Source organism: Haemaphysalis longicornis, unplaced genomic scaffold, assembly GCF_048455015.1.
Source record: "Haemaphysalis longicornis isolate Haplotype H1 unplaced genomic scaffold, Haemaphysalis longicornis Haplotype H1 scaffold_5, whole genome shotgun sequence".
Taxonomy (NCBI): Eukaryota; Metazoa; Arthropoda; class Arachnida; order Ixodida; family Ixodidae; genus Haemaphysalis; species Haemaphysalis longicornis.
The window spans coordinates 154,711,776-155,154,613 of NW_027526385.1; the positions used below are offsets into that span (position 1 = coordinate 154,711,776).

Below are 442,838 nucleotides of genomic sequence, written 5' to 3' on the forward strand. Positions count from 1 at the left end.
CAACGGAGCAACAGCTACGAGTGGACGGAAGCTCTGGACGAACGGCCGTCGCCGTTACCGGAGTCGAGCTCTCGCCGTCGGACGACGCCGGAGGGTGGACGGTCACCGGCAAGCAAGTACGACAACGGCTATCAGCCAACAACGACATCAGCGGTGAGTCGCCCCCACCATTGATTGTGAAGCCAGCGGTTCCGAATCGCGCAGCCTACGCGAAGAGGATAGCGACCCGTATCGTTAAAGTGGCACGCATGCCACGCACGTTGCCGAGGGAAGACATTAAGGTAGTGATGCGGCCACGTGGCGGCTTGAACGTCGCCCGGACTGAGGCGTCAATATTAATGTCGGCGGTTCTAGGCGCTGTGGGAATGCCCAAAACGCAAACGCAAGGCGATACGATCTGCATGAACGTGGCCCAAAATATCATAATCGTGAGTACCCCCGACGAGGAACGGGCACGGCGGTACGCCGGCGCTCGAAGCCTCCACGTACGCGGTCATAACTACGAGATCAGTGCGTATCGCTCGGCTCCGAACGGAACGGCGAAGGGCATCATACGAGGCATTGCCGTCGACGACACGGCCGAAAAAATTGTCGCAAACATTGTGAACCTGGCCAATCCACTGGCGCTAGACACACATCGCATTGGCACCTCAACCACAATCATAGTGTTGTTCGCGGGCCAGAGAGTGCCGAACTACGTCAAATACGGGTCGATAGTCGTCAAGTGCAGCCTATACAGGCAACATTACGAAGTGTGTCGGCAATGCGGTAAAGTGGGCCACCGCACCGACGTGTGCCCGTTCCCCAATAGAAAAGTATGCTTCGCCTGCGGAACACCAAACCCGGGCGTAAACCACGGCAAAGACTGTAAGCCTAAATGTAAACTGTGCGGCCGGCCGCACGCCACGGGGGCGACGGGATGCACGAACCGTTACAAGACCCCGTACGTCGTTAGACGCCGCCGATGGGAGCGCCAGAACGAAGCTCTGGAACCGCCGCCATTAGGCTTAGCGGAATACCCGCAGCTGCAACCAAAGACATCGGGCGGCAAAGGGCGCAGCCGTTCCCGCCAACGCAGCGGCAGCCGCCGACGCAGCAGCAGCCGGCGCCGGAGCGTGAGCCGAGGTCCGAGCCGTAAAGGTCACGCGTCGCGATCAAAGGAGCGCGTGGCGTGGGCAGACATTGTCAAGCCTCCTGCCGCCGCGACCGCCGTCGCCGCAGCTGACGTTGTTCCTTCCAAGCAAGCGCAAATGTCACAAGCCAAACAGTCGCCGCAAAACAGTGAAGTGCACGCGCTGCGCGTCGAGAACGAACGCCTCAAGTAGCGCATAGCCGAGCAAGATGCAACCATTGCCGAGATCAATGAGAAACTTACGCGCCCTATCGAACTGCAGCAACGGCAGTCAGTGCCGTCAAGCCGATCGTCATCCATCGAAACCGAAGAAGGCACACGCAACCAAGCATGCACGGTCCGCAAGCCCTGCACCAAGCGCCGCGCCCCCGACTCGTCGGGTGAAAGTGGAACCGACCTCGAAGAACGATTCGACCGGTTTGAAGCAGCCACAAACAGACGCCTCGCAGCACTCGAAGCGACCCAGGCCAATATCAACACGCGTCTCACGGCACTTGAGCAGACGTGCCAGACAATGCAGGCAGACATCAAGTCACTGCAGGCAGCCGTCCAGTCACTACAGACAACCGTCCAGTCAATGCACGAAACCCTACTACAGATCCAAGCCACCATCGCTACCCTCGGCGCCGGTCCCCACAATCCGTCATCTTCTGTGTAACGCCCAGTATGGCCAGACAACCACTGAATTCTCGACGCGACCTACTGATCTGGCATTGGAACTGCAACGGCTTTCACTTCAAGCGAGCAGTCTTACAACAGCACATCCAACAAACTCCACGACCACCAGATGTCATCCTTCTCCCAGAGACGCACAGCGAAGCGCCTCCCACCCTCCCTGGCTATCGATCACATGCAAGCCCGCCCAGCGCTCGCGCGGCCGGGAAAGGCACTAGCCAGGGGGTATGTACCTTCGTGCGCAAGGGAATCACCTTCGTAGAACATGCGCTCCTGAGCAAGAGTGCCATCGAACACTGCGTCGTCGAACTCGTTACCGGCAAGAAGCTCAACGAAAGCACGTGCATCGTCAACATCTACAGCAATCCCAAGCACTATCAACAATGATTTCGCACACTCATGCACAAGACCCGACAGCTGGCCACGGACAATACGATACTGTTGTGTGGTGACTTTAACGCTTCCCACCAAGACTGGGGCTACACCGCGACCAACGCCAAAGGGCGAAACCTCTCGGACGAAGCCACAGACGCCGGATTTCACATACTCAACGGCATCGCCGCATTTACCCGCATCGGCACGTCGGTCCACCGAGACACGAACCCAGATCTCACGCTCTACAGACCCGCTCGTAACGGCATGCACGCCCGGTGGCGAAACACGGGACAGAGCCTCGGCAGCGATCATTTCATCGTCGAGGTGCTCGTGCCGCTACGGTCGGCAATGCAGGCCCCAAAAACGCGCAAGCACAATATCACGGACTGGAACGCCTTCCGCACGTCCATGGAAAGCGTACCGACAAACATCGAAGACATCGAGACGGAAACGGCCACCTCAGAGATCGAGACGGACGAATCCGTTGCTAACGTCGACAGTCGCCTGGCGCACCTGATCGAGGCGAGTCAATCCTTACGACGGCGCTGGAAGGGCCAGCGCCACAACACCAAGCTACGAAAGAAAATCGCCAAGATCAACCGCGAGATCGAGAAGCACTGCGCTGTTCTGTGTCGGCAGCAGTGGCACACGGTCTGCCAGGAAGCGGACGGACATTTGCATAAGAGCCGCACCTGGAACCTCCTACGCTACCTACTTGACGAGACTAAATCCAAGGGTACGCAACGCCACAATTTGGCACGTACCCTGCACCGAGCCACGAAAGACCTCGGAGAAGCCGAAGTCCGAAAGCGGTTAGATACACGTTACCTGCCTGCCACCCCACCCCAGGCGTTACCGGGATACGCGGGGGACGTGAACGCCCTCCTCGATCGGGACATTGAGGAGTGGGAGGTACGAGCGGTGTTCCAAACTATCAACTGCAAGTCGGCGGCTGGTCCCGACAACGTCACAAACAAGATGCTGCGAAACCTGCCGGAGTCGGGCGTTACAGCGCTCACTCGTTGCTTCAATGAGTGCTGGCGTTCGGGCAGGCTGCCTAGACAATGGAAAGAAGCAAAGACGGTCCTGATCCCCAAACCGGGCAAACCCCCGCACGTCGACAATCTTCGTCCGATTTCGCTCACGTCCTGCGTGGGAAAAGTGCGCGAACCCGGGTTACTGAACAGATGGCAGCTATACCTAGAAACGGCAGAACTGTACCCCAACACCCTTGTGGGCTTCAGAGCAAAGCTAGGCACGCAAGACGCGATGCTACTGCTCAAACACGAGGTAGTCGACTAGGCACAAACGTGTGCCTAGTCCTGCACAAGTTGGCTTTGGATGGTATGTTCTATCTAAAACTCCCGCACAGGCTTGAAGACGCCTGTTTCATCAGCTCAAAAGGAAGAAAAAGACTGCCTGAATTAGTAAAAGCAGCTAAAGCTGATGACAGTGGTGAACGTATTATCTTGTCAATCTAATAATCTAGCATAACCACCACGCCTACTTTTTAGCTAGGACCCGAGAGGCTTTGAGGGATCATAAATTCTGGTGTAAAAACAGCAGGCTGTATTTCAGAGGTACATTCACAAACTAGAGGTGCTTCTGAAGGATCTGTTTTATTCCAATTCTTTCGGCATCGTGATGAGGGAAATTCCTCTTCTCCCGGATAACAACTCATGCCTATGCTGGTCACATTGCAATCGGCGGGAACAGACGACATTTATTCTGTATAATAACTTTTGCACGCCTGTTTATCCGAGTAAGAGCCATGCCTCGACAGTATTTATTCACCCTTGAGTTTGTCAAATAGTGCCCTCCTCGTCTTCCAGGTTGCCGGGCCAGAGTGAATTTCTCTCGTATATCGTAATGCAGTATTGTTCAGGCACTGTAAAAGGATCGACATTTGGGCAAGTTGGTACTGGTTAGGCATCTTGAACGGTAGCGAAAGGGTAATTAACGGTAGTGAACCAAAGACAGTGGGGAAAGAAGGGGACAGGGCGACAGTGTCGTCTTCCCGTCTTATTTTCATTCTATCTTTGTCTATTACGCTGCAGTTCAAGATTCTTCATGAAGACTTTCCTAAGTACAATGGTGTTCTACGTATTTATCTTCTCGATTGGGGCAGGGATATTAACTTTAACCAATCACTAAGTAGAAGGGCCAATTCAGTGGCATAAAGAGGCTCGGTAGGAAACGGGCACAAATCGTAAGTTATACTATTTTGATTGTAACGGGGCTTACTTCCGGCCGGTGACAGAGTTTGGTGCTCCTTTGTTCTCTAATTGCTTCATGCGTTAACTACCCGTGGGGGTTTGTCATGTATGCCACAGAATGCACCCTAGCATCGAGACTACGCTATCACCGTAAAAGAAGGAAATGACACAGTCAAAGTAGGCATACAAAAAGCGCATGTTGTATAAGGTAAGTGACGTTGGCGCGTATCCAGACATCGGCAGTGCGACAGTGGATGTGAGTCCTCGCTTAGAAAAAAAAGGATAGGACGCTTTCTCGAAAGTAGGCAATACTGTGACTACATCGCCAATGGACAGTCTTGCGATGGAGCACCCTTTTTTCAATTTGAATGGCTCCTTATCCGCTATGAGCCTCACAGTAACGCTACAATATATATTCCACATAAGTGGGTTCTTCAGAAAAGTTTGAACTCAGACCAACTAATTCGTTTAAATGCCTTGATATTTTCGCAGTCAGGTCACAAACTCCCCACGGCGTTACCTTAGTTGGAGCAGTGAAAGTGGTGTATACGGTACATTTCTGGATAGAATAATGCGTAGAGGAAGAATGTTCCATCTGTATGAGACAGCAAAATTGGTTATTGTTTGAGCCGCATAGTGGAATTCTGTGACAAATATACCTTGCATTCCGAATAGGTGTAATAGGGTAAAAAGATCCTTTTTAAAAAGTTGTTTAATACGTAGAATTAATAGATATCTGACTATGGAAAAAGTGACCAGTAAATATTCCGTCAGGTTCCTCATATTTTACCTTTCTACAGCTCCCTCTTGTTCAACAGACACCTTATAATTGCAAAAATACGACCCATAAAAGCCGGTAAAATTATTTGATCATTTTTTACACAGGGAGGTCTAATCGATAGCAACTTTTTATGTTGAACTATGATGGAAGCAACACAAGTTGAATACCTATTTCTTGGACAAACGTGACTACCATGTCTAAAAGTATTTTCAACTGCAAGGAAACTTGAAAGAAAGGATGTGCTACTTTAAACAAACAAATAATAAAGAGCTTTGTTTGACTATAAAATAAAATAAAGATACACATAGCAAGGGTTTGGTAGGTATAAATTTGCCAATAGCACTGAAACCAATCTGAAAATCGCAAACAATTGTCAGCTGAGGATTTCCCCGAACGAATGCACTTCAGGAGTATTCAACGTTGCTATCCGTTCAGCTCCGGTTGACTCCGGCATCTTTAAGTTCTGAGTTGGAATATCCCAGGAGCCGTTAGCGATATTTTCACTCGAGAAACCGTTGGTGCGCTTTCAGAAATTATTGCTGTTCCGTCACAAGCATGGATGAAAGGCCGCTCCTAAGGATGGAAAATTCCCAGTGTGCTAAGGCATCCTTTTAATGTGCGGCAATACGATTGGCAATAGGAGATGGGAATAAACATCGAATAACGATGCAGGAGAACTAGAAACAGATTTAAAACTTTCCACTTTTTATGCAGCGTTCGTAGGAATAAAGCACTTCAGAACAACTAATAAACAGTGATGCAAGAACCCAGCCCCTGAAATGGCCCGGTTACCTTATTCTCCTTGGTGATCTGCGTACAGTTCAAACAAAACAAACAATATTGTTTGCCTAGCTATACGCTTTCTTGTTCTAGCTTTGACTATTCCTGATATATTGGAAGAGTAACAGTGCACCCTCACAGAAACCTCTAAGCAAACACGAGAATCGCCGTTGCTATACAGAAATAAAAAATCACGCCATATCCACGGAATGAATGATGATAAGTGGGGCGAAGCTCGAGAGGGGGAGATCATCGGTAACCGTAACTCTCCCGTGAAAGTTCGCCCATTACATCATTAAGAAAGACGTAAGACTGTATGCGTAAATTGTACAAATCAACTTTTATTTTCGGAGTCAATGCTCCCAGGCCCAGACCTGGTGAAAGACCCCGCGCCATCGAGGACTACCCCGCACCTCACCACAATTTGTCACGTAGGGTGGGACACAACGGTAAAGAAAGAACTTTTATTTAGGGCGAACTTGTGCCCGAACAAGACGAGAGGAAACGAGCAAAGGTCCTTGCGTCTCGTTCGATCTCCGAGAACGACTGCCTGCGTTCGTGGCGTGATCTCTTGCGTGATCTCCCCCTCGCAGTGCACGTGCGCTCGCGCCTCCGTTGGCGAACACAGACAAGCTCGCGCTCCCGGTGCCGAGTTTGCGCTGCCGGTTGCAGCCGGTTCTTGCGCGTGCAACGTGGCCCACTTTGCGACATCTCCGAAAGCATGCGGCGGTCACGTACCACGAGACACAAGGGATGGACAGACCCATGGCTTTAGGAGCTTCGCCCCTAAAAAATTTCGCAAAGTTGAGGTATTTAGCATATCCACCAAGCCGATGATTATTGCTCATAGAATTAAGTTTTACCGCAGCAATCTTGCACAGAGGTTTCTGTTTCGTGGTTACAAAAAGGGAGCTTCAAACACTCTTCAAAGAAGCTGAGCATATGCCTTTGCATGGGCACAGTTCTTCCGAGATGGTGTCGTCCTCGTAGCAAAGCTCATGTGCTCGCTTGTAACGCGGACCTTTCCTTGTTCTACAGACTTCACTTGCCATGGTGGTAGTCTTTTCAAAATGGAAACGTGGCCTACAGTTTTCCCCACATTAGCCAAGACAATGAGGCTGGACGCATAATATCGAACAAATTTGCTCAATTTGTCGATGCTGATAGCAGACCGCCATTATATAAGACCGACAAGGTTATGGCTTGTCGCGTGATTATCTCGTATAGGTTAGGAGAAATGAGCGTAGCGAATTTTGATAAATAAGCGGGCTGTTTAAATTACCTCGGCAATGTGCCAACGCTTTTGAACTTAGACGGCAAGTCCACTCACTTCGCAACTAACTGGGGAGGGGTAGACTGCCGAGAAGACAGCAGCCATAAACGGTACGCTTCACCCAAGGCCTACGTTACGTTGGTGGAACGGGAGAAGACGTTGAGTAAAAGTAATTAGCAGTGTGTAAAGACGTATATAATAAGATTCGCTCACATTGCTTCAAATCCAGGCCTTGAGATATAAAGAACATGAAACATAAATCAGACCGGTAAGCAGGAGCTCTTCCCCTGAGTCACAAAAACAAAATAACGCAAAAAAGAAGCAAGCTGATAATCACCGCGCAGGAAGTAGCCCTTTTCGTGGGCGTAGGTCACTGGTGCAGGGGTGAAGCAGTTTGCGTAATCAAACTCATCTACGGAAGCCATGTCGCTTCTGATATCACCAACACCTCTCATGTGGAAGGGATTCATTGTTATCTAATTTTTCAAGGATTATTGATTATGTCGAGTTGGAAACACGAACGCCTTAGAATATTGAAGCTAGCTTCCCAGGTCCGCAAGATAACGGTTTAGTTATCAAGAGGGAGGCACCCAATGCGAACAACAGTGTTCCTGAAAGCAGTTCTGCCAGGCGGTTTCTTCGTTTACTCGGCGAAACGTTCTCATTTGTACAAATCATTGGTGGGGAACGGAAGTCTATATCAAAGAAGCTTGAGGATAAAGCTGGCGTGTATTTGCCACATGGAATATCACGGAAACATTACTTGAACCGCGGCGCCTGCACAATAGAATTGGCATTTTCTTTGCTTGCGTGTTGTTTTGTGAGGTCAAGTGGACGAAAAGACTACACTGGGAAAAAATCATTTCGAAATAAATGCGGTTTAGTATCGCCACGGTAATGTGGTGTTTCCAGAGAAACTGTGGTGACCCTGCTGAAGCTGTTCCATTCCAGCATCTTCGTGAAACGTTTTGTAAGGTTCTCCAGCCTGACGTCGGCCATGGGAGCATGTTCACCCGACCATTATGGAATATATCCTAGCAAGGACCTGCAGCTTGCGACAACTACATGATTGAATCGTCCAACTGCAACGTCACTTTGTGTCGCATAAAGCGCTAGTCACGAAGATAATAACCGTTGCATCGAGACAATTACTATAGGCACCACAAAAGTACGATATCTCCTATAATTCCTTTTGCCGCTTAGTAACTCCTCGTTCGTTTGAAACGCATAAATATCTGTGACCACCTTCACCTCCTAATGACGTCTGTGCTCTCATAAACCGTTAATTTTGGCCTCTTTGCCAATAGATATAATTATGTCAGAAGGAACAGTTGTGTTTGCAGTGTAAAATAGGTAGTACAACGTATATTTTGCGTAACGCCTACATCTAGGCTGTATTATCTTAATTTCCAAAAGAAAATTCCGTCAATTGCTGTAGATAATTTTTTGCCATTTTTGTAGCTGATCTATGAATGACACTCCCATAGTTTCTACGCGACTTTTCTAAAGGGTTTTCAAAAGACGCAAGAAACACCTTATTCGAACTCTCTGACATGTGTTACAGGGCATCCAGTACGTTCACAATATGCATTGTATTTCTGAATTTTGTGTAGTGAATAAATGCTCACCTTCCACCCAGAAGAAATACCTGTGCTTTCTTGTGACGGGTATGTCTTCTCTGTCAAGCTGCGCGGTTGTTGTGGAGGAATGTCCCTGTTTCTTGGAAATACATTGCAACTGCAGAAGTGCAGGAAGCTGGGATAGTTCTAACGTTTCATGGCGATTTACAATGCGGATACCAGACGAAAATAAACAACGGATGGACGCAGATACGCACTTGCTTTGGTACTACTTTTCGGGTTTTCGTGTGGTTTATCCGCTGCAATTGCTATGAATAAAATGCAAGTGTTCGCTGTGAATTCCCCGTAAAATGATCCTCGTCAGACCACTTGGCAAACTTTTAAGCTGGTTCGATATATTGTTAACGGATAGTAGGTTACAGGGCTTAAAGCTGATGTGATCATCATGTGAGTTAGGGGAGGCAGCGCTTTTTCTAGTGAGTTCAGCTCGGTAATAAATAGCATGCGGCTAATCATAACACCCTGAGGCGCCCGCTTTTCTTCCGTATATTAAAGCGAAAACTTTACGTGTCTCATCAAATGCGAAACGCCACCGTAGACGAAGTCCTCGGTGATAGCACGAATGGTAAAAAAATGCCGCTGTGTTATAGAAAAAAATTGGCGCAGCTTGCAGTTGTGGTGCAAGGCTGGAGAAACAGCAGAGCTGGCGGTCTCTCTTCCTGGGTCGGAAACATGGCTGTTGCAACTCACATAAATTTCCCAACCTGCCGCTTAGAGTTCTGCATGACTGGCAAGCCCGGATCGTTTTGTCCGCAGGTTTTTCAATCTCTCACAAAGTGAACCACGTTAGCACGCTCTATAAGCGGCGGCAACCGGCTTCGCGAACTCGGCGTCTCCAGCGCGAGCTGTGATGTGCTCCCCACCTCATGCGCGACCGCACGCGAACTTGTGAAGAGAAGAGCGCGCCAGAGACCACGACAGGAACAGTGGGCGTAGTGTTCTCGAAGGTGGCGCGGAGCTTGCACGCGCGATGACGTCATAGCTAGGTGAGGCTTGGCTCCGCCTTCGGGGCTGGGCGAAGGTCATGCCGGGCGGAGCGCGGAGGAGGAGTTTTGTCTTGTTTTTATTTTTGTGAACGCCAACGAACCACGCTAAAGCTTAAACAGCTCCCGAGTCACCTCCACTACCGTGAAACCTGGTGAGGGAGACACACGCAGTGTGTTCAAATGTAGTAAGTCTGTCTATTGGCACACGGTGCTCGCTGATTGGGCACCGGTGAAGGGCCGGTGGGAGGAGCAATCGCGCGCTTGCTGAGGCGGTGGCTCCCTCTCTTCCGTTGAACCGGATTTAAGCAATTAAATGAGAGACAGACCTGCCGTGAATTAACTTCGCGTCGCATGCCGCAGTATACGTTCTAGCGCGAGGCGTTGGAAAACGGGTGTCCGGGTGTGTTCCTTCAGTACGCGATTTTCCCCAAGGCTCCTGGTAGATCTCCGTCGTTTCGGATTCATCGCTACAAAGTGGATAAACGCCAGCGACTAAAAAACTGTACTCCTACAGGCTACCTAAGTAAACTTGTATCCTTACCACCTAGTGGCCAGATCTTCATCAACAACTCTGCCTTCACACCGGAAACAGTTTGTAAATGGTACACGCCTCATCTTCCTCCCAGATGCACTCACTGTCACCCAAGCCTCCCAGCCGACCTCCGCCACTTGGTCTACACATGTCCAAGCTTCAATCGTTACCGTACTTTCAACTCCCCGAACCCTCAACCAGACTTAATTCTACTAGACACATCCTTACTCGCGCAAATAGCGACGTATTCTCGAAACAGTGGCCTATCAAGACTGGTGTGAGAGCGCCATCGGTGACCCTCGTGCTGGGACTATTCAGCAATTGGCACAATTAAGATTCCAGCCTACGACTACCTCTACTAATGGATATCATCTAGCCTCGTGAAGAAGTGCTCAAGTTATTGGCTCTCATTTCCCTCCTTTCTTCCCGTACCCACGCTTGGACCTCTGGTATTCTTGTCTTAATAAATGTTTTTTAGTCAATTGTCCATGGAGGTGAGACATTCTAGCATGAGGCGTCGGAAAACGAGTGCCCCGGTGTTATAATATCATTGACTACATGAGACGACAGGAGATGCCGACAGCTCGAGCCCCTCAGGTGCTGTGCCCCTAAAAATATTTTGTGTTTCGCAAGGGACTTGCACCCAGCCTGTCAGAGCAGCAGCCGAACGCTCTAACCACAGCACGAAACCGGCACCGTAGCAGAATGGAACATGAATTTGCCTGATGCGTGTGCAGTGACAAGTACCCGTGGCGCAATATGCGTTGAATGGGTCCACTCGTAGAAGAGTTCTGACTGTGGGCAAGCTTCTGTGTGAAGTGTGGTTAAACCAGTCTAAGTAATTCGCGCCAAAAGCGTAAAAGCATCCGCCATGTTTACAAAGCCTTGTTTACAGCGCCATCAAGCGGGCTTTCTCGGTAGTTCACGACGCCGCCACTACGCTTTTTCTGGCACTACAGGCAAAGCTAGACCTTTGCTTCTCTAAAATCCTCCCTGTTCTGTGACTCGGTCTTTGCAAGAGGTAGCGTCAACATCCCCCTCGCGAGGGGCACGATCAAATGCAGAGCATTTCCGGGGGCGCACGACGTTAAGTAGTTTGCGTTACGTTAATGTTGTTGCACTTGTGGCAACTGCTGACGAGAGAGCGCTCGTCAGCAGTAATTTGAATGAGTCACGGATATAAGGCGTGTCCGTAGCCTTCCATTCTGTGTCGGCTTTGTGGCGCAGTGGGTAGAGCGTTGCGTACATTGCGTCCCGCCCGCAGGGTCGAGGGAACGAAACCTGGCGACGGATTGTAATTTTTTTGTATATATTAGGGACAACGACGGTGCGGACTACGGACGCCAACGCGGGTGACATCGTGAGTTACTGAAATGCTCTGCATTTAAAACAGAGAGACGGAATCCCCATGTAGCCGCAAAAGAGTCTGATGATCGCTAGACGTTCGCCTAGAAACAACATGAGGAGGATTAGGTGCGCGGATGTCTTCGCGGAAAACGCAAGAGGACCAGCGCTAGCCGCAGTGGCGGGGCCAATGCCGCGCGCGCATGCGCAACCCGCATGCTCGGCCCGACCCGCGACCCGCGGATGCGCGAGCCGCATCTGCTCGGCCGCACATAGGGCGCTATTCTGAAGCACCAAATTCACTGTAAACTGTGAGTTTGCCGGCGGTCTTTTTTGATTGGCTTTCAGTTTTGGTCACGTGATTCCGGTGGATAAAGGTGCTGTGTGTGCTTTCGTGATTTTGACGTTTCATGACGTTTACTCGCACAGTTCTCAAGTTTGCCTTATTTCTCTTTAGTAAAGCGCAAAATTCTTGGCTGGCATTGAAAAACTGGACTAAATGCGGCTGACATGGCAAGGTAGGCAGGTCTTTGCTATTCAACAATACGGCTTGAATATCACGCCTTCTATGTGATTGACTGAGAGGGCGTGACGTAATTTAAACAGTCGGCGGGAACATTTACGTCCCACATTGGCAACTCCAGCCTGCGGAAAACTGACGTCACTTAACGTAACAGATTCAGATAGGCGGCTGCTGTTTCGCCGTGAAATAGGGCAAAACATTTCACCGACCTTCGGCGCCGTGAAATCGCCGTGAATTGGCAGCAGCGTCAGTTTCACATAACTCGCGATTTAAAGCTGTTTTCTGCCGATAGAAGTAATAGTTTTGACTCTTTTCAAGTCAACGATCACGGAGCGTACAAAAAGTGCCGTATTTTGCTTTTATGTTTGGCAATAAAATAAAGAATATTTATATTTGTTTAACGTAACAGCAACATAAGAGGACAGTACAAGCCTCTCCATCACAAAGAAAACCCAACGCAGGGCAGTTGTCTGCACTCCTCCTAGTAAGATGGTAGGTCACATGATCGAACTCAAGGGAAAAATTTCAAGGAAAACTCAGTTTTGTTATTTTACTGCGCTGATTGAAGTAGAGCTTGGTGAATGAGTGAATCGGCGGCATCGGTACGCTCCGCCGTTATCAGGCGTAGCGTTTCACTGCCCTATTGCGTCGTACAACCGATGGGCATGGCAGTTTTTTTCTGTGGTCAAGCCATAAACTTGTAACATGCAGCAGACGCTAACGTGGCGGCGGTGGTGGCGGTTGCGGTCGGGAAGGTGATAACGCAGCAAAGCTGGCATCGAAGCAGATAGCTCAACTATGTTACTAAAAGTGATTGAAGGAAATAAATGCATACGGTAAAACAGATTGTGTGATCCCCCTTTTGCTCGCTTTTGAGTCAACGTTACTCGATTAACGCCAATTTTTACCTCCAGAAATGTGTTTCCCTAGCCAGCCTCAGCTCCCGTCCTAATTTGTATAGTACATGTGAAGTGTTTTTATATATTTTATGTACTATATTCGATATCTTGATTGTGATCTTTATGAGAGAAGCGTCAAATTACACTGCAAGTCGTCATAGCTATACGTGTTACACGTCACTGGTATCACTGGTAAAAAAAAATGGAGAATTCACCGTGAACTTGTGTAGTCGAGAATAGGGCTCATGGTCTTTTCTGTGCAGCACACGTAATTTACCGAGGCCGCAGCCCAGAAGAACAAGCGCCACTTATGCGCCGTTTCAGAAAGCGTTTCGAGGAACTCTATTAAAAAACGAGACCCTTGCCCCATCTCGTGGACCAAACTGCAGCGCTACAATGACTGCTTGGTAAAACATCGCGTAGAGGGCGCGACAATCCTTTGGAGAGGGCTTCCGGTGCCGCTACCACCGGGAGATTCGGTGGTTCCGCCAGTTCCGCTTCGTAGTGGGAGCCCGCGGGAGTGGTCGTCGAGGCTCGATCACGGAGCAAAAATATATCTTACTCATGCTCCGTGGGCTCGATGCACTTTTAGACAGTAAACGCAACAATTATGTCCTGTTTGTCTATAGAAATAGCCGAGAACGTTACAGGTACGTCTTCTCGCTGGTGACACCCTGCCTCACAGTATGGTCCCTAGAAATTGTGCTGCTAGTCTGCCGTCCGCGCGCTTTCTCTATGGGAAGGCGTGTCCGCGCCGCTGATGCACGCACAGCGCTGCGCAGAGGGCGCTGCGAGCAATCGGAGCGCCCGAGCGGCCGGAGCAAGAGCGGCCGCAGGCCGGCCTGTGCCGCGCGCTATACTGCCGCGGAACGCGAGCGCGCATCGGGGTTTGTCGACCACTTAGAGCGGTGAAATGGAATGGTACGAGGTACATCAGCTCACAATTGAAGGTACGATAGTACAATATGACCTTTTAGTTTCACGCCCCGAGTTTTTCGCGAATTGGGCTACGGAGCCTCTTTGCGGCCGTTGAATTTCGCGAGTGAGACCGAAGGATGAAACCGCAGCAACCAGCGTAGCCGTTTCACTACCACCGCTTGGACCATTATTAAGGTAAAGCTTTCTATGTCTCACTGATGGCCTATGTCGCCTCGAAAAAGCACTGCGGGAAAGCCAACTGTCTCTGACGACGGTGATGTTTGTGAGTAAAGTGAGAGGGAAAAAAAAACGCTTCCCGTGATCAGAATCGAAGCTGGCTCCATCGCGTTTTGAAGCCGACGTCTATCTCAATGCGCAATTCCAACGTGGTCAAAGCAATTTGGATTTGGAGAGGAGTGCATGGACGTGCACATGTAATTAGTCAGAAAAATTATCCACTCCTCCACTCCGCAACGATGGTTGAACACGAAGCTTTCTTCGCGTGAAATCAAACGCCAAAGGGTCGATGTCAAATCCGGCGCGATCATAAGTCCAAAATGCGTGCGAGTCAAAGTGAAAGCTCAATGAGTCAAAGTCAAAACTCAGACGACAAGGAAGCGCTCACAAGAAAGCTTCGCGTTCAACCACCAATGTTCAGACAGTGAGATCCCGTTCAAAAAGAACTCCCTGCGGCACCAGAAGCTGTGTTTGTTCCACATCGAAACTACCGGGTCATTCCCGAACGTCATTGACGGTGACAAGCACGCAGCCGGCTGGTAGGCTGACAAGAAGAAAAGCGAAAGCTTGAGCAAAATGTTGTGCCAGCAAAAACTTGTTCCTATACACTTTGCGCAGAGTGCGGGGGGAGGGGGGATAAAGCAAGGTATATATGGTCATGACAGTATAAATAAACCTCAATATTTTTACTCCTTGGTTTCAAACAGCCACGATTATATGATTGGCCATAACACAAATATTCTCCCGTTTTTCTTTCCCCGCGTGCGTCTCGCAATTCTCTCCGAGTCTGTGGGTGATCAAAAAGAACCTGTGTAATGACTTGCAAGCGAAGTTACTGATTTGCAGCCGGGTTTTATTAAAAATCAGTTTCACGTACCCAATGCTGGCGAATGTTTCAAATCGTGGTATTCACGAAAATTACAGGCACGCAGAAGAGGTTTGATAGTACCCAAATTTTTGAATATTTCGAGGTAAGCGGAGTGTTGGGTTAAGCGAAATGCGAAAAATGTATGGCCAGATCACTGGAATAAGAGCTAGTGCTGGTAACAAACGCTCCAATGCACAGGGACGCTTCCGGAATACAGGCAAAAATAATTTGCAGAAAAAACAATTTTTTTAGGTATTGCGGAAAAAGAACTGCGTGATGCTCGCCTGTTTCGCGTTCGCATCTGGTCCCAAAAAAGTGTTCTCGAGCTTCTCAATGCCGCATCAACTGTTGGTCGCCAACGCTATATTCTATCTTTGCTGTGAAGCAGGCAAAGCATATGTTTTTCTTGTTTCTGCCGTTTTTGGGACTTTTTGAGACACGTCGTCCTCCACATGATCAGAAGCGTCTTCCCCAGCTATATCAACGATGTAGGCGCCGGACAGCACTCCGCTAACGGGACATCGGCCGCGCACAGTTTGTACCCCGTGCAAATTTGCCGTTCGCGACGGTGTTCGGCGCGTAATGGGAGCTAAGCTTTAACCGAGAGCTTATCAGCTGCCTGCAGCGAATGTTGCATTGCGTCCTATTGTCAACATTTCGAGATATCCGTGATCCCCGAAAAGACGTTTCGAGACAAAGGGTGGAAAATGTCGCCTAAGGCAGGTATATGCACGGCAAAAAAAGGTTTCGACTTAACCAATATTTCGAGATATCCGAGTTTGAGTTATGGAGAAATCACTGTATCTGATGACTGAAGGTGATAAAACTTCGTATGCATGTGCACACGTCTTGTTTTTTATTCGGCATTTACATTTAACAGATTCCCAGCTGACTGGACGTAACTGAGGGGGCCGCGAAGACGTGCGCTTAAGGGCCTCCAGATCAACGATGCGAAAGGTCAGGAGGCACCGGTTCGAGCTGATTTATTTACATACACGTACAGGGGACAACATCTTGGGAAACTTGCAAAGAAAGACGGTTCCAAAGAGCCATAGAAAAAAGCGGAGCGCCGCCACACACCACACACATTTTCACGCGCTGACTAATCCATCAGTTAACAACGGCGGGGGTATTCACAAAGAACGGTTGTTTGCTAGCTGAAGTCCCGCATGATATTTCCAAGCTGGAAAACGATGCCTTGCCGGCAGTGTTCCCGAAGCCCCCGAGTATGTGTCGAAATCGGTTCGACACATACTCGGGGGCTAGCATAGCGACACGATTCCGCGGTTTTTACAAGGCTCGATCCTTCATAATACGCGAAAACGTACTCCTGTCACTTCACGCTCCGGTTAAAACACTTCGTACTCGTAAGAACCAACTTATTTGGCTAATCTGGTTTGTCGACAGAAACGGATAGGGTTCGAAAAGGGGCAGTTAAAATGGGCTGAACCCGCCCAGAAATAGGGCAGAACTACGAAGGCAGCAGCGGCACGGCAGAGCGCCGTCCGCCGCTGCCCATCGCGCCGGCCGGCCACCGCGCTCCGATTGACTGCAGCGCCGCCGCTGCATGCATCACGGAGGAGCCCCCTTCGCGGCCGGCGGACGGCAGACTAGCACATATTTCTAGGGACCCTACTCACAGGAAATCCCTTGGTCACTGGTTCAGAAAGCGTGGTTATTCTGCTTACGGGGTTTTAAAGGCGAAATCCAATCGATCGATACTTATCAGCGACTTTTTTACTGACGTTCTGTGTTTTCGTCTCCTTCTTTCTTTTCTTCGCCGCTTGATGCAAATTACTCTGAGAGGCCGTACTTCACGCTGTAGCTTGAACAGTGATGCTCCGTACTTGGGAGAAAAATTTCCATTTCTAGGTTCGGAAAATCCTTATTTCTAGCATTTTCCCCTACAGGTTTCTCTATAAGACCCTGCAAATTTCCCTGCGTTCTCTTTTTGCAGCAGATAAATCATTGCTTGTTTCCGGTTCGGTTTTGGGCGTTAACCAGCGCCACCTATGTCTACTTTGCGTAGCCTTACGGACGGAGACGCCCTTCATTGAATCAGAGTTAAAGCTTGAACTAAATTTCACGACATCTGCCGCTCAGTATCATTTGACTATGCATTTGATGTTTTGTACCACACAGCATCCTTACTTTGCATGTTAAAGCTTTAAGCTAGAACTGTATGAATAAGAACAAGACATTGTTGGGTAATTGAGGAAACTGTAGATCAGCTGCGGAACCGCTGGATCCATATCTTGTCGACAGAACGCCGACTAAGGCGTTCGCGAAATATTCTTTTGTATATTGCGCAGGAACGCATCCAATCCGGCTTCAGCCCTTGAGCCGCCGTCGCTTCACGCTTTACTAGCTCCTCCTTATGGAATGTTTTTTGTTCCTTTATGCTCCCTCCTGCGGTATGAACTAGAGTGGAAACGTTATTAGATGCTTGTGCTTGCAGGAACACCACTGCGGATATTTGAACATAAATCGGTCGGAGGGTTTAGTGAACTGTTTAAAAAGGAGTAATAAATAAGGCGACGTCCGGATTACTGACATTAACTTTAATTTTTACTCCACGATTCCTAAAATTTCTGGCATCTATTAAAATTCCCTTTTTTCTTTCGTCCAAATTTACAGCCGAAAATTCCCCCAAAAAGGAAAAATTCCCCGCACGGAACATCACTGAGCTCGAGTAATTTTCCTGCGGGTGCTATCTTGCCCCAGGCCCTAAGACTCCTCATGCAAAATCCGCGCACCATCCAAGTAAAACTGACAGGCATTCCTGCCCACACATGGATTGGAGGCAATGAGGCGGTTCATGTAACGCCGGGAAGTGAGTGCCAGAGTGCTCACCTCCCGGCCATACCCCGCCCCAATTCCCCATCACAGCCAGGTCAGCTAGCAACAGCCTCGTGTGCTACCCCGCGATCACACCGATATTTTCCAAGCTCACCTCCGGGACCTCTCTCGCACCCATTCTTCCCTCACCTACAAAGAACAACGGCTCTGGAAACTTCTAAAACACAAACCCTACCGAAAATATCTCTCCTTCACCAAACTCACCCCTACGTATTCTCCCCCTCTCGCACCTGCATATAATGCGCCACTGAGGCCACCGTACAGCACCACATGTGGGCGTGCCCCGACGACCTCCTATTCCCTATCACCACCACGTGCCTATAGGAGGCATTACTGGCCTGGCCTGACCTGCGAAGCAACAAACCGCGTCGGACAGAGCAGCTGAGGTCGCTGGGCAGCTACGGCTCCTAGCCACCCGCTCCATCTAGCAAGCGGCACGTATGAATTAATTTTTTTCTCTCTCTCTCCCCACAGTCAGACCTCTTCGCCGCATATGCATCCGTCAACGCACGGGCCGCCACATCCACCTGTTAGGTGCATGGATCAGGCCAATTCTGGTTCCATTCTGGCCTGGTGCGGGGCTAGGGCTGTGGTTGGAACTCTTGGCTGTTGCTCTCGCGGCCGGGTTCCGACCCCATGATAACCCAAATTTAATTTCTCCTTACAGCGGCGGCCATACTGGCAACATTTCTGATGGCGCCAACGACTACGATTACGGTCACTTTTCGCCTTTGATGAGACGTCAAAAACTTTCCCCTTAATAAATCGGTGAACAACACTTGCGTAGCGACTGGTTACACTACCGGTACACACTGACCGGTAGAGATGGTCACTGGTCTGTTAGTGACCTGTTATCTACAAACTGCTCGACCATTAATCATTTATCGTGGGTGACCCGCTTTTAGTTACTGAGACGTACACCACGGCTGAATCATGACACTTATTGGAGGGGGGAGGGAGCTGAAAAGGGAGATGCAGGGAAAAGATAGGAAAGAGAGGAATACTGATGACCGTTATTATGGGGAGGTAAAGACAACACGAAGAGTGTAATAGGGCTGAGAGAACGGGGTAGCGGGTTGGGGTTTCTGGAAGGGAATTTTCGGAAATGACATGGCGGCGGGGGGGGGGGGGGGGGGGAAGGAGAAGGGCTGGCAAGGGAGAGAAAGCTCTAGGGAGGGTAAGTGTTAGAGATAGGTTCAGGGGGGTGGGAGAGCCCGAGGATTGGGAGGAAAAGGAAATGGAGCGTACAAAAGAAGGACAGACCTAAAGCAGCCAGTTTTTTTTTGTTGTTGCTGTTTTCCCAGGGAGGTAATTTTTCAGCACCGGTAAGGAGGATGTTCTCCTTTCTGCCCTCTCAAAAATGTTGCGGAAGGGACGAGTCAACAAGTCATATTTCAAAGCGCGGCCCTAAACACAGGCACTAATGCATTACTGGAGTCCGCAAACAATTTCCCGGTAGGCTAGCTCGTTTGGTTAGAGCGTCGTGCTAATAACGCGACGGTCGTAGGTTCGATTCCTGCCCGGGCCAGGATTTTTTATTCGGGAGCCATGCTTTTCCCTCGTGACTTTTTGGACGCCGTGGCAGCTAGGTGGCTCCGCTTCTTCAGTGATATGCCGTCAAGATATTTTGCACTCATCCTGCTTGCTGAATTAATTTTTGCTTAACCCAGGTCCTACCGCGGGCTCTGATGCAACGCTGGAATCGAGAGCAGAGTGTCCGGCCCGGAAACTCAGTTGGTTGGGATTCTGCTTCCGTTTGCGCGAGCGTGTGGTCCCAGAATGTCGAGCTCCACCCAAGGAGCGGCTTCAGCGGGCCGCCCGCGGTAACAGGATTTTTGCCCAGGGTTCCCATGACTACCAAGTACTTTTGCCCAGTTTCCTACAGGACAGTCGGTGCTAAACACGGTGTTTCTGCATGCGGACATGCGTGCCCGCCCCTACCGTGTCGAGGATTTTCGCGACACGTTGGCTCGTCTGGCGCTGCTCCCCGATGTTTTGGCATTGGGGGCGTATCAGATGAGTCACGTCTGGGTGGTGACGTTCAAGTCAGCGGAAGGAGTGAAGAAAATTTTGGAAGCAAACGACATCAAGGTAAAAGACAGACGCTGCCTTGTTATCGAGCCGAGCAACCAGGAAGCGCGTCTGAAGCTACATTGGCTTCTGCACAACGTGCCTGACGAGGCAGTGCGCGCAGCGCTGGCGCCTTACGGGCCTGTCGGCGAGGTGCGCAGAGAGCGTTGGCGCGTTGACGAAATTCGAGGTTAGACGCTGCGGTCGGTGACTCTGAAACAGAAGGCCGGAGTGACTCTGGATGACTTGCCGCACGAGCTACGCGTGGCGGGCGACAAGGCCCTCTTCGTCGTCACCGTGAGGGCCCCGCAGTGTTTGTGCTGCAACACGAAGGGCCACGTTCGCCGAGAGTCTAAGGTGCCACGTTGTTCGGCGTGCCGTCGCTACGAGCACGCAGCGGCAGCCTGCGTGAAGACCTACGCTAGCGTCACCGGGCCTTCGAAGGACGAGGACCTCCGCGAAATCCTAATGGACGAGGCAGACGCGGAGGAGACCGCAGCAGGAGTCACAGGCGGGGCGGCAAAGTCGCCAGACAGTTTCGGGCCTTTTCCTCCTACCTCCCCCCCCCCCCTCAAAGCCTCATCGCATCGCATCGCGGGGCGGCAAAGGAGCAGACGCCGCCGCAACGGGTCGAGGACGAGGCTGGCCAGCGCGCTCCTGGAAAGGAGCCGTCCGGTCAGCCGAAGACGCCTCCCCAACTCGCCGCGCCGAAGGAGGCTGGCTGCCCCGGAGCGGCAAGCAAGGGGACGACGGCGACATCGTCTACCGTAGAAGACGTCGTACAAATGGACCTCAGTGGTGCTGCCGCAAAGGGGCAGCGCGAAGGTAACGACACAGGACAAGGCGACGGACTCCCCGGCAGTAAGGAGCCGCCTACTAAGGCGGTTATAGTAAGACGTTCGAGCTTCAAACCGAAGCCCAACGTCCCCCAAGACCGCACAAAGCCCCCGGCTACGCCCACCCAGTCAGCACGATGCTTGGAAAGGTAGTTGGCAACTTTTTGATATGTGTCTGGTGTTGCACTGCTCTACCGAAGCGCGAGCGAACTAAACTGAACTACGTAGATGGGTCCAGGTTGTAGTTTTGCCCCGCCTTCGGTGACTTTGTTGCATGTAAAGTGTATTTCGGTGTGTTTTGTAGGGTGGGGAAGGGGGGAGGGGCAAGTATAGCACCGTGTTTAGTGGTGCCCGAAAAGCGCTTAGAGTGTTTGCAGTTTAATGTATGTATGTATGAGTGTATGTATGAGCATATGTTGAGTGTTTTATTTTATTTTGTGTTGTTGTAGCGTTTTGGAATGCGTGTGAGTTTTTTAGTGCCTGCGGAGGGCTTTTTATTGGAATGCACGGACGTAAGTGTTACACGGTAATCCCCGTCTTTTTCTTGGAATGATTTATTTAAGCAAGCCTATACGCATAGCCACGCTTAATGTCAGGGGGCTTGCGGATCGGAGACGTCAAAGTCAGTTGTACCGCCTTCTTGTAGACGAGGATCTGGATATCGTCGCCTTGCATGAAACCAAGGGCGAGAGAGAGGATCAGACGGACCGTATGGTGCGGCCATTCATGTCACGCTATGACGTCGGTGTTTCTCACGCAGTCGGGTTCTCGGGGGGTTGCGCGCTCATAATACGGCGTAGTTTAGGGGCCACCCTGAGTACCGTCACTGCGTCTGATTCGGGGCGGTTTGTTGTGTGCGATTTGGCCTTGTTATCAAATGAATGGCGTGTTATTTCCGCGTACGGCCCTACCAAAGCCGCCGAAAAAAAGTTGTTTTTTGAGGAAATTAGAAAGTGGTGTGAGACAGACCGGCTGGTAATTTTACTCGGTGACTTTAACTGCGGTGGTCTGCACGCGGCAAAAGTAGCCAGTCACCTTTTAGGGATGCTAGTACGGCAGTACTAAGTGATATTGTCGCTGACATTCGCACTAGAAGACGTTGGTGATAGCGTCCGTAGTAATGTACCCGTGCGCTACACGCACTTCCAAGGCAATAGCCATGCGCGTCTGGATAGGGTGTACTCATCGCTTGATCTACTGCCGCAGTGTGAAGAATACCGTGTGATACCTGTCTCGTTCAGCGATCACTGTTTGGTATCTTTAACGCTTGGTAGGAACACGAAGCGGCGAAATGCGTTTTGTTGGGGCTTATGAAAGATGAACAATAAGTTAGTCGAAGACGAAACATTCGTGGAGGCAGTAAACACATGCGCACGAAAGATTTTCGGCAGTGATGAAGACGCGAACTTCGCTTTTAAATGGGAAATCTTCAAACAAGAAGTAAAAATGAAAGCCCTTGAAAGATCAGGGGCAATGAAAAATGAAGATAAAAGCAAAGAAGCCCTGCTACGAAGTAGCCTAGATGTCTTTGTTAAAGAAGAATGTAAGTCGCCCGGTACGTTCAAGGACGACATACGAACACTGAAGGTGCAGCTCGAAGAATTAGATAAGGAAACGCATCACGGCGCACTTGTACGCGCAAGGGCTGAACGGTTCCTAATCGGTGAAGCGCCTACCAAAAGAGCACTCAGTTCAGAGAAAAGGCACGCACGTAGAAATACGATAGCGGAAATAGAGTACGATGGCGTATAAAGTGTAATGATCAGGCAAGCATCGAGCGTAGTTTCTGTGACTACTATGAGAAGTTGTTCGCGCGTCAGACTATCGATGCTGTCCAGTTCAAAAAGGAATTTATGTGTTTGTTGCCGCGCCTCAGCGAAGAAACAACAGCAGGTCTCGAAAGTGATATAACAGTAGATGAAATAAGGAGAGCCATTGACGAGCTGAGCCCAGGGAAGACCCCTGGTCCGGATGGACTGAGCTAGCTCAGCCTTTTATAAAAAGATCAAGGAGGACCTAAGCCCTGTTTTGCGTAAAGTTTACACCGAGTCTTACCAAACAGGAGAGCTACCTCCTTCCTTTCTTGTGTCACACACAGTCTTTATACCAAAATCAGAGGACGATAATAAACTAATATAATATATTATAAGATATAAATATATTATAATATTGTAGCGTAAACGTAGCAACTGGTCAACAGTAAGGGGTATAGTTTAATAAGAAATAGACCAAAAACCCTAGAGCAGACTAATGGCGTCTCTGCTTGCTGAGGGAAGACCGCGCGAGCGAGAAAAGTCCTCTTCCTCCTTTAGCCGGGGTGTTCCCGTGCACACCCAATCTCGCGCGAACGAGGGATTGACGGCACCGCCCTGCGCTTCTTGAGTGCCTCAGAGTTGCCTTCTAATGACTTGACTGTGGCATTGCCCCCCTCTCCGGAAGAAGCATCGTCTCGATGCTCGAAGTGCGGGTCACCAAGAAGTAATAGATGACGGCCCCGGAACGAGATAATGGAGTGCTTCATTGCCGAAGGGTAACCATCACAGGGATTCGGCAGGGAAAACGTTCAGTCCATCAGCACTGTAGAAGACATGGCTAGTCTCTGTCGTAGTACGGTTTCATTCGGACCACGTGCACAACCTCTGGAGTTAGCCTGACGCGTCGGGAGCAGGGTGCCCTTCCATAAGGTGCTACTTCATAGTTGACGTCGCTAAGGCGGCGAATAACTTTATATGGCCCGAAGTACCGACGAAGCAGTTTCTCAGAACGTCCACGCTGTCGAACTGGTGTCCAAACCCAAACCGCGTCCCCTGGTTCGTAGAACACGGCCCGCCTGTGCTCGTTGTAGCGAGCAGCATCGGAACTTTGCTGACGTTGAATTCGCTCCCGTGCTAGCTGGCGTGCTTCCTCGGCTCTTTGCACGAAATAGTCGGCGTCGCCGTCTTCATCCTCATGAACCGGAAGCATGCTATCAAGTGTCGTAGTGGCAGTGCGACCATAAACCAGCTGAAATGGAGTCATGGCTGTGGTCTCCTGAACTGCGGTGTTGTACGCGAAAGTTGCGTATGGCAAGATCTCATCCCACGTTTTATGCTCGACGTCGACATACATTGAGAGCATGTCGGTGAGGGTCCTATTAAGTCGCTCAGTCAAGCCATTCGTCTGCGGATGGTAAGCAGTTGTTCGCCTGTGAGATGTGTGAGTTTGTACCATGACGGACTGCATGAGGTCAGCTGTGAAAGCAGTGCCCCTGTCCGTTATGACAATCTGGGGAGCTCCATGCCGTAAAACGATGTTGTGGACGAAGAACTGAGCTACCTCAGCCGCAGTTGCCCTTGGGACAGATGCTGTCTCCGCGTACCGCGTGAGGTAGTCGGTCGCCACCACGATCCACCTGTTCCCCTTCGTGGAGGTAGGAAATGGGCCCAGGAGATCCATGCCTACTTGCTGGAAAGGGGACATCGGTGGTTGTATTGGCTGAAGAAGCCCTGCTGGTTTCAAAGGCGGAACCTTCCTCCTCTGGCAGTCGCGGCAGCTCTTGACGTAGTGCTGAACTGTTCGCAATAGCTTCGGCCAATAGTATTTCTGGCGTATCCTCGCCAGTGTACGGCTGACACCCAGGTGCCCCGCCGACGTTTCGTCGTGGCAGGCGTATAGAATTTCCTGGCGCATCGCTGTTGGTACAACGAGTAAAAACGCGTCCGAGCTATTTCTGAAATTCTGCTCGTACAACACTCCGTGCCGGAGGCTAAAGGACGAGATGTTGCGGGCAAAGGCGTGCGGAATTTGGGCATTGAGACCTTCCAAATACTGGATGACAAGAAGCAATTCAGGGTCCTCTCGTTGTAGTTGGGCCATTTCAGCAGGAGTAACGGCTCCGAGAAAGGGGAAGTCTTCGTCGGTGTCTGGGCTTGCCGACTCGACAGGTGCCCGTGACAAGCAATCAGCATCGCTATGCTTCCGCCCGGACCTGTAAACGACCATCATGTCGTACTCTTGTAGGCGGAGACTCCATCTGGCGAGGCGTCCAGATGGGTCTTTTAGGTTTGCCAGCCAACACAAGGAATGGTGGTCACTGACAACATTAAACCGCCTGCCATAAAGGTACGGGCGGAACTTGTTGATGGCCCAGACGACGGCAAGACACTCTTTTTCAGTGGTGGAGTAATTCATCTCCGCCTTTGATAGAGTGCGGCTGGCATAGGCTAGAACTCGCTCGGCTCCGTCCTGCCACTGAACGAGGAGTGCGCCAAGACCGACGTTACTGGCATCGGTGTGGATCTCCGTATGTGCGTGTTCGTCAAAATGAGCTAGTACTGGCGCTTTTTGTAGCCGGTCCCGCAGGTGATTGAAGGCGACTTCTTGCTCTTCTTGCCATGCGAAAGGTACGTCGTCTTTTGTCAGTCGCGTCAATGGTTCCGCCAGGTCAGAAAAATTCTCTACAAAGCGTCTGTAATAGGCGCAGAGGCCTAGGAAGCGCCTAACAGCTTTTTTATCGGCTGGTCGGGGGAAGGCTGCTACGGCTGCCGTCTTCTCAGGGTCTGGTGCGACACCGTCTGAACTGATGACATGTCCTAGGAACCGCAGTTGTTTGTAGCCGAAGTTGCACTTTTCGGGTTTTATAGTCAGACCAGCCGACTTTATAGCGTCGAGAACTAGTCGAAGTCGTTGTAGGTGGTCATCAAAGGTGGCAGAAAACACGACGACATCGTCCAGGTAAACCAGACACGTCTGCCACTTTAAACCGGACAAGACAGTGTCCATCATTCGCTGGAACGTCGCGGGTGCCGAGCAGAGACCAAACGGAAGTACTTTAAACTCATAAAGCCCATCGGGTGTGACAAACGCAGTCTTCTCTCGGTCTCGCTCGTCAACCTCAATCTGCCAGTACCCACTTTTGAGATCCAGAGAGGAGAAGTACTTTGCATTACGCAGTCGGTCTAAGGCGTCGTCTATTCGTGGAAGAGGGTATACGTCTCGTTTTGTTACACGATTTAACTTCCTGTAATCGACGCAAAATCGTAAGGTTTTGTCTTTCTTTTGGACCAGCACAACAGGGGATGCCCACGGACTTGTCGACGGTTGAATCACGTCGTCTCGTAACATTTCCGTTACTTGGGTCCGGATGGCTTCTCTTTCCTTATAGGACACGCGGTAGGGATGCTGGTAGACTGGCTTGGTCGTTTCGTCGACGATGATGCGATGTTTGGCCACAGGCGTTTGTCGAACTTTCGATGAAGTAGAGAAACATTCGCGGAAATCCTCGAGGAGGGCTGTCAGCTGCCGTTGCTGCTCTGCCGACAGGTCAGGGCTGATGTGGATTAACCCGACAAAGTCTTTCGGAGCCGATGCTTCATGCCCACCTTCTCCGGATGGACTGAGCTAGCTCAGCCTTTTATAAAAAGATCAAGGAGGACCTAAGCCCTGTTTTGCGTAAAGTTTACACCGAGTCTTACCAAACAGGAGAGCTACCTCCTTCCTTTCTTGTGTCACACACAGTCTTTATACCAAAATCAGAGGACGATAATAAACTAATATAATATATTATAAGATATAAATATATTATAATATTATATTATTATTATATATTATATATTACAGTATGTATATATTATATATATATTATATAATATAATATAATATAAGATTATAAGATATAAATGAAAGTATTAGCGAGCCGCTTGCAGAGTGTAATAAGAGACATTGTTGGACCACACCAAACTTGTGGAATAAAGGGGCGGTCAATAGTCACGAACATTCACACCGCCAGAAGTGTCCTTGAATGTTGTGAGAGTATGCAAAGTGCGGTGGCCATGCTCCAGATAGACCTGGCAAAAGCATTTGACCAGGTATCCCATGAACTCCTTTTAGACATGTTACAGCACGTAAACGTAGGATCTGTTGTTCGCGAGGGAGTACGTATGGCGTACAATGGGTGTAGCACTCACCTTGTCAACAAAACGACAAGCAAGCCCATTCAGGTTCAACGAGCCGTGCGTCAGGGCTGCCCTCTGTCACCATTGCTTTTTTGTGTCTTCATTGAAGCGTTTTGTTTAAGCATCATAAGATGTGAGAGCATCAACGGGTTTCAATTAGAGTCAGCTGAGGTGCGTGTCTTGACCTACGCTGATGACATTGCCCTTTTTTGTGTTGATAGAAGCGGCATCAGCGTTGCTGTAAACGCTCTGAAACGCTTTTGTAAATACAGTGCCAGTGGAGTGAACTGGCAAAAGTGTTAAGGATTTTGGCATGGGGACTGGGACAGTGCGCCTAGTGTGTTTGAATGTATCAGCTGACAGACGACGCCAGCTAAGTACTTGGGAGTGCCCCTAGAAAACTATGAAGACAGTGACCCTTACTGGCGCAGACAGACCGCTGAACTGCGCGAAAAAGCTGAGAAATGGAAAGGCAGTGGACTTTCCATGTTTGCTAGAGCATCAGTATGCAACATATTTTTGATAAGCAAACTGTGGTACGTACTTCAGGTGCTGCACTGTTCGCGTTCTCATGTACAGGCCCTGCACAGGCTGTTTGCAGTGCTGATCTGGGAGTCGACGTGGGAAAGGACGAGCCGCACGAATCTCTTTCGGCGCATGCGTCAGGGGGGGCTTTCTTTGTCCCATTTGTTTTTGCGGCAAGTCGCCAATCGTTTTTTGTTCTTTCGTGACGTGAACGATTCTTACCTGCGCACAGTGTGTCAGCTGAAGTTATCAAGGGCATTACCTGAAGTTGTTGTTACGTCTGCACACTTTTCTATCGGTGTAATCAAGGGCTACTTCCGTGAAGTGGTTCAAGCGACCCAGTTTTTGCGTGCACTTTTCAGTACAGAGTACTTCTCTAGGGTTACGCGGAAAAAGTTGCACCGTGATTTGCTTGACACTGTATTACCTGTACCGTTGTATAGGTAAATGTACCGTGCAGGGCCGGGACAGGAGGTGCTCAAACGTGTAAAACGAATGGCGGTACGGCCATGGGTTAAGTCATTCTTTTTTAAACTGCATGCGGGTGTCCTCCCCGTAAAAATGTCGAAGAAAGAGAAGGGTTTGTACATGCCATGGGGGGTTGAATGCTACCCGTGTAAGAAACCCGAAACGTTAGAACATGTGTTCCTCGAGTGCTGGGATGGCATCTTTTTTTGGGACGTGCTTCAGCGGACCTTAAAAAAGGACTTCCCTTTGGACGCACATGGGATCAGGTTCCTGCCCATTGAGGGTGACAACGGGGTACCATACGACCTGGTCATGGTCCTGGCTTCGCACGGCATTTGAAGTCGCGTATGGCGATTGGCCATCGTGACGTTGATGCCAAACGCTCAAAACAGTATTTTGCGGATACTATGTGCTTGATGATTCCTCCAGAGCGGCTGTCCGTGATGGATTCGCTAACCGACATCAGACAATTTTAACCGCTTTCTGCTAGCAAGGTTTTTGGCTAGCAGTTTTTATTGTTATCTTGTTTTTGGTTTGTTTGATTCAAGTGCTCTGTCTAAATATGGCAATAAAGGAAAAAAACTCAGAGTTGGTTAGAGCGTCCTGCAAATAACGCGAAGGTCGTAGGTTCGATCCCTGCGCGGGCCAGATTTTTTTTCATTCGAGAACGATGGTGTTCCTTTGGGACATTTTAAATGTTCTGCTAGCTAGGTGGTGTCGCTTCTTCGGTGGTATATCGTCAAAACATTTTGCACTAGCCAGTCATGCTGGGGTTTGTTTTTGTGTAATCCGGGTTGCGAACGCGGGCTCCGGTGCAACACTGTAATGGGGGGCAGCGTTTTCGGTTGCAAATGACGGAAGTTCGACTACTAGCGTACGCAGATGACATTGCAGTATTCTGCACTACTAAAGAAAGCATTCTCGAGATAGTAAAAACCGTGAAACACTTTTGCTTAGCTAGCGGTAGTGCAGTAAACTGGTCTAAATGCTTAGGCTTTTGGCATGGTGAATGGCAGTCCACGCCAAGCGTTTTCGCCAACATCCAGTGGGTCACGAGTCCTGTTAAGCACCTGGAGGTGCCACTAGACAGTTATCAAGACAGTGACCCTTACTGGACCAAGCAACTCGAGGAACTTCTAGAAAAGACAGAGAAGTGGAAAGGGTGGGGTTTATCAATGTTTGCGAGAGCCACAGTTTGCAATTTGTTTTTTATAAGCAAGCTGTGGTATGTAATGCAAGTTTTGCATTGTTCAAGGGCTAATATTCATAAACTTCATCGTGTGTTCGCCGTGTTTATCTGGAGTTCATCATGGGAAAGAACGAACAGAACGAACCTCTTTTTGAAAGTGCGTGAAGGCGGACTTGGTTTATCGCACTTATTTTTAAGGCAAGTGGTCAATAGATTTCTGTTTCTTCGTGATGTTGAAGACGCGTTTCTTAGGACGGTTTGTCAGCTGTGGCTTGGAAGACTTTTGCCTGAATTTGTTGTGAGCTCTGAGTACATGAGGGGAACTGTACGTGGATTTTTTAAGGAGGTGGTGTGGTTATACCGTTTTCTTTCTGTGCGTTTTTCTTTAGAGTACTTAAGCGGGGTGAGTCGGAAGAAACCGTACAAAGATATCGTCGAGAGTGTATTGCCAGTGCCAATATACCGCAGCAAGTGTAATCTAAGGCCTGAGAGAGATGTACTTAAGCGAGTGAAAAGAATGGCGGTCCCAGGTGGAGTGAAATCTTTCTTTTTTACACTCCATACTAGAACACTGGAAGTTAAGACCAGGATGGAGGAAAAGGGATGGTTTGTGCCATGGGGTGTGCACTGTTTTCTGTGTCGAAAGCCAGAAACAATTGAGCATGTGTTCTTGGACTGTTGGGGGGCGGTGTTCTTTTGGGACAACCTACAGCGAACACTCAAAACAGATTTGCCTGTCGATGCTTACGGTATTAGGTTTTTGAATGTTGAGAATGAGGACGGTGTGCCGCTTGACACAATTATGCTGTATGGACTACATAACATAGCATCTGGAGAAACAGGATGGCGGTACGCTACTCCGACCCAGATGCCAGGCTCATCAGACACTACTTCAAAGAGTCAATAGGTTCTTTTGTACAGATACAAAAACTTCAGCCCTCTAAACCAGAGTGGCTACCCACCATTGAAGCATTGTTGGTAATGAAAGAGTATTGAAATCACCCCGCTTGCCCAAGAAGGGCTGCAGTTATAGTGTTTGTATTGAGTGTACAGATTATCAGTTACGTGTGTCTTTGTTTTGTCATCCTGTCAAAGAAGGCAATAAAGAAAAAGTGTCCGGCCCGCTAGCTCAGTTGGTTAGAGCGTCGTACTAATAACGCGAAGGTCGTAGGTTAAATCGCTGCGCGGGCCAGGATTTTTTTTAATTCGAGAACGATGGTGTTCCTTTGGGACATTTTAAATGTTCTGCTAGCTAGGTGGTGCCGCTTCTTCGGTGGTATATCGTCGAGACATTTTGCATTCGGCAGTTATGCTGGGGTTTGTTTTTGTGTAATCCGGGTTGCGAACGCGGGCTCCAATGCAACACTCTAATGGGGGGCAGCGTGTCCGGCCCGCTAGCTCGGTTGGTTAGAGCGTCGTGCTAATAACGCGAAGGTCGTAGGTTCGGTCCCTGCGCGGGCCAGGATTTTTTTTATTCGAGAACGATGGTGTTCCCTCGGGACATTTTAAATGTGCTGCTAGCTAGGTGGTGCCGCTTCTTCGGTGGTATATCGTCAAGGCATTTTGCACTCGACAGTCATGCTGGGGTTTGGTTTTGTGTAATCCGGGTTGCGAACGCGGGCTCCGATGCAATACTGTAATGGGGGGCAGCGTGTCCGGCCCGCTAGCTCAGTTGGTCAGAGCGTCGTGCTAATAACGCGAAGGTCGTAGGTTCGATCCCTGCGCGGACCAGGGTTTTTTTTTTATTCGAGAACGATGGTGTTCCCTCGGGACATTTTAAATGTTCTGCTAGCTAGGTGGTGCCGCTTCTTCGGTGGTATATCGTCAAGACAATTTGCACTCGACAGTCATGCTGGGGTTTGTTTTTGTGTAATCCGGGTTGCGAACGCGGTCTCCGATGCAACACTGTAATCGGGGGCAGCGTGTCCGGCCCGCTAGCTCAGTTGGTTAGAGCGCCGTGCTAATAGATTCTGCTTCCGGCCGCTGCGCAGTGCGGACGCAGGATGGCGAGCTCCGTGAAAGGAGCGGCTTTGGTGGGCCCTGCGGCCCGCGGTAACAGGTCAACGGATGTGAACATTGTTTCCCAGGATTACGAAGTTATTCTGCCCCATCTACCTTCAGGACCAACTGCCCTCAATACGATTTTTGTGCACGCTGACGTAAAAGCCAGGCCCTACAAAGTGGAAGATTTCCGCGACATGCTGGTTCGTCTGGAACTGCTCCCCGAGGTTATCGCCTAGGGGGCGTACCAGATGAACCATGTGTGGGCGGTAACTTTCAAGGACGCTGACGGAGCAAAGAAGTTCGTCGCCGTTGGTGAAGTGCAGGTCAAGGGGCGTCGGTGTGTCGTCATCGACCCGAGGAACCAGGACGTCCGTTTGAAGCTCCATTGGGTTCTCCACTTCGTCCCCGACGACGAAATACGAGCTGCCCTGGGGCCTTACGGCAAGGTCACTGAAGTGACCAGAGACCGCTGGCGTGTCCAAGGCTGCACGGCGCAGTCGTCGACTACACGCTTGGTCACACTTAAGTTAAAAGCAGGCGTCAGCGTCGAAGACCAGCCGCACCAACTACGTGTGGCAGGGGAGCAAGCCCTCGTCGTGGTTCCCGGCCGGGTTCCAGTCTGCCTGCGCTGCCACCGGAGCGGCCACATTCGGCGTGAGTGCCGAGTGCCGCGGTGCGCTAGCTGCAGGCGCTTTGGCCGCGACGAGAGTGACTGTGTGCGGACTTATGCCAATGTGACTGGACCTACGAAAAGTGACCGTGAGGCGGAATACATAATGGATGCCGCCGACGCCGAGGACGCTGCGAAAGGAGAAGACGTCGTGCCGTCACCAGAGGTTACGCCCCCTGAGCCTGCCTCCGCAGTGAAGCCCCCTGTCACGAACGCCGAGGTAACACCGCCTAACGATGCCGGCAGAGAGGATACAGCCAGCCTCCCGGTGCCCGAAGCTCATCTGACAAGCAACATGAAGGTGAGCTTACGGTGGCGGGAACTTCAGCTTCGGAGCCAATGGAGGAAGGTGCGGCGGAAAACGGGGCTGCAGCTGTGAAGCGTGCACGCGAGCTGTGTGAGGAGGGAGGAACTTTATTTGCGACGAATGAAGAACCGCCGACGAAAGCAGCAGTAGGAGGTCGGCGCTCTTCATTTAAACCAAAGCCCAACATAACGCTGGAGAGGCAACCGATGGGGCAACGGCCCCCGTAACATCACGGACTGAGCCTAAAGTGGTGTGTGAGTTAAGGTGGTTTTCCGCGTATGCTAGACGCAGAAGTAGTGGTGCATCTTATTCATCGTACCTGCCTTTCTTCGGCTACTTTGGTGTATAAAATCCGCCGCTCTGTTGTAATGACCAGTTAACCTTTTATGGCTGCGAAACTAAAAAATGCTCTAAAAATAGCGACTTTAAACGTGAGGGGCTTGGCGTCAAAAAGGCGCCAGTATCAGCTTAGCCGCATTTTGCTTGAAAATGATATCGACATAATCGCAGTGCAGGAAACGAAGGTAGAAAGTGAGCAACAAGCAGAGCGGATGATTTCGCCTTTCAGGGCGCGTTACAACGTTTGTGTGTGCCATGCCGTTGGCACGTCCGGCGGCTGCGCACTCCTCATCCGCAACGGCTTGGGCGTTTGCGAGGAGAGTGTAACAGTAAGCGAAGACGGCAGAATGATTGTGTGCGATTTTGTGTATTGCCAGTACGCGTGGCGGATAGTTTGTATTTATGCACCCAACAAAGAAAATGAGCGTAAAAGATTTTTTGAAGACATTGAAGCCTATCTCAAGTGTGATAGACAGATGATCCTTTTGGGGGATTTTAATTGTGTGTGTTTGGCCGAGGATAGAGTAAAAAAACAGCCCGTCCTTGAAGCAAGCGCGCTTCTGTTAGGTATACTTACCCAGGAACATAATTTGAGTGACGTAGGTCACGTACTATCCTGCGGAAGTTTTCCGCAATTTACGCACTTTCAAAATCAGAGCCACGCCAGATTAGATAGAGTGTACGTGTCCTGTAGTCTAATACAACTTTGCAACAATTATGAAGTTAAAAATGTGTCTTTTAGTGATCATGCTTTAGTTTCGATGGTCGTGGGTACAAAGATAACAAAACCCACCTTCAATTGGAACCTATGGAAATTGAACGCGAAGCTTCTGTCAAATGAAGATTTTTTGGCTCAAGTAAAGAAAATGCTTCAAAAAGTGCTCGACGTAGATAATGAAGATGTCATCGTTAAGTGGGAAGACTTTAAGAGCAATGTCAAGATAGCCGCAATCGAAAAAGCTTGCGTTGCACGCCGTTGTGAAAAGCAGAAAGAAAAAGAGTTACATGACCAACTAGACTTTTTCTTAAACCAGGAAAGTACCGTTCCAGGAAGATACAACAAAGAAATAAAACAAATAAAAACTGAGCTTGAGATTATCGATACAGAAAAGTACCGAGGGGCCATGATAAGGGCACGGGCCGAACGATTGTGGGGAGGGGAAACGCCAACCAGGCGGGCGTTCAGTGATGAAAAAAGTTACGCAAAACGGAAAGAAATTCAGGAGATAAGTTACAAGAACACAGTCACGGGTGATGGCCAGATCATAGAGAGGGCTTTTGTTGAATATTATACCGAACTACCCGCCGCGGTGGCTCAGTGGCTAAGGCGTTGCGCTGCTGAGCACGAGGTCGCGGGTTCGATTCCCGGCCGCGGCGGCCGCTTTTCTGATGGAGGCGAAAAGCAAAAACGCCCGTGTGTACGAGATTTCGGCGCACGTTAAAGATCCCCAGGTGGTCAAAATTAATCCGGAGCCCTCCACTACGGCGCGCCTCATCGCCTGCGTTGCGTTGGCGCGTTAAACCCTACAATCAATCAATCATTATACCGAACTGCTGGGTCTTCATAAAAACGTTACGAGCGATTACAAAAGTACCTTTCTTTCACTGTTGCCACAGTTGGATGAAGACATTAAAGTACAGTTGGAAGCTCCAATTACCAAAGCTGAAATAGAGACGGCGATTGATGAACTAAGCTCGGGAAAGTCACCGGGGCCGGATGGAATAGTCGCAGCATTCTATAAGGCGTTCAGGTCCGAAATAGCGGAGGCGCTGTACAGAGTACTTGACAGAGCGTATGAGTGTAAAGACCTGCCTTTGTCTTTTCGAAAAACACATATTGTTTTGATCCCAAAATCTGAAGACCCAATCAAGCTGCAGTCAGTGAGTGCTTATCGTCCGATAAGCCTCACCAATGTTGACTATAAAATTTTCATGAAAGTACTGGCAAGGCGGCTGCAAACAGTAATAAAAGACATAGTTGGTCCGCACCAAACATGCGGAATTAAAGGGAGGACCATTTTCACGAACACGCACACAGCGCGTAGCATATTAGAATGCATAGACGCAATAGGCGGTCGTGTCGCCATGCTGCAGCTCGATTTAGAAAAGGCCTTCGACCGTGTAGCTCATGAAGTGTTATTTTGTGTTTTAGAGCACGTGAACTCAGTGATTTTAGACGGAGTCAAGATGGCGTACAAGCAGTGCAGTGCGAGTGTCATTGTTAACAAGGAATTAAGTACCAGCTTTCCTGTCGTTTCTTCCGTAAAACAAGGCTGCCGCTTGAGTCCACTGCTTTTTGCGATGTCCTTAGAACCCTTCTGTTTAAAGATTTTGACCAACAATAGAATAAATGGCTTTAAGCTGCACTCAATTGAAGTCAAGATTCTGGCATACGCAGATGATATTGCGGTGTTTTGTACAGAGCAGGACAGCATCAACGAGGCGGTAAAGGACGTCACAGCTTTTTGTAAACTTTCTGGCAGCACCATAAATTGGAATAAGTGCTCGGGATTCTGGCACGGTCAGTGGGAAACCACACCACCTGTGTATGAAAACGTTCAGTGGACTGTGGTTCCCACGAGGTACCTGGGTGTGCCGCTTGAGTACTACAGGGACCCTTCCGAACACTGGAAAGAGCAAACAGAGCAGGCGCGCAAGAAAACGTCGAAATGGGGAGGCCGTGATATGTCTGTGTTTACGCGGGCGACTGTTTGTAATCTTTTTATTGTCGCAAAAGTGTGGTATGTGTTGCAGGTATTGTGCATGGCCAGGGGTGCGGTGAAAAGGTTGCACCGAGTATTTGCAGTTTTCCTCTGGGGTTCAACATGGGAACGCACCAGTCGAACAAATCTTTTCCGTTCTGTAAAAAACGGAGGGGTCGGCCTTGCACACTTGTTTCTGAGACAAGTAGTAGCGAGATATATTTTTTTTGCGAGACCAGAATGATTTATTTTTACGAACTGTAGTCCAAGTGTTCCTACGAGATGACTTGTCGGATTTCGTTGTGTCGTCAAGTGATGTGACACACAATCGTGTGCGAGGTTACCTCCGTGAGGTAGTCGATTCTTTCAAATTTCTTAAAGCCCGTTTTTCCGTTGAATATTTAGGTAGTGTTTCTCGTAAACATTTGTATAAGGATTTGCTTGATGTTTGCTTGCCCGAACCTCTGTACCGCTCCTTGTACAGAGGAGAGGGTGGAAGGGATGTGTTGAAGCGAGTGAAAAGAATGCCTGTGCGACCATCTGTGAAAAGTTTTTTCTTTCAATTGCATACTGGCACGCTCCCAGTGAAACCATGGCTTCAAGAAAAAGGATTATTTGTGGCTTGGTCCATTAACTGTCGCATTTGTCTGAAGCCAGAAACGATCGACCACATATTTCTTGACTGCTCAGACTCCGTTTTTCACTGGGACATTCTGAAGCGCACGCTTAAAAAAGACCTTGTAATAACGCCCCATGGCGTTCGTTTCTTGTCCATTCAAAGCAGTGGAGGCGTGCCGTATGATATGTTTGTGCTGCTGAGACTCCATAGTATTTGGAAGACACGAATGGCTGACAGACACGCTCATGTGGACGCTCAGCCTGCGAGAGTGTATTTCAAAGAGAGTATGGTGTACATGAGAGAAATTTACAGGCTTCAAAAACAGCCGCCTGAGTGGCTACCTCTGTTGGACAGCTTGGTTGCACTGAAAGAATTTTAACTCGCCGCACTGCCCAAGTAGGCCAGGGCATATGTGTGCGTAATATTTTGTGTACTGATATTACATGTCCTATGTATGTGCCAAGCAGGCAATAAAAAAAAAGCGTCGTGCTAATAACGCGAAGGTCGTTGGTTCGAACCCTGCGCGGGCCAGGATTTTTTTTTATTCGAGAACGATGGTGTTCCCTCGGGACATTGTAAACGTTCTGCTAGCTAGGTGGTGCCGCTTCTTCGGTGGTATATCGTCAAGACAATTTGCACTCGACAGTCATGCTGGGGTTTGTTTTTGTGTAATCCGGGTTGCGAACGCGGGCTCCGATGCAACACTGTAATGGGGGCAGCGTGTCCGGCCCGCTAGCTCAGTTGGTTAGAGCGTCGTGCTAATAACGCGAAGGTCGTAGGTTCGATCCCTGCGCGGGCCAGGATTTTTTTTTTATTCGAGAACGATGGTGTTCCCTCGGGACATTGTAAACGTTCTGCTAGCTAGGTGGTGCCGCTTCTTCGGTGGTATATCGTCAAGACTATTTGCACTCGACAGTCATGCTGGGGTTTGTTTTTGTGTAATCCGGGTTGCGAACGCGGGCTCCGATGCAACACTGTGATGGGGGGCAGCGTGTCCGGCCCGCTAGCTCAGTTGGTTAGAGCGTCGTGCTAATAACGCGAAGGTCGTAGCTTCGATCCCTGCGCGGGCCAGGATTTTTTTTTATTCGAGAACGATGGTGTTCCCTCGGGACAGATTAAATGTTCTGCTAGCTAGGTGGTGCCGCTTCTTCGGTGGTATATCGTCAAGGCATTTTGCACTCGACAGTCATGCTGGGGTTTGTTTTTGTGTAATCCGGGTTGCGAACGCGGGCTCCGCTGCAACACTGTAATGGGGGGCAGCGTGTCCGGCCCGCTAGCTCAGTTGGTTAGAGCGTCGTGCTAATAACGCGAAGGTCGTAGGTTCGATCCCTGCGCGGGCCAGGATTTTTTTTTATTCGAGAACGATGGTGTTCCCTCGGGACATTTTAAATGTTCTGCTAGCTAGGTGGTGCCGCTTCTTCGGTGGTATATCGTCAAGACAATTTGCACTCGACAGTCATGCTGGGGTTTGTTTTTGTGTAATCCGGGTTGCGAACGCGGGCTCCGATGCAACACTGTAATGGGGGTCAGCGTGTCCGGCCCGCTAGCTCAGTTGGTTAGAGCGTCGTGCTAATAACGCGAAGGTCGTAGGTTCGATCCCTGCGCGGGCCAGGATTTTTTTTATTCGAGAACGATGGTGTTCCCTCGGGACATTGTAAACGTTCTGCTAGCTAGGTGGTGCCGCTTCTTCGGTGGTATATCGTCAAGACAATTTGCACTCGACAGTCATGCTGGGGTTTGTTTTTGTGTAATCCGGGTTGCGAACGCGGGCTCCGATGCAACACTGTGATGGGGGGCAGCGTGTCCGGCCCGCTAGCTCAGTTGGTTAGAGCGTCGTGCTAATAACGCGAAGGTCGTAGCTTCGATCCCTGCGCGGGCCAGGATTTTTTTTTATTCGAGAACGATGGTGTTCCCTCGGGACATTTTAAATGTTCTGCTAGCTAGGTGGTGCCGCTTCTTCGGTGGTATATCGTCAAGACAATTTGCACTCGCCACTCATGCTGGCGTTTGTCTTCGCGTAATCCCGGTTGCGAACGCGGGCTCCGATGCAATACTGGATTCGGGGGCAGTGTGTCCGGCCCGCTAGCTCAGTTGGTGGTTTTTCTGCTTCCGGCCGCGCTAGTGTGCGGACGCGGGATGATTGGCTCCTCAGGAGCGGTGAATGCGGCCATGTCTGGCCGCGGAAACAGGTTTTTTGGCCAGGAATCCGGAGATTACCCCGTCAGTTTGCCGATGCTGCCAACAGGTCGGTGTGTTTTAAACACCATTTTTCTTCATGCGGACGTTCGTGCGAGGCCTTATCGCGTCGAAGATTTCAGGGACACTTTGGCTCGTTTGGAACTGCTCCCCGAGGTGCTTGCCTTGGGGGCGTATCAAATGAACCACGTATGGGCCCTGACATTCAGGGACGAAAGCGGCGTAAAGCGCATGCTCGCGGCCACTGACGTGAAAGTGAAGGAGCGCCGGTGCCTCGTCATCGATCCGGCGAACCAGGATGTGCGGATGAAACTGCACTGGATTCTGTACAACGTGCCGGACGACGAGGTGCGAGCGGCGCTGCTTCCTTACGGCCGTGTCGTCGACATCGGACGCGAGAGGTGGCGTGTCAAGGGCATGAATGAGAAAGGTTCGACGACGCGGTCGGTGACCCTCAGGCTCAACGCCGGCGTGAGGCTCGACGACCTGCCGCACGAGCTCCGGGTTGCGGGCGGCCAGGCGCTCGTGGTCGTTCCAGGCCGGGCCCCGCAGTGCCTCCGCTGCTCGGGGACGGGCCATATGAGGCGCGACTGCAAGGTGCCGCGCTGCACTGTCTGCCGCCGCTTCGGTCACGAAGCGACGCAGTGCGTGCGGACGTATGCACATGTCACCGGACCTGTCGGAGACGCGGACGCGGCTGAAAACCGTATGGACGAGGAGGAGGCGGAGGCTGCGGCAGCCGGCGGAGGTGGTGCGTCCGCACCCGGGGACCCTTTGGCGGAACCAGACGTGGAGGACGTAAATACTGCTCCCGTGGAGCAGCAGTCGACCTCCCAGAACGACCCAGCGCCGGTGACACCTGTGCTGGACGCGAAAAGTGAGGAGTGTGTTGGGGCGGGTTCGACGAACACCGCCTTAACTCGTGAAGTGCGTGACGCCGGCGACGGCCACGGAGACGACCCGGAAGCCACCGTCAAGCGGCCGCGTAAGGAGGACGATAAGCGTGAGGACTCTGGTGACTCCGGCAACGTCAAGGCAAGTGTGGGCGGGGTTATGCTGAGGCGCCCAAGCTTCAAGCCAAAGCCCAACACCACGCCTTACGACAGAGGACCAGCGGCGGGGAAGCCTCCGTAAGCGAAACGTTTGCTGTTTTTTTGCGCGGGAGGTCTTCGCATGAGCGTTACGGCACGGACAACACTTTTTCTTTTTTTGAGGGGTAGAAAAGGGGGCGGGGCTAGTGTTCCTGAAACGTGTGTGTAACAGTGTGTTACTTGCCTTCATCTTCCATTCATGCGGTGTTCATTTCATCATCTGCGTTGTGCCACCCTTAATGTACGCGGCCTTTCCGAGCGTAAACGTCAGAGTCAGCTGTACAGAATCATCAAGGAGAGGGAGTTAGATGTCGTAGCCTTTCAGGAGACGAAAGTAGAGAACGAGCAAAGCACGGAAAAGATGGTGGGTGTGTTTAGTCCTAGTTATGAAGTCTGCGTCAGCCATGCGGTGGGATTGTCGGCAGGTTGTCTGATTTTAATACGTCGGAGCAGCAGCGTAGTAGTGCAAAACGTTACGTCCAGTTTAAATGGGCGCTTTGTTATATGTGATTTTATTTTAGCGTCAAAAGAATGGCGGATTGTTTGTGTGTACGCGCCTACAAAGGTCGACGAAAGAAAAGTGTTTTTTGAAGATTTGAGGGCCTGGCTTGACACAGAACGGGCTCTTGTGTTACTGGGAGATTTTAATTGTGTGTGCTCGGCTCGCGATAAATCAAGTGGCACTCCTTATCGCGATGGAAGCACGATTGCATTGAATGGTGTCACAGCAGATTTTGGTTTGGAAGATGTGGGGGATATGTTGGAATGCAAGACGCATATCCAGTTCACCCACTTTTAAGGAACGAGCCACGCAAGATTAGACCGAGCTTATGTGTCGTTAGAACTTGCGCCGGAGTGCTCTGAGTATAGCGTTACACCTGTGTCGTTCAGCGACCATTGCCTAGTGTCGTTCTTGATTGGAAAGCGCAAAGATAAAAAGACCTTCAACTGGGATTTATGGAAAATGAACAGCTTATTATTGAAGGATGAAGAATTTGTAAAAGAAGTAACGAAAAAGATCAGGAACCTTGAACAGGATACATGTGACTGTGCCTCTAAGTGGGAGAACTTTAAAGCAGATATTAAGATGACAGCATTGGAAAGGTCAACTGCCTTACATTATGATAAACGAAAAAAGGAAGTTCTGCTTAGAGGAAACCTGGAGACTCTTTCTGCACTAGAGTGCGAGTCACCTGGACTGTTTAAGGAAGACATTAAAACTTTGAAACATCAGTTAGAAGCTATAGAACAAGAGAAATATCATGGTGCGATAGTGCGAGCCCGTGCAGAAAAGTTCATGTTTGGGGAAGCCCCTACAAAGAGAGCACTCAGCTCTGAAAAGAGATACGCGACCCGCAATTCTATTGCGGAAATAGAGTATAAAGGGCAGGTTCTTGATGAACAACAAGCAATTAGCTATGCCTTTTGTGATTTTTATGATGGTTTGTTTTCGTGCCAACCTGCAAACTTAGACGCGTTTAAGGACAATTTTTTAAGATTCTTGTCGACGATAGATGAAGAGGTGAAAGAAAATTTAGAAGTACCAATTACAGTGGAAGAGGTTAAGAAGGCTATCGATGAATTAAGTCCGGGAAAGTCTCCAGGCCCTGACGGGTTGTGCACGGCGTTCTACAAAGCTTTCCGCAATAACCTAAGTCCAGTTTTATGTGACCTCTACTCAGAAGCCTACACACTGGAAAGACTGCCCCCTTCGTTCTCACAATCGCACACTGTACTCATACCCAAAACAGATGTAAAAGAAGAGCTCAGAAAAGTAACTGCGTATAGGCCGATATCTTTGACGAATGTAGATTATAAAATATTAATGAAAGTCTTAGCAAGGAGGTTACAGAGTGTAATAATAGACATAGTAGGCGAACATCAAACATGTGGAATAAAAGGAAGGTCTATAACTAGTAATATACACGGAGCATTCTCGAGTGTTGTGACGGCATGAATGAGGCTGTAGCCATGCTGCAAATAGACCTTGAGAAGGCATTTGATAAGGTCTCTCATGAGCTACTCTATACTATTTTGGAAAAAGTAAACCTAGGGAAAGTAATAACGGAGGGCGTAAGACTGGCGTATAAGGAGTGTTCAACAAGGCTGGTAATAAATAAGTCAGTGAGCCGCCCAATATATGTCACGCGTTCAGTACGGCAAGGATGCCCGCTGTCCCCTTTACTGTTTTGCTTGTACATCGAGTCGTTTTGCGCTAGCATAATAAACAGCAATAGTATTCATGGTTTCCAGTTGCAGGCATGCGAGGTACGTGTATTGGCATACGCGGACGACATCGCTTTATTTTGTCGTGACAGAAAAAGCATTAGTACTGCAGTTGCGTTGCTTAAGACGTTTTGTGAATATACTGGGAGCTCGGTAAATTGGAGCAAGTGCTTGGGATTCTGGCATGGCAATTGGGACGTAACGGCTACTGTCTTTGAAGGTATGAACTGGCAGGTTGTGCCGGTCAAATACTTAGGCGTTCCACTTGAAAACTACAGAGATAGCGACCCGTACTGGCGAAGCCAGACGACTGCGTTGCGTGATAAAGCGGAAAAGTGGGAAGGGAAGGGGCGTGCGCTGTCGATGTTTGCGCGCGCAAAGGTGTGCAACATATTTTTGTTCGCTAAACTTTGGTACGTTTTGCAGGTGATTCACTGTTCTCGCGCCAATGTTCAGCGGCTGCATCGCGTTTGTGCTGTTTTTGTTTGGGGCTCGTCCTGGGAAAGGACAAGTAGGACGAATCTTTTTCGGAGAGTTCGCGAAGGCGGTTTATCGCTCTCGCATCTGTTTTTGAGACAAGTTGTGAATCGTTTTTATTTCTTGCGCGAGGTAAAGGACCCCTTCCTGCGCACCGTTATTCAAGTCAGGTTAGGCAGGCTATTGCCCCAATTCATTGTTACGTCTTGTCAAAGCTGCAACGGGGCAGTACACGGGTATTTAAAAGAAGTTGTTCAAGCGACACAATTTCTTTGTGTACGGTTCTCTATGGAGTACTTGAGTGCCGTGTCGAAAAAAAAGTTGTATAAAGACCTTGCTGAAATCTGTTTTCCTGTTCCTTTATACCGATCCATGTTTCCGGTGGGCCCAGGGCAGAACGTCTTGAAACGTGTAAAAGCTATGGCCATTCCCCCGGGTGTTAAAACATTTTTCTTTAAACTGCACTGTGGAGTTTTACCAGTTAGGACATGGATGTTGGAAAGGGGTCTGTTTGTGCCATGGGGTGTCGACTGTTCTTTGTGTAAAAAGCCCGAGACGGTGGAACATGTTTTTTTGGATTGTTGGGATGGGGTGTTTTTGTGGGACGTTCTTCAGCGAACATTAAAAAAGGAGTTTCCGTTGAGCCCTTATGGCATCCGGTTTCTGGCAGTGCAAAACAATAATGGAGTGCCTTACGACCTAGTGATGTTGCTGGTCCTCCAGGGAATACGGAGGTCTCGAATGGCGTTTCGGCACTGTGACGTAGACGGAAGGCCAGCAAGGCAGTATTTCTGTGAGAGTGCCAAACGTATTGTAGAAATGTGGAAGAGTCAGAAATGTACTCCTGAATGGTTGCATGAATTTGAAAAGGTATTGTCTATGCCCCGTTTTTAGTTATGTAGCGCTGGCTTGAGTGAAGTCAGCGATTTTATCATATGTACCATTGTTTCTGGATTTTGTTTGAAACCGGCAATAAAGAAAAAAAAAGTCGTGCTAATAACGCGAAGGTCGTAGGTTCGATCCCTGCGCGGGCCAGGATTTTTTTTTTATTCGAGAAAGATGGTGTTCCCTCGGGACATTTTAAATGTTCTGCTAGCTAGGTGGTGCCGCTTCTTCGGTGGTATATCGTCAAGACAATTTGCACTCGACAGTCATGCTGGGGTTTGTTTTTGTGTAATCCGGGTTGCGAACGCGGGCTCCGATGCAACACTGTAATCGGGGGCAGCGTGTCCGGCCCGCTAGCTCAGTTGGTTAGAGCGTCGTGCTAATAACGCGAAGGTCGTAGGTTCGATCCCTGCGCGGGCCAGGATTTTTTTTTATTCGAGAACGATGGTGTTCCCTCGGGACATTGTAGACGTTCTGCTAGCTAGGTGGTGCCGCTTCTTCGGTGGTATATCGTCAAGACAATTTGCACTCGACAGTCATGCTGGGGTTTGTTTTTGTGTAATCAGGGTTGCGAACGCGGGCTCCGATACAACACTGTAATGGGGGGCAGCGTGTCCGGCCCGCTAGCTCAGTTGGTTAGAGCGTCGTGCTAATAACGCGAAGGTCGTAGGTTCGATCCCTGCGCGGGCCAGGATTTTTTTTTATTCGAGAACGATGGTGTTCCCTCGGGACATTTTAAATGTTCTGCTAGCTAGGTGGTGCCGCTTCTTCGGTGGTATATCGTCAAGGCATTTTGCACTCGACAGTCATGCTGGGGTTTGTTTTTGTGTAATCCGGGTTGCGAACGCGGGCTCCGATGCAACACTGTAATGGGGGGCAGCGTGTCCGGCCCGCTAGCTCAGTTGGCTAGAGCGTCGTGCTAATAACGCGAAGGTCGTAGGTTCGATCCCTGCGCGGGCCAGGATTTTTTTTATTCGAGAACGATGGTGTTCCCTCGGGACATTGTAAACGTTCTGCTAGCTAGGTGGTGCCGCTTCTTCGGTGGTATATCGTCAAGACAATTTGCACTCGACAGTCATGCTGGGGTTTGTTTTTGTGTAATCCGGGTTGCGAACGCGGGCTCCGATGCAACACTGTGATGGGGGGCAGCGTGTCCGGCCCGCTAGCTCAGTTGGTTAGAGCGTCGTGCTAATAACGCGAAGGTCGTAGGTTCGATCCCTGCGCGGGCCAGGATTTTTTTTTATTCGAGAACGATGGTGTTCCCTCGGGACATTGTAAACGTTCTGCTAGCTAGGTGGTGCCGCTTCTTCGGTGGTATATCGTCAAGACAATTTGCACTCGACAGTCATGCTGGGGTTTGTTTTTGTGTAATCCGGGTTGCGAACGCGGGCTCCGATGCAACACTGTAATGTGGGGCAGCGTGTCCGGCCCGCTAGCTCAGTTGGTTAGAGCGTCGTGCTAATAACGCGAAGGTCGTAGGTTCGATCCCTGCGCGGGCCAGAATTTTTTTTTATTCGAGAACGATGGTGTTCCCTCGGGACATTGTAAACGTTCTGCTAGCTAGGTGGTGCCGCTTCTTCGGTGGTATATCGTCAAGACAATTTGCACTCGACAGTCATGCTGGGGTTTGTTTTTGTGTAATCCGGGTTGCGAACGCGGGCTCCGATGCAACACTGTAATGGGGGGCAGCGTGTCCGGCCCGCTAGCTCAGTTGGTTAGAGCGTCGTGCTAATAACGCGAAGGTCGTACGTTCGATCCCTGCGCGGGCCAGGATTTTTTTTTATTCGAGAACGATGGTGTTCCCTCGGGACATAGTAAACGTTCTGCTAGCTATATCTTACCGGCCTATATGCTTAACAAATGTAGACTATAAAATTTTAATGAAAGTATTAGCTAGTAGGCTCCAAACAGTAATGCAAGATATTGTAGGTTCACACCAGACTTGTGGGATCAGAGGGCGGACTATATTCACGAATGTACATAAGGCGCGTTGTATTCTGGAGTGTTGTGATGCCACACAATCTGGGGTCGCAATGCTCCAGATTGACTTGGAGAAGGCTTTCGATCGTGTGCCGCACGATATCTTATTTCAAATTTTAGAGCTAGGTGGTGCCGCTTCTTCGGTGGTATATCGTCAAGGCATTTTGCACTCGACAGTCATGCTGGGGTTTGTTTTTGTGTAATCCGGGTTGCGAACGCGGGCTCCGATGCAACACTGTAATCGGGGGCAGCGTGTCCGGCCCGCTAGCTCAGTTGGTTAGAGCGTCGTGCTAATAACGCGAAGGTCGTAGGTTCGATCCCTGCGCGGGCCAGGATTTTTTTCATTCGAGAACGATGGTGTTCCCTCGGGACATTGTAAACGTTCTGCTAGCTAGGTGGTGCCGCTTCTTCGGTGGTATATCGTCAAGACGATTTGCACTCGACAGTCATGCTGGGGTTTGTGTTTGTGTAATCCGGGTTGCGAACGCGGGCTCCGATGCAACACTGTAATGGGGGGCGGCGTGTCCGGCCCGCTAGCTCAGTTGGTTAGAGCGTCGTGCTAATAACGCGAAGGTCGTAGGTTCGATCCCTGCGCGGGCCAGGATTTTTTTTATTCGAGAACGATGGTGTTCCCTCGGGACATTTTAAATGTTCTGCTAGCTAGGTGGTGCCGCTTCTTCGGTGGTATATCGTCAAGACAATTTGCACTCGACAGTCATGCTGGGGTTTGTTTTTGTGTAATCCGGGTTGCGAACGCGGGCTCCGATGCAACACTGTAATCGGGGGCAGCGTGTCCGGCCCTCTAGCTCAGTTGGTTAGAGCGTCGTGCTAATAGATTCTGCTTCCGGCCGCTGCGCAGTGCGGACGCAGGATGGCGAGCTCCGTGAAAGGAGCGGCTTTGGCGGGCCCTGCGGCCCGCGGTAACAGGTCAACGGATGTGAACATTGTTTCCCAGGATTACGAAGTTATTCTGCCCCATCTACCTTCAGGACCAACTGCCCTCAATACGATTTTTGTGCACGCTGACGTAAAAGCCAGGCCCTACAAAGTGGAAGATTTCCGCGACATGCTGGTTCGTCTGGAACTGCTCCCCGAGGTTATCGCCTTGGGGGCGTACCAGATGAACCATGTGTGGGCGGTAACTTTCAAGGACGCTGGCGGAGCAAAGAAGTTCGTCGTCGTTGGTGAAGTGCAGGTCAAGGGGCGTCGGTGTGTCGTCATCGACCCGAGGAACCAGGACGTCCGTTTGAAGCTCCATTGGGTTCTCCACTTCGTCCCCGACGACGAAATACGAGCTGCCCTGGGGCCTTACGGCAAGGTCACTGAAGTGACCAGAGACCGCTGGCGTGTCCAAGGCTGCACGGCGCAGTCGTCGACTATACGCTTGGTCACACTTAAGTTAAAAGCAGGCGTCAGCGTCGACGACCTGCCGCACCAACTACGTGTGGCAGGGGAGCAAGCCCTCGTCGTGGTTCCCGGCCGGGTTCCAGTCTGCCTGCGCTGCCACCGGAGCGGCCACATTTGGCGTGAGTGCCGAGTGCCGCGGTGCGCTAGCTGCAGGCGCTTTGGCCACGACGAGAGTGACTGTGTGCGGACTTATGCCAATGTGACTGGACCTACGAAAAGTGACCGTGAGGCGGAATACATAATGGATGCCGCCGACGCCGAGGACGCTGCGAAAGGAGAAGACGTCGTGCCGTCACCAGAGGTTAAGCCCCCTGAGCCTGCCTCCGCAGTGAAGCCCCCTGTCACGAACGCCGAGGTAACACCGCCTAACGATGCCGGCAGAGAGGATACAGCCAGCCTCCCGGTGCCCGAAGCTCATCTGACAAGCAACATGAAGGTGAGCTTACGGTGGCGGGAACTTCAGCTTCGGAGCCAATGGAGGAAGGTGCGGCGGAAAACGGGGCTGCAGCTGTGAAGCGTGCACGCGAGCTGTGTGAGGAGGGAGGAACTTTATTTGCGACGAATGAAGCACCGCCGACGAAAGCAGCAGTAGGAGGTCGGCGCTCTTCATTTAAACCAAAGCCCAACATAACGCTGGAGAGGCAACCGATGAGGCAACGGCCCCCGTAACATCACGGACTGAGCCTAAAGTGGTGTGTGAGTTAAGGTGGTTTTCCGCGTATGCTAGACGCAGAAGTAGTGGTGCATCTTATTCATCGTACCTGCCTTTCTTCGGCTACTTTGGTGTATAAAATCCGCCGCTCTGTTGTAATGACCAGTTAACCTTTTATGGCTGCGAAACTAAAAAATATTCTAAAAATAGCGACTTTAAACGTGAGGGGCTTGGCGTCAAAAAGACGCCAGTATCAGCTTAGCCGCATTTTGCTTGAAAACGATATCGACATAATCGCAGTGCAGGAAACGAAGGTAGAAAGTGAGCAACAAGCAGAGCGGATGATTTCGCCTTTCAGGGCGCGTTACAACGTTTGTGTGTGCCATGCCGTTGGCACGTCCGGCGGCTGCGCACTCCTCATCCGCAACGGCTTGGGCGTTTGCGAGGAGAGTGTAACAGTATGCGAAGACGGCAGAATGATTGTGTGTGATTTTGTGTATTGCCAGTACGCGTGGCGGATAGTTTGTATTTATGCACCCAACAAAGAAAATGAGCGTAAAAGATTTTTTGAAGACATTGAAGCCTATCTCAAGTGTGATAGACAGATGATCCTTTTGGGGGATTTTAATTGTGTGTGTTTGGCCGAGGATAGAGTAAAAAAACAGCCCGTCCGGGAAGCAAGCGCGCTTCTGTTAGGTATACTTACCCAGGAACATAATTTGAGTGACGTAGGTCACGTACTATCCTGCGGAAGTTTTCCGCAATTTACGCACTTTCAAAATCAGAGCCACGCCAGATTAGATAGAGTGTACGTGTCCTGTAGTCTAATACAACTTTGCAACAATTATGAAGTTAAAAATGTGTCTTTTAGTGATCATGCTTTAGTTTCGATGGTCGTGGGTACAAAGATAACAAAACCCACCTTCAATTGGAACCTATGGAAATTGAACGCGAAGCTTCTGTCGGATGAAGATTTTTTGGCTCAAGTAAAGAAAATGCTTCAAAAAGTGCTCGACGTAGATAATGAAGATGTCATCGTTAAGTGGGAAGACTTTAAGAGCAATGTCAAGATAGCCGCAATCGAAAAAGCTTGCGTTGCACGCCGTTGTGAAAAGCAGAAAGAAAAAGAGTTACATGACCAACTAGACTTTTTCTTAAACCAGGAAAGTACCGTTCCAGGAAGATACAACAAAGAAATAAAACAAATAAAAACTGAGCTTGAGATTATCGATACAGAAAAGTACCGAGGGGCCATGATAAGGGCACGGGCCGAACGATTGTGGGGAGGGGAAACGCCAACCAGGCGGGCGTTCAGTGATGAAAAAAGTTACGCAAAACGGAATGAAATTCAGGAGATAAGTTACAAGAACACAGTTACGAGTGATGGCCAGATCATAGAGAGGGCTTTTGTTGAATATTATACCGAACTGCTGGGTCTTCATAAAAACGTTACGAGCGATTACAAAAGTACCCTTCTTTCACTGTTGCCACAGTTGGATGAAGACATTAAAGTACAGTTGGAAGCTCCAATTACCAAAGCTGAAATAGAGACGGCGATTGATGAACTAAGCTCGGGAAAGTCACCGGGGCCGGATGGAATAGTCGCAGCATTCTATAAGGCGTTCAGGTCCGAAATAGCGGAGGCGCTGTACAGAGTACTTGACAGAGCGTATGAGTGTAAAGACCTGCCTTTGTCTTTTCGAAAAACACATATTGTTTTGATCCCAAAATCTGAAGACCCAATCAAGCTGCAGTCAGTGAGTGCTTATCGTCCGATAAGACTCACCAATGTTGACTATAAAATTTTCATGAAAGTACTGGCAAGGCGGCTGCAAACAGTAATAAAAGACATAGTTGGTCCGCACCAAACATGCGGAATTAAAGGGAGGACCATTTTCACGAACACGCACACAGCGCGTAGCATATTAGAATGCATAGACGCAATAGGCGGTCGTGTCGCCATGCTGCAGCTCGATTTAGAAAAGGCCTTCGACCGTGTAGCTCATGAAGTGTTATTTTGTGTTTTAGAGCACGTGAATGTTGGCTCAGTTATTTTAGACGGAGTCAAGATGGCGTACAAGCAGTGCAGTGCGAGTGTCATTGTTAACAAGGAATTAAGTACCAGCTTTCCTGTCCTTTCTTCCGTAAAACAAGGCTGCCCCTTGAGTCCACTGCTTTTTGCGATGTACTTAGAACCCTTCTGTTTAAAGATTTTGACCAACAATAGAATAAATGGCTTTAAGCTGCACTCAATTGAAGTCAAGATTCTGGCATACGCAGATGATATTGCGGTGTTTTGTGCAGAGCAGGACAGCATCAACGAGGCGGTAAAGGACGTCACAGCTTTTTGTAAACTTTCTGGCAGCACCATAAATTGGAATAAGTGCTCGGGATTCTGGCACGGTCAGTGGGAAACCACACCACCTGTGTATGAAAACGTTCAGTGGACTGTGGTTCCCACGAGGTACCTGGGTGTGCCGCTTGAGTACTACAGGGACCCTTCCGAACACTGGAAAGAGCAAACAGAGCAGGCGCGCGAGAAAACGTCGAAATGGGGAGGCCGTGATATGTCTGTGTTTACGCGGGCGACTGTTTGTAATCTTTTTATTGTCGCAAAAGTGTGGTATGTGTTGCAGGTATTGTGCATGGCCAGGGGTGCGGTGAAAAGGTTGCACCGGGTATTTGCAGTTTTCCTCTGGGGTTCAACATGGGAACGCACCAGTCGAACAAATCTTTTCCGTTCTGTAAAAAACGGAGGGGTCGGCCTTGTACACTTGTTTCTGAGACAAGTAGTAGCGAGATATATTTTTTTGCGAGACCAGAATGATTTATTTTTACGAACTGTAGTCCAAGTGTTCCTACGAGATGACTTGTCGGATTTCGTTGTGTCGTCAAGTGATGTGACACACAATCGTGTGCGAGGTTACCTCCTTGAGGTAGTCGATTCTTTCAAATTTCTTAAAGCCCGTTTTTCCGTTGAATATTTAGGTAGTGTTTCTCGTAAACATTTGTATAAGGATTTGCTTGATGTTTGCTTGCCCGAACCTCTGTACCGCTCCTTGTACAGAGGAGAGGGTGGAAGGGATGTGTTGAAGCGAGTGAAAAGAATGCCTGTGCGACCATCTGTGAAAATGTTTTTCTTTCAATTGCATACTGGCACGCTCCCAGTGAAACCATGGCTTCAAGAAAAAGGCTTATTTGTGGCTTGGTCCATTAACTGTCGCATTTGTCTGAAGCCAGAAACGATCGACCACATATTTCTTGACTGCTCAGACTCCGTTTTTCACTGGGACATTCTGAAGCGCACGCTTAAAAAAGACCTTGTAATAACGCCCCATGGCATTCGTTTCTTGTCCATTCAAAGCAGTGGGGGCGTGCCGTATGATATGTTTGTGCTGCTGAGTCTCCATAGTATTTGGAAGACACGAATGGCTGACAGACACGCTCATGTGGACGCTCAGCCTGCGAGAGTGTATTTCAAAGAGAGTATGGTGTACATGAGAGAAATTTACAGGCTTCAAAAACAGCCGCCTGAGTGGCTACCTCTGTTGGACAGCTTGGTTGCACTGAAAGAATTTTAACTCGCCGCACTGCCCAAGTAGAGCCAGGGCATATGTGTGCGTAATATTTTGTGTACTGATATTACATGTCCTATGTATGTGCCAAGCAGGCAATAATAAAAAAAAAGCGTCGTGCTAATAACGCGAAGGTCGTAGGTTCGATCCCTGCGCGGGCCAGGATTTTTTTTTATTCGAGAACGATGGTGTTCCCTCGGGACATTTTAAATGTTCTGCTAGCTAGGTGGTGCCGCTTCTTCGGTGGTATATCGTCAAGACAATTTGCACTCGACAGTCATGAAGGGGTTTGTTTTTGTGTAATCCGGGTTGCGAACGCGGGCTCCGATGCAACACTGTAATGGGGGGCAGCGTGTCCGGCCCGCTAGCTCAGTTGGTTAGAGCGTCGTGCTAATAACGCGAAGGTCGTAGGTTCGATCCCTGCGCGGGCCAGGATTTTTTTTTATTCGAGAACGATGGTGTTCCCTCGGGACATTTTAAATGTTCTGCTAGCTAGGTGGTGCCGCTTCTTCGGTGGTATATCGTCAAGACAATTTGCACTCGACAGTCATGCTGGGGTTTGTTTTTGTGTAATCCGGGTTGCGAACGCGGGCTCCGATGCAACACTGTAATGGGGGGCAGCGTGTCCGGCCCGCTAGCTCAGTTGGCTTTTTTTCTGCTTCCGGTAGCGCTAGCGAGCGGTCGCAGAATGTCGAGCTCCGCCCAAGGAGCGGCTTCAGCGGGCCTTTCGGCCCGCGGTAACAGGATATATGCCCAGGATGCTGATGATTACCAAGTACTTTTGCCACAGTTTCCTTCAGGTCAGTCGGTTTTAAACACGGTTTTTCTTCATGCCGACATGCGTGCCCGGCCTTACCGCGTTGAGGACTTTCGGGACGTTTTGGCTCGTCTGGAACTGCTCCCCGACGTCGTGGCGTTGGGGGCGTACCAGATGAGTCACGTTTGGGCAGTGACGTTCAAGTCAGCGGAGGGTGTAAAGAAAATTTCTGCACTCGCTGATATCAAGGTGAAGGATCGTCGGTGCCTTGTTATCGACCCGTCTAATCAAGAAGCCCGCCTCAAGCTTCACTGGCTGCTGCACAACGTGCCGGACGACGCCGTTCGCGCTGCGCTGGCGCCCTACGGGCGTGTCGGCGAGGTGCGCAGGGAGCGGTGGCGCGTCGAAGGCATCCAAGACAAGGGCTCGACACTTCGAACGGTGACCCTCAAGTTGAAGGCGGGCGTGACCATCGACGACCTGCCGCACGAACTTCGTGTGGCGGGTGACAAGGCCCTCGTCGTCGTCGCCGGAAGGGCCCCGCAGTGCTTACGTTGCAACCTCAAGGGGCACGTCAGGCGAGAATGCAAGGTTCCGAAGTGTTCTTCGTGCCGTCGCTTCGGGCATGATGCAAGCGCCTGCGTTAAGTCCTATGCCAGCGTCACCGGTCCAGCGAGGGAGGACGACCTCCGCGAAAACCTCATGGACGAGGCAGAAGCGGAGGAGACAGCTGCAGGAGTAGCCGACAAGGCAGTGAAGGAGTCGACGTCGGCGGGGCGGGTCGAGGCCGAGGCTGGCCAGCGCGTTCCTGAAAAGGAGCAGCCGGTCGAGCCGAAGACGCCTCCCCCTCACGTCTCGTCGAACGAGGATAACGGAACCGGAGCGGCCAGTCAGGGAACGACGGAGGTGTCGGCTCTAGCAGCCGAAGCCGTGCAAATGGACCTGAGTGGGGCCGTGGCAAAGCGACAACGAGAAAGCAACGACACAGAGCAGGGTGACGGACTCACCAGCAGCGAGGAGCCCCCGGCTAAGGCGGTTTCAGTGAGACGTCCGAGCTTCAAGCCGAAGCCCAACGTCCCACCAGACCGAACGAAAACTTCGGCTCCGCCCTCCTAGCCAGCACGTCACTACGAAAGGTAGTCGCCATCCTGTTCCTCAGTGTTTGTTGTTGCGCTGCTGTCTTGAATCGCCAACGAACTAAACGCAACAGTGTAGTTGGGTCAAGGCAGCATTTTTGGAGGGGGTATTGTGTTCCTGATGCTTATGCTTTGAGCTTTAGGTTTGGCTGGGGGGAGGGTGGCAGTGTGTATTGCAGCGGCCGTGAATCCCGCAGGCCATACGAATGTTTTATAAGTGCGGGATTTTGGAGCGTGTATGGGATGTTTGCAGTTGATGAAGCGTCGTTCTTTTTTGTGCTGCATGAATGTAAGTGTTGTGCGATAAGTCTAGCTCCCTCCTAAAACATGGTTTACTTGAGCAAACCAATGCGCATCGCCACGCTTAACGTCAGGGGATTTTCGGATCGGAGACGTCAAAATCAGGTGTATCGACTCGTAACAGATGAGGATTTGGACATCGTGGCCTTGCAAGAGACCAAAGTTGGGAGGGAGGACCAGACGGATCGTATGGTGCGGCCCTTTATTGCGCGCTATGATGTGTGCGTGTCGCATGCGGTCGGGTTTTCTGCGGGTTGCGCCCTTCTAATTCGGAGAAGCTTAGGGGCCGCTCTAAAGACTGTCACCGCCTCGGAAACGGGGCGGTATGTTGTGTGCGACTTGGAGTATTGTTCCAATGAATGGCGTGTAATGTGTGTCTACGGGCCCACCAATACAGCCGAAAGGAAGGCTTTCTTTGAAGAAATGCGTCCGTGGTGTGAGACGGAACGGCTCTTAATTTTAATGGGTGATTATAATTGTGTTTGCTCAGCGCGCGACAAAAGCAGCACGACCAATTTCAGAGACGCCAGTACGGTGGTACTGAATGAGATAGTAGCCGGATGCGCCCTGGAAGATGCAGGTGATAGCATGAGCAATGCAGGCACCGTCCGCTATACACACTTTCAGGGCAATAGTCATGCGCGGCTCGACAGGGTGTATCTTTCCGTAGAACTCGTACATGAATGTGACAAATACGAAGTGACCCCTGTTTCTTTTAGCGACCATTGTCTGGTGTCGTTAACACTAGGCAGGGCCGCTAAACGTGGAAACGCGTTCTCCTGGGGTTTGTGGAAAATGAACAACAAACTTCTGCAAGATGATAAATTCGTCGAGGCCGTTGACGCATGCGCACGGACCTCGTTTAGCAGCTCAGACGTGACGAACTTCATTCGGAAGTGGGAGCTGTTCAAACAAGAAGTTAAGCTAAAAGGCCTTGAACGTTCTTCTGCAATGAAGAGCGACGAGAAAAAGAAAGAAGCCACGCTACGAAGTAATCTCGACGCTCTTATTGTAGCAGAATGTAGATCGCCGGGGACGTGCAGAGATGACATAAAGAATGTTAAAGCACAGCTCGAGGTCTTAGATCAGGGCAAATATCATGGCGCGCTTGTTCGCGCAAGAGCAGAAAAGATGCTGCTGGGAGAGGCGCCGACCAAAAGAGCCTTATGCTCCGAAAAAAAGTACGCTCGCAGAAATGCGATAGCGGAAATAGAAAGCGAAGGCGTCTTGTACAAGGATCAAGCCAGCATAGAACGCTGTTTTTGTAACTTTTACGACAAACTGTTTGCATGTCACGCTATTGATGTCGTGGCGTTTAAGGATGAATTTTTGAGATTGTTACCATGCCTAAACAAAGAGATGTCAGCACTGCTCGAAACAGACATAACGGAGAATGAAGTAAGAAAAGCTATAGAGGAGTTGAGCCCGGGAAAGACGCCTGGCCCCGATGGGCTAAGCGCTGCATTCTATAAAAAGTTTAAAGAGTGCCTAAGTCCAGTGTTGTGTACGTTATACGCTGAGGCGTATCAGAATGGTGTGCTGCCACCGTCTTTTCATGAGTCGCACACCATTTTTATTCCTAAGTCAGATGATGACGCCAAACTCCGAGCTGTATCTGGGTATCGCCCAATCAGTCTCACTAATGTAGACTATAAGATTTTAATGAAAATTCTGGCGAGTCGTTTGCAGACTGTTATTAGGGACATCGTTGGACCGCATCAAACATGCGGTATAAAGGGGCGGTCGATAGTAACGAACATTCATACTGCTCGAAGTGTTCTTGAGTGTTGCGACAGCACTCAAGGTTCTCTAGCAATGCTCCAGGTAGACCTGGAGAAGGCGTTCGACCAGGTATCACACGAGCTCCTTATAGCCATGTTAGAGCATATAAATGTAGGGGCTGTTATTCTTCAAGGAGTGCGCATGGCGTATAGTGGGTGTTCAACTAGCCTCGTTGTGAACAAGTCGCTCAGCAAAGCAGTGCAGGTTCAACGTGGCGTACGTCAGGGTTGCCCATTGTCCCCATTGCTTTTCTGTGTATATGTAGAAGCGTTTTGTTTGAGTGTTATTCGAAGCAAAACCATCAACGGCTTTAGACTACAGTCGTGTGAGGTGCGTGTGTTGGCCTATGCCGACGACATTGCACTTTTCTTTATTGATAAAAGCAGCATAAGCGAAGCTGTAACGACACTAAAGGCCTTTTGTAAATACAGTGCCAGCAGTGTGAACTGGCAAAAATGTTTAGGTTTCTGGCACGGCCAATGGGAAGAAGCCCCGGAGGTGTTTGAAAGCATAAGCTGGCAGACGACGCCAACCAAATACTTAGGTGTGCCTCTCGAAAACTACGAGGACAGTGATCCCTATTGGCGCAGACAGACAGCTGAATTGCGCGATAGAGCAGAAAAATGGCAAGGCACTGGGCTCTCCATTTTTGCAAGAGGCTCAGTCTGCAATGTGTTCTTAATAAGTAAAATATGGTACGTTCTCCAGGTGTTACACTGTTCGCGTGCGCATGTGCAGGCGTTGCACCGCGTTTTCGCCATGTTAATTTGGGAGTCCACGTGGGAAAAAACAAGTCGAACGAACTTGTTTCGGCGCGTGCGTAGCGGGGGCCTTTCCTTGTCTCATTTGTTTTTACGACAGGTTGTCAATCGTTTTCTCTTCCTTCGGGATGTACAAGACCCCTTTTTGCGTACTGTTTGCCAAATGAAGTTGTCTGTGGTGTTACCCGATTTTGTTATAGCGTCAGCACGTTTCCCTGTCTTGACAATGAAGGGATACTTCCGCGAAGTTGTTCAAGCGACCCAGTTTTTGCGTGCCCGCTTCACGATGGAATACCTATGTAGCGTAACGCGGAAAAAATTGTATAATGATCTCGTTGACTCTGTATTTCCAGTTCCACTGTACCGGTCAATGTACCGTGCAGGGCCAGGCCAGGATGTGCTTAAACGCGTGAAATCTATGGCGGTACCGCCATGGGTTAAAAAGTTCTTTTTTAAGCTCCACGCGGGTGTCCTACCAGTCAAAACGTGGCAAAAAGAGAAAGGACTGTACGTTCCGTGGGGGGTTGACTGTTATCCGTGCAAAAAGCCGGAGACAGTAGAACACGTGTTTTTAGAATGTTGGGATGGGGTCTTTTTTTGGGACGTGCTTCAGAGGACTTTGAAGAAAGATTTCCCTCTAGACGCCTACGGAATCAGGTTTATACCCATCGACAATGACGGCGGGTTGCCGTATGATGTGGTGATGGTTTTGGCTCTGCACGGCATTTGGAAATCTCGCATGGCTATACGCCACCGCGATGTTGATGCTAAGCGTTCCAAGGAATACTTTGGAGAAACTGTTCGTTTGATTGTAGAGGTTTGGAAGACTCAGCCTGACCCCCCGGAATGGCTTCCAGTAATGGAGTCGCTGACAAACCTTAAGCAGTTTTAGCCATTTCCTGCTAGCAAAAGACTGTTAGCAGTTTTATCAGTGTATGTTACAGCTTTGTGTACCTGTTTTTCTTGCTTTGTGTGCTTGTTCTCTGTCAAAGTGTGGCAATAAAGAAAAAAAAAAAAAAAAGCTAGCTCAGTTGGTTAGAGCGTCGTGCTAATAACGCGAAGGTCGTAGGTTCGATCCCTGCGCGGGCCAGGATTTTTTTTATTCGAGAACGATGGTGTTCCCTCGGGACATTTTAAATGTTCTGCTAGCTAGGTGGTGCCGCTTCTTCGGTGGTATATCGTCAAGACAATTTGCACTCGACAGTCATGCTGGGGTTTGTTTTTGTGTAATCGGGGTTGCGAACGCGGGCTCCGATGCAACACTGTGATGGGGGGCAGCGTGTCCGGCCCGCTAGCTCAGTTGGTTAGAGCGTCGTGCTAATAACGCGAAGGTCGTAGGTTCGATCCCTGCGCGGGCCAGGATTTTTTTTTATTCGAGAACGATGGTGTTCCCTCGGGACATTGTAAACGTTCTGCTAGCTAGGTGGTGCCGCTTCTTCGGTGGTATATCGTCAAGACAATTTGCACTCGACAGTCATGCTGGGGTTTGTTTTTGTGTAATCCGGGTTGCGAACGCGGGCTCCGATGCAACACTGTAATGGGTGGCAGCGTGTCCGGCCCGCTAGCTCAGTTGGTGGTTTTTCTGCTTCCGGTTGCGCTAGTGTGCGGTCGCCGAATGTCGAGCTCCGCCCAAGGAGCGGCTTCAGCGGGCCTTTCGGCCCGCGGTAAGAGGTTTTTCGCCCAGGATGCCGAGTATTATCAAGTACTTTTGCCACAGTTTCCCTAAGGTCAGTCGGTTTGAAACACGGTTTTTCTTCATGCCGACATGCGTGCCCGGCCTTACCGCGTTGAGGATTTTCGGGACGTTTTGGCTCGTCTGGAACTGCTCCCCGACGTCGTGGCATAGGGGGCGTACCAGATGAGTCACGTTTGGGCAGTGACGTTCAAGTCGCCGGAGGGTGTAAAGAAGATCTCTGCGCTCGCTGATATCAAGGTGAAGGATCGTCGGTGCCTTGTTATCGACCCGTCTAATGAAGAAGCCCGCCTCGAGCTTCACTGGCTGCTGCACAACGTGCTGGACGACGCCGTTCGCGCTGCGCTGCGCCCTACGGGCGTGTCGGCGAGGTGCGCAGGGAGGGGTGGCGTGTCGGAGGCATCCAGGACAAGAGCTGGACGGTTCGTACGGTGACCCTCAAGTTGAAGGCGGGCGTGACTGTCGATGACCTGCCGCATGATCTTCGTGTGGCGGGGGACAAGGCCCTCGTCGTCGTCGCCGGAAGGGCTCCGCAGTTCTTGCGTTGCAACCTCAAGGGGCACGTCAGGCGTGAATGCAAGGTACCGAAGTGTTCTTCGTGCCGTCTCTTAGGGCATGACGCAAGCACCTGCGTTAAGTCATACGCCAGCGTCACCGAACCTGCGAGGGACGACGACCTCCGCGAAAACCTCATGGACGAGACAGAAGCAGAGGAGACCGCAGCAGGGGCCACCGAGAAGGCGGTGAAGGATCCGACGTTGGCGGGGCGGGTCCAGGCCGAGGCTGGCCAGAGCGTTCTTTAAGAGGAGCAGCTGGTGCAGCCGAAGACGCCTCCCCCTCACGTCACGTCGAACGAGGCCAACGGCACCGGACAGACATGCCAGGAGACGAGGGAGGCAGCGGCTACCTTGCAAATGTACCTTAGTGGTGCCGCCGCAAAGCGACAGCGCGAAGGTAATAGAGAGTTTTAGCTGACCGTTTTCCACGCTCCGCTCCGGTATCGGCGGCCCGCTCAGCGCAACCGGAGCCAATGCCGTTCGCGGCCAAGCGCGCCACGCATGCGCAATGGCGCTTCCGCTTGCTATCGGAGCGGAGCGGACCGTGAAAGACGGTCAGCTAAAACTCCCTAATGACACCGGGCAAAATGACGGACTCACCAGCAGCGAGGAGCCCCCGGCTAAGGCGTTTTCAGGGAGACGACCGAGCTTCAAGCCGAAGCCCAACGTCCCCCCACACCGAGCAAAAACTCCGGCTCCGCCCACTTAGCCGGCACGTCGCTGCGAAAGGTAGTCGCCATCCTTTTGCTCAGTGTTTGTTGTTGCGCTGCTTTCTTGAACTGCCAACGGACTAAACCCAACAGCGTAGTTGGGTCTAGGTAGTATTTTTGGAGTGGGTTTTGTGTTCTTGGTGTTTATGCTTTGTTTTTTAGGTTTGGTTGGGGGGAGGGGGGCAGTGTGTATTGCAGCAGCTGTGAATCCCGCAGACCATATGAAGGTTTTATATGTGCGGGTTTTTGGAGTGTGCATGGGATGTTTGTAGTTGACGAAGCGTCGTCCTTTTTCGTGCTGCCTATGAATGTAAGTGTTGTGTGATAAGTCTAGCTCCCTCCTTAACATGGTTTACTTGAGCAAACCAATGCGAATCGCCACGCTTAATGTCAGGGGATTTTCGGATCGGAGACGACAAAATCAGGTGTACCGACTCGTAACAGATGAGGATTTGGACATCGTGGCCTTTCAAGAGACCAAGGTTGGGAGGGAGGACCAGACGGATCGTATGGTGCGGCCCTTTATTGCGCACTATGATGTGTGCATGTCGCATGCGGTCGGTTTTCTGCGTGTTGCGCACTTTTAATTCGGAGAAGCTTAGGGGCCGCTCTAAACACCGTCACCACCTCGGAAAAGGGGCGGTATGTTGTGTGCGACTTCGAGTTTTGTTCCAATGAATGGCGTGTAATCTGTGTTTTCAATATTCTTAACATTCTGAATATTTTAAATTTCACATATTTAAAATGCTTAAACGTATTAAATAATTTAAAATTTTTTTGAACGACCCGTGGTGTTTCTGCCGTGGCTGAAGCGTAGTGCGGCTATTTTTGGCACACTTCTGTCGGTGTTCGTTATTTTCAAAGGACAATTCTCGCTTTATTACGCATGTGTTCCTGAATGCAAGAGAAACGCAGAGATCCAGATGTATCTATATTGTGTAAATCATAACAGAGATGGTGGAAAGGAAGCTGGTAGAAGGTTAATTGGAGTGGCGAATATACATTCAACAATGGCTAGGAATTGAGGTGCCGTCCACCCAAGGGTTCGTGGTGGGAACTCCAAGGGAGATTGCAAGAGGCCGCGGGGGGCATTGCCTCTAGTGCCCTGACCCGACTTGGATTCACTACTTCTCAGGTTAAGTACCAAATAAAATGCAAAGAGAAAAGATACGAACAAAGCAAACTTGCGCTTGCTTCAAACGAATTCTACGGGGTTGTTATGAAGGACTCATTTTTTTTGCTCCCTCCTCGTTCTCTCTCGGCTTTTCCTACCCATTGCTTCACTATTTAAAATATTCAAACAAGGTCTTATATTTTCTCTAGCGAGTTCAACAAATGTTGCAATGTACATACCCATCGCCGTGGCGGCTCCTACTTTGTTGTTTTAGGAAGAACGTGTCAAAACTAACACGATAGGCAGCTTTATTATTTATACGATGGTGAACGTTCAAAACTTCTTACTGCTGTTTCTGTACCGTGACTTTCTTGTTAGTTACCTCGAAAAGTAAAGTAACGTAAAAAGCCGTTTTTCTACAAAAAGGATAGACACGCGTGACACGTCGTAGATGTTCTTTGAAGGATGGCCAGCGGGGTTATCCATAAATTTACGAGCAATGCTTCGAACTCCGAAGGCGCTGTAGACGTTGCTTGGCGGAACAGAGAAGAACTCGAACACGTGATGGACAGCTATCCAGTGGTTGAGCAACGCTTCGAGATGCACATCTCAAGGGGTGTTGCAAGGAGCACTGCCTTTTAGGCATGCAAAAAAATTATGGAATAGAAAAATTTCAACGTGTGGCTGCTACAAAAATGGTTAGAAAATTGATTTAGATACTTTGAGACATAACGCTGATGTGCGAAGTAAGGTTTTATGGGCTTGATTCTTTTTTTTTTAACTCGGCATATTTCAGTTTATCTGAACTTTTTATTTTTTGTTTCCAGGTGATTTTTGTGTAATCGAGCCTAACTTTCGTAGAAAAAAACGGTCTGACCATTTATTTCATTTTCTGGTTTGGAAAAGAAGTCTGTCGTGTAAATCTTGGTTGATTGTTCGACGTAATTCTGCGCTCAGTCAAGATGGGTGGTTTGGGATATCGCCTCTCCAGCGATAAAAATAGACATGCCTACTGCAAAACACAGGATACGTATTTAAGCGAAGCCTTGATTCGACCAATAACTCTCGCGTTTTCGCCTTGCGAAGCAAAAACCTTCTTCCTCATTTTGATTTTAAAAAGCGGTGTGACACAGGGAAGACAGCCTGGGCGCAAACATCATTTCAGTTTCATTTTCTCATCTAAATTTCTTATTTTGCATTCACATGTATATATAAAGATGCGGAATGTGATCAGCGTTGACCGAAATTAAAACCAGAATGCGGAGGAAACAGAGAGGAATGGGCCGCTCAGAAAATTTCGAAATATGTTACAAACTCTTAATCAGACAACAGTACTTGTACTGGTGCATTATTTTCATCACTAACTTGCCTGCGTTGAAGACATTTCGACTGTGCGGTAGCTTTTTATTAGTTAAACAAGGGGGCTCAGCTACATTTCTTGCAGCAGTAATGAAGGTAGAGCTGGTTGGTATTACAAAAATGCAAGTGTACACCGTCCTTCAGTGACACAAAGATACTGTATAAACACAGCAATCAAACAAAAAGAGAAGTGGTTGAAACTTTGCACATTGAGATATTGGGAGAGGACTGCATAAGCCACCCATCCTTATCCCTGTCAGATAAGAAGTTCATTTCTGGTGTCCAGGTTGTGGGGGGGGAGAAAAGGCGAACAAAAAATGTCGCCGCTGCTTTTATCGATGGACGCAGTGATTGCACATGACCCGATTTACGTGTATATAAATGTGGTTTTCCTTTTGATAAAGTTTAGTAGATTGTTAGGGCCGTGTTTTAGATGCGACTGCATCTCATTCACTCGCCTTGTCCATGCAGCGTCGGCCTTGTTGTCGTCCACCCCTCCCCCATTCTCCTCGCCGCGCGAGCTGCGCTCTCCGCCGCTCACCCCCTCTCCTCTCCGATGCCCCTCTCTCGTCCACACCCCTCCCTCTACACTATAAAAAGAAATAATAGTTAGCCGCACCCGGTTTCGATCCCACGACCCTGTGGGCGGAACGCGAGGTACATGGGGCTCTTCCCACTGCGCCACAAAACCGAGACAGAATCAAAAGCTACGAACGCGCCCTATATCCTTGACTCATTCAAACTACTTCAAGAAGCTACTGTACAACGCATGATGGTGCAATGATTAACACTTGCAATAAAAGAAAGAAGCTCCCACTTACAACAACAATAATGGAGTAAAGGTCGTTGCGAAAGCGAAACCCCAAGCATACCACTTAGAGAGATTGACCAAGATTGGCCAATAAAACATAATAATAATGATAAAAGATAATAATCATACGCGTTCCCGACACGTTTCACGCGATTTCAGAATCAATCCAACGGAAACACCAAGGGAACCCCACGATGCGTCGCATCTACACAGGGTTCCCCTCGCGGGGAGGTGGGCGCAATTTTTCCTTTATTTTTCTCCGTCGTCTTAGTGGTGTTAGAAGAATACATTTCTTGTACTGAAGTAATGTGTCGATGTGAGCTAGTTGGTACTTTCCTGCCCCTTTCCTGTCTGTTTCCTTCCTCCAGTTGGGACTGGCGCGTAACCTGTTCCCATGACATTTCTGGTTGTATTAGCATGACGGAGTTAGTCTTCAAGATGGGTTTGTGATACACAACCTTTTCACTTGCAGAATTCCTGAAAAACGGCAATAACCACAAGCACACATATATTCGTTGACGCCCAGGCATTGTAAGCCTACTTTTTCCCCCTCACGTCCTTGCTGGCTTAGCCGTGTGAGTAACGTACGAGACTGTTATTTTGGAGGACGATAGTTCATCCCCGCGGTAGCATCGGTTTCTGTCTTTTATGAGCATCTCATGAGTTCTTTTTTTTTGTAAACCAGAATATACGACTGTTTATGGCCTTTCTATAGCTGTGAGCCCACAAGTGGAGTTTACGTCAAGCTTTAGTAGCGAGGCAGCGCACACACTTCACACTGAATTAGTGGGGGACTTAACTTCAAGGTAGGTCTTGTTATAAACAGCCGCAAAGCTTTGCTTTAATAAGCATAGCAACACATCAACGCAGCGATGGGCAGGTAACTTCGGCGCGCGTGTCCGTCTTCTCCTACTTGCCGGCGCTGTTTCGGTGCGGTTGGCACGGTCTCGCCGAACGACGCCGTCAAGAAACGTGGAGAATAGCATCCCAGGTCGGACAACCATGGGCTTAAAACTTCCGGAACTCGACATTTCTCGTTGCCCTCAATTGGTGTAGCGACGCGACGTCACCACAAGGGAGAGTGGGAACCCGATTTTCGAGGGAAATAACAACGTTCAGTTTGATTGTATCTTATAATTTGAAAATGAAATATCTTGCGTTCAGTTTGATTGTATCTTATAATTTTAAAATGAAATATCTTTCTCGTTTCCACACCAATCCTGATAATTCTTTTTTGCATTTGTATTTGAACGACACGAGCAACAGACGTAGGGCCCGAAGATTCCCTTTAAGATAAGCGTTGCCGGGATCCTTGAACACAGAAACTAGTGAAAAAACGCTACGCGAAGAGGATAAACAAAGCCAGAAGTACAGTGACTGGACTCGCAAGAATTATTTGTGGAAGAACTCCCATCAAATAAGTTTTTGCCCGAAACGACGCAGGCGCAAATTGGACACAACTCTCTGTCTCAAAAGACCGCCAGAAGATCGCCGGGATTTGCTCCTATATAACAGGATATACGAAAACGAAATAAGCGATAACTAATTTCGCTGGCAACGTTTGTGACGTTATACTCAAGGGACACACTGACGCTAGTTATCAAATTGAACCTAGCGCTTCATATGAAAGAGTGCTATACAGGCGTCTCGTAGCCTTTCAGCCGCCTAAAAATCAGCTCGAAATAATTCATGGAGGCATGCATTCGTACCGTAGTGTCTTGAATAAGCAAACCTATTTTAATCAAGCTTGTAAGGCTAGGGTTTCGTGTATTTCTCATGTTTTTTAACAAGAATTCCCGGCTCTCTACGTATCTTTACAGCGCAAGACTTTCTATAGATCGAGACACTGAAATACGGACGTCCCAGTGCGTCTGCTATGAAGACTCGGGCACCATTAAAGTCGCACGCCGGCCGAGAGGCCATTTTGCCATCACGGGTATACATCTCATCACTTAGGTGGGCATTTTGAGTGGATTAGTCATCAAGGGGCACCATTTCAATATCAGTAGCATCCAATATTAGTGCATGCACATGTGTCTTTTTAGATATGAAGTTATCAACGCCAAAAAGAAGTAAAATTTGCCTACATCTTTCATCTAAATTTTTGGTCACCTAGAAGTCTCGTACCAACCAGCAGTGGGCTGAAATTTTTTTTCAATCAATTTATCTACTGCAGATAAAATTCGGCAGGCACATATAGTTTGCGGTACTTCCCCACAACACACCTCCACGCCGGTTTTATTGATAGTACTCGATATTGTTGGAACGTTCAAAATTGCCCATTCTCTCCATTTTTCCGCAACGTGGCAGCGGAATATACATTGCTGTACTAAGCAAAAAAAAAAAAAAAAACGCCGGAATTCAATGACGCCGATGATACATCTGGTTGCCACCTTCAAAGAATACGCTGATGGCGGTGGGAAGATGCAGCTTAACTGTTTAGTTCGAGTTCCTCAGTTAATCGAGACCCCCGCGTATTGTGTACCGTTGTTGTTTAGCTTGTTATCTTTGGTGGGTTTCTCTGCTTTCATGCAAGCTGTGCTGACGCACGTACGACGTGTGTGGAGCGGAGTCTCAAGATCGCTTTTCGCTTTTTGTTCTTTTCAAGGAGCCGGTAGATGTATTAGCAGCCTGTGAAATGTGGTTAAACGCGTAGCATTTTTGGGAACCGGAGCGGCACTTTTTTTGGCTCGCGGGAAGGTGCCGGTAGTTTTGTGAGCGTGAGGTTTGTGAATTAGAGGCCGTCGGTAAACAGACGGCAGCGGTGAGGTCAGTCGATGAGTCGCATAGTACGAATAGTACGAATAGGGCAACGCGACGCAGAGTAGGCCGTGGCTTCAGTGCCTAATATGGTCCCTAGAAATATTTTTTCTAGGGACCATAGTGCCCAAACTGACAACGTCCATGTTGATTCGTTACGCGTGCGAGTCTGCACCTCGGCAACGGGGATGCGCGAGTGAACAAAGGACGGTGTTTTGTGGCAGCTCGTAGCGGCTACCCATTATGCGTAGACAAAGGGAGGGAAAAACTAAACTTTATTGTAGCAAACCAAGACGTAGCCCTCGGCGTTATTATGTGTTTAAGAGGAAGGCCCCGATAATGAAACAGGCGAAAATGTTTGTGCGAAGTGTCATTATCGGGCTATATTACCCGGACGGCACGTAGTACGGACGCCTCTGATTGGTTTGGTGTATAATGCTGGGAGTTTGTCAGCACTCTGTTTTGTTCTTGTTTGTTTGTTAACGTGGGCATGTTGAACACGTTCGAGTTTCCGCACGATGGAGCGATTACATCACCCATGTATTTATATACACATCTGAAATCGGTTGTATTTCTGGCAAATCAGAGGCCTAATGTGGATTAATTTACGGGCAATTGTTAGTGTCTGTTTTGACGCACCCCTTGAAGCCTTTGTGTTGTAATAAAACGAGGTGTTTTGAGGGATGAAAGGGGAGGGGCGAGTCCCGCATGATGCTCTGTATATGCTACTTGTAGATTTTTCGAGTACACCGTCGTCATCCACGAGCCTTCAATAAACGAACCAGTCCTTATTAACGTATACTGGATCGATCTAATTGTCATACCATAATATCACGCTGCTTTTATTCTATAAAGGACATATAACCAGGTGGGTCAACTTTACTGCAATATTGTGTTGCAACACAAAACTTGTTCTGTTGTCTTGTCTTATTTTAGATGCGAAGCATCTTATGGTCGGGGCTATGTCCCTCCCTTGTTGTTGTTGCGCCGTCCACACCCCCACTGCGCATGCTCGACTTGCTGAACGCCCGGTGGTGCCTTACCATTTTATGGCTCCTGGAGCGACAGTGTTGCCGGTGTCTTCCTGGGCCGGCACGAGACGAGCACGCTTCACGCGCCTTCGACGTTTCATCGTCGTCGGCAGGGGCGTGCGTCGGCGAGTGTCGGCGGGCCGTGATTAAAAGTAGCCCACAACCATCCGGGGAACGTGCATCGACCTCATCTTCAGCAACGTAAGGGTTCATCTCCACTACAACAGCCCTTGACTTTACATTTCGCAGACAATAAGGCGGTCATAATCAAAGCGGAATGTCAACCACAGCTTGACGTAACTTGCGCTGAACATAATGAGGATAGCGCTTAAATAAAGACAAACTCATACCACGTACAACGTCTCTCTCTCTCTCTCTCTCTCTCTCTCTCTCTCTCTCTCTCTCTCTCTCTCTCTCTTTAGTGTCTCTCCACCCGTAGGGGAACCCTGAGCAGTATGCGAAACAGCCATGGGGTCAACGCAATTTCCCATTTCGTAGTTCCGGTAAGTGAAAAGTGTGGTAGTTACCGTGGAAACCAAACGGTAAATATAACGGTACCTACGTACCTGAACCTAACGGAAACGACGAACTGAAAACTAATGGGCACTTGAATCGACCCCATGGCTGCTTCGCATACTACTCAGGGTTCCCCTACGGGAAGATGCTGTAATTTGTTTACATAAAACACCTCTTCACAATGTCCCTGGGTTATGGTTCAGCCTGCGTGCCAAACGTTATAGAGCACTGATACGTGGCGATTATGCTTTGTTACTCCCTTCTATAGCAAAGTCAATAACTGACATTACAAGGTAAAAATGTATGGGGAGAGGTCGGTGTGCCCTGACATTTTGGCAGAGTGGCTTCTGTACGCCCTGCAAATGGAAGGATGGAATATGCAACATTGTAAACCAAATGTGTCCAACTTAACCACTTGCCTAAACAAGCAGTAAAAAATAAAATGAGCAAAAAGGTCACACGTCAAAAAAGAAGGCGTGAAGGTAACTGATTGATTGATTGTAGGGTTTAACGCGCCGACGCAACACAGGCGATGAGGCGCGCCGTAGTGGAGAGCTCCGGATTAATTTTGACCACGTGGGGATCTTTGACGTGCGTCCAAATATCGTACACACGGACTTTTCTGCTTTTCGCCTCCAGCAGAAAAGCGGCCGCCGCGGCCAGGAAGCGAACCTGCGTCGTCGTGCTCAGCAGCGCGACGCCTTAGCCACTGAGCCAGTGCGGCGGGTCGTGAAGGTAGCCTGCGAAACCATTTCGTGCAGTTTTCTTTTCTGCGTACACTACACCGGCACTCACGACCACGTATCACATAGGGAGAACCTTATGGAAGGATTCAGACCATGCACTATGCAGTTATATCACCAAATTATGTAGTTACAAGCAATCACTCCATCCTCCGCGCAAGCTGGGAACTCATATTGCCGATTGGACTGCTCTCCTGGAAATATGTGCTACCGCTAACCACAGTTACCCGACATTTACACATTTAGCGCAGTGGATACAACCCGTTCACTATATTCACACGCTTAAACCGCCCCTAGATCCGGCCATATACCACCTCCCATGGTGACGTCATACAACGCCACATACACGAATACCTTCGCGGTCTTAAAGGTCGCTGGTGCAAGCATCGTCATAACAGGCTGACTGAAAACCCGTACTTCACACCTCGTAAAGGCTATAGTAACCCTCTCTCAAACCCTCGTCCAGGCATCCGGGGACTCTGTACGCGACAGCATTCGAAATGGCATCAGCATGAAGCTCACGCGGGCTCTCCTAAGGTACCCGGTAGACCACACACACTCTGAGCGATCCAAACTAGGAGTACAACCCAACTAGCCAACCAGCTCACCGACTCCAATCCCACTTTATATCAGGCACTCGCTTAATAAATACGTCCCAAAAGTCTCATCAGGCCAATACCTCAATACACCGCCCCGCTAACCGTCTCCTCTCCCTCGCAATTTTTTAACCGGTAATGGGCGCTGTCCTACATGACCTCCGATTCCAGTAAGTTCCCGGTTGTGATCGCATTACCAATAAAATCGAGCGTAATTTTGACGATCCTTCAATACAGTGTCTGACCACTCTGTTCAATGCTTACTGGGAAGCAGGCGCCATTTCCCCAGAGTTTCCTCAGACCGACATCATATTTAATTATAAACCAGGGAACCCCTCGCTCCTAGCAACCCGTTGCATATATCGGTAACTTTCGGCTCAGGGAAACTGATGAAGCACATTGCACCTGCCGACTCAGCACCTGCACTAATGACAACCGGTTACTTTCCGTGCACATGTGCGGGTTCCGCGCGGATCTCGCCGGTAATGACGGCCAATTGCGTCTGTGCATTGATCTTCTCCAGCATCCCACTAAACGCCAATGACGGGCCATCCTGACCATAGGCTTCGAAAATGCCTTTGATCAGGTCACCAAGCCGTACTTCCAGACATCGCCCGCTTAGCGCCTGGGGAATGAGCATGACGGTGCGTAAAGGCATTACCGTCAAAGAGCACGGCACGCTAGTAATTCATCGACCTCCAGTCCCCGACCTACTCACTCGGGTCCATCGGCACTCCCCAAGGTTTTGTGTTGTCCACTGTACTTTTCAATTTCGTCGTTTCCCACCTCCCCCCATTTTTGAGAATATCCTTGGCTACGTTATAGGATGTGCACCAAGAAAATCACTGTTCTGTATCTTGTAGGAGCGACGCGGGCACAAAAGCATCAATTCGAGCCGGAGACTCAGGGGTACACAAAGCAGCCCAGAAGGCTAATTGAACATGCATCAAAATCCCAACGCCTCATACTATGACCGCACGCCTCTATTCGTAAAACAAAATCCATCATGTGGTTGCTCCTGGACAATGCTCCCATCCCTATACTGTGAATCACGTAAAAATTGCATGTCTAGTCATTCATACTATCGCCGAAATACAGTGGTCCTACACACCCTCTCCTCCCAGTGAAGCAGTGTACAGGTCTCCGGAGACGTGTAACTGCTATGGGCACAGCCCGAACGAAAAGGTCCGCTGCCGATTCATCCAAACATTTCTTTTTGAGTTGCATGACGCACTCACTCCCATATCTATCCCTCTGTACCATGGGGACACCGGAGTAGGCGGACAGATCCGCAAGCCCTACAGGCTGCCCTCGGCTTGCTTCCTCACGTCTCCACTGTTAAACTATGGGTAAGCGGCAACCACAGCCTCCGCGACGAATTAATAAAAGCACACAATACGGGTTAGATATTTCTAGATCGCAAGGTTATACGCTCACTTGGCCAACTCGCAATGAAGTAGGCACAACAACCCTCTTCTCACATCAAACCCCACGTCTCGCATTCCACCAAGGTTTAGGCATTGCACAGCAATTAGCCCGCTCCCCCGCAAGATGAACCGCAATTACCACACTGCCCCACGAACTGTCGAGCGCACGCCATTCATCTACACTTCTCCCTCACGTTAAACGCCATCTACGTAGACTGCCGTACACCGGCACGAACTGGCCGTCACTGTCACCGTCGTCTCCCCGCCGCCTTAGTAACCACTCCTCTCACGTTCCTCATTCCTTTACACCGCGCCCCGGTCAATCACGTTTGGTGTCGTGCACTTGTCTGGAAGGTACGCTGTCGATACCACGTTTGTTGCGTACATTTGGGCAATTGTTTTCCACTTAACGGGGCTTCTGCGAGCGGGAAGCATACGTGAGTAACTCGATGGGTGCTGGGCCCCCGTTTTATCGCTATTGCTTCAAGCGTGCACTATAAGTACTTCGATCGCTTCTAGAAAGGTTGAAGATTACTTCTTTGAATACTTGAGGCTCCAACTATTGCCTAAATCGCTTTTTTAAATGCAGAGCATTTCAGTAACTCACGATGTCACCCGCGTTGACGTCCGTAGTCGTAGTCCGCAACCCTCCCCCTACACTACATAAAAAAAATACTATCAGGCGCCTGGTTTCGATCCCTCGACCCTGCGGGCGGAACGGAATGTACATGGTGCTCTACCCACTGCGCCACAAAGCCGACACAGAATGGGAGGCTACGAACGCGCCTTATATCCTTGACTCATTCAAACTACGTCAAGAAGCTGCTGATACAACGCATTCACTACCTGTGGGCGGAACGCGAGGCACATGGTGCTCTTCCCACTGCGCCACAAAACCCACACAGAATGAAAGGCTACGAACCCGCCTTATATCCTTGACTCATTCAAACTACGTCAAGAAGCTGCTGATACAACGCATTCACTACCACCAACTCCCCAAACAGTAAACGTTAACGCAATACACCCACCCCCTATGCGACGCATTTACTCGAGTCCCCCGCGCGGGGAGATGGACCCAATTTTTTCGTTAGCAATAAAGCGTCAACTTGACCCCAGTACTGCGGTCGTTCGCACGTCGACAGTTCCCGGGAGGCCGACTGCGTGAACGCAAAGGCAGCAGTGCAGTTTCTTTTCCAGCGCAACGTAAGCTGCAGATCGACCAGTTGGGACAAGCGTAGACCTGTTAATTATCCCACGGCCAATCAAGGCATGGCTTCGTTTTTGTTTGGACGCTGATTGCACGCGGCGTCAGCCGTGCTTGAGCCACGGTTCATGAACCCAGCCGCTGGGGGAAAGCTGCGGCCTTTAAGTTACTACCGGTGTTTAGCGGTTCGAGGGAGAGAAAAATTTGTTTACACGAAAGACCATTCAGGATGTCGCTGCCGTCGATGAGGCAAGAGCAGCATGCGCTATCCACAAGTTTCCTTCCCGCATTACAGAAAGATTCAGTCCACACAACCCCATTTCCCTTTCGTATATTGCTTTGTCTACTCGCTTTTTCTACAGCCCTTGGCAATCGCATTGACTTTTGTGACTTCGCTGGTCGTCAGCCTGAAGAACGCCAAGGTGGTGTTGCACTGTAAACGCATCACGTCGCCCGTGCTTGCACATTGTGTTCCGTGTATACCGGGGAAGCAATATAAAGCGCCCAATTTCAGGGGGGCGTTCGTTAGAAGTTTCAGGCTTCTCTTGGAATTTAGCGCTTTGGGAAGAGTTAGCAATTAGACGATGTCACCAAATAGAGTACATTTGGGCTGCTATACCAAGCCCGTGGAATGTCTCACCGGGCATGTTAAAAAACACCAAATGCGAGAGAGAATACAAATTGCAGAGGATGCTGAGCAGGCTTTGGTTGATTGATTGATTGTAGGGTTTAACGCGCCGACGCAGCGCAGGCGATGAGGCGCGCCGTAGGGGAGGGCTCAGGATTAATTTTCACCAACTGGGGATCTTTAACGTGCGACGAAATCTCGTACAACCGCGCAATTTTGCATTTCGCCTCCATCAGAAGAGCTGCCGCCGCGGCCGGGAATCTAACCCGCGACCTAGTGCTCAGTAGCGCAACGCCTTAGCCACTGAGCCACCGCGGCGGGTGCTTTTGTGGATGATGACAGACAGACAGACAATGAACGTTATTGTTTAGACAAAATGAACTTTATTGTTTGGGTGATGAACGTGAAATATTTTAACGGCGTAGCTAATGGCTAAGAAGAAAAATTCGATTCTGAGGTCTTTGAGGCAACATGCGCTTGCTTTGCGTTATAGTGAGAGAAACAACTGCTACGCCAATACTAAACTTGGAGTGGAGGGACTGCACGGGGTTTTGTACCATTTGTGTTTTATCTTTGGGCTTCATTGAGCTCGGAGATGAAAATGACTAAAATCGTTTTCTTATCATTATTAGCCGTTCCACATAGCGCTTGCAATATCTGGTCACTGTACCGAAATAACAAAATACCAGATGCCGTTGCGGTTCGCGGGTACATGGGAAATGTCATGGCACGCAGGAGAGTTTTAATTTCTTGGTTTAATTTCCCGTTCTGGGGAAAACTTCCATTACAAGAAGTCGAAGCGCTGTACGCTTATTTTACCAACGGAGTTGATTGCTTCTCAGGACGGAGGCAAAGAAAAGAAGGAAATGAACGTTATTGTTTCTAAGCACTATTATTCCCGGCTGCTTTGCAAGAAAGTTGCAGCCAAGGCTTCATCCTTCTGGACGTCAGCTAAAGCTTAATTGCAGCGCTGGGGTACGATAGCCTCGCCTCCCAGGATGATTGAGTAGGGTAGGATATGTCATGAAAGTACAAAGTACTCAACATGGCGCATAGTTTCAATATTCAGGGATGGGGGCCCATATTATGATGAATGGACGTGGAGAGTTCAAGCCGTGTAGCTTAATTATAGTCTTCGGCCTAAATAAGTTCTTCAAGCGTTTGAAGTCATTCTTGCAGATATACAAGCTCGTCTGGTGTTCCTGAATTTCTAAGTGGGACGCTGAGTTTACATTTCGATGAAATGGCGGATATGTTGGAGGTTATGCATGTGCAAAGTGCCAATATTCTAAGGTTAAGGGTGTTTAGGTAAAAATGAAAAAAAAATGGCTGCGGCTTGGCTCAGATAACCTTGCATATGCAAAACAAAAGCTTGGCTTAGTCTGGTTGAGGCTTGGTTTCGCTTAGTTAACCTTTGATTTAGCTGTTTTGCAGACCATGTCTCAAAGCCGTTCGGGTGCGTGCAACGCTCACAGAAGGAGGCCGGACGAACGCGACGTTCGGTCATGGCGAACGTACCGTACCTTTTCGAAGGCCACGAGACGAGTCACGTTGTCCGAGACAACCAAACGCCACAAGCATGGGTGGGTGCGGGTTTGGTCGGCTGCCAATCACATGAGAGGCTGCTCCTGCCGCGGCTGCCGTCGCAGAACGACTTAAAACGCAGCCGTTGACGCAGCGCGGACGGCGGGCCTGGCGAGTCACGCGATACGTTCGAGGGGTGTTTCGCCGGGGCTGTGTCCCCGGTCAAAAGGTCACCTTGCGCTTCTTCCGCGAAATCGCTGGACGAAAGTAGTAAAGCTTAGCTTTAAAAAAGAAAAAGCTCGCCGCTTTGATCCCAATTTGAGACGTTGTACGATTTGCCTAACGGAGCCATGAAGACAAAATACAAGTTGGGTTTATTAGAAAGACTGCTTAGTCCCGATAACAATGATACCAATATCATCGCAATCTTCGAACAAATAACTGAGATATTAAAGAAAACGTGTGAAGCAGACGCGACCCCCGAGCCAATTTCCCGCAACTTTTCTATGACGTCACGGAACCTTGTTTGTGCGATTGGCGGCCGCCTAACTGACCTGTCGTGACGACACATGACTGGACGTCTGTAATGGGTCCTCTAGTTCCATTTGACCGCATCACTTGAATGCTAACGTGCAGTTAACGCACTGAAAATTCTGTTTTATTGTTGGCCCGTATGAGGTCATTCTTGCTCATAACACGTCACTGTGGCGCGAAATTGGAAAGTATATAAATACTTCTTGCTTTTTTTCTTAAAAAAAACAACTTTTGGGGCTGTAATGGAGCTGAGTGAGATACTAAATCCTAGTTCTTTTCCCTTCATGGCTCCTTTAAGGGCCAACCACATGCAACCGTAAAGTCGACGTACTCGCACAACGACGTAGCTCGGCGTAAGCGCGCGTAAAATCGCCGTACTCCGGCGTTGGCGAATACATTGCTACGCGCTTGTTACGCCCGGGTCAGAGCAAGCCAGATATCAATGCAAACATCGGGCGCACGATGTTGACGTAGACCTGTGGCGGAGATGTTATCTGGAGCTCAGGCCGCATAGCAAATAAGGCTAATTGGTAAATAAGTTAACTTAGTCATTAATTACGTGATAAAACAGTAATTTGGAAACTAAGGAGAGCAGGCAACGGGGAAAACACTCGAAGCGGCGATAAACTATGGAAACAAGGGAGTTTACGCCAAATGTAGCGGAAGGTTTTGTTCCTGTCAAGTAAGCATACTAATTCTTAGCGTTTTCCAATCTCGCAAGAACTTTTTGAGCTGTTTCCGTTATAAATATATGTAATTTTGGAAAATCGGCGTTATTTGTTTCGTTTCAGCTAAAATGTACTTGAACTGTTCGCCTCGAAGCTGACCCCGGCGTAGTCTAGTCACTCTGCGTGGCGTATTGGAGTAGCATGTGGAGTAGGCTGGGCTTACGAGCGCGTTGCGGCGCCTATGTGGTTACTCGCCGTCTCCGGCGTCCTCGGTCGGCGTAAAGCGCTAGACACATGTAAGACGGGCGCACGCGATTCGCATGCGACACATCGTTACGACTTATTGTTAGGATCCGCCAAAACCGCTCCTAACAATAAGTCGTTACGATCAGTCGCATGCGAATCGCGTGCGCCCGTCGTACATGTGTCTAGCGCTTAAAGGCAGCGGCGTATCTCGCCGCAGGCGTGCGTCGTTGCACGAGTACGTGGATTTTATGTGTGCATGTGGTTGGGCTTTACAGAGTACACCGGCCCTCTTAAAAGAACTGAACGCGGCATAGAGTTGCAATGGGCAGAAAACGCGGGGGAATATCAGCCATAATGAGTGGAAAGAGTTATAAATATTCGGAGTAATTATTGTGTTCGGCGAAAAACACTGCACCAAATCACCCAAAAAGTTTAACGCATTTTGCTGAAGGTGTATTGTCTGTTTGGGCGGTGTCATTGAAGAAGTGTATACGCGCCACCAAGTTTCTCTATTTATGGTATGGTGGTCATGCGAAATGTCGTGTGCGGGACGCTTGGGGCTGTTTAAAATAGTCAGTGCTGGGTTTTAATGATTGAAGTAGTGAAGTCGAAGTTGCAGCTTCGTGAAAAATTAAGTGGTGATTCTGCAGAAGAGCATGCATGCACGCATTTTTTTTGGCATCTTGTGCAGCATCATCCGACAGGGAGATGTTTTATTCTTATAGACTTAGAACCAGAAAGAACGGCATTGAAAGATAAGTATTTTGTGACTGGGGATAATCATTGACATTGGTTCTGTCGCTGTGGCAAGTATTTCAACGTCATTATATGCGTTCGAAAGCATTGTATGCATGTTTTTTTCGGTTTCATGGGAGGAATAAATGGTACATCAAGATTATGTTTAACGGGAAGAGAAGGGATGTGGAAGGAAAAGCGCAAAAAAAAGGTGTCAGTCTTCTACGTTAATTCCGCTCTAAGAGGAACATCAATAACGTGTGCTTTTGTTCATTTAGACGCGCTGAGAATGGTTATCCTCTAATGAATGTGGTACATGGGATTACCCTGTTGGAGGAAAATACCAATTCGCATGCCGCAAAGCTACGTACGGTAGTATTCTGCTCTACTTGGAGAACTTAGAAGGAAACAGTGGGCATGTCGATGTTTACGTGCGGTCAGTGCTGAGATGTTGTGGGCCAATAGTCGTTTCAAGCACAAGTTAGTAAATGCGCCCTTTGGACCCATGTACGTTATTCGAAGCATGAGTAGTGCTTGCCAACTGTAATGCCGCAAAAGAATGCGGCAGTCAATTCTACACAGTACATTTCAATCCCCGCCACCCCACCCCGATCGACAATACATTGATGAACAACTATTATCTTAAATTGCAATGCACTCAATTAAAAGCGGCTTAGCACGGGTAGTTTGAGTGGGTCACCGATCAAACCGGCGAACCTTTACGGACTACACAGTACGCCGCGCTATGCAAGTTTTGTCCACAGCTAGGTACCCTCCAGCATATAACTGTGGAATGCGCTCAAATTCCAGCCCTACCACCCCTCTCCACCTGTTCCTTTCCTGAGCTGTGGGAGACACTGTTGACCAGCTGTCAACCGGAGGACCAGACTCTCCTGGTGACACGGGCCAAGATGGCGAGGGCAACGCATGGATTCCCGGACTAGGGTTCTACTCTCACATTTGAGCTCATTAAAATGTTTTCTCTCTATCTCTCTATTGAGGTTACCATCAACTGGACCACTAACTGCTCATTCCAAGAACTGGCCCATCCATTCAATCAAGTGCACTCTTTATAAACTGCCAGCACTTGTTTATTTTCCCTCACCCTCCCTCTCCATTCCTGTATTCCATCGCTACCAGTGGCCGTCCTTTTCGAGAAAAGGTTCTCTGCTACTAGTACTACTCAGCTCCAATTCGCTGAAAATGTGGGGCGTGTACCATCATTGAGCCTGAAAAGTTTAAAATGTATGGTCTAAAAAGAGATTTACAAGAAATTTGTATTCGAACTATCGAATGCGCTGCGGCCGTGTTTTACAATGCTCGTGAATAGTATGATAAGCGCAGTCGGAAAACGTGATATCGGACCAAATTTTGAGGGATGATAGCTTCGATACTGGTGATGTGCGGGCAAAGTTTAAGATGCGTGGGTTAAGTAAGTAAGTAAGTAAGTGGTTAAGTAATACCGATCAACATTCGTTGATCGGTATTACTAAAGCAACTACCTGTAGGTGTTGCTGAGCTATTGCATGCACCTTTTAGCAACGCCATAGAAAAACTAAATGCATACCTGAGTTAATATTAAGCGGAAATATAGCAGATGGTGGAGAGGAGAAGGTAACTGTTTTCATTTGCGATTTCCGTGTTCTTTTTTTCTGTTTTTCCTTCACAGCCAAAGTGAAGTAATCCTGTCACTTTCAAATCCACCTTGTCGTAGTAGCCTATTTCAACGAATAGAGGGTTAGAACCTAGATGCCGAGGAAATAAAGGCGTATTCGGGTTAGGAATAGATTTATTAAATAATTAGAAATGCGCCATGTGTGGGCAACCTTTAGGTATGCCGTTATTTTCTAGGTGGCCCAAAACGTTTCCAAAACGTGGATTTATGAAATGCGTGTTTTTTTATCCTATCCGTATAGCCGAATTTCAGGCGTTTTTGCTTTCGGGCGGAAGGAGGAGGAGGAGGAGGAGGGAAAACTTTATTTGGTCCTGCAAGTAGTGTTAACGAACCACTAAGCGGGCCGCTCCCACGTCGGGACCGAAAGGCCAAGCATCACAGCCACGTCGTGAGCTTGCTGGACAGCCCAGAATTGATCGTCCAGGTTCGGACTGCGAAGTGCAGCCTCCCACCTGGACGCGTCCTTGATAGCCGGATCTTCAATTCGCTCGCAAGACCAGAGCATGTGTTCCAGTGTGGCTAAATCACCACAGTCCATGCAATAAGGCTCCGTATACGTCTCAGGATAAAACATGTGGAGCCTCCGCGGGCAAGGATAAGTGCCAGTCTGCAGTAAGCGTAATGGAAGTGCCTGAGCCCGGTTTAGTTTAGGATGCGGCAAACCGTAAATCGTGCGGTTAAGAAGATAGTACTTAGTTACCTCATTGTATGTGGAAGGGGGGTCTCTGTTCTCAGGGAGTGCTGTCACGCCGTGGCGCGGGGCAGAGCGGAGGGTAAGGTCTCGCGCTGCCGCATGAGCAGACTCGTTGAGATTCAGAGGGGCTCCTTCAATCACCCCAAGGTGAGCAGGAAACCAACATAAGTAGTACTGAGAGATCTCACAGGTCTTCATAATTCTGAAAGCAACCTTAGCCACAGAGCCCTTCTCGAAAGCCCTAACGGCTGACTTTGAGTCACTATACACAAAAGGCCTGATCCTGTCAACCAGGGCGAGCGCAATAGCCGCCTGCTCGGCGTCCTCCGGTCTATCAGTCCGAACAGAAGCAGCGTTGACGACCGCGCCCTCATTATCCACGACAACTACGGTAAACGCCTTCCTCTCTTCGTTAAAAGAAGCGTCGACGAAGCTAACCCTCTGATTCTTATTGCGAATGAGTCTCAGCAGGCAAGCCCCCCTGGCCTTTCTTCTACCGACATTTCGCTCCGGATGCATGTTCCTAGGAATAGGCATCACTTGATACCGCTGACGGGCCTTCAAGGGTATACCGACGTGAAGCAGCGAAATCCTCCCCTGAGGAACAAGCAGCACCCAAATTAACCCCAAGAGTGCGCTACAGCGGATGCGCAGGTTGCATTGAGATACAAATGGCACGCGTTTGAGGGAATACGAGAGCTCTTTCGACCAACTGCGGATTTAGCGCTCTGTGCAACCAGAGCGCATACTAAGAGTGTGGTGGCCCCGCGCTGATTCAAAACTTAGTTTCTGTTGATGGCGTACCGACCTTTGTTCCACTACTAACGCGATTTCAAAGCCCACGTGGTCCCCGTCAACTCTTTGAATTAGTTGACGGGGTGCTAACCCTACACAATGCTTTCGCATTCAGTTTAATTGCGTTTTCTTCTGGAAAAGAGGTGTGCGGCATGTCACAGTATACCATAAGTTTCAGGCAAGCCCCCCCCCAAAAAAACATTTCGGGATTAAACGTATCGCTGCAATACGTGTCTAATTTTAGTGTTTCCTGGCGCTCATGTTTTGCGGCGTTCGTTAGGAATTTTCGGGAAAGCATTCAAGGAGGCACATGCGCGCTGCTGCGGCACAAATAAAGGCCGGAAAATTCGTACTCTGGGCTCCCTAGTATCGCCGCACCGCTGCCTGTTTTGTTCTTTTCTTTCTTGTTTTTAAAACCAAAGCTTGACTACTTTCGTCAAGCGATTTAGTGCAGGATGCGTAAGGTGACCTTTTGACCGGAGACGCACACCCGGCGACACACCCCTCTCAGCGCATCGCGTGATTCGCCGGGCACGCTGTCGGCGCTGCCCACAAAGCCCCGTTTTAAGTCGTTTTCCGGCTTAGCGGCGGCGGCCGCTTCGGGAGCTGAGCTGATCGGGAGCCAACCAAAACCGCCGTCTTCCAAGCATGCGCCGCTTGTTCGTCTCGGGATATGTAACTCGTTTTGCACCGCGTTCGCCGAGAATAGAGAGTCTTAGCACTCCGTATGTTCCGTGTTGTACTTGCTTACCATGTAGACGGGGACACGTCTGGGCACTTGCGCATTCGTCGCAGTAGGGGAATTAGTTCCACGGGCCGGCCCTTGCCATGCCCGTGCATTCGCCACGGTGGGGTGCGCCTCCTCGCCCTTTTTCCTCGCCCTTCCGATCGCGCAGGCGCAGTCATGTCCCGGTCACTACGGTAACTATGTGAATGATGGAACAGACGGGCTGCTAAAACTCTCTAATGAAAGCGAGGCCGGGCCTCCTTCTGTGAGCGCTGCACGCGACCGACCGACCTTGAGCCGTAGACGTTCGGTCCAAGCGAAACCAAGACTCAACGAGACTAAGCCAAGCTTTTGCTTTGCATATCCAAGGTTAGCTGAGCTAATCCGCAGCCATTTTTTTAGTGCGCAGCACTTACACGCCCTCTACTGTGGTGTGGGGGCTTCGTCGGCCTCGTAACCGAGCGAACGAAGGGAACACCGAAGACAGAAGGAAAACGGAGGAAGAAAGTGTGGTGAAAGTGTAAGAAGGAGGGCGGTAGGCCGAGGTGGCGCCGCAGAAGCCCAGCATGCGCTGCGTGATGCACGTACTTAGGTCCTCCGGCGTCCTCCTCTTGCTCTTTTCGCTTTCAGAAAACTCTCTCTTTTTTCTTCGTTGTGAAGCTCATCCGAGTCACGTGACTTTTGTGCGGGAGGATCAAACACGTTTTACAACAAGTAGCGTGCGTCCCGCGGTGCGTTTGCTGGTCACGCAATCGCTTCCTGAGACGCAGCAGCTACAGGCCGTGATCTAAAGAGTGCCGATCGCGCTGCTCACAAATTTCGCATTTGGGAGTAGAGCAATCGTCAGCCATTTCTTTGCGCTATTTGACGCATTCTCTTTCAGCCTTTTTTTGTGGGGTTTAAGGCGCCGACGCTATAGGCGATGGGGCGCGTCGTAGTGGAGGGCTCCGGATTTATTTCGACCACCTGGAGATCTTTGACGTGCGCCGAAATATCAGCACACACGAGTTTTCGCTTTTTTCCTCAATCAGAAAAGCAGCCATCGCGGCTGGGATCGAACCCGCACCCTTGGGCTCAGCTGCACAACGCCTTAGCCACTGAGCCACAGCGACGGGTTAGTACGAAGGGGAGGAGCAACGCCTTATTTTAAAAATAAAATGACTCTGCAACACTTTTCTCAACTTTTTTTCTTAAATCTGTAATGCTTTCAGGAAGTGGTCGACCAACACATCCAGTACATAGATTACGGGGTCGCAAAGCACCTCAGCCAATAATTACTTATCTATGTCCCTCACAGAACTTAGAAACTTTCTCAAAATATTTTCTCTTTTTCCCGCTCTTGGCGTTCTTAGACCGGTGGAATTACGTCATTACAGTCGTGTAGCGGTTGTTGGCCGGTGTTCCTTAAGTTGCAGCAATGAGCGCATTCAGCGCAACAAAAGCAAAGTAGGAACGGAAAGCGTATATGCTGCGACGAGCCATTCACGTACTGCCGCTCCGTGTAGGCGATAACCGTAGCTTTCGCACTGCTTCCACACGCGAAGGAAAGAGTCAATGTGTTAATCGGAAGCGTTGCAGAGTCCCTTTAAAAGTGGAGCTAGGAAAGGGGGGTGGCTGTGGATGCGATGTTTCCGCGGCCTGGGCGGTCCTGCTGGTTAGTGCACTCGTTGTATCAACGCTGAGGATAGTGTTTCGCCATGACGCGTGTATGTGGTCATCGTGTACGTGTTTTTGGTGTTTACTGAAATCCGTAGAGGGAGCTGCCACTTTTTCCCGTTTTTTTTTTTTACGGTTGCTTAAACAGCTTTGCATTATAAAGGGTGGCCAATTGTTCGTGCATTCTGCGCAATTACGATTGATTTATTTGCGCTGACGTCGTCACAAAAGTATTTCTGAGGTTAGTCTGCTCTGAGGTTGCCAGACAATGGAGGCTGATTGTAAAATACGCAATTCGCTGGGTCAGGTAGGTTGGCAAAGTACTAAGCTGATTGGAGAGTCAAATCCCTGTACGTTTAATGTTGCTTTCTTTCCGAAGGAGCAACTTGCAGAAAACTCTCGAACCTTAAAGCGAATCATCATGTACATTTTAGTCCTTCAGAAGTCTTGTAGTTTATGTCAAAATTGGTTCACAGTGTAAGAAAGTCCTTTTGTATGTTCCTCTTTTTTTTTCAGAGGCATGGACATCGTCACCGTTGCCACAGCAGATACACAAGATGCCATGAACAGAAGGAGCAAACCCGGAACTTGCGACATAATTTACAACCATTTTACACTAGTCATTCTCGGAGCGCAGAAAAAAGTGGTTAAATGTAACGGTCAAGAGTTCGAGTGTCAAGTCTGTCACCATGAGTTCAATAAAATCATTGGAGTTTTAGGGTTCTTTATAAGGAAGGTTATGAAATTCGTGGCTGATTGCTTTACTGATTTATCACTGACTGACGTACTGACTGATTGATTGTTTGATTTTAAGATTGACTGATTGATTGGTACAGCTGAGATATTAGGCGTGAAATTTTCTAACCTACCAAGGATCGAACCCGCAACCTCTGGCTCCGCAGCACAACGCCTTAGCCGCTCAGCCACCGCGGCGAGTGAAGTTCGCGTTCGAATGCAGTGCTCTGTATTTAACACTAACTCCAGTGACGCAGTCATCCTTTTCATCGTCAACTACGTGCAGCGTGAGCAAGACGGGTAGTTGGTGGTTGTCAGTAAGGCGAGTTGAATTAGGCTTTACTTAGTGAACAAACTGGTTTTCATGGGCTCCAAACATTCAGTTTACCTCGACATTTCTCGGCCATTTAGAAGCCCCCCTTTATGCTGATTTGGTAATACGTTCGAAACTAATTCTACAGGTCTTATATAATCCCTATGCTAAACAATATTTCTCTTCATTTAACAAAACAAAATTAAGGTCGTCTAGAGAAGGCTCACCCAAATGTCGTGGCAACGGCTGGCATTTTTTTTCGAAACATTTTGTGGGCATTTCTTTCGTACGGGTGCATATATATGGTGTAAACCTTTTTGCGCTTGCTGGGGAAATTTGCACAATGAGGGGGGTGGGGTCGGACAAAACTATAGCTCTACATTAAGCTGTGATCCTGGATAGTTGGAGAATTCTGCGGTTTTTTTTTATGAAGGAGCCATGTAAACACCCACCGAAAAAACAGAATTTACGAATCGACCTTTTGTCTGATGACCACTACAAAAAATCTTTAAGTTCAATTACTAAATTAGTTGCAACTGTATTGTCATGAGGGTAACAGTTAAGATAACCTACGCGAGCGCTTTTCGGTTATGCGCAGCCAAGAAATGGCGCCAACATAGTCACGGGCAGCCGGGAATGCCGATTCGCTAATAAATCCCGCGACGTAAATGCAATTGAAAAGTGGCGTTTATTCATACATAATAACACTTAAAATTGACATATGGTCAAATCTGCTTGTATTGGCAGCAGGCGTCCGTGGACATCGAGGATTTGAATGTTTAAAAACCAGCGGCAGGTCACGTGGCAGGAGGATACAAAAAAGCCCAGCGTTGGTTTACAGGCGTCACCACAAACTTGTAAATGTCTTCTAAATGAGTCGATAGATTCAGCGATTCGGGACGGTATGTCGCAATCTGCATACTAGTGTGACGTTAACACTTTGACGTGATGTCTAAAGGGCGTCGTATGCGGAGCTATCGTATGGCCTTGCAAAACTTGCTGTAAGTACCTTTCAGATTTGCGTTTAATTAGCCGGTGACGCTGTGCCTTAATAGCCAAGCTAAGGAAGTTGCCCCAGCGAAGCCAGCTCATGTTTTGTCTTTTGCAAGCGTCCGTCGAAAATACGAAAGGGGAGCTGCGGACACCATTGGCTTTACCGACATCGCATCGCAAAGAGGAGTCCATAGAGGGAAAGTTTTATGCTTCATTGGCGTTTGATGAACTTGCCTTCAATAAAAAATGGAATATCTCAAAGGTTTTCTGTCCGGGTAACATGATGCTCGAAACCCTGGCGGGAAGCTGTATGGCGCTTTATATTAGTAACTGTCATAAGACAACAAAAAGTGCAATGCTGCCCAGCTAGGGATTTAAGTAGTGTTCACATGACTTCATCGGTAGAACAAGCAACCGTGGCATTGACATTGACTGTGCAACAACAGCTTTGCCGACCACAGTAAAGTGTACAGAGCTTGAAGCGCGACGAAGACGGACACCGTTACGACTTGAGCAAGGGCCGGGGGCTAAGAGTGTGCAGTCATTTTAAGCCGCTAAGTGCTCTGTGTGTTAATCCTTTGGGAGCCTTTAAGATCTTAAAGCCCACAGAAAGACCTTCGCGTGGAAGCAGGAAAGGAGGCCCGCAGAGGTCCACTGCACTCACGCAAGACGTGTCTAAGCGCAGATACACAAAAGCATGGGTGCACTTTGCTCCCACAATGGTCTTATTCCTATGTTAGAAGTATATGCGCCTGGCGTCCTTCAAGTCGTAATCCGCAGCTGCCCTTGGAACAAAGGAAGTACATCCATTAAGGGCAACCACTTTGCCTAAAATTAAGAATTCATTAGCCTGTACCCGGAGGACCAGCAACGCCTGTTAACCGGGCCACCCGGGCTGCGGAAGCGCGCGGCTTCCTGAACTGAGGACGCCACCCACCTTCTTCTTCTTTTTTTTTTTTTTGCTCAATAAAACGTTTTGCCTCCTGCTCCTCCTCCTTAGCCGACCGCTTTTTAGGACTCTAAAAGTTCAGACGTGGGGGATATTCCGGACTTTCCCGAGGAACCGCCAATTGTCCCACAGGAGTTTTGACTCGCGAAATTGTGGACTGCTCTTTTATTCGAACCATTTTTAGTTCCCCTCAAGGTCCGCAAAATCGGTCGGCTACTGTATATGGACCACACACAGTGTATAGAAGTTCTAGGAGGTGGCGTGCACTTATGACACGAAATGTAAAGTTCGGGGAGGTCGTGAGCGGCATATAAGGGGTAAGCAATGGAAACGCTGTTTGCGGGCGCATACCTGTGAGAGTCTGGTGAGATTTATGAATTTTATTGAAAAAAGAAGTCGAGAGTGAGATATTCAGGGCGGACAAATGCTTAAAAGAAGTAGTCAGCGAGAGCGCGAGTTAGAACACAAATCCTTGAACAGATAGTCTGGGTTCCCGCTTGTTCTTGTTAAACACGGCCATAAATAATTAAAGTGGGTGGCTTTTAAATTGTTAGTGTTCCTACGAGTAATATTTTTCTTTAACGGTTATTGAGTTATTCGTAGAACGCACCGAAGCATTTTAATTGCCTTTATAAATATTTAATTTTATTTATTCACTATAAACGCCAGAGGCTGTTGCGACTGTAATGGGTACTAGGGCTCGCACAAAAATAGAACGCATGAGTCAAGGTTGATGTGGCAGGTTCAAATGGTGCCATAGAATATAGTATACATCCATGTTGTTCATAATTGAGGGACTTTCAATGGTGAAGGTTAATTCGAAAATGTGGTTAAATTCCTGTGACGTCCTAGGTATAAATGACTGCCAACATGTCTAACTATGGCACTGTATCGTAGTGATAATTAGTATAGCGAAAATATTCTGTGAACGCCTTTCGTGATTCTTTTCCATTAGTGCAGCTTTGGACACGAACTCGCCGACGGTTTTTGGGGTACTGCGAACGAGCCCAGCATAGAGCTGCTGCCTCGGCCACGCATTAAGAAGCGCACCGTCTCATCAGTCATCTCTGAGCCAGCTCGCGTGAGGTGCGGCTTTATTTCTTCAACGAATACTACGACTCCTTCATTTCAATGGTGCGTGCGATTCCGCAACAAGAGTTCCGCACGTTCCGCAGAAAAGTGGACAACGTTTTCCAAAATTCTTGAATAATGACCAAGTCATCAGGGCGCTCTCGTAGTTCTCAAACCAAATACTAGCAGAGACTTCGAGATAAAACCACTTGCCGAAGTGTTTTCCTGTCATCCTAATGGTTAAACATCTGAACGTCCTCAAGTTGATCTTGCCATTCTTCTGGAACTTCACTAAGTGACCGTGATACGATGGTGGCTTCCGCGGCTGCTGCAGATCCATGGGGGACTAGCTTGTATGATTGTTCTTTGTCGCAGTCTCCACTTTCGTTGAATTGTTTTGAAGCAGAACCTATTCGGAGAGAAGACCTTGAAGCCGGTGGCTGGCATAGGTTGGACTTCCGTGGCGCCTTGCTGGGGGCTTATGGCCGTATTCAGGAACTGTCCTTCACTCCATGGGTTTCCTCGACTCAGCTGAGTGGAAAACACCCCAATGCCTTTGCACGCGGAAATCATTTTCAAGGATCTTTTCGACGGCACGCTTGAGTGGAGGAGGGATTCAGAATGAGGGGCTTAAGGTTCATGTACCTAGCACCTCACCAGATGTCAATTGATTGATTGATTGATTGATTGATTGATTGATTGATTGATTGATTGATTGATTGATTGATTGATTGATTGATTGATTGATTGATTGATTGATTGATTGATTGATTGATTGATTATAGGGTTTAACGCGCCGACGCAACGCAGGCGATGAGGGCGCCGTAGTGGAGGGCTCGGAATTAATTTTGACCCCCTGGGGATCTTTAACGTGCGCCGAAATCTCGAACACACGGACGTTTTTGCTTTTCGCCTCCATCAGAAAAGCGGCCGCCGCGTCCTTGTGGTCAGCAGCACAACGCCTTAACCACTGAGCCGCCGCGGCGGGTCTTCACCAGATGTCACGCACTTAAAAAGGGAGCGTGATTCGCAAAAAATAATCGTTTGTTGGAGCGGAGTTGTGCTCCGTATAAACTTAATAGAAGAGCGTCGAAGCAGACGTCAACAAAGGGACGTGCGCAGACGATCGTCGGCCATTGGGTACGGTGGAGTTTTCTCTGCGCGCATTTATCCACATTGGTCTGGTTACTACGAACACCTTTTTAGATAGGGAACATCTTAGACAAAACAAGGATAGTCTGGGAAAGCGACCGCTACGCAACAGCCTTTTCCTATCAAAACAAGATTGGTGGTTTGACGTACAAAAAGAAAAGTAAACATGGGCTTCGCTTATAACGCAAGATAAAATAGCGAGTAACGGCCACACGCTGGCAACAAAATATATAAATAACCAAGCCAAAAGCATGGTTGTCGGCAATACGCAACTGAAATGCGCCTAAATATTACCCATAATTTCTTAAATTTTTTATTGTACCCATTTGTTCGCTTAGCGGGGTGCGTTCGAATATTTAGCGGTATTAGTGCTAACTTGCCTTGTCGATTTTAAATTCGTATCGAAGCCACTTTACAAACGTAAACTGAATGCTATTACCACAAGATTTATTACAGCAGGCGCTTTCAGTGCCATTGGGCGTTTTGCTTCTGAGCCCAATGTTGAGGGTTCGATTCCCGGCTTCGGCGACCGCTTTTCTGGTGGAGGGGAAAACGCCCGTGTGTTAGAGATTTCGGCGCACGTTACACATCCTCCAGTGGCTAAAACTAATCCGTAGCCCTCCACTACGGCGCGCCTCATCGCCTGTTTAGCGTCGTAGTGGTGAACTCCATAATCAATCGATGCACTGCAATGGGACTAGAATACCTTCACTCGCACGCAGCTATTAGTAGTATTTCTTCGCTGTAGGGCATGCCAAGAAAATGGACTTTTCCAGCCCCACATAGGCCACGATCACTCAAAATCTCGAAGCATATGCGTCGATCGCGTCGCTGGAATGCAGCGAGTCGACCTCGATGATGACGATGACGACGATGACGATGACGAAGATTAGAGGCCCTCCCTTTGTATCGGGACGTCAGTTGTCACCAACCGATGTGCCTGCGTTATTTTACTTGTTTGCCCTACCCTTCACTTACCTAAAGGGTTATCCCACCCCCCTCCCCGGTTTTAAACTCCCATCGCTTTCCCCCCCCCCCCCTTCCTGCCCTTGTACCCGCGTTTACCTCCCCCCTTCTGTTTTAAATTATAATTCGGTATGTTACTCATCCTACGTCACACCTCTTGCCTACTTTTAAATGCGGAGCAATATCTTTAACTCGCACTGTCACCCGTCGTCCCTCGGCGTTGTCCGCTCTCAACAACAGGTGCGGGCGCGCATGCGCGTGCTCCGGCGCTGAAAGAGGGGTTGCAGCAGCAGGTGCTACCTCCTCTCCCTCTACTGCGCGCGCTAAGGCAGCGGCGAAGCGTCAGCGTCGAGCGGCCGATCCCGAGCGTCGAGAACGAGAGGCCGCCGCCAGTCGTCAGCATCGAGCTGCGGATCCATCGAATCGAGAGCGAGACACGGCTTCGAACCGTCAGCGGCGAGCGGCGGACCCCGCGTTACGAGAACGAGATGCCGCGGTCGGCCTTGTTGACGTAGTCCACGACGTACGCCGCGCACGCGTAGTGGTCGAGGATGATCTGCAGGTCCATGTTGCAGTCGAGGACCCTTCCGATCCACGGGTTGAACGCGTGCACGCGCTTCTCGGCGGGGGTCCTCGCGTGAAGCACGCACGGACGCGACGCGCCAGCCCGCAGAATCTCCGCGTACTCCTCTCGGACCGCACGTCGAAGGCGCGCAGGAACTCGTCCAAGCTCGCAAACTCCCCGTGCTCCAACGCCTCGTGCATTTCGTCGTACTTGGCCTTCAAGCGCCGTCGACGCACCCGTACGACAACAACAACTACAACTACCACCGCCAACTACCACAACCTACGCCACGTGACCACCCCCCAATGCTCTGCATTTACTCGTGCCCTCGCGCGGGGGCATGCGACGGGGGCACTTTTTAGGTATTCTTAAGGGCCACTTATATCAGCAAAAAGCGCTTCGATATGTGAATGGGTGACCGAGAAAACCACGAATTCGCGAAACCACAATTTCGTCCTTTTCTTCTGCCACCACTCCAGCCGCCTCTTCGTCACTTCAATGGCCCTGAAGTTGAGGCTCCCCCTCACACCAAATCACGAAGCCTCCGTCAACGTCGCTTCCCCATCATCCCGTCGCAGTCGTATCTCTGTGCAGTCTATGACAATATGCTCTACTGTTTCCCGGTCTCTGCCGCAGCATACACAAGTTTCGTCCTGTTGCCTGTAGTTAGCCGTCTATGCCCGTGTTCTTAGACACCCCAACCGTGCTTCAAAAAGAAATACACTGCCTCGCGTATTGTCATAGAAACGTTCCTTCCTGATTTCTAGTTTCTGTGTTCTATAAGCCTCCCGGTTTTTTTGCACTTCCATTCTCAGTACCCAATTCATCGTCTCTGCTGCTTTTACTGCTTTTTAACTTTTGCGTATACCCCACTTTCCCTTACCGACTTTCCGTACCGCTTGGTCAGCTGTCTGGTCCTCCGTCTCCACCGCGTGTCTGTGCTCCTCATATACAGGTACCTAAACTATTCTGGTGGCCCAATTTTCCTCCTGCATGTCACGTAGTCTGTCTTCAAATGTTATCTTGCTCTGCGCCTCTCTTGCCTCAAAGGACGACCAGCCCATATCTCCCTGTACCGCTTCATTCGTATTTTTGCGCTGGAAGACAGCGCCGTCTGGCGGCATTTCGCAGTCTCCAGCGAAGCAGCGGACTGGAAAACCGCGAGAATGCGCGCTATCTCGCCTGTCCTCGCTGGACCCCAGTCCCCACGGGCCGTGTCTACGTATATTCAGTGCTTTCCAGCAACCTCCCCGCGTCGATTCCGGTCCGCTGGGCGTTTTCCAGTATTTTCCGTTCTCTCCAGCGAATTGCATCGCTCTCCTAGCTCTGTAAATCCCGGTGTTTTCCGACAGGGAGGTTCTGACGGCCTGTAAGCAGCAAACCACATGGAATTGAAGGCATCGAAAAGGCCAGTTAGAGTGGAATGTTTTTTTAGTGCACCCCTGCCCGTCTTACCAGTGCTGATGGGGCAGTGAGACCCTTTGACGGACCTAAATAGCCCTGCTCCAGCAACCGCAACTGGTCTCCACAAAACTGCGAAACAAATGGAAATTATGATTAATAAAACAGACGCGCGTTTTTAATCTTGTCAGAAGCCAAATTATAATTCTATCCATGCTTGCAGCAACAACCAAGAATATTACAGCGGAGCTTTGCAGGATACATCCCCCGTTCTTTCTTCGCATCTGTAGGACGACAAAAGCCGCCGGTTGCCTCATCTCACGTGGCGGTGTTCTCTGCACGTCATCTGGGCTCTCAGGCGCTGCTTGAAAACTCTCCCTTCGGCCGCCTGCCCGCTGCGGGCGCTTCATATTTTTTAGGGGCGAAGCCCCCTAGGGGCTCCGGCTGTCGACATATCATGTCGTCTTCGTCTCATGTCGTCGCAGTATCACGAAGTCACGGCAGTAAAACACCGGTACACTTGTTTTCCAACGTATTGCTAGAACGTAACGCATGCTTAAAGAACCCACCGGTAGACCCGTTTTCCAACGCCTCGCGCTGGAACGCATCGCGCTTCAAAGGCACGGAACTTACGGTTAAGCTGTATACCTCTGCCCTTAACGGTTTCATCACCGAGGGCAGAAACGCCAAGGCGCCAAGAATACAATTAAATACTACCCTACCCCTACCCAGCTTTCACGCATGTGGAGATGGCCCGGGATTTTTTATATATGACGGTGCATATTTCCCCTGAGAAAGTGTCCTCCGAGGAGTGCATTTGTGTTAAAAACGAAGCCAACTTTCAGGAAATTGGTCTTTGTAAGCTGGCGTTTGAACTTTGAGTGTGTGTTGAACAGTGAAGCCTACATATGTAAACTATATAGGTGGCAGTGGGCACGACTGCGGTGGGAGGAGACCGGGGACGACGATGGAGCCTAGGACGCCAAGTAATGGTGAGACGCCCGTCTAGAACAACGCTCAACGCTGGCCCGGCGAGACGACGTGGTGTGCGCGGGAGATTGTGTGCGAAGAGGGATCGTTCGTGGTTTCCCGGGGACCCAAGTCCAGCTCCAACGGTAACGCACAAACACCTTAACTGGTTATCTAAATTCATGAGGGTAGTTTGCACAGAATTTTGTTAACAGTCAGGAATGTGCAACTTATATCTAAAAAATTATGATTCTGGAGTGAAAACAGGCTAAGAGTATTTAGAATTTCAGCAAATGAAGTCGGCTGGGGGTTGGGTAACTTCTGTCTTATGAACTCACCGCTAATAAAGACGATAGCATTTCTTAAGCTACTTAAACCCGAATACTTCGCTCTGTCTGTCTGTCTGTCTGTCTGTCTGTCCGTCTGTCCGTCTGTCTGTCTGTCTGTCTGTCTGTCTGTCTGTCTGTCTGTCTGTCTGTCTGTCTGTCTGTCTGTCTGTCTGTCTGTCTGTCTGTCTGAAACGAAAATAAGTGGGTGCCTGAGGTTTGCGATACCACATAACAATGCGCGCTGAAAACAGTATTTTCACCCAAAAATACAAAAAAACTCGTGCGAGCCTGGACCTCGCGGCAGTTTTACAAGCTTAGCGGTAACAAAAGGTTACAGTAGATGGCGCGAGCAACGAAAAAATTCCCCGCATTTTCCCGAGGGGAAGAATGTGAAAGTGCGAATGCACGAGTTGAATTTGCGCGGTTCGGTAATGTTCGCGAAAGAGAGATCACACACACACACACAACTACAAAGAAAGAAAGATGCATTTATTCACAGACACCTATTTGTGTTGTCGTTGTACTTGATTGCTAGAGCGGATCTCAGCTTTGAAATTTCGTGTCAGTACTCCTTTAAGCGGTTGCATTAGCCCTTCTCACGCCCGATTCCTGGCCAATCCCCCACGTGGGTATGTGCCATGTCAGCGGCCAGGCTGCGCGCGCCCATCTCCCCCCGTTGCCAAGGAAGACGAGGAGATTCCTGGCCAATCCCCCACGTGGGTATGTGCCATGTCAGCGGCCAGGCTGCGCGCGCCCATCTCCACGTGCGCGGACATCGCCGGTGGACGCAGGTTCAGGCTCGCTTAAGAAGTGCATTGCACTTAAAAGGTGCAAAATCGAAATTACTTTAGCAAACCTCATCCGTGCTTATCTTGGGAGGATGAAAAGGGAGGGGAACAGTGTGAGAGGTGGGCGGACGAGACAAGATAGGCATTGGAGAGTTTTAGCATAGCGGGTAGCGTCCGCTCACGCTACGGTGACGGGCACCGGGACTAGACTGGGCACCTGCGGATTCGTTCCCGTAGGGTGGATTAGTTCCGGGCCCGGCCCTCGCCATGCCTACGCATTCGTTCTGCTGAGGGGCGAGATTTTCGCCCGCTCCGCGCGCGCATGCGCACTCGAGTTCCGGTAATCAGCCGCCGTCGCGTGAGCTTCCATTAGCTGTTATGCTAAAACTCTATTATTAACGTGGCAGGGGCTGGAGAAGACTGGCCTTTCGACGACATTGGCCACCGCAGATACGTGGCAAATTTTTTACAGCTTGTGCAACTGGACAAGCTAAATCTATAATTTCCGTTAAAATGTCACCTGTGCTTTTCTGTTCTTAAACGTTGCGACTGCGTTTGATTCCATACGATCTTACTGAGAATATTCATGCTACTTGCCGCTTACAACAATGTTCTTATCTTAGTCAAGGCATTGCTGATTGTTTTTCGTAAACAAAAAGAGAATGAAATAATTTAAATTAGTACGTATGTACTTCGCCTCCAAGATCCGTTCAGAAAATCTTATAATGTGGAAAATCATTATTTCACTCTCATTAACGTTATGATAAAGAGTTTTGTTGGAAGCGCTGAACTGACCCCTCGCTTGTATTTGTAGCGGTTGAATACACTTGATACGGCGTAGTGGGAAGGGCTAGAATGTTTTTACCATCCTGAGATCTTTACCATGTACAGATCTAGAGTGAAAGACTATTCTACACATCTGGCTCGAGCGAAAAATCGACCCCTGCGGCCAAAAATCAAGTCGTCGACCCCATGTTTTGCAGAGGAATTTCTAAACAGTCAGTGACCGGGGCGGGAGCTTTGACCTGAAACTGCAGAACGTTGCACTCTCGAAGCCTTCCACACATCTATCATCCTTTTCAGCAGCTTCGAAGGGACCTCTTCGGTCAGAATCTTTATCTCAGGACGCTCCAAAACCATTTCGGCCCAGCCATTTGCCCTTCGAAGGTCCTCAAAGGAGCTTTGATCGTCACCGTGGTCCCTCAATAGGCTGTTAGGGACACGAGGACAAAAGCGAGGCTCCCCGGTCGGACCCAAGCACCACTCTGTTCACAGGTTTCGCACCGAGGTGGGCGCTGACCGGACGAAACCCGTGAAGGGTCGTCCTTTGGGTGCGTGCAATTTTGGCGACTGGAGCCCTTAGTAGTGCGGAACGTGTCGCCAACAAAAAGGGCCTCGCGAACACCTCTCGACAGCCTTCCTGGAAGCGCGAGGAATAGGATTTTGATATCGCTGCCATAGTCGTGACACGTCCGAGCCGCTTCTGGCCGTCATTATTCGGTGCAAAGGAGGAGGGGGGGGGGGTCTCTTTCCCTACGTTCCTCCCCGGTGTGTTTGCACCGCTCATTTAGTGTCGTTGCAAACACTTTACTAGGAATGGCAGGTCGGGCATATTGCTCGATAGGGGGCTGTTATAACGAATAAGTTAGGAGGTTCATAATTCCGGCTTAAGTGGACATACATTAGGGAAATACAAATAACAATTCGAAATCAAAGCACTTCGTTAATTTTAGTGTACTCGTATATGTCTGTTCTTTACGTATTTCGTCTAAATATTTTGTAGCTTGAACGTCTTATCATGGCGTACCAACTACCTCGTACCCAAACGTTGTTAAAAACGTATTTGTTACGGTAGAGGCGGGATGTACGGAATCCAGCTTGTAGTAGCCTAATGACCTTTGCGTTTCAGAAAGGCTGGGGTGGCGCCGGTGGTGATCCATGCGTTTCTGCCTTTCCATGAACCGAATACAGCCTCTTCTCGATACAATGCTTTTACACCACTTTCTTACATCCCCTGGAAAGTGTCGTGCATCCAACATTTTCTAGGTGCACCGTATTTGCGCTGTTTGCATTATAAATCAGTGCCAATTTGTCCAACTGAGTCCTCTGAACTTTATGTCACCTGTTTCCCCTCCACCTTCTACCTACACTCCAGCCACAGCTTCCCACGTTCCTCGAAGAAACATGCGTGGTGGTGGCAAAGGCGGAATGTTTGAGAACCTCCCCTCTTCTTTTAAAGGAGTACTGACACGAAATTTCAAAGCTGAGATAACTATGTAAAACGCTTCCTTTTTATCAGGAGATATCTCCCAGCAAGTTTCAACAGCAACCGTTCAGCGAAACATATTTAAAATCCATTTTAATCTTCGCCCGCACGAGAAAGGCCAGAGCGGGTCGACGTGACATCATCTGCTATGTGCCCCAAACTGTCGACGTCGGGGCTCCCGTGACGAAGCCGACGCGCCGGCTGTGGTTGGCGCGCGCTGCTCGGGCGTGTGTACACGTCATGGTTTTGGGACTGACGTCATGCTGCCCGGGCCTGTGGGGACGGCGAAGACCTCGGCCGGTCTGGGCGCGCGCGTGCGCTCGCTCGCGCGCGCTTCCAGAGAGGCAGCGATACGGCAAGGATGGTGACGCCATGTGATGCATGCTGTCATGGCGGCCGCTCGGCGTTTTTTTGTCGAAACCGAAACTGGCACGAATAAACGACGCCGTAAATTAATGTTCACGCTGCGCTCGACCGTCTAATCTCTCATTCTATGATTAGTGGGCTGGTAGGCACGCATAGCAGCGAAAAAAACGTAACATAAAAATTTCGTGTCAGTACTCCTTTAACACTCTAGTAACTTCGCACGCACACACCTAGACACACTGCGACCGCGAACCATGGCCTTAAACGGCAAGGACGACTTACTTAGGTCGTAAGTTAGGCGACTCTGTACAGCTTCATAAAGAACAAAGGATGGCAATGTTTTGAAGTGGAGGACCGATTTGCGTGAAGCTGACACCGCGGAGGGACGATAGAAGGAGGAGTGGGGGCATTGAAGGCGAAGAGAAACAAATAAGCGAATTTGCCAGTAATATTTGACAATAAAAGACAATAATCTGGCTGAGTGTGAAGATGCAGAGAATTCAGGTGGAAGAGAGAGAGAGAGAGAGAGACAACCTTTAATAGAAAAGGATGACCACTGGTCACGATGGGGGAAATGATTGGGGAAGAAGGGGAAGAGAAAATAAACAAATTAATGCTGGTCGTTCTCAGTAGACTCACTAACTAGGCCAGTTCTTGGAACCTGCAATTCATGGGCCAGTTCATGGTGATCGCAATAGGGTTTGTGCACATACACCAGTTCGTTCGGGGGAGGACCCGCTCAAACAACCCGTGTCTGTTCTTGGCTCCCGAATAGCCCCATTCGATGGTCAAAACTGGTGCCTAGGCACTCAACAGGGGCAGGGGTGGGGTCCTGGCCAACGTTACTCCTGACAACGTGCTGGGGCCACATAATACTGCCCCGCGGGTCGCATGCGGCACGCGGGGCGTAGGTTGCCGACCCCTGTTATAGAAGAACAACCAGTGAAAGTAACACAAGGACGTGAAAGGGATGAGAAAGCAGCGCTGTGTTTGTACCCTGCCTTGTCCTTGTGTTTCGTGCGCTGGTAGAGAAGTTACATGACGGCCTAGCGTAACTTTCGTGAAGAGGGTGGCTGGACAGCCCAGTGAAGGCCCTACTTCGACTTGGGTTGCTCGAATATGTTCTTCTAGCTCTCTTGTTGAATTTCGGGAGACCACTCGCTGTGCAAAACGACACGGGAAGAGAATATTGGGACGAAATCCTACATTTCAGACTATAACAAACACTGCACACCTATTTAACGTAACGTTGGGTTTTTTCAGTGTGAAGGCTAATCCGCAATGCTGAGAAAAAAAGGCTTACCCCTCATATGAATGTGAGCTCGAGAATTTCACTCATCATTGCACCACATAATTCTATCCGCTGCATGAGCGATAGCATCACTTAAAAAAAAAAGGTCTAGCCTTAAAAACCGCACCACGACAAAAGGAGAAGAGCAGGTAACCACGTGTTTCGTGCTACATCCGCTGGAGTACATACAAATTAGAATAATTGTGTTTCACCGTCAAAAAAAACGCTCCCATTAGGCTCAATCGAAATTCAGACCATTGGACTCGATAACAAAAGCAATTAGCTGAGTGTCGAACCAAAAACAGTTACACCGGGAAAGGACGTCGTCGTAGCAAGCAAGCAATCAACCGCATCGAGTGCTGGATGGCAAGCGAGTGGTACCTTCCTTTCTTCCCGCCTCCATCTTCTATGAGCTGCAGATATTCTACAGTGGATACCAGTTATTTGCACATCACATGAAAAATTGCGCCATATCGAATGGGCAAGGACGATTTAGCTGCCCACCAGCATGCCCGAGATTTGACACACCGGGCTAGTCAGGAGTTCGGCGAGCAGTGGCGTGTCTGTCCCCTTTTGTCATACACAGAAATCACGCAGCACTACCGCCTGCAGCGAACAATGTACCCACCTCCACACAAAAACCTCACAAAAGTGCAAGAACACCACCTTCGATGCATCCAAACCAACACCTTTCCCCACCCAACTAGAGCCCACATTCTGGCCCCCACCCTCTACTCCTCGGAATGCCGCTTCTGTGAGGCTCCAGGCACGCTTTACCACATTGTGTGGGGCTGCGAGAAGAACCCCAACCTACACCCCCTGCCCCTCCCCTCCCCTGAGCACTGGGAGAGAGCACTGACCAGCTCAAGGGGTCCTGGAATAAGGACTCTTCCCCAAGGTGAACTGCTTTATAGGAACGTTTATTCCTCCTCCTCCTCCTCCCCATTTTAGTCCGCCGCACTTAAGCGTCCCACACTGAGGTTTGCCGGCGTCACCGGCTTTGTGACCGAGCGATCGAAGGAAACAGCGAAGACAGAAGGAGAGCGGAGGAGGAAAGTGGGGCAAGAGTTAGGGGGTGTGGGGAGTGAGGTACGTCGAGGCGGCGCGACATGATGACCGGTGGCGAGGCGCTATAAGATAACCGTAAGAACGCAGATGTCACTCAATATGAGCCCGCAGGAAAGAGGGGGATGAAAATATGGCGAAAGTGTGAGGGGACGGCAGTATGTCGAGGCCGCGCCACAGAAGCCCTGCACGCGCTGCGTGATGCACGTACATCGGTCCTTCCGCGTCCTCCTCAATGGGTGGCTCATCTAAGCGGGGTTAAATTTGCGCGGGAGGTTCAAACACGATTTACGACAACATGCTCGACGGAGGCGACGCGCTCCAAAATAACGGCAAAGTAGCGCGCGCCGCCGTGGGTTCGCTGATCACGCGATCACTCCCTGAGACGCAGCAGTATATGCTCCGTTACCGAGATGACTGCAGTTCGCGCTACACACAAATTTCGCATTAGAGACTATAGTAATCCTCGGTCATTTTTTACCTGCACGTTGGTTTTCCATAAGTCTGGATGTAATCATAGCAGTGTTGTCTACTGTGGCCGGCAGAGACAAAAACTGAGCGCTTTGTCAGGAGATATCTTACGGCCATACAGGCTGAAAAGGCAGCTGCGACAAAGAAGTTCAGGCTATTAGCTCTCTTTCCAGCGCCTGGCCTCAGGCCCAAAAACTTGTAAGCCACAGGGCGAAGGGGTGAGCTTCAGCTTACACCGAATAAACAGAAAGCACCGGTTAGGATTTGCTTCGAAAGGCTTGATTTAGCGATTATGCGGTACACAAAGTTGTGGCGATCACAGTGAACTGCCTTTTGCGATTCCCTATGCGTTTTTAATCTATCAACACGCATTCGGAACGCTGTCGACGGGCTTTGTAGAAACTAGTGCCCGTTCAAGCCATTGATCCCTTATCCATTCCACAAGCAGGAAGCTTTATGTATTTGTCAATGTTAGAAAGTTAGGGAGCCCTCACTGTCTTATACCCTTCTGTCATGTATGTTCTGCTCACCGTCCGGTACTTCCAGTTCTTTGCGAGCTCTCTACGCCGACGCTGCATAGCAGGTACTGATGGGACAGCAACCGAACGTTTTTGAACTTGCCGCCAGAGCAGGATACGATACTTGCTCCTGTACTTTAACTTTTTTTTAGATGAGAAGCAGCTTATGGTCGAGTCTGTTCCCTCCGCCGTTGTGTGGGCGCCGTTGTGCGGCGTCCACATCCCCACTTCTCATGCCTGGCCAGGCACCGCTGATGATGATTGTGGCACGATGCCCCTAGGGATTGGACAACCAAAGAATCCGTCACGAGATAGCTTCGCGTTCAACCACCGTCGTCATCTTGCCGTAGGGGAACCCTGAGTAGTATGCGAGGCATTCCTCCTCTCCTCTCCGACGCTCCTCTCCTCTCCGAAGCTCCTCTCCTCTCCGCGATCGCGCAACGAATGGCAACACCTCCGGCTCCGCGCGCGATAATGCCAAGCAACTGAGGGTTAGAGACGCGACGCTGCATACTCCGCTGGCGGCGCCACTGTAGCTCCGCGATATAAATGACGCGAGCGCGCGCGCGCTCCGCTCTCCTCATTCTCCTCCCGCAACGCCGCGATCGAACTGAAAACTAATGGGAACTTGAGTCGACCCCATGGCTGCTTCGCATACTACTCAGGGTTCCCCTACAAGAAGATGGTGAAATTTTTTGTAGGGGGGGGGGGGGGGGAAGTGGAGGTCAGGGAATATTTGTTCCCTCATTTTGTGTGTACCGGCGCCGGCAATCGTGGCAATCGTGGCAGAGAACCTGCAGAGATTGCTTCATACTACCCTCGAATATTGTGTATCAAAGCAGGCGCCAGGATGATGTGCTGATTAAGGATGATAAGTTTGGCGAGGTGGTTATTTCCACTTCGCTGAAACAGCTGTAATTTCTTGCCGTAACTGTGCCTTATCAACAAAACCTGAAGTAATTACTCGCAACTTACAAAAGGTTTTCGCGGTGGTTATGTGGTTTTCGCGAATTTTGCGTGCCAGGCAGAGTCCCGGGCCTCATACGCTGCATCGAACTACGCGTCAAAATAAATTGTGAATACTGGCTGTGTTTTTTTACGACTTCAAGGCGTAAAACCACATCCTACTAGGCGTCATCATTCGAAAGTTATAAAACATCTCCATCACAACAAACCTTCTCCTTTTCGTGCACGTTTTTTTATGGGTCGCTCCAAGCAGGTGCGACTTAGAGATGATTTATGTCCCACAATAAGTACAGTCGGGGTTCATTTGAAGGTGATCACGGGAGCACCCTTCAGCGGTCCTTTCGACCTACACAGCGGCTGTTTTCGGAACTTTGGAGATAAAGGTAGCAGTGCCGTCTTATTCTCGTTTTCTCTTGCAGGATACAACCCGGAGACAACCCGTAACATGGCGCTGCTGGTTCTTTGTTTGCAGCCCGAGAGATCGGCTTCTAATTGATCCCGACTGCACGTCGCGAGGTGTGCCTGAGGGAATTGATTTACCTTCCAAACTTTTAATAGGGTTCAGAGGATCCCCTTCGAGCACTAATGAAGGACACATGGAAACGATATCGATTTTCCTCTAATGAACTTAAGAGGTCGGCAGGGGTAGCTCAGAGACCCGAGTAATCGCTTCGTACAAATCCATTTTTCGTGGGTGTTACTAACTGGCGATACTGAAAAATCGGTTTTATTTCGTTCCTTCACAGGCAACGGTAAGCTACGCACCTAAAGTTAGCCTTAGGGGGAATACGAATCCATCAGGCTACTCGTGTCTGGTTCCTTACCGTCCCAACCAAGAGTGGGAACTACTTCTTAAGCGCCAAAAACTACAGGGACATAGAATGAGACAGGGACACGCGCTACCATTCTATGTCCCTATGTCTATGTTTACCCTATGTCTATGTCTATGTCTACCTATGTCTATGTCTATGTCTATGTCTATGTCCCTATGTCTATGTCTACCATTCTATGTCTCATTCTATGTCCCTGTAGTTTTTGGCGCTTAAGAAGTAGTTATGGAACACCAACTAGCCCGAACGCAAGCCCTTCTTCAAGAGTGGGAAGTAAGGCGGCCGGCCATGACATCACTCATTGCGTCCTTCGGACGTCAGATAACCGTAGTTTGCAGTGGATACCTGGACACAGCAGCATCAAAGGTAACCAAAAAGCCGATGAAGCGGCCCGTAAAGGCCTTCTTTACCGAAAATATCACAAGGTGTATTTAACGAAAACAGAAGCTTGTGTCATGGCTCACCACATTGCGGTGACTGAAACAAGCTGTCTATGGAGCAACTTACAAAATACTCGCTGCTTTTAGCACAGTCTTCACCCAGAATTAAAGTCGAGACTCCCGAGACAGCTTCCTCGTAATCTGGAAACGTTGTAACATCGTCTACGGCTGAACTGTACATACACAAACCGCTACCTTTTTGGCCTTAGAGCGACGCCAAATATGTACTGTGACAATTGGGCCTGTGTCGAAACAATTGAACACATTTTATTAGAATGTGCGGCCTACATGGAACCGAGCTCGAGACCCCGCTTCCTTGAAAACATTGAACGTCTAGAACAGGGACCAAATGCTCTCAGAATTATTTTAGGACCTTGGATTCGTCCCTCGAAGCAGCGCCAAGCACTACGAAGTTTGTTATCTTATTTGGATGAAGTTGGCATATTTCAAAATTGTAAATTATGTGGCCCAACCTCAGAACAAAAATATGCATGTAAGTCCGTTACCGCGCCAAGCCCACGACAGTTTTTTTTCTTTCCTGCGCAGCTCTTTCTTGGGCCTTTTCTTCCCCCATCCCCAACCCACAGCAGAGAAGCATGTTGGGGACTGTAAATTCCGGCAAATCTTTTCCAATAAAGAGCCTTCTCGCTCTATCTAAACGTAGTTCAAACAATTGCTGGGACTCAATGGGGAGCCAGCCGTAATTTTTCTTTGTGGGCTCTCGGCGCTAATTTCGAGTCGCGGTTTTACCAGCTTGTATAAGCCTCGCCTTCGATTTTCCAGTGTGATCATACGGGCGCCTTCACCGAAAGGGGCCTAAAATATTCCTCCAAGTTCCTCAAGAGGCATCTGAAAACGAAATCCTCGACGAGTCACAGTTTCTTCCTATGCGCTTGATGGAGTCACAGAGGCTGGTTTTCCAGTTCGTTCGTTTCTGGTTGTCTGATTTCGAAAACTCACCCCTCAAATATCGACACTTAAGGATGAAATCACGCATATGCACAGTACTCCGCACTCCGAGTGCTCTTTACCCACAATGGCGGAAGAAACGGAAGGATTTGAAACCGCCTTGGTCTGTCCAGAGTTTGGAGTGAGTGGTTTTGTTATACCCGGCAATCGCTCAAAGCTATTTACCCGAGTACACTTGAGGCGAGAACGCTGGTACTTGAACCCTTTGTCTGGAGGTATGGAAACAGTGCTCACCTCTTTACGGACGACTCTGTAGACTAAAAACTAAATACCCTGGGCCCGCCGTTTTCGACCACCGTCAAGAAGTTACCTTGGTAGCTCGTTTCAACCACATGACATCCACAACGGCGGTATTTGTTGGTATTCGGGTAGCCTTAAAATTTTTAAATCCGTCTGAGTACCGCGTGCGCTTATTATAAAGTTCTCTACGTCAGCGCTACAACTGTTTCAGCATCTGGTCTCAAAGACAGAACATGCCAATGTTCCGAATGTCTTGTCTGGCAGCTCAAGGAAAGCGGCTTAACTGTTCGCTTGCAGTGGCTTTCTTGATACGTAGGAGTGCGGTAACGAAGTTGCTGACAGGTTGGTCCGAGGAGCGTCTCGTGGCACCGTAGTAACGGTGAATTTTAAGGCAGACCATTAAGGAACATTTAGGTTCTCTTGGGCACGCACATATCTACGCCTGTGTTCGCTAAAGAAATAAAAGGGCTGATACGTCATCGCTACAGCGCATTCCGACGCATTCAACAGAAACACCGGCGTAACTTTGCAGGCTCAAAATTTTGCTCTTCGCCCCCGGGTCCGAGACGCAGTGCACCACGTAAGGTAAGGCATTCTTTTATAATCGGCCCAGAACATGCAGTCAAGCGGTCGTCTTTATTTAAGAGGCTTCGAAGAAGATCCGCCCGGTTTGCTTCTTTCAAGAGAGTTCTACTCCCAAGCGCACGCGAGAATAAATCAGACGTTTTACACCTAGCCCTGCAATTTAAAAAAAAACTAAAGGGGTCCTCAAAGGCATTTTGAGCACACTAAACAAACTAGCGTGATCGTTATGTTGGGTGGCCAACATCATATGTGTCAAGCATAACATTTTTATGTGCAGTGGGAGGTTCACACTTTCGTTGCAAAGTTTGTTGCCACGTTCCCAACCTTTCCTGCGTGTTTTTGAACACCGCCATCTTCCCGCATGCATGTCATCGATTGTCATCGATCGGCATGTACGTCATTGATGGGCATGTATGTCAACGAAGCAGAAATCTTGCAATTGGACGGCCTTTTCTCGCACATCCGGCGAAGGGAAGCGTCGTCTGCTCAGCGTCGGCGGACGGCGGTGCCTTTGGTTAATTAGCCCTTTTTGTCGCACGCTTAAGGTTATTGCGTTTGTCCATATTTATCTGTTTTCCTCTATTACCACGCTTCTCGTCAAGGCGCGTTGGCTAGGCCGGCACGACGACGCCACCAAGGCGGCGCCAACTTCCGACTTCGTAGAGCGCCTTGTCACTCGACGCCGACAACGACATGGACACGCGTCGGATCAAAAGTCTGACGCGTGGATTACGTCGCTTTAGTGTTGAAGCTTCCGAGCTTAGAGTCGCTCAAAATTCGGCGCATCAAAGTGGACAGAAAGAAAATGTTAGGCCGTGAAGTTTTTGAAATACTGGCGAGGAGGAAAGGAGCCGACGAGCGAGTGTGGGCAGTGCTCGCCTCATGAATAAAAATGACACCACCTTCCCGCGAGGGAACCCTGAGTTGATGCAAAGCATCTCGGAGGTTCCGAAATGTTCACGAGATTGGGTATCCAAATAACAGAAAATGACGGAACTTCGGAAGGCGCAGCGTGACTCAACCGAAGCAGCAACTGAGGGAGCGGAGCGCGGACAGGGTTTATTATATAGAGCAGATGGCGTGGAGAGGAGGAGATGAGAGAGCAGACGCGCATGCGCGCTTATCGCGCAGCTGCGGTGATGAGCAGCGCGCGCGCTATCGCACAGCCGGCGTGGAGAGAGGGAGAAGACGAGAAGAGCGCGCGCTATCGCACAGCTGGTAGGGAGAGGGGGAGAGGTGCGGACGGACGACGGATGGACGACGGACGACAGAGCCGAGAGCAAGAGATGCTTTGCATCTAAAAAGCCTCCTTCTGGTCAGAACCGAACCTGGGTCCGTCGCGTTATGCAATGGACATCTATCCGATTGCGCTATCATGGCTTTTAGATGCGAAGCACCTCATGCTCGGGGCTGTGTCGCTCCCTCTCTCGTTGTCGTTGTCCGCCGTCCGCACTCTACTGCACATGCGCGTCGCTTCAGCCCCGTCAGCGTTTGGACTGACGTCAGAGCAGTCCACTATAAAAAGAAATAGTTAGGTGGCGCCCGGTTTCGATCCCACGACTCTCTGGCCGCAACGGGAGGTATGTGGCGCTCTTCCCACTGCGCTACAAACCGAGACGGGTGCATGTGCTACGAACGCACCTTATGTCCTTCACTCAATCAAACGACGCCAAGAAGCTGCTGATACAACGAAGGCACGCGAAGCTGAATGTCAACGGAAAAGACGAAATGAAAACTACTGGGAACTTCAGTCGACCCCATGGCTGCTTCGCATACTACTCAGGGTTCCCCTGCGGGAAGATGGTGTAATTTGTTTTTCTTCACATGGTATTTGTTGCACTACAAGACAATGTAAGAAGCGATATTTAAACCAAACGGACACGATCGTTCATTGTGTTTAGTCTTGTTTTTACCTTGTATTCAAGTCATCTGTATGTGTACCTAGTTGTAAATTTGCGCTGTCATGGCATTCAGGGCGCTCAGCATTTACTTTAGATTCGTAGCGCGGGCTTAGTCGAGAGAGACGGCGTGGTCTCGGCGCTATCAGATCTACCGATAGGATAGCCGTACCAAAGAAAAGCCAAGTCGAGGATGAAGATAACCAGCTTCGCTGTTTTCTAAGCATGCACAAACCAATTGCGAATGTGGCCGAATTTTGAAATTTGGAATGGCGTTAGGTTGTTTCTTGTATTTTCTTTAGTATCAATAGAGAGTTTTAGCTGACCGTTTCTGACGGTTCGCTCCGCTCTGATAGCAAGCGGGAACGCCATTGCGCATGCGTGGCAGGCTAGCGCGCTACCGGCGATACCGGAGCGGGGCCCCGCTCCGCTAACCGGGGCCTCTTAGCGGACCGTCGCGGCAGCTTACGCTACCGGGCGGAATTTTAACATGGCTGCCCCCGCAATGCGAGCGCGCTCCGGCTAACTTCGTTTCTTCAGTTGAAACACGACCGACGAAGCCGCGAAAGCGCTTCCGAATAGGCAGTGGTGCCACACCTCTCAAAGACCTTTAGAACGGAAGCGAAAAACGGCGACCAAAGCGCGTGGCTGCTTCTACGCAGCGCCGAGAAAGACAGCCTTGGCTTGGCTATTCCAAAGTTTACCGGCTTGTTTATTGTTATTTAGAAAACTTATACCATTTCAGCGACTACATTATACAAAAAAAGGTTAAATGAGGCCAAGAAACACGGTATTTTTCTTTGTTTGGGCGCCCAAATACAAATTCTTATGTTTCCTTTAGGTTGAAGTTTTGGTTTACAGGCGTGCGCGAAACGACCAGTCACGCGAATCATTGCCCGTCGAGGGAAATACGGTCATCGCTTAGCTAAAAGCCTTTCGGCTGCTGACGCTCCGGTTGTGCTGAGCGGGACGTCAGGAGCATAGCGGAGCGTCAAAAACGGTAAGCTAAAACTCTCTATTGCTCCAATAGAAAGATTGATATACCTGTTCCTTGGCCCTAAGTAAGTTGTAGTAGTAGCAGTAGAAAACTTTATTATAAAGACCGACTATTTAGCCCTCAGAGGGTGGTGCCCTTAGTCCAGGGCCCCATTTGCTGCTGCGATCCGTCTTGCCCGGTCGATCAGTCCGCGCTGGTCGTCCAAGGCTGAGCTATAAAGAGCGGCTTCCCATCCGGAGGGGGAGGGGCTGGGTATAGGCAATTGGGTCGGGAGTTTGGGGCATTCCCATGTGGAGTGGTACAGGTTCGGGTGTCCTCCGCAGGGTGGGCATCTGTCCGGGTACATGGTAGGATAGAATGTGTGCCGCAGCGAGAGGCTAGGAAACGTGTTAGTTTGTAGTTGGCGCCATGCAGCGGCTTCCTCACTGGTGAGTCGCGCGTGTGGCGGAGGAAGTGTCCTACGGGAGAGTTTGTAGTGTCATAGTATATGTGTGTATGTGAGTGGGATACTTTCTGTCTTGTCTGGTTTGGGTTGGTCTTCCGCTGGCGCCCGGAGGGTGAGGCCTCGGGCTACTGCATGAACGCGTTCATTGCCAGGGAAACACGCATGCCCAGGTGCCCAGATTAGACGGACTGGTGGAATTTGTCGGTTTCGCTGCAGGATGGGATAGGTCCGTAAGTAAACACAAGTAACTGGTTGCTAGGTCGGCCGTTTGGTCGCTCGTCGGTCGGTCGGTCGGTTAGGCGGTCGGTCGGTTTATCGATTGATTGTTTGGATGTTTTCTTTAGTTGCAGAGGTTGAGTAAGATATCACTTAAAAGAAGCATTATGTGGGTATTTGTTAGATTGCATCTCACCGAATAATGTGCTACCTGTGCCCCAATCTACACTCGTCATACCATCCCTACAGTTGCTTGCGTTGCTAACACCGCCCCTACAAGCGTCCTCGGGCCTGAGACCCACTCACCGTCTTGCACGCACTAACCTGTCATTCCTTCCTATTTCAAGATGTAATTTTAGAAACCTATTAACTGACAGCACAGTGCCACGTTATGGCCGGAAAAAAATTTTCTCGAAAAAGTAAGCTGTATCGATTTTCTGCCAACCACGCTCACGCAGATAGGTTACAGGCCGCTATAAACGTGAAACTGCTCCGGAGATCCTTATTATAGCCCTTCCTATTTTGTAACGCTTAAAATTTGGAGGCGTCTTTTCATCAGCTCTTGCGCTTGTATTTTTTGGTTTCGCTTTTTTCTTCCTTTTTGCCCGAATTACGCCTGGCACGTGCCCACTTCCCAGCGTTGTGCAATGCTGCCACCACTTTTGAAAGAATGAAGACATCGAGAGGTAAAAATTTTCTTGGAGGTTTTGCTAGTGCTCGAGCATGCGCCAGTGTGAAATAGTTTGCATGAAGTCCTAATGGCGCTTGATAGCAAAAGAAGCGAGAGCAGCAATACAGCACATGGCCAGAGTGAAATCGTGTACGCACAAGGGGACCAAAAGCGCCAAAAACAAGAACACAACTCACCCGCTTACTCCACTCCGTCAAACAAAGTGTGGCGAGCAGGCACACCCACATCAACGAGGTGCCAATTTGCATATAATATACGAGCAAGCACTTTACGTTCATGCCGCGCGCACTTCCGGTAATGTATTTACCCCTTCCTCATTTCCTCCCTTCGGCACTTCTGGGAATATTTCCAACCAGATCTGTCTACGGCCTCAGTACTGCTCTTCTTGAATTGCGTGTTCCGGTTACGTCACGAGTGTAAAGGTCGCAGTTTCGTGGTATCTGTATGCACTGCAGAAAGTATCAATTGTTGATTCGAGGACGCTCACAACTCGGGCCAATTTACTTCCGAAGTATACATACGTTAAATGGCTTGTCTCAACTCATACGGCCCTTAGACATGTTTCAGTAATTCTCTGCATCGTTAGTACCCCATTTGCGTGATCTTTCCATACGTACTTGATATAAATAATGTCATTAAAAGCAGTGAAGCTGTTCTTTGTCCAGGCTTTCGTGGGACGAGATGTGGTAACGCGGTCGCAGCGATGTCGGGAGGGTACAGCCTACCGAGGAGGAGAGTAAGCGCTAAGCACACATGCAGGAAGTTGGAAGAATGCTTGAACGAGACGCGTATATAGACAAAGCATTTGTAAACTACTAAATGTGGTTGAAATATTTATACTTGTCAACGTTGTTGAACAAAAAGAAAGCAATGCGAATATATGAGGCGAGACATCAATACAAAAGTGATATTTTTATTGTCCTTTTAATTAAAAATACATGGTTGCTCGATTTTCGTGATACGAAATAAAAAAATACGCCGTGAAAAATTCAAAACGCACTCGCTGCTCCCCCTCGGGGCAGTGTTACAAGTACAAAAGTAACAAGAGGTACCACTAGATGGCGCGAGCAGTGGAACGCGAGAAAATGGATTGGCGCAAACGCGAATCGATCTACTAGCTCTGAGAAGTTATGAGAAACTTAAACCTTGCGGTTAGGAAGCGTCAGGCAGCTTCGCTGTCAATATCAGCGCTCACGAAGCTAAGTCAGTGAAGCTGGGATAATTTTTTTTGCCCAACTTCAGTAAGGAATCAGACAGCTTTAGTAAGGTAGGCTGCTTAGGCTCCTCAACCAAAATACATTAAAGTGTTAGGCTGGTATTCATGGCGAAAACTGCATGAAAGGTCTTTTAAATGTAATAAACGGCGGGAAAACGGCAGCGGCAGGGGTTTAAATGCTTTGGTTGTGACAGTAAACATTATTTTTCAAGGACTGGTGTGAGCGTCGCTTGCCAGCAGCTATCAAATGTGAAGTATTGAAACTCGCGTCGCCACGTGGCTGTTCATGAGTAGAGAAATCGAGCACTTCGAGTTTTGCCGCTCCGGTTCTTCCTGTGGCATTTTCGGACGGATGTTTGATTGTTTACTGATGCAGCAGTACAAGGCCGAATGACAGATACAAGGCAAAATGTTGATTAATGCACATAAACGTTAAAAGCTGCAAATGCAGGCTGCCAGCATGGCATAAACAATTGGCTTGACTGGGGGGGTGTTTTCCCCTCAACAATGTTGTTGTCCATAGCGTCTTGGTTTTACTCCACTCTGATTGCGATGGGGAGTACGCAAAAAGGCTAATAGGTTGCGTAAAACTTCTTAAATCAAAATGACATTTAGACAAATGGCATTAGATTTTTTATGTAGATACCAATAATGGCGTTAAAATGTAAGGCCTTGGACAGTCAGTCTTTATTCTAGCGCGTATGGAACAAGTAGAGGGTAGGCTGTAAGTTCATGTGTCCCGTTTTTTATACTTTGGTTGTCGATACCGCTTGTTATATGAGTGGTGTGTCTAATAAACCCCAGCATGTTGTTCCTTCAATTTCCGGACATTGTTTTTGAAGCCGATTTCAGCTTTTAGGAACCGCATAATTGCAACAACATTCGCAGACGGTCGATTCAAAATAACGCGACTCACAGTGACAGGCACACATTTTGCCACACTACAGTAATTATTCTTCTACTCTTTCTGAGGTCGAGGGTTGGATGGGTGCTCTTCTGTTCAGAAGGATACACAGAGCAAGCTTCCAGTCCCCGACTAATAATTGCAAAAAAAAAGAAAGATGAAAATACATGACATTTTGGGTAGACTTGCAGCCTTGGTCACAGATGGGTTTATGCAAGACGAAAGCACCCATATCAACTTTTTAACGCGTGCTGATGGCAGTGCGTTCGAACAGGGTTTAGAGTTCTGATTCTGAGTGAGAGTGTGACATGTGCAGTATTATAAGGGATTCCAAGTTTATTTTTGAGACTGAAGTTTTATCCTTGCCGATGGTGCGTCATTCTGTTTTATCTCGTCGCTGTGTGTGTGTTCGACGAGGGCGTAAGCGGTCACTTTATGGTTTTCGCCTGCTGAAAGTGCTCCACCAGATGCTTTCCTAAGCGGCCGTTCCATCTGTGTATACGAAGTTTCAGCAATGAACAGGGAACATTGAAGACTACTCCGGGAAATATTTTTTCAAGAGCGCTTGTGTCCGTATTAGCTGTTGCTATTACATCCGGCAAGTACGCTGTTATAAGATTTCAAGTTTAAATATTTTACAATGAAGCAAGAGACCGTGACGTGGGCACCTTGCTGCAAGGTCGATCTCAACCGTTCTTTTTAAGCAGCGTCAAGAAAAAACGGAGTCGGAAGAATCAACGAAAATGGACGGGACTGCTAACTGTTTTCTTTTTTTTCAGAAAACAAGCGCACACACGCGCGCACCTTCTGCCGGCAATATTCTGGGGCAGTAACACCCTCCAAGCGAGGCCGGAATTCCGTGTTGTAAATTCATTTCGACAGAGAAGTGAGAGGCGACCGGAGATAAGGGGACGGCTTCGTTACCTAATACAGTTGCGCAACACGCTAGCCGCTAAGAGTATCGTAGCGGCTCTTGGCGTCCAATTACTCCTTAATTAAGCCCGACGGACACCTACACAAACAGTGCGATACGGCGCTACCCACCTTGTGCTTGCGAGGGAAAGCGTGATAGTAGGCGGCCGTGGTCGGTATTGCAAAAACGACCAAGCTACAGAACATGTTCAGTGCCTGAAATTGCCTATATATATTGTATGGGGTTTTCTATCTGCACAGCAACAAGGCGTTTTGAAGAGCAAGCAAAAACATGAAAGTAACACCGGGTTCCTGTCTAGTGGACTCCAGAGCGCGTCTCGCTGAGCATTTGCAGGGCCCTTTGAATCGGCCCTTTTGATCGATCCGTTTCATAGCACGTGGCATTACATTACAGAACACCATCCTGCCATAAATTGCTGTTTATTAGTAAGAGCTGGAAAAAAAGAAAACGCGCGCACGTTACCGGCGCGACCTGCTGCTAATGTGGAGCTACCATTCTGTGCTGATTTGCGTGCATAGAACGCATTTGGATCATTATTACAGCAAATCCGCGTGCAAGATCATTTTGGCCACAACCACTCAATGCTGCTCAGTGACCGCGCTTGGTATCCACCATCAGGTTTTTCGGGATTTCAAGGTCATCCCGTACATCGGCGTTATCTCGGCGTTGCGTGGGTTTACCAGTCCCACACGCCACGCTGGGCCACGTCGACTATCAGATGGGGCGTTGGATAATTCATGCAGAGGTGCAGCGTAACCTTGTTGGCCTCCTTCGGGACGCACATCTCGCGGACTTAAGGTGAAGGTAACATATATTTAACGCATTATGGGCCGCACGGGCGAAACGATTGTCGGCAGATCATGCAAGGCTAGCCCCGCTTGATTCAACAACACCACCAGCTCAACCAGCACATTACAGTCGTTTTTCAGTGGTTTGAGGGAGGTCAGAAATGTTTTTTTTGGAGTAACGACGTAGTATCGTGATAATAAATGTCGTATAGGGGTTGGCTGGTGCTTTCCCCCTTTCGCTGTGGGCACAAATTGGTGTTTTCTTTATCACACAATGTGTATAACGTGCGTTTCCAAGATAAAACGAATGAATCAGATCGCCAGGTTCTGACTTTTGACACACCATGACTCGTCGTGTGGGTAGAAAAAATTATGACGGCACTTATACAAGTAGCTTTGATGATGTATAAATGCTAAATTATTACTCGTCTTCGAATGTGTCGCGGAGTTGTTTGTCTGGGTTTGAATGAGAAACATGCCGCAGTACGTGAAAATCCTCCATCCGCGGATGCACTTCAGGCTTGATCCCATGAACACGCCATGCTCCAGAATCAGAAGCCTGAAACACGACGTTTCTCTGACGTCTCGCGCATACTTGTCCAGTCGTGCCCTGCAAAAAGTGAAGCCAGTCTAAAAGTGCAGGCTACCTGTCTTTTCAATTCGATGCCCCAGCTACTTGCGTTTCTCTGACGAGGAAGGTATTCTCAAAGGCAACAAGCAAGATCTGTTGGATCACAACCGCAGTACGAACAGCAAAAAAAAGGAAAAAGAAAAAAAGTGGCTGTCATTCCATACGCTTCAGGCTGTTTTATATATCATGACTGGAATAGCTGGGCCAACTGGCATTAAAGTTTTCTTTCTGCTCCAAAGAAGCTATCTCGCCCCTATAGCCTGGATCACAGGCCGGGAAAAGGAAAAAAGTGCTGCCAAAGAAACCACATACAGGCTTGCGCTGATTCTGTGGTAGGTGTTGTAGAGAAGGTGCAGAAACGGCACCTCTGTCAGACTGCAAGATACCAAATGATAGTCTTTCGGAGCTCGACAGCAACATAAAAGCAAAAGCGGATGGCCTTCTTACCAACCACTGTGCATTAATGTGCCTGCGAGGCGTAGCAAAAGTTCGAACCCATGCAAAAAATTGTGGAGGCCGTCAAGAGGGAGCACCTGGGAAGCAATGTGTCAACGGGTCGTCGATTATGCGTTCGTCGACAAAACTGTACTATCTGGCAATGGCACGTGCCGACAACTGGTGGTTGTGTGAATTCGTTTTCATGTCACAATTTCCCATTTCCCAGTTTTTTGTTCTGTCTTCTTTAGCATGTTTCTGGAGAAAAAAATTAAGTGTAAGCCTGCCCTTTGTTGATCCTTCGGCCATCTGTGTGTTGTTGCCTGCAATGTACTTCAGCATGCATCGTCACCTCTACCAAATTTTTACGTTGCTGCGCTCCCGCAGTGCGCATATTAGCCTCTCCCTTTGTAATTCCAAAACCTATCGCTCCCGAAATCAACCAAGACCCGTAATTTTCTCAAAAATGACTTTTTGCTTTAATTCATAAAACCGACTCCAGTTCTGCAAAAACAGCCGTGCATCAAACAATTCAAGTTAGGTTAAGAATCTCAGATGGTAAAAACTGACGGGTAGCCCTACATCTAGCGGAATCCAAACCCACGCACATCGTCAGCACTTTGGAACGCAAACTTCATTTTTGTTTGCTTAGCGGTATTTTGACTAGGAAATTTTAAAAGCTCACCGTGCATAGCGACGTATACATCTTGCCTCATGGTGCACGCTACTTGGATGCACCTATCTCTATTCTTCCATTCACAGTCGCTACATCGATTTACGGCACCACTGCCATCAGAGTCGCAGCCATAAGCGACTCCCACAGCCCTCCCTCAACAATTGCGACGCCGGAATATGGCGCAGACGCCACACGCAAACTATTTCAACACCCGTATCCTTCATTATATACACCCTACTACGTACCCTTACAGCTTCCCAACCAGCCATACTCCCAAATACCACTTACCATGTCGTGTGGGTATGCTCTGATCACCCAACCGCCTTCCTTCCCCCACCTTGGAGCAGTGGGAGGGCGGGCTGACCAGCTCTCAGCTCGAGACTCGAGGAACGTCTGATCTCCAAGGCTAGAGCAGCACCGGTCGCTCGCGACTCTATGAACTAATAAGAGGTCACCTACCATTATTTTGTTTATTTTTGCCGGCTCAATTAATTCTACTACTTCTCCCCCTTACTTAAAAGCTAATCCCCGCCGTGCGCTACAATCCTCGTGAAGTTCCGCACATGTACAGCAGCACTAACCATGTGAAATACTTGTGTACAGTCACCATCTTTAGGTTAACATTGCTTTTCGAACAATCACGTTCCCGTTACTAGTTGAGCTGCGAAATAAGGTCACCTTGTTGAAAATATGCAGTAAGCATAATTGAATGCGTTGATATTAGTCAACTTCAATAAATGTTCTCATGAGTGCTTAATTGTTGACAGAATTTATTGCTGGTAATATTAAAAGAACGAGAGAGATACAAAATCTCACTAGAAACTAGCCAAATACAGAAACGTCGTGCAAGTTCACAAGAGGTTAAAAATTGTAAGAAAGAAAAAAATTCGGCCAGCAGAGGAAGAAATCAGAAAAAAACATGGGGAAACAAGCGGAAGAAAGTATGAAGCTGAGAAATTAAAGCGGCTGTTTTGTCACTATGGTCAAATACACTTCCGTAGTTTCAATGCATCACCGGAGAGTACAGCCAGCAAAACGGTGCAACCTAACAGCCAAACACACACACAAAAAAAACTACGAGCGTAGGCGATGTTAATGCGGAATCTTTGAGGGGCCCCCCATTGTGTTTCATTACACTACGCGGAAATTGCGCAGCGTGTCTATTTCGGGGAGAGGCCTCACATCTCAAAGTGTTCGGTAATACCAACATTCCACTGCAGGTCATACATAACTGTCCTACCTCCGTTTCCGGAACACGCCGTTCCAACAGTTCAACTCTGACTGTGCGCTTCTAGAAGCTGCATCGGAAACGATGATGGCCTAGTTGAATGGACATCTTCGAAGCCGATGAGGAGTTATTTTGTTTACCTTGTGCACTACATTAAGCTTACACGCGAGTTGACCTCTGTAGTTCCGCTTGTGAAGATGGCCGAGATTTGGAGAGAAGTAACTTACGTGTAGCAAGATTTCTACTTTGTGAAGAAGCTCTGCCGTTACAGCAGCTAACTCAGTGGCAGTAGAAGACGTGTTGTGCCTAACTGTTTTCGTTCAATTTCCGACGGTATCCCAACGTACGTGGTGTAAAAAATATAGCGTTATTGAGAAATCGGTGTACATTTGAGTGTGGCCGCGATTCTGGGTTGTGAGTTCTTCCAGCGAAAAATATAGAGCCAGCCGGGCGTGGGCAGATATGTGTCGGTTACGGTACCTCGAACGGGGGCGGCTACATTTCACGGTTAAAACTTTTACGGTGGCAGAGAAAGCTTGTTGGGGCCTTGGAAGTTCTCGCAGGATAACGCCACGCGTGATGGCTACGGTGACCATTGAAAAATCTACACATGAGCCACATGTCTAACGCTGCTGCAGAGCAATTCGCGTGCGTATAAAAAGAATGAAATAAAAATCCCTGTCTAAAATGACCCCTATTTGTAGATGCGCAGCTTGGAAGCCCAACACGGGCGCACAGCTTGAGCCTACGGGCTGTTTAAGACCCTAAAGCTCACCCTAGATAAATTACGTAAAGCAGGGAGGCTACGCAGCCCGATATACTGAAAATGGGCAATATAGAGCGACATGGCAGCAGACGTGCAGCAATTGAGCATATTCCCGTATTTCCTGTCGGAAACCCGAAAATGTGCGGAGATGGATGGAGGCGTTCCACGTTCGATAGCGCGAAATGAGAACCCGCGGGAGCAGATGATGGAACGCAACTCTTGGAAATTTATTTGTTGTAGACTGCGGACGTGAGGCGTTTTGTGGCTGTTTATGACTAGCAGCTTGCCAAACACACCCCATCTGGTGCAACCGAAATGCATCACACTTCTGAGAAACCAGCAACCAAGATGAGCTGATATATTTTTCTGTGGCCGAATGGGCCTACTGAAAGTTTTCTACTGTGGTGCTGGAAAGGTGCAGGTGTCGTCAGAATGCACATAAATTCGCTGCTGTTGTCTTGTGTCAGGGATCTGTCGGTGAAGTGGATGTTGCCAATTCTGAACAAAACGGTTCTCAAAACAGCACCCTGAGCACACCCAGCGTAAACTCGTCCCGCTACACGCTGCAGCCATTTTCTCTCGCTATGAGAACATGCCAATTGGGCAAGTTAATACAGAGTGAGGCTTGCGTGCCTCCTTGTAACCTTACAAATGCCTACGTTCTTCGAACAATCCAATCCAATCCAATCCAATCAAATCCAATGCCCCTCGCGAGAGAGTGTTCGCTATCGGAGAGGAGAGGGGGTGAGCGGCGGAGAGCGCATCTGGCGCGGCGAGGAGAATGGGGGAGGGGTGGACGCTGACAACGCCAACAACAACGCCGGATGGATGCAGGGACAAGGCGAGTGAATGAGATGCGTCGCATCTAATAATATTGTGGGCAATGCTGTAAAAAGATAAATCATAGTAAGAAAGGGGGCTATCACGATATTTTTTTCAGTATTAATTCATTCCTATTCATCGCCATGTGACGTTGCCAATCCTTCCCCAAGTCTCGGATCCCTTCAGTGGCCGCGTGCACCAGTGTTGAAAATCCGAGACAACTCATTTAGGCACCACCTTGCCTACAAGCTGTACAATGCAGCTTACTCGAACAATTGGATAGCGATGTTTTGTACGCTGGTCGTTTTAGAGGTTTCAAGACCTGTGCCACGACGCGTTGTGTCTTTTCTGGATTGGCGCCCGTACTGACATCTGCGAGCAATACGCTTGACAACAGCGCATCAGCATCACCCTATAATACATTTTTGAAAGTTTCCGTGTTGATGAAAGCAATGCCTGAATGAAGCTGTCGCCACAAACTCCTCCAGACGAGATGCACGAGAACCCCAGGTTCTTTCCAAACATTTTGAACGCATGCAACTTGATCGGACAACATTGAAATGAAAACAGCTAAAGCAAGTTAGCACGTAAGTTCTATTGTTTAGGCCAAGCCTTTAATATTTGCAGTTATATTACTATAGCTCCAATATAACAAAGAAGGCGCCGCGGTAAATGACTACCAATTATTGACGGTCGCTTACCAGCTCCAGCCCTATTGCTTATTTCTATTAGGCGTGATTTTGCCCATTCCACAAAGCGCAAAAACTGTCCTTGCTAATAACTCTTAAATGAACTGGTCCCAATGCACTGAGCGTAATTTGTTCCCCTCGAATTTCTGCTATGAATACGCTACGAATACGGATAAACGTAGTCATCTACCTCGGAAGTGCTCGTAATGTCTAATAATTAAAATGTTAAAAATCAGACATTCGTTGTGGAAACGTTGCACGTCTAGCGCGAAATAAGGTGACTCCTCGGATGTTTTCCTTCCGTACCATACTACTCCTCGTACTTTCACTTGTTAGTTGATTCTCGGTAGATCAATATACCTCCCTCATACTGTATTGATTGTCCGAAATATACACCAGCACGGGAAACGGCTAATGAGCCATGTTTCTTTCTTTGTAGGATTTGGCTGCGTTCCAGCTGCTGTTCATCTCATCGCCTACGACGGCCACAACTAATTATGTTACACTCCTTACGCCTTTACTGTGCCCAACGCTCTGAAACCTGGATGCCAGTGTTCGCCCGCTGGTCTGTCGGCCACAGCTGCGTCATCCACGGCCGCACTTCATGACATTTACATGAACTGCTGCACCCCGTTTACCCTCATGGTGGGCACAGCAACCACCCTTGGGATCATGGTCCGAGCTTCTGCATTTTGCAATTATGTAGTGAACGCTTCTCGTTGCACGACAAATGAAGGATAAAATTTGTTTGCTTTTGCTTCTGCTGCCGTGCAATGTAGTCATGCTCGAAGTTGTTGAAAATGCCGTCGAAACAGTCATTTTCGTATTTCTGTGCACCGGTTATGAGAAAACAAACGGTGGCCTGATACTCGCTCTGTCAGACTGTTCACAGCCAAACAGCTTAAAGCGGCCATGCAGAGAAAACACAAGTTTGGTTGATTCGAAAAATTGCCTCGTTAGAATCATACTGACAGCACTTTTAAAGAACATTTCGCTCAGATAAGCCTTATAATTAGGAAAAAAAGGAATGGCCATGTGACTCACTAGCCGATTTTCCGCAACAGAACCTACGATGTCATATTCCCAGCTGTGCGATTGACTTAGGCAGGCCAAAGCAAACCCAAAGTAGGCAGGGCTTATAAGCTTGCCGATTGAGCTATTTGCGCACAAATGTAATGCATATTCATTTTACAGCAGTAACAATCGTGCGGTAAACAATGAAAGTTGCGAAAATACACGTAAGCATAGAAGTACCGATGCGTACTGCTGTTGGTACTGGGCGCACTATTCTCGTTTTAGCTGCCCAGCTGTCCGCCTCTTTGCAGTTGTCTTACAGGACACTGGCCGATTGGCGTAAGCGCCGTTGTCTTACGTGACCCTGCTTGTCGAGGATACTCCATGTTTCACGAAACGATTTCTTTCAACAGTAACAGGAACAAGCCAGGTGCAAAAACGGTCAAAAACTAAGCAACGGCGGATAATAGGTCCGTGATGACGACGATGATGATGATAATGATTAGTGGCTTTCCCTTTGAATCGGGGCGTCAGTTGTCAGCAACCGACTTGCCTGTTTTATTACGCTTACTTGCCCTACTCCCAGCTAACCTATAGATTTCCTTCCTTCCTCCCATCTCTCCCTCTTCCCTGTTTTAAACTCATCGCCCCCACCCCCCTTATTTTCTCCCCTAGCTGTTCTAAATTCTCGTCCGCATGATTACTCCGCCTGCGTACCCATCCCTTCCCTACATTTCCTCCACCACCACTCCAGTCGCCTCTTCGTCACATTCATGGCATTATAGTTGAGGTTCCCCCTCGCCCCAAATCCCAAAGCCTCCGCCAGCATCGTTTCCCCCTCACCCCGCGGTGGCCGTATCTCTGTGCAGCTCCTGAAAATATGGTCTACAGTTTCCCGATCACTGCCGCAGCATGCACACGTTTCATCCTGCTGCCTGTAGCTACCCGTGTATGCCCGAGTTCTCAGGCACCCTGCCCGCGCCTAGAAGAGCAACGCACTGCCTCTCGTATTGCCATAGAATCCCTCCTTCTTAATTTCCAGTTTCTCTGCCCTATGAGTGTCCAGGGTTTTTTTTCGCTTCCATTCTATGAGCCCACTTCGTCGCCTCTGCTGCCTTTACCTGCTTTTTAACTGTTGTGTAAACCCCACTTTCCCCTAGCGACTTTCCGTACCGCTTGGTCAGCAGTCTGGTCCTCCGTCTCAACCGCGTTTCCACACTCCTAATATACAGGTACTTAAACACCCTCTCGGTTCATTTTTCGTCCTCCATGTCACGAAGTCGCTCCTCAAACTATATCTTGCTCTGCGCCTCCCTCGCCTCGAAAGACGACCAGCCCATATCCCCTTGTAGCGCTTCATTCGTAGTTTGACTGTGGGCCCCTGGGGCCAATCTGCCTATACCGCCCTCTGATGTACCTCCAGGCCCGCTTGGGTCTCTGGCTTCATGCGCAGAACCGAATTTGTGAAAGTTAATGCTGGTACCATAGCCCCTTTCCAGACTCCGCTTACCACCTCGTATTTTTTTTGCTGTATCCCCAGAGGGATCTATGCTTCATTAGAGCCGCGTTCCGTCTTCCTTTCGTCTTAAGGTGAGCCTCATGTGCCTGCGTGTAATCTTCGCTGTCATTCAGCCATACTCCTAAATATTTATACTCATTCACCAATGGTATTTCTACTTGCTGCACTGATGCTCTTTTGTGCTCCGCGCTGTCGTTAAAGACCATGATGACCGATTTTTCTCGGCTATAGGATAGCCCCAGGTGCGTCGCTTCTTCACCGCATATATCCATCAAGCCCTGCATACTTAACCGGTTGTCCGCCATCAACCATATGTCGTCTGCATACATTACTCCCGGAACTTGTTGTTCCACCAACTGCCCGTTTTTTTATGTAGGATAAGTCGAACCCAAGCGTACTGACTTCTAGCTTCTTTTCTAATCCCGCCATGTAGATCATGAACAGCAGCGGAGAGAGAGGACATCCTTGTTTCCAACCCTTGTAGGTGTATACAGGCCTATTGTATATTACCCCCTCCCACACTATTTGCACTTGGTTCTCCCGGTATAGCACCCTGAGTAAGCTAATGAATTCCCCAACTCCCTCATCCTCCAGGATACTCCAAAGCCACTCCCTGTCTACCTTATCATACGCCGCTTTAACGTCCAGAAAGGCTAACCACAAAGGTCGGTTTTGCACCTTCGCCACCTCTTTGCATTAGCTTACCAGAAATAAGTTGTCGCCTAGTCTTCTGTCCTTTCGAAACCCATTTTGATGTTCCCTTAATATCCTATTTTCTTCCACCCACTGCTCTAGTTCGAACTTCGCTGCCTGCTTTGCTAACCTGCACAACACGGACGTGACGGTTACTGACCTATACGAGCTCGGGTTTGTCCTGACTCCTTTGCCCTTGTACACTAGGTTCATCCTGCTTATTTGCCACGCGGCCGGTATTGCCTTTTCTTCTATCCTTGTTCTGATGGCTTTTAGTAGCTTTCCCTTGCTCTTTGGTCCTAACTTGTTAATCAACTCCATCGGTATCGCATCCGTGCCTGCCGCGGTATTTTTGGGGAACTTTTCCTCTTCTCTTTTCCATTTCAGCTTGTCTCCATCTATCTCCAGCATTCCGGCCTACCTTTCGCGACGTCTCTGTGTCGCTGAGGGGCCTCTTCATCCAACTTACCGTGTCTGAGTATGGTAGCGCCAGCTGGAGGGAGTGATGGCAAGCAAGGCTGCAGAGCCGAATGACGCAGTATAATTTCGCTTGAATGCGCGCGACTTCTTGGCAGACGTCACTTATGACTTCATGGCAGACGTCCCTGAATCACACGATTTAGTGGGAGAATTAAAATTTTATCTAAACTGATGAATTTAGCAGCGAAGATGACATCATTTACCGCCGAACAAGCGCTGGGGCGACTATAAAACAAAATCTTTCGAATAAAACAAACTTGTATTTTGTCTACATGACTCCTTTAACCAACGCCTTTTCTGTTTTTCCAATTCAAATAAGAATTCGCCAATTGGTTTTAAAAGTGCCATGACAAGGCTTTTAAAACTGTTCGTAAGAACGTGGCAATCAACGTTGCCGGCACTTCCAACCAACTTCACTATTTTTACGAAAATATTGGCACAACTTCTGCCCTCGCAGGGCTAAAAAGGCGACACTGCGAAAGATAAATAAGTTCCGCCCTGTAAGGGTCAACCTTCCTGGGTGCCCTCGTGCTCCTAACGAAAACCTTACCTGAAATCCAGCACCTACAAAGACCGTAAAATTCGATTTTTCGAAACTACAAATGGACGCGCTAGCATCGGTAATGTCGTAAAACAAAGCTCTGAGCAAGGCAATTGAGCTAACTCTTCTTTTTTGTCAGCGTTCTTCTCTAAACTATTGTATGACAGCCTCTGTACACGCTCACGCACAAAGAAAGCGCTCGAACCTTCGGCGTAGAGAATAACAAAAGAAAAGCTGTTTATAAATCTGGGACCAGGCCTGCTCCCCACGCTGTTGCTAGTTGCTGAGATTCCTATAATTCAAGTTAGCAGGCTAGCGAACCGACAGTTTTATGAGTGTTACCTAACTCCTATGCCCTTTTGTCCATCCTGAACGTGAGCTCATGCTGTGTAGGATTGTGTGCTGTGCGAAAAGGCATTTTTATTTTTCTACTGCACATGGTCCTCCAGATTTATCTACTAAACACCTATTTTTCGTTTGTGAGCGTACTCTGCAAAGCAAGAGTATTTATTCCTTTGCTTTCAGAGGCTGATAAGAGCTCATAAAAATGGTTCGTGGTTCGTAAACCCTCTAGTTGTGCAAACCCATAAAAGCGAGGAGTCGGAGCAAAAGGGTAATTTATTCCGCTTCGGAAACAACAAAAACGTGGGTGTGACCTACAATGCTACAAACTGAGATTTTTGTGTTGTGGTGGGACGATCGTTCGTTATGGTCTCCGCACTCCACAAAAACTTGTAAAGCAGAATTGTGGGTCCCCTTTGTAGTAGTCGATGCAAAAACGAAGTTTAAGCACGCCATTTGCTCCGTTTAGCGGAAAGGTGAGATTTTGAAGAAAAAAAAACTTTCATGGTAGCATTAATCAAAAATATTCAATGTTTTTGTACCTTGGCAGCTGCTGTTGGCGAAGGGTATATCGAGCACGCTGCAACATAAGTGCAGAGTGTACGGGAAAAACGTACGCACGTACGGGTTAACCTTTAGCTGGAACCAGGCGTTGGCTACACTTAAAAATAAACATCAACGAAAGACAAGTGCTCTCAAATTAGGATTTCTGCCCCGGCAACAAGGTTCAGGGCCGTAAACTTCTTTCTGCCTTCAGGAGGAAGTTTACCTAACACCAGCCTTTGCAAACTGGGCCGGCAATAACTTGTGATAAACAGCAAGCAGACATTTTATTACCCAGCGGGCGGTACCGTAAAGGACGACGTACCGCAACAACCATTATGCGTCCACCAGACCTGCAACCCGGAAATTACGCAAACGTACGGAAATGCGACGCACTGTGGGAACTTTTTTCTGCTTCCTTTTTTTTTTTACTAACTGCACGAGTATTTTCGTGAAGCAACATTTTCCAACCATGACGATGGATATTTGCTGGCGCTCGTATGATAGCGAAACGCGAAACTTGCAAGAGCCGGCAAATTCACGATATTGAATTTTAACCAAATTGCCTTTACGTTTAGAGTTGAAGAGCATACCGTTCGGCACCCAACTGCGGTGCCCTCTTCTAGCCATCCATAAAACCACCATCTCATTGTGCCCCACGTCAATGCACGCTGTCAAAAATATATTATTCAAACTCTTTATTATGTCCATCGGCCTGTAAGGCTTTCGAAAATAAATAAGCAATGTCCTTCACTCCACAGTAATTTATGGCTGCAGTGTGGATATTTTTTAATAGGTTTAACATGTTGTATCAACATGAAAGGGTTGGAGATGTATTAAAAACATTTTTTCAGTGCATCCTAGGAATCCTTAAAACGTATTTTATTTTCCGGGTCAGGAAACTCCCTAAATTTATTGTGCATTCATGAAATAGGTTTCAAAAATACCTGATCTTCTATTAACACTTATGTTGAATCTATTTAACTTGCATAACGTTTCACGTGGGTTAAAATACAACTCTTTATAGCTGTTAGCAATACCGTTTCATTAAAAACGCATGTAACAAAATAAAAATATGTGTATATCTCAGATATCAAGGGGCTAATTTTCAGCCCCTTTTTAAAGCTTTTAAAATTTTCATTAAAACGCTTTTTAAATATATATATTTTTTAAATTAGGTAAACATATTGAGTGGCCGCGGCTGAGTATAATATGAAAGATTTCTAAGAGAAGAGAATTTTAAAACCCGAGCACTGTTAGTCCTTTAGTCCTATCTTGCCAGGAACAAATTTTAAGTCTACAAATATAACAATCTATACGGTGAACGCCTGAGCGAGTTAAGAGTGGAAAACACCGATAGAGGGGAAAACCGATAGAGGGGAAAACAGCGATAAATTTTAAAAGGACCTACCCTTTTCTGCCCTACTGCCCTACAAGTCTACAGTCTACAAGTCTACCCTACAAGCCCTACAGGAACTGCCCTACAAGTCTAAACAAATTTCATCTGAAACTCCTGTTATTTCAATTTTCTTTTTTAGTGCCATATTTTTTTCTTGGATTCGTTGTGTGTGTCTCGTGAAGATGTAGAATTAGAGGTGCATAATATATTGTCTTGTGCACATCTCAATTTTTCCTCAGTCCTCCAAGCCCTGAGGCTGCATCGCTTGTAATTTCTTTATAATTCTGGACCCTAGCCTTTGGAGCAATTGGTACAGACAGTATTTTGTACGCAACCCATGTTCTATGGAATGAAGTTTTTCATTAAAACCAAGGAAGTAATTAAATGGCCACTTATAATCTTGCTTCGCTGCAAATGTCGTCGAAGGCGATAGTCTTTTGCTGCCCCGAACAGATAGCTCCCTCTCCTCTGTTCGCTTTCTAACCATCACTCTCTTCCCCTCCCTTTTCTATGCACCTTTGTTCTGTTCAATTGTCTCACCAATGCGCACGCCTGACCAGGCCGCATGAGTCCCATCCTATGGTTCCACGCCTTCAACAGCACTCGACGACAAAAGCCGTTGGCGCCATCGTTTGGGGATACTGTGCTGCCCCCCTAAACTGTTGGTTTTATTAACACCCGTTCCACAGTACCAAGTATGTCTTAGAGACAACTATATCTACACTTGCAGAAGGAGGCATACACGTGCTTATATATATGACCATCATGTTGATCATGCGCTACTATCTACACTGATAGATCGTCAAAAACCAACTCATGAGCGTCAGCTTGCACAGAACCTAGCTTTAAAATTGGTCAAGGGGTCAGCCTTTCACCCACCAAAACCATCGAAGGATTTAGAGCCTTTAAGTTTACCTTTACCTTTTAGCATTTACCTTTACCTTTACCTTTTAAATTTACCTTAAAGTGGCGTTTATCCCTACCTCCACAAGTCTGGAATAACTGGTTATTGTTACAGATTCAACAGTGGCTCTTAAAGCCCTAAATTCAATTTCGGTATGCGGTCCTAAGTGCCTTCTAGTAAGGCACATCTGTGATGGAATGGCAACTGAAGTTGGAACCACTAGAAATAGGGAACGCACGGTAGTGAAGCTTCTCCAACGCACACCAGTGTCTGTGGTGGTGCACCCTTTGCAGGAGGTTGAAAAGGCTGGAAGAACACGATATATTTGGGGGTGATGAGGCGCGCCGTAGTGGAGGGCCCCAGATTAATTTTGACACCCTGGGGATCTTTAACGTGCGCCCAAATGACTAACACATGGGCGTTTTCGATTTTCGTCTCAATCAGAAAAGCGGCCGCAGGGGCCAGGAACCGAACTGGAAGAACTCCCCCAGTGATTCTCGCTAGTGGTATTTTCCCGTTTCAAGCACGAACACGGTTGTAATTTATTAAAGCATTTGATGTCTCATAAATTGGTAAAGTTACCGTCGTCGTTAATACAAATCGTGCCAAAGTGACGTAATTTCAGCGGCGGGTACTCCGCGGTGCAGGAGCCTGTCAGCCGTGTATAAATATAATTAATGTTTCATAATTTAACTGCGGGGTAACACGAGGGCACAGAAAGAAATACAAATAATACAGGAAGCGGCGCAGACTAGCAAATGATTTTTATTGAGGAAAAAAGTAATTGATTGGACCAGCCTAATCTTCGCGCGTGCGCTAACTCACCGCGCCATACACTCAAACAAAAAAGAAAGTTCAAAATTACGCCCATCTTCCCTCGAGGGAACCCTGATGTGATGCGACGCATCGGGGGGGTTCAATTGGCGTTTCCATTGGGTCGATTTTCTAAATCGCGTGAAACGTTTTGTGAACGCGTATGATGCATTTCATCACATGCGGTTGTTCTCATACGCGGGAAGATGGGCGTAATTTTACTTCTCATGCACATGCATACGCGACATGAGAGAGTTGCCATCAGCGTTTGGATTGACGCTGGTACTCAATTGTGTCGAACCACTCGCTGACGGGACTGCTGTTTCCATCGCACTACATCGGAAGAAGGAACGGAGTCGTCGTCGTGAAGCGAAGCACAAGCAAAGTCAAGCGCAGTCAAGGGAACGCACTTGACTGAACCGGCGCAGCGCGCTCACTGCTATATATTCAGCACTTGAAGGAGAGGAGACGAACGGTGGAGAGTTGCGCATGCGCAGCGAGAGAGAAGCGTCAGCGAAGCGCGCGCAGCTGTTATGATAATGAGACAGAGAGAGCGCGTTGCACACAGCTGTTGACGAGAAGAACAGAGGAGAGTTTCCGCATGTGCAGTGAGCGTGCGGACAACGGTGCGACAACGACAATGGAGGGACATACCCCCTAGCAAGAGATGCGTCGCATCTTAAACAAAATGCGCGCCAATCCACCATTTAAGGTTGTTCGAAAGCGAAGCTATAAAAGACACCACACAACAATTAAGCATGCGACATCACTTGAATTCCCACATGTGACTCTACAAAGAGGGAAACCACAGACAAGGAAAATGCACTTAACCACACCCTTTCTTACTTCAAAGAGATATTCTTTGCTAAAGGTAAATCAATGCTTGATCCGTGAATGGTGCTTGGTTGAGTTGTATTGGTGAAGCACATGAGGAGAATCTGTTATTAGAAGCTGAAACCAAGTGTTAAAAGATGTGACTTCTCCGTCTCTGCAGCCGCCGACGGAGGTGAGGAGATCGGCGGCAGAGACGGAGAAGTGAGATGCCCTTGCGTTGTTGGGAGCCTCCCTTTTTACCGACTCGTAGCGCATGCCCAAGGCGCGCACATGACCGCTACACGTGCCATGGGCGGCGCGCACAGCGGCGGGAGAGGTCGCGTGACGCTATCACGTGGCATTCAGAGAGGACGCGGGAGGTAAACCCGCAGATGTGTTCGGTGAGTGCACCGTCTGTCTCCCCTGTCTTCGTGTGGGGTAGTAGCTTAATCGGTAAGACAACGGGCTCTCCCTCTGTTTCTCTATACGTTCCAGGTTCGATTCCTGGCGGTGCCAGTAACTTGTTTTCTTTGTTCACGGGAGTTTTCTGTTGACACCAACGGTCGCGAGAGAACCCTTCAAGAGTAGAAGTTAAAAGCATCGCTTTCAAAGTTATGCTCAACACAGCTGTCTTACTTCGACACGTGAGGAACCCCTTATTTTATCTCCCCACCCCCCTGGCTTAACCAAAATCAAGAAGTGTTTTCTCGTTCTCGGGAAGGGCGATAGGCGGACGGCTTACATACTTGTCGTGGTTTTTGGGCACGCAAAAGGCCTCCATGATTTCTCTTGACAAGGAGTCTTTGTTTCTATACAGCACGGTTGTCTGGTCGAGTAGTGGGCTACATTCGCAGTCTCCACAATACTTGCGGTGCGCTGCTAAGTGCGAGTTGACGGTGACTCCTTTCAGACTTTATTAGTGTTCGCTCAGGCCCTAGCTTAAATACTTCCCGGTCTGTCCAAATACATCTGTCCATGCGAGCGGAATCTTGTATACGACCTCCCATGCGCAGTTGACGAACTTCCCCACGTGTTTCACCGTGCAGACTGACCGCAGGGGATCGTCTCCTTCTTGCAACCGCTTTTGAACGGCTGGACAGATGCCGCTGAGCTTCTTCTGTTTCTTACCGGGTTCCAAACTGAATCAATACCAGCTCGCCCAATATTAAGAATTATTACCAACTGGCCCAATTCGCTGTACTTAGTGTTTTTACCTACTTAGTGCTGTACTTAGTGTAAGGTTAGTGTTTTTTTACCAAAGTTAACTGATATTTCTCTTTAAGTGATTAATTATAAGGGTTTTTAAGGTGGTATTGAGGTCTACTGGGGCAAACAAAGAGAAGTATGGTGAATTACGACATAATAATGTGGATTTAGAAGAAGCTGGGCTAACGAGTGAATAAGGACTGATAATATATAAGCATTGATCAAGCAGAATACAGTTACTTAAGGCGAAGGGGAAATATCGCAGCTGCTGTGCCGACAGGTAGGTGTGTATAACAAGGTACCACTTAGAATTGTGTACCAGGCTTTCCCTTCCGAAGCACGTAAGAAGACTCAGGTGCGATACATATTGAATACATTTCTGTTACAAAAGTCTGCCATCTGGCGTTAATGAGAGCTGTGATCCCGAAGGTTCCGCCGTGCTAGCACTGATAGCATGCGCGTCCTAGGGAACTTCGCTACCTTATAGTGACAGAACTCTGGCGAAGCCTGAGTACTTCTTATGAGTTGTTAACGGGAAAGCAATAATGCCCAAATGTACGACGCTAAGTGTTCAACCCTTTGTGATATACATTTATTAAGCTTAGTTGAATTTGTGCCTTGAGCTTGATCATCGCTGGAGGGGGAGATTGAGGGGGGGAAGTTGGGGGTGGGGCGAAGTTAGTGTACGATTAAATGTCCAGTATGTTGGCTCCTCGAATCTACAAGACAAGAGAGTCGAGGACCATCTCCCTGTGCTCTATAAACCCTTCGAGATGTGTCGCGCTGTTTGTGGCTTCACTTGATGACGGGCTAAAGCATGGGCCTGGATTCGCTGGTCCTACAAGGCAGGGAAGTTCCATAGCAAATGGTTTGAGGTGAGTGACTTGTTGGCTGCTAGGTGCTTCACGTAGTTTGCAGGCATCACCGCCGAGGTGTAGTTGAAAGCGGGCCAGGATGGACAGCTTTACGGCTTTGTTCGTCCGAATACGTCGGAGTGTGACCGTTTCCCACCGATTATAACCGGGTGGGATAGAGTCATCCTCTTAAGGTAGACAAAATCGAAGCGCTGCGTGTCTCTCAGCGCGTGGTTTGGCAACACCTTCTTCGTAGTCATACTCAAGGTCGTGCCCTTGAGTATGAGAACGAAGCTCCAAAGTGGGAGGTGTCGACGCTTGGATTCAGGTGCAGAAAGTGCGTCTGTCGCGACGGAAACTTTTGGTGATTATACGAGTTTGAACGCACCTGACGTGCTGCCTTGTGTGCCTCCTCGTTGACCGGTATCACGATATGGCCCTGAACCCAGCGAATGGTAATTGTGCGGCCGATCTGTCGAAGATCTCTTACAACTGTACGAGTTCTTGCGACCGTCCGACTGCGAGTGTTACTTTTGCCACATTCTCTCACAGCTCCTTAGTGCCCATATAGAGCACAAAATTGGTCCGTATCTAAGTGGGGTATGTGATGGCTATCCCATCAACGCTAAGAAGGGGTCTGTTGCTGCTGATTCGTGTTTGTCTGCATTAACTGTTGACAGAAGACAAGTTACGGAACACTTTGCGCTCGTCTTGCGTATGTGTTCCATCGTTAGTATGCTGTAAACCCTTTACGCAGTCAATTATGTCACAACTTTCCAGGGTTCTCTGCTCCTCGCCTGCCCTAGAATGCAGGTGACTACTGCGCCGCTGGCAGAGATTTGGATGATGCTGAACGTCCAGTTGGACACCACAGTCAGTGCCGGATTAGGAATCTTTGGGGCCCGGGGCTACTGTGTCCTTGGGGCCCTAATTATGATGATGATGATGATGATGATGATTCCGCTTTAATATGCGAAAATTTTCGAAGCCGATGTTATGCTCTCTGATCAGTGATAAATTATACATAATTTTACGCTTTCCGGAAACTAATTTCGTGGCTTGACGTCTAGTATCATATAACAGATTTTATCAAAAGTTAGTATGGTTTGACTGCCGGTCCATCACAGATTCACAATTAATCGAAGCGCCGTGTTGGCCTGCACACGACATGGTACAGAAGAGTATTTTTTTACAAGAAGCATATTTTGTTAAGCCTATAGGGTTTTAGTTTTATTGTAAAGTTCTCCACCTGCACATATGGGAGCGCGGAAAGTCCGCGCAGGCAGCTGTCACTCACAGACATCTGCCAAACATTTAGCCGCCACAGCTTACGTGCCAAAATCCTGTAGGTTACCTGCGAAGACGAGAAAGCACGCGGCGGTTAAAACACGCGCCGCCTTTGAAGGAGGTCGGAGGGGGGGTCTCCGATATGCCGCGCAACGATTCGCAGCACGATTAGCACAAAGACGATAAGCAGAAAAATGTCGCTTTTTGTGCTGGGGAGTGGTCCGCTTTGTGCGTGGGTTTGCGCATGACCGTCGAACGTTCAGCGGCGATGAACTCCTGTTGCGCAGCTGTGATGGTCTTGCTAGTCGGCAAGCCGTTACATACGAACGGGGCCCCCTTTGGGTTTGAGAGCGACAGGTGAGCACGAGACAGGCATCAGACAACAGTTTAATAGGCATACAATGTCTTTGCTCACCCCCGCGCTGCTGCTCCCGTCGGTGCCGCGCAACAGTTCCAGCAGTCCGTAGTTCATTGCCGATCGGTCGAGGTCGTTGTTCGGTCGTAACTGGCAGTGGAAACACGCTGAATCTTCTCGTCTAGATTCGGGCTCTACGACAGAGGTGAGTACGGTGGGCCTCTCGTTTTCGAGTGCTCAACACGTCTGCCCCGTCTACTGTTTTCCCGCGCTCCTTCGGTGGTTCCTCTACTCCTGCCGCCGCGCCCAAGCGGGGCCAGATCTTCGGGTCGCCCTTTGGTCCGCGCCGTCCGCCGGCTCACTCCAAAGCGAAAAGCGCCCACGGGGACAAACAGTCCCCGAGTCGCGGCGGAGGTCCGTTTTCTAGGCGGCATCGAAGGGGCCGCACGCAGGATGCGTTGTTAAACAGCTTTCGTCATCCCGAAAGGAAACAGCCATTGTTGTTGCTTTGTTTGGCGTCAACGCCTGTGCTCTTCACACCGCCTAGGACTACTGATTCCCCAGCTCGAAGGGAGCCGCTAGGGTCGGTCTGGCCCGGCGGCCTCTGAGTCCACACGGAGTGGCGCCTAGAGAATTACGCTTCGATTGGAGTCGCGCGGACATGTAGCTTCCGCAACTCTTGTTGCTCAGACAGCCAGCAGAGGCTAGAGCACAGAGGCGCGAGCTGAAGCCGAACGACCCCGCGATATGGCCTACACAACCTTTGAACATTCAGCGAGAAATATCGAGTTGATATCAATCACGCGTATGAGATTGAACGGGTCGTCATCGCAATGAACTTCCTTGTCAATTGAGCGCTATACATTGAAATTTGTGGCAGAAACTGTGTATGAGCTCGTAGGGAAGTGCTTAAGTTGTCAATAATTACATATAATGTCCCTCGGGCTTAAACAATTTACAATGTTCTTCAGTCATTATTTCATTATTCGCATGCCTAACCTTTTTTTATAGCGAAACGTGCGCCCGCCGAAACGTCCGCGTACTTTGATGTCCGTGTACCGAAAAGACTACCGAAACGACCTGTGCCGAAAAAGACTGGAGCCGAGCTCTGGGCCTTTTTTATGTGGCTTCTTAGGCCCGGTCAAGCTGTGTACCCACGACTTTTGGTCCGAGACGTCTTCTCAAAAACCTCGGGAAAACAAGGAAGATGAGTAGGAATAACGAAATAAAATTGAAATGGACTCGAAGGTTGTCAACCATATACCGTGAGGGGCCTCCACTCTCCCCACCTGTCACGAGCTAGCTTCGGTGTGAAGGTGACGTTGAAGTTCCTACCTTCAACTTTCAATGCGGACAGCGAGCCCACTCAAGATATTTTTTTTTTCATATGGTCGAACGGGGCCCTTGACAGCTCGTGGCCCGGGGCTGCAGCCCCCGTAGCCCCCACCTTAATCCGGCCCTGACCACAGTGAGTTCTTCACCATGCAGAACTCCATAATCGAAGGAAATGTTAGACAGGGAGAAAGTGCTTCTTTAAAGCCAAGCAATAAAATACCAAAAGGGGTGATTGAATACTGATATCTCGCAAAAGTTGTCTGCGCGGAGAAAAAGCACACTAACGATATTGGACGTAAAATTACTTCGAGTTGGTGAGCATTCGCTAAACACCTGACGTAATGAAATGTTCGCTGCGTATGTCACTAAAAAAAGGCGTATTACCAATGCTTACCCCGATGACGAATGACGACTCACAAACTTGAGGACTCACTAAGCACCTATAAAGACACTGAGGGTAACCCCCCAAGCCACGGTAAAAGCAGAATTATAAAAGTAACACTTCGCGGTAGCAAGCGAATGTTTTAAATTAGGGAGAAAAATTGTGCGGGAGAGCCTAGTCACAATGAGCATGAACATTTGGAGTTTCGCTAAGGGTGCAATGCGGAGAACTTACAACTGGTGAACGGGCAGCATGTCATAATGGTTACAATTACTACAAGTGCGAGTAAGGTGACAACCCCGTGGGGAGAGAGGAAAAGAAAATTAGGTTATGAATAAATGGTCAAAAATAGCTGACCATTACGCGTAATTTGAGCGCTGCGAGAACTGCAGTCTTCTCGGTGACGGCGCATAGCTGCTGCGTCTCAGGTAGTGATGGCGGTTTCGGCGAACGCAGGACGGCGCACACTATACTCTGGAGTTATCTTGTTGCGCGTCACCGCCAGGCAGCATGTCTCATGCCGCCTCGGCATACCGCCATCCCCCTCATACCGTCGCCACACATTCCTTTCCTCCCCCGCTTTTCTGCTCGCTCTCTCTTGTCTCTCTTCGGTCTCCTCTTCGTTCGCTCGGTTCCAACGAGGCAGACGCCCAGGAATGACGTGAAACCACAGAAGCGGGCGCTTAAGTGTTACGCACTAAAATAGGTTCAGACAGCTAAGGACAGCGGGAATGAGAAGTTCACGGAAGAGGTCTTTGTTTTGTAGTGGAAATGAGCAGGCCAATGATTATTAATGCGAAAAGCATACCAATCTGGGGGGGGGGTGTAGCCGAAGTGTTGCGCACTAAAATAGGCTCAGACAGCTAGGGACAGCGGGAATGGGAAGTTCACGGAAGAGGTCTTTGTTTTGTAGTGGGAATGAGTAGGCCAACGATTATTAATGCGAAAAGCATACCAATCTGGGGGGGATGTAGCCGGTATTACTTCAAGTATAGGAAATGACGAAAACCATCTGTTTAATCGAGCGCCTATGACAGGCCAGGAGCTTTCGACTAGCTAGGCACCCTCTTATGGCACCTCTGCTATTAGGAGTGCCTGAAAGGAAGTTTTCGCTGTGCATGTAACTCATGGTAAGTGGGCATGCGAGTGGTTTTGGATGAACGTAGTTTTTACAGCAACAGAAAAAGACGAAATTGAAAGCGGAGGACAGGTCGTTTTTGTTGTTGTTTTTGTGCATGAATACTTGTGTCCTGTCACGCATAAGCTGGGCTACAACAATAGACTATGGGGACTGGAGGGAAAGGTTGAAAGGAACTACAAGACAGCACGAGACAAACGTATAAAAGATCAACCTAGCTGAATTATATCAACGCAGGAGCATAAATATGCCCCACAAGAACGCTTATAATCTCCTGGCCGACCTATTAATAAATGGTCCCCTCGATTTGGCTACACTTTCTGCACAAGTTGAGGCAGTGCAGCACTCTCGCACTCAATTTGCCAGCGCAGCTAGCGCCACGTGCACTTCTGCCCTCGATTTGACACTGTGCTGCACGAGTTCTACACTTCTGCACTAGCATCTGTGCGAATTCTCGTCTCGTGCAAGATGCGGGCTTTGGCGCGTTTTTTGGTGCGCATCGTAGCAGATGGCTCCAGCATGATATTTGTGTCAGCAAATGGAGTAGAAACGACAGCGTTTCCCATTTTAGACGAGAATGGTCGTCACGTGCAACAAAATAGTGCATTTGTGTACGAAACACAAGGTGAGTGCAGGGTGATGCCATTTCGAAAAACAAAAACAACGCGAGCGCGCAAACACGGACCGCAGCAGACGACGTTTCTGCGCTTTTGCCCTTGATTTGGTCGCTGCACGGAAAGCGCTAGTGAACGGCTCCACTGGCACTGAAAGAGCTGGCGCTGCACTTGCACGACACTTTTGTGAACCAGTGCGCAATGTGCAGCAAAATAGAGGAGACCTCTTAATGTACAGTGCTGTTGTTAACACTGTGAAAATGTGTCACTATATGCTCGTGACTATGATCTGCTTCTGCTCTTCGTGTCTCGCTGCGACGTCGCCGGACCGCCCAGACTGTCGATGGGCCACGGTCGCTGTTCGTACGGCGGGGCGCAGTCGCTGCTGCTTAAGTGTGCCCATGAGAGGTGTTGTAAAGAGCCGCTGGTGTCTTCCGGGATTGCCGAACGGTGTAGGGTTGCGGTGCGCGGCCAATGGTGCACTTCCATACCGCTTCCTTGACCCGTCTCCTCGTCGTCCTCCACCTCGTTCTGTCCTCTTCCCCTTGTCCTCGTCTTCCGGGACTACGAAATTTCTTGCTTTAAAGCGAAAGCTTTTTTAGTGGGACTGACAGCGTCCTGTCAGAAAAACTAGTGTATTTCCCCATAGACTCGTTGGTCGACCGAAAAGCTCTGATAAGATCTCTGGACGCATTGCGTGGGCGTAAAACCAAGCTTCCACTGTTTCAAAATTGTTACTTGAAAATCACAAAAGAGGCAAGGTTTTAGATAAGACAATACGCGCATCGATCATGAAAGAGGGGCACAATAGTATACCTTTATCTCATAAATTACGCCTCGGTATACATTTAGAGCTTCGCAGATGCGTTTACTTTGAGCTCGAAAAATCCTCGCATAGGTTCCTGCCTCGTTTGCGATTTCGGTCTCTGAAGGTGTCAGGATCGCGTGGACGCATTTTCAGCGAAGGTTGGGTCCACTTCTGGCTTTCGCGCTTCTCTCAATTTTCTTTAGGAAGGGATGATAAAATTTTTTTCCGTTCTGCCAATTTATCTCGTTAGGCTTTACGATTTCCATAGTAATTCCTGGGGAGTCTGTACTATTAAATAACGATAAAAGAGGAGGAAAATAATTACACCATCTTCCCGTGGACTGCGCTGACGTCAGCCCAAACGCTGATGCGGCTGAAGAGCCGCGCATGCGCAGTAGAGTGCGGACGGCGCAAAACGACAAGGACAACGAGAGAGAGAGGGACACAGCCCCTAGCATGGGATGCTTCGAATGTAAAATAACAGGCCTGGTTGTATGATCCGGAACGCCGAAATTTAAATAAACGGCACTATGCACGCATCGGGTGGGTTATGCGGAATTAACGCAATTGCAGTCCAGTTATTTCTCTAGCTGATTCAGCAATGCGTCGCGGGCGGCATAAAATTATGCAATAATGCACTCACAGATGCTACAAAATTCGGCGTGCGCGAAAGGCTTCCAGAAAAGCGGATACTGCACAATCAATTTGTGTAGAAACCGGTAAACAAAATTGCTGGTTGGCTTTTGTTGTATTTTTGCTGTAAGTTTATTTTTGCCATGCACCAACTTGTATTTACTACTTTCCCTTAAAACCTATTGTTCGTTTTCTTTGCATTTTTTTTAGCAATGTTTCTGGCCTCCTATTTAATATCCTTCCTGTGAGGGTGTTAGGGGTATTCTGAAAAACTAATTATATAAAAAAGCAGCATGGTTGTTGCTTCAAACACATAACACGCTGCGGTTGCACCCGGATTGCTACAGCGACACCGCGATTGTCTCCAACCGACAACACGCATGACCGGTCTTCAGAACGCGGACATTTTTAACAACTTGCCAGAGGCCCTTTCATAGACCTACGGGAGATTTCCGAGTGAGGCGGCTTCGGCCTTATGTTTATTTATTTATTTATTTATTTATGATACCCTCAGGGCCAAAGGCATTACAGAGGGGAGTGGTGTGAGAGCAAAGAAATAAAAAACAACAAAAAAAAAACAGCACAAAGACGTTAAGATACAACATACAATAAAATCATTAACACAATGTAATTAAAAAATTGCAACTGCGACACATCAAAAGCAAACATTAGAAGAACTGATTATACAATGGTAGCTAGAACATTTCGAAACTGGTGGACGTCATTAATAGATGCAGTGTCAAAAGGAAGGCGATTCCAGTCACGACTTGTCCGGGGCAAGAAGGAATGAAAACAATGCATTGTTTTGCATATATCAATTCCAACTTTGCACTCATGGTCAACGCGACGGGATTGATAATGTGGCCTAGATATAAGCTCGTCACGCAGAACGGGGTGGTGATACAGCTTATGAAAAATAGTTAGTCGTGAAATTTGACGCCTAGTGGAGAGAGATGGGAGGGCTAAATCAGATTTCATTCTACTAGTAATGCTCGCGGTTCGATGGTAGTTGGCTAGCATAAATCTAACAGAATTATTTTGAACAAGTTCTAGGGCAGTTATAAGTTTTCCGTGACATGGGTCCCATACTGAGCATGCATATTCCAGTTTCGAACGAACTAATGTTTTGTAAAGCAATAATTTGAGTGATGAAGGAGCTGTAAAGAAGTTGCGGCGCAAGTAACCCAACATGCGGTTAGCCTGGTTAACAATATGCTCAATATGAAGGTTCCAGGTTAAGTTCGTGGTAATGTGAATGCCAAGGTATTTGTAGGAAGCAACTGATTCTAATTGGACATTGTTAAGAGAATATTGTGATGGGTTGGTCTTAGTACGAGAAACACGCATTGTCTTGCATTTGTTAGTGTTGAGTTCCATTAGCCAAGTTTTAGACCAATTAACAACAGAGTTCAAATCAGACTGCAAAATGGTAGTGTCGTTATCAGAGGTTATTTCGCGGAAAATAACACAGTCATCAGCAAATAAAAGGACATTAGATTTTAACAAAGAAGGCAAGTCATTAATATAAATAAGAAACAAGAAGGGCCCAAGTACCGAACCCTGCGGTACACCTGAATAAACAGGGCTGAATGGAGAGCAAGATTGATTAGCGACAACAAACTGCGAACGGTCAGTCAAAAAATATTCAATCCACGTCAACAAACTTCTGTCAATGTTTAATTGATTTAGTTTATGAAGCAGTAGCCCGTGTGAAACCTTATCGAATGCCTTTGAAAAATCTAAAAATATGCAGTCAGCCTGCGAAGACCTATCTAAAATTTGATGTAATTTGTGAGTAAAATAAATTAGTTGGGTTTCACAGGAGTATGTCTTGCGAAAACCATGTTGGGCTGCTGCGAAAAATGAGTTGGATTCCAGATAATTAACCAAATTACTGTAGATGACATGCTCTAGTATTTTGCAGCAGTTACTGGTAAGAGAAATGGGGCGATAATTACATGGATTATTTTTGTTGCCGGACTTATAAACTGGAATCACCTTTCCTATTTTCCATTTCTTAGGAAGCGTACCCGTGTCCAATGATTGCTGAAATATTTTTGTTAATATGATAGAACAATAAACACCGGTGTTTTTCAAAAATTTTGTGCTAAGGCCATCAAATCCAGGAGATGAGGAATTATTTAAGGCAGTGATAAGTTTAGAGATACCGGAAACATCGATTTGTACTGGAGGCATAGCTGCGCAACTGAGTGCTTGGGTTGGAGGCTTCGCAACGGTAGACGTTGCGGAAAAGTTTTTTACGAATGTTTCGTTGAGAAGCATAGCACAAAGATTGCTGGGAACTGGTTCGTCAGATGTGTCGTTTAAGGTGATGGTGTCATCGGACGGAGGGTTTATGGTACGCCAAAATTTTTTTAAGTCTGAAGAAAGCATTGACGGAAGAACATTAGATAAAAAATTCTGTCTAGCGTTTTTTATAGCCGAAATGTAATCATTGGAAGCAATCTTGTACGCATCCCAACGCGAGTTAGAAGGTGAGCGTCTGGCGATGCGATACAAACGTTTTTTTCTTATTCGAGAGACGCTTGATATGAACGTTGTACCATGGTGCTTGAGCATGCGTGGTGATGACTCGCTTTGGTATGAATTTATCGATGAGTTCCTGAGCTTTAGCTTCAAACCTGTTCCAGTTAACTTCTACAGAGTTGTCAAATGTACTCAAGAATACATCTGTAAACTCGTGAAGTTCGTTATTGAGTGCGTCGAAGTTGGCTCTGTTATAGTCAAGGATGGTTTTACATTTTTTTGAGCGCGCTGAAGCAGTAGTTTTAATGTGAAAATTCAGCAGCAAGTGATCACTAATTCCAGGAGAGCAAGTAACAGCAGAGATGAGATCCGGTGTAGTAGTTAAAATTAGGTCAAGTGTGTTAGATGCGGTCGAGGACAGCCTAGTGGGTTTGGTAACAAGTTGAGTGAGGGAAAAGACAGAACACAAATCCAAGAATTCGTGTGCTTCAGTTGAGTATGGCGTTACAGTGGGAGGGGTGGTGCTCCATTTTATATTAGGGAAGTTAAAATCTCCCATGAGGATGACGGAGGAAGAAGGAAACTGTGTGCAGATAATATTGAGGACGTCATGTAGTTCATTTATGAAACAAGGCAACGAAGAGGGGGGTCTATAGCAAACACCTAGGATAAACTTGCGATGGTCAATGGTTACCGAGGCCCAGATGATTTCAAGATTGCTGCACACAGAAATGCTTGAAGAAAGAAATTCGTTCGAAATGGCCAGAAGTACGCCACCGCCTCGAGACTCGGTGCGGTCGCATCGGTAGATGTTAAATCTGGAGGCGTCGTGAAAAATTTCGGAGTTTTGTATATTATTAGATAGCCAAGTTTCAGTGATTGCGACAACAGCCGCAGAGCAAGAATCTAATGCAGATGACAGTAAATCTTGTTTATTAACAACGCTGCGCGCATTGGTGAATAACACAGAGAGATGTGTTAACGTCCGTCCACTACCCCTATCGCTTCCCTATGCCGCAGTATCACGGACAGGCGCAGGCGCAATGACGGGTTCTTGCAAATCAGGGTTTTCATTGCTCTGAAAATTTTCGATACTGTCAGTGTTTGCGTTGTAAGTGTAACGTTTTTTGTTTATGGTGAGCTTGTTGTGACTCAGCAAAAAGGGAGGGGAACCGGGTTGATTTTTAGCGAATTCAGTAAGCTTTTTCCGGGCAATGCGGGTGGCTGGACAAAAATCTTCGGATAGTGCAATATTTTTCTCTTTGAAAAGCTTCCGTGCCGAAAGTATTTGTTATTTCACTTTAAAGTTCGCAAACTTCGCGATAACCGGACGACATTTGTTTGGCGAAAGACTGCCTATACGATGTGCCCGTTCGATTGAACCAGCGGGAAGTGAGGGTATCACTTCATTTAGAATTGCAGTCAATTTTGTTTGAGTTTGTTGCCAGGTTTCCTTTGAGTCAGGTAACCCATAAAACAACAAGTTGTCACGGCGTGAACGGTCTTCGAGTTCATCAATGCGCGACTGCAAAAGAGTATTTTGTGTGGCTAAAGAATCAGCAGTGGACTGCAATTCCGTAATTTGCGCACCAAGACCATCCACAGCACGAGATGTTTCCTCCAGGGCGTCCAGTCTTAGTTGAATGTTCGAGACATTCGTTTCAATAGACTTTTGTCCGGTTTTAATACTTTTTATGTCTGCCACAACCTCGGCCTGAAATTTAGAACTTTGGAGTGAGCGGGCATGAACATCCTTCAGTAACCGGAAGAGAACGCCCATCTGTTCGGCAGGGTTTTCAGGCAAGCTTTCAATGTCAAGAAGGGCTTCTGAGCGAGTAGTGGGCCCGGGGTTGGATTCAATGTCTCCGCAGCACAGTAATAATAACGCCATAGAAAAACACTCCGACAAAGTTTCACGCAACACCCGTGGGCACGGGAACAGCAGGGTACAACGGTCATCGGTTTTTCTCGCGTACAGAGAAAAGTGGTTACACACCTGCATGATGAAAAGTTGTCGATTAGGAGCCGCTCCGAAGGCGCTGCTCCCATGCCCACTGAAGAGTGTGTTGGCGCGCCAGCTGCTTAAATCCTCGCGAGCTGATGATGCAGTCGTCCATTGGCCTGTCCGGAGGAAGGCGAGTTCGGTTGATGCGTGCAGTTCATGGACGATCACGCAACAGGTCAGCGCAGTTGGCGTAGCATCCAGCTTGTCAGTCGAAGGGGCCGCTATCGGCAGCGTGTAAGTGATGCCGGGAGATGCGCTGACCACAGCCGATAGCCACGAAACGAGCATAGCAGGCAGGATCTGCATGATGAAAAGTTGTCGATTAGGAGCCGCTCCGAAGGCGCTGCTCCCATGCCCACCCATGTTCCACCATAAGGTGGGATCTGCCACGCGAGTTCGATTCTGTTGCGGGTTACTACAGAGGGAACGCTGACATTTCTCTGTAAGCCTAGCAGTCTGGCCACGGTAAGACGTCAACAGCTTTGTCCTGCGCCGGTCGTTCAAAAACGTTCTGCGGCTGTTTACATGGTCGTCCCGGGTTCCTACGGTCGGGAGAGTTTGCATTCACTCGTAATGTATTTCTGCGGCACTTCCAAGCTTTCGGTGATCTTTGTAGCGGTGATCTTTGTAGCCCCAAAACGCGATTGATCTGAGGCTTTGGCTTTTATTTGCTTTGGATTTCTTTTCTTGAATATGTGCGCAGATGATGTGACAGGACGCCTATATGTGCATTCTGTTCTCAACGTATTTCCGGGTGTTTTTCTTATTCCTTGCAATTTTTTTAGAATTACACATCAAAGAGATTACCGATGTTGTGCTCAGATAATATCAAAGAGCTGAATGCTCGTTCTATATGTGCTAGCAGGTAGTTACCAGTCGCCATAACATCAACCCATGGGGTGTTTTTGTTGTTGTTTTTGTTAAACCTCAGGTTACCTGGAAAGCTTAGAACGGCAAAATAGAGGGATTTGTACCGAGAAAATGGTAACCGCGAAAGAATGGTTGCGTGGGCAACAAAGCTCCGAAGTTGTTTTAAACGGCCGAGCAGAGCTCAATTGTCATGACTGCTACGCGGGTCATCGTATTGTAGAATTGGGCAGCTTGCCCTTACACCTGTCTACAACGGGAGCGCGAAAAGACTTGTCAGTACCGTGTGGGCTGACGTATATGCTAAATTATTAGAAAATAAAGGAGAGGACAGAACAAGACGGCAAAGGCAAGTCCGCGCACACATCATGGCAAAGCATGTTCTTTTTTCTTTTGCTCTAACAGGGACGACTAAAAATATCTGCTAAATTGTACTAGAGGGAAGGCCTTGTGAAGTTGTGACGATTCTTAATAGTCTTAATTCTTAATATCACATATTTTTGTAACAGTGTTATGCAGATGAAAGATGAGCGTAGTGATAAACATAGCACGACTAACACGAACTTATCGATCACGCACAGGACCAACGCAAGGCAGTCGTCGCCGCCAACGCACATCACTTCAAGGTTTCCAGTAAGGTACCGAACAAGAGCAAGGAAGGTAACAAACCGCTGAATAGATGGGATCAAATTAATCCCTTTAGAAAGCGATGACGACATGGGAAGAAACAATAGGGGCTACGTCTTCTTTTGTCCGCAATTATGGAAAGCTTACACAAACTGGCGTGATTCTCACATGAGCTTTCGTATTTCTCGTTCTAGAAGGAAGAAGCTCAAGGGGAAGGCTTCACAAAGGTCGTAGGTAGAAAAAACGGCATAAGTTGCCACTCGTCACTGTAATCTTGCACATTGTTTTGGAAGAAAAAATTAAGGAAAACCAAACAGCACAGGTTGGTTTTTTGCGTGTTCAGCTTGTGTTTGGTTCTTTCTGCCGGAAGGAACCACCAAGACAAAACACAAGTTGTTTTATTTGAAATGGCCAGCGTTTGATACTTCACACAACTGCCTTCTAGCCTTGCAGGGCGTTTTTTACGCTAGAAAGACAAAGATTAAAACTTTCAAATTTTTCTTTACACAACTTCAGGACTGACACGCATCAAGGAATAACAAAAACAGATTTTTTTTATCGTGCTAGGCGCACTTTACCGTTGAAAGTATACGATCAAATCAAACTAAGGCAAACTTACAATTGCACAGCTGGGTGTCTTGGCAATTAATAGTGCGAACATAGGAAGACATGAGGTGAAAAGGTGAAAAACAGAAAATGGCCGGCGAGCCGCTTCTGCTTCATCGGTTTTCTGAAATTAATATCTGGGTTATTTGTATGAAGCCCATTTTTAAAATTGGTACTGTTTTCATTGGGACTTCGAAGTCTTTCCAAAGAAGCAAGTTTGGAGTTTGTCATCCGGTGCCTTTAAGTATTGTTCGTATCCGAGTTTTACCATCGTAAACTGAGAAAGGTTTTTTTGGGTAAATTTTGTGACGTGAATTTGTGCCTTCAATTTTAAATCAATTTGAACTGATGGGGCTGTATACACAGGAAAAAAGTACTTCAGCAACATCAGTAAAAACATGAAAAAAAAAAAGCAGCACTGGACAAGCTAGGTTTTTTTGTGGCTGGCACGGAGGACGACTACAAGCGATTCTTCTGGGGAATCGCAGAGCTAGTGAAAGAGCAAAAAATGTGATAGGATTACCTTGTCACCAGATAGAAAAAGACAATTTATCGGGTAGTTCTCTTACCCGTGCAAGCAGCACATTCAAGTCATAAAAAACAAGCCACTGCGTGCGCATCTCTGATCAAAAATATTCAGAATGCAGTGATAATTTTTTTAGGTTCAGTGGCATTCGCACAATTTCCCTCGTAACGTGCGGGCAAAACAATTGGCCTTGTATCTACTCCTTTTATTGCGAATTTCGACAAAAGACGATAATCTTTGCCGACATATTCCAAGTAAATGCTTCCCTTCGTTTTCCCGCTGACCTTTTATGTTGTTCCTCTTGCGTCGCGCTCGTCCCAAGGTAAACACGCTAAGGGATTAGTCAAGTGAATTTAAATTTACCGCGTTCCACTGCTTCAGACCACGTGCCTCGATGCCAGCTCTGCCATGCGGAAGAGACGCGCGTGAATAGAGGCGCCCTACTTCAACGTTTATAAAAACGCATTGTCCTAGTCCACGTGCATTCCAAGCAGAGCGTAGAACCGACATAGTAAAAACTTTCCTAATTGTTGCCGCTTGATTTCTTCAAATGCCGCCAGAAGCTTTAGTGGCGGAGGCAACCACAGGTGACAGTGTGGATTTTTTTCTGTAGTTGATGTAGTATTTCATTTCGCAAAAATCAGTGATTTATGATTTTTTAAAGGAACACTGCAAATATTCCTTGTGCATTAATTTTCTGTTTTATACTTGCGTTATGCATTGTTCTTTTCAACAAAGTTGAGAAGTATGAACGTATAAACCGTACTTGGACGCTGAGATTTGGCTGTGAGTACATAATACTATTGTGCAGACCTAGTGTCCCTTGGGCCGGGTGGTTGAATCGAGTCACAGACAGACAGACAGACAGACAGACAGACAGACAGACAAACAGACAGACAAACAGACAGACAGACAGACAGACAGACAGACAGACAGACAGACAGACATACATACATACATACATACATACATACATACATACATACATACATACATACATACATACATACATACATACATACATACATACATACATACATACATACATACATACATACATACATACATACATACATACATACATACATACATACATACATACATACATACATACATACATACATACATACATACATACATACATACATACATACATACATACATACATACATACAGACAGACAGACAGACAGACAGACAGACAGACAGACCAAAATTTCTGGGTTTAAGTAGCCCAAAAAAGACTATCTTCTTTAAAATCTTCAGCCAGGCGGCAAGCAATTTGTGCCATGCGCGAGGTAACAATGACCATTTCTATGGCCGTATCTCATTATTCTGCACTTCCTTGCACCTGTACCAGCCCCACGCAACGTCGCGGAAGGAAAGGAAAAGCTTGTCTTGTTTGGGACCGTTTGTTTCCTCGTTCTGTCTTTTTACGTTAATTTTTCTCACCTTCCCGCAACTTAATGTGAAGTCGCCCTCATCATAGTTCACATTATCAAAGCCACACCCTACATATAGTGCCTAGCAAAGGTTACCAAGGTTAATTTCTGCAGTTTAAAAACCACTTGGTGTCTGTTGCCTCCACGCGTGTCTGTTGCTGGCACATGCTGTCGGCGTTGGGAACGAATGCCTTTTGTCCCGGCTATTGTCGTGAGTGGCTATTGTCGTGAGTGGCTATTGTCCCGGCTATTGTCGTGATTCCATTTTGTTGTTGTTCCACCCTGCTGCAAAGGTCCGAACGTAAGGACTCGTGTAGTCCGCGCTTTACTATACGTCGAAGAAACAAGACAGCCAAGGGTATTTAGAAATCTAGCCTACTGATCTTCCCGCGATTCCTTTTGCCCTGGGCAGTTTACCAGAGCACTCCTGTTGATTAGTTTCCCTGCTTCGCCCGGTGAATGAGGCAGAGGCTCCTTGTAGGAGGCTGCACGCACGCGCACAATAAGTGGAATTGCAGCAGGCTGGTTCTCCGGCTTCTCTCTCTGCATCACGAATCAAGTCCCTTCTTGCCTGCCTCCTTTCATCGTCCTTTCCGACGTTCGAGCGGGGGTTATGGCATCAAAGATCTAGAAGCCTCATCTCTTTTGAGGGCATTTGCCAACGTCTTTGAAAAACCCGAATGGGCAGGTCTTTAACAAAGGCGTTGAGCTCAGCTTCGGTGTTAACGACAACCACTTAAACCAGCCTTTAGGCGTAGAAGCCCCCGGTTTTCGTAATCACGCCTGCAGTTTTTTCGTTTGCAGGATGCCATCACACCTACATTCAATTTTGGAAGTTCATTTTGGTATTGGATGCACTTGTTAAGCGAAGCTTATGTCGCATGGTTTCATGAATTTTTTTATGTCTGGGAACGAAAACGCCTGAGGTCCCGCGTGCCTTTGAAGCGCGAAGCGCTCTATAACAAACGTTCCTGGAAGACGAACGTCCTGGTTAGGACGTTCGTTATGATTATCATTAGGAGCTCGCGCTCTCACTTTTGAGCCCATTAAAATGGTTTCTCTCTCTCTCTTTCGCTCGCTTCTATTTCTTATTACTTGATTATGCATTTCGAAAAAATGATTTAATAACAGGCACTATTTTTAAAATCAAGATATGAATTAGACGTTAGCTTGTACCATCACTTTGATATGCATTTTGTGCAAATTGCTTATCAACAGGCAGCATTTTCAACATCAGGAGACTCAAAATAAGTGTGCTCGTTTGTCTTTGGCTTTGTTAGGGACGACTGAAGTCGACGCTCAAAAGTAATAAAAGTAGCTCATGCGTTTCGCCTAAATTGTGTCTCACGTCTGTGTCGTGTGCTAACAAAATGGCGCACGTTGCAGTAGCGGTGGAAGGCTGGAGAACCAGCAGAACTAGGCGTTGGAGAAGTAATGCATCTAGAAGCAATTAACCAACTAAACATTCCTTCGTACCACTTCGCTGTACTTAAAATCGACGCATTCACATGTGATTAAACTGATGTTAGATATTTAAGCCAGTAATGTGTCTCAAGCAGTTGGATAAGAAAGATTCTACAGTGATCACTGTTTCAGAAACAAAAATATAACAGTATCCGGTGCTTCTGGTAATAGAACTACAAAAATATGGCAATCACTGGCGCATATAAGGTGCTTCAAGCACAAAACAATGAGCGCATGTGTTGCAGCTGAGTGAAGTTGCGGATAGAGTTACGCGCATATTAGTGGACAGGAAGCACGTGCAAAACACGCAAATTGCAAGGATACTCGCTGTCACACCCCTTAACATCTCTATTTGTTTATTTGTTTGCTCGTTAGTTACAATGATGATAAACTTTTAACTAGAACTACATGTTGATATGTAAACCTTTATTTACACATTTTGAAGGCCAAAGGCCTTAGAGAAAAAAATGAGGGAACGTAATAAATTTCAGCAAGATGCAAAAAATTCCCCGCATTTCCCCGAGGGGAAGAATGTGAAAGTGCGAATGCAAGAGTTGAATTTGCGCGGTTCGGTAATGTTCGCGAAAGAGAGATCACACACACACCCACAACTACAAAGAAAGAAAGATGCATTTATTCACAGACACCTATTTGTGTTGTCGTTGTACTTGATTGCTAGAGCGGATCTCAGCTTTGAACTTTCGTGTCAGTACTCCTTTAAGCGGGTGCATTAGCCCTTATCACGCCCGATTCCTGGCCAATCCCCCACGTGGGTATGTGCCATGTCAGCGGCCAGGCAGCGCGCGCCCATCTCCCCCCGTTGCCAAGGAAGACGAGGAGATTCCTGGCAAATCCCCCACGTGGGTGTGTGCCATGTCAGCGGCCAGGCAGCGCGCGCCCATCTCCCCCCGTTGCCAAGGAAGACGAGGAGCGCGCGCACCCGCTGCTGTTGCTATGCGGACGGCGGCGGAATGCGGACGGCGGCGGACGCTTCAGGCTCGCTTAAGAAGTGCATTCGCACTTAAAACATCTTATACATGGAGTTTAATGAATGGTGATTGTGAAGGTTTTTGCATCCAGGATACTTGTGATGCTGGCGTAAAGATAACTCCTATGTTTGCCTGTGTTAGGGATAAATATATTGCTAAAAAAAATTCCTCGCATTTCCCCGAGGGGAAGAATGTGAAAGTGCGAATGCACGAGTTGAATTTGCGCGGTTCGGTAATGTTCGCGAAAGAGAGATCACACACACACACACACAACTACAAAGAAAGAAAGATGCATTTATTCACAGACACCTATTTGTGTTGTTGTTGTACTTGATTGCTAGAGCGGATCTCAGCTTTGAAATTTCGTGTCAGTACTCCTTTAAGCGGGTGCATAAGCCCTTCTCACGCCCGATTCCTGGCCAATCCCCCACGTGGGTATGTGCCATGTCAGCGGCCAGGCAGCGCGCGCCCATCTCCCCCCGTTGCCAAGGAAGACGAGGAGCGCGCGCACCCGCAGCTGTTGCTATGCGGACGGCGGCGGAATGCGGACGGCGGCGGACGCTTCAGGCTCGCTTAAGAAGTGCATTCGCACTTAAAAGAGTAGTCCATAAGAGAGAACACAAACGTTGGAAGTGTGGTCACAGCTTGATGATATGGAGGATGGGTGGGTGATCCCCTTGTCTTTCAACGAATGGTGTTAAACGGGACATTTATGAAAAAACGAAAGACAAGCACCCGTGGCGCAAAGAAAGTTCTGGCAAGTTAAGTGCTGTTTTCACTGGAATAATGGTACTTTATAGGAAGCAGTCAGATAAAACGTGCCTTGCGATTTCAATGGCTTTAGTGTTGTTAAGGAGTGTTTGGTGGGCTATATGTTCTGTGATAATTTCTAATAAAACGTGTATCACATGCAACCGAAGTTAACTATAAAACTCTAACACTTGGCATGGCTTTACCACGGAAGAATTAACTGGTGGGAATTTTGGCTTGCTATGCTTGCCCGTCAGTGCTTCAGACAAAAATGTGTCCAGTTAATTAATTGTTCGTGAGAAAAAACTGCCTGTACGAGTCCTACCTTTCGAGCAATCTAAGATGGGATACAGTTGAACCTCTTTTTAATGAACACTGATATAGCGAATTATCAGCTATAGCGAACTAAATACGAACTTTTGTTGGTCGTGCTTTATTTCAATGACACCTATATTTTTATAACAAAACTGAAACCGTGAGAAGCGCCCGCGGTATCGGATATAACGAAGAAATATCTGGCCAGAAGGCTGAGAAGTTTCTTTAAAAATACCCCCTAAGTCCAAAACTGCAGAAGTATACAGGCCCTTTTGTTCGTAGACACAGTGGAAAACTGCTGTGAGTAGCCACCAGATCAAGATCACATCCTACATCAAATAAAAAATGACGGTAGCCGATTTTGTCAGGTGAACTTGGTTCTGCTGGATTTCACGTACTCATGCTCCGGTTCATTGAGCTTGAAATACAAGAAGGAGAAAGGTAACGGTTACCTTGTTTCTAGTAGGTTTGAAGCCGTAAAAATGCATTTTTTATCAAGTATCAAGTGTGGTGCAAAGAGTGCACGCGCACGCAAGGGAAAGTTATTTTCGAGAAGAAGGCTGATAATAAACGGTCAGTTGTTCTTTGGGACGCGGGTTGTTCATTGTCGGAGCTCTGCCGAGCATCACGTCCCCAACACACCTTTGCCGAAGTGACCCACCGGCAGGACGTCACTCGCAAAGCACACCCACAAGGCAGCCGCTGACCCCAAATTTATGGTTATCTCGCTGCAGCTTTCGCTGCACATTTCACTTCTGCGTTATACCGATTCCTATTTCAGACAAATCAACCACATATTTTTTAGCGTTCATGGCGGACATTCCTAAGAAACAGTTTCGCGCCTCGGACGCGATCTATACACGTAACCGTATGCAAATGTGGCCGTGATTGAACGCTGTTAAGCTAAGCTTGTCTAGCGAAGGCTCGGTTTTCGGGCTATAGCGCGCAGTGATCGTGCGTGTCATTGCACGGCAAGACAAAATGACACATGCTGCTCGCGTAGGGGAGAACGCGCAGTGAAGGTTGATACTACCAGCCACTTCTTGATTATTTTGTGATGGCACAGGCTCCTACGTTTTACATCTATCCCCCTATTGACAACACGCCCGTTTGAAAGAACGAGCGATTAGACACTTTCGCTGTGGAAGCTGGCGCCGGCGCGAATTGGTTCGGTCGCTGCGGTTGCAGCGGCGCGGAAAACCCCATGGGCGCTTGCTTGACATTGAAAACACGAGGCGCATGCTTGAAGGTGAGAAAGACGTTACCAACCTTCTTCTGGTTTGGCACCTTCAGCATTACTTCTGGCTCAAAATGCGCTCTCTGAATGAAATCTGAGCCTGCAACCTTCAGGAAGGCGACCGGTGTTGCACAAATTGAGCTACAAGACTGGCGTATTTTCCATCATTTCCTGACGTATTTATATCCATTTAAGTTTATCCTGCCTTTAGTGGTGGTACGAAGAGCTGCTCCAGTGACTTTTGGGTGAATGGGGCCTTTTTTTAATGTTTGTTTGAAAACTGCGCTTGAGGTTACTAAGGACAAGGACAAACTGCGCTCGTGCTGTCCACGTCGTCCGTTTGTATTCCTTTCAAGTGTGTCTTTAGAAACCTCAAGCACAGTTTTCAAACATGCAGAACCAACTAGCCCAATTCATCACTTTACTGGCCTTTTTTTAAACTCATAGCTATATACGACATGTCTACACCTTGCCGGGCCGGAGCAGTCAACTGTCCTAAAACCCTCGCACACCTTTCTGGCCCCGAGACTGCCATAAAGGAGGTGCTCACCACGAATCAAGCGTATTGAAACTCGAAACTAATTACTCATTGAGAAAAACATCAACAGAAACCTGAATTCAAGAACCCGAAGGAAGGCACAAGAGAAAGTTTTTATCTTTTTGTGTGGGCATGGCAGATTTGAACCGCTTGAAAAAAGAAAATGGTGTAGGTAAGCAAAGTTAATGAGGCGAAATTGATTGTTTCACTTTCTTAGCATGTTCTGACGTTGGGCCGTACATTTGACAAGTTTCATAACAAAACGCGCATACAACAAATCTCCGATGCTACTGGCATAGGAATCACGGCGTCCCCTGTCAGCGCCACAGTGCTGGTGAGCATGTCACTGCTAACGCAAGCCACGTCCTGAGCTAGTCTGAACGCAACTACACGGGGAAAGAGCAGAAATAAATAACAGTTGTTTTCTCGGCACCGATTTCGCTCCTATCTTAATGGGCATCCCTTTACCATCATAACGAACCACCATTCACTAAGGCGGGTCGCCAAACTTCATGACGTTTTTCTACGGCTACTTCGCTGGGCAACTTCGACGACAGCAATACGATTTATACATTTCCGCGGCCGGCGACACGGACAATTTTGCAAGTATCTCATTTACGTTTCATCAGTGTTTTACCCTGTCGTTTCAAATGGGGGCAGAGTAGGGACAAAACTTGAAATAAATTTTTTGCGCATCTGATAAATTTAGGCCCACTATTCACTCTGCCCGCAGAACGGTTTGCTTTACAAGGAGAATTAGTCTCCGTCTGGCTGTCTTGTTTTCATTTTTGCCTCCCTGCAAAGTCTCCTCAGCGCAGTGCTCATTTGTATGCGTGACGGGATTACATCTGGCCACTCGGGGCTTCTCCTCATTCTGCACGCAACCAACGCTTTTACTGACCCAGCATATGTACGACTAATGAGCGCTATGTCGCCACATCTTCCCAAAGCCAACTGTCGCGCCCCACGTCTTCGTTCAAAAAAGTTTGAGTCTGGTTGCTAAGCCTCTTTGCACTGCCACGTGAAAATAGTGATAACTGTGCCCGCATTAAACCAGTCGCGCTACGCCGAGGCGATGACTCTAACATCTGCACTTGATGTTGAAATTGCTTCCTGTCTACTTCGGCGCATTTTAATGCGTCATGGGCCTCCTCAGAAGTATACAGGATAATCAGAGTGAGGGCAAACATCATTGGACGGCTTACAAAGCAGATTGCATAGTTGGCTTTGTATTTGCGTTTATAACAGACGATAGGTGTGTGTCGACTGCACAAAACTTAAAAGTTTGGCCGGTCTGTCTGTTTCTCTGTCTGGTTATGTCTGTATGCCTCCCTGTCGATCTCTCCTTGGATTCAGCCATCTGGCCAAAACTTGCAAAAATTTTTCGACAAGAAGTTTATACAGGCAAAATCCTTCCAAACTGGTAAGCCTGGTACTTCAAAATTGTTGAGGAAAAATAACAGATTAGGCATATTTCTGGCAATCAATAAATAAATAACTTGTACCAGCAGTGTATTTTTATTTCAAGAGACGCCGATGCGGAACTATCGCGAATAAAAAATGCGTTGAAATCAATGCCTGCCCAAAAATGCAAGAAGTGCCCGCAATTGCGGGCACTTCTTGCATTAGTGCCCTATAATTGCCCTATAATTGAATATGATACTGATACCACCGCTAAAAACCCTCCTCCAGCTCGAACTCAGTCCCCGAAGTAAGAATTAGCGTCACCATTATGCTTCTTTTTTAAGTGAAACTTCCTGTGCCTCACAGATAAAGACGTTGCCCCAAAACGCACTGCAGAAAAGCCAACTTCCTCTGACGATGATGATGGTCGTTGGTGAAGCGAAAGACGTTTGAAACGCGAGGCTTTGCCTGGTCGAAAGCCAATGTCTGCAAAGTCCAAAGTGAAAGCCCAAAATCCGAATTGGTACGACCGCACCGCACTACAAGAAAGCCGACTTACACGACGGGTTTCCACAAAGTCACACGAAGCGCCTGAAGAAGAAAATGATTCCCGTGGTGGGAATCAAAGGAGGGGCCCTCGCATTGTGAAGCCGACGTCTGTCCGACTGCGCCGTTTCGCCACGGTCGAAGCAGTTCAGATTTCTGACTTTGACTTTGACTTCGGTTGGATCGAAGACAGCTTCGTGTTTTAAGCCTCCTTCTCAAACGGTGCTTTGATTTTGATTTTCCTTCACGTCTTTTGGTTTTCAGCTTTTTCCTCAAGAGAATGTTCATCCCTCCTTTTCTTTGGACATTAGTGATGATAAATCTGGGAACAAAATGTTTGACGAATGGCAGTTTGCACGTCGGTATTTCCCATTGCAGTGCAGGACTTATCCTTAATGTCGTCCCTAAGGTAGTTCTAGCTGTAATCACAAAAAACTTGAATTTGGCGGTACATGAATTTCTTGAAGACAAACAACAAAAGAACAGCCCAAATCACGGTGTGTATTTAAAGAGACTCGCGAATCTAATCAATGAAGGATGCACATGGCAGTGCAATGCTCCAGACAGACAGACAGAGAGACAGACAGAGCGACAGACAGACAGACGGGAAAAATATGGCCGCCTAATATTTCCGCTGCAAATGTCGTCGAAACACGATAGACTTCTGCCGCCTCTGCCACGTAAATGCTTTTTTCTTCCTCGCCAACCTCTCGGACTCCCCCCGTCCCGTCTCGCTCCGGCCATAGCAAACGTATTGGGTGTTTCTTCAATTCGATTTTCCCGCTTTCGCGCTGATCGCGCGCCATCTGTAGAGACCTTCCGTTGCTATTGGAATTTAAGTGCCGCCTCGAGCCGCCAGCTCACGTGTGGGGCCATTTTGTATTGTTTTGTATTGTTTTCCTATAGCAAAAATCAAGTCATCGTCTATGTTTAATCAATCAAACAGAGCTTGTATCTGTTATGTACTTATGTTTTAATTAAAGTATGTCTAACGCTTTCTTTTTGTTGAGCAATGTTGCCAATTGTGATGTATCCTACCGGATTTAAACTTCGGAAAGGTTTTGTCTATACAAACAACTTGTTCAAGAATACTTTTGACCCTTCGCTAGGCAGCTGAATTGAGGGACCGACAGACAGACAAACAGACAGACAGACATACAGTTTTGCCTTTAGGTAGCCCAGCGAGACTCGTCTTTAATAACTTTATTTGGCTACAGCCAGAGTGATCGGGCCACCGACATCTTCGCCGTCTCTCTTACGTCAACTTGGCCTATTTCCGTCGATGCCCGCGACCATCAGCTAAGCGGGACGGGTCTTCAAGAATATAGTGTCCGAGACATGCAAGGCGGCCTCCCTCCTCGCTGGTGCTGCTCAGAATGTCGGTTGGGGTGGAAAATAAAGAAAGAAGGTTTTTCATGGCAATATTGAATACAAAGGGTTATAGCACCGAGCCCTGTGGAGTACCGGTGCTGTAAAATTGATTGGAGGCGTTTTTCTGGGATATCAGAGATAGGGGGAACATTTTATCCGAAAGAAAAGACACTTTGGTTTACCTCCTCTGCTCGAAATGTGAGTTGGCTGTACACGTGACGATTGCTGGATGGGAGATCGTATTGCAGGCTCGGGTAAAATAGAAGCTGAGGATGACCGTTTACTGTATGCGCACAGGCTGAAGATGGGTCAATAATGTTATACTGGAATTGAAGCGTACAACGACTTGCGTAGACTGGTTAGGGCCTAACCCAAACATGGAGCGTGGAAAAATATGTGTACGTTCAGCCAAACAAATTAGCCTCAGTCGTCTGTCGTTTTCGAAGTGTTTACCTACACAAGATGTGATGGAGATAGGCCGATGGTGATGTACGCGCTGAAGCTGGCCCGGCTCGACAACCAGGACCTTCTCTGCTGTACGCCACCACTCTGGAATAGCACCAGACTTCAAAAACTCGTTCACGAGTCATGGTACGTCATCCACTGATAAAAATTCTAAGTTGCGTAAAATTTGTTGGTCTTAAATTTGGTCCAGCTGCTTATCTGGCGTCTTGCCGCTGTACACCTGGCCGCCCAGAACTCGGCCTCCACTATTAGGGCATCCAATGCGTCGTTGGAGTTGCCTCCATAGTGGATATGTAGACTAAGTTGGGTGTATTTTGTAGTTGCAATGAAGTTGTAAGCAAAGAGTTATTTTCACTAAACCATTATAATAAACACGTTCCCATACTGCCTTTCCCGCCCGCGATTCCTTTCCTTGCATGGACCACTGGTTCGGTTTATATAAAACTATTTAAGAATGATAGTTTTAAAAATTATGTGACATCCGAAAGCAAATTGTTTTACTGTCTCGGTATTCTGGTTTATAGTTGCCAACTGATCTGCGACTTCCTTGTATAAACGTCAAAATCAGGTTTAAAATTAACAGTGTTAAGCTATTAATTGCTTTTCCGGGAAGGATTAAACGAATACACATTAAAATACCCGCTCTTGAAACTAATTCGAAACTGACGGATTTGTTTTTGGAATGGAATTACTGAAACAAATCTCTTGAAAACGATTGCTTTATTTTTCAGTTATCAATAACGTATCGAGTACCAAACAAGCCAATCGTTCTACTCTTGCAAAGGATTAATCTGTTTATTTTTCTTTTTTCGGGGCAGCAGCAAGTGAGCTTTAAGGTTGAAGAGCGTCGGAGGCGCTCGACGTGCCCGTAGGAAGCATTAAGTATGTACTTTTTCAGGCTTTGCTACCACAGGAAGATGCCAAAATCGCTCATATATAAACAAATACCTCCATGGCTTCAGGTCCTCACATAACGACTTACGTTGCCTCATTTTTCAGATCTTAAGTAAGTCACCATCCGAGCTCGTTAAGAGTTCAGGAACAATACCTCTGTTTTAAAATGACAAAGACAAAAAGTTAAAAGTCATAAATAATATTTTGGAGAGAAAAAATAGAACAGAGTTATTGTAATGCCATATCCAAACCACGCTTCTTGTAAGCTATTTTGAGCACGTTATCGTTGCCTGTAACCGTCTGACAAGGCGAGTAATAACTTTTTTGCTCCTCTTGAAGTAGTCTGTCAAAGCCGGAAATTGGGCGTAGAGGAATGGACACGCGTGCGACCTCAGATCTTTTTACTCTGCACTCATTGATACCTAAACTAACATTTCCACGGATGCTATTCTTAAAACCACGGGGCTTAAAACTTCTTTTTTACTTTCAAGTGTACCGCAGATCATATGGTCGCCTCAGGTGATGACTCGTGCCAGACGGGCACGTGGATTAGTGAATGAACAAGCTTCATGAGACGTGGCACAAGACAACACATCTGGTCAAAAGGGTATGCTTTTGTATGGGCACACAACGATGCCGTACGCGCGCCTCGTCATCACTTAAGTCACGCGTAACATATGGACCACGAGGGTGCTGCTTTGGACCTGTTGGTATGACATGACGGAATCTTGAAGCGCTAGGACACAGGGACAAGCGAGTGGGACAAGCGCCTTGTGTTGTCCTGTTGTCCCACTCGCTTGTCCCTGTGTCCTAGCGCTTCAAGATTCCAACATATGGACATCTTTGTTACAACCTACTAGCACCTTACTGGGCTTAGCTCGAGTTATACTACACGGGGAAGTGATGCGCTTCTGCAGAGACTACGTTCAGGCTTCGTACTAACGTCGGGGGTATTCGAACGTTGAGAAAAATTACCAACCACGACGGGGACAATCGGAAGATACGTCTTCCTCTTCCTCGTCCCAACAGCCAACTCAAGACCTACGAACCATCGGCCCGGGGCCCTTTACTGAACCACCCAAGTGTTCCAACTGCGGCGTTGCTACACGCCCCACCGCGGCACGTCTATTCTAGACAGTCGCGCATATTCTCTGATCCAGGAACGTCCCCCCCGGACTCTTCAGGTGTCCGTGTTACGAGCAACAGCTAGTAAGAATAGTTGGCTAGTTGGTAGGAATTCATCTTGGTGGAAAAAGCGCTCAAAAACGAGTACGAAGGACGTGGCAGACAACACGGCGCAAACTCGCAACTATACAAGTTTATTGAAAAAAGACACAAGTATACAATGGCGAGTACGTAATTATATGTTAACTCTTGCCGCAAAACGAAGTCATAAAACCGATTAAAATGTAAAGCAAAAACACCGCTAGAAGCACCTAGCGTTATGTGTGTGGGTGTCATTTGAGTCCAAGGCTGTCCAAGCACATTTTGTTGTGCTGTTTTGTTTTCCTGATTTTTTAAAGCGAAGCTGTTTAGCAAATCGTAATTTTTTTCTGTCCGCAGTTAAAAATAACGAGAAAATACTGAGCGCTCGTTCTGCCGTGCCTCGCGGCGACCGCCCAGCGTCGCCGGTGCACGTTTTTCCAGCCAATCAGACGCACGTAGAGAGATTGGCCAAGATTGGCGAAAAAAAAAGGCTACAGCTTTTGCCGTAATCGGAGCAACACTTGCTCGGAACAAGAAAGATGTCATAGCGCATGCCCCCCCGAGGTTATGTCCTAATATTATCACTTCCAAAAAACGAAGGAAGTTCACACTTATAGCAACAATCATGGTGTATGGGTAGTTGCGGCAGCGAAGAAGACGCAAATCGGATGCAATTGTGCACTTAAACCATCGTCATGGTCATAAAGGTTGCGTACAGCTTAGCTAGCTCTAAGTCTTACTCGTTAGTGTGAGCTTCCTACCATTTTGAAGCTGCCCCCTCTTTTGTCCATGGGCCTGTGACGTGTTTTTCACCTTTTAGTCGTTTCCATAGCTTCATTTTCGGTGAGCGTTAACATATCGTTACATTCTCAACGCTATGTATTTCTGTGTTGCCCCAATAAGCTCGTAGTGGTCAGTCAGTGCCGTGTCCCTGATGTCAGCCGCTTTTGTTCGTTTGTACTTTTGATCTCTTTTTCCACCCGGATGCTTTACGAGACCTGGATTCGGAGCAAATCAGGCTCACCGGCCTGTGACAGGGTCGTCTTGGGATCAGTCCTAGCTCTCGGCAAGGGGGCGGGCCTCCTAGAAATGTTGTAACTCTTTTTCCCCGGTCCACCGGCTCCCTCCTTTCAGCGAACGCTGCTTCCTTTTATAATACATTATTTTATATCAACAACAAGAGCTAGCTGTGAAGTGTTGCCAGACTTCTGTCGTAGAGGTCAGTGCCAGCCAGTTCGACAATGATCCATGCAAAAAAAGAAAAAACGAAAAAGGAAATCAATGAAAAAACAGTGTGTCCTTGGTAACTGCTCATTGCGTGGAATCCGCCGTACGTTAATTCTCAAGCTGTCCCTGGAGGGTTCTGTCGAAGCCTGAAATTGGGTAGAAGGGGAGAATGGAACGGAAGTGTCGGGAGGGATCACCCCGCTCTCACAAACAGTAGACACGTCCGCTCCTGGCATTGCCTCCCAAGTTTTTCTAATACTTGGTTCCACCAAGGTCAAATGCGATTTAAAGCGGCAGTCTGCAAATCTTTATTTGCTTTCTCAAAGAACAGCTGCGCCAGGCTTTCGAAAAGTAATTTATAAGGTATCGACTTGTTACCGTCCCAATTGTTTATATACATTATGAGGTATTCTCCGCCTAAAGGTATTCATTACCCTACTGATGTTAGCAATTACTAATGCTGTGACTGAAACCGCATTACAAGGCAGTCGTTTCTGCCATGTACGCGTTTAGTAGTGTTTCCTGTGAAGTCCCAAAATGATGCATTCCTAAATGGTGGTGGTTCGAGGAACCACCACCATGATTGGTTAAATTTCATGGGACACAAACATACACACAAACAGGCGCACGCATGTACGCGCTTCATCAGATTATCTCCAATGCAGCACGAAGGCCGCTCCTATAGGCTTACAATAGCTCCAATTGCGCTGTGCGAGCCCACTCCTAATTTTCTAAATCATATCGTTCTTTTTCGATTTGAAGTCCCGTTATTCGGTAGCCATTTTCTTACCCTGGTGGCTCGTCGGTTGTCCCTTGTACGCATTGTATAGGAAACACCTATGGGCTTTTAGCGTTTATCTTTAGGGGACGCGTCCTTGGCGTTGCTTTTGCAAAGCCTATTTTAACTCATGGGGAGCGAACCGCGGCAGCACAGTACATATGAACAACAGTGTGCATCAAGGCAAGGTATCTAGACGCAAAAAGTGGGAGTACGGACGCGTCGAGCAACGCCACCAGAGCTTTTAATTTACATCGTCCAAGTTCCAACCAACTGGGTCCGCCACGGTGCCACCCCAGCTACAAAGCAGATCATACCGCCACTGACTCGGCTTGTCGTCACCACTCTCCGCACGCGCTCTGTCGTTCTCTATTCTTCTCTTTCCTCGCTCTTTGCCAGGGTCAGGGGCCAATATCCGATTGGAACAGTCTTCCTGCCTCTGTGTTCACTTCGTCTAATCTGCATGCATCAATTGATCAGCTTTTTCACATGTAGAATTTTTTTTGCCTTTTGCCATTTTTATTGGTAGAGATTGTATAATTACATTTTGCCTGATATGCTATGTTTTTATGTTTCCACTCCTGCTTGGGCCTAATTCTGGCCTGCAGTAATGTCTAAATAAAAATAAAAATAAAAAAGGTAAGGGGTTGCAGACTTCTGGAGGTTGTGGTGCAATTAGCCGTTCCTCGACATCAGTGACTATCGTACACTGCCTGGAATCGGGGGTACACGCATCCATTCGCAGTGTAGAATCGAGGCACGACGCTATTACGAAGAGTCTCTACGCGGCCTCCTTATTACGATGACCGATGGAAGTGAAATTCGAAATAAATAGCGCCAACATCTGGAGTGCGGAGATAAACGAAAGCGAGGAAGCACGCAAAAGAACAAACTGACGAACACGCAAGCAAGCGAGCGAGAAAATACGCGCGAAAGCGAACGCATCGCGCTTAAAAGGCACGTAGATCATCGGGAGTTTTTGTTGACGCGAATAAAAAGGATATTTGCACGACAATTGGCCAGGAAAACGGCTCTATCGGTGCTCCGAGTTTCATTAACTTAGCAATGTGAAATCTTAGGCGAGTTGGTGATGTATGTTGAACCAGAGCGAAAGCGACAAGACGCAGGACTACAGCAAGAGGACACACCTGTTGTCCTGCTCCTCTTTCTATCCTCGCGCTATCGTCCTGTGTCGTGTCGCTGGCGCTGTGATTCAACATTCATTTACTTGTAATAACAGTGATGTTGTAAGCGTTCCAGAATTGCCGTTGCGGTCGGTACATGGGCAATCTACCGAAAAGAGTATGGTTACAGAAAACGGCTGCAACTGTTGTTTTGCCAATACTTCCCGGACAAAGAAATGTACAATTGGGTGCTAACACGACTTTATCAATACGCTGGGTTCATTTACTTGGCATATATAGTTAGTTACCAATAAATAATAGGTGGCTGTGTGTTTGCTCACTTCGCTGCAAATGTGGTTGAAAGACGATAGTCTTTGCGCTGCTGAGCACAAGGTCGCGGGTTCGATTCACGGCCGTGGCGGCCGCTTTTCTGATAGAGGCGAAAAGCAAAAACGCCCGTGTGTTTGGGATTTCGGCGCACGTTAAAGATGCCCAGGTGGTCAAAATTATTCCGGAGCCCTCCACTACGGCGCGCCTCATCGCCTGCGTTGCGTCGGCGCGTTAAACCCTGCAATCAATCAATCAATCAATCAATCAATCAATCAATCAATCAATCAATCAATCAATCAATCAATCAATCAATCAATCAATCAAAGAGGATACCCTCCTGCCGCCCCTGCTACGTAAATGCCTCTCTTCTCTTCGTCCCGCTTTGGACTCTCTTCGCCTCCCGTCTCGCTCCTCCCCCGATAAACACGGTAGAGGTTTCCTGAAGCAAATCAGTTTCCCGCGTCCACTGCTCACGCATCATCCATTCGAACCTTTACTTAATGTTGGATGTAGAATGCGCCACCACGAGATCTAGGCTCGGGCGCGAGCTCCTTCTGTATTTCGGAGTCAAAATATTGTTTACAACTGCACATTTTTTCATTCGGTATCGCAGATATCAAGAGCACAACTGTTTTCACTTAAAAGAACATGTAGTGCCAGTTGTGTATTGAGGTTGGCCCTAAAATAAGCCGAATGTTTTCTTTTTAACTCAACAACGTCTACAGGTATAAAGTATGGTACAGGATCTAGTGGTTCGGAACAGTTTTGTCTATGCAAACTTTTTGCTTCAGAATTCTTTTATCTTTCGGATGAAGGCCTGAATCGAGAGACAGACAGACAGACAGACAGACAGACAGACAGACAGACAGACAGACAGACAGACAGACAGACAAAGTTTTCGGGTTTAAGGTAGGTCGACACCTTCAAAAACGCATTTTTTGAAAAAAAAAATGGCTTTTTTTAAATTTCGCATTTTCAACATCCCTGTCCATTGAAGAATATTTAGAAAAAAAATTGTGCTGTTATCTTAATCGGTTAAAAAGTTATCATTTTTCAACACTGCCGAGACGCATCCGAAACGGAAACTGAAGGTTTCCGATTCCGCAGTATCTGCCATATCGTCCTAAATGTTTCTTCGTATATACGTTACGTAATGATAATTTATTTAGCTACATTCTAAGCTTTTGGACACATTTCGGGATATTCTACATTTGATTTATTTCAAAATTTTCACTAAGGGGCCATGGGTGGCACACTCGTGTTCACGTTGCGCGCATTTGCATTGCCTTGCGTGTTTTTTCGTATGCCGTTTTAAGCTCACGGATTTAGTTCTAGCCTCGCAAGGAGACAGTTATAGTACTTTATAGTCTGCAGTTACAGTTATAGTACGAGGACGGCATGCCTGACCACTGACTGTCACCGTATGACGAAGGCTGCATGTGAGTCAACTGTAAGACTCGAAACAGGCAAAAAAAAATATGTGCGCCTCAGCTCGGCCAAACGGAGTTTGTGCCGGTTACAAGGAGGGTGCAAGCTATAAGCCTGGCGGATTTTAAGCGCATTGACTGTTTCTTATAATACGTACAATAGGTCTAAACCTTCAAAGCCATTTTTCTCAAAACTTGATTTTTTGCAACCATTAGTTACGCGAACAGTGATAACTTTGCTTCTAAAAATTTTTTTCTTACGAAACTTTGTGTGCTGTTTATGTATACATAGAGCTATGCAATAAAGCAGAATGACTGAAAAATATTGGTAACTTTTTATATTATGGCCAGTTGTGGGAAACCCAAACGTGCCAGATAGCAAATTTTTGAGTTTTTTTATGATTACGCAACTTAGCTTCAAGATGTGATATTCATGGAGGTTAGTTGCACAGGTTATTGTCTTCATTATGTTCCTGCCAAGTCGTGTTTGAATCGCACCTACCATTTTGAACTTATGACTGTTCGCGCAACATGCCTATTTTAGCGCATTTTAGTTTATATAAATTTTTTGTTAGACATTTTTAGCAATTTTATCTATTTAAAGTTTCTAACTGTATAAGCTTTACAAGCCAAAAATATAATTGTAACGTTTGGGCTAAACCTGTAAATTTTTTTTTCGAAGAGGGTGACCTACCTTAATACGCCCAAAAAAGGTTATCGTCCTAAATAAATAAGTTTGTTTCGAGAGTTTGTTCAAAACCCTGTATCCCCGTTGTGTAATGTGCTCGCTGGTCGTACACCTCCACAGAGTGTTATGGTTCGTTATTTATTTGCGCAAGATGAACCTCGACATTTAGCTAACAGCCGTTTGTGTTCTCGTAGTTCCTCATTCATGAAGTTGAATATTGTTACGCAAAGTAGAATGACAAATTCTTCCTTAACCTCCCGCTGTTAAAAGTAGGTTTACAGCGCCTATATTTCGTAATTACACTACAAAATAACTTGCGCCTAGTTCTTAGAAAGTTGTTATAACTCCCCCTTCCAAAGGAGTAGAGTAACGGTTTGATCTTCACTACTGACAAGCTCTTTCCGATTTTCAAATATTCTCTAGAAGTTCCCACGCGTGCACCCATGTACGCACTAAAAATGTAGATGATTCGGAAAATAGACAGGTACATCACCCCGAACAAACTTTCCCCGCTCGATGGTAATTTGTTTTTACTGCACGCCCCTCAGCCCGTCTTATTTATCTTTTTCAACGTTTAAAACATGGTTTTAGGAGGAAGAAGTGTCAAACGTAAGTTTTATGAGTCCTACCGCAAATGCTGCCCCTTAGCAATTCAATCAGAAGTAAGCCTGTTATAAAGTATGAAAACCAGGCGCTTATGATATGAATGAGACGAAAAATGTATTTCTTTATTATGCATTGCAAGTCCATTGACGAGCTTTGAGTAAAAGAGGAGTTGCACTTGAAAAAAAAAAGCAATAGAAGTAAAATCACACTCCTAGATACTCAATAAGCCCAATCACAGTAGCGACGTGTCAATATAACCCCGCCGTTTGATACAATGATATTCCCGGTAAATTTTAAACACACGTAGTTTCGTTGTCTAGCTCCATTGCAAAAAAAGTACGTCTTACTATTTAAAACCGCCCACTTTCTCTATTGTCAACATAGATCCACTGAAAATTGGAAAACATTGCGAAGGCGTGCAACAAGTGAGCGGGCCACTTTCCACAGATAAACGAATTTCCGGCAGCGGCCGCACCTGCCGCGCGAAAGTTCTAAGACTCGCGCGCCCGCCAACAGATGGCGCCGGTCGGGGCGCAAGCCCAGGGCGTGGAGACCCTGGGCTGAGTACGAGGCGTGCACGGCTCAATGCTCATTCAGCGCTGCTACCTGGCGCGTGTGCGTTCGCTGACGGCGCGGCCAGCGACGGCTTCTCTTGGAGACTCTGTGGTTCACGCCACGCCGATCGTCTTTGGGACACGTCTAACTGCTTCGAAGAGTTCGGTGAGCTTTGTTCCATTGTCCTTCCATTAGTTGCTAAGAAAAACTTACTTTCCACCAGGACTGACTTCACTGACCATCCAATGACAGTGCGTCTCAGTTTTTGCAGTCAGCACAGCGCACGTGATGATTGACGTCAAGGCTTGAAACAACCATCCGAAGCACGGAGAGATTAAGAAATCGGGGGAACGTTAAGACCGTACAACTTTACGTTTTGAGGATAGAAAACCCCTTGTGGGTCTTCAACGGTGCCAAGACGTGCGAGAATTTAATACTTTAGCTGTCATCGTGGCTATGATTGGTAGTGCGACGCCCGGGGCGGCGGGGGGCGGCGGGGGGCGCGGAGGAAGACAGATTGGAGGCAAGCGCAAGGACCGGAGATTGCCTCTCGAACCGCAGGCCACGTTGAAAGGGAGCGCTGAGCTCCTGATACGCGTGCTTCAGACAAGTGTCAAGATGGAAGCGTCGGTGCCATGGCAACAGATCGAATTAACGCCTCACTCCTAAATTGCACCCAGAAGCGGCAGGAAAAACGCGTTTGCGGTGTGCTTACAAAATGAACTTGAGGTCGTAATTTACTCGCTAATGAGAGTGTTTTGTGGTGTCGTGCAAACTTAATTGTCGGTCATTGTAAAGACTCTGTGTGTACCTCTTGAGGAGACGTGCCGAACTGGCGTTTTGTCACCCATTCATTTTGTCGTTCTTTCAATTTACTCACGGTTTTTGCGCAACGCTTGTCGCAGATTTTGTACTTTCATGTGAAAAACATAGGCACGTTCCAGGCTTTTTAAACTTTCTTCTACTGGAATCAGATCTATGCACAAACCTTCCGCGCTTCCTCAGAAACGAAGGAATGATGACTTCCAAGAAAAATCGCTTTCCCAGCAGTGACCGGTAGAACCAAAGTGTTACCACGTATACCAGTGCATCCGCAGCGTCGTGACACACTATTTCAGATATCTTTAAAAAAACGCTAGAGATTGACTGAATATTTCCTTCCTAATTATCAACAATTTTATTAGGCTGTGAATATGTAACGGCTCGGACATTTTACTTTATCGCGTTACATCACTTTTGTTCGGAAACATTTTTTTTCCAGGACGATTGTGTCTGAGGCCCTATAATAGGGAAAATAACTGTTCCCTTTGGAAAAAAATTTCCTAAAAATTAATGCACATAAAAAGGACGCTTCCAATTAAAAAATGTTTTATTAAATACGGTTTTTTAATTTTTAAGGTTTATAAGTATAGTTGTAAACTTTTGTTTGTGTTCTGATATGGTCGTTCATTAATGCCTGCAAACGACATGCATTAAACAAGATGTCTTAAATATTTATCAAATGAGAAATATTGTATACCGTATCGCACTCTCGTTCCTTATATTTAAATTATATACCTCACCGCAATAAGTAAGTAATCAGCGGTAGACGTGTAATCCGATTTATCAACTACTCCTATTTTACGAACTTCCCATATTGAAGGATAAGTTTATATTTTTAAAATATTTTGGCGGGAAGTACAAATGCGAATGAAGGAAACAGGTGCAGCGGAGTTTTGATGCATCAAGAAATAAACCTCGGAAGATAAAGGCCGGTGGTCTAACAAAATAGACAGTTGAGCTAGCTGGTCCTTATACATCGTTAAACAACGCTTGAAGGCGGGGACGATAGAAGAACAGACACACGAAGGAGCTAAGCGCGCCTCCTCTTCTATTATCTCGTCTTCAAACACTGCATGCTCAGCGACGCCGATAGTTAACCGTCAGAAAATATGTGGACGTTATTTGCGCTTAAGTCTCATGGAATATGAAGGTGCACAAAGTGTGGAAAGTGGGTGCTATTGCCGTCTGCTGCTGCGGGAAGCGAGGAATCTATTTGTTTACAAACTGTAGCAAAAAATAACAGACTGATTAACTTTTCCGCTTGCGATAATCATTGTTCTTTACCCGAAATTGCGTCTCGTTTCTCAAGTTTGCGGTGAGACAGAAAGAGAAAAAGAGATGGAACCTAAGGATGCAGAGAATTCAGCCAAGCTACGAGTTCAGCAGTCTGTTCCACATAAAAATGAGGAGAGCACAAACAGGTGAAACAAGCGAGGGTGTACACAAACACACGCAAAGTGCACAACTCTTAATCGTACGCAATTTTCGCGACCTCCACCCACTTCGGAAACCGGGAAGTCAGCTACTAAAAAAGTGCACCAATTTCGGAACAATGAAAACCTGCAATCAGTGTCATCGCCCGCCAGAAAATAATAGTTGCAAACGTGACCCGATGGAGTACGGATACTGACAACATTTCTCGCAGCTGTATGTAGGCATTAGGGGATTTGTAGTTGTGAGATTGCAACATTATACATTGATAGTGATTGTTTACGGGCGAATTATGTCTATTTTCGTTGACCTTCTGCTGATCTTGCTGATCTTCCATTACTTATTTGGAGCTGAATAGATGAGGTAAAATTCCGCATAATTTTTAAGTTATGTATACTTATAGGCGCTCAAACCACGGCATGGCGAATGTAATGCCGGTGATGTCTGCTCTTCGGTCTATCTTGCAGCAGCACGTTAGCACCCTAGCCGCCCCAAATAAAAGAAAATTAAGGAATATATCATGACTAACAAGAGATCTGTAGCCGTTCCTCGCCGATAGCGAATTTACACGATCTGAAGAACGTAACCGGCGGGTACGGCGTGCACGTCGTACTGACGACCGTTTGCTAGCCAAAAGTCGATGTTTAGTGCTGCAAAAAAACGTTCGGCCATGTTCAGGCTTCGCACTGGCGTTCGGAATGACATACAGTATAACCTGGGCAGCGTAAGGTTTTCGGGACACAAAACTGGTTTCGTTTTAAGCAGTGATTCGTTTAAACCGGATTCTATTTGCGTGAATGCGCTTCAGTGGAGAAAATGAAACACCTCGAATACAGCGAGGTTTTGAATGAGACGACTTCGCCATAACGAGGGTATACTGCATGCTGTTAATTATGTCACATGGCGCACAGTCACTGTGCACTGTGTGACCTTAACGTTCGGTGCCCCGTACATCGACCGCTGAAGTTGCAGTGGGATTACCCGCCTTGGTGAGCACCAGGGCGATTTCAGAACTGTACCCTCGCATTTGTTTAAGCATTGTCTAGATTGTACCTGTGAGGCATGCTTATATGCGGTGGCAATCCGTTTCGTGCACCCAAATAAAGCGACGCGTAAGGTGACAGAAGTGCTGTATAGATTTGTAGGTTTTTGGCTTGTTGAAAAAAAAAATTGGTTTCACTTGAAGCAACAGGTTTTTGTTCGGTTGCTATCTTTGCTTTTTTATGGTTCATAGTACGCTGCATCTATTTTATTGACTCAGTTTATGTAAACCCAGGTACCCTGACATTTATATCTTGCGCAATTTCTGCAAAAAATTCTCCTCTTAGTTCAAGACATGCCCCGTGCATATTACAGTTCTATTCTTGGTTGCTTAAGCGCTGTATCCGCAAAATGCTCCGGTGGAGAAAACAAAGCCTTGAGCCATCCAACCCCTATTGCCACTACCCCATAACTAATATCTAAATAAAGTTTATTCCTCCTCTCTCCACCTCCTCTTCGAACCCATATGTTACAAAGCCATATGGTTGCATTCCAACCAATGACCTTGGCGTATAATGTATTGCTCATATTTGCTGCGGGGAAAGCCTAAAAAGGCAAAATCAAAAAATTAAGAAGCTTGAACAAGTTCTCGCGCAACAGTAACGCGCAACTAAATTACCTAACAGTTCAGACTATGCATACAGCTCATGCGAACATGTCCAACATTCCGACTTCTAAGGTGGAACCTGCTTGTGGGGATGTTTCGTTTTTACTGGGAGGAGGAGGAGGAGAGGGGGGGGGGAGAATACACACAAGTTTGTGACGTTTGAGTGACCCACATACAACACCCAGAGATTAAAAATAAACAAAAAAAATGTGTTAACATAAGATTAATTGTTTGAAGCCCTGTAACGGGTCGGTTCAGCCGAGCCCTCTAGCGGCTGGAAGGCACTGGAGCCACCGGCACAACTTTTTTCCAGTCACAATGCTGCAGCCTTCACCGTCATGGCAGGCTGCTTAGTTTTGTGTTCATCATTGTTCTTGCCTTATTTTACAATCCAATCCATAATTGAGGCCCTAGCCTAAAGCTAACGTTGCCCTAATTCAGCGAGGTACTTGCCTTGTGTACAGCGAGATGCCGTCCCGCTCAGCTCACTCCTTCGCAGCTTTGGTACGGGTAAATGCAGAATGTTCGAGATGCGGCCGAACAAACAACACCCAATGCAATGAAAGTGCACCAGAAGCAGATGTCGAAAGCGTATTGGCTTACAGCCACCTTAACAAGAGTAGCGCAGTTACCATTCAGCGCACGTTTTTCAGCTACACCTGGGCACCCATGGTCATCATACCTCCCGTGGAAAAATACGGATAAGTTCACAAAGCTCCTAAAGATGCACCCACATATGTTAGTAGATACACTCTCACTTCGTTCACAACGAATTTAAGGCGTTTGATAATATTCAGAAAGGCTGAGGCCTACACAAAGCCTAACAAGCTGGACACAAATGCTTTGGTAGCAACTTCTGTAGATAACCTGAAAACGGGCCCAATGTCGCGCATTGCTACCATTGATCAAACATTCTGTGCTGTCTGGTCCTCGTGAGTGAGAAAAGCAGGCGAAAATTGTTTAATTAATGTGCTTTAGGTTATTCATGATCCGTGGAGGCGTCGAGATACTTAAAGATGATACTGGATGAAATAGAATCACGAAAGTAAACTAAGCGCAATACTGGTTGTTACGAAAACTTAATGGTTAATGCTGGACAAAACGGAACGCCATCAAAAAAAGTCAAGTGCAAACTGAGGAACTAGATTGCAGCTTGCACACGTTCCGAAGAAAAATGAGAAATTAATCGGGGTACTTGATTTTGAATTCATGCTTTAAAGTGAAAGTAGTATGGCACCCCCGGTGATACTTTATCCGCGTTTGTAACTTCGTCTTCATTGGTTACCAGATCGCGCCACATTTGCAAGTTCGTATCTAAGTATCTAAGTACCAAGTATCTAGGTATCTATGTATCTAAGCATCTTAGTACTAAAGAGCTCAGCTAATGCAGGCTGACTGGCACCACTTTGCGCCACTAGTTACCCGGAGTCAGAGGTCTCCCAGTGTAGGATGCACCTGTTCTTCTCACATGCCTTCACGTATTCTCAAACGGTGGGCTCAATGAGGCTGTTTGGGAAAAGCTGCCGTACAATTTCGACGCCGAATTTTTTTACTGATAAAGAATTTAAGGCTTTCACCTCATTAAGTTTGTTTATTGCGTGTCATCATGCTACTGTGAATGTTCCTTCTTTAGACTGATTCCAGCGGACTACACTAGGTCTGGAGAGTAGTTGTCTTTTAAGAAAAGAAATGTAATGAGAAACATTGTGAAATAAAAAAGGAAGCAGAATATTGTTCAACAATGGCTCAGTACAGAGGGGGATAACTTTGACTTGATGGAATGAACACTGGATGTGGGGTGATGGTTTAAAAGGAGAACATGCAATGCACAATTCTGTATGGTTTTTAATTTCAAGAATTGCGCCGTGTTTGGGCTCCTAAAAGAATTGGGTATTTCAGTTTCGTAAATGTAGTGCTTCTGTATATTAACTGAGTGGAGTAAAAGCAAATTGAAGCTCCGAATGAGGCACCATCCGTGGGATTGGTGTGATTGACTATGTAAAGCACCTGGTGTTATAATGCTTTTTACGGAAAATCCGCAAGTTCCCGCGAATCTTTGTAAAGGGGCCATCACCGAGAACAAGAAACACTACTCGGGTTCTTTTCTCGAGTGTTTTAATGTGGTGGCAGTCACATAATTTATTACTTCAGTACCTGATTGTGTGATATATTTTTGTTGATGCGCAAATTGTCATTGTTGTTAGTGGATACTTAACGATTGCTTTTGGGGTTTGTTTTTGTTGTTCAACAACATGCGTAAGTGTTATACAGTTCTGTACATGCATGACACTGCTACTGACACAAAAACTGGCGCAGCTGGCAGTAGTGGTGCAAAGCCCGAAAACCAGCAGGGCTGGCGGCCCCTCTCCCTTCGTCACGGTCCCGGCTGTTTCACCGCACATGGATTTCCGAACTTCCCGTTGAAAGTTCACCATGACTGGCAGGCCCGGATCGTTTTGGAACGCAGGCTTTCCCATCTCTCCCAAAGTGGACCGCATCAGCACGCGCTAAAAGCCGAGGCAACCGGTTTCGCGAACTCGGCGTCTGTAGCGCGATCTCGGCGCCTGTGCTGCCCACTTCAGGCACGAACGCACGTGAACTGGCAAGGAGAAAAGCACGCGGGAGGTCACGCCACGAACGCTGGGCAGAGTGTTCTCTAATTTCGAGCTGGCCAAGCACTGCTCATGATGATCAGCTCACGTGCGCTAGGTATTTTCTTTGGTATTTTTGCGAGCTCCTCACGCGGCGGAAGGCCGCGCTCAAGCCTGGCGGACGCCGGGCGCACCTAACGAGGTGCTTGCTCACGTGCTTTCGGTGTTATATGTTGGTATGGTTTTCTGGTAACCCCCGACGGTGCAACTAAAAGCTGCGACTAAAAGGGGAGTCGCCTCGGTAAACCCCATCTTAAGGCGACTTTTTTTGGCTGCCACCTCCGTTTAAAAATAAATAAAAAAAATAAAATATTTAGTTTTGATTTTGATAAAGCATGCATGTTTTTGGCGAAGATTTACTTGCGAAGCTTTGAGGCCCACCGTAGTGCAGCGCTCGTGATGGTTAATTTAGGCAACCTATCGATTTCTTACGTTTGCAAAATCTCCACGAACGGTCGTTTCCGTCTTTCCCCTTCATTTCAAAATGGCCGCTGTGGTCACGATAGAACCCGCGTTTTAGAGATCACGAGAATAACATCTTAGTTACAGACCCACAACGGCGGGCACGCCAGACTTGAATATCATTCAGTTCACCATTCATATCTACTAAAAAGTGGTGGCCTAACCCATGGTGGACACCCGATTTGACTGATAGGAACGTTAGGTTTCGGCTTAACACTGATACGAATTCACCTAGGTTAGTCGTTCAAAATGCACAACCCCGCAAGTCTTGAAGATCGAGGCTGAGCTGTTGCTGTTTCAAGGAACAATATTTTGCTCCATACGACTATAAATGCTTTACTTATATCAAGGAACATTCATTTCATCATGAACTCGTTATCTGGAACATTGCGGCTATCACACACTAAACACACTGCGTGTGTTTCACACGAGAATGGCTCTCGTAGAGTCCATGATTCAACCTGGTAACAACGAGATACTTTTCATTTCTTTTACAACATCCCAGTTTCATTCTCTTAGACAAAATATCGTTAACTGATGCCACTCGGTAATGACTGGTACAATTTTTATTCCCACACTTGAAGCCGCCTTCCCAATCCTTCGAAGATCAAGTGCGATTTTGTTGAATGAGCAGGCTGTTTGGTCGAGATGATGAAACAATACATGTTATTACTACGTAAATATTGGGACATCATATGTGGTCAACAGCGCAAGTTAGGCATATTTTCAGCTTTAGCATTATACATTCAACACCGCAACCTTAAAACTTAAAACACAAAGCAAGGATATTTTATGCAAAATGTTCAGCAAGTCAGTGAAATTCGGTGTTGGGTAAGGCTGCTCTGTATTCCGAAAACAATTCGCACGCTCCCTAGTTGTTGTACTTTTGCTCCCAAATAGTTTTCTGTTACAGGCATTACAAAATGCCGTGCGTTTACGCAAAACTTTCGCTGCTGTACGCCAAAGATGAGCAAAACACGCCGTGAAAAAATGTGCATGTCAAGCTACATGCCAGATAGTGACATGACAAAAAACGCGAGTTTCAAAGCACGTGGATGAACTCCACATGACTGTTCAGTTTCTGCATTTCGATACCTTGAATAGTGTAGTGCGTTGCAAAACAAATTTGTTACCATGACAGGTAATGCGTACCAGAATGTGGTAAACTATAAAAAACGATATGCGGTGGCAGTAACACATAGGAGTTCTTACCCATATATTTTACAGTGAAACGTGAAAAGCTTGTGATAGTAGTTGAACACAATGACACAATACTCTTTTTCTGGAAGACACTATTATAAACCGGTTGCAAAGACAAGCGTATCGATAACCGCAACAGGGTAGCGGGAAGGGAACGTAGTCATATTCTTTTATGAGTTGTGGATGAGAAAGCAATAAAATAGATTAGCGTAGGCAAGAACAATATAACAATATTTGCTATGTGTAAAGACTTCGAAAAATATTACAGACACACACACACACACACACACACACACACACACACACACACCCACACACACCCACACACACACACACACATATATATATATATATATATATATATATATATATATATATATACACGAACACACAGACGAAGAAAAGTTTCCAATGATCCAGAAGAAATGTAAAAAAGTAGAGTGTGACGCAGGTGTCAAAATACAAAAACAGAAATACAAATACAAATACAAAAGACTGACGTTTAGACTGGAGGACCAGTCTCCATCGGAGTACCAAGTAGAGAACATTGCAGCACGCTTTTAAAGGTGCGCATGGAGAGAGAAAGGTGCGCTACAATCCGCCCTGTTTAAGAAAATTACCTGTGAGGAATCACAAAAACAAGAAAAAATGGAAGATATACACATGAGACGCCAGCGCATGCCGTCTGATGTGTACATCCTCCATTTTTGGGATGATGTGTCGCAGACGCTAGAAATCTTTAAGATTATCGCGGTACACATTAGTACAGAAAATATTAGGGCAAAATCTATGTGCCCTTACTTGGCTACCAGTCAGGTATGCGGTTCGATATGTTCATACAGCAGATAATATGTTAGGCAGCGCCTGAGCATATATAAGATCAGTCTAGAAGTCACTTAAGAGCGCACGTACTACGTCTGGGCCACGATAAAATGCGTTAGCCGTGTCCTTCCGAGTGTTCGGCAGTAATAAAGTTTGAAAAAAAAAAAATGGCGTGTCCGTGAGCTGAGTGGCGGTAATTTCCGCCTACGAAACGATTACGAAAAGCTATGTGCTCGCTCGCAGGGGGCTTCTTAGCAATATAATTCTCACTGTGTCAACTATACGTGCAGAAGCGGGCTGTGTTTTACATCAGGACGTTATGTCTTATGGATGTGTATATATATTGCGTCTAAGATACTGCTCTGCGCAGGGGCCAATACTTAAACCAAAAAATAAAGCAGTTATTATTGAAGACTCAGCAGTCTACGTGAACGTATTATGTCCATACCGGTTATTTAACACGTATCATGTTTCATTCCTTTTTTACCTTTTTGAAACCAACAAAACCATATCCTTAGCAGAGACGCTTCGCGTAGACCAGTGAGCCTTCAGTAAGAACTGTTCTAAGCAGATTTAAAAGTAGACAGGTGTATACATCAATGTATAGACCGACTTGATTTCGTAAACGTATCAAGAAAACTTTATGACTAAGTACTTGGTGAAATTTTAGGCCCTTGATTGTTACAGTTCTGCGTAAAAATAGTTTTCAGCGTGTTGTCTTCGCACTTTGGCATGCGTTGTATGAAATAATAAATATTTAATTTTTAAGGTCAAGTGTTGACACTTTGTTCTTTAGCTTCCCGAAGATCAGTGCGTATGTATATAATAATCTACGCTCCTACAACGCATATATTCATACCAGCGATAACTGCGCCCTGCCGTGAACGTGAGACTTAATTTTCTATTTGTTGCTGTGCGCTTGGTGTCAGCGAAATGCTTAACTATTACACTAGCAATATTAAGAAGGTATGCACGAGTGTGGTCAGTCTGTCGAAAGACCAAGTTGTGCCGTCCTGTTAAATTTGTTGCAGCCTTCAACCTAAATTTGTATTTTATCGCGCATACAGTTACAATGATTATATCATTTGTTGGGGAAAACGAACGATAATACTATGTCGCCAAGAGCGCGTGTGCGCTAACTACCGCCGTTACCTTTCACTGAGAGAGGGAAGCAAAGACGATTTTCATTTGGCGTTTATTGTGAATGAAATATACTCCGACAGCTACGTATCCGGTCAAAGAATTAATTTGCATGCTACTAACTAACGCTTTCTTTCAGCTTGATCAACTATTACTTCTTGAAACACTGGCGAAGGACACCTTATTCTCAATTTCTGAATGCCCATTAAATCTGATGATGACATTTTTTGAGTCGTTCCTGTATATAAGCAATATTTTTTTTCGAAGCGTGTGAGCGATAGGAACAGCGCGCGAAGTTCAAGAGCGGAAGGTCGTCGCGGAATTGGCGTATGAGGTATATACAATCAAAGTACTCGCATATTACTGGTGAACGGAATTGCATTTCATCAACTGTAGGTACAGCACTGGACAATCCTGCACGGCGCAAATCACAAATGAAATTCGGCAATAGGCTGCACCTTCCCCCTAAAAAAATGGGAAACTTACCAAACCCCCGTTATTTGCGAAGAAATGGGTAGAAGCATTGATATGGCACGCAGGTACGAAAAAATTACTCAACATAAAGGAAACGAAAGATTGTGGGGTCTCGAACCGAGGCCCTCCGGGTACGAATCCACCGTAAAGCCACGATATTTGAACGGGAGGGTAGGGGGGGGGGCTACTTTTTAATCGAAACATTTCTTAGTATGACACATGGTGTCCTGTCAGAAAACTAATGCGTTTCCCCATAGACCGGTGGTTACTCGGCCAAAAGGATCTGCTAACATCTCTGGACATCCGGCGCGTGCATGAAACCGGGATTCCATTAGGTCAAACCGGTTAGTACTTGAAAATCGCGAAAAAGGAGCGGTTATAAGATAGACAATACAAGCATCGAGTATGAATAAGGAGTATAAAAGTATAACTATTTCATGAATCAGGTATCTGCGTACGCTTAGACCGTTCGTAGATGGGTTTACTTAGCGCGCGAGAACTGGTCGCGTGTGTTTATTCTTCGCTTGCGATTTGGGTTTTTCAAAATTTGACGACGGGTTGGACGCAGTTTCAGCAAAGGCTGGACGACAAGCTTTTGGCGCACTTATGACGCAATTTTGATGTTCAAAAGCTTTTGCGCTTCTCTCGAAGTTATTTACGAATGGATGGTAGATTTTTTAGCACTTGGTACATCGAAGGTCACTAGTGTTGAACACGAACCGGTAGACGGCGCTAGGCGCGTTCGCTTTTGTGCGGTAAGCGAAACGGAATCATGCTAGCGGGCGCATTGGCCCACCTTTCAAATTTACTCTCTGATTTTTTTCGACAACACTCGTTTCCACAAGACTCACGGCGGATAATATGAACTCTGTTTCGCAGTCACTGCGGTCTCGTGGTGCAAGCGTAGGTAGAGCGCACGTTAAGTTAGCCTCCGCTAAGTCGTTCAAAGGCTAGTAAAAGTGCTGCGTACAATAAGGCGCTGCGTACGAACAACGGCTGCGCTCCCACCTAACGGTTCCTTACTCCACTGGAACATCTGCAACCACTGAGGCAGCCGCCACAAATTGTCGCGAAAATGGTCATTGACGTAACTGCATCAGACCACCGCCTTTACGACTTGCTTGGATTTTTTTAGTTTTGTTTGACTGGAGAAGCCTAATGAAAATGAAAGCCCCGCGTCGCACTTTTTTTTTTTTTGGTGGGTGGGGGAATAGGCGTAAAAAATTGGAAGGGGAGATTGTAAACCAGCATCGAATGTTTCACAAGGAGGCTTCGCAGGTTTTTACAGCGAAAGCTTTATTAGTGGGACCGATGGTGTCCTGTAAAAAATCTAATGCGTTTTCGATAGAGCGGTTCGTCGACCGAAAACATCTGATAAGATCTTTCGACACGGGCCGCGTATGTGAAACTGGGCTTTTCTTGTGTGGAAATGGGTACTCGAAAATCGCAAAAATAAATGGTTCTGGATAAGACAATACACGTATCCATCATGAAGAAGGACGTATCATTAACCACGTATCGGCATATGTTTAGACTGTTCCTTTAATGCGTTTATATACTGCGCAAAAAATCGTCGCACGGGTTTGTTCTTCGTTTGCGATTGGTGTCTTTGAAGTTTTGGCGATCGATTGGACGTTCCCTTAGCGAAGGCTGAACGAACTTTTAGCGAAGGTTTTGACGCACTTTTAATGCAGTTTTGATATTGGAAAGCTTTCGTGCCAACTTTCCTTAGGAAGGAAGGATGAATTTTTGAACAGTATATTTGCCCTTTACTTTTGGTTTTCTGAACGGCTTTTGTGTTTTCTTTAGGGTACACTGCAGCCGTGGCGTACGCAGGGACTTTTTTCGGGAACAAAATGAGAGGAGAACGATTAACCACAAAAAAGTAAAGAATGAAGCAAATTTAAAACGAAGAAAAAGTTCCGGGTGCATTTGGAGTAGTCCACCTAACATTACAATTGTTTTGTTAGCCCTGTGTGTTGTTGTGGAAGCAAATAGGCTGTATTTCTCTCAGGTTCGTTTCTCAAATATGGTTGCCCCACGACTTAAGGCTGCCCGGGTGTCGTAGGGATTTTCTCATAGATTATGACCTAACTTTGCAATTACTGCCCCTGTTTTATTAAGGACGAAAGTGTATTCCTTTAGAATTAAACTATTTTACAGCATATTACAATTTCACTGCTCTGTATTTATTGATGCGTGAAGTTTCGGTACGAAGCAATCTCGCTGTGGAAGTCAGGGTGGTAACTGCTCAGTTCAAAGTCACCTCATATTCCCTTAAATTTCTTGAGCGCTGGTGTTTAATGCAGTATATGTCTCACCCCTCCCCCCCCCAGTTTGAATTCCGGTGAAGCCTATTTACTCAGCGCCGCTCCGGTGCTCCTCCTCGCCACCCCTCCTTTGCAAAGGTTATCACAACAGTTATTCCCCTCGGCCCCACCGATGCCTCTTTCACAAGTTGCGCTGTCGGCTGACAGCGGCTGTAGCGCCGTTATCAGATGATTTCGGTTATCAGCAGCAGCGCACATGGGTGTAAACACGCCCGAAAGCTCCACCACCGCCGCCGCCAAGAATGTAGCCGCCTCAATTTCCCCCTCACCCACTAGCTGCGGGTCCCTGCAGATTGAAAAAAACTTGCCCCGTTGGAACCACAGCGTGAGCACATAATTCTTCTTCAGCTTGACAGCCATTCCAAGCGCCTTTGTCGCATCGGCGGCCATCGTTGACCAGGTGCTCATTGTTGTTATGGCGGAAAAACAATAATAGATCTTAGTCTGATGGCATATAAAGTCTTTCTCTCTCCCTTCGCCGGTGTAGTTCACGCCTAATTACGCGCCCATCCCCGGTTTCCGGTTTAGGCGGGCACGGGTTGGGGGTGAAGTGAGGGTAATGCACGCAAATCAGGGCTTTATGCCGCTACCGATGACATACCCGGTGTGGTTGTGGGAGATTTAACGCGAGAATCTCATGACTCAATGCGCCGCAATCATCAGCAGTCATCTGCAATCGAGCGGTTTGGGTCTGGGTTGGTGTGTTGCTCAAACAATAAGATGCCTACGACTTGGTAGCAAAAGGGACACCTACGTGTGTGTCCGCTAGAATAAAGGTCGAGGCCTTCAAGTTGTTAACTCGCCATTGCACGGACGCATGCCATTCGCTTGAAGGAACAACAGCGAAATCAAGAAGCGTCAGCCCGAACAGAAGCGTGAATGGGCGCAAAAACAAGGGAAAGCCACTGCCGCCGCCGTTGCCACCTCAAGTTCCAGCTGGTCGAGTAGCTACGAATACATCCTGGAAGAAGAGCAACTTGCCCGCTTGGAACGCCGACGTGGGTCAATATCACTTATTCAGCTTAAAGGGCTTTAAGAGCGACATGATCGACAGTGTCTTTCACTTCTAAGCAGCCGCTCATGACCGGTTGCCCTTTTATGCGTGTGCGGGTTTGCAGCGAAAGTACGGGGGGGGGGGGGGGGGCACGCGCAGGTATAGGCTTTATGCCCTGGCTGGTGACATGTCCGCTCTGTTGGCGTGACGTTTAAAAATGGCCGTGAAACAGTCCAATGCGACCGGTCCGCTGTCCGCAGTGGTAGAGCGGATTGGGTTGGCGTGTTACACAAACAGTAAAATGCCTGCGTCGCGGGAGGAGAAGAGACAGCTCAACGTTTGTCCGCTAGGATAAAGCTCGGGGCTTTCCAAATTTTATTCAGGTAATTGGCTAGGAAGTATGCTCAGTCGTAAATTGCAAACAACCGTGTTTTGTTTCGTGCACTCCGTGGAGAGCGTGCAGCCTCGCAGGTCATCCATTCTCACAGAGTGGAAGGCACAATTTCACTTTATATCCGAAGTTTGTTTTGGTGAGCAGAAACAGGCACAAAATAAACACGCATCTTCACACGCGGAACGTGGGACGTTTTACGGGCGCATAGACAGAAAGAGAGATCTCTATGGGAGGTCCCCTGAATATGCTTACGCATTAAGCCCTCTGCTATTGCTGTACGTATTAGGCACGAATGTGACCAAATTTGACAGATTCTCAAAAGTGTAAAGGCCTCTCACAATTACAAGAAAACATGCTGTGTCTCCCTCCTCTTGTAACATGCATCCACAGAACTAGTAAATCACTAATCAATCTTTTCACTATAACTCCGATTTTTCGAACGGCAACCTTCTGCAGTACTAACTCAGGGAAGCTCTGATTTGTTCAACGCAAGTGGTTCTTATGGCTTCAATATTAGAGAAGCTAGTTTTCAGTTATGCCTCTAAAAACCGTTTCCTTTGAGGTCACCTGCCCTAGTGTTTACTTCATATAAACGCAATAGAACTGGCACACTGCTGCACTGATAATTTCTACAGAAGGTGGAACTATTTGCCAGATACCTTTGTAGTCGCACTACATCACTTACGGCACTTGTTCTGTAAACGCATAACAGCTCTGGACAATTCGAAGTCGCCTGAAATTGGAACTGGAGGTATGATTTCTAACCAAGGATGAAATATATTTTCCACACTACTTTTACACATCACATCATTCTCCAGTAGCCTGTTCAGTACATTCCCGAAGCACCGATTATATTACGGTCTCCTGACTTTTAGAGGCGGCGTTGTTTCTCAGTGCCGAGATAAGGTTGCCTACAAGCACCGCAAAAATGATTGAAGACCATCAACAGTTCGAAGATTTAAGTCGCTTCTCTTGACATATCAGGGCTTTTTTTATGGCGCAGCCATAACATCTTCTATTTAAAAGGGAAATCCGGAAGCCGTTTTTTCTAAGAGCCCATTGACGCTGCCCACGCAGTAAGAACGCAAAAAACCGGTCAGATCAGAACCGTCCTTTCTAGCTTGCATAATAACCAACTAGCAAGTGTCATTGATGATGATGTGGGCGTACGGCGTGTTTTGGGTGGCCGCTATTTTTAGAGCGAAAGTTCATCATGGGCCTTCTAACATGTCTCTTTCAGCGGACGTACAACTCTAGCGAGCTCAAAAAGGCACCGCAGCCACAACAGCGCGTATACGCACGAGGCGTGTACATCTATAGAAACGCGAAGGTTTGTGAAGCAAGAAACGGGGGCTCTGGGGTAGCGTGGACACGCGGAAGTGCGCTGACATTGAAAATAGCTTTGCGCTATCATGTGCGAGGAGATATTCACACATTACGCCGAGAGTACACCAAAACAAATAAAATCTCTCTGAACATCCGCACTTGGGGATGTTGCGGTTTTCATCGACTGTAACACGCTAATCGAGATGTCGGGTCAGCTGCCTCAAGAGAAAAAAAAAATGCTCCGTATCTGCTTGCTTCACTACTAACTCATGCCGAAAGGCGACAGCATTCGCCCGTACCTGCCACGTTCGACTCTCTCTTCACTCTTTCTTCACTCTCCCCACTCATGCATCACGCTTTTTTTCATGCTTGCATTGTACTGTCTTTGTAGTTATCATTCTCACGCCTTTTCTTCCTGATTTTCTTTCTCGTGGTCTCTATTTTAAAACATACCGCTGTCCCTCTTTTCATTTTTTATTCCCGTATCCCCATCCCCATGTGTAGGGTAGCCAAACGGACAGTTCCCTGGTTAACCTACCTCCCTTTCTTGTAGTGTTCTTCCTTCCTTCCTTCCTTCCTTCCTTCCTTCCTTCCTTCCTTCCTTCCTTCCTTCCTTCCTTCCTTCCTTCCTTCGTTCCTCCTTCCTTCCATTTTCCTTCTCTCATGATGAATTCAAAGGTGGTTTTGTTCATAACAATTCAATTTTCCCGCCTTCACACTTTTTCGGCGCCATCTGTTGAGGCAGCGCACATTCTTTAATTAATATTTTGCTTTTTGCTGCACGTTTCGCCTGGAACACCACGAGCTTATGCCCTTTCAGTGTGTTTTTCTCACGCGTTTCTGCAAAATGTTTAACCCATTTTTTATTGGCCATTCCAAACGCCCACCCAACGTATTCCTAATTACGAAAACCCGGGGGCTCTTTTTATGCACTTCAATTTTGCCTCGAACGTGCCTAGGTTTTCTTTGCGCTAAATTGAAGGGACATGTTTGACCCATGCCACCAGTTTCAGTAGTTCGGACCATTATTGCCCGCCTATATATAATTCGCGTGCAAGTAACCTTTTGATTTGTTTTGACGGCTGAGTCGAGTGACAGACAGACAGACAGACAGACAGACAGACAGACAGACAGACAGACAGACCGACAGACAGACAGACAGACAGACAGACAGACAGACAGATCAAAATCTTCGCGTTTAGGTGCCCAAGAAAGACTATTGCCTTTAGAACAAACCTTCGGCCACGATGATTTCGCGAGCCAATTTCGCGAGCCAATGGCAAGTGAGCGGTCCATTCCACTGTGGAGCCAGCTGAGCCGGTAGGATCTTTCTAAACATAAGCAGGATCTTCCTAAGCAGCGTCTTCCTAAACATAATCAAAGCCAGATAGCCTGAGAGTTACTAAACAGTTATGAGTGAAAATTGACATATTGGAGCATCATGAGGTCATTTTTGTTCTTTGCTCCATCGTTTTAGTCACGTCAAGAGATAAATTCAAGGCCCTATGATGACTTACCGCCCCATTTTCAGCATACCGAATGGCAACACGTAGAGTATCGTGTGGCAGGATATATTTACCTAGCGTTTTGGGTTACAGAGGATAAAAAAAATCCGTGGATAGTACGTATTACGCGAACGATTCAACCGAAAAACACCAAACCAAATAATGAAAGAAGATGCACAAAGCGCAGTGTCTTGTCTCAGTCCATTCCACCTGCGCCTGATGAGGAACAGAAGCTCATTCTAAATGTCACTCTTCGAGGCTCAAGTAAGGAATGTCACTTTCACTTGCTGTAGAAAAGTTCGGCTGACTCATCGATAAACCTTACTCCTGCAGGAATGCTGACTCATCGACCTTAGATAACACATTTTCTACCACAAAGACTGTGAGTAGAGAGCATACAGTTTCTTATAGTATACACTAGAGAGGAAATTGGGGCGCTAGCGTCTCTGCGGCTCACATCAAGGTCGTCTGTGTCGTCATGGACCCGCATTATACATCGCGCTCGCCTTAGTTTCATCATTGGCTTGGATTGAAACGTTTTAGTGACCGCAAATTTAAACAAAGTGCCACAAAAACTAAGGCCAAAGTTGTAGTTCACTTATTAGAGGCTGTGATTTTATTAATTTTACCATTATTTCAAAAAATAAGTTGTATGAAGAGTTTCGAAAGTTTTTTGAGCGTGCCAATGAAAACGTTGCCTTCGTGGTGAACCGGTGCACCGCGACCACCAGCTAGTTTAACAAAAAAAATGAAAACGTGGCGTTAAACAGTCGTGGCAAATGACAAGATAGGACGCATGCAAGCGCCCGTATCTGCCGTATCTTGTCTTCGTCGAAGTACGTTTTGTTTCTTCTTTTCATCGGCTACAAATTTCGCGGCGGCAAATTACCCGCTCAGTCATACGTCCTTCGACTGCGGCATGAGCAACGTCAGGTGCGATCACCCATTGCCTGCTGTTTCACTGAACACGGCTACCACAGAAACGGGAGGATTTCGGCTTCCTTGTAGCTCCGAAACCTGTTAATGCATAGTGACGAAAGCAAATCACAAAAACCGCTTGAGAATCTAGTTGTCATGCCAAGCCCAAGCCAAAAAGGGGGTCTTCCCATGAACCCCCACGACGACATGGCTTACGAGGCGCAGTTTCCTCTCTAGTACACTTACTATAAAACTCTATAATAGAGAGTAGAAGAATGCGTGCGAAAACAGCGTTAGCATTCTTCGCCTCTGTTCCGCATTCTTCTATCGTATTGCCATGTTTTTTTTTTGCTCTAGAAAATGTGCATAAGTTATCCCCGAACCAACTTTCTCAATGTTCAGCTCTAACCGTCGTTTTTGCCCTAATTATTGTGCGACATGCCCCGTGCAGGGAGCTTTGCGACGGTGATGCGAACTCCAATAAAGCGAAGGAGTCTTACAAAGCCCTTTTTTACACAGAACGCTTTTACGGCGTGTGGACCTGTTTGAAATTTCTCATTTCGCAGGACATTACCAACAAAAGCATGTGAGGGAAATGCGGCAATGAAAGCGTGTATATCCGGTGGTGCCTTTCGCCAACAAGAATGCATACTTTTCCTTCCAAGTAGTCAGTAGAATTCTCGTTTACAAACTCAAGAGCGTCGCTTCCCTCTAGATTTTAACGAACTCTGCAACCTATCTGTAGCCACACTCAGTTTTGTTTCTTCCTCGCCGTATTATTTACGTGTCTACGAAGTGTCGTAAACAGTTGAGTTGGAATCTTTCCCAGAGGACCACTTCAAGAAATTCAAAGAAAACTTTAACGAGATGCTAACCGTTCGCCCGCATATTACTTCGAAAGCAGAGTAGTTTAGTTACACAAACGGAGGTTTTCGCCCTCAGAAGCAGATTCCTACAATGCCTCATTCATGCTGTCAGCCCCGCCATCGCACTCCTGGTGGCAACGCTCCCCCACCATACAGCTTGGCAAAAAAATGGCGGCGTTTCTGCTTGCGTTACTGCAAGTGTCGTCGAAAACGATAGTGGTCGGCCCCCTTTGGCGCGTTACCCCCTCTCCCAACTCCGATCCCCCTCTCTGTCTTCCCCTCCACTCTCGCTGCACTCGTAGTGAACTGATTAAAGGTTTATTCAGTGAAATTCAATTTTGCCGCCTTCCCTTCGCATTGCTCGCATGACATCTCTTGAGACAGCGCCATCCTTTATATTTTGTTTATGGTTCTGGCTGGGACACCACGAGCAAGAGGTCTGGTCCTTCTCTGCTTGCTTTTATCTTGCCATCTTAAGCCATCGTTTCTTTTTTTGAATTGTTGTACAAAAAACCAACCCAAGCTGTATTAGTAAATAAAAGACCGTAGGTACTCCTGGTAAGTGAGCGTATAAACTTTATAGAACAGCAAGCGAGATCTTCAGCAGCTCCCCCGGTGGGAAGTGTCCTTAGTCCAGTGTATTTTGTTGCGTGCTGGCGAGATGGCTCCTCCGCACACGCTGAATGGCTAGAGCCGAGTTGGGCAGCAGCTCCCCCAGCTGGTGTGTTGTTATATTAGGTAGGGAAGTGGGGAAGTTGAATGTCCCTAATGGTTGGAAGTGTTGGTTATTCGAATACATTTTGCCCCAAACGTGCCTGAGATGTTATTTGCGCTAAATAATGGGGACATGTATGACATGCCAGCAGTTTTAGTAGTTAGGAATAGTTCTGGGCCCTGGCTATCTAGGCTTCTATTATGCTTATTCCTTTCAGTGGTTGATAGAATCTAGGGGTAGAAAGGCCCGTCAGACCGAAATTTGCGTGTTTATAAAGCCCAAAAAGGCGATCGTCTTTAAAAATAACTCTTTCTAAAGCAGCTAAGCTAAGACCGCATGTTACACCGCAGCCCCGTCGTCGCTGAACAAGCTCTCCAGGAAACGTCCATTACGCCCAACGATTTGTCATGCGGTCAAGCTTCTGCCTTCAGTTTATTGTGTTTTATAGCAGTCGCGCGTTTCGCAGGCTATCGGAGCTAAGGGGTGGCGGGAAAATCGATTCCTCTCAGGGAGCCCAATAGGAACGCTATTGTAACTTAACCACAACTGTTTCTTGTTACGAGCAGATCGCTTCGCCTGTGTTTGCTGACCGGGAGAGCTAGATTCCTGCTGCGGCATTACGTACAGGACAACTGCACGACGCAAGTGCATTCTTTATTTGTTATGCCAGACGATGATCTTCGCACACGTGAAGCAGAAAATGTCGTCAGTAGTTTCTCTTCTACTATTACGAGAAAAGCTACAGATAGCCCATTAGGTTGCGTAAACGCGTTTGCGGTGGTAATGCGCAAAGGACGTACTTGTCATCCCTTGTTTGATGTTACGAGAGTAGACTGCGAAAATGTCAACAATCCCTGCGGCCCGTCTACATCCATGTCTCCAAAACCCGTCCACTTCTAATGACTAGTCACCCTCCTTCTTACATGCTTCTTCTTATATTCATATCTAACGGCGAAGACATCGACGATGATGACGATGATGGTGGGGACGACGATAATACTTGCGGTCGGGAAAGAGTCGCGGGAAGAAAGTAGATGAGACGTTCGTGATGCCTACTTGTTTTCAAATGAGCTAAATATGTTTAGAGGTTTCACACGCCCAAGGATCTGAACTAAGCGCACAGGGAGCCTACACTCCTCGCACCCACGATGCCCCTACTCTAACACTGACGCTCAATCAGATCTCCACCACCTAGCATGGACGTGCCCACAGTTTGCTGCAATTGCCCAGAAAGCCCCATAGAGAATAATCCAAACACCCGCCACCACGAAGTATACCCTGAATTATGCGTATTAGTAAAGCGTATATATGGCGAGAAAGTGGCACTTCGTGGTCCGGCCCGAGTAGGTTAACTGGGGCTGACCCTGGTGAAACCTTTCAGGCGCCATCAACAAGAATAACCTCCTGAAATGTGATCATTGATTCGTATTCCCTTTTCTGAACTTGCCTCCTCCACGGTACGGCAATTCCGTCCTTGTCTTAATAAATAATTCTCTGACCAATTCATTTACTCCACATTATGAAACAGAAGCAGGAAAATGTGACTAAACATGCCAAGATAATGAATAGCTTAAGTAACTACGGGTCCTTGTTTAATCTTGGATTGTGCGGAACGAAGTGTCTGTGAGTTATTCAGAGGCTCTTATTTAACAATAACTAGAGACCCGAACTTTAGGCTATATGCTTATTTTTTCCTTTAGTCTGTATCAAGCCTATTTTGCATATAAGCATGAACTAAGGGAAATGAAACACTACAAAACTTACTTTATTGTGCCCATAAGTGCCTATTGTGAGGTTCGTGCCTATATAGGCTTCTTAGCGCCTGAAAAAGTATTTTTGGTTTTTTGGCGTCCATGTTCCGATGAAGCTGCTATCGCTCCAGAAGCCCGCAACTAGGCGTTTGTGTCACGCTGTATTGCGAGGACAATATACATGGCGAGTCACAGAAACCCGTGCTAGAGCCGCCCCTACTTCGTCCTGACTTTACCACGAGGAACTGAACTGGGCCTCCTGAGGCTCGAAAGCAGCGATGCCGCGGCCACCGCGCCGCCAGGTGTCAGTATGAGCTGTTTGTTTTATGTTCTTCTGTCGCGCTGTGTCCGGGTATCAATGGCGAAAACCTTAGCCGGCATGCCCTGTCCATCGCTAACGCAATAAAAGAACGGAGCAAAAAGAACGAACGTGACACAACCGCGCATGTGCCACTCAAAATAAAAAATGCTGACCAAGTAAAACCACGTGAACATGACACACGAAAATATCAAGGTGGCGTCACAAACACGTGCACAACCAGCAGCCGATCACGGGGACAGCGCCAGCCGTCAAGACTCGGCGCGTATAACACGGAGGAAAAACGGGAAAAGATGTTATAGAGAGAGCATCTCTACACTTCTTCAATTTGGTCGCAAAAACCGTCATCTGCCATGCTGGGTAACTTTCAAGAGAGTTTACAATCTGACCCGCCGCGGTGGCTCAGTGGCTAAGGCGTTGCGCTGCTGAGCACGAGGTCGCGGGTTCGATTCCCGGCCGCGGCGGCCGCTTTTCTGTTGGAAGCTAAAAGCAAAAACGCCCGTGTGTACGAGATTTCGGCGCACGATAAAGATGTCCAGGTGGTCAAAATTAATCCGGAGCCCTCCACTACGGCGTGCCTCATCGCCTGCGTTGCGTCGACGCGTTAAAGCCCACAATCAATCAATCAGTTTACAATCTGGCTCTGAGGGTTAGTTGAAAATAATCTTCCGTCCTGCATAATACTGTTAATCGGTAAAAGAGCGTAGCTACTAAGTTATGTTGTTCCCAGCAGTTTTGCTCTGCATCTAGTTCGGGAGGACAGTATAAGTGAATTTTGTATCCCAAGTTTTTACACTTTACTGCGCTATTCATTGGATTCATCGGTGTTGTCTTTAAGAGGCAGTTACCGATCGTGCCTCTTCCAGCAGAGACTAATGACATCCTTTGGATAACACGGCTGGTTGCAAAATTTTTACAACAAACACTTCTGCGTTATTCACAGCTTTGCAGCAGACAAGAGCGTCGCAGCCAAGAGTATTCTGTACCACGCTGCACTTGAGCGTAAGTTGGCCCATTAGCGTGCTTATCTTACATTCTCAGCAGAAAGCATTCACCAGCAGAAAATTTGGGCGCCACTTTATATCAGAATGCCGAGCTCATTTCGAATGTACGGAACGGGTCCGCCGCTATCCCCGAAATACCGGTTGCTGACAGAGCCATTCCAAGTGGTAACTCTGTCTCGGACATATCACGTAAAGTTCCTGGATGCTCTGTGCTAAAACGATTGCCAAAGGTTCCGAGCGCAAAACACTGATATTCCAGATGGAATTAGATCCCGGAGCGTTCCAAAGTACCAGTACGCTCCGCAAACTTCAGTGGACGTTAGGTGTATTTTTTGCACTGAAATGTCGACTGATGGGAGGTACAACTTCATGCCGGAAAACCTTGTCACTGCTAGATTTTCAACGCTTTTGAGCTGTATTTAAATTTTACGTAAATCTCTCAACATGGCGACCTTTGCATGGTGCATTTTCACGAAGAAAACAAGACTACTTTCCCGTAGCAAAATATTTGTCCGTTGTTCCGATTGCTAGCGAAGAATTTGACCTAAAATGCGCTGGGGAAGTAACAATGAATAGGTTCTAGATATGCGTAAATTGGACTTTTTGGTGCCCATATATGACTAAATGACACTTTTCAGTGCTTGTTATAGGCGCCCAAAACATTTATTTTTCTTTTTTGAAGTTCTGGTATATAATTAGTATTACACTCCGGGTGTGCTGGCGTCACTCTACTTACAATTCGCCTAATTTACCGTGCCTTACTATTTTTTTCTCGGGAAGCATCCTACAGCCTCACGCAAGATATTCAGTGTCTCCGCTTGCTAAAGTTTTGCAGAAGTAGAGAGCATTACTGTAACACACGTTTTAAATATTTCATGTTTATGAATCTTGGGGGCCGTTGAAAATGACATATTCTAACGCTTCTGATCAACTGCTGAGATCACGCTAAGGGATATGTATGTAGTCATAATAGGATTGGCTTGAATCCTGAACGAATACGTAAGTATTCGTAGATCTCCTGGTCGTAGATCCCCTACAGACGCGATCGTTTTACTCTCTAAATACAGACCAGTTCTAGCTGCCAAATCACTGCTCCCAGACTTACGTGTGCTGGCAGTGATTCGATTTACTATGGTCGTTTTTAAAGGCAACCATAATTCTTGGGGAACTTAAGCATGAAAATTTTTTTCTGCCTGTTTGTCTGTCTGTCTGTCTGTCTGTCTGTCTGTCTGTCTGTCTGTCTGTCTGTCTGTCTGTCTGTCTGTCTGTCGGTCTGTCGGTCTGTCGGTCTGTCTGTCTGTCTGCCCGTCCGTCACTCAACTCAGCCGCCATGTCAAAAGTTAAAAGATTTCTTGGTGAAGAAGTGTGTAAGAATTAATCATTACAAACTACAAAATCTCATATCACGCTATAATTGCCAACATTTTTGAGCAAAAAGACAACATTAGGTGCATTTCAGACAAAATATGCACAACTGATACTAGCATTGATATTTTATTTTAAAAACTAGGCCATATCTTACCTAGAGGGAAACAAACGGCATTAAAACAGTTTTTTAACCTAACAGTACGAAAACAGATTGCGCACGAGCCTCGAGCTGGAGGCGGAACCCCAAACCGAACAGCAACAAAACGCCCCAACAAATCGCACGCCAGCAGGGAGAACACGTGAATATTGAATTGATTTGAGGAAACCTCCATTGCGTTTGTCATGAAGGAGTGAGACGGGAGGGCAAGAGCGGGATTAGGGGGCTGAGTAGAAAGGAGAGGTAGTGCGTGGCAGAGGAGGAAGAAGTATACAAGATTTGCAGCGATGTGACCAGAACCGGGGCTAATTTTGTTTACATAACGCCCGCCGCACACTGGAATAAGTATAGGAAGCATGTCCAGCCCTACTCGTATAATTATATTGTTTACTTTTATATTGTGGTCTGTAGACATCCTTACAACGAGCCAGCAAGGAAAGTGAATTGCTGGAGACCCGAGCGCAGGAGAGCAGCAATAAGGATGTAGATAAATTTGGAGGGTGTGGCCGAAAATTTTGGGGTCAGAGCTCGAGAAACCCTTCCAAGATTTAAGAGTCCTGAAAGTGCCATAGCATTCCTTTCGACAATGTCCCGAGAGATTGAAAACGCATCACTACTTGGTTCTCATCCGGTACTGCGGTGTACACGACCACGTAGGCTTGGAAATATTTTCAAGGTATATTAGGAATGCCTGCTTATATTTGTACATTATTACTTCGTTGCCTACATACAGATTATAATGAGTGCGCTGACCCTATTCAGCTGTTGAGCACATGTACGAATTCGTCATTACAATCACCGCCTGTTTTGGACGAGATAACCGGGCCGAAACGTTGCATTTCATCAGGGTAGTTCAGTTACCAATGACCGTGATTACAACAGGCAGCGCAACGAATTGGCAAGATTGCATGGGTATGCAATACTGAACTTGACGTATGAGAAAGTAAAGCTGCAATTTTATCGTCGTCATATCGTCATTTATCATCGCCAGCATTCTTCTCTATAGTAATGTTGAATGTATCTGCCATTGTCTCATGTACGTTGAAGGACGTACTATTGAGAAGTATATCTCGTGATGTATGTGATGTAGCATGTAAGTTGTAGAATGTAGAGTAGTGACGTTTTTTGTATCGGCGATGCATTACTCCTTAATGCTTGACATAACCGTTGTTATGTCAGATTTATACCCTACCTTTATCATGGTCCAATCTGCCAACAGTAGCTGAAAATTGAAAATAATAATATAAAAGTAATCATAGTCATAATCATCATCATCGTCATCCGGGTGGTGTCCGCTGAAGGACGAAGGCCTCTCTCACATATTTCCAGCCACGTCTATCAAGTGTTCGCTGAGTCCACCTTTCCCGCACAGATTTCCGTGGTTCATCCCTCTCTCGACTCCTTGCCCGACCTCAATTACGTTTCCCGTCTATTGGCAGCCACTCCGTTAAACGGATGGCCAACTTCTCGTTCCTCATGCGCATGACGTGTCCCGCCCATACCCACTCTCTTCGCTTAATTGGAGCTAGAATGTCTTCCACACGAGTCCGTCTTATATTCCACGTTGCTATTTTTTCCCTGAACTTGAGCGGGAACGTACCGACTGGAGGGGCAGTCTATACCTCCAAGCCCACACGCAGGTGTATCCCATGACCGGTGCATGCACCGCACAAGAGGCGGGGCATAGCGGCAAATTCAACTGTCTCAAAATTTTGTGATACGTAGAGTTCAGACCAAGAAAAGTCTTCCAGCCCACCGCGAAAGTTGGCTGGTAGAAGTATTCCTAATTTTTGTTTTTTAAAGAAATAAACTGAGTTTTTCTGGTTTAGTTTCAGAAAACAGCTCAGTTTAAAAATATTTTGCACAAGGTCGCCCGGTAAATGCTTCAACTGCGCTTGGTGGCTCTAAAAATCACAAATGGCTATTTTTGCGCCCTTTTCTACACAGGGTAAGTTACAGCTTCTCGTAATTTACGAGATATGCTACCCGACCCTGCGTGCGCATTTGAAGTTCTGGGTGACGCATATGTGGAACAAGTGACCGTGGCACCTATCACAAACGGCACTTTGCGATTGACCAGCATGTGTAGGTTACTCAAATTTTGAATGTGTTTTTAAAAAAAAAAGCTGATAGTCTTTCATCTCAGAAGAAAAGGAGTACATCTGGATTATCACCAAGAAGAACCAACCTTCTCCCGCTTCCTGCTGTGCCACTAATTTACTGCTTTTTATTGGGCTATTTTTGGTTTAGGGGTCTGTTGACTCAAGGCTGTCGGGCTCGTGTCTCCAGCCAATGCAAACAGTCTTCAGCTTTAACAGCTCCTCTTCAGCAGAAAGGGGCGCTTTAAAAAACAAGCCATCAACCATGCTAGTTTGGCGACCGTTTACTTATGTGTAAGGTTTCGTGCAACTTGGAGGGAAGATCAGAATGACAAGCGCAAAATGTTCCGGCAATAGAGTAATTATCACACTAAGTAAAGGGTGGTCCAGTGCTAAACGAATCGGGAAAATATAGCACCGATGATCTTTGAGTGCCTCCTACCTCCCGTGTGAAGAAGAGAAGGCGTTGGTAGCCTTACTCAAAAGCGAATGGACTGGCTCTCTCGGTGCCTCTGGCGGCACTCCGGAGAAAATTTCTGAGGCTTAGCTTGCCTTCCTGTCTCTGTGCGTGAACAAGTTAACTACAAGAGGTGTTGCGCAAAGCAGGTGTGACATGTGATACCTGGTTCCTTTTTAGCAGTCGACGCCCCTCTGCCTCCTTAGCCCATTGACGTACTTTTCAAATAAACTGGCTGTTATAATATGGCATGAGGGGTACACAACTACCTAGTAGAACATACCAATCAAATTATTATTGCATGGGCGGCGCCTCTTTATCTTATATAAAAGCGAAGTCATTGACGAAGTCAGTGATTTCCTGTTCGTTTTCAGCCGATTCACAGGGGCAAACTGAGTAGTGTATGTAGAAAACACCAGGCACTGCATTTGCTAACTTGTAGTACCGCACCGACATACTCGAAAAAAAGGTGAATTTCCTTAGCAACCCATGGATACGCCAACTGCTCGTGCTAAACGGCGCAAGAGAGACAGCCCGTAATTCATCCTTCGCCACCGCTCTGGACAGCACTGTCCGCCCGACTGCAAGGTACGCCGCTGCCGTTATTTGTCCTTCCTTCTTTAGCTCAGGCGCCTTAACGTCATCTAAGTTGCGTAAACAGAAGTAACCGCTACTTCTTGCTCTAACTTTTCCTGCTGAACCAACATAATAAGCATCTATGCAAGCCTACAAAAGCTCAAATATTTTTTTTTCATTGACATAAAAAAAACCTATTAAACGATCCTCGTACTCAAGTACTGGAGCAGCGAGAATGGGCCTAACAGCGCGGTTTCTGACAGAATTCCCTGAAGCGTAGAAAATGTACCTAAATGTTTTACTGGAGCAGCGAGAATGAGCCCAACACAGCGGTTTCTGACACAATTTCGTTAAGCGTAGAAATGTACTTAAACGTTTTACGGGAGAAGAGAACGGTTAGAATTAAATATGGGGACGTGGCTTCGAAATTTTATGCGGGCGTTGCAACTGAAGCTGCGCGCTTATGCCGCAGCCAAGCGTCGTGATGTGTGAGAGGGCGCTAATGCTCGCCACACCTGTACGATTTCGTCCTAGAGGCTTAAAAAGAAAAATTACAAGGACCACAGAAGAAGACAGCCTGTCAGACTGTCCCGCATCCGGCTGTTAGGATTATGATTAAGCACCGTACAAATTTGTGCAATAACAAGCCAGGTGAGGAGCAACTATCTCGGTAGGGGCAGCGCCATTTTTGTGGGAGTCCATCATCCTTATCATCGTCGTCGAGCCTTGAAAAGGATAATCACGGGTCATCTTCGGCAGTGCGTGTTCGTTGCGTAACTGCATCTAGTCATCAGGCTCGCGTTAGCCCAAATACAGTATGTTTCCTACTTGCCCTGTTTCTTTAACCATGTAGTTTCATAGTGACAATATAAAACAGATGTACACTACCACAATTTCTCATAGGTGAAGTAGGGAAGTTCATATCCGGAAAGTGATCGGATCAGGAGACACCAGCTATATGAAATTCTTGACTCGCCTTGTAAAAAGGGTATTTAACGTTTTTTGGGCTAGTCAGAGTGACGAGTTCAGGCAGAATAATTGAGCTCTATTGATTTGCCGATGGCATTGTCTTATTGAGTGATCCGGGATATCCCGTGAAAGGAATATTTCAGAAGCTGGACTCGGAAAGATCAGTCCTGGAGTTGAGGATAAATTACAAATAAATAAACTACAAATAAATTCAAAGAAAATAACAGAGAGAGAGAGAGAGATGATATTGAGCCGGTAACGTAATGCTGACGAGTGATAACCGATGCCCTATCACTGCAAAGGAATGAATACCGAGAGACGGGAAGAGAAGTACCGAAGAGAATTGCCCCAATGGAGAGACGAAGTGACCAAATTCTGCGCCAAGGGATGGATTCTGACAGCGCTTGGAAGTCTATGGGAGAGGCATTCGTCCTGCACTGGACGTATCTACGATTTTGAGGACAGCGGGCTGGCGATCACAATGATGAATGTCACAAAGGTTCCAACTCAAAATTTCGGGCTCACTACTTCGTTCGTAAAAAAGGTATTTATTTTGTTCTAACTTGAAACAAACCATGCAGTAAAAGTAGGATAAAACTGCCCGCTTGAGCCTGAATACTTGTTTTGATTTAGTTGATCTGAAGCTCTGTATTTTCTGCCTTTATTCTTTTTACATGTTAAGAAAAACGCCATCGAAAAATTCTTTAAAACGTGTTAGGTTTATTTCACCCAAAACAGCAGCTGAATATGGAATGTCAAGCCACTTCCGAATGAAAATCAATTTTTCGTTGTTTAATCAATTGTAGAGAAAAGCCAAATTTCCTTCGTATTATTTGATTTAAGAGGTAAAATTTTTTTCCGCATTCAGAGAGAAGGTCACAAAGATGCAATACCTTTAAACAATTTATTTGGCAATATATTTTACTCCTCCCACATTTTAGCTTGATGAATAGTGAAAATACAGCTAATGTGTGTCCAGAGGTGAGAGCTCTCTGCTAGTTACGACAAAAAAATTAAATGAAGAAAACAACATTCACGCAATTTACAAGTAGGCGTTCAGAGAACCGAACAAACGAAACCACATTATCTTTGCAACCCGGGCAGCTGAAAACGGTCCTTGGTACTAGCGTGATTCCTGGTTATGGGAGCCATATTTCTGATACGATCCAAATAGAAAATTATTGGTTGTTTTATTTTTCTTGTTTTTCAATATTTCTTCGTTTACAGAAAGCCCATTTCGAAGCCAACTTAATCCAGTTTTTGTTTTCTTTTTCTATTCTACGCGAAAGAATGCGCCCGCCCTTATACGTAAATTAGAGAGATTAAAGTGAAATTGCCGTACGTGTAGAGCCTGGGGAAGGAATGGTAACTCTATATTAATTATACGAATCCCGAAGTTGTACTTGTCCACCCCCCCCCCCCCCCCCCCCAAGAAGCAAGCTGCAAAAAGCGAGCTATATAATGCGTACTAGGAGTCTGGCTTTAATTTCCTGATAACTTGAGGTCGAATAAGAGTAATCGATAACACACGTTCACTGTCGACAACAATGGTTGCCCAGTTTGACTTGTTTGAACGTACTTACATTGCGCTTTAAAGTGTAACGCCATTACCGAGTTTTCAGCCCAAAGATGAGACAACCAATAATAAATATTTGGATCAGTAGGTAATGGAAAGAAATATGTATGCACAGTGCCCATTAATTTCGCTACGTTGAAGCAAGACTAGACGAAGAAAGAATCAATAAAAGTCATTCGAGCAAGTGTCGCAAAAAAAGATGGTGACCTTCGAAAGTTATCATCGTTATACGGCGGCTGCGTCTGTTTTTCTCAATAGATCGATTGATTTTCCACCGGGAAAGAAAAACACACGTGTCGGTGCAGCGTGCGTAGTGTAAACATGGTGTCGGTGCCTTAATGTCTTGTCATTTTAGAGCTTAGCACCAATCAAGAAAGTTACGTCAGCTGTGTCCGTGCAGCCGTGGTCTCTCAGCCGTAAAAACTCGTACTTTTATTATGACTGTTTCAGTACTACGATTCGATTGTACTTTTAATGGCACACCTGGTATGCTGGACTACACGCTGTCTTTTCTGAGTAAGTTGACTCTTTCAGACGGGCATTCGCTGGTGAAGCGTGCTTGTAACTTTTGCGGCCGGCTATGCATCGGCGTGGGGGGTACTTTTAGTGCGATATTATGAGCCAGCTGAATACATCGAACGTTTGGCATCTTAGTGCCCAAAACCTTCCCCGCAAAATGGCCGTAAGGTGCCCTACAAGTCGGTGATGGCTGATAAAAAAAAAAAAAAGCAATTGTCGTGTATCTGCTCACTGAGCTGCAAATGTCGTCGAAAGGCGAGTCTTCCGCCGCAACTGCCACGTAAATGCATCGCTTCTCTCAAGCACCCACCTTTCATCGTCTTCGCCTACCGCGTCTCTCCTCCCGCGTTAAAAACCGGGGAAACAATTCAAGTGGCACCACTCAATATAACTTTTCCGCATTCTACTCCCCGTGTACCGTCTGTTGGGGGCATTTCTTTGCTGGAATGCTGACACGAGGTCTAGGCTGCGGCGCGAGCTGTATTTGTATTTCTCAGTTGAAATATTTTTAGCGTATATATTTAACTAGCTATTGTAAACATTAGACGCACATCTATTTGAAATTAAAAGTAGACCTCCTACGCCTGTTTTCTATTGATTTTTGGCCTAATATGCCTAATATTTTATTTTCAGTCAACAATGTCGAAAAGTATGAAGCATGGTACCAGATTTTGTAAATTGGAAAGGTTTTGCCTCCATAAACATCTCGTTTCACATTTCTTCTATCTTTTGGCGGGATTCCTGCATCGAGACACGGACACGTGGGGGCGGCACTCGGCCCTGTCGGTGCCCGCGCTCCAACGTATCGGGACGAAACGAAAACTGGAACCTTGAAACGCAGAAAAGAAAGGATTGTTTTGGCCTGAAGAAAAACGTCAACGAAGCGTTATTTACTATTTCGTTCAGGAGCGAAACCGAACAAATTTCGCTTATGTCTTCAGTTTTAGTGGAAAGTTGTTATTTAAGTATTCATTTTCATTTCCTAGCAGCGAAGCGGATATTGCCGTGTGTTCACTGGCATAAAATACCCTTTCATCTCGCTAACGCCTTCTTCCCTTGGTCAGGCTAGCTGCCTGCTTCGATACTATCTCACTCTGTCTCGATTATCAACGCTGAGCTCCCCGAGTGCTCGCCGCGCGCATCTGAAGGCGATGCAGATGACGCTGTGTTATTTACTTACTTAATATTAACATACTTATACGTTCACTTTGCGGCGTTCTGGTAGCGGGTGTTTTGAAATATTCTGAAACAAACATAATAATAAAAAATACAATGTCTGGCCTGATGAGCAGCACAATTAGCAGCAAAAACAGCATATTACAGCCGCACACTCAATGAAAGAAGCGGCAAGTTATTTGTGAGCTTGTGCGCAAACGCTTCCAGACCGCAGCGGAAAACATTTCATAACGGGCGGGATGAACAGTGTTGTGCAGGGCATTGTTATCTTTAATTGTTAGTAGAAGCGACACTTTTAATGTGGATGGGCCTCATGAATATTTACCAGTTTTGTTGCTGTTGTCCCTTTGTATGCATTATACGTGGAGTGCTGAAGGTATTAATGTTAATCCGTTGCTACCTCCTCCCATAAAAGCTGCTTTGGGTGTCAATTACACACACTGAAAAGGCGTGCCGTATTCTTGAGTGTCCCATGAGACAGACTTTTTAAAACTTGTATAATGTTAATATCACAACTTTACGAGCTAGTAACAAAGTGGAAAACCGGATTTTGAATTACCTCTTATTTATTCATATGGATGTTATAGTTCAGGTCCTGACTATATCGGAATACTGAAACATCGAGCGTACAGCCGCCGCATGCTGGTCTTCTGGTAGCTTGGAGTATTCGCACCTAACAATTGTATACTTCACTCCAATCGGCCGCCCCGAAACAAATAGGGCTCGAGGATTTTTCATCTACGACATTGTCTCAATCAGACCTAAATGCCGGATTGAGGACTGCCGGCGTGTATTTTCTATGGACCAGTGTGTAAACTTAGAGCGTTATTAGCAGCTGCGCCATCAAGATATACACTGCAAGAAGAGCTTGGGTTGATTGGTTGCAGGGTTTAACGCGCCGACGGAACGCAGGCGATGAGGCGCGCTGTAGTGGAGGGCTGCGGAATTAATTTTGACCACCTGTGGATCTTTAACGTGCGCCGAAATCTCATACACACGGGCGTTTTTGCTTTTCGCCTCCATCAGAAAAGCGGCCGCCGCGGCCGGGAACCGAACCCGCATCCTTGTGCTCAGCAGCACAACGCCTCAGCCACTGAGCCACCGCGGCGGGTAAGAAGAGCTTAGGTGTCTTCGATTTTTGTATGTGTAGTTGAAGTGTTGAACAGACTGTTCAACAAAAAGTTAATAGGCATCACTTAATGTTTTTAACCAAATTTCATCATTCTCGCCCGCTTTATAACAAAAGTTCACAAACCTCAGTTTTTTTCTACTCAAGCATGAACTGTTATGAACCGTTACGAACCGTTTTTTTCGTTCCGGAGCTGAACTAGAAAGGAACATTTAGTTATTGAACGAAACCGAAACCGGAACGAAAAATATTTAGTTCCTACACAGCCCGCGCCCGTCGTTTCAGCGTTCGTTCACCGAGTTCATCTTCGGGTGTCCGTCGCCTCCGAAGACGCATGTCTCCAATGTGAAAGTTCCTGAAGGAACAACTCCGGAATCTGTGGTTTACGCAACAGCATGCACCGTATTCATGTCCGAAGTGTACTGCGTGCTTCACAAGGGTCCCCGTAAGAAGTTCTGCCGCAATGTCTAAGATAGTTCTATCTCGCTCACCTAACCATCGACGGAGAGCGCGTCCTCACCGTTCCAGTCGGCCCGCAAGTCACACACGTAACGTGCCTACTCCTGTATTCCCACGTGCCAAATGAAGCGTTGGCTCAAGTACTATTCCATTATGGAGAGGTCCTACAGATCCGTGGAGGCATGCTTTCTGCGCGGCCATCAGTACAGTCGGGCTCACACTTTGTCAAGATGGAAATGAGAGGAAGCACCCCAGTTGCGAACTTCATCCAAATCTCGGGCCATCGCGTCACATGCAACTACCGTGGCATGCAGCCACTTCAGGTTCGAGAAAACGGTAGCCAGAGTTACTCGAACGCATCGAACTCGTAGCATCGCCAGTTTTGTGTGCGGATTGGTGGTGTAAAATGAGGTTGAAGCGAGTGGATGGCCGAGAAGGCGACCAAAGACATACGAATAGAAACGACGGCAACCTAATGCTGAGTCTGCTAAGCCACGAAAGCAGCGAGAGGCATTCTATGCCGCACCTGAGCGAGAATACAAGCGAGAACTCATTCCCAGAAGCCCCAGTGTATCGTACAAGTATTTTTATTACAACTTTGTTGCCGTGTAGTCTGATTTCGCAGCCACCTGTTGAACCCAGTGCGTGGTCTCCATATAGTACACCAAGGCATCCAATCAACTCGAGCTAAGGCAATCTATGGCTTCCAAACATGCGGGCCGACGAGTTTTACGCAACCGCAGTTGCAATAGCGCTGACTTTAAATATGAAACTTGTGACCCTATCACAAAATACCCTCATACATTGGCAGGCTTGACCGGGTACGCGCGACATCTTCATCGCACGTGTTTTGCCTTGCCATTGAAAGATAACCTTAATTAAACAGGTCGAGGTAGAGCTTTGTACACGCGTTTCAATTACATGTATAAATAACCTAGGATCATGCGTAAAATCGTGTTCATGGCATTTGCCGTGAAAGGAAATCGGAAACTGAACAACCCATACCTTGTCACAGCTCCACACCGACTAAACCTATGGTGGTGGTGGTGGTGGTGGTGGTTGTGTGGGATCAGGCGGGGTTAGCCTGGCTGGATATGCCGGCAATTGCTCCGCCCAAGCTCCTCCTAATCATTCTATGTCAGGGTCCTTTCACCAAGAGTTTGCTTGTTTTCTGTACTGAAGGAAGCTTAGTAGAAGGCGCGACGCGTCCCTGCGGAGTATTCAATGACCCCTTGTGAAGACGATGTGGTCCAGGGTGTTGTGTGGGGCTGCCAATTTTTTAACTGCTGAGAGCATTGCAGTACGCTCGACATCATGCTCTGGGCAATACATTACATTGTGGGGTACATCTTCTATCGCTGCACATGTCGAACACAGAAGCGATCGCATTGGGCCCACCTTGAATAGTCATTCTGGGGTCTTCGCTGAGCCCGTTCGGATGCGGTACAGCAATGCTGCCTCCGATCTCGTAAGTCACTTTGTGACACAAGGCTGATGATAGGGATCTCCCAAGGACTTCATTTGTTCGACGGCTGTTCGCCTGAAGTCGTTCCAGTGATCGGCGGAAACCTTGACAGTCTGTGCAAATTGCAACGCGTTCCGTGCCAACTGATCAGCGGTCTCATTGCCCTTGACGCCAACATGGGATGGAATCCATTGAAACTGCACATGGAAACCCTTGCTGCTGAGTTGTTGCACAAGCCGTAAGGAACGGGGAAATACCTTTTTTGTGGGGATCCCATGCTGCACAAGTTATAGTGCTGCTTTTGAATCAGTTAGAATTACTACTTCCTGCGGCTTATACTTCGATCTTGCTGCTCGGAAAATTATAAACACAGCTTTTCGTTTTAAAGAAACCAGCTCTAGAAACAACATGCAGAGTACTACCTTCAGAATTGTGGCAGAGATTTTCATTTCTGATCTCTAAATTATGACCCCGTGAATCTCAAACGATTCTTCAGTTCCATTTTTTTCCATCCCCTCATTTCCTTTCGTTTGCCTTGCTTCTCTCTCGGTAACCTTGGCTGCGAGTGTTCTTTGAGTGGCGTCTTCTCTTTTTACGTCAGCTGAAGGAGAGTGTCCACTTTTGTTTACTGTGGTCGTCACCGAGTGCGCTGGAAGTTTTTGTGCTCGAGGTCTACCTTTTTAATGCCCTGTTTCATGATTTAAAATATTTCTGAGCCTTAAAGTGCACCTCTTTTTAGTCCGGGGAGAGAGAGACAGAGGAACTACTTTATTCTAATTGGAAATAAAAAGTGAAAAGGGGGGGGGGGGGCGGCTGGGGACGCTAAGAGCAGCTTCGTTCCAGACAGTTCCTGGTGGCCTTCATGATGAATTTTGCCAGGTTCAATAGACGACGCGGAATCCCGGGAGCGATCTGCGAAGAGTTCCTGTTCCTCGCAGTGCAAGATTGCCAGCTCGAGCTCACACTGCTCAGGGGAAGAAGGAATGGATGGTAATTCGGCACCTAGAAGCAAATTTGCTTTATTTTAGTTATACGGTCAGCTTTGAATTCCTCTTAGTACCGTCGAGCTGTACCGCAAAAAATTAAATATTAGCGCACCATGGTAACTTCTTTATTGGGAGCTTGCCTGGGGCGCCCAAGCTTCTCAGCAACAGAGGTTTTGCACTGAGTCAGCTTTATTATGGGTTACATTGCGAAGCCAGAGAAAAAAAAAGCTGCAATACAAAATACAAAAACGGCTCCTTCAGTCGCAGGCGTTCAACAGCGCGTCCCTAAACAATGCAGTAGCGAGAGGTGGTGAGAGGTCTCAAAAAAGATAAACAGGCTAGCCTCTCGTGCTGGGCGCCGAAAAGTTGTCGCTGACAAATTGCCTCTCACCGCAAGAAATAAAATGGCCCCTTTGGGTTTCAATGTAGGCCAGAATGAGGTCAATATAATCTACTCCCAGCGATTCTTATGTTCGCGTACCCCAATAAAATCGGCATTAGTGGTAATATGAACTTTGAGGGGCTCACATGAAGTCATATGAATATTTGCTTCAGACTGCATGTCATTAACTTCCTTCGTCAAGGTTGCACACAAGGGTAGTATAGGATATAAAATGGCGTTGTTTATGCTTATGAAAATGCAAGAGGCTCGCGGAATTTGTTTACGAAACAACGCAAACGACGTTGTCAGCGCACGTGTAGGTGGGCGTTGTCGTCTAGCTTTCTTTCCTAAACATCGTTAGCATAAAGAACCAGCTCTACATATTATCACGGTTAAGACATGCTCAAGGTAGAATTTAAAATTAGGCCACGAAGGCTGGAAGACGTCGTGAGAAAGTTTGGAAACTGTTACGGCTGTATGAAACACGGATAGTGAGAACTCAGACGGATGAATGAATATGTATGTGTGTCACGAATTGGTGGTCGTTTAGTGGCCGATGGAAAGAGGGTAGCTTAATTAATGCGATGAAGAACTATGTCACCAGCCACGGCACTATCCGAGGCTGACGTCTCAGACGGGAAGGCAGACAAGGAATTCTCCCCTGCCTTTGGATCAGAAGAAGTGGTTCGGACTTGTTAAACGGTGATAGGTCCACACCTGATCAGCCACTGGCGTGAGACATAAGCTGGGACATGGGGTGTCCGTTACACGAACAAGCACATTTACTCCAACAGCCCAGACAGAAAGTATACTTGAATAAAATAATGGAACACATTGTAATTAAGGTTAGATGGCGCACCGGCGGAGATCATTGAAATTGGTTGCAATATAAGGGCATCAGATAGCTACTCCGTACTATCTACCTTACAGCAACTTGCTTAAGAACCTAACATCAAATAAAAAGGAAGGCTTGCACCATTTGCAAACCTGTTTTCTTTATAGTATGTACCTAAAATTGGCCGGACCGATTAAAACAAGGATTGTTTTGGGAAAACAGGGTTTAGAGCACTATAGCATGTGCGCAAAAATCTCCGAGTAACAGGTGACCACAGCATTGTCACGTGGTCCAGCCCTAGATTTGTCTTTAAAAGCATCCGTAGGGTTTAGAATGATGCTACGAGAGCTACAGGCGCACAAAAAAGAAGGGTATCCTGAACCCACCTCACATTTTGCTGACCGCACTGCATACCGGCATACGAAAATGCTGTGGCAACGACATTTCATACAATACTTTAATGTGTCCAGTAACATACGCAAAACACTACTATACACTTCTAACTAACGGTCCTCGGGAAGTCAAACACTTCGAAGTGAAGCTCATAGGCCCGTACGGAAAGAAGTCCCGAATTTATCTTTAAGGATTGCTTATAAGGCTAGAGTTTTATGTATTTTTGGTGTCCAGGAACAAGAATTCTAGAAGCTTTGCGTGTCTCTGAAACACGATGCGTTGGGAAATGAACGCCCTGGTGTGTGTTCTATTAGCAAGCGGCCACTGCCGAAGCCGCACGCCATTGAAAATACGATTTGAACCTCAAGTTCATACATCTAATTACCTTATTATGCATCTTCAGTTGAATAGAGTATAATAGCCACAATTTTTAAGAGTGAAACATGACTTGAACGTCAAGCTGATACGTATCACAGCTACTCGGATTAAATAAGTTATCAGTAGGCACCATTTTTAAGATCTCTAGCGCCGAAATAAAAGTGTGTGCGTATATTTGTTAATTAGGACCACCGTACACGCTAATGAGCTACAAAATTTGCGGATGCCGTTCGCCTAACTTCTGTGTGAGCTTTATGTTTTGAGATTCTTTAAAAAGCTTCTGTGGTAATCCACCTTACCAGAGTGGAATTGCTCATACATTTCTTTTGTTGCATTTTTATGTTTTCGGTTATTGCTTGCGGGCGTGTTCTTTCATTTTGAGAAAAGCGCTAGGCACAAAATCCGACGCCCTGCATGTATGGGCATCGCAAAGCAGCGCTTACTCTTCGCGCTTCGCTCGGTGTGTGGCGGCGTCTTGGTATCTTACCTGTGAATTGTAACAACAATTCAATCATGCTGTAAAGCAAGCCTTGATCTTATGTACGATATTTCCAGATGTATGACATGGTAACAAATTCAGGGATGCTTGCACTCACGCGAGAGACTTGAATCGCGGAGCTGTTGTAGGTGAGCAGCGCCGGACACATAGTTAAGTTAGAGTATCAATGTTTATTTGCATAGTTGCGGTGCTAGTATTCATCGTCATATGCATCGCAGAGGTCGTCGTCTTCTTCGCGGTGAGTGGTGGATGCGAAGTGATCCTCAGTATTGTAGACTTCCCCCAGCTCTTCGTCATCGACTCGAGGCAGCGGTGGCGGGATCTGCAAGTTGTCTCTGGAATGATTGGCACGCTCGGAGCCATGTCAACAATTATACATACTGGCTTCTTCTAGAGAATGCGGTGGCCGCGGTGACCTCTCCCAAGCAGAGTGTCTTTTCATCATTAGCATTAGCGCTGGAGTTTTTATTTTTGCGAAAGCTACTGCGCGTGACGGCGACGCTCGCCGGTCGCCGCGAGGCAGGCGCTCATGAGCGCTCGGCATTTTCTTGGTATTTTTTTACTGCAACGGCGAACTCAAGGAAAGTAACAATAGCCCCGAAGTTAACAACTTACGTATATGTAAAAAACCTCCCGAGCAAGCAGCCCACGTCAACCTAACACATAGAAACAGAGAAACAGAAGTAGCAGAGAGCCCGAGTAAGTCGAGTCCACTTATAACGATACCGTTTATAACAATATATCGGATATAACGATGAACAGCTATGGCACCGTCAAGTTTTGTATTCTTTCTAGGGTAAAATAAACCGCTTATTACAATGCTCCAGTGCCACGATATCGAATATAACGATCGAATCCGGTTATATTGTGCACCAAAAGTGCAACAGTGACGACGACTCTAATGACGCGGTTGCGCAGCCTACTCAGGTAGTGTCTTTGTAGGAGTCCCAATGCGTGACACAGTCCCTCAGGTACTTTGCTGATGGACTTTGTTTTCGCCAAGGACATTTACCTTAGCTATTTGAAGCACCTATAGATGCTCTTGAAAAAGATTTGCGCAAGCTTCGCACGCGGCAAAGAAAGGTGACTGATTGTGGCTTCTTTTGCACAAATTAGTAGTAATAAGACCTTGCGGGCATGCGAATAAAATGTTCTGAGGTCTGTGACATCTTTTTAGTTCGCAACCCGCTTATAACAATTATTGGTTATAACGATGGGATTTTCTTGGCACTTTGATATTGTTATAAGTGGACTAGACTGTAACGCATACGACTGCGAAATCCGCTTAGCTGACGTCACGCAAGTTATTTTTGCAATGCCAGTAGCAGTCACGCTTGCTACCAATATCGTGCCTACTGGTTGAAGGCTCCAAGAGTCAACATTTTGATGAGAGGCTGTTTCGTTAACCTTATTTTGAATGAGTTCTACAAATCAAATATTCTCAAGTAGCACAAGAGCGTTTCTAAACACCACTCATAAGATAATACTGTGCCCCGACACTTTTTAAATCTCTTCTTTAATCTCTAAGAGGCCAGTGCATACAAAAAGTACATTACCACCGAAACCACTTTCACCCCTGCCTTTAGAAAATAAAACTGATTGTTCTTTTGTTTTCAACTGCAGAAGTGTACCTGAAATAAACTCGGTGAGGCACTGTGAAATAAAAGGGCCATTTTGTGCATCTCAGTAGACACTATTTCCGGAAGATTATCGACAGCTGAAAAAAGCACATAATGATACCGATGCTTTGCGATTACAACATTACCTCGCAGGCGATAAACGATATTGCAAGACCATATCAGCCGTGTGTGGAAAACCAGTAAACCTAAGTAAAAGGGACCTTTCATGGCCGTCGTCATAAACCTGCGATTTATTGCCCTCAGGCGACTTCCCTCCTGGTAATTACGCGCTTCAAGAGCCGGCGTCACAAAGGAGTGCCAATTTATTGACATTCTCTGGCTGAAAAACGAAATTACCTTTCAAGCCCCTTAGAACCGTGCCATTGTGCTAGAATACACGCGAAGATGAATGGCCGCGCAGATCAACAAAGAAGAAGAGGAAGAAAGGACCAAAGTGCTAGAGGCGTATACGAGTTTTGAAGTAAGCACAGCCAAGTGACACAAGGCACCATCTAGAAGCATGTCTGAAGCTATATTCACGTATTTGAGGCACTAAATGTAATCGGTCAGAATCATTTTGCCTGTCAGAGTACCGGCTCCGCGGCCGCGTAGGAAACATTTGTACTCAAGTTAGAGTCCCGTTAACAATGTTTTCGTTTTCATTTTTATGGTTTGCTATGCTTGCAGATTATTATTTTATCACGCATATAATACATGAATGGCACCTTGAGGATAGTTTTACGGTAGTTTCATGACCTTTAGGGCAGGTTCAGCTGCAGGTTTTTGTATGTGTTTGTGGTCTCACATTTGTTTTTGTCGGTTTCGGCCGTTTTGTTGAATATTTTTTAAACTCCATGGTTGTTTCCTGTTAGCTGGGTTTAGGATCACATTTTTTTTTGCTCAATGTGAGCGATTTTGTCCACTTCATGTTAGTTTCAGCTCTCCGTATAGGTCAGCAAATTTAGGCAGGCGAGCTAGCTGCGGTAAGCGTTTACGTACGTTGTTTTTTCTACAGTTGCGTTGTTTCATCCATTCTAGGTCTGTTTTGGCTGTTATTTATTTCAGTTCAACTACCTTTGTGCGCTCCAGGCAGGTTTCTTTTGTGATATAACCCCCATAGCAAGCCCAGATGACGGCTGGCTGGGCTGACTAGAAAACGCATGTAACGCGTGCTGGAGTGATCAAGCGATTGCGGCTGGTGAATACGAAGCAAGAGTAGCAGCATGAAGCGCGTGCAGCGAGAGCACGCTGTGTCCGAGGCGCAACGCACGCCGACCCGGGAACAGCACGGCGACACAACGTAATAGGACGGATGGTCCGGGTACCGTCCAGAAAAAAGGTCGTCGCCAACCACCGCCAAGGCTCTGGGTGTCGTCGCCGGGGCTATAGTCACCATCGATGAATTTGCCTGCGCTACTGGCTACTGGGCTCCGGCGTGCCTAGCGGCGTACGACCGGGCCCGAGGCGGAGAAGAACCCTTCGGTCGGCCTGACCGAGCTCTTCTCCGGTGGTGGTACCCTGCGGCTACGGGTCGGTGTCCGCGCACAGTGAACGAGCATCACTATGAGCCGGCGTATGCGACACGCGTCCACATCTGCCTTCACCGTGAGCTCGTTCTTTTTCGGGACGTTCGCGTGGAAATTCGGAGACCCTCTAGACATTGGCATTGTAGCGGACCGCTTCCGTTCTCTCTTGTCCAATGGCCGACCCATACTTCCCGTGCTGTGTGACGCATCGTTATTTGCGCAAATCTCACTTGTGTTCTGTAACGTATGTAAAAAAATTAAAGCAGTTTCACTCAACGTGAAGGCTTCCGGAAGTGCAGAGGAGTAATCATACTCCGCTCTGTTCTACCACACTTACGCCCTTCACTCTGTCTCACTCCTCTCTTGATGAATTGAACCGTAAGACGTTTTGTCTAATGAAATTCAAATTTTCTGATTCGCAGTGCTCGCGCGCCCTCTGCCTAGAAGAGCACGAGAGGGAGTTCTGTTATTTTTGTGCTTGCTTTCATTTCGCACGTGCCGGAGCCTCACTGCGCAGTTTTGAACGCCTCGCCTTTTGTCTTCCGCGGTCACGTTTTTTCGCTTACTATCGCGAAAACCAACACAACTACCGTTCCTAACTAAATGGACGCGTGGGGCTGCTGGTTATTTACAGAGATTTTGTCGCAAATGTACCTGCAGCTTTATTTGCGCTAAACAACGGAGAGATGTATGACAAGCGCCAACGGTTCACGAAGTTCGAACGGTTTCGACTGCATAAACCACTTGGTTTTCGACGCTTGTGGGACGCCATTACGGCACTCCGTGTGGTTCTACTTTCGTCCATTATCTCGCTGCGCCGCCTGATTCCGGGAGTCGCTTGACACCGAAGCATTACAGCGAGCAAGCTACGACTGCAAGACGACCCTCTAAATTGCTCTGCACCTAAAAGTGGCAAGCGAGGGACGGGGCAGCAGTAAAGTGCAATGCACACAATAAAGAGCACCGACATGAATTCACGTTTGGGTACCACATTTAAATACGACTGCAATTGACTTTATTGCGCCGTGTGTGTCCGTTCTTTTCTTCGTCCGTGTCTCCCCTTTTTGCGTTATTATATTTGTGCTATGGAGGATGCTAGGATTCCCAGGAAGCTACCCTTATTAAGTGCAGTTGTCCCTACCCAGAGGTGAGCCTCGATGTTACCAAAGCGGCCGGCGCTTTAAAGAGAATATAAATTGGGTTCGTGTGTAATTTGCACCCGGGTTATCAAGGCAGCAGCCAGGTGCGCTGACAGCAGTGCTTACCTGCACCAAGAAATATCTTCTGATACCGTGAGAGCGGACCGTGACCGCGGACGAGCTACGACGATAAGGCGGGCCCCTAAAGTGCTGTTCACTCAGTATACTGTGTCCAAGTCTGTACCACAGGCATTACACTGAGTTCCTGTCACGCCATCCCCGTCCCAACCAGTACAGTCATCACCAGCATGCGATGTGTGAGTGGCGGCGCTTTATCAAGCGTAGGGACTAGCAGGGAAACAGCCTTGGTCGCTATGCCGAGGTCACTACGTAAAGCTTCGCACTTGCATGCGCAAACGCCTCAACCGCCCTTCCATGCAGTTAGATCAAGCATGTTGCACGTCGTGCGTTCAGAAACCTTATTAGAATCGCTAGCCTTACATATGAACACACTTGCTCCGAATGCGTTTTTACATGCTGCTGGCCGTAAATACGGGCTGCTGAGACACTCCGGTTTCATGTAATGCCGGATTTCTGGAAGAAAAGTCGGGAGTGTGGCTGGGTACTTTCAATGTGTTGCTAATTCGAAAGCTTTAATTTAAAATTGAACGTCTCAGATGACTTGCTTCTGCCACGCGCTGTCGAAGGGCTCCGTAATGTCCTGGTTTAATTAGGAAGCTTTGCTCCGGGATCTGACTCAAGGCCTTGGAATGGCTTCTATCTTCTTCCTGCACGTTGCGCCGCTGATCATTGCTCCCGCTTTGTGATGGGAAAGTTCACGGCGACGGTGAATTTGGTTGCCTCTCAGTTTGCACGTTTCGCTGCCTTCTTCGACTCTAGGTTTGGCTGCGTTCTTCGACTCTATAGTATGTCACACAACTACTCACGGTCATTCGTTCTGCGTACAATCGTTAACTGGAACGCATTGCCATCACACATACCGACCGTCATTGATGCTGTTAAATTTAATCAACTAATACTCACGGAAGTTGTGAATTGAAAACAAAACGATCGTTTTTTTATTGTATACCTTCTGACAGATTGTTCTTTTTCTACAGAGATTTGTTTGCTGTTGCTTCTTCTGAATTTATTTTTACGCGTTATTTGGAGCTAATACTACATTTATCATATTTGTGTTCGCGCATTCGCTGTTCTTTTTATGTTCTATTTCTCCCAGAGTATATCTTTGTTCATATGTTTGTTTTTGCTGCATTGACCACCCTCTATGTAAAATACCCTCCTCCTGTGTCAGGGTCTTTAGGGGTACTTTGAATAAATGAAATAAATAAATTTATAAATAATATTTCATATGCAGTGTGCTGGGAAGGACGACCACCACACGGTACTGCCATTTTAACCTAGTGCTGTGCGACGTCTGACACCCTGGAACGATTCCCCGGGAACCGCTTAACGGCTTCCAACGCCAATGCCGACGCCGACTTTTTGTGCGCAGCACTTAGCGTCCACTACTATGGTTTGGCGGCTTCGTCGGCCTCGTAACCGAGCGAACGAAGGAAACACTGAAGACAGAAGGAAAGCAGCGGAGGAAAGAGTGGCGATATTGTTAAGGGGAAACTATGCCGAAGCGGCGCCACAGAAGCCCAGCACGTGCCGCGTGATGCACGTACATCGGATCTTCCGCATCCTCGTCGTTGCTCCTTCCTCTTTCAATCAAGCAACTCTCTCTCTCTCTCTCTCTCTCTCTCTCTCTCTCTCTCTCTCTCTCTCTCTCTTCCCCGTTGCGTTGCTCATTCGAACCACGTGACATTTGCGCGGGAGGTTCAAACACAATTTACAACATCCTCGGCGGTGGCGACGCGCGGCGAGATAGCGGCAGAGTAGCGTGCGGTGGCGTGCGTTCGGTGATAACGTGATTGCTTACGACCCAGAAGACTGCAGTTCGCGCTGCTCACAAAATTCCCATTAGCGAGTATAGTAATCGTCTGCCATTTCTTTCGGTCAAGGACCATTCAATTCTTTCGCAACAACAATACTGGCACTTTCTATTTAAAACCCGTGAGACCAGCAGACTGAAATTAAATGTTACAGTAAAATTATAAAGCAACAACAAATCCGCTGTTTGTACTGAAACGGGGTAGACGAGGTTAGAATAGCGGTGCTATTACTACTTACAACTTTCAAGTGGGCACCTCAGCGGAGACAGAGCAGCTGATAGAGCACGCCCCCCGTTGTCCGCTTCGTCTTTATTCCCGTTCGGCCACGTCCGCCATAACGCTGTTTTGTAATAATACATTTAGACTGAGTGTGTTAGAACAGTCAAATATTGAAATTTATTAAAAATATCTATGAAAGGCTGGGTTTGCATATAGGACGTTATACAGAATTGCCACCATCCCTTCCCCGGCGCTATAAGCGCATGCCATGTTGTTTGCAAGCGAGGCACTGTCATGTCTCAGCAAAATGGCGGAGGAAAACAAACTCGTGCGCGTGTTTCCGTTTCAGCGCTGGCGCATTGTTGCGCCGTTCCGTCTCTGTTTCTCATCAGGCTGCGTTTTTTAAGACGCTTTTCTATGTTCGCAATATTTGACCGTGCCATTATTTGTTCGTCGTCGCTCAGTTCTGGGGCCACAGCGTGTTAGGCAGTCGCAGTCGGGATGTTTGGAAATCAACGAAGCTCAATATTTTGGTATTCCCGGTTATTCGGACAAATATGGATATTCGAAGACATCGAATTTGAATCTTTTGAATCAGGCGCGGACTGCATAACGTTTCTACACTTCCCCGTAATTTCGATGACCAACGCTTTCGTCGAGCAGCGACTAGTAGTCGCATTATCGCCGTTGATTACAAGTTTTATTCGTCAAATACGTAATCTTTGTCAGCTTGTGAAAAACTAGCCACTCTCTGGCGTATTGACAACTTTAGAATTGTTTGCAACGTTTCCAAAATCCGTAAAAACCTACAGCGTCCCGCTAGGGTGCCTCGATGCACGCCCGCTCCGCTGAGGGTGAGGACAACCGCGTCGTCTCCTAGCGCGACCGCCATTTTCTTGCATCCGCTGGACGCGGGGCGCGCGTTTGCTGCGTGATGCGCCTTGATAGAGCTGGTCTCGCTAACAGTGTGGGCTTGATTTGGCTTTACTTTTGATATTCATTCCTTTTCTAGGGTAGATGCTCAGAAGAGTACGGTTTTGGTGAAGGGTTCTCTATTTTGAGATGATTAGCGAAGGTATGGTGTATCCCGTGTGTTTCTGTTGCGCTACATTTGATCACTATTAATTACCAACTAGCCCAGTCTACAGCTTTACTTTTGGTGAAGTAAGCGTGATGCGCCGGGATGACGCTTCGGGACTGAAAAAGGTCGCACACATTCTTACAACAAGTGCCTTATTTCATGATACAAAATGAAAGAACTGATGATGCAAAACGCCACACGTTTCATATCGGCCCGTCCGTTTGTATCAATCAAATATAAAAAGGCCGCAAAAGCATGATGAAACCTCCAACATAAACGCATAAAACCGTACGTCTGGTATCTAGAAACAGCCACACACACAAGCTGACAATAGCCCCAAATGGATTTGGCACTGCTGAGAAGCCGGGTACAGTGGTGATCTCGCTTAGGGTGAACATGGGAGCGCGTGCGCGCCGGTGCCATCAGAGCGGCCTACCCTTGGCCGCGCGAAGCATCGCGCATGCGCTGTGCCTGTCGAGCCGTAATTTGCTTTGAACGCGCGGATTGCGTCATCGGAGCGTCTGATCATCCTCTGCTATGCTGTGCGTCGTCTGCTAATGGTGCCTCGCTTTGAACACCAAATCATCGAACCTTGTACGAACATGCCTAATAAAAACCACAAAGTATCTTTTCCACCGTAAATTGAATCGGGGTTGTAGTGCCCTAGCTCACTTTAAGCTCTCAATTTATTTCTGACAAACATTGTGTGCATGGGCTCCTTTGGTTTCAGCGGCAATTAAAACAATTAACTGCTGTTTCAATTAACGTCATCTTTTTATGGAGTCTCATTGAAGCATGCTGGCGAGTTGCGAACTTTCGATGCGACGAACCAGTTGCATTGCATTCACGCTAATGAACGGATAACCGCTCACTGAGAAACAGCTTTCTTGCGGTTTCAAGTTTACACTTATTTTTACAGCGGCCGATTTCTCCACCGCTTCAAGCACGATGAAGTTAGCAGACGACGTTCAAACGCTCCGATATGACGCGATGCGCGCGCTAGAAGTATAGCCTCGCTCTACACGCACAGCGCATGCATGCGGCTTCACGCATCCCACGGTAGCCTGCTCTGATAGTACCGGCGGCCATGCGCACCCGTCTTCATCCTAAGCGAGATCACCACTGTACTTACACTGCATATGCAGGAGTGGTTCGTCGGCTGCCACTTGTCCCGCTTGATCTTCACGGTCCACAGAACTTAGAAGCCGCTTTTTTGGGTCTCTAAGAAACGAAAACATCCTCCAGAAATTTTTAGAGCTGTTAGAACACTGGGGTACGCAGCACCCAGGCGTTCTGCAAAGAGACTTTGTGAAGAGCGCCGCTTTTCGCGCGCCTAGCACGGGAGTCGGCGGGGGCGGGATGCAAGAAAATGGCGGCGGCGCCTCCCGAGAACCGGTCTTGGCGGCGGCGACCCCTTCAAAGAGTGGCGCCACCCTCAGCGGAGCGGGCGCGCATCGAGGCACCCTACGTCCCGCACGAGTCGAACGCTTTTTATGATCCAGAGTTTGGAGGGTTCATGCACCATCAAGGCTGCTTCTCGCAACAGCCACTGTGAATAAAAAAGTCGCTATAAACAAACTACATACCAGTTTCGTCAATGTCGTCCGAACATAACTTAAAATACAAAAATTTTCTGCGTGGTCGATCTTTTTTAAAAGAAAAAAAAAGATTGCTTTTGGTGTTCTTATTGAGCAACGACGTTCATGCTGTTGCGCCTAGTTGTTAGTCCGCCGTGTCATTGTCCGACAAAAATAGGGCAGTTTAATATAATTAGCAAGAACGAATATGCTACCCAAGCCCCGGCAAAACAACATTCATTATCCGGTTACCTGTCGCTAGCTCAATACTGAACTGACTATGTCCCACGTTAGAATCGCTCGACTGTTACAAACCCTTTTTTTGGCCAGAATTAGACACATGTACTTTCCAGTAACTCGAGCAAGAGATTAAAAGCGAAAAGAACACTCCACCTTCTATTCTGGTGATCGGATAGACGCCGCTTAACTCAATCTTGTTTAACCGACGACAGTCCTTGAAAAATCTAATCTATCCATCCTTTTTTATCACACAAGCACAAATGGAGAAGAGCGGTACTGGAAGCGGGTTCAGTGACGTTGCGTTTTAGTACATCGCCCAAGTGTTGGTCGATAAGATAAACGTTTAGTAGAAGATACGTAGTACGGTTACTGCCGCGGTGGAACGTACGAGATACGATTGTCAGAAGTGGCCAGATCATGCTAACGTTGAAATAGCAGGTACTTTGTGGTACTCTGGGGTGGTACTGTGGTACTGTGGTATAATATTAGGTACTCTTTATTATAAAACCAAAGGTTCGTCTGTGCCTGAGGCGACCCGAGGTCTGAAAATTTCACTTCTTGAGTTGGCCATGTTCATGTTAGCGATCCGATAGTCCCTTTGCTACTAGCCTTTTTTTATGTTTCCCCCTGCAATACATAAAGTCAGGCACAACACCCACGCGATCGAAGGTATGGCATATTCAAAGTAAATTCAAATAAATAAACAGGAATGATGACCTAAAATGCAGTGTTTAGATGAAAGCCAATCAGCCGATGACTAAAAGCTATATACATGGTACTAAGAACGATGAGGAAGGAGCAAATGAACACAAAATGATAAATGCGATAAGCGCTGTTTCTTGCATTTATCAGGACAACGTACAGGACAAAAATGTACATAGCACATCGCCGGAGCATGCCGGAGCACGTCGGAGGGAGCGCTACGCGTCAGTGCTGAACAAGCACAGGGTAGTGAATGGCATGTGAAGGCGCCAAGCGAAACGAAGAAAACACGGCAGCCCCGCACACAGCACACCCGTAACTGAACCCGTTGAGAAAAAAGAAAATTACTGTGCACATCGGGGTAATTACACATCAATCACTTCTGAAGATGCACTGGGAGTGCAATCAATAGTGCATTGTCACGCATTCTCAAAAGTCGGGGCATTAGAAACAGCACGCAAGCAATCTCGCTAATTCAAGATTTAAATTACTCTCACCCACACACCCTATAATTACTTTTAAATTAATGAACCAGAGATAGGCCCCCAAAAGTGACAAAAACTACATAGTTCAAAGGGACAGCACTCGGTATGAGAGTAAACACCTGCAGGGACTAAATTTCGCACCATCTTCACCATCCTGTGGTCGTTCACTGTAAATACACTTCCCTGCACTGCCATGTCATGTGTTACTGTTCTCCAAAATCGGGATTTCCCATTCACCACACCGCATTTAAATTAAGCAGGATCCGCTACTAAATGACATTAGGTCGATGGCGAATTCACCACAAATCACTGCACTGCTGCATTACACTGCACAGCACAATTATGGTATTTGCCTGCCGAGGCGTGCAGGAAAATAGGTGAGAACTTCCTAAAATAAATATACTTACTAAAGCTTTCGAAGCCGTGACTCATGAGGCTTAACCAGCGAAAGCCGATTTGTCAAATGCTGCCTCATTTTTGTTCTTGCTGTAACAAAAATATTTAAGCAAGCCGGTATAAGAGGATTAGCAAGGTGTGGCGATTGCAGGACGCTAGCAACTAACGCGCTTCTTAAGCACAGTTACATTGTACCAAGACCATTGAGAAGCTCCCACAGCGCCACCAGCCCATTAAGGTGTGCGCCGCACCATGGAAGAGTGCCACGCGATCATGTCCATTCTAGTCACAATGGTATGCGCACGCGCTGGTAGCAGAGGAAGAAAAATTGCGGTGGAGGGTTCTCGGGGCGTGCGAACGACCATCTTCTGAACACTCGTACCTGCTCTAGCTCGCCTCGCTTCTGCTCCTTCAAATAAACCCCATTCAACCAACTACCAGAGGGTCGACTATATCCCTTACAAGTGGTGAAGTCTGAAACTCCCACTTCTTGAGTTGACCATCTTCACGTTAAAGATAGGACAGTTCGTTCCTTACTACCCTAAATGGCGGGGGGGGGGGGGGGGGTGCGAAAGCGTAGCCGCTCTTCCTCTAGTGGGAAGAGCGGCTAAAAATGGGTTAAAAGCGAATGAGAGAAAAAGTGTACATTGTTGTTTTCGGTTGGTTCAGTCTCAACTTCAATGTTCGTTTACTTTCGAATAACTAAAAACTTGCTGTTTTGGGATACTTTTAGTTTCGCGTCAAGTGCTGCAAATATTAGTTTTTGGTGTCTCAATTCAGCCCCAGACTCCGGGTCATTCTCTATACTACTAATACCACTTGTCAGAGTAGTATGATATACAAAGGATACTATACTGGGTCCGGCAAGAGAAGGGATAAGCGAACTGACAGAGGAGCAAACGATGCGCTCCAGTAACATGAATAATGGATTTCTAAGAACGTTGTGCAGGTTAATAGGTCGCAAACAAAAGTTTCCATTCTTCGAAGAAACGAAAACAACTCCGAGTGCAAAGAGATATGCGTTTTCAGATGTTTGCTTTCAAAACAGTGGCGTCGGTTGTAGCCGCGAGAGTCATAATAAACCCGGAAGAGTCCTGGAACGACCGCGTGACCTATCTCGTTGCCAAATGATCGCGGGTCATTAGGATATTGTATTGAAGGGGCGAGGTGGTACCGCTCAACATTATGATCCAAATTATTTTGTCGTCATATTACTGACATGCAGTCTGGGGCACCAGAACGCAAGAAAACCTACAGAAATTACACGTGGCACCAGAGCTTCGTTCCTAAATAGTCGCAGGTCATTACAGTATTATATTAAAAAGGCGAGGCGTTACCGCTGAAAATTATGACACTAAAGTATTTTGTTGTCACGTTATCACTGATGTGACGTGAGGCACAATGACACAAGGAAACCTACGGACGTGCCTAAACTTATTTGGCTCATAATAAAGACTTTTTCTCGATATACACCTCTGCCAATATTTTCTTAATTTTATTCAATTGTTTACAGGGGACAAGGTAAACAAAATTTACGAGTTTCGCCTCTGTCACTATTTTCAGCCGCTAAACAAAAGTAGTTAACTTTTGCTTTTTGAGAATCGGCGGGCTAAAACGAGGAAAACATATCTATGCAGAACAAACAATGTAACATGCGGTTACTCCGTATCAACAGAACCCCATTTAGCGCGCAATGTTTGCGAAATAGGCTCCCGGGTCTACCCAAGAATTGGGGTACTAAAACAGTCCTTGACATCGCGACAGAGGAGACCTTACCGGAATAGTTTTCTTCATAAAACTAGTTTTCTTGCGTGTTACTTCAGACCCTAAAATAGTGTACAAAAAATATTCCATTGTCCTTTTTTTACAGTAGTTCTGTTTTTTTTTGTTAGGAATAAAAGTACGAACCGCCATGTGTACTTTCAATTCTCCATGTTTGGAACTTCGTTTTTATTTTCTGTTTTTTAAGCGTACCCTTTAAGGCGATTCTTTGTAAAGCGCAAGAATCACCCAATGTTTTTGCGCAATGGGGCACGTGCGCGCGTGTGGCCCAACCAGATAGCAAGTGCTATTTTGACTAGAGCATACAAGATGTACACATAAGAAGCTTGTGGATAAGTGCAATAGTGAAGTTTGTGTGTTTTCACACGATAACAATTTGAGCTTTCGTTTCTTGAAAGTCCTCGAGTGTAGGCACAAGCATCCTTGCTGGTTTGCTTTGAAGTGCGCGCTATAAATGGTAACGATCGTGCATATGCAATCACGGAAAGGTTTTGTGGATAACTGTTGGTTCTTCCAGAATAAATTTCAGTTCATAGTCAACAATCGTCCTAGATTGTTCCTTTGTATTGTGTATTCCTTTGAAGCTGCTCGGTTTCGACACCGTTCAAATAAACAGGATATGTTTATTTGAATTGGAATGTTATTATGCAGTAAAGATATGCTGATCTTGCTAATGGAGTTTTAATTGAGTCATTTGCACACATTTACACCAAAAACTTTGTGTTTAAAACTGAAATTTTGCTAGAAGATAAGAGAGCACTTGATTACGCAAGAGCACATTAGGGTTGTTACAAAAAACTCCATTCATACGACGTTTTTCCTTTATAGTAAGACGAAACCTTAAAAATTCTAAGTTACAAGAAACAAGTTTATTCTGGCGCCAAACTATGGAAGTGTGTGTATCAGCAGAACACCTTTACATGAAATAGCGGGCGTCAAGACACGAAGTGGCAATTGATTACCATAGTTTTTGGTCGCGGTAACTAACACTGGCTACACAATGTGCCAAAAATGACTTGAAATAGTGGCACCTAGTTTGCTCATGCTTTTACTTCGCGTTTGCTAAGCGCAGGTACACGTAAAAATAGCCTTCTCGTAAATCAAAGTGCTCTAATTGATCTACACTTAAGCAGCTTGTTTTCAAAACTCACAGAACAGCAAGGTTGTTCAAAATTGTTTATTAATATAAAAAACAGCAAGGCTTTAGATATTTATACCATGTATGTTAAATCGTTCAAATACGTTCTTCAGTCGGTTACCCATGTTACGCATTTTTCAAATTGATCAGAACGGAAAATGTTGATATATTGCACAAAGGCGTTGACAAAAACGCGTGATGTAATAGCACACCCATATCTATTTTAACAGTTTCTTCGGGTGTTTAAATAATAACCTGCTGCCCACATACAAAATCTTTTGACAAAACGAAATTTTGACCGACTCGCAACTTGACTTTCGCAAGGGGCGATCCACAGAAACCACTTTAGTAGCAATCAAGGAAATCATCACAAATAATTTTGTTTTTTAGATGCGACGCATCTCTTGCTCGGGGGTATGTCCTTCCTGCGTCGGCGTTGTCCGCCCGCTCACTGCACATGCGCGACTCTCCTTCGTTCTTCTCTCCAACAGCTGTGCGCAACACTCTCACTCCGTCTCATTATCATAACAACAGTTGCGCGTGTGCGCTTCGCTGCTCTGGGTGCGCGCATGTGTGCGCATGCACGCGACTCTCCCCCCCCGGCTCCTCTCTTTCAAAAGCGGGAATATAAGCGGGGCAGCGCACGGCGCCGCATCAGTCCAGCGCTTGCTCTCGCACTTGACTTGACTTTGCTTGACGATACCTCCGTGCAAGATCTTCCGATGAAGACGTGATGGAAGCGACAGTCCCTTCAGCGAGTGGACTGACGCAATCCAACACCAGCGTCAGTCCAAACGCTCCCCCCTGATGCGTCGCATCACATCAGGGTTCCCTCGCGGGAAGATGGGCGTAATTTTTTACTCTAGGCCTAATAGATTTCGACGATCCTGTTTCATTCACCCAACTATGGGGTGCTATTAGATTAACTTTCCTTGCATAGGATTTATACACTCTCCCTTAAAATAATAAAGCAATCTCTCGATACCATAGCTCATTATATGTCTCCTTAAAAAGCAACGTCAGCCCCACTACAAATGCACAGTGCGGATGCGTGTGAATGTGCGTGTGCGCGTTCGTCTGCTGGCACGTGCTCGTTCAAATGTGTCCACTTTTTCACGAGGAGTACCTGTTGTTATTTCTAACGTATTTTATGCCGATAGTACTGTTTTGGGATTATCGTAAGCGAACACGGCGCGTTCACACTCGTCTAGCTCTAGCTCAATTTTTAATTTTAGCAGTTTCGGTTATGAAAGTCTCGCTGATCTTATGGCTAGTCGTTGGCTCTGCAATTCGAGGTTGGCTCATTTTTTTTTATCTTCAGGAAAACTTAATTTACATGCTCATACTACGATAAGGTCAGGTATTTGGGCGTAACAAAGACTTTAGGACGACGATATGAATACGCCGAGTGCTCTCGCTGGTTATAAAAGCAAAAGCAATAAAACAGAAACCGTTGGCCTTACCTTCGTATGTTCTCGCGGAGGAGTAACGCGGTTATAGCTATGTAAATTTAATTCACGTATTGCAAAAAAGCTTGGAGCAGCGGTTACAGGGAATCCATTTATTAAAAAGCGCCAATTTCGCACGTGGGAGAAATGCTCTTCAAATCTTTCTTCACCAGCCCGGCTTATTCTGGCGCTAATGAAGAGATCGCTGAATATCGTTAGGCAATGCTTTAATGCTTTTCTTTTTTATTTTTTAACGGAGAACTTGAATGGTGTAGCAAATTTTCAGTCATTGCTGATAGTAAAAAAAAACCCGATCAACGCCGGCAAAGTTTTGTGTTAGTTATTTTTACATTGAAACTTTGGTTCAAGAGATATGCCTGGGACGGTCAGAGTTATTATTAATCAAGTGTATAAATTTTACGTTCGGCAGATGCTTTTATTTTTAAAAGTCAAGACTTGCTCAAACGTTGGGTGTAATGCTCTGATGGTGATATTTGTGTTTTTGGTTTCACATTTTCTGTTTCACAATATACTGCGGAAAGAACAATCACTCTTTCCTTACAGAACAACTGTAGAAGAATCACTGCTTATTTTTCCTCGATCGTAATGACCCCACACTTCACTTGTGGCCTTTATATCTCAGTGGTGGTCGTCTTTGATAACCGAAGAGCAGGTCATGATTGTGGAAATAATCAACACTTTTCAACAGATTTCAACACATTTCTGCTTCGACATGCCTCATATTATTCTTAAACTAAATCTTGCCTTGTGTACAGACGCTTTTGCATGTGGATAAAGTTGACACTTGTAAGGGAAATGAACGGTACAGAGAAGAAGGAGTATCAAAAAATAATCGCGAAAATGACGCAAAAACAATGGCCACCGACGTGCCTGGCAGCGTCCATTTCAAGTGCGATTGTCGGAGGGCGGTGAAATCTTCAAATGCTCGAAAGGAAAAATACTAATGTTGGCAGCGTCTTTGCGCATTTAGTTCTAGTTTTTCATGTAATGGTGCAGTGCTTGAGCGTTTTGATCTGCCGGTACTGGTCTAACCGTCCTTTCGTTGAGAGTACTTTGACGTTTCTGTAATAAAAAACCCGTTGCATTTTTTAAACATAGTAACTGAAGCTTTTACTATCAAAGGGCTGCTTAGTGTTGCGCTAAATGTTTGAGAGAAACAATGCTTAAAAACATTACTTCTCATTGCGTTTTTACTATCGCTTGCAAAAAAGCTTTCAATTTCTGTAAGTAATTATGTTTCTCAAAATCAAAATTTGACTTTGTACAAGATTTTTGAGACTTGGATATAGCATGGTTGACTAAACTGCTACTTCCCTGATCAACCGCAACTGGTTCAATGCCTCCGCCACCTCCCTTCAATTGTAGCGTTAAGAGTTACCGATGAGTTGAGATTATTTGGATACATTACAAATGAACGAAAACAATAAATCTGGGCGCAACCTAAGTAAAGAAAGTCTGTATATACTATCTGATGACACTGGTATTGGGCAGTGGAATGAATAATTCAGCTTGCGGTTTCGAGGCGTAGGCGGATGAAGACCTACGCAGCTACGAAACCGGAGAAATGCTGCTGGGCTTCGGTCTCTGCGATCGTTCGCCCTTCTTTCTTTCCGTGTCACCTAGGTTCTTTTTTCTCTTGAAACTAGAGGTTGCCTTCCTAGAATTCCTTGTGGATGCTGCAATATACCCTTCGCTTATGGTCGAGGAGCCCTTTTTTAGCTGCTCCGGCGGACAATGTTTACATTGAACTTCGCTTCGTGTCCATGCCCGGGAGGCAGACTTAAGAGCCCATCTTGATATGCGCTGCTGGGTTTTAACTGGCTATCGCTTTCCTGGCGCTCGCACGGGGCACACATTATCACGTTTCTTTTTTGCTGATTCCGAACGCGCGGTAATGATACCGACTCCCAGACGAGCGTTATTTTTTTAGGTAGGCGAGTGGTGATTACATTTACCACCAATATATTTAAACTGTCAAAAAGGTTGATCATAGAGCACTCGGGGGTAAAAGGTAAGCAGGCGCATGCATTTGGTAAGCACCAACCAATAAAAAAAGAATACTCCAGAGAGGCCCCTAGCTTCTCCAATGCATTGTAAAAAAATTCCCCGCATTTCCCCGAGGGGAAGAATGTGAAAGTGCGAACGCACGAGTTGAATTTGCGCGGTTCGGTAATGTTCGCGAAAGAGAGATCACACACACAACTACAAAGAAAGAAAGATGCATTTATTCACAGACACCTATTTGTGTTGCCGTTGTACTTGATTGCTAGAGCGGATCTCAGCTTTGAAATTTCGTGTCAGTACTCCTTTAAGCGGGTGCATTAGCCCTTCTCACGCCCGATTCCTGGCCAATCCCCCACGTGGGTATGTGCCATGTCAGCGGCCAGGCAGCGCGCGCCCATCTCCCCCCGTTGCTAGGGAAGACGACGAGCGCGCGCACCCGCAGCTGTTGCTATGCGGACTACGGCGGCGGACGATTCAGGCTCGCTTAAGAAGTGCATTCGCACTTAAAAGTGGGGAGAACTTTACGCCTCATTTGAGAACATCCCCAAATGGTGGTGGTTAAAGGGACCCTGCAACGCCATTTTCAACTTTTTTTTCGAACTCTTAAGTGTTCGCAGAACATGGTAAACTAACACATCCAGTACTTATATCAGAAGGTCGCAAAGTACCTCAGCCAAGAACTGATTTGATCGTAGGGTTTAACGCGCCGACGCCACACAGGCGATAAGGCGCGCCGTAGTGGAGGGCTCCGGATTAATTTTGACTACGTGGGGATATTTAACGTGCGCCGAAATCTCGTACACACGGGCGTTTTTGCTTTTCGCCTCCATCAGAAAGGCGACCGCCGTGGCCGGGAATCGAACCCGCGACCTTGGGCTCAGCAGCGCAACGCCTTAAGCTAAGAATTACTGCTATATGTCCATCAGATAGACGACTTAGAAACGTGCTCAAAAATATTTTTCTCTCTTTCCCGGTCTTGGCGTCCTTCGACCGCTGGAAGTACGTCATTACAACGGTGTAGCGGCTACTGGCCAGCTTTCACTCAGTTGCAGCAATGAACGCATTCCACAGCCACTTTAAGAAGCAAGCCACCTGCAACATTAGCCATATTTTATTTTTAATAGCCATATTTTAATATTTCAACATTATCCCCAAATTTTAAAATCTCTAACAGTCCTTGTGTGTTCTTTTTCCTCGCGCTGGTTCCAATCAAGTTGCATAGAATCGTCGTGCAAAAAGACATCCTGGTTGGGACACCACCTTACATGATTATCAGCGGTGGCAGAACATTGAAACAGCGTCACCGAAACAAAGTGAACGGCCCGTATCTCGCTTCAAAAGCTGTTTGTTATCTTTGTTAAGGCAATTGCTCTTTTACGCAGCCCATTTCATAACGTGAACCTTTCCTCCCACGGGCGCTATTCCAAGCGTGCGATAGTAAACAGATCGCGTGATGAGATTGCGGCAAATGGCGAATGACTTCAGCGCGCACACGTATGCGGCAAAACACTGCCAGGTGTAACGCAAGCTAACAACTGCACGCGTCGTAATTAAGCACGTCTGCCTAACCCAGCCATCCCGACATAATTATTTCTGTAGCGCTCGTGAAGTCTTTGTTTGACAGCACCAAGTTTCGACATTTAGCTTTGGCAGATGCTTTCGATCGTTACATTGCTGCCGCTGTCTGTAGCTATGGTGTTGCCACGCGTTTTGTTTTTCTGTTAGGATCGGTACCAAACAAAATCACTCATACAGTAATGACAACGCAAGCGAACAGGACGGTATATATTGGTGTAACTGGTTCAACATTACCGATCACCTGGTATACGTCAGAGATTATTAAATGTCGACAACAACGCGGGCAAAGCCAAAATCGGACGACGCATGCACAATCTGGGTCGTCCTTTTGTGCGCGTGATTTTGCACACCGATTGCTCACGAATGTGGTGACCAGACCTTGGAGTAGTCGCTGTAACGGTGTATGTCATTTTGCTGAAGTCGTCATTGGTTGCGGCTTTCCTTTCCTCTATCTAGTGCAATAGTTTGCACGCTATAGTAGGTTGATTACTGGAACCTAATACGAGGCAGAATACATATTTTCTTTGATGGAAATAAACAAAAGTACACCTAAAAAACGAACTGCCGTGTCATTGAAGCATGGTGCATGCGCTTGAAGTGAGGATTGTGAGATCATGCCTTACACAGGACGTAGGACATGTGTCTTTTTGTAAGATCTTGTATCATGTTGTTGACAGGTGGTTTGCGATTTTATGTAATTGTATACGTATAATTGCAGGCCTGTGGCACGCACCATGCATATCTGTTCCACGATCGCGAGAGGTGCCTTTAAAATCTCCTTCATGGGTTATCACGCATGCTGCAGTGAAAGCAGCAGCACGCAGCTTCTAACCAAGGCAACGACTGAAACATAAAATTTCCCATGATAATGTACTGTAAATATAATGGTGATTTACACTCCTTTAAAATATAGCATGCCAGCGGAGGCAGAAGGTTGGAGTAAATGACAATATTGTTCTTTTATTCGGTAGTCAATTTTCGACTTTGGCTGTTACAAACTATACAAATTTTATTTCGGTGATACTGGAGGGGGGGGGGGGGGGCTCTGTAACAATTAGAATGAATATAAAGAACACAGTAAAACCGCGTTATTCAATATAATAATCGACCTCGTAACCAGCGCTCCAGTCCTTGGGAACATCTTGGTTAAAAAGGATTAACGTGTTTCGACGCGACATGTTTTGGCTCCCAAATCATCTCGAGCATTGCTGCAGACTCCTTGGAACCATGGTGAAACACCTCTTGCATCACAGAATGTTACATATTGACCCCCCCCCCCCCCCCCGCTCCAACAAAAATATAATGACCTTTTTTCAAGTGAGCGCGGGATGCGCGAAAAGAGCCGAGTGTTCTATGAACGATTTAATGAGATAGTTTGGCGTTGTTAAACTCGCCGTATTGTCCAAAATCGGCATGTATTCCTGCTCACAACACGTGTTCAAATACCCCATGGCGGGTAAGGGCTACTCTGACCAAATCCGACCAAAAAATTGCAATAAGACGAAATTTTGTAATCAATATTCTTCAGAGAACTCTACAGACAACATATTCCCCTACATCCATCGTTTTTTCTAGGTGACGACGCCATTGTTTCGGTGAAACGTGTGTTTGAGTATTTGTCAGAAGTCAAGTTTTTAAACCTAATTTCCTATCACGCATAATGGAATCTGGCCCTATACACCAGCCATGCTCATTGTCGTTTGTGATTTAACTTTTGTTTTTGGTGACTTAGTTAGTGTTTAAGGTTTCACCCCTCATATATGACTATTGTTTTGGCGCTCTTTGCCCCAGTTGGCCTGGCGCCGTAAACATCCAACCATCATCATCATTAATCAATATTCTCATGGCACTATTGCTGCAATTTCATAGCTTTTTAAATTTTACTGTTTCGCTTTATGCGGGTTGCGAGGAGTCCTATAGAAGTCGTAATTACGTTATGCCCAGTGGCATTCTTGCAATTACGGTAATGTACTAGCACTCGGCAGTTTTCATACCTGAATCCCCACTAATACCCGAATCCGCTGCGCAAAACCTAACGAACGGTTTACTCCTAGGCTCCGAACGTTTTAGGCCCGGCACTGCCATCGACTTTTAAAACCGCATGAAATTGCCTCTACTAAATGGAAGCTTTATTTACCTCGAAAACTTTTTATCAGAGCCCCCTTAAAATCGGCGCATGGTTCACAATTATTTCCTTTTTGTCCCTTGCATTTTGCCTCAATATTGAACCTTTGGACATCGTTTAGCGAGGAATGATTCGCGGGTTTTTGTTATGTGAGATTAGGAGCAAAGCTCTGCGGACGGAGGAGACTACCCAACCAATGGTTCGAGTTTTTTTAACTAAAACGATGGAGCATTGGGTATTGGAGACGGCTTTGTACTTTTCTTTGCAGTTTGCATTGGCTGCCTCGCTTTTGCAGGAATATGCGGCCAAGTGAAGGCGAAAAGTGGGGCACTAGGGGTTTGAAGTAGTCTCTTTGTGTAGGCAGCGCAGTTTTCATAAAAATATTTAAACGCTGGTTTCTCGGCTTTGGCGCAGTGCTTTTTTTTCGCGTCCAACTAATAATGAAGACATTACTCCAGGCCAGAAAGATTAGTTCATTCCACGTAGGCTTGGGAGTTTTTTTTATTTTCCGAAAGGGAATAAGGCAGCCCCAGCATTCTCGCTCGAAATTCCAAATTCTCGGGAACCTATTGGAGCCGCTGCAGGAAAGTGATTTGGCATAGAGGAGGGAGTCGCTTCGACATGAACGCTGCAAGGAGCATTTCCAGAGCTCTAAAAAGTTTTTGCGTTACTTGCTGTGCAAAGTTACCGCCCATACATTTCAATGGAATAGTTTCCTTGGCACTTGAACGTAGTAGAATTAGTTGCAAACTTGAAAATTCGCACAATGCAAGCTTTCGCCCTCAGTATTAGCAGTGCCAAAATTATATAAATTACGCTCGATAACTCTCGCGAAAATATTTCTGAAAGAATTCCGCTGAGCCAAAACGAACCTGAGGAGATGTACTTGCGGTAAGAATCGTTCAAAATATGAGAGATAAATAAATCACTGAAAAAACAGTAATGCTTTTATCATTTATTCTTGCCTTTATTTAACAGCAGGTGTCTTATGGCAGAAATGGGTGGGAGTTGCCGCTAGCGAATGACGAATGGGCAATGAAAGCGAGCGTTTGGAATTTGCTGCGGTAGGGAAATTTTCTTCTTTTAATTTTATTTCGATATCAGGTGGGCAAATAATAGAAAAAAATTGGCGCAGCTTGAACAAGTGGTGCAAGACTGGACAAATAGCCGAGCTGGCGGCCGCTCTCTGTTCGTCGGAGACCCGGCCGTCGCACCTCACATGGAGATCCGAACTTCCCGCTCAATGTTCTCAATGACAGGCAGGCCCAGAACCCACGGCAACCGGCTTCGCGAACTCGGCGTCTGCAGCACAAAATTAGCGTCTGTGGTGCCCACTTCAGGCACAAACGCACGTCAACCGGCCAGGAGAACAGCACGTGAGAGATCACGCCACGAACGCTGGGCACACTGTTATGGAAGGTCGAGCTCGCCGACGCCAGGCTCTCCTCACGAGGCGTGCGCTCGAAATTGTTTCTCGATATTTTTGTTTGTTAACGGTCGACAGCAACACTAAAAGCTTAAACAGCTCTGCTGTTAACAAAAACACAGGAACAAGCAAAGGTAAATACAAACTAAGACGTCAACTGATGACGTCCGACTACGTGATTACTAGGATGAGCTAAGGACAATACTGTACCATTTGCGGCCCGCGCATTCTAATGGACTTGCATAACGGAAACCATGGCTTCAACTGCTCTCCGCACGGTGGTGGCGTCGCGCAAAGAGGCACTCGCGAACTGAATACAGAAAGTTGGTTTCGCGATATCACCAGCACTTGCCCTGTATCGTACTGTATCTTGCCTAGCTAATGCTTTACGCTTGAGCTCTGCAGATACGGTGCAGTTCAGCACCGAGTGTGCAGCGACTCCGTGCTTGCCATGAGTGTTAGTTTAAGGTGGGCCGAACATAGAGCAAGGACGTATGGCCTGCATTTTTCGGTGTTTCAGTTTGCACTGGCGAGGAAATCTACAGAGCCGGGATGCCTTGTAGTGCGATAGCACTACTAATTGACCACCCAGAATCTTGCTTTTGGCTTTACAAATCTTCTTTTACGCTTGCAAAAACTAAAATAAAACACTGACGGAGACAGAACCAAACTCCACGCCTGTAGGCTGCGAAGCCGAGGCGTTGCTAAATATGTCATGCGAGCTGAATGTTCACCGAACCAAAGATTTTAACGTGCTGCCTGCCTAGCGCGAGTGGCTACCGCGACCTGCGGAAGCCAGAAGGTCAAAATTGTTTTCGGCAGATACGCTCCGCGCCGCCAGGGGCGAATAAATTTAATCCTCTAAGTCACTAGCTTCTCTTCGCTCGCAATACCACCTATGACTGTTGGCATAAAACGTAGTGGTTGTACGAAGCAGTACGGACCGTACCGATTAATCCCTATGGTACCGATGGGTGCCTAGAACTAACTGGTCAGTCCGTATCCGTTTCTTAGCTATAAAACAATCAACGGGCACAAAGAAAGAACAACACAAGTAGCTTGTCCGTCCACTCGACACGAATTGTTTATTCGTTAAAATTTCCGTTTATATAAATTGTCAGAGCCTTTCGTGACTTTTCATTTACGCTGAGAAGCTTTCTGTTAGCGTCAAGGTCCGTCAGTCTACGTGCTACATTCTTAAAGAAAATCCTCCTGAATTTGTGTACAAGGAGCCCTAACAGGCGTATGTTCCATCCCCATCATTCTTGCGCAAGAACCGAGGGCTTTTTTTTGCCAGCGAAGGGAGTTCTACAGACTTTAGTGCCTGAGACTGCATCAATAGAAGGCGAGCCGCGCTTCTATCAGCTCTAGCTATACATTGCTCTAGCTATACATTGCAACCGAAACGAAAAGTTTGGTATTGTAGCCTGTCCTGGTAAATGCCTGCGATGAAACGACAGATATATTCGATAAATCTTCTTCACCCACTCTCCGCGTTCAGAAATGAGGAGAAATTCGTGGAAAGAAATTCTCCTTGCCGTGCGGCAGCTGGTCTTGCGCAGCAGTACGCAACAATAACAGATCACTCCCTATAATGTTCTAAAATAACTACGGTGCAAAAATGTCTTTATTAAAACACGCAGTCAAGCGTACAGCATGTCTGCAAGCTTCATGGTGACTCGGCGCTGACTAAGTTCAATGATTGGATAAAAACAATGAAATAACAACAGCGGGAGATCCAGCAAGTGCACTTTTTAGCAGACGAATTAAGACGGTCGGCGCTATAAGTAAGGGTCAAATGCAGCGCACGATGTGGCAGGGGCATCAGAGAGGATTAGAAAAGCAAACAACTAAAAAAATTAGCCCAGCTTCACTGAATGAACTTCACGAACAGGGTTCTTAACAGCGAAGCTGCGCGGCGTTTCCTAGTCGCAAGGCTAACATTGAAAGCCAGCAGATCGATTCGCCTTTCCGCCAATTCATTTTCGCCGCATTTCACTGCTCGCGCTATCTACTGGAACCTTATGTTACTGTTGCACTCGGAACACTCCCACGAGGTGGCGCCGCAAGCGCTTTTGCTTTTTTGCGGCGGATATTTTTATTTGCTACCGCAAGAGTCAAATATCCATTAATTAAAACAACAGCTCAAATGCCACATATGTATTGATGTCCTGCCTTAAATATGCCTATAAGCTTTCCTTCTTGCCCGTTAATGTTGACTAGTATAAACATTGCCACTAGATTTAGGAGTTTAGAAGAGCGTCGCCTGTATAAACGTCTTGTTGAAGCATTCTTTTAACCTGCTGCATGTGTTCTTGACACTTGCTCTCCTCCTCGCAAGGCGATTCCCTCTCCCCATCGTTGTGACTGCTTTACCACATTTCGTCCCGTGAAAGCCTGGACCAAGAACGGTTTCGCTGTTATGATTTGCACACAGGGATCGCCAAACACGGCAGGTTAATATCTATAAATCCGGCTGTCACAAACTCGAGCTCACGACGTCTAAAAGTACCTTATAAATTTTTCATTGTTTGTTGGCTCTCTTGAGTCGACTCCCCATATCTTCTGACAGTGCACCCTAATTTAAGGAAACGGGTGACACCGGCAAAGCCGGTCATGGTTGCTACAGACGATACCGCCTCGCCTATTAAGCAACGACTCCTGTATATATGTGCAATAAAGATATTCTCGTCTGGAATGTATGAAGAAGAGGATTGTGGCGAGCCTAAGATGGAGACGGAGGTTTATTATACAATGCTTTAATCAGCGGAATCCAAGCTCACCAGCTTTCAATTGGTCGAAGTTCAAGAAATTAATCAAGCGAATAATGAATTCTTGCAGAGGCACAAGAGAAGGTAACGCGAAATCTATGGGCATAATTGGAAAACCTGTCCGGGTAGTTTAAGTTGACCGTGTTTGATACCCGCAAAGCCCAGCAACCCACACTCGCAGAGGTATATAAGACGACGCTTTGTAAGCGGGATTTTCTTATGGTTTCGCACAAATTGTGCGGTTATCGCAGAGAAACTGACATTTTTTCGTCCCCCTCGCGAAAACTAAAGCAGGCCTCAAAATTCTAATCTGAAACCTGCCATCAGCTACTTTTAGGGACAAAAGTTTTTTGTTCGATGTCGTAAAGACAGCTAAAATTGACAACATACGCCTAAAAATACTAAGGCAGCGAGGAGAAACGACTAGAGAGAGAGAGAGAAAGAATGTGTGTGTGTATGTGTGTGTGTGTGTGTGCGTGCGTGCGTGTATGTGTGCGCGTGCACTTTAGGGTTTGACACTTCCAACCTCGTGGCGGGGCGGAGGGCTCTGGAATAATTTTGGCCGCAGGGACTTAAACGGGAGCCAAAATCTCGACACGCCGCGTTTCCATTGTTCGCTTTCATGTAGAGAAAGAAAGACCACGATGGCAAAAAAAAAAAAAATCATGCACCGCTCCGTCTGACGAAAACGATGGTTGAACGCGAAGCTTTCCGGTGATGGCTTCTTTGGGCAGCCCATCCCACACTGCGAGTATATGTTACTGCGCAGGTACGCACCACTTTTTTAGAATACCAACAGCACCTCTAGGCTGTGCACTCCGTAGGCCTAACGTTATCATTTGGGGTGTACGGCGCGAATCGGTACCGGCTGCTTGGCGTTCGCTCCGACCATGTCGAAATGGAGCCATCGGATACACGCCCGCTTCGTAATGTGAAGTACCCATGTTCGGTTCCAGCCATGGGGGACGTTTTTTTTTTTCTCTTCCACTTCACCCACGACCTTTATTCACCATCTTCAGAGAAAGTTCGCTTTTCTGCAGGACGTATTGGCGTACAACGGAATCAGTGAGGACACTAAAGTTTCACTTTGAAATAACATTAGAAGCCTCGCAAGCAACGGAAATGCGGCATCACAGCCATTTCTTTGCGGTATCACAAAATTGGCACCACCGCAGCCGCACGGAAAATACCGGGAATATTTCAACCAGAACCTTCAAGCCCAGGTGGAAGGTTTAGGAGACGCCGTACTCAGTTCACCGGTTGATTACACAATGGTCACTTTGGCTTCCATATTTAGCGCAACAAACTAAACATTTGGAACCCTACACCACCAGGTATTTACTGTGAGTTTCTATCGCAACATCGCCACCGCCATCTCTTTGACTATCCTGTTTACATGCGCCGTTTGTTCTGCTTGTGTTATTTTGTATTGATCTCTGCGTTCGGGGCTCCATTGGCCCAGCGCGCTACAAAGGCGATTTCGTAGTAAACAAGCATATAAATATCGCCAGGGCGCTTTCGAATTCCAAACGCGTAAGCAGACCGAAACACCCCGAATAAATTTTGTCCAGTTTGTGTTTGTTCAAACTTGATGAACCACCGTCGACCATCGCTTCATGTTGAGGAGCCTTCTTTCTGCGAAAAACTTTTTCAGTCCACACGCGAAGTTAGCCAAGAAGAGCCTTGTGAATTTTTGCGCAAGGGCTGCAACAACGCATTTTGTGTGTAGCAGAACCATAAGTTTTGCAACAAAACAGTTTTTTTTTCTCAGTGGAGGCAGCATCAGGGATGAAAACGATTTTAAAGGCTGGTGTCGCAACAGTAAACGAGCGCGTACAATTGTAACAACCGCCTCGTTAAAAGTACGATAGAAAAAATATTCATTTGAACGCACAGCACGTGTGCATACCTTTTACGGGTAACCGAAAGCGATCTAGCGCAACCAGCATTGAAAACACAATGCAACACCAGTTTAGGCGGACCGAATAAACACGCGATCCGACGAGTGGAGGAAGATGAGTGTGTACCAAAATCACCGCCAGCTGGTGCTCTGGTGTTAGAGAAACCTAAAGACAGCCAAACAAGCATAATACAAGGTGGCGCACTGCGCTGGCTCAGTGCGGATGGTTTGCTACGTATAAAGCCATTCGGGTTCAGAGCACGCGGCCTTAGCTACAGCGACAGGAGTGCCTAGTTTGTAAATCATAAATTAGTGGCTTACCCACTCTTGCGCAGCGCCGTCTGGGCAATGATTCGTAGCTACAACTTCATTTAGACCGCGTTCTTGTTCTCCACATGCTTCTCCGTCATGAAGGAGCTGACATTCAATTTTGGCACCGCTAAAAATGCCCTTCAATTCCCCATAAGGACACCATTGGGTGCGTTTGGGAAGAGTAAGGTTCTGGCCTGTTTGCTGTGAATCTTCCTCTAATAAGTGCAGCAGGGATCCACTTTAGTTCGGCTCTACCAAAAAAAAAACATATGGCTCTTCGAGTTTACCCGGCCCGTGTGCAGTTTTGCTTGGCCAACTTCGTCAAAATATGCCAGCACAGGCATGCGCTGCAGCGGTGTTGAAGGTCGAGGAATCATTACTGTTGAACTTCCTCCCAAAAAACAGGAGCCACCCCTTTCTACAAGTGCCTGAGCGGTCTCGGCTATGCGCAAAAAGATGTCAACGAAGGCTCGGTAGTACGCACGCAGCAATAGAAATCTCCATCTGCCCTTCTCTCTGTATCCCTGCAAAACGTGTCTATTGAAGTACACCTCCACGGAGTGTGCACGGCTAAAATGTCATTCAGCAGCAGTTAAACTGCAAACGCAAATACACTTTGCAGGGAACGCACTTTAGGCTGAATGTGTTCCCGAAACACGCTTTACCCGGTCGGGCTCGCCGAGTCAGTTGTTTCGTCGGCAGGAACTACAAATCGGAAAAAATAACATTAAACAAGAACTTTTTGGATGACTATAAGTTATGTTAACAGTTAATTACTGGTATATTGCTGACTTGTTTTTATAAAGAGAAAAGCAGCGGCGAAAAACGAGAAGATAATATCCCGCCAAAGGACTTGCCATCGCCGCCTGGTAAACTGTTGCTCCGTCGCAGCGGTTCTCTGCGGCGTTTGCGTAGGTGGTTTGTTGTGGCTTTGTTGTAGTGTTCCCGTTTAAGCCTTCACTTTTATACATCGCGCTCTCTGATAATTTTCCCTCGATTATAATGCTGCTGTGATTCGCAGTGCAGCGAATAACAGTCAAAATACCACCGCCGGTCTTTAGTTACCATCGCTACCGTGTTTTTTGTCTACTTGTGCGAGGGGACGATTGCGGTTTTGAACAACGCAAACACAACGAAGTATCTACATTGTTTCCTCGCGTAATAAAGAGACAGGACGTCAAGAAATTTTGCGGAATATTTACGACGGCGGCTATCGTCACTGACATCATGGCCAGAGGAACTTTGGTTCGTCGTTTTGCAGCGCGCAGCCAAAGTGTCAGTCGCGGAGCCCAAGTGCATTCGGCGTAAGTGCACTTAAATGGGCACCTTTGACAGGGGTATTAAAGAACTGTGGAATTTCGTTACAGCTACCATCTTCTCCTTGTTGGGCAGGAAGCCTTCACTGTTAACGGCGTGGCCACAAAACTCACTCTTCTCACACGCAACAGCATTTTTAGGCTTGGGCGTTTCTCCTGGCTTTAGGTTTATCTCAAGCAAACACATTAAGGTGCTCATTGAAGCTCTGGGCGAATACGACAATGTCGTAGAGGTAGGCAAGGCAGGTCTGTCACTTAAAGGGCGCTATCGCACAGTGTCCATGACTGTTACGAACGCTACTAGTCCGGTGCCAATTCCAAACGGTATCACCCTAAACCTGCAGAGTCCATCCGGCAGAGTAGACGCAGTCTTCTCGCGGTCTCTTTCATCCACTTTAATTTGCCAGTATTCGGTTTTTAGGTCCAACGAAGAAACGTACTTTGCGAAGCAAATGGGGTCCAGGGCTTCGGCAACTCGTCGCAGGGTACACGTACTTTAAAAAAACCTTTTTTTTTTGAGTTCTCGACAGTCGACAGAGAACATTAATGATCCGTTTTTCTTTCACGGGCACAACAGTGACAGCCCACATTCTTTTTGATGGCTGTACGGTGTCATCGCCAAACAAGTTTTCAACTTGTGTGCGAATACATTTGCACTCGTGTGATGAAACCTAGTAAGGAGACTGCTTTGTAGGTGAGGCGCTACATTTTTTCGCATTGCAAGGGTCGCCTGGAGGGTCTTTGTAGTAAACCAGTTGCAGACGCTGTAGCGGCGTAGCAAAGCTATTGAGTTTTAGTCTTTTGGTTTCATAGGGCAGTGTTCACCTCAATGCGCTAAGTACGCCCAAGGACGCGCGTTAGATCGCAGCCATGATGACCGCTTTTCAGACGGAGGAGAAAAGCGATAACTCTTATGCGGCGACATTTCGGCGCGCCTTAAAGATCTCCAAGAGGGCGGAATTAGGCCGGCGCCCTCCGCTATGGCATGCCTCGTAGCCCAGAGGCAGCTACGATATGTTAAACCCCCAAATTTCAAATTTCAGGATTCAGCATTGTGAGTAACGTTGAATTACGGGTGAAAGTTGGCAACGGGCTTCATTATTTATCTGAAGAAGGCGAAGCAGTAGCGTACGCTGGATCTACCTCCAGGTGGAGCAGTTCCATGGCAAGAAGGAAGCAGGGGGAGAAATGATAACGAGAGCGACATGTAAAGAAAAATAAGAACCATACCATCATTCCCAATAATAAAAAAACTATGACCTCAGAATGCTACAGCCGCAGTTTATAATCGTCTTTTAATTTTTTGCTTTTGATTATTTTCATAGGCACTGCCAAACGGCCGATCGTTGGGGTGAGAGCAAATGTCGAAGCCGAATGAGTTTCGTACAAGTTTTGCGGCAGAAAAAGAATTACCGGTCGTCGTCATTTCATTACAGGAAGAGTAAGTGGCCTTGTCTCCCTTTCCCAAGCACCTCAGAATTCTGTTGTGAGCCGGCTATACATCGGCCCCCTTAGCATAGTTCACTCACGCAATGAATACCCTCCCCCAAGAGCCTAAGAATTCTGTTGTGAGCCGGGTTCCCCTCGATCTTCCTTAGCCTAGTTCACTCACGCAATGGATACCCTCCCCCACAAGGCTAAGAATTTTGTTGCGAGCCGGGTTCCCCTCGACCTCCCTTAGCCTAGTTCACTCACGCAATAGATACTCTGTCCGCAGAGCCTGCGAATTTTGTTAGGAACAGGGTTCCCCTCGACCCCCTTAGCTCAGTTCACCCCCGCAATGGATACGACGTTGTTAAGGTGCTGTTATTTTTAGGTGCAGGTCGGTATTAATACTTGTGATATTCCTCGGTTGACCGCGGTCAAAGACCAGGGACACCGTGGTCAAAGACCAAATGTATTGCACCAGCCACAATAGCGACGGTGTTAGAGGCCACACCCCGAGGGAAAGGTCATGAGCATCTAGAGGCGAGGGCACCTTCAAGGTATCCATCCGACCGCAACTATAAAAGGGAAAATTGTTTGCTCTCAGCTGTTGTTCCAACGAAAACTAAGCAAAATATGTCTAATGGCAACAAAGGCCACACAGCATCTAAATGTTGGTGTTTGATAAATACTCGGCAAAAAACGACGGGGCTGGACTTGAAAGTGTTCGATTATTCCTCTTGGGCGGCCAATATTGCATATCCTCAAGCCATATGCCACGGATGATATTCTGAGAAAGTTTGGTAAGCATTGTTTGCCTCGACGTGGCTTGTAAACAAAATCGCTTACTTCTTGTGTGATGGATGGTGCAATACCTGCTCAACAAAAACTTATGCAAACGTTTTTTCCCACTTTTCTTTTTGTCGGTACTGAAGTACTGATTGAAACATCTTGCAATATTTGCCCATTCTCGTAGCTGCTATTTCAAGACATTAAGAATAATTTGATCTGCGTCAACGACATTTTTTGTTAACAAAAGTCTCTGGCACCTGTGCTCGACTGTGGTATTCGGAGAACAATTTACGTTCGTGCACACGGCGTGATGATAGCACTGAGAATATGTAATTTCTGATACCAATATGTATGCTTGCCATTGAGAGGGTCATGGAAAGTGGCGGAGCGAAGTGAGGGGAAAATAAATTTTGGGGAGTGGTGAGTTTTCTTGCACAGCGGGAGAAGTACAGTCAGTAAGGCGAACTCTGAAATAAGAATATTGTGATAATTGTACGTAGTCAAGTGTGACGCAAAGTTTTTGTAGAAATTAAACTTAACTGGAGAGAACTTGTGCTCAGCAATAAAGAAGAGCGAAAGAAGGAACGCCGACGGAGCAGTTAACACGATGACATGCAGCAACGAGAATTCGAGAATCGGATGGCCCGGCATCTGCTCTGAACGCATTTCTCCAAAAGCACTCTTCTTCTAGAACCATCCAATGAGCTCCGGAACATTTCCGATGAAACAAGAGCAGCCCAGGTTAAGGAGGAGAGAGAAAACAAAACTTTATTTAGAAAACCTGGTTAGCGAGGGAGGTGGCGGAGGACCAGAGGTCCGCCGCGACCGCCAGAGCTCGGGAGGTGAGCAGCACATGGCTGGACTCCTCGGAGCTGCCCAGGGCCTGCTCCCAGCGAGATGAACAGGGGAGTGGGGATTATGTGTCAGCAGGACACTCTCAAAGAGAGTGATATAGAGTATCCAGCTGACCACAATTGGCGCAGTGGGGTGAGTGGAATTGATGTGGAAGCGTATGTATTAGTTGAGTACGATGAGGGAACGTGTGTGTCTGTAGTATCCGCCACATGTGGTCAGCCTCGGGGGATAGGAGTGGGTGTGGTGGCGGGAGAGTACGCAGACGAGGCGGTAATGACGGGCAATTTCCCTGAAACTAAGGAGTGGCTCAGGGGTCTCGTCCTCGGGTGGCCCGCGTAAAGGTGTACGAGAAGCAGCGGCCCGGGAAGTGAGAGCTCGAGCGTGTGCATTCGCTGCTTCGTTCGCACCTATGCCGGTGTTGGCCGGGGCCCACACCAGTTCCATGAGGTCAGTGGGAGGGGAGGGGAGGGGGGACTTTAGAGAAGCATTTTGAGGGCTATGGGAGATATAAAGCCTTTGGAGAAGTGCCAGGGCCTGCTGCGAGTCTTATAGGACGGTGATTCGGATGGGGCTCTGGGAGAGCGAAAGGGCAATGGCCCCTTCCTCCGCCGTACTTGCACATGAGCTGGAGATGGTGGCAGTGCGTGTCGGGGCATTGATGTCAGGTCTGGTAACCGCGAGGACACAGCTCGGTTTGGTTGGGTATTTAGCTGCAACTACGTACAGGGTGTGTTTGTCAGGGTGGTCGAGTTTTGCATGATGACTTGCACGGTGGTTGGCATGGAATATGCGGTGCGTATGACGGGGAAGCGGTTTGATGCGGACGAGAGCTGGAATGTTGCGTGGAATATGCTGGGGGTAGCGGATGTTGTGAGGGTAATGGCCCGTGGGTGTGGCGGAGAGTCTGGCGAGTTGGGCTGTCCGGTAGGGCTCAAGGAGTTCAGGGATGGTTTTATGAATGCCTAGTGACATTAAGCGATTGGTAGGAGCCCCGGGAGGAAGGAGCAATGCCGCGCGATATGTTTTGCGAAGCATGGCATTCAGGGCGTGTGCTTGAGTGTTTGTTATATGCATATAGGCAGTTGGTGGAGTATGCGGCTCATCATAAAGCTGTGTAATAAACGAAGTTGCTCTAGTTACGTTAAGCTATGATGGCGGTTGGCAACGCGTTTTATGAGGTGGATAGTTTGAGCTGTGTATTTCTTAATGTAGTTGAGCGGGGGGTAGCGTAGATCTGTTGCGTCTGATAGTAAGACCCAAGATTCTAAGCTCGTGAGTGTGGGGATGGGTTTGTCATTCGCAGATGGTCGTATTGTGGGTTGGGGGCAGGGCGGGTTTTGGGAGGTGTCATGATTAGTAGGGCAGATTTGTTGGGCGAGCATGTTAGGCCAGGGGTGTGATGTGTGTGAGCACATAGTGTAGCCTAGTTTGCAAGGTGTCCTCTATCTCATTATCACTGCCACGTGGCACCCATAGGGTGATGTGATCTGCGTAAATGGTTCTGCGAAGTGCGGGGATGTTGAGGAGCTGGTGAGCAAGTGGAATAAGAGTAATATTAAACAAGTAGCGGTGAGAGAACTGCCCCTTGGGGAGACCCGCGATTAGGCAATTGGAAAGATGTGGATTGTATGGGGCCGAGTTTTATAGTGGCTGTGCGTTGGTAAAGGAAGTTGTGGAAATAGGTATAGAATCATGTTCCCAGTTCGAGGTTGCAGGAGATTACACCTTTTTTGTGACCAAACAAGATTGCCGGACGCAGCACACGACAACAGGAGCAAGCGTGCTCTGATTGAAACACAAGATAAGACATCCGGGTGCGCTACGCGCTGGTAACATACTCTCATGAAACAAATCCTAAATGGTGGTTTTGGTGTCCATAAGTCCATAACATCGTCCATAAGTGGACGCGTGATTGCGCAAACAAGTCATCCATTCTAATTATTGTTTACGACTTCACGCTTTCGACTCCTATCTTTTGAAAATTCTTCGTTTCCTTTCATGTGGGTATCAGGAAACAACATAGCGTTTTTTTTAAATAAAGCTTCCGTAGATGAGTATAAAAGATTATTCCTACATGAGCGTGACGGAATCTGTTTGTTTAGAATTCAGCACTCTATGACCGACCTACCAATCAGGACGTGCTATACTGGTGGATTAATGGGTCGTACAGTGAAACCGAACAATAAAAAAAATGTGACAATACCACCAGCAGTGGACGTCTAAAAAAATACGTCGTACCCTAGTTTTACGCAACCATCAAAATAGGGACGTCATGAGTACCCAATTTCAATTACGAAAGTGTATAGAAAGGTCGAACACTGTACTAAAAACCAGTGGTGTTGCGAACAAATATTTTTCTGGGAGTATTTTACTCCGCCCAAAAAAATCAACTACCGCAAAGGTCCGAGAGAATTATGAAAGATTGAGTTTACTAAAAGACCCCAAATATCGCCCACCCCCTACAATCGAGCTCGCTCCAAAGCCTTTTAAAGCTTGGGGTGCTCCCTCCACGGAAACGTACCGCGGACTTGAACACCGCCGATGTCTCAATGTCTCCCTGTCCGGCTTGACGGGCTATAGGGGGATGAAGGGGTAGTAGATGGGAAGAATAGGAGAGCGGGGAGATATCGTCTTGGTATCCTCATCACGGCAAGCCTTGTCGGTTCTGAAAACGGCGAGTTCAAACAGCGAATGACCTCCGCGAGCACTGAACCGGCGAGGGGACTCGAAGCTTGGAGAACATGGTGGACGAAGCGCTGCAGCTCGTCTTTTACTCTGACAGCGACACATTGTTCTGTGCGTTTAGCGACGATGAATCAACATAATAAACGCGAATCATCTATTCATGTGTATAAGCGGTCACTTATTTGTGCGTTCCGCACTTGACCATAAAGATCACCCTTCTAGTATTTTTTTACGTAGTATCTACGCAGTTTTTGCTGCAGGTGCGGCCACTATTTTTATAGTTTTTCGCCACTGTTTTGCTACGCAAGAGAACAGTCTTTGGATCTGTCTATACCAACGGCTGGGGCGTCGCTGTTATTCAACGAAGTTCTATTTTCGCCTAGTACAAACCAAACCGAGTTGTTTTCTAACCCCATACCCTAATGACAGTTCACAAGCTTAACATAAAATCCCACATTTAAATATACCTTACAGCGACGCGCCGCGGCTAACGTGTGATTATCACTTCGGTACAAGTCTAGTATTGATTGGAGGCTCAGTAGTGAGGAAGACGTTCTAGTTTGGAAATCTGCGTTAAAGGCATCCGCATATATGCAAGTACCGATACTTCAGGTGATTTGCTTGTTCGTCATGTACAGGAAAGGCGATCACTACACACTATACAGTTGAAATACCGTGATGCTTACCGCTGATTTGGCCAATTTGTTAAAAAATATTATGTTCCCGCCAGCTCCAATGAACTTCCCGATTACATGTTTTCTGTGCAATCAAAACGATCATTGAAATAGATGCATACGTGAAAACCGCATTGCCATACTTCGTGTACGTGTTATGCCGATTTTTTATGTTTAGTTACCGGCGGTGCCGACCACACATTGTGTTACTGCCGCTGAATGCCGGGTACAGCCCGACAAACCATTGTGGCTTGGTCTGACCGGAAAAAGAACTGTAAGTAAATACTGATCAATAAACCATTTATTTATATTTTTGCTGTTATTATTATTATTATTATATTTGTCATTATTATTATTACTGGCCTAGGCACTGTTTGCACACGTTTTTCCGTGGAGAGCTGCATGGTAAAATGATCCATGCAGAGAAGCACCCTGATGGCAAGTAAAAGTACGGCTTCGATTTTTTTTACCCAAATATCCGTGGGCTTCCAACTAAATTAGCTGAGTTTTTTTCTAATGTTGTTTCATCATGTTTTCCTGTTATCATTTTGACAGAGACTTGGCTGCGCCCTGACATAAGTTCGGCTTCCCTTTTCCCTCCTAATTATCAAGTGTTCCCTCGCACGGCAAACAAAAGGGTGGTAGTGTGCTCATCGCCCTTCATAATTCTATAAAGTGTAAACGCCGCATTGACCTTGAAGAATATCCTCAGCCCGTCTGGTTAAAGCTGCTATGTTCTCGCGGTGAACGCCTTTTGCTAAGTACCTATAACATATCACCCGAGATGCAACCTTGTAACTTCACAAATATTTTAGATTCTATTGAAACCATTGTGTCATATCACAGTAATCACAAAATTCTGATCACTGAGGACTTCAAGGTTTATGGGATTTCATGGGACACACAGATACTTATTCAAGCATACTATCCCATACTTCAGAAGTGTGACATTTTACCCGATTTTGTTTCCTTTACCTTATTACTGCAGTGTAACTCCACTAGGAATTCATGTGGGAATGTTTTAAACGTGACTGACTAACGTAGAAGCCACCAATATTTTGCACAGTTTTATTGAACTGGTAAATCCTGACAAGTTTCATCCCCCTCTGCTCATTTCTGCGTGGAACGTATCTCTCCTCCAACACAGCCCTCCTGATCGCACATCACGAAGCAATGGTTACAAGTTTGCTCGTGGAGACTACATTGGTTTATTTCACTTTCTTAATGGCACTGACTGGTCGCCAATAGCCAACCTCAATGACGCTGATACACAAACTGATTTTTTCACTAAAGTTCTCAACGACGGCTTCAGCAGATTTGTACCTAGAGTGACAGAAAAGAAAGGCAATTTTCCCTACTGGTTTTCAGCTGAACTACAACGGGCACACGGAAGGAAAGATCGAGCTCACAGACAGGCTAAGAAACGGGGCATGAAAGGTGAAAGAGTGAGTTTCGTGGACTCAGGTTTCACAATAAATATGGGCTTAAACATGGTAGGTCTAATTACATCACCGCAGTTTAAGCTAACGCCCCACGGGATGCTAAAGCTTTCTGGGGCCACGTACTTTCACAAACATCTCAAAATACTTCAGGAAACATTAACCTCCTCGATAAGAAAGGAGACAGCATATTCGTTCCGCTTACGGCAAGAGAAGTGTAGCTTGCGCCCCTGAAATACCTCTGGGGCTCCATAAATGTTCTGAAAAGTTAATCTCAGAAAATCTTGTCTCGAAAAATCTGAAGCGCATGAAGGCATCATTTTCTTGCGGCCCTGACGGCATTCCCTCAGCAGTACGTAAGGCTTTTGGTGATACCCTTGTACCTGTCTTGACGTGTACATTTCAAACTTTCCTCAAGACCGTCCGATTTCCCGCTCGCTGGAATACTGCGAGACCTCTTCACCTGCCTCTCATGCAATTACTTATGTGAAAGGTCATGTTTTGTGAGTGTAAATGGGCAGTCCTCACTTTGCTATGAGACCACCAGTGGTGTCTCTCAGGGCTCGGTTCTCGAAGGAGTTCAAGGAAGCGAATTTTCTTCTCAAGCTCTATACTACTGTTTGTCGCCCACAGCTTGAGTATGCTTGTTTTGTTTGGTATAGCACGTGTAAAACAAACTGTATGCGCATTGACAGGGTCCAAATAAGTTTGTATCTATCTTTAACCATCGCTTCGAAGGTAATAACTCTAGATCATCTTTTGCGTTGACGCTACCACGATTACTCTCCAGGCGGAATGAGGCGGATCTCCTTTACCTATTCAAAATTATTTATGGCTCAGTGTCTTGCGCAGTGCTGCTAGAACATGTTCCACTCTATTTGCCGCAGACATTGACCAGGAACCATGATGCTTTTCATAATGGGACATGTCTGCGTGGCTTCTGCCCCCTCTTCCGAAGGCAGTGTTTGTACAACCGGTAGTCTGAATACTTAGATACATTCAATAATTTCCCGACCCTCTTTCGCAAGCATGTCCGTTAGCTTGTCTTGCCTTAACTTTGCGCTTTTTTAAGAGCGAATGCTCTTTATAAGCGACCCCAAACCATCCACCGCCGGCGTCGGCGGCGGCGGCGGCGGCGTCCGCAGTGCTCTTTAAAGAAAAAAACAGCATCCGGCGCCAGGTTTCGATCCGAGGACTTTGCGGGCCGCAGCGCGACGCGCTACCGACCAAGCCACGGACGCGACGGTGATATCAGTGTTAGACGCGCCTTATATCTTTAACGCATTCAAACTACGTCGTCAGCGGCGTGCGTTGGCGACTCAGCGGCGTTATAGCGGCTTGATAACTGCGTGGTGTACACGTGATACTACAAACCCGATGGAAGAGATGGGAGAGAAGGCGGCGAGGCGGTGGGCTGCGGGGGCCGAGCGCAAGCGCCGCAAGCGGGCCGACAACCGTGCATTCGCACTTTCACATTCTCCCCCTCGGGGAAATGCGGGGGGAATTTTTTTATTCTTGTCTTCGTGATGTACGACTGACTTTTATGTTGTCATTTGTGCGAGGAGCGCTGGCAACAGAATCCCTTTTCCTTCTTTCTTATTGTTTGTTTATTTTTTCGGATCTTTCCATGGGTATATTCCTTTAATGCTATATATCTCGAGTCGAAAGCAGGTAAGATCACTCGGTTTTTGTACGGCTTACATTATTCCATTTGCGTATTTCTCTTGCCAGTATCTGTGCATGCGCAATAGCCGTTCGCGTTTGCCCTATTGCCATAGGCGCTACAATTTGTATATGTATATGTATGTTTTGTCAAAGCCTGTAATTTCCGTTCAATGTAACCAATGGTACTTCCTCTTTTGTGTATATGAGATGTGTACATCGTGCGTCGCCTGTTTCCTTTTGTTTGTTTTGATTGATTGATTGATTGATTGATTGATTGATTGATTGATTGATTGATTGATTGAGCGATTGATTGATTGAGCGATTGATTGATTGATTGATTGATTGATTGATTGATTGATTGATTGATTGATTGATTGATTGATTGATTGATTGATTGATTGATTGATTGATTGATTGATTGATTGATTGATTGATTGATTGAGCGATTGTTTTTCTCACTTAAACACGTCCTCGTTCCTAATCAACATAAATTTATGCGTGGTCGTTCAACTTCCACAAACCTCGCGTGCTTAATCAAGCAGGCTCTTCCAGGAATGTTTGGTATAACTTGATGCTAATCGACCAGATTTAGGGGAAATCCCCAAGGTGGAGTACGTTTCTGTACCCAACGTTGTAATCCTGGACCTGGACCAGGACGAATTTTTCTTCAACGGCGAAGTTTCCAAGAAAGCCCTATAGCTTTCATTTGTAGCCGTACAGCTGCATTCAAGTGGATGTCAAACTCTCATTCGCAGCTTGATGCTGTCTAGTGCCCCAGGGCTCTGTTCTGGGTCCCCTTCTTTTTAAATTTTCATTAACGATGTTCCTTCTGCCTTTAAAATTCTTATTTTTTGTATACTGATGATAGGAAAATCTTTAGAGAAGTGCGTAATGTACAGGAATCTAATTCTCTTCAGGTTTATATCGTGTCGTTCCATCGTTGGTGGACCAAAAACGATCTACTTTGAACCCCCCGAAACGAAAGTTGTCTCCTATTGTAGAAAACCTCAACAGTTGCAATACTCTTATAAAATTGGAAGCACCACAGTACTCCCGAGGGTGACCGAAACTCGAGACTTGGGAGTACTATTTAGTTCTTCACTGACTTTCTCTTCAAACGTTACGCGAATTACCCAACGCTCTCTTCAATGTCTGGTTGCTGTTTGCAGGTATTCTAGAGGTTTAGAGGTCCTATTCCTTTCTTAAAGTTGTATACGGTTGTCTGCTTACCTTTCCTCGAATGCGGTTTTGTTCTTTCGAATGGAATTTGCAAGTCCATTAGTGATTTATCGACGGGGTTAAAAATAAGTTCCTTTGAATCTTTGAGCACCGTTTCCGCCATATGCAAGGAGACGCAAACGGCAACATATCTTTTCTGAAAAATATTTCTTCCCTTCGGTGTGGACGAATGCGAGCTGATATTATCTTTCTTTATGTACTTCTTCATGGTAATATTTTGTTTGACGGCTTGGTTACACTTATTAATGTCAAGTTGCCGAAGAAACTTTTGCGAACTTTCCGAGAAGATGCTTTAAGTAGACGACGCTCATCCACCTGCAGAATACATTGTGCATATAAGGAATATTCCGATGGCCTTGATGTAGTCTAGAACTCTTTTTATTTGTTTTCTTATAAATTGAAAACTGTTGTGGCTTAAGTGCTTTATGTCATTCGAAATTCATGGGCAGTATGTATTATTAGCAAATTATGTTCGTGCTTGCTTGTTTTGTCTTTTCCTGGTTTGTGTTGCTTGAATTTCAGTAGGATTTAGTGTCAGTGCTCGTAACGTAGGACTTCTTTTTTTTCCATTTTGAAACTTCCCAAAAATTTTTTACGAAACCTTCTTTTTATACGTATACTTTATTTCTGTGAAGTTCACCGAGTATTTGCTTGTATAGTTCCAATTTTTCACGTACCTTGAATGTGTCGGTAGCCGTCTGTCATGGCTTGCAACACTAGGCTTTTATTGCTTTCTGAGGCTTCCGTAACCATTTTTACTGCACAGTTTCTCTCATACGTATGGTTTTTGTGTCTCGTGTCGTCTTAGTTTTAGTTTGTTTTATGAATGTTTTGTATATGGTGTACCAGCACCGAGACCCGAGGGTTGTTTCGGGGCTCCGAAAATAGAGATTGATTGATCGATTGATTGATTGATTGATTGATTGATTGATCGATTGATTGATTGGTTGATTGATTGATTGATTGATTGATTGATTGATTGATTGATTGATTGATTGATTGATTGATTGATTGATTGATTGATTGATTGATTGATTGATTGATTGAATTAGTTTGTGCCAACGTGCACACAATTTCCTGAAAATCGACAAATCGGAAATAGACCTGCAACAAAAATTGCCTTCTCAACCTAATTCCTGGTTTTACTGGCCGAGGGAGAATGTTCAAAATTTTGTCATTGTTATACAGACGTCAATTGTCCTCCCGGAACTCTTCTAAAGGCGTTAAACTCTTGAGTGATGCGACTACTTATTTTCACTTCAAGTATCAGCAATGAGTGATGTGACTACTTCTTTTGTGATGAAATATCAGCAATGTCTACTTAACTCATAAGTTCACATCTTCATTGAATTTTGCTTCGTAAACTATTTTCACACACAGAAAATGAATGACATGACGCCTTCCCCACCGGCAAACGAAGATAATGACGAAGAATGTGCAAAATAGCACCGTACTTGCATTAAATGGTCGGTTGTTCAGATTCAGCCCACCGCCAACCTCTATGGCGAATTTGAATTATATTCAGTCAACGCGGGATAATGTTGAATGGGCACATGTTCCTGTACTGAAGCTGTTGTGCAGCGTTTGAGGACACGGCGGTTCAGTCTCGTCGCCCCCATTTTTTTTTTTGCGAGAGTTTGCCTTACGGCATAACAGTTATATATACATCACATTTGTTTCACGCAGAAAGGTCAGCAGAGACCGGTACTGAGGGCCCCATATCAACCGCTGTAGATCAGGGGGTCTCCCAGGATGGAGCCCTGTGCCCCGGATGTGTTGCTGGCGAGAGGTTTGAAGGGCAGGGCAGGTCCATAGAAGGTGGCTCGTGCTGGCTTCGGACGCAGGGACCGTATAAAAGGGACAGAAAAAAAGAAACGCTGGAACGACATATGAAGAATGTTTGAGAGCCTGTAACAACTCTCTTATTATACAACATCGTGGTATTTTAGGCGCCCGCCCTGAATTCTTCCGAAAATAGCATGAAGGGAAAGGGACAGAACAGTGATTTTTGCGGAGTGCAGGTCCTCCAGCCCACAGGAAAGCCAGCGTTTTATATACTAGGGTAACTGCAGGGGACTTCAAAACAAAGAGGCAGAAATAATTTTAATTTTGCACACAAATTTTCGAAGTCGGAAAGGTGCCGACATGTAGTGTCTGAACGGGACATTAGCTTGGGTGTCTAAAAACTTCCCTTGGTTTCAATACGTCGTCAAAAACAGCGTGAATACATGCAAAAGACTGCGCATTTTTAGTTGCGACTGCATCTCATTCACTCGCCTAGTCCCTCTTTTTTTTTATTTATTGCCTGACTTGGCATAACACAAAAGTTACATGCTCAACCAACAGGTTGATGTAATAACACCCTGCCATACTTTAAGCAGGCTGTTAACATTAGTGCACTTTCATCACACATAAATCGTTCATGATTCTCGCTACATCATCATCACACCCCTGTGCTGCGTGCACTTCTCTAAGCTTACACACATTTTCAATGAAATAATTTACCACAGGCATAGCGTCCACGTCATTGTTACGTACTTCCATTCTGCTCCTCCATATGGCGTGAAGGCCGAGCAGGAAAAACACATCGTATGGTATGACATCGTCTTTTATGTCCAGGTAACGTATTCCATCTAGTGTTAGTGGCAGATCTTTGTGGAAGGTTCGTTGAAGGATATCCCAAAAAAACACCGCGTCCCAGCAATCCACAAAGACATGCTGTACATTTTCTGGCTTTTTACAAAGCCTACATTCGTAGCCCCATGGCAAATACATTCCCTTTTCATGCATCCATGTCAAAACTGGCAGGGTCTGTGTGTGTAACTTAAACTTGTGTAACTTGTCCCTCCATACGGCGCGGTCCGTCCACACCCCTCCCCCTATACTATAAAAAAAATAATAGTTAGCGGCGCCCGGTTTCGATCCCACGACCCTGTGGGCGGAACACGAGGTGCATGGTGCGCTTCCCACTGCGCCACAAAACCGAGACAGAATCAAATGCTACGAACGTGCCTTATAGCCTTGACTCATTCAAACTACTTCAGGAAGCTACTGATACAACGCATGAGGGGGCAATGATTAACACTTGCAATAAAAGAAAAGAAGCTCCCACTTACAGCAACAATGATGGAGTAAAGGTCGTTGCGACAGCGAAGCCCCAAGCATACCACTTAGAGAGATTGACCAAGATTGGCCAATAAAACATAATAATAATCATAAAACATAATAATCATACGCGTTCCCGACACGTTTCACGCGATTTCAGAATCCATCAAACGGAAACACCAAGTGAACCCCACGATGCGTCGCATCTACACAGGGTTCCCCTCGCGGGGAGGTGGGCGCAATTTTTTTGTTGTTTTAGCTGGTGACAAGTTTTGAAATACCCTTTTTTACCTCACGTGAAGTTTAAAGTATGTTGCCGCACGGCTTACTGTCATCGCTGCCAGCATTCCTATTGGCGGGACCCGGATGGCTGGTAGATCTAAAAATTGCGACTTCAAAAGTAGTAAGGTGCTATCAGCAAAAACCGTTCCGATTAGGTGCTTTAAAAGATGCCCTTTCATTTGAACTAAACAAAATGTACTCTACAAAATTGGTTGTCTGTCCTTTTAAGGTGTTAGAGGAGTAAATAACTGCCAATTTAATGCTTTCGTCATGAATACCAGGTCACTGAGGCACCCCGCGGTTTATTACGGATCCCGGTCGCTGCTATTGAAAAGGAGGAACTTAATTTCAAACGCAGGGCACGCGTCGTAACTGAGCGTAGGGCCTCCAGTCCGCCACCGGCCTGTGCTCCTGCGGGCGCCCGGTGCTCAGAGCGAGAGCGGCAGAGAGCACGGCTCGGCAATTGCAGTGGCCGATGTATCGTGTCGAGCAACGGCTAGTGTTTGTTTTGAGTCTGGTCGCTAGCGGCCGATGAGCTCTCAACAGCGCCGGGCTGCTCGGCACAGAAATAGCGTGTGGGCACGTGGCTCGCTTCCGCCGCCTCCGGAAACCGGCAGCGGAGATCAATTAGATTCTACGCCGCCGCCAACAGGTGTCGCCAGCAGCTCGGAGGAAATGAAAAAAACACTCGATGGGACGGCCAAATGGAGCTCCGTGGTACACGGCGCGCATATAAAGTGCAATGGCGCCGAGATAGTCAGGTGGAAAGGTCGAAAAACGTGTAACGTTGTGTGTGTAACACGTGACGACTACGTCCCCACCAAACGGTGGCCCCAGAAAATACAGATTATCAAAATGACATATGCATGTGTACACACACACACTCACACAGATATATATATATATATATATATATATATATATATATATATATATATATATATATATATAACAGAAAAAAGCGTTGGCAGTCAAGAAAACCTCGAAAAGTAAAGGAGAAGATGTGGTAGAACATTGAAACAGACAAAGAATTTGGAAAGATAGAAAGTGGAGAAAAAATGCCCGCCAGGTGGGATCCGAACCCACGACCTCCAGAATACCAGTCTGGTGCGATAACCCCTACGCTAGCAGCGGGGATATTTTTCCCCTCCACTTTCTGGGGCATTTATGTCAATCTAATTTTTTCCTGTACTTGGGTGGTAGCCAGCGCCACTCCGACTTCTCGGGGTGAAGGGGACCTTCTTTTTGACCCCCGGGCCGGGACTCGAGTGTCTACGACATGTCGAAAGTGGTCGACCAGTGTTGAACCCTCTTGAGATCCCTATGGCACAAAGACTGCCAAAACAGAGTCCTTCGCTATGCATGTAGCGAATCAGAATGACAAATGAGGGGCTCGTTGAAATAAGCCAGAAATAAGGGTTGGCAGTTAAGAAAACCTCAAAAAGCAAAGGGGCTGGATGTGGTAGGTCATTCAAACAAATAAAGTATATGGAAAGAAAGAAAGTAGAGCAAAAATGCCTGCCAGGTGGGATCCGAACCCACGGCCTCCAGAATAGCGATCTGGTGCGATAGCCACTACGCTACGGGCGGGGCTATTTTTCCCCTCCACTTTCTGGCGTATGTATGTCAATATGATTTATTCCTGTGCTTGGGGGTGGTAGCCAGCTCCACTTCGACTTCTCGGGGTGAAAGGGACCTTCCTTTTAACCCCCGGGCCGTGACTCGAGTGTCTACGGCATGTCGAGAGTGGTCGACGAGCGTTGAACTCTTGAAAGATCCCTATGACACCAAGACTGCGAGAACAGAGGCCCTCGCTATGCATGTAGCGAAACAGAATAAGAGATGAGGGGCTTGTTGAAACAAGACAGGAATAAGGGTTGGCAGTCAAGAAACCCTCGGAAAGCAGAGGGGAGGATGTGGTACGTCATTGGTTCATTGACCATTGGTAGGTCATTGGTAGGTCGTGGGTTCGGATCCCACCTGGCGCGCATTTTTTCTCCACTTTCTTTCTTTCCGAATTTTTTATCTGTTTCAATGACCTACCACATCCTCCCCTTTGCTTTCCGAGGTTTTCTTGGCTGCCAACCCTTGTTTCTGTCTTATTTCAACGAGCCCCTCATTTCTTATTCTGATTCGCTACATGCATAGCGAGGGCCTCTGTTCTGGCAGTCTTGGTGCCATAGGGAGCTTAAGAGGGTTCAACGCTGGTCGACCAGTCTCGATATGTCGTAGACACTCGAGTCACGGCCCGGGGGTTAAAACGAAGGTCCCCTTCACCCCGAGAAGTCGGAGTGGCGCTGGCTACAACCCCCAAGCACAGGAAAAAATTACATTGACATAAATACCCCAGAAAGTGAAGGGGGAAAATAGCCCCACCGGTAGCGTAGTGGTTATCGCACCAGACCGGTATTCTGGATGTCGTTGGTGCGGATCACACCTGGCGGGCATTTGTTCTTCATTTTTTTTCTTTCCAAATTCTTGATCTGTTTGAATGACCTACCACATCCTCCCCTTTGCTGTCCGATGTTTTCTTGACTGCCAACCCTTATTTCTGTCCTATTTCAAAGAGCCCCTCAATTCTTATCTGATTCGCTATATATATATATATATATATATATATATATATATATATATATATATATATACATCGTCCTCGTCTCGGATTTCTGGAAGACTCTAGTTAGAATCAAGGAGAAACAAAATCTTATAGAGCTTTGTTACCCGCTGACATAGTTACTTTGTTTATTGGAGCTTCCACGAAAAACACGACGTCATTATTGGTATTCATTGACCTGCTTTCTAACCTTTGAGCTGTAACCCAATTTACGTACCATGCGTCAAACATTTTATGTACCATCGCTCAGCCATTTTTTTTGTTCCATCCGTATGTAAGTTTTCGGTCCCGTGAAGAACAAAGTTTGGACCAAAATAGGTAACTACTGCTTTGGCATTAATAACCGTGGTTTATTTCCTGTGTGTGCATCATCACCCCCAGCTTGTTCAGAAATTGGTCGCGTATCTGCTCAATTCGCTGCAAATTTTGTCGAAAGACGATAATTTCCTGCCGGCTGCTCCACCTAAATGTCTTTCTTCTCTCCTTCACTCACCCCTCAGGCTCTTCCCATCCTTTCCGCTCCTCCCATGATCAACACAGAGGAGGTTGGCTAAAGTCAATTGAATTATCTGGCGTTTCACTAATGCTTGCGCCATCTACTGGAGCTTTTTGTTACTGTTGAACTTGAAACACTGCCACTAGGTCCATGCTCGAGCAAGTTCTTGTTTTACTTTGGATCAAACTGTTCTTTTGAAAGAGTATTTTTATTTCCTGTCGAAAATATGGAGCACATATTTTTTGGCAATTTATAGAGCGCTGCGAAAACGAGTTGGGAATTCCTGTTTTACCTCAGATATACCTTATGTTTTCTTTTTGCTCAAGAATGTTGATAACTATAAAGCGTCTTTCCAGATTTAGTGCTTTGGAGAAGTTTTGTCTCTATGAACTTCTTGTTCAAGAACTTTTAAAGTGTTTTTGGGTGGCTGAATCCATTAAGGGAGTTCTCGCATTTAAGTACGTCGAGAAAGATTATTACGGCGCAGCAGTTTATGTCAAACCCTCCCTCCCCTCAGTTTTTATTCCGGTGAAGCCGCTTTACTTGGCGCCGCTACGGCGCAACTTTAAGGCAGTATTGCCGTTACGAGAGCAGCTTGCCCGCTTGAAACGCCGGCGTTTAACCATTATCCTTCTTCAGCATGCAAAAATGACCGCGCGACGTTTGAAGAGAGGAGCTCTTGTTACTGGCCGTAAGTTCGCCGTTGTGGGACAAAAATGCCAAGAAAATGTCGAGCGCTTGTGAGCGCATGCCTCGCGCGACCACCCCGTGTCCCCGCCACCCGCAGTGGCTTTAAATAAAAAAGAAAAAAAAAACTGCAAAAACCCTGAGGAGCGAGAAAATGTCGAGCACTCGTGCGCGCGTGCCTCGCCGCGACCACCGGGTCCCCGGCTCACGCAGTCACTTTGGCGAAAAAAAAAAAAAAAAACTCAAGCGCTCGCCGTAATCGTGGCACCACTTGCTCGGAACGAGAAAGACCCGTCTCAGCGTACGCCCCTCCTTGAGACATGGCTACGAGTGAGCTACCCCTTCCCGAGGCGAATTTCACATCCCGTAGCATCGCGGCCCCGAGTCGTTGACGAAGAGCTGGTAGAAGTCCACAATGCTGGGGATGAATTAGCATCTACACTCGCCGCGAAGAAGACAGCGACCTCTTCGATGCATATGACGACGGTTGCTAGCACCGCCACTATTATTATAAACAATGATCCTGAAACTTAGCTATGTGTCCGGTAATGCTCACCTACAACAGCTCTGCCATTCAACTCGCGCGCGTGAGTTCAAGCTTCCCTGAATTTTTTCGCCCGCCTATTCCCCGCCCAGCACGCACCCATTACCGGTTGGCGGTTTATTAAGCAGGCGCGGATTAGGTAGAAAGAGAGAGCGTGCACGCGCAGCTAGGCTTCATGCCGCTACCGAAGACAAGTCCTTTGTGCTGGTGGGAGATTTAAACCTGGAAGCTCTGCTTTGTGGGCGAGAGGCTACGGCTTTGGGTAACGTTTTACACACACAGTAAGAAGCCTACGACGCAGGGGGAAACGGGCAGCCACATGTTTTCCCGCCAAGGAAAGCCCTAGTCCTTTTAGGTTTTTACTCTTTATAGAACAGGTGTATTTCGTTGGCTCCGATGAAGAACACCTGGTATTGAAGGAGAGCCTGCCGGAACAGAAGTGCGAAGGAGAGCGAAAACCGTGAGAGGGCGCTACAGAAAATCACTGCCGCCACTGTTCCTGCCGAGCGTTCCAGCTCGTCCAGCAGCTGCGAATATTTCCTGATAAGTAGCAACTTACCCGCTTTGAAAACTGACGCGAGCCGATATTTATTGTTTAGCTTGCAGGTCTGTCAGAGGGACACTCCGGACGGTGTTTTTCAAATCTATGCCCTCGCAGATCACCCGTCGCCGGTTTATGCGTAGACGGGTTGGGAGTGTAGGAAATGAAACGGGGGGGGGGGGGGGGGGGGTGGAGAGAAGGGTTTTCGTGCGCGCGCAGCTAGGCTCCAAGCCCTCACTGATGACAGGTGCGCTCTGCTGGCGGGAGGATTACACGCGTACGCCGACCGCCCCAATTCGACCTGCCCGGTGTCTTCAGTGGTCGAGCGGATTGGGTTGGTGTGTTACGCAGACAACAAGATGCCTTCCACGGGGGAGGAAACCAGACAACCCTATGTTTGTCCACTAGAATAAAACTCGACTCCTTCCAAGCTTTATTGGGCTGATCGGCAGGAAGTATGCTCAATCGCCAATTACGAACAAACATGTTTTGTTTTCTGCATTCCGTTGACTGTGTCCAGCTTCGCAGGTCATCCATCTTGGTAGAGCGGGAGGGCCCAAATTTTTATGTTTACGAATTTTCATTCACTCACCTCTTCAAGTATTTCACTACCTGCGTTAGAGGGGGGTCTATTGAACAGTACGTTTGACTTCTTGAGATATGTTTGTAATCCCCCGCTTGAGCTTTCCGGGTCCAGTTTTTGAAGCATCACTTGCATCTCTTTTTTGACTCACTGAACAAGACGATGACACCTGCAAGTATCAAGCTGCTGCAGTATTGTCTGTAATCTTGTGGCTAATACATCTCACAACCAATCTTTATAAAGTGGCCGCTCTAGTCACGTTGCAATTTCGGAGGCATTATGTGTTCTTATCACCCATCCTTCGTAATAGAGAACTTCCCAAGGTTCTGGTTCAGGATTGCCATGCTTTTATAGCCTTTATTACCTGGTCTCTGAATGGTTCAACTACCAGTTTTGTGTAGCGCCTGGGATTCATTTTAGGGGCGAAGAGCCTGAGGGGTTCGGGCTGTCGGCGCCTCATGTCATCGTCGATGTATTCATGGTACTAGAGCACCGGAACATTTGTTTTCCAACGCCTCTCGCTAGAACTCTTGGTGTTACAAAGACACAAGACTTTTACAGCAAAGCTGTATACCTGTATACCCCTAATAGTTTCATCTCCGTGGGCAAAAAAAAGCAAGCGCGCCAAGAATACACTTATACGCTGCAGGCTTCATCCCTCCCCATGTTTCACGTTAGTGGAGATGGCCCGAGATTTTTCTACGCAGCCTTTTCTAAATGTGGCCAGTTCATTCCGTTGTTGTAAAACTGGGATCGCTTTTATGGGTATATAGTAATTTGGTAAACAACATGGATAAAAAACAAATAACAGTTCTCATTGTAAACATGGAAGCACTAGCGCTGAAGACAGGTCACTTTCAGTGGCCTGTGCTTTATTTTATTTAGCTACTTGATCAGATGACATGCCGTCCAACCACCAACTTTACCTGTGCTTCGTCTTTAGTAAAAAGTAGGCTAATGCCTGGGTAATTCTTAGACACTTGGACGTCATCCTCCACATGAACTTCGTTAAAATGGCCATTTTAAAGCTGGCGGAACTTTTCTTGTCTCAAGTATTTCTTGGAATAACCTTGCCAGCATTTTTAGTACAATAGCAGCACCATCTTTCAGAAGAGCCGCTGTAATTTCTTATTCTGCGGCTTTCGCACTCTTCATCCCCTAGGGAGCTCATTTCCCTTCGTCGTCAATTATTGTTGGGACCTCGCGTAACAAGCAGGTCTTTTCCGTCATGCTTCTTGGCCTAGCGTTGGTAGCCCGTGTTTCATCCTGCATAATGTGCCGTTCACTTGACACTCCCCACCGCTGGGCAATGGGCTGGTGTGTTGAAAGATGGTATTCGGTTATTTATACTCTTTTCCCAGAGCACAACTTTTTTTTCCCCCCGAAAGCAATTTATAGTCCATTCCTCAGCAATGAAAAAAAATAAAAAATAAAATGCCCTATATGCTAGGAGACCACTTTCCTAAAGTGAAAGCTGTTGAAGGGTGGTATTATGTTTCCAAAACCACTTTCGGAGAGAAATTTTTCCGAAATAAGCGGGAGCACGTGCCTTGCGTTGTTATTTATAGTAGCAAGTAGTTGCAGTTCCGAACTACCGCGGCACTTGTGTATAGTGTTGATAGTGGGACCCATAAAAACAATGACAAATATAAAGGCAGAAAAATGGGAATTGCAAAAAAACAATTAAACTAGAAAAGAGAAAACAAAATCATCGGAGATAGAACACTGTAAAACAAAATGCACGCCTCCAATGTTGCCAGAAATGTAAAGGCAGAAAAATGGGAATTACAAAAAACAATAAACTACAGAAGAGAAAATAAATCATCGGAGATAGAATACTGTAAAAGAAAATTCACGCACCCAATGTTGCCAGAAATGTACATCTAATGGCTAAAAAGAATTTCGTTTATTCATGAACCCGTAGAGGAATACAGCAAAAAAATGTTGAAAATGCTGAAATATTAGGTCTCTTGACACCGTTCCCCAATCTCGACAGATATGAAAGCGCCATGCAGGCAAAATATTTTCGCATTAAAACACGCACATTACTCTGTCGTTGTGCAACTACCGTTCGTCTCCGAGTCAAAACGAGAACAGAGACAGCGTTCCTGAGACAAAAACCGGGCCCTCTGTTCGTGTTCTCATGTTCTCATACCGTCACGCTAGCCTGGCTCGCTTTCCTGTCGGCATCGCGGGTGAGCTATGGGTGGCCTTACTGTCTTTCCCTCGACACTTCTCCTTCGGTTTCCCGATTCCTCGAATGCGTCGGCATCTTGAGCTTGCCCATGCGTGAACTGGAGAGCTTTCTCCGTGATTTGCGACCGGCGCTGCATGAAGGAACAGAGAGACCGCGCGTGGCTGGCGTAACATTGGTTTATCCCGGCTTGCCGGTGCAAGCCAGACTTGCTACGACGCTGGACATGAAATATGCAGGTATTTGCAATCGATAAGCACATCACGTCTGACATGTAGATGCTGCAATCTTTCTGCTCCTGGTAGTTTTTTCAACGAGGCTACTCGGTGCCTTTCTAACAAGGACAGGGTTTTACTCGGAAAAGCACTGCTCGTTACTTTGCGGGTGTTTTGTGTGGTATGTTTGACTACACCATAAAGTGTAGGGTTATTGTTGGTTTATCAATCCTGAAAGAATTTCGAGTTACATACGGATAACGAAACTGCATACAGGAGGCTCGTGTCGTGTAATAAATAAAACTGTTCGCTTCTGTGTTCTCGCGCTTTTTTCCTCGCCTAAACGTTCCCTCACCCTCAAATAACTTATATGTCGCGTCCCTTATACTCAGAATGCCGCGCTGAAATTGTTATTTTTGTGGTGCTAGTAACTTCCAGGATGTCTTGTGAGCAATACGTCAGATAACCAAAGCGACGGCTGCTCAGAGCTCATTATCCGCGCGGGAGTTTTCGGAAACATTCAAGTGTTCTCAGAACTTTCTTCCTGTGTATAATTTAACAGTTTAGTCATGGTACTGCCGGAGCAAATGATGCTATTACGAACGGCGTGGCCTATTGATGTAGCGCAGGCACAAACAGAGAGAGCAAATTCTCTACTAAAAAAGCAGAGGCTGTTGCCGCTGTTTATAATCGCCAACATGCTAAACTGTGGAGCATTGGAGATTTGACACAGAGAGTGCCTAGAAGGAGGTAGGCAGGAGGGAAAAAAATACTGGCTTGGGCCTACCGTATGATGGCGGACTAATGTGGTTTTTTCGTATGGTTTGGCCACAGAGTCTACAATTTCGAAATTATGTCAAGGTCATCCAAATAGGCGAACAATTTTTGAGAGCTTGTTGCTGCTTCGAGGGACATGTCCACGTCTCTGGAAAATAATCTTTACAGTTTTAGGTCCTTGTATTAAACATCCAGTTCCCGGAAAAAAGTGTCCTCTCGGTGTCGTAAGGCCTTTCTAAAAAAACTGCTGACTGTCTCGACGGAGGAGGAGGAACAGAAAAGCGAACGGAAAGGCCGAGAGGTTAGCAAGGCGTAGAGCCCGGTTTCCTACTCCGCACTGGGGGAGGTGGGTTCAGGGGACGAAAGAGAGGACAGGCGAAAAAAAAATTACACCATCTTCCCGTAGGGGAACCCTGAGTAGTATGCGAAGCAGCCATGGGGTCGACTGAAGTTGCCATTAGTTTTCAGTTCGTCGTTTCCGTTGACGTTCAGCATCGCGTGCCTTCGTTGTATCAGTAGCTTCTGGACGTAGTTTGAATGGGTGAAGGATATAAGGCGCGTTCGTAGCACATGCTGCCGTCTCGGTTTGTAGCGCAGTGGGAAGAGCGCCACGTACCTCCCGTTGCGGCCAGAGAGTCGTGGGATAGAAACCGAGCGCCGCCTATTTCTTTTTATAGTGGGCTGCGCTGACGTCAGCCCAAACACTGACGTAGCTGAAGAGACGCGCATGCGCAGTAGAGTGCGGACGGCGAACAAGGGAGGGAGGGACCCAGCCCCGAGCATGAGATGCTCCGCGTCTAAAGAGGGGATAGTAGCGGGAGTGCGCGCGCAATTTCGTTCATTTTGGGCACTATTGTACTTCACGTATGCTTGTGTCCTTCAGGAAACAGAGAAGGGCTTTTCTCGCCGTCTTAGAAGTGAATGGTAGGGAGCGGTGTCCTGAGTTGATTGTCCAATCGGCGGAGCTTGGCGGCCAATACCCGTCTTTCCGATGACTACTGGGGGCAGCGACAAAGCACATGCTCGATTGTCTCTTCAATCCTGCAGGCGCCGCAGTGGGCGCTACTGTCCAACCCGATGAGGAAGAGCAGGGTTTCGTGAAGGCATCTCCCAACTGCACTATACAAAGTAAGGTGGGCTGTGATTGATACATCCCACACGGAATACGGCGCTGCACTAGAGGGTCCTGGTTGTAGAGTCATGGAAGCCCGAAGTCCGGTGTATTCCATTGATTAATGGAGGTCCTATGCGCGAAATGACAATTCACGCAGGCGGCATCGCTCCTTGAGAGCGGAAGCAAGATGATGCTTTCAATTTCATGGTCTGTCCACGAAGTGGCAACAGTGAAAACGTTGCCAGTGATTCCACAAGGAGAAATAAAATATTATATCCCTTTTGGACCACCTAATGAAATAATTCTCGAAGTTCGGTCACAACTTGGTGGAAGGGACCGTAGTGCAGGGCTGCTCGCATACTTTGTATGGTGTTTTGTAAACGCAACACAATGGAACATTTCTGGGGGGCAACTTCAATTTTGATTCCTGGAGCCCCAAAACGAGTGTAGTATTAGGAATATATTCTTGTCCAAGGCGAAGCAGAGAAATGTTTGTGTTAGCTTAATTCAAGTTCCTGTGTGCGGCGTGCAAGAAGAATTGATTGTTGCGCCGGTTACTCCGTAACACGAATATTTGAGCAATCGCGAAGCGATGTGCCGTAGCAGAATTAACTATACGTAAAGAACATCTTATTCGTAAAGAACGTTGTAAACAACATCTTATTATATTTCTGTAAAGCAGGATTTTGTGTGCCGCATCACCGGCTTTTTGGTTCCCGGTGATGTCACCGTGCTCCGGTGCTCATTGTGTTTTGTGCTGTGTCCGGCAAAGCAAACGAGGTGGTGGAGGCGTGGGAGGCTGCAATTTCGTGAGTGGAAAAACCTACTTTTCCTCAATAGAACTTACAGAGCTGCCTTCGAGACCGTAAAGATTCATGCTGCACTGGCATGGCATATAGTACAGGATGGGGGCAATTGCTTCTTTAATGGTCCCGGTAGATCTCGGCCGCTGTGGGAGATGTTGATCGCTCTAGACGAAATGAAAGAATTTCACCTGTAGGTATCTGGTACAATCCAGTGTAAAATCTTTGCTTGAATGATGAACCGTAGCTAAATATGCAAGTTACTCGCCGTGGTGGCCCAATGGCTAAGGCGTTGCGCTGCTGAGCACATAGGTCGGCAGAACAGAAAAAACTCACTCAAACTCAATCACTATTTTTTTCATTAACGCTGTAATCAATCAAACTCAGACTCAAAACGCTCGTCTGCTCTCAAACTCATTCATACTCACTCATCACATACTCACTTGAAATCGTACTCACTTGTACTCAAACTCATTTGTCCTCACGAGTATTCATACTCAATCTGTACTCATGAGTACTCCATTTGTAATAGTGAGTACTCAATCTTCTATACTCATGAGTACTCAATCTATACTCATGAGTACTCAATCTGTACTCATGAGTACTGCTCACAATTCGTGATGAGTACTCAATCTGTATTCATGAGTACTACTCACAAACACGCAACTCAATACTCAATACACCCAGGTACAATTAAGTGTCCGCGTAGATTGACGTCCGTTCGTATCCAGATCACTATCCCCTTATTCGCAGTTGCTCGATGCTGGCGTTTGTTTTTTGTTGATCCGGATACTAGAAACTTCGTTACAGGGCGTTTGTCTCGATGAGGTTCGGTGAATATCAAATCGGCTTGTTTTTTAATGTGTGTGCTGTGCTACTCACCTCGTCGGACCTGAACTTATCAGCGTTTACGGTGTTGCGTTAGTCGCGTCGCTTCCGTCGGCGGTCGTGCTCCTGTAGCTCGTAGCATGCTTGATGCATGTGGGAGCGTAGACAGCCGTTTTGTCTGCGGGCGAGCTGCGGTGTGCAAGGATGGCATTGTTCGGCGTGTTGAGGACGTTGCTTCGATTGAGGTGTGCGTTGCGTATGGTGCGGGAGCCGGTTGTCTTTTCGTTTAGCGTGCCTTGGCGTGCTGTTGTCGTAAGGTGGCGTGGCGGATCGGTCAAAATCGTTGCGGCTCCGTGCTCGCTTTCGCCATGGTTGCTTCGAAAGTGAAACCGTTGTGTTGGGGAAGCGGGCGTATTCGTTTCGTCCGTTCAGCCCACATTCCTTGGCGTCGTAAGCATCATTTCATCGGTAGGGCATTCGATGCCTTCGTCTGGATCGGGCTCATTCGTTGGCGTTCTTGCCGCGTCCGTGTCGTCGCTCAAGCTCTCCTGCTTTGCCCGTCGTTTCGAGAATGCTAAAATCGCTCTCTCTCCCGTACAAGCAAGCTCAAAAGCGTTCCGTTCATCCCGGGTCCGCTTGCTCGCGGTTTGTCGGGTTTGTCGTGTGAGTCTCGATCGGAGCAGCGGGTGCCGGTGACCTTGTACGTTCCGGCTAGGACGTGCCGCAAGCGCTGTCCGTGTCGTTGCTCGTTGACGAACCTACCTGCACGAGTGTAATGCCGTTCGCTCGCTGGATTCGGGTCGAAGCAGCGGGTGCCAAAGAGCTCGTACGTTCCAGTAGGGTTGAATCGCGTGCGCTGGGTTATTTCTTGCTTGTGGCAAGTTGATTTCCGCGGTTGTGACATTCGCTGGCCAAGTCCGGATAGCAGCACCGGAGCGAAGGATGTCGCAAATAGCGGTTTCCTGCGTGTGTGCTGGCTTGGTCGCGTTCCGTGCACTTTGCATTTCGTTCGCCGTGTCGTTTGTCACCTCTGGTGCATTTCGTGCGCTGTGCGTACCGTTTTTCCTGGGAAACTACCCTAACATTGGTGTGCGGTCATTCGCCACGTATTGTGCTTTCCGTGCGCCGTGCGTCTTGCTCCTCGAGGCCTATCCACCAATCCGGATGCGATGTCGTTGGTTGCGTGAACCGGGGCCAGGACAGGACGTGCGGCAAATGTACGTACTGGCCCCGTTGTGTTCCGAGCTTTCATCGTTTCGTTCGTGTACGTCTGGACCGGAAGAGCGGGAGCCAAGCACGTGGGGCGACTTCGGTGCGCGTAGTGCCTGCATTGTTAGCTGACCCCACCTCCCTTAAAGCAACTTGAACGGAGCAAGCGGAACGAAGCAGCTACGTGTTCCCAGACAGCGTATTTGTAAACAAAAATAACTGCGCCAATCAACACGTGCCGTAGAAACAGAGTAAGTGCGGCTGCACTTCCCGACGGGACCTCACCCCCTCGTTTTTCCCTTTTCACCACGACCCCTTAGCGAGCGACCGCCGAAAAACGCTAACTGCACCAAACAGGGACAGGGAAAGGAGGGAGGCGCAGTTTTCGTTGTCTGATCTTACCATCCTTGAGAGTTATGTTGCACAGCGGCACCGCTAAATGTTTGCGACTCGTAGATGCGCGTCCAGACTCGAATTTATGATAGAACTTGTTTGCACTACTGTACTCACGAGTGCATGCACTCGAAAATACAGTAATCTTGAATATTGTACTCATGAATACTGTATACTCACGAGTAGTACTCATGAGTACTGGGTACTCACGAGTACTACTCATGAGTACTGTGTACTCATGAGTACTCATATTCATGAGTAATCATACTTATGAGTACTCATACTCACGAATATTGTACTCATGAGTACTCAATCTCATGAGTAGTGTACTCATGAGTACTGTACTCACGAGTAGTGGACTTACCCCTGTACTCACTCGTCATCGTACTCACTTTTTTCATCTGGGTGTGTACTCACTCACCATCATACTCATTCGTGAGTTTGAGTACAAATGAGTACAAATGAGTGTACTCACGAGTGAGTACGCCGACCTATGGCTGAGCATGAGGTCGAGGGTTCGATTCCCGACCGTGGCAGCCGCTTTTCTGATGGAGGCGAAAAGCAAAAACGCCTGTGTGAACGAGATTTCGTCGCACGTTAAAGATCCTGAGGTGGTCAAAATTAATCCGGAGCCCTGCATTACGGTGCACCGCATCGCCTGCGTTGTGTAAGCGCGTTAAGCCCTACAATCAATCAATTAAATATGTAAGTTGTAGCCAGAGGCATTAAATACGCGCCATTTTGATAGTGCGGCGCTGGAGATTACATGTCTGAAAACTCGCAGCTGAAAAAGAGGTAAAAGTCAGACGGTATCGAGCTCGCGCCTACAAAATGAACATGAGCCAACTGACAATCTTTTTTTTAAAACCGATGAATTTGATTTGCATGTTGGAGTGCGAAACACAAAACTATGGACACCCACGCGATATAACGACCTAGGAGAAGGGCAAGAAAACAGCTGGAACAGATATAACGCGTACTGTTGGGAAGGTGTTTGTGAACAATGGATAATTTTTCTAAAGCATTCCAACTTGTAGTTCCTGTACTCTTCTGATGCACCTGATTAAAATGCGACATGTCGATGAAAGCAGCGAGAGAAAGTTTGAAGGCTCAAGTTGCTGTTTTTAAACGTTTGCATATCTTCTCATTTGCTGTCGAATAGATTGCGTGCTTCTCTTTTGTTAAAAAATAGCATGCACAGCACCAATCTGCCTTTTCTTCTGCTATCGCAAACGAAAGAAACTTTGCCTTTCATCGCTAAACTAGCGGGATTGATATGTTCCCTGTCCAGGTACAATCACAAATAAAAAACTAGAAAAAACCGAAAGTGCATCCGTCGCGAAATTGCGTGTTGTTCGATTGCAAAAAAACGTAGCCTTGCTTTTTCTAGGCTGCTTAAAAAAAGAGATAAATAATTTTGTGCGGAGTTTTAGCCCAACCAAGCCAGCCATCACACAAAAAATATGTTTAGAGTGTTTCATTTATTGTTTCAACGCCATATATATTTATACGTAGACTTGACAGTTGTGACAGCAGAGCAGAGGAATGGAGCCATGACTATGAATGAGGACCTTCTGTGTTTCTTTTATTTCGCTTGCAAAACGCCTCGTGGCTTTCCTGACGATAGGAGCTATGCTGTGGGGGCCGTTGCCCTCGCAACAACGCTTCTTACTCTGTCAAAACGCTAACACTAACAAGAAAGATAGAAGGGACCTTACGAAAGGTAATCCCAGACGCTTTGCCGAAACACTCCACGTGATATACACGCTGCCATTGCTTAAAAGCAGTAGGCCAGGCTAACCACCACTGTGTGTCAAGTTTTTCAACCAAAACCAGGCAGCGTTTCCTTGAAAAGCCATATGTGCCTTTTCAAACTTTCAAAAGACATTTCTCTTGGTTACAGGCCGGTCGTAACGAAAGGAATGGTTAACGGGTTTTGTGGGCTCTGGAGGCTTGAATGACCTGTCCAGGATCCGTAGGAACTTGCTACACCGCATAGGAATCGCTGGCATCAGGAGCTGGTGCCCTCACGAAATTCTCGCCAGGACCTCGCACAGCTCTCAGTAAATCATTCCGGTTGCTTTGTCGGCGCATCTGCTCGAGCCACGGAAGCTGACAGCTACGCTGTGAAGAGGGCGGTGAGGAAATAGCGAGTTTGTAAGTTTTTTGGTCTCCAAGGGAAGCTGGGGCACACAAACATCGGCTCCGATTCTCCCATGCGGCTGACGGGAAGGCCGACAATGAATATCGATGAAACCGATCTTCCTTGTGGGAGTAGGCCGGCGGCTTTTGTGGCGGGATTTGGAGTGATCGATAGCCCACGGCGGGGTTACGCATGGAGGAGTTCGCGCACCTCTGAGCCACGAGGCGGCGATGGCCCGCTCTAGTGTTTCGCGGAGGGCTCCGTCCTGGTGACGTCCAGCTAAGAGAGGATCTCACGCAACGCTGTCTTCGAGATTAAGGGAACGAAGGTGTGCATGGTCAATGGGTTTTGTTGTGAAATCGAGGTATATGTACTTGCAAAGGGAACACGTGGAACCATTGAAAGGGGATACGGTGTGTCTGTTTCAGTAAAGACGTCAAGAGGAGAAAGTACAATTTTGATTCCCTAAAAAGACTGTTTGTCCGGATAAAAATGGGGCAAATTTTATTCGGAACTTCTAAGAAATAATCGAGATAATTATGAAAACTGATGAAGTACCAGCAATTTCCCGGCCACTTTCCGGCGATCTTTCTATGACGCCACAGAATCTTGTTTCTGTGATTTGTGGCCGCCGACGTCATCCAGCGCTAAGAGGCATGAATTGGCGATCTTAGTGAAGTCCGTGGTTCTGTTTGATTGGGCCACTTCAATGATAACGTACAGTTAACGCCTTCTTACGTCACTCCTGACAATATTATGTCACTGTAGCGCGAAACGTTTAATGCTTTTCAATATTTATTTCATTTTGTCATGTAACAATTGCCTTTTGGGGCAAAAACGGCGCTGAAAGTTTTCAAAGGCTACTTGTTTCAAATCGAACAAATTTGTATTTTGCCCTAAAGGCCCCGTAGAGGCCGCAGAGTATTGTAAGTTAAATGGTCCTTGCTCGAAAAGGGTCTGATGTACTTGCAAAGGTAGGCTATTAAATGCGTTACAAGAAAATGAGGTGTGCCTGTTTTTTTATATGAGCCTATGAATTGCGGTATTACTACGGAAACGTGCACGCTAGATGGGGTAGGTTCTTTTTGCAAAATTTTGTTTCGGTGAGAATTTCAAGATATACCGTCGTAACTGGCTTATACTAGTTACTATGCTAGCGTTTTCGAAAAAAAAAATAGTAAAATATGTTGAGCGATGTTTGACTAAGCTCGGACGATTGAGTTTTTTTTACTGGGACGATGTATTACAACAGAAGGCAATTTTTCATATACGAGGTAAGCGTTGAAAACCGTGTTTAACCCCTTTTTTGGATCTAAGAATCTTTGAGCACGTGGTCAGTTCACGGTTTGAGAAACTCCTACCCAGAGAAAAACCGTCGCACTGGAAAAGTGTACGGGGCAACTGCAGAGTAGACTGTGCTTTCTTCCTAGCACTCCATGTACCTCTATGTTAATGAAGAAAACTTTTGCTTGTAAGTTGTTCGCAACGTACGAAACTACGTTGCGAGCAACTTAGTTGCTCAAAAGAAAAAAACGGAAATCAGCATGGAAGCATTAAAGCAATGCGACGTCACGGTTCTTCACACCCCCGCATTTTTTTCTCCCGTCTACCATCAAGAACGCCCGTGCAGTACCGAATTTCAGGCATGCACGCTTCTTTCCCGCGAATTTTAGGGACCCCATGCTCGAATAAGGCTTGAACTCGGGTAATATTAAACTCATCATCAAAATCACGATGTTGTTGGCTTTTTAAAACACCCAGTACGACGGTGTCACAAAATTCTCGTGCACATCGATGCTGTAAGAAGCGGGTGGGTAGATTCGCAATGCCCCTCAATGGTAGAGAGATAGATAGATAGATAGATAGAGAGAGAGAGAGAGGGAGAGAGAGAGAGAGAGAGAGAGAGAGAGAGAGAGAGAGAGAGAGAGAGAGAGAGAGAACTTTATGGCTGGTCAGACAGCGACCTATTGGTTTCTTCCGCCAGCACAACCATGGCCAGCTGGTAAACGACGGCCACAGACAGCAACCGCACCTTCCAGTTGGTCTGGGGGATTTGCCCGGTCACAAAATTAAGACACTCTTTTATACCCACATTATGCGTATGGTTACCTATTCTTCTTCCGTGGCTTGGAAAGAAACACGCAAGTGTTCGGAGAGCTTCAGTAGAGCTGATACACCATCCTCAAGCTATGTTGTTTAACGCATCGAAGCTACACTGGGTTTTGAGGAGTGGCTTCTGGGAAAGCTCAGAATTAATTTGCACCATCTGATGATGTTTAATGTGCCCCGAAATCCCGAAACAGGACACAGGGGCGTTTTCCTTTATTCGCCTCTATCTGAAAAGTATCCACGGCGGCCGAGATCTAACCCGCGTCCTTGCGCTCAGCAGCACAACTCCATGGCCACTGAGCCACCACGGCGGATGATGACACCTTCTTGACAATATGGCGCCCTGCATACATCTCTAGGTTATGTGATACTTCTTGAAGATCTCACTCGTTCCATAGCCTCCGTCTTCAATGGGCTCAGATTTCGGCTTCACGGATGTTTCTGCCTCTTCTTTGTTGACGCAATCTTCCCTTTTGACGTAACCCGGTAGTTCCTATGTTCTCAGCTTACCAGGGAAAGCTGCCTTCGTTGAAGAGCGGGAAATTTTTGTGTTATTGAAGGTGAATTCTTTTTCTTTTTTGGTTTAAGTATTTCTTTAAGAAAAGACGCAACATTGTCATATACGGCGTCCACTCAGTGTCGGATAGCATAGGGCGTGAGTTTGTGTGGAATTTTAGAGAAGTTCATGGGGATTAAATGTTGTGGCGGAGATTATGGTGCTGGAGTAGGGCGACATCTCGATTCAGCGATATGTTTGAATGAGTCAAAATTTCGGAAGAAGTTTGTTCTGCTCTTGCTATACAGGGTGTTTCAGGGAAGACCAAGTAATTTTAATCAATACTCTTTCGGAGGTAAAATTGTTTTTCTTTCGCGAAGTGACCAGGGGGCCAGGCGGGCGCAATAAAACGAGTTCCAGTTGCTATTTAGGGTAACCATTAACCAGCATTTGTTAATTTACTTTTGATTTCTTGCAGTTAGGCATCTGATTATAATGTGTAAATTGTAGGGCATCATCAGTCAATCCTATATCCAGGGTTAGATTTGCCCGAAGACTTACTAGCTGAATAGTTCAGTCCTCTGGACTGGCGCGTCCGCGGCTCGGCGTCTGCAAAGCGCCGCAAAACCATGCCCCCTTGCTGACGGCACTCAGAGCTGTATACGCCACACGTACTCCGAGCTACATTCCGTTCGAGACCACAAAAAGCCACAGGCGAAAAAGAGGCCGTGCCCTCGCACGCGTCTCCGCTCTAGCATGGCTGTGATAAAGCCCGCTGTACGTGTGACCTATACAGCTCTGAGTGACGTCACAAGGGGGCACAGTTTTGCTGCGCTTTGCAGACGCCGAGTGCCACATGCGCGCGTAGGGAGTACTGAAGTACTCAGCCCATAAGTCGGCGGGCAATTTCATTTTTTCAAATCTAATGACGGGTATTGGGTTTACTGATGATGCTCTGAAATTTCCACATTAAAATCACCCGACTAACTGCAATTCATAAAATGGTAATTAACTAATGCTGGTTAATTGTTACCCGAAATAGCAATCGGAACTCGTTTTATTGCGCCCGCCAGAGCCCCTGATCACTTAGCGCAAGAAAAACACCGATAGCTCCGAAAGCCCACTTTAAAAATTACTTAGAGTTTTTAATGAAATACCTTGTAGAACAACAGATTGAGTACGGGTCGTCGAGCAATAGGATTATCGAGCTATATAAATATACGACAGATAAATACTCGCCGTACAACAATTCCTCTTTATGTCGTCCTGCCCTCGATGAAGTACAGTGAGAAGTTGGTTACGGCTGAGCTATGCGGGCTTATGACGCCTAGGGGAGCGCTAGACAAAAATCATTTCATTTTCGCAAAATGCAGAAATGGCGTCTAAAAATTGACAAATGATGCGCCTAGTCGTCGTTGGTGTCTATATCCTAATTATCAAGCGCAAGCTATGCATGAGACGTAATAAACTTGGAGACTTACAACGAAAATCGAAACGACTTGATAGTTTAGAGAACACAGTTAATCAGAAATCTGTTCCGCCCGAAATACTAAGTTCACTTTCGCTGTTTATGCTCCACGAGCAACTTAACCTCCCTGAATTGCCGCATGAAATTGTACTGCCAGTTGCTGAGATAATTCTGTCCCACGAAACTTGCAAAGAGCATACTGTTCTTTTTTTTATTTTCTTTTTTGGTGGGGGGAGGGGACATAAATACGTTACAATTTACCCTCTACCTCTGAAACAATCAGAGAGCTAGGGTACATTTCCTGCAAAACACGTTCTAATACCTTCAAAACACGTTCTAAGATACGCAAATGGTAGCAAGCCCTGTTACGTGCACTATTATTTCTTAATCATTAATTCACATGCGGCTGCAACAACAGAATTCGCATTCTTTATTTGTTGCGACATATATTATCCAGTGTAGTCCTAAGGTACCTCAGTGGCGAGACCAACAACCTCTTGCAAAGATATGAATGCAGTTACCGTAAAAAGAGAAGTCGCCATTTTTACTCAAAGCATTAAGTTGTATCAATTGCAAACACGATTCAGCATTGTTTTCAGGCTGTAGCTTGCAGTTTTATTTACCGTAATTTGCAAAGATAAATTTATTAAAGTAGGTTTGCAATTTGTGGTGACCTACATGCCTTGCTGCCCTGTTTGTAAGGTGGCAAACATTCTTCAAGACCATTGAAAACATCCGCTTTCTTAAAACACAGCGTATATTTCACGCGAAAATGATTAGTCCGTGGCCAATCCTGTTAGCTGGTTCAAAAAAGGTCAGTTGAATTCAATCTTTTGCCGCACATGAGTTGGCGCTCAAAATGCTAAATGGGAGTTAGTGAACGCCTACGAACGGAACGTTCATTTTTAGTCCCTGGTCTAAAAGGTATCGCTTAAATTGGAAGAGAACAAAGGACGAAATTTCCGTTTCCGCGAAATGGCCAATTAAGAGGGGATAAAAGCGTTAAGACGAAATTTGTGGTGAATCACGTCACAACCCAAACCATACTCAGCCACCACAGGGTTTTGCTTTATATGGTGCAATTTGTTATCAACAAGAGCAATAGTCAATAGTGGTTGAAACTACATCGGGCCGAAAAGTGGGGATGCTAAACTGCAGAGGCCCAATGAAACAATGAGCAAAATACTTCAAGAAGGCTACCCGTCAAAAACAGAAAATTATCAGGTAGGTAGACCCTAGCGGCACCTTAGAAGAGCTGGCCAATATTAATATTAACGACAAGATTCCCAACAATGAGGACACTTACGGGAACCTACACAGCGTATGCACGAGCAAGAACGCTTTAATAACGGTAAAATGCATACACATTCCGAGCACAAAGTTGTCCTTCATGCGCCTTTAAAAACGAAGTATTAAACTTTTTATCAAGGCCACTAACCGAGCCACAAACCAAAAAGTCACGCATACCATCACAACGTAAAATGCTGCTGCTGAACAAACATCAATGGTGTGTCACTCCAAACGTACCGCATTCCATTTCCTAATATTTATCGTCTTTTCTTGTTATTATTATTTGTTTTTAATATATTTGGAAGAGCACGTAAACAAAAGTTTGATTTTTAAAATATTACATGACCCGCTTTAGGAAAACGTCAATATGGCTTCCTGCTCTCATGAGCGCCGACCTTCTCTTGGAACCAATTTTACACCTGTAATATTGCCACTGTTTCAAAGGTGAAGAAAGGGCGCGGCTATGCCTTCAATAACGTCGAACTAGCTTAAAAGGACGTGTGTGACTTAGAACCTTTGAGCCGCTAAAACCCGCAGTGGTGCGTCCCTTTCTGCTCAACGACGCGAATTGTAGCGGGGAAGGAAACTGTGAAGCGTGCGCACGGCAAAATTACAAAACAAGGCGACCATTTTCAGGGGAGCTTCTTCAGTCTTCTGTCCCGCTTCACCCCGCCAACCCCGCTATGACCCGTTAAAGACCGGCAGAACACGGCGGGAAAAATCTTTATTGGGCTGGTAGGGAAGTGGTTGTGCGCTCTAGTGAAAGGTTGCCTTGGATGATTTTGAAGGTGACGACAAGGCTCGCAGCTTCTTTGAAGAAAAAAGGGAATTCAACTCGACGCGCCAGCGCTCCCCTTTTTTGTATTTCTCGGTTAAAATATTTTTCTCAGTTCGCGTCTTCCTTTGCAAGGACGAAAATCAAGGAGCCGTCTATTTTTAATCAAAACAACGGTGCTAGTATTAGCTATGCTGATTGATTGATTAGGAGGTTTAAGGCGCCGAAGCTACACAGTTTATGAGGTGCGCCGCAGTGGACGCCTCCGGATTATATTTGAACACCTGGGGATCCTCAACGCACGCTGAAATCTCGATCACAGATGCGTTTTTGATTTTATCAGCTATGTATTCACGTCTTCTCTCAAATATGAATGTTTTCTCTTTGCTGAACAATACTGACAAGTATAAACTATGCTACCAAACGTAGTAGATTCTAGAGGTTTTGCCTAGGCATACTTTTTATTCAAAGGGTTCCTTAAACTTATGGCCGGGCAGCTTAATTGTGGAACAGACAGACAGACAGACACACAGACAGACAGACAGACAGGCAGACAGACACGCAGACAGACAGACAGACAGACAGACAGACAGACAGACACCAAAATTTTCGCGTTTAAGTAAACCAAGAAAGTTTACCGTCTTTAATAAGTCTCTCAGGTTAGTTGAATATTATTATATATTAATCACTACCAGTTACGTAGTGCAATACGCACCAATAAAGCATTTATTACTGTGTTTTACCAGCCTCGAGTGAGAAGAAGACTGAACGCACCTCCCCTGCTCAGCTTATTGGAGACTATTCTCCAGGCGAGTTTCTTGCAATATCAGTGTACAGCGTGCTCAAGCTTACAAAAAAACGCGGAAGAAAAGGGGGACATTGAGGAAGTTAGGACCGACATACACACCGCTGTGTGTGTCGATCTTCACTTTATCCATGCCCCCATTTTTTGTGCACTTTTCAACACAAAAAAGTTTTATTCCGGGATGCACGAATATTTCACTTTCGTCACATCCGTCACGGAAGTGACGCGAGTACAACGGCGCTAGCTTCTTGTAAAGGGTGCTCCCCTGCAAACAGGGCATTCTTGTGGGGAAGCAACCTTTAGTACTAAAGAGTACCCCGCTACAAAGGGGAAACCAATAGAAATCATCGTTATCATCATCAGTACGTTATGCTTATATTTTATTAGGATTTATATATTTATAAGATTTATATATTTACACGAAAGTGTTTTATGCCAGTATGCCCCAATATTTCACTGAAGTCATGTCACTCACGAAAATGACGCCAGTACACGTTTGCGGAAGCTATCCACCAGCAGGATGCGGCTCACCAAGCACACCCTCAAGACAGCCGCCGACCCGCAAACCATGCTCAGCTGCAGATTTCACTGCACATTTCACTTTCGTTGTTTACCGATTCCTACGACAGAGGAATAAACCGCAGTTTTTTGTAATTGTGGAGTACCAATGTGCCCGGAAGGCTGCACTTATCAAGGGCTGGAGCCTTTTTTCCCATCTCCTCCTGGAATCGTAGCAGCGTAAAAAACAGTGCACGACAACCTGCATTAGATCACATTCTGTTTTTAGGGGTACGTTTTCACGCGTTATTTTTTGCTCGTGATCTTTCTTTTGAGAGCCCTTAAATTGTGTTGGCCAGTGAATACATAAGACGGTGCAAACGTTTATTATGGCAAATACCCTAATTAACCGAGCGAGCAAGTCAACTTTGAATACCTTCTCAACACCATCGGATTGCCTAAACATGAGACTAGTTTCGACCTTTACAACATAAGCCCTACGTTTAATTGTATAAGATCCTGTTGTCTAGTCGCTAAGTGTGAGTTGCTGTAGCTCCTAAGCATTCTGGCAAATCTAATCGAAAATGGGAGCAGTGCCAAGCAACTCGTGCTTATTGTGGTACTGTCTAGATTGGATTGCCACACTTTAAGACAACCTATATCGACAGTATGCATTATTTTTAACGCGATCAACACATTGAGCTTCTTCGATGACGTGCAGCAAGCGTGGGGGCCACTACCGCATCTATAATTTAATTTGCGGCTGGAGGGAGGGTGTGAGGTTGGACCCGCAGAGAAACAACACCACAAAGGAAACTAAAGGTGAGAGAAAAGTATAAAAGAGAAACAATCCTTACGTTAAAAAAAAAACAAAAAGTCCATGAATACTCAAACAAACAATAAACTTTCTCTTGTACAAAGTTTCTCGCGTTTAATTTACGCAATATCTAGCAGAAGTGAACTTCATATCTCACACCGACTACGTACGCGTGGCACGATTCAGCTTCGGAGCATCGCCGCTTAAAAAAAAGGAACGCGTGGCGATTGTTTGTCGCTAGCCACGCACCTGTTCCGAGCTCAGAACGCCCACGCACCATTTTACCACACGTTCAAAAAGAGCCTTAACCTAGCCCTGCGTTTCCTTCTTTCAAGCGCACATAGCCTACTTTGGTAACACCGAAATCAAACGGCTCTTGCGCAACACAAGGTCATTTCCCCGCCGTTACATTCTCACGCAGCGCTCGTTCAAAACTTGTTTCAATGTTATGCGCAAGAAATACTGCCCACAAAGAGGTGATTTTGAAAGAAAAGTGTGCCTTTGACGCATATGCAAAAGTCGTGACCTTACGAAAGGCGAAATACGAGCTCAGCTCAAATAAATCGATCGGACGGCGCGATCGTTGCGCCCATTTATTGGGCATGGTGAGAGTTCTTCGAAAACGATAAAACGCGGAAAAGTGACCTTTTTTGTTGAATGCAATAGAACGCGAAATGACCATAAAGAGTTGAGTAACCTTGGACGATGGGAATCACAACGGTTTCAGTAGAGCCAGCACCCCTTCTGTTTCGAGCCTAAATTTAGAAGTCTCATTTTAGATTGATCCCATCCGATTGGCCGCTCGGAATATAAGTGGGCGTTTATTGCTTCTGTCAGGAGTCGTGCTAGTGCGGCTATGAGTGGATACCGCGTAGTCATTGCAAATGAGCCACTGAACTACTTACCGCTTTTTTGCGATGATAGGCATAGGCCATCTTGTCTTTTTACACTTCTTTCTTTCTGCAAGAGAAAATCTTGCAAAGGTAAGCTTGGAAGATTTGTTTCTTTTTTGTACACTTTTCTTTCTTTTTGTACACTTTTCTCGTTATGCAATAAAAAATCTTGCGGAGCTAGGCTCGGAGGATTACCGTTGAAAACTGAGAAACAAAACAACAATATTACGGTTGAGGCAAAGACATAATAATGTGGAATCATAAAAACTCTAGTACACAAATACAGAACATTAAAGCGGAGAGAACACGTGATAAACGGACACGGCGCTATGCGGCCCCGAAAGCAATAATGTTTTCTAAAAGAAGGTGGGTGAGTCATGCGCAAGCCAGGTAATAGCTTAAAACAGCAATTCCTTTTCCTCTGGCGGGCGCACTTCGTGAGAAAAAAAATTGATAAGGAGGCGCGGGTGACGCGCAATATCCGGTGGCTGCAGTTTTTTCCAACTTTGGGCCTTGGCGCACAGCAAGGTTTGATTGTTGTGACTAATATATTGCTTCGAAACGAAAACTGCATTAAATTGAAAAACAGGCCAATGCAATTTTTTCGTTCTCCTGGGGGAAAAAATCACAAAAGAAGTGTGAATTCGCGCCAGACGTCACATTTTCGCTAACGTTTACGCCCCCATCTCTGTATTAGTAATTGGGACCAACTTGTCAGTGCTAAGTAATGTGTATCAGATATTTGTAAACATATCCCTGAGATATCACTTGTCAAAACAAAATATAAATGTAAGCAAAAAAAGATTGACTGCTGTGTTTTTAATTCGCAACTTTAAAAATAAAAGCAAGCCTGGACAGATTTCTTTCAAAATTGGAAAAAAGAGACTTCTCACTAGGGCCAACAATACTGCTGAAAAACATCTTGCATGATTTTGTTCGCACGGAATTTATAAGCGATGAAAATCACGTTTCCGAGACGCGTATCCACTCAGCGTGATCCGTTACTCCGCTACTTTTCTGGCTTCGCGCTTGATAAAAAATCATCAGTGGCTGAGCTCGGCTATGCCAGGATATACGTAGCGTGAGCTAAGGTTCAGCAATAAAATCCAATACAGTCCAGTCCAGTCAGGTCCAATCCAATTCAGTCCAATCCGGCCCCGTCCAGTGCAGTGCAGTCACTGCTCCTCGCGCATGCGCAGCACGGCTCTCCAGGAGTCACACGAAACATCTATCAAACGGCTCCAGCGCAGCGTCAGACTTTGCTACTGCGCAGCGGAGGCGCACAGCTGGGCACGCGCCGGCGCCAGTGCTTCTCCGTGGCTATGACGTGGCGGCGGCCTCTGGAATGCGCAGACCGGTGAATGTGCAGAACCAATCCTCTACAAACCCGTACTCCAATTGGATTGGATTTTCCAACCAATCCAATACAATCCAATTTAATCCAAACCAATCCAATCCAATCCCAATCAAAATTCAATCTTATCCAATCCAATGCTCCTCGCGCTTGCGCAACACGGCTCTTCAGGGTCCACGCGAAATTGCTCAACCTCGGCCAGTGTACCTTACGCTACAAAAAGTGCTGGTTCGCATTCTTCGGCCTCATCAGGAACGTTTCAACCTTTGAAGTCCTTCTAAAGAGAAATCTACATTTAAAAAAAAATTTATATTTGCGACGTTTCACCGAATAGACGCTAGCACAGCTACGCTGGTGAAGAAGACCCAACAGAAAGCTCACCTTTGAGGGCTGAACTTCTCTTTTAGCAAAAAACAAAGAGCAGGGTAACAAAACACTTTTCTTGGTGTTACGACTGCCGTAACGACTGAAAACAAAAACAAAAAAAAATGCGCTTGTACTCGCATGTTCGTTCTCTCGTGGAATAACCCTAGGACTTCAAAAACACTTCAAGCGCTAATTCACACGGCTCAATACAGCAGAAAGCCCAAAGAAAAGATCACAAAGCATATATCTATTTCGCTGTGTTTGTTACAAAATGCTTAAGTTTGAAGTTTAAGGATACTTTCCGGACACTAAAAGTAGGCTAGTAACAAAACTAAGTACGGAATGAAGAAACAGTTTGATAGTCTCACTGGGAAAGGAACAGTTAAAAATACATCAACATTTCTTGTCCTGAAAAGTGGCTCCCTGTGTCGTAATTTTATTCCTTATTCCCCACCCGCCGAGGTGGCTAAGGGGCTAAGACGTTGCACTACTTAGGCCCAATGACGCGGGCTCGATACCAACAGCGGAGTCCCCTTTCCTGATTGAATCAAAAGCGCCTGTGTGCCCGTGTTTCGGCACATGATAATGACCCCCAAGGGGTCGTAATTATCCCCGGGCCCTCCACTACGGCGCGCCTAATAGCCCAGGAGTAGCTACGGGTCGTAAACACCCAAAATCAATAAATGTTGTATTCATCGACACCAGAACGTGTCAAATATCCCTTGAAAGAGTCGTTTCAGCGCATCATTTTCATCCTATCATTTTATATATGTCTCTTCATAGGTCGCATAATACCTAAACAAACGCGGTTTAGGCATTAGCTTGTTTAAACCGCTTAGCACGCCTAAATTCACTAACTTAGACTATGTTAACTCAGTTTTTTTTATTTACTACATAAAGAAGGCTTCTAAAAATACCGGGCTGATTTTCGACCCTGCTCTATTAGCTGTTACGTTTTTTATCTCAAAAGAGGTTGGCGACCGATCACGGATCTACAAATTCAGGTACCCCTGTCAGGCCTCTTCTGCCTTTAGTCATTTTTCTCGCATCGTATCGAGGAAATCAGTACACTTTTATTTCAAGATCAAAATTTTGGCATGTCGTAAGGCATGAAAAAACAGTTTCTTCGCGGTCTATTGGAAGATATTCGAAAATTGCGAGGTGCTACGAGTGGCAACAACGCAAATATTGCGCAGAGTGTACAGTCAAAAAAGGGAGTGCGATTTTGCGATCACTTGCAGAAACCTTGAGCCGTTCTCCTCGAAGCCGCCAGGGACCACCACGTCACGGGTTCTCCTACTTGCAAGGATGGATGGATGAATTTATTTTTCATGGAATGAAAAAAAATGTTTGCAATGCCCGCCGCCGGCCTCTCCACAACGAGTGACGTCGAATGATTGATGAAAAGCTTGAAGTAGGTTAGAGGACAGGGCGAAAGACGATATAATCCGCAGCATAATAAAACGTAATCAGCAAAAAAGGATGCAATAAAACGCCTGTGATGCAATGACGAAATAGGAACACTTTTGCGGGGACCTTTCTTACTTGAACTTCTCCCCTTTATGGTTGCCACAGGCCTCCTTATCGCTTCCCCCCGGCAGTCCGTGCCTTAGCATATTACTTTGGGATCATTTCGTGGTGGCATTGTCTTTTTTTCCGCCAGCTTAAGTTTTCTGCTTGTTTTGGCTATGTTTGGTTGCTTAATCGATGAACAGAGTTCAAGGTTACTCTTTGCCGCCCACAGAAAAGAAGTCTACCTAATCGGGCTTTTTACAGCCAAAGTATTTACTTAGACATGTAAGCAGAAATGTAAGTTAAATGCTCGAAAATATTTTTGCGATAACTTGGCGCCGAGGTGACGGCTTTTAATGCTTTTCTATATGCATACCCGCGGTACGCGGGTGATGGTCAGCTTCAGTTTCGAAACAAATGTTTTTGTTTTTTGTGTATGCGTGTGCCTGATGTGTGTGGGCTGTTCTTCAATGAAATGTCTTGGCCCATCATTTTTAGGGATTTCGCTTATCTTGATATTCCCTGTCAGTAAAATTTACCTCAGGGTTCTACGACTTAGACATAACGAGGTTTAGCTAATACCAACCAGGTCAGTCATAGGTAGGTTCCTTGAATCTGCAGAATACATTGTGCATGCACCCAGTATTGCACGCATAGGTCGAAAAAGTAACTAAGTCAAGAAGTTAGAGCAAACCAGACGAAGAGTTTAGGTGAGCTCTGTGCAGGTTATTCGGCTGGGTAAATCAATTTCCCCGGGTGACGCCCATATCATTGTTTTATGAAGTAATGAGTAACGCGTTTTATTAATGGAGGGGCGCGCTCTTTCGAGGCCATTTTGGTATGAGGGTGAACTTGCAAAGCAAATATGGTAAGTGTTGGCCGAATAGTTTCATCTTAGTTTTTGGATCGACGCTAGAGGTTTTTTCGGCGGCTATTCCACTTGCAACAGCCCTTTGCGCCACGCGTTTGTGGAATGGTGGGCTTTGCGAACTATATTGCGCTTTTCTTTTCCAGGCGAATACTTGCAAAGAATTTCGATAGGCTGGACACGCGTAAACTAGTAAACCGTTTCGCAATATGCTGAGTTGTAAGGTTCAACGTTGTTGTGTACGTTTATCTACAGAATTAACAAATCGATACTGAAATGCATTTTTCCAGAATTATTACAGATGTAACGCGAATACTTGTTGCCTCTTGGGTAACGATTGTGTCTAGCACTACAGAATTGAATCGGCTGTTTTTGCGGACATTAGAGCTCCTTCGAAGTGATTTGCCTGCCACGCCTGTAACATCGTGAGCCTAGTCCTTTTATGGGCCAGCTGGGACAAGGTTTTCGACCGCTGAAAATTCAGTTCTTCGCCTAGATCAAATATTTTTCTCCCAACTTCTTACATCCGTTAAGCAGATCGGTCGGCCGGCAGTGTCAGTAAATAAAAAAATTACAAAGAATACTGTGCGTAAAAACGAATGCTACCTCTTCAACATTTTTATTTTCGTGTGCTGTTCTGTCAAAAACAACAAAATGCGATCTTTTTTATCTCCATGAGAATAAGTGCTCGGGGACACTAAGAGTGGCCTAACAATGTGCTTAGACGGGCCTGCGTTTGCGAGACAAGAGTGAATGTGTTGTGATTACAGAGCTGTGGGGACTTTTTTTATACCTCAAACGTCTTCCATTTTGTTTATAGCTTTACGTTCGCTATACTGATGCATAACCATCATGATATGGTAGGTAGATTTTTGGCGAATACTTCCTCTTCACACTCGTTTTATCGTGTTTGATATGATCAGCTACTTTCCAAAATAGTTAAGGCTTGTATTTCTATTCTGGACGCATTCCTCCGCTGCATTGTTGACGTTAAACCACCTACCCTGCGTGTGTTTGTCGCGGAATTGCTGCAACTTGCATTCGTCGACGTACGCGACAGAGCACAGACTAGCGGGGCGCACTCCTGTGGCAGCAGGCAATAATGGCTTAGCTGTCGCAGGGTCACCCTGGATGTGAGCGTTAAAGGGCGAGCATGTGGCCCTCATTACAATCAGATAATGCATTCGGCGTATGTTTGAGTTGTCGGTTGAATTGTTGTAGTGGCTATCGAGAAACCGGACAGAAGTAGGGCAAGACCGTAACGAATGGAGATATGGTATTAAAAAATTTGCTGAAAAAAATTTGTTTGAGTATCGCAGCATAGAAGCAATTTAAAGTCAATAAGAGAGCTTCTTATCATCCACTGCGATGACGACGATGACGATGAGGACGATGTTGCTGGTGATGACGATGATGTCGGTGATAATCTTTCTTTTTCCCTCCCAAGTTACGACCGACGCACTGGAGTTTATTAAGAACATCGGCAGAGTTTCGAGTCACACGACTCGTAATTTATCGAAAAGCGTTGACATTTCTTGTGTTTTGTAGCTAACCGTTTGTGTTCGAAAAGATTGAAGCCTTGACCTAAAATCTCCGCACACACCGCTCTTGTTATCAGCAACTTCCCAGACATATATAATGAGGGGCATGTAATTGGTGCGGAATTACATGTTCTTTCTTGACGTGAACCGACTGTAGGCTTGCCCAAAGTAACTTCCCACATTAGACACCACGTAGTCATCACAAACTCTTCGCAATAAAAGGCCCTTCGGCTCACCATCTCAGCACCATTACAACAGCAAGTCATCAAGCTGGCGGAGGACGCCACCAGGACCCATTGCCTCCAAGCTGCCGTCTATGATGGGAAGGGGTAGACACTACTCGCCAAAAAATCAACCCTTTTTAGTCGGCGATTGACAATATAGTTTACGGGACCTGACCTGTCTTCAACAAAGAGGATCAGGCCGTTAACTGTAAATTGCTGAAATAGGACACTTATCTCATTAGTATACTATCACTTGTCATGGCAGACGAGGAGATCACACAGAAAATCGTTAATTTTGGTGAGAAAACCACTTTAAAGTGAAGGAATTGCTTTTTAACCGCAACTCACAAAACAAAATAAAAGGGATTCATTGACATTATTCAGGGGTGCTAGCAGCAGCGCCGTTTACGCAAAAGTATCCCAACGATAGAAGAGAAACCAAAGTGCGATAGAAGGGAAACCAAATGGTACGCTCATCGCACCAAATCGCGGTGGAAGGGCTTTTGCATGTTGATCCAACTGTGCAGAACGAAAACCACTCGGTAGAGGCGGGAGCGATGAAAACATTCACACGTTATCGTGGTCACTGTTTCACTGTTCTTTTCCTCTTCACTGTTTCCTCTGTCACTGTTTCTTTCCTCTTCACGCTCTTTTCACTTTCAACGTATTATTAAGCCTTTGATGTAGTTTCCGCAGAAACACGTCCATATGGGCGGAATCTGTGGGCCGTTTTGTTTCGTCGGCGTACTCTGCATGTCGCGCGATAACTACAAACGAGCCAGCGGCAAATGTTCCCGGAGCATGTGTTTTGATTTTCAAAAGCATCTCTTTCATACTCCTTGATATGTTTTTGATCCGTTTGTCGCTGTGTGCTCCTTCTTTGAGTTCTTCTCGTCAACAGTATCGAGCCGTGTAACTGCGCTCCTGCGTTCTCAAATTTCCCTCTCTCTAGCAAAATTGAAGGATTTTTGGTGCCTGGTGAATTTACTTTCTTACTATCTGGAGGTTTTAGAAGGTCAGTGCCCCACAATAACTACCACAGGGTCAGCTTACAAATTCAAGCCACACTGTTTGTTGTTAGCAACCATTAACAAACTGTTCCTCTCTAAATATTCGCGGTGAGATGTCAAGGAATTGCTTGCCATGTTGCGCTGCATACTGTGCAGTGTTCTGGAAAACGCGCATAAAATGTTCAAATACAATACAGAGAAATATTCATTTATTATGTTAGCTATAGCTTCTACTGAAAGAGAAGCTGTTTACATTGAACGTTGGAGTATTTGAAGAGTTCAGTGGATGTCGTAAGAAAATTGTGCTCGGAATGACAACTACTGAAGGATTCCATATGCAATCAGTGGACAGTATGCTATAGGCTGTAAATACTTCTACATACTGCAACAATCTGCGCACAGCATGCATATGCGCCGATATTCAGTATATAAGCGCGTTTTCTTATAACACCCGAATGTAATGCTGTAGGCGCGAGTACGCCTGTATGAAACTATACAGAATGGTCATTATGCCGTAAACGTCGTTTTACCTACATAGCGTTCGAGAGATTACCCTGATCTGTGTTGCCGAACTTTTCCAGACGAACGTTTATGCATTGAGTACTGTTCGCATATATCTTCACGCATAAAAGAACCCCCTGGGGGCAAGCAATGCTTCCCTGTGGCCTAGCAAGTTATCGCGTGGACCAAACAGCTTCCGCGTAATTCGGGGTTTCCTAGATAATATGTGACCCTTGCCATTCATTTTCTGCGCTTGGCACGACAAACGGCCATTGAAGCAGTACGTGACGCACGTCTTCGATATGGTCCTCAAATGGGCAGCAGGCGTCGGCAGCGAATTGAATATTGCGCAGTAATTTATAGGTGTAGGTGGCATCAAGACGGAAGTGATCGAAACTACCGGTACAAAGCGTACATTAATATGTAAGGGTGGGTCCAGTCAATACAATACGGAAATGCGATATTGATCTATCCGGAAAAGTTTAAGAATAATGTGTTTCTTTTTTAGCCTGCAGCAATAGCACTTGATGCAGAAGACGCAGGTAGATATCTCAAGCAATTGAATTTCGTGCAGCATATTGTTTACCTTCGTGGGGACCTCCACTAGAAAACTGTTAATACCGCTACAACAATTTCAGAAATGGATTGCCGCACCTTACGGCGGTGATAATGCTGTTATTAGGAAGGGCGTGCCCCGAATTTTTTTTGTTAATAAACAGCTGGGGTACATACTCGTTTAAAAGAACCCCATATTACTCAAACACAACCAGAAAATCTCCCGCTCATGGTCACTAAAAAAGCCTGACTCACGTACGAACATATTGCGCTTTTGGCTGTTAAAATCATCCTGTAGGCGATATTACACTACCCAAAAATAGGACAATCAAGTTTTTAACTGAATAGGGGTACACTCGGGACGAACTTGCAACTAATGTAAAGTAAGCTAACTTTATCTTCAAAACGAAAGGTATTCAATCAATGCATCTTGCCGGGGATGACAGATGGAGCGAAAACTTGGCGCCTTACTAAAGAACGAGAAAACAAAATTGGATCAGCAGAACTCGCTATGTAGTGAACAATGATTGAAATAACGTTTAAGAACAGGAAACGAGCCACCTGGATTATGAAGCAAAATAGGGTAGAAAATTCCATAGTTCAAATTAAGTAAAAGAAATGGAGTTTGGCTGGTCATGAAGTACGATGAACGGACAACAGGTGTAGAAGGAGGGTAACCGAATGGACATCAAGAGACGGAACTAGAAGAGGACGGCCATTAACTCGGTGGATAGACAAAACAAGAAGATTCGGAGGCAAAGAAATGACTCGGGCAGAGCAGGACAGAAACGGTTGGCGATCAAGGGGAAAGGCGCTCGTCGTGAAGGCGACCTAAACAGTCGTTGTTGTTTTTGTTGCTGATGATGATGATGATGTTGTTGTCTATTACATAAGAAGTGTAGTAATGACTTTGCTTTGTGCTATTTCTCTATTAAGATTGTGCTATCATGCTTAAATTTGTGAATAGACGTGTTGTTACGTACGCTGTAAATCGGGTGGCTGAGGCCTCTGTCAGGCCATGTTCGCCTTTAGTCTCAGCCTCACCTTGGTTTTTGCCAAGAAATAAAAAAAATCAACTAAAAAAATGATGATAACGACTATGAGGAGCTTCAACACCCACGAGACGTATTGATATGGTACGTGGGCAGGTTCATCATATAAAAATATTTGAGATTTAATTTACCGTACGGTCTTGTTAGAATCATTACTAAGTGACAGCATTATAACTTGCCGCGGATCTCAAGGACTCTATAAAGCTGTCGCTGCAGCTCCTTCGAGCGCCCAGGGTGAAAGGTAGCGTTATTTTTGTAAAACCGTGTGGAACCGAGCGAACGGCATTTCATTCTAGTCATGACTGTAGATACAGGCAGAATGAAACGAACTGACTAACGAAGTACCTGGTTTTCTCTTCCCTACCGTAGTCGAATCTGCTTGGCTTCGCGGTTCTCCAAAAAGTGCGCGACAAGTGCAACATAGTGACCTTAACAAAAAAATGCTGGTCCTCCGCCTAATAGGCGAAATATCGATTCCCCGTTGACGTCGACACTGAGCCTCTCGTTTCGCTTGCGCGATTGCGCCTCATGTGCTATTCGAAGAAACGTCCAGGCGAAAGGTCTTCTGTTTTTCAGTTCTGGATCTTTTCCTATGTGATGCATAGCTGTCATTCCGATACGCCTGTGGCCCCAATTCCCATAATCGGCGAGAGCGTTCCTTCGAAGCTATCGTGGAACAGGCCACCGATTCAACAAAATTCCCTTGAATTTTGTCTTGCTTTTTTTCTTCCCACGTTACTCCAATGCGACATAGAAACCATCCAAAAATAAAACAAACAATGTTTATGTATTACTTTTAGTGACACAGTCGCCCAGCGTTTTGGCTGCCGACGGCCATTTTGTGACGATGAATGATGAACGGTACAGGAGAAAGACAAAAAAAAATGAACATTTGAAATTTTACAGCCTACAAATACATCTTTTTTTCTTATCAAGGGCAGATGCAACACCCCCATAAACGACCTAAGCGTGTGGGAGTCTTTTTGCTTAAACGCTGACCCTAAAGCGAGATGCAATTTTTTTTATTGTAAGCGTTCGGGGTTCGTTGATAGTGTTTTGCCCTTGCTATCTTGGCCTTCCTCGCATTTCTCTAACCTTGTAGCCACTCTGCCGTGCCATTGTGTCTTTTTAGGATTTAGGATTTTTACTTGTGGACTCTACTGCCTCAAGAGCACTTCCATAATGGCGCATGCATTGAAGACAACCATGACGTTTCATTGCTTTGCTTGTGTAGCGGACTGCCCTAGCTTCTTTTAAAGATATTTGTTGAGAGTCTTGTGATACCACTGAGATGATTTGGGGGTGAAAGCTTTAGTAGAGATGCATTAGAGACATTTTTACATTGTGGCTATTTCCTAGACAGCCCTGATATTGACGTACACATAAATCTGCTTTTTCACACACATTTTTACATTTTAACTTATCAGCGTAATCATCCACGTTAATTTATTATTAAAATATTTTCCTTAGTTATTTGGCTCATAGCTTTACCTATGTTTTGCTTCTTCGTCCTCCTTATATATACGCTATCGCTTATTCATCTAACGTAAATACCTTCGAATATCTTTCATTCACTCCAGACTTGTCTTTGACTTTCATTCATTTACTAAGCCAACCACGTAAATTCAGTTTATGTCATTTTAAATCTTTTTGTCCACTTCATTTACTCTGGTTCCTCGAAAGTTTGTTCACTTATTTACTTCTTCACTTATTTACCCAGGAAGTTTGTTTTATCGGTGCAAAACGATCCTGAAGTGCGTTATGATCTTGTGACGTTGGTGGTCCTCGACGGAATATGGACGTCTCAGATGGCGGCCCGTCACTCAGACGTAGACGGAAGGCCACCAAGGCAGCCTTCTTGTGAGAGTGAAAACCGTATTGTAGAAATGTAGAAGATTCAACAACATACTCCTCAAATGTTGCAAGAATATGAAAAAAAAAGTATTATTCATGGCCCGTTTTTAGTCATTTTCGCTGGCTTAGGTAAACCAAGCGCTTTTTTGATATGTACCCCTGCCTTTGGGAGATGCGCAAAAGCGGCAATAAAAAAGAAAAACACAGATGGTAGAGCACTCGGCTGGTACTGTGGAGACCCGAGCTCAAAGCGCATCGGGTCACACGTGCGCTTTTATTTATGTATTCTCGGAAGCGGCAAATATCATCTTAACGACTCAACAACGATGCTTTGACGCATAATTGGGCGTTTACGATTTTCACCGGAATAAGTTCGAGAAATGTAAAAAACAAAACGCTTTGCAATTTTTCGCTGCTGTAACACAATATATGACAAAGTGACGTGGTATGGGCAAGCACTAAAACATTTTTATGAGTGTCTCACCCTCGTGTTCTTATTCAAGTTATGCAATCAAACGGAACTGGAGACCCAACAACATGGAAGGGGGTTGAGGTCGGCGAACGCCACTCGCTGGAACAAGATTATTTTGTTGTGGTTTGTTGTTTCTATGTATACCAAGACAATTCAATGCATACTGTTTTTGGTGACGTGGCTAAAGGCAAAAGAAAATATACCTGACGGGCCCATGTCACCTGTTATAATCAGGGAAGAAGGGGGATCATAAGGGTAAACAAAATGTTTCTGTACAAAAATATGGAGAGAGCAAACGTGTTTATTGCGAAAAGCAATGGAAGGAGTCCTCAGCCAAAGACCCCTCGAGCTTTCCTAGCCTAAACAGCCCTCAACACCAGCAGGCGCTCATCATCGAAATTGGAGCTGGTCAGAGCTCTGTCGCAGAGCTCGTAAAAAGAAAGCGAGGCATTGCGGGGGCTTGGACGCAGCCCTTTACCTTATGAAACAGCGTCTCGGGGCTTCGCAGAAGCGGCATTGCGGGGAGTATACCGTGTATGATTGTTCGTTTTCGGGTAAAACACAATTTTGACCTATTTCTACACCCAGAACACATTTCAAGACAATAGAGTTTAACCCGATTTTCCCCGAATGGACCTTTTGAAAGTGGCAATGTGCACAATCGTGGGCTGACGGTCCGCCGATCTCAACCAGTACTTGCTGGGAACAAGCTCCACAAACACAGGTTTCGAACTCATTGAGTCATGGCATGACTCTGCCGCTCGCTACCACAGACTGGTAAATGCTGCACTGACGTTGTTGTGCCTAGTTAATGGAATCTGTGAAGTCGAGAGAACTTTCTCCGAGCTGAGATGCGTTCTACAACCGGAAACGACTCGCATAGAGACCGATATTTTGCGTATGCAGATCATAATGTACGTAAACAAGGGCGTGTGAAAAATCGATTAGCAGCTTTTTGTGAAGGAAATGTTTCATTTCTTAAAAGTTGTCAATGCTCACTGCCATCATTAGTGATCCATTTCCAAACAGCGCCACATTCTCGAGAGTATTTGCTAGAAAACTGATATCCCCCCTATAAAGAGTTGAAACAAACACCAATTTCAACGCGTTAGAGCTAAGAAGGTCTTGATACCAACTGGTAAAATAAACTGAGTGCATTACTCAGTAGATATGTAGATTTAACCCGAAAAAAAAACCGAATTTCTGGATAATTTCACAAGAAAGCCACATTTCTGCCCTAGTATCAGTTTCAAAATTAGCCCAGATTTTTACCCCCCTATTTTAGAAAAATATGAAACCTTAAAGCTAACAACCCACGGTATACGGGGGGGGGGGGCAATATATGGCATTTGGGATGGGGATGGGGAGTGGGGTAAGGTATGCGTCTGGTGTGCGCTGAGCTGCCGTTGCCGGTGCTGGATATGAAGCATTGGAACTTATAGTGTTATTTCGTGACACGTGATCAACGGGGTTGGCCTATCCTGCTCGCTTCCCGGGAACCGGCGAGATAACTCTCGGGCCAACAGATGCGCGATTTCATTGCCCGGGACGGCAGAGTGGGCGGGTGCCCATATGATCATGAAGGATCCGTCTTCTAGACGCTGGCAAATGATTTGGTGGGTGGTCCGGTGAATTAGTCCGCACGAGATGTTAAGGCACGCTTGGTGCGAGTATGTGATGATTACTTTGCCTTTAGTTTGCGTTATGGAGAGAGCAACGGCCGCTTCTCCGGCTTGTAAGGAGTCGTATCCGGGTAGAGCTGCTTCCGGATGGTGTGGTGGAGATTGCTCATTTGAGATGTGTGTCGCTGAATAGGAGATGTGAGCCCAAACGAGAGAGAAGAATCCGCCCTGCGCTCGTGACTCCCAGCCTCAATCTTTCTCTCGAAAGATTGGCTTCTATGTGCTCGTCGGTCGTATTGTGCAGGCCGAGCTCTGATAGCTTTTCGGTGGCCGGGCCGCCGGGAACTGCGGCAGCCTGTTTGTGCGCCTTCCTAATGTTAACATCCGGCTGTCCAATTTCTGACTTCGTGAGAAGAGCATAGGGTATGGCGTACGTATTTCTTGAGACTATGAATGCTTCGATGAGGCGAAGAGTGTCGGCCTCGCGGATTCCCCGTGTTTTGAGAGTTACTCGCCTCATCATGTGTGTGATTTGTCAGAGGTATGTTTCAGCCTATTTATTTGGATGGAGTTTGTACGATCGGCTTGAAACTTCATACCAAGGATCTTAATATGCGGTGAGGGAACGATGGTGGGACCCTCCATGTGGTGATAGTGGGGGACGTCTGGAGGAGTTTCTTTTCTGTGGAAACAAGTAGAAGTTCTTATTTTTGTGGGGCACGTTGGATTAAGTTTTTCAAAGCGCTTGTTAGTTTGTTGCATGTAGTTCGGAATAGTTGCGAGTTGTGAGATTTCTGCGAGTTGCGGTGTAGGTGTCAGCGGTGACGGCGGAGATTCAACCGGGTTTGGTGGTGAGCGTTGTCTTCGCGTTTCTCTGGAGTTAATTGCGGTTGCGCCTGATGCCTGATTTTATTGCGAAGGGCATGTAGTTCTTCTCTAAGACTGGAAATCTCCGCTTTATGTTGTGCATTATCTCCCATTAGTAGCGTGTTCGCAGCCTGAACTTGTTTAAGCTCAGCACCAAGAGGTGATGGGGAACGAGCTTTAGGAGAAAGCATCTGTGCCCAGCTCATCTGCGCCGATGATAGGTAGGTCCCTTCGCCTTGGGGTGCTCCGTTTCCTTCCTCGGGACTACGAGCGTGACCGGGATCCGGAATTGCGACGCCCCTTGCCCTGGGACAGGCGGCGACAGCTCCGAGATCTGGACCGCTAACCCTTGTGGCGAGAGGGCTTTCTCGACCTCCAATCGTTGTTTGGCTTCCCGTGTTTTCTCTGGTTGACTGGTGGCAAGAAGCGCTTGGGACAGGTCTTGCTAACTGTATGGTGGTCGCCGGTGCCCAGGGCGCATTTTGGTTTGCACTCGTGCGGCTCCGAGGTGAGTCGAGTTCCACAGTCCTTGAGTGGGCACAGCAGGCGGAAGAGGGCATACGTCCATGCGGCGGCCTATGTTGCGACATACGGTGCAGTGGGCGATGGTGCGTTTCTAGAGATAACACTTCGGCTGCACTCCACCAGGGTATGTTGTGAAATGCACTTTCTCCCGCTTGAAGGTGATGAGGATGGTGCTTGAATACCTGATACGGCGGCACTTGAGGAGTTCGTAACCAGTGCTGAGATGGCCTCAATTATTTATTCAGGGTTCGCTTCATTGTGAATATTGTGTATCACGCCTTTGCAGGAGTTGTGCAGGGGAGACTCCATACGACGCAATTAAATAGGCGGTCTCACCAATAGTCAGGTTCTTTATTTTGCTCACTTTTACCCCCTCCATTCCTGTCCTACCATCCTTATAGGCTTCTGAGCCAGCCCTATTCCTAATAAAGTTACATCTATCTGTCTATTTTGCTCAGCGCCGAGGCTGTGGACTGGTAGGGTGTGCTTGCTGCAAGAATGTTCTGGCCCTCATTGATGCGACTTTTCATGCTTGCATCTTGGGAACATCGCTTCGCCTCTCGCAGCATGCAAGTAGAAAGAACGATCGGGCTCACCTTGCTCAGTACGAGACCATTGGGACGTCGGATAGCCAATTCAAAGTCGTCAGATGGGAGAAGTGTAGGTTTTGGCTTGCGCGCCTGACGGCTTGGTCGTAGAGTTGACTTTGGCGGCGTTACGTTTTTAACTTGGGCTGCGAGGCTTGCTTGCCTCTAGCGGCGACTGGCTCGGTTGGTGTACTGAATCTAAGAAGCCCTGTCGCTTTCGTCCACTTCTCTGGTATTCGGAAGGCACTGCGACATACGCATGTCCATGTATTCATTGTCAGCGTTGCGGAGTAGCGGCGAGTGGAGTTGAACAACGCTTGACAGGGCAGCCACGGACGCCATAATCGATAACTTGCCCTCCCATTTCGGGGCTAGACCCTTACAGTGGTGTTGGGGTTAGTGAAGCATCTCTGGCTAAAAACTTACAGTTGCCGCAAAATAAAGTTTTTGCACTTACGGCCAAAACGTGGACTTCTTCGTGCTCCTGGTAGCTTTGGGCACGTGATGGAAACGTGTTTCGTGGTCCCTAAATGAGAATTAAGCGGATATCGGTCTTTGTTCGCGGAGCCGATGTAGCGTCCATCGTAAAGCACCAAATGCTGATCCACAAAACAGAAACACAGATAAAAGAGAGGCAATATAGGAAAACAATTTACCTGCTTTTGCCCAAATAAACTGAAAATGTGCGCACTGGTTTAATTATGCCAGTACAAAATAACAACACAGATCCGATTGCAAACGCAGGAAAATATCAAACGAAAAATCTCTTATACAGCAAACCTGTATATCACTCAGGTACTGGAGAGTGACAAAAACGACAGTGACCGTGACTGGAAAGTGACAAAAACTGCTGTCAGCCTTAAGCGCTATTTGCTGTATTAATTTTCTGTGATTATTTTAGTTACTTTGCCAATGCTACTACGCTGAATAACATCTAGTTTAGCGGCGTATTGATTCAGAAAGTGGATCTGTAATAGGGCTCGCTTGCTCGAAGCCCAATAAAACAGGCTTCATCATCACCATCGTCATCATCATCATTATTACTTTATGTCGGTAAAAACTATTTATTGCCTGCAAAGCTTTCGCTGACCGGGCCTAAGGCACCCGCTTGGGTACGTCGCCACTGGTCCTCTTCGCCAGTTTGGGGGCGTCGAAGTACTGCCACTTTGCCGCCTCACAGGCCTGCTGGACGGCCCAGAGTGTATCGTCCAGGTTGGGGCTTCACAGGGCTACGGACAGCCGCGGCGGGAGAGTTCCGGAGTTAGCACCGTGCGGATCTTCAGTGAAATCCCAGAGCACGGCAGCTCGATGAAAAAAGGGTCCGGCCAGCCGAATGCGCCTCCGTCGGTGACGGCGCTAGTTTTCTTTTCCACCACAGCGTCGGCTTTGGCGCTGGTCATTGGTGAAAGAACCGCGGCGGCGGCCTGGAAGCTGCTTCTAAGCGCTGCTATCCGCGTAGACAAATGGCCGTAATTGATTACATCGTATTTTTTTAATTATGCGGTACCTCATCGTGGGCGTTGCAAAATTATCTTGGCATGCGGGTTATGGTGGCTACCTTTTTGCGGCAGACCTTGCATGTGTTGGTCATGCATATTTCGGGATACATTGTGTTAGTGCGCCAGGCTAAAGGTACGTGCGCGTCTGCAGTTGTCTGAGTGCGACCGCGTGGGACTTGTCCAGCCTGTCGCTGGGCGGAGGGAAGGTCCGTCGGGCTAGGCGGAAGGCCTTCTTGATTTCATTGTAGTTCCTCATTCGGTCCTTGGTGCTGTCCCGTGGACGGTCATCGCCGACGCGGTTTGTAATGTCGCATGCCCTGGCGTGTGCCGTCTCGTTGCTGTTACGATGATTCTCGGAAACTTCCTCTATGTGTGCGGGGAACCACTGGAGTCGTGTTTGTGATAGTAGTTCTCCGTGGGCTTGGCATCGGCGTAGGATCCAGGCCGCTCATGGCGAAAGCTGTCCTTTCGCAAAGTTCCTCATCGCTTGTTAGGAGTCATACAGGACTGTTTTGCACGCCTAGTACATGAGGGCGAGGGCCACTGCTATTTTTTCCGTTTCTTGTGCGTGTTCACATGCCACGCTTGCTGATATTATTTTTGCCCCGTCTGAATCGACGACCGTCACGGCAAATCAGGAAAATCTCTCGCACTCGGTGGCATCCACAAATCGCGTGCCCAGATCATTGCCCTGGGCGTTCAGGGGAGCCTTGGCTCGGGCCTCTCTTCTGCCTCGGTTGTACTCTGGGTGAACGTTTCTAGGCATCGGATCGACTCAAAGCCTTTGCCGGATCATGTCTGAGACGGTGACTTTATGGCCCTGCTGTGTGTGCTGTCCGATGCCAACGTTCACGAGGGTGTAGCGGCCGGCGTTCTTGCCGGACAAGCTCTCCAGTTGCGAGGTGCGCTGTGCCTCTCCGATTTCCTTCAGTGTGTTGTGTATGCCGAGTTGGAGCAGGCGGTCCGTTCCGGTGGATTCCGGCAGGCCCAAGTTGATCTTGTCCACCCTGCGTATGAAGACGTCCATCTAGTCTTCGTTACTGCACCAGTTGTGAAAGGTCGCGACATAATCGATGTGGCAGACGACGAACGAGTGGATGAGTCGCATGAGATTCTCCTCCTTCATTCCGCTCCTTCTGTTAGTGATTCCCTTGAGGAGTCTCGTGGCGTTAAACGTCTTATGTATTAGTCTGGTGATGGCTCCGCCATTGTGGCCCGTAGCGTCGATTATAATGTCTAGGACTCTGATTTTGGGACTATAGGGATGACCGTGCCGTCGCTAGTGCGTAGACGTATTTCCGCACATTTTCTTCGGGCATTGATTTTGTTTCGTTGAGTAGAGCAGGAATTCTAATTTCTTGGAGAGCACCGCCGGCCCGCGCCTTGTATATGGGTTTCTACTACGTAGATTGCAGCCTCCAGCGTCGGCTCGGTGTGACCGTCGCTACCTCTGCACACCAAGAGAGTAAATGTGTCGTCGTACATGGTGTGCCGATCATATTCGATGTGTTTCAGTTTCTCTGCCACCTTGATCATGATTAAATGGAAGAGTGTGGGCGAGATGACCGAGCTCTGCAGGATGCCGGAGCTGCCGAACGTGTCTCTTCTAGCTGGAGATCTCCTACGACTAGTACGGCGCGTCTATCCGTCAGGAACTCTTTCACGTAGTTGTCAGTGCACAGGTCGAAGTTTCGTTGTGAAATTTGTCGCAGGAACGCCGAGAGCAAGACCTTGTCGAAGGCGCTTTCTAGGTTGAGTCCGAGGATCACCCTGGTTTTCCTGTTCTTGTTGTCCGTGGGCCCCGCGAGGCTGGTCCACAGATGCACGGTGCAGCCAAGCCACAAAGGGCCATGTTTTGGAGGCGATATCTAGCGCTTGGTGCTTCGATTGAATCATGGCGTCTCGTGTGCCGAGGTGTTGGCGGAAGCCTGTGGTGGGCGGTGTGTAGATCCCTTTCTGAACCAGGCACAGTTGCCATCGGTTGAGCAGTGCGTGCTCCATGACTTTGCAGACATTCGATGTCAGCGATATGGGGCGAGGTTGTCGAGGCTCGGCGGTTTGCCGGGTTTCGGTATTAGGACCGTCTTCGCGGTCTTCTACTGACGCGGTAGGCTGCATCGTGTCCAGCAGGCGTTGATGTAGTCGGTCAGTTGTTCCACCGAGCGGTCGTCGAGATTCTTGAGGCCGCCGTTAGACGCCCGTTCGAGGCCCGGTGCTGACCTGCTGCTTTGTTCGTGCAGTGCTGTTCTGATCTCTTCCACGCTGAAGTCTCTGTCTAATTTTTCGTTGGGCTCGCCCATTGTATGGGCCATGCTGCACGGTCGGAGTGTGCGGCAGGTATTTTGCTCGCTGGCGGGCGGCCACCGCATCTGTCCCACGCTTCCTGGCCTCCTTGTGCAGCAGGCGTGCGAGGCGTTCCCGCTGGTGAGACGTGGTGTTTGTTTCCTCCAGCATACGCTTTAGTAGGCTCTACGCTTTGCCGTTGTGCAGTTGGCCGTCCACCGCGCTGCACAGCTCGTTCCATTGCTGACCGTTGAGTGTGCGGCAGTGCTCCTCGATGCTGCAATTAGGCTCATCATAATCAACAGCCTGCTCAAGCCCACTTCAAAGCGAAGGCGTCTCATTGTGAATTCCAACCGCTCCAATACTGCGCCGCTCGAGTCTACTGTTGGCCGCCGAATTTCCCGATTTCATTCCTCCGTCGAGTTATTGGCCTACCCCTTCTTGTAGGCCCATTTCTTGGTATCCACTCTGCTACCATAATTGTCCACCGGTTGTCGGTTCGTCTCACCACATTGCCAGCAAAAGTCCATTTCTTTTTTTTACTTGAAGTATTATATTATCTACTAGAGTTTGTTCCCTCATCCAGGAAGCTCGTTTCTGTCCGTAAGTGCGTAAGTGTACCCTCTATCCTGGTTCTTCCCTGGCCCGTTGATACGATGTAAGTTTGCTTTCCAGTTGTTTAGTAAGGCACCGAGTTTGAGCACAATATGTCATCACCTGCAGTATGCACTGGTAGTATATTTTCCTCTTGAGTGATAGAGGTCGCTTACTTATTATTTGGGAGTTCTGGCCGAGCGCTCCCCAGCCATTACCTACTATGCGCTAGATTTCTCTCTCGTGGTTGAGGTCAGCACTAACCATCTGACCGAGATGGTTATATTCTTGTACTTGAAGCGAAAGCGCTCTAGGAAACGAAGCGCTAGGAAAAATACTTATTTGCAGAGTATGACACACTATTCCGGTGTCTTAAAGGAGTACTGACACGGAATTTTTATGTTACGTTTTTTTCGCTGCTATGCGTGCCTACCAGCCCACTAATCATAGAATGACAGATTCGACGGTCGAGCGCAGCGTAAACATTCATTTACGGCGTCGTTTATTCGTGCCAGTTTCGGTTTCGACAAAAAAACGCCGAGCGGCCGCCATGACAGCATGTATGACATGGCGTCACTATTCTTGCCGTATCGCTGCCTCTCTGGAAGCGCGCGCGAGCGAGCGCACGCGCGCGCCCAGACCGGCCGAGGTCTTCGCCGTCCCCACAGGCCCGTGGAGCATGACGTCAGTCCCAAAACCATGACGTGTACACACGCCCGAGCAGCGCGCGCCAACCACAGCCAGCGCGTCGGCTTCTTCACGGGAGCCCCGACGTCGGCAGTTTGGGGCACGTAGCAGATGATGTCACGTCGGCCCGCTCTGGGCTTTCTCGTGCGGGCGAAGATTAAAATGGATTTTAAATATGTTTCGCTGAACGGTTGCTGTTGAAACTTGCTGGGAGATATCTCCTGATAAAAAGGAAGCGTTTTGCATAGTTATCTCAGTTTTGAAATTTCGTGTCAGTACTCCTTTAAGTACCCTATACTACTAGATGCTTTCAGGAAACAGACAAGTCAACGAATGATACTCTCAGTAAGGATGCAATAAAACGGCGAACTAACCTGCCCCGATTAGTTTAATTCACACACTTATGCTAACTTGGGCGGGCGGAAATTTTTTTGGGAAGGGGAACCTCCATGCAATAGAAACCAGAATAAATGCCTGTTCAGCTGATGTCTCCGCCGCTGGGGAGGCCGGGATAAAGATTGTGGGGAGGGACCGGATAACGCCGGCGCCGGAAGCCGCTAGGCCTACCCACTTTAATGCTGACGCCACGGCTGCAGCCAATCACAGTTTTCTATTTTCACTGTGCGCTGCGGGCGTGTGCTTGTTTTATACAGGTAGCGCGGCTTTTTTTCTCCCTCACGTGTATAAAAGTGGACAGGAATGATCGTATGCAGCCTGATATCTGTCCAGACCAGACATCGGGTGGCCGTTCGCGTGGTGTGAATGAGGGATTGTGTGCTATGTCGTCTGTCGGCGAAGTGGGTACGAAGAGGCGGCAGAGAAACGACGGAACAAATGTTTATTTTTAAAAAATGATGCGCAATAACTTCGAAACAACAATTAGGTGTTTATAATGGAGCTGCAGCGGGATAACGGAATTATACCAAACAGCAAAACTTTAACAGCCTGGAATCCTCTGCCCGTGAGCGTTGTACCAAATCGCGTTTCCGGTAAAAAACTGCCCAGCTTTCGCGGATTTCCTTCACTCCCCCAGCGTTGCCAACTGTAGAGTTTTCGCCCCACAAGTATGACATTTTCTCGCAATTTTTTTTGGTGTTGTTGGGCCGTTTGCGGCCGTTCAGCTATTTTACCGCCCGACGTATAGGACCATTGTGAGTTTTCTTGTTGCACTTGTAATTTGAAGCAAATGAACCCGCTAAATAATTTATTCATTCCCTTGTATAACGGGTTGAAATGCCAACTTCGGCTGTTGGAGTCCGTTTTACAGCTTGTTCAGGAGAAAATGAAAAAAAAAAATGGGATTAATCAGAGTATGACATACCGCGAGCGGCATGTGTGCAGAGAGGAAAGACGTCATAATTAAGAGTGGAACGTTCGCTATCCATAATAGAGAGAATCATTCCTTCATAATTGTTGTATGGAACTATGTAAAATATGTCCGCCATGATCCGCATTGAGAAAATAATGGCGGTACGCACAGATTTCTGTACTAATATACATTCCATGCTTGTATGAAGCTGCAAAAGTCAGTTGTGTGGCAGCTCCGATGCCGTCAGGCAATTAGTGTCTCCCAATCGTCAATATGGGATAAAGGTAATTAGCGATCCGGAAGCCGACGCTGAATGAATAAGTATTCAGAGTGCACTCTGCGAGGGAAGATGACCAATGAAGCTGCGCGCAGGACAAGGAGTGCAGGAAACAAAACACGTTTGCTTGTAATTGGCGATTGAGCATACTTCCTACCTAATTAACTGAACTTTTGTTACCTGGAAAGAGAGTAGTTTTATTATAGCGGAAAAACACGTGGATGTCCGTTTCACTCCCGCAGAGCTCATGTATTGACAGCGGGAGGTATTTTGCCAAAAAACTTCACATGAACTACGTAATCATGAAAATTACTTAAAACTCACAGTACTGTTCGATGCGTCTCAGCGGCGAATTGTGAGGTAACGTGTTTCGGGATAGCTTTTATTAAGCAATAGTTACAGCTGTTCCTTCTATTCTAACTATTGTAACTATTCTGTCGCAATGGTTCGGACAGTTCCCATTCAGTCAGCGCTTGAAGAGCGGCTGCGCGTGCAATCCACGCCCCCTCCCGCCACCTACACCTGCCTCTGCATGCATAAATGGGTGACTGGTGATGTGTGCGTCCTTAGACAAAAAATACAATAGCCAGAAATGTCGCTTTGGACGCCTTTCAGGGCGCACAGGTCCGGACGGCAAAACCTCCGGTCGAAACGTAACGCAAAGAGCCCTTCAACAAGGCAACACAAACGACTAGCTCTGGAGACGAAAACGTTCCGTTCTGCGCCAATATGTCGGCGCAGTGCGCTATATTGTGACACCTAAACATATAAAGCTTCGCTTTAAAAGTAGTAAAATAAACAAAAATACAAAAAAATGGGCGCAGCTTGCAGTAGTGGTGCAAGGCAGGAGAAACAGCAGAGCTGGCCACCCCTCTCCCTTCGTCGTAGACCCGGGTTTCAAAGCCAACGCTACAAATAATCCAAAAGAAATAATTATGAGCGCGGAATTCGATGATAGCTCAATCAGATAGGCGCAGTATTCATAATGCGAGGTGCCAGTTTCGACTCACACCACGGGAAGCGTCTTTTTTTTCTTTTCAATTGCAAGTTCTCTTTTCCCGTTAGACAACTTACGACCGGCAAAAACATCAGGACTTTTCTTTGCGTAGGGCGGACAGTAGGGTCGACTAAGAAAGACTTGTTTTGGGCTCGGAGCTCAGCCGATTGTATAATCAACCATTCACAGTACAGACCATTCTAGGACATCAGCCCCTACAATCGACTTCCCAGAAGGCAACAAAAGCCCTTCTGCGTTTCATGAAGGACACGGGCTTAGCTGAAAGACTATAGTGCCCACAAAGGGACTAAACTCTGTGTGCGCGGCCCCGCTCCTGTCCCCTCTTTTTCGCGTGCCCTCTCTTTCATCCCGTGGACACCCCGTCCCCAGTGTCGAGTAGCAATCCGGGCTCTAAGCCTCGATAACCTCTCGGCCTTTCCGTTTGCTTTTCTCTCTTTCTCTCTTGTATAGGACGATGTAGGGCTTTTTCAGGCGTGCAGTGGGGCGTTGCGGCCAAAATTGGTTGAAAAAATTGCACTCCCCCGAAAGTGGAGCTTACGGAGCATGGCTGCTGGGGTTTATGCTACGATGGTGTATTCTGCCTGACGGGTGAAGGTGTACCGCTCGTAAAAGCACGCATGAATTCGGCTGAATTGCACCTCGCGATTATTTACAGTTGCAGCCTGCCCTGAGCGAGATACCGGCTAGGCAGCGGGAATTATACGCTGTTCCGTGCTTTGTGCACGTCGTGATACTTGTAGTCGATGGCTCGGCAGCATTCATGGCGTAATAAAGCTGCCGCCGGAATAGGCTTCGTGTAACCGTGCCACGGTTCTCGGCGGCGTGCTTTGTAACGTAGCTGGCAGCCAGCCATCAAAGTGTTCGTTGCATCCGAGTCCTCGACGATGAAACTCAAGCAAGAAACACAACAATTGATTAATTCCCGGCGAGACGAAAACCTCACAATTGACTGATTCACGGCGAGACGAAAAGCGCTACTCGATTGCGACAACTTGAGATGTCGCTCCGACAGCATAACGGTACTCTCGCCTCCTCAGGTGTAATTGAATCCACACCAAGGTAAATATAAATGGTAGCGAAGCTTCGGGCGAAAAACGGTTCAGAACAAATTGCCAGCCACATCAACATGGGGGGTCATGGGAGTGGAGATTGAAGCGCGACTAGGTGAGGAGGGAACAAACACTAATAACAAAAAACCAAGTTTTATTCAACGATAAAGCAATATTTATATTTTACGGAGGGTATTTATTTCTAAGTCACATTTATTTAGGCACAGTGTGCACAGAATTTATGAAAATGTTGTTCATTCTCAGAAACCTTTTTTGTAGCGTCATCCGAAGAATGGCACACGTCATTGCACTGTGATGCAGTCCTTGTAGTGTTCGGAAAGGTGCGCCTAAAGTTCGTCGGCTAGGAAACGCCCCTCACATGTTTTGGTGGTGCGCATTTGCATTCGTTTTTTCTTGTTAATTTGGTGCGCAATTAATTCTTGCTGTGCGTGGAGTTGCGAGGTGCGTTGTATCGTAGGTGGACGCGTTTAGTACCGTGCCCGGCGGGCACGGTGAACTACTGGACGATGCTGCCAACGGTTGGAGCGGAGCGCTTTCCTCGGTACCTACGGAAACGATGTGCTGTACAAGGTTGAAACAGCAACTCCCGTACGCCTGCCGTTTCGCTGCACCATTTTCGCCTCATTTCCACAGGTAACGCGAAACTATAGCACTGTTAATACGTGCACGGGGGTTGTGTAAGGTGACGTGGTGGTTCTTCAAAAAAAAAATGGTTCTGAAGCTTTGTTATATCACAGTTATTTATTGATTTCACCTCAGGTTGGCTCGGAGCAAGTGGTGTCAATTACTCTAGGACTTCTCAGCGTATTCAAATAGTGCAAATATTGTGCGCCACTCGAATTCCAACGATTCGCTTTAATTGTTTGTCTCAGTGCCTTCTCTATTGCATTACAACGCTTGTAGTGATCGCTGGTTCCCGCGCTTGTATGCGCAAGCAATATTTCCATCGCAGTACTGTGTTGTGCTGCTCCGTGCTGTGCTGCTGCCAGATCTTTCCTGCGATGTGTTTTTACTTACTGCCGTCGCTTTCTTTCCTCTTTTTCTCTTTTTTACTTATTTTTTTCTCTTTTTACTTATCTGTTGGGACACTTGCCTAAACAACGCAACTAGGAAATTGCAGGCGTGAATCCTGGATAAAGTTCTGTGGAAACCCATGTCTACTTGATAAGACGCCGGGACAGCTGCGGTGTGCTCGCTGCACTTTCGTGAATCGGCATTCCTGCGGCCCGGTTTTCTGCGTCAAGATGCAGTGCCTAGTTCTTTTCTCTCGTTTTGAAGTAGTTCTGCTGCTGAGGCTTTCATTGCTCATAATGCTATGCGCTACGGGTAAAGTGAAGTTTTCGGCGCGTAAAGAAAATCATAATGCATGTAGTGCCCACGAACATTTTGTGCTTATTTGTATACGTGCTGATTTTGTACAGTGTGGTAAAGTTGTTTTAAGTTTATCCTAGAATAAAATTCAAATGTCTTGATTATAGCATGACTATGCGTTATTTCTTCTCTTAGAACAGAAGTACACAAACCGAGCAAGCATTATATAACCTTGATCTATTCTTAAGGCGCGCATGCAACCTGCGTATGTGCGACGCAGATAAACTACCCAACAGTGGCGTTTGTATCGCGGTGAGGAGGGGGCACGTTTTTGATAGGAAGGGGGGGAGGGGTTGGGGCGTACAGAGTGGGCGAGTGCCGTTTTGTGCTCTGTATCCCATGGCAGAAAAAAAATTGTGGGAGGAGGGCGGGGGGGAGGGGTACGTGCCTGGTTCCCGGTTCACCACCCAGTGCAATCAAAGTAAACAACTGATTGCTTTTATACAGCAGTGGAAGTAATGAATACAGAATAAAGTTTCATAAAAACTGCAAGATGTCTTTATCAACACCTAGGCGAATCATACGACAGTATGCTTACGTACGTTTCTCTAGTCTCCAGTCTGTACTAGTTAAGCTAGCGTGGACTTGAAGCGCACAAGCCAAGGACTCGCCAACTTGCCTCAGATGGCAATGACGCGAGCCCTGAGCGATCCCAGGCCTGCCAAAGCTATTTTGAAGTAAATGTTCGCGCTAATGCCACCAAAATGGCGTCACTTTTTGACCGGATCTTCCGTCACGTCCGGTTTATTTTTTGTTCCGCCTGAAGTGTTCCCTCCCCACACAGATGGCGCTAAGCCCCATGAGCTGCTTAAGAGCCGCCATTTTGTGAACGTATGGGCTTCTATGGAAGCTTCGCTACCAGTTACATTTACCTTGTCCACACCGCGGGTACTTTTCCCGTCTGCCCAGTGGGTATCTTAAGCGCACTCCACGTCCCAGTGTGTTTCCTAAGTGCACCCCACGTAGCAGACGATCTTTGCTTATGACTCACAAGACTGTTTTCTATACACTGCTCTAGTAAGGGGCGAACGAGGGCGGGCGGCCCGGCCGCGTGAGGCGGTGTACCAAGGATGGTGGGTCATTGTAACGGATTCGTGACAGAGCCCAAATACGCCGCCTGATGGTCAACGTTTCTTCAATTGCTCCGATCACAGTTTAAAAATTTGACGCAGCTTGCACTAGCGGTGAAGGCCGGAGAAACAGCAGAGCTGGCAGCTCCTCTCCCATCGTCGGAGACCCGGCTGTTGCACATTACCCGGATTTCCGACCTTGCCGCTGAAAGTTCTCCACGACTGGCATGCCCGGATCGTCTTGTCCGCTGGCTTTCTTAAAGTGTACTGCGTCAGCACTGGCTAGAACCGGCGGCAAAGAGCTTCACAAACTCGGCGTCTGTAGCGCGAACTCGGCGTCCATGCTCACCACTTCGGGCATGAACGAACGTGAACTGGCGAGGAGAACAGCATGCGAGAGATCACACGACGAACGCTGGGCAGAGTGTTCCTGAAGGTCGAGCTGACCGACGCCGGGCGCTCCTCACGAGGCGCGCGCTCACGTGCGCTTGGTATTTGTCCTTGGTATTTCTTGCGAGATCCTCCCGTGGCGCATGCCTGGAGGACGCCGGAGCTCCTCACGAGGTGCGCTCTACTGAGCTGAGTTTTCTGGCAATGCTTGACAGCCAAACTACAAGCTTTAACAGCATGTACCGAGGCTCAGAAGAGTACAATTAATATGGCGTCAGCTGGCACAGCCCTACCCGGAAACAAGGATGCTCACAACCTAGTTCGATTATTAACCGGCCGAGCTAGCGCAAGAGGCACCACGAAGCAGCCCTCGCCCAGAACCGGGAGTGAGTGCATGGTCAGTTAAAGAGAAATTATAGATCCTCACTGATTGGGGAGGCTAAAATACCCAGACGCACAAAAAACATTAGATAAAAAACAACTAGTGGCGTGGAGATTACTACAGACGGGGATGTACCGCAAACCCGTACTGTACAGTCACTATCATCCAGAACTGCACAGCCACAGGTGTGCAGTTGTGCACACTGCAGAGGAAGGGAACACCTGAAACACATGCTCTGGACCTGCACTGCTATCATCACCACAGATAAAGGAACAGGGATGATAACTACACCGGAGCAGTGGGAGACGATACTGCTCAGCTCGGACACCTCGCCTCAGTCTTGGGCTGTCCGGATGGCCGAAGCCGCCGCCAAGGAGCGTTGGCTTCGGGCCGATGGCCTAAGAAGGAGGGAAGGGACTTCCAGCCTACCCCACCCCTGATCCCATCCTGGGCAAACAATAAAGTTATCTTTCTATCTCTCTTTGCTGTTACAAAAACGCTTGCCTGACGCCGGCGACGCCAACAATTAGTTTGGCGGCTGATTTCCAAATTTTCCCTGAAAGCACCTCCCGTACGCGTATAGGCACGCGCTATCATTTTAGTCTCCAAAAAGACTGCTCTCGCACTTTCTGGAAAGCGCAGTAATCTCAATATAATTCACGGACTTATTATAGTCCGCGAATAAGACTAGACTGTCAGTGAGATTGCCAATAAGCACGTTTGCTCGAGCAAGGGGGGCCATGGTCACACTAGCCTGTTCGAGAACACTTTTCTACCAAGCATGCTCTCAGTTCATATGGGCTATATGTAATTGTCAATAAATATCAGAGCATGTTTCAGAATTGGGCTGACGAAGAACTTCAAGGGTTATTTTTGTGTGTAAATGTAACGTACAGGTACTATTTCGTTCTTTTAAAAGTATGCAGTACCGGTTTCAGAATACTTTAGATTTGCAGCAGTTCGTATTGCTCGTTCTTGAAGTAGCGTAAGGTTATCTAGGTTTATTTCCGTTGTGATATACCATACTAGGAAGAAATAATTGGGCCGTGAATAAAAAAGCACGTAATAAACCCGTCATTTTACACTTACACGTAGGTCTATCTTTGCCGGTTTAGTGCACCAATAGCTAGAGATATTGTTTGTTCTCAGGCAAGTTATTGTGCATCCATGGTAGGTTTTCATGGAATGCTACCACAATGAAGCGAATTGTTTCACTGTAAAGTATTCACGTCGACAGTCATATTTCAGGCTTCTAGGAATTTTTATTTCTTTTTGCCCGAAGAACAGGTCTTTTGTTTCGTGTAGATTTTATCCTATAGGCCATTTCACCGGAGTAATACACCCAAATTTAGCAACCAATCATTCACTTTTAGTGCGCAGCACTTATGCGCCCCCTCCTGTACTTTCACGGCGCCGTCGTCCCTCGTTGTAACCCAGCAAACGATATAGAACGAGCAGGAACGCGGAGGAGGCAAGTATGGCGAAAGTGTGATGAGGAGGACGGTATATATGCTGAGACGGCGCGAGACATTCTCTCGGGCGGCCACGCGCTACGAGATGACCGAGAGAACGAAGAGGTCACGGGAGATAGAGCGAGCAGGAAAGCAGATAATGTGGCGAAAGGCCCGCGAGAGAGAATAAACTTTATTTGAGCACTAGTTCAACTAACTACGAGTTGTAACCAGCGCTTGCAGGGAGCCAAAGACCTGAGCTGCTCGTTCAGCAAGTCCTCGTTGGACTCGAGGGTCCGAGCTGCGTAACACCGCCTCCCAGTGCTCCTCAGAAGAGACGAGAGGGAATGAGTTGTGGGGGCACTTCCAAATGATATGAGAGACTGGCATGGTCCCCCGCTACGACGCCCCACCAGACAACGCCAGAGTATATCGCGCGCATTCGTGTGTTCGCTGATGACGTGATCAATTCGGGAGACGCGGAAAGTATGCGCCGTCACCCAGAAGACTGCAGTTCGCCCTGCGTACAAATTTCACATTAGGGAGTATAGCAATGGCAGCCAAAATATTTAAGAGGCCCTGATTATGCGCACCACAGAAGGGCAAGGTTTGTATCATGATCGCATAATAAACGTTTTGCTGCGCCCTACGAACTAGAAATGTCATTAACGTACAAAAGAAGCGGAACTGGACATAAATAGACCCGTGGGGAACCCCATAATGAAAGTACTTGGTGCCCAATTTAATACCATTGATTTCTCCAAACTGGGATCTGGAGGTGAAGTAAATTTTTATTAGTAAAAATTGGACGTCTAAAATTCTGTAAAATTACGTTTTTAAAAGGACATCAATTAGGATGCTATCAAATTCCTTTAGTAAACCAAGAGATATGCCCATGTAAGTACTTGCGTCTGTAATGTTTTCTAAAATTTGCTCATTTATTCTAAGAAGTGTGACCTCCATGAATTGTTTTTTGAGGCGTCATCGAGAAATTCCCGTTAAGAGGCTGCAGAACCGCCCCTGATTGATAAATTTTCTTCAATATCTCTATTATTTCTTGAAGCTTGAGTCAAAATTGATATCGTTGTCGTTAGGACAAATTAGTACGTCTTTTCCATTAACCAGACTTATATTATATTTGCCTCTTTTTGCGCGCGCTATGGAATGCTTCAAATGGAACGTTGCTCCGCTTCTGACACCGACGTCGGCTTTTCACCCAATCACCGTTTCGTGATTTCGCAAAAAAAAGATAAGTTGGCGGCGGCTTGTGATGAGTAGCCCTTGCTTACTTCCCCGAAGGGGTAACGCGGTCGACGTGGTCTAGGGTCATTGGGGCCCGCCCTAATGGCAGTTTATCGCAAAAAAATGAAGAAAACCTAAGTTCACACACCCTGCAAAATGCAAAACAGCGCCACTCGTTGTTTGGGGGATGTGGTCCATGGCAAAGCGGCCATAACTGCGTTCCATACTACCAGCGTTCGATGCTTTTGCACGCCAATCTCCGGCGGTGCTTGCATTGTTGGCTCTGTTATATTTCACCAAGAGTCGTTATTGTATTGATCCAATTAAAGTTAGGCTCAACCAAATTGTCATTATTAAACCCGTGCAAATCGCATCAGAGTCTCACTTCGTTTGCCGAGACAAACGATCATCTGTAGTGACTACCTTTCCGCGATTGCGCGAATGCATGCTTCGCATTGCCTGTGCTGCCCGCTGATGGTTCTGATAATTTTTGTGTTGTCTATATGGCATTAGTGTACATTACCCTGCTTCATTGGCCGCTCTAGTACTTCGAAAGAGCAATTACGCCGATTATAGACGGCTAATTTGATTTTAAAGGCATACTGTAACAATATATACGACAAGGTACATTCGATACGACGTCTTTTCGCAGACGTTACCAAATACTTGGGGCCAAAAACGAATTTCGGTAAAAAAAACTTCAAGATATGGACCCACGCAGGCCTCAACGCGTGACGTTATCGCCTAACGTCCTAGGTATAGGCTTAACTAAGTAAATTTGCAAGCACAGACCTACGACAACACAATAAATGTCCTACTTATTGTAGTCGAGCTATAAGTACCGGTTGGCGGCGGTGTATGTAAATATGTAACATCAGGCTTAGTGCCGGTAGTTCGATGAAGCATTACGCTTTGAGATTTTGCGACGTGTCTGTGTGCAGCTTGGAGTAATCAATCGGGATAGCGAGCACTTTTTTCCATTAGTACCGGCCATCGACATCGGACTACAAAAACCGATATTAGGCCCGTGGCCCCACGTTTAGACGCATTGCACTTCTGCCTACGCCTGTGCTTCTAATAAAGCTTCGTTGGAAGTCGCCACAGCTTGTCAGGGTCTCAAAAAATCCCTGACCATCTCCACTAACGTGAAACGTGGGGAGGGGCGAAGCAGGCAGTGTATAAGTGTATTTTTGGCGCCTTGGCGTTTTTTCCAACGGATATGAAACTATTGAGGAGTAGAGGTATACAGCTTTGGTGTAAATGTCTTATGTCTTTGAAGCACGAAGCGTTCCAGTGCGAGGCGTAAACGAGTGTCCCGTTGTTTTAGTAGCATGGCTACATGAGATTGCGATTACGACGGCGATATCTGACGCCGAAAGCCCGAAAGCCCGACCCTCTTAGGGGCTTCACCGGTAAACAAGTTCCATTACACCAGAACTGTGGGACATTTTCTTTTCCTCCTTCTTACTGAGTGTTAGAAGGACCCTGCAACACCTTTTTCAACTTTTTTTGAAATCCTAAATGCTTGCAGAACGTAGTCTCCCAAAACACCCAGTACTTATATTCATCATCATCATCATCATCATCACCAGCCTGTCTACGCCCACTGCAGGGCAAAGGCCTCTCCCATTATTCTCCAATTACCTCGGTCCTGTGCCAACTGTGACAAATTTATCCCCGCAAACTTCTTGATCTCATCTGCCCATCTAACTTTCTGCCGCCCCTTGCAGCGCTTGCCTTCTCTAGGGATCCACTCTGTTACCCTTAATGACCAGCGGTTATCTTCCCTTCGCATTACATGCCCTGCCCAAGTCCATTTCTTCTTCTTAATTTCTACTAATATGTCTTTAACACCAGTTTGCTTCCTGACCCACTCCGCTCTCTTCTTGTCCCTGAATGTTACACCTATCATTTTCCGCTCCATTGCCCGCTGAGTCGTTCTCAATTTAAGTTGAACCCTCTTAGTGAGCCTCCAAGTTTCTGCCCCGTAGGTGAGTACCGGTAAGATGCAGCTGTCATACACTTTCTTCTTCAACGACAATGGTAGGCTGCTATTCATTATCTGATAATGTCTGCCATATGCACCCCACCCCATTCTGATCCTTCTAATTATCTCTGCCTCATGGTTGGGATCTGGGGTCACAACTTGGCCTAAGTATATATATTCGCTTACCACTTCCACTGCCTCGCCATCTATCTCAAACTGCTGTGCTGTCCCGAGGTTATTGATCATTACTTTAGTTTTCTGCATATTAATTTTCAGGCCCACGGTTCTACTCTGTTCGCCCAGTGCGGAAAGCATGCTTTGCAATTCGTCCCCCGAGTTACTTAGCAAGGCAACGTCATCAGCAAATCTGAGGTTACTGAGGTATTCTCCATTAACCCTTACTCCCACCTGTTCCCAATCCAACGTTCTGAATACTTCTTGTAAGCATGCTGTGAATAACATTGGAGAGATTGTGTCTCCTTGTCTGACACCCTTCCTTATAGGTATTTTACTGCTCTCCTTATGGAGGATGATGGTAGCTGTAGACCCATTATAGATATCCTCTAGTATTCTTACATAATGCTCATCTACCCCCTGGTTCCGTAATGCCTGAATGACTGCTAGGGTTTCGACCGAGTCAAATGCTTTCTCATAATCTATGAAGGCTATATATAGGGGTTGAGTATACTCAGCGCACTTCTCTATCACCTGATTGATCGTGTGAATATGGTCCATTGTTGAATAGTACTTATATTAGGGGGTCTCAAAGTACCTGAGCCAAGAATTACTGCTCTATGCCCATCAGATAACCTGCAAACTCGCTAAAAACATTTGGTCTCTTTCCCGGTCTTCACGTGTTTCGACGGGTCTAATTACGTCACTAAGGCCATGCAACGGCTGTTGGCCGGTTTTCCTTCAGCTGCAGCAATGAAAGCTTCTCGATAGCAACCTAAACAAAGCAAAAAAAAAAAAGACAAATGAGAAATGGAAGACGTATCTGGGGTTACGAGCAAGCCACGCAGTGCCTCACCGTGCTGGCGATAATACAGCTTTCGCAGTGGTTCCCGACGCGAAGGAAACATTTAAAGCGCTTATCGAAAGTGTTGCAGGGTGCCTTTAAAGCCACCTCCGCATTTTTTCATTGACAATTGAACACAATGGTAACCGAAAAGCATCCAGTCCAGCAGGCATTTTACCGCGTACCGTTCGGACAGTGGCGTCTCTTATTGAGGCAGGTTGGAAAATTGCCGGCGGTGAAAACGGACGTTTTTATAAGGCTTTGGGATGGAGGCCCTCTGACGCTTCTCACGCTATCAGTTTCGGTTGTTGCTTGAGGCGGGTGTGTGCAGTCTGTCACCAGGTGAGCTAGGTCCCGTTTTTCTCGCTGCCCGCACTCGTTGCCACAACAGGTGCGACCAGCCGATGACGGCTTAACGGCGCCCAGCCAAGCAACACTGCCAGCACTGATAAGGGCGCCGCTTAGCCGCGCAGGAAACAGCTTGGACGCTAATCCTCGGTCGCGCAACCGATGTTTACCCCTGTCCACTGCACGCTCGCTGGCTCACTGTTTCAAGAGTTGATGCCGCTGACCCCTTCCTCTCCGACTACCTCCTCCGCGCGGATCGAAACTCCAGTAAACGAGCGAATCTGCGGCTGCTTTTCGCAACGGATTTCTCTTTCGACGCCTGCACACTTGAGGGCATGTGGAGGGGTGGCGAATATCGCACGCGTGGCTTATGCATCTAGCCAGTAAGAGAGCAAACAATGGGCGGAACTTTGCACTGGCGAAATATTTTCAAGCTATTATAGCTATTACCAAATCGCTCTTGCGGCAGCATTTCTACTACGCGTAATCCCGATCCTGCCACAAGGGCTTCGTGTACAAAGGAGTATAACGTCATCCAGCGACAAACATGACCTTTAGAGAAAAGGAACAAAAAACGCAGACGAGAAATTTCTTCAGTTATCTCAAAAAGAGCAGAAGAAGCAAAGGAAACGTATAGCGATCATTGCTAATCTCATACTAAGTTTCTGGACTCCGATGTCGCAAAAGCGCTCCATTGTTGTTTTTGTAGTGTCTTGCTGTTACTTGGTGCACGTGGACGAAATATATTTGTATTGTTTCGCCTAATATTTCTCTCAGAGGCCGAAAAGGAATGTTTGTGAGATCAATACTGCTCGAACGTCTCCCTCAGGGGATAAGACGGTTCAGAAAATGGGTACTACGTTTTTTTATTTCTGTGTTTATATTTTTTGTACCTAAAAATTCATTCTCTTACTTGGCGAGCAGGCTCACCTCAGTATTATGAAAACAAAGAAATATTTCTTTTATAACAACATGCACACAGGCATAACCGCACATAACAGCTGCAAACAGCAGTTTCGAACAATGACTTAAAGGAGCATCGTACAGCGGTCAGTACTTATTATTGCAGTTTGAGCAAATAGTAATTGTCTGAAATTTGGGAAAGAAAAATAATATGTGATAGAAACTATAAATTACTTATCATTGTCCATAAATTCAACGATTGCTCTATATTTCTCCCTATATTTCTACTATTGGGCGTTTCTTATGCAATAGGATACGTCTTTGCCGTTTATTCCCAATGGTGGCCAAACGTGCTTTTGCGTTCTCTTTCATGGGTGACGTTTCTACGCAGTGAATAGTAGGCGTACTACTGTTTTTACATTTAATGTGACATTCCGTGCAACTTCTTAAACACTGGTGGTGGACTGGGCTACTTGAGCGCATAGAACTACTCCAGGATGGAATCATTAGTTGTTTTGATTAAAGCTAATATATCCTGTTTTCTTGTAATATTGTGTTTCAAGACCATCTGTTTTATTTTCTGCGTTCCATGTTTTACTGATCACATCAGCGATTACGCCCTCAATCTTCTTGAAAGATCTTTTATGGCATTTCCAATTTGCAGTATTCTTGAGCGAATGTACATTTATTCAAGAGGCGAATAAAACAGTGTGTGTTCAACTTGTAAGTATTACGAGTACAAAAAACAATAAAAAAGTAAGTTTCCCTAAAAATGAATAATATTTGGATCAACTACCAAGCAGTTCCATAAACCTTGCGGACTGAAGAATGTTTTTTTCTGCAATAGACACTCCTCTTTCTGTACATAGTTTTCGCGCGAAATCTATCGTTTTTGCTCAGAAAGTGTGAAATTATTACAAGGGAACATATTCTAGCGCGGAAGAGAAGGCGCCTGTGGAGATATTGTGCTATGTGAACACATGGACCTGTGTGCATTGTGATAATACCCCGCTGTTCTCACGTCAACATAAAGCACGCTTTTCGGATTTGTTCCTGCGTAAGGAGCACCCACAGTGACAGGCAAGAATTACGCAGCATTCTAGTGCGCGAGCTTTCCTTAAAAACTTCAACTAACCCTAACAGCCCACCACTTTCCTTCATTGAGTGGCACTCATCTACAAACGGGGAATATAATGTCGTAATTACGCGAATTGTTTGCATATATTCCCGCATTTGATTGACTAAAGCCAGTTTTTACTTTAGCGCCAGTCCTGTGCGCTTGCTTATACCCGACCTATGTGGTTTCACGCTGTTTCGTCTCATCGCTATTCAGTAGTACCCGTGCACATCACATGCTTTTAGGTTTGTAATTTATTGTATATATTGTCGCGTACTATAAACACGCAGATGCTGAGCCGGGGTCCTTGAAGGAGACGACCGGGTCAGAACAAGTAGCCGGAGCCTCTTTAATCGGATAGCTCGAGCACAGGGTTCCAAGCGCGAGCGCCAGAGCTCTCAATGACAATGATGAGAGAGCACGCGCACTCAATCACTTCTTCGTCCTCACAGTCGTCTCTTGGCGCCGATGAAACACGTGACAATATTTCCCTGCGTGAATTTATTCTGACGGGCGCTTCGCTCTGCCGCAAATGCTGCTGATGACGAACGACAATTTAACTGCCTATTGCCGCTGACAAATGTTCCTCTTTCCGTCTTTACAGGTGGGCAGAACAGCGGTTGGCTGTCATGGCTGAGCCTTCGGGTGCTGGAATGGGTTGCGGTGGTCGTGTGCAACGCTGAGAGCCACTTCAACGAAAGCTCGCCTTCTCCAAGGTGCATTGAGGCGCAATAGCTCTCGTTTTCTGCGTTTTATGTAACGTGTTGGGGTTTCATGGACAAAATAGCATAAAAAGCAGCTGTGCTCACCCCGCGTGGTACTTGACAAGACACGAAACTTCTTTTATGAGTTTCCGGTGTCAGGGCAGCATTATACGTTATAAAAAGCGATTTCTTTTGACAAGTAGCTCCACAAGTAGCCAGGGCCCAAACCAAGGCGTTCTAAATGTAGTAAGGTTTCTTTACCTCTCGCCAGCTTATGCTTGACTAAAAATTAACGCCTCCCGCGGCCCTTTTTTTGTGGCGTAGAAAGAAGTCAGAGTTGTCAAGGTGGGGCGAACGAAGATCTCGGCTCTGTCCTAAAGCTCACTTTACGACGTCCTACTTGTTTGTAATGCCTGTAAAGACGCGCATGTTTATATTTCACGAATATGCTGTGCTTTAGGGAATTCCTCCTGGCACCAAGAAGCACCCCTATATCCTGAGACAGATCCGATACGAGCATATCCAGGGGCAATATGTTGCGAAGGGATATATTGTAGGATGCTAAGGCGACAAATAACTATAGTGTCGCAAATGCGGCAATAAAGTGAATTGCTTATAGTATTACTATAACTATTGTTGCCCTTACAAGTCTTTTGTACCTGATTCGTGGGTACACTCCACGGTACTGTGTATAGTTAGTCAAAATGTTGTTTTGTTCGCATCGGAAAAGAAAATGGACTGCGGTGCATGTTACGCCAACGAGCGATTCATAGTCTGTATTTAATGAGCCTCACTACAGGGCAAACGTTCCCACAATTCCTGAAATATGCGAAAGCTTATGAAAACTTACGCCATGAAGCAGTTTCTAGTAGGCGGCAATGCAAAACTGAAAAATCACCTTGCGTTCAGTAATATGTACCGAATATCGCCGTTTGGGAAAAGGAATCTTGTATGTTCAAGTTCTTGAGCCTAAACATCAGCGTCACAGGAAGGCAGGTTTGTTAAATTCAGCGTTTCTTTATCTCAGGCTCGCACACTTTTTATTGCTGCTGTAGTAGCAACAGAAATGTTCATTACCGCTACTACTATTGCAGCAATACAAAGCCTCGGGGAGATGAATTATTTGTTTTTCTTCACCCCTGGCGTCGTTGGTTCAACAACGAACCGGGGACTCCAGTTCAATACACGGGAACACCGGTCGTTTGCCGGCATACTTCCCGGCTGCCAACTGCTATGTTGCTCTTAGGAAAAAACAATTTGATCCACTGTTTCCCGTGGACCAATTTCAGGTTTCCTTCATTGTGACGTTTTTTTTCGATCAAAGCACCCTTCCTCAGCACTTGACCATAGTACAGCATTGGTGCTCCAGTATTTTGGGAAGCGAAGCAGATGGCGTCGATGCTTTGTGCCCAACCATTGTACATGAGCTCGGTGTTTTTGAGATACAGTCGAACACGGATATATCGAACTCCAAGGGGATCGCGAATTAGTTCGATATATGAAAAATTCGATATAAAAAATATGGGCTCTGAGACCTCACCTATGGCGGACGATCACTTACCGATCGTCGCATTCAAGAATGACAACTAATGCCCCACTCACGACGCAACAGGACACTTTATTTCCGTGAAAAAAAATCGCTGATCTTGGCCTGCTTCTTCGTCCTGGAAATGAAATTAAAGACGCTGGTCTCGATCTTCTCGAGGCTGCACAACTAGGAAATTCCAGCAGCACGCTGCGCCTTGGCACACCATGCACAACACGCACGCAAAAGAAGAACAGCACGCACGTACCGCAAGAACTTTGAAGGTAACAATTTCAAGGCTCTCTGAACGGACTCCAACAAAGCGCTCGCGATGGTCATCTCCGAGAGAAAGAGTGATCTCCGAAAGGTGCGGGACAAATCGCCAAACAGCAGCAACAGCAGCAAAATGCAAAAGAAGGAGGAGGCCGCCAGCGCCTTCGTTCCCTTTTCCCTTTCCCGAGACGACATTGGGGGAAGACAGACCCAGAGAGAGAGAAAAAAAAACTCTTTTTCGGCAAGCCGGGGAACGTACGCAGCCGCAAAAAAAGGACATGCGCAGTCGGGGCATCCCTACCTCGCAATGTCACATTTTCCGAGCGTTCGGGCTTGTGTGCCTAGAGAGATTTAGCATACCGGACTCCGTCCGCTAACGCTACGGCGGCCGGTAGCGGGGCCTGAGTGGGCAAGCGCAAATTCGTTCCGATAGGGGGGATTAGTTCCTCGAGCCAGTCTTCGCCATGCCCGCGCATTCCTCCACATCCTCCTCAACCTCAATCGGGAGTGCAGCGACCGCCGAAGAGCACCTTCCAACTCGCGCGGCGTTCGATATACCCAATGTCGGAAAAAATACGGTTCGATATAAACGTACGAATTCCTATACATTTACACAGACTTTTCAAGGGGATAATTTACGAGTTCGATATAGACAATAATTCGATATACCCGTGTTCGATATATCCGTGTTCGACTGTAGCAATATAGCTTTTCCCGTTGTTTTCGTGTGCAATTCCTATTGCAACAACAACACATTTATACTCATCTGGGATGTTCGAAAATGGTTCTGAAGCACATCGACTTTTCCGTTATTGAAACACAACAATCCTTGGTGCCATAATCTCGTTCGAAAATTGGGTTGCGCTGGAGAAGCAATGTGACGGCACTAATGCGCTGAAACCGTAAAATACCTGCACCCCACTCTCTAGTCCCTATGGTATTGATAGTATTAATCCCAATCAGTGGACTCGCTGTGGGTGCTCATGAGCAAGCAATAGTACCATGTGTCGTTGTTTTCGCCTAAAATTCTCAATTAAATAAATACACGTTTATATTCATCTGGGGTGTTCAAGAAAATGCCCGGAGCACATCGCGTTCCCATTTTAAAAATGAAATAGCCGTTGATGTAATGCTCTAAAATTAGGACACAGTCGCGCTGGAATAGCGACGTAATCATACTAAGACCCTCGTTGCACAAAGACTTGAAAGCCACGTCTACAATTATTACAACTTTCTAGTTTTGCGCCAAGAGCACAAATAAATCAGGCCCCTATACCTAGAGGTGTATACGTTTGGCTACCCGAGGCTTTGAAGCACAAGAAGCGCTTTCTGTTTCACGGTAGAAGAAAAAAGAGCCAAGCTGAGTGTCGGCCGTAACCCACTCCATCGGTCGTACTGGGCGTGTGTGCTGTAGATATTGAACCGAAATAAAATAAACTTCAATTTTATTGGATTTATGTGACAGTGCTAGCTATTTATTATAGGAACATCTCGAGAAGAGTGGGTATGTATCTTTATTTTCATAAACGCATTTGGTCGATAGTCTCTAAGCGGGAAGTGGCTTTAGTAAATTACTCTATTGAACGCCTAGATCAAGAGCCGGTAACTTGGAAGACCATCCTAGGACCATGGGATTGCATCTCAAAGCAGCGTCAGGCTCTAAAAAGTTTGTGTTCATATTTGGAAAACATCGGCCGGATTTCAAAATTGTGAATTCTGTGACATCATCTACAAAATAGTCCGTCAAGCCCGTCAAGCCACGCCAGTGTTTTCTTGTTTGTTTTTGCTTTTTTCTGCCCACCTCTTTCTAGGGCCCGTTTTCCCTACATCCACGACCCCTAGCAGAGAAGCATGTAGGCGATTCCAAACGCCGGCAAAACTCTCTGCTTTTTTCAATAAAGAGCATTCTCACTCTCTCTCTCTCTCTACATGAATGAAACGAACGTCCATCTGATGGAACAGGAAAGCAGGCGGACCGTTGGGGTCTTTTTTTGTTCCGTTCCCCTCCTATTTTTAAGCAGCGAAAATGAAGGGTTCAGTTTACTGGCTTCTAATTTCGCGATATTTTTGTTTCGTTAGCGTCACGCTTTTACAGTGCATTGTTTAATGCACACTGGCATCTGTGCAGGTGTAAAATATTTTGGCGGAAGCGTTGGAGCCAGGATTTTATTGAATGCCATCGTACTGACCAAAAATTTCTTTTTGGGCAGGTGGGTGGGCCACTACGTGTTTTCAGTATTCAATAAATACACCAATACCAGAACGCTGCCGTTCTATCCACCCTTGTGCTTGATGGCCCGTAAGGTGGACAAACATTTTGTCTAGCCCTAACCTCAACTCAAGCGCTGAGTTTCGACATTTCGGTACATGGTTTCCAGTTCACGCGTTTGTCCAGAGTAGTCGCCGTTCGGAAGGTTTGTTAGTTTTCTTTGAGGAAGGAGAATACAATCACTCATACGTTTGCTGACACGTTTAAATACGTGTAAGTAACACAGAAACCGTCAACAAGAAATACAGCGTCCCAAAATGTTCACATTATGTTTACGAAATACAGGCTCAGTTTCGTTCCTCTAAGAATGCGCGATGAGCACGCTTTGCAACTCCCACTCTTTCATGCGTGCATTACATGTCCGTTTCAATTAGATGTAGAAATATTTTACCCACAATTTCAGACTCAGGAGACGCATTGAAATTTGTATACATGGTTCATTAATGCATAAAGTGTCGCATTTTTATTGGTACAGGTGTTCACCTTTTTGAAACGGAATTGTTGTTTACAAAATTAATTTAGAACATTCATTTACGTTGCGGCTTATATCGTGATGCCCACCGGGACAGTTGTTTTGATAGAGCTGTCTAACCAACAATCCCATGTTTCAACGCAGTATGAGCCCCAGTATTTTACCTCACAAAGTCCCTAATAAAAAGTTGAATGACAACGAAAGCACGGAACAAGTTGCCCCGAATTCCATACCACCAAAATTTTAAAAGTGCGACGTGAGCCTAGGAGATATTTACCCACAAATTAAAAAAGACAGTGGCCCATAGCCGCTGCAGCTTTTGGTCATTCGCCAGTAAAAAGTAAAAAATGGCTGAAGGGAAACAAAAAACACCAGTATTGAGCATGCAATTTTGGACTATATAAACTTTCCCGCAGCGCAGCTGTGGTCCTAAGCCCCCAAAATATCCCGGGCCATCTCCACTAACGTGAAACTTTGGGAGGGGCAAAGCATGCAGTGCATAAGTGTATTCGTGGCACCTTGGCGTTTTTGCCCGCGCAGATGATACCGTTGGGGGGCAGAGGCATACGGTTTTGCTTTAAGTCTCATGTCTTTGAAGCACGAAGCGTTCCAGCGCGAGGCGTTGGAAAACGAGTGTCCCGGTGTGTTCTAGCGCGAGGCGTTCGAAAAAGAGTGTCCCGGTGTTTTAGTGCCTTGACTACATGATACTACGATGACATGAAACGACGATGACATGAGACGCCCACAGCCCGAGCCACTGAGGGGCTTCTCCCTTACCAAGTGGCTTTATGGGGACCTGGCTGTAAAGTTTCGCGCGGTGTGTATATTTTTATAGCCGATATCCGAGAATGGGATACATAGCCGATAATAACTGATAACCTGAGAATATTATACCGATTGTCTTCACGGCATAGACAGCTAACGCAGTTTTAGGGGCGAAGCCCCTTACAGTTTCGGGCTGTCGGCGTCTGCTGCCGTAGTGGTCTATGTAGTCACGGTACTACAACGTATCGTGTACTAAAACAGCACACCGGGACACTCGTTTTCAGGCGCGTCGCAATAGAACGCTTAGTTCTTCAACGACGCGAGAATTTTACAGCAAAGCTGTATACCTCTACCCCCAATGGTTTCATCTACGTGGGCAAAAACGCCAAGGCTCCTAGAATGCACTTATACAATGCATGTTTCCCTCCTCCCCAGGTTTCACGGTAGTGGAGGTGGCCATGGAGTTTTTAGAGGAGCTGAAAAGCTAGGTTGCTTTGGGTAAGTCCATTAAGTGTGTTAAGTGCTCTGCAACAATAAGTGGGCACCTGATACCTACTCTGCCCACTAGCCATCGCCAGCAACGCCCGATGAGCCACACCTGATCGAGCGACTTGTGCTGTTACATCACTTGTTTAGCTTTAATTATTGAAGTCGAGATACTTAGATATCTATTTTTAAATGTTGGGTGCTCGTAGGTACGGAAAGTAGTAGCGCGAGCCGAGTAGGAGAGCGTGAGCCGGTAACGGGAAGCACCGGGGAAGGTTAGGCCGGTGCCCCACGTGCAATGCGAGCCGTTTTGAGAGTTGAAAGCGCCGTGTGGCGGGAACAGGCGGCACCTGGCGATGGCAAGAGAGCGGAACGAGCGTCTGAGGGTGCTGTGCAGAGGGCTAGTCATGTGGTGATGATCACGGCAGCATGGGTCAACAAAACGTTTAACAGTAGATCAACAGAAGGCCCGACTTGCCTTTCACCGTCACATTCTTTGAAAAGTCTAAGCATCCCCCAATTTTTATCGCTATAGTCATGATGTCACCGGTTGTATTGGTTGTATTGTTCCAGCGATGCGTTATCATAGTACGAGAGCTGATATGCGGGTAATCTTTAGGTAGCAAGTCGCACATCTCTTAATTAACGCTTCGCTAGTATCTATGTCGCCAAAGCCTCTGAGACGCCATTTCAGTGGTAGCGTTTATGTGAACGATCACCTTTTTAGGATATCTAATACCTTTGCTACACGGCAGTTTCAAAGCCCTTTCGAAGGACTTTGAACCAATTGTCTATCGAGTGCCCCATTGTAAATACACTGGGCGCACTCGTGCGCGACAGTTCAATGATCAATGGAAAGTTTCCGTGTTGCACAGGCGTAAGTTATGCAGACACGGAAGATGTCGGGTTGGCGTATTTATAATTGTGCATTGAAAATTGTAACTTTTTTTACCACACGACATGCATAGCTTTACACTGCATGAACCATTTACTTGTATGAGCATTTGGCTCTTACGCTACAAAGGCCAAAAAAGACGAGGTGCGATGCGCGAACCTGAACGATGGACGGCTAACTGCATTGACACTTCAGGCGTAAGAAATTCAGCAATGCTAGGCACCCGTAAAGCACCCCGCAGTAAACTGTTGAAAAAGAGTCAGAGTAAAAACAGAGAGTTAGGTGGGCACAGCCACTGCAGAAATTTTGATTCTTGTCAGACCAGTTGACCTGAGAATATCCTGGTACATTCGCTACATTTCCCTACTGAGCCCGTTCTATCGTTGACTTTGAAAAAAAAAATCAAAATTTGTTCAATCAGTATTTTTATTAAAAACCAGACGGCTTAGCATTTGCGTGCTTTTTACTAGGCAGGTATCTTTTTGTTTAGTGCGTGAAACCAATTTACCCGAATTTTTCACTGGAGTGGTCTTACCCTCGCTGTTTAACAAGCTTGCAGAAATAAACATTTCTGCTCTAAAATACGTTTTACGGGTGCACGAGAGCTTTCATCTTCATTTTTCACCTAAATGGCCTTTCCAAACTAAAATGATGTTAGCAGAAAGCATTGCTGACGTTGTTTCCCATCCCCGAACTGCAGTACATGGCGTGGCGCGCCTCCGTCGCCGTGCTGTTGCTAATGCTGGCGGCCGTCCTGATCTCACCGCGGGAGGCGCTGTCCATCTCAAGTGCCGAAAACCGGAGCCTCGAGTCCTTGCAGACGAGCACGGCGAGCAGCCTCCGCTTCCTGTTGCCCTGCAACAAGTCCGAGTCACAGGAGAACCTCACGGACGACCGTCCAGAAGTGGCCATCGCTTTTCTCGGCACATTCAACAACAGTCGCATGTTGGGCAAAATGGTCTCCGGCGCCGTGCCCCTGGCCGTGTCGCATATCAACAGGGACGACAGGTGAGCACAGCCATACCGTCTTCACACCAAACAAAAAATTCCCTCGCACTTCCCCGAGGGGGAGAGTGTGTAAGTGCGAATGCACGGTTGTTGATTGCGCGATTACGGTGGATATCGTGATCTTGGAGTGGAGAGGAGGCGCCCAACACCCGCAGTCACTGAGCGGAGAGAGGAGGAGGAGAGTAGCGCCCGCCGTTACGGCGAGGGCTACACGAGCGCCCTCACGCGTCGGAATGCGGAGCGCCCGCTACGCGAGCGAGAGCTCTCCCGCCCGAAGTGGAGAGGAGGTGCCCAACACCCGCAGTCACTGAGCGGAGAGAGGAGGAGGAGAGTAGCGCGCGCCCATCTCCCCCCGTTGGTAAGGAAGACGAGGAGGAAGACGAGGAGCGCGCGCACCCGCAGCTGTTGCTATGCGGACTACGGCGGCGGACGATTCAGGCTCGCTTAAGAAGTGCATTCGCACTTAAAACGTACACTTGCCGCTAACATGGTTTAGGGTCGTCTGCTGCCTGACAGAGTTCACGTTGGGAAGGCTTCCTTTTGGCTTTCTGCGCATCATACGCGCCTTTATAAATCCACCGACTTGCCCATACTGTACGAACCCCAACAATGCGCCACACCGCGCGCGTTTGCCAGAAAAAAAAGCAGCAGCCGCAATGAGGTCGTGTTGCTCAAGTTCGTCCCAAAGGACGAGTGACAACTTGTGGACCGAGTCCGCAAGTCAGCGCCGAGGAAGCTTCAGAATGAGGGCCTCTGTCGCTTCCTAGCGCAAGGCTCCTTTTATTTCATAAGAAATGAGGTTTTCGCATTCCACTGACACCGCTGCAAACGAGTGTGTAGTTAACGAGGAGTAATTTCATCAAAAAGGGCATCACGGGGATGAAATTCAACAAAGAAATAGTTCTACGCCAACTTCAACACCTCAATTAACTTGTTAAGGTTTGGAGTGAAGGTTTGAACCACCTGACACCAAAGTTGCGGGCAATATGGTGAGCGGTACTTTACTTACTTTCTTCCATTTTAGTGCATTTTCTTCCATCTTCCACGACTCTATTTGAGTCGTCTGCGAAGGATTTTTTGGGCTACTCTCGGAGTGGAAGCCTTACTAGCTAGATGGGTCTGTGATTTCCTATCACTTCTGCGCGCAAAAACGTCTTAACGCTTCTGATTAGTGCAATCGTTATTCCGACTTATTTGCTAAAGTCTAGTGTTACATAAGGAATTTCTGAGCAATTCTCAGGCGTCTTTTTTAAATTAGTTACGCTGTTCTTTATCCCCCAAGCGATTCAAATGCTTTGTATCTGTCGGAGGATTCCTTGGGATGAACAAATCATTGTTTATTTCAGATAGCTTTTAGAGGCTTACAGGTTCACACAGTCCGACAAGTGGCTCAGTATGCTGGTGTCACCGTCTTGTGACAACGCCATGTTGGTTTTACAAGTACCATGTTTATCAGTGGATTCACCCACAAGCAAGCTCTGAAGAATATGGAAGGCTATTCGACGCTGGAAGTGCAACTGAGCAAAAAGTGCGTCATTGTAGTTTTTCTTTACGGAAACCATATGGTATTGTGGCACGAACGTATCTTCGACGGTATCAAATATGGTAGTGCATTGGCAGTTCTGTTCACGCAGTAACTGCGATGAAAAACTTACCACCGCTGTTCAAGCGGCCATACAAAACTCCGGCGACGTTCGGGAGAACAAAAAAAGAAATAAAAAAGAGAGAAGCCAAGTGGTGCACTTTTCGGCCACCAGAGTGAAGGATATCTTGGTGCCCCTAAATTACGATGTCTCCGACAAAGATTTTCTTGGGCCATTCTCTCTAGACAGCACACTGGGAAATGGGGCTAAGGCGCGAAAGAAACAGCGGAAGCCAGCGGACAGGTGGCGATAAATGCAGACGGAGAATGAATTGTCTTAAGAAAGCTAAAGGAAAAGGAGTGTGCCTAGAGCGAGAAAAAGGCCAAGCAGGCGCTCTTGGGCTTGCAGAGCGGTGATAGTAGACTTGGCAGGGCCAAGTCTCCTTTGCCAAGGAATGATTCAGAGCTGGAAAGAAAAGGAAGATAGCAAGGCTGTCCTCTTGTACGGGCACCCTAAGCAGGGTGGATAGTGGAGAAGAGTCTGGAGGAAGTGTATTACTCGATGCAACATGAAATGGAGTATTTGAGGGGAAACCATAAATTTGGATTCTCACGAACAGTAGCTCCACTGTATCAGATACTCGCTGAAGTAGGCCTTTACTAGACGGAGACACAGAGCGAGGACGATTGCCACGAACTGAACAGGAAGCATGTACTGCGGCTGGTACACTGTGGCCTAGATGCAAGCCTAGATTGATGCATGCAACGTCAAGGGTGCCGGGCGAAGCTGGATGCTCCTAACCAAGGAGAGATGAATGGCAGTTTGACAAAGGGCATTCACGAGTCCACAAATAGAAATGCGATTTGGCATGTGGCCTTTAAATCGTGAACTAGCGTTAGCAACATCAACTGCTTACCTAGAAGGTAAGTAGTTGAGATAAGCGCCGTTGAGATAAGCGCCGTTGCAGGATGGAATATTAACCCCACAACACCCAGCAAATCAAATTTGATACGCGGTGTGTGAGAAGCCAGAAAGGGACGATAACTAATTTAAAGCTTAGACCAAAGCCCAAAGTATCTTTTATGATACACTGACGGCGTTTTCTCATGCGAGAAAGGCGCCGCCAGAGGCCAGCTGGCAGCTAGAGAAATACGGCTGCACGCGGGAGCTCGCGCGGTGGCATCTAACCGGCGTCATTTTAGTCTATAAACAGTGATTATTTCCTTCTTTCGTCCAACATTTGACCATCTTCTTGTTCAGAAGATGGTGCACGGCCAAAATGACCTCTTTATTATCGTTTTTGAATACCGCCCACACTTTGCAGGTGCTTCAAACTTTGGTGTAGCATACGTGATGCAGTGGGTCTTCATTGATAGCACAATTTTCGAATCGCTTTTATACGCTTTCTACCAATGCTCCCAAGAGATACAGGTCCTCCAGGTGGTGGCAGATGTATTTCATATACCATGCTATGTTTATCTGCGTCGTGAAGGCGTGCAATGTTCACAGGCTTCAGAGCCATCAGTTGAAGGAGAATCCACTCAAGCTGATGACATTGCCGGAATATCAGGAACCCTGATGTCCACAGTGAAAGCGCCAAGAGGGTTACTACCAGTTTCCCTTCGCCGTCCGCAAACAAGACGGAAATCACGCCGAACCAGTCTCAAGATGACGTTCGAAGAGACATGGCTGGGCATCTTTCACTTGTGGTGAGCAAGCGGCCTCAACGCAGGACCTCGTTACCCAGAGCTAGCACGTTTTCCGCAGTTTTGTTCGCGAAACGCGATGTATACCTCTCTGCCTGAAGAAGCAACGCAGCTGCTTCTTCAAATACCACAAGCCATAACACTGTAGCTGGAAAGGAGGTAGCAAAAAAAGCCCACAGTATCATATATGATACATTCAATAAATGTGTATTGATGTGAAAATTCATTTTTTTCCTTTTCGTATGAACGAAGACATTTTAGCCCTAAGTAAAGGCACACACGTGTCTGGAACTTTTATTTGCCTGGAGATATGTTTAGGCTTTGTTGAGTTAAATAAACGAGAAACAGCGTGTAGACATCTGACCTCAAATTAAACAAGGGCAACAAAAAAGAACTGATCAGATCCTAACATTCAAATTTCCGCGCACTCCCCCAGCCGGTCTACCTTCTTCTCTAGATCGTTCTCATCGTGAAGCTGTGTATGGCTGGGATACAGTAGACCATCCCCGGTGGCAGACCGAGGATAAAGCTACATTTTTGAGCGTATCAGAAAGAAATCACAAAGAAATAAAACACAAACGTCCAAGGGCATCGATATTTTGATACAAGAAATCTTGCATTTCTCCTTAAAAGTATCTTCCTAGCAATGAATTTGTATTTAGAGGTGAAGCCGATTTAAGGTGAAGCAGAGTTAAGGTGATCAATGAAAGCTGGTTTTCTCTAAGCTGGATTTCCAACATTCTGTGTTGCACAGTGCAGTATGACCATCTGCAGAGAAAGTACGGTTACAGCTCCCCCTGTATACTCCCCTCCACCACGACCGCCTCCTTCCCGAGTCGTGCATCCTCCTCGCCACGCTCGATGTCTCCCTCCCCTCTAACATTGGGCAATGCCACGCGCTCTTCGGCGGCCACCTGTGCGGCGCACTAGAGATGTCATCTCTACCGATCCCTCGTGTGTGCTCATTGCTCCTGGCATAGGGGTCGCGCATCTGTCCCTATAATTTCACACAAGAAATCCCCAATATAGCTACACCGTAACATAGCAAATCCCCCATGAGAGCAAGATTTCTCGATGTCCTTTGGAATGGCTGTAATTTTCTCCATGTTTCTATTTTGTTTAAAAAGTACCTATCACTAGAAGTTTTCCTTTTTCAAGCATGGACCTCCCTCAAAAGCTGCCCCACTGGAAGCGTCTGCTGCCTGGAGCTCTTCTGGGAAGTCAGTCAAAGAGATACGGGGGATTCCCATAACCCGTCTGGGCCAAACTTATCTGGTGCGTTTCGTTTTATGCACGAAAGAGGTTGAAATGGCCCTCGTCATCTGTTACCGCATTAGTCAGTGACTTCCATTATCATCTTTATTTGTTGATCCACATTGCTGGTCCACCACTACCACGACTTCCCTCAAGATCACATCTCCAGGATTGTTAGCGGGTAAGAGGGCTTGGCCGTATCTAGCGCCGACCGGCCTACCACGAAGCGACAAACCAGGGAGGTATGGCCACGTTTATACGCAGGAAAAGAGAACTGTGCTCAGCGAAATAATAGTCTTATTATACACCAATTACCTGGCGTTACTTTCAGTTGTTTGCCTAGGTCTTTGTTTTTCACTTTTTGCCGCATCCTTTCTATTCTGAAGCGTAACATCTTTCACATTTTTTTCCCTGTAGCTCTTTGTGCTGGCCTACTGGGTCATCATTCATATACAAAAGACGGCGATCTCAGTTGGGGCCCTATGTAACCATATGCTGTTCACTGTTCTCCTTTATGATTTGCGCAGCCTACAGTTCATTTCTTTATTTCTTCTCGAATACGTTTCATCTACCACTAAGTATACGCCTGATTTTACTCTTGTGGCTCTGGTCTGACTTGTTATATCCAGAATTACTGCTCGTTTTCTTCATACCTAATTACCCAGAATAACAGTCTGTCTGACTTCTTACCTTCAAGAAGTACAGCAGCATTCCCCATAATTTACTTTTTCCCGCGATAAAGCGTTGCGAACAATTACTGTCCGCCCAGCACCCGCATGCTGAGTAAGACAACGCCATCCACCAATCTGTAGTCGCTTAGTTCTTGCCCATATAGCAGCATTCATTTTTCTCTTAATCTAATCTTCATAATGCGCTCTCTAAGCAATGCAAGGATAATTTCGCACGAATTAGTTTGCCTTCGCTGACGCATTTCTTAACCGCGAACTTCGTACTTCTGCGATGAACGATTACCGGGTTCGTAGATTCATTTATCTCCAACCTGGCTACTTAGTACCGTCGCAAGCAAATATACTTGCACGGATTCAGCCCACGGCGCTGACGTCCTGTTGAGCATAGTTTTAATTAGGGTACAGACAGGTGTCTTCACAATTTTTCCTCCCACACGCACGAACATACTCCCATCACTGATCTTGATGAGCTGCATGTACTTATCCAGTTTGCCCTCCCCTACTCCTAATTAGGGCTGGATTGAAGTACGGTGAAGCAGTCCTAGGATTCCTGCTCCAGAAGCGTCGGATGCTGCATGATGTGCATAAGAAACTTAAATGAGATTAACAATAATGTAACACCAGGAGCTCAGAATGGAATCCTTGGTCTTCTGCCTAAACCTGCCAAACGGCTTTGTAGAGATTCACTGCTTACTGGTATACATGCACGTGCCCTCAACTGGTAACGGGCAACATTTAACCCCGTAGAATTAGGACAGACTTTGCTCGACCGCGCAGATTTTGGCTAGAATTATACATTGCATGATATGCTCGAGTACAAATTTTATTAGATGTATATATTTCACGTGTCTTCAGTGCTATGACCTCCCTCAGTGAAACTTTCATTTGAAATATATATTTCACGTGCCTTAGCGATTCTCCACTGGTCCCCTATTGAATATTCCTTGTAACTTAAACCATGCATACTTAATTCGTATGCATGCACAGAAAGGCCATCCTCACAAGCCTGTCTGTTTTGACTCTCCCCCTCAAGAACAACCGCTACCCCAAGAGCTAAATCCGAATCGTCGGGATTTGTGGTGCAACACCTCGTCAATTATTCTACCGTCCAGTTAAGGTTAGGCTCACGGCCGTTCTCGAATAGGTACCCAGACATTGCGGTTTGAACAAACTTGCGAAATCTACTTATCAGAAATTATTCCGCTGGTAAGGTTTTAGAGAACACCTCGGCGCTCTTTCACAACTGATTAGAATTGGAAATGCGGGCGAAGATATTATCACTTGTTGCAATAACAAGCACGTTTTGGGCCCTCTCAAGCTGAGACCTCAGTATACTGTCTAATGCATACATTCCATACTGAAATAGAAGCAATGTCCTAACATTGGGGTAAGACATCGCCATAGTAAAACAAGCATTCACATGATATAAGATATCAAAGTCAGCCATTTGCAAATTTGTCCTTCAAGACCGGTGGATTTGATTATGTCATGGAACCATCAGAACACAATATTCCAGAAGGCACAGGTGAGGTACAAGGGAAGGAACTTGTAATTGCATGTTTGACAGTCATAAACAAGAAATCTTTGTGATCCCAAAATATTATGGACTATCTGCGCATAGCCACAATTTCGCAGCAAATGAACTGGTAAGTCAACACGGTCACAAAGGATAATATTATTAAACACGGGGCTACGCGTACACGGCATGCCAGCTAAAAACGTATTTAGAAGTTATTAACAATAATGTACTCAGCCCGTTAGTAGGAAAGAATCTACGCGAAATACAGAGCAGGACCTTCATTACCTCAAAATATTAAAACGACCAGAAAATGTTTCAAAATATTCAAAGGAGCACAAATGACCTAAATGCCCCTGCGTCTACTGACTACGACGGTTCAAACGATCAGCTTTTTCGTGAAGGATTCGTTCGCTGTCGTTGGCGCTGTAGTGTTTCAGAGTTCTGGGGACGCGACGGTCGTCATCCGTGAGAACAAGAAAGCTTCGCTTTAAATCCAAAGTTCGTCGACAGTGTCTGAGTTGCGCAACGGGATAGCCGTCGGCTTCATAACGAGGGGCATCCACGTTCGATTCCGTCAACGTAAAGCGTTTTTTATTCACTTGATACGCCCTCACTTATCATCATCATGGTTTTGTAAAATCCGTTTTGTGAAGTTGGCGTTCGTGCAGTGCGTTCTCGCGACGGGACGGTCGCTATCACTGGGGCGTAGAGAGCTTGGCTTTCAAATTAGCGAAGAAATGATTCATAATTGTTGGGAACAAGAAGTGGAGCAATCAAAATAAAAGAGACGCAAAAGGTTACTATTAACTCGATAACGATACTAATTTACGCTCATATTACTTTCGGGAAACTATTTCTTCGAACATCTGTAAAAAACAACAAATACTGTGTTCACTAACATATCAGCCTGTAGCCTGTTAGTACTTTAGTATAGAGCGTTGTCGTTTAACACGATTGTACAACCTTTTATTGATCCGACGTTTCCGCATTTTCGGAGTTTCCTTGTTCTCTGAGAAACATTGTAACAACTTTGACGTATCGATAATTTTCCCGTTAGCTCTAGCTAACTTCGTTGCAGTTCAGATTCTCACAGCTGCTTCAAATTAGTGAGACCAAAGTGACAGGCGGTTGGGTTTCACCATGATGAAAACAAGGTGCCCATGCGCTAAAAGCTGCTGGCCTGGTTTCTTTTTGGCCTGGACACTTTTTGAAAAGCCCAATAACAAAAACTTAATCTAACCCACAAGATTTTTTTGTGTGTGTGGTCAGCGGATTTGTGCTATTTGTGTTTGCACCATTCGCGTGTCATGGCTAGACTAGTTGTTTCGTATTATATTTTTGGCACTAATTTTGTTTTTCACTCTACCTGAAACGGACAATGTCTTATTGCAAAAGCGATTCCTCCACGAGCTGCTTTTTACGAGAACATTTATTATTCAACTGTAATAACAATCGGCTCATGTTTGGTAGATTTTTGTTATGGCCCAGCGCTTCATAAAGTGGAATCAAAATGCGATGAAGGAATTTTTAGCGCTGAATACAGCCTGCCAGAAGCGCTTAACATCGACCATAGGGGGGAGAAAATGGCCGAGTTTGACTTTCCTCGCATTCGACACAATACAAGTTGCAATGTTTACGGTTCAAACTAGTGAATGTTGGAGTTCTACCTTCTGCGGAACCCTGCCCCATTCATCTGCTATTTGACACCGCGAGTTCTAAAGCCACAGGACAGCGCCCAAGGCAGTCCGTTGGCCTTTTGTCGGCAAATGAAAGGCGAACCCATTAAATTCAGGCTAATCTGCCACCCGTTTGTTCGCTAAACAGCAAACGCATTCGCTGATTTCAATGCTGCGTTTTTCACTTCACACTCCTGTGCAGAAAACTTTGAGGGCGGGTGAAATAAGGCCAGATTCATTCATTCATTCATTCAGTCAGTCAGCCAGTCAGTCAGTCAGTCAGTCAGTCAGTCATTCATTGATTGATTCATTCATTCATCCATTCCTTCATTCATTCATTCATTCATTCATTCATTCATTCATTCATTCATTCAAGAAAAACGAAAACTGTAGTATTTTCTACTGCACAAAAATCATTACTTCGGATTTGAACCAATACCTTGGATCAGAGAACGTATAGGTTGTAAAAGAAGTCAAAACCGTGGGAGTAACCTTCCTTGACCATTTATTTTTGGACACACACGTTCAACGCGTGGGAGGAAGCTTGGCTAAGGCTTGCGGTATTCTTTCCAGACTGCGACATGTTATCCCCACCAAAACGAGACTGCTTCTATATAACGCACTCTTTACCCCCCCCCCCCCCCCCAACTAATTTACTGCCATCTTGCATGGGGCGCCACATCTCAAGCAAACATAACTAAATTATTTTTACTCCAAAAGAAAGCGCTTCACCATATTGCAAACGTTTCATACGACGCCCACACTGCAGAACGTTTTTTCAGAATTTAAGGTACTGCCTCTGTCGAGCTTATATAATTACACTCTTGGGATGAAATACAAACAGGCTGTCTATTACAATAACAAATGTTTCCTGAGTTTATCCAACCTTACACCACCTTTAGAAGTTCTGTATAGTAAAATCCTTGGATGATTCATTTCTCACGTACAAACCCTGCATTTCGCAGGCTGCATGCCAAGTCTTACATAACTTAGCTAGCAAAAAATATCGACATAAGTATTATCTCAACCAAAAATGGAAAGAGAACATCGTCGAAATAGGCATTTGGTTATAACACGAATATATTTCTGACGGCCATGCACACCGCAATTATATTCTTTTGAATGGATTTCTCTCCGAAACATTTCCTATATTGCAATTTGTTTTTTTTTTTCTTTTTTGCATTCACCGAAAGGGTTTTCCTTTAGTTTGTTACATGAGCCTATTATTTCTCGGGCTGTATGTTTTACTACACAGGTTGTTTGTTCTTCCACCTCGTATTTTCCCCCCTTTTATGGATGTGCATTAGTACCTACCATTGCACCGGGTATACAGTGACTAGGTACATTAAACATATATCTGTAATATTTTATTTCGCTGTATGTATATGTAATGCGTGTGTGCATCTACTTTCTTATTATATATGTATATCCGAGTGTATGTATATGTATGTATGTATAACCGAGTGTATGTATATCCGACTGCTTATGTGCATTTTTAATTGTATTCAGATGCATACACGTGTACATTACTTTTTTGTATATGTTTTTTTTATCCAATTTCTGTAAAAGTTCAACCATTTGTATTCATTTTTTGCTGTTCTTTTTGCTGTCAGATAAAGGACAGAAACCCTGTCAAGTTGATTCTGAGCAGCTTTTTGATTCTGCCCTTATTATTTCAAATTTGTAAGAGATTGTACGAGAATTGCAACCACTCAATGGATTGTTCAGCTAAAATATGCGAATAGAAGCCTGACTAGTTCCAGGAGTCGTAGTAGGTGGGAAACAAACGACGCTCTAACATAGTTCATCCACTTTTTGCAAAGGTGCTAATAAAATGACACTTCACAGTATTAAAACAAGACATTACACGAGTTCTTCAAGGAACAAAAATTTCAGAGTAAATTCTTGTGTTCACGTCGCTACAACAGCACTGAAGATTGTTAAAACCATTGTAGAGCTACCTGAGGTGTGCACCATCGGGGTTTCTGGGCATGAAACGGTAATGAGGCGGCTCGCACCGCTGCCGTAGCGTGCATACAGCCCATTCCCCGAGCCGGAACGTTCTTAGCTTCTTTTTCTGGAAGCAGTACTGTCTCCCTGATGGTACCTTTCTGTAACAGAAATTCCGCAGTTACATGCAGAAGCAGGGACCACTAAGTACAAAAAGAATTCAAGGGCAACCATCTACTCCACGCAAGTGTACAAAATCTAAGGCGATGTGCTGGAGCATTATCTCACTTTGCCGGCTTACTGAACATCACGTTCGCGCGCTCATAAATGTTACACGTTTCACAACTGTATGCATTTGCTGTAGCGGGGCAGCGCGTAGGCATCGAGTACCTCGATTGATTTCATGATTTACCCAAGTGAGCTAATTAATGATCACAAAAATCAAACTTTAGAATGTCCAAGGAAAACAGCAAGACTAAAATTTTATTTCGGTCTAGCCAGCAAAAAAAGCGTACTAGACCTATCAAACATCCTTGCTCCGTTATATTCGCGCCTAACCAGATGGTATCATGCCCAAAACGTCACTCCTATCTTTGCCCCTACTAACAATAGAAGATAGGCTTTCTTTCCTCGCAAATTAACAGATTGGAACGAACTACCACATCAACTCTTTGAGTCTGGAAACGTTTTAGGATGTACGTAGAATTTTTGAGAAGTATGACTTTGATCTTGTACCATAATATGTCACACATTTCCTGATTGTTTTCGGCCACGTCCGATATTGTTTCCTTGTTAAGTCATGTTTCTTTGTCTTGTATAACTTCATTTACATTGATTTATTGACCACGTAGTTTGACCAACGTTCTCAGTAGATAGAGGGAGTACTACTTAGGATAGCACGAGAATTTATTGTTGTGCAGGCAGCTGTTTCCAGAAGAGGTATGTCGGATAATTTCCCTGAACGTCAAGTTGTAACTTCGATCCAAATTAAGCATGCTCGACTTCGGAAGGTTAGCGCCGAGTACAAGACTTTCGTAGTTCGCTCCTGCGCCGAGTTCTTCATGCGTTCAAGGGCGCGTACCATAGCGAGAGCAACCGCCATCTCTGCCGCCCCGAATTGATGCCGTCAGCTCCTGGACGGGATGTCGGGTCAATGATAGGGGGGGGGGGGGGGGGTGCACTTTCCGACTCGGAATCGCAGACGAAATCATAGAGCTCCGTTGCCTCATAGCCTGCTGAGAGATTGTCTAGCCGGCAGCGTGGTTCTGCGAACGTTCGTTCCGTGTCATCAACTGGGCGTGCCATACGCGATAGCACCGACCTTAACTTCACTCCCGTGTATATTTGTCTGGTAAGGCTGCTCACTGCGTCCGCGCTGCTCTCTCGCTGATCAACTGTCATCGGTTCATTTAATTTCCGGACGACGGCCGTCTTATTGCCGTGTCGATTAGATGGCGTAGTCTCGAGTGCGCAGTTCCCATTGCAGATTGCAGACAGCTGAGTCCGTGGCGCAACAGTTCGTTTGCAGCGCACATGCAGCGATAACGTATTACGGTTGAATTTTCCGTTTGTTTGTAAGAAAAAATAGCGTAGAGACACGATAATTCAAACTCGTAGGGAACCAAGGATTTTATTTGAATTATCAGAAGTTCTCATAAATATGACGCGGGAAATGTAATGAAATATTCACATTTATTTATTAATACAACACCCAAACAATACTGAAGTTCTATTCACACATTGAAACCAATCACGAATGAATGACTGCTTTGTCTTTGCATAAGATTTCAAAACAAATATTTTGATGCCGACACGCTTTGCATTGTCGCATGTATGCAGGCAATCGGCATTATTTTTTACAGTTAGGGATATAAGGGTGCAAATGTGCAGCTACAAGCGGCAAATTGAGCAGATATTTCGGCAAAGGCAAGCTAAAAGTAAGAATTACCCCAATTCAGGCAATGGAGTAGTTAGAATTAGGCGGCTTTAAAATACATCGAAAAAATAGTGGGCCGACCACCATTTTAAAATATGTTGGAATCAAATGAAAGTTTGAAGTATTCGTGTTTGAATTATTGCGAGTCTACTGTAAACGCATTGTGATGTGGGGTTTCCGCATGGGCAATGAATGACGGCCATTACACCAATTTAACTAATCCAAAGCAGCGACGCCTCGAGTGATAAGTGTTTCTTTCGGGTTAAGGTGGACTCACCTGTTAAACGTCCTATACGAATCAGTACATCATGGCCCACGGGCTTAAAAACCGTCGTGATCCAATTCGAAAAGTTTTGCAGATCTATAAAAATGCTCCCAACGGGCTAGTTTGCTTATTTCGGAAATGTCCCTCCGGTACTGAAATAAAAAATAAAACTCTGGCATGCAAGGCCGCTAGCGCCATCTCATGAAGACTAGGTAAACTAAAGTGCAATTCTTGTTTATATTTATTTCAGTAAAGATGTACATTATTTCTAAAAGAAGCAAAGTATGCCATTAGGAGCATATTGATGGATTTATAAAACTTTTCATATAGGCGCACGATGCCCCTTAAGCATATGGGTCATGAATTAGTAAGTTCAATAGGAATGTGATCAGGTGAGTTCTCCTTGAACACCAGATTTCACAGTGAAAGGATTAAAGGGACCCTGAACCTTGGCGACAGACGCTTTCTCTCTGATCATTGTGCCTGTAAGTATCACGAAAGCTGTAGGTATCTCATGCGCGAAGTGGCACTGCGTGATTTTTCTCGTCGGTATAGATACACCTACCCCTCTTCGGTTTGCTCTCTGCCATTTTCTTGTATTTGTTGTCGAATGCATGTATTGTGACAGGGAATGCGGAGCCGGCGAAAAGCACCAATATTGCTCCTCTGACGTCACCCAAGAGAACAGACAGGACTTTCAAGAAACACTAGATAAGAATATTTTAGCCACGTTCTCTGGTGTCTGACGAAAAAATACTAATGGTGGTTGTTTTGGGATAATAAGTAGCAACATAAATAAAGTATGGGACGTGCTTATCGACCACGTGCTAAATGCCCCAGAAGTGCTTAAGAAGTAGAAAAGTGTTGCAGAAGCCTTTTAATAAAAGCTGGGGGGAATGCTTCTTGACCGCCAATAATGTTGATAAAAAATTAGAAGGAATCTCCTCTGTAGAGTATGTGACGCTCGCTGTTTTTTTCAAACACGTACAAATCGGTCACTGTCTCTAACTAGGAGTGGGCTGGTACTCGCTACTCGTGCTATTATTTTCTTGCGAAATCCACTTTTTTTTTACAAGCTTCTTGCTGTCGCTGCCCGATCGCTTTCCTTTCTGGGTTTCACAAGATAAGCTCGACATCCCTGAGTTTGTAAAACAATCAGTATTTTGCGCACGGCTCTTGTAACGTGATTGTTCTTGACGTAAGATGCAGTTCATTGTAAGCCCAGGTTCCGCAAGAGTCTTTCTTGTCACTGTAAGGTCTTGTCACTGTAAGATCATTAGAATGTGCTGCTCTACTCTTGTGTGGCCACGGCGACATACACCGTTGTGCTTGTGTGTTTCGTCGCTTTAAGCTTCTGCCTATGCGTAAACGTAGGTATCAATGTGCCGTAGTTCTAATGTTACGGTGACATACTCTCTTACCTCCAGTATTTCATCAAAAAAATTCATGCAACCAACCTCTAGGCGACTTCTTTCGTATATACAAGGCGAGATCATTAGACAGCTTTTCTCATATACTGCACATTTAGGACGCATCCATAATACGTGGGGGAGCGGGCTCATGTTGCTTCCGCACTGCTACAGTTACAAAATACCTGAGCGCGCCTAGAATTGATGGCTTCAATTACCGAGTTTCTGTACCTATTGACTTGCAGTGCAACTTTGCTTCCATAGCTCTTTTTTTGATGCGGAAGCAACTAAGGACCCAAAGAAAATTGTACCTCATGTGTTTGTACGAAAGAAATTTTGTTATGTCACTTTGCACCTGCGCACCCAGCTTGATCCGGTTGAATGAAATAAACATTTCATAATTAGCGTTTAAAATAAACGTTTGATTATTATGTGTTTATTGCTTGCCTCTAGAGGTATTTACTGGCGAACTATGGCTAGTTTTCTTAATGGAAAGCTGACGTTGCTTCAGAAAGAGTTAATCTATACAGCAGCTCACTGTACCCTACGTCGCATATGCAATTCGTTGGGCACATCAGAATGGAGCAATTTTAAATGTAAAACACGTTCTGACATTGTAGGGCTGCGAATTCACAAAGAAAAAGCTTAAAGCGTTTTGACATTGATTGCCTCTCTTTTATACCGGGTGTTGTCTCCTGTATACAGCGGCACGACCATGACATATTCTAAACAGGTACACCAATTCTCTTGAAACCTCTAAAACTTAAAACACTTGGCCATTTTTTCGTGTTACCGTTTATTTGTGGCTTGCCCCATCTTTCAGTTTTGTTTTAAAATGCACCCCCCGTTACCGAGTAGCCCCAGTTGGCATTTTATACAGCCCCGCACATGAATACAGCTTCACAACGTACTGGTGTTAGAACCATGGTACTTGATGTTTCACCACCGTTGAGCGCAGCACAAACCAGACGAAGGAGCTGACAGGCATGGAAGCGCCTGTTCTCTGTGTTTTAAGACGTTGATCAGTTGGCAAACACGAATTCAACGATTGCATTGCGCGTCCTTATTCTTTCCTCCCTCTCCACAACCACCGCTTTTGCAGTTTCCTTTGTCATTCAACGAGCTATGTGCGCCACTAAGTCTTGGCTAAGCGTCTGGGCCCATGCGCAGGACGCGCTGAAGGTATGGCATTCGCAAAACTGACGGTATGGCATTCACGCAGCCTCCTGCCGGGCTACCGGCTCACCTTCCGTCCCGAGAACGCGGGCCCGGTGGGCACTTCTTCGGCCATCCGCAAGATGACGGCGCTGTGGCAGAGCGGCGTGTCGGCCTTCATCGGGCCTGACGAGAACTGCTACGCAGAGGCGCTGGTCGCCGATGCCTGGAACCTGCCCATGATCACATACGTGAGTGTCCGTCTAATCAACAACCGGAGTTATTGAAAAACAATTAGCAAAGGAGAATTGTCTCGGCGGCTGCACAGAATAATTTAGAGGCGAGGGAAATGACGTTAATGCCTTGTGGAACACGTGGTAGATTACGGGCATTCGTATTCTATATTCGCCATGTCTGACCCGGGGAAAGCGGGCTTTGAAACTATCCCTTCGGATTGGAAAGGAAGGGTTGATGGCAGATATAGCAGTCTTTTAAACGTCTTTCACTTGCGTTGGTAGGAGGTGGGTGGAAGTTGGAGAATGTCACACGGGCTCTCATCCCAGCCTAACATCAAGTGCCATGGAGCCTTGAAGTGCCATGGTACCATGAAGCCATGCCAGGGGCGCTGGAGTTAGGTACCGACGACAGTTGGCACAGAGACGTATAAAAAAACGTACGGCAGCGATGCAGTAGATAGGCCAGATATTCTCGCACGTGTCCTATCGCTACGTTGAAATGCCTAAACCAAGGAAGCCCGCGTGTTTCACGTAGGGCAGCGGCTAGAACGCCAGAAAAATAATTTTGTTGCGCCGATAGCCTCCGGTTACTGTTTTCTTGATTTTGATCACCGCCGATCTCCTAGGGCCCATCAAAACAACGACGTTGAATTTCGGGGTTCCTGGGCGAAACGACAGCTGGCAATCTGTTGCGGCCTGGCTAAACATAAGCACTTGTATATCGTTACCATTCGGGAATACCGGAAATACCGTTGAGAGGGGCTGTTGCGGCTGACGCTGACATGGGCGCTAGCCACTTGATCAGCTTCTCAGCTGGTTATTGTAATCTCTGGGGGACATTAGTGGGTGCACGTGATTGTTCGTTAAGTAGGAGTAGTCGCGGACGCGGTTTGTTTTCATGGTAAGATTATGCTCGTATCGATGCTAAGTTCAGAGGCAATTTAGTGTACTCGACTACCAAACCGATAACAAGCTACGTGCTCACAGAAATGAATGTTATCTCTTTTCTAGACGACTAAATTATTTAGCGGGATTTCAAATTGCTATGTTTTATTTAGGGAAAGCCAAGCAGGCAACGAAAGTGTATAACAGCCGAAGTCGATAGCGAAAATATAAACCGATGATTGCCTTGGAGAGGTGAAAATAACACTAAAAAGGACTTGACTTGAATAAACGTTTTTTGGGGGGGCTAGTCCTGGAGGCGTACCGCTGGGGAATTTCTTAGTACAGAAGTCTCCCTGGATGAGGCTGGCCGTCAAGGGCCGTCTCACCAGGCTAAGATGAAATCGGGGTTCAGAGCTGCGCAGCTGGGCCGTCCACTATCAAGCCAAAGAAATTGACACACTTTTTTTATTTCCTAGGAGTCGCATCACCAGTGTTGCCTATTACAGCGAATTCAGCTTCAACACATTAAAGGTGGTCACTCAGCGTTTACCATGCAAAGCACGGACATTTTTACAACTTTTGTTTCCTGGGAGATCTTTTAAAAATAAAAAAAATGCCAAATTCGCATTTTAGCGGGCTTGTTTTGACGCAAAGCTTTACTTTCGCCAAGTGGTTTCGCTGCGGATACGCAAGTTCACCTTTTTACCGCAGACACACCCCCTGCGACACAACCTTTGAAGAGCATTGCGTGATTCGCCGTGCCCGCTGTCGGCGCGGCGGGGAGGGGGGGGGGGGGGGGGGGGGAATCTTACTGTCGGCTAGGGGAAGTAGCGAGCCCCTGTAATCCAGTGTGGGAGGAGGCCAAAGGCTAGGGGCGGTAACGCGCCCCTGTAATCCAACGTGAGACGAAGCCAGCGGGTCAATTTGGCAACGTAATCACTGCGCTCAAGCGGTACAGTTCGCACGTAGTGTTGGCGTACCATGAAGCAATGGGTAAACCACTACCGAGCCGGGGGCGTGCACACCCCTGTAACCATAGCTTGGGGCTCGTTCGGTTGAACTTGCGAGCTGGTCTGCAGGCCGGGGGTTGTGACAAACCATTATAACCTAACGTCATAGGGGCCAGAGCGTGTAGGTACGGGGAGTTCCACAGGACCTCCTCGAGGAATCGGGGAGGCCGCACAACCCCTGCCCGGGGAGCGTGCAAAACGGCCGCCACTGCGGAGGTGCCTGGTCAACTGGCATCAGGTCCTACGCGGAGGTCGGGCGGTCGGGTGTCAACCCGGCACTTGACAATGCGGTTGATGTAGGAAGGCGTGTCGAGATCGATCAACTATGACTTTCTTTGGCCGGGGGAAGTAACGCACCCCTGTAATCCAGCGTGAGAGGAGGCCGGCGAGTCAAGTTGCGAAGTAGCGAGTGATGCCCGCGTACAGTCGTTTGTAGTTGGAAGTACCGACCTCAATGGACGGGAAACCACTTGGGGCGGGGGACTGGCGATCCTTGTAACCGCAAACTTGGCGGGGCCAGCGACCTGATCGCAAAGTGGTCGGGGGGAGTGACATGCCCTTGTAACCAAATGTCATGGGGCTAGATGTTGTACAGTCCGTATGAGGCCGGGGGGGAGGGGGGGGTTGCACCCCCCTGTAACCTTGCTGCGAGGGGCCTATAGACTGATCTTCTCTATGCCTCAGTGACCAGCTACCACAAGCTACTTGGTGTCTCGTACGGGGAAAACGAGGAAAGGTGAGGTGAGTACACCGACCGGGGAAACTCCCCGGGCTTAGGAACGGCTAGTAGGCCCGGACCGATCTCATCTGCCATATGCAAGGCAATGCCCGAGGACTCTTGTTCCTATGAGCGACAGAGTAGGCAAAAAGGAGGACATAAGAATAGGCCCTTATCCGGACGAAGGGAGCTTGCGAACGGGCCGTTCTGATACCGGGCGCATACAAAATTCCGGTCGTCCGGAGACCGTGAAAAGCAGGTGTTGCAAGTACCCGTGTATAGTGGAAAACGTCACTCGTGATTCGGGAGTACTTGGTGCCTGGCCGTCGCCACGAAATAGGGTGCTTCCTGTCTCCGACGGTTGGGGCCCAGTTATCGGACCCTATGGGTGAGCGGTTACCCGTGGCAGGCACCGCACATTTCGCAATTGGCACTGTCTGATGCCCTCGCGGAGCAAACAGTCTTTAAAAAGAGTCAGACATTTGGATTAGAGCAAAATTGCTCCCCTTATTCCCTTCCTTTCTCCCCAAACCCGTCCCGATGCCCAAGTTCCCGTTCCCAACAACCCACCCCATCCGGCTTCTTCCTAGGGGGGACAAGGGGGGTCCCCCCGGGCCCGTCCCCCTGGCGGTGGGTCGTAAGCTAGCTTTCCCCGTTAATTTCTCTCCACCTTCGGGTGGACAAAATTCTCTTTGCCGGTTGGCCTGTTTTTGTACTGTTGCAATTGGGTTTAACCGGTTATACTACGGTGGTACCGGGGAGCTATAAAAGCTCCATTTACTCGATGTCGGCGCGGCGCACAAGGCCCCGTTTTCAGTCGTTCTGCTCAAGTAGCGGCGGCGGCCGCGACGGGAGCGGTCGCTCAGCTAAGCGGCAGTCGACCAATCCCGCAAGCTCGCACGCATGCGCCGCTTTTGCCGTGAATGAAACTGAGGCCGGGCCTCCTTCTAGGAGAGTTGCACGGGATCGAACGGCTTTGAGCCGTGGTCGGCAATACAGCTATGTCAAAGGTTAACCAAGCGAAAGCAAAAGTCAACCAGACTAAGCCAAGCTTTTGCTTTGCATATCCAATGTTAGGTGAGCTAAGCCGCGGCCATTTTAAGTGTGAATACACTTTATAAGCGACCCCAAACCATCCACCGCCGGCGGCGGCGTCCGCAGTGCTCCTCTATAAAGAAACAGCATCCGGCGCCAGGTTTCGATCCGCGGACTTTGCGGCCGCAGCGCGACGCTCTACCGATCAAGCCACGGACGCGACGGTGATATCAGTGTTGACGCGCCTTATATCTTTAACGCATTCAAACTACGTCGTCAGCGGCGTGCGTTGGCGACTCAGCGGCGTTATAGCGGCTTGATAACTGCGTGGTGTACACGTGATACTACAAACCCGATGGAAGAGATGGAAGAGAAGGCGGCGAGGCGGTGGGCTGCGGGGGCCGAGCGCAAGCGCCGCAAGCGGGCCGACAACCGTGCATTCGCACTTTCACATTCTCCCCCTCGGGGAAATGCGGGGGAATTTTTTGCCAACAGATGGCTAGATTTGTAGTGATCAGGTTACTTTTTGAGAGCGTACTTAGGTAATGCGAGAAGTATTGCAGCCGGAGATTTATCAGCAGCATTTGGATGTAAAACACACAAAGAAAGAGTAAATAAGGGACTACAAAACGATGAAGGTGTGCAATAATAACTAAGTGACACGAAGCACTTGTAAATAATCGAATAGAGCAAAAAAAGTGCGACACAAAGCAAGACGACCAGACAGGTGGTGCTTTCAAATGGTGCTTTCCCCTCTATAATGCTGTATGCCCTGAGGGTACAATAAATAAATAAATAAATAAATAAATAAATAAATAAATAAATAAATAAATAAAAATTTTCGCAGTTGCAAATTCTGTATGCAATCAAGGACACTGAGGCACATTATTCTTGAATGCACCCTGATACTTGCCACCTCCAACCCCTCCCCATTCCCCCGAGCAGTGGGAGACGCTGCTGTCCAGCTCCCTCTTTTGCAATCAGCTCCTGCTGGTTGAGACAGCTGAGCATCATGGACGGAACAAGGCTACCTCTAAGAAGGCTTCACTCCCACAAGGCTCTATTATATAAAGAATTTTTTTATCTCTCTCTCAACCCAGCAAACGCATGCATCGTCGTACGCACGGCGTCCGTCCCATAAAAAAAACGAGTCACACATTCTGTAACCAAACGATCCACAAAGTCGAGCAAGCAGGCCAACGAAACCGAAATTCAATCCCTTATGAAAAGTACGACACGGACCGGTCGCTAACGCTCTTCCTGTCAACCACGCTAATGTGAAACGACTCCAGTGATTCCCCTGTAGTCGAGTGACGGCTCTACCGGGAGTCTTAATTTTCCCATGTTCCGATTCCCATCTGCACAAAAAACAAGGTGCAGAGATAGTGCACTACGCCGCTTTCTGCAAACTCTGTTCGCGGGCGCTGCTGCTGAAGAAGCTACCATTTTGACTTCTATAAGCTTTTCCAGTTAGCCATGGTATTTATTGTGTTCTTGAGTGGAGTGTTGTCCGAAAATATAGGCATGCCTCGGAGGTCAAGCGTGCACTGGTTAAAGGGGCTCAGTCAGCAATCTGCATTTTATCTCAACTCTACTCAGTGAAATAATCTCACAACCACACAACAAATTTCACATGGCTCTGTTGTTCCCGCGGATGCATCAACTGCACTAAGAAGAAATTAGTGGAAGATTTTTTCAGAATGCGCAAGCATCTTTCCTGGCAGCTTGGCCCGATCTGCACGCCTTGCTCGTGCTTCAGATGTACGCCCCACCGCTTTTCTCGCTCTCCCCTCGTACAGCATGCCAATAATGCTTTGCGCTCTAAGGGCCTCAGTGGTCATGTTTGCTCGCTTTAGCAGCGGCATACACTGCCTGTCCCCCTTTTAGGGGCGAAGCCCCTCAGGGGCTGCGGCTGTTGGCGTCTCCTGTCACCGTCGCCGTAATCGTATTTCGTCTCATGTAGTCACGGTACAAAAAAACCCGGAAACTCGCTTACGCCTTGCGCTAGAACGTAACGCGTACAAAAAAAAACACCTGTACACTCGTTTACGACTCGCGGTGGTGTGCTTCGTACTTCAAAGACACGAGACTTTTACAGAAAAGCTGTGTACCTCTACCCCCAACAGTTTCATCTCCGTTTGCAAAAACGTCAAGGCGCCAAGAATACATTTATACACTGCAGCCTTGGCCCTTTCCCAGGTTTCACGTTGCTGGAGATGGCCCGGGATTTTTTGTTGTCTACCAATATCGATGTTTCATCGGCTGTATTTCCATTGAATCTTTTTTGTCGCCTACTCAGCCTGCACTCACTCAACACTCAATTTAAAACGAGTATAAACGATGTCGAAGCGCGTCGAGACGCCGTTCATCGGGCGGTAACGCGGGGCAGCGGTACAGCCGCGCTTCTACTTGACGTTTACATAGCAATTGGGTCCCAGTGAAGTGAACGAAGCGCCATCGCAAATAATGCCGCTGCCAGTTCTGCCCCACGTCACCACTCTTCGCACGGCCTCGGTCATCCTCTGTTTTTCTCTCATTTTCTGTCGTATGATAGACGGTGAACACGCAAGACAAATGCCCTATCTATTGTTCATGCAATAAAAGCAGATGATCCCAGCTCGGCTGTCCTCCACGTTTTTGCTCGCTGCTGGCGCTGAAACAAGTACAACGTCACCGCTATCCTTTCGTCCATGTGTGTGCCACACTTGCCTCGCTCCAATGTGTAACCGTCTTCTGGCTAGTAGTTTTCCAGTTTGGCTGTAATTCTAGATGTGTATCGGCTTGCATTCGTAGAAAAATGCGTAATCTACGACGTTAAAGGAGTACTGACACGAAATTGCAAAGCTGAGATAACTATGGAAAATGCTTCCTTTTTATCGGGAGATATCTCCCAGCAAGCTTCAACAGCAACCATTCAGCGTAACATATTTTACATTTTTTTTAATCTACGCCCTCACGAGAAAGCTCAGATCAGGCCGACATGACATCATCTGCTACTTGCCCCAAACTGCCGACGTCGGGGCTCCCGTGACGAAACCGATGCGCTAGCTGTGGCTGGCGCACGCTGCTCCGGCGTGTGTACACATCATGGTTTTGGGACTGACGTCACGCTGCTTGGGCGCGTGGGACCGGATCTGGGCGCGCGCTGCGTTCGCTCGCCCGCGCTTCCAGATCGGCAGCGGTACGGCAAGAATGCTGAGGTCACTTGATACCTCCTCTCATGGCGGCCGCTCGGCGTTCGTTTTATCGAAACCGAAAGTGACACGAATAAACGACGCCGTAAATTCATGTTTACGCTGCGCTTGACCGTCTAATGTGTCATTCTATGATTAGTGGGCTGGTAGGCACGCATAGCAGCGAAGAAAACCTAACACGAAAATTTTGTGTCAGTACTCCTTCAAGGTCAATAATCATTGCAATAGTTTAAAAATATGTGAATGGAGCTTCACAATGTGCAAGTATAAGAAACATTCAAAACATCAACAAAGAAAGCGTGATACGGTGCCCTCAGTAGGAATACATGGACACATGGCTTTTAAGGATTTAGCCCCAGGCCCTTCATGTTTTCAGAAAATGTATTGCGCTCACGCGAAACACTAAAGTAAGGCAAAGGAAAAGATGCGACAAAATAATTGTGAAACAAAGAACAAACTAAAAATCAACAATTACCTAACATAAGCCCAAAGGTATATCTTATCCAGCACGCCCCAGTGAACAACTAAGGAAAAAGAAGTAAAAAAAAGTTATTGAAAATAAAAAAAAAATAAAATTGAACGGACAAAGTCACAAAGGTCTATCCGAGCTGTTTCTTGAATGCCAATAAGAAAACGTTAGCTTGCCGAGACGGAGAAGCTCAAGAAGAATTCTTAACGCGTTAGTAGGCAATTCTCAGAAATTCTGTACAATTTTTCATCCGCGATGTTCGAAAGGAGCCATTACTTCGCGGCCCCAGGGCAGTAGTGCCTGCAGACATTGTGAGCGCGCAAAACTACGATAATACCTTAAACGGTAACGACAGATATAAAAGGATCTCGTGTTGCTGTGTGTGAAAGGTTGCCTTGTGTTGTGTGCCGTACCGGTAAAAGGTTGCCTCGCGACACTTTGCTCCGAGAAAAAAAAAATAAAAAATGTGCATTCATCTGTACATATAACAACCTCGCTGTTGTCAAGATATCTTTCCAGATTGTGTTCAACGAAGTAGAGAAATTCCCTTCTGAAGCTTGAGACGAAACATGAACCGATACAATGCCTTGCAGTGGCAGCAACAGAACCAAAGGAAGCGAACGACATTGACGGAAAGCAGACAGGCTTCGCACATATCCGACATCCTCCCAGTCCGTACGACTTTTATTTTCGCCTTTTCGGCAACGTTGAATAAGGAAAATAGCAACCTGACAACACGTACTCTCAGGTAAACGTTGGTGAAGAAAGAGATAAAGAAGCTTTTGAACTAAAATTCGAGACAAGGCAAGAAATTGTTTACGACAAACCAGACGATCCTCGAACCACCGCGGCACTGTTTAGAGCCCCACATTTTAGAAAGGCGGCCCACATCTCAACGCGAAGTACAGAGTAAACCAGATCCTAGATATATTCTCAAATGCCTGAACCAATTCCAACCTTCTCAGGCAAACAACGCGGCACCAGTTCGGTGTTTCGGTGTTTAGACGAAATATATTTCAGGCGACCGTGTATGTACTGCACTGGACAAAAAAAAAACAGGGACAAAAATTTTAAAGCAAAAAATACAAAGAAAAATATTATGATTCTCAAAGTTCGATATAAGCCAGAGATGAGACGGTGAGGACGTGCTATTAGTGGACGCGGTGACCTTAAAAGGGTATTTTAATGAGCTGCATCTTACCTGTGCTCGCCTATGGCGCCGAAACATGGAAGCTCTACGAAAGAGTTCCACTTAAATTGAGGACGGCTCAGCGAGCAATGGCACGGAAGATGGCTGTAACGTTGAAGAACAAGCATACAGCGGAGTGGGTCAGGGAACAAACGCGTGTTAAGGACATATTAGTAGAAATTAAGAAGAAATTGGCGTGGGTAGGTCATGTACTGCGAAGGCAAGATAACCGTTGGTCATTAAGGGTAACAGAGTGGATCCCTAGAGAAGGCAAGCGTTGCAGAGGCGACAGAAAGTTAGGTGGGCAGATGAGATCAATAAGCTTGCGAGGATGAATTGGTCGCAGTTTGCGCAGGACCGGGATAAGTGGATGGAGATCAAAAGGAGAAGCCTTTGCCCTGCCGTGGGCGTAGACAGGCATATGATGGCTATAATAAGACAAATTAAAAAAACGCAGTATTGATTTGTGTTGGTGTACTATTCCTTGTTTGCTTTAAATGTGTCAATGACTGTACACAGTAAGTATGTATTGTAACGTTGTTTCCATTCACAATTATGCGAATGTGAATTTCAACGAGCAAAAAAATACCCAAAGCGATCTCCACTAACGTGAAACCTTGGGAGGGGCGAGGCATGCGGTGTATAAGTGTGTTCTTGGAGCCTTGGTGTTTTTGCTAACGGATATGAAACCGCTGGGGGTAGAGGTATACAACTTTGCTGTAAAAGTTTCTTGTTTTGAAGCATGAAGCTGTCTAACGCAAGGCGTAATCGAGTGTCCCTGGTGTTTTTTCGAGGGTCCGTACCCATTACGGAATGGCTGCGCGGCCATAATATGTTCCTGCTATCTTCGACGAAATGCCTGACGAATCGCTGTCTTCAACAACGCGGAAACACTTGCGTGCTGCTATGCTGGCATTAGAAATATGCTGATGTATGCATGTGTATGCGGTGATTGGTAGGTATTTCTTTGTTCTCTAATTGTTTTCTTGTGATGACGAAAATGCCACCCATGTAGCTGAAACCCATGTTGATTTATTGTATCTTTGTTTGGCTATTTGTATTCGTCTCTTCTGTTTGTTGGTTGTTGTTTGCTTTCCTTTTTTTCTTTCCTCCCTTTAATTTTTCGTCTTCTCTCTTTTTCTCTTTCTTTTTTTCACTTTTTTTGTTTGCTTGTTTTTTTTTTTTACCTTCCTATTCAGTTACCACTGTCAATGAGTGTTTTTTTACAGAAGTGAAGGCCATTGCTGCCGGGCGACGCCGCACAAGCCCACCTGTAGGCTTTGGCGGCCCCATTTTTTGCTTCTGTATGTACTCCTGTATATTAAAAAAACATTATTATTATTATTATTTTAGTACGCGTCACATTCTAGCGCGAGGCGTAAGCGAGTTTCGCGGTGTTTTAGTACCGTGACTAAATGAGACGAGCGACAATGAAGAAGACGTAGGACAACAGGAGACGCCAACATCCCCAGCCCTTAACGGGCTTCGCCCCTAAAACAAGAATGCAAGCGGTCGGAAGGTCCTGTCAACCACGGCCATGACATCCTGAAGTTTAAGCGCGCAGCACTTAGGCGTCCAACACTGCGGTTTGGCGTCGTCGCCGGCTTTTTACCCGGGCGAACGAACGGAGCACCGAAGACAAACGCAAAACAGACGAGGAAAGTGTGGCGAAAGTTGGAGGGGAAGGGCAGTACGCCGAGGGGGCGTGAGATGCTCCCCGGCGGCGACACTCTACGAGATTACCGAGAGAACGAAGACGCCACCGAATATGAGCCCGCACGAAAGCGGAGGATGAAAGAATGACGAAAGTGTGAGAAGGAGGGCAGTATGCCAAGGCCTCGCCAAATAAGCCCAGCACGTACATGGGTCCTTCCGCGTCCTTCTCGCTGCGGGGCTCATTCAAACCACGTGACATTTGAGAAGGAGGTTCAAACACGATTTACAACAACATGCCTCGCGGCGGCGACTCGCTTCAAGATAACGGCAGAGTTGCCCACGTCGTGGTGCGATCGCGGCTCACGCGAGCACTTCCTGAGACGCAGTAGTTATGAGCCGAGAACCAGAAGACTGCAGTTCGCGCTGCGCCCAAATTTCGCATTACGGAGTACCGTAATCGTCAGCCGTTTTTAGATTTAGTGTCGAATTTGTTCCTTCTTGATGTCTGTTTTTGTTCTGTCGTGCTTTTTTTTTTCCTTCCGTTTCTTGCTTTTTATTTTCACATTTTTTTCTTTCAACATGCTTCGCCTCCACGGATATGAAATTCTGTGTACACCACTTCTGTGGCCCACTATGCCCTGCCCATTGTCGCCGCGCGTCACAGACGAATTATCCGATGTTAGAGTCTTGATAAAAATATGCCGCAAAGAATGCTAATCGCAACGAAACGCGTCATCAGCGCTGTTCTCGGGTACAGCGGCGAATTTTCGCTAGCATGTTTAGCTTCTTGCAAAGCGTTGCCGCTTTCTCCCATAATGATGCCGCGTTTGCGTGCAGACTAAAGGAATTCCTTTGCACCAGTTGCAAATCCATCCCTTTGAACATTCCGCAAGGCACTAGAATGCAACCTCGCCTTCCACCAGTCTGAAATCGTCTTTGAAGTAGCAGACAACTGCACTTATGGAATCTTTTAATCTGGGGAGAAAGCTGAGTTAAAGTACTGACGACAAAATGATCCGGCGAATCGCGTAGCAGCGAGCATTTTCTGAATATTTTTGTTTGGTTGACGCACGATATTTGTTCATTTAGACGCAAACGCGCACCGGCGGTTGCCATAATATTTGTTATCTCAGAACCAGTGTGCCACTCTTTGAGCGTGAAAGCGAGTCAAAAAATGTCCGTTTAAGCAGTAGTAACAAAGGCTGTTTTTTTTTTAAATTGCACATATACACGCTCCCGGCAAAGAATAAGAAGAGGAAAGGAGAGTTGGCTTTTTGGTAAGGATCAGCATGTTTTCGGAAGAAGATATACCACTCGGTGAAATATAATTTCCCCTGTTGTTGGAACGCCCTTCAATACACCATTTAAAAATCTTTGCTACTAACAAGTGGATGCACGCATTTTGCTGCCACACTGTAGATTATCGCGAACTTCTTTAGTTCGTTTATAAGTACGTCCGAGCTTCACGAGCAAGTTTCTTTTCGTATTGTCCCGTTTCCGTGCTCTTTCGGACATCCTTCTACGGCCGATTTAAAGGTATTTGTTACCAAGAGCTCCAGTAATCCAATAATCTCGTAGTAACAATGGATCTTGTCATGACTGACCTGATTTCTCCTCTTCCACCACGGCATTGTTGTTGCTGTAAGACCTACATTTACTGACGTGGAGGCTTTAGGAAATGCGGGGAAATGTCAAGAGAGGGGGTAGGTTGGGTCGAAATTGTTAGCGGCTAAAACATCGCTCTTGAAAGGCGTTCATCGTAGTCCTGTGGTTATCCTCATGTCGGGTGTAGGGATCCAAACACTTAGTGAGCACTAGCACGTTGCGTCGCACGTGTGGGACATGATTTGGAATCCAACGCTACAAACCCAGCACCCCTTGTATGGAACGACGGTTGCTTCAGCGGCAAAGCGGCACCGACTCGTGGAAAAACAATACCGTTTCGTGTTACAAGAAAAATGGACGCAAGACTTTAATGTAGCGAAGCTGTACGCAACCTTCGCGTCTGTTTACGTCCACGATTGCAGCCAATTTGTTCCTACTGCGTAGCCATAACGACCTTTCCTCAATCGTTGTTTCTATAAATGTGAGCTTCCTTCATTTTTTTTTTTGGAAGTGATAATCATTGAGGGGAGGGGGGGGGGGTCTTGATTGATTCATTGTAGGGTTTAACGCGCCGACGCAACGCTGGCCCTGAGGCGCACCGCAGTGGAGGGCTCCGGATTAATTTTGACCCCGTGGGGATGTTTAACCCGTGCCGAAACTTCGTACATACGGGAGATTTCGCTTTCCACCTCCATCAGAAAAGAGGCCGCCGCGGCCGGGAATTGAACCCGCGTCCTCGTGCTCAGCTGCACAACCCTTTAGCCCCTGAGCCACCGCGGCGGGAAGGGGGGGAGGGGCGGCGGAGGGAGTGTCGATCGCTATGACGTGTCTTTCTCGTTCTGAGCTGGGGTCGCCACGAGTGCAAGGAACTCTGGAATCTTTCCTTGGCCAGTCTTCCCCAATCTCCCTAAGTGGGTATGCTTGACTTGACAAACCTGCGCCGGGAACGCAAGTGTGGTAGCCGCGAGGCACGCATACAAGAGCGCTCGGCACTTTCTTGGTGTTTTTAACGGCCGGGCGGTCGCCGCCAGGCACGCGCCCATGTGTGCGCGGACTTTTCTTGATATTTTTAACAGCGAACATGAAACTAACAATTTGCTAGAATATACTAGAAAAAAGTCCGTCGCTATAGTGTACGCGAGCCCCGCTTCAGCGTGTGTGCGGTAATGTATTTGGTAGGAACATTCTACTCGCCAGCAAGCTCAATATAGCTATCAGTAGTGGCTAAAAAGCGGCTTTACTGCACATATTTTAAAAGTATTAATATAGAAGTGGAGCTCCAAGCGATTTATTTATTATAGATTATTGCAAAGCTTCCTGCAAGACGAACAGAAATTTATACCCTATTTGTTGTTGATTTTTTTCTTCGAAGGTGAAAAGAAGCAATGTGGCAATTAGGAGCGGAACGCTGCTGGTTGCTATGGCAACGGCCGCCACTGTACGCAATTGCAGCGGCACATTTCTCATTAGTATAATTACATTAATATGAATCTTCATGGCCAAAGCGGAATGCGCGGGGAGCGGAAGCGGAACTCTGCAGCGGTGGCTCTCAGCAGGGAGTACCTCAGCGCGCTTGAAAGCCCGCGTCTTTGGCTAATAGGGCTTTCAAAGCCTCAGTATTCACACGGACTTTTCAGTTCGGAGAACCTTGAGAAGCGGGAATGTGTTTACGAGGCACGCCACGTGTACAACAAGCGGGAGTGCAGAGACAGATTGAGCAAGTAAGTGCGTATCACTCACTTACCAATCAATGACGCGGAGCCGAAAGTTATGCGCAAAACAAAATTTACATACCGTATTACTGCCAGCCTGCCGTTTGTTGCATCCAGACGCCTGCAGCAAAATGCTCCTGAAAATCCGGTGTAGACGGAATAGCCGAGCATGCTGTAGTTCGCCGTCGATAAACAGGAACGGCATCGTCCGTGAGTGCAACCCGAATTCGGCGAAACTTCCTCGGAAGGTTTATGAAGAAACCTGCATAGTTGCAGTACAAACGTGGCTAATTTCAAGCAATACGAGGGTCTTTACAGTAGTTACGGGAATGCGTTTCCATAATAAATACTGTATTATGGCAAGAAATAATTCTCTTGGGCATAAGCGAAGTGCTTTACCCCTGAATTCAAAGAAAGAAGATCGGCGCCAAACTTATCATACAGTTCCTTGAGAAATAATATGTGGACCCGGTCGAAAATGGCAAGAAAAGTTCCTGTAGTTTGTCTATTTTCCGTGTCATACTGTCATCTTGTTGTATTCTTGTGTCGTGATTCTGGCAGCTGACTATACCACCACAACATGATTGCTGTCGTATACCGATCCGCAGTTCTGTTGTGACTACAGGCACATCTGTCGTTGAGAAAACTGACTTTGTCGTTACGACATTAATGTGTGTCGTAACAGCAGATGGTTTTGTCGTAACAATAGGGCTCCTGCTGTCACAACAAAGTGTTTTGTCGTGCGACAGGAATTCTCGTTAGGTTTCTGGGGTATTCGTGTCGTCTTTTTAGAGTGGGGAGGTTCTTTGTGTGGTTCCAAAAAGCTGCCGTCGATTTCACACTCCGATGAGGCCACCGTGTTTTCCCACATGTTTGTACCCTCTCCGTTTAAAAACGCGGAAACTGCGTGCCAGTGAACCGCATCGAAACCGATGAAAAAAATATAGGATCAACAGAAGCGCTCGGCATGGAACACAGGCGTTCGTTGATTAATGCACTGGTGTAAAATTTTGTAACACTCTGCGCAGTCTATCGGCACCAGCCTATATTCTTGTGCACAGGCCGGAAAGTGCTGTGACTGTATCTTGCGTTCTTTCATCCCTCCAAGTTTTAGACAAAACTACTGTTATCAGGGAGTGCGGCTTCCAGTCGGAGGTTTGGTGCCATCACTTCTTGGAAACGGAAGGCACGAAGCTCCTGATTACTACAAGTATTTGTAAACTACCACCGAGTATCTCCCTGTTCAAACAAATGACGTCACTCAATAGATGTTGTGGCTATCAGCTAGAATTTTTCGCAGTGAACGCACTCGACGGCCGCCTTAAATAAAGTCAACACAAAAGCAAAGCAGAAACTGGTACATGGGTTTTCTGCGACTGACGAATGACGCTGTGACGCATTGTGCTGCCGATAACCATACCTCTCGCAGTGCTTCCCGCCACAAAGAAAAGAGAGGACGCGTTTATCGGAAGTGTTGTACGGTTGCTGGGTCCCTTTGGCAGTGGCAGATCACCTGCGTAGTTCGTATCCAAGACGATTTGCGTGCCTCGTGCATTCAATTCGTGTCATGACATGACATTCAAAGTCATGTTAAATTGTGGAGAAGGATTTATCCCGTGGTCCTGCATGTAGCAATCTCCCCTCAGGGAATCAGTGTTGGCCAACAAAAAATTAAAAAAAAAACTATTTTTTAGCTCGACATTTCGAGGCGGGATTATTTTTGTCTTTTTGAACAGCTCATCAAACATTTGTTAACCCACCCCTCACTTGAAGTTTATTTCCGTACAGATTACAATACAGAGGTAAACGTCTTCATGGTGAGAACATTCAATGAGATTGTCTAGAAAAGCAAGTACAGTTCTACTGTACTTAATTTTCTTATCCCGCTCTTACGTTCCTCAGTGCTGTGTTTTCCCCACGGCTGCGTTGTTTTTGTCTAGTCCCGACACAGCTCGCTTAGAGACCGATGTATTAAAATCCTCGCTGTTACGTCGTTGGTCAGAGTACGTTCATGGATCATTTGGCGCAATCTGACACTCTGAAGCCGCCCGAACAACTTGCGCGGACTCCATTTTGACGTGTGACTAGCCTTGGCCAGGCTTGGCTACGCAACTGACTGCATGAAGCCGCACGTAAGTGCGATTCGTCAACACTAGATGGCCCTATGTTACTGTATGCTATCACCATCATCTCTGCGCTTATAACGGAAGTTTCACTTCGGAATGCCAGAAGTGCGTGTTTCCCATGAAGCACCCTTGCAAGAATGGCACTTGCTCTCGTCGTCATCGTGCTCTTCAAGCTTTGTTAACGCCGTTGAAATTGCAACCGCGAACTTTGTCGTGCCTTGATGGCGTCGCGAAAACGGGAGTCGCTTTCCCTTAAGGAAAAGCTTGGCGTACTAAACGCAGTAGACAAGCAGCCATCGCGGAAGAGAGTCGACATCGCTAGGAACCTTGCATTGCCACGCGTGGTGTTTTCCAGCGTTCGAAAAACGCGGGAATTCTACATTGTTGAGTTTTTTAAGGTTCGAAAGTCACTTACGGAAATACATGGTTGCAAGTCAAAGCTACACTGTTTTCCTTCATTTGCAAAGGTTTCCTCACTTCGGCGTTTGCCTCATTGTCACGTTTTGTTTTCCCGGTCCGATGAAAAACGTACGAACGGGGTTCCACTGTAATGTAAACATAACTACCTGGTCGAATGACATTTGTTTAAGAATGGCTGACTGTTATATTAAAAGAATGACATACGAAACTGAAGTTTGCCTGTTTATTACCGCGGCCACGCATATCATATGAATTGTGTCTCTGGGTATGTTTTCTCACAGTGAGTGCTGTACTGTGGCAGAACAGCCAGGTTCCTCAGAGTGACAGGTTTCGCGATTACTGCAAAAACAACGGTTAGGACGATGTCAAAATTCATTTTTGGAGTACATAATTAAATACGTAAAGCAACTAATTCGTCCTTCTGAAATACAGTGCTGGGCTGCGGTATTTTAACCCAATGAAAAATCACGTGCCATATATGAGTGTGTATTTACCCTTCTTTTTTGTGCCACTTTAATGCAAGTCGGCCACCAATTCGCTTAATTGAGATTCAGCCTCCACTGGCAGGCGATGCCGCAGGGCCTGCCTGTCACTGGCGGCATACATAGCGTCCTGTCTGGAAGCGGCCTGTCACGCAATAATTGCGGCCGGATAACACGTCATGCGGTTGTCTAATCTCGCCATTGTTGCCTCCGGCAGGTTCTATTTACTAAGGAGAAAGGCATCGGTTTCTTAGGATCACAGGGCAAAGCCGAGCACTAATGAGCTCGGAGGTTACCGCTTGTCACCGCTTTCGATCGCCGAGAGGAATCGAGCGGCGCCTCTAGTAAAAGCCCCACAAAAGAAAACAATAGGAAAGGTTCGACTGACAGGCTACCGACCACTGTTTTCTCGGAAGGCTACACAAACCACACTCAAGCCGTCAAGCGGGGGACTGTTGAAAAAAAAAAACCTTGGTTGTAGTCCTTACTATAAAAACTTAATTTGGCCCAGGATGGGGGCAATGGAAGAAGAGCGCCAAATCTATTTTATCAATCGTCTGTTGGTAACGCCTGCGCATTGGTGTCGTGTGTAGATAGGACATTACGCACCGCTTGCAAACTTTGTTTTTGTGTTGTAACGGTTGAGATCAGTAATTGCTATCAAAAATCTATTTGGTCTGGTTAGGAGGACAACGACTTGAAACGGGGAATAAACTCTGTCGGGCGTTCACCTCTCAACGGAGCCGAAAGTTAAGCGTGGCGACTAACGTATTTGAGCTTTTACTCCTCGATGAGGCGGGCAGTAGTTTGGGGCTCGATATAAACTGGTACCGCCGACACACCGCCAATGTGCGCCGAAACCCTAAAGAGACGGGAGTTTAGATTAAATTAGCATTATTGTTGAACTCCTGCCGCTCGGAAGTGTTTATGCCTCTTTCTCTCTTGCCTCTTACGTCGACCGACGAACCGGAAAACAGTAAAAAAAGTGATTTCAGCAGTGCTACTGACTCTGATCGAACCAACTGGATGTGTTCAAAGCGATATGACTGCTTACTGAGCCACTCACCACAGGCTGCAGACGTTCAGGGAAATTGCAGGTGCAGTCGGGTTGAACTTTATCGTTCTGTAGCCGTGAAGAGTGTCGTCCAGCGTGGCACCAAACGTGCAGAGTTACTGGCGTGCTCCGCAACGTTTTATACCTAAGAAAAGTGAATCGTAATGGAGGAAAACAAAACTTGGCTACAGTCCACGCTCTTAAGGTTGTTGGAAAGCAAAGCTTTAAACGACACCCACAACAATCGCCCATGCGACGTCACTTGAATTCACTGACGTGGCTCTACCAAGAGTGAAACGAGAGATTCTGCCAGTTATTACCTGGAATTCGCGGGGGTGGCCTTCCGAGCCACGGCCGGGCTAGAGCGGATGACGCCGCCGCTGTAGCTCGGCTGTGAGTCGGGAGAAAGAAAACGGAGCGGAGCGTCTTTCGAGGGGTAAGACCGCGGAACCTAGCCACCCTGGTGTGCTCGCTTCTGGCTACACCACCGCGCGACACAAGCGCAGACACCGAAACAATTCAGAATGTGAGCTTAGCGATTCCCATTTATGGCAATTAGCTAATTTATTAAGTTTGAGAATTGCGAGAAAGCTGAGGGAACTTTTATAATCGCTATTTGTCACAACCAAATGCTACTTCCGCCTATTTTAATACCTTTTAAAGTACAACAGAATTGGTATTCACCTATTTAGAAAAGGTAGTCCCATTCATGGCAAGCACTGCGGAAAAGGTAGCGTCTCTCTTGCGGCCAGATGTCTGTATGTGGTTGGTACATTTTCTTTTCCCACCCTGCATACCAATCCTTAACGCATCTTTGCCGTACGACCACTTAATTCCGTCGGGTGTGGGTTACCCTGTAGGTTCTGTCGAGCAAGTTAATCAAGCCGTGCGAGGGCAGCGCGCAATGGACGCGAAGCTGCCCAAAAACAGGCCCAAAACAACCGTCGCTAAAGCAGACGATAAAGCCGTACCGCCGACTCCGCCGGGTAAATTCAACGCTGGGTAAATTCGCCGCGCCATCTACAGTGTGCTCCATGAGTGAAGCCCTCCGCCGCCCCCTCTTGTCACCCCCCACCGCGTTGGGAGTTTGTTGTACCGCACGCCACGAAAGAACCGTTTGCTGGTAGAGGTAGAAAGCTTTGCTTTAAAATTGCTGTTTTCACAACAATAAACACGTCTGGCCAGCATGTAGAGAGGGGAAAAGAAAGGGAAACATCAAAAACGGTGGGCAAAACAAGAAAAACAGTGACGTGCCACCTACGACAAGAAATGCAATTCAAGTTTCGATAAAGCTACTGATGGCCTGCTGACGCATTGTCGCCGCTTGTTAGCGCTTGTCCCGTCCATTCCTTGTCCTGTGTTTTTATTTAGTGCTTGTTTTCTGTCTGGCGATGAACCAACACGCCCAAACCTTTTCCCTTCCAAAGGAAAGCGAACTGGGGTGTTCACCATAGAAGTCAGAACTCTTGTAGGTCCGGCGTCACCACACTAAAAATGCCAACGACAATATCGAAATCAATTTATGGGGACGTACAATTAAACTTTGCAACTCACTCACGGTACCTGAGCTTTTCGTACCAGCAGGTGCAAAAAGCGGCATAATGCTCTAGCGCAAAACGACCGAACAAGTTGTACATGTTATTCTCAGAGTCATAAATAGACATCGGGGCTTTTAAGAAGACGATACCATCCGTCTTATCCAGGCCTTCGTTCTATGGAGGCTGACATACACAGTTTCCTGCGTGACACTAACCAAGAGAGATCTGAACAAACTCAACACCCTTATCCGCAAAGCCGTGAAGCTAGCCCTCGGTATCCCCATGTGCGCGTCAATCAAAAGGCTCCTTCTGTACAACACGGTAGAAGAGATCATGGTAGGTCACATGTCCATTCAGAAGGCAATGCTTGCAATGGCAAAACCGTTAAAAAGCTGTTGAACTGAATCCAATTGAGCCTCCCAGGACGCCAAGCCGACCATGGAGCTTCCTGAGCGTTGGTGTCACCATCTCATATCTCACCCATCGGTTTCGAAGGTCTTTCGTGTATATATGTTCAATAACTGTTTTACCTGTCTCTTGGTCGTACGGCAGTTGGTTGAATCAAGTCGCATGTGGTACAAAAGTTTACCGTTTAGTGTAAGGTCAGAGAAGGCTATCGTGATTAAAAATTCTTTTACAGCACCACTGCATCGGAATGGTTGGTTTGTTTACTGCTGCGTTGACTTATCGAGCGTCTGAATGCTTTTAGCGGGATTCCGTGCCTGACAATGGCAATGCCTGAAGCATGTTTTAAGTTTTTAAGCGTACCTATTCAAGGCTAGAAATCATTGCACTAAGCAATTCGTTGACAAAAATGAAAACTGGCCCCCGCAATGAAAATTTATAAAACAAAGACGTTTCACCGATTATGAAAGACAAAGTTTCATGGTCGGTGCCAGCTCAATTTTTGTCATATTTTTCTAGACTGGACAGGCTTCCGTCCAGCTCTCAATTCCAAGCAATTACTTGTGGCCGCAGACTGGCGGTATTTTTGCTGAAGAACAATTTCCGATTACCTGGGAGGCTTTAGAACATTTAAAACTCATTACCAGCAACTCTACACTGATTCGGGTATCTCTGGCAGTGTTTTCAAAAAAAGAAAGTTAAATGAGTGCTGCCGCAAATAAGCACGTGTTTCCATTGGTAACAAGGTTCAACAGAGATAGTAAACAACACGGCGTCGGTTCGCCGTTCATGATTTCATGCATATCGTTTTATTTCTGTTGGTAATGAATGTATCAATTAAAGTTGCAAACATGTCGCGAGAAAAGAGAAGCGGTAAGGAAGGCGACTTCCGTAAATAACTTTTTTTTTAATGCAGCAAGGGGGGCGGGCGCAAAAACACCGGCTGCTTTTCATGCCGGTGCTGGATCACGGGTAATAAAATCAGGTTCGTAGCATATTGAGAAACCCTGGTACATTTGAGTTCTCTTAAGGTCGCATTTATTTGTGGCGTTTGGAAATGCCACCCGTCGCCGCCTACATAACAGGACACTTGGAATAGTTCAAAAGGAGAAAACAAAATATTCTAGAATGGCAGCAAGAAAAAACATCGTAATGCTCAGATCAACAAAGGCAAAATGCGGGAAAAAAAAGAAACAACATCTTTTTTTAAGTGATGACAAAACAACGACGAACAGAAAGGCGCACCACTCAAATCAAGAAGGTCTGTGCGTTGAAACAGATTAAACACACTACACCCAAATTCCAGACTAGCACAAATGTAATAAGCCCTGTTACGCAACATCAACGCGCAAAAAATTTGAAGATGGTTTCTTACGCTTGAGAGTGCACTTTATGCATTGTGCTAAAGGCTTGTCGGCTGTAGCCCTCAAGTCTTCATATTTTTCTGTGCGCACTTGTCGAAATTGGGCATCTATTATGGAACAAAAAGTAACAATATTATAATTATAGCCCAGGCTCAATTGTTTCAATAAATTTAGAGGGGACGCGTATGATAGAATGTGACAGATACTTCGTAGGGGTCGTACGTTAAGCCGGATTTAAATGCGGCAACTTCACGCGCTTTCCTTCAGAAATGGTGAAATGCACTAGCTGGAAGGCAAAACTTAATCGTGAGTGTAAAAACGAGAGGAACGAGTTCGTCAAACGCCTTCAGGAAAACAGAAGAAATCTCATTGGGAAACAGGCAAAAGATGGTTTGAGGGCCTTTTTCAAACGAGGCCTTCCGAAATCCCTATTTAAGAGGATTAGTTGGAGCTGCGCCGGGAAGAAAACAGAAAGCAGATGTTTTTCGCAGAGCAAACGGAGAAATTGCTCCGCAATAGCATTTGCAACATCAGACACCCTCTACCTCTCCTCGTGGAGAGAATGCATGTCTGCCTGTAAATTTTGTTGTGCTTATTAATAGCATGCGCCGAAAACGTTAGCATATGGCGGTTTGCCTGCGCCCAAGTATAGGGATATGGCTTAGAGCGGTACCTGTTGTGCAGGGGTTAACAGAGGTCCCTTAAGTTGCCACGCGCGCTCTATCGCTATTTCTACGCTTTTTTCCCAAGCTTGCATGAGACGAGCCTGGTAGACCGAGGGAGAAAGTTTGAGAGAAATCCCGCAGAGGGAAGTCCCACAGACGATAGGGCTTGCTACTTCAGATTAAGGAAAGTATTTCTACGCGGAACAAATAAAAAAATTAACCCCCGACTAAGAAATGCATTCGCATTTAAAAGACCTGAACATTGTCCAAAAACAAAAGTGGGAAGAAGTTACAATGATATAAGAAGCATACGCAACAAGCAAAACAACAGACGGACTACTCTGTAAAAGATGAATTGCTTGATGAGGAAAATAGAAGCATGTGTAAAAGAAGTATTTAGGGGCTTTTAAATAACATATTTGCTCGGTATCGTTATATTTTTATGCAATTCTCGAATGGTACGGGGCAGATGCCTCGTCAAGAGATGTAAGGATCTTCTTTTTCTACGCGTCGTTGGCATAACTGCACCTATGTATTTGTGTCCGAAATACACTGAAATTGAAATGGAAGTATGTACGAGATAAAATTCTAATATTCCTGAATGTTTTTAACAAACACTTCGGCTGGTACTTTCGGGGCAGCATAAAGGTATTCATGCACCCCTAGGTTATTGCTTGAGAGGGATGTCGGATGCATTGCATATCGATTGGTCCGCCATCGAATGAATATGCCCTAGAAAATCTTTCTTACAGCAATGCCAACGCCGTGCGCTAGTTTGTGCGAAATCTGTCTCGCGCGCTCCTAAAGCTTCCGCCTAAGCACCACAGGGATCCTCGCGTTGCTCTCCTGCACAATCCTGCTCGCTCGCCTGTTCCTAGGCTCTCCCGTTGTGGAGAGCCTAGCCTGGCGTTTTTTAGCACAAAATAGTCAGATTTGCTACCTAAAAAAACGTGTTGAAATCCGAATGATCGATCTCTAAAACGTCCAAAGGTTATCAGATAATCTCATAGAGTGTGCTCAAAGAAACGTTGCGGGTAAAGTAACACTGGAGCAGAGTGGGTAAATGGGCGAGTCGGCTGACTTGCATTGTGGCGAACACACCTTCGGTGTTGGGGCTTCGCACCCAACGCCGCTCACGGAAACGACTATGACTTCAGTGACTGCCGGGTCCGTGAACTCCGCTCGCCCCTTTTCACGTTGTCTGTGTCTGCGCAGGGAACGGTGGCAGTCACGATGATTTAGCTTCAATGCATACATCTTTACCAACATCTGGCCGACCCATTCCTTTCATTAAGGACTTCAAGGCTGGGCCCTGCGAAGGGAGAAATCTGTTAATTTCTGCTTACGCCTATGCCTCCGGTTGCTTGAACTTCTTAGGATGCTGTTATTTCTGATTATTGTCAATTGCGTTACAGCTTTTTTACGGCACAGCTGTTAACGCTTCAGTTTCGTCCGCTGGCGTTAGCAAAAAACTACAAAGAAAGAAAACTGCTTTGCCTGTAAAGGCAACGCAGTTCCGTAATACCCAGTTATTTGTAATACCCAGTTGTAATACCCAGTTGTTTTGTAATACCGCAGTTATAATACCCCACCACTGATGGGGCATTGTAACTGTGAAGCCGGCTTTCGAGCCTCCCCGAGTGTAGCACGAGGGGCATATGCGTATGTGCGCCTCTTACTAAACCATTTTACAGGTGACAGTCTTTCTTGGGCTACTAAAACGCAAGCAAAATTAGTCAAGTTTGCAATAGTGGTGCGAGGCTGGAGAGAGAGCGGAGCTGGGGCTCAATGTAGCTTCCCCAGGTTAATTTTAACAAGAGAGCTGTTTGAGTTTCAGCTTCGTCTGTTGGCGTTCGCAAAAAAATAACAACAAAAATACCGAACGCACCTAAAGCGTGCGCCTTGTGAAGAGCACCCGGCGTCGTTCAGGTTTGCGCGTGCGCTTGCGCCACGTGGGAAACTCGCTAAAAATACCGAGAAAAAAATTCACAGCATATCCACGGCGTGAATGATGATGAGTGGGCGAAGCTCCTGAGGGGAAATCATCGGTAAAACCGTGACTCTTCAGTGAAAGTTCGCCCGCTACATCTGTGTCCGAACGTAACGTCTAGAAAGTCTCGCTTAAACCGCGCGTCGGCACCTTGGGGCTGAGCTCGCCTGATGCGTTTTGCAGACGCCTCACGAGCTCTCACTGCATCGGGGTCTGCCTGCCGATACGCGCGCTTTCTCGCCGCTTCCCGTTCTCTGACGTTTTGGAGATCCTATTCGCGCCGCAGCCGTGCCGCTTCGCGTACGGCAGGGTACTCGCACCGTTGCCGTGACGCTTGGGCCTCTCGTTCTCGAACGCTGGGATCTTGGCGGCGTCGTCGCGCAGCCAGACGACACGCTTCGGCCTCCCGCTCTCGTACGGCAGGATCTTGGCGGCAGCGTCGCGCAGCTTCACGGAGCGCTTCCGCCTCGCGGGCTCGCACATCTGCAGCCTTATCCATCGGGCGACTCCGAGCGCGCGCCAACAGCGAACGGATTTTATTACAACGCTCCCCGCCATCTAGTAAACAATCCAAGAACTAAACTAGAGGTAGCCACGCCATCTAGTAAACAATCCAAGCGCATCTTTTCATCATATACAAGTACCGCCATCTAGTAAACAATCCAAGAACTAAACTAGAGGTAGCCACGCCATCTAGTAAACAATCCAAGAACTAAAGTAGAGGTGGCTACATACATACGTCGAGGATGGACAGACCCACGCCTTAAGGAGCTTCGCCCCTAAAAATACGGACTGCACGTGAGCGAGCACCTCGTGAGGAGCACCCGGCGTCTGACAGCTCGACCTTCGAGAACACTCTGCCCAGCGTTCGTGGCGTTATGTCTCGCGTGCTGTTCTCCTCGGCAGTTCGCGTGCGTTCACGCCTGAAATGGAGAGCACAGACGCCGAGTTCGCGAAGCCGGCTGCCCAGGATTCTAGCGCGTGCTAACTCGGCCCACTCTGGGGGGGGGAGGGGGGGGATATGAACGACTGCGGACACAACGATCCCGACCTTCCAGTTATGGGTAACTTTCAGCGGCAAGCTAAATACAGGTTATGTGCAATGGCCGGGTCTGTGACAAAGAGAGAAGGGCCGCCAGCTATGCTTTTTTCCCCCAGCCTTGCACCACTAGTGCAAGCTGCGCCAATGTTTTTTCCCCTTTGCCAGGTCCCCCTGTTAGTAAAGGGGGACGCACTTGATTTCTACACTGCCGACCAGCGTTCAGATCCCGCACGAACCCAAGTGGGCTTTTATTTATTGATTTTATCTTTAGAGCGGGAGCGTTTCGGTGCCGTTCGTATTGTCTCTGACGACGACGACGACGGTCCCTGTTCTTGTTTTGGAGAAGAGGGACCATCGTTGTACGCACGATGCTGTATGAGCATACACAGATCTTATTGGCAGCGTACGACCGTAAATAACAGGTTCACCAATTTTTCTTTTACAATTTTTACTTGTACAACGAACGTCTAGCAGTCTAAGCTAGGCTTCAACGCTCTTAACGCCCCAACGTCTAGTAGCCCAAAAAGTACCCTCAAAAATAAATGCCACCCCAATATTCTTCTCAACCATCCACACATATATACCACACCAACCGCACTGCCAAGACACGCTGTTTACACAAAAGGCGTAATTAAAAAGCCTACCTAAAACACGCGATAGAGGGAAGCCAAGTCCTCATAGTAAAGCACTAGGATGGGCGAGAGGGAGCAGCAACAGTGCGAGAGCTTGGAGGAGGAGACAGGAGTGGGAGTTGCGTGTCCCCAGTGAAATAAGAATCGTCTTTTGACGTCATGTGCATCGACGAAAGCAGATACGCGGCCAACCTTTTGTCAGGACCAGGCAGCCCTCCGAGCCTGCTTATGTGTCGTCGCCCCGCTGTTTTCCCAAAGAGGGCCCTTGCACCAAGTATTGACCGGATCAGTACTGCTCAGTCTTGGTTATCGTGCGAACGTTAACGCAATCAAGCTACGAAGGCCAATGATTGTGAAACGCGTGCAATAAACACAGCCCGGAGCGAAAAAGAAACGCTCCGGCCAAAATAATTACGCCGTAACGAATGGGCCAAATCGTCCGCTCCTTTCCTAATCGCTTGTGTAAATTATTATCGCTTATCGTTATACCGAACAGATTCACTAAAATAAACCTGTTCCGAACCTTGTGTAAGCGAAGTCGCAAATATGCAAGCTTGATTAGTAATCGTCAACCGCATTGGGGAATTCCCGTGATGCAATACTTTGCAGCAGCTCTCTCAAAAAGACTATAAAGAAGCCAAAACCAATAAGTTGTGGGACAGTAAAAAATGGCATAGAGGCTGTAAAAGCTGAGGAAAAAAATATCAGTATGAAGAAACGTAACCCGCTTCCCCATCGGACTATCGCCAGCCCCACACGCAGTAACAGAGCAGGACCATAAGTTTTTATGCCTTTATTGCTTTGCGATATTATGCCACGGCTGCCAACCGCCGAATCAAGAATTGCTTACGCAAAGCCAAGCGCGCTGCCCACAGGAGCAGGCCGCGAGCAGTAGGTTTGCTCCTCGCCTGAAGGTTTGCATAACGCCTACAAAAAATTCTGGTCTGCTCACTTTATGATGTTCAGGTTGAAGTACACGAAACGTCAGTGGCCTTCTAGCAGCTCGCCGCCTCACGTGTAAGGGGAACTTTCAGATACCTCTTCAAGCGAGGGTGTTTCCCAACCGCACTTCCCCGCTTTCACGACAAAATAAGCGAGGAACGAATGAGCTGGCCGAGACAAATCGCCCCTGGCTCGCATTAATAAAAAAACTGCGAGCTAAGAAGATCTAGGCTCAAATCCGACCTTGTGCAAGCTTGTTTCGTAACAAATCGGGTAGTTGGGATTACTATAATGCCGCAAAATGCAAAACAGGGGGCACGTTTCAAGTTCCATTTCTTTTGGGATATCTTTGCTGCACGAAAATATTGCGCACATTTTATTGAAAACTGAAGCCAGTGCGGACATTGGGGTTAATCCGCTTTGAATTCCCTTTGCAATCCGTCTGGCGCTGTACGATTTCTCAGCCGGAGAATAGTGACGAACAAAAATCATCTTCCGCAACCTCGATTAAACCGCGCGTGAACTGTCCACTCCAAATACATGCAATGCTTTGGTTCCCCTTAGTAAGTTTTGCGAACCTATTTTACACGTATTTACTCCCTACTACCTCCCCCCTCTCAACAGTACGCGTAATGCATTGTGTATTGCCGAAATTCAGGAATTGAGGGAGCACAGGTTTTTTGTTTCATAATTCGGTTTTGCAATTAGACTTATTTGCTGACACGCCTTACATGTCAGTCAGCAGCCTCAAGCTTTCAATGCCCACATATCTAGGATGCAACATCATTTGCTAGCCATTTTGTCTTGTAGCTTGACGTGTTACAGGTCAATTCTCAAGATAAACACTCCGCTGATTTCTGCTTGAAACCAGTGCGATAATCTTAAAATGCTGAATAGGCACATATACGTTGTCGGTCTCTCTCTAATGAGGAAGCTCCTTTTTACTTGGGCTCAGTCCCCCTGTAATTCCCCGACGCTATTTTTACAACTGCGGATAAATCTCAACGTTTCGGATTATGTGTGGTACAATGCACGACGTTGAGCCGATTTCAGCAGGGGCTGGAAAATCGAGTTTAAGAGCTAATTAGCAACATCCCAAATGTTTGTGCCCACTGTTGGCGTGGATGTCAACATCCCGGACCTTCTCACCGGAAAAGACTAAGTCTGCCGGAAGACTGCGCTGTTCCACCCGAGTACCCGCGCCCGAGTGGAATCTCGAAGAGTGGGATTAACGCCTCTAATTGCCTGCTTCTCTGTCGTATCCCGCAGCGCTGCTCGGACCTTCGAGTGTCTGGCCGGTCGTTTCGCACGTTCGCCCGGACGCTTCCGCCGCTGTCCAAAGTCTCCAAGTCCGTTATCTCGCTCCTCCTGCACTACCACTGGAATCAGGTGAGTGGAGCTGCTCGATCACCCACTTTGGAAGGATGACGGCTTGAACGCAGCTCCGCAGTTGGAGTTGAAAAAAAATTACAGGAGTGCGCTTCCCCTCAAAGGCATCGACAAGAACATTTATGTATGGTCACTACTTACTCGTGATTTTGAATACGATTGTCTTTTTCGGCTGCATAAACGTCAAAATATTGCTCTCTGTTTCTATCTATTCCTGGATTTAGCTTTGCGGCCAAAATGTGAAACAATTCGTCAAAATGAAATCCTATATGTACACAGAAACGGTCCAAATATCTAAAACTGCTGGCATTGTTCATACATGTTGCAATTATTTAGCGCTAAATAAAGACCCAACCGGGGCAATATAATTTTGCTTAACCCATAGTTCCCGCGTTGTTTGAATAAAGATGGTACGTTGAGTGGTTGTTAAGATATGCGCAAAAAAAAAGGAAATTAAAAAAAACGGAGCTCCTGCTCGGGATGTTTCACTTAGAACAAGGAATAGAAAAGTAAAAAAATTTCCGCCGTATCTGCTCGCATCGCTGAAAATGTCGCCGAGAGACGACAGTCGTCGGCCGTCAGAACTATTTTCTTCTCCTGACGGCGATCGTTTTCTGCCGAATCATTCCAACAGAGCGAAGCGGTATTTATTTTTATGCTCCCTAGATCACTACTGTAGGTACTGCCGTGTGCTCTTTGTGTTAAGAGTTAACGAAGTTTCGACATCCCTGTGGATATAGACGAGAAATGCACTACTCTTAACAGCTTCCGGTAGAAGATAGTTGCGTTGTACCTCTATATTATCAAATCCAGTCAAAAATATACGCAGAGCTAACGGAATGTACACTGATGCAATTCTGACAGCAGAACGTCTATGCAAGTTGCTGAAGCCTAATGTGAAAAAGTCGCCTTGGTTGAACATGCTTTATATGTGTTTGTGCAGGTTCAAAACTGCATGCCATCCATTTTATATCTTCCGCTGTTCATTGCAGAAAAGATCGACTGGTGGTTCCAAATTATATTTCAGTTCTCATCTGCATAAAATTTGAGGATTACGTTGAAACATAATTTAGATTGAACGACCAAGGTGCACGCCCCTCCCTCAAAGCTGTACTATACCCGGTTACAACTTAAGAACGGCAACGGAAGTTGCCGTTGTGCCTCGTCACTGCAGCTGGACGTTACTCCGCCCGGCACAAGTAGGTCGTTATTTTGGATATTTTAAACAAGGCACGGGCTGTTGTAGTGATTTTTTGGACTTCATATATTTATAAACTACTGCAGCGACGACAAAAAAAACTACGTGAAAAAGGGCAGACGACATCACGCATCCATAGTGGTCTCCTTGCGAAACGGGCCCATACAGAAGCATACAGGAAAACAAATGTGGTTGTACTGCGTTTTATGGCGCAGTTGTGGTCAGTAAACCTCGCGTGGTTGCCAAATGGCCAGTGCACTGGGCCGTTCAGCCTGAAGTCCTGTATTTGATCTCCGGTGGCGACGGCCGGAAATTTCAACGCGTAAAACTACAATTCGGATTTCATCGGTAGAAATCGTTAGAAATTATTCCTCTAGCCCTGGTACCCAGGTAGACATTTCTGAACTCTTCTGTAAACGTTGATTATGGAGTAGAGGTGCACGTATTGACTCTACCAGTAGTACCTACCATGACCTCATGCAGTTACGTTCATTTAAATTCTAAAAATGTGAATGCCCACCTGCCCCGAAATCGATGAAAGGAGTCTTTTGTTGCAGCTTGATCACGCTTCGCTAAGCGTAGCATTCAATGGCCTCTCCTGAAAAGGCCCATTAGTGTCTCCGCAGTCGTTGTGCATTAGAGCTTACAACCTGTGTTTTACAAAGACGTGAATAGTTTGCCCTTGGTAAGGCGCAGGTGAGTTATTAATAACCGTCCCTTCGATGGCACCACTAGTGAAACCATATGAGACGCCCCGAAATGTCTATGAACTCCTGAAGTTTTCGTTAAAGTTTAATTCTTGCATTGCCTAAGCGAATGATGGCTTCAGAGTACTGCAGAGAAGATCTCAGGCTATCGAAAATAAAGCAAGAAATGCATGCTTAGAGTTTTGTTATTCTACATCTCTGACTGAATATAGGTGACCACACGCTATCCGATGTCACCAAAAAAGGTGGTGCAGCAATATAGCAAAACAGAAGGAAATGTTTCAATGGAGCTGAGAGTAACAAGTTTGCACATGCACGGCGTTAAATATAGTTGGTGTATCTAGAAAAAGGTTCTAGGGGAGAGTTTTAAACTATTCTTAACTGCTTTATTAAGCTACAATTTAAGATTTTTAGCCCTAACGATGCTATTTTTACGCAGATTTCAACCCCTAATTTTGAAAAAAAAATACTATTGAAAACTGCCACTTTCTGCAGGATTCTTGTTGCTAATGTGATAACTGTGGCTGCGGCGGCACATTCTGAATTAAGCAGAGTGTAATTTTTGACGTTGACAACTCCATTATTTTATTTTATTTTTACTCTTAAAGTGTACGAGAAAAATATAGAGTTTGTATTAGGCCCAAAGTGCGTGAGAACAACAAATCAATGAGCTCCATAGGAAGAAACTAGACTGCAATCTAAACATGACGTCACTGCTGCAGTTAGTGCAGTGACCGCATACGAAAATTGGTTATTTGATCCATTTCTTTCTGCATTGATTACTGGGCTTTGGGGCTTCACTTCGGCTAAATAAGCAAATTATAACATAAATTGCACAGCACAGTGCAGCCACAAATTATTTTATAAATTCACTTCATTGCCCCCTAAAAAGATGCAATAAAAGTTTTGAAACATGAGTTTGTCATTGCTTCGATTGAATCTCCCTTTAAAGGGGAACGGTGTTTACGCCGGTGAAAAATACCGAGGAAACTTAACGGCCGCAAAACTCTCTAGTAGTGGCTATATTTGACGGGCATTAGTTATTTCGAACTATTGCAGTTACGTTATCAACGTTTTGCCAAGGCATTATTACAAAATGACACATTTTTTATTTATATGTCAAATTTCAACGCCGATTGATCCGATTAAAAAATAGGGAAACGTATTCTTTTGATTTATAGTTCGTTTAGAAACGTTGGCAAGCTGCAGAGGGTTACGAGAAATACTTTTTAATCGGAACCTTTGGAAGCTTTTGCGACGTTTCATTATATCTTTAATCGATCCATGTCCAGAAAAAGGATTGTTCTTCAGTAGTTTCGGTCATGGCAAGAGTCTTTTGTGTAGTTTGCGGACAGCTCTGAAGCACCTGCGCTGCATTATACCGCACTTGAAGGACAAGTGATTCCCAAGCAGAGAATGTCGATTGTCCGCGCTGCTCACAGTATTAGAAAGAGACTCTGTCGAAATACCAAGAAAGATGGTGCTACGAAAGATGACCTATCCGCTTTGAATTTCAATTACACAATGCCTTATTACGTTCGTTATTCTCAGGGTGCAGAACCAACCAGTGCACTAAATAAAACACAATTGTTGCTAATTTTTCATTTAGTATTTTCTGAATGAAACTTCAAAGAAATGCACTCTTTTTCTTGCAGATAAAAATGGGGCAGTCCGTTCAACGACAGCTTTGCGGTGTTGCTGGAATGGAATATGAGCGGCGCCTTCTCGTTAATTATTCATTCCCTAATCCAAGACGCGCGTTTTTTTTATCTCTAAGCATTACCACCAATCGACCTTCCGCGACTCTTCTGGCCGTTATAAGATTAATTTTACAGTGCTTAATTCCCTCAAGATTTAGTTCATTATAATTCATCACAGAAAATACGAAATGTTTGTGTACATTTCTTTTTTGCGACAAACGCTGTCTACGGCTGATACTTCAGGCTGGTCGCTCACTGAACATCAGCCCATAAAACATTTAAATGCATTATACAAATACGCTATATCAATACATATCGACGACGTTATATTGATTGCAGCTGTCACAGTGTACCATAGTGACCACGAGTGTGCAGCGTTTGCGGGACAACCTCGTCCGCCAAATGGTGCGGAAGAAACCGTAATGTGTGGACGATAACGTAAGGCCGTGTGAGGCTAAGCCTAGCGAGCGTAAGACAATTTGGAGTGAACTCTTATGACATATTCACTCGTTCCACTTGGGAATGGAGCCTAGTAATACAACATGAAATGCAACACGTTAGAAAACATGTATTACAACATTAAAGACTGCCACATGTCGACGAACGCTACATTCATGCATGTGCTAGTTTGTAACAAAGCTATGGTGTCACCTGAAAAGCAGCTGCTTTTCAAGTGACACCATACCTTGCTGGTTGAATTTCTGAATCGTCCTAGACATTCGGTAGGCAATTTCTGTGAAATGGTGTCCCGCAAGCTTGACGCCTTCCCTGTTATGGAAGTTTGCCTTCTTGCAACAAAAGGCGATCGCGTAATTTACTAATTCGTGTTACATGCCGTCCTGAGCCCCATTTACATCTTCCCGAGTACCTGTTCTCCCAACGCTTCTATCACAGCAGCGGTGCTTGATTGTGGCAGGGAGCTCATGGTTTACCGCTGGTGGGAACCACCAGAGAAAGGTCTCGGCCTTCTATAGGGCGTCGGCCCGCTCGCTGCGCAGGTAGTACTAGTGGTTTCGGACCGGGGCGACAACCGACTCATCGCGGACGTGCTCAGCGCCCAGGCTCGAGAGCACAACGTCAGCGTACAGCACACCTACTACGTGCCGAACGACTATCGGGACGACGCCAACGGAACCATACGGCGGATCATACGGGACTCGCACTCAGTCACACGAGGTGAGCGCTGCAGGTCTAGCAGCTGCGTAGACAGCAAGCATGGAACAGTACAAATCATTGACGTGAAAGACCAGAAGCCGCGCAGTTTTCTCGCAGTGCACGTCCTGTCATCTCTCTGTAAAACGTTCTATGAAAATTCTTAGCCAAGAATCTTAGGCTCGGACCAGTCAGCGATCTGCTGTTCGTTATAAACAAATTGCTGTGCTAACTTCAACTTGCTACGAGCGCTCCTCCGACTGAAGCACATTGCAGCGTAAGCTCCAAGTTTTAGCAGTGGTACAAAACAACCACGTGAGACAAAGTTTGAAATATTGTAGTTGCAGAGGCATTGCCCAACGTCAAGTGATTGCTGTCTCGACATTTTTTATGTTGGTTAGGCCATCAATTTTTCACCCCCTCTGACGTGTGCCTTATACGGCTATTGCACCGATCAATCGATAGAAATGCTTTGATGGTGGATGCCTACAACTGCACCACAATACTAATTATGTATTGGGGACTAAGTTTTGTTGCACCAGAAGAATTTAGAAAATTAAGTAGACCGAATAATTTCCTTTACAAAAAATATGTGATGATCGGGTCATATTGAGCAGCGGAAAATACATATTCGTAAAAAACTGAGCGAGAATGCTAAGACTGTAGAATAGTTGGGTGAGCTTTTCAGACTTTCGGGACTGCATTCACAAGCTATCTGTCTCATCTATATAATCGTGGTCAAACTTTAAGGCATTGACATGGAGTTAATGTACTGCAATGCGCTCGTATATGCCATTCAGTAATTTAAGAGTTCAATTATCCAGCCCCTCACAGTTGTCATCTGAATCGCGATTGGGAAAGCACCCTGTCAGCGCCCCTGAAGTGAAAATGCAGAATTGTGCGACACGCTTCATTAAAGAATCAGCCAATCTAGGAAGTACCTTAGCAATCACAGTTCATGTAAAAATCAAAGCAAACATTATCTATTCCGAAGCACCAATACAGACTTAGAGACATTTCTAATATTAATTACACCGTTAAACACAGAAGCGCAAATACACGGTAAAGTTCACTTACTACGATGCAGTGAAATGACTGCGGAATTAGGGTACGTGTCCCACGTAGTTTTAACCGAGTCTTTAGAACGGCCACGGAGAGTTATTTAAATTTTATCGTCTGGGCAGCGTATGGTGGAAATTAAGCAGTAAGAATTCATCAGCTCAGGCAGATTATAAAAGGGCTGTGAGAATACATGCAGCCAATGTTCCTAACTACCAGCTTATGAGACCTATCAAAGGGAATCCTAAGCTTCGCAAGCGACAAAGTCATTAATGGCAGATACCTGCCCCGCGTACAGGCGGAGTAAGTAATGACGTCCGCGAGCGCAGATATTAAGGATTTAAGCGGCCCCAATAGCGCAGAAAACGGTTTAATGCAAGCGCAAGCGGGATCAATTGTTTATCCATTTCATCGTTTCTGGTCCGTGTGTTTGCTTTACAGCATGTACACGCGCTTTACCCAAACAGACTTTGACGATAACTGAAATATTTTACAATCCTCAAGACCCTCAAACCCGTTGGAACGCTGCGATTTCGCAAGGGCTTTCGTTAGAGAAAGGTTCATTTAGCATCTGAACGGAGCAAATAAGAGACGACAGGTTTGAATTGCTTTTAACAGTCATAATAATTGTGTTTATGTGAGCAGCACAAATATTCTTACTCATCAGGGTTAACTGAAGTTTCTCCAAGCAACCTGCATACCCAGACAAAGAGTAATACAGGAAATGAATGTCAAGCTACCGGTGTACAATAAAAGACGATCATATAGGCAGCGTTGTATCAACTGCGACTGTGACAAATAAGATACTCAGGGATGTGCAATGTCTGGTGGACAACCTGCGCCACTCAGTGGTACGGAATATACCGTAATCACTGGACGCTAACAGAAGTTCACGGTGAGCATAACCATAGCGACATGAAAAAAATTTGGAGTGAACCCTCACGAAATATTCTGTCTTTGCACTTATGAGTGAAGCGTAGTTATACAACACGTAATCCAACATAAATGCAAACTTAATGAAAAACGCCAAGATGCGGACAAAGGACTGGCATTCATGCATGGGCTGGATTGCAACGCAGGTATGGTGTCACCTTGAACGCAGCTTCTATCTATGTTTTTAGCTTGCTGATTGAATTTCGGTTTTTATTACGCATCTGCTCTTAGCCCTAACCAAAATCTCTGCGTTTATGGTGAATTGCGCTGGGGCCGCCGAAGCACAGCGCGTACTACCAGACTAAGATGTCCACCCACCGCCTACGGTCCTCCCCACGCAATAATAAAAAAAAACGTTTGCTAATCCAATCCATAACCTGCCCCAGACGACATAGATGCATTCTTTTTCTCAAGCAAGAATACCATGCGCCTTTAACGATTCTAAGTAATCACTTTGCTTGGTCAAAACTGTATTAAACACTCATTTAAATACCTACATTGAATATACGTACATCGCTATTATCAAGTAGGGCGGGAAATACGGGGCTACGTTCACTGACTGCCAGTATCTAACGCCGCGATTGCATTTCTTGCTTTAGCTTTCAGATGTGGAATGGGAGTGTGGGTGGCTTTTGTAACTTTATTTGATAGATTATGACCGGTTACACTGAGCCAGCTCCGTTAAGTGTAGCTCAGCGTTTTCCCGCGTCACGGCGTGCAGTGTATGTGCTGCTCGCGGAGACCGGCGTGCTGGTGGACTTCGTGCGACTCATGCACCAGGCGCGGCTGCTGGAGGGAGGAGAGTACGTCATCGTCTCCGTCGAGGAAGAGGACACGTACGACCGGCGCAACAAGTACCAGTACATGAAGAAGGGTGAGCACATCCTTCGCCACTCGCACGCCTTACGGCTGATTCCTTTAATAGGAAGGATACTGCGTGAGCATTGTCCTGAAATGTTTCACTCGCTGTGCACCGTGTAGAACCTAAAGTTGCTAATGTTACCGAATGTCCAATATTAGCTCACAGGACAATTATGGGAAAACGCTTGGAAAGCGTGTAAATTATTTCAGAAAGACTAAGGGTTATATCTACGAGCTAAGCTGCAGATTTATTACAAAATCATGGACATCTTCACCTCAAGCTCTTGCTACAAAGTGTTTGACTTAAGCGTGGATCAGTCGCATTATTGAAGGGGAATTATCCATGTCAAAAAGCACAGAAACAAGCGGTGTTACCAAAGTCTGGACATTTTACAAGTATAACATTAAGACGAATATTCGTTTTTCCCTACAGAACAAACACGCTCTTAAAAGTTCGGACGGTGGTTTTTGAATCCAGTCTCGACAGTGGTAGCACATGGCCTTTAAAGGTTATTCTCAAACGATGTATGGTTGTACCGGCATACCTGTCTCCGAATGGGCTGACTGAATAAGAAGAAGCTCATCAGCCTGTCGTCTGTCTATGATTTGTTGTTCATTAGTGCTGTTTTAGTTTTAACTGAGGCAGCCGCACATTTTATTTTCTTTTCTGATTCACTGCTTCAAAGCTATGAAATAAACGTAATCACAACAATAATGCCCAACGGCTGGCGAGACAGAGAGAGAGGACAAACTTTATTATCCGCAGGACGTACGTCCAGGTCCACGCCAGATGAGGCGCTCGGAGTCTAGGAAAGGAGGGTCCGTTTGGCACTATCAGCTGGTCGGTCTTCAGTTTAGAGGGAAAATGCGCTGATTGCGCGAAGTTATTGAGGCAAACCAGGCACGTGACTATTGCGGCGTCTTTGCCTTACCCATCCCTGAGGCGTTTCCGCCGTTTAAGCCAAATATTAGGGGTGAAGCACCTTTAGGGCAGAGGCTTGTCCGGCATCCGTGCTCACGGCACAGCACCATGTAAATTGAAAGATCTATGAACAAAAGGTTCACAAAAGGTTAACAAGATTCACAAAAGGCTAGAGAGAGAGAGATAGAGAGGCACAGCACCATGTAAATCGAAACATCTGTGAACAAAAGCTTTACAAAAGGTTAACAAGAACAAACTAAAAGGTTTAAAAAATGCTAGAGGGAGAGAGAGAGAGAGAGGGAAGGGTTTAAAAAACGTTAGAGAGAGAGAGAGAGAGAGAGAGAGAGAGAGAGAGAGAGAGAGAGAGGGAGAGTGCTCCTGGATAGCCATGCTGCGCATGCGCGAGGAGCATTGGATTGGGTTGGATTGAATTGGATTTGAGTTTGAATTATATTGGATTGGGTTGGATTAGATTGGATTGGATTAAATTGAATTGGATTGGATTGGATTGGAAATCGTTTTAGCAGCAGTGAGCACTCTCACGGGTGACTCACGGAAAGACCGATCGCCAGTGCTTCGCCCACTCGTCATGATTCTCTCCGTAAAGATGCCGGAATTTTTTTTGCATGGCATGACAAAAGAAAAATACAGCGGTCCTATGTACGCAGAAAACCCCTGCAGCCCAAAAGCGCGGGCTTCTTCGAATAAAAAATAATTGGAGGCACCGACTCAGCCGCGGGATGTGTGGGGGGTGGGAGGGAGGCGGGGGTGCTTTCGAAGTTAGAACACCCACCGAAAAGGTTTCAACTGTGCCTTCCCCCTTGCTTTCAGCATTTTCTTTTCCCACTGATATTTACACAGTGAATCCACCAATTAAAACAGAAAAATAAAAATTGGGGAAGATAACAAAAATAATGTATTCTTCGCACAAGGATACACTTCGTTTTATTTATTTTTCACAGGCGACTCAATATGACCTCCCGAAAAATATTTCTGGCCACGCCGCTGGTTGCAGGGCAGTTAGCAGTAAGGAAAGAGAGCTTGACTGGGTTTAAAGAAGACGTGGCTACACACTCACCTCTACCGAAACTAGTAAGCGGGAAACCCGCAGCGGTGGCTCAGTGGCTAAGGCGTTGCGCTGATGACCCCGAGGTCGCGGGTTCGATACCGGGCTGCGGCGGCCGCTTTTCTGATGCAGGCGAACAGCAAAAACTCGCGTGAGTACGAGATTTCGGCGCACGTTAAAAGATCCCCAGGTGGTGAAAATTAATCCGGAGCCCTCCGCTACGGCGCGCCTCATCGCCTGCGTTGCGTCGGCGCGTTAAACCCTACAATGAAAAAGAAATCACTAGTAAGTGGAAACGTACGGGCCATTAAAGGAGCGGAAACATCATGTTTATTTCGAAGTTTTCTTTTTTGGGGGGGTTTGAAGTTTGAACTCCTTTTTTGGACCTGTGCAAAAAAAATCATTGACGATTACTATACTCCTTATTGCGTAATTTGGGAGCAGCGCGAACTGCAGTCTTCTCGTTCACGGCTGATATCTGCTGCGTGTCGGGCAGTGGTCGCGTGATCAGAAAACGCACGGCGCCGCGCGCTACTTTTCCGTAATCTCGCAGCGCGTCGCCACCGCCGAGCATGTTGTTGTAAATTGTGTTTCAACCTAACGAGCAAATTCCCCGTGGTTGGGATGAGCCACGCATGGAGGAGCAGTGTCTGGCGAAAGTGCAAGCCTTGAGTTGGAAATATTCCCGTGAGTGCATTAGTTTGACCCTTCATTTTTCTGTTGTTTTTTTTTTGTGCAGACTGGGAGGACTCGTCGATCGTGAGTCCGTTCCCCTTTCGCGCCGTTCTGCTGCTTTCCCCACGTGTGCCGTCAGACGAGCACTACGGACGCTTCTCGGAGGACGTGCTCAGCTACGCGGGCACACAGCCACTCTGCATACCCATGCACACCGAACTCAAGTTCAAGGCGAGTCTTGCCGCTAAAGATCTTTTCTTCCGCACGTTCGTGAAGTCACAGCAACGCGGACCGTTTTACGCCCGGTTGCGAGTGTGGGCAATGCCCTGTAGCTACCCATTATCAGGAAATGGGGCAAGAATATGCTTCAACGTGCATGGAATTCCAATGCAAGCGCTGCGTAGATAGCAGGGCGATGACGTCGGTCATACCTTCAATGCTACCGTGACTGTTTGTTCTTAAAGGCCGTCATTCCTCAGGATGTACTTATTACGCTGCACATTTTTGTGGCTTATAACAGGGACATAACCTTTTGTTTCCTTTTAACGTTTCTGTAGAGGGGCTGCAAAATTCTGAAGCAGAAGAGAGGGTTTTGCGAGGCGCTACCGCTAACACTACGCGTTCAGCATGCTTTCGCGCGTGTATTGTGGTACGCCTCTTTAGCGTGTGGCAGAGAAGTGAGCCTAAAATAGTGTTACCGCGTTTCAAAATGTAAGGAATTGAGGGAACTATGTCACGAGCGTGTGTTGACGTTGGTGGGGACCTGAATTTACCGGATATGGCAGTCAACCGCCCCCAAATGCGAGATTCACCGTGAAACCTTGTGTGCGAAACATCCGCAGTTGACCTCTTTCAGCCCTCATGTCTGTACCCAACTATGCTTTATACCATCCCCTCAAGTGGATGCTCCTGCTGCAACTACTTCCAAGCGCTGAACGCACTGCATGCATTCAAAGCTTCCATCACTTGGAAAGAGTCGCACCGATTCCCGCCACAGCGCAGGTTTCGCGAAAGCTGCAGCGCAGGCCGCAGAGGGTGTAGGCCTGCTCGTCACATGGCCTTTCGTAACAGGCCGGTTCGTAATAGTCCGTTTGGATCATTCGTCATAGGACGTTTTGTCACATAGGAAAGTTCGTCACAGGAACGATAAAACAAAATTTGCGGTGCGTTTTTAGACGTAGGTGGGGATAAGGCATCACTCATTGTCGTTTGTACATGTTGCGTAATGGTTTCTGAGTACGAGAGTGTAATTATAACTAATTTTGCACACTCTGTTCTCACAATCCACGTGATTCTCACAATCCTTTTTCAGCAATTTGGGGTTAAGAAGTTTTGTACTATATCTTTCCTTACCCGTGTGACACGTTTCTTTTGGAAGGAGGAGAAATATAAGAATTGGACAGCATGTTAAATAAAAAAAATTAATTTCAACCAGCACCTGCAAAAAATTGGGCCCATCTCCCCGCGAGGGGGACTCAAGTAAATGCGTCGCATAGGGGGTGGGTGTATTGCGTTAACGTTTAGTGTTTGGGGAGTTGGTGGTAGTGAATGCGTTGTATCAGCAGCTTCTTGACGTAGTTTGAATGAGTCGAGCATATAAGGCGCGTTCGTAGCCTCCCAGTCTGTGTCGGCTTTGTGGCGCAGTGGGTAGAGCACCATGTACATTGCGTTCCGCCCGCAGGGTCGAGGGATCGAAACCAGGCGCCGGATAGTATTTTTTTTTATATAGTGTAGGGGGAGGGGTGCGGATTACGACTACGGACGTCAACGCGGGTGACATCATGAGTTACTGAAATGCTCTGCATTTAAAAGAAAAAGGAAAGGCCAACCCATGAACTGCGAAAGCTTCAACCTGGTACGAATTAATAGGGTTGAAGCCACCAACATCCACCCCCCCCCCTTTTTCGACATCCGCCAAAAATGAAACTTCCAGACGAAATTTTCAAGAACGGGAAGGTCGGTCCTACCACTTTCCCTATTACAGGACCACTTAGAACCAGATGCCGCTTTGAGCAGTCGGCTGTAACGAGTGGGCCTGTTCTCACGGAGGGTGCCCAAGCCTGCTGCCACATGGAAAAGGGGGTCGCGCTATCTTCTTTGTAGCCTGTCTTCCAAGAACTTTATTTTATTAGGTTACGTCCCTACCTCACTTTTTTGTCTAGGGTTGTTGAACTAGTATTTATATTCTTGATCAACCCAGGTGACCCTACTTGCCCACTGCGGCTTGTATTCTTTGCTGAACTTGCCCAGCTTTACGGCGGAAAAGAGAGAAATAAAGAAAACCTTGCCTCGCTTCTCGCTTTTGAGTCGAACCATCCTACCTACTTCACTGAGCCCTACATGCGTACAAAAAAAGAAACCACGCGGACATTCATTTTCTGCACCTGTGACGAACTTTCCCACTTGTCGAACAGGCCTATGACGAATGACCCTATGTGATCAAACGGCCTATTACGAACCGGCCTATGACGGAACGCCATGTGACGAACGAGCCGTATTGCGGTCGCAGATTTGCAGACGGGTGGTATTGCATTTGTATTTTTTTTTCTTTTTCCAAAAAATGCATTCACTCTCCGGTGAACAAAAAGACTGCCTTTAGTAAAATGGTGCCTTGTGGTCGCCACAGAATACTCCGATGCATGCGCGCTTCTCCAAATGATCACAACATACATAGTGGGGACTGTCCCTTCAAAGCCATGGGACACGTGCCAACAAATACCAGTTTGGTTTTTCAAAGTGTTGTGGTCACTCCTTCTCTGTAAGGCCCAGCGTAGTGGAGGGTTCCGGAATATTTTCGACCATTAAGAGATCTCTAACGGGCGCTGGAATGTAATATACACACGGCTGTTGTGCTTCTCGCCTGCATCCTAAAAGCAGCCTCTGCGGCCGTGACGGAACCCGAGTCCTGGTGCTCAGCACGGGCCAAATGGCACTATCCGGTTATTTGAAGTTGATAGGCGGAATCGACTCCGTCCGTTCTAAAATTTAAGGACGTACTTTTGCCTCAGTTAAATGTACACGTGTAGTTATTTTTACGTTCCATCGCTTGGAGTACCGGAATTTTTTGTACGCGTGGTTATGCCACGGCAGCCATTCAACCAAAAACGTTAAGAACGTCCTAACTGACGCACTTGAATGTACAGTTGACCGATGTGCAGTTACATTAGCATCAGAAGGTTGGCGTCGTGATAAGCAAGCAGAAAATATGTGGTGACAGGGAAGTCCGAAGCATAGTTTCATTGCATAACAACAATAAGAGTGTTAGTTTGATAAGCAGAACAGCCGCAGCTGAAATAAACAGGCCTTATTGCGTTTGCCATCATCTCTAAACAAAGGGAAAGCCGTTAGCCGTCGTCAGAACATCGACTCGAGTAGTTTCAAGAGTGTCGCTGTACTGCTTTCGCTGTTAGTGTTCATTATTCTTCAAACTTCTTCAAACTACGTGTGCCAAGTTTCGGCATCTGTAGCGCACACGGCCTTACATGTCACAGGGGCGAGTGGACTGAAACAGATAACAGGCTAGTTCAGGCCCCCCAAGAGAACGCTCAAAAGCCACTCGCTTAGAAAGTGTGAATTGTCATATTAGCTGCCAATATATAGCCTCTGGCGTGACACCATGCAGGGAGCAATGGAGGGATAATGTTGTGACCGGAAGCAATGGTATTTCTGGGTATTTCGTCGCATGCAGTGGCGGTGACGTCGACAGACGTCACGAACATGCGGGGCAATGCTGTGATGGAGCGATGCGTGTGTAACAAGGTAATCTTCGGACGGTACATTGACTGGAAGTAAGGAGAGAGTCCGAGAGAACTGGAAGTAAGGAATTTTCAACGCGGTACATATTGAATCCCCAACCAAGCTATATATTCCCCCTTTTTCACTTACCCCTTGGTCCCAAGAGCGCGTACATTTTTTTCATCCGGGCCTGTGCTCACAATATCATACTGATATGTAAATTGTTGCAAATATAAACACCAGGGAGTGTAGACCTCACTAGCGTCACTAGATAAAGTGACAGAGTATCGGCACTGTTTTCTGTTATTGTCCCGTGCCGCCGCCATGATCATTGGTCACTTCGCATCACGTGACATTTTTTTGGACTGCGACGGTTCATGGGCGCCGCAATTTTGTTGTTTATGCGATTTAGTCGGTAAACTCTGGTAGGCTTAGCTTGTCCTCCCTGCTCGGCGGCTGCGCGCGAATGACGTCGTTCTGAACGCGAATCAAAGATAAAGCGTGCCGCAGCAGAAGTGTGCCCAAAGATGCCGTTTTGTTGAACCTTCAGCAGTGTTGTTAACAAAAAAACCCGGTAGAAGTTAGTGGTGACGCCATAAATGCGGCAATGTGGCCACACTGATAAACACCAAAATGGCCGCCGTTGCTGAATTGCGTGCCTCCGTGGCGGTACTCTGATACCTTATCTAGCAACACTAGCCCTCTCTGTGTAGGCAAACCGATGATCCTCCGTGTGTTGGGCGTTTGCCTCGCGCAGGTTCCCATCTACGCTGGCCTCACGTACGACGCAGTGATGCTGTGGGCGCGTGCCGCCACCCAGGTGCTCCGCGAGAACGGCTCCTTGAGCAACGGAACAGCTGTAGGGCTCAAGATTCGAGGCTCCCTCTACAGAAGTGAGAAGGAAGGCTTCGTAGATTATCTGTCGTCGCATGTAAATCGCAATGAAAAACATTTTCAGCTAGATGGAATAGCAGCATACGGATTTGGGCAGCAGCAACCAATTTAGGAATCACGCACATTCACACCAATGGGACTAATAAATGGCTGATCTTCGCCGGAGTTATGTATTTTTGGACAGGTACAAAGCAGTAGACAGCTGGCACATTTTCACACATCCTTCGCATTTCTTTCACTTTTTTCCTATTTGTTTTTATTCTCAAAATAGCGTGTAAGTGGAGCATAAATTAGTGTTTTTATCTCCATAGTTATGTTTTATCGGTTTTATTTTTTTTCTTTTGTTTCTTTGGCAAATATTGCGTATTTGAAGGACTATGGCAATTTAGGGGTCTCACAGTGTCGCGTAACCGTAGTTGGCCGAGGACCACATCATCTAGAGTCCGAATGACGGGTTGGCCATCTTTACACGCCGATATAATTATTCCACCTGCTTCGGTGTGCTCAAGCGCGGCGGAAGTACCTGACGATATACAGTGATGACTCTACCTCCAATAATGGTGGAAATTGTCCGAACAGTGTGTTTAGCGGTCAAGACGCCTAGAACGGGCATAGGGTGATCCGTCAGGCATGCGTTTGTTGCCGCAACTGAACTGGTCCTTCGTTCTTGCAAGAAGTCATACCGTTGGTTCACGCGCTTAGTGGCTAGGGACGGCGCCGCAGGACGACAGGGAGGGTTTCCACACCAGAACTTGTTGGGCGCATCACAGATGATGGTTTGTCATCGTAACAACTTCGTAAGCGGTAAGCAGTGTACGCTAGAGAACCACGGTGTGCACAAACACGGGCGCCGTTATCATTCGCTTGCAAAACTTGATGCAAAAAACGCTCTGCCACCGAACCAACACCCTCCGACTGATCAAAGCTGGAATCCGCACGGCTGACGCAACAACCCAGTTTGTCTTTGGACCCCATAAAAAGAGCCGGCTAGAAGAAAAAAACGAGAGCTCCGCAACCTCTTACGCTATTCATGGTATGAGTACGTGTATTCCGACGAGAAAGCACCGAGAGTTGCATTATGAAAGCTGGCTACCTACAAAAAATGCACCTCTATTTAAAAATGCAAATTATTTATTATACTCACACTGCGCGAAAATATGCTTCTGCCCCCTAATTAGGCTGATACATCCAGGACAGTGGGTATTTAAGTTTTAATGCAGCTGGCTGTCCATGTTGAACAGCCATGTATACAGTATATGGCATCATTTGCTGATGACTTGCCCGCAAATAATCACCATTAGTCACTGAGAATACAACAAAAAGTCAACAAATTAACACTAGAAAAATCACTGTTGTTGTTGCACGTCTTCGTTTCACTTAAATTGCCACGGGGGGGCGGGGGGGGGGGGGCGGAGGGGGGGGGGGGTTCTGTGAAATGAGAAAAAAAATCCTTAGTAGGATCAAAAAGGAAGAAACAGAAAAAATTCCTGTGCAGACCCTACCGAGCATTCCGTTGAGTTCTCAATGTGTAAACTCAATCAGCATTGCGTTTCTGTTGACTTTACGTTGAATCAATAACAACTCAACAAAACATCAACAGAAATTCAGAAACCATTTTTTCAAGGGTTGCCCCTTCTCCCATTTCCAATGTTGGACCCCACCCCACGGAAATGTTCACACAGGTGCGCTTGGCTTCGACATCCGCGTAGACGAGAACGGCGACGCCGAGGGAAACTACACCGTGTTGGGATTCTCGCTGCCCGTCGACGACCACCTGACGCCTGTCGGAAGATTCACGCTCGCAGAGAACGCCAGTTCACTGCCCGTAAGTCCTGTGATTGCTTGCTCACGCTGGAGGCAAGACACGGGGAACCTGCGGGAATGATAATCGCATTAACTTGCAACTCTGTATAATTTAATGGAAAGACAGTAAAATTTCAAACCTAGATGTATGCGGGGTTTGTTACTTCTCGGGAATATACGCTGCTATCTTTCTGAACAAAATTGCGAAATATTAGTACTGCAATGCACTCATACCCAGCTTTCTCGCTCAAAATTCCGACCTCCCAGGAACCCACCAAAACCACTTTAGGAAAGTAATATTTGGCATACAGGAAGAAGTCAACGTGGAGATAAAACACTACAACAATTTTTCCAGGATTCTGAATATTTTTTTGTGTAATTCGCTGCCAAATTTTGCTCCTATTGCATTTGTATTGGATATTTTCCATGGCTCTGGAGCTTAGTCGCGCAACATGCAAGACTTGAAACTACACAAAGCATGTTTTCACCCGGAATTATAGCTGCGAGGAAATCTTTTACATTTCGCAAAATAACTACACAGTAATCAATGTTAAAAGGACTGCCATAAGCGGGAAAGCTGCACATGACTTTGGCTAAGCGTTGAGGCACACAAAGACACGGCGATCTAAAAAGTGGTGCAATGGTAGGCTCTTTATGGACCCTTAATTTCTGAACCCAACACATGGGAATTCTCAAATGTGAAGTGTTATGTCGTGGCCGGAGGAGCTTGTTCTCGTGCCCATTTCCAAACTTTCTAGTAAATCTGTAATTAGTATTGCAGAAATCCAACACGGCCCACCTTTTGTTCACAAGGAACAGTTAAGCGCGGCACCACTTAGCGAACTGGGCATTTTCTCAGCCCTGTGTGCAGCAGTGCATAAGATAACATCATTCATCTGTCGCTCCTGTCCCACAGGTATTCCGGCAGGAAAAGCCCATTGCGTGGTTGGGTGGATCCCCGCCCGTCGGGGAGCCCAAGTGTGGATTCAAGAACGACAAGTGCGCATCCAAGCAAGGTAGGCGAGTCCGCACCAATGAAGGAGACTATCTCCCCCAACCTTTATTTCCCTAAAATATCTGTAGGGCAAAATTTCTCACCCAAAAATTCTTTCGGGAATATTCGAGTGGTGAGAGTTCACCTAAAATGCTACCGGATACAAAAAGTGCCCGTAGGATACTTTTGTAATATGTTAGCATATTATAATTGCGTGCAAATTTAAGATATCCAACATAAATTAACATATGATGATACAGCGAATAAATAAAAATTCACGCATCTCCACCAAGTAATCATAACGAGTGGGCGAAGCACTGGGGATGGTTCTTACCGCAATTCACCCGTGGCATTGCCCACTCGCGCATGTAACTGAGTGACAACGCGTGTGTACAGTATATACAATTCCATTCCAATCCAATCCATTCCATTCCAATCCAATCCAATCCAATGGTCCTCGCGCATGCGCAACACTGTGTACACGGACGCCAAGAGGCAAGCCACGGAAAAAGAGAGGTCTTAAGCTGCTTCGCACCTAAAACAGTCCTACAGCAAAAGCCCTAACGAAAGGATGTAATTGAAGCGTGCAACTAAAGTAAGTGCGCTGTGCAGATCAGTAAAACATAGTACGCACATCGCTGTTTCGTCACCTCAGCAACTGCTCCTGTGGCGGCACACTGTTACATCGGAAAACTTTGCCCTCCCCTACTAAAGGAAGTTTAGAGAAGCGTGAAAACTTTCTCACAACAAAACTGCGTCGAACGAGCGTCAAAACCTTCGCTAAAAGGGCGTCCATCCTTGCCTCAAAGTGCGCCCAATCAATCGTGAAACCTTCAAGGACCCAAATCGCAAACGAAGAACTAACTCATGCGACGTTTTTTCGCACACCACGTAAACGCATATACGAATGATCTAAATGTATACCGATACGTGATTCATGAGATAAAGGTACACTCTAAACTTTTTTTCCACCCATATACTCCCTAGAGGTTCTTTTTCGCCTGTCCTCTAGTGATCCTCCTTGTAGGAGTTTTTTTACTACATGGAACAGGGAGGTTTTGTTTACCTCCTCAAAACAGGGTGTTTTTAGGTGATAGAAAGGAGGTAGTTAGGGAGTGTTAAGAAATGTTAGGGAGAATTTAAGGAGATCAAAATGGAGTATTCTTTACTTCCTCAAGGCGTATTTAAGTGATGTTTATGGACTTTTTAGGCGGTTGAATAGGAGCTTATTATGGCTCCCTTGGGAAGTACTTATGTTATTTTAGGGGCGTTTTGAGGAGGTTCAAGGGAAGCATTTACTTCTTTTGCATGGAGTTTTACGTTTTGTAGGCCTCGCGAGGGGAGTTTTTAGGAGGTTCAAGGGAAGCATATATTTCTTTTGAATGGAGTTTTGCAAAGCTGGGGCGGTTTTGTAGGCCTTCCGAAAGGAGTTTTTTCAAGGCCACAAGGGAGAGTTTCTAGTTTCCTGCGGGAGTACTGATTTCACACGGTTTTGCTCGGTTTCAGGTTTATTTCAAACGAACTTTCGCATACAAGTTTACATGGTATATGGTGTACACAAGGAGGCTCCGAAATAAAAACTTAGGGCGACCTCCTATAAGAAAGCAAAAATGGTAAATTGCTAAAAACACGCCAGTTAGGAATGGAAGACAGCAATAGAATGCTAGTTGAACAAACCGTAGAATTAATATTACTACAAGAACTGGAAATACGCGAAAAACAAAGATAGGCGCAAACACAACCACATGGTAAGTGAAATCATTATATAATAATAGCGGATCAAGAACGCGTCAGTACTTATCAGAACTTATCAGAACGCATCAGCACTCAGTACACAAAGTGAAAAAAATGGTTGCAGTGGTTTACAACAACAAAAAAATTTCAGTTGGTGAAATGAGCGATCTGTGTGCTAGTTGAACAAACTGTAGAAACAATATTACTACAAGAACTGGAAATACGCGAAAAACATATAGGCACAAACACAACGGCATGGTAAGTGACATCATTATATAATACTAGAGGATTGAGAACGCGTGAGTACTTATCAGTACGCATCAGTACTCAGTACACAAAGTGAAAAAAAATGATTGCAGTGGTTTACAACAACAAATTTTTTTTTCAATTGGTGGTGAAATGTGCGAGAGCTGTGTAACGATTTGATATTGAAAGGTAACGAGCATTTTGTAGATGGTAAAGGCACAAGAGATAAATGATGTAGGAGACAGACAGCAATGAGATGGCTATGGATAAATGAGTAATATAAAGAACGAGAAATATGCTGCGGAAAATACCAGTGCGTTTTGATAAAGACACAAATGCGCCAAGAAAAGTGACCCAGTCTGAGGGGTTAATTGCAAGGATATAGAACAGAATGGGTGGTATCGCGACAGCTTCTTCAGAGTGAGAAGAAAAAGCCATGTAATTCGTGTTTTTCCGATAATTTTGAGTTGATTTATTTGACACCAGTTGCCAACATTATTTAGATAATTGTTTCAAGTTATATTAGTTGGTTAATATTATTGCTTCACTAAAAGATAGCTGTATTATCAGCATACAGAAGGGCCCATCAAATATCCCCTGTTCAGTAAAAAAAAAGAAAACGTCAGAAACATAATACGAAATTCTTTAAACTACTATCCAATGATTACAGGATTGAAAACAAATAAAATATTGGTGAGGGATATTGATGCGATAAAAGTTAATTAGTTCTAAATCCTTCACACGTGGTTTGGTGCTGGCAAGGTCCAAAAAGGCATGTTCCACAAACGTTAGAGCTCTGTGTGCCTTCTTGGGATATTGAATGTTGAAAACCCAGAACGATGCAAACAGACTACACAGTCCTCCCAGTAAAGATGATGCAGTCAAGACACTCTGGCCATCGATGCGGAGGCTAATTTCCCCTTTCGCGGAATGCAGGCAGGGAGTCAAAGGAACATCTACCTGAAAAAGCAAAAAAGAAAAAAAAAATGCCCCACATGTAAAATTCAAAACAGACACTATGGTTAAACGAACTTAATAATTCGGCACAGTAATAAAATTGTTATGCCAGGTTCCCTGCGAATTTCAGTACTTAAATTAGGAATGCAAAGGCTTCATAAAACCAAGTGCCAGTACATTAACCATCGTGGCTTTTGCAGCAATAAAAAGATATTACTTCCGCACAATATACTCGAGCACAACTTTAAATGACAGTGAAGTTAAAATGCAAGTCTCTCTAGGTTGATAGATTAGCTCACGGGGAACACTATTATACCCCTCTTACACCTGGCATTTTTTTTTTAAATAAGGTTGAAACTAGCAAAAACACGTTTTCACCGGAAGGGCTTAAGTGGCCTGACGCGCACAACTTCTTTCTTGGCTGCCGCTGGATGGTGCTACTCGTCCATACTTGGGGTGGCAGTACCGCTTTTCAAGGGAGCATGCGAGCTACGCATGAGAAAATCGTTCGACGCCAAAACTTGCGAGGCCTCAAAAGGCCAATGTTCTTCTTCAGTGAAGCGTAAATACTGATCACAGGTCCAATGGAGAAACATTTTGCTTAGTGGTCTCGAACGGCAAATGACAGGGGAGTTTGGGGAAGCATGAGCGATTTGACCGGAACTGACCAAACTGCTTGCTACGTGGTAATGTTGTATTCAGTTGCTTGTATACTGTTTGCGTCACGCTTGATGAGCAGTTGAACAGCGATTTCTCAGCACTTAAGGCATCTTGGCACTAAATCAATGCTGAAATGGCTATGCGGAGGTCCGACTTCCGTTTGAAATCAACTTGCTGGTTGTCTTCAATGACCCTTTAACAACAAGTTACCCTTATGCCTCATCACTGCAACCGATTGTTCCTCCGTGTGGTGCAAAGTGTGTTAGTGTGTAACGTGAAACGAACCGTTTCTGTGATTTGTAGGACTGATTCTGCTATTAATTACTGCAGTGACAACAAGCTATGAAAGAAAATCCCGCCATCTCCACGAAGTGAATGATGATGAGAGGGGCGAATCTAAAATGCTTATCAGCAGACAATGTGACGCATTAAGTGCAAGCTGCTTTCATAGTGTGTGCATTGACATTAGGATACGGCCCCCTGGCAGAATGATGCGCTGCGCGAGATTTTGCCGTACCTAAAAGGACAGGCAACTCATTTTTACGGAGTATAGGATCTGTAAAAGGGTTGCGAGTTGGTAATTATGCATTGCGAAAAATAAACTGCGCGCAAATTAACGAGGACAAGAACACATGAAGACGGCACAAGCGCACACTCGCAACTAGTTTATTATTGCACAATTCAAAGCTTTATATGCCCAAGCGCCCAATTGCCGCGCCCCCAATGCGTCACAGTTCTCGGCGTACTCAGCCGAAAATACTAAAAAACCGTAACAACAAAACCACAAAACGAACTTTGAGGCGCACGAAAGGCGAAAAATCAGCAAAGCTAACCGCATCATACATGGATTAAGACCCCCCTCCCACCCCCAACACGCATTCCCAGAAGCACCGAAATAGCGCTCAATGTGCGTCTAAATATGCGACTTCTCGATTAAGCAGGGCGATAGAGGGATGACTGACACATTCGGAACCAGCTTTTCTGATGTGGCTGGCTTCTACAATTTCTCGCGTTTACTGGTTCTTATGTCGCAAAAGGATGGCTGTGCGCTCAAACACAGGGACACAATCAGGTCTGCATGCGCGGCAATGAGAAGATAAGTGGCTCAGGTCACGTTGAAAAATGCAAAAAAAAAAAAAATATACGGTACTTTTAGACGTCGTACGCTCGAGTTTGTGACAACGTACCCGTGTGCGGCTCTGTCCTGAAGTTCGGAGAAATGCAGGCGGGTTGTGTTATATTTCTCGTCTTGCATTACGCTTTCTTTTATATATTAGCGCCCTCTTCCCCGACCTCTCTACCTTCCTTACCGCTTCCGTCTGACTGCGCTGATTTTCGCCAGCACGAAGTAACCGTCACGTTGCTTTGAAACGACGCCGCGCGCGACAAACGATTTTACCTCGAATGCCCTGTTACAAACCAGCCTACAAAAGAATGCGAACGCATACCCCAAAACCCACAAACAAGTAAAATAATACGAGTGTGCGCTTTTTTCTTTGCCCGTGCGCGTACGAGCGGTGAGCGGCACGGGTACCCGGGTACTTCGCTGTTAACCCTATCCAAACGTTTGACAAACGCATCGACTGATGAAAGACCACTTACCAGCGAGCTGTCCACACCTGTCGCCGTATCCAAATGCTGTCTGCGGCCGTTCCTCGTGTGACAGGGGCACATGAAAATCTTTCCACCAAATGGCACTACTAGTCCTTCACAAATAAGAAAAAACGACGGCCCAAGGCGAGGCTTGAAGCTCCGGCCGCGCCGAGTCACCGGCCGTGCTGCGTCGTTGTATACATCCGGGCAGCCAGTCGTGCCGCCAGGGCAAGTTGAGTCGCTGCAGTCGGGTGCGTCGGCGCGCTGGCACGGGAATTTAAATCGTCTATGTATGCGCAAGCAAGCGAAGCAGATGAACGTTGCAATTGTTTGCAACGGCGAGAACTGCCTCTTCGTTAGCAGCAGAGTTTGACACCACCTATTGCCAAAATAAACAGATTGAGGCAACACGGCCGCGCTCTCTGCCTGTGATCGCGCTGGTTGAAGCATCTATACGGTTATACGTACGGTATTGGTTTTGTAGCTGCGTGCAACCGTTGCGTCCTGCTTACTCGTTCTAATTAGCATTAGGCCACGGTTGAAGTGCTGGTGCACGGAGACAACAGAAGACTAACATGGCGACCGCCCGCTTGAGATGATTACCTCAGATAGGGCGTTTATTGTGGACGTGGTAGTATACAAGGAACCGAACGCCATCTCACAAATGGTGTTAAGTCGTTCTAAATCCTCCCTTTTGCTACCCGGATGGGCAAAGGTACTACCGTGGAGGTTCGTCCACTTCTTTAGATCATGCCTAGGGAGTACATTTTTTGCTATAGGTACTTTTCAGGGCACATTACTTGATTAAAACTCCATTTCCGGCTAGTTTGCGTTTACAGTGTATAGTATTGTGCTGCTTCTTCATGATCCGCGCGCGTATATTCTCGTCTAAAACAGTTGTTCTTTAGCCATTATCAAGTAACCATTTCGACACAATGAAAGCATGGTTATACGCACGCGCCCTGCGTCCAGAGATCTTACCAGACCTTTTCAGTCGACCAACATGTCTATGGGAAAATGCGTCAGTTTTTTTGACAGGGAGGCATCGGTCCCGAAAAGAAACCTGTCGGTTTAAACAAACACAATTTGGGTAGAAAACACATAGAAGCTGCCAAGTGTGATGCCGTTTTTTAAGCATTCTTGGTGATTCGCTAGGCCCAGTTGTGACCGCTAAAGTGTAATGTGCATCTCCGCTCCTGGGGACTACAACTTGAAGATAAATTTCTTCTTGTAGATCACTTTTAGGGGCGAAGCACCTTAGGACCTTGCTTTGTCCGGGGCTTGGTGTCTGTGTACAGTGTTGCGCATGCGCGATGAGTATTTGGATTGGATTGGATTTGGATTTGGATCAGATTGAAATGAATTTAATTGGATAGGATTAACTTTAATTGTATCGGATTGGATTGGATTGTAATTGTACACACGCGTTGTCACCCATTTACATGAGCGAGTGGGCACTGCCAGGGGTGATTTACGGTAATAACGATCCCTAGTGCTTCGCCCACTCGTCATGATTCACTTCGTGGAGATACGTGAATTTTTTTTTTTGAGCGCTGGTGTGGTAGTGGGGTTTGAATAAGTAGGGAATTTAGATATGCTAAAAGTAGGTATCGTAGAAGGCTAGGCTATAAATAACTGGTACCGTGTTAGATAAAAGACCCCACGGAGTTCCCACAAGGGAGTCCCAAGAGTGTGCGAGTGACAGAATAAATTGGGCACCGAATGGCTGCCTGGTCATTAAAACCTCGCAGCTACCCCTGTACCACAAACCACCTTGCATCATCTGGGGAGGACTATATTTAGGAACAATTAATGGGAAAATTTCGGCTGTTAGGTTGGTCACTAACTGAGGAATTCATGACTCGTAGGAACAATTACCTGAAGTCAGCCACCGGAAAGGCGGGACCGGAACTTTGGAACCGGACACTCGCGGGGTCTCCGTAATTAGCAACTCAATAAAAAGGGATGCTACAAGCGGGAAATCCTGATAGTTTCGATTGGACCTCGACGGGTTGAAACTGCAGCCGCGCTTCGTTGTAGAGTGTGTCTGCTGAATTAGTCTACCTTAGCGTGAGCCGAAATTTGGCACAGATGGGTTCGTCCGCATTTAGCCGACGCAGGAGGCAATTGAGCCGAGGACATAGTGCCTTACAGAGCAGCGCCCGAGCCACTGCGCCACAATAGGGAATAAGGGAAGGCTCGAAGGCTAAAAGGCGCTGGCGTGTTAATCAGTTAGTCGATTGATGAACTAAGTTGCAACAAAATTTTTCCTAGAACAGGGTCATTGGACAGTGCCCTTTCACACCTGGTAGGATTTGTGGCGCTGTCCGAAGGGTGCTTAATGAAAATTTTAAAGCTTCTTAAATTACTCTGCCTTTCAATAAAGCCCAACATCCCCACATGCTAGTTTATTTGCAAGACGTGAATAGGCTAACGTGACGCATTCGAGCCTTATATCCACATTTCCTCTTGCCGGTAGCTGATATCGTATTTGCCCTTTTATAAATAAGGTTATATAGTTTATGTAGAGCCTTTTTTTTATTAACGCTGGAGTCCGCGTGTGACATTTTTGTAATAAGCGAATGCGAACGTTAAAAAAAATCTCAGGGAACTTAAATCTGGTGGCACTCAATGGTGTTTTAACCCTATTCTCATCGTACGGCCATTTTGTGTGGACGAGGTGACGTGCATTAATCCTCTTCGCGACCCACCTCGCAAAAACGCCGCACTGTAAAGACCAATCTACATTTTCTGTGACACCGTAAAAAGGTTTACACAGAAGCCGTCAGAACATCGGCGATTGGAAGAAAAAATGGACACACGAAAATTGTCTGAACAGACCAAGAACGTTCATACCGTTGCAATAAATAAAACCTGAACGTAACGTACTACACGCAATAAAATTTTTAAACGATCCAAACTTTTAAACGGAGCAAGAAAACGTCGACCATTTACTCATTCTGTTGCATCGGCCTACCACCTCCCACGCTCGCAGTTTGTAAACCAGGAATCTAGCTGCGACGGTTGAGTCATAGCAGAGATAATGAGTCTAAACATTATGAGTCTGAGTTCTGAATGAGTTTGAATGAGTCTGAGCTGGAGTAACTGCAACGAACTGTCCTTAGAGTCGGCCTATCTCGCTCTCTAACTTTTCCCGCAGACTGGCGGGTGCTGGTCATCTGCATCACGTGCGCCTGCGTGGTGCTGGTGCTCGGGGTGTTCGCCTTCAGGTGAGTCACCCTGCAGCGTTTGAGTTTCATGGCCTATGCGTTAACTGGTTTTCATGACAGGTGTCGGATTTCTTGTGCTCCAACTTTTTAAAAAGAAAAACGACGATATAACAGTTATTACGCAAGGACAGACGCTGTCTCGACTATGAATATAGCATGGTTTTATTTCCTTAAGGAGTGAACAGCAGAAATTCCCTGCTTTCAGAGCAATGTTTAGTGCTGCTTATGTAATCAGTTGCTACTGGGATGGGCGTTCCCTATTTGTTAATGCCACCCTATTAATTAACTAGCAGCCTATAGCGGATAAAGCGAAGGCCCAGTTGCGAACAACTTTTAATTAAGTTTTCCAAATAGGGATGTTGAAGTTATATGTTTGTAAGGCCATATGTTTTATACGTTTTATGTGTTTTATACGTGGCCATATGTGTTCGAGAACTGTGTCACAAGATTTGCCGCCGCTTATGGAATAAGTACAAATATTTCAAAACCGAATCTAATAGCTGCAGCCCAAACTGCCTAGGTTGTGAAGTGTTGCATCTGTGGGCTTCCTTCCTGGGCCTAACGTAGTAAATAAGTCAAGATCAGTGTACCAATGTCTTCATCAAGAAAACTAAGCAACAGGTTCTGTAATTGATTCAAGACCGCAGTTAATAAGAGTTCAGTTGACCAAGAACCTCGGAGGGCGACGATAGTGATATCTAATCTTGATTGTTCAAGAGCAACCCCCTAACCAATGCAGAGTGTGTATGAGTTTGCTGCGAGTGCCGTGCCTTTTTCTGCACGCTTACAGGCACTACCACTATGAGTACAAGCTCGCACGGCTCCTTTGGAAAGTGGACATGGACGAAGTTATGGTTCTCCGCACGAACTCCGAGCTGAGTCTGCAGGACGGGGCCCAGAACGTAAGCCCCATCCAGCGCTTCTTAGAGGCACCAGTAGGATATAGCTCGGGTTCCCTCGGGTGATGGTCATGCCACAAGACAATCATGGCACGTTACACCGGATTTCAGCATTGAGCGCATATAGTAAAATACCGAAGTCACTTAAACACTTCTAATAAGTTCTAAATACGAAAATACTAATATAACAATAAATTACGCGACGAATTCAGCGTCGCGCGAGGCGCCCTGCAACGCTGGCGACTGGCGCCCCGCGGGGTATAATTCCACGCCGGTAAGTGTCCACTTGAGCACCACAGCGCGTTATGCGCCATGCAGTGCCCCCGGGTTCGTTCATTGTGGCCTTCCTGTCGCAATCAGCTGCCTTCCGCCTTCGCCCCTTCCGCCCTTCGCTGGCGCTTATCACTCGCTTTTAACACGAAAGTGTTTTATTCCTGGATATACAAAGATTTCAATGACGTCATATCCGTAACGGAAGTGACGCCAGTTCAACGAAGCAAGCGGCCTGTAAAGGGTGCACCCCTGCACCCAGGGTCTTCTTGAGGGGAGCCAACCTTTACTTCTGAAGAGTACGCTATACTTAGGGTTGTTTGTTTCCGGGTTTTATATTTGAACACGAAAATGTTTTACGCCGATATACACCAAGATTTCACTGACGGAATATCGGTCACAGAAATGACACCAATACCCCTTTGCCGAAGCGACCCGCCAGCAGAACGTCGCTCACCAAACACACCTACGAGACAGCCACCGACCCGCAAATTATGCTCACCAGCACATTTCGCTGCACATTTCACTTTCGTGTTTTACCGATTCCTATGACAGGGGAATCAACCACAGTTTTTTTTCACTCAATGCGACATATAGTCTTCGCACTGAAGCAAAAAACAACTTCTGAAAAAAATTGAAAGACTGGTGGCCGCTCTCACATTTTCTCTCTCTATATATAATCAGAGATAATAGTTCGCGCTTTTGGCGGCTGTGGAAAATCCCAAGCACTTTTTTGGTCGTATTGTTTGAATGCCAGGATTCAAGACCTACACTACACCTTTTTATACCTTTCACTGCTGCCAACGTGCGTAGGAAAATTTGATAAGTTTTCAATAAACGGCCATTTTTTCAATATTGGGCTTCTCTGAGCTAGGTCGTAGGAGAACCCGTTTCAAAATCTGGTTCTTTCAACTAAAACACCCATGTCATTTGCCGCACTGTTACGCTGAATATGCATAAGTACAGATGAATAGCACGACTGGATAATGATGGCGCACAGTTATTCTTTTTGGTCTACTTCTTTATAAAGAGAGCATCTTGCTTTAGATACCGTAGAAGTTTTTTTACCAGACCGTATAGGTGACTGCGAGGCAATTGAAAAGGATCGCTTATGAAGTGAAAGGGCGTTGGTGTGGTGCGCAGTCGGGGTAGAGAGCGAAGTAACGTGGTATACACGACGAGTGAGAAAGAAGGATTATGTGGCTTGTTCTGTTCGGCTGAAAGCAATGCGAATGTTTTATGTAGAATGGTTTGGTGACTTCTCGTGCCCAGCGTGATGCACTGGCACCTTCATCATAGCCTTAAGCGGGGTGTCTTCGCAGTCTGGCTAATATTTGCGTTTGATTGCCGTTATCCACTGACACTTACGTACAGCTCAGCTTCATAAGAAATAATGTGCTCACTTGACAGCACGGTGGAGGAATCGTGCCTGACAGTCATTTTGAATTAAATCAACTTGAACTGTTTTACCGCAGAACACGACGCGTCAAGGATTGTCTGTGTTAAGATGCCTGCCGTGACGTGAACAATAATTGTACAGTCGTCACAAGTGTTAACAATAACGAAGAAGTGGGTGCCAGCATGAAAACGGAGCGGCAGATTACGATATACACCGGCGCATCTTTGGCGGCTGATAATCGGTGCTCCAGACGCTGACTTTCTGCGCTCGGCAGCCCCAGCGTGTGCGTGCAACCAAGCTTCTGCTCTGTGCATACGCTGGCACCTCGTTCTTCGTTCTTCCTAACACTTTTGATGACTGTACGTACGCACATCGCGACGCATCGTCCTTACAGTCATCGTAACTGGCCGCCTTCCTCTAAGCGCGGAATACTCGCTCTCTGAGAGAGCGAGGTTATGAACGACAAATAGAATGACGATTACTATAGAAAACGTTGCCTCCTTATTATATTAATACAAGCATTAAGCACAGTCGGACAGAACCGTGGTCAGTGTTGCGAGAGAGAAACAGCCAAATGATTAGGCAGTAGATGAAAACGACGTACCATTGCACTTCTTGAAGGCAGAAATCACAATTCCCATCTCCGAAATATTATAAAGGCGTGTTCTGAACTCCACACACTTATGAAGAGGAAATTTATGAAAGGCCTGATAGTCCTTCACTGTGTGTAAATGTGTTCTAAATTGTTCGAGTGTGTTACAATGGGTTCAAAAGAGGAATTACCCTAAAAAAGGTTAATTATTACGCTTAAATAACTTTTTCCCATTTGAAAAAGCCAGCCCCCAACCACAGCAGAAAAAAAAGCTGGGCGAGCTGGTTGAGAGTAACGTGAAGTAAAAAAAACTGCGAAAAGTGAGACGACCCCAAAAATGGAAGTACACAAGCGATACTCGGGAGCAAGTTAAGAACGGCAATAGATCATGTATGGTATCACTCCGCCGAAGCGACGGACCCGGATGTCAACGGGCGCGCGCGTTTTGAAAGGAGATGGCTATAAATGCCGGATATCGCCTTCCTTTTCTCACGTACTTTGTTTGTCGTGGCTGAAGTAGTTTATCAGCATGTAAAGTCGAAAAAAATCGCGGAAACGGCTCGTGCCATGTTCGGAATATTCCCAGAAACGCTCTACTTGCGCCGCGCGGAGTAACATCCGGCTGCAGTGATAAAGCACAGACGCAACTTACGTTGCCGTTCTTAACTTGTACCGGTGTATAGAACAGGCTCAGGTTTTATTGACGCCAGTGCAACAGACGAAGCAAACGAACCATGGGGTCGATATTTAAGTACACAGGTTTGTTGTTTGCGTAGCTTAAGCACAGCAATCGTTGTGTTTGAAAACAAAGTGTATGTCCACAACAGGAATATATACAGTTTAAAAATGTCGCGTACACTTAATAAATCATACCCGGATCTAGAACGAGTGGTTTAGTCAGCGCAATCGAACTGCGTTCGCCCACAGCGTTCACGCATGCTCCTTTCATGCTCATCGTGTGTCCATCTTACAGGGCGTCCTTGAAACGACGCGACTGGGCTTCGCCTTCCCGGACGAGCAGCACTTGCTCAAGCTGCGCCGTCGCCTGCAGAGCGCCCCCTGGGTGGGAGGCTGGGCGGCAAACCCGGCTGCCACGACAGCCGCGGCCCTGGACACTGCCGAGGCAACAGGGACGGGCACTCGACGCGGTCGCGTGGGCTTCTACAAGGGCAACGTGGTGCACATCAAGCGTGTCTACAAGAAGAATGTCGACCTGACGCGCAGCATACGGAAGGAGCTCATTCAAGTAGGCAGTCTAGAGGAGCCTTATTTCCCTGTCGCCTTTGTGCAGCTCTCAAATGAAATAACGCGTCTTGTGCGTAGAAGCGATCAGTAGCAAATCATCATAATCAACATACCCTAGTCAACATGAACAATATACTTATGTTCACTTCGGGACGGACGCCTCTCCCATAAACTTCCAACAGCTAAAGTAATAGAAAGTAGGAACACCGAAATACAAAATGCGTCCGTGCACTCTACACAGATGGTTATCCAGCAAAAATGTAACCTGTGGCAGGTGCTTACTCGTGTGTTACTCCGTATGGTTTGCCTGCTCCTCGGAAGCACGTGCCATGCGTGACTTTCCCATTTTAAAAGAACATGCGGCCAGTGTTTGCCATTGCTGGGTTCACGCTGCTTCGGCCGAACCGTCGTCGTCGCCTCTGCCCGCCGTTGTAGCTTCAGCTATGCGTCAGGCGGTAGCTCGCTTCGAGCAGGATCTGCCGCGAGAGACTTTTTTCCGCTCGCTCCGATGCGCTGTTCCCACCAACTAGTGTCCATAGATGCGAGAGTGTAGCCACGTCATCTGTAAACCCAGCCAAGCTCTGCCTTTACTTCTAAATCCTCCCCAGCCTGGGTTTTCGCAGTCATGACCACAAGGAACACCGGTGGAGTTTTCTGTGTATACTGGGCCGCAAGATTGTCCATTGGCGTAGCGATCTACCGCTTCTATTTAAAAGAATAATCAGCCTGGTATACCTCAAAGATCGAAATAAAATGAATTGCACTGATTTCGGCGATCCGTTTAAGCAGCAAAGCTATGGCTCCCGTTTGGTCCTTCGAGTGTTGGCGTGGAGTTTCAAAGCGCGGTGTAGGACCTGTTAGTACAAAGGAAATTTACCTGAAAAAATAGTAAATAGAAAAAACCCGAGGAAAAATCTCAAGACTACTTGGTTTCAAATTTAGCAATAGCTGCACACAAATATCTAATGGGAATAATGTAGATGAGACGAATAAATGACATGTGGGCACACACTGCAAAGACTGCAGAGATTGTGAGTGTAGGCCACATTTTGATAAGACTAGGATTTTAGCCCGACACGAGGATCAATTAACAAGAGAAATCATCGAGGCCTACCAGATAGTTTCTTTGAAAGACAAATGCGTTAGCACAGCTTCTTTAGCATTCATAAAGAAAGAAGTGCAATTCTTATCGAATCATTCGATTTTACCGTGCAAAAGTGCCTTTGTAACGCAGTCGTTTGAACTGTCATCCTTCACTTTTTGTTTTTTGTATTTGCTTGCGCTCCTCCCCTTTCCTTCTTTCTTTAATTCGCTGTGTATCTTCCCGTATAAAATCAGACATCACAGTTAAAATAAAACGAGCGCTGTGTCCCGCCCACGTCTTTCGTCCTTGTTCCTTTCGCGCTTACTTACACGATGAATGACCAACTCGCCCAAGAAACCACATCTTGCAAATAACTCACCTCCTGCGTTCTGCTGATGGATTTCTTATTACGCGCTTCCTTCGAGAATACGTTAGTGCCAAAGGCACGTATCGATTGTCATGTATCACTGTCATGCAATCGACTGCCGTGTATCACTGGGGATACATTGTTATGTATCACCAATGCACAAATCGCTTTGTTACCAGCATCCTTGTTCCAATTCGCCGGAGAAAGTTTCGCAATGAGTCAGCATATTTATTGTGGTAATTTAAAGAGCCTCGAATATATTTTTTAGAGCTTTGTTTCAAGAATATTTGATTTTAACTGCGCACATAATCCCGCTCCTCTTGTACCCCAAGCAGGGCACTCTCGAATGAAAAAAGAAAGCAGAAAAAAAGAATTCCTACAAAACTATTATCCACTGGGTTTTCTGAGCCATTAAACGAACAAGCACAACAATTTAAACAAGGTATTTTTACTGACGCAGTCACTTTCCCATGTTTGAACGAATTTTGTCGGAGCAGAAACCCGCAATAGGCCTCAAGGAAATTTTACTGCGATAGCCTACAACAGCTTATTTTGCGGCGCGTACTCGACATGGTCGTCACCTGTACTCCACGCGTGCGCCGTTGGAGGCAGCGTTAGAGGGGAAGAATTTGTGGTTGAGCGGAAGCGCGGCTGCTTTGACGGAATGAATATATCCACGACCACAAGGAGAGCCCGACTACTGAGAAACTTGCGGCTAGCGTTTTTTCTACCTTGTGAAATCTTGCGATTCCGCGACTGAAACGAGGTGCGTTCTACCGTTTTCTTTAGCGGAGTGCCCCAAGGTGTCGCCAGAGAATCTGGTTCATTTCCAGGTAAAACTCACCTGGTCAGGCTTTAAACAGCAATGTAGCAGGAAAAAAAATTCCCGCGCCTTCCCGCGAGGGGAACACGAGTAAATGCAGAGCATTGGGGCCTCAGTACTGGTTGAAGGCAGTGTTGCTTCCATCGCTTCTTCCGTGATGCTGGAGTAGCAGACACGAGTAAACGTGGGAGCGAGCGTCAACCAAGGAAGGAAGGAGCAACGCAGTGACTGAAACACGAGCGACCGCTAGCCGCTATGTTTGCAGCGCGCGCAGTAGAGGGAGAGCAGTACGGGGGCGAAGAGCGCGCATGCGCAAGCAGCGCGTGCACCTCCACGCCCCACCGCGCTGCTATCACGCACCTGTTACGCCGAGACCGCGACGGAGCGAACGGGCTGACTACGACGCATGCGCGCGACAGCTGCTGTTGAGAGAGAGGAGGGAAGGAGAGGCGCACCTGCTGCGGACGCGAAACTGTTGACACCGTCCGACGCAGGAACAGGCGAGGCTAAGAAATGCTCTGCATTTAATAGCATACCTGACATTGGGTGACAGCTGCCACGGTGGTCTAGTAACTTCGATAGATTGCATTCATGGCATTATTTTGCTCTCTTATTCAGAATATGCTGCTGTTCACACATTGCTTAGGCCGTTTATATCACTTTCGATTCCATTCGTCGGTGTTTTTCGTAGTATTTTTGCAACAGGAATGAGCACGAGGTTGCTGTGTGTTTAATACTGCTTCTTTTGTCGTCTGTTTAAGACTCTCTACAGAATACAGTTTAAAACTTCCGTCTAAAGTACAAAGAAAAAAGTCGAGCAATAATTTATTTATTGTCCAACGAATATTATAACCGGTGTTATGTGAATCCAAGATTTTTGACATTATTGGCAGGCAGTGCAGGGGGAAGGGGCGCTTATCTCGTCTCTTATTTTAATACAGCTCGCAAAATGCGAGTGTGGCGTTTTAGCATAATTCTTTTCCCGCTCTCTGCTGTGGCTTGCCAGAGAAGTTATATGTCGCCCCAAAGACCCACCAAGCCTTGGATTTTTAATCACGATAGTAGTACTTTGGCTGCTTAAACTCGGAACTGTTGGTGGTTCTGTGTGTCTATCTGTCCACCTGTATCTCTCTCTTGATTCAACCGCCCAGCTGAAGTTAGAAAAGTTGTTGAACAAGACGTTTATACAGGCAAATCATTTCTAAGCTTCTAAATCCGATGGCAATGCTCATACTCGTCAATATTGTTGAGCAAAAACAAAACATTAGGTCTATTTGAAGTAAAACATCAATACATAAGGGATATTTCCAGTAGTCTTTGAATTAAACACAGATGGCCGCCTAGTTAAATGTAAAAATACGCCTAAAATATTACAAAAGCTGTCACCCGTGACTCTAGCCCCTTCTAGAAAAATCCAACAGCGAAAGTAACCAAAGGCTTCTGTACGGGTGGAACACGCGTGGAGCACTGGGCCGCGGTAAATTTAAATTGAGTTGAGAGAAACCTCTAGCGTGTTCAGCCTGGGAGGGGTGAGACGGCAAAAGAAGAGCATCAGACGAGCGCGAAAGTGAAGGGAGGCATTTACGTGGCAATATCGTCTTTATACGACATTTGCAACGCAGTGAGCAGATACGTTGCCAATGTTTTCGCTCCACATTGCTCGAGTGAGCGCCTGTATACTTTAGGGCCATTTCGTATGCTCCTGGTATATGAAAGGGGAAGGGGCGTTGCATGGCGGGAGCGGCAGAGATGCAGTCGGCACTCAAACGCAACTGCAGCGAAGCGGGGACATAGGCAGCCCGTTCCTTTTTTTTACGGGGTTTGTAGTTTAACTCGCCAGTGAGCGCTTGGGATCAATTGAACTCAAGAAGTCACTTTGGTCTCCCTCCGAACATTCTGTTCGTGCCCTCTCAGTTGAGGTGTGCATTCTTGGGCTGTGGTCCACACAGGGGGTTCTGTGAAGTGGAAACAAGTACACTTTATGACGTTTCAAGTTGCCAATTTGCTTTTGTGCCTCTCACTTCCTGTGAACTTTTTTTTTACATTCGCGCCCGTGTCCTGCTATTACGGAGCAGTAACAAGTTTCATTATTTTCATAGTTGGCAATGTGGCCATGGCTACAAAATATCATTCAGAGTAGATCACCTTTTTCGGCCCAGATGGGTGGTATGTCGTCTTGTGAAGGAATATGGTGCGCTTGCGTTCTAAAACAAAGCCTAAGGGTTCTCACGGATGGCGTCTGCAACACGAAAACGCCCTGCAGAAAAGCCAAATTTTTCTGACGATTATGATGAATAATCGTGGGCGAAGTAAAAGAAAAAACGCTTCACTAGCTGGAATTCAACCTGGGTACCTGGCGTTATGAAACCGGCGTGCACCTGATTGCTCCATTTCGACATTGTCGAGACTCAGTCCAAACTCACACAACCAAAGAATCCATCACGCGAAAGTCTGCGTTCAACCAACGTCGTCGTTAGACGGAGAGCGGCATAATTTTTGTGTGTGTGTACATGGCCGAATTCAGGTGCTGAGATAGATGTATTCGCGAAGTACCCTGTAGGCGGTGTTAGCGGGAAAGATAATGTAGGGAAAAGGTGATGTCCAATAAAAAATATTCTTATGTTGTCTGATGAATTCACGTCGCTATACAGCTAATCAAAAAGATATTAACCGTTTATGAAATAACTTTTAATCAACCTGTTATTTCAATCCACAATCATTAGGGCGATGCACCTATGGGAACACCATTGTGCGGTCCTTCAACCCTGCTTTTTTTTTCTTGCGTCAAATAAATTGTCAGGGTGCTATAAGAAGCATGAATCTCTACAGAGGACAGAGTGCGCCAAACAGGGCTACTGTTACCAAAGACGAAGGAAAATGACATCACTACCATGACTACTAGTACCCAAGAGTTTCTAATTCGTTTCAGGTGTGCCCCTTTTAACTTTACTCAAACTATCTTGCCCCCTTTATTTTCCCCTTCTCCGTTAATTATAAGTGCGCGACAACGTGAAATGAGAAGGCAGCTATGAGACTGCCTTGAGGGTATAAATAACATGATGAATGACTCTAAGAAAAAGAGCAAACTCACGTTGACGACGGTCTTCTGTGTAAAATGGCCGATAACCTCATTTCCATACAATACCAAAATAAAGCACCCCAAATGAATAAAACGCATGTACTGAATACAGTAAACGCTGCGTGGAAACAACAGTGAGCTATAGACTTCAATAGCGGAACAGCAATGGCTAAACTTGAAACAGGTAATGTAAGTGGTTTGAAATTGCCATAGGGTGAAAATAAAAGGGAACAACGCAAGCAAAGCACGACGGGGTCTAATTTTTACTTTTTTGTTTGTTTTTCAACGCTTGCGTAATGGTATTAGCTGAGATGAAATCTGCCCAAATAGGATTGAGTAATTGGTGCCATAGGTACACAGAAATTCTTCCGAATGCAAAAAATGCTTATAAAGGCGAGAAAGTTTTGCATTGAAATCTGAGCGTTGGGAAAGGTCGTCAAATGGCAAATTTTGCGTACCAGAATATGGAAAGAACCTACAGAGCTCCATACAGCACCTTGGGGTAATTAAAGAGACGGTTGTGGTATACTAGAAGGAGGAGGCTGGAAAAATTGAAATAATTAGCCCTATTTAAATGTCGCCGCAAATTTGAAACACGAAGAAATGGCTGTATCTTATGTGTTATACGGAAAAAAGATATTTAAGCGAAACTGATACCAATGGTGATATCTTGCATGTGAAGTATCTGTTGGCTTGACATAATTACTTTGGCAGGCTATTCTCTCACAGGCACCCACAGATAGGTATATCTCGATCCTTACAGAAAAAAAAATCTGTTGTGCGAGTACTGTGTGCGCGAGTGTGCACCAACTTGTGCCTACAGCGTACCAAATTCTCTGTAAACCACTGGAATTCCTGCTTTCACAGCTGAAAATTATTATTGGCCTGGTGGTATATACCAGCCTTGTTAAAAGAAAATTCAGATACAGCTATGATATGAATCGCGGCGTAGTGGAAGACTCAGGTTCAATGTAAAGCACTTGGGATCTTGAATGTGCGGCACAATATCAATCCACAGGCGCTTTTTTTCGTCCGTGAGTGAGTGAGGGTGAGTCAATAAACTTTATTGCGAAGAGCTTCGGGTTCTGATGGGTGCGCACCCGCCCGGTGGGGGCCTGCTCTAGTCCGGGAAGCCCTGGTCCGCTCTGGCTTCCGAGACCCTCTCACTGGAAAAGATTCCCGTATTATGTGGTATGGTCCCGAGCTCCGGTTCCAGAAAGCGCGGTTTACGCATTATAGCAGTGATAAAGTGTCTCTGCTCGCGCATTTACAATACATTTTGCAGAGAGATTCGGTGCTGTTAGGCATATTTCGCATGTGATGTTAGAGTAAATAATCGCAGCTGCATCGTAATGTCAATGAGATCCCAGAACAGTCGATAAACCCCAAGTAAAGCACGTGGAATGAAAAAGCACGAAGCGTATAAAGAACAACGCGTGTATTGGGGAACGCATAAAATAAAGCCATCGGCCAAACCAAAATTGCATGATAATAAACTGCACGCGGCATGCCAAAGGCAGTAAAAGTTCTTAAAAGAAAGTCAATTACCTTGGCTGTATTCCATGGTAAGCCCTTTAAGTCTGCTATTCACAGCGGTATAAACGAGTTGACTAATGACGCGTTTAGACTTGCGGGTATTATAGCGTCGAGAAAAAACAGCTACATGTTTGTTTTGATAGAGCTCATTCTGAGTATACGCGGGAAGAACTAACTTGCTAAACAGAGCTAAGCTAGCGAAGTCACGTTGACAAGAATAAATATGAGCGCAGTTTCGGTTTATTAGAGCACATACAGTGTAATACATGTAATACATCAAAAGAAAGTAGGGAAAATTATAAAGCGCCCCGCTTTAAAAAAAATAGGTGATATATTTTTCAAGGTATGCTTGGGCCGGCCGCCTAAAAGAGACCATATTTAACTTCGAGGGGGAATACTGTAACATACAAAGTGTTTCCGCAATTGTAGCGGTCCGCCGACACGCTAGCACTATTTGTTACCTGCAAATCGTGTCCGAGTGATCGCACGTGTCCCCAATAACCGTTCGAGCGTGGCCGGATACACGCACGGTATATTTGCGGTGGATGTACCTGCGTGTTCCCGCCCGTTCCTCTGCAGTGGGTTCATAGTGGTGTGATCTCGTTGATTCGCAGGTACGCGAGATGAGGCACGAGAACGTGACGCCTTTCATCGGCGCTTGCGTCGATCCGCCCAACATCTGCGTCCTGACTCTGTTCTGCGCCAGAGGAAGCCTCGAGGTGGGTATCGATTGTGCCGCCTATTCGTCTGCTACCTCAGCTTGGAATAACGTGCGTTGTGGTAAATGCGTTCCATCTCCGCTCCGCGAAAACTCGATTGGTATTCTTTGAAACCCCTGCGCGAAGGAAGGAACGAAGAAGAAAGGAGGTAAAACAAGGCAGGAATGATATTCAGCCTGTGGTGTAGATTGGTATGCTGCACGTGGCAAATAGGACAAAGGCAAAAAACGAGAAAAGAGAAAAAGGAAGGTGAACAGAACAGAGCATGGATAGGTGTTCCCAGAGTCAGGACAATACGTCGTCCAGTTCAGTAACAGCGGCTGAAGGCATTCATAACATATTATTAGGCAGTTTTAGCTTCACGTACGTAGAAGCGTCACGTACGTAGGGTTTTCACGGATGATGACTGCGGATCCGCAGAACGCAAAGGGTTGCCGTGAGTCTTACGGGCGTACGTGAGATTCTAATGTTTACGTCGCGGTAATTACGTAGCTTCCGCACGTAGGCTTGACCAACATAGCGGTGCCCTGCCCTCCGCTTCGCAGCGATAATAGCTTCCTTGCTAATCCCTAGGTGCGATGTCGTGTTCAAAGCTGTTGATTTCGCCTTTAATTTGCCCTATCAAGCCCCCTTACGCAAAGTTTCAATCGAAAAATAGCTTTTTTTTTCAGATGGAAGGGCGATTGTTCTGCTGTTAAGCCTGACGAAGTAGCGTTTGTAGTCGTCAGGGCTACGAGCTCGCGTGATCACGAGTGGCTACAGCAGTGCCTGTGTCTGTTAGTAGATGGCGTTAGAATAACGCGCGGCTATTGGCACAGAGCGCGTGCATCAAGGTGCCCTACGCGCGGGGTGCGCGCGTACGTGTAACTATCAAGGTTTCAAACACATGCGCGTGGGCTATACGTATACTTTTCTCTTTTGCGTACGTGAACTCTGTAGGAACGTGAAACTAAAACTCTTCATTCAATACAGGTTCGTGGCTCACAAAAAGCGTAGTAGTACTGTTGCTGCTTTGTTGGCCGATGACGGAGAAGGCCAGTGAAAGTCGATTCACCCCTTTACATTTTCGAAAGCTTTTCTAGGGATAAGTGCACAACTACGCCTGCTGGATAATCTTCGCTTGGTACACTTCTCGAGTACTTCTTTCGCACGCACATGCATTGTTTCACAGCTTACGCTGACCTTTGATCAAGCACTTTGCGATGTGAAAGGAACATGGCAGAAATAAAACGGGCAAGAAAGGACCTTCCACGAAATGAAACAGCACCTGCGCATTAGGAGCTTATAGGGTTCGCCTAAAATAATTTAGCTCCGCATGTGTAGGTTCTGTTACATTTGGTGATACTACTCCATTTTACTAAACTCGCGAAGAAAGAGCTGTTCACAGCACTTCTTTCAACGAACATTCCGATATTGTATGATGACGTACGTGTTTTATCTGATGTTTATCATACATTACCTGCAAGCCAGCTGCAAGTACGGTGCCGAAAACGCAGTCTGAACATTCTTACTTGACAGCCCGGTGAAGAGTTCGCTCTTGTACCGTGTCGGTCCCAGCCACCACAACAAGTAAACTGTAAGTGCTACGCATAAGGCAAGCCTTTATTAGATCGGGGGGCTAGTTGTGTTGGGATGACAGCTTTTGTAGTTCGCTGAAGTATGAAATAATTAAATACGTAAAACAAAGAAGAAATTGGTAGTTCTGTAAACAAGAGGAAAGCAGGAAACACTGCAACCTAATAGATTTTACGTTGCGTAATAAATGGTATTGAGTTAAGGGACAAAATACGCAAGCATCTCTGTTTGTGGCATCTACGGGCAAACATGACAAAGGCAGAGAAAAAAGGTTTCAATGCAGTAGGATTGCCAATGCGCTAAGTGCGGTAAGTACGTCATTGATGAATACCGAGAAAAGTGTGATTAGGCCAAGGAAAGGAACGAGAGAAAAAAAATTTCTGGAAAATCATATTGACACTTGGTATTTGTTGTATCAAGGCTCTTACCGGATATTTTTTCTGAGAATCCTAGAAACGCCCATACTTTTGGCGCGTATGGTTGGTTTCTCTAATCGGCTGTTGTATTTAATATAAGAGGCAATAACTTGCCCCGCTTTGACTTGCTTCTACCAAATGACTAAACACTTTTTTGGTGCCACAGTTCTGTTCGCTAACACTGCGCTATCGCTGCCTACCTCACTGCATACCTTGCGAAGTAGTGGATCGTAAGCCAATATATCTACTTAGGCCAAGTTGTGACCCCGGATCCCAATCATGAAGCAGAGATAATTAGAAAGATAACAATGATGTGGAGTGCATTCGGCAGGTGTTTTCAGATAATGAATGGCAGCCTACCATTGTCCCTCAAGAGGAACGTGTATGACAGCAGCATCTTACCGGTACTCACCTACGGGGCAGAAACTTGGAGGCTCACTAGGAGGGTTCAACTTAAATTGAGAACGACTCAGCGGGCAATGGAGCGGAAGATGATAGGTGTAACATTAAGGGACAAGAAGAGAGCGGAGTGGGTCAGGGAACAAACGCGTGTTAAGGACATATTAGTAGAAATTAAGAAGAAGAAATGGAAGGTGGGCAGGGCATGTAATGCGAAAGCAAGATAACCGTTGGTCACTAAGGGTAACAGAGTGGATCCCAAGAGAAGGCAAGCGTTGCAAGGGGCGGCAGAAAGTGAGATGGGCAGATGAGATCAAGAAGTTTGCGGGGATAAATTGGTCGCTGTTAGCCCAGGAGCGGGGTAATTGGATATTAATGGGAGTGGCCTTTTCCCTGCAGTGGGCGTAGATAGGCTGGTGATGATGATGATGAGCTCTGTTCCCATCCAAGACTAGCTATGTGCAGCATACAACGAGAAGCCTGTTTTACATCCTTCTCCTCGACCTGGTTCGAATCCCGTATACTTCTAGCACAATTGGCGTGTCTTGTTTCCTTTCCAGTAGGGCTGGCGGGTCGCGCGATATCACCAGTTGGGCCAAAAGGTATACATCTCTACTCAAAACTCTCCGTCTGAGGCGGTCGCCCCCTGCGGCAACTTCAGCTTCACTAAAATGTCGCAAAGTTTCTATACACACCAGAAACAACGATATAAGGTTAACGTTGGTGCCATATTTCCATAACAACATATAAATTGCAGTCCCTTGCCCAAAACGTACCAAAAAAGTACACAAATAGAATTACGCAATCTGATACGCCAAACGTGAGCGTTCTGAGTTTTTCTGTAAAATATAAATATTGAATATTTCCTCGTATATTCTATATTAATTGCAAAAAAATGCTCATATTTTTCTGTAGTTCTATGGCAATATACAAAACTGCAGTGATACGATTTCATTTTGTTATTTACTTTCTGTAGCACGGTATTAAACTGTGTTGCGATTGGACGTGAGGCTTTGTTTATTATAATATTGGAGATCGACGCGGTGCATTGTCGATTTGCCTTTACAAGCGTCTTTATATTGTGTTTTATTTGTATTTTTTGTTTTTGTTCTTTTTTTCTTTTTAAAAATTTGCAACTTATGTATAGTGAGTGTATTTTTATTCGTTACTTCTACGGTTTGTTTTGTGTAAAAATTATTACATGATATTATTCTGTGTTTATCTGCCGACCTGCTATCAAATAATGTAGACTGGTACGTTCACGCTGGGTGCTATGTGCGGGCGTATGGAGGCAATTGGCAATATGACTTTTTTATTTTATACCAAAATGATCTGCTGAGTAGGCAGCATCTAGCATTAGGCTTTTAATATCTCTTGCTTATGTTCGCATTTCCTCATTTTTCCTTCTCTTGTAATTTCTTACTAATCTGGACCGGCTACACTTGTGCGACCTTTTAATGAAAACAAGCAAATTTGCTGCTAGATAGCAGGGGCACCAGCCCTGGGGGGGGGGGGGGGGGGGGGCGTGCTTAGTCCGGGATGCCCTGGTCCTGGTCAGGCTACCCGGGCTCTAGCGACGACTTCTTGTTGCGCCGCAAGGTCCGAGCTGGTCAGCCGGTCCACCCACTGCTCGTAATTAGGGTTGGGGCTTGGAATGGCCTTCGTATTCTCGGTGAAGCACCATTGAAGCGAATGGGAATCACTTGCAGTTGAACGAATTCGTTTTTCTGGAACATTTAGTTGTGTATTTGCATTCCCATATAATAACCTTAACAGGAATCACCAAAAAGGAAGCAAAGCTTCGTCAACCTTCGTCAACTATTTTCTTTAGAAGCCCTGTGTGTGTTTAACACGGTTCTCCAACAGCTTACCGCCACTCGCGCACATGTCTGAGCCTCGGCCGAGAATTTAGAGTGGGGAAAGAACCGAGGCGAGATATAATTGAGGGTAATGTGGCCTTTCAGCCCGTGCTATTGGTGAAATAAATAGACGCGCTCCATAGGAGTACATGGCCGTTGTGCACGTCCAATCACGCTGCCGCACATCCGCTGACTCGACGGTGAGTTATGTGAGACTGTGTTATTAATTGCGAAGTGGTCGGGTTGTGTGGTGCCTCTTATATGAAAGCAGCTCACGGATGAGAAGCGACGCCATTCCTGTACGCATTGTACGTTCGGAGATGACCCATTTGAAGGAACGCTCGCTCACTACCTCACCGCTCCCACTCGGTGGTTTTTAGACTTTTTTTCGTAAAACCGATATATCTGTTGTATTAAGACCCTTTTAAACGAAAATGTGTTCTGGTATACTCGAGCGGCCCAACCCTCGGTGAATCCTTTCCATTTTTTCATTACGCAGGACGTGCTGAAGAACGAGGACTTGGACCTCGACAGCATGTTCGTCTCTTCCCTGGTGGCCGACCTTATCAAGGCATGCCCGCTTCTCGTTTACGCTGGCCCAGTGCGTTGGTTGGTGGCGTGTGCGGAATGCGTCGCAAACGCATGAGCAGGTTCAATGCTCACGTCTGCTACAGCTCACCCGTACGCATGAAATGATAAGTGCCAGTGTGAATTCTATTACCATCAAATGAACCCATCCACCGCGGCCATTTTCTAGTGTCGCACGAATTCGACACAGGAGCGTCCACAGAGTAGTCCACCGCGTGGGAACGTGCCTTGTGAATTAACGGCATTGTCAGCGAAGGGGTGGTCTTGCCGCACTAGGGAACCGAGAAAGAGTTTCTGTGATAACTGGTGTGTGCAGGGTTGCTAAGGTGCATCTATACACTCGAAATACTTCTGACAAGAACGAGCTGCAGGATTACGTTGTTCTTCTGCGCTACGAGACAGTTCTCACCTTGGCTGCGCGCAAAATACAGCGTCTACACACTGAAGCACGCAAGGACACTCCAAAACAAAATTTGTGCGAGGGAATTGCTTGAAACAATGCTTTACATTGTACCTTGTACCAGTGGGCTTTGAAGACACCTAGTATGTGTCCTGTTTTCTTTCGTCCGGTAAAGCTTTGTGATTTATTTATTTATTTGTTTATTTATTTATTTATTTATTTATTTATTTATTTATTTATTTATTTATTTATTTACTTATTTATTTATTTATTTATTTATTTATTTATTTATTTATTTATTTATTTATTTATTTATTTATTTATTTATTCCGGTACCTTAAATTCCCATGGGGCGTTACAGAAGGGAGTGGGTTTTTGTAGGAGTAGTAGAAACAAGAACTGCATTAAAAGAGAAGATTGCGCGGCAAAAAATGCGGAGCCATTCATGCGTAAACAAAGGCGTAACTCGCTGCAAATGCGACATCCGAATACGTAGGATAGGTAAAAATCGCACTGGAAAGCAAGGACGGAAATGCCACAAGCAAAGGCAACACACAGAGCGCCACTTGTGCTAAATAGCAAAATAAATTACCATTGCCAAAAAAAGAAAAAATATACACACACACAAAACAATATACACACGAAAGGACACAACTATACCATGCAAAGATGTTAAACAGCTGAGCAAAATGCGTGCATCCGTAAGATTGGCTATACCGGTTGGCAAGCGGTTCCAATCGTCTGAATGTTTTAGGTATGAAGGAATGTAAACGCTGATTACTACGACAATGAGGGACGTCCACTTAGAAAGGGTTATTTATGCGCCACCATACTTATCACGGACTGAAACAAATTCGTTTTTCAGCTGTCGGTTTAAGTGGTAGATTTTATGAAACAGATTAGGACGTGACAGTTTTCTTCGGTTTGTTAATCGGTATACGCAATAGATTTGACATATGTCGGGAACATTTCGGGTCGGATTGATCCACGCCAATCGGCGTCGTTAAAAACTGCCAGCGACAGAAGAGCACAGAACGGTAGAGTGGAGAGGGCACGCGGCAGCAGCTGCCTCCACGTGCTGCCCACGCTGCCATGGAGACGTCGAGTCGAAGCGCGGCTCGCCACATGCCGCCGCCTACGTGCCGGTCGCGCGCCGTCTCCACGGGGGACATGACTCCCGTCGTGGCTTGTATTCGTTAACGTGCAGTCAATGCGCGGCAACAAAAGAAGAAGGAAGAGAAAATGACGGCAACGAATTGTCGATGCTGCCTGGCAACAAATGGGTGAAAAGGCAACCAATGCCGCTGCAAAACCGAGTAAGCGTCACCACTGAAACGGTTAGCGTGCTAAATAGGTTGGCGCGTTGTACGGCGGGCGTGACGGAAACGCCGTATTTCGGATTTGAGAAGCCAAAGCAGGGCGACTGCTTCGGGGCCAGCAATGCAGTTCACGAGAGAGAGGGACGCGTTTCTTACGCATTCTCAAAGATCCATTAAAGGGTTCTTAAATAACTTGTAATGCTTCCTCCTTTTACCGGCTTCTCTGGCCTTATTCGAGACTCCATGTACGAGTACGCGCCAGGTTTTTGGCTCAGTGCTTCACCCAGTGTAGGCTTTATCGGGCGAATTTGTAGGGGCCTTCAGGTGGGAGCATTCGCCCCCATCGTACCCCCCCCCCCCTTGAATTCGTCAGTAAATTCATATAGTTTGTTCGTTTCAGGTGGCTTCCGCCAGAACAACGTGGCGCGATTTTAATTGCGAATGCACTTCTTAAGCGAGCCTGAATCGTCCGCCGCCGTTGTCCGCATAGCAACAGCTGCGGGTGCGCGCGCTCCTCGCCTTCCTCCTCGTCTTCCCTAGCAACGGGGGGAGATGGGCGCGCGCTACTCTCCTCCTCCTCTCTCCGCTCAGTGACTGCGGGTGTTGGGCGCCTCCTCTCCACTTCGGGCGGGAGAGCTCTCGCTCGCGTAGCGGGCGCTCTGCATTCCGACGCGTGAGGGCGCTCGTGTAGCCCTCGCCGTAACGGCGGGCGCTACTCTCCTCCTCCTCTCTCCGCTCAGTGACTGTGGGTGTTGGGCGCCTCCTCTCCACTCCAAGATCACGATATCCACCGTAATCGCGCAATCAACAACCGTGCATTCGCACTTACACACTCTCCCCCTCGGGGAAGTGCGAGGGAATTTTTTAGACGAAGTTGTAGCATAAACAACTCTCACCGGACAACTAAAACCGAACAACCAATTGCGACAAGCGGCACGGTTCTTGTATTAGCCTGGTACGCAGAAAAACTTCAAAGCGGCTTCGCAGCAGTGTAGAATTAGCACAGCTCGATGACGACGAAAAAGGAACCATTCAGTGTAATGGGACAATATGTACGTCAACATAGCCTATGCTGGGCTGTCTTTTCATCGGGGCTGCGGTAGCGCCAAGCAGGCGTAGTGTTGTTCGAACTGTAACACGTCCGTGTAATCACATGAACGCAAATGCGGCCACAAGAGAGAAAGTTGGATTCTTCTGGCCGCTGTAACAATTTGGCGGCTGTGACGTCCACGCCTGCCCAGTGACTTGCACACCAGTCCGGTTGCAGGAAACAGTGGCGAAGCCAGCGCTGAAAAGCTTCTATGCTTGTAGTTTCAAGCGCCCTGGAAGCCCTTATCGTGGGGTGCTTGGCGCATTTTGTTTGATGCGTGCTTGAATGTTATCCGATTTCAGTTCATGCTTTCAAGAACATCATAAATATCCTTCCCAGAAACGAACACGCACATGCCTCAAATGGAAATCCGCCTTTAAAACAATGCTGAAAATGATCGTATGGTATGGTTGATGTATATTTTTGGCACGTTCATCAAGATTTCACCTACGTTTGTCCTTTGGTTTCTGTACACAGGGCATGATCTACATCCATGACAGCGAGGTTGTCTCCCACGGCAACCTTCGCTCCTCTAATTGCTTGGTGGACTCCCGCTGGGTGCTCCAGATTGCCGACTTTGGCCTCCATGAGTTCCGCGCGGCGCAGACGTGTGTGCCGCAGAAGGTCTCCGAGAATGCCTTCCGAGGTGGGATGTGGTTGCTCGTGCCACTTTTGCCTACCTTTCATGCTTGCTCGTATTGACATGTGATGTGTCGCTGTGCAAACTTTGGAGATTAGATATGAAGTATGCAGCGCTTACTTGCGGCTGAGAGCAAAATGTCGAGATGTATGGACTGTACTACAAAGCTTGAGAATTACCGCGGAAAAATGGGGTCCCTAACTAATTAACTTGAAGTGCTAGCGAACATCACACAAAAAAAAACGCAAAAGAAAGTACAAGACACACGCTAGACTAGTGTATCGTGTCTCTCGTCGTTTCTTTACCTTCGCTTTGTGCAATGTTTACAAACACCTAGTACTTCTTACAAAAAATAGACAAAGCGGAAAGAAGTTGCTAATCCAGTGTTTATTCAGTGTGACAACTCTTGGAGCGCCATTTTGTGTCCGAGCTCGTAGCGAACTTCCTTCAGACATCATTTATAATAAATTCTAAAGTCAGATTAGGATTCAAGTAAACATACACTTCACTACGATACTGCTCGTTTAAAGGTAGACTATTTTTTATTTTTTTTCTGCGACGAAAACACTCGCTAGATTGATGTCAGCAGGATTACTTAAAACGATACCTTCGCAATTACAACGGGTACACCACACCTTGCTCTAAGGAGTGCATGTTCCGAATTGATGAGCCGTATTCATCAACCTGTTATCTTTACTCTTATTCGACAGCGCATTCAGTCGTCCTAATTTGTTTTTTTCGTAGCTGCAATATCAGATGAACCAATGGCGTGATCTCTGGTGTGGGTTACATGCAGGTCTCCTGTGGCGTGCTCCCGAACTGCTCCGGATGGCAAGTCCCCCTGCAAGGGGGACCCAGAAGGGCGACGTGTACTCTTTCGGTATTGTGCTCTACGAGATCATCGGCCGCCACGGGCCCTGGGGACAGAAGGCACCGCCCACGCACGGCACGTCCTGTTCACTCCATTTCTATCGCGAAATGCAAGACTATACTACTATACGAATCGTATTTTGAATTGTGGCGTGCGGCGACAGTTAATGCACCGTCGTTTGTTGCCGCAGGTATGGTGTGGGCCATTTACCCTCCCAATGCAAAATTGTTTGTGCTCGTCTGGAAGCGACGGAGGCTGCTGTGGTGCAAATGCAATATGTGCTAGTACGAGCTGGGTAATGTGACTGAGGACTTCAATGTCTAGTTTGACGGCGCAACTGTATTTTGGAGACAGCCGCCGCGGTCTTCGCACTGTTTCTAAAACATGCAGTCATTCTGCGGTGGATACTTTCACTTATGGAAGCTTTACGAAATTTAGGTGCCTTTGCATGCTTTAAGGAAATCTATAGTAAGGAATAAGTGCTGCGTGGGAACTCATTTCTGTGGATTTAGTGCAGCAACGTATGAAGCCTTTCTGGGGCGCCTTCTACATTCATCGGTCAGTACCGAAATATTGATGTCATTAGCCGTTTTTTTTTGCTGCGGGGGATACTGGACCAGTAACGTACGGGCCAACTTCCCAAAGTTAAAAATGTAGTGAGGACCTACTGAATATTCCTTTTGGAGACCGCAATAAGGAAGAACCAGTGAAGTTATTTTGCAAACAAAAGACATGCACCTCTTGTACAAGTTTGTACTTTGACTCGCACTCGATTTGGCCACGGACGCGTTGAGCATTTACTGTGACACTAACGCAGCTTAAACTTTTAAAGTCAGGGTCATTGACCCTTTGCCATTTCATTTCGCAGTAAGAAAGCTTCGCGTTCAACCATGGTCATCGTTAGAAGGAGGGGTGCATATATATATAGTTTCTCGATCTGGTTTGGCACGTCCATGCACCCCTCTCCAAATCCAAACTGCTTCGACCGTGTTGAAACGGCGCAGTTGAATACACGTCGGCGTCATAACGCGAGGAACTCAGTTCCGATTCCGACCACGACAAGAGTTGTTTATATTGACTCGCTTCTACGATCACAATCATTGCAACACAAAGTTGGCATCCTGCAGTGCGTTTTGTGGTTCGCACGGGCGCCATCAGTGCACATAGAATGCTTCGCTTGAACACAAGTGTCGCGAAACAGAAACTGGACGGCAATAAAACAAACAACCGTACCAGTAAGTGTTACAACAAGACATCGTTCACATCGGGGCAATTACGGACTTCTTCCCGGTCTGGCAATATTGAGCATGAAGGGCTTCGAAATCCTTTTTATAAAACATTGCCCTGCCATTACCTGAAATTTTCGCGAATCTTGCTGATGTGCAACCATCGACTTCAGTGGCCGCTTATAATGTGTGAGTCCCAGAGGTTGGAGCATTTTTAAGAAGGCAAAAATAATTTATAAATGCGGTCTCTTTTGGTTTTTTTAAAAAGGCTGTCGCTGCATATAGAGTGCGATATCTGCCATTTTCATTCTCGTAGTGGTGGTGTTCTAAAAGTGTTAGAGTATCTAAGCGGCTAATTCTCACATAATTTGTTTCGGTACAGTTTCGACAAAACAAGAGTTACAGCGGTTTTCGTTAGCCACACTTCCTCTGTAGACGGCACGTATGCGGGAAACAAACCGGAAATTCCTAGCCTTTGCAACTTCACTGGGAACCACGTATTTATCAAAAGCAGATGAAACTCGGTGTAATGATAGAGTCGTCTTCGAGGTTGGTGAACATGTCATTTGTCTCAGATAGGTTAGATAAACCAAGATATACAGCTATTTTCTCTTACCATACTCCCTCCCTAGACGGTTATGCGTTGATACAGATGGGTAACGCTCAAAACTTCACTGTGAACTAAGACAAGCAATTAAATCGGCACAATGACAGCGCCGGCTAGCGGCGAATTGTCATTTAATTTGTTTCGGCATAGTTTTGATGAAGCAAAAGTTAGTTATTTTCTGTCCATTCTTTCTCGGTATTGACAGGAGACGAAAATTCCGTAACGTTTACGACTTGCTGTGAAATAACTAACTAGCATGAAAGCTAAACTCCGCGGTATGATTGAAACGTCTTAGGCGCCAATTTAAGTGCGGTTTTTGCCAGATACCGATATCAGATTTCAACCAAGAGAATTCTACGATATCTCCGGAGGGCGCACGTGCGATTCTTTGTCAACGGGACTCAATAGACGCATTGAATTTTGGTCAGAACCTTGCGCTAGCTAGCTTCGAAGTCAAAAAAAGACAATAAAAGCCCATTCCCGCTGCGCCCTACTACAGTATTGTGCGCATTAGCAGCCAAACAGCGTAGCAATCGAGCTGTGGCAGAGTGAGATGGCGGCGCTGAGATTGCCTATTTGCTTGCATTATTAGCATCGATCGAGCCTGGTACGAAGCATCACTCGTCCGTTTCCGTTTCGCCCTGCTGGCGGCAAAGTGAGCTCTCTTAGGATAAATTGTCTTCTTGCAATGGGTGCTTTTCAGCCGCACAGGACTTGCTGAATACCAGCGACTTAATTTGGCGCAACATAGGGCTGGGAATTTATGTACTCAGAGACCGCAACTCTTTCTACATCTGTACCGCAATCTTTTCTCTATATCTCCTAAGCCTGCCAGCCCAAGCTGGCCTTGCGCCATGCCAATAAAATTGTCCACATCTTTCCGCGGGGGAAAACCATGGGGTGATGCGACGCATCTGGGCGGTGCTTGTTACGGTTGCGCCGACCATCGCGATAGCAGACCTGTTAGTCTCCATTCAAATCATCGGTGGTCATCGGATGTCATCGGAGCGGCGGCAGTTGAGCGACTGAGTGGAACGGCGCAGTTATTGCGTTTATATGTGCCACGCGTTAACGGTGAGGGGAATGAGAGAGAGCAGCGCATGCGCATGTGTTAACCGAGCGCTAACGCGCGTTGACGCACAGCTGGCATGGCGAGGGGAGCGAGCGCTAACGCAAGATAGCGCTGTGGTGAGAGCGGCGTTACCGCGCAGCTGGCGTGGCGAGGAGAATGGGGGAGAGGCGTGCGGACTACGGATGGATGGAGGGACAAGGCGAGTCAAAGAGATGCGTCGCATCTAAAAACCATGTTCATCTAGCCTGCCAGCCGTAAACTGTGATCGGGCCAATGTAGCTTTTTTATTCTATGTTTTTCAACACAGCACACGTAACAGAAAACGGGTATCTTTTGTTTTTCAGAACTAAAAAATGAAGATGTAAACTCTACACTACAGCGAATTATGCCAAGCTAACAACTTACACTGAGTTCTTTAAGCCTCACTGTCTTACTTACTTCACACTTTGAAGCTGAGGCCACTGACAGACTTGTTTTCACTGCTTTTGGGTTAGGTATTCTGAATCGCCTCTGTTGGAGAAGACACTCATGATGCGCTTCCATATCGCTTCCAAAAGATGGTGAGGCTGAGTTTCGGTAATTGCGCGTCACAACGACATCATCGCCTCCAGTTGAAAAGGTGGCTCGTTCTGGCGCTCGCCTTTTTTTTTGTCGAGTTCGCCTTTTTGGAGCCTTATTTTGGAGAAACTAGCCGGTTGCACCATCGAAGGTTTGTGCTCCTCGTGCTTATACGTCTACAGGGCGCACTGCGCGAAGGAGGCCAGCATGCTGGGGTGAAACATTTTACAGAGGCCGTGAGGACAAACCACTAGTTTGGTCACCTAAAAGGACTCCTTTGTACCGACAACAATGGTAACAACAACAACAGGGGTACAATCCTGGGTTGTTGCGCGGTGGACCTTGGTTCAATCCCCAGCAATGCGAGAATTTTTTTCCAAGCCCCGTGATTTCTTTTACTGAAAATGTTCTCGTAGCCTAACTCTGCCTATTCGTTTGTTAATGAGGGTGGCTTGCTTTTAATTTAGGCCGGTTTAAAGGCGGGATGGCTACAAACACGTACAAGTAACATTTTGCATCGCACCAGAGGGCTGTGGTTGCACTAATCTTGGAACGGAAAATTTTGTTATCTCGCTGCGGCTGGCTGACCTTGACCTCGTCACCGGGTTTTGTTTGGTTGAAGTGTCAGGGCCGGTCAGGCAGACGGCAGGCTCATAAGGTGGCGTAAAATTAAGAATGAAGTTCGAGGTTTGTTCACACTCCAATATCAGAAGTTGTAGGTTCAGAAAGTACAGCTAGAATAGCACTGAGCGGGGTATATGGCATCAAGATCAGTGCTGCAGATGTGTCGTTCCGCAATCTTCAGGGCCAAAAAACGTGTTCTGATTGCCCAGGTTTGATTATTAATTCAGCCTCCGGAAAATTCTTCTGTTATTTATTTATGTGTAATGCAGACTGTAACCAGCCGCAATCTTATATGGTATCTTATATGGTACCTGGCCAGCAGGGATGAGCCAAAAGCTGTCATTCTTCTGTAGACGGTATGTACCGATCGCCAGGCCATAGGTATCATCACCGTCATTGTTCATCGTACCCCGTAGGCTCTGCGATAAAAAAGACGCAGACAGACCCAGCCGCCTCGCGAATGCTTCGCTCGTGCCGAGATACTGCGAGCTGCCTCAGCTGTTTTTTGTTGATTTATTCAGAATACTCCTAAACGCCCTCTCGCTGGAGGGTATAACATAGAGGGGACGGAAACATATAGAATATGACAAATGAGTAACTAGTCGTACGAATTCACAAACTGGAAAAACTATAAACATCGAAAATTAAATACAAAATTCCTGAAACGTTTCGCATACACGCAAATATGTGAATGCAAAAATTTTTACCTTTGTTCTCTTACGCCGGAATAAAAAAGGGGTATGTGCCTGAAACCCATGAATATAGAGTACGGTATTAAGTTAAAAAGTTTGAAGCCGGCTTTATCTCTGTACGACTGCCAAACATTCCAAATCATGATCGCTATGAATTTCGTATATACTGAGTGTACGGATAACATATGGAAGCCACATGGTGCCGTATTTCGCGCTTTAGGTAAGAAAGAAAGGAAGAAACTCTATCAAACTTTCCTATTTTTAAAATATTGATTCTTTTTTTTTTGGAAAGAATATCTGAATTAGTTACGCCTGAGTGCGTAATACTCCGCATGAATTTCGGATTTCCCTAATTCCGCATAAGCAGAACATTTTACTAGGGAAAGAGTAAAGTTCTTGCCGCATAAGTATTATTAAGCAGAAATGTACAAGGGAGAGTATGACTTAACAAAACACAAAAGGAAAGTAATCTAGGTAACCCATAACAAACGAGCACTTACGTTTTTACTTATAATGATTCAGCACATAACAAAAACACGTCCAAAATGGATAAGACAATCACAGCCTTAATTAGGAACAAGAACCACAAAAATGTGCATATTGCACTGAAGCCAAACGTCAATTTTTTTGTCACCGTTTGTAGTATAAAATAAAGAAAAAGACGCAGGGGTAAGACGGGCTTATGCACTTCCATTCATATTTAGTAGCTTCTGAACTGTCATTATATCGGTGACTGTTACGATCTTTGATGGCGAGTCATTCCCCTCGGTTATTGTATGTAGTGTGAGCTACTTATTATAATTTACTTGGCGACGCGTGAAGTGTTCGATTTTACGATGACAATCACAGCGCAGAAAAACATTTTGGGGTGGTCTAAAGAATTCTTCGTGAAGAGATGCATTATGGTAGCGCTTGTGAAGTAGCTATAAACGAGGGATTTTGCGACGACATGATAGCCCTTGCAGTTCGGCACGATTCCTCACTAAGTACGCTGGTGTGACCTGAGTTATCGGAGATAATAAAACGCACAACACGGTTTTGCACAACTTCGATATTTATAATACCACAGTTTTGATGGGGATGCCATATGGCGGACGCGTGTTCTATCTTAGGGCGAACTAGAGTGATGTAAGCTATTTTGCGTAAGTGTGACGAGATATGCTTTAAGTTACCTTTAAGGAACCCGAAGTATCAGTTTGCTGACGCGAGAGTGACGTTAATGCGGTAATGCAACAACAGGTCACACTGAATGTCAACGCTGAGATATTTATACGACGTCGGAAGTTCCTTTGAATAATTATTAGAAAGTAAGGCGTTGGAATGAGAGAAGATTTTAACTTAGCGTTGGAAGATTTTAGTGTCATAAGCAAGGTTGAGCACCGCGAAGTTAAAAAGTCAGGATGAGATTGTAGAGATTAGCGATCATTATCAGAAGAAAAGGTACGGTAAATAGCGCCATCGTCAGCGAACAGCCAAACTCTAGAGTTGACATGAGAGAGTAAGTCATTAACATATGTTAGAAAAAGCAAAGAACCAAGCCCAATTTTTTGAGGAACAACAGCTGAGAGTTGATAAAGGACAGTTAAAGTTAATGGCAGACGCAAATTGTGGTCTATTGGAAAGAAAGTGTTATATTTGTCACCGGGGAGGATGTCATAATGTCATAGTGTCATAATGGCTGATGCACCGATGACGTCATCGTAATCATTGCCGACCATCGCGCGGAGGATCGCTCGATCTGCTTCATCCTTCTTCCCTTAATCGCCATTAAAGCTTGCGATAAATGCGGTCGCTGTTCTCATCACGGAGGTCTTTGTCCTCCGAGCCTATATTTGACAAGGGGGTGAATATTGAGCTATCCATGGTTTAGTAACAGCGGGAGATGAGGAACCCGATGGAATGTTTTTAGAAAGTCAAGGAATATGGCGTTTGTCTCGAACTAAACAAGCGTTTAAAGGACAGAATTAAAACTTCTTTTTTTTCAAATAACACCACGCAAAAGAAGGCGGCGCTTTGCTGTACAATACTTCCGCTAGGCAGATGCATTTTGCTGACGACTGAGCGCTAGCTCAAAGCCTAATCCTACACCTCTTTGATGTACAATACAATACCACACACATATCACAAATATCACACACATCGTTATAAATTTAAATTGGATGCCTTTTTAGAGTATTGAAGGAATCGACTACAGATCATAACTACGCGAGAGTTGTTGCGATTTCCCTTTCGTTGTAAGAAAAAGAGAATCAGAGCTATGCTACTCAAAGCGACATCACAGAATTGGGAATGTTTTATGCAAACAACAGTATATAAAGCCCGCTATTTTTACCACGTCATTACAAGTTTGTGCAGAATTTTTTAAATTGGGCACTAGAGGGAGAAATATGAAAATACACAGAATCCTTTGACATTTGTTCAGTGGCTTCAAGTGGCATACACGAGAGGCAGTATTGTTGTTCAGGATTAGAAATAGGCGATAGAGAAATTATGCCTGTTATTCTTAGGGTGCGAATTTAAAAGAAGCCAACAGCCATTTCTTTTTAACGCAAAGGGATGGTGAGTTTCACCAAAAAAATATTCGGCTACCCTCTTGTGTGATGAAGGGGCACAAACGAAAGCTCTGCGCTCAATTTCCTACCCACCATATTCGGGTTATTACGCCAGCTCGCGGCGCCATAGCCTCATGGGAGCAAGCTTGTTTAACTTCCCATTGAAAACCCACAAGGAAATGGCGCCGTCGATGCAGAGTTCTCAAAGAACTGGTCGTGTGCGACCAGTTCTTTTAGCAAATTCACAGAGGCGATCAAACACCCGGAAAGCATAGCCGAACGGGTTGTCCGCGAAACGTTTCTGGAACACGCGTTCCGCTGCTAAGAAAACATTGTTGACGGTGTTGCATGTGGTTGGGTTTAGGCGTGGCGTTCGGTTGCGGTGCAGTTGTTCCGCTTTGCCTGCCTTCGCAGTACGTCACCCGGTTGTGCAAGTTTTGGGCCAGTGGTATCAAAGTCATCCTGATAAGCGTACGGCGTCGAGAATATTGTTACGCGGCGACCGGAGACGAGATAGGGAGCATGGGATATGTGGACGGTGCGTTTGCAACATTTATACGGCGGTCATAAGAAAGCTCGCACAGGGTACGCTAACGCAGAGCTTCATGTGATCGTCGAAAGCCTCGTAGCACAGCGTTGTCCTCCATTTCCCTAAGAATCAAGAGTCAAGTAAAGTTCAAGAACAAGAACAAACAAAACAAGACGTCTACCAAGGATCCAAGCCGACAGTGAAGATCAATTTTTAGAAGGAAGTGTTCTTAAGGTTTAGTGTTTGTTATTTTTCTTTTAATACTTGTAGAGTTTTGTGATTTTTCGTTTCAGACAACGAAATTTTCCTTTTATGTTCAAAAAAAGCCCGCTGATAGTTTTCACGTTCCCGGGCGGTGGTCGCTGATCTATCTTCTCTTCCCCATTACCCCTTCCTTTTCCTGCCCCAACCACCTTTGTACCACTACCTCAACCCATGTTTCTACCCCCTCCCCTTCCCTTTCTCTCCCTGCGATACATATGTGGTGCAGGCTGCGAACCTCTTTCCCTCTCACAGGGAAGTTTAGTTTTGGTGTTATGACCACCGCCTTTGACACACAAAAAAAACTTTTTTTCTTTCTGTTGATTAACGTGTTGAGGGAGTTTCAGAAGGAAGTATTATGCTTCATTATACACTCTTTGCCACAACCTAACGCCATGCGCGTGTCTTGTACAGTGCAGTACTGCTACGCTATGTATCCGCATCTGTGCGCTACATCAGTTCGTGTCGTGCCTCGGGTCTCGCGCAGAGGTGATCGAGCGGGTTCGCAGGCGTGGTGCCGGCGTTCCATTCCGGCCCCCTTTGGACACGCTGTCGTGCGCCGAGTACGTGCTGCACTGCATGCAGGACTGCTGGGACGAGAGTCCGGACAACCGACCCGACTTCCGCTTCGTCAACGTAAAACTGCGACAAATGCAGGCCGGGCTGTAAGTAACGTGATCTCACTCCCACTGATTTCTGCGTGCACCGCGAATTTTGAAAGGCAGCCAACCGGTTAAACCGTGACCGCTCACTCATTAGCCACAGTCTCCTTGCGCATGCGCCACGCAGCTCCAATGAGAGTAGCTCATCGTATTTCATTAACTGGCCAAACCGTGGCCGTTCAGTGAATAATTCGTACTATATCTAGCTTTGGCCTGGGCTTTGTCGAGGCATGCCAATAATCAGCAGTGATTGTGGCTAGTTAGTATGTTGTAGTAGTTTGGTCGGCTGGTTAAAAATAGAAATAAACTTCTCTCTTGCAAAGTAGCGCGTCTTGCGCAGATACCCGCTGTGTCAGATCGGGTACAAAAAACTCTTCAAAAGTAGCGCGCCTTTTGCACTCACTGCCTCGCCCGCTGCATGCGACGTTGACCCCTTTGAGCCTGACTAATTGTCATCCGTGCAGGAAGCCCAACATCTTCGACAACATGATCGCCATGATGGAGAAGTACGCATGCAACCTGGAGAGCCTCGTCCAAGAACGAACCACGCAGCTGGTCGAGGAGAAGAAGAAGACCGAACGCCTGCTTCACCGAATGCTACCAAGGTGCGCATCAACAGCGACCTTGCACTTGCAAACGCCATGGTGAAAGAGTAGGCGTTGATAGTGAATATGCCCTCTGTTTGGTTGCCGCCTTTATAGCTAGACACGATGGCTACTTACACCATCGCCCTGGCTTATACTGGTATACTTAGCAGCACCGCCTTTCTGACGGATGTCACCGTTGCTGTGCAAGTACCGCTTGACATTTATGTGACCTCGCTTCGCGCGAGCTGTGTCTTAGGGTAAAATCTTTAATGCAATATTAAGGGAATATTTATAGACTACGATTACAATTCTAGAGTTTTTACCCCCCGAAGTAGTATGTACACCTGGCCTATGAGGCGCTCCCTGATGCAAAGTCCCGGGTTCATTTTGAAGACTTGGTAATGTTTAACGTGTGCCGAAATCTTGATGCAGGCGCTTTGGTGCTTGACTCCATCACAATAATGGTCACTACGGCCGGGATTGAACTGGCGTTGTGCGGTCAGCAGCTGAAGGCCTTAGTCACTGTTCGGCCGTGGTGGGAGGTTGTTTATGACCCATTCTTCTTCACCTCCGCAAGGTCAGAATAGGTGTCAGCCACATCACCTATAGGTGTCAATGTTAGCCGAATTTCAAGAACTCAGACTCAAGTAATATACTTTTATATGTGGTCCAAGGCTTACCTTTCAGCTGCGTCAACCACGGGGCTGTATTTTCGTTGGGATTTCTTGTCTGGACTTTTTGTCATTTTGTCACCACCCAGACAATCGAAACAGAGAGAATTGCTGAAACTTCCGTATGTTTGTAGACCGGGTCAAGTTAACAAAGGATACTAAAATACTGAACGTATTTCTTCAACGCGTGTCACAGTTGTTTTTTCTCCCCGTAACGACATTAGCCATATCATTCTTTCTTCTTCAATACTTTCTGTATTCGCTTCTGCGCTGTAATATTCAATACCTTTATCACCCTTAAATTTTCTTCCTTGGTTTGCTTCTGTCCCACACCTCCTTTTATCCTGCAGGTCCGTGGCCGAACAGCTGAAGCGTGGTGAACGCGTGGAGGCCGAGAGCTTCGACAGCGTTACCATTTATTTCAGCGACATCGTCGGCTTCACAGCCCTATCTGCCGTCTCCTCACCGCTACAGGCAGGTGTTGTAGGCACTCAGCTGCCCCAGTAGTTTCAACCAACTGAGCCTAAAACGATGCACCACGAAGGCAGACACTAGCTATATGCACTAGGATTTGTCAAAGCGTCAAAGAATGAAAGGGCTAACAAAGGGAGGCAAGCAAGCCGACAATTTCCAAGGCACTAACTTCAAACAGTTCTATTAGCACCCTAAATGATATTTATACGTAGAATACTGGCCCACATCATAATGAGTATTCTTTTACGTCACATTCAAGTAAAAAATTACGCTGTTTCTTTGAGTGCAGAACACTTTACGGGTTCGCCTTGTCGTCGTAGCTCGCCTCACGAGGTACCGCCGTAACCGCGTCCCGCACAAGCTTCGAAAATCAAGCGGCTTATTTAGTCTATATAGTAAGCAGTTTTCATAGCAATAACCGCTCCAAACTCCTGAACCGCAGGTGCTTGCCATACATCTACCCATTGCTAACGCATAGAAAACTGCAGGTAGGTATTGAGGCAAGATACAAGTAATTACCGGCAGCCCCCACGTTTATTTAATTAGCAGCGCCCGTTGGGTTGGTTTTTACGATAGTAAGCGGGAAAATGTGGCCGTAAAAGAAAAAATGGCCCGTTCCAAACTGCGCAGTAAGGCGGCGTCACGTGCGGCATGAAAAAAAAAAAATGTGCGGCTCGCGCTGTTTCAGGCAGGGGGCGCGCAAGATCTGCAAAGATGGGAAATTTGAAATGCGCTTGACAAACCTTCATTAAATTCATCAGGAGAGAAGTGAGGGCGGCGAAGAGCGTAATGGGTGGCAGCAGTGAGCACATAACGGCTCCATGGCACATTATGACGAATCGCTGCTGTGCATTTGCGACAGCTTTCATGTTGAGTGGAACGGCTTTAATTTTTTTGTAAGGTCGCACAGGCAGGGCTAACACAGCAGTATTTCTCATTTGCGATCAAGTGTGCCTGTGATACTTTTCGCGTGAGCTGATTTTTGCGTTTGGCAACAATTGTGCACTTGTCGAACAGACATTTGCCACCATGTTGCTTCTAGTGTGACCCCAGCAACCCCCCTCCCCTAACCCCCGCCCGCACCCGCTGTTCAGCCCATTGTTAATGCGCTTTCAGGGGCGTTCATGTTCCTGCAAGCAACATAGTAGCCGAATTCAATTCAACGAGGGCGCGCAGTTATTGCCAAACGCAAAAACCAGCTCATGCGAGATTATTAGGTGCTCAGTTAAAAGCGAATGCGGAAGTCCACTTTGTTAGCACTGCCTATGTGCCCTTATTAAAGAAAGAGCTTGAATTTTTGAATGCGATGTAACGTGAATAACTTCACATTATGACGTGGGCAAGTAATTCATGTATATATATGAAGTTGTGTGCTCATAGAACTATTGCACGTTTGTACCTTGAGTGTGTCTACTTCCTTGTCCTTGTTACGTTAGCGCTTCTGTTCTTTACCATGCCGAACTGCGCAACTCCGCCCAACCGCTTCAGTGCTCTGCTCTTGCGACGGGCTCGGTTGTCACGTGCTGCTTTGTCCCCATGCTCTTTTGTTGCTGTGCCCTTTTGTCACGGTCTCTTTTATCGCTGGGATATTTCGTCACCGTGTCCTTTGTGGCATGCCCTTTCTTCGCATGCTTGTTTGTCGGTATACCGAGCTACCAACAAGCCGAAACCAGCGCTCTTGTCAAAATGGCACAGTACATGCCGCCGGTAGTGTTCGTTACAACTTTTGCTTGTAGCCTTAAAGGAGCACTGACAGGAAAATTTTATGTTAGACTTTTATTGCTTTTATCGATGCTTAATGGTCTGGCGAACCTGAAACAGCACTTCAAATACTTCAGCGCGCGATAGTTAATTACATTGAACGGCCTGAAAATCTTTTGTTTCAAATTCCCGCGCTTTCATCCCGAACGGCGCATATGACAGCCTCCCGGTTTGACCTCATCACTTTGTGCGGACGTCACCGGCGCCCGCTTGAGAGGGTGTTGCGCCCGCTCGCCGCTCGTGGGGCCGCGCGCGTGAAGTGACGTCACGAGTTTTTGGCGAGCACTGTCGCGTCACTTCATTTTTCCTCTCCTGGAGTGATGTCACGCTGACGTCCATTTGCTGAGTGCCGCTCCGCGCGCTGCTCCGTCGGCGCGATAAATGCGATGCAATTGAACTATGTTCTTCGCGTCGCAGGCCGCTCATATTTCAGCCAGGGTATTCTGTTGAGTGAAGGAAGTGAACTGTGCAATAATATTAACGCCGAAAATTGGTGTCAGTGCTCCTTTAAGTAGTTCGCCTGCAGGAGTAGATAAGCACTGAAATGCGCTGCCAGCATAACAGATTTTGGAAATTTCAGATGGGACGTAGAACCCTCAGGGTTGACAGTTTATCAGAAGTGCTGTTTCGTACGTCAACGTTAGATAGGAGTACAATTAGATTATCTAAATAATGCTTTCAACATGATACCTCTCCAGAGATAGAGAAGGAGTGAGAAAGCTTGATTGAGCATGGCTCTGACAGTGGTTCCTAAGTTCTGGAACCCGTGTGCTTTTTGGGGCTGCCATGTTCCTGGTCGCGAACCGGACTTGGTCCTCTGGTCGACAGCTGGACAGCATAAACCTCGCGCGGCTCCTGGGAAGAGAGGTAGTGGAGGAACCTAAGGATCGAGTTATCCGCCAAGCAAATAGAATTCGTTGCAAGGTAACAAGTTGCTAGATCCACCATTAGGTTTTCATTGAATACGCATGCTTACCTTTATTGCGACATCAGAGCGCAAGAACTGGGCTTCACCGCGTGAAAGGCAAAATGGAACCTTAAATAGCAATTGCTGCTTGAGTAAGAAATATCCCAATAGCAAATCGTTCCGCAGTGTTCATCAGGCTAAGCAAGTGGTGCCACGATTTACTAGCAACGTCTCAAAACTTTTCACTGATGTAGATCTTTCTTGTTTCCAACCGGATGTCTTCAGGTGGTGGAGCTTCTAAACGACGTGTACACGTGCTTCGACTCGATTATCGGCGCCTACGACGTGTACAAGGTGGAGACCATCGGTGACGCGTACATGGTGGTAAGCGGACTGCCGCTGCGCAACGGTCTCCGACACGCCGGGCAGATCGCCTCCATGGCGCTGCACCTGCTGGCCGCTATTCGCTGTTTCGAGATTCGGCACCGGCGAGGGGAGAGGCTTCAACTGCGCATAGGCATACACTCCGGTGCGTGGGTGCCTCTTCCATCACTGTAACTGCGACGCAGCAAAGTGCCTTACTTGATACGTTGTAGCGAGGGCTCCTTCTGAGCGGCGTCTCAACTTGCGTATAACAGGAGCCATCTGGGACCATAGCCACAGCAATCACAGCGTTGAGCTTGCGCCAAGAGACGATTGATGCAAATTGGAGGCAGCTCTATCACACGCGCCAACTCGCAGCAACCGCCAAAATATGTGATTGAGGTCTGCTTATCCTAGTTAAAAACACCAATAGGCGAAGGTAACCCAAGAGCGGGAAGCGTTGCATAGGCCACGTTCCCCTTTCTTTTCGAGTTCGTACTTTGTTATTAAAGGGACAGACAACCGATTTTTGTCGAGTATATATTCTCTATCCCAAATGAAAGGGCATCACTTAAAGCACCTTGACGAGAAACGGTTTTGGAGATAACGACCTAGAACTTTTTAAATCGGAATTTTTAGATCTACGAGCCGTATGTGTCCCTCCCAAAAATAATGCTGGCAACCATGACATAGAGTAGCTCGGCAACATACTTATGTCTGTATGCGAACTAAAAAATGATATTTAAAAACTTGTCCTCAGCTCAAAAAGTTTGAATCGCAGGCTTTTCTGTTCGTTAATGTGTTTTTCTAATGCAACGGTATATTTTGCAGGAAGCGCCATCTGTTGGTATAGACGATAGGTAGAATCTGGCTTCACGTTGTGGAGGTGGGAAGTTCGATTCTCCCCGGGCGCGACGTTTTTTTTAAGCTGCCGTTGGCGTATTTGGAAACTGAAATCAAATATTTTGGCAGAACAAACGCCCCTGACTCAGGCATAATCGTCAAAGCTCCTTCACTGGGTCTGTTTACTGAACGCTGCCGTTGATTCTGGGCATGGAGGCTCAGGTAGCCACACTGAGAGCAACCCAGCGACGGCGGGCGGCGTGTATTTGAAATTTTCAAAATAATGTTTAGAAATACAGATACAATTTAACCCTGCACAAATACTTGTGTTAAAAGGTTTTCAAAAACGTAAATAAACGTTTCAGCAGTTGCAGTAGCTGCTAGGTTTGCAGGTCACGTGACAGGGACACATATTGCAGTGTCAAGTTTCGACGCTACGAACCGCCACCCTTCCGATTTCAGAAAGTTTGCTGCCAAATTAAAATTATTTCTGCCAATTTGTTTAGAAATTGCTTCTGGTTACCGGGCTATATAAAACCCTGGCTTTCATATGAGCTAGAGAACAAATACGCGACAAAAATCGGTTGTCTGTCCCTTTAAAGCAGTGCTGGCACACAATTTCTAAGCACAACCAGCTGTCTAAAAAGGGCGCCGTTTGGGTAAGGGATATCTCCAAGGAAGTTTAAATCTTAAGCGTTCAGTATAACATATATTAGATAACTCTTAGTCTTTGTACGCACCAGAAATGTAAGAACGCATACGCTTTCGACATCGGAAGCAGCTTACGCGTTGATCGCCTCGCCGCAAATTACCGACGTCAGTGCTCCCGTGACGTCGCCAATGTGCTGGCTGCTGTCGGCAGGCGCTTGTCTGCCTTCCGCCTCGGGTACACGTCACAGTTTTAAGTACACGTACCAGCCTCCCGGGCGACCATGGCCGGTCTGAGCGCGCTCGCTCCCTCTAGCCCACGCGTCCAGACCAGCCATGGTGCAACGAAAACACTTTTTGTAATTGCAAAGGCACGTGGAAAAGCCATTTCCGTGGAAATGTAAATTTTCAGAGGTGACGTGTTCGTTACAACGTTTATGTACCAAGGCGCTTACCCTGCCGTTTCCGTATAGGATTCGATGCGGGGTAATCAATTCTTTCTTGCTTGCTTTCTCTCTTTCTATCTCTCTCCCTCCCTTTACCCATGATTTTGATCACCAGGGCCATGCGTTGCCGGTGTGGTTGGCCTCAAAATGCCACGCTACTGCCTGTTCGGGGACACCGTGAACACGGCATCTCGGATGGAGTCTACGGGGGAAGGTGCGCATATTTGTTTTACAACACTTCATCGCGTACGTGGTGCAACATCTTCGGCTTTGGATTGGTTGGCCCGTTATACAGGGGCTAGTTCAATGAGCAATTAGTTTAGAACCCTCAGAGTGCTTACTAAAAGACGAGCTCCCTCAGCTTTCGGCTTGCTAGTCACTACTTTGCAACTCAGCTGCCAATCAACGCGTCACCAGGGGACCGTAATCTCCTCTAAAAGAAAACGCATGGACAGGGGAAGGCTTGCATTTGAAGTAAATGAGAGGAACTTATTTGTAAGGCAAGCCTTTCCGCACATTCGTGGTTTCTCAGAATTTATAGTCACATTGTTACGTGGCGGCCGGACAAATGACACAAACCATGGCGCTAACCACGCTAACCACAACATTGACGGTAACCACAAATGACACTAACCACAATATGATTAGCTTATTGAGCTTCACGCTCCTGTTTCTGAAGCTAAAGCAAAATTGTATGCTTAGTATGTTTTGAGCATTCGAAGGTTAGAAGTATTAACCAATGACAATCTTTTGCATAACGCGCGTTAAATTTCTAAGGATGAATAAGCGAAATTATATGTGGAACAAGCGCAACACATTTATCTCTTTGAACATGATATCAAGCCTTAATTTGGCCTAGCATCCCTGAATGTGTGTTGCCTATTTCGAAGGAAGCAACCTATGGAGATCAAGACGAACTGGGTATCTTTCACAGGAACGAAATACGTATCGACTTTGTGTGTGTTCAGTGCGGCGCTTATTCAGGCTCTCGAGGCGATATAACCGGAGCAAATGCAAAGTATTCATCACGTTGTTATCAAATTAGCGCGGTGAAGATGCATTGTTAGCCGTGGACTCTAATGGCCATTGTACATTATATGGTGACCTCCCCGGTCCTCTTCATTTGCAGCCTTGAAGATCCACGTCAGCGAGGCGTGCAAGGATATTCTAGAGAAGCTCGGAGGATATTATCTGGTCGAGAGAGGCCTCATACCAATCAAGGTAAAATCACACCTTTAAGTGTCCGCTTCTGCGGCAACCAGTCTGAATTCACAGCTACCCGCAAAAAAGCTAGTTTGGGTCAGCGGTGGTTGCTGATGAAATCTCTTTTTTGATAGATATAACCAAAATTTCATTTAGAAATTACAGTTTCTCTTAGTACCGGGTAAGCATAAGGAAGGCTTTGTGCGAAACAACTATTCTAACTTGTTGCCTAAGAGTTCCCAGTACTCCAGAACTATTTTTGAAAGCGTCATCATCATTTGCCGTCATATTTTTCGCTCGGAAAATTCAGTACTGCGTACAAACTAGTAGCATAACTCACAGCCGACAAACCCGAGATGTTAGGACTCTACGCGGGAGATTTTGACGCTGGCTGTCATTACGCTGACTTCCTGAACATTTCGCCAGGTAAGTCCTGAAAGGACCACTTTAAAACAAAACGAAAATTCCCGCCCGTAGGCGCACGCCGCGTGTGGATATTTTGTTATTGACCACAAACTGATGCCTTTCCCGTTGTTGTAGTGAGGTATTTGTATTTGTAAGAAATTATCATTGAGGTATTATCATTGATTTTATTAAGGCAGTGAGGTAGGTAGGATTACGGCAGTATTTTGCCAGAATAAATGTTTTCTCTCTCTCTTGTCGCTAATGTGAATACACGTGGTTCCACATAAGTGAGCAGAGCAGCAACCGCACGTATTTTTGTTGTTGCTATTTCCAGCCGTTTTTGAGTGCCTGAGCCATAGTGAAGTTTTCTTCACCTTCAAACCCTAAAGAGTGCCAAACATAAATACGAAATTCTGGTTTAACATCAACACCAGAGGAACCGTTAGCTCTGCTTCCGCCACAGGGGAAAGGAGAGATGAGGACCTTCTGGCTGCTGGGAAAGGAGGGAGGCTGTCCGGCCGCCATTCCTCAAGCGCTGACAGGGAGCGCCAACGACAGCCACTCCCTCGCGGGCACGGACGGGGACGCCTCAAGCGCCGGCGGCGACATCTCGAGGGAAGAGTCGTCCGCACAAGCCCTCGCCTCACTGGCGGCGGGTGGACGCACCGGTGGCCTCGGCGACGAGGCACGCTGCCTGCTCACCGACGGAACCCACGGCAGCAGCAGTCCCCGGCGCTACGCAACGGCGGCCATACACAACGGCAGCTGCCTAAGCCTGTTCCACGAGTGCAAGCGCAACCTGCTCAAGGAGTTGCGCAGAGACTACGGCACGAGGCCAACGGGCTACCGGTCGGCACCTATCATCGTCTGCCGAGAGAGGGGGACACCTGCGGGCACTCTGGAGCCGTGCTGAGTGTCGACCGCGCGTGTGTTTGTGTGTGTGCGTGTGTGAGAGAGTAATGTGGGACACGCGCAATCCCGTGCTCACATCTGGCGTCCCATTGCGGACAGGCGGGGCCAACAAGATGGGAGCACTGGTTATTTACGACAGACGTGAAGGACCCATACGCCCATTACTGCGCCACACCTTCGGAGACAGCCATCATGTGTGTGAAGCAGTGTACACGCCGTTAACTCCACGGGGACAAACTCGCGCATGTACTTGACTGAACAATGGGAAAGTTTGAGGGCTCTTTCTGGCCTTGTCTGGTGAACTTCAATGGGTTGAGTTCCCAGAGATGGGCAGCCCAGGTGCAGGAGGTGAATTCTGGGTGACGAAATCGTCCTCGTCGAGGGAATGCCTTATTCAGTGCCACTGTTTTATTCTTGCGTCTTTCATGTTGGGCTACTCTGTAGTCCATCAGGGTGTTCCTATTGAGTGCGATGTATGTATACAGAATCCGCGTTACCGGTGCATTTGTGGGAAGTCACAACGACGCAAGCCGTGCCATAAAATACTTCGTGATCAGTCCAAGACGTTGTACCTGTTTTTGGCAAAATGGTGCCTACTGCGAGCCAAGGACCGTCCAAAAAGGTGGAATGTAATTTGCTTTGCGAGCTCAGCACCGTTGTTTAAAACGTCAAATGCATTGTGTGGCAGAATGGTTTCCCTAGGTTTCCAGCCTAGGAAGAAAAGAACTAGAAAGGCTAAGATTGCTCGATAGCCTTCAGTGGACTTGGCATGTGGTAGACGTTAAGAAAACCTGCTTCGGATCTACTTATGTTGACGAACAGTTTGATCATTACTTTTTCTGCCGCGCAACAAATATCTAAAGAGTACTTACGTTAATTAGAAAACATTCTGTGAGACCCGAGTACTGGTATACTCGCATGCATTTGATACTGAGCTTTTTGTTTTTTAAATGTTCTCCATCAACGATAGAGTATTTATTTTCATCCATTAAAGAGCTTTTATTACAAATTTTCCGACGATCGATCGACCTCTTTGACATTATTCATTTTAGTTATCCCCTCAAGGACAATAAACAGTTGTAGTTGGTGCATCGTGTGCTGTCTGTTCGCTTTGTCCGCAGTCGCTTTGCTCTGCGAAATTCATATTCAGCGACTTTAGACATATTTACTACGGAGCCATCCATATAAATCCAGGTGTATATTAAAGGCGATGAAACAAACAAGGCTGAACTTTAGCGTCAACGGTTGAACGATCTGTAAGTGTAGCAGAAAAGGTTTGTGATGGAAGTCTAACAATAAATAAATGCCATAAACAATAAATATTATAGTCGAACCCTTATCCGCTGTCTTGGTCTGTACCTTTGCCCCGCAGGTGCCATGAGGAATTTTTCAGAGAAACACTGCTACCAAGGCGGTGTTAACCTCTTTGACACCGGGTTTGTCTGAAATAAGTTTACGGATAAGTCTTTTCTTCGACGGGTGTTCCTCGAATTCCTTTTAATGGCTTAAAGTGACCCTGAAACGCTTTTTCAACTTTCTTGAAATCCTAAATGCTTGCAGAACTCAGTCACCCAACACACCCAGTACTTCGATTAGGGGGCCGCAAAGTACCTCAGCAAAAAATTACTTTTCTACGCCAATCAGATAACTTGGAAACTCGTTCACAAGGTTTTTCTCTCTTTCCCGGTCTGGACCTTCTTCGTCGGCCCGAATCACTTCACTTAAGCCGTGTAGCGGCTGTGTTGCTGGCCGTTTTTCCTTCAGTTGCTGCAATAAACGCTTTTCGGTAGCAACTTTAAAAATAAAGCCACAAAAAGAAGGCAGAAAAGGAAGGTGTATCTGGTGCGACGAGCAAATCACCCAGTGCCCTTCCGTGCTGGCGATAACTGTAGCTTTCGCAGTGCTTCCAGGCGCGAAGGAAACAGTGAAAGCGTTTACCGAAAGGGTTGCAGGGTCCCTTTAAAACATGCATTTGAGCAGCCGTGTAACGTTGCGGTTGGAACTAATTGCGCAGTTTCATAACGATCGGCGTACTGTGGACTTTGCTTGAAAAGTCGCATAAGCTCTGTCTTGTAGCAGTGAAAAGAATAATCTGGAACCACCCTCACAGGAGCCGGAGGAACGAAGAAGCCGTCTGCTCAGCAGTGTTGCGGAATGGGCATCGCCATTCCATTCCAATTCCATTCCGAGGAATTAGAATTTGTCGTGATTCCATTCTTTTCAATTCCTCGGAATGACATATGTTAGCCCATTCCCACTCCTGGAATGGATGGGAAGCTCAATTCCATTCCTTTAATTCCGCATCGTAAAAATTGCCTCAGGTGCTTTATGAAGTTGCCGAGAAACGCAACGTGTATCTCACGTTATCGTACGGGTTTAAAACTGCAAAGGTAAGCAAAATGTGCCACTTGTCACCCAAGTTGGCAGGTGTTACAGGTTGTTTACACATATCGTGCAGAGCAACTACCCAACGCAAAAAATTACCGTCCCGTCATATCGAAAGTAGAAAGAAGCGCGAAAGCTAAAAGTGCGTCCAGCTTTCGCTGAAAGTGCTTTTAACCGATCGTCAAACCTTCAAGCACCCAAATCGCAAGCGAAGAACGAACCCATGAGACAATGTTTCGCAAGTAAACTCAACTACGAACGATCTAAATGTATGTACAAAGTTACGTGGTTCATGAGATAAAGGTAAAGGTTTATTATTGTACTTCTTTTTCATGATCGAAGCGTGTGTTGTTTTATTTAGACCCGTTCTTTTTTTGCGATTTTGAAGTAAGCGTTTTGATTCAATGGAAGTCCAGTTTCAGAGAGACAGAGAACAAGAGAGACTTCATTTGCGGTCCCCGGTTTTACGCACGCACCGTGTGTAGAGACCTTATCAGAGCTCTTCGTTCGAGCAACCGGTATAAAGGGTAATGTAATAATTTTTTTGAGAATGTGTTCGGTCCTACTGAGAAAGCATTCGCTTTCAAATAGTTCAGTGTCGCACTGCCCCTTTTTGCATAATAAGTAACAGATCGAGTAGATATTATAGTATTGGCATGTTAGTAGGTTTTAACGGTTTGTTATTGAGCGATGCGAGATGAAACAGGCATTACGCTCTTACGTTGATGTAGTCTTTTTCCGTTTCATTGCGCTGTCGTCGCATGCTATCTTGCTATCTGCTTTGCGTACCGTCGTATCAACGCCATTAGTATGCTGTGGATGACTAAGAGACATGTCGCGCAGAGAGAGAGAGAACAAACTTTATTTTTCGCAGGACCTAAGTCCAGGTCCTAATTTGAAAGTTCAATTCACCGGATCCACGTAGTATTCCAGAATGTCCGTGCGGATCCGGTGCACATGTTTGTAGAGAGCTTCCTGGGCAGCCTGGATGTTTACTGTCAGCGGGGGAGACAACCAGAGCTCCCAGGAGGAGATGGAGGTGAGGGATGGGTCAAGTGATGGGCTTGCTCACATGTACACGTATTCTAAATGCTTACTTGAATGATTTCAAGTGAATATACAGCATCGAGCACTACACCAATACTAGTGTACCAATGCGAGAGACGGGAGGGCAGCGGCACAGAACACCTTTAACAGTTTTAATGCGTAGCGTTATTTGCCGAGTACTCCTACACCAGAGCCGTGTAACGTCCTGCATTTCCACAAAAGTGCAGATATCGCAAAAGTTGCACCTGTAATCGCTGTAATGGCGTAAATGGATATAACTGGTCGCACAAAAATTCGAAAAACTAAAAAAAAGATGAGAGAAATATTAAAAAAATTACGGAAAATGGCGAAACGTGTAACGCCCTCATTTCCACAAAAATGCAGACTTCATAAAAGTTTCAAATGCATTCGTTGGAATAACCTAAATGGAGATGACTGGCAGGACAAAATTTTGAAACACTAAAAAATAAATAATATATTGAAAAAATACGGACAATGTCAAATTGTATACCGCATGCTGTTTCAATAATAATGCATTATTCGCGAAAGTTCCACCTGCAATCGTTGTAATAGCGTGTATAGACATAATTGTTCGAACGGAATTTTGAAAAAAAATAAAAAAATGAAGACAAATATAAAATAATTAGGAAAAATGATGAACCATGTAACGCCCTGCATTTACAAAATAATGTAGATTTCGGAAAAGTCCCAAATGTAATCGTTGTAATAACGTAGAGGAAGATAATTGGTGGGACAGCATTTAAAAAAATGTGGCTGAAAAAAACCCACACTCACGACAGGCGGCGTAAGAATGCTACGCATTAGTAGATAAGTCTCTGAATTATATACTCGCTGTTTCATGTTTCATGAGCAAACGCTTTATATTGTTAGCTCCAAGACTTCGCAGCATAATCTTGCGGTGAGAAACACCGCGGCTTCAGATGCGCGCCGTTTGTATCCCCTCTGCTTCTCCACGCTATTCCCCACTTGCTGGCCTGGCTACGCGGCGCTTGCCATTGTGAGAGACGCCGGTCTACCATCGGCGCCACGGACAGTTGTACAGAGACGCTATGCCTCAATATTGCATATTTCATTATTTCCTCCCTCCCTCCGTACCCGCACCCTGCCGAAGCTTGAAGAGCCGACCTAACAGCACCACCGCACAGACGTGCTTGCGCAGGTCGAAGTTCACTTTGACACACGCTGCGGCAGGTTGCGCGGATTCAGTCACTCGAGATAGCGGGTATGCGTTCTCGTTTTCGTCACCTTTGAGATATAGCGACGCAGTGGTCGCCACAGACTAATTAAGTAGCTGGAATGCGCCAGCAATGGTGACACCGTCGTCTAAAAAATCCCCATTTCATTGCCATTCCATTCCGGGCTAAAGGCCCTTAATTCCATTCCCATTCCATTCCTCCAAGCGTTGTCGTCATTCCATTCCCATTCCATTCCGGCATCTCCAAAAGGTGGAATGAATCCGGAATCATTTCAATTCCGGAGTGGCAACTCCGCAACACTGCTGCTCAGTGCCCTGGGAGACATCGGGCCACAGTCTTACCTGTGCTTCGTCAGCACCTGTCCAAAAGCTTGTTCTGCTTTGATGTAGAATTGCCGCACAAAAAGTTTGAAGTTTATTATTACGAAGTGTTGAAGTAATACGGTGCATCAATAGGAAAGAAATACAGAAAGAGGGAGCTTAGTTTGTCCTTTTGGAGGAACCTCTTGTTACGAAGTGCATAATAATCGGTAAAAAAGAAGCAGTCAGAATAAATGGAAACCAGTCAGACTGTCTGTATTGGCTGGAAACCATTGAGAAGGTATCTTAACGGCGCTATTGTGATATGGCGGTGCGCCGACAACGTCGAAAATTGGCCCTTCATTTGAAATTACAGCACGTATAATAGCGATATTTTCTAATTTTTTGTCGGATACATTTTCTTGGTCCAGCAGGACAGGGGACTCAGAAACCTCAGGAGGGAAGGCTTCACCAGAAAGTTTTCCTGAATTAATTAAGAGCGTTAAGTGGCCTTCGCAACTAGCTTTGGTACAGCAAGATTTGGCTAGTCTGCCAAGGAATCAAACGTGTATTTTTATTGCCGATGGATAAAATGCTGGATTAAGCAAAAAATCCGCCATCCGGTATCGGCGTCTGCAGCAGCGAAACTAACAATACAGCGAAATCTTTCTTAGTGTTGCTGATGATATCCTGTAAAAAAACTAATGCGTTTCCCCCTAGACCAGCAGTTAGACCAACAAGCTGTAATAAGATCTCTGGACTCACGACGAGTGCGTGAAACCAGGTTTCCATTGTGTCAATACAGTCACTTGAAACTCGCGGGAAAAAAAACGGTTCTAGAGACGACAATACGCACATCGATCTCATAAACCACGCAAAGGTATAAATTTAGAGATTTCGTAAATTCATTTATTAATTACGCTACAAATAATCACATGGGTTTGTTTTTCATTTGCGATTCGGGTCTTTTCAAGTTTGACGTTTGATTGGACGCACTCTTAGCGAAGGTTGGACGCACTTTCGCAGTTTTGGTACTAGGAATCTTTCGCGCTTCTTATATCTTTTGTTAGTAAGGGATGGTAACATTCTAATACAATTGAATGAAGTGCTAATTTGAGCGAAAAAGCCTCCATCCGGCATCGGCGTCTGTAGCAGCAAATACGTATTAAAATGACCGACAGCGCAAGGAGAATAAGAGTAAAATATTGGCTTGAAAAGAAAATTACGAGAATCTGGGGTGCGTGGAATCGATCCCAGTACGAGCGGAAAGCGAGTCGCATGCGCATCTTAGACAGCACTACGGCTCCGTGGATCTTGCTGACAAAAGTTGGACCATATAAATGTGATATGGCCTTCGGCTTGGAAAGCGTTGTCCGCAGTACATGCAATGGGACGTACAATGTGTCAGTTCGACGTGCTTGGCGCGTAGCTAGGCTCATCATTAGGGTAACGATATGTTAACGTTGGATATAAGAATAACAGCGTACCCACTAAGGTGCATTAGCTAAGGACGACACCTGTAGTGAGAAGCTCATGGTCATTCTACAATTCCCGCTTGTCTGAGGCGTCAACATACCCTGCAACCATTATCTCGTTCTCATCAGAGAGCATAGACAAGTGGCAACAACAATATGAGGAGTAGAAGCTGAATATTGCACGCAATCTTTGGCGTATGCTAATAATAAAAGAGAATTACCATTCATCCATTAATTAACATAGGGCATCTTCAATGTAGTTCTGATTTCTGAAATTTATGAGCAGCACTTCAGGATAGGCCAACCAGGCCACGCGTTCTTAAAATCGAAACGCAAATTGTACGCGTCAGGAAAAATACGACACTAAGCTTTTCACACATCCTTCTCTCCGTAAGATGGAACTGTTTCAAGCACCCGCTCTAAATACTCTACCTATTAGTAGGCAAGTGTGAGCGAAATAAATTACTCCGCCGTATTTAGTTCTTCGCATAAAGTTACTGCCGGGCTAACTCTTACTAAAGTAAACGCCTGTAATTACTGCCGGGCTACAGTTACTGCCGGGCTAAAGTTACTGCCGAGCGAACTCTTACTAAAGTAACTGCCTGAAGTTACTGACTGGCTACAGTTACTGCCGGGCTATCGCTTAAACGCTATGTTCTTGCGGCTTATAAGACGGCTGTACTTTGTAAGCGCAGGACGAAGATCCCCCGGTCAAGCTCTCGCTGACACTTTACTTATCACTGGCGCTGACAGACAGAGAAAACACGGAGCAACAGCCGCGGTGGCCGATACATTCTGCCTAGCCACAGCCAGTGTTTGTTTTGAGTCTGGTCACTTTGGGATGATGAGCTCTCAGCTCCTCCGGGCTCGGGACAGAAATAGCGCCGGGCATGTAGCTGGGCTCCAGAGAACGAGAAGCTCGGTATATGGCATTAAAGGTCAATTAGATGATGTCGCGCCAGGAAATGCCTCGAGCTACCTATAAGTAAATGAAATTCCTCATTAAGAAAAAGCTTAAAGATCAGCCCGCGTTAAACTAGGAGCACATCGATGACAATGTAGGAGCTCCTTGCGTCGCAAACTGAAAGGGCCTTTGCAACCCTTCCCATCAATACTTTTTTACTTACTGTTTTTGCCACGCGGCATATTAGAGGAGGTTTAAAGATGGGAAGAGAGAAAAAAGTAGGTAGGCAAGAGAATGAGAAGAAGAAAGTATAGAGAGAGGGGCTGCCAAAAGCACAGGGGGTCACAAAACCGAAAGGTTTTCCAGTCTACAGATATGCATGCAGTCCAGTGGCGTGCAGAAAGTCCATCAGCGACCTGCAGTAGTTATCTTCCGGCACCCAGCGATTGTAGTCAACCGGTTCATCACACAGGAGACCAACCTTTCGTCGTCTCGGGCTGTCCTTGTTCCCGCGCTCGTCCACAAAAGATGCTTGACGTCAGCTTCAGTCGCCGGAGACTGACACTTGGGACAAGTTCCTGGGTCGTCTTGTGAGTGCCCCCGAGTCCGAGTGACGGAAGGTGTGAGGGCCACCTCAGCCCGAAGCCTCCTGAGGGAAACTTCCTCCACCCGGGAAAGATTAGGGGGCGGGGAGCAGACACACGGGGGGGAATTAGGGCACGTGTGTCCCTTCTCAGAAGTTTTCCGGGCTAAAAGACGGAAGCGTGGGTCACAATGAAGGGAGCTAGGGGAGGATTGCAGTGAACGCAGGGAAAGCTGACGCGGGCCGCACGGAGGGTAATCTTGGAGAAAGCGTTAGAGAAATTGCTATTACATTCCTCAAAGTCCAATGATCTTTAAAAGGGTGCTTATTCATAATTCACTCAAACTACATCAACACTTTCACTCTTTCCTTCCATTTTGGAAGCACTGTGAAAGCTCTAGTTATCGGCAGCACGGAGCAGCACTGCGTGATTTTTTTCGTCGCCGCAGATACGCCTTGCGTTTCTGCTTTGCTTTTGTGGCTTTTCTGAGAGTGGGCATCGAATGCGTTCTTTCATTGAGGCAACTGAGAGGAAGCCGGCCAACAGCTGCTACATCGCTGTAATGACGTACCTCGAGCGTCCGAAGAACTCCAAAACTGGGAAAAAGAGTAAAATATTTTCGACAATTTTTTAAGTTATCGGATGGGCATTTAGCAGTAATTTTTAGTTTTACTACTTTGTGACCCCTCTTCTGATTATTTGGGGGTTGGTTGACCACGTTCTGAAAGCGTTAAGGATTTACAAGAACTGTTGCAGGGTCTCTTTAATAGGATAAAATTACGGCAAGCTCACCTTAATCAAATAACACCAGCACTAAATACAAGTAATGACGTTTTAAAACAATTTGTAGTGTTGCGTACGATGATTGTGATGCATATTCGACGACAGGCCGCATCGTCTCTCAGTGATACGTTTATTGATAGCTTATCTTGCATTAAACTAATACCTAATGTCTTCTAATATTACTTCAGAAATCCTGCGTCAAAGTCCTGCTTTGGAGCTTGCAAGGCATAAAGTAATGCGAGAAAAAAAACTTGCTGATAAATTGTAGAAAAAATTAAGATACATTCCACCGGATGGAAGTGCACGACCAGCGGACGTGAAGTCCAAACTTTACGCGCTGTCCCCATCGCGACGATTGAAAAGGATTCAGTTTAAAATGACATATGACCACTTGTCTCGCTGACGGGACAGCGCCCACGTAAGCGCTCGGAACGCTGGCATAAAGAACGTGCAGCGAACGCAGACAAGGCTGACGCGGGTCACACGGCGGGAAATCTTGCAGAAACCGTTATTATTTTTCTTAAAAACCACTAATCTTTAAAAGGGTGCTTATTGATAGTTTACTCGAAATACATACCCAAGTGATGAGACGTAAAAACGTTAGGTCCATATCATTTTTTGATGTCGGCAATGGCGCCTATGGGTAACTAATGTACCCAAAATTCACATCCAAGTAACGAGACGTATCGATTGTGCGGCGTGCGACTTTAACGGGGACCGCGTGCCAATAGCACGCACACCGGCACGTTCCTTTTCCAACTCCTTGCGTTCCACAGGCACGTTTTTTCGAGTACATGAAAAATACATGGCACACCAGCCATACAAAGTTTCGCTTTAAAATAAATTAGAGAGGCGAATACGGCGTATGTGCACTTCGGGCATTATTCGCACAGCCGATGTTAATGCCCAGGGACGTTTTCCCAGCCCTAGCTTTCGCAGGTAGGCCTGGGAACGGTGAGACAATTGTTGTGTTAAGACAACGTTTGTGAGTCAAAAGTGGGACAAAGACAACATTTTTTTTATAAAACAAGACAATTTGTTCCTCACTGTGCAATTAGGTTTCGATTCGCATGGATCAAAGGTGGGCACAGAATAAACCCCGGGGGAAGGATAGACTTATTTGTAACGAATTTTCTTTCACTTAAACGAAAATCTTTTTTTGATGCTGCTCACAATTTTAGTGACCATTGTTCAATTATACTTGCTGTAAAAACTACTACTGCGCAGGTGTGCTTAATCAGTGCGTACCAGTGCATTACAGCGCAAAGCCTTGCTTCTTTCGGACAGGCGTTCGCTAAAGAAGTATGTTTTGATGATTTGAATGCAAGAGTTGCTAACACAGCCTATGAAGTTTTCATCACCAAGTTTACTACCCGATATGACACCTATATCCCGTACAAGGAACACATTCTTTTCTGAAAGGCCCGCGAAGTGTGGATCACGTCGGCACTACATAAGGAAATAAAACTAAAAGTAAAATTTTCAAGCAATTTATTTCAAGCCATTTCCCTGAATTGCTCGCTGCGTTTAAATCGCACACAAGTAGACTCATCAAAGAATAAAGTGAGGCGAGGCAGCAGTATTACTATAACACTTCCCACGTTTTGCAAAGTTGACTTCCCAACGCTGTGGAACAAGAGTAATTCGGTTACCTTTCCAGTGAAAGATGCCAGTGCACCCGCCGAAATTGTTGTCAATAAAAACATCTTAACTGGAGACGGTCTCTGCAGCGTAATTAACGTCTATTTTATTTCTCGTCAGCACAAAACCCGGCCTGACGCACTAGATGACTCTAGTCTGTTTCATAATGACAGGACCATTTCAAAACCTCAATACCAACTTCGAGATAGTAACAATTTGTATAAACTTTAAAAATAGCACAAGTTCTTGTTGCTGATTGTCTTCAGATAACACTAATACAATACGTGATAGACATCTTTTTCCCGTGCTTGCTATCAATTTCCACATGTGTCTTGAATCTGCAGTATTTCCGTCTCTTATACAGATAGTCAAAGCATCTGCTCTTCCCAAGAAAAGAAAAGTGGCAAAGGTGGCAGACATTGTCTCTTTAATTACACGCCAGTCTGGGTATTACCAATATTCTCAATGGGACTTAAAAAGTTATGCACATTGTAATATCTAGTTTCTGCCAAAAACATAATTTCAGATGCGCAGATTGGTTTCACAAAACAGAAATCAAGAGAGACGGCATAGCTCGTTGTAAAAGAGGCCTTTTTACACGCCTTTGAAAAGCGTTCCACTATATAAACCATGATTGAGCACTGCATAAACTTAGCTTATATGGGTAAGCTTACATAAGCTAACTCACTTCTTAGTTTATCTGCCGCAGCCTTCACAGTATGTTAAAATCAATCAATTACACATCAGACCATGGGCAAAAAACATAACCGCCGGTGTTTCCAAAGGGAAAATATAGGTCCCCTTGTTTATACTTTATATAATAATGATATTCCCACGAGTTTAAAGTACGCAAAATATATCACGCGCGCCGATGATGTAACCTTGTTATTTACATTTCATTCCGCAGACGCAGAATCAGGCAAATTGCTATTGCAGCAAATTAGTCATTGATCACATATAAACGAGCTAAAAGTAAACATAAATAAAACAAATGCTATAATGCTCAGCCGCCCCCCCCCCTTCCCCCCCCCCCCAAAAAAAAAAAACTGCCAGAAGGACTTTGATTTTGCCGAGTCCGCATAAAATCAATTGAAAGAAAAATAAACTGTTAGGGGGCGCATTCAGTAGGCGACCCGGTTGGGATGATCATGTTGAGGAAGTTAGGAACAAACATGTTCGAACTGCAGGGTTAATAAGCCGTTACCGTTGCTTCCTGCTAGCCAAAGTAAATCTATTTTTTTGCATAGTTCCTTATTTATGTCGCACTTGAAGTACGCCCACTGGGTGTTTGGTGGGACACATGCAACACATTTACCTTCTGCAGAAGATGGATGTTCGAGCTATATAAAACAAAAAAATATTTGGATGATGTAGCCGAGCCATTTTCAGAAAAGCTATAAACAAGAAAGTGAGAAAAACGTGTCAAACCTGAAAGATTTAGCGGCTCTCCGTAGTAGCCATCATGTCCATCCTTGGAGACGAAATGAGCTCTGGAGCCTTCCTACGTGCTGAACAGCGTATGGTACGCAGTTACTATCGAATACATTACACCGTATTTTAAACGCGCTAAGTTTGATGAACGTTGATTTATCTACAGTAGTACACCGAGAGCTACCTCAAGTTGTTTTCTTAATTCGTATCTAGGACAACGCTGCTTTCGCTTCTATTTGCTTTTTGAAGCTTTCTTCGGATCGGGCACATCACTTAATGTCACATCTTTTTGAGTTTTTCGCCGTCTGCATAAATTTTGCTTCCATGATTCAGATCCGTTTCTTTCCAGTTACATCCCACTGTGCTCGTTGATGTACAGGTGCCGTCAAAAGTAACTAGAACACGGTTTCATAAATTTTCAGGAGTTTTTTATCCCGAAAACAGCCTGGCTACATTGGGCTGCGTTTAAAGAAGTCCTCCCAAGTTGAAAAAGCTTCCTGTGAGGCGGTAATGCCTGTCATAAAGCTAGTAAGACATGCATTTTCTGTTATTCACAAATCTTTGTTCCAATCAGTTATGACGGCACCTCTACATGGCGTAATAAAAAGCCACCGTGTGTCATTTTTGCAGCAATTTGGGAGTATTTTTATTGTTTTTCAGTGTTTTTGCTTTTTGTTCTGTTTTTGTCCTACGAGAAAGACTTATGGGCTGTGCTGTTTATGACTCTCGTTTTTTTGTTGTTGTTGTTGTTGTTGTTGTTGTTATTGTTGCACGCAGTAACTACTGTTTGAATGTATATGCTTGCGATGTATGCGTATCCCTTTTCTCTACGCACTTCAGCAATTGCGCCTGGATGGTGCCTGCCCATGTGGCCGCCTTGCACTGTAAGTGCCGTGAAATCGCCAATCGGCGCATGCACCTTTTTTCCTATGTCCTACCAACTCAAATAGGGCAAAATTAAAATAGTAAATCTTGAAATATCGCTTAACTCTCGGCATCCATGGTTTGGGAGACAGGGTAGACCTTATTCCTTCGAATAATCGCTAAGATTCCCCGCTTCGGTGAATGCGTCAGCATCTTTGTGAGCACACGTGCGGAAACTTTAGAGCTTTCCGTTGTACGCCCTCCACTGCATGCACGAGTGCCCAGACATCACTGGCGTAACAGGGACTTATCGCTTGAAAACATTTTCGTGGAGACTTTAGCAAGCAGGCGTAAAGGGTATGCGAAAGTATTCGCGATTGTTTGGCTGAAGGTCTCAGCCACGGCGGAAAATGTGTCCTAAAGATTCACGGAAACACTTAAGAAGGCTTACGTGCGGGAAGGGATGAAAATACGTTTTTTTTCAAACTGTGTTCTCCGCTATGTCTGAAGGTAGGGTCGTCGTTGTTACGGCACCTCCTTCTGCAACAATATCTTTCTGTAATCTTGGCATTTTAGTCGTTACAATGTTACAATGTTTAGTCGTTACTCGTCGTGAAACAATTTTGTGTTACGCTGTATCTTCTTCTGGCACATACTTTTGTGAGCGACCAAGTTTCCGAGCTCCGGGGAACATTTTTCCGAATTCTATCGCAATAGAAACAGCATGGACAGCACAAATGTGTCCAGTGGTGGGATTGTGTCCGCTCTACTAACTTGAGAACCTTTTTGGTTTAACTATTTTCTTATCGCTGTTTCTATGACTGAGATGCTTTCTCATTACTCTTGTTGGTATTACATGTACGGTAATAGTGTGAACGTGCTTTGTTACTTTTTTTTTATTAGCGGGCTCAAAATACTCCTGCAGTGGACCGCGAGTGGTGCTACTGTGGACTCTTGTAATTATATCACCACGGTTCTTTCTACGTTGCTTAATTTTAGTCTTTCCCTGTGTTTTATCTTTATTCGCCTTTGTTGACCCTACATGTATTCTTTTAGCGTAAACGTGCTTTGCTACCTCTGTAATTACCATTCCAACATTACTTATGTAAACCTCACTACGCGTCTGCGATATACGTGTCTAAGTCAAAGGCCACAACACCTTGATTAGTGCCCCCTTTAGTTAGCTTAGAACAATGACGGCTGATTGCGTAGGGGATTCCTGCTCGAATCGCATTCTTTAGGCAGCGGGGTTTATTATCACAAGGAAATTTACAGCGTTTCTGTTTAATGTTTTACCATTCTTGAAACCTTCACGGGGCGACGACGACACCATGGAAGTTAATGCACTGACTCAACAGCAAATAATTTTTAATCAAAAAGCTGTTCTGGAGATAACTCATGCTTGGAATCTTGGACTGAGAAAGGCAGGCAGTCGTGTTGCTGTCAGAATGATGCAGTGTATTAAATAGTTATATCCCTTTTCTTTTTCCCCTTCTACGGTGCTTCACAGCGTAGGTAATTGTGCCGGAGGAGGCCTCGTGAGCACAAACGCATGAAGCAGCATGGAGAAAAAAAACGCAAATAAAAAGGAAACACCAAGAAAAAGAGAAAATAGGATATAAGTACAAACTTCTATGCAAAAACCCAGCACGGTGCCAGTTTATGAAAAGCTGAACTTGAGCGGTAGCCGACGAGGCTAATGAGTGTTCGTTATACATTCATACAAAGAACAGCAATGTGGCTCATTGAATGAAATAGCCGACGTTCCGAAATCGTGAGACTAGGGATTTCATCGGGTACCTTACGTTTCGGGAAAGCCCCAGAAACAAATATTTTCCGTGCATCTACTCGCTTTGCTGCAAATGCCGTCGAACGACGTTAGTGTCCTGCCGTCCTGCCATGCTGCTGCCTCTCCCCGATTTCCCTCTCCAACGCTGTTCTCCAACCGTCTCGGTCCTCCCATGGTAAATGCAATACAGGTCTGCTGAACGCTATTCAATTTTGCGGCGTTCCAACTGCTGGCGCACCATCTGTGGAGGCCTTTTTACTGAATAGGGTTTGGCACTCAAGACACGAGCTGTACGGTTGGGCGCAATCGGTTTTCGTATTTCGTGGTTGCAATATTGTTTACTCGTTTTCTTTGTTTCCACAAAAACTACGGTGACATTTATTTTAAATTAAAGAGCACTGCTAGAATCAGTTATATAATTTCCCTTTACTATGAAACGTACCTAATAGTTGATTTTTCTTAATCAGTGTTGACAGGTATAGAAATTGCTGCAGATTTAAGAGTGGAAATGTTCTGCCCATCCTACCGCCTCGTTTTTGGTGAGGCGGCGGAATAGAGAAACGGACATACATACATACATACATACATACGTACGTACGTACATATATACATATATACACACATACATACATACATATATACATACATACATACATACATACATTTATACAAACATACATAATACATACATACATACATAGATACGTACATACATACATACATACATACATACATACATACATACATATACATACGTACGTACACACATACATGCATGCACACATACATACATACATACATACATACATACATACATACGTACATACGTACATACATACATGCATGCATACATACATACATACATACATACATACATACATACATACATACATACATACATACATACGTACGTACGTACACACATACATGCATGCACACATATATACATACATACATACATACGTACATACATACATATATACACACATACACACATATATACACACATACATACATACATACATATATACATACATACATACATACATTTATGCAAACATACATAATACATACATACATACATACATACATACATACATAGATACGTACATACATACATACATACATACATACATACATACATACGTACGTACACACATACATGCATGCACACATACATACATACATACATATATACACACATACACACATATATACACACACACATACATACATACATATATACATACATACATTTATACAAACATACATACATACATACATAATACACACATACACACATATATACACACATACATACATACATACATACATACATACATACATACATACATACATACATACATACATACATACATACATACATACATACATGCATACATACATACGTACGTACATACATACATATATACACACATACACACATCATCATCATCATCATCATCACCAGCCTGTCTACGCCCACTGCAGGGCAAAGGCCTCTCCCATTATTCTCCAATTACCTCGGTCCTGTGCCAACTGTGACCAATTTATCCCCGCAAACTTCTTGATCTCATCTGCCCATCTAACTTTCTGCCGCCCCCTGCAGCGCTTGCCTTCTCTGTGGATCCACTCTGTTACCCTTAATGACCAGCGGTTATCTTGCCTTCGCATTACATGCCCTGCCCAAGTCCATTTCTTCTTCTTAATTTCTACTAATATGTCTTTAACACCAGTTTGCTCCCTGACCCACTCCGCTCTCTTCTTGTCCCTTAATGTTACACCTATCATTTTCCGCTCCATTGCCCGCTGAGTCGTTCTCAATTTAAGTTGAACCCTCTTAGTGAGCCTCCAAGTTTCTGCCCCGTAGGTGAGTACTGGTAAGATGCAGCTGTCATACACTTTCTTCTTCAACGACAATGGTAGGCTGCTATTCATTATCTGATAATGTCTGCCATATGCACTCCACCCCATTCTGATCCTTCTAATTATCTCTGCCTCATGGTTGGGATCTGGGGTCACAACTTGGCCTAAGTATATATATTCGCTTACAACTTCCACTGCCTCGCCATCTATCTCAAACTGCTGTGCTGTCCCGAGGTTATTGATCATTACTTTAGTTTTCTGCATATTAATTTTCAGGCCCACGGTTCTACTCTGTTCGCCCAGTGCGGAAAGCATGCTTTGCAATTCGTCCCCCGAGGTACTTAGCAAGGCAACGTCATCAGCAAATCTGAGGTTACTGAGGTATTCTCCATTAACCCTTACTCCCACCTGTTCCCAATCCAACGTTCTGAATACTTCTTGTAAGCATGCTGTGAATAACATTGGAGAGATTGTGTCCCCTTGTCTGACACCCTTCCTTATAGGTATTTTACTGCTCTCTTTATGGAGGATGATGGTAGCTGTAGACCCATTATAGATATCCTCTAGTATTCTTACATAATGCTCATCTACCCCCTGGTTCCGTAATGCCTGAATGACTGCTAGGGTTTCGACCGAGTCAAATGGTTTCTCATAATCTATGAAGGCTATATATAGGGGTTGAGTATACTCAGCGCACTTTTCTATCACCTGATTGATCGTGTGAATATGGTCCATTGTTGAATAACCTTTACGGAACCCTGCTTGTTCTTTAGGTTGACTGAAATCTAAGGTTGCAGAGATTCGGTTAGCGATTACCTTGGTAAATACCTTGTAGACGACTGACAGTAAGCTCATCGGCCTGTAGTTTTTCAAGTCCTTCATGTCGCCTTTCTACATACACACATGCCTTTCTACATACACATACACACATATATACACACATACATACATACATATATACATACATACATTTATACAAACATACATAATACATACATACATACATACATACATACATACATACATACATACATACATACATACATACATACATACATACATACATACATACATACATACATACATACATACGTACGTATGCATGCATGCATGCATACATACAACGGCGGGGGTGGTATGAAGAGACCACGGTGTGAGATACACTTTTAAGTGTGGACCACGGGTGTGGACACAGCATCCCAGAAATCTGTGAACAGACTAGGTGGAGCCGTGGCTCTGCGCGGGGACCTTTGATTGAAAGGACATCTGGTTACAGAACTCCTAAATAAGCTTCGCAGCGTCCTGGGCTTCAAGTGGCTTGACCAACGACTGTCTGAAGCAAGGTGGTTCGCAGGCACCAGCGGCATGCGTATAAAACAACGTTGTTTGTGTGAGCTCACACGGTGAGCTCACACAACGCGATCTTAAGGCGCAATTTATTACATTGTTTAAACAGCTGCCATAATTCGGGCGTTGTAAGTTTATTTCGACGCTCGAGCAGCCTCTCTCAACATTGAACACCGGCAGTGAATTTGACAACATCGATTCGTCTCCGCTGCTTCGTGCGTGAACTTACTCTAGTTATACAACGTCATTGACGACGAAGACACATCAGCGTTCTCGCCGCTAGTTGAATCCATTTCAGAAACTGGGCTACTTTTCTTGTATGTCGGGGCGTTGTTCCAGCAGAAGGTGCTCTCTTTCTGCCGCTGCTTGTACTGAGTAGCTGCGGGGCTGTAGCCAACTGTAAAATGGACGGCCCTGCATCGTTTGCGAGCGCGCACCTTTTCGACATTCAGTTGTACTTCCTCTCCAAGCTCCAAAGAGTACCGTTTCGCGCAAACGAACTCTCAGAGAAGTGCTGTCTGCAAGTGGCTTCATCTTCTGCTGCGGATGGCTGCAGAGCATGCATTCATTCATTTGGGATCGCAGGGAACGTTAAATATTGTCACGTTTTTTTTCCAGCAGTCGTAGTACGTACTGATAAGGCATTTTACCCCATTTTTTCGGTGCGCGAGCATAACGTCTCACTAGTGTGAGTGTTCAACGGCTACCTCGGCACACATTCACTTCGGTGTAGCGTTTTATACCTTGTGTTGATTGTTTTCCCACTTAAAACACATGCCTAGAACACCTTGAAACACTGGGGCGAGCGCAAAGGTTTTCGCGCGGTGTTATTCAAATTAGCGTCTGCACCTACCAGCCGGCGGAACCATCCAAGCCGCGGAGAGCAGACATCGTGCAGACGACCAGTTAAGGAAGCTGCCGAGAAGGCCCGACAAGGAGCCGAAAAGTCCCGAACACCTCCTAGTGGCCGGCGCTCGGGAAGCTTCTTTTATCTGCCGCTGGAGGGCGCTGCTGTCAACCGTCTCAGTGCTTTGCTTTTTGAGGCTAGAGAAGGTTGCCGGCGAACTAAGAGTTTTGCGGGGAAGTATTCACAAAATGATGGGGTATGTGTGGTCTGCGGAAAAGAAACAGAAACTATGTGGCACATAGTGTTAGAATGTGAGGGTATCAATCCAAATCTACATGAAGAGAATATTGGGCTTCCAGAAGCCCTAGGATTTAAGGGTATCAGAGAGGAAGTTAACTTCAAGGCTGTCGAGGGGACGAAAAGATTAGAATGCTGGTGGACGAAAAGCAGAGAGGGGAATATTGCCTAGGACGGTTACCACCTGTAACAGGGAAAAGAAAGTTTTTCGGGCCTAATAAGCTTCTTGTGCCTGCCCTAAGCAGCGCTAGTATTAAACCAAGAGTATAAAACATGGTTATAATTAGTCTTTTTTGGTGAGATGACATGTCATCACCCCGCTTCAAAGGGGAAACCAATAGCAATCATCATCATCTTCATCAGCGACATCACTTTGGAGACTTCATAAAACGACGAGTAGACGTTTGTTTTGCACGCTGTGCCACCCCCCCCCCTAATAGTATATCTTACACCGTGCCCGAGACGGCGCGTCTTCAGGCGGCGGCGCCCTACGAGATAACCGAGTGAACGAAGAGGCCAGCGAAGATAGAACGAGCGGGAAAGATGGGGTTGAAAGTAGAGCGAAAGACGAAAGACATGGTCCCCTGTGGCGACGCGCTACGAGAAAACGCCAAAGTATACAGCGCGCCTTCGTGCGTTCGCTGATGGTGCGATCCCTTCGGCAGACGCATGCGCCATCACCCATGAGACTGCAGTCGCCAAGCGCACAAATTTTGCATTGGGGAGTATCGTCATCGTTGGCCAAATATTTTGCTCTTACCCGCCGCGGTGGCTCAGTGGCTAAGGCGTTGCGCTGCTGAGCACGAGGTCGCGGGTTCAATTCCCGGCCGCGGCGGTCGCTTTTCTGATGGAGGCGAAAAGCAAAAATGCCCGTATGTACGAGATTTCGGCGCACGTTAAAGATCCCCAGGTGGTCAAAATTAATCCGGAGCCCTCCACTACGGCGCGCCTCATCGCCTGCGTTGCGTCGGCGCGTTAAACACTACAATCAAAATCATTAAATGTTTTGTTCTTGGCCAATTTTATTGACAAGCGAGAACTGAAGCGCTGCGCTGTAAAGCACGCAAGAAAAACGGCTTAAATCGTACAGTATTTGTTTCTCTCGCTTAGGCATAGCCTGAGTTGGAAAATAACAAAATAGGTTGTGCAACCAAGGCCATATCTCGCCCGTTCGATTATGCCACAGCGCTCGTCCAACGCTGTTGCGATGCTAGCGGCGAGAAGTATTTACCACGGCATCGCGGCTTCACAAAGACGAGTACACACATAATAGATATTGGAAAGCTGCGTGCTTACGAAACGTCAAAAGGAAGCACTACCGAGATAAAGTTTTATTACTCTGGCCTTCAGTCGGGATTACGGCAGTTGTTCAAAAAAAAGCGCAATAGCTAAAATAAGAACTTCGAATGTATACAAAACCCCCCAAAACTATTCCAAACATTCGCCAGACTTTTGGCTACATGGGACACGGCGTGCGTGCCAATCTCAAAAAAAGTCACAACACGGCAATTTTAAACTTTAAGGCGTTTCGTAAGCGCACTATATTTATTTTTTTGTGGTCAACATAACATGGGAATTTCAGGTCACTGTCTAAGCGTGCCTCCGGTGGATGCTTCTGAAAATTGGTCAAGGCTGGGTAAACAGCAGAGCTGGCGGCCTCTCTCCCGTCGTCGGAGACTCGTCTGTTGCATCATCATCAGCGGCAGCCCAACAGGTTCACTGTAGGACGAAGGCCCCTCCCATTGACCTCCAACCGTTTCTGTCCCGCGCCGCTGAAGTTCATTGTTTGCCCCCAAATTATCTTATTTAGTAATTGGCCTTTCTGTTTTTCTAGACCCGTCTCTGGGTGTCCACTCCGTCACCTTGCAAGTCCACCGATTGTCATTACGCGGGATTTTGTGGCCAGCCCAAGTCCGCAACTTTTTCTTTATTTGAACTATAATATTTTCTACCCTAGTTTATTCTCTGATCCAGAAAGATCGTTTCCTGTCTATAAGTGCTACTCCGATCATTATTCGTTGCACGGACCGTTAAGCCGGCTTAGGTTTGCTTTCAAGTTGTTCAGTAATTCTCCAAGTTTCCGCTCCATATGTCATCACCTCACATTTATTTCTGAACTTGCGGCTGAAAGTTCTCCATGACTGGCAGGCCCAGATCGTTACGTCTGCAGGCTTTCACATCTCTCTCAATGTGGACCGCGTTATCACGCGCTAGAACCCGCGGCCAAGTTCAAAGCCAACACCCGCCTTACAAAACAAAAGTAAATGGTGTGCGCCCGAAATGCGATCACAGCTCCATATTGCATGGACGTCTAGCCCGAAAACCTTTAAAATAATACCCTAACGACAATAAGGGTACGTTCACTGACACACATTTTAAAACTCAGGCAGGTACACGCACGCCTCAATAAAATGCAACCAGTCCGACGGCTGCGACTGTGCCGCATAGACAGTATACACAAGCGGACATTGTTGCCGAAAAATTGACCGAGTTCCCCGAGGTTCCACCGCAAACCGCCATGGGGGTTTTTAAAGGAGGTGGTTGACACCTTCAATTTCCTTACTGCGAGGTTTTCCCTGCAATATCTGTTTACCCTTTCCAGGAAGGCTTTGACGAACACTTTATTAGAGAGTCTGTTCCCAGTGCCGGTTTATCGCCAGCCTTACATAGGCCACCATAAGGACAGTGTTTTGAAGCGGGTCACACGTATGTGTCTTCCTCCAAATGCAAAAACGTTTTTCTTTAAGCTGCATACATCAACACTCCCAGTGAAAACATGGTTGCGCGAGAAAGGAATGTCTATTCCTTGGTCGGACAATTGCCGTTTTTGCAATCAACCTGAAACCATTGATCATTGTTTTGTTTTGTGCCGGGATGCGGTGTTTTTCTGGGATGTGTTGCAACGAACTCTTAAAAAGGACATGGACATTACCCCTTATACAATTCGGTTCTTGCCTTTTAGAGATGTCACTGGAGTGCCCTATGATATGTTTGTTGTCATCGGATTGTATAGCTTGTGGAAGTGCCGCATGACGGACAGGCACGCGGAACCCCCTCGCCCAACGAAGTCCATTTTTCGGGAGCAAACTGCGTTGGTGCGGAGCATTTATGCGGCGCAAAGTGACCCACCAGAATGGCTGCATCTGTTGGACGCGTGCGTCTGCTTGCCAGAGTTTTAACGGACGGCTTATTTTAGCTGCAGTGATGTGCATCTTCTTGGATGACTCCTAACTTTCGTAGGCTGTATTAAGGGAAGTTTTCCATGCACTAAAGAAAAAAAAACTGCGGTCGATAATGCGACACTTCCATAGGACAAACGGTCTCGTACATGCCGGTTTCATAACACGATCCATCCAGGTTCGATTCCGCCCACGGGAAGCGTTTTTTGTTTTTTTTTTTTTGTCAGTTGGCTGCACGTGTTGTTGTACCGCCCGCAACTATTCCGTACCTTTCGGGCGTTTGAGGTGGCCCAGTGCTTATGTTGCCGCTATCACGGGATAAAGGTCCCGGATTCGATTCCCGATACCCACCTAACCACAATTTCTTCTTGAAGCTATGGCGTTTTCTCTCTACGCCCGACGGATCTGTGTCGGCATAAAGAGGTATGTTAAAAAAATTAGCCAATTGAAGTTGGCTCGACGATTGTGAATGTACAGTTAATTTCAACGCCTGGTTGCTAGTACTGCGTTGGTACTTGCTTTGTTTGCAGAACACCAACATAATTAGCGCGCCAGCCTTTCTACTCGCGGCTACCTTTACTCCTGAAAAATTAACGACATGTATGTTTATTTTGCGGCAAATTTCATCAAAAAATGATTACCTTATTTCGCCCCTGCTTCGTAACACCGTCTATTCTCCCCGCACCCTTCACGCTGTTCACCTCCCATCTCCCTTCTACCCTAATGGATCCAATGGAAGTTCCCTGAATTCATTTGAATTTTTCAAAGTTCACATTGCTCCTACGCCATCTGTCGGGGCTGGTCTAGCGCCTTAGAAAGCCTTGGAAACAGGCCGTTATTTTGTTTCCGACGCCGGACCATGGACCACAACTTCTGCAGCGAAGCTGTTGGCGGCTATCCCGGCACATTTTCTGCGTCTGTGCGGGTACCCCGACTTGTTGTTCACGAAGAAAAAAAAAAGGAAAGCGTTTAATCTCTGGCTCTTTACGATGTGGGGAGAGGATTGCGGAGATGGGGATAGGGGAAAGGGGGGGATAGAGTACATTTCTTGTCGTGCTATGAGATAATTGACCCGTTCATTGCGCGCTCTCGCTGCAAACACCCAGCTACCGGTGAAAAATTAAAGTTGTTCCACTCAATGTGAAAGCTGTCGGAACTGCAGAGCAGTGATACTCCATAATGGGTGGTGGCGTCGTTGTCCGTTCACTGTTACAACCCATCACGCTCTTCGCCGCCCTGCCTCACTCTTCTCTTGATGTACAGTCGAGACCAGTTATAACGATACTGTTTATAACAATATATCGGATATAACGATGAACAGCTATGGCACCGTCAACTTTTGTATTCTTTCTATGGTAGAATAAACCGCTTGTTACAATGCTCCAGTGCCACCATATCAAATATAACGATCGAATCCGGTTATATTGTGCACCAAAAGTGCAACAGTGATGACTCTAATGACGCAGTTGCGCAGCTTACTCAGGCAGTGTCTTCGTAGGAGGCCCAGTGCGTGACAGTGTCCCTCAGGGACTTTATTTCCGTCAAGAACATTTACTTCGGGTAGGTGAAGCACCTGTAGATGCTCCTGGAAATGATTTGCGCTAGCTCCACACGCGGCAAACAAAGGTGACCGACTGTGCCTTCTTTTCCGCAAATTAGTAGTAGTACGACTTTGCTGGCATGCGAATAAAAAGTTTTGAGCTCTGTTCCGTCTATTTATTTCACAACTCACTTATAACAATTATCGTTTATAAAGATGGGATTTCCTTGGCACTTGGATATTGTTTTAAGTGGACTAGACTGGTACGTAATTCAAATTCCCTGCCTCCGCTGTGCTCGCTCGCCCCCTGCCTGAAACTGCGCCAGCGGTAGTTCTGCGCTTTTTGTGCTTGCTTTAATTCCGTATGCTGGAGCTGTTTTGCGTCATTTCGAACGCGCCATTTTTTTCTTCCTCGGCTGGAGCCGCTCTGCGTCACTTCGAACGCGCCATTTTGTTCTTGTGTGGCCGCTTTTTGGCTTACTATCGTAAAAACCAACTTAACGAGCGTTTCTAACTAACTGAATGCGGGGGCTGCTGGTTATGTACACAGATTCTGCCTAAAATGTACCTGCAATTTTCTTAGCGCTAAACAACGGGGGCATGTATGACAAGCGCATGCGGTTTCTCGAGGTTCGAACGGTTATGACTATTTAAACCGCGTGGTTTTCCAAGCCTAAGCGTGACTCCCTGAAGGTGGTACACCGGACTCTACATGGGTCCGCTATCTTGCTGGGCCGCCTGATTGCAGCAGTTGCTTGACATCTACCGTTAGCGAGCTACGACAACAAGGCGAGCCCATAAAGTGCTCTGCACTTAAAATCTTAGGCTGCAGTCCGCACTTCACACGTTCAGTGCGCGTTCGGGCTGGCGGCTCTGAGCAGCCTCTGGTAGTTCCTGTTGTGCTATTGTAGATGCGGTAATTGCTGCTTGAAAGGGCAGCCGCTTCTCCAGAACTGTGCGATCCTTCGATAGACTTGTTTACGCTGTGTTCAACCACGGCAAAATGTATAGCTACGTTTCCTTATGTGTATAGCGTCCGAGAAACAACGGTCTGTTAAGCATGAGCGCCGTAGAAGCTGGAGAGAAGTAAAGCTTGGTCATAGCATTCGCCCAAACACTGCGTCACCTCTATGTCGTATGGTAGAAAGCTTCGCTTCTCGTCCACCCTCAGAGTTGGAATGGCTCTTAACTTTTTCACTTATTTGCCCGCTAATGCTTTCGCAGCAATTATATCACTGGGCTGCAGTAGTTACCGATTAGTTCGAGCAAAATAAAGGACGTAAGCATAACCCTCCGGACAGTCATTGCCAAATCGTTTACTCCACGATTGAACACTGCATCACGTTACACACGTGAGTAATTGCACACGTGAGTTCTAGTTATGCTCTGTCATATTGTGCCATTCACGTCTACTTGGGTCCGGTGAATCATACCTGGCTTGACCGTTGCACTGAAACGTCAGTGTGCACACATTTGTGCATACTTGCACGTTCAGCGCCATACTTGTACAGCTCCTAAGGCACATATGCGTATTAGCGACATAGATTGAAGTACGAATAACGGAGCGCCTTGCTATCAGTGTATGCTGCGCATCCTGACAACATGCCTCGTATGCGCATTGGGTGCGAGTTACGAGAGTACGCGCCCAACCTTGGTAATAAACGACCATTGCTCGAAGAGCATTTTGATTTGCGCCAAAGCCACGTTCGACGCACATTCATGCCGCCACCATCCAACTTCGTCACTGCGTTGGGTGAAAACACCGCACGTCAGTGCGTCGTTTAAATTATTTCAAACAGCAGAGCTGTTTAAGTTTGAACTTGGACAGTCTAGCGTTACCAGAAAATATACCAAGAAAAAATACCCAGCGCATGTGAGAGCGCGCCTCCCGTCAGTGGGCCATGCTTGCGCGTGGGCTTGCGCCACGTGAGAAGCTCGCAAAATAAACACCAATAAAAAATACCGAGCGCACGAGAGCGTGCGCCGCGTGAGGAGCGCTCGGCGTCGGCCAACTCGGGCTTAGAGAACACTCAGCCCAGCGTTTGTGGCGTGATCTTTCGCGTCTCTTCTCCTCGCCAGTTCACGTGCGTTCGCGGATGAAGTGGGGAGCAGAGAATAGCTAGTGCTACAGACGCGGCATTTGCAAGGGCAGTTGCGGCGGGTTATAATACGCGCTAACGCGGCCCACTTTGGGAGAGCTGGCAAAGGCTGCGGGCAAAACGACCCGGGCCTGCCTTTCACGGAGAAATTTCACCGGCAAGTTCGGAAATGCACGTAAGGTGCAATAGCCGTGTCTCCGATGAAGGGAGACGGGCCGCCAGCTCTGCTGTTTTTCCAGCCTTGCACCAATAGTCCAATCTGCGCCATTTCTTTTTAAGTCTTCCGGAAAGTTGGCAAGTTTGTCTCTTCAGCGAAATCAGATAGCGGGAGCGTAAACGGGCGCGAAGCGTGGTGGGGGCCCAAATTCAAATGCTCTCACGTGGAACGATGCTCTTTCCATAACATGTTTGAGTGCAAACTCTTGTAACTCATTGCTAGTGCGTATACGCTGTCAGTCGCCAGGATGCGCAGCATGTACTGAAAGCCATACTCTCTGTTGTTCGTAATTTAAAGTATTTTTATAATTTCTGATATGAAAAGTGCACAGTAGCTGGGTGTGCACTGTTAAGTATTTTGCTCATTCCTGAATCGGTAACGTGCTCTCTGCTCTTTGTATCTGCAGATTGTCGTGGCCACTTTCTGGGCAGAATTGTAGTATTTCGGGGCAGTGTTGTATTCTACTCTTGCATTAAGGCCAGCAGTAATGTAAGCAAATGATACTATGCCTAACATTTTAGTGTTACTCGCGTCATCGTAAAACTCCCAGATGGCGGTGAGGTAACGGGATGTGAGATTCCTGAAACGCGAGTTTCTACGAAGTTTTTGCGTAGGGGCAGGAATAGTGACAACTGGAGGAGGTAGGCGTCGCAGAGATAAATTAACACGTATGAGTGCCAGTACATAAGTTCATTTGTCACGTTCAAACAACGATAAAATATAATGTACTCGTGTCTGGGACCAGACAATGGTGATCTGCTATTATCCTAGCTGCTTCTCCTTAGAGCGATCAGTAAACGCGCCGAACAGCGCCCCGGGTAACACTTGCGACAAGCTCTAAAATACTGTTCTTACAGACGTCACCATGGCACACACAACTTGCTGAAACTAGAGTTCATGTATATAGCTCTCCTAGGGCAGCCATGTAGAGCGCACCGACGGGCAAAAACCAGGAAAACAAAGAAAGTGAAAACACCGCATTGGCTCCTATCATCAACACTAAGGATTCACCCTGATCTCGCCGCCCTTCGACATCATGGCAACAGGCCGTGAAAGTAGGCGCGGTGCTCAGGGCCTATTCCCCGAATCCCAAAGGAACACGTCGGCGTCGGCCGGCACTTTGTTCCGCAGAATGGCCTGTCTAGTCTTCCTTCAGCAAAGTGGTGGTATTCCCTCCGCGGATGTCGTCCTCAATGTCCGAAACAACGGAATACTATATGAAAGCTTGCTCGCGGTAAACAACCCATTCCCTGGAGTGCTCGCTGTAGCCCTCATTTCCTGACATCACCGCTTGCCAGTGACTCATCAGATCCGCTAATTCAGGCCATCTCTTTCAGCCATCAATAGTGCGATTCTTCTATTTAGCGCACGGTACTGCCAGTCTAATGGGTGATCCTCGCTGTCAACCGGCTTCCATTAAGTCGTGCATTACTGCGCCCTGTGAAGCCGACGGAGTTCAATCCCAGAAATCTTAATCATGACCTGCCGCTTAGCTCGTGGTTCTGCTCTTTGGCATGAACTGTTGTTGCGGTGAACGTCTTCCCTCACACTGTGTGCCCAAGGGCATATAAGCGGCGTGAGGCATGGTCGTTTTGCAGTGGGACATCCCTGTAAATTTGCAAAATAACTCTTTTTTTAAGTACATTATGTTTGAGGGGTTTTCCGCCCTGAAGCTGCAACTGTGCTATGAGGCGTGCCCTGGTGGCGGGCTCAAGACTAATTTCGACCACCTAGGTATCTTTAACCTGCGCTGAAATCTCGACCCACACGGGCGTTATCGCTTCTCGCCTCCACCTGAAACAAGGCCACAGCGACCGGGATCGAACCCTAGCGCTGAGGCTCAGCCGCACAACGCCTTACCCACTCAGCCACCGCGGTGGGTTGTAGATACCTCTCACTGTTGTTTAGTTTTCTATTGATGCCCTCACAACCTTACATTTCGTGCGTTCTTGGTTGTGAAGATTGAGATTCTTCGGCAGTGGCTTTGTCGTTCCAGCGCACAAACAGTAACCTGCGGGGATTACTGTCCCGAAGCTGGAAACATCAACAATTTTACTAAGCTTAGTCTGTCTTCTCAAAAATCTCGACTTCTCTGTGCAGTACAGAACAGTACTTCGCGGTACAGATCGGTGAGCAGGCTGGAGGGAACGGTGGGAGAGCCTGGGTGCGAGGTTATGAAGTGAGCTTAAATCGTAAACAAATACTATCAGGACTAAGCAATTCGTATGAGGGGGCGGTTGCGAAAGCAGGAATGGCCCATTGCCAAACGTTTCCTGTCGTTTCTGTGATTACCCTTTTCCATTTGAGTCTCTTTCTCGCCATGGTTGCTATAACCGGGCACATGCCCGCGTTCCCTTTGTGAAGCAAAGAAGACGTTTACGAGGCGGCGCATAGCTTCTCCCCTCTTCTGATTGCTGATTCTGTAATTGAGAATTACAGATTAGTTGAGGGGGATTCATTGCTTCGGGAAACTCTCCTCAACGTCGTCTAGGGAACGGAACGGCCATTGTGGAAAAACAGAATGAGAAGGACACCCCCGGAATTTTTGAAGTATTGTGAATGCCACGCTTTGCGTGGTTCCCGCATGCACCTAAAAAGTCCGACTAGAAAAATGCGGGAAGACTGAAACACCCGTCGCCCGTTTCGCAATTGAATAAATCCTACCAATCCAATTTCCCAAAAACGCAGCTGTATTTTGTTTTCTAGCGTGTGCGTGGGAGTTAGAAACAGCCATCTTTTATTGTTTCTTGGAAATACTGCGCGAAGACATTCAATGGAATGTTTAATACCTCAATTTGCCCAAGCCGCTTGAGGATATTACGAATGAGAGGACATACCAAATGGGCAAATGCGTTTTGATTCCTAGGCTTGCATCAAATCTTCCTTTGTGTTTTTTTTTTACCTAGGAAATCTGTAACATGTCAAATTTGGAGATAGAAAGTTTGTAGCATCAACAGTTTTCTTTATTTAAGAATGCGCAGGCATGCAACATTCGCAAAATAAATTGCAGGAAAACCACCGGAGCGAACTTATCACAGCCGCCATCCTTTCAAATT

At 46.6% G+C, this 442,838-nt stretch overlaps 6 protein-coding genes and 18 non-coding genes across 24 annotated transcripts; all 24 read left to right on the top strand.

The window, feature by feature from the left end:
* Window positions 1-2,206: 2,206 nt before the first annotated feature.
* LOC144139961 (uncharacterized) lies at window positions 2,207-3,484 on the top strand. The gene has a single exon (XM_077672180.1). The coding sequence runs from the start codon at window positions 2,207-2,209 to the stop codon at window positions 3,482-3,484; it is 1,278 nt and encodes a 425-aa protein (XP_077528306.1).
* Window positions 3,485-30,177: 26,693 nt separating this feature from the next.
* Window positions 30,178-30,251, top strand: Trnai-aau (transfer RNA isoleucine (anticodon AAU)). The gene has a single exon. It is a non-coding gene; the product is annotated as a tRNA-Ile (tRNA).
* A 196-nt stretch (window positions 30,252-30,447) lies between these two features.
* Window positions 30,448-30,521, top strand: Trnai-aau (transfer RNA isoleucine (anticodon AAU)). Its single transcript has one exon. It is a non-coding gene; the product is annotated as a tRNA-Ile (tRNA).
* A 195-nt stretch (window positions 30,522-30,716) lies between these two features.
* Window positions 30,717-30,790, top strand: Trnai-aau (transfer RNA isoleucine (anticodon AAU)). The gene has a single exon. It is a non-coding gene; the product is annotated as a tRNA-Ile (tRNA).
* Window positions 30,791-31,311: 521 nt separating this feature from the next.
* LOC144139962 (uncharacterized) lies at window positions 31,312-32,112 on the top strand. The gene has a single exon (XM_077672181.1). The coding sequence runs from the start codon at window positions 31,312-31,314 to the stop codon at window positions 32,110-32,112; it is 801 nt and encodes a 266-aa protein (XP_077528307.1).
* Window positions 32,113-36,426: 4,314 nt separating this feature from the next.
* Trnai-aau (transfer RNA isoleucine (anticodon AAU)) lies at window positions 36,427-36,500 on the top strand. Its single transcript has one exon. It is a non-coding gene; the product is annotated as a tRNA-Ile (tRNA).
* A 197-nt stretch (window positions 36,501-36,697) lies between these two features.
* On the top strand, window positions 36,698-36,771 carry Trnai-aau (transfer RNA isoleucine (anticodon AAU)). The gene has a single exon. It is a non-coding gene; the product is annotated as a tRNA-Ile (tRNA).
* A 196-nt stretch (window positions 36,772-36,967) lies between these two features.
* Trnai-aau (transfer RNA isoleucine (anticodon AAU)) lies at window positions 36,968-37,041 on the top strand. The gene has a single exon. It is a non-coding gene; the product is annotated as a tRNA-Ile (tRNA).
* Window positions 37,042-37,237: 196 nt separating this feature from the next.
* Window positions 37,238-37,311, top strand: Trnai-aau (transfer RNA isoleucine (anticodon AAU)). The gene has a single exon. It is a non-coding gene; the product is annotated as a tRNA-Ile (tRNA).
* A 195-nt stretch (window positions 37,312-37,506) lies between these two features.
* Trnai-aau (transfer RNA isoleucine (anticodon AAU)) lies at window positions 37,507-37,580 on the top strand. Its single transcript has one exon. It is a non-coding gene; the product is annotated as a tRNA-Ile (tRNA).
* A 290-nt stretch (window positions 37,581-37,870) lies between these two features.
* Window positions 37,871-40,865, top strand: LOC144139474 (uncharacterized). The gene has a single exon (XM_077671808.1). The coding sequence runs from the start codon at window positions 37,933-37,935 to the stop codon at window positions 39,028-39,030; it is 1,098 nt and encodes a 365-aa protein (XP_077527934.1). The 5' UTR covers window positions 37,871-37,932; the 3' UTR covers window positions 39,031-40,865.
* Window positions 40,866-42,922: 2,057 nt separating this feature from the next.
* Window positions 42,923-42,996, top strand: Trnai-aau (transfer RNA isoleucine (anticodon AAU)). Its single transcript has one exon. It is a non-coding gene; the product is annotated as a tRNA-Ile (tRNA).
* A 196-nt stretch (window positions 42,997-43,192) lies between these two features.
* Trnai-aau (transfer RNA isoleucine (anticodon AAU)) lies at window positions 43,193-43,266 on the top strand. The gene has a single exon. It is a non-coding gene; the product is annotated as a tRNA-Ile (tRNA).
* Window positions 43,267-43,462: 196 nt separating this feature from the next.
* Window positions 43,463-43,536, top strand: Trnai-aau (transfer RNA isoleucine (anticodon AAU)). Its single transcript has one exon. It is a non-coding gene; the product is annotated as a tRNA-Ile (tRNA).
* Window positions 43,537-43,731: 195 nt separating this feature from the next.
* Trnai-aau (transfer RNA isoleucine (anticodon AAU)) lies at window positions 43,732-43,805 on the top strand. Its single transcript has one exon. It is a non-coding gene; the product is annotated as a tRNA-Ile (tRNA).
* A 196-nt stretch (window positions 43,806-44,001) lies between these two features.
* Trnai-aau (transfer RNA isoleucine (anticodon AAU)) lies at window positions 44,002-44,075 on the top strand. Its single transcript has one exon. It is a non-coding gene; the product is annotated as a tRNA-Ile (tRNA).
* A 196-nt stretch (window positions 44,076-44,271) lies between these two features.
* Trnai-aau (transfer RNA isoleucine (anticodon AAU)) lies at window positions 44,272-44,345 on the top strand. The gene has a single exon. It is a non-coding gene; the product is annotated as a tRNA-Ile (tRNA).
* A 468-nt stretch (window positions 44,346-44,813) lies between these two features.
* Window positions 44,814-44,887, top strand: Trnai-aau (transfer RNA isoleucine (anticodon AAU)). The gene has a single exon. It is a non-coding gene; the product is annotated as a tRNA-Ile (tRNA).
* Window positions 44,888-45,082: 195 nt separating this feature from the next.
* Trnai-aau (transfer RNA isoleucine (anticodon AAU)) lies at window positions 45,083-45,156 on the top strand. Its single transcript has one exon. It is a non-coding gene; the product is annotated as a tRNA-Ile (tRNA).
* Window positions 45,157-45,423: 267 nt separating this feature from the next.
* On the top strand, window positions 45,424-46,476 carry LOC144139963 (uncharacterized). Its single transcript, XM_077672183.1, has one exon. The coding sequence runs from the start codon at window positions 45,427-45,429 to the stop codon at window positions 46,474-46,476; it is 1,050 nt and encodes a 349-aa protein (XP_077528309.1). The 5' UTR covers window positions 45,424-45,426.
* Window positions 46,477-50,547: 4,071 nt separating this feature from the next.
* Window positions 50,548-50,621, top strand: Trnai-aau (transfer RNA isoleucine (anticodon AAU)). Its single transcript has one exon. It is a non-coding gene; the product is annotated as a tRNA-Ile (tRNA).
* A 241-nt stretch (window positions 50,622-50,862) lies between these two features.
* Window positions 50,863-55,931, top strand: LOC144138771 (uncharacterized). Its single transcript, XM_077671234.1, has one exon. The coding sequence runs from the start codon at window positions 50,878-50,880 to the stop codon at window positions 52,060-52,062; it is 1,185 nt and encodes a 394-aa protein (XP_077527360.1). The 5' UTR covers window positions 50,863-50,877; the 3' UTR covers window positions 52,063-55,931.
* A 279-nt stretch (window positions 55,932-56,210) lies between these two features.
* Window positions 56,211-56,284, top strand: Trnai-aau (transfer RNA isoleucine (anticodon AAU)). The gene has a single exon. It is a non-coding gene; the product is annotated as a tRNA-Ile (tRNA).
* A 100,796-nt stretch (window positions 56,285-157,080) lies between these two features.
* Gyc32e (Guanylyl cyclase at 32E) lies at window positions 157,081-415,296 on the top strand. The gene is made up of 25 exons (XM_077671235.1): window positions 157,081-157,213; window positions 297,987-298,098; window positions 305,472-305,779; window positions 320,989-321,172; window positions 348,560-348,679; window positions 353,283-353,460; window positions 356,150-356,302; window positions 359,017-359,183; window positions 363,445-363,580; window positions 365,264-365,406; window positions 366,301-366,400; window positions 374,729-374,798; window positions 375,589-375,700; window positions 378,932-379,204; window positions 386,707-386,811; window positions 391,560-391,631; window positions 394,935-395,103; window positions 395,894-396,043; window positions 404,577-404,754; window positions 405,216-405,356; window positions 406,360-406,483; window positions 409,437-409,680; window positions 411,567-411,665; window positions 412,581-412,672; window positions 413,523-415,296. Exons 3-25 carry the CDS (start codon window positions 305,475-305,477, stop codon window positions 413,970-413,972), a joined length of 3,765 nt encoding a protein of 1,254 aa, XP_077527361.1. The 5' UTR covers window positions 157,081-157,213; window positions 297,987-298,098; window positions 305,472-305,474; the 3' UTR covers window positions 413,973-415,296.
* Window positions 415,297-442,838: the final 27,542 nt, after the last annotated feature.

What these genes read in the sequence shown, in the direction of transcription:
- LOC144139963 (XM_077672183.1), top strand. Translation starts at nt 45,427, where the DNA reads ATGGCGAGCTCCGTGAAAGGAGCGGCTTTGGCGGGCCCTGCGGCCCGC.
- LOC144139961 (XM_077672180.1), top strand. Translation starts at nt 2,207, where the DNA reads ATGCACAAGACCCGACAGCTGGCCACGGACAATACGATACTGTTGTGT.
- LOC144138771 (XM_077671234.1), top strand. Translation starts at nt 50,878, where the DNA reads ATGTCGAGCTCCGCCCAAGGAGCGGCTTCAGCGGGCCTTTCGGCCCGC.
- Gyc32e (XM_077671235.1), top strand. Translation starts at nt 305,475, where the DNA reads ATGGCGTGGCGCGCCTCCGTCGCCGTGCTGTTGCTAATGCTGGCGGCC. An exon ending in CATATCAACAGGGACGACAG is followed by an intron (nt 305,780 to 320,988) that starts GTGAGCACAGCC and finishes GCATTCACGCAG; the next exon opens with CCTCCTGCCGGGCTACCGGC. An exon ending in CTCGCACTCAGTCACACGAG is followed by an intron (nt 353,461 to 356,149) that starts GTGAGCGCTGCA and finishes CACGGCGTGCAG; the next exon opens with TGTATGTGCTGCTCGCGGAG.
- LOC144139474 (XM_077671808.1), top strand. Translation starts at nt 37,933, where the DNA reads ATGCTGCCAACAGGTCGGTGTGTTTTAAACACCATTTTTCTTCATGCG.
- LOC144139962 (XM_077672181.1), top strand. Translation starts at nt 31,312, where the DNA reads ATGAACCATGTGTGGGCGGTAACTTTCAAGGACGCTGACGGAGCAAAG.